Source organism: Dromiciops gliroides, chromosome 6 (genome assembly GCF_019393635.1).
Source record: "Dromiciops gliroides isolate mDroGli1 chromosome 6, mDroGli1.pri, whole genome shotgun sequence".
NCBI lineage: Eukaryota > Metazoa > Chordata > Mammalia > Microbiotheria > Microbiotheriidae > Dromiciops > Dromiciops gliroides.
This window is the reverse complement of record NC_057866.1, coordinates 111545280-112121995: the sequence shown is the minus strand read 5'-3', so window position 1 is coordinate 112121995 and position 576716 is coordinate 111545280. Positions and strand designations below refer to the sequence as shown.

The following is a 576716-nucleotide window of genomic DNA, read 5'->3' as shown; positions in this document are numbered from 1 at the left end:
AGTGTATTGTGAAGGGCCGATAAGATAGAGTCTTTTGTGTCTCCATATAAGACCTCCCCAAGAGATGATGCAGAACAGGTCAAACGGTACCAAAGTTGGGAGCTCACACAAATGAAGGAGCTAAGGCCAGATTCTCTGAGATCAGTCAATAGTAATTGTTAGAAATTTGTACACTTAAGGCAAAGACAACGGAAGGAAGGTTGGGTTGGCAGAAAGGAAAATCTGTCAGCATAGATGCACTGGTGTCCTCACAGGCATTATGGGGAATGCAAGAAGAGAAGTTATATTGCCACAGTAGTAGCTGTACTGCATCTGATTGGAAGTCCACGAGTCAAACGGACAGTAGTCACTGCAGGGAGGGAAGAAACATGGACACTACACCCGAAGGCATGCTCTCCCCCTCCATGTTGGCTTCCTGGGGCAATGTAAAAGCCTATCTCACCGTCTTCATAATACAAACAACATTGAAATAGAAATGCAATCTCTTTTAATTCCATAAATGGATCAAACATATTGTTATGTTGTTCTCCAAATGAAGTGACTTCTGTCCTTCTCTGTGTGTATGTGTATATAAAGGAGTAAAGTTATATGGGTTTTTTTCATTTGCATATAATAGAATATGCAAATAATGCCTCATCTTCAGTGACTAAATCACAAGCTTCCTAATTCAAATTAGAATGTTGTCTTTCAGATCTAAACCCCACCCCCAAATCCTCACCAAACACATTATTTGCAATTTTAAGAATCAGCTCCAGAGAACCATCAAGAAATGAATCAGCAGGGTACCATCTGGAGTTAAGAGAGTAGTTAGTGCACTCAAGATACACAAAAAGGCAACTTTTTGCTGAAATATTGGCAATGTTTAATCACCTTTTGAAAAAGAAAGTGAACCCGATGCTGGGGATAAATGCACATAGGTGATTTCATGATGGGGTACACAGTTGGGAGGTAACATCTAGAATAAATGTTAGGACTAATTTATAGAAGTTATTAGGAAATAGAATCCAATTAAGTATGAGAAAGAAATTCTTTTTTTTCTCTTTAACAAGTTTATTGATTTTTTTATATGAGACATTTCCAAATCTACTTCTCCCTACCTGCTCCTTAAACCTTTCCTTAAAAAAGGAAAAAAGAGAAAAAAATGTTAAACCACTCTGATAAAACATTTTCATCCAACATTGAATGATCCAACATTCCTGTATCTCTGCTGAGAGGAAGGAGATAATCTGAGTTAAACTGCCTTTTTACATGGTTTTCAGCTGCATTTGGGGGAATAATATTTTATTTTTTTAAGAAAGAATTTTTTGGGGGTGGGGCAATGAGGGTTAAGTGACTTGCCCAGGGTCACATAGCTAGTAAGTGTCAAATGTCTGAGGACAAATTTGAACTCAGGTCCTCCTGAATCCAGGGCCAGTGCTTTATCCACTGAGCCACCTAGCTGCCCCAAGAAAGAACTTTTTGACAATCTGAATTGTCCAATAGAAAGAATTACCTCTTTATGTACTAAATTTTGCAGATTTTAGAGGTATATGAGCTTTGGCTAGAACATTCAGTTAGGGATGTTTTAGAGAAGAGTAATGCGGACCCTTTCCCCCTCGGTTTCAGAATGTAAATTCCTTGAGGGCAGGACAGGAACTATTTCATTTTTCATGTCCTTAATCCTAACACAGTGTCTAGCACACAGTAGGAATTTAACAAATTTTTTTTGGTTGATTTATTCATTGAATGATATGACCTTGAAGGCTTCTTTCAACCCTATATTCTATAATTCTAAATATTTGTAGCCTTGGGGGAGAGAAAATTCTAAATGTTTGTAGACTTGGGGAGTGGAAAAGGGGCAGGGAATGATTGATTAATCAGCATCCAAAGAAGAACTATTTTAAGAATTGTTGTTAGTTTTTAAATGTCAATGGTCCAAATACAAGACCCTGGAGAAGCATAAAAAGATAAACAGGAAAAAGACTTCATGAGGGATAATAAAAGATCAAACCATTTACATTCCTAAATGGGAAGATAATACTTCGAAATCATAAGAATTATCTCAGTAAGAAACTCACAGAAGACACAGGTCTGAACTGAATATGAAGGGATGATATCTGTAAAGCATTTATGTTTTCTTCTTTGTGGGGCAGACAGGGTGGGGTGTCTTATGTCTGGGGCTGGATTTGGGCTTGGGACCTCCTTGGTCCAGGGCTGGTGCTTTGTCCACTGTGCCACCTAACTAATCTATGATGACATCATTAAAATAGGGTAGAGGTGTAGGAGGAATAAACTGGGGGAGGGAGAAGGGGAGAGATGGTCTGGGGAGAGGTAGTTCACATCAAGGAAACAAGAAAAAAGCTTATGAAGGAGAGTAGAAGAGGGGGAAGGAGTTGGGGAGTGAGTGAACCTTAATATCATCAGAATTGGCTCAAAGAAGGACTAACATACATGCTCAAGTAGGTATAGTAATATATTTTTGCCCTGAGGCAGGGGAGAGAGGAAAGGGAGGTGGGGGGAGAAGGGAAGGAGGAAAGGGCAGATTGGGGGAGAGAGCAGTAAAAAGCAAAACACTTTCAAGGAAGATGAAGATGTTCTGCATTACTGCACCAGTATGATATATTGAATTGCTGGATCTCATAGGGAGGGTTGAGGAGGGAGCGAGGAAGAAAAATTTAGAACACAGAATTAGGTCAGGGACTCTGATCTCATTGGAGTGGGATCATGGAGGGAATAGATTTCATACCCAATTGGGAGGAGTAATCTACTTAACCCTGCAGGAAAATAAGAGGGGAAGAGGATAAGGAAGGAAGGGTGAAAAAAGGGAGTGCAGAGTGAGGGAGAAGATAGTCAGAAGTAAAACACTTTTGAGGAGGAATAGCTAAAAAAAGAGTAAATGTCATGGGAAGGGAGTGGGATGGAGGGAAATAGTTATGATGATTGATTATAATGGCAAAACGTATGGTACCTACTTTGCTGGGCTTTTATGAAGAAAATTATCTGTCAAGATACTATCAGAAAAACCTAGAAAGACCTACATGAACTGAAGCAGAGTGAAATGTATTGTATACAAAATAACAGCAATAGTGGAGAATGATCTGCTGGGAAGCATGTGGTTATTTTCAGCAAGGCAATGATCCAATATAACCCTGAAAGACTTATGAAGATTGCAGCCCATCTACAGAGAAAGAACTAATAGTATCTGAAAACAGATGGAAACACATTAAAAAATTTTTTTCTTTTCCTCTTTGACAATTCCTTAATTTGAAGTTTTGGGTTTTTTGACTGTTTTCTTTCACAACTAGCTAATATGGGAATTTTTCCATGACTATTTATGTATAACTTATTTTTAATTGCTTGAGTTCTTGTGGGTGGGGGGTGCGAATGGAGGGGGAAAGAGAAGTTGGAACACAACGTTTTAAAAAAATTGATGTTAAAATTTTGTTTTTACGTATATTTTGGAAAATAAAATTCTATTCATAAACCCCCCAAAAAGTATCAATGGTCACTTAAGAATCAAGGAAATTTTAATGTGCAACTACACCAAGAATGAAATCATATAACTTATGTACATGAGGAAGGAGACGGATTTTTTTTTTTAAAGAAATGCACCAATAAATGTTATTCTTCCAAGGAGTCACCTTGGGAGAGGCTAGACAAGTGTCTAGCCATCCAAAGATGCTGCCATTGCTCAGGACATGTCTGGATCTCCTTTCAGCACTGCCTTCAAAGAAAGTTTAGCAACCACACAGGAAAACCAGCCTCATTACTTTATAACCACACCTTGCTATTTGTTTGTTTGCCTTTTAACCAAAAATTCTCTTCCGAAGTTTAATCATTCATCCAACTTGGACTTGGTTCTGAATTCCTTTTGGCTTTTTCCAAAAATAAAATGGTAGAATTTAGAACTAGAAGTGAGCTCACAGATCGAGTTCAAATCCTTCATTTTACTGAAGAAAATAACACTGTAAAAGGTTAAGTGACTTGCTCATAGCCAGCTGACACTTTATTTCTTGGACTGACTATCTCATCAGGGTGAATACTCTCTTCAGCCCTGAAGATCACAACCTATCCATAACTTCTCATTATGTACAACTCCTGTATGTATTCTCCCATAAGTCCCCCACCAGGTACCCATCCACTGTATTGGGGGGAGGGGGGTAAGGTCTCCTGCATTAGCTCTATTGATTTTTTGTGGATACCAATGGAATGTAAGGATTGTCCATTGATTTTTGTCCATCATTTGACCAGCCCATCTTTTCTACTTATACATCTCTCTAATAATATTCTTTATCAATCCATTAATCAACAAGCAATTATTAAGCTCCCACTATGTGTCAGATTCTGTGCCAAATGCTGAGGATACAAAGGGAGCAAAATATAGTCCCTCTTCTCAAGGAACTTACAGTGGGAAAGAGGGGAACAATGTGAAAACAACTATGTGCAGATGCTGTATACAAGATGCTTATTCTATATATTACTTTGTTGGTAATACAGCTTATTTTTTTTTCATTAAAATTGTCAATGAACAAAAATCTATTTTCTCTCCTTCCCATGGGGTGGGGTAGGGGTAGGGGGGAAGACGAGGAAAGAAAAATAAATTCCTTATAACAAATATACATGGTCCTGGTAATGCATTATGACCTACTCATACCCACTATGCACTGCATCTCTGTGTGGCCCTCTGTTTGGCCCTTACCCTCAATTCTTCAGAGATTATGGTATTCTATAACTTGCAGCTCTATAGTATGGTACAGGGAATAATTGATTAGCAAAACAGGATTCAAATCAATGTCCACTGAAGCCAGATCTATTTATTTCTTCTGCTAGTCTACCCTTAGTCCACCCTTAAAGAATGGAGAGGGCAACTAGATGGCAAGGTGGATAGAACTCTGGGCTTGGAGTAAGGAAGACTCATCTTCCTGAATTCAATCTGGCCTCAGACACTTACTAGCTGTGTGACTCTGGGCAAGTCACTTAATCCTGTTTGTCTCAGTTTTCTCATCTGTAAAATGAACTGGAGAAGGAAATGGCAAACCACACCAGTATCTCTGCCAAGGAAACCCCAAATGGGGTCACCAAGAATCAGACATGACTTAAAAATGAGTTAACAGCAACAATTAAGATACACATAACTCCTTCATAGAACAGACTATACTGTCACACTAAATGATCTCAGAGATTTTTTCCTAGCTATCAGATTTGACAATCATCCCTTGGATCAATGAAAGCAACTCCTTTCCCAGATACGGTTCTACCACAGAAGCAGTCTTTGGTTGTAAATCTAGCTCAGCTACAAGGAAAAGACAATTCCACCCCTCCCCCACTTCAGGGACTCTAGAAAACTCAGATCAAGACTTGACTCTGCTCAGGCCTCCAGACCCATGTAGGAGCTTGTCCTCCTGTTCCCTGGAATGTGCTCCTCACGTGGCTGGCAGGCTAAAAGACGAGAAACATACCCTCTGCACGGCCCCTGGCATGGGGCAAGGGTGCAAAGAAAATCCTATTTCAGCTGTCACCATTTCCATGAAGCCTGGGATTTGGGGAGACAACGGAAATGTCGTCAGTGTCCAGAAGACTGGCCTCCTCACGTTCTAGTGAACTAATTCCCGACCTGGGGGTGCCGGGCCCAGAAGGCTCCAAGGGGCTATTCCATCTGCTATCTTGGTGTCCTTCTTCCTCACCTCTGCCTCAGAGGATTCCTCTCCAAGATGCAGTCCAGGAACCAACTTCCCCATGAAGCTTCTCGGGTCCTCCCAAGTGCCAGCACTGTCACCCCCAAACTACCTTACATTTAACTACTCTGTGTGTGTGTGTGTGTGTGTGTGTAGATTTATTAGCTTCATCTTTATGTGGTATGTATCTTTATATGTCCTTGTCTCCCCAATTGAAATGTGAGCTTACTGAGAGCAAGGATCATTTCTTTGTATTTGGATCCCCATTGCCTGCCATAGCATCTTGCACCCAGTAGGCTTTTTTTTAGGGGGAAGGATAAGGCAAGGGGGGTTAAGTGCCTTGCCCGAGGTCACACAGCTAGTAAGTGTCAAGTATCTGAGACCGGATTTAAACTCAGGTCCTCCTGAATCCAGGGCTGGCGCTTTATCCACTGAGCAACCTAGCTGCCCCTATAGTAGGCATTTAATAAATAGCTGTTGTTTAATTGATATTACTAGGGTCCATGTATCCATTTGTTTACCAGACACTGTCATCTTGATTTGTATTTAGTGCCAATGAAATATTCATGTAACCCAGTATAATAAATAAGCAATAAATAATATATAATAAACATAAATAATAGCAAACATGCCTCTGGTAGATGAAATCAATGTGTATACATATTTGTATGTGTAGATATATATACATACACATATACATACATATACACACATATATAATGTTAGGAGTTTTTGTTCTCAAGTATTTTTGTTGTTTAGTCATTTTTCAGTCACGTCCAACTTTCTGTGACTCTTTGTGGGGTTTTTCTTGGCAAAGATATTGCAGTGGTTTGCCATTTCCTTCTCCAACTCATTTTACAGAAGAGGAAACTGAGGTAAACAGGGTTAAGTGACTTGTCCAGGGTCACACAGCTAGTAAGTATCTAAAGCCAGATTTGAACTCAGGAAGATGAGTATTTCTGACTCCAGGCCCTGTGCCCTATCCAGTGCATGACCTAGTTGCCCATTCTCACATATAAGACTTCACATTTAGCCCTACTGAATTTCATCTTATTAGATTCAGCCCAGTGCACTGTCTATACAAAGAAAAGTGACTGGAGTTTCTTCTGTGTAAATTACCTCAGCTGCTGAAAATCATCAACTTGATTGACACAGAGGTGAAGTGTTTGAGATTAATTATATTAATTATATTCCTGATCATTTTGAAAGTTAGTTAAGTAACAGGTGCAAGATTTGAATCCAGGACTTCTCGACTCTGCCGAGCATGGAACTTAATAAGGAAAATCTAGACTCAAATCCCACTTTAGACCCTTCATTGTTATATGACCCCAGGCAAGTCACTTCACCTATCTAGGCCTCAGTTTCCTCATCTGTAAAATGAGGGGGTTAGGGGCGGCTCGGTGGCGCAGTGGATAAAGCACCGGCCCTGGATTCACGAGGACCTGAGTTCAAATCCGGCCTCAGACACTTAACACTTACTAGCTGTGTGACCCTGGGCAAGTCACTTAACCCCCATTGCCTCATTAAAAAAAAAAAAAAAGATATTTAAAAAAAAATGAGGGGGTTAGACTCTAAGATGCCAGTTCTAAATCTACGACCTTATGTGTGTTGACTATTTTTTTTTCTAGAAGCATGTAGATGCTATTGCTATTACTGAAGTGGTTACTGAAATCATAGAGAGGCATGGTGGTGGCAGCATGCACTGCTGACTGATATACTCTGATTATGTGATTCCTGGGCAAATCACTTAATCTTTCTGGACTCAATTTCCTTATCTGTAAAATAAAGGGATTGGAGTCGACGAAATCTAGGCTCCCTTCTAGTTCTAAATCTCTAATCTTATATGTGTTACTCATCTCCATCTTCAGACACAGGTAAATGCTACTGTGATTGTTAAAATATCAATTCACTTAATAGCGATATCAGATTGTTAGAGAAGTAGCATGACATTGGAGAAACTAGGTGGCAAAGTGGATAGAGTGGCAGCCCTGGAGTCAGGAAGACTCACCTTCTTGAGTTCAAATCCAGCCTCAGACACTTATTAGCTGTGTAACCCTGAGCAAGTCATTTAACCCTGTATACCTCAGTTTCCCCATTTGTAAAATGAGACAGAGAAGGAAGCGGCAAACCACTCCAATATCTTTGCCAGGAAAACCCCACAAGAGGGTCACAAAATACTGGATATGACTGATCAAGAAATGACATGACAGAGTGAAGAAGACCTAGTTCAAGGGCTGCTCTTGATACATATTAGTTATGTGTCCCTGGGTAAATCACTCAATCTCTTAGTGCCTCAGGCAACTCCCTAACCCATAATCAATTGATCAATAAACATTATTAAGCACCTATTGCATATCAGACAGCTGCTGATCCATTGTGGGGTATCCTCACTGAGAAATCTAACACCTATGAGATCTTCAGTCCAGACCAAAAAATTTAAATTCACCTGTAGGGTATTATCTTTATCAATGAATAATAATAACCACAACCTGCCCTCATCAGACCTCCCTGGAGTATTGTTTTTAGTTCTGGGTGCCAGGGGTTAAGAAATACATTGATACAGCTAGGTGGTGCAGTGGATAAAGCACTGGCCCTGGATTCGGGAGGACCTGAGTTCAAATCCGACCTCAGACACTTGACACTTACTAGCTGTGTGACCCTGGGCAAGTCATTGCCCTGCAAAAAAAAAAAAAAGAAAAGAAATACATCAATAAGCTGAATACTGTACAGAGAAGGGCCACCTGGATGGTGAAGGACCTGCAGCCCACATTAGGTGATCAGTTTCTCTCTGTTAAATTTCCTCTTCTTAGATTTAGCCCCGTGCTCTGTCTATATAAAGTTATATGGATGATGACTAAAAGCTTTGGCCAAATATCTGCTGATGTGTCTATGTGATACTAATTATCTGGGTATTTGGAAATACAGGAAAACTTCATGATTCAGGGTTTTGTCATTGGCAATTTGCTTGGGCTAACCCACATTGTCCCCAGAGTTGCCGGCACATGGCCAGTAGCACAAAGCTCTATCATGTTACAACGTGTAATAATGTCCCCTAATGCAGGAGGGCACCTCCCTCCCTACCCAAGCTCACCATCCTCTCTGGGACTTTCCTGCTTTCTAGGGAATATTAAAGTGATTAGTGTTTCCTAATCTTTTTAGATATGAGTATCTATTGATATTAAACTATCAAAAATTACATAGTCTCTCTCCTGATTATAGTTATTTTTTAAATGTAATAAACATTTTTATTTATAGTTTAGGGTTCCAATTTTTATCCCTTCTCCCTCCCCTACCCCCTCCCTGAGTCAGTAAGCAATCAGATATGGGTTATACGTGTATGATTATGTAAAACATTACCATATTAATCATTTTGTATAAGAAAACTTGAATAAAGGGAAAAAAGGGAAAGAAACTGAAAAATAGCATGCTTCAGTCTGTGTTCCATCAATATCAGTTCTTTCTTTGGAGATGGATAGTATGTTTCATCGATAGTCTTTTTTTTAACTTATCTGTGACCATGTTGTGACCCACCAACAGAATATAACATCCTTCATAGCCAATGCCAGAAATTGTTTTGCTCAACTTATACATGTTTGTAACAGGGGATTTGGTTTTTCATGGGGGTGGAGGGGTAGCCCTTAGAAAGAAGGTGGCTTTTCATTTGAAAATAAATTTTTTGTTTTAATTTAAGAAAAAAAGAATGTAAACTCCTAATGGAGTTTTTATCCTGGCATATAAAGACAATATATTCTTGCTGAATGTTCAATCACTCAATCCTCAAATATTGATGAAGTAGCTCCTCTGAGTCAAGCATCATGCTAGGCTCTGAGGATACAGAAACGATGAGTTAAACAGGCTTCAAGGAGCATACTTTCTAACGGGGGAGACAAGTACTCATAAGTATACACTGAATACAGATAAAGCAAATAAATATACACAAGTGCAAGACAGTTTGGGAGGGAGAGGGGATTGGGAAAGGCTTTATGCATAAAGTGGCACGAGGCTGCATTTGGAAGCAACAGGGATGGGTGAGACAAAGGTAAGGAGGAAGTCCATTTGAGGCAGGGGGATGGCACAGAAATGAGGCCAGTTTGGCTAGATCACAGTCTACAGTAAGGAGGGGTGCTGTCCATTGAGGCTGGAAAGACAGGTTGGGGCCCGGTGGTGAAGGGCTTTAAGAGCTAAACCAAAGTGTTCATATTTTATCCTACAAACAATAGGGAGCCACTGATGTTGAGTAAGGAGGGAAATGACATGGTCGGATTAAGGGTTAAGGAAAATTACTTGGGCAACAAAGTAGGATGGAACATGTGGGATTGCTGAGAAGCTAGAGACAGGGCTATCAATTCGGAAGCAGTTGCAATAATCTAGGGTGGTGACTGCACGAATGGAGAGAAGGGGTCAGAGGTGAACAAGGTTGTAGGTTGGTAATTCTTTAGATATACAGGGTGAAGCAGAGGAAGAACTAAGGATAATGCCAAGGTTGTGAATTTGGAAGATTGGAAGGATGGTGGTGCTTTCAACAGAAATAGAGAAGTTTGGAAGGGGGAAGGGTTTGGGAACAAAGACAATGGATTCTATTTTGGATCTATGTTTGAGATGTCTCCAGAATGTCTATCCTGAAATGTCTAAAAGGCAATTGGTGATGCAGAATGGATGCTCAGAGAAGAGACTGGGCTGGTTGTATAGATGTGGGAGTAAGCTGCATAGTAAGGAAAGCAACTAAGTAAGGAAGTTACTAAGTAACTAAGGAAGTTACCAAGTAGAAGGGGAAAGAAGGGCTCAAGTCAGAACCTGGGGGAATACCTTCAGTTAAGGGTCAGGATGTGCATGATGACCCAACAGAGAAGTCTAAGGGGTGGTCAGAGAGGTAGGAGGAGAACCAGGAGTGTCACAAAGACCCAGAGAGGAGAGAGGGTCCAAGAGGTCAACAATTCCAGTGTGGCCAAGACCATCAGACTCGGTGATCAAGAGAACATTGGGCACCAGCCCTGGGGTCGGGAGGACCCGAGTTCAAATCCAGCCTCAGACATGTATTAGTTGTGTGACCCTGGACAAGTCACTTAACCCCATTGACTATGAGAGAGACAGAGACAGAGAAACTGAGAGACAGAGAGAGAAACCGGTAACTTTAGAGAGCTGTTTCAATTGAAAGATGAGGTCAAAAGCCAGGGGGCAAGGAGGGCAAAGGGTCAAGGAGTGAGAAGAGAGGAAGTAGAAGCAATAATTGTAGACAGCTTCTTCAAGGAATTTGGCAGAGAAAGGGCAAAGCTATATAAGGCTTGATATAGGATATAGAGATATAGGATATAGCTTGAGAGAAATGTAGAGCCCAGTAAGGTTTTGTTTTGTTTTGCTTTTTTAAAGATGAAAGAAACTTGGGTAGGAAAGAAATCAGTCAATTAACTGATCAATTAGTGTTTGGTTTGTAAGCAACATCCAGAAATTAGGATTTGCAGTCCCGGAAGACTTGTATTCCACTTCTTAAAATACCCCAGACCGAGGCTGTGGTCAGCAGGTAGTGGCTTTCACCATGCTGAGTGCCAGTCAGCTTTCTGGTTTCTGGTTGTATCATAGATTTGGAAAACACTTCAGAGTCACGAAGTGAACCGTCTTTAATGACCTAAAGCCTGTGTGCTCATTTGTGTGCTGCATTTGAACTACAGGGATCTGTTTCTTAAATTGATTAGGGGAGAGGGGAAACATCCCCTAAAGGCAATGCCTGGCCTAGCTCCCTGCCCCTGCTGCTATCTAATTCTCCCACATACACACACACTTACAGCCACTTTGCCCTTATCTGTAGGTTGAGCCCTGCGACAGGCTCTGGGACCAATAAGACCCTGAGAGAAGGGAAAGAAAGGAACTTCTGCATCCACAACTCCAGAGGCTCCTCAGGGTCAGCCTTAATAATGGGCATATACTGGCTGAAGAACCAAGTTTGAATCATTTGAAGTCCTTACCACCTCCCACCTGGACTATTGCAATACACTTTTTTTTTTTTTTTGCGGGGGCAATGGGGGTTAAGTGACTTGCCCAGGGTCACACAGCTAGTAAGTGTTAAGTGTCTGAGACCGGATTTGAACTCAGGTATTCCTGACTCCAGGGCCGGTGCTCTATCCACTGCACCACCTAGCTGCCCCTGCAATACACTTCTAATTGATTTTCCTGCCTCAAAGTCTTTCCCCATACCAGTCCAACCTTATTCAGCTGCCAAAGGGATTTTCCTAAAGTGCCGGTCTGACCATGTCAGCTGCCTGCTTCATAAAATTTTGTTGTTCAGTCTTTCCTGACTCTTCGTCACCCCACTTGGGATTTTCTTGGCAAAGATACCGGAGTGGTTTGCCATTTCCTTCTCAGATGAGGAAACTGAGGCACACAGGGTTAAGAGACTTGCCCAGGGTCACACAGCTAGGAAATGTCTATGGCCAGATTCGAACTCAGATCTTCCTGACTCTATGCCTAGTGTTTAGAGGCACCAGTCTACTTGCTGTTCCTCCCTAACAAACTTCATCTCTTATGCCTAGAACGCTTTCCCTCCTGTCTCTGCCTCTTGATAACTCTGGCTTCTTTCAAGACTCACCTCCAGTGCCCCATTCTGAAGGTGGTCTTCACAGTGCCCTCAGCCATTTGAACTTTCTCCTCAGAGACCACCTTCCTTCTACTCTATATGTAACATAGAATATACAGGCATGTACACATACATGTGACTTACATGTTTTCTCTCTTGGTGGTACATTAATTCCTTGAGAGCAGAGACCATCTTTGTAAGTTTTATCTTTGTACCACTAGCACTTAACACTGTGCCTGACACAGTGTTTAATAAATTCTTGTTGATTCATCCCACGATATATAGGTTCTCATCTTACCTGCTGTTACTGAGCCCTTCGATGACACCCCGGCAGATCATTCTTCCAGTAACAGATTTTCGATCTCCTTCTGTCCCCCATGACCAATTCTCTGCCTTAGCTCCCCACTGGGCATTCCAATTCCTCTGGAAGGGGAGTCCTGCAGTTGACTCACAGTCCCCTCTACTATGTGTGGCAGATCTTACCAAAGACACTGCCGGACCACCTGGATCTCTGCCTGCCTACTGCTGCCAATTCCCCTTACTGCTGTGTACCAGCTGCTGCCAATAAGAATACCCAGTCTTTGCTCCCTCCCCGTGGAGGCTCCCTAATGATGCTTATTGCCTGCCAGTCTGGTCTTCCTGAGCTTTCTTCTTACTCCTACTTGCCCCAATTTCCTGTCCCACCGTCAATTCACCCTGGAGTAATGGAAAAAGAGACAGACTAGGAAGGAAGACTTGGATTCACGTCCAATTTATTTAATCTTTAGGTGCTCTATGAAACTCTCTAGGAAGGGGTTCTTTAACTGGGGGCCACAGATCCTTAGGAACTTGGATTGGAAAATGATGCATCTTTATTTTCACCAACTTCTCATTGAAATTTAGAATTTCCTTCAATTATTAATGTAGGTAACAAAGGGTTATTCTGAAAAGTAGCCCATAGACTGCCAAAGGCGTCCATTGCACAAAATTAAGAACCCTTGGTCTAAAACTGTGTTTCAGAGAAGACACAGACCTATATTGGTAGAGAGAGTTTCCTCTCCTGGGACTTCCCTATATAAATGAAATCCCAGGTCCAGTCCCTATCACTATCCCTACCTTCAATTCAACAATTTATAGGGGTTTTAGCTGGGGAAAAGGCCTTAGAGATCACCAATGCCCACGTGCAAGCCTTCATTCTAGGTACTGAGGACGTTGCCCTCCAGGAGTTTACAATCTACTGGGAGGATCCAATAGATACACAAATAAGGAGGATGAAGACAAAGTGCAATGTAGGAAAGGGAGAAATCTAAACCAAGTGTTCTAGGAAAAATTGGGAATGGAAAGAACAGTTTCAGTTGGGAGAATGAGGGGTGGATTCATGGAGGAGGTGACCCCTGAAGGATCAACTTCCCTTGAAGGAAGAAAAGGATCTCAATACATGGAAATGAGGGAAGAGAGTACATTTCCACATATGGTGGATGGTCTGTGCAAATGCACAAAAGCAGGAGAATGAAGGAAGAGATCTGCTAGCCACTAGTAGTCCATTTACACTAGAACATAGAATGCATGAAGGGGAGATGTGAAATTAGATTGGAAATGTAGACTGGAACCTGACTTAGGTGAGCCTGTAAGTGCCACACTAGGAATTTTGTCTTATTTTATAGTTACCAAAGAGTCACTGAAAGATCATGGGACAATAGACTTTTTTTTTTTGGTGAGGCAATTGGGGTTAAGTGACTTGCCCAGGGTCACACAGCTAGTGAGTGTCAAGTGTCTGAGCCCAGATTTGAACTCAGGTCCTCCTGACTCCAAGGCTGGTGCTCTATCCACTGCACCACCTAGCTGCCCCAGGGACAATAGACTTATAACTGGAAGGGGCCTGAGAGTTCCCAAGAAGAACCCCTTCATTGTACAGGTGAAGTAACTGAAGCCCAGGAAGTGAGGTGACCTTCCCAGAGTCACCCAGCCAGTAAGAAGCCTCTGAGGCAGGATTTGAACCTGCATATGCATTTTAAAACAAAAACAAGAACAAAACTAGGTTGCCAGATCCAGGTGTTTCATCTGAAGTTGTAAACAGTGAATCTGAGTCTCCTTTCTTTTTCTGACTCCATTCAATACATCTCACAGCCTCTTGAGTCTTCTGAGCAAGACCGCAAGTTGACTGGATGTATGCATTGGGAGTTATTTTGGCAGCCATAAGGAGGATCAACTAGAGAATGGATATTCAGCAGGAATTCTTCTGTCTGTGAGGTCCACTAGTTTAGTCCATTTCTGCTTGCTAACCAAGTCCCAGTTCTGACATCAATTTTGAAAAACAACCCAACATCAGAAAACTCAACATCATAGACCTTCATGAGCTCTGCCATAATTAAACAAGTCATTCCTCTAAATTTGGGTTTATCCTTGCTAGGTGCAGGGGGAGAGGGTCCCACGAGACCATGCTGGCTGAGCTGGGATGCATCTGAACATCAAGAATAGGCCTAGAATCAAAATCTATTTTGCTTCAACTGCTGTAAGAAAGCAGGGGTTGCTGTCATGATCTCAGACTGAGCAAAAATGGTCTTAATTAAAAGAGATAAACAGAGAAACTATATTTTACTGAAAGGTACCATAGACAATGATTTAATAAAAATCCTACATGCACAAATGGCCTAGCATCTAAATACTTAAAGGAAAAGTTAAATGAGTTACAGGGAGAAATACACAATAAAACTATAACAGTGGGAGGGCTTTAGTCTATCCCTTTTTTTTTTTTTTTTACTGAGGCAATTGGAGTTAAGTGACTTGCCCAGGGTCACACAGCTAGTAAGTGTTAAGTGTCTGAGGCCGGATTTGAACTCAGGTCCTCCTGACTCCAGGGCCGGTGCTCCATCCACTGCACCACCTAGCTGCCCCTAGTCTATCACTTTTAAGATCCAAATAAATCAAACAAAAAAAATTTTAAAGAAAGAATTGAAAAAAAAAAAAAGAATTGGTCTAGAGTGAAAGTACCAAGGGATAGTGCAGACAGAGGCTGTCCTCTAATTGTTGAAGGATAATGCTTAAGTTCAGCTCATTCATCCTCCCTGGGATCCTGTTTAGTGAAGCAATTTGGGAGTAATAATAATAACAGCTCATATTTCATAGAATTTTAGAGTTTACAAAACACTTTTCCATATCCCCTGAGGGACTTAACAGATATCATTTTCTCATTTCGCAGATGAGGGCAGCTAGGTGGCGCAGTGGATAAAGCACTGGCCCTGGATTCAGGAGGACCTGAGTACAAATCCAGCCTCAAACACTTGACACTTATTAGCTGTGAGACCCTGGGCAAGTCACTTAACCCTCATAGCCCTGCCCAAAAAAAAGGAAAAAAGAAAAAAGAGAGAGAGGGTTAAAATGACTTGCCCAGGGTCATATAAGCTAATGTCAGAGCCAGGAATCAAACTCTAAGACCAGCGTGCTTTCCACTATGACATACCACCTTTCTAGGCAATCAAGGCTTTTATAGAAAATGGAATATTTCTCTCCCTTTCAATTCACATTAGACAGAAGCCTCTAGGCTGCCCTGGAATTACTGTGACTATTATTCCATCAATGACTCCCAAAGAGTGACTGCTTAAATTGAGTAGGAAGTAAAAGATAACATTTGTAGCAATTAATTTAGGGGGAAATTACTTTTCACTTTCCTCCTCACTGCTACTGGGTACCACTTCCTTCATCTACCGTGATCGATGTGTGCCAGGGGACTAGCACAGGAGGCTGATTACAGAGCTATCCAAGGAGGTCACTAAAGGATAAATCAGGTAATTTTGAACAATTAATCAAGAATAATTGGCAATCACTCAACATTTATTGAGCACCTACTGAGTGTAGAAAATGAATCTCCATAAGGAAATAGCAAATAAATTGAAGAGGATCTGACTATTTAAGCATTCATCATCTGTGTTGTAGTAAGGAGGCTATCAGTTACCGAATTTGCCAGTGTCACTCATGTGCTGCCAATTTAATAACAAGGGGACACAGTGGCTGAAATTTATTCAGGGAATGTTGGAAAGAATTGTTGGATTGAGGACCAAAGGACATGGGTTCACATCCTGATCCTACTACTTCTCCTTGTGACCTTGCCTAAGTCACTTGGAGGAAAGGCAGTTCCCAGTACTTATTTAAGAAGACCTGGGTTTGGGGGGCAGCTAGGTGTCACAGTGGATAAAGCACTGGCCCTGGATTCAGGAAGACCTGATTTCAAATCTGACCTCAGACACTTGACACTTACTAGCTGTGTGACCCTGGGCAAGTCACTTAACCCTCATTGTCCCACCCCCCCCAAAAAAAATTGAAAAAAAAAAAAAGAACTAGGTTTAAGTCACTTAACTTCTCTGCAACTCAGGTTCCTTATCCATTGTATAGAATTAATTGTTATTTGAGGTTTTTATGACCCCATCTTTTGGCAAGAATTTGAAAAACTCCAGTGTGCACACTGGCCTGGAGGTCAGGCACAGCGCCCCTGCAAACGGCATGATGTGATTGTAGCCTTTGCCAAACATAACCAACTGAATGTAATCATTCACTAGTTGAATAAACCTCTATGGCAAATTTGTGGCACAGACAAAGCCAAAGCTAAAGAACTCCATATTTTCTACCATAACAGGCATTATGACAGCATTAGAAGAATCAATGATGATTCGGAAACCCGTGCTACTTTGGTATGCAGAGAATTGGGGAACCAGTTTTAAAAATGTAGTGTACCCCAAATTCTAGCATTATAAGCTCTTACCTTAAACAAGCTTTTCCTCCTAGAGGTGAAGAACTTCTCCACCAAGAGCACATGGCTCTGTCTTCTAGAAAGGGTTTTTGAACCTTATTGCTTGATTTATAAGACAATTAATGAACATATTGAGTCTTGCTGATGTTTTATTTCCTTTTGGTAAATTGTTTATCATTTCAAGTATCTGTTATTGTCATTGTACTAGATAGAGAATTCATGGACAAGATGATGTGGTTTACTTGCTTAATGAAGATTCTGTAATAATGTTTAATAATATCAACCGTTTACATTCATTTATCCTTTGTATGTCATTGTGACTATGTATACTCTGGGTATAGTTTGGGATTACATATATATTTCAAGTATATCCTAAGTTATGCAGTATAGCATGCATTTTTTTTTTTGCAGGGCAATGGGGGTTAAGTGACTTGCCCAGGGTCACACAGCTAGTAAGTGTCAAGTGTCTGAGGCCGGATTTGAACTCAGGTACTCCTGAATCCAGGGCCTGTGCTTTATCCACTGCGCCACCTAGCCGCCCCCTATAGCATGCATTTTTACCATCATATTGTCTTTGGCGAAATTAATATGAGATTTATGATTTATGGAAACTTACCATTTCAGAGACTAATTGCTCTTACAATGAGCTTGATGGAAATGGTTCAACTCCACAATGCAGGCCCTGGAGAGAATATATGTACAACAGGAGAAGAGACAGATACACGGAAGTTACCCTGATGGAGGCTGAGAGAATAGCCAAATACGTTCAGGAAGTCCATAGTTTGCTTATGAGAGTGGCTATGTAGAGCACAATTGCTGGACATAGTCCAGTTTCTTCCTCTCTCACTCCAAAAATGGTCTGGTGTCATGTTAGCCCTGACACATGCACCTGGTTTAACTTAACTTGGCTTTTTCACTCAGTCTAGTGGCATGATCAGAATCCATCCAGCTGAGGCCTAGCACAATTATTAGATGTCTATGCACCACGAGATGTGGTATGGTAACCTTTCCATAACATTTTCAGGTGTCATCACAAACATATAACTAAATTTGGCCTTGATCCAGACATATAGTGGTAAAAAGTGTTAGTAATGTCATAACTGTCACAATTTTGTATTGCGTATGGATATGAGTATCCTCCAAAGGGGGGACTCCAATATGCTGTATATATCAAGTTTAAATTTGTTTTGTATATTTTAAAGAACTTTTATTATTTAATTTGAACATTTTTGGACAATGCTATGCTAAAGATTAATGAAAATCCAGCAGTTTCAGAGACAACCAGAATCCAGAGACAGCCAGAATCCAGACCAAAGTCCAGTTCCCCTGATGACATCTCAACCCTCCTTTGAAGACAAAATTTTAAGGACTTTAAATGGACATTTTTGAGGTTTTTTTGTTTTTCCTTCTGTTACTATATATATCATCTGTAATATGTATTTTCCCTTTCCTATATTGTTATTAATATATTGTTTGGTAGCATGGGTTATGATATTCTGTTATTTTTAAATTATTTATTTATTGTTTATTATTTATCGTTCCATCAAGGAAACACCTCATGTTTCTTGACAAAACAAAGGGGGGAATTATAGAATTAATTGTTATTTGAGGTTTTTATGACCCCATCTTTTGGCTAGAATTTTAAAAACCCAGGCATGAGCACTGGCCTGGGGCTCAGGCACAGCAACTCTGCAAATGGCATGGTGCTCCACCCACTGGTTGTAGCCATCACCATGGTGCTAGCACCTCACGTCATCACCACTCACCAAAGCCTACATGGGCCTGGCAAAATTATAATGACTGGAAGCCCAGTGAGGGCAGTCATGTGACGGTCAGTCAGAGCTGCCAGCCAATTGGTTGGGGGCTGTGTGTGGTCAGCCTGGGGTCTGCTGGGAAGAAGGGAGGTTTTTCACCATTCTAGCTTGAACCTGAAAGGCAACAGGACGCTGCTGTGTGTTCTCAGCTGATTCCTGGGTGGTGGTGTTATTCAGGCTGTATTATTTCCCTTTCCCCATTTTATTTCCTTTCCCTTAATCCTACTGATCCTGTTTGTGTTTTTTTAAGTTCATTCTTGTTACATAAATCCTGCCCTGTTTTGAGGGAGGCTGTCAATCTCCTTCCTGACCCCAGTATTGCAGCAAGCCGCCTAGCTAACACTCCCCAATTAAAAATTGATCCCAACACCATAGAATGAGGGGTATGGGTTTCATAGCCTCAAAAGTCTTAGGATTATAGCCTAGAAGACCTTAGGGACCATCCTTAGAGATCATTGTGTCCAATCCTCTCCTTTTACAGATGAGTAAATGCTCAGAGAGTAAATGCCTTGCCTACTGTTATTCTGTAAGTGACAAAAGTAGAATTTGAACTCTGGTCCTCCCTCTGACTCCCAAACCAGTGTTCTTTCCACCAGATCTATAATAGCTGACCCGTGAATGGTCGTCATGATAATCACTCAGGGCAAACATTTATTCTAGCTTTTCCTGAACATCTGCCCCCACACTGCCTTCAATTCAATAAATACATAAGAGCCTACTATGTGCTGGGACTATGCAAGGCCCTGAGGGTACAAAGACAAAAAAATTGAGTTAGTCTCTGTCTTGTTTACATCTCAGCCTCCCATCCCAGACTCCCATCTCCCTCCTGGTCTCTGTGTCCCATAAGCTTGATTTCACCCACATTGACTTTCAAGGTCTTTCTTGTCCTAGGGCCTCTACCTTCCTTAACTCTGATTTTCCCCTTGGCCAAGACTCTTTCCTGCTCCTCTGCCATCTCCCCTCTACAGTGAACCCTCACCTGCCCACCAAACACCTTTGTGGCAAATGATAATATCAGACCTCATCTTTCCTTACATTTACATTCAGCCTTTTGCTCTGTCTTCTCTCCACTTCATCTTCTAACACTTCAGGAAACACTTCCCCTGCTACTGGAATGATGAATGACTAATTAACAGAAAGACCTTTCACCTGGTGGTTTGCCATACCCAAAGTGTGAAAGAAACACTGGGGTTACTTCTCTTTTTTTGCATTCATGAGGTCTCAGCACTGTCAGTATAATTGAGTGGAAATCAGTGCTCCTTAATGGTGTAAACAATCTCATTAAAGATCATTGCTGAAGGCATTAATTCACTGACATAGAACCTATTGATCCAGAGAGTTCCACTGAGTCCTTGGGGTTTGCGTAAAACTGACTGCAGGGTGCTTGGTTCATATTGGACTATTTCTTTCTAAGGAAACAGCTGAAAAGTATACTCTGCTTTAAGATAGGGAACAGCTAAATAACCCAGTGAATAAAATGTTATGCTTGGAGTCAGGAAGACCAAAACACAAACCCTCTCACACACTTTACTTTGTGACCCTGGATAAGTCATTTAATCTCTCAGCCTCAGTTTCCCCAGCAGTAAAATGAGAGGGTTGTATTTGTTGTACTCCAAGGGGCATATGGGGTGTTCAGAGAAGAGCTGCACCTCCTGTGGGAGAGCTTGCCAAGCCCTTCTTAGGGAAGCTCATCCAACTTTGGTGTCTACCTGTCACCCCAATCTCAAGAAACTGTAACATGTGCAGTGCCCGCCCCCCAGGAAAATTGTTGTGGCAGATGGGCTAAACCAAGTTGAAGGTAACTGTCACCTCAAATCCATCAGTGATTTAGGGGGATGTCTACCCCAAGCATGTAAAGTCTTTCCCCAGTGGAATGGGAGGATGAGAACAATTTGTCCCAACAGTCATGAAGGTGGATGAAACAGGCTCTGTGGAGTGCTTGGGCAGACATCGGAGATACCAAGGTCATCCACTGCATCCCAAGTCACCTGTTGTCTTGACCTCTGTCCTGCCTGCCACTGGACTTCGAAGACTCTGGAAAAGAGAGTGAAGCTGATGATTTCATGCAACTCTACCTCACTTAAATCCAATTCATGTGCAAGTCATGATATCACCTTGTGATGTCATTGGTCCTCTTCAAAAATGAAGGATGAGGACAACAAATGTATAATCTTATGATCACATAAGAAGGTGCAGGGAAAAGAACAATGGGTCTGGAGTCAAGAACATTAGGATTCAAAGCTGCCTCTGACATTAATTACCTGCACGACCTTGGGAAAGTCACTTGATCTCTGTAATCCTTCATTTCCTTATCTGTAAAAGGAGGGGGTTGGACTGGATGACTGCTAAAGCCCTTTCTAGCCCTAGATCAGGGTTTCTAAACCTGGGATCCAGAGACCAAATGTTTCGTGAATAGATTTCAGGGGAGATCTGTGAAAAAAATTTATATATTTATTTTTGTATCATGGAACCCTTTGGCAGTCTGATAAAGCCTATGGACCCTTTCTCAGAAAAATATTTTTAAATGCATAAAATAAAACACATGGGATTACAAAGAAAACCACTTATATTGAAATGTAATTATGAAAATATTTTTTAAAAACAAGTTCACCTACCCCAGATAAAAAACTCGATAGCATGGCTACTGAGAGACAATGACAATTATATGCATTCACGAAGGTCTTTACACTTTACAAAAGCTTTTCATATGATAATCTCTGAGGTCATAATAGCAATGAGATTCCATTTATAAACTTTTGGTTTACAAATGGTCCTTCTGAGTCCTAAATCTGTGTTCCTATGATCTCTGAGCATCTTTACATACTAACGAATGTACATACAAACTATCTATCATCCCCATTTTATAAATGAGGAAACCGGGGCTCAGAGAGGTTCCCCAACACTCAGAGTCACATTTGTTAGCAGGGCCCCATTCTGACCCCATTGCTTTTTCCAGCACACCTCCAGCAGTAAGGAGAGGTGCTTCCAAAATGCCAGTTCCTCAACTCAGAAACCCAGGGCAGAACTACACTTATCCAACAGAGAGATGATCCTAATCAAACAAAATGATTTCCCACTTCTTTCTCTTTAATAATAAAAATGGGCTCAAATCGACATTTTGCTGGCCGATGCATTTTCATCCAAAAAACAAAGAATGTTGACTGTTTTTTCTTTTATTCCAGATGAAAAAGGAGAAGACAAAAAAATTGGGCCATATGGCTTAAACTTATTGACAGGTCAAATTATGGTATGATGACAGACCCAAATCAAAACTAGAGCTTTTTATCTGGTGAGATAATGCACAATATTGCCGTCTGTGTTTGTGGGGGACCTAAACAAGGCGGATATACGGATAACTGGCATTCATTCAAGCATTTGATGCATGTGACCACCATCCTCTGACTAAAGTCCTAAGTCTCCTTACTGACTGCCCCGATTTGTAACTGTATCTTTGTTGGCAAGAGGTCCCCTCACCCCAGTTGTTCAAAGCCAGCCAACTTTGTTTTAACTATATTCCTGGTCAGATTGGTCTGGCTGACTGCTGCTAGTTACCTGGAAGACATAATTAACTAAATTAGCAAAGTTGTTTATATCTAAGAGGGAGCCCAAGTCTCAAATAACATACAGGCTAAATTCCATTACAATGAACTCCAAGGGGCTACCCAAATTATTATTATTTTTCTTTTGTACTGGGATGTTGTGGAATTGACTCAGTTTAGAAAAAGTGATCCATTGACTAGTAGCTTAGAAATCATTGGGGATTAAAAAAAAAAGAAATATTTAATTATTTTCAGTAACAGTTTGATTTGTAACAATAAAAATAATGATGATGATAGTGTTGGGACTAAAAAAATATCACTTAAGAAGGTGAAGAGATAGGGTCGATGAAAGGTGAGGCTAATTATTAAGAAAACTCTAACAGTTTTATTTTTATTATGGTTGAGCCAGCTAGATGGCTTCTGAGATTGTTTACAGATTTATATCTATGATTTTATGATCTGGTCTATAAGATAAGTTATAGCTACTGAAGTATTCTGAAACATTGACATCTGAAGGGCAGGAAGATAAGGAAGACAGTCCACTTGTACCCTTTCCCCCCCATTATCTCTGCCGCCCTCAAAATTTAAAATTACACAGTAACACTCAGATGACATCCACACAATGACAAAACAACTGGTTGGAAAGTGGAAAATTCAGCCTGTGACCTGCTTGTTTTATCTATATCGGACCAGTACCAATCAGGGTCATTGTTTTTCCCAAACTGACAAGCTGTGACATAGATGAATTCAAGAATCCAACAGCTCAAATGCATCTAATTCTTCATTACTAATAGCAATGGGAGACAACCAGTAATGTGAATAATTGAAATCCAAGGGCACTCCCTACCATATTTTAGTTATTTCCATTTTTCTTGCTAAACCTTTAACTGAGCTGCTAACAAGAATGAAACTGATGGATTTGAGTTTCCACTCACTCCCCTTCTGTTATATTAGCCAAGGGATTAACTTGTAGGAGAAACAATAGAAGCCAGAAGGATGGAGGGCTCAGCCAGCAGCTGGTCCAGGCCCATGAATTATGCCTTATTGTTTTAGGAACAGCTTTGGTAGCTGTGGCTTATTTTATAGACCAGATCATAAAATCATAGATACAAAGCTAGAACCAACCTTAGACACCACCTAGTCCAATCCCCTCATTTTACAGAAGAGCTCAGGGAGTTTGAGTGGCTTGTCTAAGCCACTTAAGTATAGGAGGGAAGATTTGAACCCAAGTAATCCAATTCAAAAGTCAGTGCTCAGGGGCAGCTAGGTGGCGTAGTGGATAGAGCACCAACCCTGGAGTCAGGAGTACCTGAGTTCAAATCCAGCCTCAGACACTTAACACTTACTAGCTGTGTGACCCTGGGCAAGTCACTTAACCCCAATTGCCTCCCTAAAAAAAAAAAAAATCAGTGCTCTTTCTGTGGTACTATTTGACTTCCATCATGGTGGAATGGAAAGAGTATGGGTTTTCGGGGGTGGCTTGGTGGAGCAGTGGATAAAGCACCAGCCCTGGATTCAGGAGTACCTGAGTTCAAATCTGGCCTCAGACACTTAACACTTACTAGCTGTGTGACCCTGGGCAAGTCACTTAACCCCCATTGCCCTGCAAAAAAACAAAAACAAAAAAACCTGTTACAGAAAGAGTATGGGTTTTCAAAGGAGCAGAGAACTGGATTTGAAACGAGTTTCAGGCATTTTTTAGCTGAGGGACCATGCATAAGTCACTAAATGTTTCTGAGTCCAGGTTTCCTCATCTATGAAGTGCGTGTGTGTGTGAGATTTTATAAAATTTATGCTCTATCAAACCTAAAGCTCTCTAGGAATGTTATCTGCTGGTGAGGAGCCCTATCCTTAAAGATCATAGGGACACTGACTCTTAGGACCCATGTCAGGATAATCAGGTGGCAGCCCATCTATAAGAGAACTGAGAGCATCATCAGGATATCAGAAGAGCCTATTCCCCAAAGCCTGTATTAGACATGAGAAGGACCAGGTTAATGTGTGGTGATGATATTATAATGAGGGAAGAATACAGCAAAGGTGGAAAATCCTGGATGACCCACTGAGTGACATTTGGACGGGACAAAATGGGAAGGAATGCCTACAAACATCATGGAGAAGAGAGGAAGGAAAAGTCTGTTCCTTAATGGATATGAAGCCCAATAAATCTGCTAGAGTGGAGGAGGAGAGGGGCAGCATTTTAACCATGTTATATTTACTGCAAGCTTATTCCCTTTATTTTCTAGTCAGAACTGTATGGGTCAGTAAAGAACTCAGAGGGGGCAGCTAGGTGGTGAAGTGGATAGAGCACCAGCCCTGGATTCAGGAGTACCTGCGTTCAAATCCAGCCTCAGACCCTGACACTTACTAGCTGTGTGACCCTGGGCAAGTCACTTAACCCTCACTGCCTTGCAACAAAACAAAACCAAAAAAAAAAAAACCAAATAAAGCACTTAGAACAGGGTTTATTAACCTGGGGTCCATGGATAAATTTCAAGAGATCTGTGAACTTGGATAGGGAAAAAAATGTTTTTTATATCTTTATTTTCATTAACCTCTAACTGACATTTAGCATTTCCTTCAGTCATTTAAAAGCACTATTCTGAGAAGGGGGCCTAAGGCTTTTCACCAAGCTGTCAAAAGGACCCATGACATAAATAGTTAAGAATCCCTGACTAAGAGAAATCCAGATTTCCTGTTCCCTTTGAAGCTGGGAATTCAGGATGGAAGGAGTACCAGCGACAATCACTTCCTTTGCTCCTCAAAAACCCCAACTCACTTTTGGTGCAGGCAGCTAGCAAGCAATAAAATTTATCAAAAGGGGAAGTAACTTGGAGGAGGAAGAAGCCTAGCTGCACAGTGCACACTTGGATAAATTGGACAGGCAAGCCCTGAGTCATTTAGAGTTTACTATGTATCAAGTGTTTTAAAAGTCACTAGAAGGCAGAGAGTCCCCCATGCCCAAGTTATTCCAAAGTAAAAAAAAAAAACAACAAAATTGGGTAACCCAGTGTATTAACCCCGGGAGGCCACAAGGGCCTCAGAGCCCTAATTGGCTGGAGCAGTGGAGATATCTGGCTCCAAGTATATTTGAAGAGATTAGGGAAGGTGATGCCAGACAACTTAATCTTATAATGAGCGCTGCACCCAGAAAGGAAAAAAATGCCCCATGTCAAACTGGTTTTGCTGGAAAGATAGAAGTTGGGCTGGTTTTGCCTCCTGTGACGTCAGGGTCCTAAGGCTATAATATTGCCTTGTTTTGTCGAATGTATTTCTTCGCTTGCAGATGATAGGAGAGCCAAGAGGCTTCACTATGTCAGACCATCACAGTTCCACCACTGAATTCAATTCAGTGAAGAAATATGGAGAGCGGGAGAAGAAGGGCATTCATAGAGCCAACCCACTATTAGTAAGCAAGTCTATATCCTTTCAGAACATTATTTCTTATCACTGCTAGCATCAAAGAATCCCAACATCACAAGGATTGAAAGCTCACCCAGGCCAATACCCTCATTTCACAGCAAGAAAATGTTGACCCAAAGAGGTGAAGGGACTTATCCAAGGTCACATAGGTAAGTCAGCAATAAGATTGGTATACCAACCCAGGTCTTGTGACTCCAAATGGAGCTAGTGCCCTCAGATAAGTGAAGCATAAGAGGGTTTTGGGTTTTGGGGGGCAGTTGCTTTTTGGGGTTTTTTAATTCCCTTTGATCAGAGGAGAAAAATTTGTCATGAAGGAAATTGACTAATTTGTTCAAAGCAAGTGAGTATCTAAACCAGAAAGCAATTGCAGAATTTAGTGGATTCCATCACTTGTGAGCAAACAGGTTGGAGGGGAGTGAAAAGCACGACTGTAAATATTATCCTTGCCCAACTCACCTCCTCAGCTAATCACCTGAAACATGTAGGTTTAGATTGCCTCTAAAAAGCAGTCTCCAGACCAGTGGAATAACCTCTAAAAAGAGAGAAACAATGCAGAACCTTTATAAAGGAGAATAAAGAAAAAGAGATTTGTGAAATAAAATTTGGGGGGAAGGAGGGAGGTTGGTTTGCCTTAAAGTTTGTAGGCCTGAAAAATTCCCATGATGCCAGGCCAATTGGCAGGATTTCTGAGACTAAGCCTTCTGGGAGTAGTGACATCATAAAGGAACGGGGTTATAGGTGAAGTAGAGGTAGAACTTGGTGGTTTGCCAGTATTGCTCCTTCTCCCCTGCCCTAGAAACAAGTATACTACCCTACAGGCCACTGAGAAATTCCTGGTATGCTCTAGGGTAAGCAAATCTTGGCCCCCACCCTGAAGAAGACTCTGCAGAAGAAGTGAGCTCAAGTTCGATTAATAGGGAGAATGCACTCCCCTAACCTCTCTCTACCTGTCCATCTTTCCAATTCTTTAAGACTCAGATCAAATGCTATCGCCTTCTCAAATCCAAACCTGTTGATACTTCTTACCCCATCAGTCAGAGGCATTCTGTTCTTCCTAAAATCATCCACTTAGCACTTTGTACCTCTCATGTTTATTTTATATTCAGTTCTACATTTTGTTATTTATTCAGTTGTTTCAGGAGCGTCTGACTCTCCATGACCCCATTTGGATTTTTTTTGGATAATGATGTTGGAGTGGTTTGCCAGCTCCTTTTCCAGATGAAGAAACTGAGGCAAACAGAATTAAGTGCCTTGCCCAGCGTCACACAGCTAGTAAGGGTCTGGGCTTGGATTAGTATTGAGGAAGAGTCTTCCTGACCCCAGCCTCAGCCATTCTATCCACTATGCCACCTAGCTGCCTGACTAATACATGAGAGTTATTGATTTGGCAGAAGTGTGAAGAATTGATTGGACGGAATGGAAGCAAGGAGATCAGTTTTGGAAGCTATTGCATCATTTATTTGAGAGATAATAAAGGCCTGGACTTAGGTCGAGGCAGTTGAAATGGAAAGGAACAGATGGATGAGAGTTAATTCAGGCCTAGAACTGGTGTTCAACTTGAGAATTCATTCAATATGAAGAGTGAGGAAGAAGGAAGAGTCAAAGTTGATATCAAGATTTTGAGCATAAGTGATTGAAAAATGATTGCATTGTCACCCCAGATGAGGAAATAAGAAGGAAAAGAAAGATCGGGAGAAGTGATGACTGATGTTTTGGACGCAGTGAGTGCAAGGTGTCAGCAAGAGTGTGTGGCATAGTGGAAGAAACACAGAATACCTTCAGCTCAAATCCCAGCTCTGACCCTTACTAGGGACCCTGAACAAAGGGGGAAGATAAGAAGAGTGAGCTTACAACTCATAATGATAATAACAAGAGCCTATATCCAAAATCTCTCATTCAGTTACAAAAAAGCATCATTTTATCCACCTGTGCAAGAGTCCACATAAAACATTAAATATAGAGGAAAAATAGTAGGAGAGTGATGTGTCCTTAGATCATTTCTATCTGAACCATATCCAAAAAAAAGGAGAATGAGGTAATAGTAATCATAATCATAATAATAACTAAAATTCAAGAAGTAGAGCTTTAAGGTTTACAAAGCAGTCCACATTTATTCAATCCTTACAACTGTGTAAGCAGGTGGAATCATCCCCCTTTGCAGACAAAGTTAGGTCACTTGCCTGTGGTTACACAGCTGACCTCTCTAAGCCTGTATCCCTATCTGTCAAGTGTGGATAACCATACTGAACTGCCTAACTAACATGGCTATAGAGAGAAAAGCCCTTTACAAAGCTTAGAAGTGCTATGTAACTGTGGGTAATTATTTTTCCCAGTGGAGATATCTAGCAGAGAGTACAAACTCAGGACTGTAGTGTAAGGAGGAAGAAGGAAGGAAAGAAACAAGCATTTATTAAATGCCTACCATGTGCCAAGAGGTATGCTAAGCACTTGACAAATATCCCATTTGTTCCTCACAGCAACCCCAGGAGGTAGGTGCCCTTATTATCCCCTTTTTACAGCTGAGGAAACAGAGGCAGGCAGAGTTTAAGTGACTCAGACACCTGGTAAGTGTCTGAGACCAGATTTGAACTCCAATCTTTCTGACCCCCAGGTCCAACTCTCTATCCAGATATGATATGATATGATATGATATGATATGATATGATATGATATGGTATGGTATGGTATGGTATGGTATGGTATGGTATGGTATGGTATGGTATGGTATGGTATGGTATGGTATGGTATGGTATATGATATGATGTGATATGATATACTATAAGATGCTATAATATACATTATACTATACCATAATATCCCCATCCATTATCATCTAGCTAAGAGGAATCAAATTCCAAACAGCATATAAAAGTCCAAACTCAGCTAAATATGAATTGTAAATTACTTCATGCACATACAAAAATGCTACATATATTGAATGTCTCAAGTTCTGATTTTGGTTTTGAGTAAAAAGCTTTACACAAAAGGAAATGCAACTGGGTATCATTTTTCTCGGTCTCTTTCCTACAAGTCACATTTTCCCTTCCAGTTGATTTGGCTGAGAGACTACAAGGTAGGTTTCTGTACCGATTGGCTTTCTGGACTCAGTTAACAAGTATAAATTAGGTCAGCTTAATCACCAGTGATGTAATAAGCTGCCTTTATAAGAGCCATGACTTAGGGTGGAGCAGGCAAAGGGAGCTGAGGTCACCGTGACTGAAGACCCAGCAAGCTGGTAACAGGGCTCCTCCTAAGGAAAGGTGGATCCCATGCCCAGCGCTTGCCCAAAGACTTTGAAGTTTCATTACCATTGTTTTACGACCACATAGGCAGAGTAATATATGCCCAGAGGCCATGGTACATTTGCCTTAAGAGACTGGGAAGGGGAATGTGCACTAATCATGTCTACAGACAGCACCCTGTCTATAGATCCGTGTGTTTCATGCACTTTGGGCTCCAGAAAGGGGAGAAAAAATCCCAGGCGACAGAAGAGGATGGAATTCTTTTCATATCTAATTCTCCAGGCTTGGGCTTTGGTGCAGAGCTACATACCCAACTGCTAAATCTCAATCATTTCTACTGCCTTGCCACATTCAGACAACTTGGGATAATAAAGCAGGAGTTTGGGGAGAGGAAGCTTAGACTTGCTGAAGACTCATGGTATTGCTAAGAGACCTCAGAGCCCCAGTGCGTTAAACCAGCTGCAATACTAGTAAAACCTGCCTCTGTATCTCTCAAGATATTAAGGAAAATGGTGCCAGAAAACTTAATCTTAGAATGAGCATCTATCTCCTATGACAGATAGAGAATAAGCCTTGGGGTCTGGAAGACCTGGGCCCCACCCAATCCTACCCACAGTCCTGTGTGATGATGGACACATCATGTCACCTCTCTGGGCATCAGGCAGTGTTCTAAGACTACGATTTGCAGAGGGGTGTCCAGTCTACATCAATTGCAGGGGAGGGAAAAGAGGAGTGTCCTCCACAGATGAAATCACAGCTCCACACTCCCGTTCTTCCCCCTAAAATGGTATTGTTAGATGGGGGAGGGAAGAGAGGCCACACAAACGAGATCAGCATTGGGCACACTGAAATGCCAAGTTCAAGAAAGGATGAGTTAGCATGTTAATCTACTTCCTTATGGGTCTAATCACCATCCGTAACTTTCTGGACTAGTGTCCCTCACTGGCCACCCCTCTCCTGATTGTATGGTCTCTGCCCATTAGAATGTAAGCTCCTTGCAGGCAGGGACTGTCTTTCGTGTTTTTCATTCATTTATTCATTTTTTTCCTTCGTATTCCTGAAACCAATCAGAGTGAATGAATCCACTTAATGAATACTGGTGGGTTGATTGATTCATTGATTGATTCATCAGGCTCCGGAGGGACTCCTTGTGACAGCTTCTTTCTGGTTTAGAGGTTTAAGATGCCATCGGGAAAGGAAGAGAAGCTTTGCACTAAAAACTGTCTGCCAACACCCAGTATTTATTTCATCATCATTTGCACTCTTAGTAACCTCATTGGTAGAGAAAGCCGGGGATGGCAAAATGAATGAGATTTCAGAAAGCTTTTGTGATACCCTCCCCCAAACTGGCTCCTCTGATCCAATAGCATGTAAGCCTTTTGAGAGCAGATCTTCCTTCCTTCCATCCTTCCTTCCTTCCTTCCTTCCTGCCTGCCTGCCTTCTTCCTCCCCCTCCCCCCCTCCTCCTTCTCTCTCTTTTTCTTTCTTCCCTTCTTCCTTCCTTTCTTTCTTTTGAGAAGGGGAGCATATGTATTCTATCCTGGCAACTACTAGGTGTCTAATAAATGCTTGTTTGAACTGAATTGAATCCAAGTAAGGCCCTGAAGGAGAAGTTTGTCCCGAAGTTTTGCTGGGCTTGAGCTTTCAGGTCTTAGAGTATTTAAAGCCTCTTGCTGACTCCCAACTCATTAGTTCTATAGATACAGTCTCCCTACTCACTTCAGCCTCCTTCCTGACTTCCTTCAAAACTCAGCTCAAATCCCACCTTCTTCTTTTTTGGGGGGTGGGGGGAGGGGCAATGAGGCTCAAGTGACTTGCCCAGGGTCACACAGCTAGTAAGTGTCAAGTGTCTGAGGCCACATTTGAACTCAGGAACTCCTGAAACCAGGGCCAGTGCTTTATCCACTGTGCCAACTAGCTGTCCCCCCCCCATCTTCTTTTTAAAAGATCTTTTCTGGTCCTTCCTTTCCCCCACCCCTCCACTGCTAGTCCTTCCCTAAGATTATACCCCCTCTGCTCTCTGTATGTCTTGTTTGTCCGTAGTTTGTGTGTCTTCTTCCCCATTAGAAGGGGAGCACCTAGGACACAGGAATGGGGTGTTTTCCTATCTCCAGTTCTTAGCACAGTGCCTTGTACGGAGCAAGTGCTTACTTAATAAAATGTTTCTCAGCTGCCTGACTTCCAGCTCTAATGCTATGAGCATATGATCCTAAGATTTGAACCCGGGGCTTCTGACCCCAGACCTAGTGCTCTTCATACTCTGCCATACTCTGGGCCTCACATCTGTAGGATGAGAGGCTTTAGATTAGACAATCTCGAGGATCCCTCCCTACTCTCAATCCTAGTAGTGTTGGATTCCCTATGACCCTCTTCAGGACAGACAGCACCTTTATATTGAAAGGAAATGATCGAAGTCCAAAGAAACTAAGCGACCTTGGAGGTGTAGGGGAGCATCTGTTAGCGGTTCTTCCAGCTCTAGGAGAGCTCTTCCCGCTGAAAATGGAAGCTCAGTGATGGGAGGAGAAAGCCTATCCCGATGGAGCTGGGAGGTCCCTCAGGGCTGGGAAGTTTGGAAAGGTGTGGTTCTGGGAGGGTCCACTCTTAATTGCTCACTGTTTCCTACTGGGCAGGCTTGCCCTTCTTTTTCCCTCTTAAATTGTGCTTGGCACTGAACCCAGACGCCATCCACCCAACAAAAACGACCGTCAATTTTAGCCCAAACGCAATTTTGGATGACACTGACTTCTCGGGAACAGTTAGGTCACCTCTGAAGACACGGGAAAGGTGCAGGGGGGACGGAGGGGGCAGGGATTCCTCAGGCAGTTTGAAGCAGGGACTTTATGTTTGCAGGAGGCCGCCGGGTCTTTCCTGGTCCCTCACGGGCTGCGCTCGCTCAAAGCTGCTCAGTTGGCCGGACTTGTGCGCCCCAGGGCTCCTCGGATAAACAAAACAGCTGGCTGCTCTTGTTTGGTGAGTCAGGAATGAGTTAACAACCAAACCCCGATACTGCAGTTTCAGCTCCTGTGCACCTTTAGAATAACAACTTGGGCCTGGATTAACATACAGGAAAATAACCCCCTCAGGAAAGTGTTCTGTCATAAAAAGATCCTATTTCCACCCCACCCATTCTTTAAGGTAAAGGCTGGAGTAGACTCAGAAACCTCTCAAGCTATGAGCTAGTTATGAGTCAGGTATTTAAAAACAATTTCACTCTCCATGTGTTTTTGACACCTGCACCAGATAGTCAATTGTGGTATTAGAATATTAATTAACTTAACCTGTAGAACCAACAATGCGCTGGCACACAATTCAAGCAGAGAGACAGCCGTGGCCCCTACCTGGTGGACTTTCAACCACAGTGATGAAGACAGGGAGTGAGGAGGCTGCACTGACGTGGTTACTATTCTCATCCCTAACCTTGGAGCTGTTGACCCTTCTTCATGCTGACTAATTGTCCCAACAGAAGTTGGTAGACTACACACGTGTGGCACCTCAGCTCCCATGTTTGTGTGCTCTTCCTCTCTCTGGCCCAGTGAGGTTCTTCACAGAGGAGTTACTATGACATTTCCTAAATTTCTCAATCTTCAAAACTCCCCAAACAAAGGCACAGGGCTCGAAAATATGGTGGGATGCATGGCACTAGAGAGAAAGAACACCAGATTTCAAGCCAGAGGACCTAGGTTCTTATCTAGCTCTGCTGCTTACCAGCTATGTGGCCTTGGACAAATCACTTCATCTCTCTCAAATGACTTCTACCGTTGCTTCCAGTTCTACGAGAGTAAGAGGACTTTCTCTGTAAAATAAGGAACTATCCAAAAGTTCCAAATGAACTCTAGGATCCCCCATGTTATAATAGAAAGAACGATGGATTTGGAATTAGAAGACCCAGGTTCAAATCCCAAGGTCTGTGGCATTCTGCATGTCCTTGGAAAAAGTCTCTTTAATGATGATGGTGGTGGTGGTGGTGATAGCTAACATTTATATAATCTATATAGTGTTTTCTATGTGCCAGGGACTATGCTAAGCACTTTACAATTATTATCTCATATAGTCCTCACAACAACTCAGGGAAGTAAATGCTATTATTATCCCCATTTTACAGATGAGGAAACTAAGGTAAGTAGAAGCTAAAGTGACTTGCCCAGAGTCACACAGTAAGTATCTGAGGCCAAGTTTAAACTCGGATCTTTCTGACTTTTATCTATCAACCTGGGCTTCGATTTCTTTATCTGTTAAATGAAGAGGTCAGATTAGGTGACTTTTAAGATTCTTTCCACATTCTAAATCTTGTGATCTTAGCTCTAATATATGAGTCTGTGACCCCAAAACACAAATGTATAACTTTAAGAAGCATCAGGTAAGGAAATATAAAAGAAAATTGCTTATGCTGAATTAGTTATACAGTGGGAAGGAAAAGTAAAGATTTGTAGATGAAGAAACTATAAAAGTTTAATGACCTGCCCCGGATCACATAGATAGTAAGCAAGCACCAGAGGTGAGATTTGAACCCAGGTCCCCTAACTCCTGAGCCAAAGCTGCAGGCTGATTACAGCAGGACTCATTCTAGGCAAAATGACAAAACTGATAAATTTGGTGTTGAGCTTTTGCACCATCACTTCCCCCCATTCTGAGGCATCTTGTTCCCTCCGTCTGTCCTTGGCTCCCATGGCAGCACTGGGCCATTCCCCTTAGGTCTGCCCTCTCCAAGCAGCACCTTGTGTCCTAGACTCCCAAGTTCTCCATTGCTCCCTCAAAACTTGTCTTCCCTGTGTCCCTTTTGGGACTCTCTTCTCTTAGAGGTGACAGATATATAATCAAATTAATCCATCTGTTCCAATGTGCTAAGGAGTGTTCATGTAGTCAACAACCCATCAATTAAACACACATTTATTAAGTGCCTACTGTGTACTCCGAAGCAGCATGATATAGTGGAGAAAGAATCAGCCTCAGGACCAGGAAAACCTGGGTTCAGGTCCTGACTCTGACACATACTGGCAATGTGATCCTGGACAAGTCATGTAACCTCCCAGCTCTCTCTCTATACAACTTTCTAAGTCTTTAGGCTGCAGAGGAAGTGCTGAACTTACACTGGTAGAAGGAGTTTGCTTCTCTGGTGTTTGCTGTACCAATGACATCACAGATCTAGCCCCTATCCTGCTCGGTCAAGCAGAGAAATGTGTTCCTAAAGGTGAATAGGGAGCCAAAGGAGTTTACAGAGTAAGAGAATAACATAGTCCTTTAGGAAAATCACGTAGGCAGCTAAGTGGAGGATGTCATTTCTCCCACAGAACATTCCCAGTTTAATAGTGACCTTCTAGAGATAGTGTCTTCGCCCAAGGACTGATTCTGATGGTGTAGATTTTAGGTACTACAGCATGCAATGAAGAAGATAAATATCTGGGGGCAGTCAAGATACTGTGGAATTCCCTCAGCTCACATCACGGAGGCAGCCTCCTACTCTGTCCAACCACAGCATAGGGCCATTCCCCCAGAAGAGGTTTCGGCAATCCTACTCACATCCCCGTATCTCTGAACTATGTGTCACAGCTTCAGGAGAAGCCTGGATCCTGGCCCTGTATTGTAGAGCCCCACGTAGGCCTGCTGAGGCTGAGGAAATACAGATGAGACTTCCTGAAGTTGCAGGGTGGGCCTCCAGGTGCCAAAGGCCTTTGGAACCAATAGGACAAAGGCAAGAAGTAGGGTTCTCTTGTAATCCACTAATGCCTGAGGGGGTACAGAGATAGATAACAGACTCCACCTCAAGGCTTGTAAAGTATCATGCTAATGGATGGCAGAGCAGAAAGCCAAGACTGAACATCAAAAACATTGGGTCGTGGTCCAGCTTCTGCTATCCACCAGTTGAGGCTCTCTGAACCTCAGTTTCCTCATCTTTAAAATGCAGGTGATGGTGCTTACTCTCCCTATCTCACAGGCTACCTGTGATGACCAGATGAGATAAGCACTTTGAAAATCCTAATGTGCTTCACAGATATAAAGTAGCATCACTATTATTAGTCAGGAAACATCATAGTCACCAGCTTAGTAAGAAAGCAATTGACGGGATGAGATTTTATCAAAAACTCAATACTATGTCCCAAATAGAGTTCATTATCTCTCCCCCTAGACCAGCCCCACCTCCTAATTTCCTTATTTCTGTCAAGGACATCACCAGCTTAAATAGCTGGTAATAATAGCTAGCATTCATGTAACAGCTTTAAGGTTTGTAGAGTGCTTTACAAATATTGCATTTGATCCTAACTACATTCCTGGGAAATAGGTGCTATTATTAATGTGCATTTTACAGATGAAGCAATTGAGACAGAGGTTAAGTGACTCACCCAGGGTCACACAACTAGTAAATGTCTGAGACCAGATTTGAACTCAGGTCTTCCTGATACCAGGGCCAGCAATCTACCCTCTATTCATATCTATAAAGGAAGGAATTATTTGTCATTTTGCTTTGGTATGCTCAGCAACTAGGACATCAAATGAGATCAAATGAGAGGATATTTGTAAAGTGCTTAGCACAGCGCCTAGCTATAGGAGGCACTATATAAAGACTTATTCCCTTTCCTCACCCAACCCCCCTCTCCACTTGATTCTGACTCAGAGAACAGAGTAATGGGGGAGAGGGGAGGGGTAGAACACAAAATGAAAATCTGACAGATTCAAGGTGGCTCTTTTCTCCCACCCCCAACCCAAATGGAGTAGAATGGGGTAGAAAAGAGAGAAAATAGATTTCTGTTAATTATCTCTCCTTTTTTTTAAAAAATAGAGAGGTGAGATGATTGCTGCAGATGTGAAATGCTGTCTGCACTTTCAGATGAGGTCACTATAACATTGGTTTTACTTCATTACATGAGAGCTCTCATGAAGTAGGGGCAATCTAGAAATGTATACAGTATAAAAACTATATATATGTGTATAAACGGAATATATATAAATTAAAAAATAAAAAGAAAGAGCATGGTCACCCTACCACAAGGTATCAATGGTCAAATGACCTCCATACTCTGAAAGACATTTGTTGGGTGGCCTGAGACCCAACTGATATTTTTTCTATTTTTTTTTTTTTATTTTAAGACTTTGAAAGAGAAGATGGAGCTATGAGAACCTGCTTTCCTCAGACACTTTGTTCATTGGCCTGACATCACAGGAATTTGCCTAGTCTGTTTAGGTTTAACATAAACCCATCCTCTATCAATACAGAGGATACAATACAGATTTATAAATTCAAAAAGAACTTTTCCCTACTGATTTTCAGCTTCATCATCCTGATAGCTGAAAATTATACATGCATCGCAAAAAGCTCCATGCCACCAATTTCCAAAACCCCTTTTAGTTTCCTAATTTCTTATCAGGATAGCTGCAGGTTTTACCCACCAGACATATCCTTCAATGTATCTGCAGTACAAACTAAAGATTACATTGCCTGAAATGCCATGAAAGCATTCACATTTTTTTCTAAAGGTCCAAGCTATTGTTTGAATCCTGTGGGATAGGTGGATCAGGATGGAATTAACCAAATTCCTCATTAAAACCCCTAATCATTTGTCTTGATGCATGGGAGGCAAAATTGACTGATAAGAATCTTCATTGTCATAAATCTACATTGACTGATAAGAATCAAAGGCAACATTTATAGGACATTTTAAGGTTTGCAAAGCACTTTGCACATGCTATGTCATCTGATCCCCTCAACAACCCTGTGAGATAGGCACTGTTCTTATCCCCCTTTTACAGGTGAAGAAACTAAGAGAGTTGAATGACTTGCCCAGGTTACACAGCTAGCTCTACCTACTATCCCACCTGGCTGCCTCACACACAACTGACTGTGCAAAACCCTCACATTTTATGAGCACACTGTCAGCAACCATTACAAGACCACAACCAGGAAGAGCCATGCTCATGTCATAATTCCTAACAGTGGCTTCCAGCTTGGGTTTATTTTGGGTTTTTCCAGGACCTCTAAATGGAAGCCCCACAACACCTAATAGGATACCTAGCACACACTTCAATAGGCTCTTTTTTTTTTTTTTGTGGGGCAATGGGGTTTAAGTGACTTGCCCAGGCTCACACAGCCAGTAAGTGTCAAGTGTCTGAGGTCGGATTTGAACTCAGGAACTCCTGAATCCAGGGCCAGTGCTTTATCCACTGCGCCACCTAGCCACCCCCTCAATAGGCTCTTAATAAATATTTGTTGAATTTTAAGCATATGACACATGTCAATGGACACACTGACTGACCAGACATCTAAGACAAAAATGAATAAAGTTGTACTACTTTGTACATGCATGAGGATGTGGTGGGGTTGGGGGGATGGAGGAAGAGTGAAATGTGTAAGCTCAGGAACAAGGGAAATGTTGGGGTCTATTTCCAGTGTTTTAGGAAGGGCTTTATGGAAAGGATGGAATTTTAGAAGTCCTTTGAATGATGGCAGAGAAGGGGCTGGTAGAAAAACATCATTAAAAAACCCCCAAACAAAAAAAAGAAAAAGAAAAATGTCATTAAAAATAGAGAATTGGTAAATGTATTGTTGGTGGACTTGTGAACTGATCCAACCAATCTGGAGAGCAATTTGGATAAAGGGGCTATGAAACTGTACATACCCTTTGACCCAACAATACCACTACTGCGTCCCACTACTGTATCCCAAAGAGATCATAAAAAAGGAAAAAGGACCAACATGTACAAAAAATATTTATAGCCGCTCTTTTAGTGGTGGCAAAGAATTGGAAATTGAAGGGATGCCTATCAATTGGGGAATGGTTAAATAAGTTGTGGTATATGAATATAATGGAATACTACTGTGCTACAAGAAATGATGAGCAGGCTGATTTCAGAAAAACCTAGAAAGACTTACATGAATTGATGCTCAGTGAAATGAGCAGAACCAGGAGAACATTATACACAGTAACAGCAACATTGTGCGATGATCAACTGTGATAGACTTGGCTCTTCTCAGCAATATAATGATCCAAGGCAATTCCAAAAGACTCATGACATAAAATTCTATCCACATCCAAAGAAGGAACCATGGAGTCTGAATGCAAATTGAGGCATACTATTTTCATTTTTTTGTTTTTGTTTTTTGTTTTTTGTTTCTCATGCTTTTCCCCTTTTGTTCTGAATTTTCTTTCACAAAATGACTAATGTATTGTACATATATAATCTATATCAGATTGCTTTCTGTATTGGGGGGGAGAGAGAAGGAAGGGAGGGAGAAAAATTTGGAACTAAAAATCTCATGAAAACAAATGTTAAAAACCATCTTTACATGTAACTGGAAAATAATAAAATACTTTTATGATAAAAAATGACTAATGTGGAAATATGTTTAACATGATTATACTGTATAACCTATATCAGATTGCTTACTTCTGGGGGAGATGAGGGGGGAGGACAGGGAGGGGAAAAATTGGTACTCAAAATCTTACAAAATTGAATATTTAAAACTATCTTTTTTGGTTTTGGTTTTGGTTTTTTTTGTTTTTTCATGGGGCAATGAGGGTTAAGTGACTTGCCCAGTCACACAGCTAGCAAGTGTCAAGTGTCTGAGGCTGGATTTGAACTCAGGTCCTCCTGAATCCATGGCTTTACTCACTGCACTGTGCCACCTAGCTACCCCCATTTAAAACTATCTTTACATGTAATGGGGACAAAATAAAATAACATTAAGTGGGGGAAAAACAAACAAACAAAAAGTATAGAGTTGCTGAAAGAAAAACCTCAATGAATTTCAAAGACTCCTGGGATTCAAGGGGATAGTAGAACGTTAGTTGGTACATTTCCCTACCTCAAAGTACCCCCAGAAAGACAGATTTCCATTAAAAAAAATCTCTCCAGAGGAAATCCACAGTCCCCAGGTAACATAGTCCAGGGTCTCTCAAGTCTTCTCTCAGAATCCAGTCAAAGTTTCAGCCCACTATCTCTGAGTGGAAGAGAGAAGGGTCGCTCATTGTCACCCAGGCTTCATCCTACCTGAAAACCTCTTATTCCTCGGTACTCCAGTAGGAGGTCTATGGTGGAAGCTATGAACACATGTGCTAGAAAGTCTTTTCAGTGAATTAGGGGGCCCCAGGCGGAGATGGGCTTATTCCCTGAGATGGAAAGGCCACTTGTAGGAGAGTCTACTACATTACTGGGAGGAGCTGGAAACTATCCAAAGCCAGCTCATACATCTTACATGATCATTTGTTTGTGCTTTCTGTAATATATATACAGAATGTCTGCAAACAGCTGTGTTCCCTCAGGGCCAATACCCCATGGTGCTCTATGCATGGAACAACTCCTGAACTTTACCAAGTTGGTTGGGTGACCTCTGATGACTGCAAATACTGTAATACGCAGGAGCCTTGAAACATCATAAAATGGGGAACAGCTATTAATTCCAAAACCACAACACAGTTTGTTTAGCAGGAAGGGACAGTGCAATACCATAACCTGGCAGGAGGTAGAGGGAACAACTAGAAAAAAAAATATGGCCTGACTTGTTTCTTCCTGGATTGTGCCTGGTAGAGCGAGTTAATTGGAGTATGGGTGGGGCCCCAGACGAAAATGATAGGAAAGGTGCTGCCCTTAATTACTGGATTTTATTAGGATGATACTTGAGGTGTGGTTATTACCATCTGTTTGATTTCATTAGCAAGGCCTCACAAATGGCAAGCTGATATTCCAAAAGGAAATGGAGATGATTCCAGGCTGTGCACAAGTTGGCCGCTTGACAAAAACTGGTTCCAAAATGACAATATTTAATATATAGCCCACCAAGCATTCTTCTCTTCCCAACAGGCCTCCCACCACCACCCCTACTGCCAATAGTGGAGCACTTGGTAGGAAAAAGAAATTAACCCAATTCCAGAGCATGTGGCTTAGCCATAGGTGGTCTGCCTGAGTCAAGTATGTGAACTCCTGGCCTATTGTTGGCACCAATTTGCTGTGCAGAACACAGGACAGGTGAGGCTGCTCCTTGATTGACAACTCTTGCACAGGTCCTAACTAATGACTAAGATTCTAGATGCAGAACCCTAGGTGTGGTATCATAGCGATTACTTAATCAAAGAACCTGGGAATTAGAAGGGACCTCAGACGACAACTGGGCCAACCCCTTACTTAAAGCATGAATCCCCTCTACAAGATCTGTAGTAGGCACTCTCCACTTAAAGACCTCCATTGTTGAGAATTTACTCAGCATGGTCAATCCCATTTTGGGGGCAACTCCTTATAACTGGTGGAAAGATCAGCTTCTTGTTGTTGTTGTTGTTTTTAAACTAAACAGCCTTTCTTCTCTCTTCTACCTGTTGTTCCTACTTCTGCTCACTGGGGTCAAGTTGAACAAGTCTGATTTTTCAACCAAATTTCAAATATCTGAAATTGGGGTATTCCTCACCCCAAGGCCTAATCTCACCACCAATTCCTCTCTTCTATAGGCTAAATTTCTCCATTTCCTTCAACTGGAACTTGAATTATATATTTCAAGATCTACTACTACAACAACTACTACCACTACCACTACCACTACCACCACCACCACTACTACTACTACTACTACTAATAATAATAATATTGCTATTATTATAACTACTACATCATCATAATCATCATTATTCTTCTCACTAGCCTGCTATTACTCCTGTATATTGAATGTTCTGCAGACTCTTGCACCAGTGGATAAAATTGTTTTTATAGTCAGTCAAGAAGGATATTGGTATGAAAATTCATCTTCTATAAATTCACAAAAACCATCTTTTGGAATGATTCTAGTAGCAGATGATTATAAGAATGATGTACTTCACCCTATTCCCATATGGTTTATTTATTATTGTTATCATTATAGCTTTCATTTATGTAGCACTGCAGAGTTTTCAAGTTACTTTTACATACCATTTGATCCTCCTAACAACTCTGGGAGGTAAACATTTTACAGGGGAAGAAAGAGGCATGGGAATTAACCCTGAATTTGGAGTCAGAACCTGGACTCAAATACTGGTTTTGCTAATCACAGCTTGCATGACCTCAAAAAAGTCCCTGCCCTTCTATGCAACTGTTTGCTCATCTATAAAAAGAAAAGACTGAACTAATAGATCTCTAAGGCTTTTTTTTCTAGTTAGTCTGATTTTTATGAAATTGAGCCCCAAAGAAGTAAAGTTAATTGTCTACCAAATTAGTGGGGAAAAAGTTCTTGTTCAGCTAGTTCTATGCCCTTTCTACTAAATTACAAATAGAATGGAAGTTTATATTTTGGGGGCTAGTGTGGCTTTTCCACATTGCAACAATACATAATAATATACAATCAACATGTCAAAGATAGGCAAATAAAAGGCAATGTGAGATCCTAGGGAAGAGGTCATTACTGACAAACAGGATGGGGAAGAATCCATGGATTCAGTGGTATTTATATTATTCTTGAGTGGAAGGAGGATATTCTAGGCATAGGACATGAGCAGACAGACAGGAAAGCATAAGGAAGAGAGTTGTCCTTACTGGCTGAAGCGTAGTGTGTGGAGGGGAGTAATATGAGATAAAGTTGTCATGGTACATAACACCAGATTGTAGGAGACTAGGAAGAGGAATCTGAATTTTTCTTGGCAGACAATAAGGAGCTATTGAAGATTACTGAACAGAGAAAGTGTTAATAGTGTTAGTAGTAGTAGTAGTATCATAAATCATAAAATCATAGCTTTAGATCTGAAGAGTTCTTAAGAAGAAACTGAAGTCTAGAGAGATATAGTGATTTGCCCATGGTCACATGGATAGTAAAATGAGATTTAAATTGAAATCCTCTGACTCAGAATACAGTACATTACTCTTTCCATTGTTTACCATACTCCTTCATGAAAGACAACAGTTCAATACATTGAACTTACCACTAAGTAGCACAAAAATTTCCTGACGTGCTACATTGTCACTGTTGTTTTCACTTGGGCTAAAACCTGGCATGACATTCATCTCAGAATGATCAGCTTTATAGTTGAAACTGACATAATCCCAGATTCAATGCATGGTTGATAAACTTGTTGACCTTCCTTGGTTGTGCCTTGAGTCTCTGAGCTTTTATAACCCTTTGTCCTCAGTTTGTGAATGGAATTTGGAGGAAACCCAGAAAAAAAGCTAGAAAAACCAAAATGGAAACTTTCATTAAATTTCAATCACAAATAGTCAGTGAAAGGCAAATGCAAAACAAACAAAATTTTAAAATAGCATTTTTGGTAAAATTACCAAAATTTTATTTCTGTTCTGAAGATAGACATATTACTATTTTATGAGAAACTCACAGAATGAAATCCTTTAGATCATAGATAGCTCTCCAAAGTTGGAAGGAACCACAGAAATCATCTAGATCATCTAGTCCTAGGTCAGCAGTTCCAAATGTTTTTGTTTCCTAAATTATTTTCAATTAAAAAAATTATATGCTATGATACATTAGAATAATTTAATATACTATTTGACACAGTGGATAGAGTACCTGGGTCAGACTCATCTTCCTCAGTTCAAATCCAGCCTCAGATATTTACTATCTATGTGACCCTGGGCAAATCACTTAACTCTGTTTGCCTCAGTTTCCTCATCTATAAAATGATCTAGAGAAGAAAATAGTAAACTACTCCAATATCTGTGACAAGAAATCCCCAAATGGGGTCACAAAGAGTTGGACACAACTGAACAAGCTCATAAGATTTTAGATTTATTCATTAAGTCCTTATAATAACTATAACAATTTTACCCCCAAAAAATGACAAATTAAAATTAAAATTATATAATTATAAAATATAAAATGATATTCTAATTACAATTATGAAAACTAAATATAAAATTATAAAACTCTAAGCATAAAATAATGATGAATATTTCATGTGGGACATTCTGCAAGATTTAAAGAAGGAATCTGATAGCACCTTACATGTTCACTATTATCTATAAGACGTCATATTACCTTTCTTAATTTTACAAATTTTATTGAATATAAATAATATTTTAATGAAATAAATTATAACTTAATGTTAACATAATATAATAATTATACATAAGCCTAATTTCAGTATTTGACTTTTTAATTTGAACAAAGGTTTGTGACATTTGGTCCAATACCATACAAACACAAGTTTAAGTATAGTTGCATATATAATTTCTTTCTGTATTTTGATTAAAAGAAATGATAAAATGAAAATGCTCACACAAATATTTAGTAGAAAATGGTAGGAGAATTTTACAAGATCTTTTGTTGAAAGATAGAAATTAATTTTTTTTCTTTTTAGCCACCTAACCAATCAACAAAAATGAATGACTAGTTATGATATAGAACATTTGCTTTTCCAGCAGCTAATGACAAGCACTGTATTAAATGATAAATGATAAGTTCAGTGTCATATATTGCTTCATTTTTAAATAATGTTTATATATAAACTAACATTCCTAAGGAAAGAATCACTTCAGGCATGACTTTCTGATCTTCTGCCATTGGCTCACCAGCTACACTCTCACAAAAACTCTACTGAACTGACTGATGACTATTGCCAACCAATTCATTTGCAAATCAGCCAGGTGGAAGAATAATAACATAAATAGAAGATAAGTCTAAATCAGAAAACAACCTTAGTACTGCAATGAGAGGCAACACAAGCTTTGTTTCAGAAGAATATTTGTGATGATTTGTGATCATTTTAAGATGCCTGTAATACATATTCTCCACAATTATGATTTCTAAAGAGCCTGGCAATTGTACTACAAGAACACAAACATTTTAAACACCTTGATCACATCATCATACATGCTGATGAGGTTTAATTATAAGATATTGGAGGGAAATGAGGGAGCCACTATGGTGCAGTGCATCTGACCATCACTTGGGAATCAGTTTAGTTCAAATATCAAACCTTGTGGTGGTTTGGAAACAATTTGATGACAAATTGAGAAATTGCAAGAACACATAGAGTTTAGTGAGAAAAGGTCAGTTTGCCATAATCACAGCACAAATACCAAAATTGTTGTGTATATATCATGATGGTTTTAATTTACAGAAAGAAACCTATATGCTTCAAATAATATATGTGCTTATTGTCATAAAGGAAAAGATGTTTATAACATAATCAGGCTGTTATTTGAGGAATTTTTAGCATGAACCTCTTGGATCATCATCATGAACCCCCAAGGAGTCTGAAAACCACTAAATGCAAATCACTGTCCTAGTTCTAGTTCTTTAACCATTTTTTGGTTTTAGAAGTTTTGTTTGTTTTTTTCTTTTTTACACCATTGTCATTTCCTGACAAATTCTTGCCTTACCCTATCCTTCCTTCCTACCCTCCCACCATTCCTATTTATTTCTACCCAAAGAGACTCTTTCTTTAAAACAAATGAACATATTGGTCATGTCTAAAATGCATACCTCGTTCTGCATCAATAACCCACTACCCACTAATGAGGTTGCACTGCACTAATCAGGGTTCAGAAGTCTTTCAATGTTTTTTTTTTTATATTATCATAGTCCTTTAATGACTTCTTCATCCTAAACAATTTCTTTTTCTATTTTCTTTTTTTTTTTTTTGCAGGGCAATGGGGGTTAAGTGACTTGCCCAGGGTCACACAGCTAATGTCAAGTGTCTGAGGCTGGATTTGAACTCAGGTCCTCCTGAATCCAGGGCCAGTGCTTTATCCGCTGTGCCACCTAGCTGCTCACTAAACAATTTCTTTTTTTTTTTTAAAGTGAGGCAATTGGGGTTAAGTGACTTGCCCAGGGTCACACAGCTAGTAAGTGTTAAGTGTCTGAGGTCGGATTTGAACCCAGGTACTCCTGACTCCAGGGCCGGTGCTCTATCCACTGTGCCACCTAGCTGCCCCAACAATTTCTTTTTAAAAAATACTTTTCTTTATTTTAACATTCTTTTAAAAAAAGATTTGAGTTCCAAATTCTCCCTCCTTCCCCTTTCCTTACCTGTTGAAAAGGGCAAGCAAATATATATCAATTATATGTGTGAAATCATACAAAGCATATTTCCTTATCAGCCATGTTGCAAAAAAAAATAAAATAAAATAAAAGGAAAAATAATAAAGTAAGTGGAAAAAATATGCTTTAATCCACACTCCAAGTTCATCAGTTCTCTTTCTGCAAGTATATAGCATCATGGATCTTTTGGAATGGTCTTGGATCATTGCATTGATTAGAGTAGCTAGGTCTTTTACAGTTGGTTATCCTTACAATATTGCTATTACTGTGCACAATGTTCTCCTGGTTCTGCTTACAGAAAATGATATAACTACTTTGCATTGGTTTATATGTCTTCCCAGCTTTTTCTGAAACCATCCTATTTGTCATTTCTTATAGCATGATAGTAATCCATTACAATCACAACTTGTCCAGCCATTCCCCAATTGATGGGCATCACCTCAATTTCCAATTTTTTTGCTATTATACACACAAAAAAGCTGATATAAATATTTTTGTATGTATAAATGCTTTTCCTTTTAAAAAAAATTTCTGAGATACAGAACTAGTAGTAGTATTTCTGGATTAAAGGGTATCCAGAGTTTTATAGCCCTTTGGACATAGTTCCAAATTGTCCTACAGAATGGATGAACCAGTTCACAACTCCACCAACACCACATTAGTATACCTAGCACCACAGGTGCAAAGGGAGAGAGAGTCTACAAGGGCAGACAGTAACAGGAGGAAAGGAGGAATAGCAGTAAATACTTAATCTTTTCACCTACCTAGCACATGTTAAAATCACACTTTCCACATACGTGAAACACTATGCCTAGAAGAACACTAGGCCAAGAGTCTCAGGGAAGCTAAACATCAGCTACAAAATGACCTGAAGGCATCAAATTAAATTCCCTGTTAATTCTCTAGTCCAGTGGTGGCCAACTTTTTTTTTTTTTAGGGGCAATGGGGAATAAGTAACTTGCCCAGGGGATAGCCAACTTTTGCTGCAGGAGAAGGTACATCTGTAATTTATCAGCAATATTCCAGATACAGCTCCAAATATTTAGTACTTTTCCAAATTCTTTGGAAAATGTGGTTGCATTTTAGCATCTCAACGAGCATGTAAGGCACTATAGACAGACTTTATTATCCCCATTTCTGGAAAATAAAACAAAGGCACAGCAAGGAGAGACTTACCCCCAAGCACTTTGCAGACTAGTGACAGAGCTAGGACTAGGACCCAGTTCCTAAGGGCAGAATCTAATGCTATTTTCTCTACTCCTCCCAGACTCCTCCATAACCTGTTTTACACCTGCTCCTGTGGTTTGTTTTAAGTGGGGAGGGGCCAAGAATAGGGGTAGACAAGATAAGAAGGAACTAAGACTGAGGAGAGCCTAGATGATGACATGATCTTACTCCTGGGCTAGCCTTCAGCTATTCTCCCAGGATATTAGCAGATGACATAAAAGGGATAAGCCAGAGGAAAAGAAGAAAACCAAAGAAAGCCTATATTTAGTCACTTAACCTCTGCCTCAATTGCCTCATCTGTTAAATGGTAATAATATTTATAGCACCTACCTCCCACGGTTGTCCTGAGATCTAAATGAGGTATTTGTAAAGTCCTTTGCAAACCTTAAGGTGCTATATCAATGTTAGCTCTTATTATTCAAATCACAAAATTAAATTTTAATTTCCATCTCCAAAGAGAAGAAGGGTAAAATGTAAGGTTTTTTGAAGGTAGATTCTTTCATTTTTGTATCCTTAGCCCTTAATACAGTTTCTGGCACTTGGTAGCTGCTTAATAAATGTTAATTCAATAGAACTGAAAAGTTCAGATGTTTTTCCTTGTGTCTCAAAAATTAAAATATTATATTTTAAATAAATAAAAAATAATTTCATTTCTTTTTACTGATTGGTTTAATTTAATTATTTAGCTGATTTTATTTATCACTGTAGAGATAAATGAATATAAATAGATCTACAACCACTTTGTTCAGATAGACTTTCTGAATTCTGGCCCAAAGAAAATCCATCTCTAGCTCTTAGCTGAAACATATACTATTTTTTACATGATGATGTAGTGTTTTCAGAGATATTTCATTTCACAGTTCAAGTAGGTACTCAATTCACTTTCATCCTTCATTCTTTTTTTTTTTTTAAGTGAGGCAATTGGGGTTAAGTGACTTGCCCAAGGTCACACAGCTAGTAAGTGTTAAGTGTCTGAGGCCGGATTTGAACTCAGGTACTCCTGACTCCAGGGCCGGAGCTCTATCCACTGCGCCACCTAGCTGCCCCGGTACTCAATGCACTTTCAAAAGTATTTCCTAAAAATGGATGGATGGCGAAGTCTCAGGCTTTGCTCATGGGTTTTATATAGTGCTTCATGTGAATTAAGGACCAATAAAAGTAAAAATTACAATGCTTCATGAACAAAAATGCTTGAAATCAATAATGAACTCTGGACAGGACTGGAGTTAACAATGAAAGGGTAGTCAGGCCATTTGTCTACTTGAGATAACATTCAGATCATGTAAGCACTTAGAATTTCAAAGTGTGAAAGATTTCTCTTTCTTTTCAGTGGCTCATATGTTTTAGAACTTTATATTTCAGGAGCTATTATTTTTTCCTTTTTTGACTTTCTTTGGGACTCAGAGGCCAGTAGACGATGGAATTTTAAAGGAAATTACCAGTCTTTCCTCCCACCCCATTAGTGACAGGGACTAGCTCTGGAACACTTAGGAAGAACAAAGCTAAGGAGGCACAGGGAACTCAAAGCAGGTGGCCTGCCAATCACTCCACCAGTTCAGAACTTCCCAGCAAGGCTTGTAGCAATTTTCTTCTCATCCTAATTGAGTGCGTAGCATAGCCTTTCCATAGATCATAATCGGCAGCTCCTAAGTGATATTCTCAGAAACGTTCACTCAATCTGAAGCATCTGTGTGTGCTGAAGATTTGTAACTGGGCAGTGCCTGTTTCTCTGGAAAATGTAAGGAGTAGATGCGGAGTGAAGTGATGTATGAAATTCATACTCTTTCTGAGAGTGACTGGAACAAACAGGGCTCTGAACAAGAGAGGAGCCGGATAGCTGTGTGTCTGGTGTGTTTGGCAGTGGGGTCAGGGATGTGCAGGTTTACAACTGGATTTCTTTAATGATCCTCTCCTAAAAGGCTCTGAAGGCAAGGTCTTTTTAAATTTTGTTTTCAGTAAGGAAGAGACAGATGGCTCCCTCTCTGAACTCTGTATCACTCACGAGGGAGCTGGGTGGTGCAGTATTATTTGGAACAGGAAGACTTAGGTCCAGTTCTTGGCTTTGCTACTTACTGGCAAGTCATTTAAATACCCCAAATCTCAGTTTTCTCATATGTAACATTTAATAATACCCCTGGTGACAACTGTGCATGGTTGTTAGAGTTAGTCAATAAGCACTTATCAAACACTAAAATATGTACCAGGCACTGTACTTGGCACTAAGAATATATAAAGAAAAGCACATGATAGTCCTTGTTCTCAGGGAGACAACGTGGAAGTGAAACAACTGTGTCCAAACAAGATAGACATGGTATAAATTGGAGATAGTGAACAGAGGAGAAGGCTTGTTACAGAAGGTGGAGTTTTATCTTGGACTTGAAGGAAGCCTCAAGGCAGAGATGATGAGGGGGAACATTCCAGGCATGGGGGAAGGAAGGGGTAGGGGGGAATGGCCAGTGCAAATGGATGCTAGGGCTTCCCAGTATCTTGCTGGAGGGATAGGAGGCCAAGTGTATATGGGATGGGGAAGGGACTAAAGTATAAAAAAATTGGAGAGGTAGAAGGAGGCCAGTTTATGAAGGTCTTTGGATGTTAAGTTAGAAGCATCCACTGGAGTAAACTGTGTAAAAAGCTTTGCATGCCTTAGACGACCCCAGAAATATCAGTAATCGTCCTATCATCAACGGCTGTTATTGCAATTGTTTGTATGTGCCTCCTTGAAGGCCCCAGTGGTTTTATTCCATGTCCCCCAGCGGGCTGTGGCACATAGTAGGTGCTCAATAAATATTTCTTAAGTGATTGATTTAAATTCCAAGGAAGTCCAGGGGTCCCAGCAGGAGGGGGTCGGGCAGGGAATGCCTTCTGGGGCAATACAGAAACAAACATTCTCACTAGCGGAGGACCGCTGAAACATATGGCCGCAGATCCCATTGTGTATTTATTATTCTTAGACTAATAAGGCAGATACCGTTCACAATTCATCTCTGGAAATCTTTTAAAAGATTATAAATATTTACGAGAATAGGAGGATTGCAGTAACTTTTGCAAAAAAAAAAAAAGTAGCAGTGGAGCCTGGATAACCCTGAAGGACACCCAGAAAGCCATGGCTTATATTGTCAGAGACCCTCGCATCTTAGATGGTTCTCGGCTGACCCTCATCAACCAAAAGCATTCACAAAGCACCTCATTATCCCGGAGGCAGTATTAGGCCCCATGCACAGACCCAGTCCCTGTCTTGTGGACTGGACAATAGCCCTCTGACTATTGGCCGATCTGGGCTACTCTTTGGGAGTCATCTGGACCACTGAGCAGGCGGAATGTTACCCTCTACTCCTGTCCTATCCCTTGTTTTAAGGGGAAAGGTTAAAATGCTACTACCTCTGTAAAAAGGCTCATTATCCTATTCCCCACCTGCTAAGCAGGCCAGTTTCCCAAGAGAGCAAACATTTCTGGTGACTCATTGTGGCCAGAGTCTGTCGGCTAGATATATGGTATTGATCCACTGAGAAAGAAAAGAACTCACACCCCACCACAGGAACCACAAGTTTAAATTGATTGGAGATGTGTTATGGTAACCCGCAAGGGCAGAATGTTACTCCTTAGAAGGCTCTTGAAAGAGACCAAGGAAAAAGAAAGAAAGAGAGAGAGAGAGAGAGAGAGAGAGAGAGAGAGGGAGGGAGGGAGGGAGGGAAGGAGGGAAGGAAGGAAGGAAGAGGAAGGAAGGAAGAGGAAGGAAGGAAGGAAGGAAGGAAGGAAGGAAGGAAGGAAGGAAGGAAGGAAGGAAGGAAGGAAGGAAGGAAGGAAGGAAGGAAGGAAAAGAAAGAAAGGAAGAAAGAAAGAAAGAAAGAAAGAAAGAAAGAAAGAAAGAAAGAAAGAAAGAAAGAAAGAAAGAAAGAAAGAAAGGAAGGAAGGAAGGAAGGAAGGAAGGAAGGAAGGAAGGAAGGAAGGAAGGAAGGAAGGAAGAAAGAAAGAAAGAAAGAAAGAAAGAAAGAAAGAAAGAAAGAAAGAAAGAAAGAAAGAAAGAAAGAAAGAAAGAAAGAAGGAAAGAAGGAAAGAAGGAAAGAAAGAAAGAAAAAGAAAGAAAGAGAAAGAAAGAAAGAAAGAAAAGAGGTGGCCCATGCAGCCTGCTTTGTCTTCTCTCTCTCCACCCCTCGATCTCCCTGACCTGCATCATTCACATCTGGACTGAGCCCTGACCTTATCAGCTATGTCATTCACATCTGGACCAAGCCCTGGCTAGCATCACTCTATTGTTTATTTCATTTCTGGTCTACTTTAAAGGGCTCTTTAAAAAGAGGAGTTGAGGGGGAGGGGGAGACGTTTTAAAAGCGGATTTAGTGCTTAGGAAAAAGCAAAGATTAACCGATCTAAAGCAGCAGCCAGGGTAAGAGAGGTGCAGTGAGTTAGATTCCAGTCCCAGTGGTTCCCTCCAAGGCTTGTCTGCCCTCCTTCCCACTTCCTACTCATGACTTCCTGTATGCCCTTAATAATAGCTTCAGGTGGTTTGCTTTGATTTTTTCCTTGCTGTGGAAGAAGAAACGTTTGTCAAAGAGCCTCGACAGCTCTTATATATTATTCTCAATAGTGTTCCATTAAATGTTGTTGTTGGTAAGTCATTTAATTGTGTCCAACTCTTCATGACCCTATTTAAGGGGTTTTCTTGGCAAAAGTACTGGATTGGTTTGCCATTTCTTCTCCAGGGTCCCCATTTTATATTTGAAGAAACTGAGGCAAAGAGAGGTTAAGTGACTTGCCCAAGATCACACAGCTAGTGTCTGAGGCTGCATTTGAATTCAGGTCCTCCTGACAGCAGGCTCACTCTATCCACTATACCACCTGGCTGCCTTGTACATTAAATATTAATTGATTATTGATCTTTAGAGAAGGCCCATGGCTTCACCACCTCAACCCTTCAACAATTCTCAGGGCATGGAAATGGAAATGTCCTGCTCATGGTCATCTTTGGAGGATGGTATCCAAGGGAGAGAGGGAACTTAGGGCATAGGTTTCAACTTTTGTTTTTGGTTTTGTTTTGTGGGGCAATGGGGGTTAAGTGACTTGCCCAGAGTCACACAACTAGTAAGTGTCAAGTGTCTGAGGCCGGATTTGAACTCAGGTTCTCCTGAATCCAGGGCTGGTGCTTTATCCACTGCGCCACCTAGCTGCCCCCCATAGGTTTAAACTTTAAAGAAACCTTAGAAACTATCAAAGTCCAAGCTCTCATTTTGCACATAAATTAATTAATGCTGAGAATGGTTAAGTAATTTGCCTAGGGTCATACAGTCAATATCTTTGGTGGGATTTGAACCCAGGTCTTCCTAACCCCAAGACCAACACTGTCGACTATACCAGAGCTTTTTAAACATTTTCCACTCATGACCTCTTTTCACCCAAGAAATTTTTATGCAACCCCAGGTATACAGGTATATAAAATAGGTATTCATAACTTTCTCTCTTGCCAAATTTTTCTTAACTCCCACATTCAGTTACATGATCCCATATGCGGTAGGGAGTTAGGACCAAATATGAAGGGACATTCTCATTCTGTTATAGACAATGGTAATCTAACTGAATCATTATGAGGTAACTATAGTTTGTTTTGTTTTGTTTTAATTTTCACATTGTCTTTCAAGAGTTGGGAAATGCCCATGTTATTTTAGATTTGCTGTGAGAAGACAAATCAATACAACCTCGGCACTTACCACAGTGTCTAGCACATAGTTAAGTGTTTAATAAGTGTTGATTGATTGATTGATTTAGACTTCAAGAGTTCATCTATTCTAAACCTTTCTTTGTATAGATAAGAAATCTGAGACCCAGACTGAGTCAGTGACTTGACCAAGGACATACAAATAGTCTGTAGTAGATTTGTGATTAGAAGCCAGGTCATTTGACTGAGTGTTCTTTCCCCTCTCTGTCAGTCCTATCGGGAAACACAATCTTTATCATTAGAGAACTAATATTTAGCCCCTGCCCTTGCAGTCAGACCTCTTTGCCCTCTTATCTACCTGGGGTTTTACATTTAGCAGCAGAGCTATAACTAGGATTTCTTGAAACTGGGAGCAATTTCAGTTAAGGGGGAGGGCTACAGTGGCAGCATAAAGAATAGTCTAACTCTGGGTGTACACATACCAGAAAGGGAGGTGACCCATCCTCCAAAGTATCCAATGAGTATCCTAGGAAAGAAGAGGCATTAGAGAATTCATCCCGGGGAGTTCTGGCCTGGGGGCAGAAGGAATGTACAGAGTGCTTCTACAAGGTAATGTAGGCCAAAGGAGAACCACTAGGCTAGGTCTGGGGGACCACAATCCTTGCAGAGAAGAACCTCTCTCTCTCTCTCTCTCTCTCTCTCTCTCTCTCTCTCTCTCTCTCTCTCTCTCTCTCTCTCACACACACACACACACACACACACACACACACACACACACACACACACACACACACACACACATCAGTGCCCTGTATAGCAAAGTCCTGCTCACACCATGTTAGTTATGACTGGGACCCAAATCATACTTCTCTTTTACAGAGAATGTAGCCTAGACCCATCAAATGCTTAATAAATGTCTTTTCATCAGGAGGTCAGTTTTGATCCATGTTGAATAGTTAGACCTCACCCTAAGGTTATTAGCAATTGAAGCTCTCCAGTCCAGATCCCACTGCAAACTCACTTTATCGCCTGAGGTAAGTCACTTAACCTTGCTGACACCCAGTTTCTCTTCTGTAAAATGAGGCAGCTGGATTGGGACGATGCTCCGTAAGGGTTAAATAAAAACCTAAAGGCTTCTCTCCTGAGTTTCCAGATCTATCAAACCTTTGCCTTTCACCACTCCTCCCACAGTGACTAGGGCCTGAGCTCAGAGGCCAGGTGAGCCAAGCCACTTCCAAGGCCTCCGCTCACTCCCAGACTTCCTTTGTCTCGGTTTATCTAGGCGTCACAAAAGAGACATCACTAACAGCTATAACTCATGGTTTTCTGTTGAAAGATTTAAGGCTGCAGTCCTGGGCAGGGGCTTAACGATCGCAGATGGAGTTTGCTCCCCGGCTGCTACTAGCTTTGAAAACCAGGCAAGGGTGTGGAAATTACACAGCACAAGGTCATAAAAGTGGGGCAGAGGGTCCCATTCCCTCCTGTCTGCCACCACCCATATGAAGCCACTGTGGACAGGGCAAGATCAAGATGTATGAGGATAACATCACACCTGTTATATTGGACTGACCATTAACTTTAAAGAAGCAATTTGGTGTAGTGGAGACAGTGCAGGGTTTAAGAGACCTGAGTTTGTGTTTTGGCTCTGACACTTCATAGCAACGTGACCATGTGCAAGTGACTTACTGTCTCTAAGCTTCAGTACTCACATCTGTAAAGCTAGAACAATAGTATTTGCCCTACTTAACTCAGAGAAGTGCGAGGGGGGGTGGGTGGGAGAAAAAACACCCACAAATCTTTGTAAATCTTGAAAATGCCAGATAAATATATTATTATTTTTCCTTCATATTTATAATTCATAGAATCTTGAAGTTGGAGAGACCTTAGAAATCAACTGGTCTAAGTTCTACCTAATAATAGAAATCCCACCAACAATGGTTGGCTAATGAGTGGTTAGCTAATGTCTGCTCATATATTTCCTTAATGGAAAACAACTATTGTGGTAACCTGTGAAGTGGCTGGTCAATTCTATTTGAAAGAAAATTCCTCCTTCTATGAATCTAAAATCTGCTTCCCTATAGTTTTTACCAATGGTCCTAGGTTTGTCCAGTAGGACACCACCATCTTCCTCCTCTTGCAATGACCATCTGGCAGATAGAGTTGAGAGTCAGATGACCTGGGTTCTGTTTTGAGATCTGTTCCCAACATCTGCTATTACTATGGGTCAAAAAATACCACTATGGTGGAATAGTGGATAGAACCCAGGTTCAGACCCCAAATCTTTTACTTGCTGCCTGAAATAAGTCATTCCTATATAGACTTCAATTTCCTCATCTATAAAATGAGATAGTTGGATTAGATTGTCTCTAAGGCACTATGCCCAGCTCCAAATGACAACAGCCTGTGTGACCTTGGGCAAGTCACTTAACCCCAATTGCCGCACCAATACTTTAACATTTGCAAAGGGCTTTACAGATGTTAACTTATTTGATCTTCACAACCCTGTGAGGCAGGTGCTATTATCAGCCTCATTTTACAGATGAGAAGACTGAGGCACAGAGAGTTTAAGTGACTTGCTGAGGGATCACACAGCTAAGTAAGTGTTTGAGGTAGGATCCAAATTCAGATTCTCCTGTTCTTGTATTCAGTTTCCTCATCCACTAAATGAAGGGGTTGAATTGGATAATCTCTAAGATTACCTCAATTCTAATATCCTACAGTTTAAAGATATTTAAATACTCCCTTTAAGTCTTTCCTTGTCCATATTTATTTTTGTTGTCCAACTCCTAGTGATCCCATTTTGGGTTTTCTTGGAAAAGATACTGGAGTGGTTTGCCATTTCCTTCTCCAGCTCATTTTTAATCAATGAAGAAACTGAGGTAAACAGAGTTAAGTGACTTGCCTAAGGTCACACAACTAGTAAGTGTCTGAGGCCCAGATTTGAACTGAGGTCTTCCTGACTCTAGGCCTAGCACTTTATCCACTGTGCCACCTAACTGCCTTCATGATACTTATATTAAATTTATGTTAATATGGGGCAACTTGGTAACACAGTGGATAGAGTACTGGGCCTAGAGTTAAGAAGTCTCATCTTCCTCAGTTCAGTTCTAGCCTCAGATACTTAACTAACTGTGTGACCCTGGTTAAGTCACTTAACCCTGCTTGCCTCAGTTTCCTCATCTGTAAAAAAAAAAAAAAGCTGAAGAAGGAAATGGCAAACCATTCCTGTACCTTTGCCAAGAAGATCCCAAATGGAGTCACAAAGAGTCAGACGTGACTGAACAACAAATAACAACAACAACTATATTAATATAGCCTAAGATTGCATTAGCTTAAAAAAAAGTCTCCACACCCTGTTGGCTCTTGTTGATCTTGTGGTCACCCAAAATTCACAGGCCTTTTTTCACATGAACTTCCGTAAAACCTGATCTTCCTCTTCCTGTACCTTGTTAGGTAAAAAAATTAATGTTGTAATTTTTTTAAACTTAAATGTTGGTCTTTACATTTTTTTCCCTGAAACTGTAATTTCATTTTGTTGGTTTTAGCCCAATCTTTCCAGTAAAACAAGATCATTGTTTGAATCTGATACCATCTTTCACTATATTAAATAACCTGCCTAGCTTTGGGACCTATTGCAGTTCAATAAGGATGCTGTCTATATATTCATCTAAGTTGTTGATTTAAAAAAAAAAGATATTGAACCAGAGAAGACCAAAGACAGAACCCTGTGGCATACCACCGATGACCTCCATCCCTCAGAGTAGACCTCAATCTGGCACAATGGAAAGAGCATTTTTAGGAGTCAAAGAATCTAGGTTCAGATCCCACTTCTGATCCTTATTACTTGTTTGATATCGGACAAGTTCAAAATCCTTCATATTGAATGGAGTTAATATCTACTTCTCAGCAACTTCTACCCACTGCTCTTAGTCCTGCCCTCTGTTTCACAATGCAGGACATAACTTACCTTCAAATACAGGAAGACAGGTGTCATATCTCCCATAAACTTTGTCTTCTCTTCTGGAGGCTTCTCTTTGCAGGCTGTAGTGTGAAGTCCCCTCACCCTCTTATTTGCCCTTCTCAAGATGTGCAATAGTTTGTCAATATCCTTCCCAAAATGGGGCACTTTGAACTGAACTCAATACTCCATTTGTAGAACAAAGTACAGTGATAATCCAAACTTCCTTGTTCGGTGCAACATACCTCTTGATGGATCCTAATTTTGCATTAACCTTTTTTTCACTTCAATGCATAATAAATTGATCTACCAATCCCTTAAGCTACTGGGGAGGGGGAGGGGGAGGGAAGACACCTATTTTACATGAATTAACTATTTCTCCCACATAAACCTTGTATTTCTAGAATAAATTTTTTATTAACCCAAGTAAAGAACTTTAGTGTCATCCTTATTGTTTGATCTGAGCCAGGCCGTTGTTATAGCCTGTCTATATTTGGGACGGGGTAGGTGTGTCTGTTGGTGGAGGGGAGAAGTCACTATTTTAGCACTCGATATTTTAGCTATCCTTCCCAGCTCTTGAACCTAACACATAGTAGGAACTTAATAAATGTTGGCTTGACTTGACTCTTGTTGTCCATGTATTTGATATGCAGGGAATCTCTGCCTTTATCTGAATCTTTGATAAAAATATTGGAGGGGAAAAAAAGTAAAAGCCAAGGAGATCTCTGAGGCATTTGCTAGAGATCTACCCCTAAGTAGATGTTTTTCATCAATTACAGTCATTTTAGGTTGGCCCACTCAACCATTTCTGAATCCTCTTAATTATTCTCTCAACTAATACAAACTTCTCTGTTTTGTCCACCACAATATCATGGAAGCATTTTCAAATGGCTTGCTGAAATCCAAGTATGTATGCCATGTCTATAACATTGCCTTGATTTAATAATCAAATAACTATCAAAAAAGGAAATAAGGTTAGTTTGGCATAACTTTTTTCACCTGATTAATGAAGGCATGTTGACTCCAACTCAAGCATTTTTTTCCTCCTCCAAGGATAATAAGTACATTTTGGGATATTCTTTAAACCATAGACATTTCCAGATAACTATCTTTCTCCCATCTCTACCTCAGAACCCTCCTTTATCACTATGAAAAACAATTAAGAAAGATGAACTATCACAGTGATGGGGTTCAACAGATTCAGCCAGATCTAACACACAATCCCTCACCTCTCCACAGACTAGGGGGAGAGAGGTGAGATTCATTATCTGTGCTCAGGAAACGAGATTGGTCATTGCCTTTGAGTTCAGTTGCTATGTGGTGCTGTTTTCATTTGCATTATTTACATTATTGTATGTGTGGTTCTTAGATTCTTACCTTTGTATCAGGTGATATAAGTCTTCCCAAGTTTCTCTGCATCCCTCATATTTGTCATTTCTAAAGGCACCAAAAAAAAAGTATTCCATTGCTCTCACATACCACAATCTGTTCTGCCATTTTTCATTAATGATCACCTACTTTTTTGCTGACACCATAGTAGTATATATCAAATATTATAATAGGATATTATAATAGGATATTAATAAACACTTTTGGGGTATGATTATTTAGCCAATTACAAATCCACATCAGAATATTCATCTATGGAACGGGGTTTCTACCTTACCAGGTTGTTGTGAAGATTAAATTACTTAATGTATAAAAAGTGTAAATCCATCAACTAACCTATATTTCTCTATCTTGTCTGCAAGAATATCAGATCATGACAAATTTTGCAAAATGCCTTGCTGAAATCAAGATAAATTATGCCAAATAAATTTAATTCAACAATTAATTATTAGACACACATGTGCAAAGCACTGTGCTAGATTTAGGGGAAACAAAGACAAAACACAACAGTTTTGCCACTGATACTTCTTGGTGGTGCAGTGGATAAAGGAACTGGCCCTGGATTCAGGAGGACCTGAGTTCAAATTCAGCCTCAGACACTTGATACTAGCTGTGTGATGCTGGGCAAGTCACTTAACCCTCATTGCCAAAGAAGAAGAAGAAGAAGAAGAAGAAGAAGAAGAAGAAGAAGAAGTATTGTATGCCAATATTTGGTCATTTGGGTTCTATATTGGGATGAAATAATAATGAGAGCTAACATTTATATAACACTTCCTTTGTGTCTAGAACTGTGCTTAGCACTTTACAATTAGAACCTGACCAGAGCCTTGGACCTCCAAGCCAATTAAATCTCAAAGACAATTTCAATATTGATTAAAGGAAAATTAGATTAACCTGCAAAGGTTAGAGCTTGAGGATATTTCTCTGAGAACTGGATGCTATAGCTTTCCCCTAATTTCTAGTCTAGTAACCCAATGGGACACTTTACAAATGATAACAACACAATACAATGCAAAGTATTACCTAACATCGTTATTATTTATAAAGGAAATGAGGTTAGTTTGACATGATTTGTTCCAAGTGAACACATGCTTTGTTCTAAAGCACTACTTTCTTGTCTAAGTGATCAAAAAACTTTTGTTCATTAACTCATGTCATATTTTTGTGGGAAATTTCACGAAGCTTACCAATGTAGACCTTCAGTAATTTGCCATTTTCTCTTTTTTTAAAAATCTGGGCATTTGTCCTTCTTCTGGTTTCTGGCAATACTCACATTCTAAATGATGTCTCAAACATCAATCACAGAGGTTCTAAAATTATATCTGCGAGTTCTTTTGGCATCTTAAAAAGCCTGGGTCTGGAATCTTGAAATACTTTAAAGCAGTTAGGTGTTGTCTGCAAATTTTATCTCTTGTCTTGGACTTCAGTTCCTTCTTCAAGATGTTTCTTGCTCTTTCTAGTTTGAAAATAATTCTCTAGGAATGAGCTGAAGGGGCAGCTAGATGGCGCAGTGGATAGAGCACTGGCCCTGGAGTCAGGAGTACCTGAGTTCAAATCTGGCCTCAGACACTTGACACTTACTAGCTGTGTGACCCTGGGCAAGTGACTTAACCCCAATTGCCTCACCTAAAAAAAAAAAAAAAAAGGAATGAGCTGAAAGCAAAACTGGATAGCAGGAATGCTCCTTCCTCTTTATCACCATTAAATTGACACCATCTTCTCAAGTCAGTAGACCCGTGTCTTCTTGGGCTAGCCTTTTATTGTTTTTTGTTTTGCAGGGCAATGAGGATTAAGTGACTTGCCCAGGGTCATGCAGCTAGTAAGTATCAAGTGTCTGAGTCCGGATTTGAACTTAGGTCCTTCTGAATCCAGGGCCAGTGCTTTATCCACTGTGCCACCTAGCTGCCCCCTAGCCTTTTATTGTTTAACCCATGCTATTTCTTTTTACCCTCCTTTCTTTTTATGTCCCTGGTACTTAGCACAGTGGCTGGTACACAGCAGGCACTTAAAAAATACTTTGTGATAGTGTGATAAAATTAAATATCACTGAAATATCTTTTTAAAATCATTATATTTAGTATTTTTCACAAGTTTAAGTTCATTCTGAGCTTTAATCACCTTGATACATTTTTATTTTTTTATTTATATATATATATTTTTGGTCTGGGCAATGAGGGTTAAGTGACTTGCCCAGGGTCACACAGCTAGTAAGTGCCAAGTGTCTGAGGCTGGATTTGAACTCAGGTCCTCCTGAATCTAGGGCTGGTGCTTTATCCACTGCACCACCAAGCTGCCCCTTTTGATACATTTTTAATGTAACACCCCTTTGTATTTATCTTTTTGTTGTTTGCTACATTTGTCCATGGTTTGTACACAGCCTTTAAAAATCTGAACCAGAGAGCTAGCTCCCTATATGCACATTAATTGCTTTAGTTGTCTCCACAATCTAACTCTCTCTCTCTCTCTCTCTCTCTCTCTCTCTCTCTCTCTCTCTCTCTCTCTCTCTCTCTCTCAAAGGAATTACTTGCAATTATATAATCAAATTTTTTTGTTGTTGTTTGAAGTCTCCTGTCCCTTTTGAACCATTTTCCATTTTAGGGTCAATGTCCATTGGACCATACTTATACTTTCTCTTAATTAAAAATTTTTTTCTTTTCAAAAACCTAGGCCGTCTATTAAATTATGTCCAGAATTCCTTCACTTTGATATTTATGGAGTCTTAACTGTTTAACAGTAATGTGGAAATGATTTGAGGAAATTCCCAAGATTCCTATCATTTCCATATCACCAGTGAATCTCAAGTAATTCTCCTAGTTGTATCCTCTGCTCTCTGAGAGATGTAATTATCAGAAAGAGAATCAAGATTTTCCTGCTTTTAGTGGAGGAATGAGATTTAAAATGGATATCCAGCTAAATGTAGTCAACCCGATCAGGCCCCTTCATCCAGAAAAGCAGAGGGGGTTGTGTAGATAGAGACAACTATTATTCATCCTTCATTTTCAAAGAGGACCAATGACATCATGGGTGATATCTTGACTCAGGTATGAATTTAAATGAGGCAGAGTTGCACAAAGTCATCAGCCTCACTCCCTCTTCCAAAGTTTATTGAAGTCCAGTGGCAAGACAAAAGTCAAGATGACCAATGATGGCCCAGGATGCTGTGGATAACTCGAGCATCTTCACTGTCTGACCAAGCTCTAAGCAAATGGCCACTAGAACAAATTGTTCTCATCTGCCCATTCCACCAGAGGAAGTCTTCACATGATTGGGGTAGACATCCCCCTAACCCACTGATGAGTTTGAGGCCTGTTGGTTATCTCAAACAGGTTTAGCCAAGGGTATATGGGATATTCAAGAAAGACTGGCACTTCTGGTGTGAGGGCTTGCTGAACCCTTTTCAGGGCTCTTTCTTCATCCCCACCTGTCACCCAGCTCTTACCTGGCTCCAAGAAGCTGCAGCATGAACAGTGGCCACACCCCAGTAAAACCTTCTAGGCAGACTAGCCAAACCAGATAGAGACAACTAGTGACTGCTGAATACATCCATGAACCACAGCTCCTGAGTCCAAAGAAAAACTACCAGCCCCTAGGTCTGACCCACTCCAGACTGGTGCATTTGTAAGAGGCTCCAGATCCCTTTGTCTAAATATAAAAACACACAGCCCCTACTCAGAATCTATGGGTCAGCTATTAGTCAAATTATGTTTCAACAGACCATTTTCTAGAAGGCAGAAATTATATGGGAAGCTTCATTTCTCCAGTCAGATAAAAGAAAGAAGAATCAGTGAATATATGTCTTCTTGTATTTTACCTCAATAAGCAAGGGTATCTATGGTGTAGTACTCAATACATCAATTTAGGTTGAAATTTTTATCTATGCACCCTGAAATCCTAAACCGGTTTTGCTCCCCATTGTCATTATTAGCTGACCTCTGCTCCAATCAATCAAAAAGCATGTGTTAGGCACCTACTGTGTACCAAGTACTGAGCAGCAGGGCAATGGAAATACAAATACAATGAATAAAATTCAAGTGTCCATACCAGTTTATATCTCATAGCTTAACATACTTCCACAACAATGTCACTTTTTCCTTTTTTTTATACTCATGCAAATGCTCTCCAGCCTGCTTCTACTTGCTGGTTTGTGTATTTCTAAGTGTTTCTTATGAAAATGGTATACATAACCATTTTCTGTTTATGAGATCCATATCATCAAGTCAACTAGGTGGTACAGTAGATAGAGTGCTGGTCCTGGAATCAGGAAGACCTGAATTCAAATCTTGCCTCATATACTTAATAGAAATGTGATCCTGGGAATATCACTTAGTCTCTTTCAGATGTGGTTTCCTCATCTATAAAATGAGGATAATAATAGCATCCCTCTCACAAGGTGAGGATCAAAGAGATACCATATGTAAAGTGCTTTATAAACATTAAAGTTTTATATAAATACTAATTATTATTATAATTATTATCTCTCAGTGACATCTATCAGATTATCTTTACCTCTTTCTGTAAAATCTCAAGTTCATTTGGTGTTTTATCTATACTTTGTTCACTATCATAAGAAGCTTTTTTCCTAACTCTTATCCTTCTTGGTTTCTTTCCCCCCAAGGATTTCTAGGAACCTCATTACGATGGGATCTACTCTCCATTTCACCCCCGTTGTCCTCCATCAAATCATGGTAGATCACCTAATAGATGTGTTCATAATCTCACTGATAATACCAGTAATCCTCAGGTTATGCTCAGTTTCTCCCAAGAGTGTTATACACGAGTGCTGTTACCATGGACTGGACATGTCTCTTAAGAGGCAAGAAGAGCTGAGAATATCTTGCTACAAAGAAAAAATAAACTCATCTTAACAAACAAGGACTTATAAATTATTAAATCAATGTGGCATAGACCTAGCTGGATTAAGTAAAAAAATACAGGTTTGGGGGCAGTTATCTTACTTTTGTTAAATCCTGCTGGCTAGCAGAAAGATTAAGTTATTTTGGCCCCCTCAAATTATCTTCCATTTATTGAATTGTGTATATATTTTGTCCTTCCTAGAGGCAAAGTCATCTTCAAAGCCAGAAAGACCTGGCTTCAAGTCTTGCCTCTGACACACGTTGGCTGTATGATCCTGGATAAGTCACGCAACTACTCAGTGCTCTGGGCATCTAAGACTATACATTTCTGAGAAAGTGCCGAACTGCACAGGCAGGAGGAATTTCCTCACTTGGGAGTTCCTCATACTAGAATAACAGGTCTAGTCCTTATCCATTGCTTAACAGTGCCTGGTACACTGTAGATGCTTAATAAATGCTTGTTGACTTGACCTGTTGACTGTCCTTAAGTCCCCATTCAATAGCCTAGTATGTCTGTGAGTCTAGGGAATAATTTTGTTTTGTTTTGTTTTGTCTTTGTATCCCTTGGATGTAATACTATGTGTGTTGTTGTTGTTGAAGTTGTGAACTGATCCAACCATTCTGGAGAGCAATTTGGAACTGTACCCAAAGGGTTATGGAACTGTGCATACCCTTTGACCCAGTAATACCAGTACAAGGTCTATATCCCAAGTGGATCATAGAAAAGGGAAAAGGACGCACAGGTACAAAAATATTCATAGCAGCTCTTTTTCTGGTGGCAAAGAATTAGAAATTGTGGGAATGCCCATCAACTGGGGAATGGCTAAACAAGTTGTGGTATATGAATGTCATGGAATACTATTGTTCTGTAAGAAATGATGAGCAGGTGGATTTCAGAAAAACCTGGAAAGACTTAAGTGGACTGATGCTGAGTGAAGTGAGCAGAACCAGGAGAACACTGTACACAGTAACAGCAACATTGGGAGATGATCAACTGTGATAGACTTGGCTCTTCTCAGCAGTGCAATGATCCAAGATAATTCCAAATGACTCATGATGGAAAATGTTCTCCACATCCAGAAAAAAAGAACTGTGGATTCTGAATGCAGATTAAACCATACTGTTTCTACTTTATGGTTGTTGTTTTTTCTTTTTTGAGATTTTTCCCTTGTGTTCTGATTCTTCTTTCACAAGATGACTAATGTGGGAATATGTTTAATGTGATTGTACATAGATAACCTATATCAGAGTGCTTTCTGTCTTGGAGAAGGAGGAGAGACTGGAGGGAGGGAAAAAAAATTGTAATTAAAAATCTTATGAGGGGGCAGCTAGGTCTCTCAGTGCATAAAGCACCGACCCTGGATTCAGGAGGGCCTGATTTCAAATCTGGCCTCAGACACTTGACACTTACTAGCAGTGTGACCCTGGGCAAGTCACTTAACCCTCATTGCCCCACAAAAAAACAAACAAAAAAAATCTTATGAAAACAAATGTTTAAAACTATCTTTACATGTAACTTGGAAAATAATAAAATACTTTTATGATGAAAAAATTATTTTAAATTAAAATAATACTATATGTTTTGCACATAGTAGGTACTTGTTGAATTGAGTCGAATTCACATTCAGAATATCTTTCCAGAGGACAACTAAGTGGCACAGTGGATAAAGCACTGGGCCTGGATTCAGGAGGACCTGAGTTCAAATCTGGCCTCAGACACTTGACACGTATTAGCTGTGTGACCCTGGGCAAGTCACTTAACCCTCATTGCCCTGCAAAAACAAACAAACAGAATATCTTTCCAGGCTTTTAAAACTTTTTGAAAAGTTAATTCTTGAATCCTCAATATGACAAAACTGACAAAATTCTAAACCTGGGTTAACACACACAAAAATCTTTGAGGCAGTTAAAGTCACTGATAATTAATTCCCCAGACAATTCATAGTATGTGTGTGTGTGTGTGTGTGTGTGTGTGTGTGTGTGTGTGTGTAGGAACTCTTGCCAGTAAAATTATACTCTTTTAATTTCCTAAACAACATATGTTTAAATGGTATACAAGAGAGTGGGAGGTATGGGAGAAAGAAGTTTGTCTTCCCCCCCTCAAAACTTGGCTCCTGAGATGGAAGTTGCACACATTCACTTGATTTACTCCAAGGAGACAATCAAATCTGTTCATCAGCTTTTCTCTTCAGAAATATTTTTTTCCTAAAAAGTCGTTGTTGTGTTTCTCCAAATATATTTAAATTTTTATCCCTTCTTTTTTTTTGGGGGGGGGGGGCGGAGCAGGGCAATGAGGGTTAAATGACTTGCCCAGGGTCACACAGCTAGTAAGTGTCAAGCGTCTGAGATCGCATTTGAACTCAGGTCCTCCTGAATCCAGGGCCGGTGCTTTATCCGTTGCGCCACCTAGCTGCCGCCTTATCCCTTCTTTAGAATAAAAACTACCTATGTTTTCTAGGAACATGGCAAGTTTGTTTATTCCCCAACACAAATCCAGTTATTCTGGTCTTTCCTATTTCACTGTCATTCCTCCCTTTGGGCCTGGATTAGTTTTCCACACACCCCTTCTGAGAATGACCACCTCCTTACCTTTGCCTGTCTCTTGTTACCCATACATGTAGCCATATGTATGTGGATTTATATCTAAGAATGTATACCCACAAGATTTTTGAGCACAGGAGTGATAGGACCTGATCTAGGCAGGAAGATCGGTATACCAGCAGTATGAAGGATTAATCAGAGAGGCCAAAGAACAGAAGTATGCCTATTTCAGATGTCTTTGTGGATGCTCATGAGGGCCAGTGTCAGGGCAAAGGCTATGGGTACAGAGAATAGGGGACAGATGCAAGACATATTGTCCAGGCAAGATTTAACAGGACTTGATAACTGTTTGTATGTGAGCAATGAGGGGGAGAGAAGATCATAAGATCATGGGATCATAAAACTAGAATTGGAAAAGCCCTAGTCCATCCCTCTTTACCTTACATGTGAGGACACTAAAGTCTAGATAGGTTAAGTGACTTCTCTCAAATCATGTAGATAGTCGGTTGTCCAGAGAGGATTTGAACCTAGGTCCTCTGATTCCAAAGCCAGAGGTCATTCCCCTGATTCACTGGTTAGGTAAATAGTGTAGCACTAAAAGAGATATTGATATTGGAATTAAGAATGACTTTAGATGATTAGAGAGATGCAAATTAGAACAACTCTGAGGTACCACCTGACACCTATCAGATTGGCTAATATGACAAAATAAAGAAAATAATAAATGTTGGAGAAGCTGTGGAAAAATTGGAACACTAATGCATTGCTGGTGAAGCTGTGAACTGATCCAATCATTCTGGAGAGCAATTTGCAATTATGCCCAAAGGGCTATAAAGCTGTGCATACCCTTTGACCCAGCAATTCCACTTTTGGGTCTTTTTCCCAAAGAGATCATGGAAAAGGGAAAAGGATCCACATGTACAAAAATATTTATAACTGCTCTTTTTGCGGCAGCAAGCAATTGGAAGTTGAGGGGATGCCCATCAATTGGGGAATGGCTGAACAAGCTGTGGTATATGAATGTAATGGAATACTATTGTGCTGTAAGCAACGATGAGCAGGAGGAGTTCAGAGAAACCTGGAAGGACTTGCATGAACTGATGATGAGTGAGATGAGCAGAACCAGGAGAACATTGTACACAGTATCATCAGCATTATGTGTTGATAAACTGTGATAGACTAGATTCTTCTCACCAATCCAACAGTTCCAAAGGACTCATGATGGAAATGGCTCTCCAAATCCAGAAAAAAAAAAAAAAAGGAACTGTGGAATATGGACGCTGATTGGACCATATTATTTCTTTTGGTTTTGGTGCTGTTGTTTTTCTTTTTTGAGGTTTTTCCTTTTTGCTCTGATTCTTCTCTTATAATATGACTAATGCAGAGATAGGTTTAATGTTATTGTACATATATAACCTATATCAGATTACTTGCTATCTTGGGGAGGGGAGGAGGAAGAGAGGGGAAGGAGGGAGAAAAATTGGAAATTGGAAATCTTATCTAAACAAATGTTGAAAACTAAAATTAATTAATTTTTTAAAAAAGAATGACTTTAGAAAAAAAGCATAATAGACTCAGTTTGGGACTTAAGTTTCAAATGGGACGTCGAGGTGGAAATGTCTTATAGGCAAGCAAATACATGGATCTAGAGTTCAGGGGACAGAAAAAAGGATCTGTGCTGGATATAAAGATTTGGGAGCCATCCCTTTGGGGGAGAGGAATACTTAAATCTGTGGAAGTGAATACAGTTGCCAAAGTAGCAGTTTGCCTTTGTCTTATTGAACTGAAATTTGATAGCAATACAGGGAGCAAAATGTCCCTTTTTAAGAATGCTTTTTAATTAAGTATGATTATGTATATGCACGGGTTGAAACCTTAGAACTTTTATGTCTCTCCTATCTCTTAAATGAAACTAAAGAGCTAATGAACAATTATTCAACTTAAGTGATCATTCTGGGGGTTAGGAAGAAATGGTGGTTCGTGAGTATTCCCCAATAAAGAATTACACTCTCCAACACAATCCAATTAGAATCAAAATAGTCTTTTATTTGGAGCTAGAGACAGTGACTTAGTGGGAAGTCAGACTTCACCCTTAGAACAGAAGGAAGGCAAAAGCTTTTATAGAGGATAGATGGGTGTCCACTTGAAAACTGGAAAATTCCCTTTTGGGGTGCTGTGAGGAAAGTTTGAATGCTTGTCCTATTCCTCAGAGTCCAGGGGGATTTTTTTAAAATGATGGTCCTGACCTTTGGGGTTATCTCTGTCTCCTAGCTCTGGTCAGGTAGTAGCCATGCCTAATTGACTTTGCTGCTACAGAATTTTATCTCCCCTTACTTCTTAGGTGTGTCTGTCCTGATATCTAGTTGATCAATCTAAACTTTAATAGTCCCTTGATTCCTCAATATGTCTGTCTTGTTATCTGGTAATCTGGTTTTGCTTCTCACCAGGAGAAACTTCTGATTTATCCTAAGCCCCATGTCAAGTCCTTCCACAATCCTATCTGATTGGTTTTATACAACATGTTCAAAAAGCTATGGAAAAAGAAGCAGGATTCCTTGCAGATGCCACACATTGTTCTGGTTTGAAAAACTTGGACTTGGTAGAGAAATGGAATCTACTAAATAAGGAATGAAAGCCAGAAAATCAAGACGGTCAAGTCAGGAAGTAAAAGCAAACAGCATCCAATCATGAAGCACTCTCTATATCCAGTGATGGGAGTGATGTCCGCTCCAAGCAAGCCTAGCATAGAGTGGACGCCTGCCGCCACCCCTTTTGCCAGAGAAAAAAAGGAGCCACACTTCATCAGCTAGAAATGGAATAATTGTGTGTGTGTGTGTGTGTGTGTGTGTGTGTGTGTGTGTGTGTGTGTGTGAGAGAGAGAGAGAGAGAGAATGAGAGAGACTCAATATCCTTCATTGTTCACAATCACGTGGATAGAAATAACTTTAAGGTGGTAATAAAAGATGATGGAACACTTAGAATTTCTATAGCCTAGTAATATCTTTTCATTTGGCATCAAAGTCAGTCCCAGCGGATAAGATGTTATTTTCAAATTTTGAAAGCATTTATATTTTCTGAAGAGAAACTTAAACTTAAAGTAAAAGGTTGTTGTGTCATCAAAATACCCAAAAGAGAATTGAAACTTTTATTGGGGTTTGTTTAGTTGTTTGCCCATATTTCACATGTCTAAGAACCTTAACATTGGAACTGTTGATTAAAATGAGTCACAGAAAGGACGTTTTTTTCCTTCCATTTTCTCTTCCCACTAAGCTTCAAGATAAGTGTTTTTGTGTGCATATGCATGTACTTTATGTGCACAGGTGTGTGTGTGTGTGTGTGTGTGTGTGTGAAGAGGGAAAAAATAGATATAAAGATGAGGGATGATTTGTTACTAAAGGCTGTCATTTTTAGCTTGAATCTATTATCCAGAAATCTCTGTAAGCTAAAATTTCTCATTTTTAAAAATAAAGAGCAGGTTATCATTCCCTATAATTTGATTAACTAGCTGAAACTGATAATAGCATCAACTTAAGGGCACATATATTTATAGCAAAATGTAATTGGCAGAGAAAATAACTGTAGAATTATGAATGGCAGTTAGCCAAAGCTTTGCTGCTTTCAAAATCTGTCAATCTACTGCAATGGACTAAGTCCATGATTTGTAATTTTCATAACATGTTTCAAAGCATGATGCATGGCAGCATAGATGGGAAGGCATGATTTCACCTGCATGGTTAATAACTGCAGATGGCAGATCATACTTCAGGATATCAACTGGTTATTGCTATATCACATCACTACCCATATATAAAAGGGGAAATAGAAGTTCTTTAACTTAGTTGAAGGTCATGATAGTTTGAGGACATGGTACATAATTCAAAGGGCCACTAGAGCAGTTGCTTCTTTGTTTATTGTCAACTCATATTTCTAAGTACTGTATTCTTCTATACATTGAGTGAAAAATTCAACTTTAGTTCTTAAGTAGTTTATATTACCAATCTAAAGTTAAGTATGCTTATTTATTTGTTTATTTTAACAAGAGAGTAAAGAAAATGCCTAATTATCATTGATAATAGGGAACAGGGATAAATGGCATAATTTATTTGAATCCCGAGTTAATCCATTTCATGCTTTGTTGTTCTTGTTGTTGTTTGGGGCAATAAGGGTTAAGTGCCTTGCCCAGGGTCACACAGCTAGTAAGTGTCAAGTGTCTGAGGTAGGATTTGAACTCAGGTCCTCCTGAATCCAGGACTGGTGCTTTATCCACTGTGCCACCTAGCTACCACCTAGCTGTCCCCTAATCAATTTCTTATTAACTAATCTCTTCACCATATTCTCACTTCAAACTCCCAAATGAAGTTTTATCAAGAAGTTAAATTTAATTAATTCTAATTTTTACCTTCTTGCCTTGATCTTCATAGATGGGTGGCGTTGAGAAGTAAGGAAAGCAAGAATTCTAGGTGATATACCAACTAAATGATTAACCCTTCATTACTTAAAGTTGGTTCTACCTATAAAACGTTTGCCTGCCTTAAAAAGACCTGTGGAGAAAAATACTTTGTGCTTCTGAAATCTATGCAATAGCAATGCCTTTTCTAACTCAAACATAAATTATAGCAATATTTGCATGTTCAAAAGGCTTTTGTTATATAATTCTTTACAAATATTTTCCTTGTCTTTTTTGTTTCAATATTCTAGCGTGTTGACTATTTTTTCATGTATTCCTCCATATATAGAGGTGCAGCATGTATTTTTCTTCTCTTCCTCTCTTGTCCCCTACCCTTTTTCTTTTTAATTCTGGCCTAACCCTGCCCCCCCACCCCCATTTTCTGCATTAAAAAGGTGATGAATTCTACCTATATCATTCAGAATTTTAAAGTAAGAGATTGTGTAATGCCAATATGTTTCTGTATTCTATGTGATTCTAATACCAAAATTTATTTTGTTTTTTGATGAAAAAAATTAAGATTGTCATTCAAAACTTGTATAAAAATTAGCAAATTATTTCATACGATATAGGAATAAGCTGTGTGGTTTTCTGCTTCAATGGTGTATTTATTTACACTAAATCTAATAACAACTAAAAATTTTCAGTTAAAAAAAATGGGCCCCTTCCCTCACAGTAGCTATGGAGATCAGGGCAGGAATGCACTATGTATGAATTTCCTAAGAGCAAGGAATCCACCAGGGATCTGAAGAATTTCCAGGAGCAAAGGCGAGCAGGAAGGAGTAAGACAGGAAGCATGAAGGTATGGTCAGCTAAGATCCAACAAGGAGGAAAGCAGGCATTCCTGAAGGAGTGCTGGCATCTTCCCCACCTCTCATTACACACATGCACACACAGAGAGAATGCAGAGACAAAACCCAGAACAGAACGCCTGTTGGTCTGTTGGTCAAAAATCAGAACTAGACACAGGAGAGAAAGGAACTCTGGGAATATTACAACACCTTCGTGAGTGACTCAGACAATTGTAGTGGACAGCAGAGGAAGAGTTCTAGGAGTTTTATCAGGAGAAGTCCTGAGAGATAATCTGAGCACTAGCAGGACACAGAGCAACATTGACTGGGCATTGAGGGCACCTTCTGATAGACTGGAGTATAGGCTATAGCAGTAATAAATAAAGACCAAGGAAGCCTTCACAAGAAGCGTGTACTATGGTGGAGCCATATCAAAGGATTGTAGTAGACACTCTACACATTGTAGGCTGTGAGTGACTAAGACCAGAGAGGAAAGGCAGATCAGTGACAGATTATTTTCTCTCTTCTTTAAGCCTTATCTACATCCTTTGATCTATAGATAAATCTGTTCATTTTTAGAGCCTTGCAAACCTGTGTTTCCAGAGAACATAAATCTAAAGCTAGAAAAAACCTCTAAGATTAGTCTTTTTATAGTTGAGGAAAATGAGGCCCAGGAAAGCTATGTGACTTGTCCAAGGTGACACAGGTAATAAGCATCAAAGGCAAAGAGTTGGTGATTAACAGTCTTGAAAATGTTAGACAAGAAGTCCCCAAATTATCTGGGAGGAGGCAAGAGTTTAAGAAGTGAAAAGTTCTCCAAAGCTTGCCTGGGTCCTTCCTGTCAGGTAAAGGCCTCAGACAGGAGTTACACAGTTACAGACTAGTAATGCCCGATCCCTAAGTGCTTTTAGACCCAATCACCCATATATCTATTGTAACATTCTTTGTACTTACTCACCTGATCATATATCATAGACTCTCCATTATATAGCTTGGCTAACATCCTCCTAGCATCATTAAGTACTTGCCTTAAACCCTATGTCTACAACAACCCCTACTTTTTAGCTCTGAATTGGTAACACCAAAGAATTAACAGCCATCAGGATAGGCAGTTAACAACTGTAATTTATGTTGTCTGGGAAATCTTCACTCTCACCTTCCATCCTCTTTCCAGACTTACCCCCTCTTCAACTTCTTGCAACAATTATACTTTGTGGGTGCAGTGGATCGAGCACTAGCCCTAGATTCAGGAGGATCTGAGTTCAGGTCTGGCCTCAGACACTTGACACTTACTAGCTGTGTGACCTTGGGCAAGTCACTTAACCCCTCATTGCCTTGCCAAAAACAAAACCAAACAAACATAATTTGCAAGTGTGGTGGAGGTGCTGTAGCCATCCAGGGGAGGGAGAGATCACATCTAGCCATTGGGGATCATGGGCCTTGAAGGGTGGATAAGAATTAGACAAGTAGTTATAAGGATGAGAGTATAGTAAGAAGACATTCCAGGAAAGACTTAAGTGGACTGATGCTAAGTGAAATGAGCAGAACCAGGAGAACATTGTACACAGTAACAGAAACATTGTGTGATGATCAACTGTGATAGACTTAGCTTTTCTCAGCAATACAATGATCCAAGACAACGCCCGAAGACTCATGACAGAAAATCCTCTCCACCCCCAGAAAAAAGAACTATAGAGTCTGAATGCAGATTGAAGCATACTATTTTCTACGTTTTTGTTGGGGTTTTTTTGTTTCTTATTTCTTGTGGGTTTTTTTTTCCTTTTGCTCTGATTCTTCTCACAATATGACTAATGTGGAAATAAGTTTAACATGATTGTAATGTATAACCTATATCAGATTGCTTGCTGGCTTTGAGAGAGAAGAGAGAAGGGAAGGAAGGAAAAAACTTTGGCACTCAAAATCTTACAAAAATGAATGTTGAAAACTGTCTTTACATGTAACTGGAAAAAACAAAACAAAATAAAATACTATTTTTTTTTAAAAGAGAGGGGGCAGGGGGTGGCTAGGTGGCACAGTGGATAAAGCACCAGCCCTGGATTCAGGAGTACCTGAGTTCAAATCCGGCCTCAGACACTTGTCACTTACTATCTGTGTGACCCTGGGCAAGTCACTTAAACCCCATTGCCCCACAAAAAAGAGAGGGGGGGGGCAGCTAGGTAGCACAGTAGATAGAGCACTGGCCCTGGAGTCAGGAGGACCTGATTTCAAATCCGGCCTCAGACACTTGGCACTTACTAGCTGTGTGACCCTGGGCAAGTCACTTAACCCCAATTGCCTCACTTAAAAAAAAAAGAGAGAGAGAAGACATTCCAGGAAAAAGGGACAGCAAGACTAAAAAGGGGATACCAGGGGATATTTTCAGGAAACAGTAAACTGTTTAGTTTGACTAGGACTATACAATTCAATTAAATAAATTTCTATTAAGCACCTACTCTGTGCAAAGTATTATACTTGGGATTGAGGATAGAACCATTATTTTTTGGTTTTGTTTTTTTTCAAATTACATTGTCCCTGACCTCAAGAAGCTTACAACATATATATAAAGAAGTGTGAACTTTGGTGCAAGAGGGGAGTGGTGGAAGATAAAGTTAAAAAGGTAAGTTGGGGTCAAATAATGGAGGACTTTGAACACCAAGCTAAGTAATTTAGACTTCATTCAGGAAGTAATGAAAAATCATGGAAGGTATTGGAGCAGAATAATGAACCTATAAAGGCTGCCTGTATATCAGGAAGATTAATCTGGTAAGAGTGGGGAGGATGGGTTGGAGAGGAGCACTAGAAACAGGAAGATCAGTTGTTATAGTCTGAGTAAGAGGTAACAAGGATGTGAAGCGCGATGGTGACTAGGAATAGAAAGAAGGGTCTGAAGGGGGGAAAATTGGGGGAGGGGATGCAGAAATGATCGGATTGTATAGGCTTTAGTTTTTTGGTTTTTTTTTAGTGAGGCAATTGGGGTTAAGTGACTTGCCCAAGGTCACACAGCTAGTGTTAAGTGTCTGAGGCCGGATTTGAACTCAGGTCCTCCTGAATCCAGGGCCGCTGCTCTATCTACTGCGCCACCTAGCTGCCCTGGATTGTATAGGCTTTGAATAATTTCTCCCCAAATCAGATGTTTTCTACCTGGAACTTCAATGAATTTGGCTTCTTTACATAGCTCTTAGCTTTTCATCCCAACAGCATTCTCCACTGGCAACTCCTACATTACATTCTCTCTACGAGGGTTTGTAACACCTTGTAATTTGGTCTTCTAGGCTAATTTCATAAAGGTGTTTATTTCTTATAAGTCATTAATAAAGATAAAATAGGGCAACACCTAACCCTGCCTTCTTGGGCACCACCCAGTACTTACTCCTCCTACCATTAGCTTCGTTGCCATTTTTCCTGATTCTTAAGCATTGCTTGTATTTTACTCCATGTAACTTAAGGAACTAGACTCTTAGTGACACATTCCCAGTGACTTTCAGAATGATTACTGTGATTTTGAAGGCTCCCTCTTCACATACAAATGTCCTGAGATGCTTGAATGCCCCCCACTCCCAGCCATACACCTAAACTTTTGGAAGTATTACTATAGGTGATAGAACTGGAAGAAACCTTGAAATATTGTCCAGTCCTTGTGCTTCACATATAGGTGTAGGGTTACACTTATGTCATCCCCTAAGGAAGGACATCAATCCTATTTCTAACAATCTTCAGAAAGAGAGGAACTAATGCTCTCCTCACCTTCTTGGACACTTAAGTTCTTGTGTACTCTGAAGATGAATACCGTTCAAACTCTTTAATAAGATGCATTTTAGAGGGCAGCTAGGTGGTACCAGCCCTGGATTCAGGAAGACCTGAGTTCAAATGTGGCCTCAGACACTTAACACTTACTGGCTGTGTGACCCTGGGCAAGTCACTTAACCCTCATTGCCCTGCCCCCCCAAAAAATGCATTTTATGAGTTCTAACATCTTCCAAAACCTCATTTCAATTCAATAAACATTTATTCAGATGTAATTGTCTTCATTTTGAAGAAAAAAATAGATTCACATCACCTTATATAACTATAACTATCTTTTGAAACTTTGAAAACTAAATCCTGTACATTAAGTCCAAGATGAACTTTCCATGAAACTTAATTCTGTTATTTTTAAATAAAATTCCTATGAGTTATCAAATGAAAAGGATAAATAGGAAAAAGTCACACTAAGTAAACAAAAACTGAATAATTATTCTTAAAGGTAACCCGTTATACTCACTGTCCCATGACAAGCCAGTGTTGCTGTTAATTAGTTTGTACCAAAACCTAAGTTTTACTTAATAGGAGTCCTGGAGTCAGAAAGACCCAACTTCAAATCTGGCTTTAGATACTTAGTAGGTGTATGACCCTGGACAAGTCACTTAATCTCTGTCTGCCTCAGTTTCCCAACTGCAAAATAGGGATAATAATAGAAATTACCTCCCATAAATGAGGTACCTCCTACAAATGAGGTATTTGTAAAGCTTCATAAGGTGCCTAGCTCATAGAAGGTGCTTCATAAATGCTTGTTCCCCTGTTTTCCTTCTGTAATTCCTAGGACATGTGTAATTTGGTTGGTTTCTAGTGTCTCTTCATCTTGGATGTGATTTGTCAATATTAATTAAAGATTCTTTTATTGGATATTTTTATTTTCATATTAGATATCTATTAGTTATTATATAGTTATCATAGATATCTATTAGATATTCTTCTTAAAAAACACTGAAGTTCTGGAATGTGAAAATAGGGAAGTGGGTATGTTCCTTTAATGAAACTTACAAGAAGTGAAATTTTAAGAAGCTAGAATACCACCAGATGTGATTTACTGGCAGAACTGCCTTCACATTGGTAAGGCTACTCATTTCTCAGTAAGTTTCTGTTTGATGAATATTAGGCTAAAAGTCTCAACACGGAATGCAAATAAAAACACAACTATAGAAAATGAGAAGAAAAGATAGAAAGGGGAGAGAGATACAGATAAAGTGTTCCTTCAAATATTCAGATGGATTCATTGATACAAGAGCTTACCCAAAAGTCTTCCCATTTCTACATTAAAAGGTACCAATGGGGCAGCTAGGTGGCACAATGGATAGAGCACCGGCCCTGGATTCAGGAGGACCTGAGTTCAAATCCAGCCTCAGATACTTAACGCTTAACTAGCTGTGTGACCCTGGGCAAGTCATTTAATCCCAATTGCCTCACCAAAAAAAAAAAAAGGTACCAACCTGGAGGCTTTTCTCACTTTCTCTAGACATGGAAAAGGCAACCTTGGATCACTACAGTCATCCCTGTCTTCACCACATAACCTTTTACATGGAAACACTTTCCCAAAGACATTCTTTTACTTCTGTTCTTCACAGTTTCTGTTTGCTATATGTTGCAGTGTGTTCACACCTATTCATTTTCAATTCTCCAGAGACTGTGTTCCAAGTCTTTTAGCCACATGACAGCAAATAAAATTCTATGACTCTTGTCTTGTTCTAGTTTCAAACCAAGGAGGCATGAAGAATTGGAAAGAGTCCTAACTGTGGAATCAGAGGACCCAGGTTCTGATTCTCAATTCTACCTCTTAGCCCTATGTCACTAAATGTCTCTAGACCTCATGTTCCTCCTCAGTAAAGTGAGGGGATTGGCTTAAATAATCTCTGAGGTCCCTTTCAGCTCTTTATTTATGTTCCTGGAAACCTATTTTTTTTTCTTTTTTGTTTTTCAGTCATATTTGACTCTTCATGACCCCATTTAGGGTTTTCTTGGCAGAGATACTGCAGTGGTTTGCCGTTTCCTTCTGCAGCTCATTTTACAGATGGGGAAACTGAGCCAAACAGGATTAAGTGACTTGCCCAGGATCACATATCGAGTGTCTGAGGACAGATTTGAAGTCAAGAATATGAGTTCTTTTAGCAACTGTAAATGGTCAAGAATTTATAGTTTTGTGCATGACTTCATTCCTTACTTTGTTAGATTGATTGTTTCATTGTTAGTAATTAATTTTATTATAAAGTTATTTCAAAGAAATTTCAGTTAACCCACTTTCTACACTTGCCCCCTTGACCTTCTCCCTTTCCTTCTCCACTCTTTGGTACTTGCTTATCCCTCCAAAGTCTCCACCAAGAAAGAGGTACAAGTGTACCTTACTTTATGTTATAAGTGTTCCTTCCTGAACAGTTGGGATTCAATTTCATATCGTAATTCCTGGGGTTGTAATTAGGAAAGTACTTTGTAAACCTTAGGTAGTGATGTTTTAAATGCATTGTGGACTCACTATTTAGAAGTATCCTGCCTTTTTTTTTTTTTTTGCAAAGAGAAGACTCCTATTGTATTGTAGTCACTCCCTAATTTATCTATTTTATAGGTTTAGATTTTTATATGTTGGGTTTACTTAAAGTGTGATACACCCATACTACTTTGGTGGGTGTGTAGAATTCTTTTTCTCAGCAACCATATATTATTCTTTATCCCCTTCAGGCTTCCTAAATAGGCGTGCTCTGGGATCTTAATGGGTGTGGCAATGGGCGGGGTACAGTTCAAACCACCTTTTAAAATCTGCTCACACAGAGGTCTTGCATTTGGTGAAAACTTGGGGCTGGAGAAATAATCCTATTATCAGCCCCACACATATTAAGGATGGAAACTTCTATTTTTATTCTTCTATTAAGTTAAATGAACCAAATGTTTATTAAATACCCACAAGGTGCAATGCACTATGTTAGGCACTGGGGATACAGAGATGAAAAAATGACAACTCCTTTTATGGAGTTAAAAATCTAGTAGATTGAACAAGACATATGCATAAACATAGGTCTCAATTGTTGCAAATAATGAATGCCGTGAAGTAGCCCTAACACAATTCACACAATTTGAAGTTGTAATTATGTCAAATATGATAGTTCCCTCTAGTCCAATGGAAATATACAGTGCATAATAAATTAATGAAACCACTGCAGCCAGTTTCATTCTTGGGACTAATGAGGACTTGTAGGTGTAACTACTAGTTAAAATGTTATCTGGCGATTAGGAGAGACCAAAATGTCCTGAGGCATTGAAAGGAGGAGGGAAATCACTTTTGGCAGGGGAGATGTGAGAAAACACCACGGAATTGAAGGTACTAGGTCTAGGCCTTGGGTGAAAAGGGCTTCCACAGGCAGAATTGGAGGGATTAGTGAGGGATTTGGTTTCAGGAATTGGGAAGAACTGAGAACAACGGCCCTCCTTATATGAAGCATAGAACTTTTAAAGGAATAGTGTGAAATAAGATTAGACCAATGAGTTCTCATTTTAGAGGGCTTGAACATCATGCTAACATTTGAATTATATTCAGTAGACAATGGGGAGCCAATGAAAATCTTTGAGGCATGCATTGAGAATTATTTTGGTGTGGAAGATGAATAGGAGGAGGCAAGGAGATGACTTGAAGTAGAGAGATGAGTTACAAGGTTACTTTGTATATCCTACCGCATGGACAACTAAATCACTCTTACTTGGCCTATAGACACCTTGGTTTTTGCTGCCCCTTACCAGTTCTTCAGAGAGCACCAGCCACCGTCCTTGCTGATCTGAGCACGTTGGCTCACCTTTCTCCAAAATCTCAGTAGCTACTGATTAACTTTAGGAAAAAAGACAGATTTGTCAGCTGGGCATTGAAAACTCTACAGTCTGTATCCTCACTTCTTTTTCTTGTCTTACTTCTTATCATGCCCCTTCATTTATTCTCTGTTCTAATCCAGCTGGCCTATTAGCTTTACCCCAGACATGACGTTCCAGCTTCTGTCTCTGGGATGGTACAAGCTGTTCCCCATACCTGGCAAGCCCTTCCTCCTCTGCCTCATAGAGTCCCTAGCTTCCTTCAAAGTTTAGTCAGGTACCATCTCCTACACAAGGCCTCTCCTTATCATTTTTGCCACATTCTTTCCGAAACCTAGTGTTATTATCCTTTCTGATGTGGTCATGTCAACACGTTCCACTCAAAAATCTCTTTGACCCCTCCACCCCCCACCAAATTATTAGTACTTTCAAATTACTTTTAATATACTGTGTATGGATTTACTTGTGCACATTCTGCATATGACCAGTGGAATGTAAGCTCCTTGAAGGAAGAAGCTGTTTAATTTTTTTTCTTTGCCTCTCTAGTGCCTAAATAATAATCATATAAGGAGGCAGTTAGGTGGCTCAGTGGATAGAGTGCTGGGTTTGGAGTCAGGCAGGCCTGAGTTCAAATTCATTTTCTGACATTGACTAGATGTGTGACCCTGGGCAAGTCACTTAACCCAGTTTGCCTCATCTTCTTCATCTGTAAAAGGAGCTGGAGAAGGAAATGGCAAACCACTGCAGTCTCTCTACCAAGAAAACCCTAAATGGGGTCATGAAGAGTCAGACACAAATGAATGACTGAAAGACAGCATACAAGTAGGCAGCTAGATGACTCAGTGGATAGAGTAATGGACCTGGACTCAGGAAGATCTGATTCAAATGCATCCTTTGACACTTACTAGCTGTGTGACCCAGAGCAAGTCACTTAACCTCTGTTTGCCTTAATCTTCTGGAGGAGAAAATGGCAAACCACTCCAGAATCTTTGGCAAGAAAACCCTGTGGATAGCATTGATGGGCTATGATCCATGGGGGTCACAAAGAAATGAGTGAATGACTCAAAAACAGCATTTATATAACACTTTAAGGTTTATAAAGGGCTTTACAAATATTATCTTATTTAATTCTCACAACAAGCGTGGGAAAATAGGTGCTATTATCAGGCCCTATTTAACAAATAAAGAAACTGAGGCAGGCAGCTGTTGTATGACTTGGCCACTGTCCTGAACTCATGTCTTCCTGACCCATTACCACATAGTTGCCTAGAACCTAAATAGTAGGTGAGTTTAAAAAAAAAAAAAAGGCTTGTTGAATTGAATGGAATTTCAGTGCCCATTTTCCTTCTGATCCCTTTTCAGAATTAGAACTAGTAAGAAATAGTGTGAACAAAGCAGCAAATCTATTTCCCTATGGATACACCCAAGTAGAACCCAAAGAAACACAAAACTGAAGAAGATGAGGAAGAAAAACAGCTTTCTTTAGTAACTAGAGGCATTCGAGTTGTTTGAATGAATTGGTTGCTTTGTCCTGAGTGTCAAACCGGAGGAAGTGGTGACATTTAACAGACCACCTAGAAGTGGGTTTACCTGTAGTTGCTGCCAGTTGTGGTATCCTGGCTCTGCAGGAAGTGTCCTGCAGGCATGTTCATAGTGAGAGCCTAGACGTGCAGACCCCACCCTGCCCCACCCTCCACCTCTTCCCCAGGGTGTACCTGGCCTCTTTCCCCACCTGCCCCTCCTAGTTACACCCTAGCCTCTGACTGAAGCCAGAAAATACATCACTATCAGATAACTACACAAGAAACTATGAAATTCAAGTCATGGAAAAGATAAAAAGGCCCTAGGAAGGGATGGGAGTGGCAGTAAGGGGGAGGGGCCCCCTCCCCTAGTATCTGAGATCAGTGAGATCAAATACTTTTAAGAGTAGGGTGCATGGTAGGGTCACAGCTAAGCAAATCCACCCCTGACTGGTATGTGGCTCTGGTTTATTGTCCTTGCCCAGGGTAAAAATAAATTTGAATTTGCAAGCCCTGTCATTATTACCAGACATTTTTCAGGTAGCTTCAGGAACTCCAGGAGTCTATTGCTAATAGCTGAGGGGAAAATATCCCAGGAAGAAAACATTTAAAAGTCCACCTCATTTGAATGACTGTCCCAAACCAACAGGCAATCTTCATGTAAGTGTGTGAGATGGTGTGAGAATGAAACTTAGCATAGTAGATATCAGGCTGGACTTGGGATCAGGAAATACCTGACAACAATTTCACTTAGGATGCTTACTAGATGTGTATTCCAGGATAAGGTAACTTCTCTAAACCTCAGTGTCCTCATCTGTAAAATGGGGACAATAATACCTATGGGACCTTCTCAAGAGGGTGGGATGAGAAAACATATGTAAGGTGGATTGCTAAACTTTAAAGACCTTTGAAAAATGTCAGCTATTGTGTAAAGTGTTTTATAGACTTTAAAGGGCTTTAAAAATGTCAGCCACAACAACAAATGATCATCTTTAGTTAAAAGGGCATGGATTTAGGAAGCATACCAAGGATCTACAATCATTTCATTTCTTTGTTTCTCCCAGGGTCACACAGCTAGTAAGTGTCAAGTGTCTGAGATTGGATTTGAACTCAGGTCCTCCTGCCGCCAGGGACAGTGCTTTATCCACTGCATCACCTAGCTGCCTGGGATCTACAATCATTTTGAAGGGGCTGGATCCTGGTTAATTTACCTGGATAATTAATTATTAATAATTAATAATTAATTTGAAGCTAACCTTTATTTGGGCAGCTAGGTGGCATAGTGCATAGAGTGGAGGACCTTCAGTCAGGAAGACTCATCTTCCTGATTTCAAATCTTACTAGCTCCGTAACCCTGGGCAAGTCACTTTACCCAGTTTGCCTCAGCTTCCTCATCTGTTAAATGAGCTGCAGAGGGAAATGGCAAACCACTCCAGTATATTTGCCAAGAAAGACCCCAAACGGGGTCATGGAGAGTCATTCATGACTCAACAATAACAAACCTTTATTTAAAGCTTTATAATTCAGAACAATGCTTTCTTCACACCAATTTTGTTAGTTTAGGGAGTGTGAATATCATTATCCTCAATTTGCAAATAAGGACACGGGTAAAGAGATGCCAAAAGGCTTACATGGCATATATAGCTAAGTAAGTAGAAGAGGCGAGACCTGAACCCAGATCTTGCCACCACACTCTTACTTTGGCCTATTCAGAGAGTTAAGAAATTGTTGTCTGGGAGAGAAAATGACAGCCTTGATCCAATGTTTTGACATCAATGGCACCTCACAGGGTGTGCTGCCGATGGATTAGTTTACTGGAGGCATCTGACCCAAGGGTCAGGACCAAAAGATAAAGTGCATGACTTCAGGCCCTTACCTTAGGGTTGGGCCGCAAGATCAGGGATCCGCCCTGCAGCTGCCCCTAATCCAGATGATCTGGTTCATCAGGCCAAAATTATTTTTTGTTTTCAGCCTCACCCAGTGCCCCACCCAGTGCCCCGCCCCAAAAAGCAGTAGATTGTCCAGTGCAGGCTTGGTGCCCATCTGATGAGTGTGGGCTTTCAATCAGGGCCAGGGGAGCAGGACTTTCTTTTGGGCAGAATCAAAACCCTGAAAGGCAAAAGAGGAACATTCAATTCAGAGATGATCTCCTTGTCTCTAGAGAATAGATAAGAGAGTCAGTGAATTATTTATAAATCAGACAGTTCATAACCTGGTGAGGTCTTTAAATCAAATCCTCAATGAATAAGGAAAATTCAACTGAAGTGTAGGTTTCTAGAAAGACTTAAAAGACCTGCTAGGCAGTAGGAAATGTTAGAACATGCTTTTTGTGACCTAAAGTCCCTACTTCTTAAGTAAGCACCAGCGAGAAAAATGAAGGGAACCCTGGATTTAAAGTCTGAACACCTGGGCTTCAATCCTAGCTGTTACTTCATTACTTGTATGATGTTCAGCAAGTCTCTCTCTCTCTCTCTCTCTCTCTCTTTTTTTTTTTGGTAAGGCAATTGGGGTTAAGTGACTTGCCCAGGGTCACACAGCTAGTAAGTGTTAAGTGTCTGAGACCGGATTTGAACTCAGGTCCTCCTGACTCCAGGGCCAGCCCTCCATCCACTGTGCCACCCAGCTGCCCCCAGCAAGTCTCTTAATAAATTTGGGACTCAGTTTTATTATCAGTAAAATGACAGGTTAGTCATAGAGGTTCTTAACCTTTTTTTGTGCCAAGGACCCCTTGGACAATCTGGTGAAACGCATGAACACCTTCTCAGAATAATTTAAATGCATAAAATAAAATATATAGAATTACAAAGGAAATCAATTGCATCGAAATATGGTTGTTGAAATAGACATGTGTCTATATTTTTTTAAAACCAAGTTCATAAAGTGCAAGTTAAGGCCCCCTGACACTCATCTCAAAGTTCCCTTCTAGCTCTAAATTCTCTATTCATAAGAATCTGAAAGCATTTCCTCACATAGGCTGGAGCCAATGTTAGATGTTCAGGTCATTTAAGAATGGATGGGAGGGGCAGCTAGGTGGCACAGTGGATGGAGCGCCGGCCCTGGAGTCAGGAGGACCCAAGTTCAAATCTGGCCTCAGACACTTGGCACTTACTAGCTGTGTGACCCTGGGCAAGTCACTTAACCCCAATTGCCTCACCAAAAAAAAAAAAAAAAGAATGGATGGGAAGGAGCTTCACCATTTCATATGCACCATTTCCAGGTTCAGACCTACTCCCCTTCATTCAAACAACACCTGAGAAAACAAGAAAGCCAGGGTATTAGTTCAGAAGTGTTCTCTGTTTTAAGAATGCAATAGAATATTTAAATGGTTCATTAAGAGAGCACTTTCTAAGGAAATTTATGTTGGTGTTTTTTGCTGAACTAAAATGTTTACAACTGCCCTCTCTTTTAAACTCTACTGATTTGGAGACAGGCCCTGGACATTTTATCTCCTTTCTTTTCCCAGCATGAATTGCTTCAAGTGCTTGGTTCGTTAACTATCATGAGGCAGAAATCAATTGACTAGCATCCTGCTGGAGCCCTTGATGTCAAGGGGAGAAATTCAGTCCAATGGAGTGAGTGAGCCCACAGCGAGGTGAGTCTCTGAGAATGGCATATCCAGTCACGGGGAGCTGTCATTTGGGGGATGACCCAAAGGCACCTGCTCGGTTGAGGCAGCAGGGCTTCAGGGTGCCACCTAGTGACAGTCTAGGATGCTACAAGGATCAGGCCTCATTTTCCTCTTGTTGCTTTCTTTGGTCACTGATCTCAGTATTACCTGCTCAGTCCCTCCCCATTGGCTGAGAAGGAAGAGGAGTTAAGAAGGATCATTCCAGCCATTACCACTATACATGAAGTCTAGAATCCTGATCCTGGCATGTCTGAGTCAGAGGAAGTAGTCCTGATGTTAAGGCTGGCAGGTGGCACAGTGACTACAGCACGGGACCTAGAGTTAGGAAGACCTAAATTTCAATCTTACCTCAAGTGTAAAGAATGGAGATAATAATCGCACCCATCTCACGGGGTTGTTGTGAAGATCAAATGAAATCATATTTGTAAAGCACATTATAAAGCAGACTTTTTTTTTTTTTTGCTGGGCAATGAATGTTAAGTGACTTGCCCAAGGTCACACAGCTAGTAAGTGTCAAGTGTCCGAGGTCAGACTTGAACTCAGTTCCTCCTGACTCCAGGGCCAGTGTTTTATCCACTGTGCCACCTAGCTGCCCCTATAAAGCACTCTTTTTTTTTTTTTTTTGGTGAGGCAGTTGGGGTTAAGTGACTTGCCCAGGGTCACACAGCTAGTAAGTGTTAAGTGTCTGAGTCCACATTTGAACTCAGGTCCTCCTGACTCCAGGGCCGGTGCTTTATCCACTGCGCCACCTAGCTGCCCCTATAAAGCAGATTCTTAAGAAGTGCTTGTTCCCCCTTGCCATAGCACAAGGAGGCAGAGTAGGAGGAAGGATCTGACAGCAAAACTAGGGAAAATAGGACTATTAGAGAGATTCCTTTGCCTTGAAATGGGCCACTCGCTCCCCTGGAGGGTGAGTTTCCACTCGCAGTCTCCCCAGGTGACTTGCCTTTGTATATGTGGGTCAGGCTCGCTCTCTCTCTCTCTCTCTAGGCACAACTGTACCAATGGCAGGACTGGCCTTTAAAACAGCATGATCCAACAAAAACAAAAACAAAACAAAAACAAAAACAAAAAAACAGCATGACCCCCTAATCCCTGCAGACCATCTTTTACAGCAGCATTTTCCTCTCACCTCTGATATCTCCCTACTTTTTGACCCTTTGTCCCCTCCTTCCTATTGAATTTGCCCCAGGCATGGTGTCAGCTAGTTAAGACTTTGTACCATGAAATCTTGGCACCTAATACCAGGATAGTTTCCTGCAATATTACAGAACCTTAAGTTAGGTATACATTGCTCGGGCATGACCGGACTGAAAAGGACAAATCTGTTTAAAGAATTCCTGGGGCCATGTCTTGCAGCTAAGTTTAATGACAACATCAAAGAATTCTCTTTCCAGTGGCTTATAATTTCTATTTTTAAAAGCCAGATAAGAAAAAAAGTAACTCTAATGATGAGTATTAATAACCCAATTCCAAGAATCGTAGACTTTTAGCTAAAAGAGACCTTAGTAACCAATTCGTGCAGAAATTCTTGTTTTATGGATAAGAAAAGGAAGACCCAAAGAAATTAGATGAGTTAGCCAAAGTCATACAGATGGGTAGTGGCTATGCCAGTACAAGAATTTTGATCCTGAAAACCAGTTCATGGTACTTCTGCTGCACTAGGAATAGTAGCATCCTTCAACTAACTGTCAAAAATAATAATCACAGAACCTTAATAAATACTTGTTGAATTGTTGTTAAATAACTCTACTACAGAGAGTGCAATGTACATTTGCCTAAAAGACTATTTATGGAGAATTCACACAAGACAGGCACTCAGAAGGTGGTCAGAAGAAGCCATACAAGTACACTCTCAAGGTTTCTCTGAAGAACTTTAGAATTGATTGTGAGACATGGGAGACACTTGGCATAGGACCACCTAGCATGGCATTGTGCACATCAAAAATGGCGCTGTGCTCTATGAGCAAAGCAGAATTGTAATAGCTCAAAAGAAACATGAGATGCACAAATTTAGAGAAACCTCCACTCCAAATATTCATATGGACTATTTGTGCCCAACCTGTGGTAGAACCTTCCAAGCTCACATTGGTCTCATCAGCCACAGTCAGACCCACCATACCTTGACCACAAGATAATGATGTCATTTTGGTCCTCTTGGAGAACCCAGGACAACAACCAACCAACCAAATATTTGCTCTGGAAGGACCTAAGAGGCCCTCTAATCCAGCCTCCTACCCAAAGCAGGAATCTCGCGTTACCCAATAATCACTTTAAAAAACATTGTAGGGCCCTAGATTTTTATTTTTAGAACTGGATGGAACCTCAGAGGTCATCTCATCCAACTCCATTTACAGTTGAGAAAATGGAAGCTCAGGAAGCCAAGTGACCAGCCCAAAGACCCACAGGGACTAAGGGGCAGAACAGGCATGCAAACTCAGGTTTCTGACTCCAGATCCATCACTCTTCTCAATATATGAACTCTCCTCTGTCAGTCTTTAGGCTAGTTATGGTGGTGCATGCCTGTAAGTTCCTGCTTCTGAGGAAGCTCATGCTTGTGGATTGGCTTGCATTCAAGAGTTCTGAGCTCCCGTGGGGTTAAAGCCAATCAGAGGGGCAGTTAGGTGGCGCAATGGATAGGGCACCAGCCCTGGATTCAGGAGGACCTGAGTTCAAATCCAGCCTCAGACACTTAACACTTATTAGCTGTGTGACCCTGGGCAAGTCACTTAACCCCAATTGCCTCACCAAAAAAAAAAAAAAAACAAAACCCCCAAACCACCACCAACAACAACAAAAGCCAATCAGAGATCCACAGTGAAACCACCACCAACATGGGGAGACCCCAGGACTGGGGGAACCATCAGGCTGCCTAAGGAAGAGTAAAGAGACACAGGTTGAAAACAGAGTTAAGTCAAAGATCTTGAGTCAGTTAGCAGTGGCATGGGATCTACCAGTGGTCTATATACTTCTAGCCTGAGAGACCCACTCTCAAAAAAAACCCCAAAACAAACAAACAAACAACCTTCATCTTTAGATAAGCCCCAGGGCCTATCTATATTGTCTTATGACAGCTCTTCAAGGTCTTAAAAATTGGGTTGTTATTTCTGGCAATGGGAAAATCTAGCAGACCATAATTCTGTGTTCATTCAGTGACTTTCTACATGCAAATACTAAGAAATTCCTATGAAGGTACAAGGAAATGTTTATCAAAATGATCTCTTTCGCCAGAGAGCCCCAATCAGTATAACAGAGCACCTTTATCTATGATGAGTTTTTAGAGCCTTTTCTACTTGTCCATCATCAGACAACATTTTTTAAGCAGGTGGCTAACAAGAAATATGTCTGTGGATAGTCAGAGCTTAAATAAATGAGAAATCTTACATTAATTCTAACTAAGAGAACACACTCATTTATTCAATCAAAATGGAATTAATTTCCATCTAGGGGTGTGTGGAAGATCCAAACAACTACCAACTCAAGAATTCATGGTCCATGGCTAAAGGGTAGTCCTGCTGGTCAGCAATTTAACCACCTCGCCATGAAGCTCACAAAGCTGACTGATTTCTTTTTTTTTTAATTAATATTTTATTTTTTTCCTGTTACATGTAAAGATAGTTCTCAACTTTTGTTTATACGAGCTTTCCAATTGCAGATTTTTCTCCCTCCCTCCCCTCCCTCCCCCCTCCCCTAGACAGCAGGTAATCTGATATAGGTTATATATATATACATATATATATATATATATACATACATACATAATAACATTAATCCTATTTCTGCATTAGTCATGTTATAAGAAAAAAATCAGAGCAATGATGAAAAACCTCAAAATAGAAAAAACAACAGCACCAAAAACAAAAGAAATAGTATGGTTCAATCAGCATCTATACTCCACAGTTCTTCTTTTTTTTTTTTTCCTGGATTTGGAGATCCTCTTCCATCACGAGTTCCCTGGAATTCTTCTGTGCCATTGCATTGGTGAGAAGAATATAGTCCATCACAGTAGATCAACACTCAATGTTGATGATACTGTGTACAATGTTCTTCTGGTTCTGCTCATCTCACTCATCATCAGCCCACGCAAGACCCTCCAGGTTTCTCTGAACTCCTCTTGCTCATTGTTTCTTACAGCACAATAGTATTCCATTGTATTCATATGCCACAACTTGTCCAGCCATTCCCCAATTGATGGGCATCCCCTCAACTTCCAATTCCTTGCTACCATGTAAAGAACAGCTATAAATATTTTTGTACATGTGGGTCACTTTCCCCTTTCCATGATTTCTTTGGGAAAAAGACCCAAAAGTGGTATTGCTGGGTCAAAGGGTATGCACAGCTTTATCACCCTTTGGGCATAATTCCAAATTGCTCTCCAGAGTGGTTGGATCAGTTCATAGCTCCACCAACAATGCATTAGTGTTCCAATTTTTCCACAGCTTCTCCAACATTTATTATTTTCCTTTTTTGTCATTTTAGCCAAGACTGATTTCTTTTTAAAACCTATGAGGGTCATCTTCATGGAAAGTGCTCAAAGTTGCCATTCCTTCATCTGAACAACCAAGTAGAAGCTTTGGGGAAAACCTGCTTCCAACCATGTGTGACTTGTCTTCAAGGGGTTTGCACTGTGAGATGACAAAGAGTCCCCTTGTTGGTTTTGGAACTGGAAGTCTTAAAAAGACCTACTTGTACAAAAATATTTATAGCAGCTCTTTTTGTGGTGGCTAAGAATTGGAAATCAAAGGAATGCCCATCAATTGGGGAATGGCTAAACAAGTTGTGGGGATATGATGGTGATGGAATATTATTGTGCTATAAGAAATGGCAAGCAGGATGATTTCAGAAAGGCCTGGAAAGACTTGTATTAACTAATGTATAGTAAAGTGAGCAGAACCAAGAGAACATTGTTCACAGAGACAGCAATATTATTTGATGAAGAACTGTAAACCACTTAACTATGCTCAGCAATACAATGGTCCAAGACAATCCCAAAGGATTATTGATGAAACATACTATCCACCTCCAAAGAAAGAAGTGATATTGATTAAGCATGCTATTTTTGTTTTTTTAGTGAGGCAATTGGGGTTAAGTGACTTGCCCAGGGTCACACAGCTAGTAAGTGTCAAGTGTCTGAGGTCAAATTTGAACTCAGGTACTCCTGAATCCAGGGTCAGTGCTCTAGCCACTGCACCACCTAGCTGCCCCAAGCATGCTATTTTTTACTTTCTTTCATTTTTTTCTTTTATTCAAGTTTTCTTATACAAAATGACTAATATGTTAATATTTTACATAATTTCACATGTATAAACTAGATATGATTGTTTACCACCTCAGGAAGGGGATAGGGAAAGGAGGAAAGGAGGCATAAAAATAGAACCCAAAACTATAAATAAAAATGTTTATTACTAAAATTTTTAAAAAAGAAATTAAAAAATAAAAGAAGGAATTGGAAGTCTTGATGACTCAGTAAATATACAAAAGGGAATGGTGTGCCAGTCTCCATCTTACTTTTCGGTTTCCAATCAGCTTAGTATTATTTTAAGCCAGTTCTTATGAGGGATGAGGGACGGGCTGTTTCCCTCATTCCCACCTTACTCAGGCCTCCATGTAGCCAGGAACATATGTCAGGTAAAATATATGCTGAGTCTGGGTTTGAGTTGTCTCTTTTGTGTTTGTTTTAGCCTTTTCTTAGGTCCACAAATACCTATCCCAAGATGGACATTTCAACAATTAGAGACTCTCTAGTGAGTCTGAGAGATCCTGAGGTCCTGGATCTCATTGGATTGAAACTGGTTGGTAGGAAGGGAAGATTTTGCATTGAAAAATTTGTCTACTGAGAAGAGAATTTTTTTTTTTTAAACTACCAGGCATATACCAGGGGTTGTTTGGATAGTGCAAAGCTTAAGTGACCTGGGAAATGTCTTATTTATTAGGAGACATTCAAATTGCTTTATGTTCTATTGAAGTTTTTAAATTAGCCTCCTAGAAGATCATAGAGTAGCATAAGTTAGGTTATCAAATCCAGTTTGAAGGGGTTTGTTTTTTTGTCAAACGGACATCGTGGGTATTTTATGTTTGGCGTTCTTTTTGTGTTTAGGAATTAATTCTGTCCCATACCTGATTCATATTGTACATTGAGTAATTTTTTTACTATTCCCCTTTATAAAGAAATTCTAGACATAAGCCAATTAACCAATTTGTCCCTAAGGCACTGGAGGCTTAGAGAACAGAAGATTGTGAAGAACCTTGTCCAGACTATATACTTGGGCCTAAAGAAAAAGGATGCCTAAACTTTAGAGGAATTAGGGGCGAGTGCTCTACTCCCTTGGGCCCAGCTGCTATTACTCATGGTTGGAATAGGATTATTAGTAAAAATCATCCTTAAGCTCATAGACTTTAAAAGTTGCTCCTAGAAGATATTCAACTTTTTAGATCCCCTTAATGCATTCAAAATTTTCTATTTCCTTGCTTAGTTAGTCTTGCCGAGTAAATTTTTGTTAACTAGTTCTTAGAAACTGCCTTAAGAAACTTTTTGCTTGCAACAATGTATAGGCCTGGCATAGTAGAAAAAGAGCCAGTCTTGGTGTCAGGGAAGATTCAGGAGACAGGAAGTTCTGCCTCTTACAATTGCTAGCTTCGTGACTATGGAAAAGATCTCCATGTGCCCCAAGCAACTCTAAGATCATAAATTACTAATGAGTCGCCCATCTGCAACTGTGAAGGGAGTTTTCATACCAGGTATTCCCTAGACTGATGAAATCACAATATAGATGAATGATACATAAAAGATCTAACAACACATGAGGAAAAAAATTAATTTCTAAGTCACTAAGAAAGAACATTGTATAATAAACTTTGAACAATGACCTCAAAGTCAAGGAGCCTTGTATTCAGGTCTGGCCTCTCACACATACTGGCTATGAGACAATGTGCAAGTCATTTCTCGATGTCCCCAGATGACTTTCTTAGATCATAAATTGTAGAACAAAGAGAAAAAAATCCTCAATAGGAGCTTCCCACATGGATGAAATAACTGGTTTAGTTAAAAACAAAAACAAAAACAAAACAAAACAAAGGCAGGAGGAAGAGGAGGGACTTCTAGAAAATGCCATGGGCAGCTAGGTGGCACAGTGGATAAAGCACCGGCCCTGGAGTCAGGAGGACCTGAGTTCAAATCCGACCTCAGACACTTGACACTTACTAGCTGTGTGACCTTGGGAAAGTCACTTAACCCTCAATGTTCCTCAAAAAATAAAAAAAGAAAGAAAGAAAGAGAGAGAGAAAGAAAAAAAGAAAAGAAAAAAAAAGAAAATGCCAGGGCTTTTTCACAGAGCTTTGGTTTCCAGAATCAACATGGCTTCCCAATTCTCCTTTGGAGAATGAGGAATGTCTTTTTGTGGCAGATGGAACAGAGTGGTAATTGTATAGAAATTGTATTTCCCAGCAAGTCAACCAGGCTTGAATCATTAAACATTCTGACCAGGTCAAAATTGGGACAAGGTACTTAGGGCAACCACCCATGAGATGTCAATTTGATGACTCATAGGTCTCACACCATAAAATACTTGTATACTGGGATGAATATAATACCAGGCTGGTGTCATTTGCTTAAGAAAAACACATTGTCAAGGAGTTTGGCAACCAGAAGCCACAGAGAATGGGCAAGTGCACAGCCCAACTTCACACAGGGAGACAACTCTGAAACACCTCCTTCAAAGATCCCAAGCCTAAAAACTCTCTTCTCCAGCCTTTGGGCATTCTCTGCCCAAAGGTCCCCACAATACCAACCAGCTACAAAGAAGACTGGGTCAAAGAGGGGAGGGGCTAAAGAGAAGGGTCTGTGAGGAAGAGGCTAACTGGCCCTTTGAACAAAGGATTCTGGGAAGCTAGGTCTTTACAAGAAGTAGAGAACAATGTGTTTGGTAATCTGAAACCCTTTTTCCAATGCTAGAATTTAGTTAGGAAGTGAAATTTCTTCTGGAACTCTGGGCTGATTTGACTAAGAATTCTCCACTCTCTGCTCCTAGGCCCCGCTGGGTCCTCTCCACACCACCCCACCCCACCCCCAACTCAAACTAACTAGAGCTTCTGGTCATTTTGTTGTCCTTGTATTGGCAGCCTGAATAAGCTCTGAGGAACCTTATCCCAACTCCTGCTCTCACAGCTGAGTCTTAGTGGGGAGGGGGAGAGCTCCCAGAGTAAAAATACACCTCTGAGGAGTTGGGGGTCATTCTATAATGGTCTTAAGCAGGGATTCTTCACGTTTTTAGTTCAAGGAGTCTTTGTGAAGGCTGCAGACCCCTTCTTAGAATAACATTTTTAAATGTATAAAATAAGACACAGAGGATCACAAAGGAAATTAAGTCTATACAAATATAGTTATCCAAATAGTGTTTAAAAAATAAGGCTAAGAGGTAGCTAGGTGATGCAGTGGATAAAGCACTGGCCCTGGATTCAGGAGGACTTGAGTTCAAATGTGACCTCAGATACTTGACACTTACTAGCTGTGTGACCCTAGGCAAGTCACTTAACCCTCATTGCCCCACAAGAAAAACAAACAAAAAAATTGCATGAAGGAGACCTATCCTATCCTCCCAGTTTGGGAGCAACTATGTGGAGCAGTGGATAGAGCACCAGCCCTGGATTCAGGAAGACCTGAGTTCAAGTCTGGCCTCAGACACTTGACACGTACTAGCTGTGTGACCCTGGGCAAGTCACTTAACCCTCATTGCCCTGCAAAAAAAAACAAAATGAAACAAAAAAACAAGGCTAAGAACCTGTGAGGATTGGAATGACACCCCCTGCTGGGAGGGACATTGTGAGCTCTGGCTTGAAAAGATACCATGTGATTTTGACATCCAGAAGTGATATCTGCCACCTGTGGGTCCTATCAATCAGTGTTACCAGCCAATTAGCTTGGAACTAGGTGTGTGGATGGCCCAGGAGGCTTCTGGGAGAAGCCGCTTAGGAGCGAGGTCCTTTCGTTTCTGGACTTTGGCACGGTGGGGGACTTCACATGGGCTGCTAGGAAAGGAAGGTTTTTTCTCTCTGGCTATACCGAATAGATCTAAACTAGGATTTCCCATGCTATAAGTAATCTGTTCTCAATCTCTCTCTCTCTCTCCACTAACTTCTAATTCACTTTAATAAATACTTGAAATGCTAAATTCTTGCTAAAGCTTCTAATTTAAGGCGACCACTCATTAGATTTTAGACATCACAGCTAGAATTTTAGTCCCTTACAAACCCATGGTCTAAAACCTATGATTGAAATTGATTGATTAATTGATTGAGCTTCTTATGTGCTTACTTTAATTAGGGTGGCTTAAGTGACTCACTCCATCACCTCACCTTTACAAGGCATCTGTCTCATCTTCAGAAATCCTGTGTCTTAAAAGTCTTGTAAAGATGTCACACAAATGCAGGATTAACCACAGTAAAGGGTATAGGGTAAATGAGATGTCTCTATGTATAATACAAAGCAATCAGTAATGAGTGGTACAAAGGACTTATAGAAATTAAGAGGAAGGTGAGATCAGCTTCAGCTGGGGAGATCCAGGAAGGCTTCATGGAAGAAGTGGTATTTATATTGAGCTTTAAAGAATGTTGTCCCAGCTCTGTCCAGTTCATCTTAAGACATTTTCACAAAGAGGCAGACCAATCCGTTTTCATAAGGGAAAGTATAAGGTCTAACTTCAAACATCAAGGGTCATAATGAGGGGGACAAAGAATATATCTGGATCCTAGTGAAACAGAGATACAGCCAGGTCACAGATACAAGAGGAAATAGGACACATCCTCAGCTCAAAAAGCAGAGAGGTAGGGCAGCTAGGTGGTGCAGTGGATAGAGCACCGGCCCTGAATTCAGGAGGACCTGAGTTCAAATCCGGTCTCAGACCCTTGACACTTACTAGTTGTGTGACCCTGGGCAAGTCACTTAACCCCAATTGCCTCACCAAAAAAAAAAAAAGAAAGCAGAGAGGCCTGGACAAGCCTTGAATAAGATGGGGAGAGAAGGAAAGGGATTGGCAAGCTTATGACCAAGTTATACCAGTCTCACAATTCCTCCTAGTTTAAGGCAGGAATATTTGGGTCCCATCCTACAGAATTGGGCCCCTTAGCAAAGCGAATTAGGGCCAGGGATTTTCTAGAGAGAGCCCAAGTCTCTCTTAGGTGGGTCTGGTTTCCCACCTGTCATGGCATTGGCCAGGAACATTTGTATGGGTCAGGATCATGTTTCTAGCTTTTAAGGATCCAGTCATAGGCAATTCCATAAAATGGAGATAGTGGACAGAGGATGTCAGAGAAGAAAGAGCCTGTCACAAGCCAGGCTAGGTCCAGAGATTTGCTGAACTACTACAAATGCAAATATTATAGGGCCTAGCACCCCAGAAATTCTCGGGGGGTATATCAAAGAACCTTCTCCTTGAGAAACTAAACCAAAGGACAGACCCACTAAAGAGATAAGTGGAACCTGATCAGGACTGAGCTAGCTCCCGGACCCCCCACCCTTCATTCCAGTCTCCCTCACCCCTGGGGAGATAAGATTAGGTGTGGCTGCTGCCTTTGTGTCAGGAGGAGGAGAGAGATGGCTTGAGAGATCTGCAGCCACCCCTTACCCAATTCCCCCAGCTACCACCAGTGGGGGATGGCCCTCCCTCAATAGGGGAACTTTCTACAGTCAGAAGATCATCTCATCCGACCACCATCGCACCTCTATAAAAGTATCTGCCTGTCTCCTGCTCAAGGAGATTCGTATCTCAGAGCCACGCTCTATGCCATGCCTTCTCCCCATGAGAAGAAGTCCAAGGATTCCTCTCTTTGTTTCCTTTCCCCAGCCCCTAAATAAACTATTATCTTATTCTATTGAATTTGTGTGCAAGAGGGTGTAATTCTTTAAAAAGGAATTCCTAAGGACCCCAAAGCCCAACCCTTACCAGAAACCCCCTACCCATTTCCCCCATAACACAAAGCACATTTAGGTGAGCACTAGGTCTTATTTATATTTATTGGTTCCTTGATGCTTAGACAGCACTTTGTTCTAAACATCAGTTTGTTGAAAAGAATTGATTGGATAGATTTCATTAGGATGGAACCAGGAGTTAGCAGTGGGGAAGACATTCCAGGTATTAGGATCTTTATAAATGATAGTCTTCATCAACACACATTTTCGGGGAGGTGAAGACTTGGGATTCCATCTAAGTAGAGAACCTCTGATATATGAATTCCCTCCACCTATGGAATGTATCTGTCCTGGAGCAGGGACTCTTCCCCTTTCTTGTGACATTGGTTTTTTTTTTAGTGAGGCAATTGGGGTTAAGTGACTTGCCCAGGGTCACACAGCTAGTAAGTGTTAAGTGTCTGAGGCCGGATTTGAACTCAGGTACTCCTGACTCCAGGGCCGGTGCTCTATCCACTGTGCCACCTAGCTGCCCCTCTTGTGACATTGTTAATTCATCTGGTAGCCTGGTGAAGCCTATGACCTCCTTCTCAGAATAATGGCTCTAAATGCACAAAATACATAGGATTACAAACGAAGTCAATTATATTGATAGAGTTATGCGAGGCATGATGGTACACACCTGCAAACCCTGCTACCCAAAGAGGCTAAGATTAGGGAGCTCTCAAGGCAGTGGGCTAAGAATATCGAGTGTCTCCATTAAGTTTGGTCTTAATATGGCTATCTGTCCAGGGGAATAAGGTGGGAAACAGGTTACCTAAAGAAGAGTGAATCAGCTCAGTCTGACTCAGAGCAGATCAAAGCTACCCTGCCTATTAGAGTGGTACCAGACCTGTGAGTAGTTAGAAACTCAACACTTTTTTCTTTAAAGAGAGTTATCAAAAAAAGGTTTTAATCTGGGTTATGAACTCCAGATTAGGAACTGATGTTAGAAAGTTTGCCATGAGGGGCCAGCTAGGTGGCACAGTGGATAGAGCACCGGCCCTGGAGTCAGGAGGACCTGAGTTCAAATTCAGCCTCAGACACTTAACACTTACTAGCTGTGTGACTTTGGGCAAGTCACTTAACCCCAATTGCCTCACAAAAAAAAAAAAAAAGAAAGTTTGCCATGGGTTGAGGCTTGGCCCGAGTCACACAGCTAGTATATATGCCAGAACCAAGACTTAAGCTCAGGTCTTTCCGACTCTAAGGCTAGCCCTCTGTCTCCTCCCTCTGCCCCCCATCTCCTTCTGCTGCAGTGATCAGTTATATGATTCTTTCAGATGCCTGGGATCTGTGGGATACTGGAAAGAGTTTTGGAATAGTACTGGAGTATTTTAATCCATTCTGACACTACCATGTAACTTTGGCCAACTCAGCTAACCTCCTTCTGATCTCAAATTCTTCATCTCTTAAAAAATAGGGGCAGGGGGCAGCTAGGTGGCGCAGTGGATAAAGCACCAGCCCTGGATTCAGGAGTACCTGAGTTCAAATCCGGCCTCAGACACTTAACACTTACTAGCTGTGTGACCCTGGGCAAGTCACTTAACCCCAATTGCCTCACTTAAAAAAAAAACAAAAACAAAAAATAGGGGCAGAAAATAGATAGATAGATAGATAGATAGATAGATAGATAGATAGATAGATGGATAGATGGATGGATGGATGGAGGAAGGAAGGAACGAATAAATAAATAAATAAATAAATAAATAAAATTTTTAAATAGGGACAGAGAGTATGACTAGATGGCTTTTCTGAGGTCCCTTCTAACTCTAGACCTGTGACCCTTATGATCTAAACAAAAAATTCAGGTGACTCCAAGAAAGCCTGATCTCTTGACTTGATTTGGGGTGGATTGAACAAAAATAACAACAATAATACCGTGGGTATTTGTAGTGCTTCGAGATACACAGATCATTTTCCTCCTAATAGCTGGGTAAGGTGGGGAGGTCAAGCTTCTTTTAAAAAGAGTATTTTTCAGTAGACTTCTTGGAATTCAAAGGGGGTGGGGTGGGAGGAGTTATTTAGCTTTCCCTGAGGGTCAGAAGCAGTTCTATGCTGAATTTCCACTCATCCATCCTCCTGACACTTTCAAACCATTGCCCTGCCTGAGCCTGCCCTCCAGACACTTCTAGCCTCCTGCCATGTCTGATCCTGTCCTCCATATTCTTTCACAGGCCAACCAAAGAAGGCATTTATAATCAACCTGCTGGAAGGCCCGGAGCTAATATATTTCAGTCGCTGAGCAAACAGACAATGGCACACCCTCCCTCCAGCCAGGTCCCATGAAAACAGAGTTCTCTGTATCATGGCTCTTGGGAAAGGCCTATCATAGATCTTGTTCAGTACAAGTTTAGAACAAAGGGCATTAAAACTCCACTCCCCAAATAAATACAGAGTTTATTTATATGTCTAATGGTTAACACAGGAGGCAAATGCCACAGGTCACATGGGTTAATACAGAAAGAAAACAAATGTAATCACGCCATTAATCATTGACTTGGAATCTTAACCCTGAGATGGGAACAATCCTCGGCCTGGCTCTAGAAGAGAGTAATAAAAAGAGAGTGGCCCCAGATTTAGCTCCCCAATAGCTTTTAATCTGAGAAGATGGCAGGGGCTGTAGATTAAGCATAGGCAATTAAACTCCATTGACTAAATGAAGCCAGTGACCCAATTTATTTCCCTAAAACCTCATATTCAATATGGCCATAAATTGCAATTGAATAGATGGAAAACAGCCGAGAAATAGCAACTACCTAGAAAGTTCACAGAGGTTCACATTTAACCTGACAGGCCAAGGCAGGGAGCCCGGGAGTTGCAAAGAATCATATTACCCTTCCCTCCATTTGGACCTCAGGATTTCGTTGTCCTAAGGATGTGGTTGGCTGCAGGAATGTCCCTGCATGATTGATTTATGAGTTCCATAAGTCACTTACAACTCAACTGGGTGAGTACAAGGGAGACGGGATATTTGCCTCAAGTCTTGCATAGGCCCTGAGCACTCCACTGACCATGTAACCCTCTAGGACTTTTTATTGCTTGAAAAATGAAACCTAGAGAGAGCTTTCCAAAAGCACCTCCATGTGGGGCATTTTTCAAAACCACAAATCACCTTCTTCCCACAGGGTTAAGAGCTGGGGAGTAAGGTTGTTAAGCAAGAAGTAGGATTATATCTTGCATTGAGTAGGCTCTCTCTCTCTCTCCAGATATACACACACATACACATACCTACATACATATCTATACATGTAAACATATATGTGTGAACATGTACATATGTGTATACGTGTGTATGTGTATATCATTATATTACATATATAGTATACTTTATATATTACATATAAAGAGATCTATGAGAAAGAAAAAAGATATATGTATCTTTTTCTTTCATATATATCTTTTTTCTTTTCTCTCATATATATCTTTTTTCTCATGTAAGAAAGAAAAAAGATAGCCTTCATTTTAATGTGAGAGAGAAAGAAAAAAAGATATGTATATATATATGGATGGATGGATGAGAGAGAAAGAAAAATATACATATACATATATGTATACACAGAGAGAGAAAGTGAGACAATTTGGAAATTACAGTGGGAACAGTTTTAACTGTTTATGTAACTTACCTCCAAATCTTCATAGGATTTTTCCAGTTTTTTTCCCTTGAGAAAAATTCCTTCTGCCTTACTTTCTTCAACAAATGGATCTTAGAGGTATAGCCCTTAGGCTTAGTCTATATTTCTTTATTAAATATTCTCTATGCTGCTGAAATAGCCGACCCCAACCCAGTCCCTTTACCCCAAAACAACATTTTTCCTTTTCCTCCACAGCTTCTCACCCTGCCCCCACTCCTCCAAACCTGATGAAGACCTTCATGTTGTACAAGGCCTACCCAGTTCGGGGCCTATTTTCTCCATGAAGCTTTCTATGATTTCTTCCTAGTCAGAAGTGCACAGCCCTTTACCAGGCAGTGTGGCCTAAAGCAGTGGGGTTAACTTCAAATAGAAAGGAAGACCCCTAATAAAGATCCCAACAGAGCACATGTTGACAACGTTAAAATTTAATATTATCTGTGTTTTGTTGCATTTTAATTTATTTTGTTAACCATTTCTCCTCTATTTTAATCTGATCTGCTAACGCTCAGGAGTGTTGAGGGTTGTGTGGGGTCCACAGGCTGGGTATCTGACAGCTCTGGTCTAACAGAGAGTGCTAGATGTGGACTCAGGAAAACCTGGGTTCAAATCCTTCCCCAGACACTTCCTAGCTGCGTGATCCTGGAAAGTCCTGCCACCTCACATCCTCATCTTCCTCATCTATAAAGTGAGGCTGCACATGATGGCCTTTAAGGTTCCCTCCCATGGGCTCTAATTCCTCATTGAATGATTCATAGCATCCTTTATAGAACTCCTCCCATTCACTTATCTGCCTTATGTAACTTGTGTCCCTGTCCTGTGAGTCCTGGTAGACTATCAACTTTTTGAGGACATGGAGTGTTCTTACTTTATACCTGTCTTGGGATGTCCCTTAAGATGGCAAATCACCTTCCTCTGAGGTCATCAGACTAACCTTCATTTTAATATATAAAGAAACCAAGACTCAAAGAGGTTGTGAGTTATCCCAAGGTCATATATATAGTAAGTACAAGGTAGGATTTGAACCCAGATCTTCTGACTCCATAGCCAGTGCTCTTTACACTGTACAATGCCACCTGCCATTATTTTGTACTTTTGTTTCCCCAGCTCTTAGCCTAAGACCTGACACTTAGTAGGTGCCTAATAAATGCTTATTACATTTAACTTTATTACATTAAGCTATTTGAGGCCAGGACCTATGTCATGTTGATGTTTGTGTATTAACACTATGATAAAATAATGGGACTTGGCAGATGCCCAGCGGTCCCACCTGATTGATTTAGTATTGTTTGAATTGGGTGAGAATGAGAATTAAGTACCTACTTAACGATGATTGGATGGGGAATACACCTGTCTAACCCTGAGTGACTTGTTGGTGTACTACTGACATCAGCAAGAGACCACTCTCAATCAATCAGCTTGAAGGACCTCCCCTTTGGGGAAGGGAGAGAGGAACGAGGAAGTGAACGCTTACTCAGAGAAGAACTTTTTTTTTTTTTTGATGAGGAAGAGGCATGTGGGGAGAGAGGGAAAACAGGAGTCCCCCTTGTCATTTGGGACATCGGTTTGGTGGTGAGAGATTTCACATGGGCTGCTAGGAAAGGAAATTGATTTCTTTCTCTCTGTATATACCAAATTAGATCTAAGCTAGGATTTCCATGCTATAAGGAATCTGTTTTCAATCTCTCTCTCTTCACTAACTTATTATATACATATATATATATATATATATATATATATATATATATCTTTAAAAGTCTAAACTCTTGCTGAATTTATCAGTGATTTTAGCCAGCTTCCCCTCCCTCCCCAAGACTGGGGGGGCAGATTAGGATCCACATTTAGATTTTAAACAACACAACACTCTTCACACCCTACCCCTCAAACCTAACATAGGTCCTACATCTAGTATGAGATCAACATGGGGGACTAAAGTCCAGATCACCTTGATTTTTCTTTCTAGGTCACTAAGGAACTTATTTCAATACTATCAATTAATTATCTGTGATTTCATCAGGGTAGGTACTCCTTTCATCAAGGCAGATAGCAAGCCTTGGCACACAATCTGATGTTGCTACGGCCAAAACTACCTATCACTTGGTGGCCAACTTTTTAGTGATAAACCTCTGCTCACTTAGCTAGGCTGGCCCTTGGATGGTAAACAGTCCATTCCTGGGTGTCAAGACTTCAAAGCCTTTTTGGCTTGGCTGAACGCGCCAGAGCCTGAGCTCCACCAGCATAGCCCTTAAGACCCCAGACTCACCTTCATGCCAGGGTGAGGCATTAGAAACTGGGAGTGAAGATGGTTGAGCAGAGGCAGCCTCACATGGCTTGATGAAACCCCAGGAAGTCTGTTTCTTCACTCTAGCCTTACCTTGCCCTGCCCTTTATCTTGGTTTGTTTGTTTTTGTAATCCAAATCATCAGCAAATATATTTTCTAAGGTTATTTCTCCTATCAATGCCCGAGGCTGAACCTAGGGGAAACTTTTATCCAGCCAAACTCCTTGGCTTAGAAGAAACAAACCCCCTCAAAAAATCGCTAAGTTTTAATAACAAAGATCACAATAAACCACACAAACACACACATAACATAGAGAAAATGTGACTGAAGAGTTGCTTGCTTTTGACCCTCAAAAATTGTAGTTTTATCTATTGTCTTTTCACAATCGATTGCAATTGTGATTGAATTTTGGGGAGGGGTGAGGCATTTGGGGTTAAGTGACTTGCCCAAGGTCACACAGCTAGTAAGTGTCAAGTGTCTGAGGACAGATTTGAACTCAGGTCCTCCTGAATCCAGGGCTGGTGCTCTATCTACTGTGCCACCTAGCTGCCCCTGATTGCATTTTTACTGATAGACATCTTATGTGGCTTCATTAGTACATCTTCTTGGGCATGCAGGCTCCTCGGGGGCACAGAACATTTCTTTTATTAATATTTGTATGCAGAGTCCTAGATGGTTAATGTATGGAATAATCTGTTAAAAAAAATTATGACAGACAGGTTAGAAAATCTAGCTATTAGCCAGGGGCAGCAGTATAGATTTCAGAAGCCTGTTATCTCAGGAATTTCTCCAGATTGGCAAGAGAGAGAAATCCTTAGAGATAGGTGCTGTCTAAAATAGCTTAAACCTGGATGAAAAAAGTGGTTTACTGGAAAGCGTGCACAGGAGTGAAATGAGCAGAACCAGGGGACAATTTAGGTGATGAAATAAAGGAAGACAACTCTGAAAGATTTTCAAAGACTGCAGTGATCATCCTAGACTTCAGAAGACTTCAGGATGAGATGCAGGATGACAAAAACATTTTCAGAGATGGCTTGCATGTTTATTTGTTTTGCCATAATAATCATCATTATCATCAAACATTTATTTAGTGCTAGGCCCTTTACAATTATAATTTCATTTGGTCCTCACAACAACCCTGGAAGGAAGGTATTATTATTATTATCTCCATTTTATAGATGTCAATTATTATTTAATTGTCATATAAAGGGAGAAGAGAGGGGAATAAATTAGTAGTGGGTGATAGAGATGCAAAAAAGAGAAAGAAAGTAGCATCAAAAACATATTAAAAAACACAAAAGAAAGCCAAAAGAAGTTCAGAAGGGAACACAAACAGGGCAATTTTTTTTTCTATCTTGTTAAATTTAAAGTTTTCTTAAAAAAAAACTGGGGCAGCTAAGTGGTGCAGTGGATAGAGCACCGGCCCTGGAGTCAGGAGTACCTGAGTTCAAATCTGGCCTTAGATACTTAACACTTACTAGCTGTGTGACCCTGGGCAAGTCACTTAACTTAGATACTTAACACTTACTAGCTGTGTGACCCTGGGCAAGTCACTTAACTTAGATACTTAACACTTACTAGCTGTGTGACCCTGGGCAAGTCACTTAACCCCTAATTGCCTCACTAAAATAAAAAAAAAAAACACTTCTAGAAGTTTACAGCATCATATACAATCCTCTTTCATATTCTTTTTAAATTCGATTTTTATGTCTGTTGATGATTGTTAAATTCTTAAGAAAAAAAAAGAAAAAAAATTGTGTTCAATCAGAAAATGGCTTCTAGACCAGTTTCTGACTGATTGAGTGACCTTGGACAAGTCCCATCAAATTTCTGGGTCTCAGTTTCCTCATCTGTCAAATGAAAATAATAGAGTCATAAAATTTAAGGGCTGAAGAGATCTTCAAGGTCATGGAGTGCATAAAGATGAGGAAATTGAGGCTAAGAAGGGGGAAGCCAATTGACCAAGGTCGCAGAGGCTGAGTGGCAAAGTTTCTCTGATGTCATTTCTAGGACTCTTTTTAGCTATACCAAGGCTATCTTGTTAATACCTGCCCCCACCTATGTCATAGAATTGCTTATGAGAACAGAGACCAGCAATGTGACATAGTTTGAATCAGAAGTCCTGGCATTTGCTGACAAAGATCTGGCTTTACTAGCTGTGTGGCTCTGGGCAAGTCAGTCATCTTAACTTTTCTGACCTGTAGTTTCCTCATTCCTAAAACTGGGAAGCTATACCTCCACTACCTAGTACCAGGATGGTTATAACAGAAGGGCTGCGCAAATTGAAACTGCTAAATGAATTTGAGCTGTTATTATATAGAAAAAAAATATTTTGGAAAAGTTCAAAGTCCTTGTGATGGAATCCCAGAGGCATCCACCAATAGAGGTTTCCCCAAGTTGCTCTTAGCCACCATCAAAAAATTATAAATTTAGAGCTAGAAGGAAACTTTGTGCCATTATCCCTTCCATATCACTGGAGTTAGGGGCACAGTGCTCCCAAGATCTGAAAAATCCAAGTAAAATATTTTGGCCCTCCCTTCATACCAGCAAAATCTGATTTTTTTTCTTTTTCTTTTTTGGGGTGTCTATAGTACCTTATTGTTAAATTTGGGTTAAGTATTTCATCACTGGCTCTGTGTCATCTTCAGCTTCCACAAAACTTCCCCACAATTCCCATTTCATTTCTTATGCTGACCTGTGATATACTGAAACCACAACGGGGAAAATCGGGATATGGAAGGGATAACTGTAGCGCTAATGTTAAATCCCTTCATTTTACAAATGAAGATACTGAGATCCAAGAAAGTGGAATGAATGGAGTATTGGGCCTGCAGTCAAGAATCCCTAGCTACAAATACCAACTCTGACATCTACTAGTTTTGTAACTGTGGAGAAGAGTCATTTAACATCTCTCTGACTCAGTTTACTTATCTATAAAATGAGGTTAATAGTATCTACCTCACAGGGTTGCTGTAAGGTTCAAATAAAATCATTTCTAGAAACCCATTGCCAGTTATTATCATCCAATTTAGAATTTATTAATTATTAATATATTTGTTATTCATTATTAACCTTATCTATTAATAAAAGAACTGGAATTTGAACCTGTGTCCTCCGGCACCAAAACCAGCTCTGTAGCTTAAAGAAGATTCTTCTGGTTTGCACACTGCCCTGCCTTTAACCCTGTTCAGTAAGTAACCTCCTCCAGGATGGGACAACAAAACATCACTCTTCAGACACTGTGCCAGAGCAGCTTGTCTATAGCATAAAGAATACTGACTGTCCTTTTGTTCCCTTGGATGACTTTGCTCAGATGGATCTCATGACCAATTTGTTTTTCTTTCAACTTGTAAAAGATTTTTTTCCATCTATTATTTCTTTTTTTTTTTTTTTTTGGTGAGGCAATTGGGGTTAAGTGACTTGCCCAGGGTCATACAGCTAGTAAGTGTTAAGTGTCTGAGGTTGGATTTGAACTCAGGTCCTCCTGAATCCAGGGCCAGTGCTCTATCCACTGAGCTGCCTAGGTGCCCCTCCATCTATTATTTCTTAAAGTAATACTGCTCAGGATCTTCCACCATTTTTTTCCTTAAGATTTTAGAAACAAGTTTATATTCAGAATAAGTGTTGTCCTTTGCTGTCATAACTCTCCATTTGGCAAAGAGATCAGACATTGGCTAGCTAAGGCAGTGTCTAGATATTTTTGATTTTCCTATTGTGGTGATTAATTGATCTTCTGTATGAGAGTGTTATAAACAGTATCACTGTCCTTTCCTCATCCATTTCCCAGTGGGCTTCAAAAAAATAGGAGATTGACATTGTTTTCATTATATACCATATCTTTTTTCCCCCTGATTTTTGTTTTAGTTTTGTAATCATTTTGATTTTAGTTCTAAAATTAGTATGGTCTGATCATATATAGACAGCTGATTAAGAAAAGACATTCTAAAAGAAGTCATTTCCTGTCAAAACATAATTAATTTCATTTTTTTATTTTTGAAAGGAGTATGATGTAGTACAGTGGAGTCAAACTCAAATGGAAATAGATCCAGCTAGTGGAAGAATGAGGACACTAATGCACTATTGGTGGAGTCATGAAATGGTCTAGCCATTCTGAAGAAGAACTTGGAACTTCACCCAAAGAGCTATAAAATTGGGCATATCCTTGTACCCAGCAATACCACTACTAGGTCTGTACCCCAAAGAGATCAAAGAAAAAGTAAAAGTACCTATTTGACCAAAAATATTTATAGCAGCTTTTTTAGTGGTGGCAAAGAATTAGAAATTGAAAGGATGCCCATCACTTGGAGAATGACTGAACAAGTTGTGGCATATGAATGTGATGGAATACTATTGTGCTATAAGAAATATGAGCAGGATGCTCTCAGAAAAGCCTGAAAAGAGTTGTAGGAACCAATGCAAAGTGAAGTGAGCAGAACCAGGAGAACACTGTACAAAATATCAGCAATGTTGTAATGCTGATCAACTGTGAAAGACTTAGCTACTCTGATCAGTACAATGGTCCAAGACAATATCAAAAGACCCATGATGAAAACAGCTATTCACCTCCAGAGAGAGAACAGATTGAAGCATATATTTTTCCTTTTTTAAAAAAATGTTTCTTGCTCTTTTTTGTTTGTGGGGGGGGGCTGTTTTTGTAACATGTTTAACTGGAAATGTGTTTTGTATGACTTCACATGCATATAATTGATATCATATGGCTTGCTTTCTCAGTGGATTGGGAGGGTTGGGAGGGGCTAGATGTACAGAGAGAACTTGGAATTCAAAGGCTTTTTAAAAAATGAATGTTAAAAATAAATTTTAAATTTTAAAAAGAAATGGGTCCAGCTACAGATTGACTTTGAAAACTACAAATTAACATTATCTACATTTTATTCTATTTTCCTTTATTTTGTCAAACATTTCCTAACTATATTGTAATCTAGTTCAGGTCATATTTGGGGGTGTCATAGAGAACTGGCCTCAGAGTCTGGAAGATCTGGGTTCAAGTCTGAACTGAATCAAACCCTGGTTTGGTTGAGTAAACTCATCACTGGGAAATCTCATCATCTTGAAAGTTCCAATCAACCTTGTTATTCACACTTCATAAGTACCTTTTGCCCCTCTGATTGGAGGTGGAAGCTATAAACTCCTCCATTTAAGGACTACACAGGACATCCTCCCCTTACTTGAACTCCCCATACTGATGAAATCACAAATCAGTTTAAAAAGTTAATTTTTTGGTGAAAATTATGGTGTTTACCTTGCCTAATATCTCCTGATTCTTTCCTCATAGAAAATATTCACCATATTTGTCATTGGCATGAAGCCCTTAGCTTTTCTCATTCCTGTCTCTTAAACCATCTAAACCATCTCTTTTCCAAGAAAACCCCAAATGGGGTCACTAAGAGTTGACTCAACAACAACAAATATAACCTCATTTCCATGCTGATGACTTGATTAACAACACCTCCCTCAGCCTCCTCTTCCCTTTGATTGGAGGTTGGGTGGCCCAGGAGTACCCAACTCCTCCCAATCCTTCCTTTATAGATTGCTGAAACTGGACTCAGGCTCACTCTCCTTTGCATTTGCTGCTTTGTCTAGTTTAAACTCTATGGAACAAGATGTCCTCATCTTGGGCACTTCCTAGTGTCCCCCACCCCCTTTCCTGCCTCTTTTTGTGTTGTCTCTCCCTTTAGAATGCAAGCTCTCTGAGGTCAGGACCTGTCTTTCTTTCTTTCTTTTTTTTTTTTCAGGGCAAAGAGTGTTAAGTGATTTACCCAGGGTCACACAGCTAGTCAAGTGTCTGAGGCCGAATTTGAACTCAGGTCCTCCTGAATCCAGGGCAGGTGCTTTATCCACTGTACCACCTAGCTGCCCCCTGTCTTTCTTTTAATTAATTGTATTCCCAGCACTTAGCACAGTCCCCAGCACATAATAGATGCTTAATAAATATTTATTGGATTAGATTGAATTGACCCTGTTGCTTTTGAATAGGCTGTTCCCATTCCTAAAAAGGACTGAAACCTTATCTGTTCCTTTTGGAATCCTTTGTTTCTTTCCCCTGTGACTTCACTCCAGAAATCGCTTTGTACTTACTTCATATGAATTTTTGCTTAATTACTCTGCCTCGAAGGCAGAGGATGTCTCTTTTTTTGTTGTTTTTGCATCATCAGTACCTAATAGAGTGTTTTGTACTCAACCGGTACTTAATAAGTGCTTATTAAATGGATGAATAACTGCATGCTTCCCTTAATTTAAACTGTTTCTTGAAAAACAGGAAATAAATAGTCTTATGTTTTTACCTTTGGTGGCAAAGACAGTTGTTTTTTGTTTATTGTGGGAGGGAGGGTTAGATTTTCTTTGGTCAGGAAACAAGGTGGCATAAAAAGGAAAGTACTTCTACTAATGCGTTGTTGGTGGAATTGTGAATTGATCCAACTATTCTGGATAGCAATTTGGGACTATGCCCAAAGGACTATGGGACTGTGAATACCCTTTGGCCCAGTAATACCACTACTAGTTCTATATCCCAAAGAGATCATAGAAAAGGGAAAAGGACCCACATGTACAAAAAATATTTATAGCAGCTCTCTTTGGGTTGGCAAAGAATTGGAAATCAAAGGAATGCCCATCAATTGGGGAATGGCTAAACAAGTTGTGGTATATGAATGTAATGGAATACTATTGTGCTGTAAGAAATGATGAGCAGGCAGATTTCAGAAAAACCTGGAAAGACTTAAGTGGACTAATGATGAGTGAAGTGACCAGAACCAGGAGAACATTATCCTCAGTAACAGCAATATCGTGTGATGATTTAGCTCTTCTCAGCAATACAATGATCCAAGACAATTTCAAAGAACTCATGATAGAAAATGTTTTCCACACCCAGAAAAAAGAACTGTGGATTGTGAATGAAGATTGAACCATCCTGTTTTTACTTTTGTTTTTGTTTTCTTGTTTTTTGAGGTTTTTCCCTTGTGTTCTGATTCTTTCACAATATGACTAATGCAGAAATATATTTAATGTGAATGTACATATATAACCTATATCGGATTGCTTTCTGTCTTGGGGAGGAGAGAGGGAAGGGGGGAGGGAGAAAAATTTTGGAAGTAAAAATCTTTTGAAAACAAATGTTGAAAACTATCTTTATATATAATTGGAAAATAGAAAATACTTTTATGATAAAAATATATATATTTATGTATATATGTATATTATATATGTGTATATATTTATGTATTTATGTATATATAATATATACACACATACATACAAATATGATTTGTATTATTTGCTATATCATATTTATTATATTATATAAATATTAATGCATAATAATATTATTATATAATGTATTGTGTTTTTTATATATATGTATTTTTATCCCTAGCCACTTATCACAGTGCCTAGAACAAAGTAGGTGCTTAATAAATGCTTATTTACTACTACTGCTTCTGCTGAAAGGAACTACAGAGTAAAACTAGCATATTCATCAAGAAATTTTATAATAGGGGTCAGCTAGGTGGCACAGTGGGTAAAGCACAGGCCTTGGATTCAGGAGGACCTGTGTTCAAATCCAACCCTCAGACACTTGACACTTACTAGCTGTGTGACCCTGGGCAAGTCACTTAACCCTCATTGCCACACCAACACCCCCCCCCCCAAAAGAAAGAAATTGTGTAATAAAAAGTACTGGTTCCCTGAGAGGAGGGAACAGAGAAGAGTAATATCCTGGGAGAAATTCTGATAATGTAAAAAACAAAATATGTCAATTTTAAAAAAAAAACACTTATTTTTAAAAATAAAAGAGCACTGGACCTGGAATCCCAATCTTGCTACCTGGCTTTGGGCATCACAAGGCCTCTGGGCCTCAGTTTCTCCGTTTGTAAAACAAGAAGGCTAGACTAGATCTCTAAGGCCCCATCTAATCTAAATCCTTTGCCACTCAAGCCGCAAAGACAAGAGTTCAAAACTATTGTTACAGAATCTCAGAATTAGAAAGGATCCTCAGAGGCATTTGAGTCTAAACCATACAAAAATCTTCTCCATTGAGCAATGAGCCAGGCAACAAGCATTTATTAAGCACCCACTATGTTCCAGGCACTGTGCTAAGCTCTGGAAATTAAAAAGAAAGAAAGATAAACCCTGTTCTCAAGGTACTCATAGTCTAATTAATGGGAGAGAACATGCAAACAACTAGATACAAACAGATATATACAGGATAAATTGGAAATGGTTAACAGAAGGAAGGCAATAAGGAGGGAGCCTCTTATCTTTACTTACATCTATACATCTTCTATGCGTTTTTCCTGCAATTGCATTTTATATTGGTTCTTTCTAAAGTCCAGAAGCAGCCCCACTGTCTCTTTCTGTTTCAGATAGGATCCCACTTCTCTCAGCTCCCCTCCAGATTCCTGTGTCTTGTCTGAAGGATGCCTTCAAGTCTCAGTTCATTGACAGAACAGAGATAAATGACTGGTCATGAGCTCAATAAATGAGCAAGTCTTTCCTATTTGTAACTATTTCTTTGGGGGCAGCTCAGTGGCTTGGTTGATAGAGCATTAGGCTTAGAATCAGGAAGATTCATCTTCCTGAGTTCAAATCTGGCCTCAACCACTCACTCACTGTGTAACCCTGGGCAAGTTACTTCATCCTGTTTGCCTCAGTTTCCTCATCTGTAAAATGAGCTGGAGAAAGAAATGGCAAACCACTCCAGGATCTTTGCCAAGAAAGCCCCAAATGGAGTCACAAGGAGTTGGATGCTATTGAAACAACCAAACAATAAAAACCACTTCTTTACAAACTCATCATTTAGGTATGTATCTTCCACATCTCTCAGTAGTAAGCTCCCTGAAGCCAAGAACTATTCACTTTTTTTTTTCCCTTTAAATTCTCAGCATGTAGTAGGGTGCCTTAACAAGAGGCTACTAAATACAAATTTAATCAATTAAATTGAACTGAATTGAATTGCCTCTCTCCTAACAGGATCATCTTCCATTGAATCCTATTGGTACAGTTTTATAATGCCCAAATACATTAACTATATAATATAACAAATATATTAACTACATAATAAAAATAAGAATCATACTTTCTGCAGAAAGGAAGAAGAATCACTGGCTCCTTCATATTTCTCCCTTCCAAACTAAAAATGAAAAAACAAATTTTCATTTTTAAACTGTCTCTTGAAGTCATTAAAAAGCAAAAATTATAATCTTTTCAGTATTTGCAAAATCTCAGAGGTGGAAGGGACCTCTGAAGTCATCTCATCCAAGTTGAACCCAAGAGAACTAGATTTCAATCAGGGGACCAAGGTTTGAATTCCACTTCTGCTACTTGCTAACTATAAAATATTAGGCATTAGAGGTTTAACCCCTCTGAGGTTACTTATCTCTACAATGAGGGGAAGTAGACTAGATGATCAATAAGATCTCCAGTTCTAAATTTATAAATATGAATATGGGGGCAGTTAGGTGGCACAGTGGATAAAGCATCGGCCCTGGAGTCAGGAGGACCTGAGTTCAAATCCAGCCTCAGACGCTTAACACTTACTAGCTGTGTGACCCTGGGCAAGTCACTTAACCCCAATTGCCTCACTAAAAAAAAAAAAAATATGAATAGGAGCAAATCCCTAAGAAAGGGTCATCCAACCTCTTCTTGAAGGCTTTCTACTACAGTGAATTCATTACCCCATGATGGAACCCTCTTGGTAGTTCTAAGTGACAGGAAATTTTTCATCACATTCAACAGAAAACTGTTTCTCTATTACTTCCACCCAGGAGTCTAAGGTCTTCCCTCTTGGCCCAAACAGAAAATCTCTAATCTCTCTTTAATGTGAAAAAGACCCTTCAGATAGCTGAAGAGACCTACCATGGCCTCCTTGAATCTTCCTTAGGATTAAGAGTTCCTCCAATTTATCTTCATATACCATGGTCTTCAGTTCTCTCACCATCCCAATGACATCTCTAGAGACATATTCTAATTTGCCAATGGCTTTCCTAAAACATGGTACCTAGAACTGAATACCACATGAATACCAAGAGTGACTTCACTGTGGTTGAGTACATTACAGATAACTGTATCATTATTGTGCAGGTTGAGACCTGGAGGAAAATCTAGAATTCCTCTAGTCCAACCTCCTTGTTTTATAGTTGGAGAAACTGAGGTCTAGGATGGTTAAGTGATTTGCTCAATGACACACAGTAGGAAGAAAGAAATAAACATTTATTAAGTACTTACTCTGTGCCAGGTGCTGTGCCGAGCATTTTACAAATATCTTGTTTGATCTTCACAATGACCCTGGCAGGTTGGTGCTCATAACAATAGCATTTTAATAACTAATTAATTGTTAATTAATAGCTATTATTATTCCCATTTTATAGTTGAAGAAACTGAGACAAACAGAGGTTAAATGACTTGCCCAGGGTCATAGAGCTCTTTAGTGTTTGGGAGTGGATTTGAACCCAGTTCTTCCTAACTTCTGCCCCAGCACTCTATTATCTTGCCACTTAGCTGTCCTATTAGAGCAAATAATACAGTGATGGTTTGAACAGAGATCCTTTGGTTCCAAATCCCTTTGTTCTTGCTGCTACATCTTGTTGCTTCCAGACATATATTTGATTCAGCTTGAGTTTTTAGTACTCTAAAATTTCCATATTTTTACATCCATCAATCAATCAATAAACATTTACTAAGCACCTACTATTTGTCATGCACTATGCTTTCTTTCTTTTTTTTTTTTCAGTGAGTCAATTGGGGTTAAGTGATTTGCCCAGGGTCACACAGCTAGTAAGTGTTAAGTGTCTGAGGCCGGATTTGAACTCAGGTACTCCTGACTACAGGGCCGGTGCTCTATCCACTGCACCATCTAGCTGCCCCCAAAACCTCTGATTGTTTTTTTTGTTTGGTTTTGGTTTTGGTTTTGGTTTGGTTTTTTGCAGGCAATGGGGGTTAAGTGACTTGCCCAGGGTCTGTCATGCACTATGCTAAGCACTGGATTATAATAGCAAACATACCACATAATCCCCCTATCTATATTTGGGCAGTTGGATTTTTGAACCAAGTATGGGATTTTACATTTATCCTCATGAAATTTTATTTTTACTAGATTTGGCCCATAATTCTAGCCTGTGGATCTTTTTAGATTCTGAATCTATCACCCAACATGACAATTATTGCTCCCGGGTTATGGTTATCTTAAAACTTTGTTAAAAATTCCTTTGCTATCTATACTTTTATCCAAATTGTTAATAAAAATGTTAAAATAATACAAGTCCAAAGACAGATCCCTGTAGGAAGTTGGAGACCCACCTACAGATTGACATTAATTAATCAATAACATTACTCTTTGGGTCAGACCATTCGATCAGCTCCATCCCACATCTCTTTATCTTGTTCACAAAACCATAATGAGACACTCTATCAGATGCATTGCTGAAAGTATCACTTTGGAGGCCACACCTGTAGAGTACAAACTCTTGGCAGGTTCTACCAATCTGGAAAGGTTGAGGAAGGCCAGTTCTATGTCATTCCCCTGCTCCCCCAGTTTAGTCACCCTATCAGAAAAGGAAATGAGTTCTGTCTGACATGATTTTTTTTTTGTTGGTGGTGGTCATGGTTAATTTGATATTTATTTTTTTCCTATTTATTTAGAATTTTACTTTTTCCCATTTACATGTAAAAACAATTTTCAACGTCCATTTAAAAAATTTTGTGTTCCAAATTCTCTTCCTCCCTCCCTCGCTCCACAATTTGGCCTTAAGAATGAAAGCAATTGGGGGCAGCTAGGTGGCACAGTGGATAAAGCACTGGCCCTGGATTCAGGAGTACCTGAGTTCAAATCTGGCCTCAGACACTTGACGCTTACTAGCTGTGTGACCCTGGGCAAGTCACTTAACCCCCATTGCCCCGCAAAAAAAACCAAAAACCAAAAACCAAAAACAAAGAATGAAAGCAATTCAATATAAACTATACATGTGCAGTCATGCAAAACATTTCCCTATTAGTCAGGTTGTTAAAGAAAACAGAAAAAAAAAAAACTTAAGAAAAAGAAACTAAAAAAACATTATGCTTCAGTCTGTATTCAGACACCATAAGTTCTTTCTCTGGAAATGGATCACATTTTTCCTTCACATAAGTCCTTCAGAGTCTTCTTGGATCACATAAATGGATCACATAAGTCCTTCAGAGTTTTCTTGGATCATTGTACCGCTGAAAACAGACAAGTCATTCACAGCCAATCATCCCACAATATTGCTGTAACTCTGTATACAGTACACTTCAATTTTCATCAGCTCATGTAAGTCTTTCCAGGTTTTACTGAGAGCATCCTGCTCATCATTTCTTATAGCACAGCAGAGTTCCATCATAATCTCATCCCACAATTTCAGTCATTCCCCAATTGATGGGCATCTCCTCAATTTCGAATTCAACTTTTCGTTTTTTATCTCTTTTTGGATACCAACCTAGCAGTAGTATTATTAGATGACATGACCAATTCTTGATGAACACTTGCTGGCTCACCTTCTCTTTCTAAATGCTCCAAAAATCATTCCTTTCATAATATGTTCTGATATTTTGACAGGAATAGAAGTCAGACTCACTGGAACATAGTTTGAAGAATCCACCTCATATTCTTTTTGAAAATTGTGAAATTTGTTCACCTACAGGTTTTGTTTTTTTTAAATGCAGCCTCAACCCTGGATTCAGGAGGACCTGAGTTCAAATCTGGCCTCAGACATTTGACACTTACTAGCTGTGTGACCCTGGGCAAGTCACTTAACCCTCATTGCCTGCCCTGCCCCCTCCAAATGTAGCCTCTAGCCTTTAAATCAAAGTTTAAAATTTCTTATTTTCTGCCTGCTCTACTTCAAATGTTCATATATCTAGGATAAGCAATGCTTTCTACAAAACCTAATTGAGTACTTCTTTTCAAGCCCTCAATCATATCTTCCATACCCTATAATCATGACAGGTAACTTTAACCTCATGCTTCTCTGAGAAGATGGAGGCTGTCTGACATGAGTTCCCAAAACTCCTTTTTTCCATTTGTCAAAACTTCTCCAAGACAATCTAGTCAAACCCAGATGTGAAAAAAATTTCCACTGTAACATACCCAACAAGTTTCTGTTCAACTTTCGCTTAAAGACCTCCAAGTAGGAGGAACTCACCACTCCTTGAAATGACCTAAGAAATTTTCCTGACATTGGCTTCTTCACAACTCCCTCCCATAGAAACTGGCCCTATCCCATGGGGTCAAACAAAATAAATTTAATTCCTCATCCACATGACAATCTCTCAAAAACTTGAACACACTTACCATGTTCCTCCTGAAACTTCTCTTCTCTTTACTAAACATGCCTACTTTGTTCCATTGATCCTCATGTGACATGGACTGGAGACCCTTCACCACCCTAGTTATTCTCCTCTAGATGCTCCCTGGTTTATCAAAGTTCTTCTACTGTAACACCCACACAAGAATACTGTATTTCAGATAAGGTTTGAGGAGGGGGCAGTGAGACTATCAACTCCTTCTTGGAAGCTGTGTCTCTCTTAGGCAGTCCAAGATTATACTAGCTTTTTTGGTTGCCATATAATATTGCTAATTCTCATTGGGTTTCTAGCCCACTAAAACCCCTAAATCTTTTTCAGAATGACTACTGTCTATCCATCCACGCCTCTTCCATCTAGTACTTTCAAAGCTGATGTTTTTGTAAGCAAGTATAAGACTTTACATTTATCACCACTGGATTGCATCAATAGATTCAGACCAATGCTCTAGCCTTTCAAGATCCTTTTGGATCATAACTCCATCATTCACTGTGTTAGCTATCCCTCTCTGTTTTGTGTCATTTGCAAATCTGAAGAGTCCTTTATCCAAGGACTTTATCCTTGTGCCTTTATCCCAATCATAGAAAAAAAATACTAAACATCCCAGAATCACTGGAGACCTCTGGCCATGTTGACATAAAACCATTAACAATTGCTCTTTGAGTCTAAGCCATCAACCTATCCATCTAATTGGCATTATTGAATTGTTTCATTCATGTCCTACTTCATGACACCATTTTGGGGGGTTTCTTGGTAGAGATATTGGAGTGGCTTGCCATTTCCTTCTCCAGCTCATTTTATAGATGAGGATATTGAGGCAGACAGGTTTAAATGACTTACCCAGGGTCACACAACTAACAACTGCCTGAGGCCAGATTTGAATTCAGCCCTCTCTCCACTGAATCACCTAGCTGCCCCCTAAATCCATCTGATTATATTACCATCTAATCAATACCTCTCCAACTTCTCCAACAACAGTATGAGATACTTTGTCATAAGCTTTAATAAAATATAGGTGAACTATATTCACAGAAATCCCTTCATTTCCTAGTTTAGTTTGTTGTGCTTTGTTCTCAAAGAGGACCAATGACATCAGGAAAGAGATATCTTGACTTTCAAGTCAATTGGATTTAAGTGAGGCAGAGAGGTGCAAAGTTACCAGCCCCACTTTCTCCTCCAGTCATTGGAATCCAGTGGCAAGACATTGGTCAGAATGACTGGTAATGGCCCACGATGCACTGGGAGACCTTGGCCTTTTTAAGCTAAGGTCTTTCCCAGGTCTCAGTTTAGTAGCCCTTTCAACAAAGGAAATGAGTTTACTTTGGCATGATCTGTCTTGGAGAAGCTGTGCTGGCTATTTTTAATCACCCTTTTTTTTTTTCCTATGGGTTCAGCAACCATATCTTTAATGGTTCATTATAGAGTTTTCCCCAGAATCAAAGTCAACCTCACTGACCTATCATTTATAAGCCAAGTACTCTTTCCCTTTTTTTTTTTTTTGTGGGGCAATGGGGGTTAAGTGACTTGCCCAGGGTCACATAGCTAGTAAGTGTTAAGTGTCTGAGGCCGGATTTGAACTCAGGTACTCCTGAATCCAAGGCCGGTGCTTTAACCACTGCGCCATCTAGCTGCCCCCACTCTTTCCCTTTTAAAAGCTTGAGACATTTGCCCTTCTTCAATTAGGTACTCCCTCCCCCACATCCAGTGAGCTTTCTAAAATCTCTGACAGTGCCTTAGCAATCACACCTGGTCATTCTTCCATGACTGGAGGATGTCACTGAGCTGGGCCAAGTGACTTGAATTCATCAAGGGAAGCCTGGTGCTCCCTTAATATTTCCTTATTTATCTTGGTCATCAGCTCTCAGGTATTCCTTTTTTTTTTTTTCAGAGCAATGGGGGTTAAGTGACTTGCCCAGGGTCACCCAGCTAGTAAGTGTCAAGTGTCTGAGGCCAAATTTGAACTCAGGTCCTCCTGAATCCAGGGCTGGTGCTTTATCCACGGCACCACCTAGCAGCCCCCAGGTATTCCTTTTTGTTCTCTCTTTTCCAGCGACCTTCTCAGTGCCCTACCTAAGTAATTCTCTAACAGAGGTGTCTACTTACCCTGGTAAAGGTAATTTTCTCACCTACGAGTTTCTCCTATCAGTGAAACCACAGGTTCTACCTCTACCTATCCATCTGCAGTGCAAAAATCATTCTCTGAGGCAGAGAAAACAGAAGCAACATAACAATGAGAAGCAAAGTGTGGTAAATAGAGTGCTGGACTAGGAGGCAAAGTCATCCTCAGAGACTCGCTCACTGTGTGATCCTGGACAAGTTGCTTAACTCTGAACCTCACCCCCCCCCACCCCCACCCCTGCATGTGTAAAACAGAAACAATAATCATAATAGTCATAAACATAATAGCATCTACCTTACAGGGTGCTTCTGAGGATCAAATGATATGATGAATGTGAAACAGTTTGCAAACTTTTAAGCACTCTGTGTAAAAGGAAAATATTATTCTGATTTCAATATTTCTGTCAGTGACACCGCCATTCACTTGGGCTGTCATTCACCAAGCCTTGATTTTACTCTTTCCCCTCCTCAATTCTCATATCTAGTCGGTAGCCAATCCTGTTATTTCTACTTTTGTAATATCTTTTGTATTAGCCCCCAGTCTGCTCTATTCTTACTACCACCAGATGATTATAGAACACCACTGCCTTGGATTATTGCAATGAGATCAAAGATTTAGGGCTAGAACAGACCATAATGGCCTCTGAGTCCAGCACTCTTTCCGCTGTCGCTTAGTCTACTACTCTTTCTAACTCCATTTATTTCCACCCTGCCCCTTGGCTTTCAACCTGAAGGTGTAGTAGTTGGCATATTAGAGCAAGGAAGATAGAAATCCATTTTCTGAAATATCAGACCTTCAGCCTGACCCAGCCAATCCCAACACCTACTATCATTTACTAATACAGAAGAAACTGGCCCTCTGTAGGGTTCCAGGCAGACAAAACAGCACTCCCTGGACTATTTGTAATCTCTTACAATATTTTTATTAACAACAGCCCCCTCTGCTTGGGCTGTATTCAACACTGATGATTCTTAGGATGCTATTTTTGGGGATCACTTTCATTTTTATTGATGTGTTTTGTTTTCACATTACAGTCATTTACAGATCACTCCCCCTTTACCACAAGGCTCTTGTAGCAAAGCAAAATAATTAGGCAAAACTAACAATACATTGACCTTGTTTAAAAGTGCATGCAACATTTCACATCAGTATCTCCCTCCAGCTCTCTATTTTAAAAAAAATTAACAGAAATCTATTTTCTCTTCCTCTAATCCCCTACTTTATTGAAAAAAGAAAAGGAAAACAAATGTCTTGTAACAAATATGCATAATGAAGCAAAACAAATTCCCCCAATGGCTATATACAAAAATACATAGGACTTATTTTGCACCCTAAATCCATCACCTTTCTATAGGGAATAGCATGTTTCAACACTGGTCCTGTGGAATCATAAATCATTATTGGTTTTTTCTCATTTTCAATAATTTTCAAAGTTGTTTGTTTTTACAGTGTTATTGTCATTCTATAGATCAGTCTCTTGGTGCTGCTCGTTTCATTCTTCATTAGATTAGAAAAGCCCCCAGCATTGTTCATCTTTATAATATCGATGTTATAGCAGAATTCCACGTATATTTTTTTTTACAGCCAGCATTCCAGACTTGGGAGTGAGCGACAGCCATATCATTCTACTCTTTATGGTCTTTGAATAGACAATCTTCTGCTCTTCCAGCCTCCAATTGCTCAATATTCTCCTTTGTCCCTTGACAAAGGGACACTATATCATGATCATTTGTGTGCTTCAAAACTTCCCTGGGGTGGGGGTGGGGGGCAGCTAGGTGGTGCAGTGGATAAAGCATTGGACCTGGATTCAGGAGGACCTGAGTTCAAGTTCAGCTTCAGACACAACACTAGCTGTGTGACCTTGGGCAAGTCACTTAACCCTCATTAGCCTGCAACAACAAACAAACAAAAAATTATTTAGAGGGTTGCTTAGAACACAGAGAGGCTAAGTAATTTTCTCACACAGCTAGTATGTATTAGAAGTAGAACTTATATCCAAGTCGTCCTAACTTCAAGATTAACCTTCTATCTAATAGATAGAAATGGACTGGTTCACCACTAGATAAAAGTTCCACCCTGTTGCCTCCTTACACAATGCACACATGTATATGTGCATAAGTAAAGTGTATATACAAATGTGCATGTGGGTAATTAACTAAGATCCTAGGTGTAGCACCTCTCTCCCACCAAGGGATCCTGGATCTGGGCTCTTGAGGACTAGGTTCAGTTCTATAAGAGCCTGACCCTGCCCCCAAAAAAGGGGGGATCATGTTTTTTCACTTTCTCTGACTCATATAATATTTCCATGGGGAAATCCCCATTTTTTTCCAGGAAAATTTCTTCAAATAAAGCATAGGTATGGCTCAAGTGCAAGGTCTTCCCCAAAAGGGATTAAGAGGGTCCTTTCTAGAAAAGTTACTCGGCATATAAAGTAGTTGGTATCAGGTATAAGACAGCTATTTATTTCCTTCACCAGCAAAAAAAAAAAATGGTTAAAACACAAAAGACTCATAAGTCTGCACTGACAAATACTTAAAACAGGAAACACCCATAATGAAGGACTTTGAAACTCATAAACAGATAAGAAAACATATGAGATCCACAATGGATGCACAGAAATTTAATCCCTCCAACAATATACCCTCTCTGGAGATTCCCAGGAGATATGAAGGACTCAGAACAGATTCCATTTTCACCTCACATCTGTACTGTCTGATCAACAACTCAATGTTCTTATCTTCTGGGCAGGCAAGTCTGCATGATTTATGCTTTGGGTCATGATCATCACCTCAGAGAAGGGTACAGTTGCAGAGATCACATGCTTTTAGGCAACTAGCACTCAACTTCTGCAACTTCCAAACACTTGTGCTCACAAGGTAGTTTCTTCTTCTTCTTCTTCTTCTTTTTTTTTGGTGAGGCAATTGGGGTTAAGTGACTTGCCCAGGATCACACAGCTAGTAAGTGTTAAGTGTCTGAGGCCAGATTTGAACTCAGGTCCTCCTGACTCTAGGGTCGGTGCTTTATCCACTGCGCCACCTAGCTGCCCCTACTGTGTCATCCAAATGAGCAAATCCTTCAGCACTGAGCCAGAGCATGTTTCTCCACAAGTAGCCCAATGCATAAGATCATCCTGACACATACTCCATGGGATGGCCCTATAGGCCCCAATCCAGCTGACTGGGAGTGCGCTGCCCTTTCATGCTCATTACCCCTGTCCTGGGTCCCACTCTTCTGATAAATGGTTGCCACAGTCACCTACTACACCTTGGACTAGGATTAACCCGCAGGCTCTATCCAACGGTATCACTTCGGGTTTCAGATTTCTCCTCACTAGATGCCATACAATACCACTTCTCATGTCCCTTCTACCCTGCTCCCCACCTTTCCAGTTCTACAACCATATTCAAGGTCAGCTCTGTCATTGCTCCTGAGAGGGAGTATATGGCTCCACTCACCATCTCTGTAATTTTCCAAGCCAAAATATCCTTTCCTGGCCACACCGAATGTATTGTCTCTCCCTATTATTATATAAATTCATTGAGGGTAGGGACTGTCATAGCCTTTGTCTTTATATAGCCAGCTCTTAGCACAGTGCTTAAGCCATAGTGAGATAGAATAAATAAATGCCTTTTCTTTCGCTCATTCATTCATTTCAATCCCAGGAGAACATGACACGATCCATCCCTGATCCTACCCAGTGCTGTCTGTCTCCTGGCTCCTATGGAGTTGAATGCTGTAGGTTCTCTCTGTTAATTACAGAACCACTAAAGGAGCTCCTTGTAGTAGAAAGATGGCCAGGGGAGGCGGGGTCAGAAGATCTGGTTTTGAATTGCTGCTCTGTCCCCATAGAGATTATGTGAACTTGAGCAGATTGCTTAATAATCTGAGGTTTCTTTTCTTCATGAGCAAAATGGAGATAATAATTGGACTACCTACTTCACAGGCCTGTTTTGAGGCTCAAGTGAGGTGTGTATCAAAGGACCATTAAAATGAAACATAAATGCAAGTCATTTACTAAAAAATTATTTACTCTGGAATCTCTCCAGAAAATTATGATGAGCCCCAAGATATGACATCTCTCAAAAAACAAGTTATTCTACAATGAAGTCTTTTTTTTAGAACCAGGGAACTAAAGAAAGGAAAGAAGAAAATAAGTATTTATTAAGTAATTATTAAGTATTATTAAATATTAATATATTATTAATATTTATTAATATGATCCTCACAACAACCTGGAAGGTAGGTACTATTATTATCCCCATTTTACAGTTGAGGAAACTGAGGTACAGTGGTTAAGTGACTTGTAATGGGTCACAACTAATAAATATTAGAGACCACATTTGAACTCAGGTCTTCCTAATTGGAGGCTCAGCACTTTATCTACTGTACTACCTAAATGCCTCCTTTTTTTACAAGAAATTAAGAGGGACTCATCATATACTAAGGACCCTCCCTACTGCATAGCATTCTGCAGTTCTTTTTTAATATTTTAATTTAAGATTTTCAATGAAAAATCTATTTTCCTCTCCCTCCTACCTTTTCCACCCCCCAATAGAAAAGGAAAAAAAATAAAGAAAAACAAAGTTCTTGTGAAAAATATGAATAGTCAAGCAAAATAAATCCCATGTTGTGGAAATACGTTTAACTTGATTGTAATATATAACCTCTATCCAATTGCTTATCGGTTTCAGGAGCGGGGAGATAAGGGAGAGTGGGAGAAAAATTTGGAACTCAAAAAATATCTTTAGATGTAATTGAGAAAAATTCAAACAAACAAACAAATAAATAAGACCATATAAATAAATAAATTAATAAATCCCACATTGGCCATATCCAAAAATATATTCTTCAGTCTGCACACTAAGTCTCTCATGTCCCAGTCAGGCCATAGGTAGCATGTTTCATTATCATCAACCCTCTGGAATGGTGGTTGCTCATTTCAATGATCAGAGTTCCTAAGTCTCTCAAAGTTGTTTGTCTTTACAATTTTTTTAATTGTATAAATTTTTCCTCTGGTTCTGCTCACTTCATTCTGCATCAGTTCATACAAGTCTTTCCAGGTTTCTCCAACACCTCCCCTTTCATCATTTCTTTCAGGACAATAGTATGCTGTCACATTTATGTACCATGATTTGTTCAGCCATTCCCCATTTGAGGGTCATCCACTAAGTTTACAATTCTTTGCCACAACAGAGAGAGCGGCTATAAATGTTTTTGTATATATGTGGGTCCTTTATTTCTTTCTTTGATTTTTTTTGGAGGCACTATGTGATTCTATGACTCCAGTTCTAGAGTTGTGAGGATGATCCTAAATTTGTAATTTAATTCATATTAATAAGCACTAATTTGGGAGCCTTTGTGTTGGGCAATGGGGGAGATTCAGAGATGAACTATGACCTAATCCCTCCCCTCCAGGATCTTACAGTTACAGATATAAACAGGAAACAAGCAGAGAAGAGAAAAACCTGAAGCTCTTCTCATCTGCAAAATGCTGGAAGCAGCACTGATAATTCAGAGGCATAACACAAAAATGTCATTTCAAAGCTGTTTCAAATAACCCTGAGAAATGTTTATATATTTGTACCAACAAGCTATTAATCAACTTTGAAAAAATCAGTACAAAAAGTTGGCGAGTATATAAACATTCACCAGCTTGCTCTCCTCCAGGCAGTCAAATGAACAAAATCAGCATCTTCCCCACTCTCCCAGAGTAGATAATGACTTGCCCTGGGTGAGTGGCTATGTGCAGAGATTCAGTATGAGAATATAATGGCAAAACCCCACATTATTTTAATAAGGTCTAAATTTGTTTTTGGTTTTAGATGTATAAAATCCTACACTTTGTCTCAAGTAACTTCTTGCAGTTCCAAATTTTTTAATCTATTTTAAATATAACCTTAAAATCCTCCCCCACCTCCAAACCTGCAGTAGCAATGAGATTAAAACAAAACAAGAAAAGAGCCAGGGGCTCCTAATCTGAAGTCTTCAGATCCTCAAGGAGTCTGTAGATGGATTCTAGAGGCTCCACCAACTTGGATGGGGAAAACAAATTACACCTTTATTTTTTTTTGCTAACCTCTAACTGAAATTAAATATTTCTTTCCCCTATGAATGTAAGCAACAACTCACAATAGTATTAGCAGCACCTGTGACTTTGTCACCAATTGAAATAACTAATATCTTCATATCACACTACTGTATAGTTGTTGCAGATATCCTGAAATATCATTTACACTCATCGCTCTTTTGAAATTGTTGTAATTATTAGGCCCAATGTTGGGTTGCATGTGATTTACAGACTATTGCAATATAATTGGTTTCCTTTTTAATCCTATGCATTTTATGCATAAAATTAAAACATTATTCTGAGAAGGGACCCATAAGTATCAACAGACTGCTACGACCCCAAAAAGGGTTAAAAACCTTTGTTCTAGACAAACACTAGCTCCTTCAATGAAAATAGACTGGCAAAAAGCAAGACTCCTGATGAACTCTCTTGGCCTACTCACTCCACTTAACTTGGACCGTTCCACACCCTGACTTCCCTCTGTGAGCTATGAGAAAAACCATAAAATCTTAGAACTCGAGTTGGAAAAGCCCCAGAGATCATCTGGCCAGTTCCCTTCTTTACAGATGGGGTCATAAAGGCCTGGGGATGAGGGGCTACATGGGATGGTGGTAAAAATACAAGACTTGGAGTTAGAAGAGACTCTCTGATTCACTGACACTTACCTAGGTGTGTGACCAAGGGCAAGTTGCTAACTTTTTTGAGCATCAGTGTCCTCACCTGTGAAATGGGGTAATGATACCTTTAGTACTTAGCTCACAGGGTTGTTCTGAGGCTTAAATGATATGATCTAAGCAAAGTGCTTTACAAACTGTAGGTAAAGCTTATATAAACATCACCTGTTATTATTCTGGGAGCAAATTAAGCAATTTGCCCAAGGACACGCAGGTAGTAAGTGGTACAGCCGAATCGCTGTTTGCAACTGCTCTGTGCTCTGAGGATGAGAAAGGAAGGCAGCCCCACACAATAATGGGACAACAGCCTTCCAAAAGGAGAGGAGATCATTGTGCTACGCAGGTGTCAAAGTTTGATAGCCTTTCCCCTTTCCCCATCTCCGAATTCCAAACTGGAGGGGAGAGGCAGAGAATGCCTCGGACAGGGACTAACCTGTGACTTTGATGATATAGAAGACTCCCTCTACCTTGGGCAGGTCAGCACCTGCGAGAGCTCCCTGGAGCCTTGGAAAGTCAAGTGACTTTCTGTTGCTGTTGTTGGTGGTGGTGTTCAGGTGTGTCCGACTCTTCATGATCCAAAGGGGTGACTTTCCTAGAATCACTCAACCAGTCTGTGGACAACTTGAACTTGAGACTTTCTAGCTCTGAGACAGGTCTCTCTCTCCTACACCAGACTGCCATGGCCTGGGGCACAGCTTGAAAGTGCTCCTCCTAACCTTGATTTTTGGACTCCTATTGCTTCACTGAAAGCATTTTTAAATGCCTGTAGTGTAACTCCTGGGTTTAAAAAGTGGCATTTAGGAATAACATCATACAATCAGTTAGTCAATCTGCAAGGTTTTCTTAAGGGCTTCTATGTGCCAGGCTCGAGAACATGTCTGCAAAGAGGAATAATGATAAGAATCTTCTCCTTGGGGGCAGCTAGGCGGTGCAGTGAATAGAGCATGGGCCTTGGATTCAGGAGGACCTGAGTTCAAAGCCAGCCTCAGACACTTAATACTTACTAGCTGTGTGACCCTGGGCAAGTCACTTAACCTCAATTCCTCACCAAAAAAAAAAAAAAAAAGAATCTTCTCCTTGGAGCCAGAGCATTTGGTCTCAAATTCAGACTTAGTCCCTTACCTCTGAGCCTCAGTTTCTTCAGCCTTTAAAATAGAGATAACAGGAGACAGCTAGGTGGTTCAGTGAATAAAGCACCGGCCCTGGATTCAGGAGTACCTGAGTTCAAATCCAGCCTCAGACACTTGACATTTACTAGCTGTGTGACCCTGGACAAGTCATTTAACCCTCACTGCCCCACCAAAACAAAAACAAAACCAAAAAAAATAGAGAAAGCAATAAAGCCTGATTGCTTGAAGATTAAATTAGATAACACATATAAAGCACTTTGAAAAACTTAAATCAATATATAAATGGGAGCTATTATTAATCTCTAAAACTGAGGGAATTGGACAGTATGATCTTTGAGGCTTTAAAAACATGGGTTCTAAACCAAGGATCCATGAAGGATTAAAAAAAATTGTTTTCATAACTGTATTTCAATATAATGGGTTTCCTGTGTGATCTTTTTCATTTTTTTTTCATTTATAAACATTATTCTAAGAAGGGATTCATCAGACCCCTTTTTAGGGGGTAGGTTTCATTAGACTGCAAGCTCAAAGGGCTTGCAAAGTGGCACAAATGAGGTTAAGAATCTTTGCCCTAGGGGCAGCTAGGTGGCGCAGTGGATAGAGCACCGGCCCTGGAATCAGGAGTACCCAAGTTCAAATCTGGCCTCAGACACTTAACACTTACTAGCTGTGTGACCCTGGGCAAGTCACTTAACCCCAATTGCCTCACTAAAAAAAAAAAAAAGAATCTTTGCCCTAGATCCTGTTAAGGAAAGAAAAAGGTATCTGGACCAAATAAAACAGAAACAACTGAAGAGGCAGGTGGGAGGGAGAAAGAACCGGAACGCCCAAAATCACACCCGCAGCTGCGCGCTACTGACAATCTCAGAATCCTTGCTAATGTAGGTAAATACAGGCCGCAGGTGCAAGAACAGGTGTGTGTCACAGGAAGATAGTAAAATATATTGTTCTGGGAAAATCTGTGTCACTTCATTCAATAGAAGTCACTCCCTTGTGAATGGAGAGTCAACACACACTGGAGGCTAAACAGCCTATTAGAGGTGAATGTTCTTATGTGGAATGCTCCCAACAATTCCCTTTCCTAGGGAAAGCCATTCAAAGCCGAGAGTGAGTCCCCTGTGGCTGCATCTCTGCTCTCTCAGGCCTTAGTGGCAGCGTGTCTGTTCTCCTGTGGCAGCACTCGCAGCCTGGCCCTCAGTGCTAGGCTATGGGTCAGGCATCCAGTGGAGGCCTGATCCGCTCCTACAGTGCCCATTTTCTGCAGCCTGCCCAGGGCCCATATCCTTGCCTGCTCGTTGGCACTTCCACCAAGCAGGGAAGGGCAGCTGAAACTCAGCTGCATCCTGTGAGTGGCTTGTTAGCGACTCCTAAAGCCCTTTCTCTGGGGAAGGAGGTTGAAAACTGTGACTCTGTGAGGCAGGGGATTGGGTTATCTGTGGTTTTTAACTTATCCAGGCAACATCCCTGCTGCCTCAGCAAAAAATTATGCCGACTTGACTGTATATTCTGTTTACTGACTCGGTTTGTATGGCCCTTAAGCTAAAAATAAATTGCCTTTTTTTCCCTTAAAAAAGATTTATTGTTGCCATTTTCCCCCATCACAGCCTTTATCTATACCCCCACTGTCTTGATTTCTCTCCCTAAGCATTTGAACCCTTCCTTTAAACAAAGATAAAAATGTAAGCAAAGCTAACTATCCAAATGGAAAGAGGCAGGCAGCCTCACTGTGTGCTAGCTCATGGGGTATGCTGCATTCTGCATCAGTAGTTATCTCTACTGACAGGGTGAAGGCATATTTCCCTAATAAATAGGTCCCTAGGGCCAAGATTGCTCATTACAATTCATCAGGGGTCCACTGCTTTCTATTTATTTATTTACTTAAGTGCCTTACAATTTACCTTATTGTGACCATTTTGTATATTTTTCTCTTCTCTCTGCTTTCTCCCTTCCATATTACTTCATACACGTCCCGTTACTTTTAAGAGACCACTTTAAGGATAAATTCTTTCATTAATGTTTTTGGAGTCACCTTTCAGATATCCAAAATTAAAGGCAGGCTAGTGTGTAGGAAGAAGCATGGTAATAACTCTGCCCTGATCTCAAAAAAAGGCAGGCGCTTAAAAAAAAAAAAGTGTTATACTTATCTAACCTTGAGGAACACTGTTGGGTGACCACAGTGGTCAGAGTATTGTGCCACTCCCTGTTCTATATCCAGGCCTGCAGCTGAACCAAGTTTAGTGTTGGGGGAATGCTAGCAATAGGGGGGATCCCTATTCTTACACTCATTGACTTTTTTTTTTAATTCACTAATCCAGCAGTCTTGGGCAGGTTTTTAACTTATAGCTTATGCCTAATGCCTCCCCCAAGTGGAGAGAGTTTAAAACAAAAGGTATTTTTTTTTGTAATAAACATTTTTATTTATAGTTTGGGGTTCCAATTTTTATCCCTTTTTCCCTCCCTCCCCTCTCCCCTTCCTGAGGCAGCAGGCAATCAGATATGGGTTATACATGTATGATTATGTAAAAGATTACCATATTAAAACAAAAGGTGACATGATTCCAATGTAAGACAAGTAGTTTGTTCCTACACACAAATGAACTAACCACAGTATATTCTCAATCCTACATTAACAGAATGGGATTCAGTAACTTATGTTTCTTTTCTCTCTCTCTCTCTCTCTCTCTGTCTCTCTCTCTCTCTCTGTCTCTCTCTCTCTCTCTCTGTCTCTCTCTCTCTCTCTCTCTCTTTTTGCAGGGCATTGAGGGTTAAGTGACTCCCCCAGGGTCACACAGCTAGTAAGTGTCAAGTATCTGAGGCCGTATTTGAACTCAGGTCCTCCTGAATCCAGGGCTGGTGCTTTATCCACTGCGCCACCTAGCTGCCCCTCCAGTAACTTATGATTCTTGGTAAATGCTGGGAAGATGATACTTAAAAACATAGAACATAAAGCAGTTTGTGGGATTTCTATTGAGATATTTTAAATTGCACCTTGACTATGCACTGTCGCTCAAATCCAAACTTGAACCTCCCCTTGAACATCACAGTCCCAACCAACCATTTTTCTCATTGAACGCAGGACCTCTGGACTTTTGGAACTCACAAGGAGAACTCCCAACTCAGACAGGTCTACCTTAAGGACCATGCTCTATAGCTTGCTCAGAAAAGGAAACAAATTAAGGACCCAGGCACAAGTTTACCTAGTTGAGTCCACCAAACTAGCTTCAGGTAGTAGAGTAACAGCCAGAATGTGTCTCCTCCACCACAGTCAAGACATAAGCTATCTCTTCTTTTCGATGATGCCTCCCCTCCATCACTCAGCTCATGCTTTCACAGGGCACAAGGGCCAAGGGGCTATTCAGGTTTTACTACCACATATTAAAATGGAAAGTCCTTTCAGCTGTGGGCCTGAAGCAGGTCCCCAACACCTACTATAACATGATCAAAATCTGGAACAGCCTGCTCCAGTTCTGAGCCTGTTCCAAGGAGGGATGGGTAGATGGTCCCTATTACACTTAATTTGAGAATCTGCCAGGAGGGTGGAACCATCCAAAGATTCAGGGTCAATTCTTAAAATGCCACGAATTCCCACACCTTAACCAGTAGCTCTCTTCCCCTCTTTATAAATAATGCCCCTAGAACAGATGATCCAAATACAGGAGTTCAGCAGTTCTCATCCTTGGTTTCCAAAAGTCACTACTTTTATGAGACTTCACTCTTTTTTTTTTTTTCGGGGCAATGGGGGTTAAGTGACTTGCCCAGGGTCACACAGCTAGTAAGCGTCAAGTGTCTGAGGCCAGATTTGAACTCAGGTACTCCTGAATCCAGGGCCAGTGCTTTATCCACTGCGCCACCTGGCCACCTCCAGACTTCACTCTTAGGTCACTAGGGTATTATTTTATCCATCAAAGCACCAATTCTTGCTCAGTTGTACCCTACTTACCAGAAGAGATTCATGTAGCTTCCTAAAGTGGCTAATTTATAGTCAGGAAGTAGTTCAGACACTCACTTGGTCAGTGTTATGTGCTTATTAAGATTTTGTCAGTGGAGCTACAGAGTGAAAAGCAACTCCTATCCTCATGTTAAAGGTGAGCATTATACAGAAGGTTCACATTAATGTTTAGCTATGAAGCGTGTTTGAAGTTAACTGAATGGGTACAAATACTAAGCATGCACGTGATATACCCAGAATGTATAGGTGCTCATTCCTAGGAGAGAGCTCAGGGCAGTAGATAGAGGCTCAGCTTAGTAGTAGCCCTGGTTTCAAGTCTGACCTCTAGCCCACAGTAGCTGGGTGACCTTGGTCAAGTCCTTTAACCTTTCCAGTGCCTAGAGCTCATTTCTAAGACTGCAAATTAGAGACCAGTAGCCAATATGCACCAGTGGAGAGAGTTTCTGCATTAGGAATTTTCCACTCTGAACAAAATTATAGGGCCAGATCTAAAAATAAAAATAAAATGTCTGGGTGGGAGGAATAGATAGAACAAGACCCGTGGCAACGTGTATCCAAATCTCAGATATTTATATTCTAAGGCATGAAGGATAAGCACCTTCATGAAAAGAGGATCCATTATCCCTTAAAATTCAGTTCAGTTGCTACATACAAGACATGAGTCTCTGCAGAACAAATCAAGTTATTAAGCCTGAACATGAGAAAGTCGGACAAGAAGAATGCATTAGACCCCTTCATATCCAGAAATATTGCTCTGAGCTGGGCACAATTTCTGTCCACAGACCACTATGATATCTGCAGGGTTAGCCAAAAGAGAATGAGTGGCTGCCCATACACACACAAGCACTCAATGGCATTCAGCATGCTTCCAGTTTTTCATGGATTATTAGAGAACACGGGGTGTGGCAAACACACCTGCCTTTCCTTTGTTTCAAGAGCTGGAGAACGATTGGGAGCATCTTGTTCAGAAGGCCTCTTATCAGCACAGGTGTAGGTGGGAAGAAAAAAAAAGTCGGTTTCAAGTTGCCCATTTTCTTGCTAAGTGCTTAGAATAAACAATCAGCAACATTTATTTTGAGTGTCCCACGTGTGCAAAGCATTGTGGGGAATCAGGAAGGAAGTAGAAAAGAGGCCCTGATAAAACTCACAATATATTGGGTTTTTTTCCTCTCCCCAAGGAGAGAGAAGACAAAACAAACACAAATCATGTGTAACTAGACCCAATCACTTATGTTCTAGAAAACCCTGTATAAACCAAGCCTTTCAAAAAATGTTTATTGCAGATAATCATTCCCTAATTTATATGCTTTATAAATTCCTATTTTGGTATATCAGGTTTGTCCAAAAGGGGCAACTCATTGGCACAAGCACTAGTGTTAGCAACAAATGAATATATTATGTTCAATTAGCACTGATCAGAAGTTCGTGCATGAGTACCAAGTCCTCAGGGGTGGGAAGGACAGACGTTGATGTGAAATGTTATAGAAGGGATCAGAATGACGCATTTTTGCTTTCTACATAGGAACTATAGGAAGTTTGCAATGGAGATTCTTGGATAAAATCATTGCAAGTTATAGCAAGTCCAGATAACTCTTCCTTTTGGAATTTGGGTCTTTTCTCAGGCAGGTTAGAAAACTGATTTGGCCAGTGACATAACTTTGGGGGAGGGAAGTTTGTAGTTTTGCCCCAGGATGACAAAATTTAAAGGGCATTACTGGTGATTCAGCAAGATAGAAACAAGCAAACTTAGCACCTATTTAAAGAAAGCTACCAGATGCCATTCTATAGTGACCTCCCAGGCAAACTCTTCCCCAGGCCCTCCTGACCCATTCCTGCAGTGGCCTCTCTAGTAGAATCTGAAGGCACATCTTATGCTATCTTCCCTCGATGTCAAAGGTAGTAGAACCATATCTGAAAGGAAGTCAACAAACAGAAGAAAATGGGGGAAAATTATAACAGACTTTTTTCGATCAAGTATAATGGAACTGCCACTATTGGACCCTAGCATCACAATCCTAGATATGTACTAGAGGAGAGAGAGAAGCTGTACTAAAAAGAACAAGGATGGGAAAAATAGCTTGAAGGAGTTGAGTATACATAGAGGACATTCATGCTGGAGACAGGACAAACATGACAGTATTGAGATACTACTGTTTAAGGTATAAGAAGGAGGAGAAGATACCAAAATATGGAAAAATCTGGCACCTTATTAATAGCAAAAAAAAGATAACTGAAAGAGTAGCAATAAATGCTAACCTAAATGTCTACTCTTTTGCCTACACATGAACCAAAGGCATCCTTGATTAGGGTATGAGAAGGAAATAAGCAGGTTTTCACAAGTAGCATTCAACTATGGACCATATCTTTACTATTTCAAAATTTGGTGGAAGATGTAGAAACCATAAGATATTACGGTGTCTATTGTTTGTTGATTATGAAAAAAACATTTGATTTGGTAGGGCAAAATGCTACCTTATAAGCTTAAGTGTCTCTCATCTCAACAACATCATGCAAAATTCCTCGAAAGTTATAACAGAACAACCCTTCCTTCATAAACATAATACATCAAACAGGGACATGTACAGTTAACAAAGGGGTTTACCACTGTGATATAGATCAGCACAGAGTACAAGTTGTATACCAGATGCTCCTATTTGTGGATAGCTTTATGCTGGTTGTATCAAGCTTTGGACCACTGGACCAGAGCTTCCTAGAAGCTATCTGTAATGATTCAATGTAGTTTGGCCTGACCATCCATACAGAAAAAACCAAGTGGACAAAGAATGTCTATTGTCCAGATTATAACTTGCATTTAGAGGAATGATCTGTAGAGTATGTTCATTATATATCTATCTAGGACAAATGGCACAAATGGGCCAATGAGTTGGCCTCAGAGTTGAACAATCAGAGAAGAGCAAACTGGATTGGTTTCAGAAGATTACAAAGTGGGGACAGCTAGGTGGCACAGTGGATAAAACACCAGCCCTGGATTCAGGAAGACCTGAGTTCAAATCCAGCCTCAGACACTTGACACTTATTAGCTATGTGACCCTGGGCAAGTCACTTAACCCTCATTGCCCTGCAAAACAAAAGATTACAAAGCTCCTTTCATGACCGCAAGCTTCCCGTGAAAACAAAGACGCAGCATTTTAAATAACATTATTCTGGTGTTGCTATATGGCGGTGAGCAAAACACTGAATACAACTCTCTCCAAAGAATTAAAAATAAATACCACACAGAGGGCAATGGAAAAGTGTGACGAAGTTGTATCATATAATCCAGAAAGAACTTGGAAGAACATGTCTTTGTATTTTTTGTCTTTTGACTTACGCATATATTGGATTTAAGTGAGGCAGAGTTGTGTGAAGTCCTCTACCTCACTCTCTCTTCCAGAGTCATCAAAGTCAAGATGGCTGGTGATGGCTTGGGAAGCATCTTCTCTTTATAACCAAGCTCTAAGCACTCCACAGTGCCTGCTTCAGCCATCTTCATGGCCATTGGAACAAATTGTTCTCATCGGCTCATCCCACCAAGGGAAGTCTTTACGTGCTTGGGGTAAACCCCGCCTAACTCACAGAAGGGTTAGCAGGGTGTAGCCATTGTGTGTGCTACGCTACAGCTTCTGGGAGCTACAGGTGAGAGTTGGATGAATCAGGTGGATGCCAAAGATGAAAAGAACAAGAATAACAGATGTTATCAAGGAGATTTAAATTAAGTAAATGAAAGATGGACTGGTCACATGGTGAGGAATGACAGAGCATTTCATTGGTTCCCTAGAGAGGCCAGGGGAAATAGAGGAAGGTTCCTGGCATGTCTCGTGGCTCCTCCATTGTGGCCTTCATAGGGGAGGACACAGACAAGAGTCACTCTGAGTGGGCGCTCTGCATCATTGAAGGGACTTTGAAATCAATGAGATCACACATCCATTTGATTGTTTGAATAAGGGGACTTTGCAAGGTATATATGCTCACTTCAATCTCAACTTACCACCTGCTGCATTTCCTACAGCAAGTGCTGGGGGCGGGGGGGGGGTGTCATGGTTTTCAAACTATTGTCCAAAAATGTCCTGTTCACTCCCCACCCCGATCCTACGTCATCCTGGAGCATTTGAACAAAATATGAGACTGAAGAAGAAAAACTACCTATGTGGCTATGAATATCATCCTTCCCTTCTCAGGAGCACCAGGTAACTTTCTTTTCTGTTTTTTGTTTTTTAGTGAGGCAATTGGGGTTAAGTGACTTGCCCAGAGTCACCAGCTAGTAGGTGTTAAGTGTCTGAGGCCAGATTTGAATTCAGGTACTCCTGACTCCAGGGCCGGTGCTCTATCTACTGTGCCACCTAGCTGCCCCACCAGGTACCTTTCTAAAACTAAATTATAGACAGAGTGGTTCCCCACAGAGACTACCTTTGTTCCTTTTATTTATTTATTTTTTAGTGGGAGACAATCAAGGTTAAGTGACTTGCCCAGGATCACATGGCAAAGATGGATTTGAACTCAGGTCCTCTTGACTCCAGTGTTGGTGCTCTATCCACTGTGCTAAATAGCTGTCCCTTTATGTTGATGAAATCAAAGAAAAGACCCCTCTCCCTCCCCCACCAAATTGGAGAATCATAGACAAAAGATCCAGCTATATAACAGAAGAGAAAGTTTTCTAAACCAGAAAGAAATAAACTTACCCTTTAGTCCTGGTTTTGTCAGTAATTAATTATAAAACCTGGAACAGGTAACAGCCTCTCTGGGTCTCAGTTTCCTGGACAGTAAATTAGGTTAGATTAGTTAGATTAAATTAAAATTAAATTAATATTTAATGATTATTTTGATTGAATAATAATAGAATTAATATTAAATTAAATCTAGTCAATTAGATTAGATAAATTAGAGTGGATAAACTTTGCACTCCTTTCTAGCTCTTATGTTTTGGCCCATCATCCTGCTTTTCGGGAAGGCTATACCCAAACAACTCCAGAGAGCTGGCCCTGGGCCTTTTTATGAACTCAGAGAGCACTGGCTTAAAATCAGGAAGATCTGGGTTCCAATCCCACCTCACACATAGATTAGTTCTATGGCCACAGAGAAGCCATTTAACTTCTCTGCACCTCAGTTTCCTTATGTGTAGAATGAGAGGGTTGGACTCAAGGGTCAGTTCTGGTGTGAGTTTATCTCTCCATGATCGGTCCCAGGGTTTCAGACAGTATGAGCACTGCCAGAGTCCTTTGTGTCTAATTTAGATTTCTGCTATTTCTGATAAAGTCATTTCCTCATCTGGCTACTGGCTGGAGAATTGGGAGGAAGAGGAGTGATGAGGTGTGGAGGCTTCTAAGAAAGCTTTAGGGGAAGGAAGCCCCTCAGAGCAGGCTCCAAAGGGGGGCATTCCATTCCTCATACACATAACCACAAGGATGACACTGGATGGCCTTAAGGTAAGTCTGAGCTTCTGTGTGTCCTCGTTGTGTATTTGTTTAAATCTCCCACTGCTTCTGGCCATCAAAGAGAAAGAAATTCATTTGGTTGCCAAAAGGTCAGAAACTTGCCCCGTTGATGCCAGCAGGCTGGCACTCAGTGCAGGGACAGTGTACATAGGAAAGGGTGGATGATGTTTTTCTCTCCATTCTGAGAAGAGGCCCAAAGAGGGAGGCAGCAGCAGCCATCTCCTCCCCCCTCCCCACACCCCATCTGGGCCTCTGCTGTACAGTGGTTTGTCCACACCCATCACAAGTACAACTTAGTGGCATATCATTAGGCGTCCCTTGGGTGTCACCACTGGACTCCTCTGAGAAAATCTTTAGGAGAATGTCCTAGGGACAGTAACCACAGTTTCCAAGAAATCGCACCCAGAAAACACACATCCTTCACCAAATTTTTTTTTAAGTTTTTCCACTTTGAAAAGGGAGGGGGGGGTATTTTTTATTTTGTTTTTGTTGGATTAAGATGACAAGCCAAAGGAAATAAAGTAAGGTCAGATGGGGTCCCAATTGGGACAGCATGCAAGGATCAACTATCTAGTGGCTTTTTTTTAGAGTTTTAAAAAGTGTTTCTAGTCAGAGGCTTTTTCTCCCCATTCCTATGATGGACTGAAGCTGGTTTGGGTTAGGTCAGGCAAAGCCGGCTCCACCCAACCCAGCCCAGCCCAGCCCTAACCAGCCCAGCCCAGCCCAGGCCTGCCCCAGATGTTCTCTTGTTCCTCAAAATAAATTCACTGGGGCAACTACTAGCACAATACTCTGTTTGTATTCGCAGTCCCTGAAATGAAGGGTATACTTATCATTAACCTCACTGGTGAAGACAAGAGCCTTGACTGTCTCTTTGTCAAATACTAGTGAAGTGTCCCTAACATCTTCCCCATGCACTAAGCAGAATTAGGCCTTACACTTTTTTTAATTCAGGAAACTGAAGACAAGGGGTCTCTGTCAGGTTAGCATTTCAGGTCTCTGTAATTGGCCCGTGCCCAGAAGTTCTGGGTCTCTAGCTCCACCGGCTTTCCTAGTGAGATATTATTCTTTTTCTTCAGGGTAGAATAAAACGAAAAAACACCCCACTTCTGGCCCTTAGCAGATGTTCAATAGAAAAATGAGGTGGGAGGAGCACCTCTCTTTCCATGAAAATAATCCACTGGGGATGTAGTGATGGTTCTCAGTGGCTGATCTTACAGAGTCTTTCTTAGTTGTTTCTCACTTCTTGATTCAGCCTCAGACAGCTCTTAGGAACCTCACTGTTCATTTTCCAACCCTATGTCTAGAGCCCAGCTCACAGCTCATGAGCCCTCTAGTTACATCCTTATTGTTGCTTATCCATTTTGAGGTTTCCTTCAGGAAGTGGCCAGTGGAGTCTTTCAATTTCTTCTTTACCCTCTGGTTCAAAAATGTGTGACCAATTGTCTTTTATAATTTCTTGAAATATGTCAAGGATCTGTTTCTTGTTCTTAGATTTCAGTTAGTACCATGATTTTTTTTTTTTAAGGGAGGCGATTGGGGTTAAGTGACTTGCCCAGGGTCACACAGCTAGTAATTGTCAAGTGTTTGAGGCTGAATTTGAACTCAGGTCCTCCTGAATCCAAGGCCAGTGCTTTATCCACTGCACCACCTAGCTGCCCCAGTACCATGATTTTAAAAAATAATTTTTTCAGGTCAGTTGTTTTTCCTATTACATATTTCATAGTTTCTTCTGGGTTTTTTTTTTTTTTGGTCTCTTGATTTCTCATAGAGTCATTAATTCCCATTTGGCCAATTCTAATTTTCATTGAGTTATTTGCTTCAGTAAGGTTTTATACCTCTTTTTCTAAGCTGTTCATTCTCTTTTCATATCTTTCTTCCCTGGCTTCTTTTCCCATTTTTTCTCCTACCACTTTCATTTGATTTTTTTGTTTGTTTGTTTTGGTTTTTTTGGTGAGGCAATCGGGGTTAGTAAGTGTCAAGCGTCTGAGGCCAGATTTGAACTCAGGTCCTTCTGAATCCAGGACTGGTGCTCTATCCACTGCGCCACCTAGCTGCCCCATTTTCATTCCATTTTTAAAAAACATTTAAGTTGTGTGTTTGTTTTTAAACTCATGCTTGAACTCTTCTGAGAATCCTAGTGGACTTGTGTCCAAGCTGAATTTTTCTTTGAGGTTTTACTTGTGGATATTCTCAGATCCTTCTCTTCTGTTTTTGTCTTGAGCTTCCCTGTCACCATGATAGATCTTTGTGCTGGGATTCTTTTTTGATTTTTTTGCTCATTCTTCCAGCCTACTTCTTGACTTTGCATTTTATGTTGGTGCTAGATGCTATGCACTTCTGGGAGAGTTATCTGGCTTGAGCTTCTGTCTTCAAATATCTTTCCGCTGATTTTTGACAGATCATTGTAGGGGTCTGCCCTCAGGGAGCTTACCTTCTAATAGGGGAAGACAACATAGAAAAGGGACCTGAAAAGTAGAGAAGAGCAGAGTGGGGGAAAGTACCTCAAGAAGTCCAGAGAATCAGAAGCAGAATTGGGTGAGGGATGAAGGAACTCACTAATGGGAGCAGGGGTGCAGAGGAGCAGAAGGCTAGTATATTGGGCATCTACCAGGGTGAGAAGGCAACTGAGGCTTGGTAGAAAAGTTTAATCGAGTGAAGAGTGGGGTCAGGAGAGGAGAGATGGCTGGCCCAGGCTCTTCCTCAAAATGGACATTCCAGAAAGAGCTCACCAATGGGAGCTGGTGAAACAAACGGATCTTCCAGAACATGAAGACTGCTTTTCAGGTCTCCCCTAAGACTCCTCTTTTCCACTTTCTTCAGGACTACAGTCATAGGATTATGGATTTAGAGCTAAAAAGGACCTTAATGGTCACCTTAAAGGACCTTACAGGCTCTCATTTTACATAGTACTCATTTCACAGATAAGGAATGGAGATTCAGAAACGTATAGTAACTTGGGGCAGCTAGGTGGCACAGTGTATAGAGCACCGGCCCTGGATTCAGGAGGACCTGAGTTCAAATTCGGCTTCAGACACTTGAAACTTACTAGCTGTGTGACCCTGGGCAAATCACTTAACCCTCATTGCCCCACAAAAAAAAAAGTCTCAGAGAAAAGATCTGGGTTTCTTCATGCCATGCAGTTCTTGTATTTGGTCTACAGGAAGCTTACAATGATATTCTAGATCAATTGAGTCCCAGGAACAATTGTAATGCCTCTTAAGGAAAAGAACTAACCTACTCTACAAGGTCAGTAAACATGGTAGATATTTCTCCCATTACAAGAAAGAAGCTCAAGGCAATAAAAAGATATTTTAAAACTATATTGGCAGGAATAAGGAGGATTGCTTGGGGTGAATGGAAAAACGATCACTCAAAAGACAGATAAGGTGGAACTGTTCATATTTTATTTAGCTCCTGTCTTTGTTAAGGAGAACTTTGCACTAGAAACAACAGAACAAAGATGGTTAACAGGTAGTAGACACTCCAGGTTTAGTGTTCTTTTTATTGGATCACATCACCTAACTGGCCCTTGATCAATTCAAGTCATCTGGCCCTAGAGAACTGAATGGTAGACATGATTGTTAAGCCATTACCATTAGTCTTGAAAAGATAGTAGAAAACAGGAAAGGCAGCACAAGACTGGAAAAGAGCAAATGAAGTTTTAATTTTGGAGGGGGGAGTGTGGGGTAATGAAGGTTAAGTGACTTGCCCAGGATCACACAGCTAATAAATGTCAAGTGTCTGAGGCTACATTTGAACTCAGGTCCTCCTGACTCCAGGGCCTTTGCTCTATCCACTGTGCCACCTAGCTGCCCCAGAAGTTTTAATTTTCAAAAGAAGTAAAGGAACAAAGGCATATAATAGTTGTCTTCAAGGATTTGAAGGAGCATTGTGAGGAAAAGGGATTAGACATATTTAACATCAGAGAGCAAAATCAGAAGCAACAGTTGCAAAGAAGCAACTTTGGCTCAAAGTCAGGACTAACCTCCTATTGATGAGAATTGTCCAGAAGTCGAATGGGTTGGCTCAGGAATTGGTAGGTTCTCCTTATTAAAGGTCTTCAAGTAGATGCTGGATGACCACTTGTCAAGCAGGTAGAACATAGTGGGGATTTCATTTGATTTGGGGTTGGACTTGATGGTCACTCCATTCCAACTATAAATTCTGTGAAGCATCACAACCATGCCCAGAGCAAGTAGCAAGAGACATGCCCTTTTGGGAGGTAGTGAAAAGCAAACAGAGACCATGGGATATGCTGTGGGGCAAGAAACAGGGCAGGGCAGGATCTCACCCCAGCTTACCCCATGGTTGTCTCCTATTTTTGATTAATTATTCTTGCTAATGAGGTGTTAAGCCATATTGTTTCTGTGCTGACAAGAGACTATAACTGTCGGTGCTGTCTAAATTTGGCACCCTGGAATAAAGTCCCGGTTATTTGATCCTAGCTAAGGCTCTGTACACTGAAAATTCAGAGTATTATATATCGGAAATCTTACCAATTATGGATCGGAAATCTAGAGCTGGAAGGGACCTCAGGGGCCATCTAATTCAACCCCCTCATTTCACAGATGAGGAAACTAACTGAGGCAGCAAGAGGTTAAATGACTCACCCAAGGTCACATAAGTAAGATTTGAACCCAATATCCTTCAAAGTCATTGCTCTTTCCACCTCAGCTCTCTGGTCTCATAAGAACACGTGGTATCTTTATATATATATATATATATATATATATATATATATTTATAAGATAAAGACAATCAAGAAAAGAATAAGGGAGCAGCTAAGTGGTTCTGTGGATAAAGCACTGACGCTGGACTCAGGAGGACCTGAGTTCAAATGCAGCCTCAGACACTTGACACTTACTAGCTGTGTGACTGTGGGCAAGTCACTTAACCCTCACTGCCCCACAAAAAAATTAAATAAAAAAAAAATGACAGCCCATAACTCCGATGTTTCTGTTCTAGATCTCTGTTCTGTACATAGCCAGGGTATCTTATATTTGGCTCATTCCTTTCACATTTGATCTTTGAAAATGTGAGATAATATGTATACTCTGAAAGAGCACATACCCCATTGGTGCGCCAGTGAAGCCTTGCTTATATTTCAGTGAATGAGGTAGGGTTCTGTGGGCTCTACACTCACCTGAAGGAGAAGCAGAGGGTAGGCACTCTAAGGATAGACCAACAATAGCAGCAATCCTCTACACTGAATGGGCCCACGATGGTACGTGGGGCCTGGCTGTAGCTTTCCCTTTTGCCCACTAAAGGGATCCTGGTGCTGGGCTTCTTTCTGCCTGGATTGTTCTGTAAAATCTTTTTATACATCAGGACAACTGGAGATGGTCCTGGATGTTTGAGGCAATCGGAGTTAAGTGACTTGTTCAGGATCACACAGCTAGTAAGTGTCAAGTGTCTGAGGCCAGATTTGAACTCATGTCCTCCTGAATCCAGGGTTAGTGTGCTATCCACTGCACCACCTGGCTATCCCAGATACTTACTAGCTGTGTGACCCTGGGCAAGTCACTTAACCCTGATTACTTCAAACATCTGGGGCCATCTCCAGTCAACCTGATGTATATCTTGCCGCTGGACCCAGATGTCTCTGGAGGAGAGAGTGAGGCTGGTGACTTTGCACAGCCCTGCCTCACTTAAATCCAATTCACTGTGAGTCATGACATCACCCCAATATCATGGTCCTCTTCCAGAACAAACAACAGCAATAACAAAATCCTTTTAAGGGTGTCTGAGGTGGGTAACCTCCAAATGTGATTTTTTTTCACCTTTTTTCCAGGTCTGTCTCTAATTTACCACCAGTGTTGCTGTGTCTTCTGTTTGTTTTCCAGCCTGAACCAGAACTGTCAATCATGTGAGTTGATATGAGAAGATTCATGATATAGCATCCTCTCTCTAACTGCTCTCCCCACCCCATAGTCACCCCCACCCCTTCATCCACCAAACATCTGGAGCTTTGAGCTCAGGGAGCGAAAGAGGAAGTCATGTGACACAGCTGCTGCAGAGAGGTGTTGAACCTAAGATCAAGGCAGAAAGAAAGGGACAGCAGAATGTTAATGGCCTGCCTCTTTGCCAAGGACAGCGGCTGAGTCCCCTGTTCTTCATCAGCATGGGCAAAGCTGGAAGTGGTCAGAGGTTTGGAAGTGCTGAACCTCCTGAGTTTCAGTTCACACTGGATCCAGAGTACCACGATCTCACAGACTGGATCCCAGTTTCAGAGTTCTCTCAGTAGTGCCCCCTCTGCTCTTAACAACCAGTTCTACTAGGATAGTGAGCTGAACATTCTTTAGGCTACTCATTCCTTTGTCTACTTACAGGGGATGTGGTCTTGGGAAACCACAGTCCCCGAGTATACACGACCCAGAATGTCTGGCTCCAGACTCATCCTGGAGAATGAATGGAGGAACTTGGGGGGTTCAAGAGAGTAGCAGGCTCACGACCTTTGGAATATGCTCTAGGTGTTTATTATACATTGTTCTCTGGTTATTATGGACTTTTTATTGGTTTGTTTCTATTCTAAAAATAAACATGCAATATCCCAGCATGGTTGGTTGTCTGCTTTTGCATAAAGACAATACCATATTATATTGTGGTTATGTAACTACTTACATAAAAGATGGCAAGGGGACTTCAGACCAATGGATAAGGATTCAGATGGACAGATCCCCACACCTCTTGAAAAGGCATAGATACTGGGGCAACTAGGTGATGCAGTGGATAAGGTACTGATCCTGAATTCAGGAGGACCTGAGTTCAAATCCAGCTTCAGACACTTGACACTTACTGTGTGACCCTGGATAAGTCACTTAACCTTCATTGCCCCACCAAAAAAAAAAAAAAAGAAAAGAAAAGAAAACAAGAAAAAGCATAGACACCCCTATGATGAGGGATGGAAGATTTTTGACTCTCTGATAACTATAACGAAGAGAGGGCTTACTCAGCATTTCCACCCCACTGGGCAATGGGAAAATCACCAGAGGGGGGACAACCCAGAGAATGGCTATCAGCACCACCTGGTGGTAAAAGTAGGATCATGGGTTTTGGAGCCGGAAGAAACTTTAGAGATCAATTCAAAAGGGCCTAGTTGAGGTAGAATATTGACCAGAGAAGGAAGATAGTACAAAATTACACAGCTTCCCTAAAACTGGCTCCATGGACTCACAGAATATCAGCGCCAAAGGGGAACTTAGAGAGCATCTAGCACAGACCTCTTCTTTATAAATGAAGAAATGAAGGTCTAGAGGGGTAATAAGACTTGCCTAAAATCACACAACCCTAGCAGAACTGAGACACTCCCAGAAAAGAATGGTGATTCCTTCAAATTTGGAGAGCAGATGATCATTGAGAGCTGTTAAGGAGAGGGTCAACACTTGCTCTGGGAGGTTAATCTTGGTTATGCCATTGGCCTTATTGTCTATGGAACTCAGAGGCCCGGCTTTCATTTGGCAAATAAACAAATTAATTTGGGGATACTTGATAATAGATTGTTTGGCCCTTAAGCCATCCAATTTGTGAGTGAATTTCCAACAAGATAGACAAGGAAAGAAATTGCTTCCTTGTTGCAGGACATGGAAATGGGCTGGTATTTGCCATCTTGTCTTTTTAATTAGTATGTTCTCTGTGGGAGGAAGGAGTGGTTACCCCTGAACAGCATACCAGGTACAGGAGTGTAGAGGTTGGGGCAGGTAGCATTAGCCTTAGGGAAGTCAAAGAGAATCCAGTGATTGAAAGCCAAAAGCCAAAACAAAACCCATCCATACACATCCATGCACACCAAAAGAAACTCTCCATCTGGAAAGCAGAGTTAGATGGAGTTTGGAACAAGAGTTTTTTAAGTGCACATTTTTTCCTCTAATGTACTTAGCACCACGGCAGGGAGTATCATAAATCTCTTCAAAGAACATTCACAATCTGCTGATGGTTAGTGACAAAATCGCTTGTTTTGTTTTGAGTGGGTTGTGATACTCCTTCTCACTCCCCCGCTCCTCTCAACCATCAGCCTGAGACAGGATAATTGTACTAATGCACCCTGGCAACTGGAGTGACTTACAGGGTGTGGAGAGGGGACTTACACGTTTTTTAAATGCTCGGATTTCAATGTCAAAATAACATTTTCTTTTTAACAGATGACAAAAGCCGAAGTCTCCTAAGGGAAAAGAGCTATGATGTGTGTTCACAAAGAGCCTCTTTCATCCATTGGGCAGGAGAAGAATGGTTGGAAATGCTCTCACCAAGGGCTGAAACTTTTTCGTGGTGCAATGGTAGTTATAGCTGAGTGAACATGGAAGGAAATTAGGCTGATTGAAAGGGAATGCTATTCCAAGCTGAGAATGTTTCAAAGTGACAAGTTAGTGGCATTGTTGGGTCCTTGCTCTAGGCTTCCATTCCAACAAGTCAAAAAAGAAGTGATGTGCAGGGATATGACTTGGATGGTCCAATGCTAAATCAGCTCTGTCTACTGATACTGCCCGCTGAATCAGCCCTTATCAGCTCAATGTCCTCTGATTCCTTAGAATTAACCCCATATGAAAAAGTCCCACGATGCGATCCTGATCCATATTCCCCTATTAATGATACAGATCCATGTTGTTCCCGACCTTTGGGGCTGATGCTATGAGGATAACAGAATATAGAGAAAAGACAGAAGCACTCAATTACTGTTTTACTTGTTTCCTTGGCCAATGAAAACAATAGATTTTTTTTTTAAAGAAATGGGTAGCTAATAGGGAATTTGTACCCAAGAAAAGTGAGGATAATAAGAAAATACCTAGTTGCTTTTGATCAATTCAGGGTACAAGGCCCAGACAAACGACATCCTCAGGTACTGGAAGAATAAGCAGATTTAATGGCTGAGACTCCTCTTTGGAAAAATTGTGGAGAATAAGAACAGTACCACAGAACTAAAGAAAGGTTATTATTCAGACTTTCAAAAAATGAAGGAGGGGGGCAGCTAGGTGGCACAGTGGATAGGGCACCGGCCCTGGAGTCAGGAGTACCTGAGTTCAAATCCGGCCTCAGATACTTAACACTTACTAGCTGTGTGACCCTGGACAAGTCACTTAACCCCAATTGCCTCAAAAAAAAAAAAAAAAAAAGGAGAATTGATTCTTCAAACTATTGGCCAGAGAGCTTGACTTTGATCCTTAGGGAAATTCTAAAAGGTTTTATTATGAAGATGTTTAGTGAACATCTAGAAAATAAATTGGCAATCACAAGGAATAACCATGGCTTTGTCTAATATGGGTCATTAAATATTTACTATATTGCCTTTTTTAATAGGGCTTCTAAATTGGCAGATTGGGAAATACTGAAGATATGATTTACTTATGTTTTATTTTTTAAATGAATTTGTGTTTTATTCATCACAACATCCACATATATTTGAAAATTAGCTATGCATATGTGCAAGACATGTAATTTATTCTGTCTGCCAAAGGTATTCCTTCTTATAGATTTACGTAGGAATTCCTCAACTCTTTCTAATAAGTCCAATGCTCATTAAATGCAAAATACTTCACAAAGGCATATGGATAAAAAATAGATTCAGACAGCATTTACCTAGATTTTAGGGAAATATTTTTAAATGTTTCATGTTATTATTTGGAAAAGATAAAGCGATGTGCAATAGACAATAAAATAATTACAGGGATTCAAAAATGGTTGAATGCCTAGACCCAGAAAGTAGTCATTAATGGTTAGATGCCATATTGGAAGAGGTCTTCAGTGGAGTATTCCGGGAATCTGTACTTGATCCAGTGCTGTTTAACATTGACAGTCTGGATAAAGGCATAGGTGACATCATTATCAAATTTTCAGCGAACACGAAATTAGAAAGCTTAATACACTGGTTGGCAGAATCAGGGATCAAAAAGCTATTGAGACGGGGCAGCTAGGTGGCGCAGTGGATAGAGCACTGGCCCTGGATTCAGGAGGACCTGAGTTCAAATCTAGCCTCAGACCCTTGACACGTACTAGTTGTGTGACCCTGGGCAAGTCACTTAACCCCAATTGCCCAAAAAAAAAGAAAGAAAGAAAGGAAAGAAAGAAAGCTATTGAGAAAGAAGAAACAAATAAAGTCAAGCATTTATTGGGCAATTGGGCACCTATTACGTTCCAGGCACTGGGCTAAGCACTGCAGATACAAAGAAAGGCAAAGAAACAGTCCTTGCTCTCAAAGAGTTCACAATCTAATGAAGGAAGCAATATGTAAACAACTGTACAAACAAGTTATAAATTGGATAAATGGGGGACAATTGACAGAAGGAAAGCACTAGCATTAAGAGAGACTGGGGGGGGGCACAGCTAGGTGGCACAGTGGATAGAGCACCAGCCCTGGATTCAGGAGGACCTGAGTTCAAATCCGGCCTCAGACACTTGACACTTACCAACTGTGTGACCCTGGGCAAGTCACCTAACCCCAATTGCCTCACCAAAGAGAGAGAGAGAGAGAGAGAGAGAGAGAGAGAGAGAGAGAGAGAGAGAGAGAGAGAGAGAGAGAGAGACTGGGAAAGGTTTCTTGTATCAGGTAGAATTTTAGATGAAACTTGAAAGAAGCCAGTGAAGCCAGGAGATAGAGGTAATGAGGGAGAGAATTCTGGGCTTGGAGGAACCTATGAAAATGAAAAGACTGAATTGAGAGATAAAGTGTCATGTTAGAGGAACAGTGACAAGGCCGGGGCCACTTGATTGAAGAATATGTGAAGGGGATTAAGGGGTAAGAAAACCATTAGGATTGGAGGGTGCTGGGCTAAAGATTTTATATGTGGCCCTGGGGGTAATATTTAGACACTGGAGCTTATTAAAAGGGGTGGGGGTGGAGAATGATATGGTCAAACTTCTAGTTTAGAAAGATCAATTTGACAGCTGAGTGGAGACAGACTTGGGTGGGGTGACACCTGAGACAGGGAGACTAACCAGACTATTACAATAGACAAGGTGTGAGGAGATGAGGGCCTTCACCAGGTGGTGACAGGATTGGAGAAGGGAAGGAAGTGTATACAAAAGATGTTATGAAGGTAGAATTCACAGTCATTGGCAACTGATTGGAAATGGGCAGGGGGGAGGAAGAGAAAGAGTAAGGAGTCCAAGGTGACATGTAGGTTGAGAGCCTGAGAGAATGGGTTGATTATAGTGCCCTCAACAATAAGAAGAAAGTTAAGAAGAGTGGAAGAATTTGGAAGAAAGATCATGAGTTCAGTTTTGGACATAAAGAGTTTAAGATACCTATGTAACATCTAGTTTGATACATCCACTATTATTAGCCACTTGGAAATTTTAGACTGGCATCTAAATGGATCTGAAAATTATTGGCATTGAGATGATAAATGAACCCATGGGAATTGATGAGATCACTGAGTGAAGTAGTAAGGAAGAAGAAGAGTATAGAAGGGTCCAGGACCAAGCCCTATGGGACACCCACAGTTAGGGGGAAGGATGTAGCTAGATAAAGAAAGATCTAGCAAAAAAGCCTGAGAGGGAACAGTCAGGATGGGGGGAGGAGAACCCTAAGAGAGCACTGTTGTGAACATCTAGAAGGAAGAGCGTGTCAAGGAGAAGAGGGTATCAAAGGTTGCAGAGATGTCAGGAAGGATGAGGATAGAGGAGAAGTCATTGGATTGGGCAATTAAGAGTACTTGGTAACTTTGAAGAGAGCAGCTTCAGTTGAATGATGAGGTCAGAAGCCAGATGTGAGAGGAAAGGAAGTGAAGTCACTGATCTCAGATGACTTTCTCAGGGATCTTAGCTAGGAAAGGGAGATAGAGGACAGTAGCCATCACGGATAGACAGATCAGGGGAGGGTCTTTTGAAGATAATGTACATGGTCATGTTTGTAGGCAGCTTGGAAGCAGTCAGGAGGCTGAGAGATTGAAGATAAGTGAAATAGTAAGGATGACAAAAGGGACAGTCTGGATCATTTGTATGTGTAAAGACTTTGCCTTAACATGGAGAAAGGCCACATCTTCATGTGAGACAGGGGAAAAGGAGAAGATCGAGGCAGAAGGCATCTGGGTGATGTCAATTAGGCAGAGGGAACATTGAACAATGAGTTGAATCTAATAAGATGTAATAAATACAAAGTTTTACTTAGGTTAAATTTTTTTTTTTACAAATAAAAGATGGGGGACTTGTGATTACTTTGTCCAAAAAAGATCCTAGCACAGTTTATTATATATCATAGGCACTCAATAAATGTTTGTTAAATAGATAAACAAGTAGGAAGAAGATGGAGGAAGATAGGAAGGGTATTAGAAAAAAAATGACAGAGCTTAGACGAAATAGGAGGAAGAAAAGGGAGTAGAGCAAAGAGCTGAAGGAAAAGTGAAAGAAAAGGAGAAACAGAGAGAGGAGAGATAAAAATTCTATATTAACACAATTGTCAATGGTATTCTCTTTTTTCTGAATAGTGAAGCTTGGCCAGAAGTACTGAGGCCTGGCGAGGTTTATCTTCCTCTTCATCACTCATCCCTCACTTCAGGTAATCCAACTCCCATAACTGCCAACTATCACCAATATTAATTGGCTATACCTGCCTTAGGGTAGTCTGCTCATTTAGATTTGATAATGGAGAGGAATTAAACATTTGTAGGTCAATTGAAAGTTAATTAAAGATTTATTTAGGCATAGCAGGGGAATAATATTCAACAAGGATATGCATTGAGGAAACCATGAGTTGATTCCACTGAGCAAAGTTCTCCTGCATCTGATCTACCAGTCAAACCTCTGAGTAAGCTAGTTGTGGGGTTTTTCTACAGAAGAATCATTAGCACTTTACATCATAGCTCTTTTCCTGTCCTAGTTGGCAAAGGACAACTTAGAACATTGTTTCTTCCTCTATTTTGCATTTTCAAGTGCAGACAATTTGTTATGAGGAGAAATGAAGGATTTTTAGTGGAGACGTTTCCTGTGGGCACTTTTGACTCTCTGAAATAAGAGAAGTTAGAGTGACTTTGTTAAGGGCCAGATGTGAAGGTTCCTGAAGAATTTTGGTATGGTATCATCTTTCCCAGAAGAAGGAGATATTGTATAATCAATTAATCAGCAACATTTATTAAACACAAACTACGTCCCAGGCGTCATGCTAAGTGCTGGAGACATGAAGACAAAGCAAAAATAGTCCCTGTCTTCAAGTAGCTTACATTCTAATGACTAGCTTATATGTGTGTGTATATACATACACATATGTGTATATGTACATAAATATATATAGGCATATAAATAATTATAAATAAAATATCCAAGATACATATGAATAGGTGACGAGCAATCCTAGAAGCAAAGGTATTAGATGGGTAAAAGGGGACAGTAGAGCAGTACGTATCCACATGTTCTGGTTTGTATACTAGATAGCTTATTAGAGGGAGTTTTATTACTTTTAAGGATTTTTAAAGCTTGTCTAGATACGTTTATCTCCCTAAGAAAGATTTCCATGGCTTAATAAGTAATATCTGTCATATTGAAAAATTCATGTACAATAAAACCTCATCAACCAGGATCCTGCTCATTTGGATTTTTTTTTTTAACATTCTGGCCAGGACCTGCCTATGAAAATTGAAAAAAAAAAAAAAAGAAAAAAGGATATGCTACAATAAATTAATAGTGCCAGCACCGTTTCAGAGAAATAGTTAAGATGCTCCAGAAAAGCCACTGTTTTAAGCACCGTACAGAGAAGCATCCATTTGTAGGTCCACAACTGATGTGCTCTTCCTAGAAGGTGTTTAATTCACAAGAGCCAGTCCTTCATGGAATTCTAGCAGATCACAGAATCACAGACCTGGGGACCTTTGAGGTCACCTAGCCCAAAGTCTGAATTTTATAGCTGAATAAACGGAGATTAAGTGACTTGCCTGAGATCACAAGGGTAATGCATGAAAGTGGCAAGATTTGAACCCAGGTTTTCTGACTCAAACTCTAGCACTACGGCCCCAACACTACTCACACTGTATGGACATAAAAGTAGTCAAACTATGTTGCTTGAAAAAATATTCTGTAATTCAGACTTTTCCCCAATTCAGATTACCCCCTGATTATTATAAATTTGTATATAGAATCATCTTCACAAAGAACCTTCCCCTTGACCCCACTCCCCAGAACCTTTTGGAGATTCACTGCTCATTAGCTGGGCAGCTCGGTGACACAGTGGATAGAGCGCCAGGCCTGGAGTCTGGAAAAACTGAGTTCAAATCCAAACTTAGACCCTTATGAGTCGTGTGACTCTGGGCAAGTCACTTCAACCAGTTTGCCTCAGTTTCCTCATTTGTAAAATGAGCTGGAGAAGGAAATTGTAAATCACTCCAATATCTTCACCCCAAATGGTGTCACAAAAGGTTGGATGTGACTGAATAACAACAAAAACCCTTTAGCCGACTCCTTCAGTTAACAAGGAGAAGACTCCTCACTTAGGAGACTGAAAAACAAAATTTCCTTCCTTGCTCTCTGTGGTGGTGGTGGTAGTGTTAGTGGTAGTAGTGGGAAGGGTGAGAGAGTTTGCTGGAGGGGGGTGGGGGGCTTCTCTGGGAAGACTTAAGCTTTGATCCTCCTGCTCCTTCCTGTTGCTAAGGTCAAACAGATTCTGTTGTTCTGATATTTCCTGTCTCTCACAGAGGCATTGCCAGCATTTAAAAGTGTGTATATCGAGGCTGGGCATCCTGAAAGTTGGCTTAACTTCTGTTGAGAGCCAGCCAAGAGACTTCAAGGGTGGAGCTGAGCTCTGCCCTGCCTGCAAGGCCTCCAGAGAGAAGGGCAGCACCAAAAGCCAACTCCAGGGCACCCACAAGGGTGGAGTTTAAGATGAGCAGTGGGGCTCATAGTGTAAAGTTATTTTCAACTTTTCCAAAGTTGCCTTCACTCTCAATGGTAAGATAAAACAGGCCCATGTGGTACAGTGGAGGAAAAACATACATAGGCTTTAGAATCAGAGGACCTGGGTTCAGATGTTCCTTCTGTTACCCCCGTGTCACCTTGGCAAAGTCTCTTAACCTCTGTCTCTGGGTCTTAGTTTTCCTGTCTGGAAAATGGAGGCATTAGAGTGGAGGGTTTCTAAGGTTTCTCCTAACTTGAAGTCAATGATCTTATGACCCTGTACACCAGAAGCTGAGTAATATGTGAGTCATTCAATTCCTCAACTGATGGAAGAAAATAACAAGAGTCCAATCTAATTTTTTAGCTTAAAAAAAAAAATCGTGCTTTTGGCATTTTAACAATATCTGAGGGGGCAGCTAGGTGGCGCAGTGGATAGAGCACCGGCCCTGGATTCAGGAGTACCTGAGTTCAAATCCGGCCTCAGACACTTGACACTTACTAGCTGTGTGACCCTGGGCAAGTCACTTAACCCCCATTGCCCTGCAAAAAAAAAAAACAAAAAAAAAAACCAATATCTGAAGTTTTTCTGGTTGGCTTTGATGGTCTCATCTACACACACAATTCTTTAGAAGATAACCTAATATAAAGGAGGAAATTCACTTAGGAACGTGGGGACCTGGCCCCAGCACCTCCTCTCATTAGCGATGTGCCTTTGTTCAAGTTGCTTCAACTCTGAGCCTCAAATTCCTCATTGTGTGAGATGAGGGTGATGGGTGTGCCTTAGGTCTTACCAAGGGAGTAAAGGAAATCATATATGTAAAGCATTTTGTGAACCTTAAAGAGCACTGGGAAAATGAGCTATGGTTATTATCCTTACTAATAAATTCTTTTTTTTTGTTTGTTTGTTTGGTTTTTTTTGGCGAGGCAATGGGGGTTAAGTGACTTGCCCAGGGTCACACAGTTAGTAAGTGTTAAGTGTCTGAGGCTGGATTTGAACTTAGGTTCTCCTGAATCCAGGGTCGGTGCTCTATCCACTGCGCCACCTAGCTGCCCCCCCCCCACACTAATAAACTCTTAAAGCACTATGGGAACCTGTTATTGTCCATCCCCTCATTGGACAGAGAAGGACATTTTCCAAGGAACTTTTGGAGATCATTTTGTAGCCGTCTTTTCCCTCTAAGGAAACGATCACAAAATTATAGCATTTACATTTGGAAGAGACCTTAGCAACTCCTTTTCAAAAATGAGGAATGATAGGAGGCAGTGTAGCCTAGGGAAGAAAAAACTGAACTTGGCGATCTGGCACCGAAGTCTGAATCCTTGAACAGCCATGTACAATCAGAAATACCTTTAACCAGGGCAACTATATGGTACAGTGGATAAAGCACTGGCCATGGATTCAGGAGGACCTGAGTTCAAATCTGGCCTCAGACACTTGACCCCAGCTAGTCACTTAACCCTCAATGCCCCACCAAAAACAAAAACAAAAACCAAAACCTTTAATCAATCGCTTGATCTTTCTAGGTCTCAGTCCTCAGGTCCTGAGGACATTAGGTTAATTGACCTCTAAGATCCCATCTAGCTGTGTATCTGTTGTTATCCTTTAAAATGATCTGAATCCCAGAGAAGTCAACCTCAGCAGGCATTTATAGAGTTTTAAGATATGCAAGAGGTAGCTAGGTAGCATAGTGAATAGAGCATTGGCCCTGAAGTTGGGAGGATCCTATTGCCTTAAACATCCAGGGCCATCTCCAGTCATCATGATGTATTTCTTGACACTGGATCCAGATGGCTCTGGAGGAGAGAGTGAGGTTGGTGACCTTGCACAGACAGCCCTCCCTCACTTAAATCCAATTCACTGCAAGTCATGACATCACCCCAATGTCATGATCAAAACGACAACAGCAATAAAATTTGCAAAGCGCTCTATCTATGTTATAGTCAATAACAGGGCTGTGACTCCAAACCCAGACTTCTTTCCATTGCACCATTCTGTCTCTTAACCTAACTAAACACATTTTGGAATGTGGAATAATTTTGTCATTCCTGGGAAAATGCAAATTAAGCTTGGAGGAAGTTGGGGGTTTGGAAAGGAGAGGCAGGTTCCTGCAGGGGAAACACATAATGAAGTTTGCAGGAAGCTTTAGCTCTCCATTACTGGTTTGGTGTTGTTTTTTTTTTTTGGTGGGGCAATGGGGGTTAAGTGACTTGCCCAGGGTCACACAGCTAGTAAGTGTCAAGTGTCTGAGGTCAGATTTGAACTCAGGTCCTCTTGAATCCAGGGCCAGTGCTCTATCCACTGCATCACCTAGCTGCCCCCCTAGCTCTCCATTTCTGCCATAGTATGTGTTTATTGCATACATGTGGGGACAGAAAGACTGGTCCACAGTTTTCCTCTTTTCTCCTCCTCATCTGAAGTAACGGGGCATTGCTATTCACTCGGGTCTCCTCAGGAGACATGTCAGGAGTCCAGGAAGCTCCTCTTCATCCCCCCAAAACACTTTGGTCTGGTCTATTGCCTGATCAAGTAGTTCTTGCCTCCTCCCACCTTTCTAAGCCAGTATTGTTGACAGAAAAATCACAAGATTTGGCCCTAGCTGTTTCCATTTTTCTGCTGTACCTGGCTGGAGCAATGGCGCCACCTGGTGGAACACTTGGGTCATGGCCAACACCTATTCCACAGGGAGAAAACAGAGGTGAACTCCTTAGATGAGCTCTTACCTTGATATCTTTACAGAATAATTCCAGCGCCCCCGTCATTAGCACGTTGCTCAAGTCTTATTGCTTCTGGGACATTTAAGGTCTCAGAATCCTTGGATCTGGGTTTGTGGTCGACCTCAGGGCCATTTCAAGATTTCCAACTACTGTTGGATCACATGAAGTTCTGTGTTCTCCTTCCATAGCTTCCTATGACACTACATTTAGGGCTGGCCTCAGGACTGTCTCTCCTGCATCATTCCCCTCACCTGCTGTCATGATCCTTGTTGTCTTTTTTTTTTTTACCCAATTAGAATAGAGACTCAGCTGTCAAGGTGTCCCACAAAAGATATTGTGTAGACTATTACCCAAAGACATCCTATTGTGACCAAGGTGGCAAATACTTTGTAAATCATTTGATCCGGCCAACAGGCTGTTGCTCTGTTAGCAAACTGGCAACTTGCCAAATCGAGAAGCTTGTGCATGTACTTGCCAGGTTTAAGACCATCAAGACACAAGCATGTCTGGGCAAAGGGTCCCTCCTTCCAAAATGCCACAAGGCCACCCTCACACATATTCAGAGTTGCAAGTGAAGTTATACATTGATTTTATGTGGAAAGCCTGGTGACACAGATCAGGGCTCAACAATGAAAACACAGAATCAAATCACTGTCCCAGCTATCCAAGTTATCACAGAAGTCACGACAACATATTAGGCCGTTCAAAGTGGTCAGAGAAGCCATCCCAAAACATGGGTGATTTAGTGGCTACACAGAATATAGATATAACTACTTTGTCCACAGCCTTGTACCTCAAAGGGAAGATGGACATTTGAAAGGAAGGTCCTGGAGGACCCAATGTGTTCTTCACTTATTGTCACATATGGTAACATTTTGCCAGATATCCTTATAGCCTTATAGCCCTAGTGAAGTATATCAGAACACACAACAACAAAAAGGTACATTTTGAATAGCAAAGAAAATGCAAAAATTCAGTCTTCTAGGACTTAGTTGGGGTTGTTTCCATATGAATACTGCACAACGGATCTTTGATTTATCACTAGCAAGGAGGGTTAAGGATAAATGAAATCCACAAATACATCACCAATATGAAGTCAAGGAATTTTAGGATTGGAAGGGATCTCAGAGATTCTCTGGTCCAACCCGCTAATTTAAGTAAGGCTTTACAAATATTGTTCCAGACTTTCAACATTTTCCATAGAAGCTCTACTCGTACACATCTATCAGATTGGCTAATATGACAAAAAAGGAAAATAATAAATGTTGGAGAAGCTGTGGAAAAATTGTAACACTAATGCATTATTGGTGGAGTTGTGAACTGATCCAGTCATTCTGGAGAGCAATTTGGACCTATGCCCAAAGGGCTATGGGACTGTGCATGCCCTTTGACCCAGTAATACCACTACTGGGTCTGTATCCCAAAGAGATCATAAAAAAAGGAAAAGGACTCATATGTACAAAAATATTTATAGCAGTTCCTTGTGGTGGCAAAGAATTGGAAATAGAGGGAATACCCATCAATTGGGGAATGGCTGAGCAAGTTGTAGTATATGAATGTAATGGAATATTATTGTGTTATAAGAAATGATGAGCAGGCAGATTTCAGAAAAACCTGGAAAAACTTAAGTGGACTGATGCTGAGTGAAGTGAGCAGAACCAGGAGAACATTGTACATAGTAATGACAACATTGTGTGATGATCAACTGTGATAGACTTAGCTCTTAACAGTAATACAATGATCCAAGACAATTCCAAACAACTCATGATGGAAAATGTGCTCCGCATCCAGGAAAAAGAACTGAGGATTCTGAATGTAGAGTAAACTGTACTATTTCTACTTTGGGGGGTTTTCTTTTTCTTTTTCTTTTTTGAGGTTTTCCTTTTTGTTCTGATTTTTCTTTCACAACATCACTAATGCAGAATGTGATTGTACATGTATAACCTATATCAGATTGCTTTCTGTCTTGGGGAGTGGGGAGGGAAGGGAGGAAAGAAGAAAAATTTGGAACTAAAAATCTTATGAAAACAAATGTTGAAAACTATCTTTCCATGTAACTAGAAAATAATAAAATACTTTTATGATTAAAAAAAGAAGCTCTACTGATATAAATCAATTGCCACAATTAGGAGGCCAACGGAGATTAAGATGCACCTCAACAAACAGGCACTTGTTCTCTATCAGGGAGAGATCTATGGAAATCAAGGACAATACTTACGAGGTAAATTTCATTGTCAAGTCTTACAGATAGATATTCTACAATGCATCAAATCTCTACAGTCACAAAGGATTTAAAAGCTCAGAAAATATAACACCCTACTGTGCTCATAGTTTGTTGACTCTAAGAAAGCTTCTGATTCAATAGAGCAAAGTAGCACTTGAAAGGCTCTCCTCAAAGAAAGTATCTCTTCTTGAGCTCAAACAAGGTTCCTAGATCAACACACAGAGGTAACTTTTTTCATTTATTCTATAACATCAAGCGAGTTGGAAAAGAGATATTTACTTGTCAAAGATCTTTGCTGTAATCATGGTGAATGTCCGGAATGTCCCTCTAGTAGTTCGTTAGGCCCTCCATATGTTGCTGTTTGTGGATGGAATTATTCTGATTACACTAAGTCCCCAATTTCTGTAGAACTTTCCAAATGAGATTCACAATCATTTAAAAGAGTTTGGTCTAACTAGACACACAGGGAAAAGTACACGTATAAAGAATGTTTTTGTCCCCAAGAATGCTTTTGGATCATCCTTAGTCCTAGTCCATCAGTAAGTATCTAGGACAGATCCTGCAGATGGGCAAAGGGTTGGGCTCAGAGTTGACCAGGAGGAAGGAAGCAGTCTGGTTTACATTTGGGAAATCGTGATACTATATAGCTATATAAGTCATTATTGTGTCATACAATCATTAAAGAATTAAAATTATAGGTGAAAAAGAAATTATAGGTCAACCAGGAGCTAATGGAGAAATGTATGGTAGGCATAAATAGGTCGCAACATTTTGTGAACGCTGAGTTGCACAGTTGCACTGTGCATTTGTTCCGTACTCTTAACATGTTGTATTCATCCCTTTAAAATGTAGGTTTCTGGGGGCTGCTAGGTGGCACAGTGGATAAAGCACCGGCCCTGGATTCAGGAGGATCTGAGTTCAAATACAGTCTCAAACACTTGACACTTACTAGTTGTATAACCCTGGGCAAGTCACTTAACCTTCATTGCCCTTCAAAAAATTCAATTAAATTTTAAAAAATAAATAAATAAAATGTCGGTTTCTTAGGGACAGCTAGGTGGCTCAGTGGATAGAGTACTGGCCCTGGAGTCAGGAGGACCTGAGTTCAAATCCAGCCTCAGACACTTAACACTTACTAGCTGTGTGACCCTGGGCAAGTCAATTAACCCCAATTGCCTCGACAAAAAAAAAAAAAAGTAGGTTTCTTGAAGGCTGGGACTGTCTTTGCATTTGTACATGTATCCTCCTGGCACATTATGTGTTTGTTAATTGATGGAGAAATCAATTCTACTCAAACAGTTTTGACCAGTATCCTTCCTTCTTTTTAAATTCCCCCATTTAAATGTCACCTCATTACACTATACATTTTTCAGTTCTCTGAGGATCCCCGGGGTTTCCCTTATTACAGTGTTAATAAAGTTCCTGCTATATTCACTTCCCTTGCTTGATTTTTATGCTTTCTCTCACTCAACTGTTCCCCTTTCCCACCCCAGCTACTGATTCTAAGAGACTACACCAAAAGCACAGAGCATGGAGCAGGCAGAGCCATTACTAGCAAATCTGGCACCTAGGGAAAGCTTCAAATAAATACACCCAGGGCAAGCAGCAGAATATGTCCCTTTCTATCTACTCTGTGAGCCACCAGGGGAGAAAGGCTAAATCTGATAATTTCTTATTTTAACTAATTATTCTTGCTAACTAGGTGTTGAGTTCAATTGTTTTTAATTGCTAGAGTACAAATTTTGTCAGTGTTCTCTAAATTTTGATCCCTTGGGGCACATCCCTTGTCACCCCACCCTAGTTATGGCTCTGAGAACAGGGGCCTTCTGAGCTGAAGGAAAATGATAGGGGAAAAATGAGAATCTGGGGAAATCCCCAAGGTGCCACAGGCAGAATCTGGAAAACATGCCTGCTATGTAACACGGATATCCTCAGTAGGTATCAGAGGTACCTAAAGTCTGGTTGGTTTTTCTGCTTTTTGATCTTCTATCAGCAGCAGTATTAACAGAGATGAATTCATGTAGCAAGAAACATTGTTCATGAGCTTAAACTTCCTTTTTATTCTACCTGTTTCCACAGAAATCAAATTCAAAGGCTATGTAGGAAAATCCCTAGATATTTCCTTCCAACTACAGTGGTCCTAAACACATTTCAGAAACTCAGGGATGAGCTCTGGTGAGTGAGGCTTTGGCTCATTGGATTATTCTGGCTTCAGGTAAATCTCATAGGAGAAGAATCTTTCTTCCTACAGGGGAATTGTTGGGGGGGGCAGGTGGGGTTGGGGGGATAAGACTCCACGTTCAAGTCCAACCTGCTCTCCAGAGTGGTAATTTAAAGGTCAAAATTGTGGGCCTGTTGCTACAAACAGAAGATAGAAGATAAAATCTCAATCAAGAAAGGGAACTTTCAAATGTTCTGCTGAACGGGTTTTCTTTTTTGTGTTTTGGTTCCTCCTGGTTGCATGGACAAGACAAATAGATTCTTTTGCTGCTGCAGCGTTTCCTTGTAGGCAGCAACCCCTTCCCCCACCAGAGAAAAACCACAACCCTGCGGTGCCTGATCTGAGTATCATCCGTACCACACAATCGAACTTTCTTCAAGGGTTTTCCTTATCATCTGAAAACACTTTTTTTTTTTAATTTTTAAAAAGGCAAAGGTAGATAAAGACAACAGTGAAAGGCACGGGTTTGGTTTCTTCTTTATTTCTTTTTCTCTTTCTTTCTTTTTTCCTTCCTTCCTTCTCTCCTTCCCTTCCTCCCTACCTCACTTCTTTCTTTTTTCTTTCTTTTTCTCTTTCTTCCTTCCTTTGTCTTGTCCTTTCTTTTCTTCCTCCCTCTCTTTTTCTTTCTTTCTCTCTTTCTTTCCCACCTTCCTTACTTTCTTCTTTCTTTGAAGGTTTGTTGTTGCTAAAATGAATTTCAGTATGGCCTTTTTTGAGTGTAAGAAACAGAATGATAGATATTATCAAGGATTATGTATAACCAGGAAAGGAGAGAAACAACTATAGTATAGTCATTCACAGTGGATAGAGTTATTGTTCAGTTGTTTCAGTCATGTCTAACTCTTTGTGACCCCCTCTTTAGGATTTTCTTGGCAAAGAGACTGGAGTGGTTTACCATTTCCTTCTCCAGCTCATTTTACAGATGAGGAAACTGAGGCAGAGTTAAATGACTTGCCTTAATTGACTTCCTTCCTCTACTGCCTCCCCTTTACATTTCTTTTTGGTTTTTTGTTTTTGGGTTTGTTTGTTTTTTGCGGGGCAATGGGGGTCAAGTGACTTGCCCAGGGTCACACAGCTACTAAGTGTCAAGTGTCTGAGGCCGGATTTGAACTCAGGTACTCCTGAATCCAGGACCGGTGCTTTATCCACTGTGCCACCTAGTTGCCCCCCTTTTACATTTCTAGTATTATTACTGTTATTGTTATTATTATATGGAGGCAATCAGGGTTAAGTGACTTGCCCAGGGACACACAGCTAGTGTCTAAGGTTGGATTTGAACTCTGGTCCTCCTGACTCCAGGGCCAGTGCTCTATCCATTATGACACCTCACTGCGGCTGCTCCCCCCCTTTTATATTTCATACTGTACCCTATGGTTGGATTAATCTTCCTGAAGCACAGCTCTGATCTTGTCACAATTCTGCTCCAAAACTTTCAGGGGGCGCTCCCCTTTTGGTTCAGTGGAATCATTTCTGGCTCTCGCTCAAAAGACCTGAAGTCCATTCCTCACTCTGACTCTTACTTAACTGTGTGATTTAGAGCAAATCACCAAATTTCTCTCCACCTTGGTTTTCCCATCTGTAAAATGGCATGCCCTGATTAATTTGTACAGATAAGTCCCAAAGGCCAAATAAGAAAATGTAAAGAGTTTTGTATAAATTAATCAATAAACATTTATTAGTCACCCACCATGCACTGCATTGCACTAAGCATTGTAGATACAAAGAAAGACACAAGTGAAAAATTCTTTGCCCTCTAGGAGTTTATAATCTAGCCAGGGGATTATGTCTAATTGGGACATATTTGGGTATATGCAAAATAGACAAAAGATAATTTGAGGTGGAAAACTATAGGGAACAAGGAAAAGGAGTAAGCATTTATTAAGCATCTACTATGTACCAAGCAGGGCAGCTCAGTATCAGAATGCTGGATCTGGAGCCAGGAGGACCTGAGTTCAAATCTGGCCTCAGATACTTACTAGCTGTATGACCCTCAGCAAGCCACTTAAGCCTGTTTGCCTCAGTTTCTTCAATTGTAAATAAGGTGGAGAAAGAAAATGGCACACCACTTCAGTACCTTTGCCAAGAAAATGAAAATGGGGTCATGAAGAATCAGACACAACCAAAACAACTCAACTACAACAACAATGTACTGAGCACGGTGTTACATGATTTATCTCATTTGATCCACACAATAACCCTGGGAGGCAGTTTCTATTATCCCTACTTAATAGTTGAGGAAACTGAGATAGTCAGAAGTTAAGTGACTTGCCCAAGGTCACACAGCTAGTACTTGTCTAAAGCTTTAACAAGTCTTCCTGACACCAGGGCCAGCTCCCTATCTAACAGTTAGCAGATGGAGGTAGGGAAAGGTAGAAAGGATCAAGAAAGACTTCATCTAGAAGATAGTATCTAAACTGAGCCTTGAAGAAAACTAGAAATCCTAAGAGGTAAAAATAAGGAGAGAGTGCATTCCAGGCATGGGGAATAACTGATGCAAAGCCATAGAGATGGGGGAAGCACTGTTATACACAGGGAATAGTTAGAAAGCTAGTCTGACTAGGGCATAGTCTGAAGGGGAGTTATGGATGAAGAAAGAAAAAAGGTCAATCAGGGCCAGGTTGTGAAGGATTTTAAATGTACAGCAACCCCTCTGGGTCTTTTAGGTGGTACAGTGCATAGAGCATTGGACTTGAAGACAGACCTAAGCTAAAGTCTGGCTTTAGACATTTACTAGTGGTGACGCTGGCCACACATCTTTTGCCTCAATTGTAAAATAGAGATAATAGTAACACTTACCTCCCAGGATTGTTGTGAAGATCATTGTAAAATGTTTTGCAAACTTTAATGTGCTACATAAATGCTATTATTATTATTATTATTAGTTATTATTATTACTTCCCCAACTCCCATTCATACTGATTGGCAGGGTCCCCAAAAGGCAATTGAATAATTCTCCCCTTAGAATTCTAGCAATTATCCTAACAGGCTAGGGTTCTGGAACTATTATTCACAAGCCCCCATCCAATGTGCAACTCATTGCTTATCAGCCATAGTTAATTAGTTGATAGAGTTTCCATCTACTAAGCAGGTATATCAGAAATAGTTGTGTATGATATGATTATGGATTTGAGTCAGATTAAACTCTGAGGATGGGGTCTGGAAGGTACCCAGCCCTGCCCCAGTATAATTAGTTTAGAAGTTTATTGCTTGTCAAATTCACTGTCTCCTTTAAGTTTTATTGCCAATTAACAGTATTTTTACTTCTGCTCAGTCTCCCCACTTGTCAGCTACATATTAGTTTTGTCTGCAATCCATCATGTGTCAGAACCCCAGTCAGTGGGTCAGGGAGTTTGCCCACCAATTCAATACTCGGGACTCAAGAAGAAAGGACAGGGCTTGGCACAGGATGCAGCAATTGAGTTCAGACCAGATGTTAAGTGACATGTCTCTTTTTCTCAGAGCAGAATCCCCTTGGCCCTGGGGTCCCAACAATGGATTATTCTTTTCTTCCCAACATAACCGAAGATAAATTTTAACCCTGTCATCCTTCTAGAATTAACATGACTACAGAACAATGCTGAAGCACCTGAGTGACTCTTCCTGCTATTCAGGTTGAATATCTTTAGAGACAGGGGCCGGGAGAGGGGAGTCAGTGGGAACTGTGAGATCTGAAACATCTGACTGTCACTCCCCTGTTTCCTCTTCCTTTGGTTTGACCTTGTTCCCCCTCCCCTTTTCCCCGTTGCTCCTGGAACATGTATGCATGTCTCCATACATTGATCACGAGCTGAACACGCACCCTGGGTGAGACAGGATTGGATGTTAGATTGTGAGCTTGACCTAGTGTGCGTGGGGACTTCCCCTCTGACCAACATTCCTATAAAAGGTCAAGGCATGTGTTAGCTGGCACGGCTCAGGCATTGAGCTTGCCCATTCCTATGGGAATGTAATAAATCTGTCTCTGCTTGACTTGGTGGTCTCCTCGAGTTATTTGGGTAAACTGAGGCAGTTTGCTCCATACAGTTGTTAAATAAATATCCTCCCTCCTCCCCCTCCCCAAGCCAGGAGCACATTCTCCGCTTATACATGCAAGGTCCCGAGAGAGGGTGAGCTTAAATTTATAGAGTTTACATGGCCAAATGGTAAACTCATAGCTCCCAATCACTGTTAGTCCCCCCCCCCCCCCGCCCGAGTCTTCATGAAGCTCTCTACGGGGTTCCAGGGGTCAACATCCTTGTCAAGCCTTGAAGCTGTGTAGGTCTCTCAACTCACGATTCAGAAGCTGCTGTCAGCCACTGCCCCTGAGGGACACCCTTACTAGTTCTGATGGACACTGCCCAGGACACTGATGGGAACTCCAGATCTTCCAACTTTTCAAAGTTCACAAGGTCAATGGAGGGTGGGGAGGAGAGAGGAGGGAAAGCCAATGGTCTTCCCCCAAGAGCAGTTCCCTCAGCTCACTGTTGCTGGACTGACAGTTGCTAAACTCACTTAAAATGTTTTACAGAGATGTCTCTTATTCTTTCAATCAAATACAAGATCCTTCTTGTGTGGCGTTATCTAACTTCATCTGGGACATTTCACTTCTCTCAAACCAATTCATTCTAACCTAGTTTGCATCTTTGGTTGATTCAATTGAGAAATCTGCCTTTTGAGTTTTACATTAATTGGGTTAAGGATTTCTAGCTCCACCCTTACAAATGCTAAAAAGAGGAGCTTATATTTTTTTCTTAGAGGGAAAAGGGAGTCCCTGAAATGTATTGAGTAGAGGGATGAGATGATCAGATCTGCCCTCAGGAAAATAACTTTGGCAGCTAAGCGTAAGGTAGATTGGAGAGGGGTGAGACTTTTAAGGCAAGGGAGACTAATTAGGAGGCTATTGACATCGTCCAGGTGGAAGCTCATAGAGGCCTGGGTTAGGGTTGTGGATAGAGAGAAGAGGATGGGTTTGAAAGGGATTTTGCTAGATAATTTTTTTTCGTGAGGCAGTTGGGGTTAAGTGACCTGCCCAAGGTTACACAGCTAATAAGTGTTAAGTGTCTGAGGCTGGCTTTGAACTCAGGTCTTCCTGACTCCAGGGCCAGTGCTCTATCCACTGCGCCATCTAGCTGCCCCTGAAAGGGATTTTGGAGATAGAAACAATAAGACTTAGCAACTGATTGCATATTTTGTTAATCAATTGATTGTGACAGATAAGGATGAGGTGAAGCAGAGACCTAGCACTGCTACATATAATAATTACCTATATTTCTATGGGTTTTTTATTTAGGTTTTTTTTTTTCAGTAGACAAAAATATATATTTTTCTCTCTCCTCCTCCCCTTCTCCATTGGGGGAAAAAAAGAATAACAAAGCCCTTGTAACAAATATGCATAGTCAAGCAAAACAAATTGTCACACTGGCCACTTCCAAAAAATGTAGGTCTTTTTCTGTACTTGGAGTCCATAATATACTTCTATCAGGAGCTGGCCAACGTGATTCATTTTTTAGAGGATTGTTAAGGCTTGTTTAGCACTTGCCTCGTAGTAACCACGTGAGGTACATATAGACTATGATTGTCCTCATTTTACAAATGAGTAAACAGCTTCAGGGACACAAACTAACTTGCCCAACGTCCCAGTTCCGGTAATGAGAGTCCAGGTCTCCTAACTCCAGACCCAGTCTTCTTACTCTACATCTCTACTAGATTGTAAACTCCCCGAGGAAAGGGCTGTTTTATTGTTCTCTCCACAGCACCAGCATAGGGCCCTGCACTGAGTAGGTACTTTATGAAAGTTTGTTTAATGGTGTTGAGTACTAGGTGACCCTTGGTTAGCAGATCCCCTTATTTAGAAGTCTAACATCCCAGGCCTATTTTTCCTTGGCAAAACATGCCCTGAGCTACCCTCTCCTGAGGCCCATTTCTTGGGTTTGTTATAGGAATTGGCAGGCTTCCCGGGTCATTCCAAGTGCATGGCAAATCCCCATAGTCAGCACTTTAATTCTTAAACAGTCTCATTTCCTCCTCCTCTAACATATGCCTTAGCTTGAAAATGTCCATTCAACGCTATACTTCCTATTTCTTTTTAAAGTATGAGCTGACGGGAGAGGGTTCTTCCCCGATTAACAAAAGCATTGCTAAAAAAGGACATTTTTTAGGGGGTGCTTCTGTATGGAATGTGGGTGGATGATTGGTTGATCATTAATATCCCTTTTATGCTGTTAAATCCCCGGGAGCTGCTGAAGGCCCACTATTATTTACCTAGAAGCTATAAGAGGCTGCATTTTACCTCTGCTTATTTGCAGGGACCCCAGGAGAATGGGGAGACCTAAGGGAATGGGCTTTGCCAAGATGAAAGCTGGTCTGAACAATCATGAGGCTTTTTGGTCTTGATCCAATCTCCGATCAACATGGGCCCCCATGGATGTCTTTTTCTCCGCAAAATCCACCCCAGTTTTGAGGCAGAAAGGGGAAGGGAGCTGTTTAAAAAACTTAATCAGAGGGGTCTGAGAAAGCTGTTGGGCAGCAAGTAGCTCTTACAAAGTAACATTTGGTGATTTCAGCATCAGGGAATCAAAAACACATGCGTGGCATGCCAGTGAAAGCATACAAGGGGTTCAAAACCAAGGGGAAAGTGCTGATGCAAAATGCATCTGGAGTTTTCGCAAATGGAATCAATTTGGAAAATAGTTGGAGCCTTACTGAGAAGCCCCCAAAATGGCTGGGATGGCCCACCCCTGGTTTATTAATATCTTGCAACCAGCTGGGTAGAGCTAAAATAGATGGGAAATTTATTTTCATATTTGCTACCCAGAGCTGGAAATGATACCTAGTTTTACTGTGTACGTCTAGAGTGAGCTGATTGTGTTATTAGAACACATGAGAAGGCTCTTATTTTAATGTTCTTGTTTTCATTTGAATTTTTGTCTGTCCAAATTGCATCCAAATTTATTTCATTGAATTCACAGAATCATGGGATTTTAGAGCTGGCAGGGGCCTTAGTCATAATTTAGTCCTGAGTTGACTTGTACAGACCAGGGAGGTTCAGTGACTTACTACTTTCTGACTCCACTTCCTCCCTCACTATTCCTCCATTGTTCTCTCCTGAAATGGCTCTCTATAAAGTCATTAATGACCTCCCTATCACCATTTTCAATGTTGTTATTCTTCCAGTCCTCATCTCCTTGACTTCTCTGGAGTAGTGGACACACATAACTTGCCCCTTCTTCTTGCTGCTCTCTCCTGCTTTGGATTCTAAGCTCTTACTGGTTCTCCTGCCTCTTCGAGCCTCAGAGCTATAACTAGAGATGTTTGTGCCCAGGGCAATTGCCACAAGCTACACCTGGGCAAAAATCATAGCCTCTATTGTGAGATGAGGACGCACCCTTGGGTGAGGGGGTCAGGGGAGGGAGGGGATGGAAGAGTAAGGAAATCAAATGACTGATTCATTGGAGGACTGCAATGTGAATCTGCTGATTAGAAGGTGGGGTGGGGGCCACCATAAGGAGAAGCCAAGCCTAAACAGAAATCTGCTAGCTCTATTCTAACTTACTATTCTTGCTAGTTAGGTGATAAGATCTATGCTTTCTTCCTAAATATGGGCATCACCCAAAGCTCTGTTCTCTTCGCTCTTACATTCTCTCCCTCTTGTGAGTTTCATTATCACCCCTATTTGGAGATTTCCATTTCTCTAACAAGAGCTAAGACTTCTTTTCTATGCTCCATGGACATATTGCTTCAACTCTATTGAGATTCACACCTTGGATGTCCTGCTGTCACATCAAAATGCAGCAGGATTGCAACTGAACTAACTTATCTCCTTTTCCTCAAATCTTATTCCTCCACTTAATTCCACTTTTTTTATGGATGGCACTAGATATTTTTCCAGTCATCGAAGCCCAAAGCTTCAGTCATCTTTGACTTTCTCCTCTCCATCACCTTTACCATCTTACCAGTGACTGAGTCTTGTCCAACCTATGCCCGCCCCCCACAGATCAGCCCCCTTCTTACCACTTCCACTGTTATCACCCAAATTTAGGCCCCTCATCCTTCACCCTTCACCTAAACTCTTGTGCTAATCTCCTAACTGGACTCCCTGCTTCCACACTCCCCTTTCCAATCCACCCTTCACATTTTTGCCAAAATAATCTTCCTAATGTACACAAGTCTGACTCTTTCTCTCTTTGTCTAAAAATCTTCAGTGAGAGAGCTAAGTCACATAGTGGTAGAGCAATGGAGTTGGCATCAAGAAGACCTAAATTAAAATCCTGCCTCATACATTTACTAGATATATGACCCTGGGTAAGTCACTTAACCTCTGTCCACTTCCATTTTCTCATTTGTAAAATGAGTATACTAATATAATCTACCTACTACCTTATTAATGTTTACTGACTAATTGTCTCTGGGTCTTTGTGCCTACTGTCTCCTGAACCAGGAATACACACACATCAAATGTACAAATATACATCTTTGCCTGATGAAGTCCTTCCCTTAGAGGCTCATTTCACCTCTTCCAGGTGCCAAGCTTTCCTTGCTTCTCCTCATACATGACCTCTCCCTTCCCAAATGCATACTATTACTCTGTTTTTACAAATACTATGGGGGCAGCTAGATGGCGCAGTGGTTAAAGCACCGGCTCTGAATTCAGGAGGACCTGAGTTCAAATCCGGCCTCAGACACTTGACACTTACTAGCTGTGTGACCCTGGGCAAGTCACTTAACCCCCATTGCCTGCAAAAAAACAAACAAACAAACAAACAAAACAAAAAAAAAACCAAATACTATGGCCCTGCATTATGCCTTATCTTACTCCCTCTACCCCATTCAGTTGTAATCTACTTGAGAGGTGGGGGTATGCTTTGTCTCAACTTGGTATCCCTATTGCTCAATCATTTTTTTTTTTAGTTATGTCCAACTCTTCATGGCCCCTTTTGGGGTTTTCTTTGCAAGGATACTCAAATGGCTTGACATTTCCTTCTCAAGATCATTTTACAGATGAGGAAACTAAGGCAAACAGGGTTAAGTGAGTTGCCTAGGGTCACAGGATAGCAAGTATCTGAGGCCAGATCCCTAGAACTTAACAAAGTGCCTGTTGCTTAATTAATGTTGAACTCAATAGACTAGAATTACTTACATGCCTCCTACCCAAACTTTCCACTACAGAATGTGGTCCATTACTCAGATTAAGAAGGGATGGCACAGAGGTGGAGTTGGGGGAGGGAAGAAGCACATCAACAAAGAGAATGAATACAATGTGGCTTCATATCCAGGATCATCCAGCTTGTCATTTTAAATATAAAGTATCATTCTCTAGAAAACTTCAAGCATCTATATGGTTTTCTAATAGAAGGTACCTTATGGACGTGAATTCACCATGAAAAAATGCTCCCCCCTGCCAAAAAAAAAAAAAAGAAAAAAAAGAAAAAAGAACAAACCTTTTAAAGTGTGATATGAAGCTAGTTCATGTTTTGAATTTATAAACCTGAGAGCCATGTTTTCATAATCCAATCTAACTAAATTTAGAAATATAAATAGATAATAATTGTTTCTTCAACTCTTTCCATGTTTCCAATGTTTTTCATCTGGCAATGGCCTATGCCACATCCACAATCTGGATTTCAAACTTGAGAAAACAATCCAGAATATTGAAAATATGGAAAACAACAGTTGCAATAATATCCCTATTGAGTGCTCAAATGGAGGAATATTTTTCTCTCTCTCCCCCTTTTTAAAAAAAAAAAATTACCACAAATCATTGTAAACTCCTGTGAACTATAGTCTCTCATCACCACATGCCTCTTGGACACCTCAAACTGGATGTCCCTGAAACATCTCAAACTCAACATGTCTAGAATGGAACTTCCTTCCTTCCTCCTCCTCCTCCTCCTCCTCCTCCTCCTCCTCCTCCTCTTTCTCCTTCTCCTTCTCCTTCTCCTTCTCCTTCTCCTTCTCCTTCTCCTTCTCCTTCTCCTTCTCCTTCTCCTTCTCCTTCTCCTTCTCCTTCTCCTTCTCCTTCTCCTTCTCCTTCTCCTTCTCCTTCTCCTTCTTCTTCTTCTTCTTCTTCTTCTTCTTCTTCAATGAGGGTTAAGTGACTTGCCCAGGGTCACACAGCTAGTAAATGTCAAGTGTCTGAAGCTGGATTTGAAGTCAGGTCCTCCTGAATCCAGGGCCAGTGCTTTATCTACTGCACCACCTAGATGCCCCCAGAAACTCATTATTCTTCCCCTTAAATCCTCCCTTCTTCTGAGTTTCTCTATTATTGTTGAGGGGCAGCTGGCTGGTAAAGTGGATAAAGTATCAGAACTGGAGTCAGGAAGAATCAGTTTCCTGAGTTCAAATCTGGCCTCAGACAATTCCTAGTTACGTGATCCCAAACAAGTCACTTACTCTGTTTGCCTCTGTTTCCTCATCTGTAAAGTGAGCTGGAGCAGAAAATGGCAAAACACTCCAATATTTTTGCCAAGAAAACCCCAAATGGGGTCAGGAAGAATCAGACACAAATGAAAACAACCAAATAACAACAATTGTAGTTGGGAGCACCGCCATCCTCCCAGTAACGTAAACTCAAAAGCACAGTGCCTTCCTCCCCTCCTCATGAGAATTCACTCCACACATGCCTTATTATTGCCAGATTTTGTTATTTCTACCCTCACAACACCTTTGAATACATTTCTCTCTTTACTTTCTCAGTGGCCACCTCATCATCACTTCACACACAGACTACTGCAATCGCTCTCTGGTTGTCTCCCTGCCCATAGTCTCCCCTCCCTCCAATCCATCTTCTGCTCAGCTGCCAAAGTAATCTTCCTGAGGTGCAGGTCGGACCATGTCGCACCATGTCGCACCCTACTCAACCAACTCCAGGGGCTATCACTTCCAGCATCAACTTCAAAAATCCCTCTCTTTGGCTGTTAAATCCCTCTACGACCTGACCTCTTTCCACTTTTCTATTCTTTTCACACTTTAACATGAACTACTTGAGTGAGAGGTCCCATGCTTTTGTATTTTGTATTCTTGAATAAAATTACTAATATGGTCATGTTTTACATAATTGCACATGTATAACCTATGTTTAGTTGTTTGCCACTTCAAGGGGTGGGGTGGGGAGGGGAGGAAGGGCGGAAATGAGAGAGGGATAGAACTTGGTTCTCAAAAATTTAAATAAATAAATATATAAATTTGCATTCTTTTTTTGTATTCCCAATGATTTTTGGTGTTGAGTACATGAGTGCTTAATAAATGCTTGCTGACTAGCTTTTTTCACTCTCAACATTATATTCTCTAACATTGCTCCCTTCCACCAAATTTCTTTCAAACTTTGGGTCAATTCAAGAATCTACTTATTCATCATGGATTTTATTGACGACTTTTGTCTTTATGTCACTTAGATTTCTCTCATATCCTTCCCCTTCTCCCCTCCCCAAAAACTATCCTTTTTAAATAGATATTTTTAAAGGAAAAAAGATAGAAACAAGGGAAGACAAAAAATTCAACAAAAACAATCCATACATCAAACAAATCTGTTCAGTGTTCTACATCATGGACACTTCACCTCTGCAAAAGAGCAGGGACAGTGTAATGGTGTCTTCTCATATTTCTTCTTTGTGTCCAATCTTTATAATTTCTCAACATTCGGTTTTTATTTATTTGGGGCGAGGGGGAGGGGCACATCAGTTGTTTTCATTTACATTGTAGTACTCTTTGAGTATATTGTTTTCCCGGCTCTGCTTACTTTACTTTGTATCATCAACAAGTATTTATTAAGTGCTTACTATGTGTCAGTCACTCTTCTCATCACCAGCATCTAGACAAAATATTCCTGCCCTCAAGGAGCTTGTATTCTTTGAGAGTATGCTTCCAATTTGTTGGAGCTAATCAACAGTTCTAAGAACCAGAAACAATTGGAAAACAATGACCTCAATTGTTATCTTGCTTCCATTGTAATTAAACTACCATTTACATTCTCAAAGGGGTCTCTAAGTACCAGTCCTAAGTTAATTTATCACCTGAAAGGACCTCCATTTTCACTTTTCTACTGCTTTCCATTAGCATAGTCAAACCTTTGATCTTTCCATCTCTTGGAAGATTATAAACTCCAAGATAGGAAACATTAATGTTCCCCCCTTATTCTACCCCTCCTTCTTATACCCTCAGTCCTCCTGAATGTACCTGGCTTGTTATGATTATTAATCTTCTCAATCCATCTTCACAGTTTGAGTTTCATTTGCCTGCCTACCCAACAACTTCAATGAGATGCTTGTAACCATCCTAGAATGCCCGATTCTCTTGACTTTTCATTGTCCCAAGCCCCAGTCCTACCATACCACCCTTACTTCATAATCTCTAATTCTCAATTCTGGATAACTCTTACCATGCTGATCCAGCTCGTATTGAAACCCTATCATAATTCCTTTCTGTAGCTGTTCTACAGTTAACCCCTTCCAATTCATCATCACCCACCCTACAACCCATTTCAATTTGGTATCCATCTCCACCATTCTAATGAAACCACTCTCTCAGATGTTAAGAAACAGTCTCCAATTTTCCAAGTTTGATGACATGTTTTCATGGTAGCATGGTTTTACAGAAAGATCATTGGTTTTAAGATATCTCTCTTGGCCTTAGGGAAGTCACTTAAACTTCAATTTCCTCATGTCAAGGAGGAGAAAGTTGGACTAGATCATTCCCTCCAGTTCTAAGTACTATGATCACCAGTCTTTATCTTCACTGACCTCTCTGTACCATATGGTACTGTCAATCACCACCCTTACGGGCTCCCATTCTTGATATTTTCTTTTTCCTTTGGCTTCTGTGGCACTGTAATGCATTGTTTCTCTTCATATCTGGCTGTTCCTTTTTGTCTTCTTGACTCTAACACCTTCCATCTCCTAAATACTGTTCCTTGAGACTTTGATATGATCCCTCTTGTCTTCTTTCTTTACCTTCTCTCATTTAGTGATCTCATTCACTCCCACAATTTCAAATTTATGCAGAAAACCCACAGATATATAGTTCAAGCCCATACCTCTTTCTCAAGTTTCAGACCCACAGTTTGAACTGACTAATGGATGTCTTCATTTGGGTAATCCTTTGACAACTTAAATTCATACTCATGATCAAACTCATGGTATTCATTATCAGCTCAAAGTCAAGCTCACTATATTTTCTTCAAAACTTCTATTTTCTCTGATATGTATATATGTATGTATGTATGTATGTATGTATGTATGGGCTATGCAGACCTAGGTAAATAATCTCCTTACTGCCTAAGCAATCCCCCAAAACTAAAAGTTGCAGAGCAGGTCCTGATTTCCATTGGTAAAGAAAATGTCATCATTAGAAGTTCCCTATACAAATGAAATCACAGGTCTAGTAAAAAAAAAAAAAAACCCTATATCTCTTCCAACTTCCCATTTCTTTCTTTCTTTTTTTCTTAGTGAGGCAATTGGGGTTAAGTGACTTGTCTAGGGTCACACAGCTAGTAAGTGTTAAGTGTCTGAGGCCGGATTTGAACTCAGGTCCTCCTGACTCCAGGGCCAGTGCTCTATCCACTGTGCCACCTAGCTGCCCCCCATTTCTTTTAATACCACCATTATCCTGCCAGTTGTTTATGCTCAAAATTTCAATGTAATTTTTGACTCTTCCCTTTTGATATGGGAGCACCCCATATTTTGTCTGTTACCAAGTCATACAGATTGTACCACCATAATATCTCTTATATCCATTACTTCTTCACCTTTCTCATTGCCACTATGTTCCTTATTACCTCCTGCCTGGACTATAGCCATAGTCTCAAATACACCCTACCCCAAATCAACCTTATACTCCAGTGGTAAGTTAATTCCCCAAATGTATAAATGTAATCAAATTATTCCACTCCTCAAAAACCTCCTTTTTGCTTATTGGATAAAGTCCAAACTCCTTTGCCTGGCATACAAAGTCCTGTACAATTCCCAATTCCTTCATGTACTCCCCACATAGACAAACTGGGCTCCTTACTACCACTATTACCCAAACACATCCTTTCATCTCCTATCTCAGTATTTTTGCTCATGCCATCCCCTCCTTCCCCATGTATGTCAGGGATACCTTCCCATCACTTCCATCAATGCTTGCTGAAATCCTATCCTTTCTTGAAGGATCAGTTCAAATGTCCATTTCTCCATGGAAACTTCTCTGATCCTCATATACCCTACCAAAAGTGATAATTCCCTATCCTTAATTCATGTCACAACTTTTACTATTCTTATACATTGATCTTATATTTTGTATTATATCACAGCTTAACCATGGCCAACCTACTGGTGATAGGCCTCTCCATACTTGGGTAAGTTGCTACTTAGACAATGGTATCATTGTGATAAAACCTTTGAGAGCTTATACTTTGTTGGTAGAGTTGAAGCGGCAAGGCATCCTGAGGGAGAAAGAAGCAGCAGCTTATAATATAAGCAAGTCCAGGGCAGCTAGGTGACACAGTGCATAGAGCACCGGTCCTGGATTCAGAAGAACCTGAGTTCAAATCCAGCCTCAGACACATAACATAATCAAATGTTTGTGAGGAGACTACTTCTTTAAAGCTAAACAGAGGGAATCATATTTGATCCTAGAGGGAATAGGCATCCACAGGAATTTATTAAGGAGGAGAGTAATATTGTCAGACCCGAGCTTTAGGAAAGTTACTTCAGCAATTGTCGGGGATGGACTGGAGTAGGGAGAGACTTGAGGCAAGGTGATCAATTAAGAGACTATTGCAGTATTCCCCACAAGAAGTGATGAGGGAGGGCAGCTAGGTGGTGCAGTGGATGGAGCACTGGCCCTGGATTCAGGAGTACATGAGTTTAAATCCGCCCTCAGACACTTGACACTTACTAGCTGTGTGACCCTGGGCAAGTCACTTAACCCCAATTGCCTCACCAAAACAAAACAAAACAAACAAAAAAAGAAGTGATGAGGGAGTTTCCCCACCAGGAGTTCCCCATATTGATGAGAGTATTGGTCCAGATTCTTTCCAAAAGAATACCACCGGGTTCAGCCAAGACATAAAAGTAATGGCCTAATAGCTGGCAAGTTCTTTCTGAAGTCCATTCATTTGAAGAATACAATAAAAGCCACCTAGCATACCCAGAGATTCCAGCCTTTAGCTAATTTACATCAAACCCAGGGATGCGTGGAAGCTGAAAATGATTAGATGCTTCCCTGGCCATTGCTGGCAGGATCAGTCAGTAACACCGATCTATACCTGACCCACAGGGACAATAATCTTTGTGAGAACTGTGTTGTCATTTCTAGTAGAGTTTCTTCACCTGGTTGATGGAATTGTAGCTTTTATTGCAGGAAGGAAATTGAAATCTCTGCAAGTCTCCTAACATTCTCTCTGACCCATCCCATATTTTTCAAAGGACTGAGTGCTGAATAAAGTCAACTCATGCTTAGCTTTACCCACAAGAGACAGGGTAAATGTGGACAGTTAAAATCCACACACCTCACTGGAGGCAATCCTCTCAGCATTTCCTCTCAGTACACCTAGTACCAAGTTTCTAACATGTAGAAAATGGACTGATTGGATTTTGGGTAGAGGTGACAAAAAACATCTGAGCTGCCGGTCTGAATTGGTGACACAAATAGATCAGAAGCCAGGAAAGAAGAGTAGAAAGGAGGTGCAAAGAATTGGTTTATCCTCCAAACATCATTTAAGATATTTCAGTGACCTGGGGTGGATTTCTGGCTCTGCTAATTATTATCCTCGTATCTTTGAGCAAATCATAAATCAGTACCAAAGTCACAAAGGAAGAAAGTAGAAGGGCTGGAATTTGAACTAAGCTCTCCTTGGTTTGAGGAATGGGTTCTTTTCACAATATCTCCCTGTCTCCTATCCATCGGAGCTATTTGAAAGCTGACACTGCCCCCTCATCACCATCCCCAGAAGCTTGGTCTTTCCCCACTCAGAACTGGTGACCCTAAATCTTCAGCCAATCACATTCAGAGCTCTAGTAGCTTACCATGAAATTTCAAACACCAGAATCAACCATTTTGTGCTGCTTGTCAAAAAGAAAAAGTCATGAAACACAATTGGGGAAAAGGCAGCGGAAATGCCAACTGATGCTGGCATCAGGCACAGCTGCCACTCAGGCCCCTCATTTCCTAGTCCCTTCTTTGCTCCCTCTCTCTTTCAAAAAGTCCTCGTTTCCTTCCCCTTCCCTACTGGTTTGCAGGTTCTTCTGGCAACACCCACTCAGCTGAGTAGGAAGAGAGATAGCTGATAGATCTGTGGCAAAATGAACATCTGTTGTGCGAAAGGCTTGGGCATATCCAATTGTGCAATTACACAGAAAAAGCATACAAGCAGCTTGGACGTGTTCTATTATGCCCACATTCAACCAGCTCCCACTTTGGGTTTGCCCAGCTATGACCTACAAACATTAGAAAGGCCACAGATTTTTAATCACCACTGTTTTATTATATTTCTAGTTAAAAATCATCATTCTGGTAACTCTGAATTGATCAACTTGATTTTAAATCCAACCTTGGGCATTTACTCACTATATGACCCCAGGCAAATCACATAACTCCATTTGCCTCAGTTTCCTCATCTGTAAAATGAACTGGAGAAGGGAATGGTAAATCATCCCAGTATCTTTGCCAAGAAAACCCCAGATGGGGTCACAGAGAGTTGGATACAACTGGAAAGACTAAACAACAACAAAAGCTTAGTCAAGTCACTGTCTCTATTTGCCTCAGTTTCCTCATCTCTCAAATGAGGATAATAATAGTACCTACCTCCCAAGGTTGTTATGAGGATCAAATGAGATAACATTTGTAAAATGCTTTACAAACCTTTAGGTGTTTTATAAATAACAGTAATAATAGCTAGCATTTAGATCAAATTTTGAGGTTTGCAAAGCACAGATTATTGACAAGGAAGACTTGACCCCATGAAAAATCATGAAGTAATCAAAGTTTGCCTTGAACACCCTCAAGATGCTTCCCAGTCTGTCCCCTAACATGTTTACATTGTACATTATAGTTGTATAGAATCGTATAGAACCCCTGGAAGAGATCTTAGTCCATGTCCCAACCTTCAGGAAGGAATAAACCTATTTCATCCTGGACAGCTTAGTGACAATTCTGGAACCACGGCCTCCCACAGTTGCCCAGCCAATATCCATGTCTATTAACAGATTCTTCCTTAGGCCTCCCTCACTCAGGGTCTCACAGGAGCCTCTTATTTTCAATCAGTATAGCTGCTGGGTTCATCTATTTTAGTCTCTTGCTCAAGTTGAATTCTTCATTCAGGTCTATTATAATTCCTAGGAGAAGTTTCTAATTCACACCCATCAGATTGACAACGATGACAAAAAAAAAAAGAAAAATGACAAATGTTGGAGGGGGTTCAGGAAAATAGGGAGACCTGTGAATTAACCCAGCCTTCCTGAAAAGCAATTTGGAGCTATTCCCCAAAGTTAATAAACTCTGCTAAGAGACCTATAACCCAAAAAGATCACAGAGAAAAAGCACTCATTTGAACAAAAATATTTATAGCAAATCTTTTGGGGCTGGCAAAGAATTGGACACTAAAGCAGTGACTATCGATTGGGAAATAGATGAACAAATGATGGTACATAACTGTTATAGAATGCTATTGTAACATAAGAAATTATGAAATAGATGGCTTTAGAGAAAACTTGGGAAGACCTGTATGTACTGACATAGAATAAAGTGAACAGAACCAGCAGAACATTTCATACAGGAAGAACAGCATTGTAAAAATGATCAGCTTTGAAAGACTTAGGAATTCTCATCAGTGCAATGACCAACCACATAATTCCAGAGGACCAATGATGAAGCATGCCATTCAACACTTGATAGAGAGATGATGAATTTAATATGAAGAATAAGATAAATTTCTGGGTATGACCAACATTGCAATTTGATTTTCTGGACTATGCATACTTGTTATAAAGGCTCTGGTTGTTTTTTTTCTTTCTCAGTGGGGAGGGGGTGAAGTAAGAAGAAGAGAAAATAAAGGCTAATTAATAGAAAAACAAAATTTAAATAAAATGTTTTTAAAATAAATTGCAGGAATAATCCCTAAAAGAGATGATAGAAGATATTTTAAAAAGATATTATAAATAAAATGAATGACCTAGAAGAAAAAATGGAAGAACAATAAACAGCATAGTAGCAAAGATAAAAATCTTACCCGAGTAATGGGCTTTCTGAAAATTAGGATAAGCCAAAGAAGAAAATGTAAGCTATCTCCTATCAAAAAGAACCAATCTGAAAAACAAAAATTATATAAGAATCATTTGGCTTCCTAAAAAAACACAAACAACAACAAAAACACCCTGCATACAAGAAATCAGAAATGAAAATGGCAAAGACCTATTAGAAGAAGAAGACAAAGTAGGAAAGAATCCACCAGTCATCTCCTGAAAGAAATCCTAAAATGAAAACTCCCAGAAATATCACAGTCAAAACCCAGGTTAAAGAAAAACTACTGTAAGGATTCAGGAATAAAGAATTCAATAAGCAAGTAACCACAGTACATATCAAACAAAATTTTGCAACTACTACCATGAAGAACAAAAAGGGTTGGAATACAATATTCCAAAAGGTGAAAGATAAAGACTCACAACTTTGTATAATGTACCTGCAAAACTGAGTACAGTCCTACAGGGGAAAAAATGCAAGACATGCAAACATTCCTCATGAAAAGACCTGAAATGGATAGAATCTTTGAAATGCAAACACAGTAATAAGGATCAACTCTTGGGTTTCCAGAGAAATCCAAAGGTAGTCTACAATGAGGGCTTGTTTACATTATAATAGGGGGAGAAGAAACAAGTGTCCCCTCAAAATCCTAATATTTTAAAGAGCCATAGATTGAATTAAAAAACAAACAGAGGACTTGGGTGAGAGTAGTTTTGTTTTATTTTGATGATCTTAAGGAAAGAAACGGAAGGGAAAGGAAAAGGAATATACAAGGGAGAGAAGAGGATGTTAATTCACATACTTAGGGTGGGTTAAAAAAAAAGACTATAAACATGAAAGGATGAGGGAAAACAGACATCACATGAACCTTACTTTCATTTGAACCAAAGAAGAGTTGAACATATACACAGATAAATAGAATTTGGTGTAGAAAAACATCAAACAGCTCAACAGCTAAATAGTTAGAAACAGGGAGAAGGAAGGAGAGAGTTTAAGAGGAAGGGCAGAATAAGGGAGAGATTAGTTATAAGCAAAACAACTTCCGCTTTAAGGGCTGGGTTGTGAAAAGAAGATTAAAAGGAAAGGGGGAGGGTGTGGGACCAGCTAGGTGGCACACTGGATAAAGCACAGGCCCTGGATTCAGGAGGACCTGAGTTCAAATCCTCTCTCAGACAGTTGACACTTATTAGCTGTGTGACCCTGGGCAAGTCACTTAACCCCAATTGCCTCACACCCCCAAAAAAGGAAAGGGGGGGCAGCTAGGTGGCACAGTGGATAAAGCACCAGCCCTGGATTCAGGAGGACCTGAGTTCAAATCTGGTCTCAGACACTTGACATTTACTAGCTGTGTGACCTTGGGCAAGTCACTTAACCCTCATTGCCCCTCAAAAAAAAAGGAAAGAACATGGAAGGACCTGTGATTATGGTCTGGGCAAGGGGAAGAAAAGGGCAGTGGGGCAAAAGCAGATTTCTCAGTATTTGCTGAATACACTCTTTCTTACTTCCTTCTTCTTTGTAATGATGGGAGGCAAGGAGTAAGGAGAGTGGCAAGTGTAAGAGAATAGGATAGACAATCACAATCCTTATCATGAACATCCATGCAATAAAATCAGCTATAAAACAGAACAAGATAGAAGAAAGGATTAGGAAGCAGGGTCTAACAATATGTTGTTTAGAAATGCAGCAGGTATTCCCTTGAGCTCACTCAGAGACAGACCAACTACATTGTCCTCTTGGGGTTCTATGGATGTCCCTGAAGGGTCAGGATGTCTTTCTCTAGAGTCATCAGCCTGATCAACCATTCAAGTTTGTTCCCCGCTACTATTAGCCACAAGTGATCAGCACCTCAATTCTATTTAACCAATTAACATTATTTAGCCTTTACTGAAGGATATTTATTTTTAAATATAGCAAGAACAGGTGTGCAGACATTTCCCCACAACACCTCTGGGACAAATTCTCCCAGATATCACCTTTATCTCCAAAGAGAGTGGGCTCAGACCTAACATAGTTTCTACATATGATGACCCCTCAAGTTCATATCTAAATGTGGCATTGCTTCTTGATCAGTCCTCATCTCAACTACTGCAGGGCTGGGTTCTGAAGGTCTATCCTGATGCTCAGGATATCAATACAGGGCTAGCTGCAAAATACATTAATTCAATTCCCAGACTCATGGACCTAGGGTGACTTACTCTCTGAACCTCTCAAAGCTCAAAAGGTTATAAAATAGCCTTCACCTAATACAGTAAAACATCAAGGTAAAGAGTTGAGGTCATATTCACAGGGCCACATAGCCCTTCAGTGGGGAGAGAGGAGGTCAAAGGCCTATCTCCTCAAAGCATTGTTTCTCAACTGAATGTCACAGATGCAGCCTATCGACAAAACTGCTATTCATCACATAGTAGACCAGAACCAGTTATGGAATTTCTGCTCATGCTCCAAATCTCCTTAAGGTACTTCCATTATGTGTCATCACAATTCTTCCAGAATCAGGCTCCTCAGCCAATTCCATGTGGGAAATTGTATAACCAGAACACTGAACATACTTATAAGGGCTAGGCTCAATGGCCAATTCCCCTTTATACAAGAAACACACTTGACACAGAAAGATTCATGCCAAATTAAAATATGGGGAAGAAGAAGAATTTTATGTTTCAAGTAAACTTTAAAAAGCAAGAGTAGCTATCACAATCTCAGAATATGGGGCAGGAAAAATAAAAATAATTAAAAGAGATACTTAAAAGTAACATAATATTAATAGCAATACTTAATATATATGCACTTATAAATGACAGCATCTAAATATTAAAGTAAATTGATTTATAGGGAGAAATAGACAATAAAACTATAATAGTTAAGGTCTCCAATGTACCTTTTTCAGACTTAGAGAAATCTAAGAAAAATAAAAGCAAGAAGAAGTTTAGGATTCAAAAACTTATAGAAAAATTAAATATGAAATATCTCTGGTAGTTACTTAATAGGAATAGAAAGGACTATACATAATTCTCAGCTGTGAATAACACTTTAAAATTGGCTATGTATTAGCATATAAAAAGCTTGCAAATAAATAGAGACATGGAGAAATATTCAATGTATTGTTTACTAACCAGAATATAATAGAATTACATTAAATAAAGGGCTTTTGAATAAAGGATTAATAATTAATTGGAGACTAAATAATTTAATCAATAAGAATTGGTTGGTCAGAAACAGAAGGTAATATCATCAAAGAAAATTACAACAGTAAAACAACATTCTGAAACTTTTTGGATGCAGTCAAAGCAGTTCTGATGTCATGTTTCATATTGCTAAATATGTTCATCAACAAAAGAAAGAATAGAGCAACAAATTGAGCATGCAACTGAAAATATTAAAAAATCAGCACAAAAAAGAAACAAACAACTAAATGCCAAAATAGAAATTTTGAAAATTGAAGAATTAACAAAATTAAAAACAAAAATACCATTGAGTCAATAAATTATTTCTAAAAATTAATAAAATAGATAATCTGATTTTTGAGAGAAAAATGTTAGTATTAAATATGAAAATAAATAACTCATAGAAAATGAAGATTAAGAAAAGAAATTATAAGAAATTTTTGCTGTCCAATTATATACTAACAAAATAGATAAATATAAAATATCCATATTAACAAATCAGAAAATAGAGAATTAAAATAAGCCAATTTCAGAGAAAGAAAGTGAACTAGCAATAAATATAATCCCAAAGAAAAAAGTCTCAGGACAAGATGACTTAGTAAATTCTAGCAAACATTCAAGGAATAATTAATTCCAATATTAAATAAATTGCGAAAATAAAAGAATGGATCCTACCATGTTACTTCCATTTTACAAATAGGTCTTGATACCTAAACCAAAGAGAGACAAAGGAGAGAAAGAAAACTGCCAATCAATATCCCAAGTGAATATTGATCTAAAAAAATAAAATAAAATATTGGTGCAGAGGCTTTAATACTATATTTAAAAGATTATACCCTGTGGGCAGGTTGGATTTATACCAAGAATGCAAGGTTGGCTCAATGTAAATAAAAATTAGCAAAATTCATCTAGAGAAATAAAAAGTCAATAATCCCTAGGGAAATAAAGAAAAAAGTGGAAAGGAAGAAAACCTAGCAGTGTCAAATCTCAAACTGTATTGCTAATCAGTAATCTTCAAGGTTATTTGGTACTGGTTTAAAAAAAGAAGATTTGATGAGTGGAATAGATTACGTACACAACCTACAGAAACAAATGACCTTAGTAGCATAATGTTCAATAAACCCAAAGACCCTGAAGTATTGGGCAAAAGTTCACTATTTGGAGGGGAAAAAAAAAAAAAACCTGTACAGAAAACTAGAAAGCGGTCTGGCAGAAATTAGGTTTAGGCCAAAATCTCTAACCATATACCATGATAACTTCCAAATAAGTATAATAACCTATATATAAAATGTTGCCTCAAAATAAATTAGAGGAGTAAATACCTTTTAAAAAATATTTTATTTTCCCCCAATTACATGTAAAGACAATTTTTAGCATGACTTTTTTTCTTTTTAAATTTTCTTTTATTATTTTCTAGTTACATATTACATATAAGGTTAGTGTTCAACATTTGTTTACACTGGATTTTTAGTTCCAAATTTTTCTTTTCTCCTCTCCCCCTTCCCTCCCTCCTCCCCAAGACAGAAAGCAGTCTGATACAGCTTGTATATGTACAGTCACATCAAACATATTTCTATATTAGTCATCTTGTAAAAGAAGAATCAGAGCACAAAGGAAAAACCTCAAACAAAAAGAAAAAAAAAACAGTCCAAAAGTAGAAACAGTATGATTCAATCTGCATTCATAATTCACAGTTCTTTTTTCTGGATGTTGAGAATATTTTCTATCATGAGTTCTTTGAAACTGTTTTGGATTGTTGCACTGCTGAGAAGAGCCAAGTCTATCCCCATTGTTCATCACACAATGTTGCTGTTACTGTGTACAATGTTCTCCTGGTTCTGCTCCTCTCAGTCAGCATCGGTTCATATAAGTCCTTCCAGGTTTCTCCAAACTCCTCCTGCTCAACGTTTCTTACAGCACAATAGTATTCTATTACATTCATATACCACAATTTGTTTAGCCATTCCCCTATTGATGGGCATTCCCTTGATTTCCAATTTTTTGCCACCACAAAGAGAGCTGCTATAAATATTTTTGTACATGTGGGTCCTTTCCCCATTTCTATGGTCTCTTTGGGATACAGACCTAGCAGTGGTACCACTGGGTCAAAGGGTATGAACAGTCCCATAGCCTTTTGGGCATAGTTCCAAATTAGCATTACTTTTTTTTTTTTTTGAAATTTCAAGTTGCAATTTTTTCCTTCCTCCCTTACTTTCTCAATCCCTGAGACAGTAAGCAATTTGATATAGGTTATACAAGTTCAATCATGCAAGACATTCTACCATATTGGTCATGTTGTACAAGAAGACACAGACCCAAAGGAAAAAAAATGGAAAAAAAAGTGAAAAATAGTTTGCTTTAATCTGCATTCAGACTCCATAAGTTCTTTCTCTGTAGTTGTATTTTTCATCATAAATCTGTTATCTTAGATCATTGTATTGCTAAGGATAGCTAAGTCATTCATAATTGATCACTGTATATTATTACCATTGCTGTGGATAGTGTTCTCCTGGTTCTACTTGTTTCACTTTGCATCAGTTCATGTATGTCTTTCCATGTTTTTCTGAAAGCATCCTTCTCATCATTTCTTATAGAACAATAATATTCCATCACAGTCATATACCACAACTTTTCAGCCAGTCCACAACTGATGGGAATCCCCTCAATTTCTAATTCTTTGCCAGTACATAAAGAGCAGTTATAAATATTTCTGTATATACAGGTCCTTTTACTTTTAAAAACTGATCTCTTTGGGATATACCTAATAATTGTATTTGTGGGTCAAAGGGTAAGCACAGTTTTATAGCCCCTTGGGCATAGTTCCAAATTGCTCTCCTACTTACCATGGAAGTAAGATGGTAGGATCCATTCTTTTATTTTGGATAAAACTGTTGGATAAGTTCACAATTACACCAAAAGTGCATTAGTGTCCCAATTTTCCCATATCCCCTCCAACATTTATCATTTTCCTTTCCTGTCATAGTAGCCAATCTGATAGGTGTGAGATGGTACCTCAGAGTAGTTTTAATTTGCATTTCTCAAATGAATAGTGATTTAGATCATTTTTTCATTTAACTATCGATAGCTTTGATTTCTTTGTCTGAAAACTGCCTGTTCATATCCCTTGACCATTTGTAAATTAGAGAATGACTTGTATTCTTATAAATTTGACTCAGTTCTCTATATATTTGAAAAATGAGGCCTTTATCTGAAAAACTTGTAAAAAAATTTTCCCATTTTCTGCCTTTTTTCTTATCTTGGCTGCATTGGTCTTGTTTGTATAAAACCTTTTTAATTTTTTTGGGGGGGGGGAGGGCAATGAGGGTTAAGTGACTTACTCAAGATCATGCAGCTATTAAGTATCAAGTATCTGAGGCTGGATTTGAACCAGGTCCTCCTGAATTCAGGGCTGGTGCTTTATCTACTATGCCACCTAGCTGCCCCCAAACTTTTTTAATTTAATGTAATCAAAATTATCTACTTCATATCCTGTAATCCTCTTTATATCTTGATTGGTCATAAATTCTGCACTTACCCATAGATCATACAGGTAAATTATTCCATGCTCCCCCTCACTTGCTTATGATATCACCCTTTATGAAAATGTGAGTTTCTTGATAGCAGGGGCTGTGTTTACCTTTCTTTGTATGCCCAGTGCTTAGCCCAGTACCTGGAACAGAGTAAGCAATTAATAAATGCTTTTTGATTGATTGGCTATTAGGGAATTAAGACAAAAAGTAAAAGTAGATACTAAAAGAAGCATATTACTGGTAAGTATTAAAGAAAATCTGAAACAGGCCTTGTTCTGTCAGTTCCTCCTGACCACGTCTGGAGATTCCAATGAAATGTCCATCCAAACCCTGGCTGAAAATTTGTTCATTATCATCATATTCGAAATATATGGTAATAACATGATAATTTTCATCTGGAGGGAGAGGATTCCTTTTATCCCAAAGGCCATGACCAATCTAAAGAAAGAGATTGCTCCAAGAATGGGGCTTGCACTGTGCATATCAAATCACATTTGTCATTGATGGGCGTGATACACAGGAAACTGTCTCAGGAGGGAGGTGTGACAGAGTATTTTGTTGCTGTGTTTCTTATTATGCTCTTAGCATTTTTAGAACAAGTGTTATGAACAGGAAACATAGGGGCTCTTTTGTCAGATCCACTCCTCTGTTAGGTATAACAACAACATCTGTGGGATATCAGAATCTAGGCAGAAGGGGGCAGCTGGATGACACAGTGGATAAAGCACCAGCCATGGATTCAGGAGGACCTGAGTTCAAATCAGACCTCAGATACTTGACACTTGCTAGCTGTGTGACCCTGGGCAAGTCACTTAGCCCTCATTGCCCTGTCCAAAAATAAATAAATAAATAGTCTAAGCAGAAGGGCTGGAAACCACTTTGTCATACTCCAAAGAATATCAAATAGATAGATGGATGGATGGATAGATGCATGGATGCATGGATGCATGGATACGTAGGTAGGTAGGTAGGTGGGTAGATACATACATACATAATACATACATACATACATACATACATACATATAGGTGCTGACAACTTTGAAACAGGTAGATCTGATATCTGCTCGATTCAAAATGGTAATAATTGCCATTTATTTAGACTTTAAAATCTACAAAGATCAATATGTATATAGTACCTCTTCTGGATTATTTCCCCAACTTGCACTGATCCTCAGTGGTTGGGTTCCCAGAAAGCAGTTGTTTTCCTGGGTTATAGAAATAACCCTATGTGGTTATATTCCTAATATAATAGACCACAAGCCTACATTGGTGTACTTTCCATTATTGATCAATCAGTAGATACAATTAGCTCTTAGCAAAGGTGTTTACTTGGAGTGGAAAGTAATAACTAGCAATAAAATATCCTTCCATAAGCCTGGGGTACCTTCTCCCACATATACACACAGCATCCATGGGATGAGCAAACTCAAACTTAGAGTAATAGTAGTGAGACACACATGCGGCAAAAGTAACTCACAGGTCCTGGTACTGCAGAACCTAGCAGTCATTTTTCAATTTGCACAGTCCTCATACAGCTCCCCTTGAGTACAGCATCTCTGCCGGGTAGATTGCTCTACTAGGTTTCCAGGGTCTGCTCTTCTCCAAAGCTGGATCTTTTCCCTACTTCAAGGGTTCATGTTCTTTAAATCTGCTTCTTTCTTTGGGTGACTGATATTTTTTCTCTCTCTCTGTCTACATTGTTTGTGAGTCTGTCCACAATGGATGCAGGGTCTCCTACTTCCTTCACATTTATATAACTGATGGGGAGAGAAGTGAGAAAAATCCCTCCTTCTCCGCCCACCCTCTGGCTCAGTAGTCTCCTCAGAAAGCCACTAGCTTAAAATCTCTCTCGTTCTTGAACACAAGACATTTCCCAACTTTCTGCTAGATGTATAACTAATGTGGGTTAGTGTAGAGGAAGATAGCAAAATATACTAATCTTCTTCCTCCTCCCTACAAAAGATTTCATTCCACAACTCCTCTAGCCTTGACTGTTTCAAGTTCCTAAGACCATAGCTATTTAAAGCCCCCATAAGGGCATAAAATTGTTTTTCTCAGCCAATCCCTCTTATTCCCTTCTTTACTTAGAGAGGCATTCATGCTTCATAAAAGCATCAGAGCATAGATTCATCTTTAAAGTTGGATTAACACCTCATTAGCACCTTGTGATTACATCCGGTGCCTTTTGTGATTATATCAAGAGAGGGTGGGAGAAAATAATTTCTCCTACATTATTATCTCATTTGAGTCTGATAACACCTCGGTGAGTCAGTTCTTACTAATATTTCGATCAATTCAATAAGCATTCATTAAGTATCTACTATGGACAGGCACTGTGCTAAACCTGGAAACGAATACAAAGATAATAATTAAAACATTTCCTATCTTATTATTGGCCCCATTTTACCAATGAGGAAACTGAGTCTCAGAGAATCTAAGTGACTTAGATATACGCCTAGAAGAAACTCCCAGAACATTCAAGTGTATTAGTATCACCCCCTGCCTACCTTTACAGAGAAACCTAAGGATCTGGAGCTTATGAATGGTTAAATCACTCCCCCAAGGGCATCGAAGTAGTGTCAGAAAGAGAATTCAAACCTAAGGCCTTTGATTCCAAAGCTGGTTCTCTCTCTTCTCAACTCCACTGCCTTCTTCCTGTCACCACTTAACTCATAAGTTTTAGATGCAGGATATGAAACCACATCTTCCTGACTCTAAATAGAACCCATTATCCACTTCACCAGCTTGCCTTTTATGCTAGAGCCCTCTCATGGTTGTACCTAATTTCATCCTCATTGGTGATCTGCTGTACTTTGCCAGCCTGGCAGGACCTGATGTAGATTGCACCCTGCTGGTACAACCTTTCTTAGAAGCCAGGGTCACCTCCACAACATGGTGAGGCAGCATAATAGCCACAGCCTACTCAGTAGACGTTTGTTGACTGATTGCCTGACCTGGCATCACCTCTCTCCTTTAGGTGGTAGAATAGATTCGGTGAAATGATTTAACCTGAAATCCAATTATGAAATTAGATTAGCCCCTTGTTGGAAGCCTTTCATCTCTCCATAATCTCACTTTCAGTACTCATTAACCTGGGGAAGGTTCAAAGTCAAACAGACATGTGCTTTCATTCATTCACTCCTTCAACAAATATTTACCAAGTGTCTAGTACTTGAGAGGTACTGTGGATAAGACATGGTCTTGCTCTTGAGGAGTTTATGATTATAAAATAACAAATATGGTGGGAAGAAAACCCCTACAGTACAAGGAAGTATGTGTCTGTGTGCCACAGACAAACAAACACGATGGGAAATCAGGGGCAGCGGGGGTTCAGAGATCATTTCCATCTGAAGTGATCAGGGAGGTCTTTGTGGAGATAAGGTGGAATTTGGCTTGGAAGGATGAGGAGGAATTCAACAAACAGAGAAGGAGGGAGGAGAACATTGTAGCTGGAATGGACTGAGGAAAGAGCAGGAAATCCAAGGTGTTGTCAGCAGACAGCGAGCAGATTCACCTCCAGAAATAGCAGCAGAAAAGCCCCCTATCACTCTACATCACCTGCTCTTACCTCCCACCTGTTCATCCCATCATTCTTTTTTTTTTTTTTTTGGTGAGGCAATTGGGGTCAAGTGACTTGCCCAGGGTCACACAGCTAGGAAGTGTCAAGTGTCTGAGGCCAGATTTGAACTCAGGTCCTTCTGACTCCAGGGCTGGTACGATATCCACTGTGCCACCTAGCTGCCCCTCATCCCATCATTCTTAATTTACCCCATCTTTTTCCTCTCCCACCTGAGCTATAGATGCATAATGTTCTCTTCTACATTTCCTACTCCTGTAATCACCATTGTGTAGAATACCAATTGGATTTATTCTGCTCAGCCCTGAAGAACAGAACTAGGAGTAATAGGTGGCATGTTCAGAATTCAATAGCCATTGAAGGAAAGAAAAACTTTCCAGGGGTCAGAGCTTTCATAGAGTAGAATTTGAATTCTCCATCAATGGATATGCCAGCCTAGGCACAGCAAGCCTTGTCCTTCTGTTACCTCCCTTCATCCCTAGGAAGCCGGATGGCACAGTGGATAGACTGCTGGGTCTGGAGTCAGAAAGACCTAAGTTCAAATCCCACTTGATACTAACTGTGTGACCCTGGGTAAGTCACTTAACCTCTTTTGCCTCAGTTTCCTTAAGTGTAAAATGGGGATAATAATAGTATACACTGGGGCAGCTAGGTGGCACAGTGGATAAAGCACTGGCCCTGGATTCAGGAAGACCTGAGTTCAAATCCAGCCTCAGACACTTGATACTTACTAGCTGTATGACCCTGGGCAAGTCACTTAACCCTCATTGCCCCGCAAAAAAAACCAACAACAAACAAACAAATAATAGTTTACATCTCACAAGGTTGTGGTGAGGATCAAATGAGATCATATTTGTATAAACACAGCATAGTTCCTATATAAATGCTTGTCCCCTTTCCCTTCATACTCTCAGGCCTATTCATATACTAACCCTACCTCTTCAAAGTCCTTTGTCCTCCCTTTCACTGTGTGTTTCTTGGAGCCCCTGTCGTGTATCCATCCTGAATCTTTTTCTATTACATGCTTCAGTCTCTCAATGAGATAACAGATGTACAGCACTTAAAGTATCAGATAAATGCTAGCTATGATCAGAACCCCAGATTTTCAGTAGGGCTTCACATGTCTCACTGTTCCCTCTAGGCTGACCCCTCTTCTCCACTCCACCAGACTCAGTGGGTCCAGAGAGAGCATCAGTCGGCCTCTTGCTCCCCTGTGTCAATCCTACCCTGGGATTTTGCCACAATTACCAAACAACTTCTCTTCTCATTATGACTGATCGACTTTCTCCTGAGCATTGTCAGTGTCATCTACTGACCTCTCGAACTCTCTGCTACATTTGTCCTTTGACACCCGGCTCCATCTTCCACCCTATATTTTGCCATCATCTTTTGAGATTTCAATAGCCATTTCGATGACCTTATTATAACCTAGGTGGCACAGTGGTTAGAGTTCTGGGCCTGGAGTCAGGAAGAACTGAGTTCAAATCCAGCTTTAGACACTTAACTAGTTTTATCACCCTGGGCAAGTCACTTAACCCTGTTTGCCTCACTTTCCTCATCTGTAAAACGAGCTGGAGAAGAAAATGGCAAACCACTCCAGTATCTTTGCTAAGAAAACCCCAAATGGGTTAATTTCATTTTATGGACCCTTATATTTTAAAGGCCACCGGTCCCAGAACTACTTCTGACTCCTCCCACACGGACGCTTGGCTGACTGAGCTAAGTGAATTAAATACCTTCTGTTCCATTGTGTTCCCAGTCACTAAAGTTCATCTACCCTTTCCTCACTTTTATCAGCCATCTATCCTCATCCTCTATTTAAAAGGGTTCATTGGCTTCCCATTGCCTACCAAAAAAAGTATAGCCACTTATTCATGTCATTCAAGGCTCTCCAAAATCTAGTTGTTGCCTCCTTAGCCTTATCTCATACTCCTTCCCTTCATATTTGGTTTTTGGTTTTTTTTCTTTAATCATGTTCCAGACAAACTGGACTACTCCATCATTCTCATCTTTTCCTCTTTTTCCTTTTTTTTTTTTTTTGGTGAGGCAATTGGGGTTAAGTGGCTTGCCCAGGGTCACTCAGCTAGTAAGTGTCAAATGTCTGAAGCCAGATTTGAACTCTGATACTCCTGACTCCAGGGCTCTATCCACTGCGGCACCTAGCTGCTCCCTCCTCTCTTTTCTATAAACCTTTGCTCACACTGTTCCCTATACCTGGGGTGGTCTCCCCTGTTTCCCCATCTTCTGTTGAAGTTGCTCCCTTTCTTCAAGGCCCCACCCCTCCAAGAAGCCTTCTCTGACCTCCAGGTGCAAGCAATTTTCTCGTTCCTCAAATATCTCATGCTTGTGTCTCTCCCTTGCAGGCACCTCACTCTACTCTGCAATTCAGTTATTTCTGTGCAAATCCTCCCCCCCCCCCCCCCACTAAATCACAGATTCCTCGGGAATAACATCTGTCTCCTCCATCTTTGTGATCTCTACCACCTGTCTCAGTGCCATGTACACAGCAAGTGCATAAGAAATGTTTGTTGAGTTGAATTTAGTAGCAGAGGGGCAGAGAGGTAACCGATCTCCCATGAAATAATTTCTCTGCCTCCTCCTTGAGCACCTCCTTCTTCCTCTCCACCGAAAGCCCCCTGAAGCCAAGAAAAGAATGCCAACAATGCTCCCACAGCCTGGGCCCCAAATGGGTTTGCGAGTCAGCCGCACGCCACTGAAAGAGTTGAAGTAAATAACTGAGGAAATTGGAGCCTTTCTGGGTCACGGGGGTAGGGGCGGGGAGGGGGAGGTGGAGATACAACAACACCCCCTAGCTATTGCCTAATTGCCCACTAACTGGTTAGGAGCAAAATTGTCCCAAGAGTAAAAATAAATCAAATGAACTTTTGAAAAAAAAAAAGAAGGGTGGAGTACAGGACTGTCTTTTTCTATCCAAGTCACACCCTGGCTTCATCTATTTACAATTCTGAAACACTGAGTGCAAACTGCTAGGGTGATATAGAGGGTCGGCCAAATTAAAAAAAAAAAAACAAAACCAGCCAGACAGAGGCCTGAGGGCATCACTTTTGAGACTGGAGGACAAGCACAATATCTATCTACCCCAGGGTCCAGCCTCACAAAGGACAGATGGAGTCTCTTTTTTCCAATTTAGTGCCATAAACATTTATTAAATGCCTACTTATGTGTAAGGTACTGTGCAAGGCTAATCTGGATCAGACCTAGTTGGAAAGGAAGTAACAGCTGACTCTCTCGACTCTAGTATAGGTACCCAGAGGAGAGGGACTAGTTTATATATTATATATGCATATCATATCATATCATATCACATCATCATATCATATCATATCATATTGTGACATGTCGTGTCGTGTTGTGTTATGTTGTGTTATATTATTTTTTTTATATAGGCACCCAAGGTGCCTAGCACATTGCTGAGGACCCAAAAGAGTGTTTGGTCTCATTTATGAAATGAGGATGCATTGGACTACATGGCCTCTCTCAGGCCCTTCCAGCTCTAAATACCATGCAGTGAAGAGGGTTGTGCTTAAGTATCACTCTAGACAGAGGATCCAAGGGATTCCATCACATGGGGAGGTTTATCACCCACTGTCCTTGCCAGGGTTAAGGGAAGAGGTTGTACTCCCAAATCATGTAGGAAAAAAGGCTTCTTATGGTCTGGTACTGGGGTGATAAGAAAATACTGGAAGAAGGGCAACCAATAGAGAAGGTTTGCACATTTTTTCATGCAACCCCTCATTCAGATGGAGTTTTCTGTCTCCAGGCAGGCCATTTCCCAGTAGGACACAATTCCAGACTGCACCCCCCAAAGGGGACCTTTGGTAGTGGTCCTAACTATCTGACTGCTTTCAAGCAGGCCAATACTTAAATTGTTACTTGTAAAACAAGAGATTTGGGGGCAGCTAAGTGGTGCAGTGGATAAAGCACCAGCCCTGGATTCAGGAGGACCTCAGTTCAAATGTGGCCTTAGATACTTGACCCTTACTAGCTGTGTGACCCTGGACAAGTCACTTAACCCTCATTGCTCCCCCAACAAAACAAAAACAACAACAAAAAAACACAAGGGATTTAAATAGCTGAAGAGTGAAGTGCCTTCTAGCTCTAAGCCCTCACATTTTACGTTTTGTGTGGTGTAGTTGATAAAGTGCTGGACCTGAAGTCAGAAAGATTTGGTTCAAATCCTACCTCAGGCCCTTTGTGTGATTCTGGCATAGTCACTTTCCCTTGCTAGGTCTCAACTTCCTCAGCTACAAAGGGAGGTGAGACCTTGTCCACATTTGTGATTTGATGGCCCTTTCCCAGCTCTGTCATTGTTTATCAAAAGGCTGCCTGAAATAAAGAAAGAAAAGAAAAGAGAGGAGGGAAAGACAGTATGGAGGAAAGAAAGTGAGTTGGGGGGAAATAACAGAAGAGGAAAAGAAAGAACGGTAAGAGGAGAAGCAAAGAATGTAAGATCTCTAGGAGTATGGTTTTTTTCATGCTACATCACTAAGTTGGACAACATTCCTTGGTTTTCAATGTGCCTGAAATATTTTTAGGCTTATGGCATTTGAAGTCTAGGTTGGTCCCCGTATTTCAGTGATAATTTCCAGATTGAATAATGTTTTATTTTAGTGCTTGGAGAACCCAAATGCTTGGGCCTGGTTCCTTTAGTGACTAGGGAGGAGCTCCCTGAGCGATGAGGCACTCCTTGGGGAAGGCGAGGTGAGGAGTTAGGCGCACCCTGTCGGGGCTCCAAGTATGATTTGTACAGGAAATTCTAGAATCTTCCAGAATCTTTTCCATTCTTATCAGGAGGTATTAAAATGGGTGAAAATTTGCCTTTGTAGCAGATGCCAGGTTATTTTTGCTCTGTGGACATTTTTTTTTTGTGAGGCAATTGGGGTTAAGTGACTTGCCCAGGGTCACACAGCTAGTAAGTGTTAAGTGTCTGAGGCAGAATTTGAACCCAGGTACTCCTGACTCCAGGGCCGGTGCTCTATCCACTGCGCCACTGAGCTGCCCCTCTGTGGACATTTTTAACTGGTTCAGCTCATGCCAGGCAATCAAGCTGCTCCCTGCCTTGCTGGGGTAATAGGGTTGTCGGGCTCTCTACCCAGTGTTGAGTTTACCTAGGGAGTTAAAAAGAAATAGGACCCCCAATTACAATACTTGTCCTTGAGGAACTTGCTGAGCCCAGCCAGGACCTAAAGGGCCACTGGGAAATGGAGTCCAACAAGTCTCCTAGCCTCAGGTGGTACAGGCTGGCCTAGAACTGACCAAGGCTTAGCATCAATGAGCCATCGTGCTGGAAGGCACAGGGACCCAGGCTAGCTACCCTAATTTTTGCAGGTTTGTTCTTCTAAACAGATATAGTCTCCCGAGAGCCATAATTTTCTAAAGAGAATCCTTCATGGGGAAAATAGTTCTCTCTTCCTGCTACGGTCAGATCTTGAAAACCAGAATGCTTGGGTTATAAACTATTCTGGTTAATGGTATTTTTCCCAGGATACCAAAAAAATGCTTTTTGTTTCAGTCTGTGGTGCTGAAACATATTTTTTCCTTGCTTGCTTGAGGTAAGCCAAGTATTTTGAACATAACAATATGGAAGAACTAAGGATCATTCAGTTCCTCATTCTAAGCATCACATTTTCCTGAAGAGGTAGGTCCTGATGTGAAACTCCTTCTACCAGTGTAGATCAGCAGCTTCTCTGCAACTTATAATAATTATAACAACAGTGATAGCTAACATTAATATAGAGCTTACTCTGGGGTCAGGACTGTGTCGAGTGCTTTGCTATTCTTTTTTTCATTTGATCCTCACAACCACCCCAGGAGGTGGGTGCTATTATCATACCCATTTGACAGATGAGGAAACTGAGGCAAACAGAAGTGAAGTGACTTACCTAGGGTCGCACAGTGATTAAGTGTCTGAGGCTGGATTGGAACTCGGGTGATCTTGACCCCTGGTCCAGCACTCTGTCCATGGAACAATTGAAAAGTTAAATGACTTCCCTGGAGTCAGTAAGTGTATATCAGAGGCAGAACTTGAATTCACTATCCATTGTCAAGCTGCCTCTTGGATTAAAACTTTAAAAATAAAATAAAATTTATAATAGAAGACATTATTGTGATTCACCTCTTTTCCTTGAAATTTAAACAATTTTTTTTCTTTTCTTTTCTTTTTGCAGGGCAATGAGGGTTAAGTGACTTGCCCAGGGTCACACAGCTAGTAAATGTCAAGTGTCTGAGGCCAGATTTAAACCAAGGTCCTTCTGAATCCAGGGCTGGTGCTTTATCCACTGTGCCATCTAGCTGCCCCTAAACAATTTTTAAAAAAATTCCTACTTAATTAAGGCTTGAAGTGAATGAAAATTATACCATGGCTGGCTGCTTCTCTCTTTGACCCCCACTCCCCACTCCCAATTTGACTGCTCATTGACATGTTTCAAGATGGAAGTGTCATTTTTTTATCCAGTTTCTCATGGAGCCATCAACATTCCCAGCTATTTCTGTAGTACCTTATTGCCCGAAGCTGATCTGTTTTTATGTGGAACCAGTTGTACTATGACTGCTAGGAAATATTTATTTTCTTAGATCAACTTGAGCTGATAAGGCACATTCAAACCATTAAGTGTCTTATAACTCAAGATAATTTAGATAAGAGATGATTATCCTGGCAAGGGCAAGATCAGATGGGTTGACTGCTCCACCCTGGATTGGGTTCTCAAGTTAAAGGGGTATAATCAGGAAGTGCTCCTCTGAAAGGCAGCATCAGAAATGTTATGTCTTCATCAGGTAGATTTAGCACTGGCATTTTTTCTTCTCTTCTACATGCTGTATGCAGTAGAAATCAGTAAAACCAGAACCCCACTCTATAGAAAATCCACATTAATGGACATCTAATTCAACAGCCATTTAAGTTTAAGATAACATGCTGGATCTAGCAGAGTTAGTTATTTTTGACAAAACTTGGCATGTTGCACAAAAGCAATATCCTCTTTTTTTAATAATAAAGATTTTTATTTATACTTTTGGGTCCTGATTTTTATTTCTCTTTCCCTTCCTCCCCTCCCCCTCCCTGAGGTGGCAAACAATCAGAAATAGGTTATACATGTATGATTATGTAAAACATTACTGTATTTGTCATTTTGTACAAGTAAATTTGATGAAAAGAAAAAATGAAAGTGAAAAATAGCACGCTTGAGTCTGTTTCATCAATATTAGTTGTTTCTTTGGAGGTGGATGGTATGTTTCATCAATGGTCCTTTGGGATTGTCTTGGATCATTGTATTGTTGAGAATAGTCAAGTCATTTACAGTTTTTCATTAAACAATATTGCTTTCTCTCTGCACAATGTTTTCTTGGTTTTGCTCACTTCACTACACATCAGTTCATACAAGTCTTTCCACGTCTTTCTGAAATTATCCTGCTTGTCATTTCTTATAGCACATTAATATTCCATCACCTTCATATACCACAGATTTTTTTGCCATTCCCCAATTGAAGGGCATTCCTTTGATTTCCCATTCTTATCCACCACAAAGGCAATATTCTTTTTTTTTTAATTTATAATTTTATTTTTCCAAATTACATGTAAAATACAAATTTTGACATCAATTTTTTCAAACTTTGTGTTCTAAATCTCTTCCTCCCTCCCTCCCTCCCCTCCTCCCCAGAACTCAAGCAATTCAATATAAATGATACATGAGCAGCCATGCAAAAACATTTCCACATTAGCTAGGTTGTAAAAGAAAACAGGCAAAAACAAAACTTCAGATAGAGGAACTAACAAAAAAAAATTATGCTTCAATCTGTATTCAGATACCATCAGTTCTCTCTCTGTAGATGGATTGCATTTTTCATAAGACCTTCAGAGTTGTCTTGGATCATTGCATTGCTGAAAATAACCAAGTCATTCACAGTAGATCATCTCACACTATTACTATTGTTTTCTATATAGTACATTTCACTTTGCATCAGCTCATGCAGGTCCTTCCACATCTTTCTGATAGCATCCTGCTCATCATTTTAAAAATGGTAAACTACATTTATATAGTACTTTAAAGAGAGATTTCCTTAGAATAAACCCATGAAATTGATTATTGCAACAACAGTAATATATAACATTTATATAGTACCTTATACCTGACAATTTTCTTTCACAATAGCCCAGCAAAGTATCATACATTTTGTCATCATCATCAATCATCATCCATCAATCCTCCTCATCATCCTCAATCATCAACACAAATTGATCCTCATCTCCATCATTCAATCAGTCCTTATCATCCATCAGTCCTCATCAATAAATCCTCATCATCCTCTAATCATCATCAATCCATTCATCATCATCATCTTACATTACTTTCAAAGGCAATATTCTTAATCAGCTCCTATCATGTTATTTGTATATTTTTGTGTATTTACAGCCCAAGCTTGGGCCATCACTTCAGCCATAGTCCAGCCAAATTAGCCTTCACATGCAACACTCTCTCATATCTTTGCACTAGCTTACCCCCATTCATGGATGCCCTCCCTCCTTATCTCTGCTTCTAGGGATCCCTAGTGTTTTGGAAGGTTCAACTCAAGGGCTACCTTCTATATAAAGCCTTGTCTGAGCTCTTTCAAGTTGCTAGTGCCTCCCCCCCCTCCCAATGATCTTTTATTTATTTTGCAAATAACTATATACACATATGCCATCTACCCTGGCTAATTTGCAAAATCATTGAGGGCAGGAACTGTTTACCTCTCCTGTTACATGGTAAGGTAAGTGGAGCAGGGCTGAAGAGATGGGCTCTACAATCACAGCAAAGATCTTTCAGCAAATGATGTGGGGAGAGCCAAATCAGTGTTGATGTGTATCTCTCATCTTCATCACCTGCTACACAGTCTGGGCGTGGTGAGGCTGGTATCCAAGCAACCACAGAGTGCAAACGTTTTGCTTCTGGAAATGCTATCTATCATTTTGTACCTCTCTTGTGGTCAACCACCTGCCTACTTCATGCTCTCCAAGGATTACTCCAACTTTTCAAAGGGAATTTTGGGTCACTGGAATAGAAGAGAGCTGAAGGCTGGGGTTAAAGAGGAATAGCAGAGAACAGGTTGGAAATAAAATTAGAATGAAGAGTTGAGACTAGAATGATAGGAGAAGTAAGGTAAGACAAAAAAAAATTCAAGGGCTTGGAGAACAGAATTTTTTTTGTTTGTTTGTTTTTGTTTTTTTAGTGAGGCAATAGGGGTTAAGTGACTTGCCCAGGGTCACACAGCTAGTAAGTGTTAAGTGTCTGAGGCCGGAATTGAACTCAGGTACTCCTGACTCCAGGTCCGGTGCTCTATCCACTTTGCCATCTAGCTGCCCCCAGAACAAAATTTTTAAAAAGTGGGATGGCCTTGGTCTGTGTCCTTCCATTCCTGAAGTATTGGAAAGAGCACTGGATTTAGAGCCAGGGCCTGGGTTCAAATCACCACCTGCTGGGTGTAAAAAGGCTGGTGACTTGTATCACTTCCTATCTATCTTCCACCAAGTAAATGTCAGTTTGCCCTGGATTCATTCATAGGTAAAACTGACTTCTACTTAGGGGTTTGGGCTCCTCATTCTTTCTCATTGTTTTTGGCTCATTAACAAATCCTCACCCTGGCATTACAGGGAAAGTTGCTAATTACAGTAACAGTTTTGGCTTGAAAGTAGAAGGGGTTCTTTCTCCAAAAGGAGGAAAGAAAAAAAGGTACTCAAGTTACAATATGAATCACGGAGGAGACAAATAGTTTATTCCTAGGAAGAATAAAGATAAACATGAGAATCACAGCACACATTAATAGAATGATTAGAAAAAATTCAGTATTAAATTAAAACTATAGTTAAAATAGGTTATAGAATGGCTAATGTGGAAATACACACACACACACACACACACACACACACATAATCATTATCATATTGCTTGCCTTCTCAGTGGGTGGGGGAGGACCTGAAGGAAGAGATAGAATTCAGGACTCAATTTTTTAAAAAGAATGTTAAAAATAAACAATAAATTCATTTAAAAAAATAAAAGAAGCTAAAAGGGTAATGATCTATGCCTTATCAGCACATGTGGCAGTTGTGCCACACTGCTAATTAGGAATTTCACCTTGGCACTGGACACAATATGATCAAAGAACCAAGTGTCTTCTTCTCTCCTCTGGCTTCTCTCGTGGTGGAGACCAAAGTCTATGACTGCAAAGCTTCCCCTGCACTCAGCCATTGTCCTTCCAGAGAATCTCACTGCATCTATTGCAGCCCTTTCCAAATTCACAAGATCGCTTGAGGTCTGGCTACGACATGAGGGAGAGCACCATGACACTGGGACAGGAAAGACCTGTTCTTCCCCATCCCGTATCTTATCCTCTGGAGAGCTACAGCCCAGAAAGTACCAGCTTGAAACTCTCTTCTTTTCACAGGTCCCCTGAATCCTCTGTTGTTTTGATCTAGGAGCCAATTAGGGAAGTCTCTGTGATGAATCATACATATATGACTAAAAGATGGGTTATCCTCAAACTTCCACCTGATTGCTAGGAATGGTAATTGAAAATCTTGGAGTGAGAAGGAGGAGACTGGGCAACAAGGACCTCATTAGAATTTATTGTCTATCCTGTTATTTTGCTAAAGTTACTGTTTCAATTAATGTTTTAATTAAATTCTTAGGGTTCTCTAAATAAACAATTGTTATCTTCTCGTCTGCAAAGTGACCATTTTGTTTCCTCTTTGCTTATGCTCATCCCCTCACCTTCTTTTCTCATCTTATTGGTATGGCTAGCATTTCTAGAACTATGTCAAACTACAATAGTGATAATGAACATCCTTGTTTTACTTGATCTTATTGGAAGGGCTTCTATTTTTATGTCAATATTCATTAGGGATATTGGTCTTTAGTTTTCTATCTCTATCTTATCTTTCCTTGGTTTAGGTAAGCAAGGCTCTATTTGGCCAGCTACAGTGGCATTTACCTGTAATCCCTGCTACTGGGGAAGTAAAGGCTGAGGCTGTTGGATCTGAGTTCAGCAGTTCTGAACTAGAGTGGGCTAAGCCAAATGCAGTCCAGCATCAATACAGTGAGCTCCCAGCAAGGGGTCAGAGGAGAGACCTCAGGGGCAAACCAGCCCAGGTCAGAAGTAAAGCAAGTCAAAGATAGTAGGATCAGCCTGTGAGTAACCATTACACTGGGGTGTATGGGGTGTTAAAGGAGGACTAGCACTTCTTGTGTGAGGGCTTGCCAAACCCTTTGCAGGGCTGCTCATCCACCTTTCACCCAACTTTCACCTATGGCTCTAAAAAGCTGTAGTATGCACAGTGGCCACACTTGGGTAAGTCTGGCTCAGCAGACAGGTTGAGGGTAACCAACAAGCTTCATAGCTTCATAGCTGCCAGTGATTCATGGGCTGTCTACCCCAAGCATGTGAAAACTTTCCTCTTGAAGGAACAGATGGATGAGAACAATTTGTTCCACTGGCCAAAAAGGCAGCTGAAGCAGGCACAGTGGTGTGCTTAGAGCTTAGTCAGACATCAAAGACACCAAAGGCATCCACTGTATCTCTGGTAAAGAAAAGTCATCTTGACTTTTGTCTTGCCACTGGACGGATTTTTTTAAAAATTTATTTATTTATTTTTCCGTTACATGTAAAGATAGTTCTCAACTTTTGTTTATACAAGCTTTCCAATTTCAGATTTTTCTCCCTCCCTCCCCTCCCTCCCCCCTCCCCTAGAGAGCAGGTAATCTGATATAGGTTATATATATATATATATATATATATATATACATACATAATAACATTAATCCTATTTCTGCATTAGTCATGTTATAAGAAAAAAATCAGAGCAATAATGAAAAACCTCAAAATAGAAAAACAACAGCACCCAAAACAAAAGAAATAGTATGGTTCATTCAGCATCTGTACTCCAGTTTGTTTGTTTTTTTCCTGGATTTGGAGATCCTCTTCTATCATGAGTTCCCTGGAACTCTTCTGTACCATTGCATTGGTGAGAAGAATATAGTCCATCACAGTAGGTCAACACTCAATATTGATGATACTGTGTACAATGTTCTTCTGGTTCTGCTCATCTCACTCATCATCGGCCCACTCAAGACCCTCCAGGCTTCTCTGAACTCCTCCTGCTCATCGTTTCTTACAGCACAATAGTATTCCATTGTATTCATATACCACAACTTGTCCAGCCATTCACCAATTGATGGGCATCCCCTCAACTTCCAATTCCTTGCCACCACATAAAGAGCAGCTATAAATATTTTTGTACATGTGGGTCACTTTCCCCTTTCCATGATTTCTTTGGGGAAAAGACCCAAAAGTGGTATTGCTGGGTCAAAGGGTATGGACAGCTTTATTGCCCTTTGGGCATAATTCCAAATTGCTCTCCAGAATGGTTGGATCAGTTCACAGCCACTGGACTGATTTTGAAAGAGGGCATGAGGCTGACGACTTTGGCAACTCTGCCTCACTTAAATCCAATTCATTTACCAGTCAAGACATCACCTTGTGATGTCATTGGTCCTCTTCAAAAATGAAGAAGGAACAACCACCACCACTGGGCAAGATAGGAGACCCAGTATTTTTAAAAAATTGACTATTTTTGCTTCACAGGGGCAATTTGTAGGGTCCCTTTTTATATTTTTGCAAATAATTCATTTAAATTGGATTAGTTATCTTTTAACTACTTGAAAGAATTCACTTGTAAATCTATCTCATGGTCCTGAGTTTCTTTTTTTCTTTCTTTTGGGAATTTATTTATGGCTCATTTAATTTGTTTTGAATTGAACTAAATTATCTATGTATTGTTGTTAATCTGAATGTTTTTATTTTTGTAAATATTCAACCATTTAATTTGTCAATTTTGTTGCCACATAATTTGCCACAATAATTTATAATATTTTTTCCTGATTTCCTCTTCATTTTCTGTTAATTTTCCTTTTTGACTTTTAGCATGAGCTATTTGATTTTTCTCTTTCTCTGTTTTAACAATTTGATCTATTTGTTTAGTTTTTTTAATAGTTCCCAATTTAATTTATTAATTGTACCAATTTTGTTAAACTTTTCTTTGATTTTCAGAGTTTCTAACTTGGTGATTAGTTGAACAATATTAATTCATGATTTCTTTCTTTTAAAAAAATTATTTATGGGGCAGCTAGATGGCACAGTGGATAGAGTACTGGCCTTGGAGTCAGGAGTACCTGAGTTCAAATCCGACCTCAGACACTTAACACTTACTAGCTGTGTGACCCTGGGCAAATCACTTAATCCCAATTGCCTCACTAAAAAAAAAAAAAATTATTTTAGTTTTTCTCAATTGCATGTAAAGATTTTTTAATTTTTTAATTTTTGGTGAGGCAATTGGGGTTAAGTGACTTGCCCAGGGTCACACAGCTAGTAATTGTTAAGTGTCTGAACTCAGATCCTCCTGACTCCAGGGCTGGTGTTCTAACCACTGTGCAACCTAGCTGCCCAAGATATTTTTTGAGTTCCAAATTTTTCTCCCACCGTCTCTTCCCCCCTCCCTCCCAAAGCCAGTAAGCAATCTGATATAGGTTATACATTACAATCATGTTAAATATATTTCCACATTAATCAGAACAAAAGGGAAAAAACACAAGAAAAAATAAACAAGAACAATAATAAAAAAGCAACAACAGAAGTGAAAATAGTATGCTTCCATTTGCATTCAGACTCCATAGTTCTTCTGCATGTGGAGAGTATTTTCTACCATAAGTCTTTTGGCATTGTCTTGGATCATTGTATTGATGAGAAGAACCAAGTCCATCACAGTTGATCATCACAAAATGTTGTTGATATTGTGTACAATGTTCTCTTGGTTCTGCTCATTTCATTTAGCATCAATTCATGTAAGTCTTTCCAGGTTTTTCTGAAATTCATCTGCTTATCATTTCTTACAGCGCAATAGTGTTCCATTACATTCATATACCACAACTTGTTAAGTCATTCCCCAATTGATGGGTATCCCCTTGATTTCCAATTCTTTGGTACCACAAAAAGAGCAGCTATAAAAATATTTTTGTACATGTGGGTCCTTTTCCCATTTCCATGATCTCTTTGGGATAAAGACCTAGTAGTAGAATTGCTGGATCAAAGGGTATGCAGTTTTTTTCTTTTGTTTTTTTTTGGGGGGGTCAGGGGGGGTCAGTTAGGGTTAAGTGACTTGCCCAGGGTCAAACAGCTAGTGAGTGTCAAGTGTCTGAGGCCAGATTTGAACTCAGGTCCTCCTGAATCCAAGGCTGGTGCTTTATCCACTTCGCCACCTAGCTGCCCCAGGTATTCAGTTTTAAAGCCTTTTGGGCATGGTTTCAAATTGCTCTCCAGAATGGTTGGATCAGTTCACAGCTCCACCAACAGTGCATTAGTGTTCCAATTTTCCCATATCTTCTCCAACATTTATCATTTATGATTTCTTAAAATATAGTATTTAGATTTTTTGGGGGGGTTGGTCATTGCATTTAGGGAATCTAATTTAAATTCTTAATTACCTTGATTATTTTTCTCTTAATTAAATTATTTATTAATTTTTTTGCAAGGCAATGAGGGTTAAGTGACTTGCCCAGAGTCACACAGCTAGTATCAAGTGTCTGAGGCATGATTTGAACTCAGATCCTCCTGTATCTAGGGCCAGTGCTTTATCCACTATGCCACCGAGCTGCCCCCCTCTTAATTTATTAAATTATCTCTTTGACCTGTTTTCTAGGTCAGTTGCTTTTGATAGTTATAGTGCCTTCTCCTCCATGCTCCCCCAAATTCTTTTTATTTGATTCTAAAATTTCTTATGGAATCCTTGATTTCTTTCAGTCCATTCTAATTTTCAGGGAATGCATTATTTGTGTTTTTCCAATTTCTATTCTAAGCTATTTATTTCCTTCCCAGAGCTATTTATTTCAGTTAATCCCCGCCCCCACCCTCCTCCATTCCCCCAACACTTTATCCCTCTGCTTCCCAAGGCTCTGTTTGTAATTGCTGTGAAGCTACTCCTTTCTTCTGGTTTCACCTTTGGAGCATCTTTTCACCGTTAATATTTCTCCATGGTATCCAGAGTTATCTTCTAATTACTCAGGCCTCCAGTCTCATTTCCCGGTTGGAGACCAAGATCAGGCTCCCATCTCCTTCTCCACCCTTGGATGGGCTGTTCAGGCCCTCTTTGGTCCTGACCTCAGTTTCCTAGGGTCCTTCCACTGGCTCCTACGGACCCTCATGTATCTGGCTTTAGAGTGCTGGCAGTTTTCGGGGCCCCCTTGGTAATCTGTGATCAGAGTCCCGTAGTCTCCAGGACCCTCAAGTGTCTCAGCTCTGAGTTCTGGAGACTGCCAGCCCCCTTCTGGCATTCTGCTCTGACTGCTGCTGGCTCCCCTTGCTCTACCTCAACTGTGCCCCCTGCCCCTTTAAAGAACTCCAGCTAAAGCCCAGATCCTCCACTGATTGAGGATAGTAACTTTGCCTCTCTCGTTCCCTACCCACTTCAGGTTCTTTTTATGGGTTGTCTCCCCCATTAACTTGTGAGCTCTTGAGGGCAGGGACTGTCTTTTGCCTTTCTTTGTATCCCTGGTGCTTAGCACAGTGCCTGGTGCATAGTAGGTACTTACTCAAGATTGACTTTGACTCTCCTTCCCACTCCTACCAGTTTTCAGACAAACTTTCGATTGTTTCCCTGGGTAGGACTGGCCTTCTAGCTGTCCTTTTGTGCAGTCCAGAGCCTGATGGAGCCTACTTTTGATTCTCTTTGGATTTCTTAATCATTATTTGATATGATATTTTAGATCTTTGCTAGAGTATATGTAGGGGAGATTCATCTTTTTTCATGCTAACACCTTGACTGGAATTCTAGCCTTTCCTTTCTTAATGCAATTCAAAATAAGCATTAGTCTTTTCTTTTTTTTAAAGCTGCCACAGGACATGTCTACCTCATATACTGAGCTTGCAGTCCACTAAAACTTAGAGTTAAATGATAACTTCTCCCATCAGGTAGAGGAGACAACGGCAGAAATATAACTTATATATATTGGAAGTCAACGAGAGCAGGGATGAAAATAAGAAAAGAAAATAAATAAAAGGTGTTTGGGATACATTAAGGTTAAGAATGAGAGAAAAGTAGCAACAGTTGGAATGGTAGGCCATTGGAAACAAAAGATTAAAAGACAAAATAAAACTATGTCCCTCTATTAGCAAGAATAGCACTTAAAGTTGTAACAGATTGTCTGGCCTTCTTGTAATTGTCCTAAGAAATGGCCATTATAGTTGTAAAATGAAGCGATTCATAGGATTTCTATTTTTAATGCATTCATACAATTCAGTTCCTCTCTACCCTACTCAACTATATAGTTTGCTGGGCACAGAATCACCAAGATACCCCCTAAGTACGAGGACAGGGAAGGCATGTTCATAGACTGATGTTCATGGGTTTGCAAAATGTGTCCAAACTAGTCAACTAATCTATATGGCAAAAGATCCTCTGCCCCACAGGTGGAACTTCCCACCATTACCATCCACCACTCATGTCTAGAGATAGGCTCCATGGGTTCTGAAGGCTAGAGCACAGGAAAGTTAATGCTGTTTGTCAGTACTGACAATTGGAATTGTCAAAATTGGACACCCTGGTGCCAGGTGTGTGACAGGAAAATGTCTGAACCATCACTGCAATAATATAGCATATATCATAACACAAACTTCTCAGCTTTTCTCTGGTTTTGATCATTTCCAGAGATGTGAGAAAAAGAACTTTTAAAAAGGGAAAATCTTCCAGTGGGGAAATAAAAAGCAAGTCATGTTTCCAGTGCAAGAAGTTGGCCTGGATGTCCTTCAAGGTCAGTGTCAGCTCTAGGATTCCATGACTTTGCAATGACCTGGTTTCCCAGAAGTATTACTGGGATGTTTTGGGTTTTTTTATTCTTACACTTTTTACATTTTTTTGGTGAGGCAATTGGGGTTAAGTGACTTGCCCAGGGTCACAGAGCTAGTAATTGTTAAGTGTCTGAGGCTGGATTTGAACTCAGGTCCTCCTGAATCCAGGGCCAGTGCTCTATACACTGCACCACCTAGCTGGCCCTACTCTTACACTTTTGCAAGGCAAAGATAAAAAAGGGACCGACCAGTCAGCAAGAAAGAGCAAACCCAACTTGAAAAGTCCAAACTACAGATCCCATCAAAACCCAGTGCCCTCCACCACCCTTACTCCGGATTCAAATCAAGTATCTTACTCACTGAAGATGTCCTCCAGTCTTCATTCCACCTCAGGTACTGGAATTGAGGAAATGGCCCCCCATTTGGTCTCCACTCCCAAAGATGGATATGGGTCAGGAATGCAAGTAACTGAAAGCTTGTTTTTGTAACTGCCCCAGAACATGACAGGTTTTTACTTTTTGTTGGTGAACTGAATAAATGAACTATACTTTGGAAGAGGCAATAGGAAACGCAAACACTCCCTGCCTTGCCTTTTGGGGTCATGTGAATGCTTTAAATTCTGGGGTTTTAGGATGCTTACTCTCAGGTGCTTCTTATGATTCACTGATAGATCCACTCTTTCCTTCACTCTAAACAGCTGTAGAAATTGCATCCAGGCAGGGAGTTTGAGGGGGGGGAGAGAAAATACAGAGAGGCATTAAGAGACAGGAAGAGAGAGACAAGGGACAGGCTGAGGAGAGAAAGGGAAGGGTAATATTTGAAATATTTTCGTTCATAATTCTGAAAGACTTCCCTTGACACCTGAGGAAGTCATATAGCATTCTACTCCTGGGTTTAAAAATCCAAATCAAGACAAGACAAAAACCAAAACACACACACAAATACTGGTGAGGATGGTTCACTGGTTTATTGCTTCCTTAACCTAAAGCCAATGTACTTGAGTAGTGGGGTACCAAAATGACTAGATATTACATTCACAGCATAAAATGAATGATGGGGAGAGAAGCCCTCAATGAGAATAGACTCCTGGGAGTGTTCTCAGGAATATGAGAGCAGAAGGAACAAAACTTCTGGCTCTTACTAAAATGGATGCAATGTTTACTATGAAACCAAGTCTGCACCTTTTTTTTTTTTTTAAACAACCCAGGGTTTTTTTTCTCTAAAGGCTCTTTCCCAATTGACCCAGCAAGAGGCTGAAGGAATCCTCTCTGGCATAGGAGAGATGTGCTGTGCTTTCAAAATGTAAGGGCCAAAAGTGATTCAAACAAAAAGGGGAAGTGATTTAAACTTCCATTGTCCCTCCCCAAACTTAATGCATTATTTTACAGTCAATTTTTTTTTTTAAGATAAGTCTTTGGGAGACTCTACATGATATTAAAATAATCAAGTTTCCATGGGCATTTTCACACAAAGTATATTTTTATCCTGAGAATTACTTCTGCAATGTGAAGGAGTTCTTTGCAACACAAAGGGACTAAGTTGAAAGGTATACTTTAAGGAAGGCATACATTTAACTTCATTTTATTTTGTTACATTTTGGGGAGGGAGACAGGGAAGAAGTACAGGCATGGGAGGCAGTATACTATGGTAGCAAATCTGCTGAACTTGTAGTCAGGAGAATTTAGTTTAAGTCCTGGTTCTGAAGATTACCAGTTATGTGACAATGGCCAAATCACTGAAACTTTTCTAAGTCTCAGTCTTTAAATGGGAATAACACTTATAATATTATCTACCTAACAGGACAATTATGTGGGAAAGCACTTTGTAAACCTTAAAGGGCTGTGTAAATGTTAAATTATAATTATTATAATTGTGGTACGCTTAAAAGGCAGTAGAGTTTCCTATTATGTCTGAAAATATCTGAGAACACTGTTTTCCAAGGAATGGGATAGGCACAAATGGAGGGGCGTTAGGCTGCATCATATAAAACAGCCATACATAAATAAATAAATGACACTTTACAATATGGATATAAACCCACTACACAAAACTATAAATGTCATAGACATCTGGCAGTCAGAAGTATTTGGTAGAGTCTAAAATTATGTTATTCCCATGAAACATTTATCCTCTATGTTGGTCAGCAATTCTAAAGGGACAGAGGATTAACAGTCAACAACAACAAAAAACTGTTAATAAAATATGTTTATAAAAAAAATGACACCCCTACCCCCAAATATGAAAGGTTAACAATTAAACCTAAGATTCTGGAGTTTCACGAATGACCATAGACACCTTCAATGGTTGTCTGTCATATAACATGGATGAACAGTGCCTCAGCAGTGCTTGGGAGAAGAGTCACCCCATAAGCAATGCCAAGGGTCTGCTGCTTCTCCAGGCTGATCCAGCATGGTTCCCCCCAAAGGAGGCACCTCCATCCCGTCTTGCTTTGGAAAAACCTCAGCATTTTGCATATTCTTTTGCCTGTGGGGGTACTGAAGTACAAGGCAGGAATACAGTATAACGTAAAAGTGCATTTATTCATATCAAAGGGCTATCTAAATCTTTAGAGTATAGTAAATGGCATGGATGGGGATAGAGATTTAGGGACTTAGAAGAAAAATAAGTAATTGAACATCTCTCCTTCCTCCCAACTTTTTTTTTTTTTTGCATTTGTTTTAGGTCAGAAGACTTCCCATGATAACAAAAGCAAGAGTTTCCTCCCTGAGAAACATGCTTCTCTGTATTACATCCAACTCCTTTGTCTGTGTCACTTGGCTAAGGCATGGACAATTGTGCAGATGGTGCGAAAGCCCTCCAGGTGATGTGGACCACGTAGTTTTTCCCTCATCCCTTTTCTGGGGCAGCTCATCCGGTCACTAAAGGCAGCCAGTCATTAATTGTCCTCTGCGAGCTCTGGCCCAGCAAGCCCCAGATCTCCATTCCCCAGCTCAGCCGCCTTCTTCCGTAGTTCCTCTACCGTCCGCAGAAGGGCTGACCTTTCCAGTTCTAAAGCCAAGGCTGTCTGCTTCAGCTTGTTCTCGTTGGCCATGAGAATCTCAATGGTGGCTTCAAGATTCTGAATCTTCCCATTTGCCACCTGGAAGGTTAAGAAAAGGAATTTTACCACTTGATGGAAGAGGAGAGGGAACATCAACTCCTCTAAGTCTTGTGTACCTAAACCCTGAGACTGGCTGGAGGCTCGAACCAATAGGGAAAGTGGTTTCTGTGCGTAGGTACAGAATACACGTCACTCTAACGGCTATCTCTTTTTTCCCCATCATCTACATTGTCTTACTAAGTTTATGGGGTTGAAGAGCGTTTTGCAGTTGCACATCCAATAGCTTGAAATAACTTTAATTTTTCAACCATGTATCTCAATTACAGTAGCCCTCCATCTACCTGAGAAGTTTCACTTAAATGAATTTTCCAGATAAATGAAGTTTACTCCTTTAAGTACACACTTAAAAACAATCTAGGGGGCAGCTAGGTGGTGCAGCGGATAAAGCACTGTCCCTGGATTGAGGAGAAACTAAGCTCAAATCCGGCCTCAGACCCTTGACACTTACTAGCTGTGTGACCCTGGGCAAGTCACTTAACCCTCATTGCCCTGCAAAAAAACAAAAACCAAACAAACAAACAAAAAAACCCCAAACCAACCAAACAAAAAAACCTCAATCTAAATCATTTCTGATAGAAAGTTTTCTAAATTGTATTACATATCTCCTTGCCTTAGAACCATAGATGCCTTTCCTAAACATCTTTTTGTTGGATCATTTAGGACAATGATAAATTATCCTATTGTGCTGAAGCCTCTAGGCTGGGCAGACTTTGGCTGTTGGTCTTTGTAATAGTTCTTCTCTCCTCCTTGACCCCCTTGCCCCCACTGATTTTGCCAGTTATCACATTATCATCACTATTTTAAACAAGAATTATTATGAATTAGAAATTAATCAAATATACTCATTTCTATATACAAATGTCAGAAAACAGGTTCATATATGAAATTTATATATAATTATGTATATATGATGTTTCCATGTATATTCTCTTCTACATATAAATTTCTATATATTAAAATATATTCATTTCCATATAGAAATGCCAGAAAGGTGGGGTGAAACTATGAATCTAGTACAATTTTAGAAACTGTATGTTTAATTTAACACGATAGTACCAAGATGCTTCATGGTTCATACCAGTGTTCCCAGGTTTCTCTTGGACAATAATTCTCCACTTGCATTTATATGTCATAATTTCTTCAGTCATTCCCCAACTGATGGTCACTTTGTTTCGAATTCTGTACCCATTTAAATATTTTTGGTATATTCATATCCTTTTTTGTCTCTTTGGGGTACATGCCTAGTAGTGGTATCACTGAGTTAAAAGGCATGAAGAATTTGGTGACTGGGAATGGTTCCAAATTGCTTTTCAGAAAAGGTATACCACTTGAAAGCCCTTTCAGCAGAATATTAGTATGTCTATCTTTCTATATTCTCTCCAACAACTGTCATTTTCCTTTTCTGTCATTTTTACCAAACTGAAGGGTAGGGGATAGAACCATAATTTGTTTTAGTTTACCTGGTTTGGGTTTTTTTTTGGGGGGGGGAGGAGGCGGGGCAATGAGGGTTAAGTGACTTACCCAGGGTCACACAGCCAGGAAGTGTCAAGTGTCTGAGGCCATATTTGAACTCAGGTCCTCCTCACTCCAGGGCTGGAGCTCTATCCACTGTGACACCTAGCTGTCCCTTAATTTACCTGTTATTCGTGATTTGGATCACATTTTCATGTGGTTGTTGATTTCTTGAATTTCTTCCCTTGAGAATCCTTATTCATACCCTTTGGTTATTTCTCTGTTGGGGAATGGCTCATATATATATATATATATATATATATATATATATATATATATATATATATATATATATATATATTTGTTTTAATGCTGTAGATATCTTGGATATTAGACCTTTATCAGAAAACTATGCTGCAAAGTTTTTCTGAGTTAACTGTTTTGCTCCTAAGTCTAACTGCAGTGTTTATTTATACAAAAAGTTTTTTTTCTTAAATTCCATGTTGTGAAAGCTACCTCTTTGTATTCTCTTCAGATTTGTTCATTTCATCAACTGTTATATCTAGGTCATGTAATTATTTGGAGTTTATTGTGGCATATCATGTGAGCTTTGCTCTAAGCCTAATTTCTGCCAGACTGCAGTCATATTTTCCAGTTATTTTTGTCAAACTTACCTCAGTAGTTTGTGTCCTTCAGTTTATTAAAAACTATGATGCTATGGTTTAATTGCTTCTGGAACTGTACCTAATCTGTTCCATTTATCAACTTATCTCTTTTTAAAGTAGTACCAAATAATTTATGCTTAGAGTTTTATGGTTTAGTTTGAGATCTGATATTGCTAGGTCTCCTTCCTTTCTAGTCCCCCCCCCATTATGAATTCTTGAAATTTTGTCCTCCCAGATTAATTTTACTATAATTTGGTCTAGTTCTATAAAGTGATTCCTTGGCAGTTTGGTATATTACTGTATCTGTATATTAATTTAGGTAGCAGAGTCATTTCAGTTATATCAGAACATTCTAGCCATAAAGCAATTAATTCCTCTCCAATTATTAAATTTTCCTTTATTTCTGTAGTGTTTAAAAGTTGTATTAATATAATTCCCATAGGTATCTTGGTAAGTGGACTCGCAGGTTCTTTCTACATTCTGTAGTAAATTTCAATCAATACCCCTCCCCCCACCCCTTTCTGCTAGGTTTTGCTGATAATGTATAGAAAGGTTAACAATATTTATGGGTTTAATGTCCTATGTTGCTGAAATTACCATTTCCATTCATTTTTACTTCAATATCTAGGAATTTCTAAACCATAATAATCTGCAAAAGCAATAATTCTATTTCTTCTCTGCCTAGGCTTATTTGCATAATTTATTTTCCTTATATTGTTACAGAGAATTTCTAGAAACATATCAAATAATAGTGGTGACATAGGACATACACTGTTCTACCCTTGATCTTACTATAAAGGCCTCTAATAATTATCAATTACAGATGATGGTAACTCTTGGTGTTAGATACTGTTTAACATATTAAGGGAGGGACCATTTATCATTCTGCTTTCTGGTATTTTTTAATATAAAAAAGTGAAGCTTGTTTGTTGATCTTTTGATAAAATTGTTTGATTAATTTTTGTTACTACTATGGTCATTATATATTTATAGTTTTCCTAATACTGACCTAATCCAGTGATCCTGGTATAAATAAAAGTTGGACAGAGTATATGTTCTTTTTAATATCCTAATTTAGCCTCTAAGTTCATATTTAATATTTTTGCATCAATACTCATTAGAAATATGGGTCATAATTTTCTTTCTCAGACTTACCTCCTGGTTTAGTTATCAGGACCCTATTTGTCTCATAGAAGGAAACATCAACATTCTTATTATAAGTTGCCATATTTGATCATCAATTAATTTTTTTTTGTTTGTGTGTGCGTGCGTGCGTGTGTATGTGTGTATGTGTGTATGTTTTCCCTTGGGGCAATGGGGGTTAACTGACTTGCCCAGGGTCACACAGCTAGTAAGTGTCAAGTGTCTGAGGCTGGATTTGAACTCAGGACCTCCTGAATCCAGGGCTGGTGCTCTATCCACTGCGCCACCTAGCTGTCCCAGTAAATGCTTATTAATGATTGATGATCAGGGGCAGCTAGGTGGCGCAGTGGATAGAGCACCGGCCCCGGATTCAGGAGGTCCTGAGTTCAAATCCAGCCTCAGACACTTGACACTTACTAGCTGTGTGACCCTGGGCAAGTCACATAACCCTTATTGCCCTGCAAAAATTTTAAAAAAGCATTTATTGACATTCTATTGGGGAAGACAGTATATACGTAAATAACAGACGAATACAAAACATACACATAGAGACAAAATATGTACAAAATGAATATAAGGTTAAAAGGTAATCTGGGGAGCAAGGGAGGAAGTAGTCCCAAGGATTGAAGGGAAGTCAAAAAAGGTCTTAGGGCAACACTGTGGCAAATAGGAAAAGCAGGAAGAATTATTCCCTTTTTACAAATGAGGAAACTAGGGCTAAGAATAGTTAAATAATTAAGATCAATTAGAAGAAAAATAGATATTTATATAATAACAAGTTTTGAAATGAAAAGCTTGGAAAGAACTCTAATTAATGAAATGACCAACCCTGATTTCAAAAAATGGATGGTGAAGCATTCTCCTGCTTGTCAGAGACTTGATAACCTCAAGGTAGAAAATGAAGTACACAGTTTCAGACAGGTGAGAATTTATTTGATTATGCATATTAGTTACATTTTTTTTTTCTAATTTGGGTGTGGGTGGGGAAGAGGAAGGGGAAGATGATCAAAAGAGCTACTAACAAAAAAAGAAAGAAAAAGGACATTGAAACTTTTTTCAAATGCACAGAAGAGAACAGAAAGTAGACAAGAAGGAAACAAAAAGCAGCAACACAGCTTTGAAAACGAAATGTTAAGCGCATTATCTACTTAATAAGGAAAAGTAAGTTATGCATAGTAGTTTTTCCAGTCTCATATACCATCTTTTCCTATTCTACTCTGTAAATGAAATATTTCTTTTATTTGTGTGTGTGTGTGTGTGTGTGTGTGTGTAAAATGAGGACTAAGGAGCTCTCCTACAAGTAAAATGCACAGGATTTTCTAAACAACTATTCTGGCTGTTCAGAAAACTTTTTCACTTATTTCTGGGTTCTCAGGTATGTTCCGTGTTGTTGAAATTATCAGGTTAAGTCAAACATGTCTCTACTTCTTCAAAAACCAATCTAGACCTTTAAACCTTCATTCTACATGACAGACCTACTTCTCTTTAACCCTATACAAGTGAAACTGATCATGAGCAATACTGGAAATACAAGTGAAACTGCTCATGAGTAATACTAGAAATATTACTCATTAAATTAACTGTAGGTGGTTAACTAAAGTGTAGATGGCTGTACTGATTAATGTTCAACATTTTCAATAATAATTTTTTTAAGTCAGTTAAGCTTTCTAGACTCTCAATTTCTCATATATAAAATGAGAAGATTGGATTTAGATAAAGTCCCTTTCAACGCTAAGCCTGTGATCCTGTGTCTTTAAATTTATTGTTAAATTTTACCACATCAAATTTGGCTCACTATCCTAGCCTATGAAGATATTTTTGAATCCTACCATTGATATCCATGTTATTGATCTTTGAGTTTTGTGCCATATGCCCCCCCCCCTATTTTTTTTGTGAGGCATTTGGGGTTGTGACTTGCCCAGGGTCACACAGCTAGTAAGTGTCAAGTGTCTGAGGCCGGATTTGAACTCAGGTCCTCCTGACTACAGGGCCGGTGCTCTATCCACTATGCCACCTAGCTGCCCTGCCATATGCCTTTGATAAGCATGGCATGTTATAAGAGGGCCAGCATCTCCCCGACACACCTTCTTTCTTCCCACCCACAACAAGGAGAAGCTTTACCTTAAAGAAGGCAAAGCTACCCCTGGGACTTGATTGACCTTGGTTTCCCTAAGAGTTTCCTGGTCATCTAGTGGCATAAAAAACAAGCTCCAGACACTGTTGGATGGTCAACACCATGAAAGTCACTTTCCCCTGTTCTTTTCACCGCAGTCATTTCCACCCACAGGAAACAAAGGAGACCATCCCCAGAAAAGCTAGGTGCCATTATATTCTTGTTACCGAGTATCCTTGCTGTGTTAAGGCAAAGGAAACCCCATTTCTGTTAAATGGTCAATGACTTGTGAGTGCCTCTTTTTGTCCCAACATTGAACCTGAACTAAGAGGACACTGGTATTAGAGTCATGCCTACAACCTCGTCTAAGTCCTTATTGAAGTCTTTGATAAAAACACTAAATAGCACACATGGCCAAGGACAAGGCCCTAGGGCACCACACTTTCTTTCAGACTGATGGGTGGGATTTTTCAACCAGCTCCAAATCGATGAGTCCATATGCTTATTAACCTTACTCGCATCTCTCCTTTTTTTTTCTACCCATACAGCGTGAAGACTGTTCTAAATTATTAGCTAAAATCTAAGTCAGGGGCAGCTAGGTGGCACATTGGATAGAACACCAGCCCTGGATTCAGGAGAACCTGAGTTCAAATCCAGCCTCAGACACTTGACACTTACTAGCTGTGTGACCCTGGGCAAGTCACTTAATCCCAATTGCCTCACCAAAATAAATAAATAAATAAATAAATAAAATCTAAGTCAATTATTTCTAAAGTATTCCCTTGAATAGTCCGTCAAGAGAGGAAACAAGGTTAGTATGGAATAATCTACTCTTTTTTTTTTTTTTTGGTGAGGCAATTGGGGTTAAGTGACTTGCCCAGGGTCACACAGCTAGTAAGTGTGTAAAGTGTCTGAGGCCAGATTTGAACTCAGGTCCTCCTGAATCCAGGGCTGGTGCTCTATCCACTGCACCACCTAGCTCCCTGGCATAATCTATTCTTGATGAAGTCATACTGGCTCTTTTTGGTTATTGTTTCCTCTCTCTAAGCTCACTAACCATTCCTTTAATAATAACATTCCAGAATTTTGCCAGGTATCAAAGTCAAATTCTCCAGCCTACAATCTGTACCTTCCTGCGGCACCTATTCTCTTCTTCATAATTTTTTCAAAGGTCATTGACAATTGGCTCAGCAACCACACCCAACAATTCCTTTCATGCTCTAGATTGTAGTTTGTTTGGGACTAGTGATTTGAATTGCTCAAGAGCAGCTATGTACCTTGTGGTTATATTCCTCCTTAACTCGGGTTCATCTACTTATGAGCCATTTTTTTGTTTTGCCCTTTCTAGTTTAAAAAAAAAATCTCCTTGGAAGATAAAACCAAGGCCAAATAAAATCTAAGTGGATCTGCTTTCTCCCTATTACCTAGTATCATTTTCCCATCCACCCCAAGCATCAGTAGCGATGTTATCAGACAGAGGTTGCTTATGTTTGGCATGTGGTTAAAAAAAACAGACCCAACATACTGTAATACTTTGATACCTGACTCATTCTTTAAAGGCTCTCCACTATTCCAGCCCACAATGATACATCTGAGTTCATTATAGCACTTACAATCTGTTCCACACAATTTAGCAAGTAATTGTACCATCCCTTGTTGTTGGGCAGGTATGTCTTATTTTTTCAGACTGTTTGCTACTTGAGGATAGGGACTATGGTATCTATTTCATACTTCTCTGCAAGCACTTAGAAAGCCTACCTAACATAGTGTTAGGCTCTTAGCAATTACTTGTTGGCCAGCCAATAGGACAAATCAAAGTGCCTCAGTGGCTAAATGAACATTGTTAAATAGTACCTATGAAATGGCCCCATATATAGTACTGTAAAAACCAAGGGAAATGATAAAATCTCTGGCCCTAGTAATTTATGCTCTAAAACAAACTTAAGAAAATAAACAGCCATTTGGTATTTATGTAAAATGGACGGATAAAAGAGCTTTCCTATTTGAAAAAAATGTGGCAAATAAACCACTTAAAATAGTTCATAAATACTTACTGAATACCTACTGTATGAACCATTATAAAAGGTTATAAAAGAAGAAGAAAACATGATCCTTTAAGAGCTTAATCACCTCTTGGCTGGGCTATTGCAATAGCCCCTCCCAAGTTCTCTCTGCTTCAGCTCTTTCCCCTCTGAGCCCTTCCTCAACCCAGTTGCTAAATATGATATTCCTAGAGCATGGTAGTGCCCATGCGACTCTCCTGCTCGATGAACAGTGCTGGATCCCTATTTCTTCCAGTCGTTTATTTGTCAGTGAAGGCCATTATTTCCTGGACTCTGCAGAGTCCAGCCAACCTGCAGTGCTGGTTTCTCACAGATCACGTTCCATCTTTTCTCTCAGTGTCTTCACACACAAGCTGTTCTTCATGCCTGGAATTTACTCCCTCTTCACTCCTGCATCTTGGAATCCCCAGTGACCTTCAAAACCAACCCCAAGGGCCACTTCCTACATACGGTTTCTTCCCTGATCCCCCCAGCTTCTAGCACTTCCCACTCCCTTGTGTGTGTGTGTGTGTGTGTGTGTGTGTGTATGTTTACCCCAGTGATAAATCTTCTTGAGGAAGGGCGCTGTCTTTTTTCTCTTTGTATCTCAGTGTCTGGAAGGGTTCCTGACATAAAGCAGATCCTTAATAAATGCTTGTTGAGGCAGCAGCTAGGTGGAAAAGCGGATAAAGCACTGGCCCCGGAGTCAGGAGGACCTGAGTTCAAATCTGACCTCAGACACTTGACACTTACTAGCTGTGTGACCCTGGGCAAGTCACTTAATTCTCATTGCCCCACACAAAAAAAATTAAAATTTAATAAAAAGTGCTGGTTGATTGGCTGAGAGTAACACACACACACACACACACACACACACACACACACACACACACACACACACACACACACAGAAATGGAGAGCATTGGCCTAGGGGTCAAAAGACTAGGTTTCTCATTCCAGGTCTGACATGAAATAGCGAGATCTTTTTGTATCTCAGTGTCTTCCTCTGTAAAATGAGGGGTTTTGGACAAGACAATATGCAGCACTCAGCCCAGTGCTGGGCACATGGTAAGAGTTTAATAAATGCTTGTTGCCTGATGGCTTCCTTTTAGCTCCAAAGTTCTACAGCATATATGGATGACTAAAATTCATACTAACAAAAGAACACAGGCATGCTCTCTCTAGTTAGCTCCAAGAAAATCACTTCAGAGAAATGCTGTTGTTCTGGCTCACCACTCCGTGCCTAAGCCTCTCCTGTGAAAGGTGCCCATCTGAGCTTTCCTGAACTTGCCCCCCTCACAGAAAGGCCACAGTAGAGCAATAGCAGGACATTCCTTAACTCCCTGCCCACGTGAACTTTGTTAAATAAAATTAACCTAAGAGCTGAAATGCTTATTTCGGTTCTAGATGTTTGTCTTGTTGAAAATGGTTCCCTGATACTGCATCATCATGAAATACGTGTTTGTTTTGGGGTCATCTTAATGCTGCTCCAAATGCACACAGACACTCATGAGCTCCTGCTCTTCACTCTTAGTTCCCCATGAGTGATTAGATTTTTATCATTTGAGTCCAGGAATTATGATGACACTTCAGGGGTTCTGTAGTCCTAAGTATTTATAGGAGTTTCTATGCAGTCAGAGGAGCTCAATCCTTCAAAAACAGATGAATTATAGGAATTTGTCTTAGAATGTGCCCTACAGAATATTTTTTAAATTGGCCTTGATCTTCCACAAAAAAACCAAAACAAAACAAAACCACCAATCGGTGTAGATATGGCCAATGCCTGCCCTTTGCTTGAAAGTCTTTACTGTAGATTTCATTTTTAGCTTTTGAGACAACATTGGGTCCCCTGTTATTACTGATAAATTAGCATCGGCCAAGAGACTAACTATTATGATTTGAATTACAAAGATCTTGAATAAAACTACTAATTTATTTCATATCCACTGTCAAATTATGTAAAATGTCTCTCAGTAGATTAAAGAAAAAGATGCTTTTACCATAAAAAGCTTCTCACTGATGTTGAAAACCCTTTATACAATATTAAAACCTCCATACATTTGCATAGAAATTTACACTTTTCCCTTGTGTTTTTATAGACATTATCCTATTTGATCTTCACAAGAATCCTGAAAGGTAAATAGGATGGTACCATCACCCCCATATTACAGAAAAAGAAACTGAGAGATTAAGTGATTTGTCCAAAGGCACAGATCAAGTTATTGGCAGAACTGTGACTACAATTCTATGCCAATATACCAGACTCTTTCCAAAATGTATATTCAATTCAATTTTTAAAAAACTTTTATTAAGTATCTATGGTGTGCAGAGAATTCTGAAAGGAGCTGTTATATAAATTTTTGATAAGATAATTTCAAGGATGCAGCTAAGTGGTGCAGTGGATAAAGCACCAGCCCTGGATTCAGGAGGACCTGAGTTCAAATCCAGCCTCAGACACTTGACACTTAATAGCTGTGTGACCCTGGGCAAGTCACTTAACCCTTAGTGCCCCACAAAACAAACAAACAAAAACCAAAAAGAATTTCAATACTTATGGTAGTTTATAGTCTAATATGAAGGATAAGGCATGTGTTTAGGTAAGTATGTGGCCCATAACAATCACACATGATAAGTGCATCAGATAGGTGCAAGATAAAGTACTATGTAAGGTCCAAGGGAAAAAACCCTCCATTTTCAATTTTTATATGATTTTACCTCTGTGTGTCATGGCCAATGGTATGTGATTAGAATGGAAGATTCTAAAGGTTTAGGATCGATATTACAATCGGAACTGTCAATTAAATTAGACAAATTTTTACTAAGGACCTATTATGTAGTCAGCCAAACCTTTTGTATTTTCTTCAGCTGCACCTGTGTAAAGAACTATGAGAATTAATACCTGGCTGATTGGATTGGCTCCATACACAATCTGGCTTCCATCAACAAGTTGATGTTTCCCTCCAGATTGCTTTGGTGTGGCTCTCAGAATCATCTTTAGTGGGACATCCCTTCTGAGCTTTGGTTTATTTCTGGGTGATTCAGGGAAGGGTAACTGTAGAAATAGCCAAGTTTTGGGATATTCTGTCTGCCCACAACAAAAACCAGAGGACAAACCAACCTCAATGTTGCATAGATTGCCACACACATCATTTGCCCCACAGATAAGGGTAAGGAAGGTCTCGTGGCCATGAGGAAGTCCATGTGGACAGCTTCTCTAAGGTGTGTTAATAAACAATAATGGGCTCTTTGGACAGAAAGCTTCATGTCCTCTTACCTGCAGTTCTTCTAAGAGGTCAAGGTTTTGTTTACGCAAGCTACTGTTAGTCTTTTCTAATTTATCCATTCTTTGGTTGTCACTGAGTGGAGATGAATCAATAAGTTCATCCTGAAGCACATGGTATTCAACTTCATAAGCTTGTAACTGCTTGGAGATGTCCATCTCAAACACCTATTGTATAGAGAAATGAAGTCAGGCATGGAGAAGAGTGAGAATAGATATTCATGTGATTCTTTGAACCAGCATTTATTAAGCACCTATTGCATGCACAACTATTCTAAGATTCTCCTTCACCACCAGCTCCCCTCCCTTCCCACCCACCCCCTGCCCACTTTCCCTCCCTTTCTATCCCCTCCCCCATCCCCACCTGGTACCTAGCCCACTTATGTACACACACAGAATCGAAAACTTCATTAAATATTTGTGAATGAATGCTTAGTTTTGTGCCAGGTCCTATGGGCAATACTAAAGACAGTCATGCTTTCTACCCTTGAGGAACCTAACCATTTGGATTAGTTATCCCCCCTCCCCCAAAGTTTCATGAGAAGACATAATAACATTAAATAACTAGAGAACAATTTTAAGGCAACATACCAATTATCTAAAAGATAAAATCTTTTTCAAACTCTGCTAGAGAATAATTTCTCTACCAGGTAAAATTATACTTTCAGAGCCTGAAAAGACAGACTAGTTTCTTTCCTCTCCAAGTCTGTACCCTAAAAGGCTACCACAATGGGATTTTTAAAAAATGACCCATGTTCTCATCCATACTGTTCCTGGGTTAAAGTTTAATTATAGTTCATCATCAGGAGAACAGCTGTGTAATAGAAGTGATTACTGAAAGACCCTCCTTGGACCAAAAGAATAAAAATGCAGAAATGGATGCAGAGCCCAAATGTCACCCACAAAGAGGAGTGAATGAGAAACAAAGCTTGAGTTGTCCTCCTTCCCATAATAGTAATAGTGATGGAAAAAACCACACATTAGAAAAATAACCCTAAAGCACAGAAGTGAATCAGTTGCTCATTGTTTGGTCTCTCTTGGAAGACAGTGTGACTGGGTGGACAGAGTACTGAAGGGACTCAGGAGACTCTGGGTTTATTGCCGCCAAGGCTATATTTCCCCCCTCCCTCCATTGTTTCCATGAAAATAAAAATGCAGTGGCCTCTCCTAATACAGTTAAGTGATGGTTTAAATGTATTTGTAGTTTGGGATTTCAATTAAATTGGGTTTTCTATGAGGGGTTCCAATATGTTACTTGGAGAATGAATTTACAGAGTGAAGTTAAGGTTAAAAACAGTCAGAAATATTCAACCACAATGCTATCCCTTCTCTAATGCTGCAACTTTAATATGGTCACATCACCGAGAACATGTCCTAATGCCCCCTTGAAGCCACATCGTCAGGATTTAAAGAAATGGAGCATCATAGAATTTCATTTCAACTTCTAATATGAATAACTGTTTTCTCCTCCTTGAGATGAACTCTTTCCTTCCTACTTTTGAATTAGGGAAATGACAAATACAAATTGGATTCAGCACATAAATATTTGCTGACATATATACAACTGAAAAGAAATAAAACCTATTATATTTGTACGGTATCTGAGTTTTCAAAGAACTTTCATGTGCATCATCTTATTTTGCCCTCAAAACAACCCTAAAGTAGGTAGGAAAATGAGTCTTAGAAAGGTTAAGTAATTTGCCTACTATTCCAAGGAGAATAAATTGGAACAAAAACCTTGATTCATATGCCACCAACCTTACCCCCTGCACCACAGCTGTCTTTCATTTTTACAGTAGATGACAATGAAACCACATTTTGCCTCCATAGGTAATTCAATTTAAGTCAACAAGTATGCCCTCAAGGACAAGGAATCTAAATATTTGAGAATCTAATTTGCCGTTTTAACATAACAAAAAGCAACTAATAGATCCCAGCTCTGAACAAAATTATTTAAATAGTTTCAAAACATTCATGTATGCCTCACTTTAAGAAAATCCAATGTTCAAGAATCAGGCCATACAAAACACATAACCTTGGGCAACTTATTTCAGTGTATTTGGAATCAGAGGGTCTTGGTTGAAAGCCCGTATCTGCCACTTACCACTTGTGAAACATTGGATAAATTACTCAAACCTTTCCAGGTGTCAGTTTGCTTATCTCTAAAATGAGAGGGGTATGAAATAGATAACCAGTGAGGTCTAATACTATGACATCTGAATTAAAAAGCTGAAACATAAAAGGAGGCTGCTTTAAATACGGTACTTTCCAAGTACATATAAATAGGATTCTAGTTGCAAAAAATCAATTCACATGCAACTTTCTAGGTACACAATGACCATGAAACCAAGACAGAGTCTTGAATGGAATGAAGGTCAGCTTCAGATTCAGGAAGGCCTTGGTTCAAACTCTGACATACACTGGGTATGTGACCATGAGTAAGTAAAACACACACACACACACACACACACACACACACACACACACACACACACACACACACACACACACACACACACACACACACACACACACACACACACACACACACACACACACACACACACACACACACACCCCCAAACATTTTTTCCCCCAGCAGATTTAAATTACCTTCTAGCCTGGAGAGTCTTGGCAACAAAGCCTTGAAGCATTTTATATAGACTGAAGACCTGCTCAGGTTAATGGCTTTCAGCTGGGTCCAAGGCCTTTCAGCCCTTCATTAAGCTCTAGGAAGTACTCTGGGCTATAATCATGATTACCTAATTGTATCATTACCTCCCAACTGCCGATCGGTCCTTGTTTTTGCCATTCTGTTCTATGATCCTCCCTAAACCATGGTAATGTCCGCTAGATTCTGAAGAGATAGCTCCATCCCCAGCACAATACCTCTGAACCATCATTAGATGTCTTGTGAAAAGGAAAGCTCCTTCCTCTTAGTGGAGGGACACAAGTGGCCTATTTCAGGTCTCAGAATCTTTGCCACCAGAAAGGAAGACTGGTTGAAGGATGAAAACTAGGGCCCATTAATATGCCAAATCAAAGCAGCAAAGTAAAAATTAAAGAAAGAGCAATCATATGGGGACCTAGAAGGCCTGAGCATTCAACAGGGGCTGTAGCCATCTGAGCTCTCTATCATTTATTGAAGTGAGAGAATGAGGAGTTCATGGGATCATAGATTTAGACTTGGAAGGGTCTTTACAGGTTATCAAGTTCTCATTTTACAGATAAGAAAATGAGGCCCAGAAGTCCAAAATCATACAAGTAGTAAATAATAGGGTCAGAATCTTAACTCCAGACCAGCATTCAAGGTCTTACATAGAGCTATACATATGGCTAGTATCTTTAAAAATGAATGATTGGAGTAGCTTTGCTGGATGCTGTCTTTTCTTTCCAATTATTCCATTTTTTAAAAAATGGCGGGGCAGCTAGGTGGCGCAGTGGATAGAGCACCAGCCCTGGAGTCAGGAGCACCTGAGTTCAAATCTGGCCTCAGACACTTAAACACTTAGTAGCTGTGTGACCCTCGGCAAGTCACTTAACCCCAATTGCCTCACTAAAAAAAAAAAAAAAAAAAAAAAAAAAAGGCAAAGTTATTGGGGCGGCTAGGTGGCACAGTGGATAAAGCACTGGCCCTGGATTCAGGAGTTCCTGAGTTCAAATCCAGCCTCAGACACTTGACACTTACTAGCTGTGTGACCTCTGGGCGAGTCACTTAACCCCCATTGCCCCGCAAAAAAATAATAATAATAAAATAAAATAAAAATAACATAGTTCTAAGTCACCTAATAGCCCTAAAGTTCCATGTTTGGTTTTCCTAAGATTTTTCATCTAAGTTCCAGATACTTGGAGCCTGAGGCCAGGAAGCCAACATTTCCATTTGTCAAGCCTGTCATAGGCTTTTGAATGTCCCAGTTGAGTCTACCCAGTTCCAGTGTTCAGTGTTGCCCATGAAAAATAACAAGTTATCTATTTTTAATGGCACAAACAACCCCAAAGTTATTCCACCTGCTTTGGAAAAAGGAAGCCAGTCGCAGACTGCCAAGATGAGGGTGTGTGCATCCAAGGTCCAAGCTTCTGAAGACTCTATGTTGCACTTAATAGGTAGCTTCCTAAACAACTACCCTGTCTGCACCCAAGTTTCTTGGACTCGGGCATTGATACGGCTAATGGCTATGCTTTAATTTTAAAAAAACAAAAAGGAAGAAAGGTGTAAAAAGTACATAGAAAGCTTGGCACTATTCCCATTTCACAGAACCTCTGCTATGCCTTTTCTTTTCTTCTTTTATAAAAAGATCCCAAAATGACAGTAGCATTAGATCTATCTCCACCTCATTTCTATGTGCTCCTAAAATGTCTCAATTCATGATAGCCGGCCATTTTAAGGACAAGAATATTCATTTTCAGGCTCAAACCATGGTTGATCTAGAAGAGACATGAAGAAATGATGACTAGGAAAACCATGGGTCCTTCACATGACAAGATGCACTTGCCCCTTCCTACTGAGCTTTTCAGATGTGCCTAGATTCACAGCTGCTCTTGGGCTTCTAGGTGACAGCTGGAGGGTGGGAAGGTCCAGCAGAGCCTCTATAAACATCTGTATCTGCCACTGGGAGTTGTGCTCTTTCTCCTTCCAGATCCAGATGAGGCCACAGTTCCTTAAGGCTTTGTGATCCATGGAGTGAATTATTTTGATGAAATGGGGCCACAGCTGCCCTTGACGGCCACCCAGAAACTTCCAGCTGCTGCGAGCCCATCTGAGTGCTTTTACTGGCCACACAGGCAGCCTGGCACACCTGTCTGACTTGTGACTACAATGAACCACTGGAGGAGGTTCTGGGGCATGTGGAAGACAAATGGGAAGAGCGCAAAGGAGGGAGGGGAGAATAACAAGCTTCCAGCCATGAGAGGGGAAATAGAGCAAGAAAGGGCCAGGTTCCTTTTTTGCTCTAAATTTGTGGCCCTTGGCTTTAATTCTGCTTCTTACCAAGACTGTCTGTGGGGAAGAGGCCTTATGATTTCCCGTGAATAGCAGCTAGAATACCACAGGGACTTGTGGGATTTGAGAAAAGTGAGTAGGCACTGGCCTCTGGGTTTTGGTGCTAATGACTAAGGGTTATAATTTTCCCTCATGACTTATACATTAGCATAAATGATGACAAATAAAGGAAGGCAACACAACAGGAGCAAAAGAATGTGAATAGTAAAAAGAAAAAGGGACACAAAATTTGGAGATGGGTTGGATGGCTAAACACAGGAAAAAAACATGATTTGTGGCACTGGAAAGCACTCTTACCTACATTATCTCACTTGATCCTCACAACAACCCTGTGAGTTAAGTACTATAGGCATAAGCATCATTTCCCAATTTTACAAATGAGCAAAATGAGGCACAAAGAAGTGTAGTGACTTGTCACTGTCACATAACTATTAAGTGTCTAAAGCAGTATTTGAACCCATGTCTCTCTTGATTCCACTATAGTACTCTGTCTCACAATGAAGGAAAGGACAAAATGCAAAATATGAATATGTATGTGTATGCATATGTGTATGTGTATATCATGGATTGGTTCACCTAAAAATTAATCAAAAGGTATTCTAGCAAATGGACAACTGCTAAATGGCTTCGACAAATTACCACCTGTTATCAGAAGAATGGGAGGTGAGCAGGTGAAGTCAACGAATACAGTTTTAGGAGCTTAGTTGTGAAAGGGAAGAGAAAAGATGACAACTTGAAGGGTCATATGAAGGTTTTCTAAGGATGGTGGAGAGATGGACATGTTTGTTGAAACTATCATACTCTTAGGAGGATTTAGACCTGGGTGAATAGCCAGACCACAAGAGTGGGTCACAGTATAATATTAATAGGTTAGTAACTTCTGAAAAGGTGGGGTGCTCCAATGATCTGGCACGGTGCCATTTAAATTTAGGGCATCTCTATTTGTTAGGATGTTTTTCCTTATATTGAGTCTTAATACACCTCTTTGCAACTTCCACCTCAATGTCATCTTTGTCTTTCTTCAAAGATGGTTAAATGGGCCAAACTAAATAGGCCTAAATATGATGAAATAAGGATAAAATTTAAATTTAAAACCTCAATTCAAAAAAATCAACAGCACAAATACAGGATAAAGGAGTCATGGCAAGAGCAAAGGTCCTGTGAAAAACATGTGAGGTTTTTGGTAGACTCGATCTCAATATCAATCAATTTAACAATAATTCAACAAACATATTAAACCAGACGCCGTGTTAGGTGCTCAGGATACAAAGACAAAAATGAACTAACTATTGTCTTTGTGGAAAGCAATCTGGCTTGTATTATGGCTTTTAACCCCTCTGCTCTACTACAACTAGGATCTCCAAAGTTATCAATAATCTTTTTATTGCTCAACAGAATGGTCAGGTCTCAGGCTTTATTCTATTTTACCTCTCCAAAGCTTTTGACACTACTGACCATCTCCATCTTCCTAAACACTCTATGACTCCATTGGCTTTCCATTATAAATGCTCATGAACCAACATCTCTTTCATTGATACCTTTTTATTTTAAAAAAAAATTTTATTTCTTTTTATGGGACAGTGAGGGTTAAGTGACTTGCCCAGGGTCACACAGCTATTAAGTATCAAGTGTCTGAGGCTGGATTTGAACTCAGGTCCTCCTGACTACAGGGCCCACTGCACCACCTAGCTGCCCCCATCTCTTTCATTGAAAGCATACCTTTCCTTCTGTCATGTAACTCTATCTTCTCTGATAGGTGAGATCGAAGAGAGATAGATGTTTTCCCCTTTAACAGGGAGATCAATTTAGATCTAATGCCCTATGTTGTTTGTGTGTCTGGGAGAAACACAAACATAACTAAAGCTAGCCAACTAGGAGGTATGTGGGCATATTAAAAGGCGAGCTTCCCATAACTGGAAGCATTCAAACAGATAATAAATGGCCAACTGCTTAGGGATGTTTTTAAAGGGAAAGTGGGAAAATGAATTTGATGACATTGGAACACATAAGTTTCTATAAATTAATTTAATGTTGCTCTTGGGGAGTTACTCTGAGTTTCCATAAAACTGCAAAGGGAGGTGAAAGACCTGGAGAGTTCACCAGGGAGAGATTTTAATTTACATGTGCTATAAAACAGTAAACCAGTATTAGTTGACTATTTACTATATGTTAGGAGGGAAGGGAAGGATTAGAAAAGCCCACAAGCAGTTAACAGTCTATGGCTAAACAAATTGTGTTACATAAATGTAATGGAATATTATTGTGTTAGAAGAAAAAATAAGCATGATGAGAGAAGCATGGAAAGATTTGCATGAACTGATGCAAAGTGAAGTAAGCAGGGTCAAGAAAATAATGTGCATGATAAGTAAAATGATGGGAAAGTAAAGAACCACCTCATATACACAAAACTGAAACTGAAAGTTACTAAATTATGAAAAATAAACTTTACCCCAAAGAAGGCCTATGAGAACATACCTCCTCCCTCCTGTTCCTCTGTAAAGCTTAGGGACTATAGGTATGAAGAACTGCATGTAATGTCAGATTTTGGGGGGAAGTGTCTATCAGTTTTATAGAATTTTTCTCCACTTCCTTCTCTTTCTTTAAATAAATTATTTTGAGGGTATAAGGGTGGGGGACAGAGGACAGATTTAAGGGGAAATCTAGGTGATGTAAAAACAGAAAAAAATCAAGAAAATCTATTAAAAAAAACCCCAACAACTTTATTTTCTGATTGTATTAATTGTAATCTCCTAAAGCAGAGCATTCTAATATAAGAATGATACACACTCAAAAGGGTTTGGTTCAGTAAATTAGACTAGGAAAAAAAACCAAGTGGAAGACAAATTCTAGGCATGGCATAAAAACATGGACAGATGAGAAATGGAAAGTCACATATAGCAAGTAGGCATGTTTGATTACCCATGTGGAGGCTCTTGGTCAGCTACAATTTGGACTCAATGGCCTCTGAGATCCTGTCCTGTCTGTCATTTGGGGAATTACTTTCTTTTCTATTGAGCCAAAATCTGCATCCCTGAAACTTACTTAATGATCCTAGTTTTAAAATTTAGCCAACCAGGGGCAGCTAGGTGACATAGTGGATAAAGCACCGGCCCTGGATGCAGGAGGACCTGAGTTCAAATCTAGTCTCAGACAGTTAACACTTACTAGCTGTGTGACCCTGGGCAAATCACTTGACCCCAATTGCCTCACCCCCCCCAAAATAAATAATTTAGCCAACCAAAATATTTAGTAAATAATACTCCATTTTCCAAATACTCAATCTCGTTTTACAGTTTGAAGGAAGAGGTGCTAAAATTAAGGATGAAGAAATGAATTCTAAAAAGACTCATTTTTCCCCCCTCCCAACCACAGTTAGGTAACATACATTATATTTTCCCTCCCCACCATATACTTGTGTGATAGACATTATCTTTTTTTTGTTTGTTTGTTTGTTTTTTAGTGAGGCAATTGGGGTTAAGTGACTTGCCCAGGGTCACACAGCTAGTAAGTGCCAAGTGTCTGAGGCCAGATCTGAACCCGGGTACTCCTGACTCCAGGGCTGGCACTCGATCCACTGCGCCATCTAGCTGCCCCCAACATTATCTTTAATATAGTATTGCTACTCTAAATCTTATGAGGATGAATGTTTAAAACTACCCTTACATGTAACTGGAAAAAAATAAAATAAATGCTTGTTGCCCCCCCAAAAATACAGTATTGCTATTAAAATAGTTCTGCTTTAAAAGGAAATGCATTAATATCCCTCTGCAATCAAACAGGAATAATTCACATGAAAAACCTTGGATAATATTTCTGAATATTTCAGAAGAGCAAAATGTTAGAATTAGGCATTCTAATTCTTAAGGACTGCTAAAATGTGCACTAGTTTTTTATATTTAAACATCATAGGCATTTTTCTATTGGCAATTTTTAACCACTGAATTCATTGTTATTGGCTGACAAATAATTACCAAACACCTACTAAGTGCAAAGTGTTGTGTGGGATAAATAGTTGCATATGACATAATCCCTGCTCCCCAGGATCACCTTTTGATCACACAGAAGTCATTGTTTAGGACACATCTAAGTGTAACTTGAATTTTCTGAATGCCCACACTCAGTCATACCTGATTTATGGTCTTTTCCATTTGCACCAAGCCCAGATTTGGTAGTGTATTTTTAATAAAATCTACTATGGTTTCTAAGTTTTCATGTTGCAGAATCAATGGTTTATGGCTTCCTAGCAGACTTAAAGCCACTTTAAATATGACCTCTGATCCCTGAAGAAAGATCATATCTGGGAAAACACAGAAAAGGAGAAAGTTAAACCAAACCAGCTTCTGATGAAATAGTATACCATTTCGTTATCCAAAGTACACATTTATTTTATACATTATAGAATCATAAAAGTTTTTTTAGCTGAAAGGTACATTTGATCCAACTGTCTGAATTCTGAGCAGGCTTGGAAATATAAGCCCAAATTCTTTTAGCTTTATTTCGATTTAAACATATTTTAAATAAGGTAGTACAAGATGATTTTTTCAAACAACAGAAAAATAAATATTAATAATTTTAAGGTCACATTATGGCTTAAGGAAGTCAATGGCAAAAACACAGACCTAATATTCACCAACATATACACATATAGCATATATATCTTCATATACCTATATGTTTATAGCATATACACACACACGCACACACAAACTAATATTTGTAGCAGCAAAAAACTAAAAACAAAGTAGATACCCACTTGCTGGAGAATGGATAAATAAGTTATGGTGGAATAATGGAATATTACTGTGTTAATACAGAGAAGTATGTAAAGATTTATATAAATTTATTCAAAGTGAATTAAGCAGAATCAGGAAAATAATATATGCAATGACTATATAACACTATTAATTGGGTGTTGGGGGAGGGGGAAATGTAACAACAAAACAATCAAAACTGAATGCTACAAAGTTATAATGAGTAACCTTGGCCCCGAAGAAGAGATAAGTACTTTTTTTTTTTTAAGGAGATGAGGAAGAAGAGCAAGAAGAGATATTACTCTATGTGTGGAACACTGTATACAATATTAGAATTTTTCAATATGTTGGTTAGTTTTGTTGAACTTTTTTAATTATAAGGGATACATCCCAGGGAGAACAAGGAGGAAGAAGAGATAAGGAATACATTAAGAAATGTGAGTTGTATAAAAACAAAAGATATTCATGAATAGTTATTTATTAAAATACCTCTAAACTATTTTTTTGAGATGTGGTGCTGTAGATGCAAAGGAACATCAGCCAGTATGTAATTTGGGGGGTTTACTGTAGAAGAAAAATGCTTGTACACCCATTTGTTTTACAAAAGCAAGGATGACAAAAAGAAATTAAACCAAGTTTGTAAAACACTGAGCTTTGTAAAGAAAGTACCACGTATATGGCCACAATGCAGTAATGTGAAAGAAAATTTCTAATGATCTATGCATGTTTAATGTCTCTATCCTCTGGGTAAGGAAATGACTACAGGGTTGTTGGGGGTTTTTTTAAGTTACAGGTTTTCTGGTAACAAAGGGAATTGGCTGAATAGAATGCTTTCCTAAATTCTAAGTTTACCCTTAAGGCCTCTTCCTTCAACCAGATTTTTTCTACACTCCGGTAAGGAAATTGTCTACATGAAATCTTACTGACCAGTGGACCAGTCATGAATTCAAGAGGCTCTGAGGTGTCTTCTGGACAATTAGTGGTTTTCAGTGTTAGACCTAGGAGGTAGGTGCTATTAGATTCCCAAGGCATAGAAAGATAAGGAAAAGGTAGCTGTGGTTGTCTAGTAGAATTTATTTGGGGGGGTGGGGTGGGAAGGGCATTGAGGGTTAAGTGACTTGCCCAGGGTCACACAGCTAGTAAGGGTCAAGTGTCTAAGCCCAGATTTGAACTCTGGTCCTCCTGAATCCAGGGCTGGTGCTTTATCCACTGTGCCACCTAGCTGCCCCCTGTCTAGTAGAATTTTAGCAACCTGAATGTATGCCCCAAGGGATTTCTAGGGATCTGCCAGTTTTCAACTATTCATGGAAAAAAATGGTTTAGATGCCCTTCATTTTGATCACTGATAATTTGGAGGCTGGGAACAACACTAGACAACTGAGTTCATCATTACAAGTTAGGAAAGACCAATGTTGATCCACTGGCCAGTTCCATAGGCTGTAGATGGCAAAGACCTTAGAGAATCCTACAGAAGAGGTGAAGTAAAGAAGGTAAATTCATCTATAATATGAAAACAGTTGGGCTGCTAACTCAAGAAAGAGCAGCATGGACTTCTCCCACACAGAAGATTTCAATAGAGAATCACAGAATTTGAGGATTGGAAGGAAACTCGATGGCCATCTGGTTAATGCCCCCTCACCTTTATAACCTACCTGACAAGTGACTATCTACCCTTTTCATGAAGACCTCCAAGAAGGGAGAATCTGAGGTAGCCCATGCTGTTTCGGGACAACTCTAATAGGGAGCAAGTTTTTCCTGATCATGTGCCTTAATTAGTTTGTTTACAACTGCCACCCACTACTCCTTTTGCCCATTTTGACCAAATAGGAAAAAAAAAATGTAATCCCTTCAAATATCTGACTACCACTGCCACATTCATCCCGAGTCTTCTCCAGGCTAACCACAGCCAGCTTCTCCTTCTTCAACCAATCTTCCTATGGCAGAACTGGGGGGTGGGGTGGGGGAGGGGGGCTTCACTATCCTAGCTGTCCTCCTCTGGACACTCTTTGCTGTGTCAACGTCCTTCTTAATCACTATGTCCAGAATTAAACACAACAATCAAGACTGGGGTCAGAAGAGAACAGAGGCCGTGTAACCAAAGTTACATTACCTGACACATTATGCTGCTAATTCATTTTGAGCTTGTAGTCCACCACCTACTCCAGATCTTTTTCAGACAAATTGCTACCTAACCATGTGCCTTGATCTTGTACATGTGAAGTTGGCATTTTATACCCAAAGTAAAATTTTATATTGAATTTCATCATATTAGATCCAGCCCCATGCTCTAAGTCTGTCAAATTCCTTTTAGGTTCGGATTCTATCATCCACTTTTAGTTAGGTCTGCTGCCAGCTTTGTGTATTCTGCAAATCTGATGGGCCTTTATTCAAGTCATTGATAAAAACGCTAGACATGGATCTCCAGGGTACTCCTCTGGGGACCTTTTGACACACTGACAATATGCTATTGGGCCAACCTTCCCTAGCCTAACTGTCCAGGGACATCATGATGAGCAGATGTATAAATAAAGACTTATGAAAAGTGAATCAGGCTGAACATTCTGCTATTGAGAGACTGGTAGAAGTCAGAGCAGTGCAATCATATACTGTGCCAAGACATAAATGAGGCATAAGAAAGCAGTGGGTACTACCCCAGACTTACTATTCCATTGCCATCAAATCACTCCATAAACAATTCTGAACAAAAGAAGACCCTGGAGCTGGTACACAACAAATTCTATAGGCCCAAGATGGCAGCAGATACATATAGGAAATTAACAACCTAAAAAAAGTACTTTTGATTCATATTGCTTATCTGAAGATCATAAACACCAATAAGCCTTTGGAGCGAGGGTGCATAGACTTTTTATCTCTAGAAGGAGAAAGGAAAAACATAAACAATATCCTGGTGCAGGGGTTCTTAAGCTTTTAAAAACTTTTTTTCAATATTTAATTTTTCCTCAATTACATGTAAAAATAATTTTTAACATTCACTTTTTTAAAAAATTTTTTTAAATTTTATTTTTTTTGCAGGGCAATGGGGGCCAAGTGACTTGCCCAGGGTTACACAGCTAGTAAGTGTCAAGTGTCTGAGGCTGGATTTGAACCCAGGTACTCCTGAATCCAGGGCCGGTGCTTATCCACTGCGCCACCTAGCCGCCCCTAACATTCACTTTAAAAAAAAAAGTTTTGAGTTCCAAATTCTATCCTTCCTTCCCCTCCTCCCAACCCTCTCTGTAAGTTGGTAAGCAATCTGACATAGGTTATGCATGTGCTTAAACTTTTTGTGTGTCTTCTCCCACCCCCTAGCAGTCTGATGAAAGGTATGACCCCGCTTCTCCAAATAATGTTTTTAAATGCATAAAATAAAATATATAAGATTTTAAAGGGAACCAAAAGTAGTGAAAATAAAGCTGTAGAAATAAGTCTTCTACAATGACTGAAGCAGAGTTTTCCAAACTGTAGGGTCTGCTTCCTCAGCGGGTCAGGAGATGCTCTTGCAAAACATCAAACAATAGCCAAAAATATTGGATATTTTCAAGTATAACTCCCTCATAAACATACTGACTTTTTTCAATGGAAACAAAGTCCAAATCACAGCCAACAAAAATGAGACTAACATGGTGAATTCACTCCCACTGAAAGTTAAGGCAGTGTAATTATTTAATGCAATATGTGAACAAACAAGATCAAATTTGAGTCAGTGTGTGTTGAAGCCTGAGGTGGGTACAATCTGCCATTCTCACAATCAATGTGGGCTAATGACACAGCTGGGCTGAGTCATGCTGCTTGCTACATTTGAATGTGGCATGTAATCTTGAAGTTAAATAATCTTTGTGTGGAAGCAAAAGTATCACAATATCTTAGATTTCCTGATGTCATTCACTTTGGTAAGTAGAGTATAAGAAGCTTTTTTTTTTTAAAGAATAACTTAAAAAATGAAATAACTCAAGGACAGTCATAGATAATAATTTTAAGTATTCAACAATTAAATTTGTTATAAAAATAGTAAAAATTCTTAATTTAATTTACTTGAATAAAATACAGTCTAAGAAATTATTTGCATGGACTGTTTTATAGATAATATGAAAGGAAAGTAACCATTGGTGAGAGTGGCAGGGTGTGTGTGTGACAGAGACAGAGATCACTACATAAAATTTGGAAAGTCATGAGCTAAGGTATTATGAAATTAATCCTTCTTGAAGTATGTTTTCCTTGTCAGGATTCATTTTTATTAAGGAAGGTCAAGATTTTAAATAAAATCCACCCTAAAAGTATTAACACAAGGGTAGGTCTGGGCAGATGGTTCAACTTCAACTGAGTCAGCATATGGCCTTTCTATTGTTCACATATAATGTACTAGGATGATACTACCATTATACATCCTGATAGCTGGACAAGAATCCTATCTTCCAGGCATGTGAATGCACTATTAGAAGAGCTGTGTGGGGCAGCTGGGTGGCACAGTGGATAAAGCACTGGCCCTGGATTCAGGAGTACCTGAGTTCAAATCCAGCCTCAGACACTTGGCACTTACTAGCTGTGTGACTCTAGGCAAGTCACTTAACCCCCACTGCAGGAAGAAGGAGGAGGAGGAGGAGGAGGAGGAGGAGGAGGAGGAGGAGGAGGAGGAGGAGAAGGAGAAGGAGGAGAAGAAGAAGGAGAAGAGAAAGAAGAAGAAGAAGAAGGAAGAAGAGCTGTGAATTGGTTCAGTCATTCTGGAAAGCAATTTGTAAGTAAGCCCAAATAGAGAGCTGGGCATTTTTATAGGAAAATAAAAGAAAGGAGGCAGTAGATGAGGAGAGAAAGAGAGAAAGAGAGAAGATAAATATTCATTGACCCAGAGATACCACTATTTGGCCTATGCTACAAAGAGACAAAAGAATAAAAGGACTTGTATATACCAAAATATTTACAGAAGCTCTTTTTTAGTAGCAATGAATTGGAAAGAGATGCTCATCCACTGGGGAATAACTAAACAAATTATGGTATATTAATGTAATGTGATATTTTTGTGCCATAAGAAATGAGAAGCACTGTATGAACTGATACAGAATTAAATGAGCAGAAATGAAACTATATATTAACAACATTTTAAAGACAACTTTGAAATATTAAAAAACTCTGGTTGACAAACCATGATTCTATAAGACTGATAATGAAACATACTATCTACCCTTCTGACAGAGGTGATGGATCTAAGATGTAGAATAAGACGTATTTTTGGTCATAGCCAAAGGGTTTTGTTTGGTTATGCATATTTCATATAAGGGTTTTGTTTTCCTTTTGTTTTCCCCCCACTGGGGAGAATGGAGGGAAAATAAGTGCTTATTAATTGAATAAATAAGACTACCAACTATGGCTCTGGCTCAGAAAAACTCAGAGAGGAATAAGCAGGGCAATCATACTTGAGTTCCCTGGTGGAAATTCCAACCAAGGGATATACTCTTGCTGCAAATTCTTTGCATCTAGGGGAAATACAAAATATAATAACAGACCAGTACTACCCCATACCAAGTAGGTCAGAGAATAAGTAACCTGCTAGACCTCACCATAATGTCAGAAAATAATCAGAGCCTTGCAGAGATGGTCAAACAACCAATGAGACCCATCAAAGAGTCAGGAGGAAGAGAGTAATGGAGAGTTGGAGAAGCAGGCACTGAGGAGAATCCACTCACCCCTTCAAGACAAGTGATACTGCATGATGGCTCATATTAAGAGGTTCTAGATCAGAGGTGTCAAAATTCATGGCTTATAAGCATGATTTTTATTTGAATTTGACACTACTGATCTGGGTCACAACTGTAATATGGAAATTGTATATTAGAACCTTTGACAGGGTAGGGAAGCCTATCCAGATCTTCCCAGTTTTAGAGGGACTGCAGTCTATATTGAAGAGAGGGAAAAAGCTGAATCCAGAGGTCACCCCTTTTCCTGTCTGATTCCCCTCATGGTTCTGTTCCTGGCTTATAGACCTCAAAATCCTGCCTCTGTCAATATTTCATTCTGAAACTTCCTGTAGCACCTGGGGCTTCCTCTACATGGAACAGTTAATCACCCATGGCCTTCTCAATCCCTTTGTAAGACCTGCCTTCTCCCATTGGTGAATTCTTCCTGGGACCAGGTCTCCATTTTGTGATGGGGTGCAGGCTAGCCTTCAAAACCATGCCCTTGTGTTGGGTACTTTCTTCTTCCTTGGCCCCCATCCTCCACCCCTTGGCTTTCAGCTCCTTTTCATGTGTTGTCTTCCCCCATAAGAACATAAGCTCCTTGAAGGTAGGGACTGTCCTTTTGCTTGTATTTGTATCCCTAGGACTTAGTAGAGTGCCATAGACAATACTTAATGTTTATTTCCTTCCTTCCTTCCTCCCTCTCAGACTGTGGAGGTCCCAAAGGTACAAAGGTTATCTAGAGAGCCTGTCTCGATAGAGAAGGAAGGTGGAAGCAATTATCTTGGGCCATCTTAGGACCTCTGAGTGCTAGTTAGTGGGCCTGAAGATACCAAGGCTACAGAACCGACAGCAGAGGCCACCAAGAAAATGTCAGACCATCATAATTCCTAAAAAAAAGAAAAAAAATTAACTGAAAAAATAACACCTTCCTGAAAGTGGGACATTATTTTCTTCATACATGAAAACCAGGCATGTTTAATAAGGTACGATGCTAGATTTGAAGTCAGAGGGCATGGGTTCCCAATGCTTGCCACTGGGTGAGTTACTTAGTTGTTCCGGGTCCCAGTTGCCCCATCTGTTGCAATCTGTTGAGGATTGGACTTACCTGATGACTTCTAAGATCCCCTCCAATTCTAAATCTATGACCTTGTGATCTGTTCATACCGGAAAAGCCAGTATGGTTCTAGAAGTTTATGGGGAATATCTTTGAAAGTTTTGCTTGGGGATCCCAAACTTAAAATTATTCCACTGATATTATTTTATTAAAAAGAAAGTCTGCTATTTATATAATGGGAGCTGTACTCTTTTTTTCCTTCTCACCCTTAAAAAAAGTCCTCAATTACTCTATTTAGAAATGCTAATTTCACACATTTGGAAACCACTGTTGAAAGCAAACTAACCATTCCCATGGCAGGCATGTCCAGGTGGGGCAAGATTCTGGTTGTTTGGTGAAATCCTTAGAGCTACCTCTCTTTTCAACAGGGTTTTCTTTCCATCGTTTTGCTTTTCCTCTTTTCCAAACCACAGACCAACACTGGTTTTTATCAAACAGGAAATAAAGGCAGTGGCTTTGAATTCAGCTGACTCTACCACTTTGTAAACTATTTGGCAAGAGCACAGAACAAAACTGGTTTTCCCAATAGTCAACTCTAGTTTCATTGTTTTGGGGTCACTGTATCAATACTCTCTCTTAGAAACTTCCCTTGATTTGAAAGTGGTATTTTCCATCTGGGGAAAGTCATAAAACCAAAAAGAGGATGAGAGAATACATTTCTGTTTTACTTCTCTCACCACTTCAATTCTTCCCCTATTTGTTCCTCTTAAAAAGGTAAGATCCTGTTTCTGGGATATGATCACATTTGATTCAGCACCCAGTGGGAATAAAACAAAGGATAAAAATAATATTAGCAACAGTCAGGTGAATGAAGGTTTTGGGGAAAGGTCTCTGCATCATAAATCAAAAATACTTAACATGAGCCAAGGATCTTCATTGTCCATATTAACAGTCTATTCCAATGCCTCACTATAAATCTCAAGGTATTTAAATGACAACTTTCATTTGCCTCTCTTTGATGGTATACATAATACACATTCCAAAAGTCTTAGTGTATTTTTAAACTTTAACAGCCATATAACCAATCATAAATCCAACACCAATCATAATAAGGTAGGAGGGTTAATGCATAAAGTACTGGACTTGGAGTCAGTCAGAGCTAGGCTCAAATTGTGCCTCAGATAACTCTGGGCAAATCACAACCTCCCTGGGTCTCTGTTTCATCATCTGTGAAACGGGGATAATAAAAGCACCTAACCTCTCAGGGTTATTGTGGGGAATCAAATGAGACATATTGTATAAGTTCTTTGTAAAACCCCACCCCTCACCCCACCAAAAGCACTACATAAATGAGAGGTGCTATGATTAGCAAGTCAGCTCTAATTTTTCAAATTCTTTGACAGGAAGATTGTAACTGCAACATCTGTCCCACTGATCCAAGTATGGAAGGAAGCTACTAAGCGTTCTGTGGTGACCAGGAGAGCTTACTGAATGAGAATCCGGAAACATTACATGTGATCCCCTGAAGTGAATGTGAACACTATAAAGACGGTGGGCAGCTGCCCCCTGAGGGAACATACATCAATCCAAGGTGACCTATCCCATTCTGATAAAAGAGTGAGCCAAGCTGACTGCATGCCTCAGAAATCTTTTACTTCCATATAAAACAGTGAATTGTTAACAAAGGCCCATTTGTTTTAAGAGCTTATCCAGTCCTAAAGTCTTGTAATGAAGTGGGCTACAGGCCAGAGGAGTACAATGTATAAATGTCAGGCTCTAAGATAGAAAAATCAAGCCATCCACAATCTAGGAACAGAATAAACATTGTTTCCTAAGTCCCTCTGCCCAAGCTAAGTAAATAAGTGGTTTGGGAGAGCCCACCTTTGTTATAGGGCCTACTTTAGAAGAGGACTGCTTACTCTGAAGTGCTGAAAGTTGGGATAGACAAGTAAAAAAGGGTAGCTTTTTGCAACCTGAGATCACAATACAATACTGCCTTGTAGTTCACACATCCTGGCTATAAACCATGGTTTTGAGTGAACTGGAGAATAACCCATTAAATACATAAGGAAAAAAACCGGCAGGACTTAAGGGAATCCTAGATTTAGGGATCAGCTTCTTTATGCATAATGCATTAGAAACTCCAAGACCTACCAGTAACTGTATTTTAAAAGGAAAGAAAAAAAAAAAAAAGCCCAGGAATGGCTTAGCTTCCTGATTATCCCATCATTACTAGCTCCCTTACAGAGCTGGGGTTCTATACTTTTTTGGTGTTGCGGACCCCCTTTAGCAGTCTAGTGAAGCCTACGGACTCCTTATCAGAACAACGTTTTAAAATGCATAAAATAAAATACGTGGGGTAATAAAGGAAGCCAATTCTATAGAAATCAAATTATAATTTTGTTTTAAAGTACAAAGAATTGGACTTAAGAACCTTTATGACAGACTCAGCAAGATACCCAGTTAGCCATGCTACATCCAAAAATGTCTGGCACTTCTCAGGCAGATTTCTGTTTGGTTGTGAAGCTTTTTACATACACTTCATGAAGGTTAAGAGAAGAGTTCTTTTCCTGTGATAAAGTCCAGGATGGCTTAAGCTTAGTCTTGCCTGGAGGCACAGAGATGAACTAGATGACCTCTTGAAGCTCCTTAGAGCCGCTCAGTCCCATGATTCCGTGAAACACCAAGCCATCTTTTGTTGGGTTTTCTAGACAGGCAGAGGAATTTGATGTGTGCTGTTTCCAAACTAGTAGGAGAACTCCTTTCCTCCCTCCCCTCTCACAATCAATCAATATACATTTGTTAAGGACCTACAATTTATTAAGGCACTGCACACTACAAAAAAAAAAAAAAGAAAAGAAAAATATGAAGGCACTGCACTATGTACTGGAATTACTCTGTTTGAAAAGTACAACGAAGAGTTAGGGAGGAAATTTAAGGGGTGGTCATCTAGCCCAACCCTCATTTTTCAAATGAGGAAACTGAGACCTAGGGAGATGAGGCCACACAAGTAGTAACAGAGTCAGGATGTGACCACAAACCTGGCACACTCTCACTCTATCATATTGCCTCCAAACAATGGGAGAAAAGGGTCAAATGTAAGAAAATCTAAGACATGAAAGTTGTCTGTAGGGAAAAATAAGAGTTGTAGAGCTCATCACTGCCATGTCACTCCTGTAGGAGTCTGAGTCCATTGCCTTCACGTTTCCCATTTATTTTCCTTCGCTATTGAATAAAACCCCCATAAAGCTTCCTATTCATATGCCAGTCTTTGGCCAGTTCTACCACACCTACTTGATTTTTAATCATTCAAGAGACAGGTGAACTAAATTTAATTTTGGAATCTAGGAACTGAAGAGAGATTCAAGAGATGGCCTCTTTCTGTTAAGCCAAATGGAAAGCTTGCTAAAAGCCCTCGCAGGATGAATTGAATTGCAATCAACACCTATCATTGTTGTATACCAGTTAGCATGCCTATTTAAATTAGGACTATAAAGCGATCTTTTGAAAATCGAGTAAAAGAATAGAAATACATGTCCATCACATGCATTATACACATATAATGTATGTCCCCCATTCTCCACTGAAATCCCATTTGAGATTTAGTCTAACTACTACTTCCTCTAACCTCTCATTTGAAGACCAGCCTAGTTAAGTTTGGAGAGGATGGTTACTGATTTGACTGAAAAGTGATACGTTTTTCATTTCTTTTCTTTTTTTTTTTGGACGGGGCAATGAGGGTTAAGTGACTTGCCCAGGGTCACACAGCTAGTAAGTGGCAAGTGTCTGGGGCCAGATTTGAACTCAGGTCCTCCTGAATCCAGGGCTGGTGTTTTATCCACTGTGCCACCTAGCTGCCCCCATGATTGGTTTTTCATTGACAGGAATTCTTGAAGATGATCTTTCAAGTCAGAGAGTGGATGCATTACTAAAAAGGATATTTGGACATGAAAAGACAGACCCTTGAAGCATGTCAGTGACACAAGATTATTCAAATGATGTTCTCTCTCTCTCTCTCTCATATATATATATACACACACACACACACACACACACACACACAAGATTATTCAAATGATGTTCTCTCTCTCTCATATATATATATATATACACACACATATACATATACACACACATATACATATATACATACACACACATACATATACACACACACATATATGAAGAAAGAATCTTAAAAAGAACTATGTCCATACCCCAATTCCAAAATTTTCATAATATCAGAATTGAATCTGAATCTAACGCTTTCTTGGTTACCATGCCATATAATAAGCTCTTGTATATTGTTATCATACAATGATTTTAATAATTGAAATTTTGTTAAGAACAGTGAAGATGAACTGATTTTTTTTTTAATCAAGGTCTAAAGTCATGCTTTACCAACTTCAATAAGAGGGCACGAGAAACAGTTCCTGCTCTCATGGGATAGCTGAGGGAAAAAATGGAACAATATAATTCAGTTGTATATACAACAAAGTTAAACTGTATAGCACTAATTCTAGGAGCAAAATATTGTTCTACATGGACTAGAGTTGTCAAAGAAGGCTTCGTAGAGAAAATGAAACTTGAAATGTGAATGACTTGAAAAATTGGAGGGGAAATTAAAATCATTCCACATAGGAATACCAAAAGTTATAAACAATAAAGAAGTCACCATGTGGAATTTAAGGATGGTTTAAAACCAGGAAAACTGTTTATATAATTGATCACTTAAACAAAAGCAAAAAAAAAAATCAAAGACTCTACCATCAAGTCATTAGATAAAGAACAGGTCTTGATAAAATGCAGCTTTCATTAATGTAAAAAAGATATAGGACTAGAAGGATCTTTCTTCAATATGATGAAAAGTATATGTTTGGAACGACATGCATATATATGTATATATGCACATATGTATATGTACATGCACATATATGTGTATATGCACATATGTATATGTACATGCGTGCATATATGTGTATATGTACATATGTATATGTACATGCACATATGTGTATATGTACATGCACATATACATATACATATGCGTATACATATAGAAAAACACTAAAGGCATTGCTATATGTATATGTATAAGAGGGGGAAGCTAGGTGGTGCAGTGCATGGAGCACTGGCCCTGGACTCAGGAGTACATGAGTTTAAATCTGGCCTCAGACACTTAACACATACTAGCTATGTGACCCTGGGCAAGTCACTTAACCCCAATTGTCTCACTAAAAAAAAAAAAACAAGTATAAAAGAAATAGTCATGCTCACTGATCCTATTTTTCATGGTTTTAGATATATTAGTAATAGCAATAATAAGTGAAAAGAAAAAGACATAAGCATTGATCATGGAAAAGTTAAAAATCTCTGTTTGGAGACACATGTCCCTACAAGTAGTGGGACATAAGGTAAACCCACAAAATAATCTTCCTATTTCTCTTCAATACAATAATCAGTTAGTCAATAAGCATTTATTATGCACTTCTTATGTTCCAAGAACTCTGCTCAGGTCTGGAGTCACAAAGAAGGTAAAGATAATGATACTCTTGAAAACAACATCAATAAAATGTAACATATCTAGGCACAAATTTACCAAAACACGCAAAAGACCAATGACCACTATCAATATGACTTTATGGTAATTTTGAAAGAAATCAAGAAAGAACTCAAGAAATGGAAGGATATCACCTGCTAATGGTTAGGTGGAGCAAATATAGTAAAAATGTTTGCAGATTTAATATCATACCAATGGAAGATCAATAGGCTATTATATGGAATTAGCTGAAGTTACAATAAAATTCATCTGGAAAAGCAGGCTGGCAAAAATATCAAGAAATGCCTAGAAAAATAACTGGGGCAGGGGGACTAGCACTCTCAGATTTCAAAATGGAGTATAAAGCAATAATTAAAAACTGTCTGGTTCTGGAAAAGGAATAGAGAAATAGACCAATAGGAAGAAATAAAGAACCAGAAATAGAACCAACTGCATATTCTGGGTTAATGTTTACTAAATCCGTGCTTAGAAATCATTGGGGAATGGAATCATTATTTAAATAAAAACTGCTTGGGGTGGGGTGGGGGTAGGGGGGCGGGGAGAACACCAGGACAGCTGTATGGCCAAAAAAGGGAGTGGGGGTGGGGGTGGGAGAGGGGAATTTGGATCCGCACTTCACACTATTCTGCTGTTGATGCTCACTACCTATACAACCTTGAGCAAGTCACAACTTCCTTGCATCACAGTTCTGTAAAATGAGTAGGGGTGAGGGTGGGAGTTGGGGGTGATATATGGTCTTTTAAGGTCTCTTCCAGTCCTATATTTATTGAGTCCACAATCCATATGCTACAATAAACTAACTATATCAGTAATCTATTTTTTAAAAAATCCTTTAAAAATGGAAAAGAAATCAACTTAAGTGGAAATAAAGCTTGAAATGATTTTTAAAAAACCATTAAAATAAGGTTGGCTCTAGCTAGGTACATTATGAAGGTATACTTAAAGTGAAGAATGGGAGTTGGGCCCCAATGTGATAACCAAACATAGATAGACTAAAGTCAGTGGTCTGTTGCAATAATTTAAGCCTGATGTATTGATGATCTACACAGTCTTGGACGTTTGAAACAAAGAATTAAAAAAAAAATGATGGAATAAAGGGGATGAAAGAGAAAGACTGAATGTACAAATATTTCTAGTGTAGGAGGCTAAAATAATGTGATTCCATGGAGAGATTTGGAAAAAATTGGAAAGGAAGAGGAGTTTGGGTTGGGGTTTTTTGGTTTGGGGTTTAGGGGGGACAGACGTGCTTGGTTTTGGACATGTTGAATCAGATGCTATAGTGGAATGTGCTGAAGATATCTAGAAAAGGGATGAGACACAGATTTCAAGGTCTTTTACATTTAGGTGTCAGCTGAAGACATGAGAGTAGATACATTCTCTGGGACAGTGTAGAGAGGATAAAAAGCAAAGATTAGAGCCTTATATAATAGCAACAGTCAGCAGGAAATGGAGGAGCTGATGAGAAAGCACAGGAGAAATCACAGGTAGGAAAACAATCAAGAGAGCTCATTGTTCCACAGATCCACATGGGAAGGGAGAAATTTTATGAAGAAGGAGGTCATCAACAATACTGAATGCTTCAGATGTAAGAAGAGTAAGAAGCGATAAAATACTGCTAGAAATAAGTGTCTTAATGGCCAGGTCTTGAAGATAATGTGTTAAATCAAGTCAATCAAGTCTCTAGTCCTGTCAGGCATGGTCCTAAGTGCTAAGGATACAAAGAAAGGGGGAGGGGGCAGGGTTAAAAATCAAACAAACAAAAACCCCAATCCCTGCTCTCAAGGAACTCACAGTCTAATGAGGCAGACAATACGCAAGCAATAGCATACAAATGATATACACAGGAAGGAAGCAGACGAGAGTTAAGGGGGATGAGGAAAGGCTTCCTGTAGAAGGTGGGATGTTAGCTGGAAGTTGAGGGAAGCCATGGAGGGCAGGTGGCATAAATGAAGAGTGTTCTGGGCACGGGGAACAGTCAGTGGAAATTCACAGTCGTGTCCTGTTGGAAGAATGGCAAGGAGGCCAGAGTCACTGGATCACAGAGTACGTGGAGGGGAGTAAGACTAAATAGGCAGGAAGGAGCCAGATTGAGAAGGGCTATAGAGCAATATGGAACCACTGCAATTTATTGAATGCAGGGATCATGATCAAGAAGATCTGCACTTTAGGAAGATCACTTTGACAGTTCTGTGGAGGAGGGACTCCCACTTCCAAGACTTGGGGCAGGGAGGTTATTGCAATAGTCCAGGAATGAGGCTTGCACTTGAGTGATGACAGGGTCGGGGAGAGAAGGGGACATATGCGAGATATGTTATGGAGGAAAAAATGCAGATCCCTCCCCTACTGTAGCTGTATTTGTTCTAATGGGATTTAACCTAAACCCTTTTGTGGAAGGTGGAGAAATAGAGAGCAGTTGTTAGAAATGGGGAAAAAAAGAAAGGAAAAAAGCATAATAATGCAAGGTACCCTGTCTAGTGGAATCTTAGGATTTTAGACAATAAAAGAATCACAGAATAATATATACCTTTATATATGATATATATGTATACAATATATCTTTATATAATGTTGAAGTATAAAATCAAAACAGTAGTGGAGAGAAAGCAAATATTCTAATCTACCACGGTATCCTGATGATCCAGAAGAAACTTTACAAAAACTCACCAAAGACTCTGGCTACAAATCCTAATGGAAATTGTGATGCAAACATAGTAAGAAACCAGGGGGCGGCATAGAGACTGGGGCCAATCTCATGTTCTTCCAGGTGACTGTAGAGATCTCTGTGGTAATCATGAAGGAGTCTTGAAAGCTGGTACATCTGGATCTGTGGGAATGCATATATCTGAATATATATGTGGCTCCAACACACATGTATTTATGAATTTACAAAGATGTTTCATCCATTTTTTTGGGGAAAAAAAGATTATTTCGTAATTAAAAGCTTAACAGGCCATCATTACAACTTCAAAAGTTCAATTTGGACCGCAGAATTTACACTATGACTACATGAATAAATGTCATCCCACACCTTCCATTTCCCTGTGATTTCCCTATATCACTCAGAGTAAAAAAAAATATATCACCTCTGACTATCACAGGCATATTCTAAATAAGACTGCCCTCACATAGTTTTACAAAAGCATCATTAATATATTATAATCAACTACCCCATTCCTGCCCAATAAGCAGTACCTGGTATACTGGCTTGGGGGCTGACTTCAGCGATGGAAATGTCTGCGTTCATGGCTTATCTATAACACATACCAAGTGTGGTACCATAAGCAAGTCAATGAACCTCTCTCAGAGCTCTGGCCGCCATCCTCAGATTATACATAGATATTTTAAAAATATATAGTTATAAATATCATATATAAAATATATATTTATACATAATATAAAAAAATCATATATAGTTAAACTATATAATTAAGATTTATATAGTATTTACTATATGTTATATATCATATATATTTTTATTTTATTTTATTTTTTGTGGGGCATTGAGGTGTAAGTAACTTGCCCAGGGTCACACAGCTAGTAAGTGTCAAGTGTCTGAGGCCAAATTTGAACTCGGGTCCTCCTGAATCTAGGGTCAGTGCTTTATCCACTGCACCACCTAGCTGCCCCATATATCATATATAATACACATTGCTAGGAACTGTGCTAAGTGCTTTACTATTATTATCTCGTTCTATTCTCACAACAAGCCTGAGAGGAAGATGCTATTATTATCTGCATTTTGCAGATAAGGAAACCGAAGCAAACAAGATTAAGTGATTTGCCCAGGATCACACAGCTAATAAGTGTCTGAGGCTGGATTTTAGCTTGCCTCCCTGACTCCAGGCTTGGCGCTCTGTCCATTATACCTAGCTGCCTACAAATTGCAGAGAAGTTGGTAATCTGCATTGGGAGTTCACATTGGGAGTTCCCCAGGTGAATGAAATCACAAGTCCACACTACATACTACTCCTAGACAAAAACCAAAAATAACCAAAAAACCCTAAAACTTGCAGCATCCCAACCATTAAAACTGCTGCGACAATCCTAAGTGTTTTTATGAACCTAACTGCCACCTCTAATTTTTTTTTTTAAGTACAACTAGGTGGCACAGTGGATAGAATGCCAGGCCTGGAGTCGGGAAGACCCGAGTTAGAATTCAGCCTCAGACACTTAGCTGTGTGATCCTGGGCAAGTCACTTAATCCTATTTGCCTCTGTTTCTTCATCTGCAAATGAGCTGGAGAAGGAAATAGCAAACCATTCCAGTATCTTTGCCAAGAAAATCCCGAATGGGGTCAAAGAGTTGCACACAACTGAATAACAACTTTTTTTTTTATCTAATGTTTATTTGTGAAATCAATTAATGAGATGAAGCATGAAAAAGGTCTAGCATTATCTCTCTCTCAAATGACTTGTTACTGCAGCACTGTACTTTTTCACAAAAAATGAAGCTAGTTGGGGATATATTAGCTCTCAGGAAATCCATTTTGGTTTCTTTTAGGTGTGAACCAAGAGGGCTACTGCTTATTTTCTTAGTAATCTTATAGAATAAGCAAGCATTATATGATACACTAAGAAAATTGTGCCCCACAATAGTCCTAAAGTTTTGATTCCAAATTCAGATACCTGGGGGCCCCAAGTCTGCCCTAGGAATGAATTGGAGCAAGGCTAGGCTGGACAATACAGGGCTATTTCTCACTGGGTGCTGGACTTATTCTGGAGAAATACTAGTAGATTCAAAGAATAGAGAAGCCCCAGACAGGGCTTAAAGAAGTTAAGAAGTAATAAAATTTTCTGAGGTGGTCACTTCACTTGTGTGTATGTGTGTGTGATATAATAAGAGTCTAATATAGAAATATATAACATATATGTGTATAAGTATATGTGTGTCTATATAAAATAAGAATCTAACTTATATGTATACATGTATGTGTGTGTTTACACACATGTCTAAAATGAACTAAAAGAACAGTCAACACTAAAAGGGTAACGTAATATAATAAATAAGCCACATAAATTTCATAAACTTTGCTTCAGTGTCATAAAATTGGCTTCATGGTTGCTAAAAGCTCATATTTCTGGTCTTAAAATGGCAACATTAATGATAATGTGGGGAGAAAAGAAGAATCTGAAACTACTTGTGGAAAGTGTTAGTTGGGCCAAAAGCCCAAAAACTTGGTGGATGAAAGCAAGTGCTTTTATGAGATTCTTATTCACTGGGTTCAGAACTCCAGTTGAGAGAGTTTTTAATGGCTTATGTCTGATGCCCTGAAAATATTTGGCCCTAGCTTATCCTTCCCAGGATCTTACTTAATAACTTGTTTGTACACTGTGACAGAAAAGTCAAAGTGGCACCAAATCTTCCCAAACGGATTTTATTTTGGATATATTTCAGTTTCCCTATAGCTTCATTCATTTGCCTTATATGGAAGTAGGAAGAAAAGATTCACTTCCTTTTTGAAAAAATAGGGTGACTAAAGTATAGATGAAGAGAATGTTGTGGCTATAGTTTACTCAGGTATTGGCAAAACTTTTGATAAGGTATCTCATGAAATTTTTGTAGAGAAGATGGATTTCAAATTGGGTGAATGGCTGGACTCAGAAAATAGAAATTAATGCTTTAATCTCAGTGGCAGGAGGTCCCCAGTGGAGCACGCACAGGGGCTGTGCATTTACATTTCTGTTAGTGACTTGGATAAAGGCATCAATGGCACCTTCATCACACAGGTGACACAAAGCTGGGAGGGAACACTAACACTGTTGAAGACAGGGTTTAGTTCCAAAAGAATCTTGACAGGCTAGAGCAATGCGCTGAATCTATTAAGATGCAATTCAATAAGGACAAATGTCAAGTCACATGCTTGGATACCACCCCCCAAAAAATTGACCTTATAGATATTAGATAGGAGTGGTGGGTTTTTTTGTTTTGTTTTGTTTTCAGAAAAAAACTGAGGGTTTTAGGGCAGCTAGGTGGCGGCACAGTGGATAAAGTACCAGCCCTGGATTCAGGAGGACCTGAGTTCAAATCCAGTCTCAGACACTTGACACTTATTAGCTGTGTGACCCTGGGCAAGTCACTTAACCCTCTTTGCCCTGCAAAAACAAACAAAAACAAAAACAAAAACACACACAAAAACAAACAAAAAACAAAAACAAAAAAACTGAGGGTTTTAGTAGACTACAAGCTTGAGTCAGTGTGATGTGACAGCCAAAATGGCATTATGATCCTGGACTACTATCAAGGGGCACAGCTTCCACAAATTGGGAGATGAGAGTTCCATTGTACTCTGACCTTGTTTGAATTCAGCTGGGGGGTGTTTATCCACTGCACCACCTAGCTGCCCCCTAGTAATGGGCTTTTTATCAAAACACCCAAAGGCCCCAACCAGAAGAGATTAATTTAGACTGATTGAATTGAGTGAAACTGACTGAGAGCTATTGACTTTGCTGATTAGCCTACTTCAAGTTAATTAAATTAAAACTACACCTGCCTGACTCCCAAGAGGGAGTGTTCTCAGAGGCTGTGGACTACCACATTAATATGAGACCACCCTCAACCAATCAGCTTGAAGGGTGGCCCCTTCCAGGGAGGAGGACAGGAAGTAGGAAGGGAGGCTGGCTGCCTAGCTCTGGCCTCTTTCATTCTGGAACTTCGGGTTGGTGGCTGAGGGAAGGAGAAGAGAGAGTCCATTCTGAACCCTAGGGTATACTGAGAGGTTCTTTCTTAATTTTCTGAACTCCACGTGTTCTCTACTAACCCCTAATACCCCACACTGCGGGCAGAAAAAGGTGACCATGCACATTAGATTTTTTTTTAAAAAATAAATACATGTTGGGGCAGCTAGATGGCACAGTGGTTAAAGCACCGGCCCTGGATTCAGGAGTGCCTGGGTTCAAATCCGGCCTCAGACACTAAACACTTAGTAGCTGTGTGACCCTGGGCAAGTCACTTAACCCCCATTGCCCCACAAAAAAAATAAAAAAATAAAAAATAAATACATGTTCTTTTTGTGTGTGGGGGGGTGGGGGGTGGGCAGTGAGGGTTATGGGACTTGTCCAAAGTTACACAGCTAGTAAGTGTTAAGTGTCTGAGGCTGGATTTGAACTCAGGTCCTCCTGAATCCAAGGCCAGTGCTTTATCCACTGTGCCACCTAGCTTCCCCATGCACATTAGATTTTAAACATCACAGGAGGGCCTGGAGCCTATGTCATATGAGATTCAGGGAAGGAACTGGGCATACTCAGTCTGGAGAAGAATCATAGGGAACATGATAGTTTTTAAAGGTCAGTTTTAGGTCCAATGTCAAGAAAAATTTCCCAACAACTGGAGCTTTCCAAAAGTGGAAAGGCCTCCCTAGAGGGGCGATGGGTTCCCCTCCCTGGGAGGTCTTTAAGCAGTGGCTGAATGACCACCCTCTCGTTGGGTATGTTCTAGTGGGGACTGCTTTCATGAATGGGTTAGACTAAGAGTCTGTTGAGGTTTCTTCTAGCTCTCTTCAATTCTGTGATTCTGTGACTGTACATCAAATGCAGTTCTCCCTGTTCGCTGAACTCCCATGGTACTTGGTGTCTCTCCCATTCATGTCTCTTGAACAGGATTCCTAGTATTGATTGTTATTTCTCTAGGTGGCTAGTTAGCATGATGTATAGGGAGTTGGACTCAGAGTCAGGAAGAGCTGAGATCAAATCCTGCCTCACAAAAGTATTAGCTGTGATCCTGTCCAAGTCATACAACTTCTCTCATGCCTCAGTTTCCACATCTGTAAAATCGGGATAATATTAACACCTACTCAGAGGATTGTTGTGAGGATCAAATGAGATAATATATGTAAAGTGCTTTATAAATGCTAGGTATTATTAACATTCTTATTATCCATATAGCCTATCACCCCAGAGAGACAGTTAATATCTTAAAAAGCAATGACACGGGCTTAGGATAACTCAGAAGTTTCTCCTGTGAGAAGCAAAACCAAAGATGACCAGATAACAGGACAGATAGACTGAAGAATCAAAGGACTATTAAAGTTTAGATTGACCAACTAGACACCAGGACAGACATAGGGATGGAGTAAGGGGAGATAAAATTCTATAGCAGGAAAGTCACTTAGGTGTGACTACTACCTGACCAGGGCTAGGAGAAAGAGATAACTCCAAAGATCAGAACCATCGTTTCAAAAAAAAATAAAAATCCCCCTCGACACTCAGGAATATGACAAACATCTAAGCTTTCCCCACCCAACCCTACCCCAAAAGGGAACTTTGCAGTTTTCAAGTGGTCATCCCATCTGTCCTCTACAAAAGTTTTTGCCTTCCTTCTCTTCTGGAAGGAGGATGTTTCTAAACCACCTTCTCCCTGGGGGGTGAAGTCTTTGACTTCCCACTCAGTCACTTTCTCTAGCACCATTTTAATTATTTTTTGTTTTGTTTTTTTTTTGTTTTTGTTTTTGGTGAGGCAATTGGGTTAAGTGACTTGCCCAGGGTCACACAGCTAGTAAGTATCAAGTGTCTGAGGTCACATTTGAATTCAGGCCCTCCTGAATCCAGGGCCGGTGCTTTATCCACTGTGCCACCTAGCTGCCCCTTAGCACCATTTTAATTCTAACTGGACTGGCTGTAAGAGTGTAATTCTTTACAGAGGAATACCTAAGGACCCCCACCTTTGCCCATGACAGTAGGGACAATGTCATAGGCTTGTTATCTCTCTGTATGCCCATGTAGTAGGGGAGATACAACTAATGCTTATCAACTATGATGAAAGTTCATTATTAATAACAATGTTTCTAATTAATTCTTACATAGCACTTTCCACATTACAGCCCTGAAAAGCAGGCAGCAAATGTGGATGAGCAGCCATTTGGACAGTTTCCCTTTATCAAATATGTAAAAGAGGGTTATACCTGTAAAATAATCATGTCTGGTCGATACTGTTTCCGGAGTCCCATGTCGAACATTAAAAACTTCAGCATTTTAAATGCGTCCTCTTCACTCATATGAAGGAGCAAAACACCTGCCACAAAGCTCAAACCCTGGCAATATCCGACTTCCTGGTCTAGAAGCGAATAGGCCTTCAAAATATTATAGAGTGACAGCTGCCCGGCTCCCAGCTGTGCCGAAAAGTACGGATGTGTAGGAAACGTCCGTCCTGTAGAAACAAATTATACTGGTCATGACTCACAGAACCCAGAAATTGAGTATCTTGCCCGGTTACGAGAATAGAAACGTTGGGAACTTTTGTCATCTTTTAAGTCAACTCTGTACACCATTTGTATGTAATAAACAAGGCAAGCATCTGTGTAACCTGTTGCTACTCAGTGGTATGTGCCTTTTTTTTAAAAAAACCAAATAAAAATCAGTTGTTTTCACTGCTTGTTTTTTTTTTTAATGTTGTTACTCAGGTTAAAATAATTAAAACTATCTCTGACAGGTTATCTCAACCTAAATCTAAAATAAAGATTTTCCTTCCCGGGGCACAGCCCCCTCCCCAACCACTCTTCCTTTGGGCATTAATCTTTACAACAATCTTTAACCCAAACAAAGTTAACTTTATTAGCTTCACCTATGGGGCTAACACAGAGATCTAATCAGCTTTTTACCAGAACAGATCAATCTTTTGGATTCTGCCTTCAAGTTCCTACAGCAACAAGCCTATGTTGATATTTTTTCCTACAGAAAAGGGTTCTGAAATGGTATTTTCTTCTAAAAAAAATAAGCACGCAGTTTTGAAAGAAAGGAAAAAAGTCCCAGTACCCAGATTATTTTCAGCCAATGCCAGTATTAAAATGAAGACTAAATATTTCTTTTGTCTAGGAGTCTTTTGTAGGGGCCCCACCCTTTTCCTCCTGGAATGTGGCTCCAGGGTTCATGAGTATCTGTTTCCAGATACCGTAGGAGTGCTTGTTCTAGAAAACAGATGGTGAGGGCCAACCTCACTGTTAGTGCTTACCCAGGGAAACAAGTCTGAATTAGAGATTTGATTTCCTGCTTCCTAGATTGGTAGAGGGTGGGGGCAAGTCTATTCTAGGCCAACTTTCATCTGTGGATGCCTGACACTGATAGTTTACTTCTGTTACTTACCAGGATAAAAGGAATTACAACTGGTTTAAGATAGCATTTAACCAATCTAGGCTGATTTATTTATATTTGAATTAACATGATTATAGTTGTCTTTTAACCAGTTTCCATGCCCCTGATCCAACTCATCCCAGTCCTCTTCTTTAAGTGTTGTTCTTAGAAGTGCTTTCTAATTAGCCAAGTTTCATCAGAGGATAATTCTCCCTCCATCCCCTATCCTTGAGTAATCTAGTCTGCTCAGCTCCCTTCAATTCTTTCCCATTATCCAAAGAGACTCTGCCTATCTGGGAATTCCTGCTTTCCTGGGAATACAAAGGAAGGATGTGCCAATCCCAAATGGACACACCTGAAGGGAGACATGGATCTTCCATACAAGATAATCAGGAAAGTGACCTCAGATACTGAAGGAAGGGGTATCACCCAGTTCACCAATCTCCTTTGAGTCTCTTGGCAGCAGAATCCCACATAATTCCCAAGAGTGCCTCCAAGCCCTTGTCTTAGTTTATACGAGTAGCTACACCAGACACTAGAAGCACCTCTCTTCAGAGCTAACCATTCTGCAGTGACCAATGAGAACACAGCCTATCCATGTTGACTAATGAGTTATTCTTATTCTGTGACATCCTAGGGCACACTTGCTTATTAGCTGGATCCACTAAGGATGATTAATGGGATGGCAGGCAAGGCTTTCACTGAGTACATACCAACAAAACAGTTGTTAAGGTGAACAAAGCCCTTTACAATATGTCATCTCATTTGAACCTCAAGGACATACCTGGGTAGAAGCTGATATGATCATTCCCATTTTACAGAAGAGGTAACTGAGAATGAGAGAAATTAGGTGAGTTGGTCCAGGATCACACAGATAGTAAGTGTCAAGTGACTGAGGCCGGATTTGAACTCAGGTCCTCCTGAATCCAGGGCCAGTGCTTTATCCACTGTACCACCTAGTGGCCCCTGTGCCATTTTAAAAAATGGCACTTTGTACCCTCCTTCCTTTGGAACCTTCCTTGCTTGAAAACCATCACTGACTTTTTCTCTGCCTATAGAGAACCTTCCTTCCCATCTGGCCTTTAGACAAAGTGGATTACTCACTGTCCCCCAACCATAAACATTTCATGGTGCCACAACTTACTGTTCCCTTGGCCTGAAATGCCCTTGCTGCTTACCTAAGGCCTGTCCTTCCTCCAAGACCCACTTCAATTTCTAACTCCAACTACAAAGCTGTCTCCAATTACCTTGTCTTCCCTGAGGATCCCTCCTCTTCCTCCTCTGAACCACTGCTGAATTTACTGCCTGTAATAGACCACTAATTACCAACAACAAGTTGATACATGCTCCTACTCTTATTTAGGTGTTTTTTATTTTGTCTTTTTCTTAATGCCTATGGCTGGTCTCCAACTTGACTAGAAACTCCTTATGGGCAGGCATTACTATACCTCTCTATCTTTAGTACCTAGGACAGTGCCCTACAACTAGGCACTTGATAAACATCTGTTAATAACGATGACAATGACAAGCTACATTATTTCCATTGGGGCACTGTCCAATGTCCAAGCATCCCAGTCTAAAATGATATCAACGCCTCTTTCCCTTGTTTGGAGTGTGTCGAGGCAAAGATCATTTTTAAGGTAGAGACTGTAAGACACAATTTAGGAATACTCAGGATGGAACTCCTACCAGTTCAACAGAAGACTTTGGAATAAATCATAGGGAAATATAACAGACATGTGGAAACATCAAATACGCACAGTCAACCCTCCCTCCCTAAATGCAATTGTGACAAATGAGCACGAATAAGGGGAAAGCATAAATTATGGAATCAGGACTGGACCTGGGCTGGCACAGTCCAGGCTGGTGCAACCTGGCACCTTCTCTGCTAATGATAGAATATTTTAAAAGAATTTTAATGAAATGACTGTCATGGGGTACAGAGCACCCCAGAAATTCTCTGGGGCACATCAAGGAACCTTCTTGAGAAACTAAACCAGAGGACAGATAACACCTAGAGAGATAAGCAGAACCAAATCGGACTGAGCTAGCTTCAGATTCCCACCCTTCATTCTGGTCTCCCTTACCCTGGGGAGATAAATTTGGGTGTGACTACGGCCTTTATGTCCTGAACAGGGATCCGTAGCCACCCCTCACCCAATTCCTCTAGTCACTACCAGTGGGGTATGGTCCTCCCTCACTAAAGGAACTTTCCACAGTCAAATGGTGACCCTTCCTCCCATCAGTCTTCTATAAAAGTACCTACCAGTCACCTGCTCGAGGAGATTGGTACCTCTGAGCCACGTGCTTTGTACCTATCTCCCCATGAGAAGTCCAAGGATTTCTGTCATGGTCTCCCTCCCCCCACCCTTCCCTTCCCTTGGCCCTAAATAAACTAGCACCTTATTCTAACTACTTTTGTGTGCAAGAGGGTATAATTCTTTAAAGAGGAATTCCTAAGAACCCAAACCCGTACCCCATTTCCCCCCATTACATGACCATTGGGTACACACAGATAAGGATGACACACACGCTCCTCTTCCTGATAGATCTAGTCAATACCTTGGGACGCTGGATATGGTGTCAGACACAGCTGTGGTTTCAATTGCTTTAATAACTTTTTGTTCTTAGGAAGTAAGATTCTAGGTGGGGAAGGATAGATGCTGGGAAATGACGGTGGCATTAAATAACATATGTTTTCAAGGATATATTAGAATTAGACTGAAAGCATTGCTCAGTATATAATCTGTAGAAAACTTGCTTTAATGAACAGATAAAGATGGTCTATAATTGGCAATCCATAGTCTTCACAAAAATTGGGAGGATCATAGGCCTAGAGCTAGAAGCTACACCAGAGGTCTTTTAGTCTAACTCCTTCACTGTACATTAGACAATCAGAGACCCAGTTAGCTGGTGCAGCAGACAGAGCATCCAGCCTAGAGTCAGAAGACCTGAGTTCAAATTTGTCCTCACTCATTAGCTATGTGATCCAGGGCAAGTCACAACCTTTGTCTGCCTCAGTTAACTGCAAAATGAGGATAATAATAGCACCTCCCCTCCTAACTGCAGCCCCCATCCCCAGTTGTTGTGAGGATCAAATAAGATATTTGCAAAGCACTTAGTACAGTGCCTGACATATATAATAGGTGTTTTATTAATGCTAGGTCAGTTCCTAAAAAGTTATTCAGCAAGCATTTAAAGCACTAAATATGCATAAGGCATTGTTAAGTGACTTGCCCAAGGTTACACAGAGAGAAAATGGTAGAGGTAGGATCTGAACTCAGACCCTTTGATTCTTTTTTTTTTATTTTGGCCGGGCAATGACGGTTAAGTGACTTACCCAGGGTCACACAGCTAGCGTGTGTCAAGTGTTTGACACCGGATTTGAACTCAGGTCCTCCTGAATCCAGGGCCAGTGTTTTATCCACTGCGCCACCTAGCTGCCCTAGACCCTTTGATTCTGGAGCCACTGACTGCCTCCTTTTCACTCCACCACATGTGCTGAGATAGTTGAAAAGATTTTGTCAACATAAGTACAATACTGTAAATACTCTCTAGAAATATTTCTATTTATTCATATTATTTTAAATAGTATAGTATAGTATGATTGGCTTGTTGAATTGCTATCAAGGCTTTAATACCCAACCCAAGTGTCACCTTCACAAGAATCCTCCCTTGATCCCGAGGTCAGCAATGACCTTTCCCCTTAGAGTTCATGTAGTACTTTCCTTTTCTCCTCTCTAATGCACTTGTGGTGCCATATCCTCTGTATTTTCTCCACACATTAGACTATAAGCTCCACTAGACAAGGGCTGCTTCTTATTTAAATTGTTTTCCTTCCATGGCATAAGGCTCTGCATACAGCAGACAGAGAATATTTGAGTGAATGAATTAACTGAATTGTAGCATTTCAGACACAAAAAAGCAATCTAACTCATTTTAACATTATAGATGAAGAAAATGTCCCAGAATGTTTAACTTCCCCAAAGTTATAGAGTAAATCAATAACAAAAACAGAACCAAAACTCAAGTAGTTTGAGTCCCAACCCAATGTGCTTTCCATGGCACTGTACTTTGTAATGAAGTGTGGAAAAATCTCATTTTGATTGTTACAAACCCCAAATTAATAGAATCACAACAATGAGATAAAATTTTAAAAGAATAATCCTAATATTCTATTCTTTTTCTTCCTATGACATTTTAACTTTTTAACTGCTACCACTAAAAAACAAACAAAAAAAGATAGGGAAAATGTTGTAATATTTTACAGATGTTACCATGGATCCAGCAGTAAACATATTTAAGCTTACATTACTTAACTAAAATGAAAACTTCCCCTTTCCAATTCTATTTTAAAAAAATATCAAATTTTCTTTTCAACATCAAGCCTCAGGCAGTTTGTGTCTAATCAGAGCCAAATTTTCTGAGAATGGTTTCACCTTTCCCTACTGAGACATTTTCTCCTGTCAACTTCTAATGCTAAATCAGTCATCGGATAAGGAATGGAGGTTCTCTGAAGCAGCAAAGGACAATTCATTTCCTGAGTCAGAATTTTCTTTACACTTCTAATGTGAAGGAATTTAAGCAGCTCTATCATTTCATTATCAGCACATGAAAGTGTTAGCTGAGCCTGAGGAGTCTTTGCTCTGAAATGCTAGGCATGTATTCTCTCCAAAAGATTTTAATTTGGGGGCAGCTAGGTGGCACATTGGATGAAGCACCTGCCCTGGATTCAGGAGGACCTGAGTTCAAATCTAGCCTCAGACACTTGACACTTTCTAGCTGTGTGACTCTGGGCAAGTCACTTAACCCTCATTGCCCCACCCTCACCCCCCCAAAAAGGGTTTTAATTTATTTGTATTTTAAAAACAAAACCTTTTGTTTAAAACCCAATTATTAGTCTTAACAATGGTAAACACAACTTAAAATTATGGATTTCCTAGTTGTCCTTTGTTGTTCCACTTAAATGTGAGCTGTTACACTGACATAATATATATACTTACTAAAAAAGCTTCCAGTTAGCTCAAAAAGAAAAATGACCTGTTTTTTAGCATCACATAGTTGTATTTTATTTCAGGAGGTGCTGGGAAAAGGAAATGCAACTCTTTCTGTATTTAATCTCAAACTCTATGTAGAGACTGAAATGAACTCACTGGAAATCTTAATCCCCGGGTAGCTAGGTAGCACAGTGGATAAAGCACTGGCCCTAGATCCAGGAGGACGTGAGTTCAAATCCAGTCTCAGACACTTGACACTTACTAGCTGTGTGACTCTGGGCAAGTCACTTAACCCTCATTGCCCCACCAAAAAAAAAAGAAAGAAAGAAAGAAAAAAAGAAAAAGAAAGAAATCTTAATCCCGCCTACTAAATTGGACCTGAAGAAATTTCCTGTCTTATAAAGCAATTGAAGGCTCATGCAGTTTCCAGGAAGGGGGAAAAAAATCTGGTTTCATTGAAAGTTCTATGAACTTCCAACTTTCAGGGGCCTAAATAAAGCTGAAACTAGCCAACCGTTATCTAGTTTAGAACTTCAAATAGCTTTTACAACATAAGCTAAACAATCAGTCTGTACTCAAACGTTCTCGTACAATATTAACTCAACAAACCAAATACTCCATGGGAGGCTCCTAAGGGCAAAGCATTCCCCTCAAAGCTCCCTAGTTGATTAAGCATCCACTTTCCAACACAGCCATAAAAGGAGGGTGGATCATCTCTGTTTCTGCTCAAATCCAAAGAGCTCCTATGTACAGTCAATTTCTGGGGCCTCAGTGCCCTTCTTTGCACCTGGATTCGAAGCAGCTTTTCTGATTCATTTTGGAAGCAGAATGACTTCGCTAATTATGTTCTTCTTAGACAAAGGTTAGAATCTGTTTACGTTTCTAATGAATTGGAAACTTGAGGACAGACAAATGGCAGAAGTGTGTCGGATGGCAGGGAGGAAGAGCCTGAGAATTGGTTTTTCATTGCTGAAGATAATCCACATTAAATGGAAGAGCGATGTCCAGCTATCAACACAATATATTAAGTAGTTTTAGATACAGAAACAGGAAATCTAACTCTTTAAATGAAGTTTAAAGGGAAATAAGAGGCATTTTACACAAACTAATATGTGACTGGCTGGGTAAATAAATGTACTCCATCGTAAAGTTGTTCTCTGTCTGATGCCTCACCACCACGTTGCAGTGACTCTAGCTCTTTCAAGTATGGAACAAGTCAAACACAAGCTCTAACAGGTCTGGCCAAACCAGAAAGGCTGTGAGAATGGGTTCAGTGACAAACTGTGTTTCTTGTCCAAGGATCAACTATGATAAAGGGGCACTTATTGTTGGGGGAAGTGAGCATTTTTAAAAATTATAAAAATTCCTGATGGCAGGACTATGGTTGACATCCTTGGCAGGAGCATCTCAGCTGAAATGAGTCTAGTCAGACAGTGGGAACATGGATGGTAACTGGAACTGTGATTTTGTTGGTATAGGAACCTATGCCAACCTACACAGGTTGGCACAGTCTTCAGAGAGTTAACTAGTGCCTTGAGAGGTTATGTCAGTGCCCAGGGTTACACAGGCTAGTATATATCAGAAGCTGCCCTTGAAGCTGGTCTTCCTAGCTTCAAGACCAGTTCTTGACCCACTGTACCCCACTGTATCTTCTGGGAGTAACATGAGTGTGTAAAAACAGAATTCTTGGCCTTCTTATGCCTTGTTGGTAACTCAGCACACTGATTGTCAGTAGAGTTTGATATTCTTTTGGTTATTTTTTTGCTCGGATTTCATGAAAAGTTTCTTGAGTGGTACTCTCAACTCAGTGGGAAAGGCTATTAGAAGTACATACTTCTGCAAACATGCCTGTGTTTCTAAGGGCACACATGTTACAGCAAAGAGACACCTGCTCTCCAAGAAGAATTCTTAAAGACCAGATTGGGGGGGGGGTGCAAAATTTCTAACAACCTACAAGGAAAACTAGTTGAAACTTGCAAAACACCCTACAACTAACTGTTCAGCAGCAGTGTTGCCTACATCTTTAAGCTATGTTCTCCTTTACTATAGTATAAATTACAGAAATGTCTCTTACTTTATCTTTTTTTTGAATCACCACTGAGTTTTTCCCTCAGATAGAAAATAAGGTTGGGTGAAATGACTAAGTAACACTCTGAAATGGTTGCAAAGTACTCTGAAAATGAAACTGGGCATGATTGTTATTACACACAGAAAACCCCAATGCTATTATTTTTAAAAAGAGATGTGTGGTGATTTTTCTGCCCCATGCATAGGGGTATGAGGTTGTCCAAATGGAGAAACAGTCAGAAAGACAGTCAGGAAAGTTAAGACATATTCCTAGAAGCCTGAGATCCGAGTAGCTTTTTATCGAATGGCTCTGAGTCTCCCTCCCTCAAATCTAAGTTATATCGGAGGAAGGTTGCTATTATCTGGAGACTGATTAGAGAAGCTCCATCTCATTTTCCATTTCTGAGGTAAGGCTTGCACTATCTCTGGAGTCTCCATAGCCTCCCTCCTTTAAAAATATTTATAGCTCGCTTCTGCCTCAATCTTGCAACAGGCCCAACACATATTCCTTCTTAACCACTCCTCACACCCCCGTATTCATTCACTGTGCTTCAAATGCCTTTGCTACTACTGAAATGAGAAGCATTGTGCTCTTTGAAATGGGTGCAGTTGACAAGCCTGTACAACACAGAATACCTTTAACATACACCTGTCCCTTCAAAAGGGCACCCAAGAAGAGGGGATTGGACTAGATGACCCCTAACACGTCTGTCTATCTCTAAATCTCTGATACTTGGATGACAAATTCCTCTTGTGCAGGAATCATCTTATGTACTAATGTTCACAGTAAGTAGTGGTCTGGTTAGAAAGAAAGAAATCCACTAGGTCATAGTGATAGTAGGAGCTGTAATAATAATAATGATAATAACAACCAACATTGATACGGCTTCCTATGGGGCAGGCACTGTGATAAGCACTTTACACTCATTATTGCGTTTGATCCTCTCGACAACCCCGAGAGGTAAAGAAAGCATTGTTATAATCCCCATTTCACAAAAGAAGAAACTGAGGCAAACAGAGGTTAAGTGACTTGCCCAGGGTCACACAGCTAGTAAGTGACTGAGGTTAGATCTGAACTCAGGTCTTCCTCATTCTAGGCCTGGTACTCTACCCATTGACCTGCCCTCATTTTACAGGTGAGAAACACAGGCCAGATAATTTAGGGGACATTCTCATGACTACATGGGATAAGTAACAAAGGCAGGATTTGAACCCAGGCACTGGTCCACTGTACCACACCGGCTCCCTAGCAGAGAACCAAATATCAGCTGATTTTCAAGTGCCTTTTGTCCAATTGACAAAATGATCCTGGGGCTCCTAAATATTTGGGAGAAAGATTCTTAATCTTTTCTTAAATCATGGACTCTTTCAAAGAATAATAATCTAAATGCAAAAATAAAATACACAGGATTACAGAGGAAACGAAATTATATAAAAATCCAGTCATCAACGTTTTTTTTTAAGTTTGTGGACCCCAGGTTAAGAATCCCTGGCTCTAGGGGGCTGGTACTACAAGTCTACTGGCCTATTAATGCACCCCTCCTAGGTACTAACTAGCTGTGGGACCCTGAGCAAATGACTTTCTGTGTCTCTTCTTCATCTGGAAAAAATAGAGAGGGTCATGCCTAAATAATCTCTATTGTTACTTTCTAGCTTCAAAAGTCTTTGATTTGAGGGCAGCTAGGTGGTGCAGTGGATTAAGCACCGGCCCTGGATTCAGGAGGATCTGAGTTCAAATCTGGCCTCAGACACTTGACACTTACTAGCTGTATGACCCTGGGCAAGTCACTTAACCTTCACTGCCCCCCCCCCCAAAGTCTTTGATTCCATGATGTTCTTCAATTACTCAGTGTGATCCTGGGCCTGTGTGAAGAAAAGTGCACAAAAGAAATGAGGAGAGAAAAGAGAGTTTCAAGAGGCATAGTCTTTTTAGGTAAGTTTACCAATAAACTGTGGGAAGATTTCACCTCTTCAGTTTATAGGAGAGAAGACAAAGGCCCAGAAGAGAATTGGCCTGTTTAATATCTTACTGACATCTACACAATGAAAGCTTCATCCTCTACTTAAAAATTAAAGAAAAATAAAAAATAAAACACCCCAGACCTTTCAATCAAGTGCTTGGGCAAATCTGCACCTTCTCTAATAACCTTATGGTTATTTATTTACTGTTTAAGAATCCTTTCCTCATTCAATCACAAGCTCTATAGCTCATCATCATCTCTCTCACTTCCTAAGTAGCTTCCAAGGTTCTCTTCTCTGACTTCTCTTTTTACTCTATATCCTTTCCCTTGGTGATTTCATTTGCTCTCCTGAATTCAATTAGCACTTTTTATTGAGATAGTCAACTGTCTCCTAAACATCAGCCCCCACATCTCCCTATACCTACTAGATATCACCAACTGGACAGGTTTTCAATACCTCAAACTCAACATGCCCCAATTTGAACTTAGCATCTTCCCCCTTCTCTTGCACCGCTCAAACCTGCCCCTCCCTTCCAACTTCCTCATTTCTGGTGCGGACACCATCATCTTGCTGGCCACTCAGGTTCATGACCTCAGAGTCATCCTTGACTCTTCCTTATACCCCATCACATGGTGGGCACAAGTAGGCTGCAGTAAACATTTCCAGTGCTACCCCTCCATTCAACAAATATCATTAAAGGCTATCACCAAGGAAATTTAGGATCAAAAAAGGAGGTGGGCTGACCTCATGGGCAGGATAAAGGGAAATGGAAAGACAGCCAGAATATTCCACAAAGCCCTATGAAGTATAAAAAAGCCTAAAGATAAGGTGTGGTTTTAAAAAATTATTTATTTTTAAATTTTTAAATGTTATTTTTTTTATGTTTTTAAAGATGAGGTTCTTAACCTGGGCACCATGAATTCCCAAGAGTCCATGAACCTGGATGGGGAAAAAAAACAAAACAAAAAACTACATCTTTATCTTCATTAACCTCAAACTGAAATTTAGCATCTTCAACTGTGAATAAAGCCAATACAAAATTATTCTGAGAAAGGGTCTGAAAGCTTCACCAGGCTGCCAAAGGGGTCTATGCCACACAAAAGCTTAAGGACTGTGACCCGGAGGAAGGGCCAGCAGGATGGTGTGCCCTCCACAAAGGATCCATGAAAGAAGAGAAATCAGAACAGCACAGGACGAGAGGTCATGGGTGGGCTTCAAGCAGCACTGTGGGAGAGGGTGCCCATACCCATCTCCAGGAAACTGGAGGGCTGCTGAGTTCTGAAGTACAAAAAATGGTTGACAGAGTAAATTAAAAAATGAAAACGTATATGGAAATGTTTCCTAACAATACTGTGGTAGAATGGACCGTGATGGCCTCAGAATCAGGGAGACCTGAGTTCAACACTGGCTGTGGGATCCTCACCAAGGCACTTCATCTGTCTGCCTCAGTTTCCTCATCTATAAAATGGGGATAATAACAGCACCTACCTTTGAGGTATTGTGAGAATGAAATGAGATAAGATATGTAGAGTGCTTTGCAAACCTTACAATGTCATGTACATGTTACTTCTTGTTATTATCATTTTCAGTCTTTTTTAAAAATCTAAGATTTATTCCTTTGTGAGATTATATCAAAATATCACTTGAATTGTCATGATGGGACACTGCCAAATGATCATTTTTTTTTTGACTTGCCCAGGGTCACACACCTAGTTAAGTGTTAAGTATCTGAGGCCAGATTTGAACTCAGGTCCTCCTGAATCCAGGGCAGGTGCTCTATCCACTGCGCCACCTAGCTGCCCCCACAATCATTATTTTTGATGATGTGGTCTCGACAACAGTAGAGACAACGCCACACATTGAGAGCAATTCTCTCAGTTGTTTTGGTGTGAACTTTTGAGCATCTCCAAGGGTGAGTGCACAACTGATCTCTAAAACGGCTAAATCCCAAACTGGACAGATCACCTTATTAAACAGCAAAACATTGACTGACAAAGCCTAGGTATTACTTCTTTTCTGTCTTTTTGCCTTTGAGAAAGGATGATCCCTGATCTGGTCTCACCCCAGAATCCTAGGCTTTCAACAACAAGATGAAATACAAAACAAAGCTGTTTTCTTGGATTATTAAAAATAGGTCTTTCTGTTACTCCAAGTTCACAACACTTGGCTCTTTGTGTTGGGGCCAAAAGCAGCGAACCACCAACCAGGAAGGCAGTGAAGAAAACATTTTCTGCCCTTTTATATTTCAGTCAATTTTCACAGCTCCCAGCAGATTCCTTCCTTTGGGGAATAGCTCAAATACCCATCTATTGCCAGGTGGAAGCCTCCTCCTGTTTTGTCACCCGAGAGGAGATTAGAAAACTTTTTTTTTCCTTCCAGAGTTGGATCAGAATCCCTTTGCTGCAAAACACTGAGCAGGTTTTATGTACTTGGTCAGAATACATTAATTTTCAAGTGGGAAGCGCAAATCAATAGTCCATTGACATCCACCACAGTGGACCCTTCATTCAAAATACGGCTTTAAACTAAAGAGATACTCTTTCCTTTCAAGAATATTTTCTCAGCCATGCTTACAGAGTGTTAACACCATTTTCCCATTATGACTAAAATGAGTGTGCCACGATGGAGACAGTGCTTGCATGAGCAGCTGAAGCTTCCATAGTTTGGTCCCACTCCCAGCTCCATCACTGACTTGTCTCCAGGATCCTGGGCAGCACATTTAGTCGATGTCACCATTCTTCCAATTTGTAAAATGAAAATACCTGCTTGGAACCAATTTCAAGAGGATACTGAGGACTTTTTAAAAAGCAGTACAAAAAAATTCTGGAAAACATATCGACCATAAAATCAAAAAGTAAAACTAAGCGTTTGAAATGGGGCTGAGATTAAGAGAAAAGGGCCTTTGAGTCTTCTTGAGGCAGGTAAAATTCTGGGTTGCTGCTTGTGGACTTGGGGAGACCATTTTGGAGCTATAGGATTGCTGGTCATCCCTTCTCTACTTCTGTGATACCCTTCTCCCATAGTAACTGCCAGCGAGACTGATGTAAAGCCAGCAAGTGACTAGGGAGTCTAGCCTAAGGTATTGAGAAAAGTTAGGGGGGAAAATTGCAATTTGAATCTGTTATATAGAAGTTAAGAGATGGGGGCAGCTAGGTGGCACAGTGGATAAAGCGCCGGCCCTGGAGTCAGAAGGACCTGAGTTCAAAGCTAGCCTCAGACACTTAACACTTACTAGCTGTGTGACCCTGGGCCAGTCACTTAACCCCAATTGCCTCACTAAAAAAAAAGAAGAAGTTAAGAGATAAGGGGGCAGCTAGGTGGCCCAGTGGATAAAGCACAGGCCCGGGATTCAAATCTGACCTCAGAGAGTTGATACTTACTAGCTGTGTAACCCTCACTATCCCACCAAAAAAAAAAAAAGAATAGAGAGAAAGAGAAATTAAGAGATGAGGGAGCAAGGAGATGAAGGCTAAAACCAGCAAGGATAGGGGGCTCAGTCAGTCCTAACTGCACTAGTAGCACTGTTGTGCATGGATTAGGTTGAGGTCTTTCAGCCAGTTGGCTGGGTACTTCACGAGGGAAAGACAGCCCTGCCTAGCCAAGGTGGAGGCTACAGTTGCAAAATGGATATTGCAGTAAAAGAGGCTTGTGAGCTGCCAGATGATTTTCCAGATGAAGTGGTTGCAGCCCAAGTCCCTTCGAGCTGGAGGTTTGGATGGAGGGGAGAATGGGGTGCTCAGCCAGCTGCTTAGCCACAGAACCTTCTCCAGCCCAGGCCTGGAGCTATAGGCTGGATGCTCAGCCAGGTGGCCATCTGTTAAACCTGATAGCATCCCTACCGGTTAGGCGTGGTCAAAGTTGGGAGGGAATTGTTTCTAGTCAGAAATTGTTGCAGTTGATTACATTTTGAGGAGGGCTATGTCATGGGGAGTAAGCAGGGCTAAGAACCCTCGTCATCACTACTCCCCCCTCCAATCACTTGGATAAAACGCCATCAAAACAGTACCGAATGTTGACCAAATGGTATTACAGATCAATCTAGCTTTAGGCAAGAACTTTTTTTTCTCCAAAAAGCTGTTTATCATGAAGGCCAATTTCAGAAAGCGAAGCCAGCTATCCCAAAGGGAGAAATAAAAAGCCTGAACACACAAAATAGATTAACTTCATCGACCAAGAATGGGTTTCACAGGACTCTGAGTCACTGGTGGTTGTGCAGTTTATTCACTGACGAGTTTTTTGAGGCTCTGGCAGGGAGGTGGCCCTAAAATGCTGAAATACTGCACCAATTTCAGTTTTGTGCAATGCTGTTTTCTGCTTTAGCTCTTCACTGGTGAGAAATTTTCTCAAAATGACACCTAGAGGAGACCTCATAGAAAACCAGATTAAATGTCTGATTTGGGGGATGTGCAATGTTATATAAAAACAACAATGATGTTTGGAAGTGGGGGAAGATTTTTTTTTTCCCTCTAGGTTTAGAGGAAGTTTTAGTAAATGAATCCCCAACTGGGTGAGAAGGTTTAAGAACAGGTAGGATATTATTCTTCACAATACTGAGCCCTGAGATAAATATACTGAGCTAGCTTAGTTTAAATGGGGGAGGCAAAGTATGATGCCTACAGAAGAGTTAGGGGTGAAGCCTGCAGAGATAAATAGAGGAACTATATTTGTGAAAACTGAAGGTTGCTCTTAAACAATCTCAAAAGCTATTAGGGAAGGGGGCAGCTAGGTGGAGCAGTGGATAAAGTACCAGCCCTGGATTCAGGAGGACCTGAGTTCAAAGCCGGCCTCAGACATTTGACACTTACTAGCTGTGTGACCCTGGGCAAGTCACTTAACCCTCATTGCCCTGCAAAAAACAAAACAAAAAATTCACAAATTAAAGAGAAAATATTACAAGACAAAATTTTTTTTAAAAAAGCTATTAGGGAGCATCATTAAAGGAAGATCAGAACCCTGGGGATTTAGGAGTGACTGCAAGTTGCTGTAGGAGATGGACCTGAGTGGGGAGGTGGGGGGAAAGGCCAGGTGTCTGGGAAGGAAGCTCCAGCTATCAGAGAGGGATGGCTGGAACAGGGACTTTCAGGAGTGGGTCAAGGGACTTAGCAAACAATGGAGCAAAGGAGGTTATGAAACAAAACAGACTGAATCACCAGCCTGCCCAGATCACATGCCAACTAGAGGAAAGGCTGTTGTCAGTCACAGCTGTGACTCTCGGTGGCTTCTAATAACTGAAGAGCAAACACTGCCCAGATGGGACACACACAGTTATGAGAACTGATAAAGTCTCTCACTATTTAGTCATCTCACTGTGGTTTCCCCCCCCCCTCCTCCTCCTTCATCTCCTCCCTTTCAGGGAAAAGTCATTAAATATGTATAAGACTCAAGAATAACTTTGCCTATGGAAAAAAGGGGGTATATTGGAATGAAATATTGAAATAAAATATTTGAATTAGAGGGGAATACATTCCCTCTCTCTTCCTTATTTATCTTCAAAAACATAGTCCTTTTCAACCTCTTATTCTCAATATATCCCTTTATTCATTTCACATTAAAGGAACATGATGTCATTTGCCCTGTTACTCATCACATTAACAAACACAGGCTATTGCCAATTCACGAAATCTTTCTTTTAACTAACAGTTAGTGGGCCACACTGATGTCAACTTTGAGTCATTTATTTTGGGCTGCCATCAAGCAGAACCACCATCATCCAATGCCAGTGCTTCACTCTTGTCAAAAATTTCAAAATGAAAATTCCAGGAACAAAATTAGTGCCTTATAAAATATTTGGTTGAGTAAGATCCCAAGTTTTGTTTTTAAATGCCAGAGAACGTTTGGAAGCTCCTGGGGCTTACTGTCACCTAGAAATTGGCCCTGGTCCCTAGATGCTGATAGGAGATTGGCATTTAAACCTGTACCTGCCATACATGGTAGAAACCATTGACAATCACCCACCACACATTGGGTAGCAACAGCTACTAAGATCAGGTTCTTGGGGTGGCTGCTTTTCCTCTGTAGATCATTCAAATGTTTCAAGGACTACCTGATAGTATGGTTCCACTACTAGGTACTCCAAGAGAAAGGTAGCAACTAATATGGGAGTTTTTCTAATTGAATTCAACAAGCATTTATTAATCCTTTGTTTCCTTTAAGACTTAGTTCAAGCATCATCTTCTACATAAAACTTTTCCTTGTCCTCTAATTGACGGTGCCATCTCTCAAAAAAAAAAAAAAAGACTTTATATGTACTTTACATGTAGTCTGTATAAATATGCATGTACCTAGTCTTTCCCAAAAGAATTTAAAGTCCTTGAAAGCAAGGATTTCCTTTTATCTTCATATCCCTAGCATCTAACAATACCTGCCACAAGTAGGTACTTAAAAAAAAAAGAAACATTTGTATTTAAGTTTGTAGTTCCAAATTCAATCCCCCCCTCTTTCTCTCCTCCCCTCTCCCTGAGATGGTAAGTAATCAGATATAGGTTATACATGTGCAATTATGTAAAACATTTCCCTATTAGTCATTTTATATAAGACTCAAATAAAAGAAAAAAATGAAAGAAAGTAAAAAATAGCATGCTTCAGTCTGTATTCAAACAATATCAGTTCTTTCTCTGCAGGTGGATAGTATGCTTCATCATTAGTCTTTTGAGATTGTCTTGGATCATTGCATTGTTGAGAATAGCTACATCATTCACAGTTGTTCATCAAAAAATATTACTGTTATAAGTAGGCACTTTTGAATGCATACTGACTGTGTGTTAAGAAGCTAGGCATCCCAGGAGGTAGCACAACAGATCTGGAATCAGGAAGACCTAAGTCTGAAAAGACACAACAGTCGTGTGTCACTTTACTTCTGCCTCTTTCCTCATCCAGGAAAAGAGGACAACAACAGGACCTACCTCCCAGGGTTTTTATAAGGGTTAGAAATAAGATAATAATTGTAAAAGCACTGTATAACCTTAACTCACCATATAAATGATAGTATTATTCTTACACCCACTTTTATTCTCTTCCTTCTACTCGTCCTCCTCCTACTCTTACTATTACCTCCTGCACCTAATACTCCTCTTATTATTCTTCCTCCTCCTCTTCCTCCACCTATTTCTACCATTCCTTCTTTCTCCTCCTACTATTCCTACCACTACTACTCTTCCTCCTGCTTCGCCTGATACTATTCCTTTTATTAATTTCACTCCTCCTCTTCTTATTCCTACTACTAATAATCATCCTCCTCTTTCTATTCCTTCTACTAATACTCCTACTATTTATTCTCCCTCCTCCTCCTCCTCCTCTTCCTTCTCTTCCCCCTCCCTCCTCCTCCTCCTCTTCCCCCTCCTTCTCCCCCTCCATACCAGGCACTGTGCTCAGTGCTGTGTAAAGAATCAGCCCCTGCCCCCAAGGCGCTTAGACTCTTCCCGGGCAGCCCATTTCATTCCAATCCCTAAAATTGCAAGGACATATTTCCCATCTTTGAGTAGAGATCTGCTCTTCTGCCACTTCCATCCTTTGTTCCTAGTTATGTCCAAGAAGAATGAGTTTCTACTTCACAAGACAGACCCTCAAGTGCCTGAAGACAGCTGCTGTCAAGTCTTCCCCCCTCTGGTGATTTCTTAGCCCCTTTCCATTTCTCCCAGGGAGCCTGCTATGGGGCATCTTCCAGGCCACTTGTCATCTTGATTGCCCTCACTTTAAAAGGGGGTATTTGGGTTTTGAGGTCTGACAAGGGCAGAGTACATTGAAACCATCCCTTCTCCCATTCTGAGCGCTACATGTATCCAATAGCTATCAAACATTTAAACTGTGATCATTTTAATATAGAGAGCTGTAATAGGCTTCCAGCAGGGCATGAATAATTCAGAGCTTTATGAGCGCTTCTATAAACTTCTAGTGACCTATACGAGAATTTTACTCCCTTGACATAATTTGGCAAGTGGACAAGTGCCTGCCAGCAGGCTGATTTAGTATATAATCCGTCATATATTTTCCTTCTTCAACTGTCTGGCCTTTCTTACTACTACTGCTACTTATCCATTTCTGAAAGCTCCAATTTCAGAAACTCCTTTTCATTAGTCTAGCAATACAATTTTATTAAAGTGAAACATCACCATTTTTTTTTAGTGAAAAGGGAACAGTTAAAAGACATACTCAAAAAAAAATGAGGATGAAGATAAATCTAAAATTTATGTCCAAAAGAACTAGAAAACATGTGTTCAAAGTATTTCACATCTATATTTCACTGTTCATTATTTTAAAATCATCATATTTCAACCAATCCCAATAAAGCAGTATCTGAAGGACACAGTTTCACTTCTATAACAACATCAAGAAAATCTATATTAAAGCAGTGGTAAAGGAATTCTGGGCATGATTATTTTTGTATACCAATGAATGTCACTTCAATAAAACAAGTCACCTAAAAAAAAAGAATACCTAATAATTTAAAATTTGTATTCCCAGGACAGCTAGATGGCACAGTGGATAGAGCACCGGCCCTGGAGTCAGGAGTACCTGAGTTCAAATCCGGCCTCAGACACTTAATACTTAACTAGCTGTGTGACCCTGGGCAAGTCACTTAACCCCAATTGCCTCACTAAAAAACAACAACAACAACAACAAAAAATTTGTATTCCCAAAGTCACTGAACTATGCATATTCTCTGACCCAATAAAACCAGTACTAGGTCTATAACCGAAAGAAGAAAAGGACCCACATGTACAACCATTTTTATAACGGCTTTTATTTTTCATGGTGGCAAGGAAATAGAAACTAAGGATACTCCAGCACACCATCTCTCCCCGTTAACTGGAGAATGGTTGAAAAAATTATAATATATATGAGTATAATAGAATGTTATTGTGCAATAAGACATGATGAAATAAAAGATTTCAAAGAAATCTGAGAAGACATATGAACTGGTGTCAAGTTAGTGGAAGCAGGAGAATAATTTATATAATAAGGGCACTAGGAAAAAATCCTCAAAAGACTCAGGAACTCTGATCAACACAATGACCATCCATAATTTCAGAGGACTCATAATAAAAATACACCATCCACCTTTGGACAGGGAGATCATGGGCTCAGGGTACAGAGTAAGACTTTTTTTTTTTTTGGCAAGGTGTGAGAATTAGTTTTGCTTGACTATGAATATTTGTTTAAAAGAGTTTCGTCTTTTTTTCCCTGTCCAGTGAGGAGGCAGTAGGGAGAAAATAAGAAGCATGCTTAAGACACTGAGTTGACCTCAGAAGGTATATCCACATTTAGAAAGCAAAAAAGACTGATTTTTATTATTAACTGGGAGGATTTACTTTATTACTAGTTTATTATTTCTTATAAAAGCATTGTTTTTTTAATGCAACTCAATATGGAATCTCTACAATTCATCAAAGGGTAAAGGTTTCATGTTAGCAGGTCAACATTATGCACTTGGATTCTTACTTTTTTTGTTTGTTTGTTTTTGTGGGGCAATGAGAGTTAAGTGACTTGCCCAGGGTGTCTGAGGCCAGATTTGTACTCAGGTCCTCCTGAATCCAGGGCCAGTGCTTTTTCCCACTATACCACCTAGCTGCCCAAATGTCATTTCTTCTCACATTTCTTTTTTTCTTTCTTTTTTTTTTTTGGCAGTCAGGGGTTAAGTGACTTGCCCAGGGCCACACAGCTAATAAGTGTCTGAGTCCAGATTTGAACTCAGGTCCTCCTGACTCCAGGACCAGTGTTCTATCCACTGTATCACCTAGCTGTCTCTGATTTACTTTTGCGGCTATGTCTAAAACCAAATTATGATTTAACTTACTACAGTTCATCATCATCATTATTATAATATAAATAATACAATTATAAAAATAATACATACATATTAATAATATAAATATATTAAACATCTACAATATTCATAATGGATAATGAAATATGAAGATAAGATGTAGTTACTCTATTAAAATGCATATAATATAGCTTCAGTACGTGTTTAGCAAATAAATGTCTTTGCATCTAATTTATAAGAAGGGATGTCTTATCCACATTATCCTGTACTATCTATCATCAATGTACTCTTCATGAGTTTCACACCAGCACAAGCATATATTTTAGCTTTTTTTAGGACAGTGGAGGTGAAATTATCTGAATTTAAAGATTCACACATTCATTTAATAAGAGTGTTGACAAGAAAGCTAGTCCTTTTGTAAATATCTCAAATCTGTAAAAAACACACATTGAAACTTACATGCAAATTATTTCTTCCTTTATGCAAAGAAAGAAGCAACCAACTGTCCATTTAAAATCCGGACATTTTAAATACTTGAACAAGACCCAGTTCAAGTTATTACATTCCATGGCATTTCAATCAAAAGCTATTGCAGTAAGTTTTTATTGTGAAACATAAAGTATTCCACGTAATATATATTTTCCTAAGGAAAGAAACCTCCATTTTCATCTCAAATTAATGTTGTGGACTTACCTAGGTCAATAAGAATTGCATGTTGGTGGGAGGTTAGCTGTTTTAAGAGTTCTTTATATGGAATATCCTTTGGTTGCTGTTTACTACTTGGAAATTGGTGTTTCAAATGATATTGCTCTGCTAAGAATTTCCATATTTCACCACGGTGATGACGAGGTACTCCTGTGTAAAAAACAAAACAAAAAAACAACCACAGGCAGATAAATAGAAGGCATATTACAAAATATAACATCTTAAGAATAACTGTTATATAATACATAATGGGGGCAGCTAGATGGTACAATGGATAGGATACCAGAGCTGGAGTCAGGAAGACCTGAAGTTCAAATCTAGCCTCAGACACCTACTAGCTGAGTGACCCTGGGCAAGTGACTTAACCTGTTTGCCTCAGTTCCTCATCTGGAAAATGAGCTGGAGAGAGAAATGGCAAACTACTCCAGTATCTTTGCCAAGAAGAACCCAAATGAGGCTGTGAAGAATCAAACACTACTGAAACAACTTAATGGCAACATACATAGGCACCCAACATGTTATTGATGAGTGATCAGAATTAACAGACATCGATAAAGAAAGAACCAAAATGTGGTGGGCAAATTCTCCTAATAAAAAGACTTTCTTTCCATTGGGCACTTTGAGGGATTCAAACAATGAAGACCACACAGTGCTGACCACTTTACAATGGGGATGGGGGAGTGTAAAAGAAATGGAACATTCACAAATAACAAAACAATATTAAGACTAGCTTGACCATTTATCAAGAGCCTACTACATAGAAATGTACCTTGCTGGGCACTGCGGGCACATCCCCCATCCTGATTCCATTTCTCATCTCAGTTCCTTTGTTCTGGCTGCTCCTATGCCTGGAATCCACTCCTGCTTCAACTGCACCTCTTAGAACACCGCTCCCCCTGCTCTGTTTCCTTCAAATCTCAGCTCAAAGACTTTTCCCATGAAGTCTTTTCTGATGCCCACAGCTTCTGGCATTCCTACCCTTTACCTTGCATCTATTTTGTTTAAATGTGTATCTGTCTCTTCCACCACCCCAACCTCCCCAATCGAATGTAACTTCCTTGAGATCAGGGATTATTTCATTTTTCACTTCAGCCCCTACTATGTGCCAGGCAGTGTTTTACAAATAATAACTCATTTGATCCCAAAACTCTGAGAGGCAGGTGCTACAAGGAGAAAGGATTCCAGGAATGGGGCAATCTTCCACTACTATCCACTTCTTCCAGCCAGGTGATATATTTCATATGGGGTCATATATACAAAATAAACATACCAGAAGTGAAGATCAGAGTTGCAACTTCATTGATATAGGGAATTTTCAGAGAAGGAAACTCCTTCTACCGATGCAGATCAGCACCTTCACTACAAATTACAGTTTTAGAGAATTTCTTAGAGAAGAGAGGTTAAGTTCCTAAAGTGACACAGCTAGTATTTGTCAGGGATGGGATTTGAACCTGGGTCTTCCTGGATCTGAAGCCAGCTCTCTATGCATTACCCTATAGCTCCCTCTAATATGTATAACAAATTCCTCATACAGTAGATAGAAATAAATGTGGGTAGGGGAAAAAAACACCAGATAATAAAGTGAGTTGCAATGGAGAATTTGGCTTAGCATTTTTTCAAAATGGAAAAATATTCAAGTAAAAAAATGCCATATTTTCTTTTTATTATAAAATCACTCCCCACATTTTTAGGAGTACTGTATAATCATTCCGCTTGTATTGATGAGGGGACAGCAGATCCAGGATTATATGAGTAAGTTTATTTTTTATAGTTAAAAGATATCTTTCTCAAAATTAGAGTTTAATTCCAAAATTGGGTTTAACTGGAAAGTATTTCCTTCCCTTCCCCCCCCCCCCCCCGCCCTACTCTGGCCTGGGACTGCTGCTATTGAAGTAGCTGGTAGCCTAAAGGGCATCTCTGTCTCTTCTGCTACTTGGGAGTGGCACCTGGTAGGATAGGTGGCTTCCAACCTGGACAGTAGCACCTCCTCCTCCAGGGCTGCTACTTTGGAACAGGTTCAGAAACAATGAAAGGAAACTTGTCAAGTTAAAAGATGCCACTTTTCCTTTTGCTACTTAAATCATCCTTCTTATTTTTAGAAGATAACATTGTTGCATGCAATGCTAGAAGGGGCATACAATGAGCTAAACTTACATTTTAAGACAGAAAAAAAGATAAAGCTTCACCCAAGTAGGTGTCAATTTATATATGATGAAGGGTATATTTGACATATGTTGTTGTTGTCTTTAAAATGGATTGACATATTCTGGGTTGACTTACATTTTATCTAGAATAATTCTTAAGGCAAATAGAAAGTATAGAATCCTCAGGGATGAAGTGGCTATACCCCGTTACTGTTGCTACATGGTAGTCAATTAGGGAGCAGAGTTCGACTGGCCATGAATTCCAAATGAAAGTCAGGCATACAACACACAATCTAAATGCTTCCTTTGTGTAGATCATTCTAGTAAGAGGAAAGGGGACTTAAAAAGAAAGCTGGAGGGGCAGCTAGATGGCGCAATGGATAGAGCACTGGCCCTGGATTCAGGAGTACCTGAGTTCAAATCCGGCCTCAGACACATAACACTTACTAGCTGTGTGACCCTGGGCAAGTCACTTAACCCCAATTGCCCCGCAAAAAAAAAAATCTGAGAGATTATTTGGGGGGGGGGCACCTAGATGGTGCAGTGGTTAAAGCACTGGCCCTGGATTCAGGAGTACCTGAGTTCAAATCCGGCCTCAGACACTTGACACTAGCTGTGTGACCATGGGCAAGTCACTTAACCCCCATTGCCTAAAAAAAAAAAAAAGAAAGAAAGCTGGAGGCATATCCCAACCTTGGTGAGTTACACCATAATGGGGGAGCCAGGACTCACTTAAAATCCAAATAATCCAGGTGGCAAATAATAGAGACATCTACACAAGCAGATTTAGTTGTCCATAAGAGCTAACCAGTGGGCAAAGTGAATTGAGTGGCTTGAGTAAGAGGGATTATTCTAGAATATAAGTTTTAAGCAGACAGAAGGGAGTGTCTTTTTGCAGGAAGGTGTGAGGAATATCCAGATGAATAAAATGGCTTATTTCAAGGCTTCTGAGAAAATTACAAAGAGAATTGTAAACAGGGTAGCAACCAGGATGTAGTAAAAGATAGGAGTAGTTTCTCAAGGGCAAGGAATCATGCCAAATTTATCTTTTTCTCTCTCTCAGTTCTAAGGTACCACCTTGTACCTACTAGGCCCTTAGCAAATGTCTGTTCAAACATGTGAGGTCATTAATATGCAAAGAAAATGCCCCTAATCCTTCTCATGCAATAAGCCTTTCAGTGAGGACACTCATCTATTTGCCAGGCTGCCTTCATGAACACGGGGCACAGCCTCTGCATGTTGTAGTAGGTTCAAAAAATGGAATGAGATTTTAAATTGATGAAGATATGGAGATGAAAGCACTGCTTTCCTACTGGTCACTGTGCCAGGCCTAAAGCTGCTGGGAAAAGAGTCCCCACAGCAACACGCGGACCCTCTAGCTCTTCACAAAAAGGTAGGTTTCCTCCTTTGCATGAAATTGCGCCTGTGATACTCATCACATTGGGTCTGACCTCTGAGCTGGGCACCTCTTCTCAACTAATGGTTAGCCAGATTGGCTGCGGCTTTTCCATTCTTCCCTGTGGCTCCACGACTGGTCACTAACTGTCAGGACAGGGATACACCCCCTACACTGTCTTCTGTCCCTGTTAAAGTCATTTAAAACTAATTTTGGTTTTCAAGATTGACTACTAAGATAGAAGAATGTCAGAGTTTGGGTGCTTTAAAGAGAGTCAATTAGCTCCACCCACATTCATACCCATCTTACAAAAAAAGTCCTATTTTCATGGGTGGGAAGGAGTTCGGGTGAATTGCTCTTCAATTTGATGACTTCTCCAATCAACTTATTGAGATTATAGATCATGAGCCTTGTTTCTAGGCATATAAGGGACACCTACCTACGAGAGAATAGGTGTGCCCTTTGGCATCCTGCTGAGAGGACAAAGAGAGTTGCCAAAATACACACACACACACACACACACACACACACACACACACATACATCTGCTCAACCTCTTTAGAGTTCCTTTCTGCCTTATCCTGTCTAAGGAAACAGACCAGGATGTAGCAGAGAAAGCCTCATCCTGGGCATAGTGTCTCCTACCAAGAAATGGCTACCTTGGGGATACCCAGGCTGAACCGAGAGATTCTGATCAGCCTTTTCCAGCCCAAGAGATGGTAACATCCAAGACACCACAAAATTTCCTGCAGAATCACATGGCAAAATGAGCCATGTGTATACTTATTTGGCCCCAAGTGATGATGCCCATCAACCACAAGCTCTGATTAGGGGAGAGGGGAGCACAGGAATTAAAACCCTCAGACAGTGTGATCCAAGATTCCATTCTTTCTCTTTTTTATAAGATTAAGTATACCCAGATCTAAACAAAGAGAAATAAAACTTACCTTGCCCAACAGCAGAATGCATTTTTTCCATGTCAAACTTAATCTTTGACCTTCCTGGAGTACTTAGCATTTTTTCCCATATTGAAGTTACATCTTTAAGACAGGGAGTAATTTCTTCATAATCAAGCTTCAAGCGTTTATTTAGCAAATCATTTTCAGAAGCTAGAAAACAGAAAAAGCATTAGTAAACTTTAACTATTTACTATCATATAAGATTACCCATAATGCCAACCTATGTCCTGGGACCTAAGGTGATCAAGGTTAAAGGCAATAGAAATCACAATGAGCTATACAGTGTGGCCCAGGAATGATAAGTTTTGGGTTGAGGTTAACTCAGTGGTTATCAAACTTTTTTTCCCTCCTGGCACAGTATTCTTTGCCAAGAAGAATCCCCATACACTGAACATTTAAGTTGGCAACACCACTGAAAAATTAGCAGATTTGTGTATGTACTTATGCTTCAATAAAAGCAGCAGTTTTTCTTGAATTCTTTTTGAGTTCAAGTTCTGGTGTATTTTGTAGTTAAAGCAAACATGTAATAGTAAAACCATACTATATTGTTTGGGTAAGTAAAATCTGTACTAAACAAATTCATTTATAAATTTTATTTTATCTGTAATAACATAATCATCTAAAATTTCATGACACTCCCAGCAACACTCAGAACATACTGCACAACCCTTTGAGAACCACCAAGATAAGTTAGAAGCCACCACTGGTTTACCTATAAAATAGGCCCTAGAGTATCAACATAGAATAAAACAGTCAATTATTCAAATCCTTGGCTCACAACTGTTTCTTAAAAGGTAGCATACCTTCGGATTAAACAAAAAAACCAGAAATTTCAATGAGCTAATCTGTTTGATTCAAAATCATCTGAATAAGACATTCTACTTAGTGTTTTAGAATTTGGAAGTGATGCTAGAGGTCATAGACTCTAATCTAAAGATTCATAACTCAAGTGGTTGCTTGAACACTTCTAATCAAGGAAGCTCATTCTACGGTTTGATAGCTTTAATCATTTTTTTAAAAGACTTTTTTTTAAAGTGTTTTTTTTTGTTTTATTCCTAAGCTTAAATCTTCCTCTCTCTATAATTTTCACTCACCAGTCCTGTTTCTCCCACGAAATTAACAAGAAAATGTCTGCTGATGATTCCATATGACAACTTTCCAAATATCTGAACATAGCAAACATATCTAACCAAAATTTATCTCATTTTCCAATTTTTATAACCGTTCTTCCTAAAATGTGGTTCCTCAATGACCTAATAATCCTTCTCTCCATCTTCTCTATTTTGTTCGTGTCCCTCTTAAAATACGGCCCCTCAAATTCCATACAGTATTCCCATGCTTTAACTCACACAGAGTACAAGGGTTATTATCTCTCTTGAGCTGGACAATATACTTACTTTAATGCTACCTAAGATTCATGTATTTAGTGGAAGTATACATCAAGTATACATTAAGTAGAAACTGTAGCAGCTTTGCATCTTAGTAGACAGTTTTCAAGAGTCACTATGACCATACATCATCACCCGAAGGCCAACGTGGCCATGAACCTCTTTGAATTTAGCTAGACTGGCCTTAGACAAAGCCCATAGCTAAAGCCTTACCAGCTTGGCTGGAACTTTCATAGCTTGTGCTCTGCTGGGACAACCTTTGGGAGCCCATTGTGAAACTTCTGTGAGATGATGGGTAATGAGTGGAGGAAAAAGAAAACAGGAGACAGAATGTCACATAGACCAGCTTGGCTGGAATAAAGAGAATGATTGGGAGGAATATGGGATAGATCAAGCCTGGTTAGGAAGGGCTTTCTTTAATTGACAAAGAGCATGTTTTCATTTTCCGTGGGGCAATTGGAAACCACAGAAGTTTCACGAACCAAGGAAAAACTCAATTGACCCTGGGCTTTAGGAATATGAACTTGGCACAGCTATGTGGACTATGGGTTAGAGAGGCTTTATGTGAGGAGACCAGTTTAGAAAGCTGCTAATTCACCCCTAATTCAGGGTGGTTGAAATGAGTAGGTAGGAGGGGTTCAATAGATGGAAGTCTTCAACAAAAGGTTGGGTGGATGCTGTTAAGCGTGTTACCAAAATTCAAACTTTAACCTACAGTGTTACACTGAAAAAAATTGATAAAGGTGTATATAAAATTTATCCTTATCTTGACTCAAAACTCAGGAATGATTTGCCAAGATAAAACTCCCTAAATCTTATTCATCAAAATAGGTACCACTGTATTGTTATCCATGGATATATTTACCTTCATCAAAATATATTGGTTTTAGAGATAAGTACACATCAAAACACAGACATATTTTAGAGATGATAAATTGGTATTCTTTATTTATGTTAATCTTTAAATCGATGTGTGAATTTGTTTTTAAAGTATCTTGTTTTCCCCTTAGTCTGACAGAGGTACAAAAATCATAAACCTACTTTCACATTTTAAGCCATGCTTTAAATGTCATACTTATCTTTCATCAGCTTCACTAAAATAATGTCATCATACCACACACACTTTTCCCCTGAGAATATACACTTTTCAATGAGGTTGAACATAATAAACATTCATTTAATTCCTCTCAATTCTTGAGTCACTAAATTTGCTTATAAGTCATTTAAATGAACATCATAAATCTATTAATATGGAAGAAGGAAACCACAGCATCACAGGGATAGAAGGGAACTTAAAAGATTAGAGTTCAATTTTCTTTGTTACATAAGAGTCCACTGACGTGCAGAGGAGTTGAGCATCTTGCCCATAGTAGTCTAAGAAGTTAGAGGCAAACCAGGTAAGAGAACCCAGGTCAAGTCAGGTCAATTCAGCAAACATTTATTAAGCGCCTACTAGGGTTGTAGGCAGCCTACTAAGTCAGGGATACAAAGAAAGGCAAACACTATCCCTGCCTTCAAGGAGCTTACAATCTAATGGGGAAAAAATATGCAAACAACTGAGCACAAACAAGATATATCTAAAATAAGATATTTCTAATCCTTAGTGAGGATTCTACTGTACCCTACTGTCTTACACCGTAACAGATGCATCAACTTCATATATGCTACTTGATAAATATCAGTAAGGATGGGTGTCTTGTAAAATTATGGGCAGAGCCCCAAAGCTCTGTTCAGGATTCTATTCTCTTTTCTCTCTAGACTCTTTCAGGAGGTGACTCCATCAGCTTCCATGAGTTTAGTTATTTCTATACAGATGTCTCCCAAATCTATTATTTCCAGCTCAAGTCTCTCTTCTGAGTTCCAATCCTATATCACCAACTGACTGTTGGACATTCTGAACTTTATGCCCCATAGGCATCTAAAACTCAGTATGTTCAGAAGAGAATCCATTATACTTTTCCCCAAACCTCCCTTCTTCTGAACTTAAATCAATCAATAAAGTATTTATTTAAATAGAGTACCTATTCTGTGCCAAGTACAGTGCTAGGCACTAAGGATACAAATGCAAAGGGCTTACACTGTAATGAGGGAGACAAGTACGTACATACACACACACACACACACACACACACCACATAAATATAAAGTGAATAAATACAAATATATGTAAAGTAGTTATATATAAAGTGGTTTGGAAGACACAGCACTAACTGTTGTGGGGATCAGGAAAAGCTTCATGTAGAAGATGGTGCCCAAGCTGTATTTTTTTTTTTGGTATGTGTGGGGCAATGAGGGTTAAGCGACTTGCCCAGGGTCACAAAGCTAGTAAGTGTCAAATGACTGAGGCTGGATTTGAACTCAGGTGCTCCTGAATCCAGGGCTGGGGCTTTATCCACTGTGCCACCTAGCTGCCCCCTCCCAAGATGTATCTTAAAGGAATTATAAAGGATTCCACGAAGTGAGAGTACCTTCTAGGCATGGAAGCCTGAATTCCAGCATGGAGTTAGGGGAGTAACATCCAGTGAAGCTGGAAAGATGGGAAGGGGACATGTGATGTGTAAGGCTTTAAAAGCTAACTGGGGAGGGGGGGAGGGGGATGCACCCAGGTGGCGCAGTGGATAGAGCACCAGCCCTGGATTCAGGAGGATCTGAGTTCAAATCTGGCCTCAGACATAACACTTACTAGCTGTGTGACCCTGGGCAAGTCACTTAACTCTCATTGCCCTGCCAAAAAAAAAAAAAAAGCTAATGGGCATCACTAGTCTTCCAGTCATGCAGGTGCACAACCTCACTACAACCTTCACTCCTTACTCTTGCTCATCCCACATATGTCAGTTGCCAAATTTCACTGTATCTCTCTCCAACATCTCTTGAATTCATCCTTTATCCCGGGACTCACAGTCACTACCCAAATTCAGGTCCTCACCATTCAATGCATGGACTATTTTAATAGTTTTCTAATTTCCCTGAAATATACTTCTCCACTCCAATTTATTCAATTTCTACACAGACACCAAAGTAATTTTCTTAAATCGCAGGCATGAACTTGCCCTCCCCTGTTCAATAAACTGAAATGGTTCCCTATTATCTCTAAGATAAAATAGGAAACTTTTTTTTTCTTTTTAGTGGGACAATGAGGGTTAAGTGACTTGCCCAGGGTCACACAGCTAGTAAGTGTTAAGTGTCTGAGGTCGGATTTGAACTCAGGTACTCCTGAATCCAGGGCCGGTGCTTTATTCACTGTGCCATCTAGCTGCCCCCCCCTGCCACAGAATCTTATTGTTGTCACTCTCTCTTTCATTTCCTAAGACATATAAAACAGTTACAGATTACCCCCATAACCTGAAAGTCTGTCTACCCTTCAGGTATTTAGCTAGGCCAGGCCTTCTTCTCTCCCTGTCTTAGAGAGTCTTAGAACTATTTCCTCTCTGCCCAAGTCATGGTCATATCATTAGGGGATCAGAGTTACTTCCTAATCATTAAAAGTGGTGAAACATAACTAAGCTTTATTACTTTGGTCCTTCATGAAGTAACATGAAACATAGATGAAAGACTATTTTAAATCTCATTTTCCTCTCTTACCAATTTTCTTTTAGAAAAACAAGTCAAAAGGTACAATGTTACCCAAATAATAACAATTACCATTATTGGGATTATAACTGACTTTATCTAGTCCTTTAAACATCTGCAAAGTTTGGCTCTGGGGAAGAAATAAAAAATTCATCTTCCGGGCAGCTAGGTGGTACAGTAGATAGAGCACCAGTCCTGGATTCAGGAGGACCTGAGTTCAAATCCAGCCTCAGACACTTGACACTTACTAGTTGTGTGACCCTGGGCAAGTCACTTAACCCTCATTGCCCTGCCCCACCCCCCAAATCATCTTCCTTCCTTTCTTACTGAGGTGAAGGACTGAGGGTAGACTGTTGCATATACTGATCAATATGGTTGAATTTTGGATTCTAGGATCACAGCTAATGAAGTGAAATAGCTCATAGAAGTTGTTTACTACAATTCTCTCATTTTACACGTGTTTGGGTGATTTTACTAAACATCTTCTCTTTCCTCTTTCTTTTCAGATCTTTATTACAAGGAAAGGTCCAAGGGGAAGAGGAGAGAAGGAGGGCTATAGTCTGAAATCCCAAATATCAACAAAAAGAATTTTTTAAAAAAGTCAGCAATGTCCTTTACATATACAGGGCTCCTCTGAATTACAATGAAATAAAAAACAAAAAAAAACCCAAGTTAAAACTATCGGTATCATTACCTCCAACTTACAGATGAGGAAATCGAAGTTCAGAGGGTTGAGCTCTCCAAGGTCACAAAGACAGTAAATATCAGGAATAATTAGAACTTAAGTCTTCCTGATTCTAGGTTAAGCAGTTGTTCAGCATGCGCCTTTCTCAGATGAAAATGTTTCTGATAAAAACTTTCTTTTTAACTGATATTTGACCTTTGTATGCATGAAGGGCATCTTCAATTGGGATAAGGATTAAGTAGAACCTTACAAGTGATATCTCACAGTTTAGTGAAAGACATAGAAAAGAAAAAAAATGCTAGTGGGTTATTCTTGGTTTGATTATAAAAAAGGCATTTGGTTAATTAAAGCCCAATACTGCCTTGATAATGGTTCATGAAGCTAAAGAATAAGAGAACCTAGGAGGTAGAGGTAAGGAAGGGGTACATTACAGGAATAGGGGACAACAAGTACACATCATCCTTTGCATGATGGCAAAAAGTAAATTGCCAATAAGCCAGATTTGGCTGAAATACAGAGTACTTGAAGGGGAATGAGGTACAATAAGCTTGGCAAAGTAGGCTTAATTCAGATTTTAAAAGGCTTTGAATACCAAGCTAAGGAGTATGGATTTTGTCTTACAGGGAATAGGAAGCCATTGAAGACTATTGAGCAGGGAAATAACATGGTCAGACTTTCAGACTACTGCTTTTTTCTTTTCTTTTCTTTTTTAAATAAGAGTTTTCTTGTATTTGTTGTTTTGTAAATTATCCATGCATTTTTCTTTTTGATGAGGCAATTGGGGTTAAGTGACTTGCCCAGGGTCACACAGCTAGTAAGCGTCAAGTCTGAGGCCAGATTTGAACTCAGGTTCTCCTGAATCCAGGGCCAGTACTCTATACACTGCACCACCTAGCTGCTCCCTATCCATTCATTTTTAAAATTTTTCAGTTCCAAATTCTCCTTTTCCCTCCATCTCCTCCAATCCCCATTGACAACATGGGCAATATAATACCTGTTATATATGTGAAATCATGCCAAACACGCTTCCATATTACCCATGTTGGAGGGGGGAAAAAGCAAGAAAAAAGCTTTTTTCTTTTTAAAAAAATATGCCTCAATCTGCAGAGTTCATAAATTCTCTTCAGAGGTAGATAGCCTTTTTCAACATGAAACGTTTGAACTTTGGAACTGTCATAGATCATTTTATTAATCAGAGTAGCTAAGTCTTTCACAGCTGATTGTCATTACCATATTGCTATGTACAATGTTCTCCTGGTTCTACTCACTTCACTTTATATCAGGCTCATTGAAGTCTTCCCAGGTTTTTCTGAAATCATGCCCCTCATCATTTCTTAAAGTACAATAGTATTCCATCACAATCATGCACCACGACCTATTCAGCCATTCTCCAATTGATGGGTATTCCCATAATTTCTAATTCTTTGCCATCACAAATGGAGCAGCCATAAACAGTTTTGTACGTATGTTGTTGTTTTTTCCTCCCTTTTCTTTGAGTTCTTTGGGATATAGACATAGTAACAAATGTGCTTTTTAGAATGACTGTTTTGGCAGATATGTAGGTTGAATTAGCTGGGAGTGAGGGGTGGGGGAACAGGAAAGGTTTTATATATAACCATGGGACTTGGGTAGAAATTCCATTTTTGACCCTTACTAAAGCTTAGTGACTGGGCAAGTCACAATATCCCTAAGTTTTAGTTTCTTCATCTGTAAAACATGGATGATATAATGAAATACACATCTATACATATATGTGTGCATGTATATGTATGTATAAATATGTGTGTATATATGTATACATCTTTTTTTTTAATATGGAACTAATTGCAAGATCACAATAAAGAAATCAGTATATAAATGTGAGCTGCTGCTAGTATTTTTAAGTCCATAAAACAGAGGCAGAGTCACGTGGGATAGGAACAGATGGAAAACTCAGTCCAGATGGTTTGCAACAATAAGGAATTTATTTAGGAATGTGTGGTGAGCTAAACAAGGATTCCAGGGAGGGGCTGATATGGCCAATTCATGCAGATGATATATTGATATTATGACATCACCTAATTTCTGGGGAACCATATTTTGAGTGTGTTTTTTTTCTTCCCCCATTTTTAAAGTGAAAATCATAATACCAGGGTTAGAGGAAAAATTCACTAGAGTCATAAAAAATGAAGCTGACTAATTCTGAGCAGCTACATGGGAACAGAGGAGAAATGCCTTTTCCCCCCTCTTATTAGTCCATCCTCCAATTTCTACCTTGTCACCTGACTAATCTTCTTTGTAAAACTAAATAGACTATAATCTTAGGGTTTCTTACTTTAAAAAAAAAATGAACAAAACAAAGGAAAGATGAGTGTTATCATGCTTCTCGGACCAACTCATTGAGAATTTGGTCAGAGGGAAGAGATAGAGAGTATGGTCAATTCAATTCAACAAAGATTTATTAATCACTTTGAGGAGTGAGAATAAAAATTTTAAAATCTAGGTAAGGGGCAGCTAGGTGGCGCAGTGGATAGAGTACCGGCCCTGGATTCAGGAGTACCTGAGTTCAAATTAGACCTCAGACATTTGACATGTACTAGCTGTGAGACCCTGTGAAAGTCACTTAACCCCAATTGCCTCACCAAAAAAAAAAAAAATCTAGGTAAGATATCCACCCAACCAGAGGTCCATTGAAACAGAAGCCAACTGGGCCTAAAAAGGACTTTCTAGAAGAAACTCTGGACCAAGGCAGCTCCTCTGTGCCCATATTTATTTAAATCATCATCTTGTAGATAGGCTGTAGGAGAGCCCAAAGCCAAGGAGCAGGGATACTATGTCCCCTAAGACCTGAAGGAAGAAAAATAGGTAAAGAGACTGAGTTGTGAGGAGTGGAACAGGTAAACTGAAGATCCCTCTTTGATGTCCTTGATGTTAGTAACATAGGATGCTCCATCACTGGCTATAAGGCGGTGGAGAAACATTTAGCCTTGAAGAAAAGGAAAAATATTTTATTTATTTATTTTTTTTTGGTTTTTTTTTTTTGGCAGGGCAATGAGGGTTAAGTGACTTGACCAGGGTCACACAGCTACTTAAGTGTCAAGTGTCTGAGGCCGAATTTGAACTCAGGTACTCCTGAATCCAGGGCCGGTGCTTTATCCACTACGCCACCTAGCTGCCCAGGAAAAATATTTTAAACCATGCCTTGTGCTCCTAGTTGGGGGTGGAACAGAAGGGGCAGATGGTATTTGTACCTCTCTTCTTGCTGTATCTTCTCAGTGAATATCCCTTTTGTAAAAGCTAATTGACATTAAGTGGTTACAGGATACTGGATCAACAATCACTAGTTCATTGATAATGGGGAGATACTAACTATAACTAGTGATTAATATTAGAGAAAACACACTGCAATGGAGCCTTGGGAGAACAGAATTTGAGAAGAACCTACTACTACTAGAACCCCAAAGGAGGGAGGAGATGGGAGATTTAGTTAGCTTTGCTAACTCAGTACAAATTGGGTTAAGGATTCAAGTTACTTAAAGGTTACTTAAGTTAAGAAGTGAATTGTTTGCCTGGAGGCAGTGAGAACCCAAATGAATTTATGTAACATGGCTGTCATTTAAGACTCTCATAAAGAAGAAGGGCAAAATGTTAAGCCAAGAATGTTGCACTGGTTAAAGGGGCTTGAATACCAAATAAAAGATTGCTTCCCAGTCCCTATGCCCTATCCTAGGAGATGCTGTGCTCCTGCCAAAATATGTATTCTCCTTCCAACTATTATTTTAAAATTATAATAAAAATGAACTTGGAGCATCTCCCAAGGAGCTTTTATGAGTTGGAACCTTGTTTAAAAATTTAATGTATTACACTGGCCACCTTGCTTTTAATGCCATCTTTGTCTGATGTGCTTAATGACTTGCTGCTCTAAAGATGCATTAGTCTACCATCTTATGGTACACTGTCAATCTGGGGGTGTATTTGCACAATAAATATATCATAAGACAACTGTTACCTTGATGTGTTAGTAGGGTAAAACTTCATCAAAAGAACAGTCTTACATATTAAATGGATGGATCCACCTGAAGTTAAAAGGACATCAGGGTAATTTTAAAGTTCTTTTCATACTTACAAGTGCTAGCTAAAAGATTAAAAGGACAAGAGTTTGACAAAATTATCAACTAACTCTTTGTTCTCACACTTAAGGAATGTTTGGAGTTGAAGGGAAATTAATTTGCTCATCTCTGTAATAGCATATAGGCTTACAGTACCTTTATTCCAAGATAATTGGGGGACAGATACATAATAGCCCAAGTCAATAACTCTCAGGGAAGAGCATTTAAAAGAAAAACTATTGCCTCTACAGAACAAAACAAAATTATATATGGGAACTATACTAACTCTGGTTATTTTATTTTCAAATCCTTGTAATAAAATTGTTGAGGAATACTATGGATAATTATGTAATGGAAGAAATCAGGACTCAATTCCATATTTGCTTTTTTTCTGAGCTTAAAAAGCTTAATCATAATTTATTGACATACTTTGATATGTCAATAGCATTGTACCTTATCAACAGTACAGATCATAACCCTTCCATGCCTTCTTATCCTGTATGACTCTTGCCAATGTCACCCATAAATGGTTCACTTGCTCTGTTGCTCTGTTGGAGGCCTCCTATAATTCTCTTAATACTGAAACATACAAGATGTCCACTTGCTATCCCTTGTTCTCAACACATGACCAATCCATTTTCTTTTCTAGTCAATACATCTATTTTTTTTTTTAGTCAATACATCTTTATGATGACATCTTTTATGTCACTTCTCTAGTGGTCAAGTATTGTAACCTACTCACACCCAAGACATGGCTCTCCATTACCCTTTGTGTGACTCAACTAAGTTTTGCAGAAACAATGATGCAGTCATTTATCATCAGAAGAATGGGGGGGGGGGAGGGCAGGGCAATGAGGGTTAAGTGACTTAGGCAGGGTCACAGAGCTAGTTAAGTGTCAAATGCCTGAGGCTGGATTTGAACTCAGGTCCTCCTGAATCCAGGGCCAGTGCTTTATCCACTGCGCCACCAACCTGCCCCCAGAAGAATTTTTATTTTAAAAATAAGGGCTTTAGTTTCAGGGAGAACTTGGGCTTATTAAAAGCTCTATACACTTATGCAAAAGGTAGTCTTACCAGAATTCTTTCTACTATTCAGTAGTGAGCCCAGTCCATTTGCTCACAGTGTTGGTGCAGGATATATGCACTGATAAACTAAATTCATTGTGTAACGGGCTAAAATTCTAGCTATATTGTCTAAAATATCTAATGAGTGGTTGCCAATAAATTGTAAGCTTTAGCAAGAGTTAGACTTTTAAGCATTTATTAAGGAGAATAAGAATTTGATGAAGAGAAAGAGAAAGGCCTAGATTCATCTATTAAAGGGGGAGAGAGCATTCCTAGCTCCGCTCTCCGCCAGAGTCCACAGGAAAGAGGGTAAGCCAGCCTCCCCCTTCCTCCTCCCACAAGCCAATGTCACTTCCTGACACCAAAGAAAGCCGCATGGTCCTGCCCTAAGAGGCCCTCTCCTCATGGCAGAGCTTTTCTACAGCAAGTCTCCAGCAGGTGGCATCATTCCAATCTTTACAATTGGTTATTTGGCCAAGTGCATAGAACTGTCAGAGGAATAAGCATTAGTAGTCCCCTAGGTTCTTACCATATGGATAGATAGGCTGAATTATTCAAGGTGATTACTGATCTCATTTACAATATTCTGCATTGCTTCAGGGCATTTGGAGGACCCCAATCTCTATAAGGAATCCCTCTTCCATTTGGGTTCCTAGCTCTCTTCCATGACTAAGGAAAGTGCTTTTAACAAGCATGTTTCCTTATTTTATTGCTCACTTTATATTATCAGAGAGCTGTCAAGCAAAGTAGACTCTGTTGTTAGAATGACTTTTGTATGATTTTGACATATATCCTGGAAACACCTTGTTAGAGGGAAACAGTTAAGGGGATGATTGAATGAAATACTTTTTTATAGTGTGCTCAACAAACAATAAACATGGAATCTTTATTCTCTACATTTTTCAGTATATTGCGTCACTGAAGAATATAATTTGAGAAAGTCTGCCCCGTCCCCTGTCAAAAGTACATCCAAGATGTCTCCTATATGTTCTTTAGTGCCATTTCTAATTTCTCATGTTACACATCAGGGTCTGGGAATGACTTTAAGAGAATCAATGAGCAGTGGTGCTACATGGTTAGGAAAATGTCTTGTACTCTTTTCCATTTTTCATCTCCTGTCCTCTCTTCCTATTTTCATCCTTAAATACCTTCAGGATGGGGCAGCTAGATGGCGCAGTGGATAGAGCACCGGCCCTGGACTCAGGAGTACCTGAGTTCAAATCCGACCTCAGACATTTAGCATTTACCGGCTGTGTGACCCTGGGCAAGTCACTTAACCCCAATTGCCCAGCAAAAAAAACAACAAAAAAAACCCCCTTCAGGATGACTTCAATTGATTGTGTCCCTCTCAGAGTTTTCTTTAATCTTGCTTTCCCCTTCACCATTTTTCTATTTTATGAGGCCTCACTGCTACATGTAATCTTCTAGATAAGATCTTAGAAATAAGTTAATATTCCATTGGTATCAGCTGCCATATCTCTTTGCTTGGCAAGATTAAACATTTGCTAGCTCAGGTGGTTTCTAGGCTCTCAGTCTCTGTGATGTGTCTAAGGATCTGAATGACAGAAGTCTGTGTCATTAAAAGTTATTTTATCCATTTCCCATATTATATTATCATCAGACATATTAGTCAATAAAAATGTATTAGACACACCTCCTATGTACCATGTAATGTGCTAAATGATGGAGATACAAAGAAAGGGAAAAGATAGTCTCAGGTCTCAACAAGTTCATAACCTAACAGGGAAGACAGCACACTAACAACTATGTACAAAAAAGCTGTTATGCAGAATAAATTAGAAATAATCAACAGACAGGGCAGCTAGGAGGCACAGTGGATAAAGCACCAGCCCTGGATTCAGGAGGACTTGAGTTCAAATCTGGCCTCAGACACTTGGCACTTACTAGCTGTGTGACCCTGATCAAGTCACTTAACCCCCATTGCCTCACAAAACAAAAACAAAAACAAACAAAAAAAGAAATAATCAACAGAGGGATCAGGAAAGGCTTCCTGTAGTTATATGATTAGTTATCATTTGTTTAAAAAAAAGTATCTTCCTGAGAATGTTTTTTGGTTTTTTGTTTGTTTGTTTGTTTGTTTTGTTTTGTTTTATTTTATTTCTTTTGCGGGGCAATGAGGGTTAAGTGACTTGCTCAGGGTCACACAGCTAGTGTCAAGTGTCTGAAGCTGGATTTGAACTCAGGTCTTCCTGAATCTAGGTAGGGTTCTTTGTCCACTGCACCACCTAGCTGCCCTGCATGTTGTTTTTTTTTTTTTAAAGAGAATTGAGAACTTAACTCTAACTTTTATCAGTGTTTTAATCAAGAAATGCATTGGTCAAATTAATTGACTAGTATTCTGACAAATTAATACCATTTATCCAGATGAAATAATGAAGATCTCAAAAGAGCAGAGCAGTTTTTCATATAGGAGCAGAACACCACATCTCTTAATTCATCATCAGCCCACTTGCCCCTAGAGTCACCAAATAACTGGGGCCATCTTTATAATGTAAAGATCTACCCTCTTAACTTGATCAAGAATTCTGAAGCTCTAGCTTGGGTGAAGGAGGGTGCAGTAATAGCTGCTGCCACTGTTATGGCTGCTAGTTCCCAAAGAGCTAATATGGGGTCAAACCTGATGGGTTTGATAGATACAGAGTGGGGACTTCCATGAAGATAGCAACTAAAACAGCAACAATTCCTGGGAATTTCTAGGGGCAGGAGAAGACAAGAAAAGGGTCACTTGGCAGTTTCCAAGTAGTTAATCTCACATGTAGAGAGCTATCCTTCATCCATGAGTGCCTCAGTCCTAAAAAGGGTAGGGAGACTGTTACTAGTTTGTAACTCCTAACAGTTACATGACTTCCTAGGAACATCATCTACATCCCACTTCGACACTGTACAACACGGTATTTTACTTTCAGATATGACTCTAGCATGAGTTGCTCCATATTTTCCATCCCTAGATATGTATACTACAGATGGCCCCTATAAAAACAAATATGGTCCTGAGTAACAGCTATTCTTTTCTCCAGCTGGTTTCAGTAAAACATCTGACAAGATGACAACCAATTTAGGGATGAAGAAGTCTATAATAAAAAGTATAATATCGGAGAATTTCTGCTGGAAACAATTCATAATCATATCTGTTCTGATTACCATCTCCCACTCCCATGATAAGAACTTATATTGTTTCAATCATAAGAATTAGGGCATGCAGAGTTTAAATAAATGATTTTTCATTCATTCATCCAGAACTGAAAAGAATTCAGATGAGATGTGGGTTACCCTCCTCATCTTACAGATATAAATGACTTGCTCCAAGTCACAGTGTTAGTAAGCATTAGAGGAAGGAGTTAAACCCAGATTTTCTGACTTCAGAGCCAGCTTTTCTCCCAAACATTGTTCAAAAAAAATCTCTGAGATATGACTAAACCCTACTACTTAGAGCTAAAATTCCAGACAACAATCAAGTTGCCCAGAAATGGCAATGGGATATGAGATTCATACTACATTTTATTCAAGAGAAAACTGTAATTTTACTTTTCTGTATGTATTTTATTTTATTCTACTCTTAGTTTAGAGCAAAAATAAAATTGTTCACTCTTTACTCTCTCCCTCTTCTCTTTAGCAAACCATCCCTTTGGTAGCCTGTGATTTGACTCAAAACAATTCAAACAATTTCATAAAATATCTATGGGCGAGCTTGACTTTCTATAGATAAACAGGATAAGCCATCAAGAATGATTAGGTGTTTTTATTTTCCTGCTTTCAGTGTATGTATGTGTATATGCATATACATGCACACATATACATATATGTACATACACATTATATTTTAACTACACCTAACAATTCTACAGATAAATGTAGGTGGTGACAAGAGAGAAGAAAGAAGAGAGACGAAAGAATACAGGTTTGGTTACACACATTTGGTTGTTGTGATTTAGGTTGGCATAGCGTTAAAATAAATGTTAGCCAGAGGTTAACTCTAGAGAACATATAAAGCTTTGTATCACAAGTTGAACAGTAGTTGTATAACATGAACATTTTTCATCAGTTTTAGAAACATAGGCAATTCTAAAACGAATCTTGCTATGAGGTCATGGGAAGAATGATTATCTCTGACCCATGTACTATACTTACTTCTACTTAAATCACAGGGGATTTGACTTGATTTTCCTTTCATGTCCCTCCCTCAAGATTTGCAGGTGACATCCTGAGATAGTTTCCCATGCATCATGTTTACTCTATCTCCCTTCAGAATCTGTAGGCTATTTTGCAGAATAATTCCCTGAATGTCTGCTACGTTGGCCCCCGTGCCTATGGAATTTACCTTTTTTCAAAACATGAAATCCCAGACATCTCAGTCTATAGGTAACGTCAGTTTCCTCATCTGCAAAATGGGGATAATTACAGCACCTAACCTCACAAAGTTTTTGGGAAGATCAGATGAGATAACACATGCACAGGACTTCACAAACCTTAAAATGCTATATGTGTTAGCTACAGGGGCAGCTAGGTGGCACAGTGGATAAAGCACTGGCCTTGGATTCAGGAGGACCTGAGTTCAAATTCGACCTCAGACACTTGACACATACCAGCTGTGTAACCTTGGGCAAGTCACTTAACCCTCATTGCCCCACAAAAAAATTTTTTTTAATTAAAAAAATAAGTGTTAGCTACAACATCAATATTATTACATCTGAATAGAAATAAGCAAAACTATTGCAGCCAATCAGATTCAGGACAGCACACTGCTGATCAATGGATGAAAACAGAATTGACTTACAACCTTCTAAGTAGACTTGCTCTAGCAGTAAAAACTGCACAAGTCTGGGCCCAGCAACATGGATGAGTAGAGCTAGTCAACACCATTCTGGAAGACTAGAATGAGGCCTAGAGTCACAGTACCATGTGAACCTCTAACTGAGGGCAAAGAGTATAACCTTTTGAAATGTTCAGGAGACTCTAGCCAAAAGATTCTGATTCAGCCAAAAAAGTGAAATCTATCTTCTTTTTCCTTTTGGCATATATAATAGTCTGATGATTTTCTTCTCATCAAGATGCAGTTGCCTAAAAACAAAACCATACCCCTGAGAGATGCGTTTTTATCAGCACCAGGCAACACTGATCTGTAACTACATTTGTAGTTTGCACATTTGTCGTCTCCCCCATTAAAGTGTGAGTTTTTAGAGAGCAGGAATTTTTCTGTATCCCTAGCACTTGTGTCTGATACACGGTAGACACTTAATAAAGCTAAGTTACTGTGTAAAATTTTACGGCTCTTTGCTTCAGGACAAAAAAATTAAAAGTCATAAGGAATAGCCCCCAAATAAGTTTTTCTGTAAGGAAAGTGATCTAGCATAACACTGGCAAAGAGGCAGTGAGTAAAGTCCACTCTCACTGATAGTAGGGGTATAGGTCAGTCTGCGATAAAGTTGAACTTGACCTTTTTGGTATGAACATGTAGACCCTTGCCGAGTCCCATGACTTTGCTTCAATGCTGCTCTCAGCAGTGGCTGTCCATCCTCATGAAGCCGCACCCCCCCACACCCCCAAACACACACCCCACACACCAGCTGCAGGGCCTGCCCTGGGTGTTGCTCAATAACCCCTTAGCAACTCCCTCAGTCGGCCACTTTGGGAGAAGCTGGCTGCCAGATGGCTTTCTTCTCAAAGTCAGGGCATAAATGGGAAGGCAGTTTCTGCAGATTTTGTTAAACCTTAAAACCTTACATTTAACGATAGCTAAGACTGTCAAAAGTTATGGAGAGGTCAAGGAGGATGAGGATCAAGCAAAGGGCACTGGATTTGCCAATGAACACTAGTAGCCCTGGGGGAAACAACTTCCATTCCAGGGGTGGGGCTGGAAGACAAGTGGGGGCTGAGGAATGAGTGGGGGGGTGAAGGCACTGAGGATAGATCCATTTTTTTTCTAGAAGTATGGTTTTGAAAAGGAAGAGGAGACATAGAAATAAAATAAGAACAGGGTGCAGTCAAATGACAGTTTTTTAAAGACCCACACATATTGACCCTCTGCCACTTCCACTTGAACTTGGACTCTGGACTTAGGAGCCTCAGGACCCAGGAGCCTCAGGACCCTGTGCTCATCATGGGTGGGCTATCACCTTATCTCACTCACAATCAGAACATTACACCATCTCCTCACCAGTCTCCAGTCCCAGCCACCACATGTGCACCCTGGTCCTCTCTTTATGTGTATGTGTTTTCTTCTCTTATTAAAAGGGCAAAGACTGTATGCTGGCTTGGGTTAATATCTTCAAGTGCTCAACAATCACTTAAATGTCCGTTCATTTATCCGTCCACATTTGAAGACAGCAAGAAAGGATCTGGCAAGTAAAGATGAACTGAAGATGAGAGAGAAAGAATGATCAAAGAACAGAATGAAGGGTTCACATAGATGGGTTGGTCTTGAGAAGGAGAATGATCCCCTCTTCCATCAAAGAGTAGTGCAACCTTGGACAAATTGTTTCCCTTCCCAAGCCACAGTTCCCTCATCTATAAAATCAGGAGGCTGGACTGGTTATTCTCTAAAGTCCCTTCTAGCTGTAAAATTATATGATTCTATTTGAAGTTTGCTGAAATGATCATGAAATGTTTCCAGAATAGTAATAAAAAGGCTTTTCATATATTAAAAGCTAGAAAACACTGCTTATACAAAAGCAAAATCTGTCTAGAGTACAACCTCTTCATTTCTCAGTGAGGTCAGGGAGGGCCTTGATAAAATTCTAACTAGGAACAACTCTTCAAATTTATCTTATAATATGCAACCAGAAATTTTTTCAAGCCATCTCGCATCAGATTTTTGATTCTCTCTTTCTCTAGTTACTCCTTGGTGGCATTCACCAAATCTTGCTTCTTTACTCTGTAATCTAGTTTTGTGTTAGTTTTGTTGGGAGTTGTTTTTGTTTTTGTTTTATCTTTCCCCAAGCAAAAGATTTCCATATTAGCCAGCTCCCAAATAAACAAATAAGCAAATAAATAAATAAATGGGTGGGTAAATGAATAAATAAATGGGTAAGTGGGTGGGTAAATAAATGAATGGATAAATGAATGAATGAACAAAGAAATAGATAAATAAATAGATGATAGATGAATGAATAAATTAATAAGTGAATGAATGAATGGAATCAAGTTTAAAAAGTATACTTCAATCTTCACTCAGAATTCATCAGTTCTCTCTCTGGAGGTGGACAGCTTTTTTTCATCATGGGTTCTTTAGAACTGTCTTTGATCACTGTATTAATCAGAGTGGTTAAATCTTTTATCGTCTACCAAGTTCTCCTGGTTCTTCTCACTTTACTCTGCATCATTTGATATAAGTCTTTCCAGGTTTTTCTTTTTTTTTTTTAGTGAGGCAATTGGGGTTAAGTGACTTGCCCAGGGTCACACAGCTAGTAAGTGTTAAGTGTCTGAGGCCGGATTTGAACTCAGGTACTCCTGACTCCAGGGCTGGTGCTCTATCTACTACGCCTCCTAGCCGCCCCCAGGTTTTTCTGAAACCTTGTCACTTCTTATAGTACAGTAATATTCCATTACAAACATATACCACAACTTGTTCAGCTATTCCCTAATTGATGGGCAAACTCTAAATTTATTGTTTTTTTATAACCTTCTAAATATTATTGTATTTTGAGAGGCAAGATGGCACAGTAGGCAGATAAATGTCCTCAGAGCCAAGAAGACCTGGGTTAAGTCCTACACATACTGGCTGTGTGACTCTGAGCAAGACATGGAAAGTCTCTAAGACTACAATTTAAAGAGAACATTCCGCCCTGAATTTGTAGAAAGTGCCTTCATTTAGCAGTCCCCTGTTGAAATGACATCACAGATCTAGTAGCTATTCCTAAAAGAGCCTTGTAACACCCATTTGAGGATTCCTAGGTAACCTGTGGACCATTCCAGAGATCTGGAATCACTCTGGAATAGGGATCATTCCAGGGGAATCTATTTCAGAAGTTGCATGTTAACCCAGACACATACTGGTGTACTCATTTGACTCTTACTTGCTAGTTTGGCCCCTGTTCTTACAAAATAAAGATGAACATATGTCCTAGTTACCAATGATATTATTATTATTATTTTTAGTGAGGCAATTGGTGACTTGCCCAGGGTCACACAGTTAGTAAGTGTTAAGTGTCTGAGGCCGGATTTGAACTCAGGTACTCCTGACTCCAGGGCCAGTGCTCTATCCACTGTGCCACCTAACTGCCCCCCTAGTTACCAATGATAAATGAAAAGAGAACAAAATTCAAGACAGTCCAAAAAAAGCCCTTGAAAGCTGAACACTGCTAATGAGGCAGATGAGATGAGCAAATGGTAACAAAAAACCCTGATGCAGGTTAATGGTCTCAATGCAAAAAAAGGAGGCAACAATTTTCATTGACTTTTGGAATCTCTCAACTATAAATTCCAGTCCATTCAGCATTCACATTAAATCCATCTAATTTCAATTATAGTCTACTATTATTACCTAATCATTTAAGGTTGTGGTTCCTTCTAACATTTCCATGAAGCAAGTTAATTATCGCCCCTGTTTTATAGTGGCACCCTTATCTCACAAGTCCATCTTTGAAGACAACTGCCTGGAATCAGGAGGTGAGATTCTAACCACATAAAAGGGCGATGTTAATTGACCCATAAAGAAATTGACTCGAAACAGTGGCAATGTGGAGCAAAAATTCCTGAGTCTCTAATTCCTCCTGGTCTGGTGGCCATGTGTGTCCTTGTGAATAAATGTATCCTTGTAGTGAAATGGAAGTTTTATATTTGGCAGGAGGTTATATACGTGGTGGAACAGTAATTATTTTTTTTATTAAACTGTCTATATGCGGTTAAAAGCCTTACATATTTACAGTAGGTCTTAAAGGCATGTTACCAGTTATGTCTCATTTTTAATACTGGTAATATACTACTGTAAAAACACCCTCCCTAAAATTTCAACAAGCATTTCCTTACTTAAAAATGTTATTCTAGCCAGGCCCCAATTTCAATACCAAGGGATCAGGACAGTTCAAACAAATTCATTCATTCAGAAGACATTTATTGAGTGCTTACTTTATGTGAAGCACTGTACAAAACACAAGAACAATAGAGTTCAATGACATCCCACCCACTCCCACCACCACTAGTGCCTGATGTAATGAGGAAGATTGTTTATGGAGAGTAAGGGAAATAAATCTATTCTCCCTTCTTCCTTATACTCAGCCCACTCTGGTTTCCTCACTACCATATTCATTAAGGCTTTTTTTTTCCTTTTGGCTCTCCTCTTTCCCTGTGTGACCCTGGGCAAGCCATTTAACCTCTGTGCCTCAATTTCCTTCTCTGCAAAATGGGAGTAATGATAGCATACTTCACAGAAGTCTTGGGTGTCTGAAAGATCTGTGCCCAAGGTCACAAAACAAACCAGAGGCAGAAATGGCTACAGAATCCAGGCTCCCAAACCCACAAGAGGTAGTGCCAAATGATATTTCACTGTTGCCATTTTTCAGATGGGAAAACTGAGGCTCAGGGAGTTTAAATGACTTGCCCAGAGCTATGCAGCCAGCAAGAATCTAAGTCAGAACTTGAACCCAGGTCTTCCTGACTCAAAGTACAGTGACCTCTGCCTCTCGTTTTCCACTAGATGCTTTTATTTTAAAAAAATGTGAAAAACTGGATAATGTAAAAACTTAAGTTGAGAAAATACAAACTTTCAATCTGAATACAGGTATTTATATTAAATAGGGATATCAACAGAATATATTTAAATAATTACATGAAAGGCTTTTAATTATTAGGCTGAATCAACTTTTTCTTTACTCTGTAGTCCCAAGAAAAACAAGGCAGAAAGTAAAAGATGTGTGTTCTGAATCCTATAATACACTTTGGGGACCTAAGGACTTACAATTTGCTAATCAAAATTTCTAGGGCTTAACAACAAGAAATTAATAAAATGGGTACATTAAATTGGTACTAAAAATGCACTGGAAGAAATTAAAATAGTTTAGAGTTAAGGCATGATGCTAAATTGTCTTATCTAATTTTTTTTTATAGATTTCATTTTTAAGCCCAATCTTACTAATCCAAGTACAAATTGAACTTTTGGATGTCTTTTCTGTGACCTTCAGAATACTTGCTGAACAAATGAAGAAAGTAAGATGGCTGAAAGAAATAGCCCCTAACCTTGCAGTTTCTGGTTTTCCTTCTCCATCCTGAGCAGCAGAATCTGCTGTAGAATTGCCTTCTTCCATAGCTCCCGGAGTTCTCGGGATGTTCGTTTCTTCTCCTCTATTACCGGGCCAAAGGGACCATCTTCACAAACTGGCTCCAGTGGTGAACGAGGGGGAAGATCTCCCAGTTCTGAATAATCTGAAAAAGAAAAAAAGAAGATGGGGGACTTTTGTTCTTTAAAATATTTCCTGTGAAGTACCGCTAAGTGTGATATCAAATAATCACAAAATCTAAGAGCAGGGAGGAATGGAAAGAATGCCAGGGGCCATCAAGTTGAACCTATAACTGATCACAAATATTATCTATAACAACTGCCACAAGTAGCCATCTGGTCTCTTCTTGAAGACCCCCCCAGTGAGGGACAGCTAAGTGGCTCAGTGGATAAAGCACCAGCCCTGGATTTAGGAAGACCTGAGTTCAAATCCTGCCTCAGATGCTTGACAGTTATTAACTGTGTGACCCTGGGCAAGTCACTTAACCCTCATTGCACTGCAAAAAAAAAAAAAAAAAGACCCGCAGTGAAAGGGACCCTACTACAACAAGAGGCAGTCAAATTCTATACGTATTGATATTCTATAGATGATGTCATTATGATTTTTCAAATTTCATTTATTATGCAGGTTCTACACATTATAACAGATTACACTTAAAAGGTCACACTCCTGAAACTGTGAATTAGACATAAAATGGTATGCAAGGAGAGTTTTAGGGCCTAATAAAAATGCAAATAGCACCAGGAAACTATTATGTCATTACTCATATCCCTATAGCATCAACAGAATATTCAAATGAATCTGTGATCATATCCATGTTAATATTCTCTCCATTGCTGCAGATTCATTAACTGTGCTTGTCAGTGTCCCTCCACAGACCTTCCCCCAATGTTGCCATCTGACTCTTCTTGTCCATGTCCCCACAGGGAGGCCTACCCGATGTGCTGAAAATGATAAGACAATTTAGCAATATGCCTTAACTCTAAACTATTTCCTTCCTAGATTTCTCCTGACATACTGAAGATGCCAGTGAAGCACACAGGTGATCAGTTATCCCTTACACCAGACACCAGAAGAATACAGTTGTTCCAAAGATGGCCCTATATTTCAGGAGTAATCTTGGGTCATTAAAAGCACTGCTTGGACAGAGCCAAGACAGCAGAGAAAGGGCAGGGACTCACCTAAGCTCTCCCAAATTTCCCTCCAAACATCTTTAAAATGATTCCTCAAAATGAATTTTGGAGTGACAGAACCAACAAAAGGATGGGGTGAAACAATTTTCTACCACAACTTAGAAGGTTGGCATGGTCTGGTTGCACCAGGGTGAGAATGAAACATAGTCCAGCACAGGCAAAGCCCTGACAAGCCAGCAGCAGGTCTTAGGGGTAATAGAATCGGTGGCGGCAGCTTCCAAAGCTTTCACCCCACAGAGAGTAAAGGAGTAGAACAATTGGTCAAAAGGAGATTACAGGAGCCCCTTTGCTGTCACTGGGTACAAAGGTAGATCCTGGTCCCAGAACAAAGAGGAGCAATAGCACACCACAGCTTGCGGTCACAGGTGAGTAGGGACCCTGTATGGCAAAAGAGTGCTTGTGGTCACTCAGAGACCAGAGCACAGGCCAGGAGAACATGCCTCTACTTATATCATACCACCTTAGAAAAAATGAAAACTTATAGACTCCCAGAAGTAGCTCTGAAAACAGCTGCACCAAAAAACTGAAACTTGGGACAGTACCCCCTCCACCCCATAAGCAGAGCCCAAGTTTATTGCAAAGTTAAAAGTCAATAAAGAGGCTAGGGAAACAAGGAAATAACAAAACCTGACCATAGAAAGTTGCTATGGTGACAGGGCAGTTTAAAACACAAACTCAAAAGAAGACAACAAAATCAAAACTGCTACTCCAAAGCCTCAAAGAAAAATGTGAATTGGTCTCAGGCCTGAAAAGGAATCCTGGAAGAGCTCAAAAAACGGATTTAAAAAATCAAATAGGGGCAGCTAGGTGGCGCAGTGGATAGAGCACCGGCTCTGGAGTCAGGAGTATCTGAGTTCAAATCCAGCCTCAAACACTTAACACTTACTAGCTGTGTGACCCTGGGCAAGTCACTTAACCCCAATTGCCTCACTATAAAAAAAAAATCAAATAACAGAGGTATAGGAAAAACTGAGAAAAGAAATGAGAATGATGCAAGAAAATCATGAAAAAAGTTAACAGCTAGGTAAAGTAGGCACAAAAAATACTGAAGAAAACACCTTAAAAAGCAGAATTGGCCAAATGGAAAAAAAGGTACAAAAATTCAGAGAAGAAAAGGGACTCCTTAAAAAGCAGAATTGTTCAAAAGGAAAAGGAGGTACAAAATCTCACTGAAAAAAAGAATTCCTAGGGGACAGCTAGGTGGCATAGTGGATAGAGCACTGGCCCTGGATTCAGGAGGACCTGAGTTCAAATCTGGCCTCAGACACTTGACACTTACTATCTGTATGACCCTGGGCAAGTCACTTAACCCTCAATGTCCTGCAGCGCCACCCCCCTCCCCCCCCCCCAATCATAAAACTCTGGAAAACTAAAGGACTTCTTTGATGAGTTTTGTGGCCACTCAGAAGTGACTGTCCTAGCAATTCACACAGGAAAAATCAAGTGGGATTTTATATTTGATCACAAAAGTGAAACGGAACCACCAACTTATTAAATAGGATGGAGTAATATGGTCAGAACTGCACTTTACAAATATCACTTTGACAAGTGAATAGAGGATGAGCAGGAGTTGGGGAAAACACTTGAGGCAGGGAGAATAACCAGAAGGATATTGCAGTAGTCTAGGAGTGAGGTGATAAGGACCTCCGTTAGCATGGTGGCAGTATTAAAGGAGAAAAGTGGGTGTATACAAGAAATATTATTGTAGGTAAAAATGATAAGCTTTAGCAACACACTGGATTATGGGGGTGAAGGGTGAGAGAGTGAGGAATTAAGGATGACTCCTGTGAATCTTGTTAATTGTGAGGATAGTGGTACTCTCAACAGTAATAGGAAAGATAAGGAGAGGGGAGCACTTGGAGGTAAAGATAATGAGTGCAGTTTGGGACATGTTGAGTTTAAGAGGTCTCTCTACATGGCATCCAGTGTGAGATGTCTAACAGGTAGTGGGAGATGCAACACTGGAGGTTGGGAGAGATGTCTGAGTTAAATATATCTTAGAATCATCATCAAAGAAATGATAATGGAATCAATGGGAGCTAATGAGATCACCAGGTGAAATAGTACTGAAGAGAAGAGGACCCAGGACAGAGCCCATTGGACACCTCCAATTAGAGAGCCTGACCTGGATGAAAATCCAGCAAAAGAGACTGACAGTGATCAGACAGATAGGATAAGAATGTCCCAAAAACCTAGCTAGAAGAGAGCATCAAGGAGAAGAGGGTGATCAGTAGTCTCAGAGGCTGCAGAGAGGTCGAGAAAGATGAGGATTGAGAAAAGGCCATGAGATTTGCCAAATAACCTGGTGACTTTGCAGAGAGCCATTCTGGTGGAATAATGGAGTCAGAAACCAGACTGCAGGGAGTTAAGAAGGGATTGAGAGGAAAAGAGGTGGAAGCACCTACTACTGTAGACAGGCTTCTTAAAAAGTTTAGCCCCCAAAAGGAGGAGAGACATGGGATGTTAGCCGGGATGGACTGATGAAGTGAGGGGTCCTTAAGAATGGAGGAGGTATGGGGGCAGCTAGGCGGCGCAGTGGATAAAGCACCGGCCCTGGATTCAGGAGGACCTAAGCTCAAATCTGGCCTCAGACACTTGACACCTACTAGCTGTGTGACCCTGGGCAAGTCACTTAACCCCCATTGCCCTGCCCCTCCCCCCCCAAAAAAGGAATGGAGGAAGATATTGGAGATAATTATTATCTCAGTGAGAGAGTGGGGATGACCGAAGGGGCAATCTGTTGGAAAAGAAAGGATAGAATGGGATCAGCAATTGTTACCAATTGCATAATTTAGTCTTGCTTGTTTTGTTTAACTTTAAAGGAGTTAGGTTCCAGAACATATAGGAGCTTTCATCTGACATCCTCCTTTAGAGAGGGACGTTGCAGCTTTTTTACACGTTTTAGCATTTCACTCCCCCCACCTCACCCCAATCATGGCCTCTGGGAACTCTGCTGGACACAGTACAAATTTGACTAACGTGCTGTTTTATCTCATACTAGAAGTATTTATACTCCCACCAGTTTGCAAGAGATTCTAATTTCAACAAAGTGATTTTTGTAAGATGTCCTGGTAGATTTGGCAGACATTCCAGAACACTGGCTGTTGGTTTATTATTTAGAGTAACATTTTAACATGCTTTCATGTTTGTGCAAGGAGAACTTGGGAATTGGTCCAGCTAATATAGATAACCCAGTTTAAGCCTTGTGACAGTGAGATGAAGTTGACTTTAAGAGTAATCCTCATGCAATGATTCTTAATAAAATGTGGGTGCACCTCACCTTTTCTCATTTCTTTCTTCCATGTAGAGCATTTCATCTCTCTCTTTTAACAACTATTCCTCCTCCTTAGTGTCTCATATGCCCCTATTGGTCTCTGATACTTTCAGATTTGGGAGACTAATAATCAAAACAGCTATATCTGTCACAGACATGATTCTAGGTGTATACATAGTTGGGTTATTAGCTTCATTTACCTTTTTGTCATCTCTACTGAGACTACTGGCTAGACTGTTAAAACAAACTCCAATTTATGGTAAATAGGACACTCAGAAAAGAACTATCTAAAGGCTATGGCTTCTTCCAACATTGTTCCTGTTAATGGAATAAATCTGAAAGTACTTAGCCTAAAAGTTGTTCTTAGGATCAAATGAAAATGTCAACTCTAAGTGTCAGCTGTCATCATAATGATGATTAAGGTTGTTTTTGTTTGGTGAAAACAATTTGGTCACATACAAGAAGAAAATCTTTGCTTAACACTACTGCCTTCCTTTTTCACTGTGAATTCTCCCTGCAGCCCTCTCTACCTGTCAACATTAGTCCTTTGCTGTTTCCTTCTATAACTATCTCTCCTCCCTTGGATCAAACAAGATCAAAATGAAAATGCTGTCAATCAAGCCTAACACTTAGTTTTCTCCCAACCACAAAGGATTGCCTCATTTTGATCAAGTTAACCTAGCCAAGCCTGGGTCATAAAGAAACTTAAGGCTAACAGCACTTTTTTCTAAGCCAAACCTCTAAGTCAATTATGTAAAATATCACCCACTGTTAAGAGCAGCAGGTAAATGACTAATCATAAACTGAAAAATAAGGAAGAAAAGAAGGAATGAGCAGTTTTTAAGCCCTCACTACTTTTTATTCCTACTATTCTATGAAAAGGTAATGAAGAAAAAAATCTTATCCCCTCACACACAAAAAAATTGGGAATTTTATGGGGCAACATTTATTGGTTGCAACTCTATTCCATGGGATAATGATTTAGCTCGCACACTCTCTTGAAATAATTTTGTATTTACTTATTTGGGGGCCGGGCGGGGGGGGGGGCAGATATCTTAGTCTGACAGCTTTTAACCTGAAAGAGAAATCCTTCTGAGTCTCTAACCATAAATTCTTTAACAATCCCCTATTTCTCTCTGACTGATGAATTCAAAGATTCCTTCCTTGAATGAGAGTGATGATTTGGCCAGGGCAAGGACAAGGTGCCCTTAATTGATCCACCTGAAGGGATTAGGGCATTGATCAGAGGGAGGAAGTCTCTTTCATTACTTCAGGGTGGTATAAGGAGAACCCTTGAAAGGAGTGGTCACAGAAAGACTGAGTAGTTTTAGAAACTGATTCTCTAAAGGCTGCCTGACTACGGTGCTATCTAATAAAACAAAAGGTTAATCCTGAAAAATGCACCTATGCTCTGTCATACTATGAAATGTTTCTTGTTCAAGAATCTTATGTAAAAATTAATTCAAAATTGTCCTGGATTAAGAATGAGGGGGCCCAGGGGCAGCTAGGTGGCTCAGTGGATAAAGAGCCAGCCCTGGATTCAGGAGGACCTGAGTTCAAATCCAGCCTCAGATACTTGACACTTACTAGCTGTGAGACCTTGGGCAAGTCACTTAACCCTCATTGCCTGCCCCCCCCCTAAAAAAAAAAGAATGAGGGGGCCTGCCAGTTTGTACATTTCTCTCTCAAGCAGAACACTATTTGGACTTAGAATAATGATAAATTATTTTTTAAATTTTAAAATGTTTTTGGGAAGACTTGTGTCTAGAGTACAGTATGAATATTTTTCTTCAAAGACTATTTGCCTCTTTTTGTCTTTATTTCCCCAGCGCCTATTTTCAGAGATGTGTACATCACAAACACTTAATACGTGTTTGTCAAATTTAACTGAATGATGCTAATTTATACATTTTTCATGGCTTTCACTAATAGCTCATCTGCTGTGTAACAGTGTTGCTGGCCATGTTTCTCTTGTATCTAGAACATCTCTCTACCTATTGGGAGAAACAAATCTGGAGTAATATTTGTGATTTTACTAACCATCTATATTTTTGGCTATGTTTATTTCCCGCCACTGGTATAATATATGACTGAGAAGAATGCAACAGTTTCCAGTGTTCAAGGGATAAAAAAGTTGGAGAACAACTTTAAACTCTTCTAATTTTGTGTCTGTCTGTTTATATGTGTAATTCAGAGTACTTACTTTTTCACCTAGACCTGCAATTTCTATGACATAAGGAAGAACTTTTTCTACCAGTGCACAACGGCATCTTCTTGAAGCTTAGAATATTATAGAATTACCTAGAAATGCCCAGGGTCCCTTGTCCATTGAAGGTCTGAAGTGGGACTTAGATCCACATCTCCCTGTCTTTCAGACCAGTTCTCTCTCCATGGTGAAACCTGCCTCTCGGATAATTCATTTATACATAATATAAATACTCATTCATGCATACGTTAAGTTGGCTATTCCTTAGAACAGACATATAACAAACAACAAATCTGCAAGTGTTTATTAAGCGACAAAACATGTTCAACATTGTCTAAGGAGAGTCCTCCTGTTTATTATGTACTAATAGTGGGAAGTACCTCCAAACAATTTTGGCTAGTTTGCTACCTTGTACTCATTCTGATAAATGGGTCTGTAGAGGATATTATGGATACAGAAAGATTCAGTAGCTTGAGCACCGGACTGGATATCAGATGACCTTGGATCTGTTTCTAGCACTGTACGGGACTCTTTCCTCCTATGCAAAATATGAGGACCTTCCACTTATCCTCTACTATGCCACCTGCCACTATTAATCAGAAGGTAGGTAAGCTTTCTGAACCACTTACACAAAAGTACTACCAAAATAGAACATACTGTGGATGACATCAAAATAATAAAATGAAATTAATGACAAGATATGGAATGTTTAAATTAGATTCTCAAAAACAACCCTCGTGGGATGAAACGAATTTTAAAGCCAGTAATAATTCAGGTGCCACCCGATTACATTGCCATCATTTAAAGTCATACCCAGTGGAACTGTAAGTCTGGTTTAGGCAGATGTGTCAATATTTCACACATCAAATGATCTCCTGACAGCTTCATATTATTGCATTTTTCTTTCTTATGGCACATAAACATGTCTGCTCCTGGGAAGGTTATTACCGAACAGAGTGTATGAACAGAATCTTGATCCATGCTTACAACATGGTTGAAAACATGAATTATTCATGTCACTTCATACTGTGACAATCCTCAGCCCCACAAAGTTCAGAGTCCACTACTTTTGATTCTCACAATGAAGCTCCAGGCCTCGGTTTCCTTATCTATAAGAGGGTTGGAGCAGATGACCTCCAAGGCTTTTTTTCAGCTACAAATCTGTGACCCTTCAATCTGCAAGTGCTGTTTTCATTTTATAGCCCTGACAATTAGAGGACAGGGTATTAAGTGACTCCTTAAAAGTCATCAAGAAAGCCAGTGAAAAGAGGAAGGAAATGAACCCAGGCTAACTAATCTAGGCCATCTATCCACGAAAATACAATGTATCACTGCATTCCATGAAAAAACATTCCACACCCACTACCTCCTGGGCTCCCTCTCATGTCAACGAAAAATGCCAGTCATTCTAAAACTTCTGTGTTTACATAATACAAGTGTATTTTGGAAGAGGAACTGAAACTGGATACTAGACCTGAAAAAAGCTAACTATAGGATTAGCAACTGTAGCATCTTTTGTCACCAGCAGCTGGAGAAACTTTTAAAGTGATACATGGAGAAGCCATGTGTACTTTAGGAGGAAAAAAAAAAATCTTCCATTAACACTGGCCAGCTGCTGGACAAAGTGTCCTACTTTCAAGAGTGCTATGAAGAATTATCTCTAATCCACAGATCAGATACTAACAAACAGAACTGCTCTAGAAGCTGGCCCATTCCCTGAGAGGAAATTCTCAGAGACAACCTGGCTCTTGTCTTGTCCTGGACTGTTTGGCATCACTGCTGTGGGAGCACACAGGGAGCAACAAACAATAATATTATTCTTTCAATAAATATTTATTGAGTACCTACTCTAAATGTGGTAGGAGATAAAAAAGGAATAGGCCAGTTTCTCTCCTCAAAGAACTTCAAATCCAGTGGATAATAAAATGTGTAAATACATAAATATTGACACACAACTCTCTGAGATTATAAGCAGCAAAACCACTGCCAAACTTCATTGGTAGAGAGTTTCCTCACTGAGGAAGGGAACAAGCATTGATTAAGTGCCTGCTATGTACTAAGCAGTATACTATGCAAAGCATTTTGCAAATATTATCTCATTTGATACTCACAGCAATGCAGTAAGATAGGTGTTACTATGATCTCCATTTTACAGATGAAGAAACTGAGACAGACAGACGTTAAGTAACTTGCCCAGGGTGACCCAGGAGTAAGTGTCTTGAGGCTGATTTTGAACTTGGGTCTTCTTGACTCGAGGCCCAGATCTATACCCACTGTTGCCACTTAGCTGCCTCTAGGAGGGAGCTAGGTGGGAAGTGGGATTTCCTTCTATGGATGAAATCACTGACCCAGCCCAAAATAAACAATCCCTATGATAAAAGGCAACCTATGGAAAGTACCATGGGAAAAGTTCAGAAAATGCAGAGGCCACTTCTCGTTGCAGTGGTCAGAGAACTCTTCTTGGAGGTAACTTGTGAAATGGGCCTCAAAGGACAGATGACAGGACATTTTAGATGGAAGGAACAGGAATGGTTACGGATTAGTGTAAGTATAAGGAAAAGAGAGTCTTCTGGTTTGTCTTACTCACAGGGTGAGCCTAGAAGAGTATTCAGAGATAAAAATGGAAAGTTACACTGGGTCTACGTTGGGAAAATCTGGAAAGGTGGGCTAAGGAGTTTGGTTATTATTCCTTATGCAACAAGGAACCACTGGAAGCTACTAAGCAGGGAAGGGATATGATCAGAGCAGTATTTTGGGAAGACTATACTAGAAGCTGTGTACAGGAGAGATTCCGGAGAGGCATGGTGTGTATCTGCAAAGGCACACCCTGTCTCCAAAATAATAGCTCTGTTTTAATTAAATGACATGGCAAACTCTTTTAAAGTATGGATTGCTGTTATATATAAGTTTAGTTTCTTTAGTTTGCTTAATGAATAAAACTAATGTCTTTAATTAATAACCAACTGTCTTTTAAAAAATAAAATAAAAAATGCAGAGCACATTTATGGAGGACATACTGGAGGCAAGGAGGTTAGGTAGGAGGCAAATTGCACTGGTCCAGACAAGGCATACTCAGGATCAAAGCTAGAGCTAATTCAGAAAAGAAGGGAAAATTGAAGGATAGAGTCATAAGGCACTGGACTAACACAACACCTTTATTCTGAAGGCCTTAATCTTCACAGTACTGGAAAGGAAAAAGAAAAAGATGCATCATCTTTTAAAAAAAGACAGGAAAGGGGGCAGTTAGGTGGCACAGTGGATAAAGCACCAGCCCTAGATTCAAGAGGACCTGGATTCAAATCTGGCTTCAGATACTTGACACTTACTAGCTATGTGACCCTGGGCAAGTCACTTAACCCTCATTGGCCTGCAAAAAAAAAAATTAGGAAAAGTAAAGAGAAAACAAGGAAAATGAATCCCAGAACAACAGAGTGACTTTTACTTCAATCAACAGATCAACAAAATCTATTTGGAGGCCTCTCAGTCATCTCCTCCCCATTCCTTCTTTTCTCTCTTTTAAGAATCATCTCTCAGCGTTAGAGTCTTCCTTAACATAGATTCAAATGGCATTTGCCTTTTTATTTGCTTTGTCACTCTGATGACCCCTCCCATTGAGCTTACGCTACAATAAAACTGGCTAGCCATGTCTCCCTCAGCTATCGTGTACATATGAGACTGACTTCTGAACACAAACAGTGGAATTCATATCAACTTCAACATTTTAAAGATACCTAATTTCATCAGGGTGGGTATTCTTTCCACCGACACAGATCTCAACTCCTCCATAATTCAGAAGATACTCTGAGAGTGGCTGCAGTTAAAAAAAATCATCACTCCACAGCCCTTCTCTGCTGTTGTGCCTCTCTAAACATAATTAAGACAGAAATAAATGATAAGGGTCTATTACTGGGCCTGGTAGGACCTGCCAGCAATTGTACTTTATTAGCAAAATCTTCAAGAAGCCAGAGGCTCCTCTGTAACATGAGGCATTGGAGTAGAACTTTAAATTACTGCCTATTAAATTTGGATTTGGCCCATCATTCTAGACCATCAAGCTCATTTGGGATCTTGATTTAGTTATTCAGTGTAATAGTTAAAGTTCATATATTTGCATATTCATTACTCATGTTATCTAGGCAGCTGGGTGGCACAGTGGGGCTAGACAGCTAGACCTGGAGTCAGGAAGATCAGAGTCCAAATGCAGCCTCATGCATTTACCAGCTATGTGATCCTGGGCGAGTCACCTAACTTTTATCTGCCTCAGTTTCCTCTGCTGCAAAAAGGGAACAATAATAGCATTGATCTCCCAGGGTTCTTGTAAGGACCAAATGCAATAATATTTGTAAATTACTTGACACATAATATTGACAATTAATAAATTATTGTTTCCTTCTTTCCTTCCTTCTTATTCCTTTATCTTGATCACTACTAAAAAATGCTAAACAGCACAGATCCCTAGGGTAAGGAAAAGTGGTCAAAGGAATATGAACAGGTAGTCTTCAAAAGAAGAAAGGCAAGCTGCAATAACCACGTGAACTTGTCACTACTAGGAGGTGCAATTAAAAAAAAACTCTGAGGATTCACTCACTGGATTGGCAAAGATGATAAAAGAAAAAAGGAAAATATAATTGTTGGAGGGAATACGGGAGAAGTCATTCTAATGCCTTAAAATTATGATTTGCTTAAACATAATAGAACATAATTTGAAACAATCCTGAAAAGTCTCTGTGCACATCCCTAGGCCAAACAATATCAATATTGGGCACACGGCCAAGAAATCAGTACAAAGAAAAAGGATCCATATGTGCAAAAAAAGATTGAAAACAGTACTTTCTGTTGTATCAAGGGACTGGAAACTAAGAAAATGCCCATCAATTGGTGAATAGGTGGAAAAATTATGTTTTACTTATGTATCAGAATGTAATTGAAATTATGAAAGGGATCTATGCAGAGAAACAGAGGAAAACTTCTATGAACTGATAGAGTGAAATGAGAAGAACCAGCAAAGGATGACAACAGCATTGTAAAGAAAACAATTTTGAAAGACTTGAGAACTCTGACAAATGCAATAACCAATTGTGACTCCAGGAGATTGACATGCTGTACTCACTTTGATGGTGAGGTGATAAGTGTAGTTGTATATTGTAGACATACATTTTCTGACAAGACCAATACAAGGCAAATTTGTTTAATTTGACAATGCTTGCTCGTTATAAGTGAAGGTTTTTATTTGAGGAGAAGAGAGATTTAGGAAGAGCAGAAAAGGGTAGTGATAGTGATGTAAAAAAAAAATTTCATCAAAGAAATATTAAAAAAACACAAAGAGTACAGAAGGTAATATGTACAAGCCAAATGATATTTGTACCAACTCATTAAATTTGAATTTTATTTTTTAAAAAACAAGCTGCATGTAGTTGATTCAAGGTTTTATATGTAAAAATAAAAATAAAATCTCTAAGTTGAGGGATTCCTTCTACATTCAGTTTGGCCTCTTAGGACAATAGCCCTCTCATCCCCAGTATATTTTTCCTGAAATTAAAAAGGAGAAAAGAGAAATCTGAGGAGATTTGTATAAAATGATACAGAGTGAAGTGAGCTAAAACTGGGAGAACAAGTTATACTCTAACATCAATGTTGTAAAAATGAACCATTCTGATAAACTTAAGATCTCTGATCAACTAACTAATCAACCATCATTCCAAAGGAATGATGAAGATGATGCACTAAGATGTAGAATGAGAAACACATTTTTGGATATGAACAATGGGAGAATTTCTTTTGCTCTACTATGTAAGTATTTTTTTCTTTTTGCTTCTTTTTCTCTCTTCTTTAAGTAGGTGGAAGAAGTGGGAGATAGAAAAACTAAATGCTTTGATAATTGAAAAGAATATATTGTTTTTAATTTTAAAAAGCTTTCTTTATGTCTTTATTTTATCTGTCTTCAGAATTAAATTGCTGAGAGCTTTCCATCCCTTCCTGGGTCGACATGTCCTTAGAATTTTAGGGCACAGGATCCTACTGATGCCTTCTCTAAATGAAAAGCTATAAAACAGAGACCTCCCAGGTAACGATTAGTCTGTCAGACAGCAAGGATTTTCTGAACTCTCATTATATAGCTAAGGAAAAAGAGGGCAGGGGTTAAGTGATTGGTTAGGTGGAATAAAAAAAAAAAGCTAATAGATGACTAACATTTCCTTTTGTGAAGATCCAGTTAAATACTAACTTCCAATGAAGCTAATTCAATAAATGGTCCACATGCCTGGGCTGTTCCCCCGCTCTAGTCTTCAAGGTCAGTCTCAGCCTAAGGGGGAGATCAGAAAGTTGCCAAGTATGAATAGCAGACTGGTGGCAGTGCCAATAAGGCTAATTTGGGGACTTTTCTTCCTTCTTGAAAACCCCAAGGGCAACAGAGATAGAAATTGTAAGGAAAGAAATCAAATATTAAATCAGGAAGGGCAATGTCTTTTTTTTAGGCAGCTCTAAAGAAAGAGGCTATAATGTCTAGATGAAAGATAATACCAAAATGAAATAGAGTAGGAGAAAAGCATTCGGCCTCCAGCTGGAATGTGAACTGCTGATCTGTGTAAAAGGTTTTTTCCTCCTCCTTTTTTACTTCCTATATCACACTTTATTTCGAACTGTGGTAGCTGCAATTTTATAAGACACCATAGGGTGGAAAAAACAACAAGGACAAATACTCCAATATCAACTACACCAGGAAATTTGTGTGTGTTTGGGGAGGAGTCAGGGGAGAGGCCAGAAAGCATGTGCTACAGAATCAGGACTTTGTCACTGCAGGGGACTTCCTGCTCTTCCTACGGAATGCATGGGACCTAGCCAGCAGCAGCATAAGCATTTGCTATTGCTGGCTAACCCTCTTGCTTCCTCTCTTTTCATAATGATAAAGGAATAGACTGAAGCTTAGGAGGCTAGAGCTAGCAGGGGTCTTTGAAATCATTTAGTCCCAAGCCAGCTGATTTACAGATAAGGAAATTGAGGCCCAGAGATATGAAGAGAATGGGGCAATGCCATAGAGCCAACTGGTGCTGGAGCTGGGTCAAGGACCCAGGTCTCCTTTCTCCCAGTCTGTTCTGCCACAAGAAAAGTGAAGAGGGGAAGGGAGAGAAGGGATGGACAGATGGACAGAGAGATAATGCTGGAACCTTTTCCACCTTTCAAAGCCTTCCTACTTACTACACAGCTTCTACCTGCTGCAGATGTGGAAGAGGTTATTAAAATAGAGGAATTTGGTTGTTTTTTAAAAGAAAAATGGACACTTAATTCAAGAGAAGGAAATCCCATGAGACAAATGGCCACTGAGTTTAGCATCACAGGAATGTAGATTTTGAACTGGAAGGGATCTGAGGTCATCTAATCCAATCCCTTCATTTCTAACAGAAGAGGAAATAGAGGCCTAAGAAAATTTAAGTGACATATCCAAGGTTATACAGATAGTAAAGGAAAGGGTCAGGCCAGGTCCACAAATGAACGCAGGCTTCCCAAGAAATGGAAAGTGGCAAACAGTACAAGGACAAGACATCCACATGCTATGCTTAAACAAAGATCTTACACCAGATTTCTACTCATAGCTCCTAATCCGTCAATCAGCCAAGTACTAGGTGAGAATCAGGCCTAGTCTGGGTGCTATCAGGAATATACAAGGACTAGGGCATAAGAAAGGCCCTGCTGTTTGTTGGGGAGTTTACAATCTTGTAGCCTGAGAAGTTCTGCTCATAGGAAATAAACAGGCCACAAGGCAGACATGTACAAAAGACTACGACTGTGTGGCACAAAGAGGATAAGCTTGGAGTTTTGCAGTCTGTCCTTCCCGGGGAGTGCCCTTTCTCCTCTCTTCTCTCCTCTGTTGCCCCCACAGGGCACTGGGCCGTCTAACTCCTGCCAAGTTGTTAAATGATAATAAAGGGTTAGTAGGAGCTTACAGTCTGACTTTATACTAGGATATGATGTGCATTTTTCAAAGGTGGATTCCAGAAGATGGAAGACCCTAAGGAATGCAGATGGAATGAGGCTTCCTAGACTAGCAGGAAAGGCAACTCCCTACGCACCTGTCACTCCCTCAAATAGCACTTCATGCTGGCAGTTTCCTACTCTAACAAGTGACCCAAGACTCAGACAACACATAGAGTAGTTAATTAAGAGAAGGGAGAAACCAATGTAGGAAATGAAATTTTAACTGCCTCTTGAAAGAAAGATAAGTATGGCTTAAATAGAGACAACAGAAAGAGGGTAACTTTTTCTGCAAGAACAGAGACATATAAGGGCTGGGATGGAAACAGGCAAGTTAAAAGTTCTAAGGGAGGGGGGCGGCTAGGTGGCGCAGTGGATAGAGCACCGGCCCTGGAGTTAGGAGTACCTGAGTTCAAATCCGGCCTCAGCCACATAACACTTACTAGCTGTGTGACCCTGGGCAAGTCACTTAACCCCAATTGCCTCACTTAAAAAAAAAAAACACAACAAAAGTTCTAAGGGAGGGGTAAGTGGGGCAACAATTCTTATTATAGTCTTAAATGGTTCCGGAATAATTTAACTTCTTATATGGAACACATTACTATAGAAATTTTAGTAGTGGTAATAATAATGATGATGATTAGAATAACAGCTAATATTTAGAGAGAATTTTAAGAATTGCAAAGCATTTTACATACATCGATTCATTTGATTCTTATAATAACCCTGGGATACAGTGGCTAATTTTATCCATTTTATAAATGGAGAAACAGGGGAACCCAGGAAACTACTCTAGAAGAATATTACCAGGAAAGAACTGGGGGATTGGAGGTGGGGGGAACGATGGAGTCATATCCAGTAGAACTAGGAATTATGTTTCAGAAAACTAGATATGTTTGGGGCAGCTAGGTGGCGCACCAGCCCTGGAGTCAGGAGGATCTGAGTTCAAATCCAGCCTCAGACACTTAACACTTACTAGCTGTGTGACCCTAGGCAAGTCACTTAACCCCAATTGCCTCACAAAAAAACCCAAAACTCAAACCAAACCAAACAAAACAAAAAACTAGATATGTTTAACCAAAGTCTTTCAATGATATATCATTTAATCACTTTGACTTTGCCTATTATCAAACCAAATGGATTAACATATTCCTCCTAGAATGGTAAAAACAATATTAAAACAACCAATTCCTGGCAGGCCATTCTGATCTTGTGATTTTAACAAAGGATGCCAGCCAAACTGCCTACAAGTCCTCAGTTCAAAGTTCAATTAGGAGACCAGGGAAGAAAAGAACCTTAAGAAAGAGTTCTAGTTGACTGAGGGGGTTGCTCTCAACCTGTGATTTCACTGGTGTAAAAAACACCCAGGGAGAAAATCCTACAGTATCATCAAGTACCATCTATTCATTTGTTGAAGCAAAGGAGAGAAATATACTGCCTCCCAGAGCAGCTCATTCTGCTTTTGTACATCTCTGTTGCAAAATTTTTCCTTAAATCGAAGCTAAATTTTTTGCTCTGACATTTCCTCTGGCGCCAATGAAAACCAACCTAATACCTTGCCCACATGAGAATCTCCAAAATACTTGAAGACAGCTATCAAGTTTCTTCTGAGTCTTCTCCATGACTAAATAACCGAAGTTCTTCAATCAATTCCCACTGGGTATTATCACTTCACATCTCCTCACCACGCTGATCAAATAAAGGTATTTCCATTGTATCTTTCAAAGATTCTGGTATAAGTTTAAAACAAAATTTAAACCATATGTATGGAAATACTTGGTTGGAAGAGAGAGAGTGTGAAGCATCTTTCTTTCTCTCCCTTTCTTTTTTACTTTCTTTTTCTTTTTAAAAGAGTCAAGAAAAAAATTAAAAAGTAAACTTAAAAAACCTTTTTTTAAATAAAATAAGAGTCAAAAGACAATAAACCCAGTGACACCTCATATTCAATCAATTCAAAAAACCTATCAAGAAACTATTCAGTACTAAATAAAATACACAAAATGAAATTGTCTCTGCTCTCAAGTAGCTTACGTTCTAATGGTAGAGAAAAGTACATATTTAAGTCTACACAGAATAAATACAAAGTGAGTAAATGGAAAGGAGTTAAGTACAAGTTAGCTTGGTAGTATTCCTACACCTTTCAGTCAACTGTGTGACTACAAAAATGTGGTCTGCTATCAGATTTTTATCTGAGAAAGTCTACCTGTCCTCCTGGAAAACTTACATGAAGAATCCCTTTGATGTATAGAGATTATTCCTGTAAATATCTTAAAGTTAAGAAAGTAAGATCCTGGGATTCAGGACTCAAAGAGACCTCAGAGATTTTCTAGGTCAACTACTGCATTTTATAGATTGAGGAAACAGATCCAGAGAGAGATGAAATCACTTGCTTAAGGTCATAGGGTTGGTTAGGGGCAGGACCAGAATCCTGGTTGTCTAATTTTAAATCCAAGGCACCTTCCATTGTACCACATTGCCTCCAAGCATTTAGGTCGGTGATTATTTTCTTGATCCCCTTTTATGGGCAAGAATAATGACTGTTTTATTCTGAGCATTTGGTACAAGTTCTTCTTTCAGATATCTTGAGACTCAATCTTTCATTAAACATAAAACTAAGCTGACTCCAGCACAGACTTCCTCTGAATTTTAATAATTGTTGTAGCCCAGCTGCTCTCCTCATCTTTGTCAGTTCCATCAGTTTGCACTTACCTCATATTACCTCATTTTGTATTTCTTATCAAGTGTTTCTCTCCAATAGAATGTATGCATTTTGAAGGCAAAGCTTATTTAATTTTTGTCTTTGTATACCCAGTACTGTGGTTGGTGCTTAATAAGTGCTTACTGACTTTAGTGTCATTTCTCCTCCATGTGAAGGTCAGGGGCTATGATGTTACATGTCTAAACTGATAGCTCCACTGACACTAGAGGAGAAAAAAATTTGTTACACAAACCCCGACAGATCTCTTTTTCAATTTTAATCTGTTTGTTGTTCTTCTAATATCACCCTCAAATGCCCTTGGGAGAACCTGGCTTAACTGATTCTTGCCAAGCTTGCTATAAACTTGTTTTCCCACCATGAAATATGAGTAAATGCACTTCTTCTCTGTTTTATGAGGTGGTATTGATTCTAATCTTCGCTTATTTCTTCTTGGTGAGACTTTGTAAATTAGTTTATATTCTAAACCCTTGGCTATCACATTTCTCTTCAATAAGGAGGAGATCAAGGTTATTGGTGGAGGCAATTTTTAAGCTCTTTGGATTTTTCTTGTTATGGTATGAGTTTATATATCAGTTAAACTGCCTTAAGAAATGGTAACCATCATAGATTCAGAGCCAGAAGGGACTTGAGTCCAATGCCTTCAACTTATAGGTGAGTAAAGGGTATTGAGGCAAAGAGAAAGGTGCCCATATCATATGGTGGGTGTCTGAGTCAGGCTTCAAATTCAGGATTTTCTGACTCCCAATCCAACTGTCTGGCCACTAATCTTCAACTGCTTCAAACAATGTCTGTTCCTTTATCCATTTCCCTTTTTTTATTTTTCTGGGCCATCCACAGTTTGCTTAAATAGGTCAACTTGGAGTTGACTCAATTGTGTTCAGTATCTTCTGATTTTTATCTCTCTTCTAATTTGGTACTGATTCTTCTCTAACAAGTCCATGGTTCTGATTTCACAGACAGCTGACTCAGAAAATGATTTTCATATTGGTAATTAGCCATTCTCTGTTAGTGTATAATAATTTGTTGTGATGTTGATTGGTACTTGTGCTGTCCAGCCAGTGATTTTTGAATGTCTTCTTCAAGAAGGTATTAATGATCTCTTAGTATGAAGTTTCTATTGAGTCCACACATTTGGACTCCCTTGTTCCTTAATTTTTGATCAAACCTACATTTAGTTAAATAACTGAATTTAGATTTTATGGTTATAAAGTGGTGGGTACCTTGTAAAATAAATAATTTCATACTAAACAAGTTACAAATATACATTGCAGATGACTAAAGCAAAATAAGACTTTTAAAAAACAGGATCTTTATTCTGGTAATCATTTACAAGGTTTGTCAAAATCAAAACACTCAACCCCAAAACTCTTATACCTCTTGGTAGAACTTGGAAAATAAAAGTCAAAAATAATGATCAAGGCACTGTAAGATCATAAAATGCCTTTTGAATTGTTAACAATTAAATTTTATTCAGCATAAAAAAACCCTTTCTTATTTAACATTAATTTGACAGTCAAAAACTCATTTTTATCTAAAAATGACAAGCAATTGGTTGAATTAGGTATAAGAAAAAAACCTCCATAATTTTATGGAAAAGGGATTTCAAATAAATAATAACCTGTGTTCCCTAAACCTCCTTCACCATCCCATCTCCCAAGCCAACTTTGCCATAACAGCAGCAAGGCTATCAGCTACGCCCTATTGGAGTACTGTCAGACCTAAATGTAAACATCCAGACACACACTGGTAATCACTCATTAATGCAAACAGAGACTATAGCACTAAAAGCTAAAGACAGGATTTCTCAACCCCACTTTATTTAAACATCTGCTGCACTACCAAGAGAAAAAAAATAACAAGAACTTGTTTACTACATTGCTTCTAACTTCAACCATATGACTCTCGACTCTCCCTTAAGTTGTTCTGAGCAAGTTGAATGATTGTGTAAGTCATCTAGGGGAAAAAAAACAAACAGCTTGAAGTCATAAAAGGTTAGTGTTGGAAAGACCCTCGGGTCACCTAGTCTAATCCCATGTCCGATCCATCTCTCTCTACTTCCCACCCATTGAGCCCATTTTCACCCTTCTAAAGCCACCCAGAAAGAGACTGTCATCCATTCCCTTTGGCTAGCCTTCAAATATTTGAAGACATCTATCATGATCCCATTAAGTCATCTTCTCTGGGCTAAACATCCTAAATTCTTCCATTACTGTTTGTTTCTTCGTCTGTAAAATGGGCATGATAATATCATATACTTCACAACACTATTTTGAGGATCAAATAAGAAGATATATGCGAATCACCCTGCAAACCATAAAATGTGAGCTATTGTTGTTGTTATTTAAGAGGGTTATATAACATTCACAACATCCTGGTTACTCTCCACTTTGATCTCACCAGGAGAAAACAAAAAGGGTCTACTGACTCCCTTAATTTAGAAATATCATTACTTACAGATTATAATAAAACAGTAATAACAAAAGGTTCCACAAAAAGAAATCTTTCAAATAACTGCAGACAAAATTGTATCTGTTTTAAAAGAACATTTTCTAGGGACAGGTAGGTGGCACAGTGGATAAAGCACCAGCCCTGGATTCAGGAGGACCTGAGTTCAAATTCAGCCTTAGACACTTGACATTTACTAGCTGTGTGACCCCGGGAAAGTCACTTTGCCCCCTCCCCCCAAAAAAAAGAAGATTTTCTAAAAGGGAGTATAAATTCCCCTGCTTTCTTTGGCACAGGATAAATATTATTTAAATCTCTTAAGTCAATCAGTCAACTAACATTTATTAAGAGCATAGTAAGTGCCAGGCATTGTGCTAAGCACTAGAGATATAGACATCCCCCCCCTCTCCCCCCACCAAAAAAAAAAATCCTGCCTTGAAGGAATGCTCCATCTAATGGGGGAGACAACATCGAAACAACTATGCAAAAACGAAATAAATACAGGATAAATTGGGGATAGTCTAGAAGGAAGGCACTAAGACTAAGGAGGACTGGAAAAGATTTCTTGCAGAAGAACAGACTTTACTGGAGACTTATAGGAAGCCAGAGAAGATAGGAGGTAGAGATGATGAGGAGAGAGGGAGTCACAGGCTTGGGGGAAAGCCAGTGAAAATGCCCAGTCAGAAGATGAGTACAGTATATGTGCAAGAACAGCAGAGGGGCCAGTGCCACTGGTCCACAGGGTACATATTTGTGGGAAGGGAAGGTAGAGGAAGTAAAAAGATTGGAAAAATAAGAAGGGGCTGTGTTTTGAAAGGGAGAGGATTTGATATTTGAGCCTGGAGGTAACAGGGACCCACCGAATATGGTCAGAGCTGTTCTTTAGGAAATTCAATTAAACAGTCGAGGATGCTGTGTTTATCACTGGAGATATAAACACTAAAATAAGAGGCAGGCCTTGCTATCAAGTGCCTGCACTCCAGGCTGCAATGCTTTTTTGTATTCTTATACTTTTTTAATAACTTCTCTGTCTCGTTCTTCTATTTGTTCAGTTATTTCAGTTGTGTTCCACTCTTTATGACCCCATTTGGGGTTTTCTTGGCAAAGATACTTAGAGTGGTTTGTCATTTCCTTCTCCAGTTCATTTTACATAAGAGGAAACTGAGGCAATCAGGGTAAGGAACTTGCCCAAGGTCACATAGCTAGTATCCACTAAATCCAGATTTGAACTCAGATCTCTCTGATTCCAGGCCCAATGTTCTATCCTCTGCGCCACCTAGTTGCCCTTCCTCTTTCTATCTCTATTATCATTTTTTTCTTTTTCTTGGGGCACAATGAGGGTTGCCCAGGGTCATACAGCTAGTAAGTGTCAAGTGTCTGGAGCCAAATTTGAACTCAGGTCTTCCTGAATCCAGGGCCAATGCTTTATCCACTTGATATACTGCTTGCTTCTAATGGGCTACTCGCCCCTCTCTGACACTGTGCTTCTATTCTGTGGTTGGTGGAAGAACGATCTCTCGGCAAGCATTTCTTGAGCACCTACTGTATACCTGGCACTGAGTTAAGTGGTGGGAATACAAAGACAAAAACTAAATAAGAGATAAACTTCTCAGAACTAGTGTGAAGTTTAAATAAACAGGCTGGAAAAGAGTTTGAAGTGCTTGCCTTTACAAAAAGCACATGGATTCTGTGGCATCAATTTTTACTGCTGGGTAGTAATTCAGGCTGTTTGAAAGGTGTCATCTGAATAACAATTGCCAAGTAAAAATTTAAGTAATGGGATTCTTGTCTCAGTTTTTCCACTTACCAGCAAGTGATCTCGAAGATCCTAGGAATTGTCCTAACTACTGTACAACTAGTGAGTGCTGTAAAAATATTAGGATACTGTGACCTAGAGAAGAAGAATATAAAACTGTCCTAAAACAGAATGCATAAAAAAGGGAAAGAAAAACCTCTCATACCTGTGCATACATGCCCACGCCCACGCCGAAAACAAAAGACATGCCAGAAGGCTGTGGAAGTCCCAAAAGTTTAGAAATGATAGAAGTATGTTTACATAATGATTTTTTTAATTGCTTTTTATTTTTTTTATTTTTGCGGGCTAATGAGGTTTAAGTAACTTGCCCAGGGTCACACAACTAGTAAGTGTCAAGTGCCTGAGGCCGGATCTGAACTTGGGTCCTACTAAATCCATGGCCAGGGCTTTTACATAATGATTTACTAATTTACATACATTATTGTTATGGAAGGGAAAGATCAAGGAATTTGGGACTATTAAAGTTTAAGCTGGCCAGCTAAATTGAAGGAGGAACACACCTTGACAAGTAAGGGAGATAAATAAGTCCATTAGGCAAGGCTACTGCCAGGGGGCAGAGATAACTCCAGAAGTCCAGATCATCACCTCTCACTCAAGCTTTCCCCACCCCCAAAGGGAACTTTCCATTGTCAGGTGGTTACCCCATCCAGTCACCCCATCTACCACCTATAAAAGCTTTTGCCTTTCTCCTCTTTGAAGAGATAAGTATCTCAGAGAATCATGTGTCTCTGAACTATCTCCCCTAGAGAGAAGTACTTCTCTCTTGGTCTCCTTTCTCTAGTGCCTAAATAAAATTTGTGTGCAAGAGGGTGTAATTCTTTAAAAGCAATACCTAAGGACCCCCACATCTAATTAACTAAGTCCTAGCTTCTTAAACTGTAGGTCTCCACTCCATATTGGGTTGTAACTGAATATGGGGGTTGTGAAAAATTTGGCAACAATAAAAGGTTATGTATACCAATTTTATATACCTATATGCCCTGAGTTACATAAAATTTTCCCAGGCAAAAGGAGTTCACAAGTGGAAAAAGTTTAAGTAGCCTTGATCTAAGTTAGTTTTCTAAACAATCCTGTGAAAGGAGTATCCAATTTGTAGATGTGGAAACTGAGGCTCAGAAAGGTTAAGGGACTCACCTAGGGTCACAATTAAGTAAGTGTTGGGAGTAAGATTTCTTTTTTTTTTTCTTGTTTTTGTGGGGCAATGGGGGCTAAGTGACTTGTCCAGGGTCAGGGGGTGAGATTTCAACACAAGTTTCACCTGATTCCAAGTCCAGCCCTCGTCACTCTATAATAAAACTTTTATCTTGGCTTCTGAAGTTGTATTACTACCCCCACAATCCCAGGCCCCAGAAACAAATACATTTTGGGGTAATATTTTATGATTAATGCTGTTGTTATGTTTTACATGAAGAAAATTTTTTCCTCACTCCAGAAGATACTGAACTAGATTATCCTTCAAAAAGAGACAATAAAAAGGCAACAAATAAAAAAAATATTTTAAAAAGGAAACAAATAGTAAAATGTATGAATGATAATAGCTAATATTCTGTTCTTGTTCAGTTGTTTCAGTTGTGAACAGTGTCATAGAATGAGGTACTTATAAATATCTGGGTCTTAAAGGAAAATCAAATGAATATGTATGTGCGTACAAACATACACACATAAGGGAGCACTCAGCGCACACACACACACACACACACACACACACACACACACACACACAATTAGAAAAGCACTAATTGGGGTGGCTAGGTAGTGCAGTAGATAAAGCACCAGCCCCGGATTCAGGAGTACCTAAGTTCAAATCCGACCTCAAGACACTTGACACTTACTAGCTGTGTGACCCTGGGCAAGTCACTTAACCCCCATTGCCCTGCAAAAAAAAGAAAAGAAAAGAAAAAAAAAAAGAAAAGCACTAATCTCAGGTGACCTCAGCAGTTCTTTGTCGGAGCTTGACAAATCCATCAGGTAAATAAACAATAAACTCTATTTTCCAAAAAATTTAGAAAGAAGGCACTCTATGAAGAAAACATGGTCCTAATTCCAAAATTCAGGAAGGAGAAAAGCCAAGAAAATGAACCACAGACCAATATCACTAATCGACACTGACTCTAAAGTATTTTTAAATGGCATAAAAAAAATGTATAGTAACATTGGTTGCTATATGTGTATCTACCTAGTAGAGTGCCTTGCACACACTAGGTATGCAAAATGTTGCCTGAATGAACAAGAGCAAAAGTTCCATTCCAACACTGTCAGCTAAGAACTCGGATCATAACATACCCCTATAATTCCAAAATATAAACTGGAGAAGAGAGTTGGTAGGTTCAGGGAGTAAAAGGACAAAAATCACGGGAAGGGAGGCATAAGTAGTGATGTGGAAAAGAGAGGTCAACTAGAGTATAGAGAGTGGCATGTGGAAAGAAGAGCATGTCGGGGACAAAACAGAAGGACACCATAAAGAAAAAACTACAAAGGACGCGTTCCTCAAATTTGGTTGTTAACTTAATCCTTAAAATGCCTGAGTAAATTTTGGAGGAGCTTTTGCTTGCTCAACAGGCAAGAAATTGGGAAATTTATGACTTCGTCACCAAAGTGGAATTAATTGCTCGATTCTATTATTATAAACTTTGCTCCTCTCTACCTTCACTTTCACATTTCAAACATCTGTGAACTAATAAACTTGACCACACCCTTTCCATTACACAATGCTTAAATGAATATCATCTAGGGACGAAAGATCTATAAAAGGAAGTTCATGACTAAAAACTAAGGAAATACCTTTGTCCTTTACTAGTAGGGGGAAGTCCACACTATGAAACAAAAGATTTAAGATAGTGAACCACATTTTTCCCCCAAACTAAAAGCTATATATATCTTTGCATATCCCACAATGCATATGTGGAAATGCGACATTTCCAAAATGGAAAACCCCAACCCTCAGAGCTCTCCTTATAAGGGCTGATGTCCTCAATTTGGAAAGTAGCTTTCTCTTCTTGGGGTAACAACCCTTTTAAACGCTAATACTGATACTATAAAAAACACAGGCAAGATTCCCAAAGTTTGAAAATATATGCATTTCCTAATCTGGGTGCTTTTTGGAGTAAGGGAAAGAATACTGGATTAGAAATTAGGATATTCAGGATCTAGTCTCCACTTGGCCACAGAATTAACTGAGATTTTGAACAAGGCAGTTCACAGCTCAGGGCTTCAGTGCCATCATCCATAAAATAAGGGAATTGGATTAGATGATCTCTAATGTGCCTTCAAGTCTTTAAAATTCTTGAATACCAACTCCCATTATGGCCAACATAGAAAGTACACATATCAAAGGGAGACTCCATTATAGGAATTAATGTACCATAGAGATATGTATTAGTTCCACCTGTATTTTTTTTTAAACTAAGTAGAATGGTTTGAGAGTGAGGACACTGGACAAACATAGAAATGGTTTAAAGTCTGCCCTCTCTCAGAAACCGAGGGTTGTTAACCACGAAGAGAACCTGATCCTAGAGACAGAAGAGAATTTAGGGGTCCTCAGGCCCAACTTGGCAATCTTCTATAATATCTTTGATAAATAATGATCCAAAATGTTTGAAAATTGCCAGACTGGGAACTCACTGTCTGACAAAGCAGTCCTTACATTTTTAGACTGCTTTAATTATTAAAGAAGTTTTCCCTTTTATATCAAACCTCTCTCTTGCAACTTCCAATCATTTGGTTAAGTAAGCCAAATCAGATCCCTCTTCCTTATCACAGACCTTCAAATACTTGAGGACAGATGTTATGTTACCACCGCCCCACCCTAAAATAGACAGCATATTTTCTTCTCCTACCAGTTCACTTAACCAGTGCTGGTGACAGGTTAGATGCAGTCAGACCTCTTTAGCATCCCTACAAAAACATCCTCATACAACGTTCTAGAACCCAGAGCTTCCTGGTTTAACTATATCATTTGCATCATCTTTCCAATATTACTCCACAGGGAAAATTGATTTGTTTCATTAGCAGGATTAATCAGTAGTGAAGTAAGTCTGAGTTCAGTGCAGGTATTACTAACTTTAGAAATGTTTAGAAGATCTGAAGTTCAAAGATTAATAAACGACTCATTTTCAAAACTACAGAGATCTCACATTAAACCAATTTGTAACTTCAATGACAATAAGCTTACAATCAGGCTCTGCAAATTTATGCTGAAGGGAAAAAAAACCTGAATTATTGCAGTCATGTAATAAGAATGACAAGAAGATCAATAGTGCAGGAAATCTAATTCAAAACAATGTTCTAATTATAAAATAAAATTATTTATTTATTATTCATATGGTACCATATTCCTTAACAAAATGACAGTTATTTGTAAATGTTCTCCTTTCTCTTTTCGTTTTCATTTTTTTTTTCAGGGCAATGGGGTTTAAGTGACTTGCCCAGGGTCACATAGCTAGTAAGTGTCTGAGGCTGGGTTTGAACTCAGGTCCTCCTGAATCCAAGGCTGCTGCCTTATCCACTGCACCACCTAGCTGCCCCTCCTTTCTCTTTTCTAAAAAAGGACTTTTATAGGGCAACATAAAAGTCAATTCCTGGAGGACAGAAAAAGATCTGTGGCATGTGGAAAAAAGTTCTAGGTAACATCTAAGGAAAAAAAACATCACTGAAATAAAGATCACAGACATCTATGACCTGGGCTCATTTGACACATACTAGCTATGTGACCCTAGACAAGTATCCCAAACCCTTCAGTGTCTCAAGGCAAAAAGTTGCAGAATTGTTATATCTGAAATCATAGATCTGGATCCCCCTCCCCTCAAAATGTGATGATGACGATGATGAAGATGATAAAAAGGTTGGTTGATCCTGGGCACACAGACTATCTCAGGAGAGGAGGGAAAATCTCTCTTATTAACACCTCTTCAATTTCACAACAACAATAAAACTCACACTGATGGTATATAACTGAGCCGTGGGGTTTTTTGAGTAATTTTCTTAACCCCGAGAATATGCTAAATGTAGGTCACTATTATGTTTTAATGACAAAGATATGTTTCCAGTTCAAGACCAAAAATTAGGTGTTTTTTTCTTAAAAGATGAACATGTTCAAGTTTTTTGTTTGTTTGTTTGTTTTTTAGTGAGGCAATTGGAGTTAAGTGACTTGTCCAGGGTCACACAGCTAGTAAGTGTTATGTGGCTGAGGCCGGATTTGAACTCAGGTACTCCTAACTCCAGGGCTGGTGCTCTATCCACTGCGCCACCTAGCTGCCCCCGAACATGTTCAAGTTTGATTAATGCCCCGATATGCATTTGACAAGTTTATAGTTTTCATGTAGTTTACCCTGTGTAGGTAACTAAATACAGATGTATTTTAGGGTGAGGGAAGGAATCTGAAGGGTAATAAGTACCTCTACCACCTCTCAGCCTACTCCTGAGAAAGTCAAGCTGCAAGATGGCAGAATTTCTTTCTGACTTCAAATCAACAACTATATGCTTATATGTATGAAGATAATGTGACAAGCCCTCAAAGAGATATGTAAAGGTTAGAGAAGACACAGCTCATAAGCCCATGAAGCTTAATCTAGTAAGGACATGGCTATGACACATTGATAAATAACTATAATCTAAAATATTGTCTGATAGGTGCCTCAAAGAGCTGCATACTAAAGTGCTCATGGTGAAGTCTGGCCAGGAGATGAGAAGAAATGGACATCAGAGAACGCTTTCTGGAAGTTGGCATTTGAGCCAACTCAATCGAAAGGGTAATAGAAACTCCATAAGATAGAAAACAGCTTCTTAACTTTTTTATATGTCATGGGATTTTTGGCAGGCTGGTTGAAGCTTACGTCATGGACTCTTCAAAGTAACGCGTCGTTCTTTAAAATTCAAATTGAAAGAATGCTTACTTTCAGTTACTAGTTATTAAGAAAGAGATATAATTCCGCCCCCCACCCCGCCAAGACCTCCTGAAATCTATCCAAGGAGCCCAGGCTAAGAAACACTGAAAATAAGAGCTGAGTGAATAGCATTCCAGGCTTTAGGGACAAGACCTATAAGAAACAAGAATTAGAGATGTACCTCGCTTCAACAATCCCCCCACTCTCTGTGCTGGCACTTCGTCCACCTACTCCTCAGTGATTCAGTCTTCATGAATTGTTGTGGTAGAAAAATATATTACTCAGGGCCACACAGCTAGTAAGTGCTTGAGGCCAAATTTGAATTCAGGTCATGCTGACCCCAGACCTAGTACTCTGTCAAACAGGCAAAAACAAAAGGGATTCTACTTTGCAACTTAAGAGAAATTGACATTAGTCTCCCTGTTTCCTGGACTCTGACTCATCCTTCATCTTACTGTCAGATTAATCTTCCTTAAAGTACTGCTTTGATCATGTTACTACTCACCTTAAATTTAAAACAAGCCAAAAAAAAAGGGTGGGGGGAGGTGGCGCAGTGGATAAAGTACCTGCCCTGGATTCAGGAGGACCTGAGTTCAAATCTGGCCTCAGACACTTGACACTAGCTGTGTGACCCTGGGCAAGTCACTTAACCCTCATTGCCTGAAAAAGCAAACAAAACAAAAAACACAAAAAACCCTTCCCTAGTGACTAATCTTTACTAGTCTTTGGAGTTCTATATTTCAGTGGATATCAATATATATTCACTGGGCCAAGTTAGCTACTTCTTTATCATTGCATGCTTCAAATATAATTCCCAGATATTTTCATTTCAAGCCAACCACTCTCACTTCACATTAGCTACACTAGCACACATCCCTCTCCCTAAAATGAACAGCAAATCAAGTTTGAAGAGTTTGGGTTTAAAAAAAAAAAGACTTCATAAGTGAAATTTTAGTTCACTAGATTTTCCAAATGACTAAAAGATGACACTAAATGTTCCAGATACAGCATTTACAACTAGATATTTCTATTCCAAATATGGAATTTAATGTGTTAGGGGGAAGGGCGAACAAGATGGAATTCTTCAATTATTATTGCTTAAAAGCAGGGATTACCAGTTAGCAACTTTTCTTCTACAAAGACCTAGTCTAATAATTTAACAGCAACTAAATACAGGTGTAATTTATCCTAAAATTTAGATTGCAGATAATCTACAATCCACAGAGAACATAGGCACTCTGCACATACATACACAGTGCCCAAAACTCAAAGCACTCACTTCTAAAATGGTCAGTTCCCAGAGATTCACTGCTTGCTAGTGGCAGTCTTGGAAAATAGAAGTACAGTAAACAACCATTTCCTTTGGTCTCAACATGACATGAATTGCCCAAAGGAACAGAGTAAATCACATCAAGGGGAGTGGAAAGGGAGAGAAAAGGAGGGAGAGGAGAGAAAGAAAAGGAGGAAGAGAGAAAGGAAGAACTAGGCATTTGTGATGTTTGGGGAAAATGGCTCCTTTAAAAAAAAATGAATAGTCAGTGGAAAACTGAATAATTTTTGCTTTTTAAATAAATTGCTTACAATGCTCTGCCAAATAAGCATGATTTACAAAATCATCCCATTTTACCTCTATTATTAATCCTTCCAAATTTAAAACCCCAGATTTGTAGCCCGAACGCCAGCTGTGAGAAGAGCAGAGCTACAACAGTTATAGTGGGGTTTACAGAGCCACTAAGTCACCCTCCACTACTCACTCCAGAGGTTGTGTATTTCCATGGATTTCCAATGGCGTGCTCTTATGCTAGGGTCATTTTTAGGCAAGGGCTCAAGGAAAAGGAAAGAGAAAGAGATTAAGTTGAATTAGAGGAAATCTATGACAAAACACAAACCCAGGGTTTTATAGCCAGGAAGGGGTCTCGGTGAGATGATCATCTGGTTCAATGCTCAGAGGGAACTCAAACCCAGGAGAGGAAGGGCTTTGCCCCAAGGTCATTTTCAAAGTAAAGAGCAGAAGCAGAATTTGAACCCAGGTAGACAGATTCTCAAGTGTTTCACTTACAACCCCATGCCTCCCCAGTTGTAAGGTCTCATTTTACTGGTCCCTTAAATGCATTTACTTTTTTGAGTGGGTGCTGTGCCTTGTGTTTATTTGTTGAAAGGGAAAGAAGACAGAAAATGCAGGCGGGAAAAAGACACCCTCCTTTAAAAGCCAACTTCTCTATGATGTTTTTCATGATCTTCCTTTGTCTGTACTAAGCTCCTCTATGCAGGCCATACATAGCATGAGTCTTTCTATCTTCTTTCTTCAACGGCCTTCTCATGTAACATTCTGTGTTACAGCTGGAAAGCTATAATATATGGGGTGTCCCAAGTCTAGCGTTAAAACTGCACTAAGATTGGGATATAGACTCAATTTTGCCTATATCCGTTAGCCTCTTCTGTCCAATACTATACTGTAACGTGCTCAATCACAACCAACATGCTTTTGTCCAAACATTACAATCTCCCCCCTCAACCCCGACCCCCCATCCCACCCCATCCTCCCACCTAGCACATGCTTTTTACACAAGTGGTGTTTAGTAAATGTTTGTTTGTTTTTATTAATCCCAGGATGGAGCAGAAGAAACATTCCTTGTTTTACCATTATAAACTTCATCCCAGGCAGCTAAGTGGTGCAGGTGGATAGAGTACCAACCCTGGATTCAGGAGGACCTGAATTCAACCTGACCTCAGACACTTGGCACTTACTTGTTGTGTGACCCTGGGCAAGTCACTTAACCTCACTGCCCCACCAAAAAAAAAAAAAAGTTAACATAAACTTCATCCTAATCCAGTCCAACAACTATTTAGTTCTTTTTAGTTCTAGGCTCTTTTTCCTACTTATACATTTGTTTTTTTGTAATCCATCTACTTATAGATTTCTGTGTGGGGTTTTTTTTTAAATGCATCTATTTGGAAGGATATGAGAGGGCAGGCCAAGGTGCTGAAATCAATCATCTTACTTGTAAGCCAGGCACTTAACTGGCTGACAACCCAACTTTCATCCTTCTCTGAGGTAGAACTGTGTGCTGAAGAAAGCCTCAAAAGATAAGCCAGTAGGATTTTTAGAATTAGGCAGGCATGAAACCTCCCATGCCAGGATTGACCTTAATTTCACTTTTCAAACTAAATCATCTTAAAATACACCACACTCCATGGACTTTCTGGTAGAAAGCATTATTTCTTTCAAGTACAAAATTCATGGCCTGTTAGCATAGATAATTTTCAGGGTTATGAAGACCCATAATTATAGTACTTACACTTACATAAATGTTGTTTTATAAACCTTTTAGTACTTATTCTGCAAATATTTTCATATATAAGAATAAAATAAAACTTATGGAAAAACAGACCCTTTTAGAAAAGGATCAAACGTACCCATTGGATTTATCTCATGACTTCAGAATTTACTGAATTTCCTCCTAGCAACTTTATGCAACAACATGGAATATATGCTTAGAAAACTAAATGTAATGGGAAAAAAATGGGGTACGGGTTGGGGTTCTTAGGAATTCCTCTTTAAAGAATTACACCCTCTTGCACACAAAAGTAGTTAGAATAAGGTGGTAGTTTATTTAGAGGCAAGGGGAGGGAATACTCTTTTTAATAAATGTTTGACATTTTACAAACTTCAAGTCACAGTTTACATACAAACCAAGTGCTTTGAAATTCTTGGGTCATATTTCATCTCTTAGAAAAAAAAAACACCCATTTAGAAATTTGATTTTGGTGGTTTTTGGTTTTTTGAAAAATCAAAACAACTACTTAAATTATTTCCAATAGTCAAATCATGGTGCTTTAGGAGTAAAACTTGGTGTTTAGTTCTAGAATACCTACAATAAAATAATCATCCCAATAGAACCTCTCACTGTACAACTGACAAAGGGACCAAAGAAATCTTGTTAAACTCATTACTAAATCACTGCCAGAAGCATTTGGCCAGCTCTTCTCTCTAAAAAAGAAGCAAAGATCTGTTTGCTGTTTCACTGTCTATAGTTTCTGATTTTCAATCTGTTGATTTGACTATCAACATCTCTTAGAGGTTTTGTCTTCAAAATTTCAGGCAGCAGCAGGATCAGCCACTATATTGGGGGGGAGGGGTAGAGGAGAGAGAGTGGAGGAAGAAGGGAAAGAAAAGCAGAAGGAGGAGGGAAAAGAAAAGGAAAGCAACTAGTGGAGGGACAGAGAAGGAAAATCTAGGACAGTTTTTGGACAAATCTGAATCAGAAAACAACTAGACTGAGAGAGTCCCAAAGCTAAAATGTGGCCCAGGGAAATCTTACACACACACACACACACACACACACACTTTCTCTTTCTCTCCATCTCATACAAAGACCCACATATTGTGTCCCACATTTTCTCACATAAATATATTCTCTCTCTCTCTCTCTCTCTCTCTCTCTCTCTCTCTCTCTCTCTCTCTCTCACTGTGTCTCCTGACATTCATTCTCTCTCTGTCTCTGTCTCCCTCTTCCTGCCTCTCCCCCACCCCCACCCCCTTTAGGATCCTTTCCCTGTCTGAAGCTCCCAATTCTTATAGTCCTTTGTCTCTGTGCTGTTCCTTCACACTACCTTTTTAGAAAGGGCACTGGAAAGAAATTGTATATGAAGATTTGAGTAGCCTGGACTTCACCCTGTCCTCCTAACAGTCAGGAATTGGGGAGGGGGGAGGGGGCGCGGGGCAGGAAATGCTACTGGCAGGTAGCCAAGTGACTCTTCAGAAGGATGGCTGGCCAGGCAGTACTTTCAAACAATTCCTGATATATGAAAATACAGTATTTTCAAAACTTTACAAAGAAAGACATTCCACACTCTGCCAAGGTAACATAACAATATTTTAAAACTCTCACTGTCAAGGAATTCATCATACTGAGCCTCAGACTGCTTCTGGCTACACAATTTTGCCTGTTGTAAATGTGGGAGAGAACTAGGCCAATTTGGGAGGCCACCGCAAATTTCGACAGGCTGAAAAACATTTCAAACTATTTGTCCAACCATGTTCAAACCATCGCTCCCCAGCTAACACATTTTCAGTGATTCTCTCTCCTGCTTACACTTTGATAAAGCCTAAACTCCTCACCTTACTACCTTCTTACTAACTGACCCTCCTCATTTTATTCCTTGTTTTGAAACATACACTTTTCCCCCTAGTCAAACTAGTCTTTATTCCCTGAATCAATCAGCCAACAATTATTTATCCATTGTCTACTATGTGCCAGGGCCTGGGGATACAGGAATGAAGCAATCCCTACTGACGGTACCTGTGTAACTTTAAGTGGATCTTCACCCTCCAAGGCCTCCAGCAGTTAACCCCATACACTCAGAAATAATTCTGTACATAGTACATACCTACTGATCTGTGTTCTGTTTTTCTCAATAGAATGTAAGCTCCCTGAGGACAAGGGCTGTCTCACTTTTGTCTTTGTGTCTCTAGTGCCTAAGACCATGCTTAACTTGTTTGTCTAATCTATTCCTGTACCAATCAGGACCTAAGTTAGACTCAACCAGTATGTATGAGAGGCAGGGCTTACATAGAGACCATCTTGCCTCTGGGGAAAGCCCTCTACCAATGATCACACTTCCCTTCACCTGGAACCAGTGCTTATACGTGCTTCCTAAATTATTGAAATAATATTCACGGCAAGATTAGATTTGGTTGTCTGTAGGGTCCCTTTACAGCCCTAGCTTCTTTAATCATGGGTCGTGACCCCATAGGAGGTTGAGGAACTGATGTGGGGGCCATGAAAAATTTGGCAACATTAAAAGGTTATGTATACCTCTTTTATATCCCTATATACCTGGGTCAGGTAAAAATTTCATGGGAAAAAAAGGGGTCCTGAGCAGAAAAAGTTTAACAAGCCCTGCCTTATAGCACCAAAGCCTCAGGGCACTTCCATCTATGTAATTGATTTGGTATTGTCTGGTCATGATATAATCGTGTTTTGTCCTCTGATCTGAATAAGAAATTTATCTGTAGACATGAACTCAGATCTAGAAGGGCTTCTCGAAATAATCTAGTTCAAAACCCACATTTTTTTTTGGTGAGGCAAGTGGGGTTAAGTGACTTGCCCAGGGTCACACAGCTAGTAAGTGTCAAGTGTCTGAGGCCGGTCTTCCTGACTCCAGGGCCGGTGCTCTATCCTCTGCGCCACCTAGCTGCCCCTAAAACCCACATTTTTTAAAATGAGGAAACAGAAGGCTAGAAGGATGACTGAAGCTCAGTCATACCATAGGAACCATACCTTATTCTTTCCGTGTCCCCAACAGAATAAGTAAGTGTTCGATTTGTGCTGTTTGACTTACTGATTATTTAAACTCCTAAATTAACTTGAAAAAAGCCAAGTGAAAGACACTAGTTTCAATAATCTGAAAGGGCAAAAAAGTAGGGAATGACAAAAAGCATCAACAGATAAGTTTTTTACATGATTGCACATATGTAACCTATAGCAAATTGATTACTTTCTTAGGAAAGGGGGAGGGGAGAAAGGGAGAAAATTTGGAACTCACAATTTTATATAAAAAATGAATGGAAAAATGAAGGAAAATCAAGAGAAATTTCTTTTTTTTATCCCCCCACTAGGAAGAGAAGATCACCTAGTATCTCTTGTTCTGCACCAATCCTTACCCAACTGGATAAAAAGGGAATGTGGAGCTTCTAACAATTTCAAAAGTTTCAGATATGATCTGGGGAATGGATCAGATGAAATATGATGCCTTAAGGCACAAAGGAATTGAAGGAATATAAAGAGAGCAGAAACTAAATGACAATGAGAGCAAGCAATAGTTGCCACCTTGTGGTGATCGGCTTTCAGCACAATCGAGTAGATGGCACAGCTGTCAAGATAGGAGATCCAATGGAGGAGAGCCTATAGAAGATGCAATGGAGAGAACCTATAGATGTCATGGGCCCAGCCCCTCAAATGCAGGATGAGGGAGCTGAGACCCAGAGAACTGTCAAGTCACTTATTCCAGTAAGATAGTGAACACTGAAATAAATGGTACAAATAGGGATCTTCAACTTTTATTTCTTCTATTATTTGCCTTTTTTCCTTCCAATTGGGTAGGGGTATTTAAGCCTTCCATCTTGCCATTTCCAGTAATATTTGTAAAAATTACCAACTCATACCAGGAAAAGTATCAATAAGTAGCATCAACAGTTTTCACTCAGTCCAATAAACAGAAGAATTTAAAATAGTCGCCTGAAATTAGACTCTCATTTTCATTGTTACATTTTAACAGCAATTTCTTGATCTCTTTTCATGACTAAAAATACTTATTTCATACAATACACTTAATCTAGGCACAAATTAGGCATTTACACAGACATAGTCAACACAAGATGTCTTTGAACTGAAGTATCTCAACGGACTCTACTGGCTTATACAAAAGACTTTGAATCATCAATTTGCCCTTACTTATCTACATTCAGTTAAGTTTGGTTTTTAAAACTTAACTAGAGATCTGAGGTCTGAAATTTCTAGGTTTGATAGAATATGCAAATATGCAAGATGATATGGATCACTTCAAATAAATTCTTAATTGTGTTGGGTTTTTTCCTAGAATAAGAACTCATGCATTTGTACTTCTCAAAATGAAAAGTACTTCACTTAGACCAAAATTGTTCACTTTTAATTCTCTGAGACAGAGGGAAAGGATGTCTTTACTTTTTCAGTTTAAAGATTGTTATCAATGTTTAAAACAAAACAAAACCCTTACTTTTTGTTTTATACACTGTGGGGGAGAATCTTTGAATACCATATTCCTACAACAAAATATGTTCCATACTGCTCCCTGTCTCCAGGCCTACAGCCAACAATAAATGCTAAAGTATATTAACGAGAAGATTCCTTCAGAAAATTAGATTAAAAGAAAATAGGAAGCAAAAAATACAATAGGTTCAGTTTCATGAGATGTATTGTCTGATTTCCTTTAGGCTGAGTTCATAGTGTATTTTTTTTTTTATCTTTTCACGGCCAAATCCTAGTTCCCTAATAAAGCCTTCAGGACAGTGACTGTCTCATAGCCCTTTGGGTCCCTGTCTCAATAAATGTTTAAGAATGAAGATCCAAATTTGAGGGATACTAGCAAATGCCTGTTCTCCTGGCTGTTTCAAATACTTTGGAAAGGCCATGTGGGATAGAATGAGGTTGCATTTTACCAGTCTGAGCATTTCACAAATCCTGAGACTTTGAACAAACCACTTAACCTCTGGCAGCCTTTGCCTTCTCAAGGTATAGTATAGGGTTAATAATCATCATTAACATCCCTGCCCAGGCTGCCTCACTAAGGTTGCTGTGACAATCAATGAGAAAAACTTGGAATACTTTGTAAGTCTCTGAAGAGCTGTTAATGGGTAGATGGATTTGGTTTATTCTACTTAGACCTAGGGGGTAAAAACTCGAAACAATGGAGGAAAGCTACAGAGTTAGATATTAGCTCATGGAAGGAAGCATGACATAAAGTGGACCACTTAAAGGAGCTGGAGATTTTTAACTAGAGAAGATTGAAAGAGGAGGAAGAGATTGAAGAATTTACAATGTTTAAAGAGCTTTCATTTACAAGAGGGATTAGATTTAATCTATGTAGCTGGAGGGAGATGTAGGACCAAAGGGTGGTAGTTACAATCAATAGATGAAGATTTATTGAGCACCTACTATGTGCCAAGCACTGTAATAAAGCCCTAGGGATTTTTTTTTAGTCAAAAGACAAAGATTTTTTAAAAGACAAAAAGATTTTTGTTAAAAGTCAAAAGACAAAGATAAAAAAAAATTTTTTTAAAAGACAAATATTTTTTTAAAGAGGGCAAAGTCTCTCTCCTGAGGACCTTAAAATCTAACCAAGGAGATAACATGCAAACAAACATACAAAGGCAAACAATATACAGTATATATGGGAAATAATGAAAAGAGGAAAGCACTGGAATTAAGAGTTAGGGAAAACAGCTTCAGTATAATTAGATAAAGACCAGGACTAAACCAATGATTTATGGTATAGGAGTTCCAAAAGAATAATTTAATAGCAATGAGAGGTCAGATGGCTCTCCTAGGTTCACAGCCAAATATGCATCAAAGGCAGGATTTGAGTTCCTGGCTTCCTTGTTCTCTACACTCCCTTTCTATCCATTACTCTCCACACTGCCTCAAAAATTACAATTGTCCCAAAATGAAACAGACTACATCCTGAAGTACCAAGATCCCACATCAATGGACATGTCCAAACGGAGGTTAGATAGCTATTTTGTCAGATATGTCAATGAAAACATTCAGGCAGTTTGGATAAGATGTCCTTTGAGGTCCCATCCAACTCCACATTACAATGCAAGAAGAAATAATACCGAAGATACTGATATGCTTGATTCAACTTTGCATTGTTTTTCCAGTGGTGCAGATGTGAATTACTCAGTTGTGCACATACTGCTGTCTGGTTCCCCTGGAGACCCGAGGCATGGGATTGTGAGGGAAATAGCTGGAGTTGGGGGATGGATGTAATCCACGACCATGGAACAAAGATCTTATTTACAAAAGGGATTATTAGATCTAACACAGGAAGAGCCAAAGAGGAGAATTCTCCACATGAAACTACTTGGCCTATTTGGGCACAGGATTTCCATCCTGACACTCACTTAGCAATGACGTTTGACCCAAAGAAATCCACAGGTCCAGAATGCAACAGTCATGAGAAGTGCACAGGAAACAAAACTCCCTTGGATCATTTAAAATGTTTACTAGCAAGAAAACTAAATAGGAACAAAGCATCTCTTCTTTGCATTTGTCAAAGGATGATCTGACTCTGAAGGAATCCTCTTCTAATTTCTAAGAGAAGTACCTAAATGATACGTCTTGAAATTTTACACCTTCTTCTCCACTATTTCCACTCAGAGAAATAAGCAATTGGCTTTTTTTTGGGGGGGGGGGCGGGGAGGGGCGTTAAGAGAGCAAAGATTTCTCCAGCAGCCAGAAACACCAGTTTAAAAGAATGGCCATGGCTGGAGAACAGACCTGGAGGCTGGGGAAACACATGTTGCTTTTTCCAGGCGCTTAAGTTACTTAGCGGAATGGCATTTCTGGAGGCCACTCTCCACACCTCCCCTCCCCCATTCCAGCTCTGCTTCCCACTCCCCACTTCCTTTTCCAAAGGCTAGGAAACTGGGAGGCAGTTCAGACTCGAGAGTCAGGGTTGGAAAGCGAAGGGGGAGAAGAGTAAAAAAGCAGCCGCTAAATGGCTTATTTGTACTTTATAAAGACAGCTAAGTGAGGTGGGTGGTGTGTCTGAGAATTAATTCCAAGACTGCACCCAGATAACTGGAAATATGTGATAGCAGAAGTATGTTTATAGGTTTGTGGAATACTATGAGAAAGTAGTTGGGATACTCTTCACAATCTAAGACCTCAAAACCATCTTGAAGATAGAGGCTTTCTATATTATACAAATGTAAATAATGATATATATTCTTTTTTTAAAAAAATTATTATAAATCCAACTAAATGTATAAAAATGAGACTACTGGAGCCATTCGAAAACACTACTATGGGAGATACCAACATGAATGCCAATGTTGTTAATAATACTCAAGTGCTAACAAGGATGCTGCCCCCTTCTCAAAGTATTTTTCTATCTATTATCTTCGTTATCCTATAAGGTAGGTAGGGCAAATAAACAGTCCTTGTTTTACCAAGTGGCTATAATCAAACAGACAGAACAACAACAGTATTATACCAAGTCATCACAGTCCTGATACTGCGAGCTTTCCCCTGGTCTATACTGACTCCCTAGAATATTCAATTTAGGTGTTTTGGGCAATGTGATTTGATCTACATTCTGTACAGATCTGAAGTGTGATCACAGAATCATTAGCCTTAGAAATGACAGAAATCTTTACAGACCATCTATTTCAATCCTCATTTTATAGATGAGGAGCCAATTTGTCCAACATCACCATCAAGGTAAATAGACAACTCTAAATTTGCCTCCAGTTATCAGATTTGTAATAACAAAGTGCTACTCTATTTTAAAAAATGTAAATTTAAAATCATTACAAAGAAGAGGGAATTGTCAAATTCCTACTTTCAAAACCACAGGTACAGGGGCAGCTAGGTGGCGCAGGGGGCAGCTAGGTGGCGCAGTGGATAGAGCACCGGCCTTGGATTCAGGAGGACCTGAGTTCAAATCCGACCTCAGACACTTAACACTTAACTAGCTGTGTGACCCTGGGCAAGTCACTTAACCCCAATTGCCTCAAAAATAAAATTAAAAAAAAAACCCACAGGTACACCTTGTTGCTAAAGTTTGCAATCTCAATGGGTATAAATAAATCTTAATTTCCAATTACAAGAACTTTCCTACTTAAAGTTAGTCTTCACATTAATAGCTAAACCCAGAAAAATTCACTCAACAAAAGTGCATTATCTTCTTCATGTGTAAAAATAGACATGGGAGCCTATGATAAGAAACAGCTGATAATGCACAGACCTCACAAAAGAATTACTTGCAGCAGCTAAGCCTAGCATGGAAAATTATATGGTGTAGGAATAGGCAGTTGCTAGGTGTCTGACAAGAATGGGATTATACCAAGATGAAGAGAAAACAATAAATCTGAGCAGCAAGGAAGACAAAGAGCCATCAGGAAGGAAGTCACACAGTAGTACATTGGGGAGAATGCTAGAATTGGGGTTGGAGGATCTGGGTTCAAATCTTAACTATGCCACTTTGTATTTGTGTGACCTTAAGTCATTTAACTTCTCCTGGGCCTATTTTTTTCATCTGCAAAAAGAGGGATGAATGGGTGGGGGGTTTGGACTAAATGATTTCTGAAGTCCTTTCCAGCTCTCAGTTTATGAGGACTGAAAACCAGCAGATGCTATTAGAAATGTCTGAGAAAAAAAAGGAAAGAAAAATCTGGAGATGAGGAGAGACCTTGTTGATTTCCATTCCTCAGAAGGAGAGCTGAAAAACATCAGGACGTGGCTAGATGTTAGCTACCAATTCTCTCAGAGAGAGACAGAGGTGACTTTTCCTTAGTGTCACACATCTAGAACTGGAAGGTAGGTCAGAGATCATTCAGTCCTGCCCCTCATTTTACATCAAGGAAAACTGAGGCCCAACGAGGTTGAGCACTTGTTCAATGCCACTAAGTATCAGTCACTTCTCAGTAGGCAGAGAGGACGGTGGGACAGCCTCTGTAACAAATTCTTTAGGTTGTTAACCTTTGCCATCAGGAAATGTCAAGGGATTCTATCTCCCAGTTCCTTAAAACAATGCTTTTCAAATAACAAATACTCAACGTTTGCTGAACTTTCCAAAGGCTCAGAATGGGAACATGAAACATACAGATGGCTTTGGAAAGGGATGTTACCTGCTTCCATGTGATGTTCAGTGCTAGAAAGCAGATAAATTCAATTAAAAATTAAATTGAAAACCACAGCGCATTCATCTCAGTTCCACAGTGGGGCTTACCTTCATATCTACTAGGAGAATCACACCCTTTCTGAGGAGTCGCCACTCGAAGGAAGATCTGTTGCCTCCATGAATGCCGACGGGTCTTCAGGGGGCTCTCGCTATTACTATCATGGTGGTGCATCTTCGATTCAAAGTCCCTAAAATTACAGTATAATTGGTTTGTGACCAAACCGAGTTTCCTTATCAATTAAGGCTGTAGGGTTTTTTTTAAACCTCTAAATTAAAAAATTCTCCTTGCATGTAAATAAACAAGTTAATCAGGATTCACTGAAGGTAAGCCATGTTTACCATGGCCATGGGTCACCAAAGGAATGATGACCTGCTTCCCTACAGAATCTTTTTCATGTTAAGGGCTACACTACTCCTATCCAAAGGACTTTGATTGCAAAAATTACCAAATATGGTTAAGTCCTCAGGTTCTCAATGATATTTTGGAAAAGTGAAAGCTCACAAGAGACAGTTTCTAAAACTTCTATTTGTTGTGTTTTCTATACAGGGTCACATCGACATACTTTGCTTTGAACTGTGCAATTGTGTAATGGCTGTTTATGTTTAGCAAATCATCTAGGACAAAGTCATAGAATAAAGCACTTATAAATATCTGGTGTTTAAATGAGTATTTCAACAACTTCTGAATTAAAACTATGACACTGGCCATATGAGCTATTTTAAAATGAAGAAATCGATCTCATTTAAATTTTTTTATCTTTCTAGATAACTGTTAGTTTCTCCTGTGAATATCTAAACTACTTTTTATTTTTTGGGGTGAGGGCAATTGGGGTTAAGTGACTTGCCAGGGTCACAAAGCTAGTAAGTGTTAAGTGTCTGAGGCCGAATTTGAACTCAAGTCCTCCTGAATCCAGGACTGGTGCTCTATCCACTGTGCCACATAGTTGCCCCTCTAATCTACTATTGTTTCAAGTATCACCTTACACAAGTGAACCTCAAATTTCTATATCTTGCCCCCTCTCTATCCTGAGCTTTAATCTAGTTTTTCCATCTACCTACTGGCCCAGATGTCCTATTGGTATCTGAAGTTTAACAGGACCAGAGATTAGCTCACCCCTTTTCCACAAAACCTCCTCCTCCTTCCAATTTTCCTATTTCTGATAATGGCACCACCATCGTTCCTCTTACAACCTGGCTTAAAACCTTGGAATCATTTCTTCCTTCTCCCACTCATCCCCATCCCAACAGTTACCAAATTCCATCAGTTATCTCTCCCAAATAAATCTTAGATTTTGCCGTTCTTTTCTAGTCCATGGTTGAAGCAAGCCCCCATCACCTCTCCAGCAGAATTATTAGAATGGCTTCTATCCCTCTTCCTTCTACAATTCATCCTTTGCTCGACTACAAAAATAATCTTCCCAGTGCTCAGGCCTGAACATGGCATTCCTTTGCTCAAAACCCTTTGTAGTACCCTACTGTGTAAGTGAAAATAAAAAATTCTTAGCTTGGCATTCAAGGCCTGCTATAATTTACTTCCAACCTACTTAGCTAAATTGATTTCACATTATTCAACTCAACAGATATTTATTAAGCTCTAAACTAACTCTATGTAAGACACCATGCTAGGGGCTACACTTCTATTGCTACCCTTCACACCTCAAACTGGACTACTAGCTATTCCCTCAGCTCATCCTAAACTCTGCTTCCTCCATGTAGATTCACATGGGCTCTCCCACATACCTAGAAATCAATCCTTCAGCTAAGTCAGCACAAAGGCCAGCTCCTCTACAAAGTTAAAATCCATCTCTTCTTCCTCAAGCTTGTCTCATGTGTACCTTGGCCTTTATTGCATGGTGCCCTGTACCCAACCCAATACAGGCCATCTCTCTATTGTACTCTAAAGCTCATTAAGAGTGGGGACAGGGGCGGCTAGGTGGAGCAGTGGATAAAGCACTGGCCCTGAATTCAGGAGTACCTGAGTTCAAATCTGGCCTCAGACACTTGACACTTCCTAGTTATGTGACCCTGGGCAAGTCACTTAACCCCCATTGCCCACAAAAACAAAAACAAAAAAAAACAAAACAAAACAAAAAAGAGTGGGGACGACTTTGTTTTGTTTTTCCAGTCTTTGCATCCCCAAACCTTGCATTAAAAAGTGCTTCATAAACCTCAGATGAATTGTTACTGAAATGGAATTAGATACTTGTCATTCAACAAAGAGTGAGCGGTCACATGCAATTTTTAGCTATACTACATTGTTTAAAACAAGTGGTTCAGCTAAAGTTATCAAGTTAACAACTTAATATGGCAAGTTTTTTGGCCATTTTATGATAACAATACAGAACTAAACCGTGGCCTTGGCACAGGGATGCTGCTAGGGTGGCATGTATAATTTATTTTTAAAATCAACCCTGAAAAGAAAAATACAGAATAGTTGCTATCAGTGGTTTAGCTGCACTAGAATATCAAGAGTAATTACTCCCACAAAATAGCTTTTAGAATTCATTCAAAAACACAATCATTAAATGCTTAAAACATCCAGCCTTGAGAGCTATAGATAGAACCCTACCTTTTTGTGTTCCTAAAGTCAGAGGTGTTATTTTCATCTACAGGAGCCAAAAATTTTAGAAAATTTGGCACAGAGGAAGAAGAATGTAGTTTTTTCCGCAGGGCATTACGATAGGAGATGCTAAGAGTTCAGTTGAAAAAGTAGAGTTTAGGATAAAGAAATGTAAATATACAAAGCATAAAATACAAGCTTCAAAATAAGAGAAAAGCATTTGAGCTTCAATTCCACCAAGAGTAAAACAAGCAAGAAAGTGAAAACTTTACCAATCTCATTTTTTAAAAAAAAAAGTTTTCTGCTGAAAAAGTTCAACTACAAATAAGCAGGGTTCACAGAATAATAAAATATAAGCCATAGCCCATCTCCCACTTATTTCTCTTTTTTATTGGAAAAATATTAAAGTTATCCTAATACCAGGAAGTCTCTCAGAAAATATATATGCCAGGACTGACAGGAGGTCAATTAGTTGTCATTATTATGCAGAGTGGAAAAACATGACAAATAATTTTTTAAAACTGTTTGAGGTCCGGACTATTTCCATCATTTCCTCCTGTTTAATTAAAAACAAGTTACTCCTAATCACAGACCACAATGGTTCCTGGTAATTTTGAGATGGACATTTCTTCCATTTAGCACCACATCACCTCTCTTTATGTTTAATTCAAACAAAGGCAATGAAACTATCACACACGTGCTCTCACCTCTTTGGCACAGCATTCCCACTTTGTTCTCCACTTGAATTATGTTTTAGGTATTTAAAAAAATTTGGTGAGGAGGCTGAGGGATTAAGACGAGGAGGTGGGAGAGCAGGAGCCGAAGACTGACCTGAGCAGCTTTTAGACTCATCAACAGGTGGGTTCAGGCTAGACAGCAAGTCAACAGAGAGAAAGTATGGGAGGGAGGGAGAGAAAAAGGGAGAGAGTATGTCGGAAGGACAAAATAGACACAAAATTAAGAAAATAGGTGAGATTCTTGCTATCTCATTGTTTAAACACAATTTACCAGTGGTTTTGGGCCAGTATCTGTGAATTAATTATTTTTCATTGCCCTTCACAAACCCTTTATATAGCTGCTATTTTCAAAGGAGTTTTTTTCATGAGAAGGGAGTTTTACAAAGTCTGTTAACTGGGTAGAAAAAAAAATGTCTTAAGGCTTTATTGAAGGTTTTCTACAGCTGCTGAAGGGGCTTGTTCATTCATTACTGGTGACCACACACACTTGTGCTCAAATTCATGTTTTGGCTCAAGGCTCACAGTCACAAAGCCTTCTGCATTCTCCTTTCCAGGAAGTAGATGAACCAAGAGCAAAGCTTTGAACTCAGCCCCCTGTGAAATGAAGAACACCTTGTCCGGAGTTACCCCACCTAACTCAGAAGGTAGATGAGATCACAAAGAGGACAAAAAGCAGAATGAGCTCTTCTTTCTTTCTGCACGCCACATATCCTGAATGCTAGTCACCTACGACAAGCACATTCCATTAGAAACTGCCTTCTGCCAGGGGAAAATCCGCTGGCAAAAGTTCGGAGTTTCTACCATCTCAGTCTGGCATGTAAACAGTAGTTCTGGCAAGAGAACAAGAAATCTACCAACAAGAATGTTTCCATAATCACTGTGAAAGTTAGAAACAGAGTGGGCATGGAAGGAAGTGGGTGGTACAGTAAGGAAGGAGATGCTATTTATGGGAGGGCTTGGGGGAAAAGAGAAAAGAAACCCCTAAAGCTTTGGTCAAGGCTTCTGAAGCATCCTCTTGGCTTCTCTGATTACAATTATTTAGTTACGTCACCAAATTGATGGGGAACTAATGAAAATGAAGCTGGAAAGGTTGAGGCTTTTATACACGGCTGATTCTTGTGAATTGAAATAATCTGAATAAATAAATCATTTGTATGGATTTCCCCAGGATGAATATGTTACTGTCTCAACCATATCTGTGGCTCTGTACAAAACAGTTAAAGTAATGCGAATGCTTACATTTATCAGTGACTGAGTGACTGATTGATTCAGACTGTTTTATAAGGAAAGGAATATTTTGGATTTGGGGTTTTTTTTAAACTGGACTCTCTCTCCTCATGATCCTGGGACACTGGTGTCAAAATATCAGACAAAGACCCCAGAAGGACAGGGGGAACCACCACCATTTTTCATTTCCTTTCCCACCTTTATAGCAATTAAAGATATCTTTTCTGCTCCCTAGGGACTTACTGGTAGAGAAAAACCATAGCTTGAGAAAATAACAGAATTTTAAACATAGAAAGTAGCTTAAGAGATGACCCAGCTGTGGGGTAGAAAACTAGCCCCCACCACCCCCGCCCCAATAAAAAGAAAGGAATGAGATAGAACAATATTTGGGTTTGGAATCAAAAGACCCAGGTTCAAATCCTAACTCCAATTTACTATTTTTATGGTGACTTCAGTTCTCTGGGCTTCAGATTCCTTAAATGTAAAATGAGGGGATTGGATAAGATGCCTGAAAGATTCCAAGGTTCTAAATCTATGATCCTTTCACTTAGTTTAACTCTCTCAGTGTAAAGGTGGGAAAACTAAGGCTCCGATGGTGACATGACTTGCCCAAGGTGTTACTGCTAGTTTAGTGGCAAAACCAAGGCTTTCGAACTACCAGTCCGATGCTTCTTTCCACTATATAGGTGGGCTATGCCCTTGGATTATTTGATTCTGCCTGCTTCTCATACTGTTTTTCATACACAGCATAAAGGGTCCATCTCCTTGCCTAATGAGGCATGCAGAATAACTACCTAATTTATTTTGTGGGGCCAACAAGTATGTATCAAAACATATTAGTCTCTTTATCTCTCAGGGAAACAAGAAGTATTTAATAAAACTAATGGGTATTTTCTAACTTTCATTCTATTTTTTCCCCTCTCTCCCTGCCTGCAACCTCATAATTCATATACTTAATAATAAAAGGATAAGGTGCATCAACTGATATAAAAAGTATTATAATTTTACTTTAACATAAAAAATTATCATTCTTCTATCTCTATTTCCTTTGCCTTATGCATAATACATGCACTGCATCAATTGATATGGCTTGGTCTTTCAAGCTATTCTTAAATTCTGGTCTCTCTAGTGTTAACGATGGTAAATAATGGGAAAATATTGAGTAGTGCTTTGTAACATTTTACCTGGGAGCGTGGGTAGAGAAGGAGATTCCATTACTTCACAAGAGCTGGGATTTCAGAGGCCACCTAGTCTAATTGCCCTCCTTTTGCAGATAAAAAACTGAGAGCCAGGCAAGTTAAGCAACCTAACCACAGTCGTACACTCAGTCAAGGTCAGAAGGAGGATTTGAACCCCTAAGTTCTCAGACTACAGAACCACTTCTCTTTCCACTGTACCATGCCGATTTGGGGGTTTATATGTTTTTCTGTTTGTCTTCTCATTTTAGCCTAGATTCCTTTATCACTCCATTAACATGCCTGCAATCCACATACCTGCTCCACAGATATGCCCCAGCTATTTATAAAATAATGTGATGCTTTTAAATAAATCTTACTTTCGCTCATGAGGAGTCTCTGTGCCCACTGAGTGATACCTCATAAGTTTCCTCTGTGGAACACTCGGGGATGCTTCAGGAAGCTCCAGGGCCGTCTGGCCTTCGAGAGGATAATGACTCAAAGTGTTTGCTCGCCTTCTAAACTCTTGTCGAGGTGACAGCTGAGCAGGCTCTTCAGTCAAGTGGCTCTCCGAGTCAGTGGAGAGGTTGTCCGAGGAGCCCAGGTGCCTGAAGGAACCTTCTGGGAGGGCTGTAGTCTCTTTTTCATACACAGATAGTTCCTGGCAAGAAAGCATCGGCAAAATGAAAGCTTCCAATGAGAAATGATTATACGATTTATCAACTCTAATCATCTAAGAATTTATCAAAGTCACTAGAGACAGCATGGGTGGGGAGCTAGAGTCTAAATCCTGTATTTGGACTGGAAGGAACCCCCTGTGAGGGGGAGGGGGTTCTGTGGGACTGGGGGGCACATCCTTTAACTCCTCGGTGCCCCTCAGTTACTTGTAAGTGGAAGAACTGCTGCCAGTCATAGTAAGGGAGTTTTTTCACCTGGGAACTTGTCAGCCTGATAAAATCCCAGGTCTAGACAAAATGAAAAACCAAAAACCTTTGATAATGCCAAACAACCTCCCCACTGCACTGACCTCCCCCCTCCCCCGCCAAAAAAAAAAAAAGAGAATATAAGATAATATCCTAAGTATGACAAATCTGTTTTACCATGTATGAACTGAAGGACTGGAGAAAATGGTCTATACACAGTTTTAAAGAAGGAATATCATGCCATATAGCTGCACTGCATAACACTGCAGATATCTGACTTTGTAAATAAATCGCACCTTTGATTATGACCCAGAAGTTATTTTATAAAGAAATTCCACTGTTTAAACCAACTATCAAGTCAAGTTCTCTATATCTATGTAATCTCCTATACCAGAACTCTCTTGACTTTAATCAAATTAAAATGTAATTGGGAAATATTTAACAAAACAAAGAAAAACACACTAGAATATAGATAATGTTAACAAGTGGTTTTCTACGTCAATATGCAGATTCCCAAGGATCTTTATATAAGGGTTGGTGGTCCTCTTTTTTATCTAAGTTTGATACCATCGCCCTAGAGGTCAAAATACAGTAATGTTGTAGCCACTCCTGGAGGTGTCAGGTCAAATTCATAAATGTTTTATTACATTTCCCCTAAGAATATGACATTGGGTGTTAGCTTTGGCATTAAAAGAATAAAAAGAAATTGAAGGAATTAGAATAGGCAAGGAAGGAAGAAACAAAACTATCACCCTTTGCAGATGATCTGATGGCATACTTAGAGAATCCTAGAGAATCAACTAAAAAACTACTAGAAACAATTAACAATTTTAGCCAAGTTGCAGGATATAAAAAAAACCCCACAAATCATAAGTGTTTCTATGTATGACCAAGAAAGTCCAGCAGCAAGACGTAGAAAGAGAAATCCCATTTAAAATAACTGTAGACAATATAAAATATTTGGGAGTCTCCCTGTCAAGACAAACACAGGAACTATATGAACATGAACACAATTACAAAACACTTTTCATGCAAATAAAAGCAGATCTAAATAACTGGGAAAATACCAATTGCTCATGGATAGCCTGAGCTAATATAATAAAAATGACAATTTTATCTAAATTAATTTACTTATAAGTGCCATACCACACTACCTAAAAATTATTTTATAGAACTAGAAAAAAATAATAACAAAATTCATTTGAAAGAACAAAAGGTTGCAAGAATATTAAGGGAACTAATGAAAAAAAAAATGCACAGGAAGGTAGGCTAGCCATACTAAATCTAAAACTATACTATAAAGCGGTAGTCACAAAAACTAAATGGAAATAGAGTGGTAGATCAGTGAAATAGGTTAGGCACAGGAGACACAGCAGTAAATGACTATAATAATCTACTGTTTGATGAACCCAAAGACCCCAGCATGTGGGATAAGAACTCACTATTTGACAAAAACTTCTGGGAAAACTGGAGGATAGGATGGCAAAAACTAGACAATGACCAACATATTATATCATAAACCACAATAAGGTCAAAATGGGTACATGATTTAGACATAAAGGGTAATGCAAATTAGGAGAGGAAGGAATAGTTTGTCTCTGATCTATGAAGAGAAGAATTTATGACCAAACAAGAGATAGAGAATATCATGAAATGAAAAATGGAACATTTTTATTACATTAAATTAAAAAGGTTTCATACGGAGGCAATGCAACCAAGATTAGAAGGAGAGCAGAAAGCTAGGAAATAATTTTTACAGCCGGTGTTTCTGATAAAGGTCTCGTTTCTAAAATATATGGAGAACTGAATCAAAATTTATAAGAATCCAAGTCATTCCCCAATTGACAAATGGTCAAAGGATATGAAGAGGCAGTTTTCGGATGAAGAAATCAAACCTATCTATTGCCATATGAAAAAATGCTCTAAATCACTACTGATTAGAAAATTGCAAATTAACACAACTCTGAGGATTGGCTAATATGACAAAAAAGGAAAAGAATAAATGTTAGAGAAGCTGTGGAAAAATTGGAACACTAATGCATTGTTGGTGGAGCTGTGAACTGATCCAACCATTCTGGAGAGCAATTTGGAAATTGAGGGGATGCCCATCAATTGGGGAATGGCTGAACAAATTATGGTATGTGAATGTAAGGGAATACTATTGTGCTATAAGAAATGATAAGCAGGCAGATTTCAGAAAAACCTGGAAAGACTTAAGTGGATTGATGCTGAGTGAAGTGAGCAGAACCAGGAGAATATTGTACATAGTAACAGCAGCACTGTGTGATGATCGACTGTGATAGACTTAGCTCTTCTCAGCAGTACAATGATCCAAGACAATTCCAAAGGACTCATGACTGAAAATGTTCTCCACAGCCAGAAAAAGAACTGTGGAATCTGAAAGAAGATTGAACCACACTATTTTTACTTTTTTGTGTTATTTTTTTCTTTTTTGATGTTTTTCCCTTTTGTTCAGATTCTTTGTTTCCTACATGATTAATGTGTAATTATGTTTAATGTGATCATACATATATAACCTATATCAGATTGCTTTCTCTCCTGCAGAGGGGGGAGGGAAAGGAGGGAGAAAAAATTGGAACTAAAAATCTTATAAAAATGAATGTTGGAAATTATCTTTACATGCAACTGGAAAAAAATAAAATACCATTAAGAAAAAAAAAAGAATTCCTTTAAAAAAAAGGAATATAACACTGGGGCCAAGATGTAAAATTTAGAATACAATTGTGAAAGTTTGACTATCTTGTATTCCTCATATGATGCAATGGTGTTGGATGCAGAGTAGGCACTCAAATTGAGGAGTGCGTGCTCAAGTCCTTTCTGATGATGACCTTAACAATATCGTATTATAAACGCTTTCAAAATCAAGGCATTAAAAATAACTAAGACTCATTCAGCCAAACCACATGAAAACCTTCCCTGAAGCAGATAGAAAGGATTAACCAATCAATACACCATAACAAGAAAGGAGTATAAGTGGCTTACTAGGAAGTCCAAGTTCCACTTAAGATTTAAGGAAATTATTTTTGAGCTATTTGGAAAAGATTAAGTTCATCCTCAGGATGGAAAAGAAAATCTACACTTTCAGTCTTAGCATTCTCATATAAGGAAACATGTAACTTCTGCTTTACTATGCTGCATTAGCTACCCTAAACCCCTGTTACCCACACACCCAAGAAAGGTTTTTCATCATTTATTCTTTGAATTATTTTACCAATATAATATCAGAAGACCCTATGCTTCAGGGAAGTTTTTAATTTAAAATAGATTTTTATTTTATAAAAATATAAAGACTTTTATTATTCCCCATTTTACAAATGAGGAAACTTTTAATAGAGGTGAAGGGACTTGCTCTAGTTATTAAGTGTCTGAGGCAGAGTCCAAACATAAAAATCACCACATTCATCTAATTACTTACTATTAAATTGTAAGGGGGAAAAATAATGTATTAATCAAAACAGAATAACTAGAGCCTCATGAGTCTTCTCACAAAAACCTAATTTTCCAAATCAAATAAGTGATTGAGAAGGCCAGGTTCTTTGCAGCTAGTGACTTCCAGGTGAGCCTGTTTTTAAAGGTTCAGTTACATAAAAGAGTCCTTACTATCTTTTCCAGCTGTGTGTAAATCTTCTGGCATGCAAAGGAGAAAAGATAAAAAGAAAATCTGAAGAGACAAGCACACAAAAAGGGGCTTGTGAGGAAAAAAACCCTGGATTTCTCTCTTAGAATAGCTAAAAGATGTGAGCTTTGCACATACTCCTAAATTCGGAGTTGAAAGAGAATGGAAGGAGGTTGTCCTCTAAGGTTCACTGCATTCAATTGATTACCATTAATCTATGCTTCAAAAAGGCTTCAAACCCAGGAAATTGCCATCATCTCTATAGTCAGAAGGCATAAAATTAACTAGTCCAACTGTACCCTGGGGAACGATATCCAACCTTGGAGAAAATTTAATAGTCCCCTAGGGGGTAGTGCCCTGTTAATACAGAAGAATTCTCCTTTGCTCTACCTACAGCAAAAGCAGCACTGGTCTTTAGAAGCAAAAATCTTCAATTCCCCATGCAAAAGGGTGTGTGCTGGGGGGCAAGGAGGGGGGGGAAGATGCATGATAATCAGTCACCAGTTTAGCTTTACAAGTGAAAAACATCACACTATCCAAGTTCCAAATACACCTATAGAACCTGGGAGACAAGACAGACAGAGAGGCAGGCGTGACTGGAGAAAGCAGTTTACAGGGGGTGGAAAGCAGAGTTGCCAATATACTGGATGAAATCATTTGTTTGCTATCACAATACTATTGGCAGCAGATGCCTTGGATTAAGCAGTGGCTTTGGCTAGATTTGCTATTTAATGTTAATTATGATCATCATAACATTTCAAAATATTCAGCAGAATGAACTTCAGTGAGGCATTAATATGAATTCACACACCCTTTTTTGAGGTTTTCCAGTTATTTCAAAGGTAAGAGAATCCCTCTGGTAGGAGGAATACACTGCTACCATCTGCTAGATTAGATTTGGATTATCTAAAACTGTGATCTCATTTGTTTGCTTGTTGAGGGCATAACCATCTGCTCTTAATGTCCAAGTTTCCATTTAGGTAACAGAATTCTATGCTAATTTTACCTGGTTAAATATTCTTTTCTTTTAAAATAAAGTATTTTATTTATTTTTTTCCTGTTACATGTAAAGATAGTTCTCAACTTTTGTTTATACAAGCTTTCCAATTGCAGATTTTTTCCCTCCCTCCCCTAGACAGCAAGTAATCTGATATAGGTTTTATATATATATAAAAAATAACATTAAACATATTTCTGCATTAGTCATGTTATAAGAGAAAAATCAGAGCAATGAGGAAAAACCTCAAAATAGAAAAACAACAGCACCAAAAACAAAAGAAATAGTATGGCTGGTTAAGTATTCTTAAAGTACAAAATTTTCATATATACATATATACATATTTATACATACACGTGTATACTACACACACAGCAAAATTCCTAGCACAGTGCCTCAACAGAGGTTGTAGATACACAGTAAATATGCGTTAATTACTTTTAAATGTGTCACACCAAATGAAATTTGCTTACTTTGCTGGTGTTACTTAATGTACTCGACATAGAGCTGTCCAGATCCACACTCCCAGATTGTTCCGGCAACCCTCTCGCTTTATTGCCCTACAAGAAGAAAAGCAATGGAATTATGATCTGCTAAATTTGTCCTCAAAAAAGAACCATTCAAACCATTTTTGTTTAACTTGAACAACCACTTTAAATGCACCAATGGAAGAATGCAAGCCAATTAACATAATGAGAAAGATCATAACACCTGTGCTTTGTTTGCTCCTCACAACAACCCTGTGAGGTACCTGATACTATTATCTCCATTTTACACGTGAGGAAACTGAGGTACAGAAAGGGTAAGTTAATTTCCCAGGGTCACACAAAGCTAACAAGAATTGGCAAGATGCAAACTCAGATCTTCATGAATTCAAGTCTAGCACTACCCATCATGTCACCTATCTGCCTCTTATCAGAAAACACGAAGCAGATAAATGAATTCCATGAGTCGAGATCACTAAAAGCAAGTTACAAAACCTTCCACTGAAATCTTACAAATTGATCAAAAGATAGTCTAAGATATTTTAACCCACTCAGAGGTTCCCTAAGGACTTCCAACTCTGGTTTCTGGATATCATGAAGAGGACGCTGCAAAAGCTACAAAATAAAGCTGGTTATAAATTTACTTTAACTTCAAGAAATAAGCACTCTATGTCCTTTTCTTATGCACTTATCTAATTGTACTTTGGATTATGGCTAAATATCTGATCTCCCGCCCCTCTGGAGTACCACAGCTGTCTCATTCATCTTTGCATTCCCCTCAGTGCAGAGCACAGTCAGGGCCTTTTTCCCACAGTCCATATTCAATACATGTTTGTTGAACTGAACTCAGAGGTTGGGTCACAGAATTAGAAAGAAAAAATGGATGCTGCAAATCCAAAACATGGTTGCTTGAAACCACATTGTTTATTTTTGATAAATGAGAGCATGTACTTGATTTAAAATGCTACTGACTCACTCACAATTTAAATTGGGGGGGGGGGGGGTGGGTGCTAGTTTCCAAATACGCAAAGTTGTTCATGTCAAGAATACTTCATTGAGTTAAATTATCTTTGCTATCAACTTTCACACTGCTCTATAAAAACTACTTTTCTAATATAACTCTTTTTAAATCATAAAAGTATCTTGTTATTTTCCAGTTACATGTAAAGATTGTTTTCAACATTTGTTTTCATAAGATTTCTAGTTCCAAATTTTTCTCCCTCCCCCCTCCCCAAGACAGAAAGCAATGTGATATAGGTTAAATATGTACAATCACATCTAATATAACTTTAACTTCTCGTCCAAACACCTACATTATTGAGAAGGGAAGAGTGTAGGGGGAAGCAATTCCTTGAGAAGTTCATTTGGATACAGAGGAACTCTCAGTCAGCCCAGCATGTTCCCCAAGGCTAGGCAATCCTCCCATTCATCTCTCACTGTTTCACCATCTCAATCACCACAGCAACCATTTCAAACTTCTTTCTTGCTCTGAAAATTCCCAAATTGTACCCCTGCTTAACCCACCCTTTCTTAGATACAAATGCTCACTCCTGATGACCTGGCATCCTACTTTACAGAGAAAACACAAGAATTTCCCAATGGAAGCTCTCTCAACTCCCACAGGAGAAAACAAGGCCACTGGTGCTCTCTCATAGATATATACATTTGTATACAATGTGTGTGAGTGTACATACCCAAAATGAGTGATCATATTGATAGATGTTTTATACATAACCACACGAATAGTTATAGTTATTTCTATGTCGTCTCTCCAATTAAAATGTGAGCTCCTTTAATTGAGAGGCCATGTTTTTGCCCTTCTTTCTATCTCCAGTATCACACACACAGTCCTTATGTCTCTCTGGAAGTCCGGTCTTGTACCACCAATTACCTAATGGACATCTCCAATTGGATGTCCCAAAGGCATCTCAATGTGTCCTCCAAAAAAAGGTGGTGGAGGGGCAGCTAGGTGTCACAGTGGATTAAGCACCAGCCCTGGATTCACTTAGATCTGAGTTCAAATTTGACCTCAGACACTTAACACTTAATAGCTGTGTGACCCTGGCAAGTCACTTAACCCTCATTGCCCACACACCAAAACAAAAAGGTGGTAGTGCCAACAACACAAATAGCGAAATTTGAAGGTGGGATGAGTTGAGAGAAAAAGAGAATTAGTTGGTCTGGACATTCTAACTTCGGGGTGCCTATATTTTCCCCCTAAACCTACTCCTATAATTTCCCCTATATCTGCTAAATTACTCTCCTGGGGTCACACAGAGCTAATAAGTATTGGCAGAATTCAAACTCAGATCTTCCTGAATCAAAGTGAGAGAAATGATTATTAATAACCAACTGCTAATATTGGGGGGGGAGAAGGGGAGAAAATCCAAGGGTTTTTTTTCCCCTTTCTGTTTCCTCAGTTGGAGACCTGTGAAGGACAGGGTTGATGATGGGATTGAGTTAACCTTCTCCTCAGTCTAGGGTGGGAACCCACCCAAATGGGAAAGCTTAGTTCTGATTAAAGGGTGAAGACTATCCAGATAAATTCCAAGCCACTGTTCAACTACATAAGTGGTCTGGGTGGGAGGGTACATTCTTTTGTATTGATTTCTGGAGGCAGAATGATCTGGGTGTGGAGAGGAAACTCACAACCCCATCCCATCATTAGAAGTCCACCTCTCATAACATTCATTCTCTCATAAAATGTTCATCAGAGTTGATTTCCTTCTGTCAGATACATCCTCTTTCCAAGGGTATTAAAATGTTCAGCAGCACCTCCAAGGTTAGTCTTTGGTTTATGAGAGAAATCCACTGACCTCAATCTATTAATTATTTGCTAGCTATAACTAATAAATTGATTATTAATAATTTGACCCCAAAACTATGTCTCTTGGACTTTTCATTCATCACAAAAGTCAAGCATTTGGGGCAGCTAGATGGCGCAGTGGATAGAGCACCGGCCCTGGAGTCAGGAGTACCTGAGTTCAAATCCGGCCTCAGACACTTAACACTTACTAGCTGTGTGACCCTGGGCAAGTCACTTAACCCCAATTGCCTCACTAAAAAAAAAAAAAAAAAAAAAAAAAGTCAAGCATTTGATCCATCATGCCACATAGCTGCCTCTCATCAGAAAACAGAATTCTGTGAGTCAAGAAGATCAGCTGAGAGGGATAACAGCAAGTTACAAAACCTTCCACTGAGACACTGTCTTCTTTGCATCACAAATTTTAAGAATTGATCAAAACATGGCCTAAGATATTTTATCCCCTGGAGATCCTCTCTAAAGAGGCCCTCTCCTAGTCCTTCCAATTCTGTTTGATTTCCACTTTTCTTCAAATTATTCATATTCATATCCTTGGCATCATCCTAGGCTCTTTACTATCCTTTACCCCTCATTTAAGTCAGTGAGTTTCCAAGTCCTGTCCACTATTTGTCTGTATCATTCATATCCATCCTCTCTCTACCTCTCCCCATTCAGGCTCTTATCATTTCTTATCTGTATTCTACCCCCTAACTGGTCTCCACTCCTCCAGCCTTTCCCTTTCTTTTATTCATCCTCCACAAAGCTGACAAACTGATTTTCCTTAAGGATGGGTCTGACCACGGCACTCTCCCCATTCAAGAAGTTTCATTCGTTCCCTATTGCCTCCAGATTAAAACACGAACCTTTCTTTTGGGCACTTAAAGCCCTTTTTCTCCCTCATGTACTCTACGTTCCAACCAAACTCCTATTTCAGAGGAGAAAATGCCCCATACCTATCCTAGATCCTGTCCCCTACCACCTCCTACAAGACTTTACTCCTTCAATTCTTTCATACAGTGGTCTAAACACGTGTCTCCCTATGACAAAAAAGAACACCCAAGCCTCTCCTTGATCCTTCTATCCTAAAAGCCATCCTCCCCCTCCCCCTCATTCCTCTGGTTCTCTCTCATTCATGACCTTTAACCTATTACAGGCTCTCTTGAACACTTGCCTCAGCAACCTAGCCTCTTAACTCTGGAAAGCAGTGAGTGGGCAGCCCTCACTTCTAGCAAAGGCAAGGTGACCACTCAGGTGGAGGAAGGGCTTTGGGTTCAATTACCACTTAGATTAGAAATGTCTATAAGGTCTCTTCCCTCCTGACAATTCTGTGCTTCCTTCTTCCTCCTCATTATGCCCATTCATGCTCTAACTCCAGTCTCAACTTCAGAGCCCTTAACAGACCCATCTGACCACATCACTCTTCTGCTCAAAAGCTTTCAATGCCTCCCTAGGGCCTACCAAACAAAATTCAAAATCCTTATTCTGGCATTGAAGGACCTCAGTTTTGGGCATCACCTCTGTCTTTGGAGCCTTATGTCACACTACATTTCTGCATTCCTGGTGCAACCAAACAATCACATGCAGGCCCCTGTACAGGCCTGTGCTCCTGGCCTTCAGGCCCCACTGTTCACTCTGTCTAAGACCCCTGTCCTCCCTGATTTTGCCCTGATGAAAGCCAACCAATCCTTTAAAGCCTGACTGCAATACTGCCTCCTCTATAGATCTTTCCCTAAAAGCCAATTCTTCAATAATGACCCTTCCTTTGTTAGCCCTCTGAAAACATTGGCTTTGCCCTTCTCTTTGGGAATTCGCTGCGGCTAAAAAATTCATCACCCCTACAGTCAAACCTGATCATAAACCCCTCCTTGACTCTCTGGTCCTACACCTGAAGCCTTTCCAGCTTGGAAGGACCTTCCAGGGTCTACTGCTGAGGCCTGAGACACTGAAAGCAAAATTAATTAGAAGGGGGCAGCTGGGTGGTGCAGTGGATGGAGCACCGGCCCTGGATTCAGGAGGACCTGAGTTCAAATCCGACCTCAGATCCTTAAAACTTACTAGCTGTGTGACCCTGGGAAAGTCACTTAACCCCAATTGCCTCACTAAAATAAATAAATAAATGACTGAACAAATATATAAATAAATAAATAAAAATATTAGAGGTCTTTCTTTAAAAGAAAGAACAATGCCTATGATAACATTATGAAAATAATTTTGAAAGACTTAAGAACTGAGGTAAATGAAACGGCCAGTCATGATTCTAGAATGATGACAAAACTGCTAGAGAGGTAACATATCCATGATGCAAGAGAAGATTCATTATCAGACACAACTGATGTGAAAATTTGTTCTGCTTGATTATACATATTTTTGCAAGTGTTTTTCTTTTTACCAAGGGTAGAGGGGCAGGGGACGGGAAGTGTGCCACAGGATGATGGAAGGCTAGAGACAAGATTGGGAAAAAAGAGAGAAAAGAGGGTAACTAATGCTTTTTTTTTTAATTCAGAGAAGAAAACAGAAGAAATGGCAACAAGAAATGCAGATAAGCAGGACAACTTTGAAAACTAAGGGTTGAATTTATATATTTAAAAAGAAAAGTGACTGTATATAACATCTTTTTTCTGTTCTATTTTGTATAGAGATTTATTACAAATAAATAAAACAGGAAAAACTCATAGTTCCTTGAAATATTAGCATCAGAAGTGCTTTACACTAAATCCTAAAAAATTTACAAATCTAGAATATATAATAGTACCCACCAATTAGTAATTCTTTTTGTTTTCAAAGTCATTTTCATTTGTATTATGGAGACTAGAACTCAGGGCTTACAACTTCTCACCCAGTGCTCACTGTAAGAGCTGTCCAATTAATACTATTTTTATTTTGAGAGACAAAACTGTTTTCCATGGGATATATCATGGGAGAAAAATGGTGAGAAGGAAAATAAACTTTTTCTAAGAATCAGAAGAAATAAATATCATTATATACAAAGTAGCATTATACTTCTTTTTATGAGTTAGATTAAATAAAAACATAACAATCCTTTTCATTCACCCCCTAAAAAGTTGTTTTTATTTTTTTTTTAAGTTGAAATTAATATGCTTACCCGGGACAAAATACTTTCTAGAGACTCTGTCAATGATCTCTTTGCTTTACTTTTCAGCATATCGAGCCTAAACCGAGTGGCGCTGGTTGGTAATTCATTTCGAATAGTCTCTGCTGAAATTTGTGATGCCTACAAATGGATGGGGAAAAATAAAGATTAATTTGTGTGTATGCACATGTGTATAATTTTTTTTAGACCTCCAAAGTAGATCTTTTTTGATCAAATTAGATCTTCTGGAGCAAGAGAGAAGAATCTTCATTCTTCACTGTGCTTAATTTGTTTCTCAGAAAATAATTTCTCCTTTGAAAGTTCTTGTGGATATTCCATTAGGTTTTGTTTTTTGTTTTTTTTAGTGAGGCAATTGGGGTTAAGTGACTTGCCCAGGGTCACACAGCTAGTAAGTGTTAAGTGTTTGAGGCCGGATTTGAACTCAGGTACTCCTGACTCCAGGGCCAGTGCTCTATCCACTGTGCCACCTAGCTGCCCCCTATTCCATTAGGTTTTGAGATAAAGAATATCAGAGAAGCTGAGGACAGATGTCCATTAGCTAATTAGATTTTTAAAGGAAAGTGATAACTTTGATGCTCTAATAAGATACACTGATTCTGACACCTACTGACACCTTTCTCAACTTTTCTTTTTCTTCCCAAAATGTTTTTTCTTTTCTAGTTTTTAAAATATTTGTTAGTTTCATTGAATACAATTTAATATTCCTTAGGTCTATAAGGCCTAAAAAAGGGGGTAGCATGGAAAGTTTAGGCAGAGAAGGTCTGAAATGCCGGCAGTGTGGGGGAATGTCTAAGAGAATTGATGAGGAAGACGTACTTGCACAGTCTTATAGTGAAGGCCCAGCTGAGATTAGATAGACTAAATCTGTAGAGAACCCAGTCATCACGGCTTTACAAATCCCTTCAGTTTTGTTCTATGGTATGTCAAGGGAAGTAAAGGAAGAACACGGTGGGAGTAAAACAGAGTTTGGGTTTTGCAATGGAAAGAGTGCTTTGAAGTCAAAGGATCATAATTCAGGGTTTAAAGGAACTCAAGGAGGTCATCTAAACTGACTCCCTAATTTTACAGATGAGGAAACTGAAGCCAAGAAAAAGAAATCGATGTGCCCAAGGTCACCTAAGGGGCAGGATTTGAATCCAGGTCCTGTCTCTAGATGCAGTGCTTTTCATATTAGTAGTAAACAACAGATGAAGGATTTAAACACAAGTCCTGTGACCCCAAATCCACAAAATTTTCCACATTTCCTTTTTTTTTAATTTTAGCAGGGCCATGGGGGTTAAGTGACTTGCCCAGGGTCACACAGCAAATAAGTGTCTGAGACCGGATTTGAACTCGGGTCCTCTTGAATCCAGGGCCGGTGCTTTATCCACTGTGCCACCTAGCTGCCCCCACATTTCCTTTAAGATGAATTGGGTTCAACTTTTATTTCTGGTTTTTGCTGCCTGTAGGGTCTTATACAAATCATACCACCACTCAGGGCCTTCATTTTTAAGGAACAGTGGTGATGTTCATACCCATTAAAGCAGGAAAGGTGATAGAAGATAGAAAAAAATTATATTGGAGAAGATACACAAAGAGAGGGCCTCTAAGATGCTGTTGGTGATTCTGTGAACTGGTTCAACCATTCTGGAAAAGAATGGGATTTTTAAAGCCACGATGACTGGGGGAAACTGAGGCCAGTAAGTATCTGAGGTCACATTTGAATTCATGAAGATAAGTGTTCCTGTTTCCAAGTCCAGTGATCTATCCGATGTGACACCAACCTGCCCCATGAACAGTGAGTATAATAATGTAACTGAAGCACTAAAAGACAGCTGACTTCTGAAGTAATTAGAGTGGCAACTCAGACCCAATGAAGAAAAGACATAATATACTTCCTACTTCTCACTACAAAGGCAGGAGACCACTGGGCCTCTTGGACTCTCCATGACTGTTTTCCTTTGAAACCAGGGAGAATTCAAATAGGCTGGAGTGTAATACCAGACTAAAGATGACTAGGGTATAAAAAAAATCAATAAAATTTTAAAATGGGATTTTAAAAGGGCATTGGACTAAAAGATGTCAAAGTCTCCTTCCAGTCCTATAAACTATGCCTATGTACCCTCAAATCCCTATCTGAATTCATGGAAGTTTATGCACAGAACAGGAAAAGGATCGAGTCCCACTGCACAAACCTTGATATAATCAACTTTATTACTTCTAGTCCAAAGTGGCCTTCTTGTTCCTCGCGCACTGTAATCCAACCATATCCCCTGTGTACAGGATGCCCTCCATCCCTGAAATGCACTCTTCCCTCTTCATCTCTGCCTCCTAAAATCCCTAGCTTCCTTCAAAGCTCAAATATAACATGCCCTTGGGGTCAGCTAGGTGGTACAGTGGATGAAGCACTGGCCTTGGATTCAGGAGTTACCGGAGTTCAAATCTGGCCTTAGACACTTGACACTAGGTAGCTGTGTGACCCTGGGCAACTCACTTAACCCCCATTGCCCCGCAAAAAAAAAAAAAAAAATTGTATGTGTATATGTGTGTGTGTGTGTGTGTGTGTGTGTGTGTATGTATATATATATATGCATGCCCTTATTCTTTTTTTTTTCATGCCCTTATTCTTAAGGCCTTCCTTGAATTTTCCCAGCTTCTAGGGCCTCTCCCCCAAATTACCTTGCTTTTATTTTGCATATGCTTTTAAGTGTATAAATTGTCTTCCTTAAAAGAATACACGCTCCTGGGGGCAGCTAGGTGGCACAGTGGATAGAGCACTGGCCCTGGAGTCAGGAGGACCTGAGTTCAAATCCGGCCTCAGACACTTAACACTTACTAGCTGTGTGACCCTGGGCAAGTCACTTAACCCCAATTGCCTCACTAAAAAAAAAAAAAAGAATATACGCTCCTTACTAAGGTCAGGGACTGTTTTATTTTTGTCTCTTTGCACCTAGTAAAGTTTCTGACACAAAGGAGGCACTTAATACCTGCTTGTTAATTGACTGTCACTACTAAGCTAGCAACAATTTCCCTTTTTTCTGATCTTTACATACATACTATTTGTACTCACACATATTGGGTTTTTGTTTGTTTGTTTTCAGGGCTATAGGGGTTAAGTGACTTGCCCAGGGTCACACAGCTAGTAAGTGTCACATATCTGAGGCTAGATTTGAACTCAGTATTCCTGAATCCAGGGTCCGTGCTTTATCCACTGCGCCACCTAGCTGCCCCCTACATATTGTTTTTATATCAAATTATATCACGAGAAAGAAAAGCAGGGTTTTTCTAAAAATTTCGTTCTATTCTTAAGATTGCATTTGTATTTTGTCCTTGTGAAACTTAACAGAAAAGTAAAGACTCCATACCTGCTTTCCTTCCCCAATGTGAATGTGGTCTTTTTGCTTTTCTTCATATAAACATCTCAGGAAAGAAATAACCAGTTCATTCTCCTTTTGCTCATTTCTTGGCCTTATTTTCTGCAAGAAAAAATAGAAACTGGTAAGAACTTTTGTGTTTTCTTTTCAACAAAACCCCTACCCCACCAAACCTCATTGAATTAAGATGATTTTCCCAGATAAAGTCACTAGATGGCACCAGTGATTCTAAGTGTGTAGAATATTAACTTCTATTAACATCATTATAATGACAATATTCTACTCTGCTGTTGCAGGCACAATACAGACTATAGAATTCAATGGTCCAATGAAATGAGTAAGCTGTATACAGACAGGTGGGTTGTTTTCGGTCTTTTAAATCCCATTTTCTTTAATAAATAAACACAATCATGAAGAATCATGGATCTTTTTTGTTGCTTGTTTATTATTGTTCGTTTATTCTTTTGTTTCTTTTTTTTTCCTTTTTGTTCTGATCCTTCTCTTACAACATGACTAATGTGGGAAAAAAAAGAATCATTGAATTTTGTTGATAGAAGAAATTTAGAGCCCAACATCATCCTACAAATAAGGAAAATGGCCTAAAGAGATTTAGTGACTTCTGCAAGGTCACCCAGCTAATAGGTAACAGAGGCAAGGCTCAAAGTCAGGTCTCATGAATAGCAGGCCAAACTCTTCCCTGCAAGAACCCTTCCAACCATAATCATGGGATCAGAGATTTAGAGCTTGAAGGAACCTCAGAAGCCATCTAGTCAAACCCCCTTATTTTACAGTGTTTAAGTGACCTGCCCAAAGTCCCCCTGCAGATCCAAGTGATCTGAAAGATTTGAACCCAAATTCTCTGACTCCAGTTGATTGCTTTTTTTCACTGTTCAATATTGCTTCAAACTATTTCATATATACTTTTTATTTAATAGGGAAAAAAAGACTATAACTGTATAAGCACTACTGAAGCACCAAACCACATTATTTCAAGACTCTCCCCTTACACAAACTAGATATAAAGAGGTCCCTCACATTTACAAGACACAGGCACACAGTCTCCTGAGATATTAAAAAGCCCAGATACATTATTTAGCTTCTGATGTCCCCCACAAAATCTAGTCTTAGATTTCCTCAAAAAATAGTGACCTGTTCAGTACAATAAGAATCTAAAAAATTTTCAGAGTTTTATATGCTTATTGCTTCATTGTTATCATTATATGAACTTTAAAATTTAACACAGGTTATCAATTAACTTTTTGTTTTGTTTTGTGGGGCAATAAGGGTTAAGTGACTTGCCCAGGGTCACACAGCTAGTAAGTATCAAGTTCTGAGGCCGGATTTGAACTCAGGTCCTCCTGAATCCAGGGCCGGTGCTTTATCCACTGCACCACCTAGCTGCCCCCATCAATTAACTTTTAATATGAAAATAAATGCTAACAAATGGATGTTGGTAGCCAAAAGCACAACTTATAAGTCACCCTTCAGGCTTGAAGTAAATGGGAATTTCAAGCACTCTTCAAAGGATCCATGGGTTGAGCACAAAATACAATCATTCACACCCCTTCATCCAGAGCAATTCTTGTCCAAGTTCTCCCCTATGTCCTCCTCCAAAGGAGGATCCATCCAATACTTTGGAGGCCTTCCTTTAGGTCAAAGGTTATCAACCTTTTTTGTATCATGGAATCCTTTGGCAGTGTGGTGAAGTCTATGAACCCCCTTCTCAGAATAATGTTTTTAACTATAGAAAATAGAATTACAAAGGAAATCCATTGTGCTTTAATAGTTATCAAAATAGTTTTAAAAGAAGTTCACAAGCCCAGGTTAAGTACCTCTGCTTCAAGTCTTCTAACATTCTGTAAGTACCAATGCACCACTTAGACTGTCCACCTGTTATGCCTGGCTTTTTGTTTTAAGGCTACCCAATCTCTTTTTATATCATTCTTTTTTTTCTTTTTTCTTTTTTTTTTTTTTAGTTTTTTAGTGAGGCAATTGGGGTTAAATGACTTTCCCAGGGTCACACAGCTAGTAAGTGTTAAGTGTCTGAGGCCGGATTTGAACTCAGGTACTCCTGACTCCAGGGCCAGTGCTCTATCCACTGCACTACCTAGCTGCCCCTTTTTTATATCATTCTTACTGTATACACATCATTGACTAAAATGCTGCAGCCTTCAGGCACATATCTCTACAGTGTCCTTTTGGGGGTCACTACAATTTTTTTTTTCTTTGGAGACAGTAGAATATCACAAAATTTTCAGCCATAAAGCATGACTGAAAGAATATTAACATTAAAAAGAAATAGGGGTGGCAGCTAAGTGGTACAGTGGATAGAGCACCGGCCCTGGATTCAGGAAGACCTGAGTTCAAATCCAGCCTCAGACACTTGACACTTACTAGCTGTATGGCCCTGGACAAGTCACTTAACCCTCATTGCCCCACTAAATAAATAAATAATACAAAAAAATAAATAAATAGGATTTTTTCATACAAAAGTTTTATTTTCTCCTATTAGTACATTAAGACTTTAGCTGTATAAGATGACTGTGTGAGTGAAAGGGGAGGAATATTGGAAGAAATTCTGATGATATAAAAGAAGAAAGATCAAAAATTTATTTTAAAAATACTTTAGTGGTATTATAGTCCAAAATTAACAGGGTTCTCAATAATGAATATTTATTGTAAAAATATTGACAACTCTGTTTCACTTTTGGTCTGTTTTTACTCCTTTTCATTTAATCAATAAATGTTTTTTGGAATGATTAGCATTAGTTAAGTATCCTACTAAAGTTCCTAGAGTTATCCTCTCTTCCACTGTTCTTAACAATCTTGTGAGGCAGCTAGGTAGCACAGTGGATAAAGCACAGGCCCTGGATTCAGCAGGACCTGAGTTCAAAGCCGACCTCAGACACTTGACACTTAATAGATGTGTGACCCTGGGCAAGTCACTTAACCCTCATTGCCCTGCAAATAAATAAAGTCTTGTGATGTAAAACTGGTCATTAATCTTCTACTATCACCTTCAAAACTTTTAGCAAAAGAATTTAAGTTCTAAAACATTGTTGCTTTTAGCAATCATATTTCTCCATTTGGCAAGGAGTTTTTGCTGTATTTCTATTTGCTGCCTGAGGCAGATGTTTCTAGACTGTTTCAGTCTCTTTATTGTGGTGACAGTTTTATACACTGGCCTCCTGGGTCTTCCATGAACTAGACACTCCATCTCCTGGATCCATGCATTATTTCTGATTGTCCCCCATGCCTGGAATGCACTCAGACTACTGACCTCTCTGGCTTCCTTTAAATTCCAACTAAAATTCCACCTTCTATAGGAAATCTTCCCCAACCCCTTCAAATTTAAGTGCCTTCCCTCTGTTAATTACCTCCTATTTCTTCAGTATATAGCCTGCTTTGTATATATTTGATTGTTGTCCCCCCCCCCATTAGATTGTAAACTCCTTGAGAGCAAGGACTGTCTTGTGCTTCTTTTTGTATTCCCCAGGACTTAACACATTGCCCAACACATAGCAAGCACTTATAATATTGACTAGGAAATGGTAGCCAACAACATCCATCCCCCCACCCCATACTGGACCAATTTTTGATGTTTTTAGCAGTAAGAGCTTATCTGACCAGGTAAAGGTAGCTCTACTGTACCTTCACACAATCACGAGTCTTCTCATTATCCTAATTTGGTGTTGATTTTGATCATTTGTCCCAAGTTAAAAGTCTGATTATATAGAAACAATTACTTCATAAATGACTACCATAAAAGTAACTAATATCTTCTGTTAAAGTATATCCTATTCCCTTTAAAAACACACACACACATTCTCTTTTGGTGAAGCACTAAATCGCTTTACAAAAGTATTCACATTCTAAAGATCTGCCATTAAGTTGCCACATGACTTTGGACAAGTCTAACTTTTCTGGTCTTTAATTGCCTCAAATGTAAAATGAGGCAATCAACTGGTCTTGGTCATGTCTGGGTTCCTTTTCAGCTCCAAAATCTTATGATTCTGACTACAACTTGAAACTACATGTATAAACTTCTTAAAAGATGACATAGAGGAAAAGGGAAAGAGAATATTATGCAAGCATCCAGGACATGGTTAGCAAACACTTGAAGGAACTTTTAATAATTTTGATATTTTTGTCCCATTTAACCTCAAAGAAAAAATGACTCCCAAAATTTCACATGCAGGAATCAGAATTAATCCGAATCTAGATCTCGAAGGTTTTTTTTTTTTCCCTGCCTTCAGTAATCTTCATAGCAGGGTAGTAGAGTGAAAAGGATCTCAATTAACTTTGGATGGAATTCTGGAGGGGCTGTATTGATCACCACTGTGAACTCTAGATATGTCACTGGACTGAGCTGCTTTCAGATTCAGGCTCCTGATCACTAAAATGAGGAGACTGGACAAGATGATCCATTCCCCTTCCAGGCCTAAAATCTATGATTAATGGTTATTACTTACAAGTGAAAGACAATAAAACTATCCCAGTGGAATGGATAGGTTTGCGAAGGAGGGCAGATGGTTAACATTTAGAATTTCCTTTTATGTTTTATATTTGCTGCCTGAAGATTTGTAATCTATGACTAGGCAGCTGCTACCTCAGACCTCATTCAGGGTATCTCAAGACCATGAATAAACTGGAGTAGTAAAGTCCTACACCCCTACACCTCTCAGGCTGGAAGAAAAAATCAAATGAAAAAGGAAAAGGAAGGAAAAGATAGGGGTAAAAGTACTATCTTATCCCTCTTCCCAACCCTGTTATGTAGACAGCCTCTGTACCTTTAACTCTGCCCTTTGTCTATGCTCAAAAAGCAATAACACATTTCACAGAGAAAAATACTTTCTTGGCAATTTATTTCAACAAAGAGGAAAAAAAGTAGTTGGACAGGTGAGAAACCTGGTTTTCTTTTCATTCTCAATGTCGATAGTCATATAAATTTCAAAGGGAAAAAAACCTGAGAGTAAAAACTAGTGAAGACACTACAAAAAGAGATCCTCTAAAAATCAAAAGCAGGAAATGTCACATCAGACAACACTGTGGCACTGTGAAAGCTAAGTACAAAGAGCAGCAGACTTCAGTGCTTTCACACAATCAAAAAATCAATGTGGTTTTTTTTTAATGTCACGATAATATACTCTTCTTAAAAGCTCTGAAAGAATGGAAAAAATCCTATCTAGAGCTAGAAGGCGCTGTCAGAGGCTGTCTAGTCCAATGATCTAATTTCTTTTGTGTGTGTGTGTGTGAGAGAGACAATTGGAGTTAAGTGACTTGCCTAGGGTCACACAGCTAGTAATTGTTAAGTGTCTGAGGCTGGATTTGAACTCAGGTCCTCCTGAATCCAGGGCTGGTGCTCTATCCACTGCACCATCTAGCTGCCACGCCCAATGATCTCATTTCACCCAGAAGCCCAGGGAGCCTAAGTGACTTACTGACCCAGGATCTCAGAGGTAGTTAAATATAAGACCCAGGTTCTGTGACTTCAGGGTCGAGTACTTTCCACTGAACCAAACTTGTCTTCCTAATCCTTCCTCAATACATGTGCTTCAGGGATTTTCAACATCACTCCTTCCATTAAAGAGCTTTTCTAAAGTACCCCAGAAACAATTCCTGAATGTGTCTATTGTTTGTATAGTCAATCTATTTTGACTACCTACCTAGGGAAGGAAGGCATTCTATGTGTTTTAGACATTCCTACAACGGAGACCCTTGGGAAAGGTAACAGAGTGATATAATGGGAAGAGGACTTGACTTGGAGAGTCAGGAAATCTACATTCAAATGCAGGCTCTGGGACTGGGTAAATAAGGGGGCAATTACTTAAGCTCTCTGACCTTCAATTGTAATATGAAGGCATAAACTCTTACACTGCCTAACTTACCGGGCTGTTGTGAAGAAAGTTATCACTGTCGTCAGCGTCATCGCTAGCATAGTACCTACTATGTGCCAGACACTCTGCTAAACGCTTTACAATTATTATCTCATTTGATCCTCACAACAACCCTGTAAGGCAGGTACTATTATTATCCCTACTTTACAATTGAGAAAACTGAGGCAAACAAAGGTTTAGCGACTAAGTCACATGGGTACTATCTGAGGCTGAATTTGAACTCAGGTCCTCCTGACTCCAGGACCAGCAATCTCTCCACTGCACCACCTAGCTACCTACAAAAGTGCTCTGGAAACCTTAAAGAACTGAATAAATGTAAATAATTTTTACCAGGTGACCATAAAGTAATAATAACATATTTAAATTGCTTTCAGGAAAGATGTTTTTGAATACGCTCACAAACAGCAAATCATTTCCTTCACATTTTCAGGAACAGTAAAAAATAACTGAGATGGGCGTGTGAAGATGGTGGGTGATCAAGATGAAAAACCCAAATCAGGCAACTCTCCCAAAACTTAACTACTCGTACGTACAGGGTGTTCCAAAAGTCTTAATGTAGTTTCAAGTCATTCATAATTGATATGCTTGACTTCTCTAACACCTGAGCTGATAATCACTTGAAGTTGCATTAAGACTTTGGGATGCCTTGTATGCTGGTTGCAATCCATGCTAGCAGAAGCAATTGGCCCATTGACAAGTTACAGACTCTTTGTGTATACTGTATGTAAGGACATACAAGTCCTTATCAAAACTGAGCAACTTTCAAGGGAGCCTTGTCTTCTAGTTTGACTCTTAAGGCAGTTAAAAAAAAAGTTTCCAAAATATTTGAATAATAGAAATACCTCTGAAATAAATCTATAGACTCTGCAGTCAGGGTCTCTTCCAACCTTCAAACTGTGTGACTCAATATTGGATAAGGACCTAATATAAGAGGACCTGGCTTCAAATTTCAATATTACTGCTTAATCCAGGTATGTGACTTTGGGCATTTCTTTTCTGAGTCTTTGTTTCATCATCTGTCACTTCAAGGGGATGGGCTAGATTTGATTCCTTTTAATCAAATAAACAGTTATCGTGTGTCTCCTATGTACAGAATACTGTGCCTAGGCACTGAGGACAGAGACAAAAATGAAACTGTCCCTGCTCTCTACAAGATTATAATCCTCTTGGAAGATAAAAAGTGCACACAATTAAGTACACTCAAAATAATAAAAGCAGTAATAATAATAATCATAATTTGAAGACTCAGGAATGGCTTCATGCAGCTGTGGTTGGAAGGAAACCAAGAATTCTTATGTATGGCCATGGTGGAAGGAAGGAAGGAAGATGATAGATGGATGGATGGATAGATAGATAGACAGATAGATGATAGATAATTTTCCCTCCATCCAAGTTCATAGACCCCCTGAAATCTATCCATAAACCCTTTAGGGCAGAGATATCAAACTCAAAGGGAAACCATGTAGGAGGCCTACTGATTTAGAAAAACATATATTGACATTATCCATGTTCTATTGTATTTTTATTTATTCTGTCAAATATGTCCCAATTACATTTTAATCTGGTTTGGCAGACAAAATCTTGATGCCTCTGCCTTAGGGTATGAGGACACCAGATTAAAAACCCTGGGCTTAGAGAACTCTTTGAAACAAGTCATTTACTGACTACTGTGCTTAGAGGGTCATGTTTGAAATTAATGAATTGGACCTCTATTTCAAATAATTTGAAGTCTCTCCAATTCTGACTCTATAATCCTCAAAGTCATTCTAGTAGAAAGGACTTCAGATGCCTAAAAAAAATTAGCCTCTGAATTATGGAAAATGTCAGAATCACAGCCTATAGTAACTTGCCAATCCAACAGAGGTGTGTTAAATATTTATTGTTCACTTAGCAGTCTTTGATATGAAAGTCATATACTAGCATAAAGACATTAGGGAAAGAAAAGTAGCAATAATTCTACCTTCATCATCTCTCCTAGGCATTATTGGCTAGAAAAGCACATGTTGAATTGTTTTAATGGCCCATATAACATCAAATAGGCAGAATGTCTCGGAGGTCCAAAAGACAGGCACATATCCATACTTGTGATGTGCATTATTAGCAATGCCCTCTTCATTTCTGTATCCCACATCTACAATCCATTAAGTTTGTTAATCTACTGGATTGTAATCCACTTAGCTGCAAGTCATGAAATAACACAATTTCTGAAGAATTAAAGGGAAAGTCACCCAAAGGACAATGCAGAGTATAGGGCGGGCATAAAAGAGATGCAACATATCATTGATCAAGCACTGCCCATGAGGACCATAAATGATATCATCTAAATGACAGGAAAAGAAGGTAACATGTGGCAGAAACCCACATCCATCAAAGTACACAATAAAGAATTTGGAGGAGGAAAAGATAGGGAATGGAGTTAGGGAAAAATCAGGAAAGTCAAGCAACCTAAGGTGGGCGGGGGAGGGGTGGGGGGTGGGGAGCTACAGCGGAGAGGCCCATAAGAAAAATTTTATAAAAGTTATCCAGTCTTCCAGTGTCAATTCTAAATAGGAATTTTTAAAAAAACATGCTCTTTCTAACATATATACACTATAATCTAATGGTAGAGGTAGGAAAGAAATTGAAACAAACAAAAAAAATCAAGCCATCCACTATGAAATGAACATATTCTTTAATTTTTTATAGTAACTGAATATAGAGTTTACATAGAGTTTATGGAATAAAAATGTACAAATTAAAAGCAAAGCCATCGGGGCAGCTAGGTGGCGCAGTGGATAAAGCACTGGCCTTGGATTCAGGAGGACCTGAGTTCAAATCCAGCCTCAGACACTTGACACTTAATAGCTGTGTGACCCTGGGCAAGTCACTTAACCCTCATTGCCCTGCAAAAAAAAAAAAAAAAAAAGCCATCTTGTTCCTGGCACCCTTATATTTTAGAATCTATGGGAAAGCAGATATAATTCCTGGCTTGGACATATTTTTCTTATAGGCAAAGTACAATAAGCCAAAGAAAATGCCCCTCGTTAAACAGGATTTATAACAAACTTCTCAATTCACTGCTTTGTAATTGGTTTAATGAAGAATGCATTTAAGTTTATGCATTTTGTGATTATTCTGAGATGCAGACAGCCTTTTCTGCTGCCACTGATTCAGATTTTATATAATGTATACCAGAATTACAATAGAAAAACAATCAATATGGTTTGACTACCCTTTTTAAGGGGGATAGAGGAATGGGGGGGAGGACCAGAAAGATTCCATTTTGCTTAAAGTTAATTTTTTAAATAGTCATTTCATATTGGATTGTTTCTTTATGCAAAAGCTATTGGTACTAGCCCAGTACAGATCACAATTATCATCATTATTATTACTCTTTTGCTAAATTCTAAATCTTATGATATGCTGCACTTAATTCTCCTCGAAAGAAGAGCCCAGAGAAAAATCTACCCACCCTGTCCAGAGACCACCACAATGCTGGTAATGAAATAGCTTTCCCAAGAAGCCATACTATGTAGTCACAATCATCAGAAGTTAGGAAGAGAGTCTAGATCTGGGATTTCACTGACAAAGGGAATTCTCTCTCATTCTACCAATACAGGTGGTCACATTCTTGGTTATCTCGAGCTCTGAGAGGTTGAGCTACTTGTCCAGGAGCATAGGGACAAGATGTGTCCAATGTGAGAATTAAAGCCAGGTCTTGCTGACTTCAAGCCTAGGCTCTCCAGGCACTGTTTTGTGCTACCTCTTGGAAGTTAGCTATAAAAATAACATTTAACCCATAGTATAATCAGAAAGAAAAGACTTTTAAAGTTTGGAATTTAATGATATGGTGTATCTCTGGGACTTCTAAATTTGAAGTCCCAGGGACTGTTTTGATTTCCTAATATTTGTATTTTTTTTTAAAAAGACTCTCAGGAAATCTCTAACAAAACCATTCATCAAATGTAGTGGAAAGAACACAGGTCAAAGAAAAACTGTTAAATTTATTTGCATTTCAATCACAGTTCTGCACTTACTGCTTTGTGTGACCTCAGTTTCCTCATCTATAAGATGAGTATATATTTTTTCCCCTTGCCTATCTCTCAGAGTAGCCCTAAAGATCAAGTTACATGCCCTATTTTAAGGTTCTCTGTACGCTATACAAATTGTCAGCGGTCCTCAGAAAATGTGCCCAGCAGGACTGCGGTGGTATAAATTGAACTACAACTTCATAGTCTACAATTCACTACCGAGCTCTTACTCAGACCTTACTCAGTTCCCTTCAGTGCACAGGAGAACTCCTAAGGATGAACAAAAAGGAAAAGAAAAGAACAAAGAAAGCAGAAGATGGAAACAACAAACTCTTCCATGATCCAAAGCCTTTCTGAACTTTTTATGACCCAGGGATCTGGACAGGAAAATCTGCACCCAACACATTTCCAGTCAAGATTGCCTTAACATTGTGAATGTGTACATTTGGGATTCCGAGAATGGCCTTGCAATTTCATTCAAATGTATTGTGCCTTTCACTGGCACATGACCTGTTCAATAGACAAAGAGACGAAGGAAGACAACATTCCATCTAGAAACTGTAAAAGCCAAACTATACCTGAACCTCCTCAAAAATAGTTGCTTGTTCTTGATTATTTAGTGTTGTGAGGTGCTTCTGAAGCTCCAGCTTAGTCTTGGAAGAAGACATCCCTAGTAAGGAGGGGAAAAGATAAAGACATGAACTCCACGGATAAGGGACTCAAACTGCCAGCTAAGAAATGTTCCATCAATAAATATTTATTAATAACAGCTAACAATTAGAGAGAGATTACTATGTACCCAGTCCAGTGCTAAGCCCTTTATCATTATTATCTTATTTGATTCTCACCACCTGACTCATTTTACATATGAGGAAAGGAGGCAAACATGGGTAAGGAGACTTGCCCAGGGTCACACACCTAGTAAGTGTCTGAAGCCTCATTTGAACTCAGGTTTTCCTGACTCTAGACCCAGCACTAATCACCATACCAACTATGTGTCAGGTACTGTGCTAGATGCTATGAGGCACAAATAAAATAAATGAAACAATCTCTACTTTCAAGAAGCCAAAGTTCTCATGAGGGTAACAGGAGATGTGTGTATATATATCCATATACAAACATACATATTGTATACATCCATACACACACTTACATAGATAGACATGCGGAAGCTAGGTGGCACAGTGGATAGAGTGTTGGGCCCAGAATCAGGAAGACTCATCTTCCTGAGTTCAAATCTGGCCTCAGATGCTTACTAGCCATGTGACCCTGGGCAAGTCATTTAACTCTGTTTGCCTCAGTTTTTTCTTCCATAAAATGAAGCCAAAGAAGGTAATAGCAAACCACTCCAGTACCTTTGCAAAGAAAACTCCAAATGGGGTCATGAAGAGAAGGATACAATGGAAAAGACTGAACAACAACACTCTCTCTCTCTCTTTCTCTCTCTCTCTCACACACACACACACAAATACTAAGTAGTTAAATATGATACTTTGAATGGGAGGACACTAGCAGTTGAATGTAATGGAATATTATTGTGCTATAAGAAATGATGACTAGGCAGATTTCAGAAAAACTTGGAAAGGCTTAAATATACTGACGCAAAGTGAAGTGAGAAGAACCAGGAGAACATTGTATATGGTAACAGCAATATTGTGTGATGATCAATTGTGATAGACTTAGCTCTTCTCAGCAATACAATGATCCAAGACAATTCCAAAGGACTCATGATGGAAAATGCTCTCCACCTCCAGAGAAAGAATGATTGAAGTATACTATTTATCACTTTATTTTTTCATGTTTTAGGGGGAGCGTGGGGGTGTCTGCCTTCTTTCATAATATGAATAATATGGAAATGTGTTTTACATGATCACACGTGTATAATTTATATCAAATTGTTTACCATCTCAGGGAGGGGTTGGGAGAGGGAGGGGAGGAATTTAGGACTAAAAATTTAAATTATGAATGTTAAAAATTGTTTCTAGGGGCAGCTAGGTGGCTCAGATAGAGCACTGGTCCTGGATTCAGGAGGACATGAGTTCAAATCTGGCCTCAGTCACTTGACACTTATTAGCTACGTGACCCTGGGCAAGTCACTTAGCCCCAATTGCCTCACCAAAAAAAAAAAAAAGTTTTTACATGTAATTGAGAAATAATAAAGTATTATTTTAAAAAAGATTCCAGAATCATAGAGTTGAAGCTGGAAGGGACTTCAGAGGCCTCCTAGCCTAATCCCTTCCTTTTATAATTGAGAAAACTGAAGCCTGGAGATACTGTGTCTTGCTCAAAATCACAGTTAGTCAATAAACACTTAAGTGCCTACTAGATTCCAGGCACTGTGCCAAATGCCAAGGATAACAAGAAAAATGCCCCCCCCCACTGTAAGACAGGACTTGAACCCAGGTCTCTGGCTGCAGAACAAGTACTCTTTTGGCTACATCACATCCTATCATTCCTAAAACAAAGGACATGCTTGACTCCACTCCTCTCTCACCAATACTTCAGAGAGTTCTTTCTTCATTATTATTCCCTTTCAGGATTGCCATGGGATCAGTATGGAGGTGGGAGGAGAGAGAGCAAGGAGGGTACAAAGCAAAGAGGGAAAAAAACAACTAAATTCCGAGGATTCCTCATCTCTAGACACTTCGGGGTTAAAGTCCTGAAAGGGCCCTTCAGATATTTTGGTGCAGCAGCAGCTGTCTTTTAAAATAATCATCTCAGCTATGAACACAGCTGTAAGGTCAATGGAAAGATTCCAAATGTCACCTTCATATACGGAAATCTGACCTCGGAAAAAGCATCAGTTCAAACTCGCCTGAGCAACATTTTTTTTTTAAAGAGACAAAGGTCATCCCAACCAACTGAGAAGCTCTTTTAAATTCTACAGCAGGCACAAATGTTGTCAGTTAATGGCCTATACACATGATGCATGTTCATTTGAACGTATGGAGGCCCACAGCACAAAGAGAGCAAACAGGACACTTGATGCTAATTTTACAGAGCATAATTTTACTCTTTTAAGTGATTAATGAGGTTATTTTAGCTTTCCCTTTATGACCTATGACTGATCATCTCTACAGTTTAGTTAATGACCAGTCCTTGGGTGGAAATACAAGCCTCAATTATAACATCAAGCACTCAGTAAATATGAGCAATAATTACTATTATTCCTATTGGGAAGGGGGGGCATTGGTGTGTATGATCATCTACTTTACAGAACAATTTCCTGGAACAGTTGAGAACTGCTCATAAAGCAGTCCCATAAGGCAACCAGTACATACTTTATTAAGATGACCTCTAAGAATGAAGACCCTACTCTTTGTGGTCTTTTCGTCTGCACCACAAAATGCATGTGCTTTTTGAATGACTGTTCAGTCATGTCAGGAGAGGGCCACCTCTCAAATGGATCCTCTCAGGGCTGAACTAGTCCATGCAACATATGAAAATAACAGGAGCATGGCAGGAAGATAGATCCTCCGTGGAGAACCTATGGAAAGATATGTATGAAAATTGAACAGAATGAGAAGGTAAGGATGGGGTCGCCCTCCAATGCTTAGAGCTCACATGGAAAGAACTTTGTCTAAGATTCAGAGTTTTTAAAGGCTGGTTAAGATTTATATAAAGTAAATTAAATGGAGATGCTGGCTGGATGGCAGAATGAGAGGTTTTAAGTGAACCGAATGAATCTTTAGGACAACAACAAAAACCCAAAACAAAGGAAACAAACAAAAAACAAAAGGGGTGGGGGAGAAAGGCCCCAACACAATCGGTTAAAAGAAACCTTTAAAAAAGCATCTAGGGGCAGCTAGGTGGTGCAGTGGATAGAGCAGTGGCCCTGGATTCAGGAGGACCTGAGTTCAAATTCAGTCTCAGACATTTGACACTTACTAGCTGTGTGACCGTGGGCAAGTCACAACCCCAATTGCCTCACCAAAAAAAAAAAAAAAAAGCATCTGAAGGGTCATTAGTAAAGACTAAAACTGGAGCCATTTCAAGACACTTTACTAGAGAAAATAAGTTCATTAAGAAAAAGAAGGAAGATCTGGTCATCTATAAAGACAGAAAAATTAAAGTCAGTAAGGAAGAAATTTAAAAAGATGACTGAGATTCAACAGGTTAAAGCAATTGATAGAAAAGCTTAATAAAACATTGAATTTACCAAAGAAGAGAGTTGTCCTGATAGAAGACAAAATAGAAGAAAAGGGAAAGAAATTTTAAAATCAGCAAAACAAGAGAAAGATTTGAGAACTCCCCAAGAAAAAAAAGGTAACTAACAGAACTAAAAGAAAGAGCTCAGAGAGAACCTGAAAATTAATAATTTTCAGGAATGGCTAGAATTGTAGTATACCACCTCCTATGAGGCATATAATGAACCAGAGAGAAACTAAGACAATTTTTTAAAATAAGCAACAGGAGAATATGTTTTGCTTGACTATGCATACTTGTTACAAATAGAACCTATAAAGACACACAAAACAGACATACATGAAGATATTCTCCCTTCAGGCTGGGGGAATGGTGATGACAAGGAAGAAGAAAAAAAATAGGTTACCAGGGCTTTGAAAGATGAACTATATTAATAACAACTTACATCTGTACAGACTTTAAATCTTTTCAACTCTGTGAGGTAGATAAGACAAAACAGTGTCCCCGAAGTCTTAGTGCAATTTCAAGCTTTAAATTATCTCCATTTACATAATGAGGAAAGTGAGGTTCTAAAAGTGATAAATGTCTTCTAATTATAAGTCTCTATGATGCATCCATCCCAACTAACTATAAATTATTCAACATAGTAGATACAATGGACAATTACCATTCTTCCTCATTAGAGGTGGCCCAGTGGGTGGGGTCCTGCACCAGGGAGTCAGAAAGACCTGAGTTATGATTCTGTCTTAGATGGTGGCTAGCTGCGACCCTAGACAAGTCACTTAAATCTGTCAGCCTCAGTTTCCCCATTTTTAGGATGTGAGTAATAATAGCACCCACTTCACAGGGTTGTGTGAGGATCAAATGCGGTAACATAGAGTGTTAATGTATTTCTGAGTATTAAAAATATTCAAATCAACAACAAAGGACCTAGGAAGGAAGATGCAATCCATCTACAGAGAAAGAAATGACGAATAGAAGTGTGTATAGTTTTTTGGGAGGGAACCAACACAGGGTGGGTGTGTAAGAGTAGTCTTTTCTAATTTGGGGTGGGAAGGGAGACAGCTTGGAACTTAAAATGCAACCAAAAAATAAATTTAAAAATAAAGCTAATGAGCATGTTATTTTTTAACAGTAGAGTAACAGAATTATTTGGTTATAGTATAGTCACAATCATTTTTATATTCTCTAAAATTACAGCTGTTGAAGTTGGAAAGCAGTCACAGTGAAAAAAAGGGGGGGATACAAGGCAAAACAAAAGGCATATTTCTTTTTTTTTTTAAGGCACATTTCTTTTTTTTCTTTTTTTTTTTAGTGAGGCAATTGGGGTTAAGTGACTTGCCCAGGGTCACACAGCTAGTAAGTGTTAAGTGTCTGAGGCCGGATTTGAACCCAGGTACTCCTGACTCCAGGGCTGGTGCTCTATCCACTGCGCCACCTAGCTGCCCCTTTAAGGCACATTTCAATTAATTTATGACATTTAAGGTTTTCTTGGCAAGGATACTGGAGTGGTTTGCCATTTCCTTCTCTAGTAGATTAATTAAGATTAAGTGACTTGCACAGGGTCACACAGCTAGTAAGTGTGAACACAGGTCTTCCTGAATCCAGGCCCAGTGCTCTATCTACTGAGTCATCATTTAGCTGCCTGGGAGTCCAAAGACTGGGGTTCAAATGCTGTCTGGAAACTTATTAACACTGCAACTTTGGGAAAAATCACAGGTAACTCCCTATGACTAACCTTCTAAATCATAGTAAATCTACTCCCCATCTCCAGCTGGGATCTTCACCCTGCACACAGCTTTGGGGGAAGAGTTTTCTCATGCTGTGAATTCTTCAACATGGACACAGAGACCTAAGTGACACTGACACTAACAAACGGGACCCTTCTTCTTCAAGCCTCTCTCTCCACATTAGGAAGGTGTTTCTCACTGACCTTCTATTCTTTCACAGAGTTTGTGTAGACATTGCATAGGGCATCCTTCACACTGCTGAATTGGAATTCTGGAGGTCTGCTGCACTGCTGCAACAGTGAAAGCCTGCTTCAGAGTCATCATAATTTCATCAACCTAATCAAACAGAAGATAAAATGGTAGGGAATGAAAAGCAAAAATTGCATATGATGTCAATCAGGCTCGAAGGCTGGGTAATTTAGGGTTATTAATTAATACATTATTCATTTCTCTCTTGCCTTTTAAAATCTCAGACAAATCTAACTAATTCATAGTTTGAAATGCGCGCCGGGACTTGACAATCCTTAGTGCATTAGGAAATATTGGAAGAAACCAAAAACCTATAGCAAATCCCCACTGAGTTGGAAGGAGAAAAAATTAACAACTTCAGACAGATAGACCTAGTAAGCTTTCTGAATGCCCTGAAAACAAAAACAAAAATGAATTTAAATTTAACTTTAAACTAGGACAAGGTCTAGAAACTATGAGTCTCTCTTACCAAGGCTTCATTTGTGCACTGAAAAACGTAGCAAACAAAATGAAAACCTCCACTTTCAGAAGACTCTCTGCAGATAAATCCAAAGTGATCCACATGTCGAATTCCCTTTGAAAGAAAAAAAAAATGCTTTGTTACATTCAAAAAAGTATCATCTTCCATTAATGTCATTCAAGAGTTAAAATGTGTAGTATATCTTTCTCCTTTCTAATACCGTTAGATGGCTGTGTATTGGTGTGACCATCATGGAAAGGAATTTGGAATTCTACAAAGAAAATAACTAAAACATCCATAAAATTTACCAGAGAGATTCTACTGTGAGACAGATACCCAAAGGAGGTCAACAATAAAAAGAAAAGATCTTCCCATATGTAACAAAATATTTATAATAGCACTTTCTGAGGTTGTTATTGTTGTTGCTTGTCCTTTGTTCTAGACAAGGCTCGTCCCCCATCCCCCCAGCCAGAGATCCCCCCCACCCTGGGCAATGAGGGTTAAGTGACTTGCCCAGGGTCACACAGCTAGTAAGTGTCAAGTGTCTGAGCCCAAATTTGAACTGAGGTCCTCCTGAATCCAGGGTCTGTGCTTTATCCACTGTACCACCTAGCTGCCCCCTTGTCCTTTGTTCTAGAAGAGGACCATGACATTGGGAGGTGATATCATGACTTGCAGTGAACTGGATTTAAGTGAGGAAGGACTTTGCAAAGTCACCAGCCTCACTCTCTCCTCCAGAGCCATCTGGGTCCAGTGGCAACATATACATCAGAACAACTGGAGATTGCCCCAGTGATTTGAGACAATTGAGGTTAAGTGACTTGCCCAAGGTCACACAGCTAGTAATGTCAAATGTCTGAGGCTGAATTTGAACTCAGGTCCTCCTGACTCAAGGGCCAGTGCTCTGTGCACTGTGCCACCTAGCTGCCCCTAGTCTCCATTATTAAATGATTAGTGACTGATCCAAGAAGACCACTCACTCTGCAGGATAAAAAAGGAACTGAAGAGAGGCTCTACCTTTCAACCCAAGCCCAAGACTTTGAGGTTCTGCCTGCTCTGACTTGCATTTCCAGTATGAGAATAAAGGGATTTCTGTCCTTGTCCCCTCCCCTCAGCAATGATGGGCCATAGTTCAAGCAGCAGGCAGTGAGATTATAAGTCTGCTTGGTTAAGCTTGAGTCTCATGCTGCCTTCTTCAAAGAGCCTGAAATAAAATAGGTGCCCATCAACGGACAGATATCCTTGTCAAACCCCATCCCTGAGTAATTGCTACCGTTTATCTTGCCCACCTCTATCCCTATGTTGCTGAACACCCCAGAGAAAGTAATGCAGCCATACTGTATCCAGTACATATTTATGTTGTCTAATTTCAATGGGGCCGTCACTGCTAAAAGTTCTTTCTTTCCTGATTGACTATCGAGTTAAGTCAGCTAGCATTTATTTTGTGCCTACAATATGCCAGGTGTTTCAACCATTCTCATTTCTTCTTTTTTTTCCATTCTCATTTCTTCTTCTTTTTTTTATTCTTATTTCTTCTTTTTTTTTCATTCTTATTTCTTCTTAAAGATCTATACCACTTGGGGCAGCTAGGTGGCACAGTGGATAGAGCACCAGCCCTGGAGTCAGGAGGACCTGAGTTCAAATCCGACCTCAGACACTTGATACTTACTAGCCGTGTGACCCTAGGCAAGTCACTTAACCCCAATTGCCTCACCAAAAAAAAAAATCTATACCACTCTCCACTGACAGAGAAGTTTGCCACTTATATCGGAGGGTGGGGGTGGGGGGGAGAGATCAAGACCAGGTATCATAAGCTCCATAGTTTACACCTTAAAGTCCCTCTATGTTGTGCACTATTCTCTCCTCCTTGGCTTTAGTCCCTAAAAAAAGGGCGATCCTTCTCTCTTCTCCAAGGTCACCTTGGGCATGTGAATCAGTCCCTTCCATCTTTTCCTGGAACCTGTCTCTTCAAAATTACCACCACCACCTCCCTTTCATCTTCAACTTCTCTTCATCTTACGGGCCTCTTCCAATAGACCGAGGCCTTACACCTTCACTTGTGCCTACTATCCCACTCAAGTTTTCATCCTACACCCTTCTCTTTCACAGTCCAACTTCTAGAAAATGTCATCTATACACTGTGTCTCTACTTCACCTCTCACCTCTCAATCCTTGGCATCTGGCTTCCACTTCTATCACTCAAATGAAACTTTCTAAAGTTCCCAATGATCTCCTCACCACTAAATATAACAACCCTTTTTCATCCATCCAGTTTTCATCTTCCTTGAGCATTCTGCAGTTTCTAACAGTGTTGACCATATCCTAGATGACTCAGCAAGTCTCTTCTCCCTTGGCTTTTCTGACATTGTCCCTTCTAGTTCTCCTTCTATACACCTAACAATCTGTCTCAGCCTCCTTCGAACAATCATCATCATCCTTCTCCTTTCCCCTAAGTATAGAAGTTGTACAAGTATGACCTGAGAACTTGATCCCCCTCTCTTTTGGTGATGCCATCAGTTCCCATGAGATCAGTTATCTCAGTGCATCTCAAAGTAAGTCCAATATGGAACTTATTATCTTACTCTCAAAACCCATGCTTCTCAAAAATTAACTATGGCAATTTCACATCCCTAACCTATACAGTAGAAGGAGGGGAAAAAATTACAGAAATTGGTGGGGGTGGGAGGGAATGATATATAGTAATTCATTTATTGATTTAAAAAAACACCTATTTATGATATTATGTTTGTAATGACTAACAAAGTCAACAGTTCCATTTTTAGCCAATTCAAAGAATATTATTGTATCTAAGGTATCTATATTTTTGTAAGAATATAGTATTTTTAAAAACAATGGGGGGCAGCTGGGTGTCGCAGTAGATAAAGCACCAGCCCAGGATTCAGGAGGACCTGAGTTCAAATCTGGCCTCAGACACCTGACACTAGCTGTGTGACCCTGGGCAAGTCACTTAACCTTCATTACCCCACAAAAAAAATTTTTTTAATTAAATAACATAACATAAAATAAAATAAAAACAATGATGATTTCCCAATGTGTCAGTGTCTTCTAATTTCCCTCTATTTAGGGAGACCCCATCCTTCCAGGTACCAAGATTCACAACCTTGGCATCCTCCAAGATTCTTTACTCTTCTTCACCCCACTCTCCATATTCAATCAAAATAAGTGACCAACCTCTTCCAATCTCATTTATAAAATGAAGACACTGGATAGAATGATCTCTACATTTACTTCCAGATCGAAAATTCTATGATTTTATTTCCTAGCTTATGATCTTTGTGACTCACCATATTTGTTCAAACAATAATCCAGCCTAATGTACAAAAGAAAATAAAACATTTATCTCAGGGTTTCTTATCTCTGAGAACTGAACTAGGTGTATAGGATGCTAAAGGAGGCTGAAGGAATCATGCTCACAAAGATAATTATAAGGAAATTAGTGAGATACAAGTAAACAATACCCTTGGACCTTGGCCATCATCCTTTTCTTCCCCTTCTACTAGCCCCCATATCTAGGAAGTTATGAGCCAAACACTCATAAGTGTGAACGGAAGAGAATTATCAATTAGGAAGAAATAGAAAATAGGGTAGAAAGGCACTAAATATGTAAAAGCAATAACTGGTATAGAATCAAAGGGAATATAATAAAAAAGAAAGATTCACAAAATGTAATCTCATGCTAAAGGGACCTTTACAGAGAAAAACCTTGGAAATAATCATTATGAAAAAATACTAAAAGTGTTCCCAAAAAAGGAATTCATTTTCTTTAATATTTTTTGTCCTCATTAGGAGCAATTAAAGTGTATTACTACTTAGAACTACATTTGAACATTCCTCTTCAAAAAAGCAAAGAAAAAAAAAAACAAGAAATGAACCCTATCCTTTTAACCTCTCCTAATAAATCCCAGAACAACCATGTAATTTCCCATCATAAATCAGATGGTAGACCACAGAATTCATTGACATAGAAATGCCCTTTCCCCCTTTTGCTGAATTGTGTATGAATCACACGAAAAACAATTTCAATATGAAACACACTGACAACAGAAGAATAAATTAGATTTCTACTTACCTGAGAGCAAAAGGAAATCTCCTTAAAGTTTTTCTCCAATGCTATTTTTTTGGTGTCAGGACTGATGAGGTAAACTTCTGACTGGCCAATCTAGAAAGGAAGGAAGGTGGGAAGGAGGGTGGGAGGGAGGGAAGGTGAGAGGGAAGGAAGGAGGGAAGGGAGGAAGGAGGGAGGGGGAAGGAGGGAGAGGGGAAGGAGGGAGGAGAGGAAGGAGGTGGAAAGAGGGAGAAGGAAGGAGGGAGAGGGGAAGGAGGGAGGGAAGAAGGAGGGAGGGAAGGAGGAAGGAAAGGAAAGAAAAAAGGGAGGGAGGAAGAAAAAGAAAGAGAAAAAAGCTAAATTTTTTGTTGGATTTTAAAATATTTTAAAGTGTCATTATTTACATTTTTCTAATAATTGTTAACAATATCATTGTTCAGTCATTCAGTCATGTCTGACTCTTCATGACTTTATAGAACATAGCATGCCAATACTGTCCATGGGATTTTCTTGGTAAAGATACTGGAATTGTTTGCCATTTCCTTCTCCAGTAGATTAAAGCAAACAGAGGTTCAGTGACTTGTCCAGGGTCAGTCAGCCACTGAATGTTTGAGGTCACATTTGAATTCAGGTCTTCCTGCTTCCAGGCCCAGTGTTCTATTCACTGAACTACCTAGCTGCCTTCAATTGTTAATAAGTCATTAAATAACTCCAGTTTCCTCATTCAGTATACTACAGATTAAATTTTAAGGCACTGTTAAGAACATCAAAAACATTGGGGCAGTGGATAAAGAACCGGCCCTGGATTCAGAAGTACCTGAGTTCAAATCTGGCCTCAGACACCTGACACTTACTAGCTGTGTGACCCTGGGCAAGTCACTTAACCCTCATTGCCCTGCAAAAAAAAAAGAAGAAGAAGAAGAAGAACATCAAAAACATTATAATCATACCCTACTTGTTGAGAAGAAGCATGAGAATAAAAAAACACCAAAAAACAGCAATGTCTCATACAGCATGTCTAGGAGAAAATACTACTCTGTGTGGCATTTAAAGCTTTTCACCACCTGGTTCCAGACTACCTTTCCAGGCTTATCATATATTATAGCCCATCATATGCTCTTTAATATTCCTCGATTGCCACATTTCATCTTCTATCTCCATGCCTTTGCTCAGGTTGTCCCCTTCATATCTGTTAGAATCATCAGCTTCCTTGGAGTTGCAGAACAAGGGCCACTTTGTAAGGAAGGCTTTTCCTGATTCCCCTATCTACTAGTATTCTCCCTTCCTAGCCCTGAAATTCCTTTTACACTTATATCCTATGTAAATTTTTTATTTGCTTGTGAGTAATATGTGCTTTCTCCCAAAAGGATGCAAGCACCTTAAAGTCAGGGAAGGTTTTCATTTTTGCCTTTATAGTGACTAACAAATAGTAAGTATGTAATTAATGTTTCTTGAGTAAAGGCAAAGGTGTTTAATATAAGCAAACTTTCCATATAACTTAAGCTTACCCCTTTAATGCACAAAATTTGTTTGAACTTTTCTAAAAACTCAAACAAGTCAATTGTGCTATTTTTGTAGCCCCAGAAAAAGAGAATGTACCAATTCTGAGATAAGTAAAAGAGGATATTAAATAATATCCCACACCTCTCTGACAATTCAGAGACCAATTTAATTAGGCGTCACCCCTGTAATATAGTACGTAGGTTCGGTATGGGAAGGTTCTAAGACAAGGAAGGTTTGTTCTGATTGGCTTCACTCTCAGAGTTAAGCTATTTCTGGTTCAGAAAATCCATGAGAAGCTTCAAATTCTGGGATCATATATCTACACCTTGAGGGGAGCCCAAAGGTCATCTAGTCAATATTTTACAGGGGGAACAGAAGGGGAAGGGAATAATCATATGCTTATGTATCACCGAGTATGGGCCAGGCATTCTGCTAAGTGCTTTTTTTACAAACATCACCTCATCTTATCCTCCCAACAACCCTTCAAGATAGGTGCTTTTATTAGCCCTGTTTTAGATTTGAGGAACTGAGGCAAATGCGCATTATCTGACTTGCCCAGGTAGTATCTGAGGCCATATTTGACCTCAGCCTAACTCTCTAATGCTCTATCCACTATACCCACATAAGAAAACTGAGCAAAGTTTGAACAAAGTAGCCTCAGAGGCAAAATTTCAATCTAGGTCCTCTGACTTCAAAGCTTCAGCTTCAAAACTATTAAAAGAGACCAACTCAAGTCTAGTTAGAGCTAATACTTGTAGGTCTATCCTAGCACCAATGTGTCCCAAGAGACATCTTCTCCATTTATTTCTTTCAATGTCATTTACCAACATTGTTAAAGGGATAAAATGGGTCTAATGCAAAAATATATTTTGGGGATTAGAGATATATTTAAATTATTTGTGTATCTCTATACTAAGTTACTCTACATGATCAAGAGTTAGCTACATCTAAAAAACAACTAAAATGACCTATATTTAATATTTCCCAACTTAAAATACTTTTTTTCTGTAATTTATTAGTTAGCTGAAATCCATTTAAATAAAAATATGTTCCTTTTTTATTTGAAATAAAATATTTGATATTACTTTAAGATATGAGATTGGTCTTTTGATTTTGTAAAGCTGTCTTTATAACCAGAGGGGGAAAATAGTTATTTTATATTCCCAGGAATACAAGGCAAAAATTATACATCACCTTAGGAAATACTAGACTCTCAAATGTCTCACCTGGAAGTTTTTAAAGGTTTATAAGGGAGGGAGATTTTATCTTTATTTTTTTTTTAGTGAGGCAATTGGGGTTAAGTGACTTGCCCAGGGTCACACAGCTAGTAAGTGTTAAATGTCTGAGGTCACATTTGAACCCAGGTCCTCCTGACTTCAGGGCCAGTGCTCTATCCACTGCGCCACCTAGCTGCCCCGAGATTTTATCTTGAGAATAAAAGGGGTTAGGCTAAAACATAAATGCTTACATCCAGTAACTGCTGAAACAATCCACTATGAAACTTCTTTCATTTATGAACATTTACTTTGAATCTCATAATTAAAGACTGAGAATGACTAGGGTTCACAACATTGCTTTACCGTAAATAACATAGTCCGATTCTCTTCCATGTCTGTTGGCTGCACGATATTGTGTCCACTGATGAGATGGCTCTGAATGTCATTTTCCTCAAAAGAGCCACCAAAAAAACTGCTACTTCTGTGGCCTGCATCTTGAAACTCCTTCCTAAAAGCCAAAGAACGCAATCCAGGTTGAGAGAAAGACTTCCTCATTGGTTTTCTGTCCTGATCCACATTGCTTCCTGGTTGGAAGACAGATCGGAACTTATCAGTTAAGGAATACCCTCCCACAGTATTTACAGCTTCAGAATTCTGGGACAGCAAGTCCAATTCGGCTTTTCTACTGCAGCTGACATGATTAAATTTCTCAATACATTCATCGATTAGCGCTGGAGGGGCCTTTTTGTGGGCCACAGTCACTCGTCCACAGAACAGTACTTCAAACTTCTTGGCGAAAGTATCATCAAATTCAGATTGAGAATGAAATTCTTCCTGGCGAGCAATCTTCCCAGCTTGTCTAATGGAGCTAATGATCTCAGGCACCTGGGGGGAAAAATAAGGAATTTAGGTTTGATATTTAGAACCTCAACTGTAAAGAGAATGCATAGATGTAACCAAATATGCCCTCCTCAAATGTTCAACCCTAAAATATTTTTTTAAGCTCACTGTTAATTAAAAAAAAACAAAAACAAACAACAGAATGAGGGAGGAAAGGAAGGAAAAAGGATGAGAGGGATTTAGAAAGATCTATTTCATATTCAAGTCCTCTATCCATGGAAAATCCAAGTATTGTATGTATCAGAATTTGTGAACTACTTTGCCCTATGTGGTAAATAAGTCATGCTTACTGTTGGGTACGGGTACATTTGCTCAGAAAGATTATTCTGTATACCCCAGCTCACCATTGCATTATGTAAACACTAAGAATTCCACTACTGATGGTAAAATTTTCCAGAAAAACCTCCACATTGGTTCTTCCTTCATTATAAAGAAATCTGATAGTTCTAAATGGGCATTCCAAAAGCAAAATAAAATATCTGAAAACACCTACTTGGTTCAAAACTATTTTTCCTTTTCTTCTCCTAAGATGACTCGCTTTTACTGTTCTGTTCACTGTTTCCTAATAATGGAGAAATCTGCCTACCCAGATCAGAAGGACATTACAGTCACAAACTAGGAGACCTGACCAATAAGACCTTGGTCACACTGGCAAACAATCCCAAGGGGTACTTCACAAAGAACAAAATTCAATTTCGTAGGCACCATTTGCTTTGCGCTTAGAAAATGCTGATCAAAAGGCTAAGGGGACGTGTTTTGCTGCGGCTGTCATCTCTACATCTGTTAATCTCTTCTCAGCATGAAATTCCAATCAGACGCTTCAAGGGATGATGCAAAAATAAAGATGAATATACAATAATACATATGATGAATGGGAACATTAATAATACACATCACATTAGTGAAATAAATACTTCCGCCATCTGTGAAATAACTTAGATGATACATTGCCAAACCATGGTAGGGGGAAGATACTGCATTATTTAAGCTTCCATTTACTGCCTTTATAAACAGGAAAGTCATGTAAGGCTACAAGTTAAGTCATTCAAGGGTAGGGCTCTCGGTTGCTATTATGTAAGAGGCAAACCAAAGTGATACTCATTGGGGGGGGGAGGGTTATCTTCCCAGTAAGAAACAAAAAATTAGGAAAATGGCGAGATGTATGGTAGATATGTGCCACCAACAATGGCTTGGTTCACAACAATAAGATGCCATTCAGGAAATATACAATCAGAAAAGGTGGGCTAGTCTCATAATAAGAGACAGAGATGACTGATGGGAAATTGAGTTCTGCATTGGTACCCCAAAAAGAAGGCTCCCAAGCATCTTGCATGGATGCTCCAAGAAACCCAAGGGCAAATCCTGCACAGAATAAGAGAGAGTAATGGATTTCAACCCACACAAATGAGAACTCACACTAATGAAAGCATTTTTCCACTAAAATACTAAAGAAGTTAATTTCAATTAAAAAAAACTCCTCCCCAAAGGTACAGTAAGTTGTCTGGCTAAGAAAATGAAATAGAAAAGGCCAGAAACTTTTCAAAGTCATGTTAAAGATCAATCTATATATGGCGGGAGGTGGAGGGGAGAAAGGTGGGGGGGAAGACAGGCAGGGAGCTACTTTAACAGAAAAAAAAAAGTTCTGCAGTCTTAAACCTCAATTCCCCAAGGATCCAGAGTATATCAAATTGTTTTTTGTCCAGAAATTAATGTCATGGATATTTTTTTTTGTCATGGATAATTTAATGATAAATATATCTGTTAAAGTTATAACAAATTCTTCCCTTTTTATGTACTTTGTAAAAAATATGTTTCTGACAGATATACTTCAGGTATTTTAAAAAATATAGGGGCAGCTGGGTGGCGCAGTGGATAGAGTGCTGGCCCTGGATTCAGGAGGACCTGAGTTCAAATCCAGCCTCAGACCCTTGACACTTACTGGCTGTGTGACCCTGGGCAAGTCACCATTGCCCCACAAAAAAACAAACAAACAAAAATATATATATATATTTTTTTTCTGAAGAAAATTAAGCCTAAAAAACACAAATAATCAGAACTTTGGTAAACTCTGGGAGTTAGAAAACCAAGTCTTCCGTAGCTGTATCGTGTACTTTGCATTATCCAATATGCACTCATTGGAGGCCAATAAAATGTTACACATGGGAGGGACTCTGGACAGGATCTGGCCCACAAGACAGTCCTGTGAAATGTTATTCCTGGTTTTGCAGTGACTCATCTTGGACCTTGGAAAAAGCAATCTCTCACATTCTCTCTCTTTAAAATGCTGATAAGATTTTTATATCTAATGAAGGCTTTCTGTGTGTTGGGGAGTAATGAAAGAAAAGGAGGAGAGGAGGAGAAGAGGAAGAGGGGAAGGGAAGAGAGGAAGAGGGGAGAGGAGGGAGATGGGGGGAGGAAGAGGAGGTGAAAAAAATGGCCTGTGTATCTGTTCTACTTTGCCACTTTTCAGCAAAACTGCAAAGTGAAAATCATATTATCAGCAAGTCATGTGAATCTTTCTAGATACTGACCTTGTTTCTTCAAAAGCACATTTTACAAGTTGCTTGCTTATCCCCCTTCCAGTCCTTATTCCTAATATTATTTGGAATCCCTACATGTCTGAATTTGGCATGAGCAAAGATCTTTCTTTGTATATCAAAGAACACACACCACAAAAAAAAAAAAAATCACATGAACTGTGAATTTATGATGCCTTGAGAATGGATTAGTATAAAAATAGACCGCAAAACATAGTGATCTTTAATTAACTCCTTTCAAATAAAGGAAGAATGAATAATTCTTCCCTGTTGAAGAGGAGCTCTCATATCACCCCCCAAAAAACCCACCTAGATGACTAAAGGAGCAACATAAAGACTGCCAGGGTCAGGAAGAATGCCAAGGAGTGGGGTTTTCCCACTCAACAATCTCTTAAGATTTTTCAGGCATAGTCTAGGAAAGATGTGCTTGGCCATATTCCAAAGTCATCTCCCTGTCCTGCAGAAGTGCTAATAGCTGGTGATTTTCCTTCGATTCAGGCACATGCATAGCTAAAGAAGATTATTGTTGGCATAGGACAACCTGTTCCACTCACGAGCACCCAGGCAGGACAGCACTTCCTGCCACAAAGGGGAGAATGAGGTTTGAAAATCCCTGGAATACTAAGCAAGTGATATTTTGAAGCCAATTGGTACATTATTAAATAATTTCATTAAACAAGGGGTCAGGATCTCAGTGTACCCTTACTGATAATTTGTTTAAATTATTTATTTATTTTTTTTTTTAGTGAGGCAATTGGGGTTAAGTGACTTGCCCAGGGTCACACAGCTAGTAAGTGTTAAGTGTCTGAGGCCAGATTTGAACTCAGGTACTCCTGACTCCAGGGCCGGTGCTCTATCCTCAGCGCCACCTAGCTGCCCCCTGATAATTTTAAATAATACTCACCAACTGGTCCAGAATATTTGCACACACACACACACACACACAGAGCTGAAATTCCATCTAAAAATGCTCTGATCGTTGTCCTCTAAAAAGTGTCATAATGACTATATACAGGCTTGACCAAAGCTTCTGTTGAACCTCAGGAACTCAATATTTCCCCCCCCCTTATTCTTATTCTGTGCTTTTGTGTGTTTGATAATGGAGTGAGGGGGAAAATTCAGAAATGGCACTCAAGACAAAGGAAATTAATCAAGGCCTGATGAGGCAGAGGACCCTGTGGATTCCAAAGACAGCGTGCAACCTCAGCATAATATTCCCAAATGGTTCAAGAGAAAAATAAGAATTACAAAAGCAGAATGTACATATGGCCTGCACAGCAGAAATAATCGGTAGAATAGAAAAACTTGAATTCACAGTAGTAAACTGCACCAAATAAACAAAAGGGAGAACAACTAATAGGAAATACAAATACACAGAAATGAAGGCTAACATAGAAGTAAAAAAGGAATAACATTAAAAGAACCCATGAGATCTATGCAAGCAAAACATTCGATATCAAAGACAGAAGGTATAGATACAATTCAAGCATTATAAGTGTCCCAGAATAACATGCCAAAAAAACTTGAACATTATAATGCTAAAAATAATGCAAGAAAACTGACCAAAATATTTGAACACGGAAAGTACACATCTCCTCTACTGAAAACAAAAAACAAAAACACATGTGCTGCAAACTGAGACATATTGTACTTAAATTTAATAAATCCAATGACAAATTCTGCAAGCAACCATAAAAAAAAACCTTCAGATACAAAGAGGAGCAAATTTGAATGACACAAGACTATTCAGAAACCCCCCAGAAACCACAGGAGGGAACAAAATAATGTATTCTGAAAATGTTAGAAAATGCATGATACTAGTTATTATTTTTAAAGGTTATCGCTATAAAGGACTATAGTCAATGGGGACACATAGATTTATCAAGCTATGAGACTCAGAACTGACATAAAAAGTGAAGAAGGCTTTAGATTATTCAAACATCTACTGCAGTCCTCTCTCAGGCAAAAGCACAATAGCTGATAAGTGCTGATTTGACTTTGATAATCTTGGTCTTATTAAAAACAATAAAGGGAATTGCTATTCTAGACCAAATTGTAACCAATAATAATGAACTGGGTTCAGAAGGAGAAATGATGGGAACCTTGCAATGAAATAACCAATCTTAGAATTTCTGATGCAGAAGGACTGGAAAAATGCAGTCTGACATATATTCTAGATTTTGGAGAGAAGATTTTAGAGTTCAACAAGAGAACAGGTACAACTGTGTGGCCTAAAAGTCAACCTGAGACACCCAGGATGATTTCAAGAATAATTTTTTTTTAAGTGAGGCAGTTGGAGTTAAGTGACTTGCCCAGGGTCACACAGCTAGTAAGTGTTAAGTGTCTGAGGTCAGATTTGAACTCATGTACTCCTGACTCCAGGGCCAGTGCTCTATCCACTGCACCATCTAGCTGCCCCTTCAAGAATAAATTCTAAGGACAAACACAAATAATTCTGACAAGGAAAGAAATGGCTGTCTAGCCCACATCACTCCAACTATTTCATAAGAATATCATTCACTCATTCAATTCATTTAGCAAGTATTTATTAAATGCCTGCTATGTGACAGCCACTATTTTAAGTTCTGGGGACACAAAAACATGCATGAGATTGTCAAAAAAAATTGCTAAAATCCAGGTAAACTATATGAACTAATGAAAGCAAAAAACATGTATTACATGAATAATATATACCTGGCAATGCACTTAGAAATACAAAAACATTCATGACAGATTTCTGTCAAATGCTTTGGTGAAATCTAGATAAACCATATAAATGAGTGGAAAAGAGGAAGGAAGGAAGAAAGGAGTCAATGAGTCAATGAGTCAATGAGTCAATGAGTCAATGAATGAAAAATAAAAAATGGTTATTAAGTGCATAATCTACACTAGGCATTGGAGATACAAATTTTTTTAAAAATTAAGAGAACTTCTACCTTCAATGAAAGTTCCTGATATACCTGTTTGGTAACCTTGTCAAAAAAGAAAAAAGAAAAGGTTAGTCTTCCATGACCACTGCAGCCAGGCTGCACACGGCCTTTAGAACCTGGGACTAGGGTGGCTGGGTGGCACACTGGATAAAGCACCAGCCCTGAATTCAGGAGGACCTGAGTTCAAATCTGACCTCAGACACTTAACATTTACTAGCTGTGTGCCCCTGGGCAAGTCACTTAACCCTCATTGCCCCACCAAAAATAAATAAATGAATGAATGAATAATAGCCTGGGGCCCCTCCACACCATGATGCTGAAGAATCACTCATTTATCAAGGATGATGCTCCAATTTCCTGTCCCCTAATATTTAATATAAATTAACCCTTTCATGCTACGGTTATGATACATACTGGATTACAATGCTTCACCATCTGTGAAATGAAATAATATTCAGTACAACTTTTCTAATTCCAAAGAAACATAAAAATACTGTATGCTGACAAACCAAGTAGAAAAACCATTGAGAGTTCTGAAACTGACTTCTCATGTAAATACACCAGGTCAATTACAGTGGAAAATGCTTTGGAATCCCCAAACCACACAACCATTCCCAAAAAGCAAATGCCTTTAACCACGAAGTGCTTTAAAGGATCAATTAAAGTATATTTTAATCATCAGAGCACAAAAAAGTAGAGGGTGTCCCAAAACTCTTAGTGCAGTTTTAAGCTTTAATATAACCTTGAAAGTATAAATGTTACAAGCTTAAAAAAATAAAATGCAAGTTTAATTATTTACATTCCTTTTATATTCTGTGAGTGTGCAATAGTTTCTTGGTGACCCTTTGACTTAGCTACCTTGGTTACCTGATCTATCTCCATCAGATTTTTTCTTATGAGGTCATATCATACTGTCATGTATGCATCAAAACCTCATTCTTTGGATGATCTTAAAGTTGGGATTATTAATTCAATCCTTTCACTCGGTGAGTAGCAAGGTTTTCACAAAGTTTGAAAATCAACTCAAGCAATGTATAACATAGGAGAGGTGTTCCACTGCATTTTAACAAGAAAAATATCAATATTTTAAAATTGTAAATGATTCACACACCTATATGCATACATACATATATATGTATGTATATTTTTATATATATATATATATATATAAAGAGAGAGAGAGAAAGATGAATGAACCACCTGTGATGAAATAATGAGATTTAGCAGATACTCAAACACCCACCTGGAGATTAATCTAGACTGATTGAAGCAAGTGAGAGTGATTAACTGCTGATTAGCCTACTTCAAGTTAACTGGATTGTAATCACACCTTGAGGACACCTTCAGAACCAATGGATTTGGATGATGCCAACCAATCAGCTTGAAGCAGTGTGTAAGGACCACCTCTGTTCCAGACCTATAAAAAGCTTCCACAATCAGTTTGCTGGAGAGAGTTCGTGATTGAAGCAGGCTTGTGGCAGAGGATTTGAGGAAGAACCAGACCAGGCTGGAACTCTAGGCTAAATAGGCTTTTTTTCTTAACTTTCTGAACTCCATGGGAATGTTTGTATGCTTTAATAAATGTTTAATGCCCAAGGACTGGTGCTAAAGCTTCTAATTTAAGGCGACCACAATTTAGATTTTAAACATCACACACCTGTACTAAGGAAATAGAGATAATAAAGATATGCTCTGTCTTCTAAGGAACTTATTCTTTTTAGAAGTTCACAAACATTATAGTGAATCAGTAAGCAAATGGTTTTAAGATGTTCTTATTTAACTAGATGTGAAGGTAGTATGCAACATTTCAAAGGTGAAGTAAAGGGAGTGAATATTTCATTGTGGAAAAATGTTCAATGAATCTGACTTCAAAATACTATCTACATAAAGAAATATGAAGGGAAAAGCAAAATAAAAACAATAGGCAGTTAATCACATTGGACACCCAAAGCATTGGAAATTGTTTTTCAGAAACAGCACTGGGTGTGCACAGTTTAGTCACTTTGGGGTCAGCTCCAAAAAACTTTCCAGAATGTTACTAAACTTTATATATCCTTTGATCCAGTGATATCACAACTAAGTCTATTGATTCCAAAAAGTTGAATGAGAGAGGACTCCTATGTACAAAAATATTCATAGCAATTTTGTGTGTGTATCTGGAGGCAGAAAAGAAGAAACTGCAAGGATACCCATCAATTGGGGAATAGCTGAACAAATTATAGTATGTGAATTTAATGAAATACTACTGTGTTATAAAAAATTATGAGGATAGTTTCAGCGGAACCTTGGGAGACTTAGAAGAACTGATACAGAGTGACTTGAACAGAACCAGAACAATTCATACAATAACAACACCGGAAAGGTAAACAACTTTGAAAGGCTTAAGAACTGATGACCACAACGAGCAACTACAACTATAGAAGACTCATAATCAAACATGCTACCCACATCTCCTGACAGAGAAGTGACAGACTCAGGGTGCAAAATGAGCCATATATTTCTGAGACATGGCCAGTGTAAAAACTTATTTTTGTCCAACTCTGTTACAAGGGTTTTCTTTTTCTTTTTTTTTAATGGGGGAGGTGGGAGGCAGGGAAAAGACTTGTTAATAAAATTCAATTCAAAAGGAGTCCTGGGTGATCCCAGGGCAGATGACTAAAAGATCACAACAAATTAGCAATGCCATTAAAGTGAAGTCATAATTTCCCATCTTTTGGACACCTGCCAGTCCCATATGGTTGTGTGCACACCTTGGCAAGTTAGCTAACCTCCCAATTCCTGATCTGTTTGGGTAAAAGACATTTCCTCCTTGCAAGTTCCCTACATTAATGAAACGACAGAGCCTGACCAAAACAAAAACAAACAAACAAGCATTTACTACGTGAAAGAAGAGTGGGGTGGATTAATTTTTAAAATACTGTCATGTCATATAGAGGAAGATACCATCTATCAGGTCCAATAAAACTCACCACAATACAAGATCTCCAGCACTTAGCACAGTGCCTAGGATATGATAAGAGCTTAATTAACTCAGTCAATAAGTATATGTTTGTTATTTGAAATTATCAAGTGTTTAAGTATTCCCAAAGTTTTAGAATTGATTTTTTTTTTGCAGGGCAGTTGGGGTTAAGTGACTTGCCCAGGGTCACACAGCTAGTAAGTGTTAAGTGTCTGAGGCCGGATTTGAACTCAGGTCCTCCTGACTCCAGGGCCGGTGCTCTATCCTAGAACTGATTTTTGATCCATGTCCTTGCAGCAGACCCCATGAATGCAGCTATAGACTTCATGCTAAGGCTCTAGAGATGTCTCTCAAGCTTTGTATATATACCAAATGCTGTCTTTCCTAGACTAAACCAGCAACTCCAGGAAGTTCAAACTGACTCCAAATGTTTATTTTTCTATTTAAAAAAATTTTTTTCTTTAAATCAGCACAGGGTTTGAACCCAATGTTTACAGGTCACTTTGAAAAAATATCAGAAATAGAATCAAATTATAATTCACATTTGACTGAAATGGGACACACTGTCCCATGTTCTCTCTATATCCTGTCACCTAAAATGAGAAAAGATTACTACCACAAACTATACAAAAATAGGTAGCTGACTATGAAAAAGAACCAATATTCAGAGGAACTTTAAAGGGCAATCAGCATCATTCAATTTTTAAAAATTTAGCAAGCACTTATCATGGACCAGCATATTTTTAAATACCTGGAAATTAAAAAAAATAAAACACACACAGCCCCTGTCTTCAAGAAACTCAAAATTGGGGGGTGGAGCCAAGATGGCAGAGGAAAGACATTAAACACACAGGGCCCCTGATACAATCACCCCAAAAATAGCAATAAAAGAACCCTTGGGGCAGAAAAACACACAAAAATACAGGCTGAGAGTTTTCTCCAGCTATAGATAGATTTCAGGGAGCCGTGCTGGGCCACAAATAAAGCCTAACCCCACAATCAGGCCAACACACCAGACACCCGCAGGAGAAATTTGCCCCAGTGCCTCTGAATTAGCTGCAGAACCAGCGTCTTCTGGAACCGAGTACACAGTTGGGCTGAACAGCTGGCCCAGGGGGGTAATTGCAGGGGTACCAGTGGTCTGAGGGGAAGGATTCGACTGTCCCACCCCAGTGGGCAACCAGGAGGAAATCCTGAGAGGCTGAAGTCCCAGGTGAGGGAGGGGAGCAGGGGAGCAGTCTCATTGGAAGCTGAGAACCACACCACAGAAAGCTTTGCTGGTTGGTTGCTTAGTAAGTAGGCCTGAGGTTATCTCCGGACCTGAGAACAGGCCAGGTGAGATTAAAACCTGCCCCCCCCCCCATCAACCCAAAACACCTGGGACCCTCTGAAACTGGGAACAAGAGTGAAACCAAGAAGCAGCCCCACCCCCACACCCCCCCACACCCCCTGCAGTGGAGAGTTTAAAATCAAATGAAAGCGAGGCCAGGCAGGCTGAGAAGCCCAACCATCCCCGGGGCCACACTGTAGCTTGAACAGTATGTCCTGGAAGTAGCGCCACACTTTAAGGACTTAAAAGCCAAGAAATAGTAAGCCAGGATGAGTAGGTAGAGAAAGCAGAAGACCATTGAAAACTTCTTTGGGGGAAAGGTAGACCACAATACAACCTCAGAAGAAGAAGATAATAACAGGGTCAAAGCTCCAACATCCAAAGCTTCCAAGAAAAATATGAACTGGTCTCAGGCCATGGAAGCTCTCAAAAGGAACTTTGAAGAGAAAGTAGGAGAAATAGAAAAAAGATGTAGAGAAAGGGAGGAAAGAATGGAAAAGGAAATGAGAGTGATGTAGGAGGGTCATGAGAAAAAAGTCAACAGTTTGAAAAGCCAAATGGAAAAGGAGATTAAAAAACTGTCTGATGAAAATAACTGCTTAAGAATTAGGATTGAATGAATGGAAGCTAGTGACCTTATAAGAAACCAAGACACAGTAAAGCAAATCCAATTGAATGAAAAAATAGAGGGCAATGTGAAATATTTCCTTGGAAAAACAGCTGACCTGGAAAATAAATCTAGGAGAGATAATTTGAAAATCATTGGACTACCTGAAAACCATGACCAAAACAAAAGCTTAGACACCATCCTCCAAGAGATTGTGAGGGAAAATTGCCCTGATATTCTAGAAGCAGAAGCTAAAATAGAAATTGAAAGAATCCACTGATCACCTCCTGAAAGAGATCCCAAAAGGAAAACCTCCAGGAATATTATAGCCAAATTCCAGAACTCCCAGATGAAAGAGAAAATACTGCAAGCAGCTAGAAAAAAGGAATTCAAATACTGTGGAGCTCCAATAAGGATAAAGCAAGATCTAGCAGCTTCTACATTAAAGGACCGAAGGGCATGGAATATGATATTCCAGAGGGCAAAGGAACTGGGACTACAGCCAAAAATCACGTACCCAGCAAAACTGAGTATAATTTTTCAGAGGCAAAAATGGGATTTCAATGAGAAAGAGGTCTTTCAAGCATTTGTGATGAAAAGACCTGAACTGAATAGAAAATTTGACTTTCAAATACAAGACCCTGGAGAAGCATAAAAAGGTAAAGAAGAAAAAGACTTCATGAGGGATATTAAAAGATCATACTGTTTACATTCCTACATGGGAAGATAATACTTCGAAATCATAAGAACTATCTCAGTAAGGAATTCACAGAAGACACAGGTCTGAACTGAATATGAAGGGATGATATTTGTAAAGCATTTATGTTATCTTCTTTGAGGGGCAGACAGGGTGGGGTGTCTTATGTCTGGGGCTGGATTTGGGCTTGGGGCCACCTGGGTCCAGGGCTGGTGCTTTGTCCACTGTGCCACCTAACTAATCCATGATGACATCATTAAAATAGGGTTGACGTGTAGGAGGAATAAACTGGGGGAGAGAGAAGGGGAGAGATGGTCTGGGGAGAGGTAGTTCACATGAAAGAAACAAGAAAAAAGCTTATGGAGGAGAGTAGAAAAGGGGGAAGGAGCTGGGGAGTGGGTGAACCTTAATATCATCAGAATTGGCTCAAAGAAGGACTTAACATACATACTCAAGTAGGTATAGTAATATATTTTTGCCCTGAGGGAGAGGAGGGAGAAAAGGGGAGGGAGGAAGAAGGGAAGGAGGAAAGGGCAGATTGGGGGAGAGAACAGTAAAAAGCAAAACACTTTCAAGGAAGATGAAGATGTTCTGCATTACTGCACCAGTATGACATATTGAATTGCTTGAACTCATAGGGAGAGTTGAGGAGGGAGGGAGGAAGAAAAATTTAGAACACAGAATTAGCTCAGGGACTCTGATCTCATTGGAGTGGGATCATGGAGGGAATAGCTTTCATACCCAATTGGGAGGAGTAATCTATTTAACCCTGCAGGAAAGTAGGAGGGGACGAGGATAAGGAAGGAAGGGTGAAAAAAGGGAGTGCAGAATGAGGGAGAGGATAGTCAAAACTAAAACACTATTGAGGAGGAATAGGTAAAATGAACATAGAGTAAATGTCATGGGAAGGGAGTGGGATGGAGGGAAATAGTTATGATGATTGATTATAATGGCAAAATATATGGTACCTACTTTGCTGGGCTTTTATGAAGAAAACTCTCTGTCAAGCTTAAGATACTATATATAGGTGATAACGAACAGGAGACTATCAGAAAAACCTGGAAAGACTTACATGAACTGAAGCAGAATGAAATATACTATATACAAAATAACAGCAATAGTGGGGGATGATCTGCTGGGAAGCATGTGGTTATTTTCAACAAGGCAATGATCCAATATAACCCTGAAGGAATTATGAAGACTGCAGCCCATCTGCAGAAAAAGAACTGATAGTATCTGAAAACAGATGGAAACACATTTTTTAAACATTTTTTTTTCTTTTCCTCTTTGACAATTCCTTAATCTGAAGTTTTGGGTTTTTTGACTGTTTTCTCTCACAACTAGCTAATATGGGAATGTTTTCCATGACTACTCATATATAACTTATTTTGAATTGCTTGATTTCTTGTGGGTGGGATGGGAGTGGAGGGGGGAAGAGAAGTGGGAACACAAAGTTTTAAAAAATTGATGTTAAAATTTTGTTTTTACATATATTTTGGAAAATAAAATTCTATTCAAAGAAAAAAAGAAATTTAAAATCTTTTTTCTAAATTTCTATATCCATTGTATAATGCTCTTATTTCCAAATATATTGCTTACAGAATTGCAGACTTTCAAATTGGAGGGGATGCCTGTTTAATCCAACTTACTACACACAAGGGCTATGTATGACAACATAGTTGAGAACCGGTCATCCACATCCCTTTGAAGACCTCTCCAGGCTGTTCTTTCCCCTTCTGGAAGAGCTCTAGAGCAAGTTCTTCCTGACATCAGGCTTCAATTTGCCTCTCTGCACTTGCTCCTGGTGCTGGAGCCAAACAAAACAAACTGAACCCACCCCTCCTCTGCATGACAATCCTTCAGATCCTTGAAAAGAGTTACCAAGTTTCCCCCAATTCTTCTTTTCTCTGGGCTGGACAGGCCCAATTCTTTCAACCAGTCCTCCTATATCATGGAATCCAGACTCTTCATCATCCTGGCAGCCTTCCACTGGTCACTCTCCACCTTATCTATGTCCTTCCAAACGGAGGAAACACAATATACTCCATATGATGAGGTCTGACAAAGGTAAAGTACAGTGAAACTCTTACCTCCCTATTCCTGGAAGGCATGACTTAATACAGCCTCCTATCACATAAGCTGTTTTCTGGAGGCCAAATCATTTGGCTGCCTTAGAATGAGCTTGTGGTCCACTAGATTTCTTTTTCAAAACTGCTGTCTACACATGCCTTATACTTGTAAAGTTGATGTTTTTTCTTTACTCCTTATTGAATTTCATCTTATTAGATTCAAACCATTGCTGTAGTGTCATGATAAATCTTCGATTAGGGGAAATAGGCACAAAAGTCCAAACTTAATCTATTTATTGGTAAGGCTAGCAATTACCAACAATAGGTCAGTGATCCCTCAATGATCAAAGACCCAGCCATCAAATCAAAGCATTCTCTTTATATAGCTTAGATATAGAAGTTCATTACAAAATCTCAACTGGTGCCAACTAAATTAAGACTGTAATTGGTTTATAATTACAGTGACTTGCAACAGGGGTCTTCCAGAGTCTGTGGTGATACAAAATTAGTCAACACCCTTTGGAAAGTCCCCAACTCAATACTCCCCATTTCCTAAGTCTTTTTCTGGACTTACTATCTATGCCTTATACTTGTAAAGTTGCAGGGGGGGGGGGGCTGTGCCAAAGAGAAAGACTTCATATTTATCCTTATTGAATTTCATCCTATTTGATTCACTACTATAGCCCAGAGTTGGCAAACACCAACCCTGTAAAACTCCCCAGTGCCAGCCCAACCAGATTAAAATGCAATGGGGAAGGGCAGCTAGGTTTCGCAATAGATAAAGCACCAGCCCTGGATTCAGGAGGACCTGAGTTCAAATCTGCCCTCAGACACTTGACACTAGCTGTGTGAACCTGGGCAAGTCACTTAACCCTCATTGCCCCCATCCAAAAAAAAAAAAACCCAAACCATAGATAATATTAATTTGTAGTTTTTAAAGTCAATGTGCTATTGGCAGGAACACCACTGCTCCAACCTATTAAAATCCTTTTGGATTCTGATTCTGTCATCCACTGTGTTGGCTGTTTTTGCCACCCAAACCCAGTTTTTTGCCATCTACAAACCTGAAGAACATACTATCTCTGTAAGAGCATATCATACTATTCAAGGCACTGATAAAACTGCTCAACAACACAGGGCCAATCACTGATCTCCGGAGATTTCCTCCTCTAACGACTCTTTGAGCCCTGTAATCCAACCGGTTCTGAATCTATTATCCTCTAATCTAGGGCTTCTTAAATGTTTTTCCCCCCACTCTCGACTCTTTATCACCTGAGAAATTTTTATATGACCCCTGGCATATAGGTATATAAAATAGGTATACAAATCAAACATTTACTGCCAGATTTTTTGTGCCCTCCACATTCAGGTACCATTTAAGAAGCTTCGTTATAATCCACATCTCTCCATCATGAACAAGAGATACTCAGAATTCCCCTCAACTACTAGTGTAATAATCCTATCAAAAACTGAAATGAGGCCAGTCTAGCATAACGTGTGTTCTTGATGAAGACATGCTGGTTTGGTTTGTTTTCATAATCACTACTTCTCTTTCCAGAGGTTTGTCTGCCGACTCTCTAATAATCTCTTCTACAATTCTCCCAGGAATTGAGGTCAAGCTCACAGATTCATGGTTAGTAGACTCTATTCTCTTCCTTTTCTTGAAAATTAGGATAACATTTCCCACTCTTCAATCTTGTAGTATAAGTTTCCAAGATCTTTCAGATATAATTAACAGTGGCTCCATGATCACCATTCCTAGCTATATTATTAGGATATAATTCATCTGGACCAGTTAACCTGAATTCATTAAGGTCATCTAGGTATACTTTTCCTATTTCTTTACTTAACTTGGATGTGGAGGGGCAGCTAGATGGCACAGTGGATGAAGCACCAGCCCTGGATTCAGGAGGATCTGAGTTCAAATCTGTCCTCAGACACTTGATACTTACTAGCTGTGTGACCTTGGGCAAGTCACTTAACCCTCATTGCCCCCCCCCAAAAAAAATCCCTTAACTTGGGTGTCAAATTCTCCCCCCATTCCCACATACACCCAGTAAGCCATCCTTGGAACAAAGAATAAAGAGGGGTACAGGGGAGTTCAACAAAATTAATAGTCTGACTATATATGCTCCATACTCAGAGGCCCCACCTCTGAAAGAGAGGGAGGAGTTTATAATCTAAAAGAAAAATCATTAGAATAGAATGTGGGGGTGGCTAGGTGTCGCAGTGGATTGAGCACCAGCCCTGGAGTCAGGAGGACCTGAGTTCAAATCCAGCTTCAGACAATTAACACTTACTAGCTGTGTGACCCTGGGCAAGTTACTTAACCCCAATTGCCTCACTAAAAATAAATAAATAAATACTAGAATGTGGCATGTGATAAAAGCAATAGAGATTCAGACAAAGAGAGTTGTGAGGGGAGGGTTCCTCATTTTTAGTTAAAATCAATCATACATTGCCCATTTGGCTAACACTTGCTACTTAAGCAATCAATTTTATATGAAATCAGGTTCTAGTGCTTCAGATACAGGGACCCTGATCATCTGGTCAAGAAGTGTGTGTGGTCCCTATGTTAGACTAGAAAAAGAGAGCCTTAGAAAAGAGTTATTAACAATGAAAAGTGTGCTCCTGTTGAAATATTATTACTTACGATGTCTTTGATATCATTTGCCTTCCTTGGTTCCTCTGAATTTATACATTAAAGTCAAAGGTCAAATACTGTGGTGGTTATCTCTGGATTCCTTCCAAGTGAGAAAGAATCAGGTTTACTTTTTCCCCAAAGGTAAAAAATAAGTCTTTTATTTCTCAAAATATCAATAAAAATTACTTGGCCCAAGTGTAGGGTCCAGGCTATTGACAAAAGAGATGACCTGTCCTAGGGAAATTACTCCTTGTCTAAACACTATCTTACCAGAGGTATTGGTACCAAGGCACCTAAAACACAGGCCTAATGAGGATTAGACAGGGACATACAAACCTAACAAACCTCCAAAGAATTCAAACCCAAATATAAAGCATCTGCTTTTTCCACATTATTTTGCCCTGTGGGCTGAAAGATAATTAGCCCACCTCCTTCAGCAGAACCCAAAAAATCCTATTTTGAGGTGACTTCACTGACCTAAGCCCTATTCTTATTTTTTTTTAAATGTCTATATACAAATACATGAATATTATGGAAATTTTGTAGGCATAGTGTAGAGAAGGGACACTTGGGTTCCAATCCTAGTTCCAACCCTGAGTAACGGTGTGAGCACAAGCAAGGGAGATCAATTTTTGGAGCCTATTTCCTCAATTATCAATGGGGTTCATGATACTTTCACTCTGTATTGCACCCCCTACCCCAGCCCCCAGCCCCCAGGCTGTTTCAAAGAAAACGATTTGTAAACCTTCAATGTGGTGCTACACACGTGAGCTCTTCTAGCCAAGCACTTTGGGGGGAGGGGGGGAGTGGCCCCCGGGTACAGAAGGAAGACCTGCCAAAAGAAAAAGAGGGAAGGGTAGAGATTGAAAGACTGAAGGTCTAGACTGATTCTGAGCCCCCAGAATAATGGACTAGCATTGGTAAGCAAGGCACGACCTGTGCAGACCCTAGCCAGTTTTTCCCACCAGGGGCACACAGTGAAGCAGGGTCACCTTCTCTCTTCAAAAGCAAATGACTTCAATTCTGAAGGCAAGGTAGAGCTGACTAGTGGAGCAGGGAGGCAGCCTAATGAGGACACCAGCTGCTCTTCCACTCTGCAGTAGCCTGGAAGCAGAAGATAAAAACAGGGAGGGCCCCACCCTCTGGGCTTAAAGGGTTTTGTTATTGCCAGAGAAAGAGTTAAAGGGTTAGAGCTTCAGCCAGAGAGAGACAGGTGTGGCCTCGGCGTCATAGAATAATGCAGGTCTAAGGAGCTGGGTTACCACAATGGCTTCTTTTCCCACCCCCCACCCACCTACACCCATATGTCCTTGACTAAAGTGTGGAGTGAAACAAGTCACCAGAGACCTTAGCCACAAAAGCCATCGAGGGCTTGGGCAATAACTGTGTGACAAGCTGCCCTTCCCCCATTTTCTCTGTTGTGCCAGTGACCAAAGACCTGACCCCCTGGCACACACTCAGACCACCAGCTGTGCTTCTGGTCCAGCCCTCACAGTCATCATCCCAGAAAGAAACTCCCTCAGAGAAGGGGCCTGCCATCCCAGACAGGAGCCTCAGGAAACTCTAAAACTTAACCATCAAGTGAAAGGCCGGTTGTAATATGTCTGAGTGGAATCAGTTCCCACTCTAGGAGTTTCTTCCACTGACAAAATCACAAAGACCTATCAGGCTGACTTACTTAACATTTTCCCTCAAGTCATCCACCTCTTCCAGATCCTTATACTTTTTTTTTCTTCCAGATCTTTATACTTTCAAAGACCATTAAGGGATATCATTACTTGCTTTCTCAATGGGTGGGAGAGGGACTGGGGGGAGGGAGAGAATTTGGAACTCAGAATTCTTAAAAAATGAATGCTAAAAATAATTTAATGCCTGAATAGATAAATAAATGAAAACATTAAAAAACGGTAATGGTTCTCTCCCTCACTCCTCTAGCCATTTTGGCTCCTGCTGTAGACATAGTGAAGGCGGATTTAAGGAAAATAAAGGTTGCTGTCAAGTTTCCATCCCCTTCCTCCAGGAAGGTAGCATCATACTGTGGAAACACTCCAGATTTATAGTTAGGGGGCCTGATGTCAAATCCAAGTTCTATCATTTACATGGTGGACACATCACTGAACCAGTCTAGGGCTGAGTGTTCCTCACCTGTACAATAATTGGACTGAATAACATACAAGGTCCTTTCCATTTCTAAATCTCTGCACTAATGCCCTGGTGGTGGAGTTGTAAGCTGACAGCCATTCTGAAAAATAATTTGAAATTATGCCCCTTTGATACAGGCAGACCTGTTCTAGGTCTATACTCCAAAGAGATCAAATAAAGAGGAAAGGGACCCATATATGCAAAAATATTAACGTCAGCTCTTTTTGTGGTGACAAAAAAACTAGAAATTAAACAAATGTCCATCAAGTAGGGATAAACTAATTGTGATATATGAACATAATGGAACACTATTTTACCATAAGAAATGCTGACGAGTAGTTTCAGAGAAGTCAGAAGAGACTGGTATGAATTGATGCCTAAGTGAAATGAGAAGAACCAAGGAAACAGTATAGATGAGGCACATTTTACAAGGACTTTAGTTTTGTTTTGTTTTGGGTTTTTAGATATAAAGGATAAGTGATATCATAACAAATTAGGGGAACAGGGAAGAAATTACCTTTCAGATCTATGGGGAATCATATCACAAATATCACAAACAAGGGATAGAGAAGATCACAGAAGATAAAAATGGACAATTTTGGTTACATAGAATTAAAACGTTTTGGGGGCAGCTAGGTGGCGCAGTGGATAAAGCACTGGCCCTGGATTCAGGAGGACCTGAGTTCAAATTCGGTCTCAGACCCTTGACACTTACTAGCTGTGTGATCTGGGCTTAACTTAACCCTCATTGCCCTGCCCCCCCCCCTGCAAAAAAAAAAAAAAACTTTTTGCACAAGCAAAACCAATCCAAAAATCAGAAGGCAAACATAACTAAGATCAAACTTTTGCAGTGTTTCTTTGCTAAGGGTCTCACTTCCAAGATATATAAGGAACAGAATGAAATTTATAAGAATAAAAGACATTCTCTACTTGATAAAGGGTCATGAATTTATGTTTTCTAAGCAAAAAATTCAAGCTATCAATATTTTTTTAAAGTTCTAAATCACTAATAATTAGAGAAATACAAATTAAAGCAAATCTAAGTTTCCATCTCACACCTCTGAGATTGAGATTTCTATCAGATTTCCTTTCCAAGGAGGCAGCTAGGTGCAGTGGATAAAGCACCGGCTCCGGATTCAGGAGGACCTGAGTTCAAATCTGGCCTCAGACAATTGACCCTTACTCACTGTGTGACCCTGGGCAAGTCACTTAACCCTCACTGCCCCACCCCCACCCACCCCCCAAACCCAAAACAAAACAGATTTCCTTTCCAAAAAAAGAAAAATGATAAATGTTGGAGAGACTGTGCAAAAACAATTAAAATTTTAGAAGCCAAAAGAAAATCACTTCACCTTTGTGGGTCACAATTTCCTCATCCACTAAAAAAAAATAATAGATGACATACAAAGGTTTCTTTCAAGTTTTAAATCCATAATACTACAATCTGTCTCAGCATTGCACGAGTTTAGAGTCAGAAGGGTCCTTTAACCCATACAGGAAAAAGGACATCCCTCCAACATACCCAACAGGTAGCCTGTCTCTACTCCAGCAAGGGAGAACTTCCGGGAAAGGTAGCCTATCCTCCTCAGGGACAGCTCTAGTTGACGTCAGCCCAAATTTACCTCTTTTACAACTTGCACCCACTGTTTCCAGTTCTGCCCTCAGGGGCCTAATCCCTCTCCCATAATTAGTCTACTTTCATTAGTTTAGCCATCCCTGGGATAGAATCAACTTCCATTGTTAAAATTAGCTGCCCCTATCCACCCACCTGAGATTCCAGGCCTTATGTTTCCATCCTCCCTGCACTTAGCCAGACATCCAACACTTCACCTCTGGGTAATGAATGATGCATGCCAGAAACCATGGCTTTTCCATATAATGCCTACACTTAACTCTATTTTCTGTGCCTCTCGATAAACTAACTTCTGCTGGCTTCTTGTACAATCTGTTGATGCCCTGACACAGAGGTTCTTAACCAGGGTGCACATGAACTTGTTGAGTTTTTTTTTTAAAGGAAACATTCTAATAATTATATTTCAATATAGTTGGTTTCCTTTGTGAACCTATATGCTTTATTTTATGCATTGTGTAATTTAAGATTCTAAATGTGGATTCTAATCTGTTCCCCCAGTTTTGGGGGAAACTGACTAAAATCACTGATAAAACGAGTTTAGGTTTTTAAGGGTTTATTGAAAAATAGAAAGCAAAAGATTGAGAACAGAATTCCAACAGCCTGGCATTCCTATCTTTCCTCAAATTTCCTGTGAAGTCCTCTGCCACCACCACCACCATCAAGTGAGGAACCCAAAAAAGTGAGAGCTCTCCACGCAGGCTCTCTTTCCTCCTTTCTGTCTCCTCCCAGAAAATAGGAGGCTCCTCAAGTTGATTGGCTGGTAGCCTTGATAGACAGCACCCAAGAGCAAAACGTCATTTCCTGACGCCAAGGAAAAGCCACATGGCCTTCCCCTCAGGCATTTTCCTCATGGCGGTGCTTTCCCACAGCAAGTGGTGGCATCGTTCCAATCATTACAGCATTTAAAATCATTCTTCTGAGAAAAGCTTCCGCAGACTCCTAAAATGTCCACTCCAAAGGTACCCTACTGAAAATAACTTCCTATTATAGCTAATTTGACATTACCTGCCCTAATAGGGAAGAGAGGTACTCGAAACTAAAACAAGTGCATAAATCTCTAAACCCCACTCCAGCCTGCTCCTCCTTCTGGGGAGGAACTTTCTCTACCACTGCAGATAGTCCCAGAAATTCACACTTTTAGAAAACTGCCTTGGGTACTCAAAAGTTAAGGGCCTTCCTCAGGTTAACCCAGCCAGTATGTGTCAAAGGCAAGACTTCAATCCATGTCTTTGCCTCTCAAGAACTTTTATTTAGTTAGTTATTTTTGCAGAGCAATGAGGGTTAAGTGACTTGCCCAGGGTCACACAGCTAGTAAGTGTCAAGTGTCTGAGGTCATATTTGAACTCAGGTCCTCTTGAATCTAGGCCTGGTGCTTTATCCACTGCACCACCTAGCTGCCCCTTCAAGAGCTTTTAGCAAATAAAAAGCCTGGATGAGTTAGAAGTCATGAAATTACAGAATTTTGAGTTGGAAGAAAGTCACAGGACCAGAGCTTTGGTGCTGGAAGGAACCTTAAGAGGCATCTAATCCAACCCTAGCATTTTACAGATGAGGAAACTTAGGCTCTATAGAAATGGATTTGCTCATAGTGAAACAGCTAGCAAGTGGTAGAGGGAGGATTTGAACTCAATTCTTCCTAACTGCAAGACTGGCACTCTATTCACTATGCCAGGCTGTCCCCATCCTCTAAAAAAAGCCATGTCCTAAGAAGGAGGGAATAGGGAGCAGCTAGGTGGTGCAGTGGAATAAAGCACTGGCCCTGGATTCAGGAGGACCTGAGTTCAAATCCGGCCTCAGACACTTGACACTTACTAGCTGTGTGATCCTGGGCAAGTCACTTAACCCTCACTGCCCCACCCCCAAACAATTTAAATTAAATTAAAATTTTTAAAAGGAGGGAATAGCCTATGAGGGACAAACAAGGATCAACCTCTGATGAGCTCAAAAGGCTCATAGTACTTAAAAGTGGGATGCATCCATTGGAGACAACCTTCCTGAGGCTTCAGGATAGGACCTCCCCAGAACCTCATTTCATTCCCAATCATTCACTGTAGCTGGGAAAAATTATGGGACCAAGTTGAAGATTAAAGGATATGGTGTGGGGATTGTTCCCTGGAGCTCCAGAATATGAGCTGATTACAACCACCACCAAAGTCAGAGCACCAGGGAACCTTCCCAGAACAAGTGGCCCTATTGTACTAACAGATTAAGTTTGTGATTCATTTCCTTGTTCCCTCAGAAAAAAGAAAAAGGGGGTGAGGGAGTGGGGGTGGAAGCAGCCACGTGGCCAACTAGATTCTGTTCCACTCCAGACGCCAAAATTTTGAAATTCACAAACTGGATAATGAGCCATGGATGGTCAAAAATGTACTTTATGAAGTGATCACATAATTTGCTGTTTTTGCATACTCTTTAGACATCAGTTTCTGTACCCCCCCCCAAGAAAAAATTTCAACCCACGAGAAGTCTTATGCATAGAATAATAAAAAGAACTAATATTTACATAGTGCTTTAAGGTTTGCAAAGCTCTTTCAATATCCACAGCATTTCAAAGGTCCTAATGCAGTTTTAAACTTTAAATAGATTAAAAATATTAAAGTTTTAGCTATTGGGCCTAAAAACTACCCTAGGACTTTTGAACGCCCTATATGATCCCATTCAATCCTTACAAACACCCTGGGGGGTAGGTGCTATTATCATCTCTATTTCCCAAATGAAAAACTGAAGCTGAGAGAAGTGCCCAGAGTCAGATGGGGCAGGAACACAGTTCTTCCTGATTCCTAGTGCCTAGAGCACTCTTTATTACTGTACAGCAGAATGTACGTGTAAGCTGTGATAATCACTGCTTGCCTATGAACTGTAATGTTGTAATTGCTTCCAAAGGAGGCATGCCACCCACCACCACTTTCTAGATTTGGATTTACAAAGCTGGCCGCCCTGGAGCCTACAATTCAGGCCCAGTCACCAGCAGCACCCGCCTGATGCCTGAATGGATAATTCACAAGTCAAGGATTTCCCTTGTGTGGATAACTGAATCAAAGCACACATTGTGCATGATCCAGTCAATTATGCCTCGAGACAAGAATACTACTGAAACAAAAGGAATAAGAATTAACTAATCACTGACTACCAATTACAAACAAAGCATAGCCCTTGCCCTTCCTATGGTGTGCAAAATATGTCATGTGTTTGGGTGTATGATTACATAGAATTTATCATGCTGAAATGAAGAGTACTCTTCTCATCTGTGTGTAGGTGCCCTAGCTGGCTCCTTGGGAAGCAAGCATCCTGTTTTCCCCCTTGTCTGCAGTACACGCAGTAGGGTCTGTGTATGTGGCTTGTCCCCCAAGAAATACCTGTTGAGGGGGCAGCTAGGTATCACAGTGGATAAAGCACCAGCCCAGGATTCAGGAGGACCTGAGTTCAAATCCGGCCTCAGATGACACTTACCAGCTGTGTGACCCTGGGCAACTCAATTAACCCTCATTGCCCCCCCTTCCCCCCCCCCCACAAAAAAAGCAACCTGAATTTCTTAAAAAGTCTTTGAGCGGTTTTAGGATTATAGATCTACAAAGAACCTCAGAGACAATCTATTCTACCTACCTGCTCACAATTTATCAGAGAAAAGGTCTTGTAGTCCCTTCTTGGTACTCTGTTTTCTCTCTTTCATATATGTATTTATGCATATATAACTGAGTGCTTCAATATATAATAATCCTTCCCCTTTGAATCAAAAAGCTAATGACAAATTATCTATATAAATATACCAGCATTCCTCTGGAATTTTTTCCCCAAAGAGACAACTTCTTTATTTGGTTCCTAATGTTTACTACCTGTGTTAGCTGGGGCAAGTCAGTTAACTTCCTTGGGCCTCAATTTACTCATCTATAAAATGAAGAAATTGGAGTAGAATACCTCTAAAGGCTCCTCCCTGTTCTAAACCTATGATCCTGTAATCTATGATCCTTGTCCTCTAAGTCAGAAAGCAGGAATCATAGGATTTAGTCTTGGAAGGGACCTCAAATATCTAGTCCAATCTTTTTCATCAGATAGTTTTAAACAACCCTTTAAACCCCCCTAGCAGGCTTAAATCTCCCTAACATGTTTCTTTCAAAGAGTTACAAAATAGACACTCTAAAAAGCACATTACAAATAATGATTCTTAAACTAATAGAGAAAGTAGTTTCCTTAGTTATTGAGTAACAAACCCACTTGGTGCCTTCATAAGATACAAGATGACATACATGGACCTAAGTTAATTGTAAAATGTTATTCAAGCTCTCTCTCTCTTTTTTTTTAATAATGTAATTTAAAAGTTTTACATTTATATGTCAGCGCGTTTGAAAATAACTGAAGCATTTTAGGTAAACTGGATGTCATAGTGGTAAAAAGAGTTTTTATCTTTTAAACTAACCTGATATTACACCGAGGACAGCAGTATTTTAACCTACTATAATCATTCTGTGAATGAGTGCTAGGCTTTTGACTTGTCTTTGAACAATATAATTTATTTAACTTTTTTATCTGTTTCAAATGACATTTATTGTTGTTTCCTGTTTATTTACACCAGAGGTATCACATATGGGGCCTGCAACACTTCCCACTGCAGCTAGAAACAGATTAAATTATAAGTGGGAAATAGTTAACAGAATAAACAAAAATATAATGGGAAAGCATCATTGGAAAAAGTCACATCTGAACAAAGTTCATCCTTCCCATTTGAACCCTTGAGACTATGTAATAGACTGGCCTTAATTAACTACCTAAATCAGTTCCCACAACAATGGGGTTAGCCCCTTTCTTCTTTCTTCTCACCTCCAATTATCCCACTACTTAAATCACTTAGAAGATTAATGCCAACAAACCCCAACTCCTTCAGCTCCTCTTTTCAAATCCTTCCAAACTTCTCAGCATCATTACCCATTTTCTCCCACTTACTTTGGTCACAAAAGAAGAGCTAACCCTATTATTTACTAAATCTAATTCTTCAACCTTTGGTCTGGCTCCTATTTAATCCCCTCACTTTCTCATACATTTTAAATCTCCCCATTGCCATTCACTTCTTTTCCTCCTACAAACATGCCCAAAGCTATACTAAAAATAAATTCCTTTGACTCTGCTTTACTCTATATAACTACTGTCCCATTTCTCTCTTCCCATTCTCTCAAACATCTTGAAAACCCTACTACACTATCTATCCAATGCTTTTACTTCTTCACAACCTAGCTCTTGCTCTAATCATTCTACTAGAATTTCTCTAAAGCCACCAGTTATCTATCTCTAAGTGACAAATCCAGTGGCCTTTTTTTTTTCCAGACCTCATTCTCTTCTGCAGGATCTGATACTGTTGACTGCCCTCCAACACTAGCTATTTCCTTTTCCCGTGGCTTTAGGAACAGCACCATTTCCTGTTTCTCTTTTCATTTCCTTAGCTAACCCATCATCCTCTTCTTGACCCTAAAGGTAGATGTTCCTCCCTGTCTCTTTCACTAGACTGACTCCCTTGCCGATCTCACGTACTGGGGAAACTTCAACTGCCTGCTTTTTTTTTTTTTAAGTGAGGCAATTGGAGTTAAGTGACTTGCTCAGGGTCACACAGCTAGTAAGTGTTCAGTGTCTGAGGCCACATTTGAACTCAGGTCCTCCTGACTCTGGGGCTGGTGCTCTATCCACCAGCCATCTAGCTGCCCCAACTACCTGCTTTTTGAAGATGATTCCCGGGGCAGCTATGTGGTGCAGTGGATAGAGCACCAGCCCCGGAGTCAGGAGGACCTGAGTTCAAATCCAAACTGAGACACTTGACACTTACTAGCTGTGTGACCCTGGGCAAGTCACTTAACCCTAATTGCCTCACCAAAAAAAAAGAAAGAAAGAAAAAGAAGATTCCCAAGTCTTCAGTCCTGGCTTCTCTTCTTAGCTCCATCCCTATGCCTAGATGAACACCACCACAACTGCCCCACCTCCACCTCAAATTCAGAATGATTTTATGCTGTGCCCTAAATATGTTTCTTCTCCTCCTGATGTCATGATTTCAGCCTGTGTGCTATATTTATGACCCTGGGGTTACCTCTGACTCTTCCTTCTGCTTTACACCTCATGTATCAAATCATTGCCGGTTCCTATAAATCCCAGCTTCTCACCATCTCTTGCAGTCATCCCCTAATCTCTTTTTTCACTGCCCTATAACAAGCCCTTATTACCAGCCAGCTGAATTTTTGCAGTAACCTAGTCCCAGTTAGAAGGCAGCCAGGTGATGTAGTGTGAGATTTAAAATTGGATATTAGATCATAAATCTCCCCTACTTAACCCTTCCCTTAATTCATCTCCCAGACTAGTAAATGGAAGAAGCTTCTGGTTTTCTAGATAGAGCCTTTATTGTATATAAGGTGTTGTTGATTAGAAGGATAGGAAAACAGAAATACAGTACAAATCGTCTTAAATCTAGGCTGTCTATATTCCTTATAAAAACTCACCAAACCGATTTAGGCCACCTTTGGAGTGAGTCAGACCGTCTGTGCCGCGCCGCCCGGAGTCCCGCCAAGCCGGCAAAAAAGGCTACCCCCGTTCTCTCCACCCCGGAAGTCAAAAAAAACCCGGCAGGCAGTCTGACATGCGCAGCAGGCGCACTGTACCTGGCAGGCAGTCTGACATGCGCAGCAGGCGGACTGTACCCGGCAGGCAGTCTGACATGCGCAGCAGGCAGACTGTTCATCTCCTCCCCAAAAGGGTGGTCCTTGAAAAACTGGCGTCTTTCACTTATCCTAACCGACTGTTAAAAACTTTCATATTTTACCACATTTCCCCCCTTTGCTTCCTCAAGAAACGGAATGTTTCCTTGATGGAACAGTAAAAAGAATATAATAACTTTTGCTGACTAATAATATGCGAACAACAATACAGAAAAGGAAGAGAGGAAAGTTTTGTCCAGAGGGGCGATTTTTTTTTTTTCCTCATGAACCGACGCTTTGACATTAGTCTTGCAAAGGGAGAGCCTCTGCAGAGAGTACATGTTACAGATAGTATATAACAGAAAGGAGATAGTAAAAGCTAATAAAGCAAAACAGTTCATATAAAGTCTCTGAGTTCTCTTGTCTTCTTGAAGTGGTAAGATGTCATGAGGAGGAAACTGGATTCTGGTCTGGAAAACTGGATTCTGGACTCTGGTCTGGAAAGCTGGATTATCTTCTTTAACTGTTTGAATTGCTGTATTTTTAAAACCTTAGCATAGCATTGTCAATGATCAAATTAATAAATTCCATTACATTCCCTCCTTTATATGGTTAGACTTGTAATAGAGGGTTGAGGTAGTTATGCAATGTGTAACACTTTTTACCACCATGTGTCTGGATCAAAGCCAAATTTAGTATGTGTTCATGACACCTGAAAATGTTATGGAAAGGTTATCATACCATATCTCATGGTTCTGAGACAGCCAGTGATTGTGCTAGGCCACAGGTGAATTCAACTGAGTGAGATAAAAAGATAAATAAGTTCAGTTAAATTAGGTTAAATTAGGAGGGAGAGAGGATGAATACTGGACTGTGCCTAGTAATTGTGCTCTACATAGTCACCATCATAAGCAAACCATGGACTTACGTATACCTGTCTCTCCTTTTGTTGCACATATATTCTCTCCAGGGCCTGCGTCAGAGTTCACAGCAAGTTAGTCTCTGAAATGATAAGTTTCCATATTTCTGAAATCTCATTAATTTCACCAAAGACAATATGATGGTAAAAATGTGTGCTATGCTGCATAACTGAGAATATATTAGTGATATATACAATAATTCCAAACCATACCCAGAGTATAATGACATATAAATAATAAACGAATGTAAATAGCTGATTATATTAGACATTGTTACATAATCTTCTTTTAGACATTATTACATAATCTTCTTTTAGCAAGTAGACCACATCATCTTATACATGAATTCTCTGGTATAACAGTAGCAGATACTTAAAGTGGTGATTAATTCATCAAAAAGAAATAAGACTTCAATTAGCAAGATTCAATATTCAATGTTTTCAGTGAGGTATCAAGCAATTTCTGGTACTTTTTAGTTAAACAGAACAACATACAAGAGAAAGGAGAAAAATAAATAAATAAAACAAAACTCATTAGAACTCATGGTTCTCTCAAAAAGAAAGAGTAAATAAAAAAAAAGAAGAATTCTGGTAGCTTCTGAGGCCCGATAGCCTCACCCACAGCATATACTTAAAATGTCTTTGAATAATCACTTAGTTTACAAAATTTAGTTTTAAAGAAAAGCAAAAGAAACAAAAGTAAAAAAAAAAAACCAAAGCAAAACCAAAAATAAAAAATAAAAAGCAAAAGATTCGCTAAGCACCCTTTTGTGCTCTTAAAGAACTTAAAGGTGCAGTCAATTCCAGGTCTTTTCAGTGCCTTTCAAAAGTCAAAACAAAAACAAAAAAACCCAAAAATTAATAAAATAAAAAAAAAAAATAGTTGAGGTAGGCCAGAAAACTAGGCCATGTACTTCAGTGCTTTTGCCTGTAGAAGGAAATGCTTGTTAAATTATAAGGTATTTAAGCTGCTAGAGTTTGGGGTATGCCACATTGTTTTAACTGGTTCCCCAATTCTCTGCATGCCAAAGTGGCAGGGGTTTCTGAATTGTCATTGATCTTTCTAATGCTGTCATAATGTTCTTTATGGTAGAAAATGTGGAGTTCTGTAGCATCAGTTTTGTCTGTGCCACTGATTTTCAATAAAGGCTGATTTAATTGATGAACCACAACATTCAGCTGATGCTGCTTAGCAAATGCTACAATTGTATCATTTCCTCCCCACTTTCCAAATTTCTTTAATTCATCAACATATTCTTCAAAAGGGGAGTCATTTACTATAAAAGACTCAAACTCTTGTCTATGGTTAATCATATAAGAAGCAGCTTCTTGTCTGTGTCTGAGATGATTTCTACAGTGACCTTCTAGCTGGTCTGCTAAAGCCCTAAAAAGGCAATTTCCGTCTCCTGATACTTTACGAAGACTGAGTCCCAAAGCATTTAACTGATCAGTGGGATTCTTAAATGGGAACTTCCTGTTTCCTCTGAACTTTCTTTGCTCTTTAACAGTTGCTATCGTTAGGGTTTTTACCTCTTTAGCGTCTACCTCAGGTCTATCTGAAATCTCTTCACCTATGAATGGTGCAGGCTTTATATGAGAGCAATGAATCCATGAGTCTTTTTCACCAATTTTAATGGCGGTAGGAGTTGTCAATAATACCTGAAAAGGTCCTTCCCAGGCAGGTTGAGTTCCACTGGTTCTCTGAAAATTCTTTACATATATTTTATCTCCTGGGTTGAAGTTATGCAATGAAAAGTCTAATGGTCCTGCCTGGACCACAGCTCCTGCCTCATGGAGTTCACGTAGCCTGGTCTGTAATTCCTGTATATAGGAAGCAACAGAAGTATCACCTCCCACCAGTGATGTATAAACTGGGGAAAAAGTTTTAGCTTGGATAGGAGGGTGACCAAAAAGCATTTCATAAGGAGATATATGAAGTTCTCCTCTTGGTCTACTTCGTAGATAGAATAATGCCAATGGTAGAACATCAGGCCATTTCAAATGGGTTTCAGTACATAATTTGCCAATCATACTCTTAAGCTCTTTATTCATACGTTCGACTTGGCCTGAACTTTGTGGATGGTAGGGCGTGTGGAATTTTGGAGTCACTCCCAAGAAAGAGTAGATTTGGGATAAAATCGAATCAGTGAAATGTGTGCCTTTGTCAGAATCGATGCGGGCTGGTGGGCCAAAACGAGGTACTATCTCTTTAAGAAGAATTTTGGCAACAAAGGCAGCTGTGGCTCGGGGGCTGGGAAAGGCCTCCACCCACCGAGTGAGCTGATCAACTATAACAAGGCAAAATTTATAATGTCCTGCTTTTGGCATAGTAATATAATCAATTTGTAAGTGCTCAAAAGGTGTATATGCTAGAGGACGCCCTCCATAAGCTTTGACCTTAAAAGCATACTGATTATAAGACTGACATGTGGAGCAGCCCGAGCAGATTCGAGATGCTGTATTAGTCACACCTGGTGCTATCCAGGTTCTCTTAATAGAGTCTACAATGCCTTGTGTACCAAAATGGCCTTTTCTGTGAACAGAGAGGCATACCTGGTGGTAGAATTTCCGGGGAAGAAATGGCTTACCTTCCGGAGACACCCAGATGCCATTGATCTGTTTCGCCTTAAATTTCTTTTTCCACTTTTCTACTTCAGAATCGTCATAGGTTAGGTTGGAAGGAATATCCTCAGAAGGTGAAAGGTTAAATACATGTTCAGGAGCTTCTAATGCAGCAAGCTTGGCTGCAGAATCGGCTCGTGCATTTCCCTTTGAAACAGGATCACTATTCCCTGTGTGGGCAGGGCAATGTACAACGGCTAGGGAAGAAGGCAGTTTTAGGGCATCTAAGAGGTCCTTGATAAGGTCCCCATTGGCAATAGCCTTGCCCGAGGATGTTAGAAAGCCTCGTTGACGCCAAATCATACCAATAAAGTGGCATATGCCAAAGCCATATTTCGAGTCAGTAAAAATGGTGGCACTCTTATCTTTAGCTATATTACAGGCCTGTGTAAGAGCCACAAGTTCAGCAGCCTGTGCACTAAAATGGGAAGGCAGAGAAGCTGCCCAGAGGGTGTCATAATCAGAAACTACAGCAGCTCCAGTAAAACGGGTTCCCTCTCTCATAAATGAGGAACCATCTGTATAGAGGACAAGATCAGGATTTTCTAAAGGTGTATCAAAAAGATCATCACGGGGTTTTTCAGCCATATCAACTAAAGAAGCACAGTCATGCAACGGTTCCCCCGAGAATGGTAAGTTAGGGAGTAGTGTTGCTGGATTAAGAACTGTGCAGCGTTTTAAAGTGATATTCTCATTACCTAACAGGGTTATTTCATACTTAGCCAGCCTTTGATCTGAAAAGGCTTGTGTCCTGTGACGTAGTAAGAGAGCCTCCACTTCGTGAGGGCATTGCACAGTTAGAGGGTTACCTAGGACCAAATCAGAGGCTTTTTCTACCAAAAGCGCTGTGGCCGCCACTGCTCTAAGGCAAGGTGGCGCTCCAGCCGCTACAGGGTCCAGCTGAATTGAATAGTAGGCTATAGGACGTTGGTTAGGCCCCAGTGACTGAGTCAGGACTCCAGAAGCCACCCCCCTTTGTTCATGCACAAAGAGAGTGAAAGGCTTACTATAATCTGGCAGTCCTAGGGCAGGTGCTGATAACAAGGCCCGTTTTAATTCTTTTATGGCTGAGAGATGCTGGGGATCCAACTGTAAACTGTCTGGAACAGAACTTTTTGTAAGAGCTATGAGGGGTTTAGTAATTTCACCAAAAGAGGGTATCCATTGTCTACAGTACCCAGCTGCTCCCAGAATGGCTCTCAACTGCCTCTTAGTAGTGGGGGCAGAGAGTTGTTGAATGGCCTGGACTCTCTTAGAAGAGACAGAGCGAGTTCCAGCAGCCAAAATAAATCCTAAATATTCTACCTGGGGCAAACACCATTGTACCTTTGTCTTGGAAACCTTGTGTCCTCTCTTGTGCAGCTCCAGCAGTAAGTGACGGCTATCTTCCTGACAAATTTCAGCATTAGGAGAGGCCAAAAGTAAGTCATCTACATATTGTACTAGTGTGGAGCCCTTAAAGGTAATAGAGGCCAGATCCTGCTGTAAAATTTGGGAAAATAATGTGGGACTGTCTACAAATCCCTGTGGGAGTCTAGTCCAGGTCCACTGTCTATTTTTCCAGGTAAAAGCAAATAAATATTGGAAGTCCTCATGTACTGGTATGGAGAAAAAGGCAGAGCAAAGGTCTACCACTGTGAAACATGTAGATTCATAGGGAATTGAGGAAATTATCATAGCCGGATTTGCGACTATAGAATGTCTAGGAATAACATAATTATTAATCGCTCTAAGATCTTGCACAAAGCGATAAACAGGTTTACCATCTGGCCCAGGCTTGGGTTTTTTAACTGGCAAAATGGGAGTATTGCATGGAGAGTGATGACATGGAATAATAATACCCTGGCTTTTCAAAGCCTCAATTATAGGGGTGATCCCTTCTATTGCTTCCCTAGACAATGGATACTGTGGAATGGAGGGGGGTGGTCCCCCCTTAACTTTAAAGGTAACAGGCATGGCAGACTTAAGGAGCCCCACCTCATTAGGGGATGAGGCCCATAAAGACTCAGGAATGTCAGAGGGGATTTTGGATACCTCCCCTGCTGTTCCTTGAGCTTCTGTAAGTAAAATTGGTAATAAATGAACAGTATCCTCTGGCAATTGTAAGGAGACAGCCCCATCTGGAGCACAAGATATGGTTGCTCTAAGCTTGCAAAGGAGATCACGACCTAATAAATTTACAGGGGCATCAGGCATGAGTAAAAATGAATGTTCCACTGTTAAGGGCCCCATAGATACCATGCGAGGATTCAATTTTGCCACTCTCTGGCTCTTTCCTGAGACTCCCACTACATTCAAAAATCCTACAGGTCTACACCCAGCATCTGGTTTGCTTACTAATACTGATTTAGAGGCTCCTGTGTCTAGCAGACAATCATAATAAGTCTCCCCCACTTTTAAGGTGACATGTGGTTCATTACTCTGGGGAGGTGAATGGACTGGCACAAGTGCATTCAAAAAATCTGGATCTGGGAATATATGGCTTTCATTATCTATGTTCCATTCCTCCCCAAGACACCATCATTCCTGTGTCCTCTTCTGAGGGGGGTCTTGGTTACCATTATTCTGGTACTGCCTTTCTGTATTCCTCCAAAAAGATCTATTTCTATTTTGATTTCGCCTGTAATTAGAATTAGAATTTCTTCTCCAAGTCCTACATTCTCTCAATTCATGCCCCTCCTTACGACAGTAACAACACACCTTAGTGTCCTTGTTCCGGTGTCCACATGGCTGACTAGGAATCGCTGGTGCCAGAATGCTCTGTTTAGGGTGATCTGGATCTTCCTCACGTGAGTCAAAGACATAATTTGCAAGTTCCTTAATTCTATCTACTGAGAGATTTCTCCAGTCTGGACATTGTTTCAGAAAGTATCTGCGTATTTCTGGCAGTGAATTATAAACAAATGTGTTGAGAATGATACAGGAATCTCTTAAATCTACTGGATCCAATCTGGTGTACTGTCTAGCGGCCTCACAAAGTCTATCATAAAATCTGTTTGGTCTTTCATTAGCCTCCTGAGGTAGGCTTAAAAATTTCTGCCAGTTTTCCGGTTTTCTAGAGCAAGATTCCATTCCCTTCAGAAGTGTTTCTCTAGCATCTTTTAATCTTTGGAAATCCCTATCATCATTATAATTCCACTCTGGATCCTTTAGAGGCCATTCCACATCGGCCTTACCTTTCGCAACAAGGGCATTTCCTGCTGAGATAATATCTGTAATCTCAGTTGGGGACAGTAAAGTTTCCAAAAGGCAAGTAACATCAGCCCAACTGGGTTGATATGCATTAAATATAGTCCTTAACTGTGAAATTACAGTGTTTGGATTTTTCTCAAAACTAGGGATGATTGATTTCCATGCGCTCAAGTCACTTGGTCTAAAGGGGCTATATTTTCTGACTTGAATTGGCACTCCCTTCTTACTATGTTCTATAGCTTCCTGCAGAGGGAGTAGTTTCTGCTGATCTGATTCTGAACTTGGATCATCTCTAGTAGAAACAGCCATTTTGAGGTCTCTCTCCATATGTGAGAGTTTCCCCCACATCATAACAATGATAATAACAAAAACAATGATAATAACAAAAACAAAAAAAAAACAACAAAAAAAAATAAAATCCTTAGTCGTATGAACTATGGATGTGGTATTAAAAGGTATTTCAATTGCAGGCATAAAATTTCTACTTATATTAAACGTATTTTCCCAAAGATTCTCACGTATACTATTATACAAAAAACTTTTTGCTGCCTGAATGAGGAAAAAACCAATAATGTTATGAAGGACCATTGAATAAACTATTCCTCTAAGTCGGGATGTTATGCTGTCCCAATACATTCCGATGAGAAAAATCAAAGGGATGGTAGAATATTCGAGCATCTTGCCCTTTAAACTGGGCTGGCTTTTCTGTTTAAAGCAAGACTTTTAGAGGCTTAAAGTCTTTAAGGGAGATTAGACAAAGGGAAAGTCCGCGGGGGGGGGGGGGGGGGGGGGGGGTATTTGGAAAATCCACCGAATTAGCCGGTTTATGGCCAAACTAGGGAGGGTGGGAGGGTCCTTAAGGTCCCTTCGTGGTCGCCAAACTGTGAGATTTAAAATTGGATATTAGATCATAAATCTCCCCTACTTAACCCTTCCCTTAATTCATCTCCCAGACTAGTAAATGGAAGAAGCTTCTGGTTTTCTAGATAGAGCCTTTATTGTATATAAGGTGTTGTTGATTAGAAGGATAGGAAAACAGAAATACAGTACAAATCGTCTTAAATCTAGGCTGTCTATATTCCTTATAAAAACTCACCAAACCGATTTAGGCCACCTTTGGAGTGAGTCAGACCGTCTGTGCCGCGCCGCCCGGAGTCCCGCCAAGCCGGCAAAAAAGGCTACCCCCGTTCTCTCCACCCCGGAAGTCAAAAAAACCCGGCAGGCAGTCTGACATGCGCAGCAGGCGCACTGTACCTGGCAGGCAGTCTGACATGCGCAGCAGGCGGACTGTACCCGGCAGGCAGTCTGACATGCGCAGCAGGCAGACTGTTCATCTCCTCCCCAAAAGGGTGGTCCTTGAAAAACTGGCGTCTTTCACTTATCCTAACCGACTGTTAAAAACTTTCATATTTTACCACAGTAGTGTTGTCAAGAAGATCTGAGTGGAAAGACTGACTCAAATGCTAGCTTGTTCACTATAAGGGAGTCACTTAACCTCCTTTAGTCTCAGTTTCCTTTGTAAAATGGGAATAACAAGAGCATCAACATCCCAAGGTTGCTATGAGAATAAAGCGAGCTAATATTTGTAAAGAGAAGCATCTGGGTGGCACAATGAATAGAACACTCAACCTAGACTCAGGAAAACCCGAGTTCAAATCCAGCTTCAGATACTTACTAGTTTTATCACCCTGGGAAGGTCACTTAACCTCTACTTCCTTCAATTTCATCACCTTAGGGAGATGGAAAGGGACTGTTGTAAAGATAGAAAGTGATCATTTGTAAAGTGCTTTGCAAACCTTGAAGTGCTATGTAAACAAACAAGTGTGTATGAGAGACACAATCATACATAAAAACCAACTCTGAAAGCTGTGAAAAACTATGCTCAATAATCCAATGACTGATTCCAGAAGACTGATGAAACATGTTATTCATTGAGAAGTGATGAATTGAAGGTGGAGAATTTGAGAGAGAGAGAGAGAGAATCTATACACAGCAATTAAGGGATGTTTTTCTTGCCTATTTGTTACAAGAAATTTGGTTTTTTCTTTTCTATGGAGTGGGGGTAGATGGAGGGAAAGACAATAAATTTTTTTTAAAGAGAAGTAGGGGGTAATACAGATGTAAAATGTTGCATACACTTTCAAGTGAGATCATTATATTATTAGCTTTACTTAACTGTTTTACCTCATTACAAAAGACCTCTCACAAAGTGGGAGTTGGAAGTAATTGGTCAAGGTATATAACATAAAACCAAAACATATCAATAAAACTGAATGACCAACACCCTCACCTCCAGCCAAAACAAAAAGACCCTTCTATAATGCCCTTCCTTTTTACCTGTTCAATTATTAACTATACACTAAAGAGCAACTCAAATTCATTCCTAGACACACCCCAACCTCCCCCCATCACCATGGAAACCTTCCATTAGGCTATGAATAATTTTGTTTTGTTTTAAACTCTGTAATGTGGAGCCTGTAATATTATATAGCATAGCTAGCTGTGCTTGAGTTTTATTCCCCCATGACCTACAGTCAATAAGGGGCCTTTGGGTCCTTATTTGAGTTTCTGATCAGCATAATCCAGGTCCTTAGTTAAGGATCCCTAAGCAGCAGGTAGAGGTGGTCCAACTTCCCAGCCACACAAGGACTATGTTCAAGCAATGCAACAAAGTTTTCTCTCAATTTCCACAACTGAATAAAGTTTTCTTAAAAGTCCCCAGGTGCTCAGCACACTGCTCTGCACATGACCAGAAGCAAATAACTTGGAAGGAAGGAAGGAAGGAAGGAAGGAAGGAAGGAAGGAAGGAAGGAAGGAAGGAAGGAAGGAAGGAAGGAAGGAAGGAAGGAAGGAAGGAAGGAAGGAAGGAAGGAAGGAAGGAAGGAAGGAAGGAAGGAAGGAAGGAAGGAAGGAAGGAAGGAAGGAAGGAAGGAAGGAAGGAAGGAAGGAAGGAAGGAAGGAAGGAAGGAAGGAAGGAAGGAAGGAAGCCTGAGCCCTTGAAAGCTATACCAAAAGAACATAAACTGCAATGCTAGAAAATGCATCTGGTACAAGTCCAGGCATGTTTCCTAACTGAAGCCCATCCTAGCTAGGGTTAGGGAGGTTCACATAATGCTGCTGAACCAGGCGATGCATTTTTTCCAAAGACACCAACACCTCATTATTCACTTAATAAATGCTTTTTCATATACTGGGGCAAAGAAGCTTTGCTCTTAACATGAGCTGAGAAACTATGGACACTGATAAAATCAAGGACACAAAGTAAATATGCATGCAAAGGATTTTTCTCTCCTCTCTTTCAAAGATATTTTCCTAGCAAAATGGGCAGGTTAAACAGAGGGTGCGAAACTGCAGGTGATACCTTCACCCAGTAAGAACCCTGGCAGGGTTAGAACTCAAAAAATCACCCAGACATCCAGCTATGGGTATTTACAGCCACTGTCACTCAAGGTCTCTCTGAAGGCTGGATGAAAGTAACTAAGTAGGCATGGACAGCAGTGAACACTTCCATTTATTTTCAGCAAAACCATTTTAATGACAAACTCTTCATACATCTTCAACTGCCTCTCAGAGATTCTGGATTGAAGCTGTTGACAAATGCTGTCCTTCCATGGGAGAAATTACTCAAAATAGAAAAAAAAATTGTAAGATTTATATTTCCTCCTCCAAACTGATGAGGATGTGCAGGGGTGGGAAATATGAGTAATAAATTATTTGTGTCAAAAGAGGAATACCCTAACATTTCTATGGAAAATCCCTCAAATGTTTATTTATAATTCAATACTTCATTTCTGTTATTTCATTGGAACGGACACTCCCTCCATGAAGAACCACTATGGCCAAAAAGTTTATTACTCCATGGCTAGCCTGTCAATGAGTGTCTCCAAACTCAACTAGGCTGACCTCTGACAACAGACAAGCATGCAATCAGTCAGCAGGTCCATCCTTGAATCCTACTCAGCTTGGAAAAACCTGGCTGAACTCAGGACTCTCACCTGCCTTAACCTTCAAGAACCAAGGGTCATCCTCTCACCCCACAATGAGGCTTCAAAAGAACACGGCTTCAGCAGAGGCTTGTTGATACGATGAACAGAAAAGAAATTGGCCTTTGAAGTCAATTATGCCATAGAATCTAAAAATCAAAGGATACTATCCTAAGACCAAAAAAAAAAAACATTCTAAGACTTTTCTGGCAGTTCATCTAAGAGCAATGCATTTTCTGAGCAAAGGGCTGTCTCTTCCCATATACTTCACTGAGAAAGAACATGGGCCTTAAAATAGAATATGAACCAACCACATGGCCTGGTCCACTGCCTTAAGAATATACAATTCAGTTCAAACAAGTCAGTAGAGCTGCCATATCCATTAAACAATTTCTTCCTAGTACCAAATTTCCATTTTAAATGGCTACAATTCAACCTAAAATCCAACTTAAATGACTACAATCCTAAATTTGCAGAATCATAACCAAGAAATTAGTTTTAATACCATCAATTTTTTTTAAAAAAGCAATACAATCACATCACTACAATCCACAACAAGATACATGATAAAGGATATGATTAGAAGATGAAACTAATTATTCATCAATCCCAATAGATTTTTCTGGTGTCTATTAATCCATTTTATGTTAGAAATAATTAATCAATTGTCGTTATCAATGACTACAAATGGATAAGCACATCAAAAAGCCACTTTCTGGTGGGAGAAACTATTTCATTAATATAATCTTTAGAAAATTACATTTTATTAGGTCAAAATTTTCTTTTCAATTATACAAAGCAATACCATGGTATCCACAGGTGAGCTGGACTCAAAACCTTTTCAGCTTGGTGAGACCCACCAGCACCCAGGGTAACCTCCGTGTCACCAAGAAAACTGTCAGCAGAGGACCTTAGGTGATGATATAATAATCTTAGGTTATATAAAAGAACTATCATGATCAGAATGAAAGGCAATAATATTCTCAATGTATCTTATTCCACCAAGAATACACCTTGGGCTTTGTGTTCAATTTTTAAGCAACAGAGGGACGAATTAGACCCAACCAAAAAAAGGGTGAGGGGCATAAAACCATGCCATATGAGGAAAGGTCTCAGAAAGTAACAATGTTTCACCTTAAGAGAGATGATTTAGGTAAATATGATCATTTTATTCAAACATATATAGGACTGATATATATATACACATATATGTATATGTTTGTATATTAATGTGTGTATGAAGAAACTGTACTAGTTATTCTGCAGGGCTCCAGGTGGCACAGCTTGGATCAGAAGGTATATATAGGTATATTTCCAATAAATGCAAGGGAATAGCTTTCTGATATAGCTGCCCCAAGAAAAATGATATGGGATACTTGGTTATGTAGCAAGCACCATGCCAAAATGTTCAAACAGAGATTATATGATCACCTGTCAGGGATGACAAGTGACAGGCAAAAGAGGCAGAATGAGACATACATCTTCTATGGAACAGGAAGGCAAATAATCATTGGAAAGTGACAGTGATGTTAAAAAGACAGTCAAAACATTTTTTTTCTTAAATTGCTTACAGAGGAGTTGGGAATCAGTCTCAAAATGCAATTCCAAATAAAAAATTCTACAGATCTATGGGAAAAAACTTAGTAACTAAAAAGTAGACTCATCACAAAATTTGCCTATCTCCAATCTAAGAGATGGTTTCTACCAAATATGCACATTTTAAATGCAATTATTTGCCTCCTCTCTCATTTCACAACATACAACAGGGAGAAATCACTGGCTTCGTTCCCACGAGATGAGGAATTTTATAATCAGGAACACTCATGGAACAAGGCTGACAAAAAAGGTTACAGAGACAGCTCCAACCTCAGCCAAGAATTATTGGGAGTAGGTTCAAAGATTCCTTTCTGCCAAAAGACCGATAAGCTTCAAGGAGTGTTTTAGCTACTGCAGTCGCTCAGTGTGACAACTTTAACCCCAACCTCCACCATCAAGGGACTAGTGTTTCACCTTCTACATGTGTGGATCCTATTCTCAAAAATCTTTGTTTAGCCCTGGTTTCAAAAAAGAAAAATTCTCATTTTGTTCTTAACTTATAGGAGAATAATAAAGGAAGTGCCTTTTTATTCACTTTACATTTATGCTGCATATATCTGTATACATATTCATTGTCCCCTTCATTCAAATAAAAGCCCCTTGTAAGCAGGAACTGTTTCATTCTTTATATTTATATACTTAGTACAGTGTCCAGGCACCAGGTAGGTTTTTAATGAATACTTGCTGACCAAACATTCATGATATATTTAGCAAGCAGTTGTCCCATTTTAGAAATATCTTAGGGATGAACCATACAAGGAGGAGTATTAGTATAGTAGTAGTGGTGGCAGTGGTGGTGGTAGTGGTAATAGCAATAGTAGTAGTGGTGATGTAGTTATATAATAGTAATAGTGGTGATGGTAGTAGTGGTGGTAGAAGTAGGTTTAGTATAATAGTAATAGTGGTGATGGTAGGTGGTAGTAGCAGCAGAAGCAGCAGCAGCAGCAGTAGTAGTAGTGGTAATATAGATAAACAATAACAACTAACACATTAAACCTTGTAACAACTCTTTAAGGTATGTATTCTCATATTGCAGATAAGGAAACAGGGTCTGAGGAAGATTAAATGTCATGTAGCTACTAGGTGAGATAACCAAACAAGATATTTGTAAACTGCTTGACACAGCGCCTCACACATCATAGATAAAATACAAATGTTTGTTACCTTCCTTTTCCCCAAGTGTCTTAAGGCAGAATATCAACTCAGATCTTCCTGACTCCAGGTCTAGTGCTCTTACCCACAATGCTCCCAAGGTGCTTTCATACAGTATTTGATGATTCAACAATGAGACATCTAGTCGTTCACATGATAATAATAGTGAGAAAAGCACCTTTTTAATCCCTAAGGCGGTACCATATAGCAGTGCCTTAGGGATTAAAAAAGTGCTTTTCTCACAACATTCTTCTAAGTATATGATGCAACAACTATTCCCATTTTGCAGATGAGAAAATTAAAATTTTAAAAAAAATTGAGTGACTTGCTTAGGGTCACAGGACTAGAAATGACAGAGACAAGATTCACATCTTGATCTCCACTGAATCCACATCCCGTTGCCTTCCCACCACACCACATTAAGCTCCTATGTCACACAAGAACACCATTCTGAACACAAAGTTTTGAAAATCGATGTGAAAATTTCTTTATATGTCTAACTTGGGAAAATTCTAAATAAATAATTTTTAAAAAACACCATTCCATTGAAAATATTAACCAAATCTAAAATTAATGGAGATGAATTACATACCAAGAATAAATTTTACTGCTGATACTAACAATAATTATTTCTATTTGAGTATCTTCCTTTGAAAATAGGTTGGCTGTGTGACCCTGGGCAAGTCACTTAACCCCAATTGCCTCACCAAAAAAAAAAAAATAGGTTGGAAGGATAAAAACAATTCAGGACAAAACAAAGCATATAGAACTCCACTTAATTTAATGAACCACTTCTGGAGGCCATGCTGTGATGATATAACTTTGTATTAAAGTTTCTTCCTAGAAATGCAGACCTTTTATGGAAGTAGCTTCTCAACTGACTCTTAAAAATAGAGACACTCTATTTTCTCTATCTTGATGTTTCATGAGCCACTTGGGAAGAGAAAATCTTGGCAAAATGAGTTCTGCTGGATTCACAGTCAGATGAGTAATTAAAAGACAAATAAACAAAACCCTGACAGCTGCTACCACTCCCTTCACAGTCTAGCCTTCAGCCGATAAGGAAGTTTTTTCAGCTCACCAGGTCTCCAGAGGCATGCCAATCTGCTGGCTCCTGAGATAATAAGCTCTATTGTAAGGGAATCACAAGCCAAAAGGGGATCTCAAAACTATCCCTACAATAAATAACCCTCCTCTCTCCACCATGGGGGAGAGAGTGCAAAAGATTCACATGATCCAGTTTATTTTCACCCATGGAAGGAACTGCCACAATGAAGTCATTTGGTTCATTCTCCTGCCTTCAGAATGGGGAGACTTTAAAACTATCCCACAATAAATGGAATTCTCTTAGGCTGGACGATTTCCAAAAGAGGAGATTCCACAACTTTTACCGGCATACTCTCATTTCTGGTTGTTGAAAAGTGCTTCCTCAGATCAATGAATTTCAGAGGTTGAAGAAATCTCTGTCCCAGAGCTTAGCTAAGTACCTCAAAGACAGCAGGCACTTAATAAAGGCTTACAGACTGACAGACCAACCCAGTCTTCTATAACTGAGAAAATGGAGCTACTGACAAATGAGGAAACCTGAGGCACATAGATTTTAAGTGATTTGCTTAGGGTTACACAGGTGTCCTGAGTCCCAGGCCATTGGGGATGGCTTTCTCTGTACAACACTATATATTGGACCTAACTCTGTAATACTCTTGGGTAAGCATTTTTCCCTTACCCTCCTGAACTGAGGGTTATGTTCAACTTGGGCAGGAGGAAGTAATAGAACTGGCAATAGGAGACATCTAAATTTTTCTGCTGAATGTTATTTGGTGGTGGTTAGAGCAGTGGGCTAGAGATTTCAATCCCATGGGCTGCACTACCATTTTAAATTTACCTGAAATTTGAGGGACGCTAGATGGCGTAGTGCCAAGCCCAGAGTCAGGAAGACTCATCTTCCCGAGTTCAAATCCAACTCAGACACTTAGTAGCTGTGTGACCCTGGGCAAGTCACTTAACCCTGTTTGCCTCAGTTTCCTCATCTGTAAAATGAACTAGAAAATGAAATGGCAAAACACTCTAGTATCTTTGCCAAGAAAACCCCGAAGTCAGACATGACTGAAAAAACTGAACCTGAACAACAACAAAACCTGAGCATGATCTTGAGCAAGTTTCTTAAACTTTCTGGGCCTCAATTTCCTGATTGGTAAAATGAAACTATATTTCAACTATATTTCTCTTGTCCTCAAAGTTTCTTTGTTCCACTAAATAATACTGCTCTGGTCAAAGCTGCTATAGTCCTGAAGCTACTTTCTACTTTCCATGACTGTTCTGATTATCAAATTCAGAATAGAATTGCCAGGGGGGCAGCTAGGTAGTGCAGTGGATAAAAGCACCAGTCTTGGATTCAGGAGGACCTGAGTTCAAATCCAGCCTCAGACACTTGACACATACTAGTTGTGTGACCCTGAGCGAGTCACTTAATCCTCATTGCCCCACACACAAAAAAATTAAATTAAAAAAAAAAGCAAAGAATTGAATTGCCAAATGTTTAGGCATTAAACCCAAGTGGACAGGACACCCCAGCCTAGAGGCAGGAAAACCCAAGTTCAAATCCAGTCACAGACACTTACTAGTTCTGTGACCCTGGGCTACTTACTTCATCTCTGTCTCTCAGTTTCCTCATCTGTAAAATGGTAATAATAATACCATCTACCTCCCAGGGTTGTTATGACTATCAAATGAGATCATAGCAGTAAAGCACTTAGCATAATGCCTGGCACATAGTAAGCACTATGCGAATGTTAGTTACTATTATCATTATTAAACTCTTTAAATAAAATAAGCAATAAAGAAAGGCCCATTTTTTTTAACTTGGGAATAAGAAGGCTAGAAAGAGATGCCCCCCAAAATGGGGCTAAAGAGGTCATTGTAGCATTTTTTTAAAAGCAAGAAGAAAACAAACATAGAGAAGCGGAACAGCTTGGAAACACACCGATTTTCATGTTCTTTAAGAAAATGCAAGCTGTACATAAGAGACTGGTGCTTTCAAGTTCCAAATGGAGAATAAGATCTATCCAAGAACATCGATATAACTACAAGAAATAGATGAGATCTATTTCTCATCTCATAAACCTTCTGATGCCTAGGTCTATCCTTTCTTTTTGCCTTTTCTGCTTATCTGAAAAGTCAGAGTTGTCTAAAGAAATCCAAGTGTAAACCTACCTAGATTTTTAAGATATACCAGATGGAAGGGCAGAAAATAAAGAGTATGGCATAATCTTTAAGAATGTCAGAGTGTTAAAAATCAGGATCAGTTGGCAAAGAAAGTTAAGGAACACAAAAGGGGAGCAAAGGGTTTTTGTTTGTTTTTAAGTTACACTGAAGGAAAGAGGAGGCACAAAGACAGAGCAGTACTGTTCCTTAGGGTGGATGAGATGATGGTGGTCAAAAGATTGAGCTGCTCAATTCTCATTTTATTTGTTTTATCTGCCAAGAAAAATTATCTTTTTTATGTTGGAAAGGACAGAACAAAAACAGACCACTAATAAGGGATGAGCTGAAATCCAAGATAAGTCTGGAAATATCAAGAAAACACCTAACTACCTTTGAATTTGAGTCACCAGGCACGGTGAAGGCACAAAATATATTCCAGAGTATTCAAAGAACTGTATGATATGACTGGCTCTCACCCTATCAGTGCTCTTTGAAAATCTGTGGAAAATGGGAAAGCTAACAAAGGTCTAAAGAATGGAAAATGGTGTGCTGGTTTTCACAAACAGGAAGAAGGTGGTGTCTATATACCAGATAAGCCACTGTGCTTCCCCATGAAATTCTGCTCAAATGTATTTTGAAAAGATGTATTAATGTCTTTTTTATATCAATTTTCAACATAGCACAGCCTTGACAAGACCCTCCTAGTAACAGAAAAGTTAATGTAGGATGGAACCAGATCATGAAGGATTTTAAATGCTAAGCAGAAGTTTGTGTTAGATGCTAGAATTAATAGACTGACACCAGACCTTTTTTTGAAGGAAAGACTGACACGGTCCGACCTGTGTTTTGAGAATATCATTTTGGCAGCCGTGTGTAAGATGGGATGGAGAAGGAAAATGCTTAAGGGAGGAAGATCAATTTGGAGGTCACTGTAATAATCCAAGTGAAAGGTGACACGTGACCTGAAGTATGATGGTGTACAAGTGGAGAGAAGGGGATGGATGCAAGAGATATTGAAGAGGAACAATCAATAAGACCTTGCAACTAACTATATATGGGGATGCAGGCAAGTGAAGAGTGAAGGATGACTCCAAGGCTACAAATCTGGGTGACTGCAAAGAGAGCAATGCCTTTAAAGAAGACAGTTATTAATTGAGGACTTTTATCTTGAATTAATTATAGAGGGAGGAGAGATGGGGCAACTTTTAACAATGATCACAAAATATGCAACCAAGTCAAGTCAATCAGAATTTATTAAACTAACCAAAAGTGAAGGACAAACTTCAAGTGGGAACTAGCATGTAAAATATCAAAATTAACTCTATGCCCCACACAATGTTTGCACATTAATAAAGAGCATAATCTCAACAAAATATGGCAATTAAAACTGGATGGCCTGGGGCAGCTAGGTGGCACAGTGAATAAAGCATCGGCCCTAGATTCAGAAGAACCTGAGTTCAAATCTGGCCTCAGACACTCGACACTAGCTGTGTGACCCTGGGCAAGTCACTTAACCCTCATTGCCCCACCAAAAAAAAAAAAAAAGAAAGAAAAAGAAAGAAAGAAAGAAAAACCTAGATGGCCAATTTAAGGAAATATACCACAGTCTTCTTCCCTGACTTGAGATCCACTATTGGTTTAATAACAATAATAACAGCAACTAACATTTACACAGTACTTACTATGTTCAAGGCATTGGGCTAAGTATTTTATATTTGTTATTTCATCCGATCCTCACAAAAAATCCTTGAAGGTAGGTACTATGATTATCCCCATTTTACAGATGAGGAAAATGAGGCAAAGGTTAAATGACTTGCTCAGGGTGACACAGCTAAGAATTGTCTGAGGCTGAATTTGAACTAAGGTTTCCTGACTCTAGGCCCACTGTTCTGTCTACTGTACCTTGCTGCCTTCGTTAATATCCCACCCTGAAAAGCTGTGATTTCTGGCATCTATGCTTTGCTCCTATTCTAATAATACCCAACCTGTGTTGCATCAGTTTCATGTACCTATGACCAAATTCTCTTATTTCTCAAGTGATTTTTAATCTCAGCAACCAGATGTTTGAATAAAGTATAGTTTCAATCCAAGCACTAGGCCAGGGTGACTCAGTTTTGTGGGTTTTTTTTTTTACTAAACCTGTAGTTTTTTAGAAATTGCTATTGCACAAGTTTTGGCCAATATTTGGCAATGTTATTAATATTATGTATACCTGTAAAGAATTGACCAAGTGGAAGTTAGCATCAGCAGGAGAAAACCCCCAGAAGACTCATGCTGTCTCTCAGAGACACAGCACATGGTCACAAGGAGAGTTCAGAAGACCCACAAAACCTACACTGTCCCTAAGAGGGAGAGCAAGGGCCAAGAGAGGCAAGGGCCAGCCAAGAAGATAGCCAAGAGTTTGACCAAGGGTTTCGTCCTCTTTTGATAGAGGCAGGTCATTATACATTGATCCAAGCTAATTGGTTAGCATTATTCAATTCCATTGGTTGACATGACTTGAGGGTGGTCTAAATTAAAATGAACTCTACAGAAGACATCAAGGGAAGACCCTCATTCAAGTTCCTTAAGGCAAAGTCCATTATCTGCATGTGGTTTGATCCCATCAGTTCACAGAGCTAGACAAAATAATCTTTCTCCATTTCTTTTGTTCCCTTGGATTTGTCCCAGACAAGATCTGCAGAAGTTCCTCAGAAATGGACTTTCTGGAGTGGGGGAGAGAAAGGACTGATCTCTGGGTCCCCCCAAGAAATCGATTATTAATAATTATTTTCTCACAGTCTCCATACATTTCTTAGCACTATGGTATTCTAACCACAGATGCTGGGTGAGAACAGAAGACCCACTGGAATCTTACTAATGATTGAAATCTCTTTTCATAGTAGACAAGGCAAATTTTTTTTTAAATTCAGGAAGTGATTACAATAGGAAACTAACCAAGTTAATCATTCTATGTCCAATTTAAACCCAAACAACATTAAAAATGACCCAAATTCACTGAAGAAAAAAATAACTAGTTCTAAAATAGTCAAGGAATCTTATATATTGCATGCCTGACCCGGGCGCTCAGTATATGCTTAAGGGATGACTATAAGCAGAATGGACAAAAGACACGTTTAGAGAGGCAGAGTGGTTTGTAGGGGGGAAAAAAACAACACCAGCCAAGAAGTCAGGAAACCTGGGTCCAAATCCCAACTTTGAAACTCAATTAGCTGGGTATCCTGGGACAAATCATTTAACCTGTCAGTGTCCATGGAAAATGGAGGATAACACCCTAGAGTACAATGAGATTGTATCTAAAGAACATTATAAATCAAAATACAAATTATCAGTGGATGGCCGTAAGGTTCCAAACCTGAGTGAGTGAAAGGTTGGCAGAGTGCATTTTATGAGTGACAAACCAAATCGATTTTGCCTATATCAAGAAATTAGTGGTAAAGTTGTCAGGCAGGTACAACACAAATCAACCCAGGTGTTCTTGTGATGCTTCCTAGTCACAGTAGGGTTAGGACAATTCACTCAAGAGGGGCCACTGCCTGAAGAAGCCCTTCTTACAATATCATAAAAGACTGGGAGGATGGAAATAAAATTTAAATCTGTTTTCAGTATTAACAGATAAATAAGAAGACAAATGTCTACTGGTGAAAGGACCATAGCTTATCCCTGACAGAGCACTTGTGCAATGTTGTGCAAATTCACACTGCTAACATTTCAGAAAATTTCATCTAATATATAAGTGTGTTTGCAGTTTCTTCAGAGAAATTATAAATCTCTAAAGTGAAATGCCTCCCTAAGGAAATCTGAGTTAACATTAACAGTATACTTATTTTTTAATGTGAGCTCCACCATTAACTTATTCTATTTGCATCCACATTATAAACATAACACAGGAGGAGTAATTGATGCCCTTACCTACTTTGTATTATCTTGTGTTAATCTCTAAATGACTCCTCTCTCTAAACTACTGCCAATGAATTGAAAATGGCAGTGCCTTCACTAGAAATAAGGAAGTGATGAGAAAAGGCAAGCTTGGGGTGAAAACTATTGAAATCCTGGTGGAACATTTGGAACACGGAGACATCCAACAGATAGCTTGAGATGCTGGACCAGGGTTTACCAAAGATATGATTATGCAGCTCTTGAAGTCAGCTACATAGATGGGATTGTTGTATTCACATCAGTGAAAGGTCCTCCAAAAATAAGAGAATGTAGAGAAAAAAAGAGAACAGAGCAGAAAATCAAGTGTTTGGGCATTACCCAATCTTAGGGGATAGGAAGAAGATAAGAAAAGTTGTAGTCAGACTGGGGAAGAACAAGGAAGGAGCAGTGTCACCCAAGCCAAAAGGAAGTGAGTAACAAAATGGAGGAAGGTGGGTCAAAGGGTCGATGCTGCAGAAGAGCAACAAGAATAAAACCTAAAGATTGACCAATGACTTTTGCTCTTTATTTTTTTATTCTGAAATTAAAATACTCCCCCCAAAAGCAGCACAACCATATACAAAATAAAACATCACGAATCCATATCATTTACTCATCTCAAACTCTACATATCCAAAACCAAACTCATCTTTCCCAAAAAAAGTCCTTCCCTCTTCCTGTCAAAGGTACCAAGATCTTCCCAGTTACCCAGATTCACAACCTCCCTGTCATCAACATTTACTCCTCACTTTCACTCACCCTACCTAGGCCAATCTTTGTCACTCCTATTTTCAGAGCATCTCTCATGATGTTCTCTTCTCTCCACTCACATAACTACAACCGTGGTTCAGGCCCTCCTTACCGCTCCCAGTTTAGCCCTCTCATTGGTCTTCCCGCTACAAGACTGAACTCTCCAATCCATCCTCCCTGCAGCTGCCAAGGTGACTTTTCAAAAAGTGTAGCTCTAGGGGCAGCTAAGTGGTGCAGTGGATAGAGCACTGGCCCTGGAGTCAGGAGTACTTGAGTTCAAATCCGACCTCAGACACTTAACACTTACTAGCTGTGTGACCCTGGGCAAGTCACTTAACCCCAATTGCCTCACTAAAAAAAAAAAAAAAAAAGTGTAGCTCTATCATCTTTACTCCTCTGCTCCATGAACTCCTGTCAATCCCTATTACTTTGCCTGATATTTAAAGCTCTTGCTAATCTAGCCCCTTCTTACCCTTACATTCTTCTTATACCTTGTTTTCATCTACATACACTTAATTCTGGCAATATTGACTTCCTTGTAATTCTTTGAACATTACACTCTAACCCTCCCCCCCCTTGCCTTTCCCAGTCCCCCTATCCTACTAATGCCTTCCTCCCCAGACTGTATCCATCTACTCTGTGTGTATGTATACATATATATATATATATATATACACATTTATTTCTAAATCTATATTTACCTTGTAGCACAGTGGATAAAGTACTGGACCAGAATCAGGAAGACCTGAATTCAAATCCCACTTCAGATACTTAGTAGCTGCACAACCCTGGGCAAGTCACTTAACCTCTGTTTGCCTCAGTTTCCTCAGATGTAAAATGGGCATAATACCAGCACCTACCTCTGGGAGCTGCTGACAGGATGAAATGAGATAATATTTATAAAGCACTGGCATACAGTACACACTATATAAATGCTTATTCCCTTCCTTCCTCCCTAGTTTATAGTCTTTCCCATTAAACTATAAATTCCATGAGGGCAGGGTCTGTTTTTTACCTTTCTCCATATTCTCCAGTGTGTAGAACAGTGACTGCTACATAATAATGCTGGACAACTTGACTATATATAACATAAATATACAAATGTGTGTACATGCATATATATATAAAATCAATTCAACTATCAACTTTCAAAACTGTCCTGGGTGGCACAGTGGATAGAGCACCGGCCCTGGAGTCAGGAGGACCTGAGTTCAAATCTGACCTCAGACACTTAACACTTACTAGCTGTGTGACCCTGGGCAAGTCACTTAACCCCAATTGCCTCACCAAAACAAACAAACAAACAAACAAAACTGTCTTGCTTATCTGTGCTTCCTTCTGTATTCCTCCATATACTTTTTAAATGTTTCAATACTCCTCCTATTTTTTCTTTTCTTTGAGGGGAAGGGGCATCATTCTGCCCTCTTCACCTTGAATTTTACCATTCTTGGAGGGGTCTTAGAGAAAGCTCAGGAAAGTCACTGCCTTTCCTCCTCCATTTTGGCTCTACCCTACCCCAAATTTTACCATTCTTTAGGGATGGTACAGTGGTGTATGTGGTTTGTTTTTTTTTTATTTTAAGAAATTCATTATTAATACTTATTTTCTCACAGTGGGCAATGTGAATGAAGTGTCAAAGAAGGAAACCAGACCACAAGGAACTAAGGAGTAAAAGGGGAAGCAAAAGAATGAATGGGAAAATTGACTATAGACGATTTACCTAGACTGTTATCAAAAAAGGAAAGGTAAGATTCAAGATAATAACGGGAGGGAGGAAGAGAACAAGAGAAGGCTTGTTTAGATTAGGGGAGGTCTGAGAATGGCTACAGGAAAAGGGGAAGTAGCCAGTAGAGAGGAAGAGATTCAAGATGAAAAAGAAAGCAAAGGGACAAGAGGAAATGTGAAATTGGGAGGGTTGAATTTGAGGCTCAGTCAAACTTAAGATATCAGGGCATGAGCGTTTGTCCCAATGAGCTCACCAGACTATAATCCTAAATCAAATCCAAATGATTTGGAGGTGGGGCAGCTAGGAGGCACAGTAGATAGAGCACCAGTCCTGGAGTCAGGAGGACCTGAGTTCAAATGCGGCCTCACTCAGACACTTGACACTTACTAGCTATGTGACCCTGGGCAAGTCACTTAACCCCAATTGCCTCACCAAAAAAAAAAAAAAAAGATTTGGAGGTGATCTACTTTATCCCTACCATTATAGTGCATACTACTTTATTTTTTATTTTTATTTTTGCAGGGCAATGGGGGTTAAGTGACTTGTCCAGGGTCACACAGCTAGTAAGTGTCAAGTGTCTGAGTGAGGCCACATTTGAACTCAGGTCCTCCTGAACCATCACTTTTCATCATACAGTAGTATGCAGGGGCAGCTAGGTGGCTCAGTGAATAGAGCACCAGCCCTGGATTCAGGAGGACCTGAGTTCAAATCCGGCCTCACTCAGACACTTGACACTAGCTGTGTGACCCTGGGCAAATCACTTAAGCCCCATTGCCTTGCCCCCCCCCCCAAAAAAAAGAAAAAAAAAAGAAAAGGGATGGTGCAAAGCTTATCAATAATAATCAGATAAAATTCTGTGGACCACAGCACAACAGATGTAGCCTTTACCAGCCTAGAAAAATGGTCTTTACAGGTCATTTTTTTATAGAATCCTCAAAACTATCACTGAATAATTTAGTGAAAATGTGATTCACTAATACTGAAGCACATTAAATTGTTGGCTGACCTCCTCTGCCCATGAAGAAAAAATATAGGTGAGGATCTAAAAATTCTTAAAATTGAATCATCTCAGGACACACTAACAATCTACCCCTCAGTTTTCTCCAAGAAAATTCTTAATAAAGAGTTTCCACAACTTGAGAATAATATAATAGGGTTCCATCTTCCAAAAGCAAACTATCTAGTTTACCAAAAGATGATATCATTTGCATATTTTCTTCCTTGAAACAAACAAACAAAATTTTCCTATGGAAAAAGTTTTTGAAAAGGAGACACACACATATGCCCCCTTATGCAAAGACATCCCTCCAGGGATTACATTATTAAATTTGTAAAGCAAAATTGAAATTATTACTAATTCTAACAATGATTTTTCCCTTTAACACACTAAAGTTAGTATCAATTTTTTTTTAAGTGGACATACAAAACAAAAAGATAACCTGAATTCTGAGGTATAGGAGAGGGGAAGAAAGGTTCATGTCATATCTTAGTACCCGTCACTCCTTTTCTGCCACTTATCAAAACAATAATAAAATCAGTCCTCAACTTCTTTAATACCACAAAAAGATTTATGATCTCATAACTGTGGTTACTCCCTCTACTGATCCGGAGGGCCTAAACTTTTCTCACCTGGTGGCTGGCTAACTTGTCTGACAGGGAGCCTGAACTTGGGTATGAGGGTCTTGAGCTGACATCCCACTACCAGGCCTGTATTTAACATGGGCAGCAAAATAACCAGATGTATCCCTGATATTTTAAATCTCAAGGCACCTTGGACAAGTGACTTAATCTCTCCCTAAAATGAAGGAGTTGTACCAAGTACTTAAGTACTAAGATTCTATCTAGCTTAAAAAAACATATATATATATGCTTTTCAAGTAGTGTTTTATTACTTAAGACCAGAACAAATCTTTATATTATCAATCCCTGCTTTGTATGATACTGCTTCATTACTTTTTCCATTTGATCAGGAGTCAAATTTAGGGCAGCTGTTACTCAACAATACTCTCTCTAAAGACAACACATACTATTTACTTTTTCTATTTATTTATAAACAAGGCACAGAAATCAGACATGTCTGAACACAGACATGTCAAAATTAGCAAACACACTTTTAAAAGTATTCCAGAAATGCTGTATCATAATATTACAGATAAGTTAACCCATTAACCTTCTTACTTCCTCAAGGTCCTCAGATTTGGCTAATGGGTTATCTTATAGATTTTTATATACAGTAGCTGCCTGAGCCAACAAGGATCTGGGTGAGGGCCAGTTGGAAAGTGCTTTTAACAAGAGTTTGCGATACAGAATTGGTATGTAGGTACAATACAGATCCCCAAAGAGTGGAAGTATTGACTATAGACTTGCAAACGTTTCCAGAAAGGTTCTGTCCAGGATAGTCAAAACACTTGGAAGTTGTTAAAAGGGCAAGGGAATAGAAGGTGAGTTATGTGTTTTCATTATTCCATAAACTCCATTGTTATGTTCTAGCAATAAAACATCACAGAACGTAAGGAAACAAAGGAACCCCAAATGGTAGAATTTGTCCCTTTTGAGAAAAGTGGGATATAACCCAAACTTTGTACACTGATAATGTGAGATAGCAAATTATAGGAACAGTACACATAAGGAGGTGGTATGGGGAAAGTGCCTCCCTTTGCAAATCCTTTCATCCAAACACTTCATTCTACAGATGGGGAAACTGAGTCTCAGACATCAAGGCAAGGGTCAGAGGGCTTAAGGCTAGGAGACTAAAGCGGCCCTCTCCATTTTAGAGGAAACCAAAGCACAAGGACATTTAAAAGAGATTTCTCCAAGATCACATCAGGGAGTAAAGAGCAGAGCCAGGGTCTAAACCCAGATCCGTGTCCAAAGCCCTCATCAACGATGCAACACGCTGCCTCTCCAAGGAGATGCTCAGTCCACCTGTGGCTGAAGGGCGGTTTAGGACGCTATAGGGTTTTTCTAACTTTACACATAGATCAGACCTATTATAGAAAGGGAACTCCAGGATGAGTAAACTCCTCTACCACTTTCACACTGAGCCAGAAATCTGGGATCTCTAAAAACTCCTCGAGGGCGCTGAGACATTAAACAATTAGTCCTGGGTCCCAAGGTGACCGTGTCTGAGCAGGAGGCCCCCGCCGATCCCGGGTGTCTTCCCCCCCACACCCCCAGGCTTCTTGACCAGCGCGCTGTAACGGAGGTTAGACTTTCCCCCACAACAGTCCCGCGGGCAACTCCTTCCAAAGACATCCTGGGAGCCTCCCGTTCCCCAGTCATTCATCTGCATCCTGGAACAGCCTAGTACAAAGCGTGCCTCCGGCTGGAAAAAGCGAGTTTGCTTTAATCCCTGAGAGTGGAACTTTGTTCCAACGACCGGCCGAGTTCTGCCCCGACTCCCGAGGGGAAGCTGCAGGCATGCCCGCCCATCTTTCCCGGAGGCACGGTTAGATTAGGCGAGGAGGGGGTGAAGGACCACACCTATCCCCTCTTTAGGAGGGGATCTTTTATCCCGCCTCTCCCTCCCCGCCCCCACCCCCCACCCCCCGCCAGGCTTGAGCCGCAGGGGGCAGGAACCCCTCAGCTGCCCAAGTTCAAGGACAACGCCCTCCCGGGGCTGTGAGCGTGAACCTGCTGGGCACCCCCCGGGCAGCCGCGCGGGCTCACACCCCACCCCCAGCCTACCCCCGGGGCACGGGGCCGGCGGGCGGGAGGGGGCTGCGCTTCCATGAGCTGGGAAAAAAAGTTGTCCCCAAGCGCCCGTACCTTGGCTACCCAGCTGAACAATGGTGACATCCTCTGGGCCGGCGCAGGCAGAGCCGGGGCTCGCTTCTCCGGCGCGTCGCCCCCGGCTGGCTCGCTCGCGGGCTCGCTCCCCACCCCACCCCCGCTCTTCAGCGGGCGGCGGTCGGGCGGCGGCGGGGCTGCTCTCTGCCCGCTCGCTCAGGCATCTCTGCCCGGGCGCCCGCGGCGGCGGCGGCGCGGCAGCGGCGGGAGTAGCGCGGGCGCATGTTCCCTTCGCACACTCGTCAGCGAGTCTATGAGGTCACCGCCCCCCTCCCCGCGCCCGCCCCGGAGGAGACGGGCCGCTCGGCTTGCCCGGAGCGAGCGCCCCCACCCCTAGTGCAAGGAAGAGAGAAGGGGGTGGGGAGAGGGAGGAAGAGAGACGGCGCGCCGAGCCCGCCTCCCTCCCCTTGGGGTGATCGGAGAGTGGTGTGCTCTGTGTATGTGAGGGGGTGTGCAAGTATGTGAGCCTGTGTGGATGGGGCTGGAGGGGGTGTATGAGCGTGTGTCCGTGCCTGTGTGTATGTGGGTGTGCAGAGCAGGAAGTTGGGCAGTGGAAGGGACAGTTGTCCCTCCTCGGGCTCGCTTCGGGCCTTGCATTCGGAGAAATCTACGTGATGCTGGTGATGAGAATGATCCAGTCATTCAACTCAATAAATCTTTCTTAAGCGCCTACTATGTGGCGGGCAAAATACAGTTTCGCAAGGAGCTGACAATCGAATGGCAAAACAACCAGCAAACAGACAGACAAAACAAGCTATTTACAGGATAAACAGGAGGTCGTTAACAGAGGGAATGCATAGGAATGAAGAGAGCTAGGGGAAGGCTTCCTGTAGGAGGTGGGGTTTTAGTTGGGACTTACAGGAAGCCCGGGAAGTCAGTACTTGGAGGAGGGAGAGACCTCCCGGCACAGAAGATAACCAGACAAAATGTCCTGAGTCTAGAGATGGAGGCCAGGGTCTCTGGACCCAAGAGTACGCGCGGGGGAGGAAGGTTTAAGAAGACTGGAAAAGTTGTTGAGAGCTTTGAATGCCAGAGCATTTTATTCCCAGAGACAACAGGGAGCCCCTGGGGTTTATTGGGTAGGGAGACACTCAGGTGACTTGGGAAACAATCTCCCAGAGCGCCCCGAATTGAGCGCAGCCCTGGAAACTCTGCCCCGGCTTTCCCGGCTTTTTTTCCTACTATACCGACACTCTCAGGTGGATCTGAAAGTACAACTCCTAAGGAAATCAGAGTATTCGGAAAGGAAAAGGAATCTTTTCTTCTTCTTTGCCAGAGTCAGATGTCCTCTGGTCAATTAAGGAAGGTTTCAGCAACTTGAGATAATGCTAGTTTCAGTAACAATGGTCTCTCCCTGATGCCCAGGAGATAAATACGAGTTTCCTCATGTTTGGTTGGCAAAGGTTTAAGCAATGTTTAAGGCAGAGGTTAAGCTACTGGCCCATGGGGAAAAATGATGTCCAAAGGTCTGGCAGCACGTGTGCCAATGTATGTGTCATATTAAGGCTGTATCTCAACACCAAAGGCCTTGCGGTTCCAGGGATGGTCTGACTGTACAGTACACTTTTCCATGCTGTAGTGAGGCTGTAATGGAACAGAGACTGAAATGAGAGAGAATTCTAAGCAATTCTGTTACTTATTATTTGTGTGACCTTGGTCAAGTCATTTCCTTTCTCCAGGCCTCAGTTTCCTAATCTGTAAAATAAAACTGTTTGGGACTAATGATCTCTAAGGATTCCTCCAGTTTTAACATCTCTGATCCTTTTTATTTATTCCAAAGCCTCTATAGCACGACATTCTGATAAGATCTTTTAGTTATGCTCCCCTGATGTCCAGCTATGGATCCAAAGGGGGGGGTCAATGAGCTCTCTTCACTGGAGGGTGATCTGCCTCTGAGATGAGATAAATCTTAAAGGTTGAAAGTTAAAATAACCTTGAGGAAATGTGAAAGCACTTGGTGAATATCTTAGGCCAATAACAGTCCTAGCACTCTAAGCAATGCCAAACTTGACCATTTCCCCAGAAGTTACATAAAGGAACAGGAAAGAGATAAGAACCTTGTAGTCATTCAATCAAATCTTTCCTTATCATCTGTCCCTCTCCCAAATATCCATTAATATAAAAGGCTTTTAAAATCGGTAAAACTCAACTCACCCTGAACTTTCTCTCACACTCTCTATATTAAATTTGAGAGGTGCTTGATCACTTATGTTATCTATAAATTCTTTTTGCAAAGGTACAGTGGTTGGATTTGACATTTGAAAAGAAAGGCCAGGGGCAGCTAGGTGGCACAGTGGATAGAGCACCGGCCCTGGAGTCAGGAGTACCTGAGTTCAAATCCGGCCTCAGACACTTAACACTCACTAGCTGTGTGACCCTGGGCAAGTCACTTAACCCCAATTGCCTCACTTAAAAAAAAAAAAAGATGCAAATAGAAACAATTGGGGCAGCTAGATGGCGCAGTGGATAGAGCACTGGCCCTGGATTCAGGAGTACCTGAGTTCAAATCCAGCCTCAGACACTTAACACTTACTAGCTGTGTGACCCTGGGCAAGTCACTTAACCCCAATTGCCTTACTAAAAAAACACAAAACAAGAAAGGCCAAATGAGCAGGCTTCAGGAGACTCATGATTCTACCTAGCTGGCAAAACTGGGCACAGAAATACCTGCCTGAAAGAATGAGATGGGTTTGGAAGCCAAGAAGTTCTCTCACCTTAGAAATCCTGGTTGGAGTGGAGCAGACATCCTGTTCTGCCTGTTCTCTGGGATGTTAAATTCTTCAGACTCCCCTGAGCTGGCACCTTCCAAAGTCATTGGCATCGATGTGTTTTAGGTAAGAGTAAACCTGATGGTCACTAATATGTGCAATTTGAAAACTAAATATTTTAAAAGAAAATACATAAACGACAGTTCTCATATTTCACTCTCCAGCCACTGCCTAAAGTCTCACACACAGCACAAAGGAATATTCTGTTAGCAGTCTGGTTTTTGACTGAAGGGGCACTGTTTCTACAGTGGGCCCAAACCCAACCTACCATTAAACTGTAGTAAAATTGAGTTTTCCTCTCTACAATCCCTTCCCTTAAAAAAAAAAAAAAGGCTAGCTTGTTAAGAAAAGGAAGAGACATAGGTTTTCCCCTAAAAACACAGCAACATAGACAAAGTCCCTGAGAAAAAGTACAGTACAAATCTGAGGTGCACAAGTAGATTATTATTCAAATATCACTGCAGAGGACTAAGGATGCCACACTTCTTAAAACTAATTTTTTTTTAAGTGAGGCAATTGGGGTTAAGTGACTTGCCCAGGGTCACACAGCTAGTAAGTATTAAGTGTCTGAGGTCGGATTTGAACTCAGGTACTCCTGACTCCAGGGCCGATGCTCTATCCACTGCGCCACCTAGCTGCCCCAAAACTAATTTTTAAAAGGAAGTTGAATAGAAGGAAGAAAAGACATTCCTGAGGGGTTCCCAGGGGACATTTCTCTCCTCCACAGTATTGGCAGACAAGTCAGATGTCAATCAAATTAGGTTCTAGAAAAGTGAATGAATTTAAAGGCCTTGAGGGCAGGGACTGTATCATTTGCAGTTTTATATCCACAGTGCCTTACTCAAAATATAAGTTTGATAAATGTGTTTTCAATTGAACACTGAACTAGGTGCACTGAGGAACAGACAAGGCAATGCCCTCCAGTGATTATCTCCAATTGACCCTATATGTATGTATACTTATGGTATATATTATACGTGTGTATGCACATGTATGTACACATAAGTACATATGTGTATGTGTGTGTGTATATATGGGGGGCAGGGCAATGAGGGTTAAGTGACTTGCCCAGGGTCACACAGCTAGTAAGTGTCAAGTGTCTGAGGCCGGATTTGAACTCAGGTCCTCCTGAATCCAGGGCCAGTGCTTTATCCACTGTGACACCTAGCTGCCCTTGTATGTATATATTTATAAATCTTTGCCCATAGTTGAGAGCAGGGACTAGCTTTTGCCAGTCTTTGTATCCCTACTGCTTAGCACAGTGACCAACACACAATAAATGCTTAACAACTAACTGACTGATGGACAATGGTGGGTGCTACCAGACTGTCAAGTGTCTATAAACCAAAATGTGCCTCTAATTTAGAACTGGTGAGCATGGAATACCTTAGGCACACACTTTTCTACAGGAGTTGGAATTCCAGAGGAGTTTCCTCCCCTTTTTTATCTCTAGTAAAAAGCTTCCTTGGATTGAAGGAATCCATAGATACTAGGTCATACCCTCAGAGGAAAAAAACCACAAACTCTGCTCCCCAGAGGGAAAAGAATTCAACTGATAACAGAAATGGGGAGGAGGAAAGATAGAGGGGAAGCTGTTCTTCAAGTCAGCAAACATTCATTGATCATTTATTTAGTGGCTATGGCCATTCTAAAGGAGGAATGTGTAGAAAGAAACAAGTATTTACTATGCATCTATGTGGCTGTGCTCCTTGTTCTGCTCACTCCTTCTTCCCCAGTGGCAAGATATGTTATCAGAATGACTGGAGATAGCCCTGGATGTTTAAGGCAACTGGGGACTTGCCCAGGGTCATGCAGCTGGTAAGTGTCTGAGGTGAGATTTGAACTCAGATCCTCCCAAATTCAAGGCCAGTGCTCTGTCTGCTGTGCCATCTAGCTGCCCCATTACATGGCAGGTGCTTACAAGTATCTCATTTCATCCTCACAACCACCCTGGGAAGTAGGTGCTGTTATTAGCCCCATTTTACAGTGAGGAAACTGAAGCAGACAGAGGTTAAGTGACTTGCCCAGGATCATAAAGCTACTGTCTGCAGGCCAGGTTTGGAACTCAGGTCTTTCTAATTCCAGGTTCAGGACTCTACACTGAGCTGCCCAGCTGCCTGGCTGTGAAAAGGGGAGAAGAAGCATCTAGTAGGGGTCACACTGGCTCCATTAGTGATTTTCTAAGTCATCTCTAAAGGCTGCTACCTAATGATCTCAGCACCTCAAGGTTTCCTGAGACGGGAAACCAAAACTTGAGGAGGATGGGACTGGAATGTTTATATATACATATATATATATATACAGATAGATACACAACCAATCTGTCCAATGGCATTTTACTTCTTTGAGAAAAAGAGGCAGGGGAAAAGGGAAAGAAGGAAAGGACAAGAATGCTCTTCTGGAGAGGTCAGTATCCACACCAAAGTGGGCTGACGCAAGAAAAGACACCCCAAGAAGGAAAGCCCCCAAAAGACAGCTTGAACATTGGTCTGGGTATTCAAAGGTCTGCACTTGAGTTCTGGCTCCCACTATATACTAGAAGTGTGAATTCTAATATGTCTCTAACCTTCTCAGAGGTTCACCTTCCTCACTTGTAAAACACGGGAGGAAGATGGCAGACATAATTCAAATCCAGTGTGAGGTAATCACAGGAAAGTTTCCTCACCTGTAGTATCTATCTCATCGTGTTTTTGTCAGGATGAAATGAAATGAATGTATGTGAGGCATTGTTCAGACCTTAAAGTTGAGAAAAATTATTATTAAATAACCAATTATTGGGGAGATACAGGGGTTTTTTTCTTCCTATCTCTCTTCATTCTCTACTGGGACAAGTCAGCATAGGAAGGACATTGCTGATAATGAGATTGAATTAACTTTCTCATCAATCTTGTTCAGATATCACCCAAGCAAGGAAGCCCATTGTGTTCTACTCAGGCTTGGGTGGGGGATAGATCTTTTGTCTAGATCAGGACTTTTACAATTATTTCCACTTGACCCCTTTTCACCCAAGAAATTTTTACATGACCCTGAGTATCTAGGTATATAAAATGGGTATATATGACTTTTTTACTGTTGCCAAATTTTTCAAGGCCCACAGTTTAAGAAGCTTTGGTCTAGATTGCCCAAGGTTGGGGGGAGGTCTGAGAAGAGGAAGAGAACAAAGTTACATTCCCAAGCCCCTGATTAGAATAGGTCCACCTCTCATTATAATATTTATTCTTCTCATTAATTGTTAACGATTCAGAGTTGATTGCCACCCTCAGGAACACACACTCTTCTTTTTTTTTTTTTTTGGTGAGGCAGTTGGGGTTAAGTGACTTGCCCAGGGTCACACAGCTAGTAAGTGCCAAGTGTCTGAGGCTGGATTTGAACTCAGGTCCTCCTGACTCCAGGGCCAGTGCTCTATCCACTGCACCACCTAGCTGTCCCTAGGAACACACACTCTTCCAAGGGCATATAAGCATCGAGTGAGTTCTGTAAGTGGTCTTTGGCATTCAAGAGAACCACTGACCCCTATAATTTATTATCTGTTAGCATAATTAATTAAATGATTAATTTCCCAGAAATTGTCTCAAACTTTTTATGCATCAAAGTACTATATAAATGTTGGTTATTATTTTCATTATGCCACATTGCATCTCCATTATTACATTTATTCCTCTCCAGCCTGTCAACTAGCATTTATTAAGCACTTACTATGTGCTAGGCACTTCGCTAAGCACTGGGGATACAAAGAAAGGCAAAATAACAATAACAAAAACCATCCCTGTTCTCAAGGAGCTCCCAATTTCATGGCAAAAAACAAATGTAAACAATTATGAACAATAAGACATATACATGATAAATTGAGGATAGTCTTAAAAAGAAGACACTAAGATTAAGAACAACTGACATAGGTATCTTGCAAAAGATGGGACTTTAGCAGAGACTTGAAGGAAGCCAGGGAAGTTAAAAGGCAGAGATGAGAAGAGAGTTCCCAGCATAGCAGACAGCCAGTGAAAACCCCTGGAGCTGGGGGATACCATGGAGGAACAGTTCAGGCGGCCGGTGTCACTGATCACAAAGGTGTAAGAGACTAGAAAGGGAGGAAAGGGCTAGCTAGGAAGGGCTTTGTAAGTCATAAAGGATTTTGTATTTGATCCTGGAGGTAACAGAGAGCCACTGGAGTTTTTTGAATGGGGGCTGGGAGTCATTGATATGGTCAGATCTACATTTTAGGAGTATCACTTGGACAGTTGAGTGGAGAATAGATTGGAGAGAGGAGAGACTTGAAGCAGGGAGATGAACCAGCAGGCTATTGTAGTAGTGATGAGAGTCTGCACCAGGGTGGTTACAGAGTCAGAAGAGAGAAGTGGGCAGATTCCAGGAATGTCCGGAAGGTAGAAACAAAAGGGCTTAACAACTGATTAGATTAGAGGACAGGGGGAGATGAGAGTGAGGAATCCACAATGACCCCTAGATGGTGAGCCCGAGGAACTGGGAGGATGGCAGTTTCCTCGTAGTAATAGGAAAGTTAGGAAGATGGGAGGCTTTGGGGGGAAAGATAATGGCCTCAGTTTTGGTTAAGTTTAAGATGTCAAGGACACATCAAATTCAAGAAGTCTAAATGGCAGTTGGAGGTGTGAGACTGGAGATCAGGAGAGTGGCTAGGGCTGGATAAAGAGATCTGAGAGCCATCTGCATAGAGATGATCAATAAACTATGGGAGGGGCAGCTAGGTGACACTGTAGATAGAGCACCAGCCCTGGATTCAGGAGGACCTGAGTTCAAATCCGGCCTCAGACACTTAACACTAGCTGTGTGACCCTGGGCAAGTCACTTAACCCCAACTGCCTCACCAAATAAATAAATAAGTGAATGAATAAAGAAATAAATGAATGAATGAATGAATGAATGAATGAATAAATAAATAAACTATGGGAGATGATGAAATCATGAAGTGAAATAGTATAGAGAAAGAAGGGAATGCAGAGCCCTAAGGGAACCCCATTGTTAGCAGGTATGACCTGGATAAGATCCAGAAGATAGCAGTGTTATGAAAACCTAGAGACAAGAAAGTGGTGGTGGTGGTGGTGATGGTGGTGGTAGTAGTAGTAACAACTAACATTTATATAGGCTTACTGTGTACCAGGCACAGTGCTAAGAGCTTAATGATTATTATCTCATTTGATCCTCACACCAACCTTGCAAGGTAGGTGCTATTATTATCCCCATTTCACATATGGGGAAACAGGTTAGGTGATTTGCCCAGAGTCCCACAATTAATAATGTGTCTCAGGCTAGATTTAAACTTGTCTTCCTGAATCCAGACCCAGCACACCATCAACTGTACTACCTTGGAGAAGAGATCTGTGGATCCCTAAGATGCATATCTAGCAATCTATTCCCTATGAGGAGTTCAATTAGCACAGTGTGAATCAAAGCTGTCAAATCATAATAAAAAGTCAACAGATCAATTTGGTGTTCAATAATCAGCCATCACAGCAAAGCAACCTACAAGGTAAGAGGTGAAGTTGTAACTCCTAAGACAGTTTTTGCAGCAGGAATGGGAAAGCTGGTCACATTGGAGGCAATTATGGAAAAGAGTTTCTTTAGCCACTCTAACACGTGGATGCCGTTGTCAATAATATCCCCTACTAATAAAAAAAGGACTATAGGGGGCAGCTAGGTGGCACAGTGGATAGAGCACCGGCCCTGGAGTCAGGAGTACCTGAGTTCAAATCCGGCCTCAGACACTTAACACTTACTAGCTGTGTGACCCTGGGCACATCACTTAACCCCAATTGCCTCACTTAAAAAAAAAAAAAAAGGACTATAATTGTAAAGTTGTCAAATCAGTTTACATACATATTCTTGTTATGCATATCATTAGTAGCATTAAAATTAATTGTAATGTATAAAATGTATCATGTCCCTCCCTAAACACTCTCCAGTCTGCTCCATCTCCAGACCAGTTGCTTTGCTCACCTGAGAATGCTCCACCCTGAGGCAGACTCTGTGAGTGTTGAATCCTTGCCAAGAACCAAATTATCACAATGCTCCTTCTCTCTCCTTCCCTTTCCACCTCCCCTTTGCGTCTTTTCTTTCCCCCATTAGAAGGTAAGTTCCTTGAAAGTAGGGACCATCTTGTTTTCTTATTTCTGCATCTCCAGTGTTTAGCACAATGCCTGGTATACAATAAGTGCTTAATACATGCTTTAAAATGATGATTTAAACCTCACTCAGAAGCAATCAATTGTCTTTCTAACAACAGTGAGTTTGCTTTACAATTGAGAGAATTTTAAAGAAACTTTGATAAAGTACATTGATGTTTCACAGAGGAAAAAAGTCTGTTCAGTATATAATTGGGTCCCACAGCTTAATATGAATTACTCTTTTTTTTTTCTTTTTGCGGGGCAATGAGGGTTAAGTGACTTGACCAGGGTCACATAGCTAGTTGTGTCAAGTGTCTGAGGTCAGATTTGAACTCAGGTCCTCCTGAATCCAAGGTCAGTGCTTTATCCACTGTTCCACCTAGCTGCCCTTTTCTTCTTTTTGTTTTGTTTTGTTTTGTTGCAGGGCAATGGGGGTTAAGTGACTTGCCCAGGGTCACACAGCTAGTTGTGTCAAGTGTCTGAGGTCAGATTTGAACTCAGGTCTTCCTGAATCCAAGGTCAGTGCTTTATCCACTGTTCCACCTAGCTGCCCTTTTCTTCTTTTTGTTTTGTTTTGTTTTGTTGCAGGGCAATGGGGGTTAAGTGACTTGCCCAGGATCACACACCTAGTAAGTGTCAAGTGTCTAAGGGTGGATTCGAACTCAGGTCCTCCTGAATCCAGGGCCAGTGCTTTATCCACTGTGCCACCTAGCTGCCCTATGAATTACTCTTAATAACAATGCTATCCAGACAAGTAAAAGAATGAATGAAAAACAGGAAGAGTGAAGGGCTGACTTTCAGACAGCCTGAATGTGCCAGTGCAGCATGGAAACCACAAGGGGAACTATATGTGGCCAAAAAATAGTTTCAATATTTCTTCAGAAGGTGGAATTACATTCTTGGACCTCTCCCACTGCTAAATCCTACATCTAGCAGCATGACTGTACTGAGCTTATTGCTTTATAAGTATGACATACTTTGAAATTTTCTCTACTCGTTGGCAACTTCTAACACTCCAGACACCAATTTTTTTTTAATGGTAGAGCATGGGTCCTAGCCACTTTGCCATTGAAAGACTATTCAGAAATCTATCCCACATAGCATCCATGCAAAAGCCCATATATCTATATCTTGCTAGAACTTAATATGGTACCATCAGTCTCAGAAAGAGAGGTGAGCCACCATTCAGGTTCAATGGGAATTCAAGAGGATATGACCTTGGAGATCAGCACCGGAGGAGTTGGGTGCTGAGCAAAACATGTAGAAAAAGATGACAAATTTAGAAAAGATTTTGACAAGGGGGATAAGAATCTATTTTCAATTTAAGTTCTACCCAATGAATAATCTATTTAGTTTGATATGTATAACTCAGTTTTTCAACATTTAAGGCTAATAGGCTTTTGTTTTATTTAATTAAGTAAACTGTATTTCTCTCTAGCCAGAATAAATACAAGCAACTTGTATGAGGTCATTCTTCAGTGGCACCAGCCACTTTCCATAAATTTATTCACAAAGACTTGCAAAGTTAGATTCTGGCTCTAGCCCAACTCAAAATACTAAGGAGCCTGTTCTTTCTACAGTATTAAGGAGAAACTACTGTATTTGTAGCTCCAGATTGAGCCAGATAACAGACCCCCAAGAACAAAAAGGAGATACTTCAGTTATGACATTGATTTTCTTTGTACACTCAATTCTTCAGTCTTATTAAAACAATCCCACAACTCAGAAATCCACTTCCTTATTAAGAGGAACAACCAGTTAAGTACTTGCAATATTTCAGTATCAACTAAGCTGTATTTTTCTATTTAAAAGTTCCTTTCCTCCACAAAACCTTTACTTAATATGCACAGTAATTATATTCATTTTTTTTCCTAAAAGACTTTTCAGACTAGAAACACAGAGCTTTTTAATTTTTAGTTCATCCTGTGCAAAGTTTAAACAAATAAATTTCTTTCCAAAATATCATACACACATTTCAGATTCATGGAAAAATCCAGTGGGCAATGAGCTCATTAGCAAAAACACTGTAAAGTTTTAAAGGCAAAAGATATTTGGAACCATGAAACCTTGCTATGCCTAACATCTAAGCATTAAACTTGAACAAAGTTTGTCATAATTTGTAATAAAAATTACAGGACAACATCTTTATTTGGTTTTAATCAGTTCACTTACAGGTAGCATTTATTACTCAGAAAAACATTTTCCCCCCCAAAATTTTATCTTTAATTTTGAACCTTTAAAAATTACTTTGAAATACCAACTTTTAGTTCCTGTAATCTGGTATTGAATAAAAACTGACCAGTGGTGCTGTTTCTTTAGTGGGAAATAGCATTCTCTGTTTTCTATTTTATAAATGAGAAGTTTGGCTTGCCTGTGATCAGAATGATTATCAGGCATTTTTATAAGCTTTATATTTGTTTGTCTTAACCTAATCCCTTAATGAGCCCTTAGTTTTAAACATAATTGAATCTTCTCATGAATATTGTATGTCACACTCTTTTGAAGCCTTAATTTGTATACTTTATTCTTTTTCTAAACTGCATCTCAAGTACCTGAAGAGCTTGAGACTGGTTCTCTTCTGTTTGGTATGGTAGCCTTGTCAAGTGCCATGAACGTGTAGACCTGAAACTGCAGCTTTTGAAATCCAAAAGATCTGGGAATGCATAATTCTCAATACAATTAGACATAAATCAATATTTTAATATAATCTTCAGATGCACATATTAATATCTTTTATGCTTATATTAAAGAAATTAAGCCTCAAATACTGTTTCATGTCTCAGACAAATGCCTCTAGAAAGAAAGAGAGAGGGAGGGAGGGAGAAAGAAAGAGAAAGAAAGCAGGGAGGGAGGAAGGAAGGAAGGAAGGAAGGAGGGAAAAGCAGCAGTAACCATTATGTAATGGAGAGGGCACAGAGAAAAAAGACTTGTATGAACTGATATAGTATAAAGTGAGCAGAACCAGGAAAACAAGTTACATGATAACCACAATAATGTAAAAGATAACTGAAAGACTTCAGCAATCATTCAAAACAATGATGAATAGGGGCAGATAGGTGGTGCAGTGGATAAAGCACCAGCCCTAGATTCAGGAGGACCTGAGTTCAAATCTGGCCTCAGACACTTGACACTTACTATCTGTGTGACCCTGGGCAAGTCACTTAACCCTCATTGCCTAGAAAAACAAAAACAAAAAAACCCAACAATGACCAATCACGATAAATACTGATAATAACATACATCTCCCACCTCTTGACAGAGAAGTCAATGGCCTAGACAGAAGTACAGAACGAGACATGCCTTCTCAGAAACAGTCAATGAGCTGGTTTGTTTTGCTTGACTGATTTGTTACAAGCAAAGGCTTCTATGAGGGTGGAGAGGAAAGTGAGGTGCAAAAAAATTGTTTAAACTAAAAAAACATTCATAAGACATTAAAATACTCAAAAGAAAACAAAAAAATTAGAAAGTGACACAAATATGGTGATTTTGTTACTAACATGTTCAATTTAACATATACTTAAAACAACTACATAACAGAAGTTCAGTTTAAAATTCAATTCTTTTTTATTCTTTATGTTAAAAGATTTATGTTTTCTGATAACTATTAAATTAATGATACAAAAGAAAGAATACAGGACCTATAATCAGATTATCTTTGTTCAAGTTCACATGCTTACATTTAAATAGCTGTGTAACTATTAGCAAATCAAATAACCTCTCTGAACCTCCGTTTCCTCATCTATAAAATGTAGATGATAATAGTGGTACTATCTACTTCTCAGTATTGTTGCAATTAATGAACTGTGCAAATCTGAAAATTATACTAAAATATGAGTAATATCATATATGGATAAAGTTTGAGGAGCCATGAGAAAAAAGGCTTAATAGATGGACCCAAAGATGACGAGCATATTAAAATAAGTTTCCTTCCTTCCTTCCTTCCTTCCTTCCTTCCTTCCTTCCTTCCTTCCTTCCTTCCTTCCTTCCTTCCTTCCTTCCTTCCTTCCTTCCTCCCTCCCTTCCTTCCTTCCTTCCTTTTTCTTCCTTCCTCTTTATTTATTTTTTTTCTCTTCCTTCCTTCCTTTCTCTTTCTCTTTTTCTTTCTCTTTCCCTTCCTTCCTTTCTCTTTCTCTTTTTCTCTTTTCCTTCCTTCCTCTTTCTCTTGCTTTCTTTCTCTTTCCCTTCCTTCCTTTTCCTTCCTTCTTTTCTTTCCTTTTTTTTTTTTAAAGCAATCAGGGTTAAGCTACTTGCCCAGAGTTACATAGCTGGTAAGTGAGGCCAGACTCAGGTCCTCCTGACTCCAGCATGCCACCTAGCTGCTCCCAAATAGGTTTCCTTTCACTAATATCCTGGACCTTAGATATAGCTGGTAATTGTGTATAAATGAAATCAATCTTTGCAAATAATATTCCATTCTCATCTATAAATCTAGCCACAGGAGAAAGCTGAACAAAAGAAAAATGTAAGACCAAGGGAAGAGAAAGGAAGGATTGTTTCCCCACCCTTCGATGTGCCTATGGTAGCAGAGTGATAAAAAAGAAGACAGAAGGTACTAAGAATCAAACTATTATTAGACTATCTAAGCATATTAATTTAACTGTTAGTCCTCAACGTTCAGCTTGACAGTCAGTATGTTGGTACACGACTACTAAAGGAACTGCACCACATCCATAAGAGCTTTCTCACTTTTTTTTTCTTTTTCAAGTGAATGAGACATGAATTTGCTGCCAAATGGAGAGATGGCTCATTGGAACCAGAAGTCAGTCAACAAGCATCTATGGGGAACCAACCATGTACCAAGTACTGTGTTAAATGCTGAGCATCCAAGGAAAGGAGAAAAGGTCCCTGTTCTCAGAGATCACAGTCTAGCTCTGTATTTTGGACAGATCACTTAACCTCTCCTCAATTTCCTCAGCTGTTGAGTAGGCTACAATCCCCTCTAGCTCTATAGCCTATTACTTAAGGTTCTCCTTGGAAAGGGAGTTAGTGGATTTGGCTTCATTGTACACTAAAAGCCAACAAGAAACATCTTCCCCACTCCCCCGAGGCAATGAGGGTTAAGTGACTTGCCCAATGTCATACACTGGACAACAGATGGGATGTGACATCAAGCATGTTCTGGGGACTGGCTAGATCTAGTGGACCAAGTAAGTTGTACTCACTCAGTCCCCAATCAAGACTTGCTTGAGGGAAAATCTACCATTAAGTGGATTTATCTCCTCAGGTAATAGAGCTTGGATTTGAGAGGTCTAGTGCAGTGGCTACTGATCTAAGCAATAAGAAGTGGGTTACTTGATCTGAACCTTGAAGAATGCTATCAAGGTGAGGAGAAAGCATTCTAGACCTAATAGACTACCTGTAACAGCACAGGAAAGTGAATATGTTGAAACTGCATTTGGGAAATTGCATTATGTCTGATATAAAAGTCCATCTTTTTCATAATTATATTCTCTCATGGTGCTCTGTGTCTGTGAATTATGTAGCACCACAGTCTCACAAGAATCAAAACTGCAGCTAAATCAAAGGAAATGGAAAGACACATGCTGGGTCTGTAGCAAATTACCAATCATGATCTGTATTTTTAAACGGTATAATAAACATAACCACAGGCAAGTGTGAACAAAAAATGAAGTAAGCTAGTCATGTAGTGAATATAGTAAGAGAAGAAGAAATCCCATGGACAACCTAAGTGATAGAGGTGGCCCCCAGCCACCTCTCTAGAGGATTATAGAAAAGCCTGGACCAAAATCACATAGGGTGATAAGTGGCTTGATCTGCACCAGCGGAGGGAATAGCTACACTGCTGGAGATCAAATACTCATTTAAATAACTACCTAAGGCCATTTTCTTTTATTACTTCAAACACCTATATGGACAAGATGAATGGCTGCCTTCTCCATGTTTGTTATTGAAATTGTGTGTGTACCCGTATGGGTATGTGAGTTTACATAGTCATCAGAAGCTGAACTCAGCTTTTCTGGCTATCACACTGTATCTCACCTCCCCTTTCACAGGGAAACATGGGCTAGATGACCTTTGAGGCCCCTTTCAAGTCTAAGTCTGTGATGTTATCCTACAATTTGCCTCCTCATCTCACCACTCTATTGGAACACTGACCTAAAAGTAACTAATGATCTCTCAACTTGCTAAATCTTTTCTTGTTCTTTTCACTTACATGGTGGTAACCATTGTCCAAGTGGCTATTTAAAAGCCCGAAGTGATTTTTGAAACATTTCTCAAGTATTTCCCCACCAACTTTTTTTTTTTTAGTGAGGTAATTGGGGTTAAGTGACTTGCCCAGGGTCACACAGCTAGTAAGTGTTAAGTGTCTGAGGCCGGATTTGAACTCAGGTACTCCTGACTCCAGGGCCAGTGCTCTATCCACTGCGCCATCTAGCTGTCCCTCCCCACCAACTTTTGACCATTTTCCTAAATTTATATAACATTTGTTTACTGTTTCATAGAATCACAAAATCCCAGAGCTGAAGCAATCTCAGAGGCTACTGAGTTGGATCAATACCTGGACAGAAATCCTTTTCACAACACAGTCCTCTTGAGTGAAGACCTCCAGAAGCAGCTCATTCCACTTCTAGATAGCACTCGTTGTGAAGGAGGTCTTCACAATGTATAAGGAATCCTATATTTGCTTCTTTGAAATTTCCATTGCTCCTCATTCTGCCCTCTTGAACAAAACAAACCAAGTCTAAACTCTCTTCCATAAGGCAGCCCTTTAGATCCTTCAAGACAGCTACCATGTCCCCAATATGTCTTCTCTTCCAGAAAATCATCTGTAATCATCTCTAGTTCCATTATCAAATCTTCAAATAGCATAAACTTGAGGCCACCGTTCATTCTGATTGCTTCCAGATTATCAGTGTCCTCCTAAAAGGTGGTACCCAATGCTGAACACAATACTACAAATGGAACATGACCTGGGCAGAGTACATCGGGACTACTACTTCCCTAGTCTTTGCTACTATACTTACCATGTCTCTAGTAATGCAGTCTAAGATTGTGTGAACCATTTTTTCACTGCCATATAACAATGTTAACTCCTTTTAAGTTTACACTCCACCAAAACTTCAGATCTTTTTCAGAACAACTAGGATATAGCCATGCCTCCCACTCAAACTTGTGAAACTAATTTTTCTGAACCAAATATAAGACTTTAAATTTTTTTGGTCCAAGTTTGTTATTTCTTCAGTGTTGGGAATTATAAGTATGGAAACTCCGTACACTGACACAGAGTGGCCACTCTCTGAAACTTAATATTAGAAACCTGTCTGGAGCTTTAAGAGGTTAAGTGACTTGCCTAGGATCACACAGTTAGTAAGTATCATGAGCAGTACTTGAAACCCTACTTTCCTGACTTAAAGGCCAGCTTTCTCTTTAAAGTTATTCCTACTGATGAATTCACCCATAAAATGGAAGAGGGCAGAAAAATGGATTAGGAAGCAGGATCCAACAATAAACAACAATAAATATGTTTACAAGCAACACACCTGAAATGTTAGGATTCATACAAAGTTAAAATAAGGACTTGGAGCAAAATCTATCACCATGCAAGTGAATTAAACATATCGTGTTTAAGTTGCACATACAGTCCAAAGTTGTAGCTTATTGAGGTCTTTTTGGATACTGACTTCATCATCCACTATGTTCGTTATCCTTCCAACTTTGTGTCTTCTATTATCCACAAAGCAAATAATCAATGCCTTTATCTAAGTCATTGATAATAAAAAATGTTAAACTGCATAGGGCAAGAACTCATCCATGGACCACTTCACCATAGACTCCTTTCAAAGCTGACTTCGTACCATTAATGACTACTCTTTGGGTCCAATGATTCAACCATTTAACACCTAATTTTACTATTGTCTAACTCCATCTTTTCCATGAGGGTAGCATGAGAGACTTTGTTACATTCCTTCCTAAAACCTAGGTAAATGATGCTTCATTCCCCTGTTCTACCAGTCTGGGAACTCTGTCATAAAGAAATGAGATCAGTCTGGAATCCCCCGTCCCTGACAAAACTTTGTTGACTTTTTGTAATCACTGCTTACTTGCTTTGATGTTCACTCACTAATCCTTTTGATAAAATAGTACATCCTAGCATATAGCAAGGAATCAAAGTCAAGCTTCCTAGTTTATACTTTGCAGGTGCCATTGTTTTCACTAATAATAGCTACCATAATGCAGGTGCTATTATTACTCTCCACTTTACAGATGCGAAAACAGGCTGAGAAAGGTTAAATGAGTTACTCGACCAAGAGATAACTAAGTATCTAAGGGAGGATTTTTAACTCAGATCATCTGAACTCCAAGTCTATCACTCTATCCATTAAGCCACTTTGCTGGTGGTAGGGCTTTTAGGATGGAACAGACTTTAGAGACAATCTAGTCCAAACCTTAATTTTACAAATGAGAAAACTAAAACCCACAGATGTCATTTGCCCGAGGCCACACAAATAGTAAATGCCTAAACTGGAATTTGAACCCTCCTCTGATTTCAGAATGTATTTCTTCCATTGTACCAGGTATCTGGGATTAGGAGCACTAGCTCTAATTGTGGATTAGAAGAATAAATAACCACCTGCAACACCGATTACTTGGTTGTCTTCCTTCTAGAAAAGCCAGCCTAGCTAAAGCAGTAGGGCACATGGAGAGAAAGACAGGAGGCAGCATGTGTCAGGCAGATCGAATCACCACTACTTTGATGACCATGACCCTTCAGATCCCGACAGCAACAATCCAAGACCCAGAAAGCAAGAGCCTCAGGAATAGCTCTGCCTCCAAACCACCAGACCTACTTGCAGCCTAGTCCCACATTGATCATTGAGGGGAGAAATCATTGTGGAGAGGGGGCCCACTTTCATCCTTATCACTAGCAGCAAGTGCTGACCATCTGCCAACAATAGCTAGGTAGGCACCAGTGCCCTGGGAAGGGCAAGACCTACTGCTACCCTCCCCTCCATCACACAAGACCACTTTTCAAATCATCCCTCAGAGCCATCATCTGGAAAAACAACTCCTGTGGAGAAGGGACCAGTCATTCTCAACCAACAGTCAAACATAGGGCAGGAAAGGCAGGCCAGGTGAAGCAACAAGGAGGCATTCTTTTTTTTCTTCTGTTTTGTAAGGCATTTGGGGTTAAGTGACTTGCTCAGGGTCACACAGCTAGTAAGTGTCAAAAGTGGCTGATGCTGGATTTGAACTCAGATCCTCCCGAATCCAGGGCCAGTGCTCTATCCACTGCGCTACCTAGCTGCCCTGAGCAGGCATTCTAAGGAAGAAACAGGAGGCAGAATTTGCTAGTCAAGTCAAACCACCATTACCACCATGACCATCACCTCCCCTCAGACCCTGATGGTGGGAAGACAGCCCAGGGCCCTGAACCCAAGAGCTTTATCAACAGTGATGTTTCTGGCCTATGGCCTGCAACCATCATCCTGGGAAGCAAGTATAGATACAGCCTGACAATTGCTCCTACAGGTGCTATATCCCCGGCTATTGAAGAGTCAGAAAAGAAAGTTTTGATCACCAAAGTCCTTGTCACTGCCAAACAGTTCAACATCTGAAACTGAAGATTTTATCAGTGGAAATAACATTTAAAAAGAGGCGTTGGCATCTACTTCGCTAGCTATGGCTAGAGCACCCACAGGAACAATTGGCAGGCTATGAACCCCTTACTAGGAAAAAAAATTCATGCATAATTGAAGGAAATGCTAAGCTTTAGGGAAAGGTTAGTGAAAATAAAGATGTGATTTTTTTTCCCATCCCAATTTATAGATTCTCTAAAATCTATTTATAGATTCCTATCCATGGATCTCAGGTTAAGAACCACTGGAATAGACACTATCCAGTGATAATGGTCATCTATTCCTTTTGTTCCAATTAGAGTATGGACATATAAATTTGTGTGTGTGTGTATGTGTGTGTGTGTGAACAGTGAGTCATATTTCCCATTATTCGCTATTCCTAACTGATGGCCTACAGCCTACTTGGTACATTTTCATTTATCAGGCATTTATAATTAAATACATCATTCCTTTCAACACTTGATAATGAACCAAATGGTTTTTCTCATGATGTACAGCAGAAGATGTACTTAAGTAGATGAATATATTATCTGCAGTTCATCTTGCAAGGAAAAAACCATTTGTCATATTGTCAAGTAGCTAAAGTATGCAAAATACTGTACAGTCTTCTCTGAAATCTAAGTCAAATGTCGGAACTGACCTTGAAGAAAAAGCAGGAAGAAAGAAATGGAAAATCAGCACCTGGATTCCCCATGACATTCATTGAAAGAGTTTTCAGCATTTTCTGCAAAAATCACAAAATTGGAGACTTGGAAGGAACCTGAGAGGTCTGCTAGCCAAATTCTCACATTTCATAGATGAGGAACCTAAGGTCTGGAGAGGACAAGTGATCTGCCATACAGCTAGTAAATGAAAGCTATTTAACAACAGTTAACATTTATATAGCACTCACTCTATGCCAGGCATAGAATGCTTTATAATCATTATCTCTGAGCAGTGTAAAGCCTAAAATTCTAGCTGTGATGTTTAAAATCTAATGTGTGGGGCAGCTAGGTGGTGCAGTGGATAAAGCACTGGCCCTGGATTCAGGAGGACCTGAGTTTAAATCCAGTATCAGACACTTGACACTTACTAGGTGTGTGACCCTGGGCAAGTCACTTAGCCCTCATTGCCCTGCCAAAAAACCCAAACATACCAAGTAAATAAATAAATAAATAAAATATAATGTGTGGTCACTTTAAATTAGAAAAGTTTTAGCACCAGTCTTTGGGCATTAAGCATTTATTAAAGTATATTAGGAGCACTGACCCTGGAATCAGGAGTACCTAAGTTCAAATCTGGGCTCAGACACTTGACACTTACTAGCTGTGTGACCCTGGACAAGTCACTTAACCCTCATTGCCCTGCAAAAAACCCCAAACATACCAAATAAATAAATAAAATATAATGTGCGGTCACTTTAAATTAGAAAAGCTTTAGCACCCTAAACTAAATAACCAGTCTTTGGGCATTAAGCATTTATTAAAGTATATTAGAAGCACCGACCCTGGAATCAGGAGTACCTGAGTTCAAATTTGGGCTCAAACGCTTGACACTTACTAGCTGTGTGACCCTGGGCAAGTCACTTAACCCCAATTGCCTCACCAAAAAAAAAAAAAGTATATTAGGAGTTAGCAGAGGCAGAGAGAGAGAGAGAGAGAGAGAGAGAGAGAGAGAGAGAGAGAGAGAGAGAGAGAGAGAGAGAGAGAGAGAGAGCTCCTCCTGCTGACCCACTCCTTCACTGCTTCTCCCAGAAACCCCTGGTGAAACAGGAAGCAGGAAGCAAGGCCGTCCTCCCACACAGCCCCAAGCTAATTGGATGGTAACTTTGATTGGCACGACCCACAGGCAGCAGGCACAATTTCCAGACAACAATCCGACCTTTGAAACCCCAGAAAGTTCACCTCATGCTTTCTCCTCAGAGCAGAGCTTCCCTGCAATGTCTTTCTCAGCAGGTTGGTGGCGCTCCAATTCTCACAGTAGCTAGATGGCACAGTGAATAAAACACCCACCCTGGATTCAGGAGGACCTGAGTTCAAATCCAACCTCAGATACTTGACACTTACTATCTGTGTGACCCTGGGCAAGTCACTTAACCCCCATTGCCCCACCAAAAAAACCCCACAAAAACCCCACAAAAAACCCCAAACAATTATTATCTCATTTGATCCTTACAACCACCCTGGGATATAAGTGCTATTATGACCACCCACTTTACAGATGAGGAAACAGCCAAACAGAGGTTAAATGACTTGCCCAGGTTCACATAGCTAGGGACTATCTGAGTCAATCTGAACTCTGGTCTTCCAGATTCTAGGCACGGTACTCTATCTGCTCATCCATCTGGCTTCCCCAATAGCAGAGACAGTACAAGAGTCCAGGTCTTCTGATTCCACAACTCTTTCTTTCCATTACACTACATAGCTCAGAAGGGCTAAGCCAAAATACCCTGCTCTTGTGCTAAGTATCAAATAACTTAACAGTTGTGTTGTTTTTTTTCCAACAGGTGAGTTGGGACTAACTGCTTATAGAGTCAACTTGATCATTCATGCTTGCAGAAAATTCAAAATATCAGCTAACTCAAAGGTCATCTATATTTGTCTTCAGTATGCACCATATGACCTTTCTTTTCCCCCAGATGCACCTTCCTTGTTATGTTTTGATTAAGTTGATATTAAAATTAGTGTGCATTTTCTGAGCTTACCCTCATGATCTGTTGGCAGGGAGAGCCATTTGAAGACATAAAACTTTCTAAAATTAATCCCCAAAGTTAATAAAGTACAGGCAGTTTGTTAAAAATTGACTACTCTAGGGGGCAGGTAGGTGGCACAGTAGATAAAGCACCAGCCCTGGATTCAGGAGGACCTGAGTTCAAATCCAGCCTCAGACACTTGACACTTACTAGCTGTGTGACCCTGGGCAAGTCATTTAATCTTCATTGCCCCACAAAAACGGAAACAAAAACAAAACCTGACTACTCTACTATTCATCCAGAAAAGTAAAAGTAAGAGGCAGTGTGGTATAAGGGACAGAGAGCTGACCTCAGAACTAGGAAGACTTGAGATCAAGTCCTCCTTCTGACACAGACTGGCTCAATGGTCTAGGCAACTCTCCAAGGCTTTAAGTTACAAAGGAGGTACAGGTTTGCACCCTCATTGAGAAGTTCTCCATACCAGTAGTGTTATTCTATACATAAGTGTTCTTTCGATGGTATATTGTCTTAAAAAAAACACACACTGACTTTTTCTATGTGTTATTGTATTTTTATTTATTTTCTTAATTATTTCCCAATTACAGTTTATTCTGATTCAGAAGACCTGGGTTCAACAATGTATATAATAATTAAAACAATGGAAATAAAAGATCACTGAGGGGCAGCTAGGTGGCACAGTGGATAAACACTGGCCCTGGATTCAGGAGGACTTGAGTTCAAATCCTGCCTCAGACACTTGACACTTACTAGCTGTGTGACCCTGGGCAAGTCATTTAACCCTCATTCCTCTGCAAAATAAATACATATTTTTTTTAAAAAAAGATCACTGAAAGGAGGTCAAACTCTAAATAGCTGAAAACCAATAATGGGCCCAGGGAAGAGATAATAAGACATCTATCTTCCTCCTCTCTGGGGAACAATGAGGACAGAAAGTTACAACTTGTTCTTTGCTTAACTGATTTTCTTTATTTCAAGGTAAGAGGGAGGGGGTGGTAATAATTTTCCTGGGAGGGAGGATGGGATTTATCTAGAAATAATTATGATATAAAAACAAAAGGCATCAAAGGTATTCCATACCCAACCCCCCAAGCCTCCCCATCCCACCCTTCAAAAAGAAACAAAAACCCTGACATTTACTAGTTGGGTAAATGGTAGGCAAATCATTCAATCTCACTGAATTTCAGTTTCTTTACCTATAAAATGGGAATAATAACAATTTAAAAAACTTGTTACAATCTACCTCACAGAATTATGGGGGGAAAACCCACTAAATAAAAGTTTTATATAAATAAGAACTATGGTTAAAGGAACATAAAAAAAATCAGGTAGATTCTCTATTCTATTTAGCATTTATTGGGCAGTTAGGTAGCATAGTGAATAGAATGCTGGGCCTGCAATCAGGAAAATTAATCTGTTTACCTCAGTTTCCTCATCTGCAAAATGAGCTGGAGAAGGAAATGGCAAAACACTTTGCCAAGAACACACCAAATAAGGTCATGAAGAGTCAAATACAACTGAAAAACAACTAAACAAATTCAGCACTTATCAGTCTTCCATGAAAATAGTTCAATGAGTACTGGGCTCAAAGAATATAGAGAATATTATTTAAATGATAACTAAAAAGCATTGAAAAATAAAATTAGAAAAATGTTGATTGTCTATCCTAGAGAAGTATACAAATAATGACCAGATATTCTATTTCACAGGTCTCAGAAGAAATATATTTCAAGTGCAGTGGGAAGGATTAGGATTAAACATAAAACTTTTCTGATATCAGATATTGCTAGGCAATGGAATGAGTTTATTTTCTTTCTTTCTTTCTTTCTTTCTTTCTTTCTTTCTTTCTTTCTTTCTTTCTTTCTTTCTTTCTTTCTTTCTTTCTTTCTTTCTTTCTTTTTTTGCAAGGCAATGAGGGGTTAAGTGACTTGCCCAGGGTCACACAGCTAGTAAGTGTCAAGTGTCTGATGCCGGATTTGAACTCAGGTACTCATGAATTCAGGGCTGGTGCTTTATCCACTGCGCCACCTAGCTGCCCCCTCCCCTTTTTTTTTTTTAAAAGAAAGCTGGGGAATGTTCTTTACTGAAGGTCATTACAAATAGAGCCTCATCTGGGAAGAAATGTGTTATCTGGCATGAATGGGAGGGGAAAATGGTTCTCTTAAGCTTTGGATTCTATTCAACACAAGAAATTAAATGCCTAGGTGGCTTCCAGATTTAGTGAAAAGGGATTGATCAAAAGGCCTACAAGAGGGGCCACGTTCTTATTTAACTCTTCTTATTTAGTACTGCTATAATCACTTAGAAATGTATATTTGGAAGTTACATACTAATTTATATCCCATAACATTATTTTTCAAAGCATGCTTACAGGAGAGATAAAATATTCTCCTATTAACCAATTTATCAGTAAGATGATATATCCTTAAAGTCTTAGTCACAATCACGTCATAACAAATAGCAAACTAGGATCTGAACATCATACTTGAAATCATGAACCTATACACACATTTTTGGGCTCCTTACTAGTTCCTTAAAGCTTCCTTTTTTTTTTGTTTGTTTGTTTTTGAACTTGCTTTCTTATCTCTCTCTTATCTCTGTCTGTCTCTCAGAAAGCACAGGCGACTTTTTTGTTTACTACTGGTACAAATTCATTTCCTGGAGTTATATTCATTGCTTCTTCTATGTTAGTATCCACAGAGAAATGGAGCCACATGGGCACTAGAGTAGACAATTTCCCTACAACTGGATCTATTGATAAAGGGATCAAGAACGCAAATACGGAGAAACCTGGGTCGAATCAAGGACCAACTTCTTTTAATTCTGCCTTTTGGCAGCATATGAAAAGGAGAGATGGCATCACACCTTGGTTAGTAATTGTAAAGATTGGCTCTAATATGAAGGAGAATCAAAGCATACTAGGGTATCATTGGGATGCACTTCATGAATATCAGTTTGACACAGGATAGAGGCTTAAAGTGGCCTTCTGATGCAATGTTGGATCCAAATGTGTGAGTTTTGTACAGGCCTCTCTGTCTTCCTCCTGTGTAACTCCAAGCAAGTAGAGTTTTTTGGGGGAGACTGGTCCCCAGTCTTGGTTAAAAAACAATAAGTTGGGGCAGCTAAATGGTGCAGTGTATAAAGTACTGGCCTTGGATTCGAGAGGACCTGAGTTCAAATCCAACCTCAGACACTTGACACTAGCTGTATGACCCTGGGCAAATCACTTAACCCTCATTGCCCTGCAAAAAATAAAAAAATTTTTTAAAACCCAATAAGTTTCAAAATAAAACAAAACAGGGCTAAGTCTGGTATTGTTAAAAGAGCATTCATTCTAATGTCAGAAAAATCTGGGTTCAAATCTACCCACCCATGTGACCTTAGGCAAATCACCCTGGGCCTCAGTATCTTCATTTGTAAAAATGAGGGACTTTGACTTCATGGTCTCTGAGGTCTCTTCCATCTCTAGATCTATTCTCCTATGAGCTGGGTCTAGTTGAACACCAAGGACAATTCACTGACCCTGATGAAATCTGATGCCAAGTGCTACAAGGGAGCTCATACATGAGACCATCTTCTAAGATATTTCCTCTCTCACTACTTAAAAGAAGCAGCAGAGAAAGGAGGCAGTGTCTGGAATTCTATATAGTGGAATGTCAAATGGCTAAGCCTCTGTCTTTTTTTTCCCCTAATCTGAACACCTTTATATTATTATTCAATCAATACATCTCCATGGATAATTATTAAGGACATACCTTATAACACTGACCCATAATGGAAATAGAAGATATATAAGACATGTTTCAACAATTTCAGAAGGCAAAGCAGTTGAGCCAGGGAGACAGGAGGGAAGGAGATGCTGCCAATGCATTGTCCAGAGCACCAGCCTTTCTCCTGGTCTGGACCTGCTGGGAGCCAACAGACAAAATCTGGGAAAAACAAGACTTCCTTGTTCATCCAGCTTCTCATTTCTTCTGGCCTACACTATTACAAAAGCTGGTCTTTCTGCTTCCTGGATGTCCCCTCTCTGATCCATGTTTCCCACTGATTCCAGAGTTGTCATCCTCATGTACTTCTCTGTCCCATCACTCTAACCACTACCCACACCAAATAAAATAGACACTCCTGATGCTACATTCCAACTCAACTAGACGACTCACCATCTCTAGTTCTGATAACTGTACTCATCACTTCCATGCTTTTGTTTATAATGTTCCTTAGCCTTGAACAAACTCCTCCAGCCCCCACCTTTTAAAATCACTCCCTTCCTTTGAGGCCCATTTCAGGTACCACCTACTCTGCAGTTTGCTCTAATGATCTATCCCTCCTTTGTTTCATCAAATTTCTCTTAGCTCTGTTCTGGGGGACTAGCCACTGAGGGCCCAGTCAATAGACAATGCTCGGATTCGCCCTTCCTGCTGGGTTATATAGAGCATGTTCAGATATTTGCTGGCTTATTTCTAATCCAACCACTGTTGGTAAACCTACTTCTGGCTATGAGAAACTGGGGGGGGGGGGACGGGACGGGACTTGGTGGTGTATGGTGACAAGGAGTCTTCTGGTTGGCTGCAAAGCCAGGGGAGCTGATGACTCAGAAGCTGAGCCAGAACTGAATTCCCTTATGCCCCTCCCTTAGCCATTTTTAGCTCATCTTCTCTCTGCCAGTGAGTGAGGCAAGAACCTCTATGAGCCACCCATTGGTGAAGGGGCAGTGGCTGCCCTGTGTCCACCTGACTGCCATGTGTCCACACGTCTTTAAGCATATGTCACATCTATTTCTTTTGTTTTTATTTTTTCCTGATGGTATGTGAATGAGTATCTTGAGATGGGAGCATGAAGGACACAAGTAAAAGCAGGAGATCCATCAAAAAAGCCTCACCAGCAACCAGAATGAATATCAGAGTCTACTAGGACAAAGGGAGTAACTATGAACAAAAATGGTAAGATAGTCCCATAAGGACACTGGCAGACCCCACATGATGCAAAGAAGTGCTAGCAATGGATTCTAGAAATGCATTAATTGTCAGAGTCCAATGGAGAGATAAACCTAATGGGAAACTTAGGAGAACTCCAGGAAGGGAGAAAAGACCTTCTCAAGATGTGCATAGGTGTTTCATTCCCCTATACTTTAAATCGGAGTCCGTACTCCCCAGGGACTTTCTGCAAGGAAGAGTAAGCCCCTGAATTGGGTCGGGGGTGGGGCAGGGTGAAGAGAAGGAGGAGGAAGAAGAAGAAGAATGTTTTGTACCTACTATTCTTGCCAAATATCCTTTAGTGAAAACTAATTGATGTATCTACTGGTTGATCTAAACTGGATAGAGGCTCACCAAAAAAAAGTTATTAGCGTGGGAATCTTCAGGCAAAAAAATAGTATTGTTCCCTCTGAAAACCTAACATACCCTTCCCTGGGAGCTGGAAGAGTGAACCCAGAGAAGATGCTCCAATTGTTTCCTTGAGTTATCCCACATTAGGATTTGTGTGTCTTTCCCCACTATGACTATTAATAGATAACATTTATCTATGAATAGATAACAATATCTATTCTATCATATAGCACTTTTTATATGATATTATTTATTACATATTGCAAAGCCCTTTACATAGGTTACCTAACTTGATCCTGGGAGATTAGAGGTCATTATCATCCCCTTTTTGTAGATGAGACTGGAGCCTCACTCAGTTCTCACTGAGGCCAAGAGAGGTTAATGATTCATCCCTCAACACCAGCTAGTTAAGTGCCTGAATCGGATTTCAAACTCAGGTCTGATAGGAAGTCCGACACTTAGTCAATAGCTAGCTCTACTATACTGCTTTATGGCTTACAAAGCTCTTTACAGGCATTCTCTAATTTAATTCTCTTGATAACCTAGACCCAGTGTTTTTTCCACTGCATCACAGCTCCCTCCCTATGAGATCATAATCTCCTTGAGAACAAAATGTGTCTTTGTATCCCAGCACCTACCAATCAATCAATCAATATTTATTAAGTACCAAATATGTGCCAGGCACTGTGCTAAGAGCTGGAAATACAAAATGAGGCAAAAGACAAGTTACTTCCAAGTTAGCTTCCATACCATAAGCACTTAATAAATATCTGCTCCTGGTTTTGTTTGGTGTTCTTTCTTTGTGTGTGTGAAGCAATTGGGGTTAAGTGACGTGCCCAGGGTCACACAGCTAGTAAGTGTCAAGTGTCTGAGGCCAGACCTGAACTCAGGTCCTCCTGACTCCAGGGCCAGTGCTCTATCCACTGCACCACCTAGCTGCCCCCTTTTGGTGTTCTTTCAATGCCAGTTACAAAGCTTGAAAAAGTGGAGGGGGTGGGGAACTTCAGGTGAGATCTTTTTCACTGAGGGAGACAGAGCAGGAAACAGGCTGGAGTGCCTAGGTTGCTTTCCCCATTTGTCCATGTTCTCTTAAATTGTGTGTTTCCCTGGAGAAATCTGAGGTCTTGAGCACTGAGATAAATCTGTACCACAAAGCCAGTTACAGGTGAATCCTTAAAAACACCAAGTGGCCCATTCCCTCCTCTCTCACACCTGTGCCCAAGGCCTCATTATCCTGACAATTTGGTCTCTACCCTCCGGGACATTATATCCTACAAAAATACTGGCTAATAGAGATCAGCCAGGTATCTGGCCTTATTGTGGTTTTCCCCCACTTTGGCTGGCTTCCATTTGATTAAGTTCTTGTCTCAAAATGGGTTTCCTGTATAATACTTCAGACCATTATTTAGCAATTACCAGTGACATGGTTATTATGTGGAATAATTTGGAAAGACCACAGAACTTCATTGTCAATTCATTCAATTATCCAGTAACTTTTATTATATTATATTCAATTACTAATTGTGTTCCCTTTCAATAATGCTAGAATGAAAAACTACACTTACCATATTCTGTGATGGCTAACTACATTAATTGTACATATCTCCTAGTCATGAATAGTCTGTCTAAAGCTTTAAGCCCTTTAATTGTACCTAAACAAATGGCATTTAAAACAAGTTTTTGCAATAACCTGATAAGAGGCTTTCCAAATTAAAAACTGACCCACAAGGATATTATTTATGACCACTGCCAGATCAAAACAACATTATCCTCTTTAGAGTCTCTGGCCAATCATTCTTGCCTGAATTCATTTCATTACTCAGAAACATGGGTTTTCATAATACACATCATTGCCATATATCATATTAGATTATCCTCAAATATGGCTATCTGTTCAATTCAGTACACTATTCAGTGCCACTATTATTCAGTGCCATTAGCTACAAGGCACTGAAGATATAAAAAACAAAACTGAAGAACCATACTTGATTTCAAGAAACTTGCAACATGTTCAGATGAGCAAATGCAAGAGAATTTGAGAAAGAAAGGGGAGTCAGTGACTAGAAAAATCAAGGAAAAACTTCATGGAGGAGGAAGCCACTGAGATTAATCTAGAGGAAGTTAAGGTTGCTAAGAGGCAGAAGTGAGAAGGAAGTAGGTACTCCAAGCATGTGGACCAGCCTGCCAAGGAACAGGGATGAAGTTGAGGAAATAGCAAGTTGGTCAAGTTGGGCCAGAACACAGAGTGTGTAAAGGGGGAGTAATATTTTTAAAGGGCAGAAATAAAGCTTTAACTGAAAATTTGAGGAATTTATATTTTATTCGAGAGGCAACAGGGAGCCACTGAAAATTCTTGAGCAGGGGCGTGACATGATCACACTTCTGTTTTAGGAAATTATTGTGGCAGTTATGTGGTAGACGAATTTGGAAAGACTAAGAGAGGCTGAAAACTATTATAGTTTCAGTAAAAGCTTCCCAGACACAGCACTCAGTTTTAATGTGAAACAAATTCTTTATTCAGGACACAACCCCAGGCAAAAAGTATTGAAGATATTTATTGATTTGGTATTAGTACAATTCATATCCCATCCCTGTTACTCAAATACCTGGGTAGAATTAGTACTAATTATGGAGCAGTCCCAGAAGTGAGGAGGGCTTGATCCCAATTTGGTCAATAACTCAGTAGATGGCCCCTGGCAAACCTCAATGTCCTCTTCAGCTAACTTCAGTTTCCTCATCTTAAAAATAAAGATAATAAAACCTGAAGTTCCTCCTTTGAAATGGCCAAAAGAGCTGCCCAGCACACGCCATATACTGACATGAGAACATGAAGGCTCCATCGGCTATCTTAATACAATCTCAAGAGTTCATCACTAGCCTGTCACCTAAGATGGCACCAAAGCTGAAGAAGGAAGTGGTTGTGTTGCCCATGTATTTCATAAGCGCTGAAACCCGAGAAGGATGGCTCAAAAAGAGCACATAGCCCCTTCCCCCGCAAATTACCGAATATTCCCTATACAGGACACTTCATTTCAAAGACAACCCAAACACCCTTGTAAAAGTGCCCCTGGGAGGAACAAGCTTGATTGCCATGCCTTCCTCATTGCCATTATTCAATAATGAGTATGCTATAAAGAAGACCAAGGACAACAAAGTATTCCTTGTGGAGACCAAGGCCAGCAAATATCGGATCAAACAGGCTTTAAAGAAGTTGCATGACCTGATGGAGAGAAGAAGGCCATAAGCCGGCAGACTATGATGCTTTGGATATTGCCAACTAAAGGAGAATCTTCTAAACCACACCCATCTAGCCTGCTCCATATAAAACTATCTACTATACATGTTAAAAAAAAAAAACCACTTCAGTATAAATGGCTTCCTCCCTCTCCCCAGACCCTGACTGCCAGAGTCTATTACTCAAGTCATTTTTAATTCAGCAAATTCTTCTATATATTCACCAATTTAAAAACTACATTTTAACAGGACCACTATTAACCTTGAAAATATAAAACAAGACTGGAATAATTCTACTCAGCTTATTAAAACATATACTGGTTCTATCCAGCATTGCCAACCAACCTGTTCCCCTCCTACTCATTCTCATGTCTTCCTACAATAGAGAGTACAAAAATCTATGTGCAACAAATACACTTATTCATGCATTCACTGATCATTTATGGGGGATCTACTTCACCAAGGATCATGATCAGATCCACAGTTTTAAAATTTTTTATGTTTGAATAATTTAGGCTATATATAGGATTAAAAACATGAATAAGTTTCCTCTTTTCCTTTTCTAAAAATAATAATAAGCATTTTTATTTAAAGTTTTGAGTTCCAAATTCTATCCTTCCTTCCCTCCCTCCCCTCCCCACTCCCTGAGGTGGCAAGCAATAAAACAAAAGTTATACATATGCAATTATGCAAAATATTACCATATTAGTCATTTTGTATAAGAAAATCTGAACAAAAGAAAAATGAAAGAGTGAAAAATAGTATGCTTCAGTCTGTGTTCAATCAATATCAGTTCTTTCTTTGGAGGTGGAGAGTATGCTTCATCATTAGTCCTTTGGGATTGTCTTGGATCATTATATTGCTGAGAGTAGCTAAGTCATTCACAATTCTTCATCAAACAATATTGCTGTCACAACATTCTCCTGGTTCTTCTCACTTCACTATACATCAGTTCATATGTTTTTCCAGGCCTTTCTGGAATCATCCTGTTTGTCATTTCTTACAGCACATTAATATTCCATTATAATCATATACCACAGTTGGTTTAGCCATTCCCCAATTGATGGACATTCCTTTGATTTCCAACTCTTAGCCACTACAAAAAGAGCTGCTAGAAATATTTTGGTATAAATAAGTCTTTTTCTCTTTTGGGGGATGTCTTTGGGATATAAACCTAGAAGTGGTATGGCTGGATCAAAGGCTATGTAAAGTTTTATAGCTCTTCGGGCATAGTTCCAAATTGCTCTCCAGAATGGTTGGATCCATTCACAACTCCACCAACAGTGAATTAGCATCCCAGTTTTCCCACATCCCTTCCAACAGCCAATATTTTCCTTTTTAGTTATATTTGCCACTCTGATAGATATGAGGTGATATCCCATAGTTCTTTTAATTTACATTTCTCTGATCAATAGTGATTTAGAGCATTTTTTCATAACTATAAATAGTTTTGATTTCTTTGTCTGAAAACTATCTGTTCATATCCTTTGACCATTTATCAATTGGGGAACGACTTATATTTTTATAAATTTGACTCAGTTCTGTATATATTTGAGAAATGAGGCCTTTATCAGAGATAATTGTTTCAAATTGTTTTCCTAGTTTTCTGCTTTCATTATAATCTTGGTTACATTAGTTTTGTTTGTGCAAAAGCTTTTTAATTTTATATAATCAAAATTATCTATTTTACATTTTGTATTATTCTCTATATCTTCTTTAATCCTAAATTCTCCCACTGTCTATAAATCTTACAGATAAACTATGAATTATTTTCTTAATAATGAGGAAAAATAATCTATGGAGGCAGAGGGAAGAAGGATGTGATGCAGAAGGAAGGGAAGAAATACTGAAAATCTGGAGCTGTTCTGTTCACTATTTATATATCAATGATGTAGATGAAGGAAGCAGTGGTTCACTAGAGCCACCTTGAGACCCAATGGTTAAATTTTCAGTGGTCAGCATTTACACCTCAGACATCAGCAAAGGCTAAAAGTCGCAGTTTAGTTTATTGTTTTGTTGATTGTCTTAACTTTAAAAAGTGATGGAGAAAATGCTAATATTGCAGATTAAACTTAAAAGAGTATCATGGTTACATGTTTTCCCCCAGAGAGCTAGTTGTTAAACATTTACCAGAATACTCTTGGATAGAGGTATAAAACTGTATTTGCAGTGGACAAAAAGCTGGAAGAGAAAGATGACATACTGAATAACAATAGTCAATATCCAAGAAGATTTCATCAATGTTGTGAGAATTGGAGTGCCACCAACCTGCTGAGAGAGACATTTCAGGGAAGCTCTTCCCTGAGGAGAAAGCATGAGGTGACCTTTCTGGGGTTTTGAAGGTCGGATTGGCATCAGGAAGTTGTGCCTGCTGCCTGTGGGTCATGTCAATCAAAGTTACCAGCCAATTAGCTTGGGGCTGTGCGGGGAGGATGGCCCTGCTTCCTGTTTCACAGGGGGCTTCTGGGAGAGGTGGCGAAAGAGCCCAGGTCTTTTCGTTCAGGAACCAGCTGTGAGAAGAAGGAAGACTCTCTCTCTCAGATAGCTAGTTGAAGGCTGTTTTTCATCTCTCTCTCTCTCTCTCTCTCTCTCTCTCTCTCTCTCTCTCTCTCTCTTTGCTAACTCCTAATATACTTTAATAAATGCTTAATGCCCAAAGACTGATGCTAAAGCTTTTCTAATTTAAGGCGACCACACATTAGATTTTTTTAAACATCACAGCTGGAATTTTAGGCTTTACAATGTGATGTTTAAAAAGTTTGAGAGACATAATTTCTGAATAATCAATCATTTTCTTAATCATGCTAGTATGTTACTAATAAAAGGATGGTCATTTAGCTATCTTTCTTAGACCAAAGACAAATATCATGGAACCCACTCAATGCTTATATACCTGGGAACAGTGGGTATTCCTTAATGTGGAAATCAACTCTAATTGCTTAATAATGAGATAATGAATATTATGAGAGGTGGACCTATTCTAATAAGGAGCTGGTATATGACTTTAAGTCATTACTTCCAAACCTCTTCCAGCCTTGGGCAATCCAATCAAAAAATTTATCCATACCCAAACCTGAGTAGAACACAATGTGCTTTCCCACCTGGGTAGGGTTTGGACTAAATTAAGGAGAGTTAATCCAATCTCATTATCAGCAAGGTCCTTCAGATACTGGTTTGACCTAGTTGAAATTAACATTTCAGAGAGGGATAAAAAATCCTATTTCTCCCTAATATTAACAATTAGTTATTTAATAATAATTTCTCTCAATCAGGCAAGAATGATGGACCAAATTGAACAGGATAGAGATTTAAGAGGGGGTAAATGTATAGTCTGACAGTCCAGTCAAAGAATTGACCATTCAAGAACAGGACAGGGACTGTACAGCTAGATGAGAATTTACTTGCAAAAGAGCTGACAGAGAGAGAGAGAGAGAGAGAGAGAGAGAGAGAGAGAGAGAGAGAGAGAGAGAGAGAGAGAGAGAGGAAAGAAAAAGAAAGAAAGACAGAAATAGAGAGAGAGAATGAGAGAAAGAGCTGAGAGTTGTAGTCGACTTCAAGCTTTCATGTGACAAGAGTAGCCAGAAATGCTAATGATATCTTAGGCTGCAATGATAGAGGCCTAATGTCTAGGACATACAAAATACAGGTATGATTGGACTCAGTCCTATTCAAACCACTTCTGGAGAACTGTGTTAGTTCTGGGTGTCTCATTTTAGGAAGGAAAATGACTAACTTAGAGTGTATTCAGCAGAGGCTGGCCAACACAGTGAATGTGGACTAGAGACCAAGCCATAAAAGGATCAAATGGAGGAAGTGGGCATGTTTAACCTCAAAAAAGAACTCTTAGAGGGCTGTGATAGATGTGTTCCCGTATTTGAAGTTCAGTCCTATGGAAAAGGGAGTAAACTTGTATTTCCTGGCCCCAGAGGACAAAATGAGGAATAATAGGTGGAAATGGCAGAGATGCAGACTTCTGCTCCATATAAAGGAGAAAAAATTATTAAAACTTGAAGCTGTTGGGGCAGCTAGGTGGCGCAGTGGATAGAGCACCCTGGATTCAGGAGGACCTGAGTTCAAATCTGGCCTCAGACCCTTGACACTTACTAGCTGTGTGACCCTGGGCAAGACACTTAACCCCAATTGCCTCACCAAAAACAAAGAAAAAAAATTGAAGCTGTCCAAATGTGGAACAGACTGCTTAAAGAAGTATATGGTTCCCCATCATGAGAGGCCTTTAGGCAGAAGCTAGATAGACACTTGTATGGGAGGTTATAGGGAGGATTCCTGTTTGTGTGAAGATTGAACTAGGCAGGGTCTAAAGTACCTTAAAACTTCTGAGATTCTGCAAATATTACGATAAAAATGAAATGGTGAATTTTTCCCTGACATTTCCTAGCACAGGTCACAGCCTTGACTACAATCATTATGTTTTTGCTTGTTGAAGGATACTCTGTACATAATCATGTGAAATGCTTTTGTCCTAAACTTCCATACATATGTGGTTGTTTTTTAAGCTACTTACAGTTTCTAACCCATCTAGAACCTAAGTTAAGAAAAATTCAAATGGATAAGAAGTTTATAAAGACGGGCTAAAACAGTCATGGGTTATCTCTTTGCTCTTTCCATACAAATTTCAATGAAAGCTAAACCAAAAAGAGAAATCTCACTCAGCCTACTTTGATTTTTTTCTAGGCTCTAGGCATTTATTTATTAAACAAATATTTACTGAATGGCTACTCTGTATCCTTTGCCTTCTTTATATCTGTGTGGGGATACAAGCATCTAGGTGGTGAAGTGAATAGAGTGACAGGTCTAGAGTCAGGAAGACCTCAGTTACTGCTACTCATGAGACAAGTAAATGTCATCATTTTTAATAGAGAATCAGCCTAAACCTAGCCTGTGACGGGATTTTTAGGAACTTAACATTCTAAAAATGCCTCTGGGACAATTCCTAAACTGGATTTTATCCAAGACAACAGACTAGGATCTGAAGAAACATGATTAGATCTTCCTTGCTGACAAGTGATGGCAGTAGCTTCCCCAGCTACAGATTCCTAAATATGATGATAAATTGCAGATTTGATTATTCATTTTAGGTCAGCCTGCCTTTTATCTAAATCAACTCTGATATCCTGAATCCTTAAGTCTGTCTCCTTTTTTTGCTAAAGGCCCCAAATTCCTCTTCCCTTTTCTTGAAGACCTTACAGTACCTTGGAGATATCATTTCAAATTTTCTTGGTATCCTTATAAAGTCAATAGAAATTATTTGTTCCCTTTTACCAAAACAAACAAAAAATACTAAGGGGGAAAAAAAAACCTGAGGCACTTGAAGAAGGGACTCATGATTTCCCCCAAAGCTGATGGTTAATGAGAAAGCTAGCACTACAATCCAAGTGTCCTGCCTCGTAATGTTGTCCCAGAGATAGATAGGATACTAGGCAGAACCTGGGATTTCATTGATATAGAGAAGTCCTAGGGAAGAAGCTCCCTCTACTGACAGAGGTCTGCACCTTCTCTCTACTTAAAGTCAGGAGGGGGATCAAACTCATGTCCCAGCCCCAACACTCCCAAGTGAGACGGAACCATATCATTAAAATGTCACTGGGAAATGTTTAACAAAATAAACAAATATACAATAAAACATAATGTTCATTTGTAGTTTTCTAAGTCAATAAGAGTTGAACCTGACACCACGGGCTGCCATAGACTATGGGCAGGTAAAGTGACTTACCCACTCACTATGTGTCAGAAGCTATATTTGAACCCAGGTCTTACTGGCTCCTACATGAGCTTTTTATGCATTATGACACACTGCCCCCTCCATAATCATAATACCTCATTTTTATAGTGGTTTTCTTCCTTCCTTCCTTCCTTCCTTCCTTCCTTCCTTCCTTCCTTCCTTCCTTCCTTCCTTCCTTCCTTCCTTCCTTCCTTCCTTCCTTCCTTCCTTCCTTCCTTCCTTTCTCTCTCTTTCTCTCTCTTTCTCTCTTACTTTCTTTCTTTCTTTCTTTCTTTCTTTCTTTCTTTCTTTCTTTCTTTCTTTCTTTCTTTCTTTCTTTCTTTCTTTCTTTCTTTCTTTCTTTCTTTCTTTCTTTCTTTCCCAGGCAATGGGACTTAAATGACTTGCCCAAGGTTACACATATAGTGTTTTTAAGGTTAGCAGACCACCTCGAGCAACCACTTTAGGCAGGGTATCTTGGGACACCCTATATAATCCCCATTTTATAGTCAAGGGTACTGAAACTAGGTAGTCTGCCCCAAATCAAGCAGAAAGTCCCTGCAGTTGGACTGATATCCAGGGCTCCTAATTCCAAGGCCAACACTCCTTCCACTGCCTGATATCATCCACATCGTGAACTATTTATTTGCATTCACATTAAATCCTTCTATTTCCACTTAAACAAAACATTAGTGTGAACACCAACATGTGGGAAACTTCACTGTATTTCCAGGCTCACTAATTTTTTTCCTATCTAGTCAGCAGTTTTTAGTTTATTTGTTTGTTTTTAATGATGGAGAAAGGTGGGAAAAAATTCATCAGTTCAACCTGGAAAGCTCTCTATTAACAAGAGCATTTTATTTAAGAGCAGAAAGACATTTATTTCTGAGAGTCCCAAGATCCTCAACATTGTGTTAGCTCCGTGAAATTATTTCTGAGTTTCAGTCTATCACAGTATAAGATCAAATGACAGAGAATTTTGCTCAGAGAACGGCTTTGAAAGAGGGATGATTTTGGTTTCATTAGGATCATTGATTTAAAGCTAGAAGGGCCCTTGGAGATTATTATACAGTTGGAGGACCTGAGTTCAAATCTCACCTCTAGTTATTTACTCCAAATCTGTCAAACAGGTATGCTCCCAACCCTCAAAAATAAAATGTAATTTGGGAAATATTTAACAAAATTAATTAAAATACAATAAAACATAGATAATATTAATATGTGACCTTGCAATTTAGTAGATCCCCATTTCTATTTGAGTTTGGCATCGATTTATTCCATATGACCATTGGCAAAGCACCTAAATTCTCTGGACTTCAGTTTTTTTCATCCACAAAAAAGAGTTGTAATATATGACCCCTAATGCTCCTTCCAGTTCTATTATCTTATGAACTAATGTGGTGCTTAAGATCCTTTTCTGAAGGCAATTGGTTTGGGAGGAATTGAAGGGGGAGAAGGAAATTTCCTTTTGGAAGTGCTATTCAGGGAGCCAGAGTTTAAACTAGGTTGAATCTAGTCATAAAACATTTATTAGAGGCCTACTGTATACTTCAAATTGTGTGAGGTGCTGACATTGGCACCAGGTGTTTTTCTAAGTGGCCTTCCAAGAAAATCTGAATAGAAACTAATGCATAATCCTTAATTAGGGGTCAAACAGAAAAATCTGGGCCTGTCATTTGTACCTGTTCATAGCAAAATCAAACAGATCCCCAGCACAGAGGCTTCTGCTTCTACTTGTCACTGGGACTTAAAGTTCCCTTTTATCAGTTATAAAGGCTTAAGGTTGTCTAAACAAAAGAGAATGAGGAAGGGCAGAGAGGCCTGTGCTTAAAAGCAAGAGAAAATATTTGCAGTTCACCATATAGTCTGGAAGCACAGCCCCTTCCTGCACACTAGGAGACCATGGAAAGCACTTCCGTCCTTTGATGACCACAGGTCATTACAGGCATCTTAATTGCTCAAAACAGCCACCAGGTGGAACTTGAGCTCTATTTCCTAAGGAAGAGTGCAATCTGTACAGCATTCATGGCAGGGAAAGCAGCAGATCGCTTCTCCCTCATCTAGAGGCAATTGGTATATGATGCAGTAATAAGATATGGATGGATGGATGGAGAGATGGAGATATGAATAAATAAACAAATAAATACAAGTTAAAAGATCCTTCTTCCTTCTTTTTCTTTTTGGTGAGGCAATTGGGGTTAAGTGACTTGCCCAGGGTCACACACAGCTAGTGAGTGTTAAATGTCTGAGGCCAGATTTGAACTCAGGTCCTCCTGAATCCAGGGCCAGTGCTCTATCCATTGTGCCACCTAGCTGCCCCTCCTTATTCCTTCTAACACAAGTGTGAGATTTCAACAATTTGTACTCAAAACAGATTTTGGGCATCTGTTTTTTGTTTTGTTTTTTTAGGTCATATATATACATATATAATAACATTAAACATATTTTTGCACCAGTCTTGTTATAAGAGAAAAATCAGAGCAATGAGGAAAAACCTCAAAATAGAAAAACAACAGCACCAAAACCAAAAGAAACAGCATGGTTCAATCAGCATCTATACTCCACAGTTCTTCCCTTTTTTTCCTGGATTTGGAGATCCTCTTCCATCACGAGTCCCCTGAAACTCTTCTGTACCATTGCATTAGTGAGAAGAATCCAGTCCATCACAGCAGATCAACACACAATGTCGATGATACTGTGTACAATGTTCTTCTGGTTCTGCTCATCTCACTCATCATCAGTTGGGCATCTGTTTTAATACTTTAAAACTAGGGAAAGAGGACCTTCTTATATGAGCCACTCTGATTTGGATAGCTGATGACTAACTCCAATTAAGTCACTTGTGTTTTTAAAATTATTATTATAACTGTATTTTACTAAATTGCTATTTATATGTTCATTGCAATTACACTAGTTTTGGCAGTAAGCATCTATTATTAATTAATATTGCGTATCAGTAAAGTATTGACTGAGTATCTCCCTAACTTCTCATGGTCTCAGGCTTTCAGACCTACCTTGTCCCAAGAGAAAGAATGTGCACCAAGAGGGAGTGAGGCCAGAGGAGGGACAAAAGGGAGAGCCTGACCCTGACATGGCAAAGGTGGGTCATTATACATTGATCTAAGATAATTGGTTAGCATCATTCAGGTCCATTGATTGACATGACTTGAAGGTGGTTTAAATTAAAATAAACTCAGGCCCAAAGGGCTATGGGACTGTTCATACCCTTTGACCCAGTGGTACCACTGCTAGGTCTGTATCCCAAAGAGATCATAGAAGAGGGAAAAGGACTCGCATGTACAAAAATATTTATAGCAGCTCTCTCTGTGGTGGCAAAGAATCGGAAATTGAGGAAATGCCCATCAATTAGGGAATGGCTAAATAAGTTGGGGTATATGAATGTAATGGAATACTATTGTGCTGTAAGAAATGATGAGCAGGAGGAGTTCAGAGAAATCTGGAAGGATTTACATGAATTGATGATGACTGAAAGGAGCAGAACCAGGAAAACATTGTATACAGTAACAGCAACATTGTGTGATGAACAATGGTGATGGACTTGGCTCTTCTCAGCAGTGCAACAATCCAAAACAATTTCAAAGAACTCATGATAGAAAATGTTCTCAACATCCTGAAAAAAAGAACTGTAGATTATGAATGCAGATTGAACCATACTGTTTCTACTTTGGGGCTGGTTTTTTTTCCTTCTTTTTGGGGGTTTTTCCCTTGTGCTCTGATTCTTCTTTCACAAGATGATGAATGCAGAAATCTGTTTAATGTGATTGCATATATATAACCTATATCAGATTGGTTTCCATCTTGTGGAGGAGGGAGGAAGGGAGGGTGGGAGAAAATTTTGGAACTAAAGATCCTATGAAAACAACTGTTGAAAACTATCCTTATATGTAACTAGAAAATAATAAAATACTTTTATTTTTTAAAAAAAGAAGTTTAAATGAAAAAAATAAAATAAAATGAACTCAGGAAAGAGTATGAAAAAGAAGGGCAAAGTCCAGTATCTAGGTGTGGTTCTTTACTTAGCTAGACAAAAGAGTCTCTCTCCATTCTTTTTGTTCCCTTGGGCTTGTCAAAGACAACAGCTGAACTTTCTGGAGTGAGGAAGAGAAAGGACTGAAACTAATCTCTGGGTCTCCCCTAGAAATCCATTATTAATAATTATTTTCTCACACACTCCCTAAGAATTCCTCTGCTTCACATTGTCCCCCCTCTCACTCAATACACTGCTCCTCTACCACAGGGAGAAGTATCTACTGTCTCTCAAGCAAGAAAAACCACAATCATTTTTGATTGTCACCATCCTTTGCCGGCCTACCCATTCCTCTGACAAATCCTCATTATCTCCCCACAACTTCCCTTAATCTTGCCCTTTCAGCTACATTCTGCAGACTTCGTCCCAAATCAATCTTTATGTGTTTTGCTAATGTTTTTGTCCTCTGACCCAGTGACAAAATAGCAGATACACCCCAGCAATGAGGCTTAACTGGTTTCATTGCTGCCATTTGAGATTTTATGGGAGTGGGGGTGGGAGAAAGAAGGAACATCCTTTTTGGAGGCTTTGCCCCAATTCTTTATTTACTCTGATGAGTCACCACCAACTGCCACTCAACTAGTTACTTACCACACATTACCTTGGTCTATCATTTATATTTATATGTATATGTATCCTGCTATTGTTTGATCCATGCATATATTGTATCCCTCGAGTTAAATATAAATTCCTTAAAGGCAAGAATTGTTTTTCTTTTATAATTGGACCCCCAGTATTGCATAGACCAGCACATTGTAGGCATGTAGGATACGCTTGGTGATCTACTGATTTGAGCTTAAAAAGCTACCTTACCAGAGGGTGAAGAATCTTTGAGTTCAAAAGAATAGAGGCTGGCAAATGATGGACACGATACAACAACCAAATTCAGCCCAGTCCAACTTAAGAATCAAATGTTAGGAATTCTTTTTTGTGTCCTGGTTTCTTATTTTAGTCCTTCCCATTCCAAGCCTTCTCTCTTCTGATTCCATGAGAAGTCTGATCTCTCTTCCAAGGTTTATCCTAGTCCAAGATACTTCTCTCTTTTTGGTTTACTGATGAAACAAAATCATTTTCTTCTACATATTCTAGATTTTACCCTTGAGTTCCTGCCAAACTATGGTACCTTCAATGATAAGGTTCCCTTCATTCTCCACTCACAGAAATCTACATGAATTAGCTCTCAGTGGCCTCTCTTCCCAACTGGCTTCTTCCTGTTTCTGACCTTAATTAGTCCATAAAATCATGAGATTATAAATGTAGAGGTAGAAGAGATTGAGAGGTCACTTGGTCGAATTCATTCATATTCTTTCATTATTCAGTCAGTTTTAGTTGTGTCTGACTCTTCATGACCCCATTTGGGTTTGTTTGTGGGTTGTTGTCGTGTTTTGCAAAGATACTGGAGTGGTTTGCCATTTCCTTCTCTGCCCTTTTTACAGATGAGGAAACTGAGGCAAAGTTAAGTGACTTGCCCAGGGTCACATAGCTAATAAGTATCTGAGGCCAGATTTGAAGTCACAAAGATGAGTCTTCCTGACTCCAGGCCTGGCCCTCTATCCACTACATACCCAGCTGCCCCATCATATTACAGATAAAGAAGATGAGGCCCAGAAAAGTCATCTCCTTTCTTTTCTCTTATTGCTGACTTTTCTTCCTCCCCTACATGTAGGAGTTCAAAGCTTATCATCTGTATACCATCTGTTATCTAGTTTTTTTCAAAAGCAAACTCCAGGTTGATTACTCACCCACATGTATTTATAACCAACTGTAATTACAGGAAGCATATACTCACATAGAATAATTCCAATCTATAATAATAATAATTCATATTTCCAGAATAAAAGTTTTAGAAAGCTATTTTTTCACAATAACCTTGTGGGTTGTTGTTGAGAAGTCTCCTAATTCCTATTTTACAGATGAAAAGACAAAGAGAAGCATGCGATCCTGAGCATTTTCTGGATCTCAGTGTCCCCACCTATAAAATGAGGGGGTTGGACTTAATCGTCTCTAAGATAACTTCCAGCTCTAAATCTATGATCCTCTGACTTGCCCAAAATCACAAAGCTAGTGTGTGTTAGGGTCAGAATCTGAATCCAGGTCATGCTAGAACTAAATAATGTACTTTCAATTATACCACACTGCCTCTCTCAATAAAGGGAGTACATAAAAGCCACAGGAAGCTGAATGGCGCAGTGGATAGAGTACCTAGCCTGGCATCAGGAAGACTAATTTCCTGAGTTCAAATCTGCCCTCAGACATTTACTAGCTATGTGACCTTGGACAAGTCACTTAACCTTGGTTTCTTCATCTGTAAAATGAGCTGGAGAAAGAAATGGCAAACCACTCCAGTATCTTTGCCCAGAAAACCCCAAATGTGGTCACAAAGAGTCAGACACAACTGAAAAAAATGACCAAACTACAATATAAAAACACATGACTGAAGAGAGGCCCATTCACAGGGCCATTCCATTCCCCTCCCTAGGTTCCTACAGTACACACCCTCACCCTTTCTTTTCAAAGGTCACGGTAGACTACCACCCCAGCTTTCTTTGTTTCTATTCCCCAGGCCAGAGCACCCCAAGTGGGGGATCACCATCAAACAATAAGAGACCAACTGGTTGATCAGATCTCTTTAATTATACATAGTATAGATAGTTATTTTTCAGTGTTAATTTGTTGTTATTCCTCTGTATTTCTGTATATGGCTGATCATCTCAGAATTATCTTAGAAGATAATTAACTCAAGAGAAAAATGGTCAAAGGAGCTTAACTGTTTTCTTTTTGCTACTGTTCCCAAGGAATTAAGTGGCTTTGTAACCTGAAGAAAATATCATAAAGGCAAATAATTCTCAAATTCACATCATTATTACTAAAAGAAATATGTAGATGAGTTTTGAACATTTTACAAACTCTTCTAAAACAACTTATCATAAAAACCTTTGGAACAAAAAATATTTTCTATGACACCCCTAAAAGCATCAGTTTTACAAAAAGTAATAATTATAATATCACTAAGTCATAAAGAGGGATCCACAGAATGGAAATAGAGTTAGCCTTGTAGTCAAGAAGACATGGGTTCAAGTCTAGTCTTTGACAAATAGGATCTGTTTGACAATGGAAAAAAAACACTTAACCCCTCAATAGCCAAGGCAATGAGATATGGATTTAAGTTACTCAAGTTTCAGATTTTCATCAGGAGCCAAAATGTACATTCTGAGAGCTCCCCATACAGATGAAACCACAGGTCTAAAGAGAGGGGGAAAAAATAAAGTCAAAACTATTTTCTTCACAAGTTGAAAATATATATTTGAATTTTACTCATTTGAAATATCTTAGAATAAGTACTACCCACAAATATATTACTTTTTAAAGAACTGATTGAGACTATTTTCACAAAGGGCAAAGTTAAGAGGCTCTTTCTTGACAGGTCTTTTAGAAATATCTTTGGATTAGGTTTCAGGGAGAGTCACAATGTTTATTTTGGCAGGAGCACACTAATGCTGTCCCTAGCTGTCACTAAGGAAATAATAATGACAAATTGGTTTATGCTTTTCTTAGATTAGTCTAGATTTGTTTAAAAACAAAACCAAAACCCTTACATAGGGTAGTTACAAAGATGAACAAACTATCAGAAAAGTCTTCATGATTTAACTTAATCTCAAAAATTATTTTTACAACCCTGCCATTTCTTATCTAGGTTTCCCTTTTTAAAAAAGGTTTTTAAATGCCTTTTAAAAATGCTGCATTTTGGGGGCAGCTAGGTGGTGCAGTGGATAAAGCACCGGCCCTGGATTCAGGAGTACCTGAATTCAAATCCGACCTCAGACACTTGACACTTACTAGCTGTGTGACCCTGGGCAAGTCACTTAACCCCCAATGCCCCACAAAAAAAAAATGCGGCATTTTTATGTAGCATACTACAAACAGTAAATACTTTTTAATATATTTATTCACCAATATACTTCCTTTCCTTCCTCCTTCACCCCCCCAACCTTGATGATTTGTACCAAAGGAAGGAATGCCTGAAAAAATTCAAATGTGAAGATGCACAACCTCAAACCTGGCTACAACAGTTAACTAGCTGCATGAATTTGAGCCAGTCACAAGCCTCTGTAAGCCTCAGTTTTCTCAACTGTAAAATGAAGCTAACAATAATTATACTATCTACCCCCCTCACAGGACTGTTATTATGAGAGTGCCTTCTTAACCATTTTTAAGTTGCCATGCTCTAAATATCAATAGCTATGTAAAGCTCAAGCCCCTGCCCAAGGCCCTGGGGCTTCTGTGAATGCAATGAGTGTTCACTGTGTCTTGCCCAGCCCATGACCCACCCTGCTACTCCCTGGCCATCTTCACACCAAGCTGCTGCACACGTGTGCTTCTCCCTTCCAACCCCTTTCCAACCCTACCTCTGACAAGAGTGATCAAATCAATGCTACCCACCATTTCTGAAAAGGGGACAACAATCTGCTGCCCCCTGACTCCACTCATCCCCTGGGACTTTCCCCTTTGTTTCCACTCTCCTACATGTGTTGTCTACCTCTATTAGAGTAATAACTAATTTGTATTTACTTATATTAAATTTATATCCCCAGTGCTTAGCATAGTACCTGGCAAGTCTACTAAGCACTTATTAGATGCTTTTTCATTCATCCATTATCAATCACTCAACAAATATTTATTAAGTGTCTACTATATGTCAGGCACTGGGAACAAAATAAAATAAAACGGTCCCCACATGTAACATGTAAATAAATTCTTTTAAAATTAGCTCTTTTTTCTTTCTTTTCTTTTCTTTCTTTTTTTTTTTTGCAGGGCAATGAGGGTTAAGTGACTTGCCCAGGGTCACACAGCTAGTAAGTATCAAATGTTTGAGGCTGAATTTGAACTCGGTCCCCTGGAATCCAGGGCCAGTGCTTTATCCACTGTGCCACCTAGCTGCCCCAAAATTAGCTCTTATTTTATCTGCATTAGAACATATCTGAACATTGAGAACCACGGCAGAACTTTGTACTTTTTTTTTTTTTAAAGTAAGCCACCCAATTAGGAGGAGGGAAGCCTTCATAACTCACCTCCACAGTCAACAGCCTATTCTCTGTCAACAAGAGACCAGGGGAAAGATGTGACAGGTTTTGACTCTTTCCTTTCAGTGGAAAAGTTGCCTAGTAAAGATGTGAATTTTCAAAAGTATGCTAACTACATAGGGGGCAGCTAGGTGGCGTAGTGGATAAAACAATGACCTTGGATTTCAGGAGGACCTGAGTTCAAATCCAGCCTCAGACATTTGACCTTGGGCAAGTCACTTAACCCTCATTGCCCTGCAAAAAAAGGGAAAAAAAAAAGATAGGAATGTGAGAAAGAATGGTACCATCATTTCCAAAAAAAAAAAACAAAAACAAAACAAAAGTATGCTAACTATAAAGGTCAGTCAATATTTGGGGGGAAAAGAATCCAAACTGGCAACATAAAGGGGAAAAAACAGTACAAAACATTTCACCTTAGGGATTACAGAACTGTGGGAAAAGCGGAAGAAAGTAGCTATTTGAGCCATGGGAAAAGATAGCAAAGAAAAATGAACTGAGAATTGCAACTTTCCATACAACTCAACTCCAGGGCCACGCATGCCTGAATCAGGAAAATTATTTGGTCATTCAGTCACTATCTAATATTTACCCAGTATAATCTATCTTGAAAACATTTCAGAATCTGACAGACTTCCCCTAGTTGGAATTTTATCATAATTCATTGAAATGTGACATATACGGCAACTGCTATATTTTAAAAGGCTCACAGCACAAAACTCATATCCAGCTGCCTCAGAGAAAGGCAGAAGCACATTTCCATTTTCCCTTAGTGTCTTTGTATTTGTAACCCTTGTCCCCGAGCCCATTGGTACGAGAAACTCTCCTCACTGGTGGAGATGAATGCCCCTTTTGGAAGGACATGATGACTTGAATTTCCACCTACATGGAATTTGGGGGAATGGAAATAGCTAAACAAAAGGATACAGAATTTTACTTAAGCAGCTCAGGCCATGTACTCTGACTACCCCATGGGATGTGATGACATGAAATTATGTTTAACTTGCATAATGGCACAAAGACCTTTCCTAGCACTAAAAGCTTAATTATGTTACCTAGCTTTTTGTATCCATGCACATAAAACAGCCCTGTGGTACAAAGGAAACTGAGAACGTGCTAAAAGCTGCATCTGTGAATCTGGAGCTCACCAGAGGAGAGTCCGAAGAATGAGCTTCTGTTTGTTTAGCCACAGGTCTGGCAGGGAGATCCCACTGGTTCTGAAATTTAAGGAGGCCACTGAGACGCGGGGATAGGCTGGAAATTAGGAAACTTGGAGAAAGGGGACACTTGGGGATGAGGAGAAGTAGAATAGGAGACTGCTAGGTTCTATCCAGGAGAAGGCCAAAGAAGAGCTATTCGATAAGATTCAAGGGAAGAGAGTAAAGATACAGCAGAGTCTGCATTTATATTCCAGTCTTTTATTTGGGGGAAAACACACTTTTGTTAGGCAGTATAGAATAGCAGCAAGAGAGATGGGCCAGGAAAGGCAGGAGAGCCAGGTTGGCATCCTAGTTCTGATGCTCAGCTGGGTGGCCATCTCTTTGAAGATCAGTTTCCCCACTCCCTACCTCACAGAACTATTATGAAGAAGGTGTTTTGCAAATAATAAAGCGCATATATACATATGAGCTTTCACTATACCAAGATTCTTGCTCCCCACCCCCCCCCCAAAAAAAAAAACCAAGTTTAGTATGTGTATTTTAGGGAATCAACTTCAAAACTCACAGTCCAAGTCACCTTTCTCTACTGCCAGACCATACAAGAGGTAGAGAAGGAAAATAGCAAAGGCATTTATTTCACTGAGGTATTAAATAACTGAAATATAAATTGATAAAAATTGATTGATTGTCTGCTATGTGCCAGGCCCCTGCCCTAGAGAAGCAGCCATTCTATTGGGGGAAACAGAATGTACAGCATATACACAAAATCAATAAAAGAAAATTACCCAGAGGCACTAACAGCTGGAAGAGCCTCAGGGAGGAAGAAGCATCTGAGCTGAGGAGCTTTGAAGGAATGTGGGACTCAAGTATTAATAGCCAGTTCTTCACCTACATGCAATGGCTGCAAGTTCCTATAGATACAGGGGAATTATAACCTAATTCCCCTTTGATCTACCCGATTTCCCATTAGAGCAAAATGATGCGGCTCCTTCAGGAGACCAGGCACCAAATGGTAAATGCTCCGGATGTGGACATTTTTCTGAGTTTCCGAGGGTCTGCAGGAGACCAGCCAAACCCTGGACCTCCGACTCAGAAACCACCAGGGTCCAGTAACAGCTATTGGGCCTGGAAGATGCCACAGCCACCCCACCCAAGTGTTCCCCTTCTTCTTCCCCCACCAGCCTACGCTTCCTGTCTGCCCCAGTGGCTCTGGCAGTATTGCTTTTAAAATTTTTCTGGTGGTAGAATGCCCTAGCCTGGTAACCATATTGCTCTAGATATGCAGTCTAGGTGCTACAGCATAGAGAATTTCTCCCATTTGGCCCTAAGCATTGTGGGAAATGAAGTCCTAGAGACCTGCCCACAGTCATGATTATAGCTGGGAGCAAAAACACTGGCCTTAACACAATACTTCCTCTGTAGAAATAAGCCTCTGAGATTTATGTTAATAAGATCTCCCCAAAGAGGCCATGGGTAATATTGAAGGCATATGCAATACAGGGAGAGAGACCTCTCTTTCCATACCTCCACCACCCCTAGTCAATAAGGACCTATGCACTCTGACCTTACAAAGAATTTTTTTTTTTTGTATTTCAATGAAGCATTTATTGTGAAATTTTGTGAACCAGAGTCACCTGTGTTTGTGTCATATCCCCTACAACAGACTATAGGTTCCATGAGATCAAGGACCATATGTATCTTATGTAAATTTTGTATTTCCTCAATAAGGTGCTTTTAACACAGCAGTCATTTAATAAATATTTACTGAATAAATCATTACTATTTATTGGAGATCAAAGACTATGAGCCTTAAGTAGCATTTAGATTTTCTTTCTCCAGTTACCAGCTTTATAGAAACTATCTGATAAAAGCTTTCTCAGGGTTTTCAACTCTTTTGCTGTATTTCTTTTACAAAAGTCCATATTCCTATGATCTCCATTTCCAGTGAGGAAATATCAAAAGCCACGATTATAGGTTAAATCTCCAAGTGGTCAAGTAGGAGTCACTTTACTGCATGTCCTTTCTGACTATTGAGTATACTAGTCATTTTATCAATAGGATAAAATATAACCCAAGTTAAAGAGAAAGGACTTTACGTTTCATAATTTGCCATTTTGTAGGGAAATAATTTCCATGCACCAGAAATGTCCTTGGTAAAGGGGACATGCATACTGAGAGTTAAAATGATTGCATCTTTGATGATCAGTAACCAATAGGTAAATGCAGAATCACTCTGCTTGCTTTGGATAGTGACAGATACACTAAAATTTGACTGAAATACACTAAGATTCTATTGGTCTAGTCATTGATTAGGATGTGAGATGATAAAGCAGCAACCCAAAAGCTTATATGTAACTGATTATTAGGGTTTTCTCCTAGAAAACATATGGTAACTAAGTCCCCAACTCCATTTGCCAAACTGTCCCCATTGCTGGAGATCGATTGTTCCATGTGCCATCTCTGTGCAAGGGGAAAAGATTGGGAAAGGAGAGATCTTTATATTCTAACTTCCAGCTTCTTCAGGGAGAAGACCTTGAAGTGAATGAAATATTTCAGAAAGAGAATAATCAATCTCTCCCAATAAAGTGGTACACTAGATAGAAAGCTGGCCCTGGATTCAAGAAGATCTGAATTCAAATTTGACCTCAGACACTTACTAGCTATGTGATGCTGGGCAAGTCATTTAACTTCTGTTTGCCTCCATTTCCTCAACTATAAAATGGGAATCATAATAGCACCTAACTTACAGTGTTGTTGTGAGGATTCAATGAGATACTAGCTCAGTGCCTGGCCCAAAGTAGGCACTGAATCAATTCTTATTCCCCACCCTTGCACCAATGATTATGCAAAAGGACTTGAACCCCTGGTTACACTATATAATGGAGAGGCAGCATGGTGCAGTATAAAAAATTCTAGGAGAGAGATCTGGGTTCAGATCCAGCCTCGGGAACTCACTAGCTATGTGATCCCCTCCCCATCAGCCTAGCCCCTGTGCTGAAACCTTTCCCCTCTCCCATCCCCAGCCCTTTTATTTGTTGTCTTCCCCCACCGAAATGCACACTCCTTAAGGGTAGGGGGCTGTCTTTTCCTAGTATTTCTATTCCCATAACTTAACACAGTGTCTGGCATATAGTAAGTGCTTAATAAATACATTATCCATCTTTATTTATTTTCTTCCTCCCATTCTTCCTTCCTTCCTTCCTTCCTTCCTTCCTTCCTTCCTTCCTTCCTTCCTTCCTTCCTTCCTTCCTTCCTTCCTTCCTTCCTTCCTTCCTTCCTTCTTTCCTTCCTTCCTTCCTTCCTTCCTTCCTTCCTTCCTTCCTTCCTTCCTTCCTTCCTTCCTTCCTTCCTTCCTTCCTTCCTTCCTTCCTTCCTTCCTTCCTTCCTTCCTTCTCTCTCTCTCTCTCTCTCTCTCTCTCTCTCTCTCTCTCTCTCTCCATCTATCATCTTTCTATGTATCTATGTATCTATGATCCATCCTCTCTCTTGCTCTCTCTGTCTCTCTGTCTCTCTCCTCTATCTATCTATCTATCTATCTATCTATCTATCTATCTATCTATCTATCTCTATCTATCCATCCTTTCTGAGCCACTATTTCCTCCTTTGTAAAATGGAGATAAATAATACCTGTGGGTCTACCGCATGTGCTGGTGGAGCCTCAAGTGAGACAGAAGTATTCTATTTGTAAAGTCCCGTTTAAACTTTTAAGCATTATAGAAATTTCAGTTATTACTCTTGTATTCAGTTTCCTAAGGTAAAACAATGCTTTACATTTCTTCTTCTCAAATTTGAAGGCCATGGAATATTCACCCCCACCTAACCCATCCCCCCACCCATTAATAATGAATAGTCCTATGAAAATCCTTAAGAAGATCCCAGTGACAGTGGAAGGAATGTGACAACAGATTTTAGATCGCCAATGTTCCAAATCAAGTTTAGACAGAGCACTCACAAACTTATAACACATATCTGTGACATTTATTCATTTGCATGCTCCACATGCCCCTCATTTTCTTCAGGTTGTGAATCATGTTATGACTCTTCATTCAATTAAAATATTATCTTTTGGGGGTGGCTAGGTGGCGCAGTGGATAAAGTACCGGCCCTGGATTCAGGAGTACCTGAGTTCAAATCCAGCCTCAGACACTTGATACTTACTAGCTGTGTGACCCTGGGCAAGTCACTTAACCCCCATTGCCCCGCAAAAAAAAAAAATATTATCTTTTGTCTGAGATTAAACATCATAGTTGCAATAACAAAGTAATCAGATGGTTACTTTGGGATCTCAGCCAATCTCAGCAACTGTCTGGGTAACCTGGCCAATAATGAACGCCCAAATAAATTGTCTTGTTCAAAGAACTTTTTACCCCTCAATAGCAAATTTTAGAACTTAAATGACCTGGATAATTACTGCCCCTCTCCACTTTAATTTGCCCAGAACAAAATGGTCTAAGAAAATCTTATAAATTGGAGACATTTATCTGATAAAGGAAAATCTCGGCCTATACTATTAATTAACTATGAAGAAATCATTTAACCATGTGTGTATCATTTGCCCTAGTGTCAAGACTGCAAGTAAAATGTTTTTTAAAATCTAGATTCAGTTTTGAACATTATAAAGAATCCTCATGGGTCCAAACCCTCCCTCTGACTCTTATCTTCTGTGTGACCTTGGGCAAGTAATTCAACCTCCCTTGTCTTCCTCATTTATGAAATAAAGGGGTTGAATAAGATTGTCCCTTCCACCTACAGATCTCAAAGGTTTAAACATTCGATGCAGCTTTCTAGCATAAGGTATCTCATTGCTGGCAACAAGAAACCACACATAAGTTTTCCTTAGCAAGTAAAATCAATACAAGAATGACTTGATGGAAAGAATTCTGAGTCAAGAAACCTGGATCCTTGCCCTGGCTCTTCTACTTAGTAGCTGAGCCATATTAAGTAAATCACTATGATAATGAAAGCAAAGGCCTCCAAGGTGCTAGCTGAGTCCAGACTACAATAGAGCAGGTAGCTTCAGCAGGGTAAGCTGGGCATGAGTTAGCCAGGACACACAATGCCACAATATAGTACAAAGCAGGAGTCAATCCCAAAGTGGTCAGTGGGCCTGAGAAGCAAGAAGGTAAAGACAAGTGCTTAGATGGGAAATCTGAGGACTGTGATCCATGGACTCAAGCCAAAGAGAAAGAGGCAAGCACTACTGGTTCCCATGAAGAGTCCAACAGCCATGCAAGGTATTGTTTACTCAAATTCCTACTGAGTGAACTACAGTCTACAACAGATTACATTCCTTAATAAAGTGGCCTACAGCTCCAGAGGCTTCTGGCCCCAAACAGTAACCACACTTACCATCTAATTAAAACAATACCACATATACACACACATATATGCGTATATCTATGTTTGTGGATATATGCTTGTGTATATATACATGCATATATGTATGTGTGTACATGCATACACTTCTATACATACATATCTACATTTACATGTATATACATATGTATGCATGTGAACATCTCGAACCACTGTGATATAGTTTTCAAGGCGCCATGTTGAAGGAGGCCATGGCTACATCTAATTTTCTAACAATTACAATATATATACATATATACACAGTCATCAGACTCAGTATTGGTTGTTTTTTTATTGGTTTTGCTGAAATATTTTTAAAAAATTTTTATTTTTTATCTTTATGTATGTATATGTATATTTATATATATACATATACATAAATAGACAGTCATCAGATTCCGTATTGGTTGGTTTTTTATTGGTTTTGCTGAAATGCTTTTAAAAAATCTTTATTTTTATCTTTATGTATGTATATATGTATATATATATATACCATCAGACTCAGTATTAGTTGTTTTTTTATTGGTTTTGCTGAAATTTTTTTTAATCTTTATTTTTTATTTTTGTTAAAACAGATTGCTTGCTGGATAGAGGAAGGATAGAGTTTATTCAGAAATGAAGGCAATATAAAATTAAAGATGTAAATTTTTAAAAGATTGTAAAAAAATCTATAGTCTTTCTAAGGACCTTTTTCAAGGTCTTCTGAATTATCCTGCTTATTGTATAAATTGAAAATTACACTTCAATAAAATTTTGATTAAGCTGAATGCCAAGATATGGTGTGTAGATGAGAAGGTATTTTGAGTAACTGAATTTTTTAGTTACTCAAAGATTAACTCAGGGTTAATCAAAAAAGCAATTTAATTTTAAACATGGTAGGGCGGCTAAGTGGCGCAGTGGATAAAGCACCGGCCCTGGATTCAGGAGTACCTGAGTTCAAATCCGGCCTCAGACACTTGATACTTACTAGCTGTGTGACCCTTGGCAAGTCACTTAACCCCCATTGCCCCGCAAAAAAATTAAAAAATAAAAAAAAATTTAAACATGGACAAAAATGTTTTTAAAATATATTTATCTATGTTAAGGAGGAAAGCAATTTGGCTACAACTTCTAGAAAACAGGGCAAAAGTTATCAGCTGTACGTCATTCTTCCAGGTGTCACCAGGTAAAACTAGGTAGGCAGCATATTGCTAATAATCAGCTAACAATGGTATGATGAAAACTCAAAGGAATTTATGCACCCAAATCTAAATATTAAGGAGCAATGCCTCTCCCTTCCCCAGGAGTTTCCACTGAAGAACAAGCAAAGTAGAAAAACTTATTCTTAACCTAGGGAACTCTTGATGTGCTGGCTGGGTGTGTAGCCCCACCCATGTATGCTCCATAAAAGAGTTGTTCAAACTCTAAAGCTCTGGCTCACCAACAGATCTATAACCATTCAATATGTGGAAGAAACTGCCTAACAACTGTAATTCGATGAAGTAGTCAAGGACAGTGACAGCTATACAGGGAAACAAGAGGGAGCACCTTCAAAAATAGCTAGAGCTGGGGGCAGCTAGGTGGCACAGTAGATAAAGCACTAGCCTTGGATTCGGGAGGACCTGAGTTCAAATCTGACCTCAGACACTTGACACTTACTAGCTGTGTGACCCCGGGCAAGTCACTTAACCCTCATTGCCCTGAAAAAAAGAAAAAAGAAAAAAAAGAAGAAAAAAAAATAGCTAGAGCAGAAACCTTTGAGTTTTCTGGGCTATTTCCTTTCTCATAGAGGCACTAGAATCTATGGGAAAACGTTCCCTTGTGTGTTTGGTGGGGATTTTCTACTTGTTATTTAATTTGATATTCTGTTATTAAGTGACCTTTACGGATGATTCCATGTATTAAAACTCGTTTAGCCTTTGAGATAATATAGTGGATAGGCGCCCAAAGTGGAGGGGTTTTGAATAGATGTTGACTCAAAGAACATCTTGAACCACCTGGATATAGTTTTCAAGGGGCCATGTTGAAGGAGGCCTGGGCTACATCTAATTTTCTAACAATTACAGTATACAGTTTAATTTTTTTCTTAGTCATTTGACATCTTGTAGTGTCTCAGGTCCTCATTCTTCACATCTGTCATGACTTTACAGTCTCTCCTCATTTCCAACCCATCCTCCCCACAGTCACCAAAGTAATCTCCTTAAGGCATCCGGTCTTACTATTTCACTCTGCTACTCAAAAACCTCGACTGGCTTCCTATTACCTCTAGAATAAAAATGCAAGCTCCTCAGACTGGTTTTCAAAATCCTCTATAATCCAGCTCCTATCTAGTTGCACCAGCCTTTTTTATATCATTCTTCTTTATGACAGCCATAATAAACCACTAGCTGGTCCCTGAATTTATCATTCTATCTCCCACCTCCACAAAATGTGTCCCCCTTTGCATGGAATATACTTCCTCAATTCTAAGCATCCTTATTGTTCTTCAAGGCCTGATCAACCCCCACCGCCCCACCCACAGCTGTCTCTCTCCTCAAATTGCCTTGGATTAATTTTTCAGTTCTTGGCCCCTCTCTCCCTCCCATCAAATCTTTCCTTGAAGAATTTGTCTGTTTATAACAAAGAGCCTTTCATATAATACGAATTTAATAAATGTTTGGTTAATTAAGTTTATTGTTTTTTAAAAACAAGATGAGAGTTCTGTAAACAAAATATTCGTGAGAACTATAACTCCCGGAAGGTGGTAACTTTTTTTTTTTTAATATCTGTAACTAAATAAACCAAGGATCATCTTTCATTTTACCTACTTCTTCCTAAGGCTAAAGTTTATAGCACAGTTCACTTGGATTTTTTTTCCTTTTTTTTTTTTACTTGGATTTTTAAAGATATAAATTCTTCTCCAATTTTATGCTGTCAATGGTAAAATAAGCTTCATTGTAATAAATTTTATTTTATCTATAACTTTTAAAAAATGTGTCAATTTTATAAATCAAGGGATGCTTATGAGTAGAAATAATAATAGCTAGCATTTAGATCATGCTTTAAAGCTTACAAAACCCTTTAAAATGTCATTTCATTTGAGCCTTATATTAACACCATGAGCTAGGTGCTATCGTCATCATCATTATTATTCCTATTTTATAGATGAAGAAAGTAAGGCAGACAGTGGTTAAGTAACTGGCTCTGAATCACATGGTTAGTAAAGAGATGAAGTAGGATTTGAAATTAGGTCTTCTTGATTCCAAATCCACTGCACTGTCTCCTAACTCAGACCAGACCCTTGTTTGCGCGGGCTTATCGCCCCTCTACCATACATGTCACGCTCAGTCTCATGTAACATGAAGTACATGATATCTCAGATACACAACATCATTTAATGGTACTCTTCATAAAACATGAGAAACACTGAGGTATGTCAAAGAAAGGCTAAAATCCTATATTAACCATAAGATTGATGCTAAAAAATGTTATTTTAAAGAGTTTTTCTTAAGTATTTTGCTAAATATTTCAGTACTATTCCAAAGAAATACCCTTAGATGCAAATAAATTTTAAAAATCAAGTATGCATTTGTTTTGTTTTTGTTTTTGTGGGGCAATGGGGGTTAAGTGACTTGCCCAGGGTTACACAGCTAGTAAGTGTCAAGTATCTGAGGTCAGATTTGAACTCAGGTCCTTCTGAATTCAGGGCCAGTGCTTTATCCACTGCGCCACCTAGCTGCCCCCTCAAGTATGCATTTGAATCAATCCTTTGGGCTTTATAAGAAAAGTGGCAACTACTAATAGTACAAAACATGTATAAGGCACTTGGTGAAAATGAAATGTCAGATAGGTGATTTTTATTATTAAGTAAATACCAACTTTTTTTTAAAGCTTTCCAAAATATATATGGCAGATGCTGATGAAGACCTCAGATTAATTATCCAGTGTCAAAAATAAACCATGCAGTCCTGTCTCATGGGTCTAAACTTCACAATAAATGCTTTAGAGTTCATGCAGTCCTGGACATGCTTTTTATAGATGAAAAATAGAATCCTTGCCAACCATTGCACCAACCAACTGAACTTCATGGTCTAGAGTGTTGATTACCTGACCCCAGTATGCTGTTCCTGTAATATTTCTCTGAGTCATAGACCCAAACCAAACTTGACATAATGAGTCAGGATGAGGTTGAGAACTCTCAAAAAGGGTCTCATAAAAAAAGAATACTCCATAAATCCATAGACATCTAGTTGTATAAACTATATTTTCATATATACTGTACACATGAAATTCTCTTATACTCCTATCACCGTAACAATAAATGTAATAACTAGTAAGGAAATGCCTAAGGCATTAAAATTTTGAAGATTAAATGTAGAACAAAATATTGAAAAAATAATCAAATCTGAAAGACTTAGGAATTCTAATCAACATAATGAGCAACCACAGTTCCAAAGATTCATGATGAAATGTTATTCCCATCCAGATAGAGTCTGATGAATTCAGCATGCAGATTGAAGCATGTTTTCTTCTCTCCCTTCCTTCCTTTCTCGCTCTCTCTCTTTTTTATGTGGACATGACTAACATGGGAATTTATTTGGCATGACTATACACATTTGTAACAAGTTTTGTTTTCTTTCCTTTTCAATGGGTGAGGGGTGGGAGAAGAGGGAGAAAATTCAGAACAGAAAATAAAATAAAATTGAATTTTAAAACAATTTTTAAATAAAATGCAAAACAAAGAATAAATAAAGAATGGCAGAAAAAAAAGACATCTGAAAATTAGGCCCTTTGCTCTTCAGGCAAATTTTACTGAGAGAGAAGTGATTCACTCAGTATGATTTTTTTTCCAGGTATTATCATATTAAAGAAAAAAAAATTAACTGACAAACACAACTAACCCGTAAGATATGCAGATGAATACTAGACCTATCAAAAATGATTAAATAATTGGGTTCTGTTTCAAATTGATCTGAATGCAATGTAATATGGATGTTAATAAACAAAATTATTGCCAAGTAAAATGCAACCAAAACAAAGTGATAAGCCAGAGCAAAGCCCTCCAGGTGAGATCAGAACATAAAACAGTGGTGTTGATCACATGTTCTAGAGATTGAGAACATCTGGGGGGGGGCGGTGTCACAAGCATGGGAATAACAAGCAAGATGATGTACTTTGTATTAAAACCAAGAGAAATTGATTATATCATCACAGAAAACATCAAAGCAAAGAAATGTTTCCCTCCACCTTAGGTCGAGGCAAGCCAGCAACCATTTATTAAACACTATGTTCTTGTTTCCAAAAACAGGATTCTAGAAATCCAGGTTTGGCTGAAGGTCAAGAAGAAAGTGAGCCCAAACTGAAGAAATGCTTGGAGAATTTAAAAAAAAAAACAAAATTGTTTTTAAAAAGGTAGGCCCTGGTGTAAGAATGTAGATGAATGGGGAGGAGGTATAGGAATAAGCATTTATGAAGAGCCTACTATGTGCCACACACTTCATGAAGAGCTTTTATAAATGTTATCTCATTTGATCCTCACAACAACCCTGCTAGGCAGATATTATTATTATCTGAATTTTGCCGTTGAGGAAATTGAGGCAAAAAAAGGTTAAGTGAGTTGCCCAAGGTCACACAGCTAGTAAGGGTCTGAGGTGAGATTTTAATTCAGATCTTCCTAAAGGCTCTATCCACTGCCTACCATGGTACTTGCTGATCCACTTTTGCAATTAGCATATAATATCTAACAAACTGCTTTAAAGGAAATGTTAATGCTTACGTGGATGATATATCTCATAGGCATAAAATTAAATGCTTAAAGAATAACCGTTCTCAATTTTGAAGGCAAAAGGCAGAGGTAATATGGAAGTACAACTTATAGATGAAATGAATTACTTCCAATCTCGGCCAACTCAAATGCACTTGACTCTTTTTTTTTTTTTAAGTGAGGCAATTGGGGTTAAGTGACTTGCCCAGGGTCACACAGCTAGTAAGTGTTAAGTGTCTGAGGCCGGATTTGAATTCAGGTACTCCTGAATCCAGGGCCGGTGCTCTATCCACTGCGCCATCTAGCTGCCCCGCACTTGACTCTTAACATTATAAATCTTACACAAAATGACAGAAATCTCAGTGTCAGAAGGCCCCTTGGAGGTCATCTAGTCCAACCCCTACCTTTATAAGAATCCTCTCTACAATGCCCCCAGTAAGAGGTCATTCTACGAGAAGTCCAACCCCTCATTCCAAAGTGAAGACAGTTTCAGCTCATCAAGAGAAACAGTCTTGCCTAAGGTTATGTCAGTGGTAAATGTCAGAGCCAAGATTCAAACCCAGCCTTCTGATTCCAAGGGACACGCTCTTTTCATCCCACCAAAATAACTCTCTTAGTAACTCTGAAGCTGAGCCTCAAGAGAATAAAAAAAATAATTTGTCTGAGGCAAGGTTTTCTTCCCTGGGATCTAGAGGTGTGCTGATAAATGTTTAACAAGAATTTCCCAAGAGGATACACTTTTAAGTGTATCCTATTACAATACACTTTTAAGTGTAATCTGAATGAATAACATTTTCTCTAGCACTTTCTAAAGTCTAAACGGTCATGAAAACAATAATTCAAGCCCTGTTTTTTAGCCAGGGTAAAGATGCTCACACTTAAAATTTAACGATCAGCTCTCCCAAGGCACTATAAATAAGTTGGCTCCTGCACACCCCTGGAATCTGTGGCATCATTTTCTTCTCACCGTCCTCTGCCCCAGTCTGAGTTTGCATCCACACTGCTGTTACCTGTGCACAACCATGGATTCAGGATCCAGTGGCTTTTGGATGATCACCAAAGGGTCCCCAGAGGGATGACTCTTCTTCCTTCTCTACTGATCTACCAGAGTCACACATGCCAATGGGGAATCATTCTACAAGAATAGGACCCAAGCTATGGACCTTGCCCCTGGTCACCTATCCCACCTTCCCAGGTCAGGGACTATAGTGGGTAGTATGTTATTCTGGAAAGAATGCTAGATTTCAAACAGACCTGAATTTATATCCCTGTCTGGCCAGTTTTACCTTGTCTGTCTGACTTGGGGCCAAATCATTTAAACTACTCTGGCCCTACATTTCCTCATCTGTAATAGGGCCTAGCTTTTTAAACTGTGGGTTGTGACCCCATATGGGGTTGCATAACTGAATGTGGGGGTCGCAAAAAATTCGGCAACAGTAAAAGGTTATGTGTACCTATTTTATATACCTATATACCCAGGGTCACATAAACATTTCACTGGCAGAAAGGGGTCATGAGTAGAAAAAGTTTAAGAAGCCCTGGATTAGGTCACAGATTTAGAACTAGAAGGGATCTTGGGGTCACCTAAAGACCTTTCAATTCTAAATCAAGGTTCTAGTGGCTCACAGAGAACATGAGCAAGAACCAGAGAGAAATCCCAATATTATATCCCAGTTTTATAGTGAAGCACTTTAAGGATTACAAAGCACTTTTCTCAGAAAAACCCTATGGGGTGGGGGCAGCTAGGTGGCGCAATGGATAAAGCACTGGCCCTGGATTCAGGACGACCTGAATTCAAATTCAACCTCAGACACTTGACACTTACTAGCTGTGTGACTCTGGGCAAATCACTTAACCCTCGCCCTGCAAAAAAAAAAAGAAATGAAAAAGAAAAAGAAAAAGAAAAACCCTATGGGGCCAGGAGTAGTTAGCCCATTTCATAGGGTTGTAGCCAGGACTATTGATTCTGAGTTCAGTACTCAAGTGACAACTCAGAGACTGAGATGTCAAACTTAGTGTCACCAAACCCTGGGTTCTAATTCTGCCTTCAACTTTAAAAGTTATGTGACCGTAAGCAAGTCGCTTGACCTCCTTCATCTATATCTAATAATATGTAAAGTACCTAAGTCATTGGCTTGTGATAGAACTCAAATGAGATAATATATGTAAAGCATGTTGTAAACTTTTAAATTCTATATAAATCTCATCTATTAGTTTCAGTTATTATTTCTTTTGATGCCACTGGGTTGAGTAATGGATAGGGCCATGGGCCTGGAGTGAGGAAGACCTAAGTTCAAATCTGGCCTCAGATACTTATTAGCCATTGGACCCTGGGCAAGTCACTTAACCTCTACCTATCTCAGTTTCCTCAACTATAAAATGGAAATAATAATAGCACCTCTTTCCCAGGGCTGTTGCAAGGAATCAAATAAAATAATATTTGTAAAGCACTGAACACATTCTTGGCACATAGTAGGTGCTTAATAAATCCTTCCTTTTCTTCTCTCCCCTTCCTACTTCATGCTGCACATAGAACAGTGACAATGTCATGTCCTTGGATTGGGTTTCAGTATCGGTTCCAAAGATGAGACAGCAGACTACATGAAGCAAACCTGGCATCCAAAGGGCAGACACATGGCAATGCAGTAATGGAGAAGAAAAGAGAAGTTATACACAGGGTTTGGAGGAGTGAGGCAGACGTGGAAAGACCAACAGTATGATAAGCAGCCAGAGCTCATCAGACCACCGACCCTTCCACCTATGCCACCTCCCCCACTTTCCTCTATTTATTTCCTCTTTTTATTTATTTTCTACTCTTTCCTCTATCTATTTCTCCTCTCAATCCCTATCTTCCCCTCCTCTCTCATTCCTGTTTTGCCAAGCTCTTAAATGCCTCCTCCTTCTCCATCATCTCTTCTTCTTTTGCCTCTCCTTGAGAGTAGAAGCAATCTTTCCAAGATTACATGGCTAACAGGTATGAAAAGCATCAACCTAAGGCTTCTCCTGTGTTCAGATGCCACAAAGAAAAGCATGCCTAAATAACAGAGTTAAAATTCCCCAGCCCCAATTAACACTCAAATTGACATGTTGGGCCACCTCAGGACCTTAGCCAAACCTGATTCCCCAGTATCCCCTTCCATTGGCACAGCTGGTCAAGCCCTGACTCAGCTGACAAATTTCTCTACCCTGCTTTCTTCACCTACAGGGGACAATCACTAGCCATCCTGACTTTTGTCTTGCCACTGGACTTCAGTGACTCTGGAAGAGAGAATGAGGCCAACTGCTCTGTGCAAGTCCACCTCACTTAAATCCAATTCATTTGAAAGTCCAGACATCACCCTGTGATATCACTGGTTCTCTTTGAAAAACAAAGGATGAACAACAACAGGGGATAGACTGAACACCAGGCCAACTGCTAGGTCTGAACACCAACCCCAATTCACAGTCCTACCAACTACCGTCCAAACAGCCCAAGAAATAGAGGAGAGCTCTTTACCATTAGGAGAGGTTTCTCCGTGTGGTAGCTAAAAAGGTTCAAACTCATAAAATTATATTCTTTTGTAAACAAGACATTGGAGACAACAATGCAAATGTCCAAACTACCAAAATAATCATACATGTGTAAATGGGTGGCATCCTTATTTTCAGCCATATCCTTATCCTTAAAGATAGTTTCTGAGATCCCCACACAACAAACCCAATTGCAAGACCTCCCTCCACCTCCACTTACTTTAGTTTGATCATCGGCCTTGAAAACATAGCAGATACTCTGCCGGCTTGCTGCATTTTCCTTAATCAAACAAGCAAAGTAACTTGGATCATGGCTATTATGAATCAGTTTGTGGACCTGCTGGGGCTTATATTCGAAAATGCTGGAACAGATGAGTGGATCCCATTGCTGACTCTTCCCTGGGTCGGGTTCACACTTCAGGCAGGCAGGAGAGACACAGAGCCGGATTTGAGTGACAGAAGGCTCCTTTTTGGAGGACTGCATACTGAGTCTTCGGACCTCTGCTACTACCCAAGGCAACATGGGCATGGTTGTCAGAGAATGTACAGGCAAAGAGCCCACTAGCTGAAGACTGAAGTCCACTGAGATCTCACTAGGAAATGCATATTTCTTGGCTGTAAATGTTATGGGTTCCATCTTAAAAAAGTCTTGGACTGAGCAGTCACCACTGGTTTTTTTACTTCAGATGAAGCAATCTTTTTTTTTCTTTTTTAGTAAATCTTTTACTTCTGACACAGAACTCTGAAAAGAAAGAGATAATGACAATTTAATCATTTAGAACTTCCTTGTTTCATTCAGTCATTTTCCAGTTGTGTTTGACTCTTTGCAACCCCATTTGAGGTTTTCTCGGCAAAGATACTGGAGTGGTTTGCCATTTCCTTTTCCAATAGAACCTCCTACTTTAATCTAAAGAAAACCCCAGTTCAAGAAGAGTTAAGTATTGGACTAAGTCAGTCTCAGAATAAATGGCTCTCCAAAACTGTAACACAGATATAAAAATCTATGCTAATTGTCTGGGTGGTACAGCAGATAGAACATCAAGCCTGGAGTCAGGAACATCTGAGTTCAAATCCAGCCTCAGATACTTGCTGTGGCCCTGGGTAAGTCATTCATCTCCTATTTGCCTCAGTTCCTCAGCTATAAAATGGGGTACAATGGAGAAGAAAATGGCAAACCACTCTAGTATCTTTGCCAAGAAAACACTAAATAGGGTCACATAGAATCAGGCAGACATGGCTGAATGATTGAACAACAAGGTTATAAAAACATCACTAGAGAAGAGCATTATAAAGATGCTAACGCAGAATTCACCACCAAAGGCAAACATAATAGTAAAAATAATCTCACGATTTGCCTGAAAGTCTTTAATTCACAGGATCATAGGTGTGGATGTAGAAGAGATCTCAGAAGCCACCAACTTCAACCACTTCATTTTACAGATGAGGAAACTAAGGCACAAAGAGATTAGGCCCAAGGTCACATGGCTAGTAAGTGTTAGAGTAGGACCTAAACTTGGGTCTTCCTCAGTCCAAGTTCTGCACTCTATTCCCTTTGCCACCTACCTAAGCTATATGTCCAAAAATAAAAATTTAAGGCAGCCAAACTCAATATATTTATGATCCTAAATGAAAAAATTATCTGCTGAGAAAATATTGTTTTATCTAAGAATTAATAAACTAGTTTTGAGACATCATTTGCCTAAGGAAACAGGTGACTGATGATTTTGGGCCCTTATGCACATAAAGAACCCTCTGAAATCTCTCTCTCTCTCTCTCTCTCTCTCTCTCTCTCTCTCTCTCTCTCTCTTTCTCTCATTCTCTCTTTTGGTGAGGCAACTGGGGTTAAGTGACTTGCCCAGGGCCACACAGCTAGTAAGTGTCAAGTGTCTGAGGCTGGATTTGAACTCAAGTCCTCCTGAGTCCAGGGCCAGTGATCTATCCACTGCACCATCTAGGTGCCCCAATCTCTATTTTTCTCAAAAGATATGCATTCAAATTTCAATTTCTCTGAAATTTGGATTTAGAATATAGTTCTAGTGGCTATTTTTCTTGTTATAATCTGTGTACATATATATGTATATATACACATACACACATGTGACTGTTTTATATTTGCATATATGTACATAGGTGTAGGCATACATATAGTGTGTATAAATATGTCACTATTTCAATAACACAACTATATCATACTTCATTACTCCTTGGTACTCACACCACATCAGTAACTTTCTGTCCCTCCAGTTGATGAGAGCAGTCATGAATTCCAAATCCTGCATTTAAGAAGTGGGCCCAAGAAAGCCATCTCTTCTGGCTCGAAGGTTTTGGGACTTCTCTGGATTTTTCCACCATGCCCCTGTGCTGGGTACCTTTTCCCCCAAACTCCTTTTCAGCCTCATTTTGTATGTTGTATTTCTCCAATAGACTATAAGCTCCTTGAGGGCAAGGACGTTCTTTTTCACATTTGCATCCCCAGCTTAACACAGTACTTGGCACATAGACTTAATAAATGTTTGTTGACTGACTAACTGATTAAAAACAACTTAGCAGATAATCTTCAAGAGTTGCTAGGGCTAAATGCATTCCTTGGCAGCCATCCTGGCACCAATCCTTTCCAAACTTAATTTGGCTGGTCCTCAAACAAAAGACATTCAATTCTTCACCAGGCCTGTACTCAAAGCCCTTTCAGTTTCTTAGAAAATGCCCAAGCTTGCACTCCACTGGCATGATATGGAGAACCTGGGGCCACCTCCACACAGAGATGAGGCAGCAGAGGAGAATGTTGATGGAGAAGTTAGACTACATTTCAGGTTGCCTTTTCATTAAAAGTTTTATGAAAACATCCATATTCAATTTAGAAGGGGGCAGCTAGGTGGCACAGTGGATAAAGCACAAGACCTGGATTGAGACACTTACTAGCTGTGTGACCCTGGGCAAGTCACTTAACCCTCATTGCCCCACAAAACCAAACCAAAACAAAAACATATTCAATTTAGATCTCTGATATACTTCATGAAAACATAATTGTTTTCTTTTACATTTGGGCATTGGACTCCTGGAGATTTTAAAAAGTTCTTTTCAAACACATCCAATTCTCATTTAAAAGCGGTATTTTTTTATTATTGTAGATGACAAGACCCATGAAATATCTGGCTCAGTTTTCACTTCTGTAACTGAAACTATTTCAAAGTTTTATCTGTTGACAGCTGCTAATCCCAAGATTGGGGAAGAGGAATGTCCTATGATTATTACAAAGGATATTAATGCAATGATGAAACATGTTCCTTACATGAGGTGATACACTTCAGGTACAGACTGAGACAGATATTTTTTGGATGTGGCCAACGAAAGAATCTGTTTTGTTGGACTATCCATATTAGTTACAAAGATTTCATTTTTGGTTTGGGGGGTTTGTTTGGTTGTTTTTAATGGGAGGGAGGAGATGAGAGAAAGAGGAAAATAGATTTTTGTTTGTTTTAAAACAATTTTTTAAAAAGGATATTGATTAAATAATTCATCCATTCAACAAATGCTCATTTATTTATTCATTCATTCATTTATACATTCATTCATTTATTTATTCATCTTTTCATCTATTTATTTATCCATCCATCCATTTATTTATTTGTTTGTTTGTTTGCTTGTTTATTTAGGATTTTTCCCCACCTTACACGTAAAAACAAATTGTGACTGGTTTTTTTTGGTGGGGCAATGAGGGTTAAGTGACTTGCTCAGGGTCACACAGGACATTGATTTTTAAAACTTTGTCTTCCGGGGCAGCAAAGTGGCGTAGTGGATAAAGCACCAGCCCTGGATTCATGAGGACCTGAGTTCAAATCCAGCCTCAGACACTGGACACTTACTGGCTGTGTGACCCTGGGCAAGTCACTTAATCCCCATTGCCCCACAAAAACAAAAACAAAAACTTTGTGTTCCAAATTCTCATCCTTCCTCCCTATCCCTCCTTAAGAACTTAAGCAATTCAATATAAGTTCCATTCAACAAATGTTAAAATTCTAGCAAGTATTGTAGATAGCATGGTTTTAAACATGATAGTAACAGGCACAATAAAACTACTTTTGGGGCAGCTAGATGGCGCAGTGGATAGAGCACCGGCCCTGGAGTCATGAGTACCTGAGTTCAAATCCAGTCTCAGACACTTAATACTTAACTAGCTGTGTGACCCTGGGCAAGTCACTTAACCCCAATTGCCTTACTAAAAAAAAAAAAAAACAAAAAAAACTACTTTTAATCTTTGTGTAATCTAATCAGATATCCAAGTAGGCCTATGCCACACAACTATAACTATCAAATTTAATCAATTCAGCCATTGAGGGCAAACCAATTTGCAAGTGAAATAAGTACTCAAGTTTGCACCTTTTTAACAGTTATATCAATACATACAACCTTAGTTTTAAGAGACAGATTTTTAAATTGTAAAGAAATCCACGAAGGATTTATAGCATCAATGGAAATAGAGCTGTCAGTACCTCTTAGCGGAAAGCAAAAACACTTATAATTCTACTAATTCAGGATTTATAACCATTCCAACTGGGCTGAAGTTTACTTTTTCTTCATCTTTGAAAAAAAGTTTAAGGCAGATTAACAGCATAAACAATAAATAGAGAACTATCCAGCTTGCTAAAGAAAACCAAACATTTTCAAGTACTTAGCAGCATCTTAGATGCAACACACGTGGGCCATTTAGGTATAATTTCAATTGATTCTTATCTAGTGACTAAAGCAGTTTTTATCACCCACATACACGGTAGGTACTTGAAGTTACCATATATGAATATGTGTATGTGTATGTATCTATGTATGTATATGAAGGAATCAAAACTGTATTTCTGGGACTGAATTGAACACTATTAGAGCATGCCCACCATATACCCAGCACTTGGTTAGGCGATGAAATATATAAGAAGCTTATAGTCTCCTTGGGAAAATAAGATCTATGTACATGAAACAAATACAGAAACACTTTGTGCCTTTTGTTTCGTTTTGTTTTAAACTATGTCTCTAATTTCACCATTTAAGGTAGCTTTAAGTGAGGAATTTTCTCTATCAATGATAATAAGCACTTTTATAGGCTAACAGAGCTGCCTGGGGGTATTGAGAAGTTAAGTAACTTACCCAGGGACACATTGCCAGTCTGTGTCAGAAGTAGGATTTGAACCCAGGTTTACTTTTTTCAAGGCCAGCTTTCTATACCCCATACACAAATCTGTCTCTCCTTCACCTGACCAGTTAGTATATTATAATAGCCTCATCCTAAGTCAAGAAACTCTGTCTCATAAGTTCAATTCTCCGAAGACCAACCTAGTTCTTGTCTTTGTTCTTCACTCTTCTACCCAGGTATAATTTGTGGCCACCAACCTCAACCTGAAGGCTGTTTCCCACTCCTTAAGTAACATAACAAACAGGTCCTACAAATAGATTACTTAAATACTTTGATGAAGTCCAGGTTTCCCAAGTATGTATACTTCCTCCCCTAGTGCAGATCACAGCTTTCCACATGTCTTTTCATCCTATGTGATTTTTAAAAATGTATCTTTCCATAAATTTTCTACAAAATGTGCTCACTAGAGGTCTTTATGTGGTTCTTTTATTATCTCAGTGATATCACTTCAACATTCACATTGTCTTTTATTCTTACAACATGACTAACCCATCTCTCTTTCTGGTGCTAACTATCCATGAAGAATTTTTATGCCACATTTCATGAGCAATATTCATCATTGGTACCATGCTGCAGGCTACATAAATCCATCCAGTCTCTTCCCATTGTCCCTTGTGTTCCTTATAATTTTGATATTTCTGAGACTAGTGTTCCATGATAAATAGTCAGTTAGGGTCATCAGAAAAATATTAGTGTCAAAGAGTCAGACTTTTGTAGCAGTAAGTGGCTAAGGCTCACTGAAAGCAGTGAATAAAAATGAATCCTGCCCACTACTTATTACCATTATAACCCTGGGCAAGTTACTTGCCCTATCTAGGCTTCCATTGCTTAACTCATGAAGCAAGATGGTTTGAATAAATGTTTCCTATAGTCCCTTCAAGCTCTAAATACTACAATCCTATGAATGTCCCAAGCACAACACAGTTCTCTGTTCCTAAGCAATTTGGGGCCCAGCTCATTGCCTATCTACAGCGCCTGTGTCCAAGAGACAGATACAGAGATGGAAATCCATGGACTAACTGCATGTCCAGCTTCATGTCATAGTGTGGGATATACCCATTTTTTGTTTTGTTTTGTTTTGTTTTTTGGTGAGGCAATGGGGGTTAAGTGAAGGGATATACCTAGTTTTGATGCACTTCATATTTCCAATGGGGATAGATAAATTAATCTCTCCCACAGAATACTTTGTGGTATTCTAAGGTTTGATAAAATTAGGACAATTTCTTTGCAAATAGGAGCATTTGAAGAGTCTCAGCAGTAGCAGGAGAACCTTCTTTTATTTGGGTTCTACATAGGCCATCTTCATTAGCATAAACGTTACATGAGCACATACCTCCCTGTTTTATGCCCCATTTGACTTTAATACTCAGTGGATCAGTGAACAAAGTTATCACCATAATCACATCCATCAAAAAAAATCTTATTTAATTTTAGCTTTATCTAAGTAAAGCCTTTAAGGCTCTATTTTGTTACATACATCAGATGGTTAAAAAAAAAAGTTAACAACCAATAAGTACAGTAGCATTTTATATTTCCCAAACTTTTGAGTCCTTACTAAATTATTAAAGATAAGATCTCTTATAAAAATCCTCTGTAGGGGCAGCTAGATGGCGCAGTGGACAGAGCACCGGCCCTGGAGTCAGGAGTACCTGAGTTCAAATCCGGCCTCAGACACTTAACACACACTTACTAGCTGTGTGACCCTGGGCAAGTCACTTAACCCCAATTGCCTCACTTAAAAAAAAAATCCTCTGTGAAAACATTTTGTTCAGAGATACTCTTTTTTTTGGTGAGGCAATTAGGGTTAAGTGACTTGCCCAGGGTCACACAGCTAGTAAGTGTTAAGTGTCTGAGGCCGGATTTGAACTCAGGTCCTCCTGACTCCAGGGCCGGTGCTCTATCCACAGCACCACCTAGCTGCCTATATATAGCTGCCACCTAGCTATATATGTAAATAACTAAATGTAGGGGCAGCTAGGTGGCACAATGGATGGAGCACCAGCCCTGGAGTTAGGAGTACCTGAGTCCAAATCTGGCCTCAGACATTTAACACTTACTTGCTAGCTGTGTGACCCTGGGCAAGTCACTTAACCCCAATTGCCTCACTTAAAAAAAAAAACTAACTGTAAGTTATGTTATATAACTATGTTATTATATCATACCTAACTATATGTAGATAAAATAACAATACATGCAAACAACTAACTATAAGTTATTATAGTAACTAACTGGAGGTTATTGTTAAAATAATTGTATATAAATAACTAACCATAAGTTATTGTGTTATAATAACTATATATAAATAAATAACAATATGTATAAATAACCATTTTCATAAAGATCTTAAAGATGTGAGATATGGATTTGTAGTCATTGATGTTGGAAACCATTTTGTAGTAAAAGAAAAAAATACCTACTGTGTGATCATTTTCCTTTCTAAAAAAAATCTTCCCTTATTTCAATATTGTATATTGATCTCTAAACTATTCTTAAGTTGTGCCACCTTCTGGCCCAGATTTCCTCTATATGTATTTGGTCAGAAATAGTCACTGTTTCTGATACCATCTTAAGAGCAATTGTCACTTCCTCACCTTGTACACCAGTTAAGAATCCAAACATGCTGTTTCAACCATCAATGCAGATTAGAACACTACAGAAATACCAACAGACCTATACCATGTTATGTCAGTTTGTTGGCCTCTTACTTTCATCTATACACTGGCTCAGCTATATTTTATAGCAATATCTTTGCAGTCTTGTTTTCTCCTCAATTTTCCAGGGAGGTGACACAATCTCCTCTCATCCTTCCCTATAACGTTTTGCAAGTAAGTTTATTCCCTGACACTGACCGTGTCTCTCTGCTTCGCAATGAGATTAAGGTTTTTCTAGCTGAGATAGTTTCTGGAATCTCTCAACTTCCTTGTTGTGAAAATAGTTTTAAATTATTAAACTGCTCCAAGAGGTCTTTCCACAAAGTTCTACTTTGATGTTTCCCTGTGGTGTGGTGATGACCCAGTGAGGATCTATCATACTAGAAAAGCTTTGCATGTGATCTTGGGAACACAGAATCTGTTTTCTGAAGACTGGTCTAGCTAAGTTCAGAGAGACTCATTACCAGAAGGTTAGCCATCTGATTAAATCTTTGGCGATGGCAACCCATGAAACAAAGAAAAATACAAATGGCTCCCAGTCCTGTTCAGTCCTCTTCCATGTCTGCAGCACCAGAGACAGAATGGCAAAAAAAGGGGGCAGAGGGTGCTAAGAATTATGCAATTTTTAGGCTTTCTATAAACTTTAATTTAGTCATAGGCACTCTAAAGGTAAAGTCTTGGTCCAATGACCAACAAGTCCTCCTTCAGAGGAGCTTTATCATATCAATTTTGTCATTCTCTCCAAGATCAAAACCAAAAGAAGGGGCGGCTAGATGGTGCAGTGGATAGAGCACCGGCCCTGGAGTCAGGAGGACCTGAGTTCAAATCCGGCCTCAGACACTTGACACTTACTAGCTGTGTGACCCTGGGCAAGTCACTTAACCCCCATTGCCCCACAAAAAAACCAAAAAACAAAAAACAAAAGAAGTTGGAAAGATGGCTTGGAAAGGCAAAGAAAAGAGTATGGGAAATTGGCTTTATCATATAATATGCCCAAAGGCCACAGGAAACATTTTCATGAAACATTTGGTTATCTTGTACTGTAGTATTTATTATGTGTGTAAGTATATAAGCATATATGTGTATATGTGTGTGTGTGTATATATATATATATATATATAAATGTGTGTGTATATACATACATACATATACCACCAGGAAAATAATTGCAGATTATACAGCAACATGGGTTTAAGAAGATAATTATAAAGAACTTGACAATATCTTCCCAATTAAATCAACAATCACTTTCAATGATTTCAATGAATAGGTGGGAATAGGTGAGAAGTGTGATAAATATATAGGAAACATTAAAACTATTTGATACTGGTAAAGAGATAAAAGTCAACCAGTGAGACAAATTAGGTACACAATAAACAGGAACAAACGCACATAGTAGCATAATGTTCAATAAACCCAAAGCATCCTGGGCAAGGACTTACTGGTCAACTAGTCCAATTACAGGAAAATTAGAAAGCATCCTGGCAGAAATTGGGTTTAGAACTACATCTCACACAGGGTACCACAATCAGCTCCCAAATGGATACATGACCTACATATAAAATGTTACCTCACAAACAAATTAGAGGAGCAAGGAAGGAAAGAAATAGGTATCTTAATTACAGATAGGGTAAGAGTTCATGATGAACAAGGCATAGAAAAGACCACAGAAGATAAAATGGATCATTTTGATTACTTAAAGTTTATAAGTTTTTGCACAACCCCCCCCCCAATTTTAGTTAAAATTAGAAAGGAAACAGCTGAGGGGGGAAAGCACTTTGTAGCAAATATCTCTGATAAATTATCTGATTTCCAAGATATATAACAAAGTCATTCAAATACATGGCAGCCATTCCCCAGTAAAGCGGCAAAAGGATGTAAAAAGGCATTTTTCAAAGGAAGAATCCTAAGCTATTAACAAAGGGGAAAATAGGGGGCAGCTAGGTGGAGAGTATCTGAGTTCAAATCCGGCCTCAGACGCTTGACACTTGCTAGCTGTGTGACCCTGGGCAAGTCACTTAACCCTAAATGCCTCACCAAAAAACAAACAAATAAACAAAAACCAAGGGGAAAATGCTACAAATCACAACTAGAAAAATGTAAGTCACAGCAACCCTGTGAAATTTCAATTCATTGGAATTGGTAAAGATGACAAAAAGCAGAAAATGTCAGTTGTGGAAGAGGCCATGTTGGTAGAGCTATGAACTGGTGCAATTCTTCTGAAAAGCAATTTGGAGCTATTCCTAAGAAGTCACTCAACTGTGCATACTCTCTGACCCTGCAATACTAAACCTATATCCCAAAGAGATAAAAGAAAGAAGAAAAGATACCATATGCACAAAAATGTTTACAGTAGCTCCTTTTGCAGCAAAATACTGGAAGCGAATGCAACCAAAAAGGAAAGCAGAAAGCTGAAAAATAATTTTATAGCAAGTGTCTCTGATAAAGACCTTATTTCTCAAATATATAGAGAACTGATTCAAATTTATAAGAATTTAAGTCATTCCCCAATTGATAAATGGTCAAAGGATAAAAGCAGTCAGCTTTCAGATAAAGGAATCAAAACTATCTATAGTCATATGAAAATCATTACTGATTTAGAGAAATGCAAATGAAAACAACTCTGAGATACCACCTCATTCATACCTATCAAATTGGATAATATGACAGAAAAGGAAAATGATAAATATTGGAAAAGATATGGGAAAATTGAGACACTAATGCACTGTTGGTAGAGTTGTGAACTGATTCAACCATTCTGGAGAGCAATTTGAACCTTTTCCCAAAGGACTATAAAACTGAGCATACCCTTTGATCAAGTAATATCCCAGCAATATTCCAAAAAGGTAAAAGGAAGAGGGGGACCTATTTGTGCAAAATTATTTATAGCTGCTCTTTTCTTGGTGGCGAGGAAATTGAGAGAATATCCATCAATTGGAGAATGGCCGAACAAGTTGTGGTATATTATTGTAATGGAATATTACTGTGCTATAAGGAATGATGAGCAAGCTGATTTCAGAAAAAAAAACAAACCTGAAAGGCTCACATGAATTGATGCAAAGTGAAGTGAGCAGAATCAGGAGAACATTGTACAGAGTAAAAGTGATACTGTATGATGATCAACTGTTAATGACTTAGCTATTTTCAGTAACAAAATGATCAAAGACAATTCCAAAGGACTCACGATGAAAAATGCTATCCATCTCCAAAGAAAGAACTAATGGTATCTGAATGCAGATCAAAGCATACTATTTTTCATGTTCTGTATTTTTTCATGTTTTCCTTCTTTGAGTCTGTATCTTCTTTCATAATATGACTAATATGGTAATGTGTTTTGCATGACTGAACATGTATAACCTATGTCAAATTGCTTACTGTCTTAAGGAAGATGGAGGGGAGGGAGGGGAGAGAAAATTGGGACTCCAAATTGTTTGGATGTTAAAAACTGTGGAGGGCAGCTAGGTGGCATAGTACATAAAACACCGGCCCTGGATTCAGGAGGACCTGAATTCAAATCCAGCCTCAGACACTTGACACTTACTAGCTGTGTGACCCTGGACAAGTCACTTAACTCTCATTGCCCCACACCAAAAAAAAAAATGTGTTTATATGCAACTGTATTTTTAAATGTTTTTTTTTAATTGGAACCAAAGGGAGTCCCCATCAATTGAGAATGGTAGAACAAATAATTACATATGTAATGGAATCAGATAGCAACATAAAAATGAATCAAAGGGAAAGTTTCTGAGAATTGTATGAATGGATACAAAGTAAAGTGACAACCAGGAGAAAAAAATTCTACAACATCCACATTGTAAACAAAATTAATTTTAAAAGGTTTAACAACTCTCTGATCAATTCAATGACCACCTATACTTCTATAGGTTATATAATTAAAAAACAACCTTCCTGGTTCCTGATAGAAGCAATTTACTCAAAATACAGAATGACTTTACATTTTTGGACATGGCTTATTTTGCTTGGAAATGCTTATTTCTTACAAGGGTTTTTGTTTCTGTTTTTCAATTGGGGATGGGATTTTTTGTTTGTTTGGTTTGTTTGTTTCTTTTTATGAGGGAGAAAAAGAAATCAGCAGTAGTACTGCCTAAAAAAAGGAAAAGGAAGAAAAGAGGGCAACTGAATTATTTTTTAATGCACAAATGAGAAAAGAAATAGACACCGACAAGCAGGGCATCTTATTATACACGTTTTAAGTGAGATTCATGATGTCATGCAATCACCTTTTCTTGTTCTGTTTTATAAGGGAAATGCTCACTTTTGAGGAGTTTTTAAGGTGCAGAATAAATTTTCAAAAAATTTTTTAGATTACCCACTTTTTTTTTTAATGAGGCAATTGGGGTTAAGTGACTTGCCCAGGGTCACACAGCTAGTAAGTGTTAAGTGTCTGAGGCCGGATTTGAACTCAAGTACTCCTGATTGCAGGGCTGGTGCTCTATCCACTGCGCCATCTAGCTGCTCCTCAAAATTTTTTTTAAAGAATCAGAAAGCTTGAATAAGAAGGAAAGAAACCAAAAACTTGTAGACTACATAGGAGTACACCATTACATCCTGAATGCTTTTTTTTTGAGAAATTAGCTTTGCCCAAAAAATATTATCTTGTATTTATGTGTATGTGTGCCTTTGTGTAAGCGTGTATGTACATGTACATGTGCTCCTTGAAGGCAGAAATCCTGTTTCTTTTTGGCGTGTGCATCTCCAGCATCTAGCATAAAGTGTCTAGCAGTGCCTGGCACATAGTACATACTTACTGATTGACTGGTTGATTCAGGAAAAGAAGTCGTGGTGGGAAAGTTGAGCACCCAATAACATAAGAAAAATGAAACTGATTATATTTAAATGATTATCTATTGATGTAATAGTAATTCCTGAATCATCTATTTGTCTACTGTCAGACCAACTTGTAAGAGCATAGATCAGAATTGGTAAAAAGCTAGAATAGTAATAATAAGAAAAATATATGGTACGCAATTGAAACAATCCAATCCTGAAGTATTTAGACAAGCGACTGACAATGAAAAATGGGAAATGGACAGTCGGAAAGCTATCAACATTAATTATACTAGTTTTATGAAGAGGCTTAGCTGATGTAAATCAGTTCCTAAAACAAGGAGACTAAGAAGGACTTAAAGAAAAAAACAACACAAAACAAAAACCCTTAGTCAGAAAGTATTGTACTTAAGTGCCAAACAAAGAAAGATGCAAGCCAGAGGCAATACTAATTTAGAATATAAACTTGTTTGTAAAATCTTAAAGAAAAAGATAATGGAAGATTATAAGCAGTTTCTTCTCATAAAACAAAGAGAAGCAGCAGTGGAGAGTAAAAACCAGTTTAAAGAAAGCTTGGCAAGAGCTCCAGCCAAGTAAAGTCATCTCAAGCACATATAAGGATGAAAATAGGAGGAAAACACAGAATAAAATGAAAATGATCTACAAAGGTTTTTTTATTTGTTTGTTTTTTGCGGGGCAATAAGGATTAAGTGACTTGCCCAGGGTCACACAGCTAGTAAATGTCAAGTGTCTGAGGCCGGATTTGAACTCAGGTCCTCCTGAATCCAAGGCCAGTGCTCTATCTACCACTCCATCTAGCTGCCCCTCTGAAGGGTTTTTTAAAAATTTTTAGGGTTTTTTTGGGGGGGGGTTATTGTTGTGGGGCAATGAGGGTTAAGTGACTTGCCCAGGGTCACACAGCTAGCAAGTGTCAAGTGTCTGAATCCGGATCTGAACTCAGGTCTTCCTGAATCCAGGGCCTTTGTTTTATCCACTGCACTACCTAGCTGCCCCCTACAAAGGTTTCTATAATAAACAATGTTTACCATTGAGGACCACAGGGCCAGCACATTGGTACAACACAATCTTTTTTTTTTTTTTTTTGAGAGGCAATGAGGGTTAAGTGACTTGCCCAGGGTCACACAGCTAGTAAGTGTCAAGTGTCTGAATTCACATTTGAACTCAGATCCTCCTGAATCCAGGGCCAGTGCTCTATCCACTGAGCCACCTAGCTGCCCTGCTACAACACAATCCTAAAGAAGGTAGAAATGTTCCTACAGAGAGCACAAACAACACCTACTTCCTCATTCTTATAAAACCTTTCTGAGACTCATTTAGACACATATTGAGGGCATCCTTGATGAAGATACTAGTGGGGATCGGACAGGTTTCCACAAGCAATATTCTATAACAGACTGCAAGTTTACCGTTAGGGAACTGACCAAAAGATGGAAAGAGTAAAATATACCACTTTGTTTACTGTTTGTTGAATATGAAAAGCCTTTGATTCAGTAGGACAAAATGCTACCTTAAAAGCTCCCTTCCAATAAAATATCTTCCAGTCTTGCATCAAAAAGATTTCTGCTTCTTTGGAAAACCTAGAAACAGAAATAGTCTTATTCAGTGGTGCACTGCTGACAAAAATCAGGTAAAGCATAAAATAAGGTGAATACTTGCCCCACAGTTCATTGCTGTGATGGGAGAGAGGAACGGGAACAAGCATGAATTAAATTACTCTGATGTTCTAGGCACTATACTAAGTGCTTTCCAAATACTGCTTGATCCTCACTACAACCCTGTGAAGTAGGGGCTGTTGCTCCCATTTTACAGTTGAGAAAACTGGGGAAAACAGAGGTTAAGTGTCTTGCCCAGTGTCATACAGCTAGTAAGTATATGAGGCCAGCTTCAAACTCAGGTCTTTCTTGTCTCCAGGGCCACTGCCTCTCCCAGCTGCCTCTGGTTGAGATCCAATACATAGTCTAGGTTAATGAGAAATTCCCTGTGGGGGGTGAGGTCTTCCAAATGCTGCTGTTTGCAGATGACATTATATTGCTTGCATTAAGTCCTGGAATATTGCAGAACCTCCTGGGAGAAATCTAAAACCACTCAAAGGAGTTAGAAAAATCAAGTGGGTAAAGAACGTCTATTACCAAGATTATTACATGTAATTGGATGGAAAACAGCTGGAGTTTATCCATCAGTATATGTGGATCAGATAGTACAAAGGACAACAAGTTGGGCTTCAAAATTAAAAAGGAGGAGAGCATTGCACTGTCTTTAGGAGATTGCAGAGTTCTTTCAATGCCCCCAAACTTCTCCGGGAAACCAAGATCCATCTTTTTAATACCAGTGTCCTGCCACTGTGATTGTATGGCTGCAAGATGTGGAACACAACGGTCTGTGAAATTATTAATTATACAGAGGGCAATGGAATAGCATATGGTACATGTGAGCAAGATACATCCAATGAGAAACTTCAGAGAAGAAAAGATGCAAAATATGTCACCTGGGAAAAGATGCCAGAAAAAAAATGAAGAAAGCTTCTAGCATGTTGGGTCAATGTCCCTACAACTGACTTATGAGAGGACAGAGACAAGAGTTACACAGGCAGGTGTGGATGGGATGTGTTCTACATCACATAAGATCCAAATTCATAAGATCACAGATCCACCATAGTATTTTGAGGAACTGAGTAAGAAATTACCGTAAATGTTTTTCCTTTTTCCTTTTTTTTTTTTTTTTTGGAGTTGACTGCCTATTGAAACAGGTTAGGTTGTAGCTGTTGTGATCATATGAATTGTTTTTGGTGCTTTATCCTCTGTTCTAATTTGGTATTTACTTAGACCTTTGTTCTAACCAGTCAATAATCTGCACCCAGGCAGCTGATTCTGAAATGACTGTAACGGGTTGTTTCTTTTCTCTTACGATGGAGTCAATTCCTTTTTTATGATGGTTAGTGTTCGCCATGTTTCATGTCTTCTGAGTTTCTATTTGACACAGTGCCTGATACATAGTAGACATATGACAAATGTCTAGAATTGAATTGTACATCCACGATGTACAAATGTAAAGCATCTTAACATCCAACTAGCCTTTGGATTCTTTCATTTCTAGATATTAAAACTTATCTTACAGTATAGATTTTACCTATTACCTCTGTGTCTGCCTTTGCATGGACATCACAAAAGATCAAATATGCATGCTGATTTATTTAGATAAATATCATCAAATTATTTAGAGAAGTTCTTTATTTCTTCGATCTTTATCATGGATGTTGACCCATAAAACAAAATGATATTCATTATGACTTGTTTATTTACCCTCATCATGAGCATCACAAATGAGATGACAAAGTGTCCCATGGAATGATGTTTCCTGTTGCCTTTGGGGACTCAGTGAAACCAACTCTGCCAATTCCTTTATCTGTACTTCTGAGAATTTGCAAGCTGTCCTTTCGTCTAGCAGTGGCTACTTTATGTCTTCTGGTTTAATTAATATTAAGAAAGACAGGGGGCGGCTAGGTGGTGCAGTGGATAAAGCACTGGCCCTGGATTCAGGAGTACCTGAGTTCAAATCCGGCCTCAGACACTTGACACTTACTAGCTGTGTGATCCTGGGCAAGTCACTTAACCCCCATCGCCCCGTAAAAAAAAAAGGCAACAATAATTTGGCACAGTTCCTCCAATAGCATGCCAATTTGTTAGGTGTTAGACAAAAACTGCAGTCAAGTGCATCAACAGTCAAATGGGTTATCTGTGGATAGTCGAAGAAAGTCTTAGCATCTTATGCCCCTTTTCTGTCTATCTGTCAGTATCACCATAGAGCAAGCTAGTGCTATAATGGACTGAGAACTATGTTGAATTTGTTTCTGTTCCTGGCCCACCATGGCCAAAATAATTTATCATCCAGCAGCCAACCTCCTGGGGATGAACACCTCCATACTCAACTAGGGTGATTCTCTGCTGATGTGAGCAAACTCAGTTTTTTACCACACCCATGCTCAAAGTTTTTCCAGCTAGACACAACCTGCCTGAGGTTCAACTCTTTGCCTCGGGGTCATGTCCGCTCTAAAACATCAGAGCAGCACTTTTTGGAGACTTAGAAACAATTACTAATAAAAAAAAATTACAAATAACACCCACAGAAAGACACTGTGAAGAATGCAGAGCTTTAAAAAAGTCACTACAGGCATTTTTTTAAAGAGCAAAATGCTGTACACACAAACGGCTTATTAAAAGAATGCATTTAGTGTTGAGCTAACAGTTAAAGCACCATCCACTGCAAAGAAGCATCAAGCTAATATTCTTACCAAGCTGTTTCTTGATCACAAAGAAAAGATAAAAGCTGGAGGTTTTTTTTAAAAAAAACTTTTAAACAGAATCTTGGTTTTGAGCTATGTTGATTTAGCCCAGTTTCTCTAAGTTCAAAGTCATTGTTCCAGAGGTTGCTCCAGTCTCTTACCTCCCTTTTGCCACAGGTTGCACCAAGGCTTAGCACTTTTATCTTGCTCTGTACCTCTGACTAGATGAACTATGTTTTTCCCTAGCTGTGGCGCGCACGCGCGCGCACACACACACACACACACACACACACACTTTAAAAACAATTTCTAAACTCTTCTGATAGTTATCATTTCAGTCCAAATCTTAAATGAGGAGTTAGAAAATTTACGAGCAAGAAAGAATAAGTTCCTCTTCTCATTTTCCTTCTAGGACATGATCATATTCTTTAACCTTCTCACTCAATCTCTGGAAATGCCTCCCCCAGTCCTTAGACCTGATTCCTGCTTCTAGTCCTTGAGCCAATCACCTCATGACCAAGTTCCCCATTTGCTCATTGGTTCCTTGATCTATCTACTCTACTCTCCACAGATGGCATTATCAGGTCTCTTCTGCCAGCCAAATACTAGTCATAAAATTCAGTGGTCTGTCCCTCTGGTAAGCTGGAGAATTATGTCTCTACCCCTTGAGTCTTTTAGTACCCACAAATCTCTGCCCAAACCAGCCCAAAGCAACACCCTCCCTTTGGTTTCTTAATATAATGTCAAGTTTGTGCAAAGATGAGTTTTTAGTTCCTAACTCTGGCTGTCCAATTTATCATGTTAGATGAAACCAGTGGTACTTTGGTGTTTCACCTCAAGCTGTATCTTCCCAGAAGTAATTAGAAGGTAAACAATCTGGCCCTGAGGTCAGGAAAACTGGGACTCCAGTTCAACCTCTGACATGTACCTGATGTGTACTTAATCCCTTGTCCCAGGCAACTCTCTAAGACTCTAAATTGTAGAGCATGTGTTGATCTGCATTGTTGGAGGGCATTTCCTCAATGGGAGTTCCCTATACCAATGAAATCAAATATAAGGAATAGAAATCTATCTAGCCCACCCTCCACCTTAATTAATGTAACCACCAAAGGCCCAGACGCTTCCATGGAGGTCATCACAGAACTGATCATTGGACAAGATAGGTTTTAATGTATAAATGAGGTTCTGGATGCAGTGAGACAGTCACCGAAAATTCAGGAAGCATGCCCCCTCATGTATGAGAGAAGCACCGGTGATGAACTCAAGAGCAGAATTCTGTCAGCCCAGCCATGTGGCTGCCCCAGCAGATATACTACCAGAGATTGACTTAAGGAGAGATGTATGAGGCAGAATGAGACTTGAGTTATCCCTCCCCTTCCCAGACACATATAACCTCTACACATGTGCCTCAGTACCACTGTACTGCAAGTGTGAGCCCACTCTTCCCATGGATGCAATAAGTATTTTTTTTTATTTTTTTTTAAATGTTTTTTTTTAGTGAGGCAATGGGGGTTAAGTGACTTGCCCAGGGTCACACAGCTAGTAAGTGTCGAGTGTCTGAGGCCGGATTTGAACTCAGGTACTCCTGAATCCAGGGCCGGCGCTTTTAACCACTGCGCCATCTAGCTGCCCCCTGCAATGAGTATTTTTGTAAGAATCTGCACCATGATTTTGGGGGTAATGTTTTGTATTAATGCTCTTTCTATACTATCTTACTATTTAAGTCTAAAGGACAGCTGGGTGGTGCAGTGGATAGAGCACCAGACCTGGAGTCAGGAATATTCACCTTCCTGAGTTCAAATCTGGCCTCAGAAACTTACTACCTGTGTGACCTTGGGCAAGTCACTTAAACCCTGTTTGCCTCAGTTCCTCATCTGTAAAATGAGCTGAAGAAGGAAATGGCGAATCATTCCAGTAACTTTGCCAAGAAAACCCCAAATGAGGGCACAAAGAATCAGACATAACTAAAAAACAACTGAACAACCAAAAATTAAGTCTAAGGGCTAACTGCTAATGGGAAGCATACCAGTGGAGGCTTGGGAGCTACACTGTTAGAAGTATTTAGCCCCACAGTTACCCTTAGAAACCAGGAAGTAGCAGTGGCCCCTCTGAGCAACTCCAAACCTTGGAATACAAGTACAAATACGGGGGAATAGTCTAGAGAAGGTGCTATACACAGGTAAGATCCCCCATCCCTGAATGGTTGCCAGTAGATACAGAGATGATGTAATCTAGCATAATGTTATGTTCAATTAATATGCACTAGAAAGCATCTAATCCAACCCCCTCATTTATAGAAAAAGAAACTAAGGCCCAGAGAGTTCAAAGGTCACAAAACATAGTAAGTTAGCAAATCCAGAACTAGAACTCAGGTTCTGACTCCAGGTTCATTAGTTTTCCCCTCACTCCTCAATGCGGTTTCTCATCCTCATCTGCCAAAACAAAAGGAGGTTGTACTTGAAGCTCTTTAAAGTCCCTTTCACTTTTACAATACCAGGGCCTTAAATTTCTACAAGTACGGTAGAAACCAGGGCTCCTTGTTTCTTTGTTTGTTTTAGTTAGAAAATATTCTGCTTCTGATGGGGACAAAGGAGTGGAAGTGCTGACCAGGAAATACGCAGGGCAGTGGTGGCTGGATGGAATGCCAAGAGGGAGGCCTGCCAACAAGTCTGAAGGAGTATTTGGGATCATGCCAATAGCTACTGACATTTCAACCTGTGGATTTCCAGCCACACCTGGCTCCTTGCCAGAAATGTCTGTGGGTCAAGTCCCTGAAGGCCATGTCCTCTCTTACACAGACATCTGAAATACTAGTGAGGCCAGGGTTCTACCTCCTATCCTATGCCCAAAGGCCATGGGGAAGGGCTTGGGGGCAGCCTTTAGTTTCCTGGCTCATTAAATACAATCAAGTCAAGTAAAGTCAGCAGCAATTATTAAGAACTTACTACCCACCAAGCACTGTGCTAATTCAAAAAAAAGGTGAAAACAGTCCACATGCTAATGGAGGAGACAACAAGCAAATTACATACCAACGACACGTAACAGGATAAATTGAAGATTGTCTCAGAGGGAAACACTCCTTGCAGAAAGTGGAATTTTAGCTGAGACTTGAAGAAAGCCAGGAAAGCTAGTAGGCAGAAACAAAGATGGAAAGAATTTCGGGCATGGGGAATTGACAGTAAAAAGACAGAGTCAGGGCATTGAGTGTCTTGTTCGAGGAGCATCAAGGATGTCAGCATCACTGGATCATAGACTATGTGGAAGATAGTAAGGTATAAGAAGATTGGAGGGGCAGCTAGGTGGTGCAGTGGATAGAGCACCAGCCCCAGATTCAGGAGTACCTGAGTTCAAATCCGGCCTCAGACACTTAACAATTACTAGCTGTGTGACCCTGGGCAAGTCACTTAACCTCAATTGCCTCACCAGAAGAAGAAGAAGAAGAAGAAGATTGGAAAGGGAAAGGTTATAAAGGGCTTTAAAAGCCAGAGGATTTCATATTTGGTTACTGGAGATATTTAGGAACTACTGAACTGAATGAATAGGAGGTTTACATGTTCAGACCTGATCTTTAGATAGATCGATTTGATAGCTGAATGGATATGTTTGGGGAGGGGTTGAGAGAGTGAAGAACTGGGATGACATCTAGGTTTGGAGCCTGGGTGATTTGGATAATTGTGGTAAATGCCTTGAACAGTAGAATTTTGAAAGAAGGAAATGTTAGAGGAAAAAATAATGAAGTCAGATATGAACTGTTTTTTTTTAAGATGTCTACATCTAGTTCAAGATGTCTACTAGGCAGCTGGAAATGTCAGACTGAAGGTTAAGGTTGGATAAATAGATGTAAGAATCAGAAGTTAATAATTGAATCCATAGGATCTGGTTTGCAGTCAATCCTCGTGTTTCTTTTTTTCTTTCTTTTTTTTTTTTTTGGCAGGGCAATTGGGGTTAAGTGACTTGCCCAGTCACACAGCTAGTAAGTGTCAAGTGTCTGAGGCCGGATTTGAACTCAGGTACTCCTGAATCCAGGGCTGGTGCTTTAGCCACTGCACCACCTAGCCACCCCCCTTCAAGTGTTTCTTAAGCACCTACTCTGTGATAAGCACTGGACCAGATGCTGGAGAGCCATGAACAAAGAATGAACCAATCCCTACATGCAAGAAGCTTACCTTTCATTCCTATGCTAGTTTCCCTGCCCTTTATACCTGAAACAGGGGGGCTACTGAAAACAGAAATAGACGGCCAACAGGTTCATATGACCTTGTTTGTTCAGATTTCTGGTTAATTTTATAAGCCTGCTTCTTAAAAATATTTTAGTAATGCCTACTGCTTTTTAAACCACCAAACTTTCACAAGAAAGATAATTTTCCATCTCCTCCAACAGGGCAGAGTGCTTGTTACCTTGTAATCTACTGACTGCTGCACTAAAAAGTCTCAATGTGTCAATGTATCTGAGGGATACTTAGTCTTTTCCCCATCTCCAAATGTCAAATGTAAAGTTCTTCTTTTGTCCCTCTCCCAAGTAGGCAAAGGGTCCTAACAGATTATTTAGGATTACCCAGATTTTACCTCCAAATTGTGGCTCCTTCTAGTCAATTTATACATGAAACTTCAGACTACTTTGGAAGTTCAGATATGCACCTCCTTTGTCAAATAATGTGTCTCTGACCACAAATAAAAAGTAACATATGCTGCTCAATAGGCCTATGCTGCTTTTGAGGAAGGAAAATTAAAATCTGTTAAAAGTAACTACCTCTTGGGGCAGCTAGGTGGCGCAGTGAATAAAGCACCAGTCAACCCTGGATTCAGGACCACCTGAATTCAAATTCAACCTCAGACACTTGACACTTACTAGCTGTGTGACCTTGGGCAAGTCACTTAACCCTCAGTGCCCTGAAAACAAACAAACAAACAAACAACAAGAACAACAACAACAAGTAGCTACCTCTTAATTCATGGCAAAGCTATTGAGTATTTGTCAAATTTCACATAAATTTATTCAAATGCTAATCTAGGTGACAAGATTCTGATAGACAACAGGTCAAAATAAGATAAGTCTTTTTTCCTTGCCCTCTTCTCTTTTCTCTCTGCATTCTCTTATTTGGTGACCTCATCAGCTCTTTTGGGTTGAATGGCCATCACTATGATTCTCATATCTATAAATGCAGCCCTAGTTTCTCTCCTTAGACCCCAAATATCAAGAGCCTAGCAGACATTTTGAACTGTATGACCCATAGGCACCTCAAACTGGACACGTCCAAAACAGTATGCTCATTATCTTCCCCCCTCCCCCAAACAAATCTTCTTCCCAACTTTCCTATTTTTGTTCAGGGTACCACTATACTTGTAGTCACCCATGTTTATCATCTCAGCATCATCCTTGACTACTTGCTCTTACTCAGTTCATATATCCAATTAGTTGCCATATCTTGTAATTTTTATCTTCACACTATCTCTCCCATATGTCCCTTTTCTCCACTCAAAAAACTACCACTATGGGGGCAGCTAGGTGGTGCAGTGGATAGAGTACCAGTCCTGGATTCAGGAGTACCTGAGTTCAAATCCGGCCTCAGACACTTAACAAGTACTAGCTGTGTGACCCTTGGCAAGTCACTTAACCCCAATTGCCTCACACACACACACACAAAACCCCCCCCAAAAAAACCCAACCTAACACTATGGTCAAGTAGGTCATCACCTCTGACCTATACTACTCCAATAGCTTTCTTATGATCTCCCTACCTCAAACTCTCCCCACTCCAATTCATCTTCCACAAATCATCAGAATAATGGGGGTTTTTTGAGGGGGGTTGGTTTTCGTTTTTTTGTTTTTTGTTTTTTGCAGAGCAATGAGGATTAAGTGACTTGCCCAGGGTCACATAGCCAGTAAATGTCAAGTGTCTGAGGTCTGATTTGAACTCAGGTCTTCCTGAATTCAGGACCAGTGCTTTATCCACTGCGCCCCCTAGAATGATGTTCTTAAAGCAAAGATATGCATACCATCCCACCCCATACTCAATAAACCACAGTGGCACCCTATTTCTACTAGAACCAAATGTAAATTCATCTGTTTATCATTTAAGGCTCTTCATAAACTGGCCTCATCCTGGCCTCACTCTTCCAACCTTATTTCACATGACTCTCCTTCCTTCACTCTGCTATCCAGCCATACTGTTCTGCAGATTTCTTATACACAACACTCCTCCTGTCTCCTTGAATCTGCAGTGACTGTCCAATATACCTAGAATACTCTCTTTCCTCACTTCCACCTCATGGAATCTGGAACGATTCAATTCAAGTATCACCTTATTCATGAGGACTTTCCCAGTCCTCCAAATGCTAGTGCCTTTCAGCTTGCTTACCCTTCACTCCCCCTGGCCCAGGGTGCCTTAGATGTGCCTTGGATCTGTTCAGTACATACCTATAGATGTACAAGTTGTCTCCCTCTTTAGAATGTAAATTCCTTGAGGGCAAATTGCCTGGAATAGTAACCAGGAATACAGAAAATGTTTAATAGATGCTTTTTTGAATCATTCATTTTTGAAATCTTGCTCTTGAATTTAGGGACCCATGAAATGGAAACTTGGGCTTTGAAATGCTATGGCAGCCGGAAAATACAAACTTTCATGGATTTCAAAACATGCTTTAAAGGATAAACAAGTAACTTCTTTGGGAAGATGTGTGCCAAATCTAAAGGGAAGCCTAAATAGGGCAACATGGTAGAGTGGACAGAGGATTTGGAAGTGGTGTCAGGGAGTTCACCATCATCAGCCACATGACTTTGGACAAGTTGCTTCATCTTTCTAGCTCTTCATTTCTTCATCAGAAAGATGAGGAGGTTGGACTAAATGACCTATCAGATCCATTCTAGCTCTTAATGCTATTATTCTAATCAAGGAGCAGTATCTTAGCCATTCTTGTTTGAGAAGCTCCATACTGACAGTCCAAATGCTGTCTGCCCGGAGAGAAAATGGGACACAATGGATGCTCATCCTGCCTCAGACACCAGCTAGCTGGGTGAATCTCTGAACTTCAGTTTTCTTATCTGGAAAATGGGGATGATAAATAATAGCACCTCCCTCACCGTTTGAGGAGGATCAATTGAGATAATATATGTATAATGCTTTGAAAGCTTTAAACATGCTAAGTAAATATGAACTATGATTATTATTGTCATATTGGAGACTTTATCCTCCCTGGATATTAAGCAGAGGCAGCTAAGCTTGTGGCAGCTAGGTGGCACAGTAAACAGAGTACTGAGCCTAGAGTAAGGGAGAACTAAATTCAAATCAGGCTTCAGACACTTAGCTGTATGACCCTGGGTGAGTCACTAACCCTGTTTGCCTTAATCCACTGAAGAAGGAAATGGCAAACTACTCCAGTGTCCTTGCCAAGAAAACCCCATGGACAGCATTGGCATGCTATGGTCCACCTGGGTCACAGAGTCAGACATAACTGAATGACTGAACCACAACAAGTTTACGTCACCAAACTTAAGTCAGAAAGGCCTGTTGATATGCAGAATCCATTTCTCTGTGTTTTTCATGACCACTGACTATCAAGAAGGAAAAGTGAAGTAGAGAAATATGACCAAGTATTGATCTAAACAAGACACTTAACCTAAGAAGGTCAAGGAGGAAGGGACAAAGGTAGGAAGGTCAGGAAAACTTTTTTCAGGCTGACAAATGGAAAATTTCTATTTTGGAATCATTCAGACACCTAAAAGACCAGGACTGAAGTGGAGATTCCAAGAATGTTAGGAGATTTGGTACTGAACTGCTGTGAAGGAGAAAGATGGAGGTTCAAGGAAAGATGCAGTTAGATGTACAACAGGACTTTTCATGTCCCTTTACTTTTTTCCCACTTCCTATTTCTACCTTCAACATACATGGGAATCAACTTCAAAAAAAAAATCAAGTAATGAAACTGACAATGAGAAGGGCTTTAAGACTTATGTAGATGTTTTAAAATATATGTTACCTCATTTGATTCTCACAACACTATGAGGTAGATACGGTTTTACTGTCTCCATTTCACAGATAGGGAAATTGAGGTTCTGAGAACTTAAGTGACTTACCTATGATCATACAACTAGGGAAGAGTCTGAGGATATGAACCCAAGGTCTTCTTGACTCTAAGTCTAGCACTCTATCCTCTACACCATGATTATTTTATATTTTTAAAATGTGTCATTTCACAAAAATGGGGCTCCAACAGTTCCATTAAACATGATAGTATGGAAACCCTTGGGGAGACCTTACAGCTCCTAGCATCATACGGTCTCAATATTATGTTGAACAATTACACTGTTTAAGCTCTGGAGTTACCCACAAGTAACAAATGGCTAGGGGGGTTTTGGTTTTATTTTGTTTTATTTTTAGCTGAGCAGTTCTCCATCGTACTATGAATATAATACAAAATAAGCATATACCCTCTAATTCAGTTTAAAAATGAGGAAATGAAATTACTTTGCAATTCAGCTTGAAGTAATTGTTACATATCTATTTTTAAATATAGGCCCATGGAACAGACCATATCAGAAATACCCAGAAGCAAATTAATACAATAGCTCAGTGCTCAATAAATGCAAGAACATAAACTACTAAGGAATGACTCCGTAGTCAAATAAGAATTTCAAGGGAAATGGAAGAACTTTGGCAGAAAATAGTTTTAGACCAGCATATTATACCAGATATCATGATGAATAAGCAATCTAAACTTTAAAAGGTCGTATTATTTGAGAGAGAGAGAGAAAGAGGAGAATGGGGATATCTTTTACAACTATCATTATGTTAAGAATGCATAATCAATCAAGGGATAGAGACCACAAAAGACAAAATAAGAAATTTTAATTATATAACATGTATTTTTATATGAATTCTTAGCCTGATATTTAAAGCCCTCAAAAAAAATCACTACTTCACTTATACAATCTTATTTCACATTACTCACATTAAGTATAAAAGAGCAAAAAAAAAAAAGTAGCCATTGTCAAATTCATATTATTTTGTATTTCTTCAACGGACTAACCCCCAGATCTTTACAAAGAAACTTACACTGAAGAGCTCTTTCCTTAGGTAACATGCAGGAAGTTTGGAAAGGATAGGAAAAACTCAATTTCTATGTGGTCCATTTAAATTAGAAAATTTGAGAAGTACTTAAAATTTTTCAGTAATGAATTAGGAATGACTATCATCCCATTCAAATTCCTTTAACAAATTATTGTTAGAGAATAAGATGCTTCAAATTATTAACCACAGGAAAAACCTCAACTATAGAGACATACTGATACCTTCAATGGATCAAAAATATCATTGAGTCTTCAGATTTTTGTTGCTAGCTCACAGTCACATGTTGAGCAGGAAGAGAAGCTTTTAACAAAACACGACGTTACATAGGAACTGTTTGAAGATGAGGATAGTGATACACTTGGGAAAGAATGCTGCTCTTTACTTGGCTGAGCAGGAGGAAAGTTCATTCCTTAACATTTAACTTTTAAAGGTTGGCTGGGTTTTACTTTGCCCCTCCCCCATTCTCAATTTTCAGCAGTTGTAAAAATGGGATGCCAAGAAAGACATTTGGGAAGGTGGAAAGAGAAGACATAGATCTGAAAGTAGACAATGCTGTGGCCAGCAACAGGATAAGTTGAAACGGAGGAAAAACTGAGAAAGCATCAGGTAAGACCAGGGAGGGAAGAAGGGATAACAGAGCGAGGAGGAGCCGCGGGCTGGATCGTTCGGTACGTGACAGTTTCGCTTTCATCAAAGTGGCCTGGGGCTGGGCAGGCAGGCAGGCAGGCAGGCGCATCCGAAGGCGGCAAATTAACTTCCTGCTGCTCTGGAACCCACTGGGAGCAGGAGACCGAAACACCACTGGGCTGGCCCGACCTGATCACAGCTTTTCCCTAAAACCTCGGGCCAAAGAGCTCCGGGGAAGGGGGCTGAGAGGTCGGGATGTTCAGCGATAAAGGAGGGAAGGTTGAGGCGGAGGAGGGGGAAGGAGAAGGCACCCGGGTTCCTGCGTAAATTCCCGCCGCCCCCCCCCCCCCCGCCCCAGCCCCGGGCTCCTGCCTACCTGCTGCCTTCCCCCGCGCGGCTCCGAGAGAGGAGCAGGACCAGGACCAGAGCAGGGCAGGTTCCCCGAGACAGCACCCGTGGACCAGCTCCGGGCGAGGAAGGAGGAGAGGCGGGCTCGGGCTTTCTGTCCATCCTGCGGGGCAGGCTCGGCTCTACTCCCAGCGCAGAGGGGCCCGAGCGGGGCCCCTCTGCGTCCTCCTGCTCCTCTTACACGATGCAATCAATTCCCCAAGCGGCGGCGGCGGCGGCGGCAGCGGTAACAGCAGCAGCAGCAGCGGCAGCAACAGGCACCGGTCTGGGAAGCAGTGGCAGCGCCGGGCGGGGGCCCTGGGGAGGCGGAGGAAGGGGGGGGGGGGAGAAGGAGGGGGAGGAGGAGATGTCTGTACAGAGCTCGCGTTTCCTCTTTGTAATCTGTAGAGCGCGGGGTAGCCGAAGCTCCAGGAGGGGAGACTGGAAAGAAAGCCGAGAGATGCGCCTGGGCAGCAGCCCTGGTGGCCTCCGCCACTCAACCTTGTGACTTTTTCCCAGGCCCGTCACACGCAGGGAACAGCTGCTGCAGTGCGGGTCTGGCTAGTACATCGCCTCGGCCTCCCTCCCGGCCAGCTCCGTCCTGGGGCACGGTGCCCCGAGGCCCAGAGAGAGAGCGGGCTCTTTGGCCGGCCGGGCGAGAGACGCTGCAAACTCTAAGGCCGCCGAGGGCAGGTGGGAGTGGATTGACAAGGGAAGGGTGATGGAGAGGGAGCGGGCCGTTCCCCACCTACCCCTCCTGGAGAGCCACTTGCTTTTGCTCCATCCCGTTTCACCATCTCTTCCCCACCCGGCCCCTAGCTGCTGGCCCTGGGGAGGAGGGAACAGCACGCCCTGGGGAGATGGCCGCAGCCGGTGTTCTATCCCAGCAGCTGCCCCGGCCAGGATTAGAATCTGGGCCGTCGCGGGTTTGGGAGCGCGTGTGTGTGTGTGTGTGTGTCTGCACTTTGCTGACTCTCAGAGGGAGGTCTGATTGCACAGCCTGTACCCTGCTGTCTATTTATAGCAGGCCAGCCAAGAGCAGGGTGCAGTTATTAAGGCCCGGTCACCCTCTTCCCTTCCCGGCAACTGACGTGACTATCACGCTGTGGGATACCTCTGGCCTTTTTTTCCCCTTCCCAATCCACTTTCGCCTTTTCTGTACCATTGCCCACCCCAACTGGAAAATGTGCCAGGTAGGGGAAAAGAGATCGAGGGAAGGGAGCAAACCTTGTCCAAATGCACCTCCAAATAACCCAGAAAAATGTGAAAGACTAAGTTCCTACTTAGTACCACCACCCCCCAAGCCCCCCAAGAAAAAACAACCCTAAATGTTCCTGAGGTCCTGAAACAGAGGCAGAAAACCTCAGGGTATTTGGTAAAGAAAAGAAGCAACTGGGGGCAGCTAGGTGGCGCAGTGGATAAAGTACCGGCCTTGGATTCAGGAGAACCTGAGTTCAAATCCGATTTGAGACACTTGACACTTACTAGCTGTGTGACCCTGGGCAAGTCACTTAACCCTCATTGCCCTACAAAAATTTAAAAAATTTTGAAAAAAAAAATAAAAGAAGCAACTACAGATGTCCCAAACCATCTCCAGAAAACCCCCTTTCTCTTCTCAAAGCTACAAATCTGCATTGTCAGTGCCAGTCAAACTCCTCCCCCATTCCCACTCAGAGTGACATCTTGACCATAAAATACAAGGTCGTTCCAGAAAAGACAATAATTAATTGTGTAAACGCAGGCAAGTGATGTGTGTTCTGTGCCTATCCCTTCCAACTCTAAATCAATTATCATAAGAACCCAGAAGATGCACAGGTGGTTGAACTGGAGAAACTTGGGTATTAGAGTAAAAAATAAAATAAAAACCACTTTCTTGGGGTGTGGGGGAAGGAGTGAAAAATTAATGATAAAAGATTTTGGTTCCCTTGTATTCAAAAGATATTGACTGGGAATACAAAAAGGGAGGGGGGGACTTGATCTGACCTAAGTTTATTTTCACAGATTTGGGGGCATGGTTTTTTCAGCCTTGAATAAGAGCAACAGGGTGTTATTGCCGGTAGTGATGGTGGTGATGGTGGTGTTGGTGGTGGTTTTATCAGCTCAATGACATGTACCAAATGGGGAGTGGTACATCTATATTTTCATCGATCCATAACCAAGTACAGAAGTGGATCTGTGACCTCATTAGTGTGGAAGTTTGCTTTCTACAATGCAGATCACAACCTGCCCCTCCTGTAGGACTCTCATACAAAGCTTTCCACAAGTGATCCACTCAACACCCTCACTTTTCCCTGACATACCAGTGGAACACAAGGGTGGCTTGTTGGTCATCCCTCACTCTGGACATGTGACTAGTCCATCTTCTTTTTTCTGTCGTACATTTCTTTGATGACCACCTTTGCTTTGTCTCACCTTATTACATGTTGCATCTTGCTCACATCCGCTATAGCTCTCTCCATTGCCCCAAGTGATAATCATTTTTAAACCTCCAGACGACATTGTCATGTTCCATGACTTGTGGCCACCCAACAACACAAGTAGAATACTGGTATTTTTTAAATAGGCCTTTGTTTCTAGGAGAAGTTTGGGACTGTTAAAGCAGCTTTGCAATTTCCAGAAGGTCAGTCTGCTCATTTTCTCAGCTCACTGTCCATTTGCAGTGTCAGTCTATGTGCCATAATCAGAATAATGGGCATTCTCTATTTGGCTTTTATAGGCCAAATTCTTTTGAGTGGCTAAGGATCTCATCCAGGAGGTTGCAGTATTCTGTACAACCCATGGAATAACCCAACAACAATTAAATGTATTTACGTAATGCTGCAGAGGATTAATAGATACTTAAATAAGGGTTACTTTTGAAAAACACTGGTGTGCAACATATTTTTTAAAAAGTATATGTGGGGGCGGCTAGGTGGCGCAGTGGATAAAGCACCGGCCTTGGATTCAGGAGTTCCTGAGTTCAAATCCGGCCTCAGACACTTGACACTTACTGGCTGTGTGACCCTGGGCAAGTCATTTAACCCCCATTGCCCTGCAAAAAAAAAAAAAAAAGTATATGTGGCTTGCTCCTTTAAGAAAAACTTATGGTTTAGGTAGAGATAAAATAAATACATATGAATTTTCCAGGCAACAGGTAAGTAAATATATGAGCTATAAAAATTCAGGATACAGTCGCCAGGGAAGCTTCATGTCAAAGATAAGATTTGAACTGAGAGAGGTAGAATGTTCAAGATGGACACAGCAGCTTGAGCTAAGGTACAGAACTGGGAAAGCAAGGCTTATTGAAGGAATGGTGAGTCAATTCAGTCCCTTATGTTGGTCCATTAAGAATATATCCTACTGAAGGCCAGAAAGAAGCACAGACATGCAGAACAGCTTGAAAAGCTACAGGTTGAACTTATTCTTAAAAACCAAAGCCAGGGGGCAGCTAGGTGGCACAGTGGATAGAGCACCAGCCTTGGATTCAGGAGGACCTGAGTTCAAATCCGACCTTAGACATTTGACACTTACTAGCTGTGTGACCCTGGGCAAGTCACTTAACCCCAATTTCCTCACCAAAACAAACAAACCAGCCAGTCATACATAATAGAGCTCTTCAGTCTCATGTATAATTTGATTTTTCTCTTCTGAGTATATGGAAATGCCCATTTTGTTTGGTGTTTAAGTGCAGAATAAAAAGAATTTTCTAAAACAGATAGAGAATGTCCCTCTTTTCCTTGATGTTTGATTTATCATAGGTATGTTTTCCACTAAAGTCTTTTTTACAATACCTCATTGTGATGTCAGAGTGACTCTGGATTCCCAAATGCTGTATTAACTGAGCACAAGTTTGGAAAGACTTCAGGTATAGCCTCCAGGATGAAATGCAAGTCTGTTGTCCAAAGACAAGCCTGGCTTAGTTTGGGGAGGTTCTTTATCAGTCCTTTGTCAGTAGGCATTATTTCCTTTGTATTTGTATCACCAGCCCCTAGCATGGTACCTGGTATATAGAAGGTACTTAATAAATGCTTCATGGTAATAAATTTGGGGGTCATAGCTACTTTCAAAAGCCATTTACTAGGGAGCAGCTAGGTGGTGCAGTGGATAAAGCACCAGTCCGGAATTCAGGAAGACCTGAGTTCAAATCCAACCTCAGACACTTGACACTAGCTGTGTGACCCTGGGCAAGTCACTTAACCCTCACTGCCCTGCAAAAAAGAAAAAAAAGAAACTCAAAAGCCATCTACTAAATTATAAAATGAGCTTGGGTATATCCGTGAATTTCTCTGAGCCTCATTTTCCTCATTTATAAAAAATAAGGTTTGATGTGAAGGCCTCAAAGGTCATTTCCATCCCTAAGTCTATGACTTTGTGATCTATTAACTTAAATCATAGAAATAACCACACTATCTTTTTCAGTCTAAGGAAGTGAGCAGACACCAGCATTTATCCAGTATGTATTTTCTTCAACTTATTTCTGCTCTGTCTCACTTTTCATTTTCTTCATTTTATTTTCTTTGGCATTGAACCATTATTCCTTTTAGGCAATATGATAAATCCCCCAAACAGGAGAATGAGACAAATCACAGAAACCCTTTATCTAAAGGGATGTTAAAGAGGAAACCAAATGGATGCCTCTTACGCTGCCTGAGTGGAGATTGATCAGTTTGGCACTCGGCTGAAAAATGTCATGATGCAAAGTATATTTAGTACCTAAAGGAAGTCAAGTGTTAGGTCAAAAGATTATGAATGTTATTTACAGTTTACTATACTTTAGTCTGCCCTCCATCACTTTCCAGCATCATCCTGAATTTCACAGATATCAGATTTGGCCAATGGCCACGAACAGTGCCTCCTGTAGTAGCCATTCTCTGATTTCAGTCAGTGCTAGAGAACACCTTTCTTCACATAGAACAAGCCAGAAGTGTACAAATAGCATTCTTACAGTAAGACCATCTAAAAGTGAAAATACTATAATGCCATTCTATACCTTACTTTTGTAATATCCCCTTTAACTTGCTCAAAGGTTTTAAAAAAATCTTTCATATCATTTTATCTTCACAAAAAGCCCTGGTAAGAACGGAGGTCAAGTTTGAGAATAGGACAGCAAGGGTCTATTCACAGGGGCTGTTGAGGGACCCAGTGGGAATGAGACTGAGGTGAGAAAGTGGGATGACAATTGTAAGCCAAAGTCTGGACAAACAGATCGAAGACACTGTTATGCCTGAACTCAGGGGAGAGGGTCTTGCAGCAGACTGGCTTGTTATTTTAGATTAAACAGATAACCTGTCTTTAGAAGCAGAACCTGACAGTCCTGGCAAGGAGAGGAATGGGTCACGTTAAATCCTGTTCCTACATTAAGTGACCACTGAGCTCTTAGGGTGCTCTGAGCAGAGTCATTATGTACAGCCCTCTAAACAAGGTTGCTAGGGGATTATACATCACTGAGCTTGGGCAGCAGGGCATTATTTTGACTTATAGTTAAGGGAATGTATTACAGGCAACAATTTTTCAGTAGGAAAACAGGCTTAATTTCCCCCATTATACTCCAAAGATCCTCTGCACTTTTATCCCAGATCTCTGAGATCATTATCACTTTTGTATTCCATGGCCAAATTTGGGAAACATTGGGCTCACGTCCCAAATCTGAGAGGTTAATACTATAAAAGGTAAAGGAAGGGGCTTGCACTGCAGGGAAGCCTTAATACATTGTTACTTGATTCTGAACAGTAGTGTTTTAGTTATCAGAGGAAAGCAGAGCCAGCATTTTGAATAGCAAGTTAATAAAAAGTGTTTTTCGTGACAAGGAGGACTAAAGTTAAGGTCAAAGACCACAGCATATTAACTTATCATTTCTACAAAGCCAGGTTTCTGACATTGCTTTTGGAGGGAGAAAAGGTAGAAAACACAGGAAAGTTTAAAAAAAAAAAGATAGTTACAATATTTAATATGCCACCTTTCTTTGTATCAACAGAGAAGTTGGAATTATTTGCAATTTAGAAACAGAATTTACATTTACAGCAAATTGGTCGCAATTTGTATTTGAAATTTATGACTACCTAAATCTACACAATGAGAAAATGTCTTCAAACATTAGGGGAGCCTTTGTGAGACCAAAACAAAAAATCTCCTTTTATGGACAAGGTAAATAATTCTGGGCTCTAGTTCCAGTTCCTTTTTCAACTACTGGCTTTATCAGTTAAATTATCATCCTACAAAAGCAACTGCCTTTTGTAGATCTCTGGAGGCCTTTATGTTGGCTTATTTATGTCTCTCTCAAGAGGGAGTAGAGTTTGGAAAGAGGCAAGCTAACCATATCCCCATGGGATATACTAGCATAGATTTTATAGAACATTTTACTAAAGACATTTCAATCCTTTTATTTTCTTTTGTTCTGTTTTGTTTTGGTTTTGGTTTTGGTTTTGGTGGGGCAATGAGGGTTAAGTGACTTGCCCAGGATCACACAGCTAGTAAGTGTTAAGTGTCTGAGGCTGGATTTTAACTCAGGTACTCCCGAATCCAGGACCCGTGCTCTATCCACTGCGCCACCTAGCTGCCCCTCAATCCTTTATATTCTTTACCTGGATCCATGTTTATATTTTCTTCAGTGATTTCTGCCCCTGCCCCTTCCCCCCCCCCACTGCCATTTTACCCCAGTAGAACTTCCAGCTCCTATCACACACAAAAAAAGTCATACTATTACTAGTATATCACACTCTAGCCAGTTGTCCACATATTGAATTTCCTGTATATGGTTGTCTGCATATATGCCTTTTCATCTAAAGCTCAAAAAATGGTCTGGTCATAGACTCAATGAATGAATGAATATCTTTGTCAGGAAGAATGGAAGCTCTTTGGAGACCAGAAATTTTTCAGGCTTGTCTTTGTACTTCGATGGTAGATACATTGTAGATGCCCGATAAATGCTTATTGGATTGAATTGGACTGTTTATCTATATTGTTATTTTAGATTAGAAGCTTAGAGAAGCAGAAGCTGTATTAGCCACTACTACATAACTTCTAGCACACATAATGTGCATATCAGCTCTTAATAAATGTTTTTTGATGGGCATGATATGATAAATAAAGATAAGATGGAAGAAGAGTGAGAACTCTTTTCCTGGCTCACAGAGCAATAATCCTTGCTCCAGAATTTTGTGATGGTGGTCATTTTTTACTATCTTTCACATGTTTTCTATCAATTAGAAACTCTAATTATGTCATGGTTCCCTTAAAGAAACTCAAGAATTTTCCTGGATAATCTTTTTTTTTAATCTTTGTCTATTCTGTTATATCATATTTCATAGTGGGCAAGAATAATAAAGTATATGTTTGCTTTGTTACCTAGTGATTTTCTTCTCAGTACAAGTGAGTTAGAGGTGGTCTGCTCAGTTAGCTCCTTTTCTGCTGCCAATAAAAATATATATTTTTAGTGGACAGCATGAAGTCTCCCTGACCTTCAAGAGGAGTCTTTGAATAGGGAATTTTGCTGAGGAAAAAAATAGGAGGCAAAATCTACCTGGGCTCACATTGATTCAATAAATATTTGCTAAGTGCATACTACCTGTGAGGCACTGTTTTAAGAAATGGATATACAAAGACAAAAACTAAACAATCCCTTCCATTAAGAATCTCATCTGTTACTAGGGAGAATACAATATGTGCAGAGGTAAGTCAATATGACAGGAATGGAGGAGGAAGAATAGACTAAGAACTGAAGGGGATCAAGGAAGGCTTCATGGGGAGGGGGGTTACCTGAGTCTCAAAGAAAGGTAAGAATTCAGAGAGGAATGTGCTCCAGGAATGAAGATAAGGAAGAAAAAAGATCAGTCAAGTACCTGGAACATCCCAGTTTGGAACATGGAGTACATGAAGAGGAATAATGTAAAATCCAGCTGGAAAGGTAGGTAGACTAGTTTAAAGGCCAGGCTGAAGAGGCTGCATTGTATCCTAAATGCAATGGGGAATCACTGAAGAATTTGGGGACCAGCTAGGTAGTGCAATGGTTAGGGCACTGAGCTTGGAATTAGGAAGGTTCATCTTCCTGAGTTCAAATCTAGCCTGACACTTCCTAGTTACATGACTCTGGGCAAGTCACTTAATCTTGTTTGCCTCAGTTTCCTCATCTGTAAACTGAGCTGGAGAAGGAAATGGCAAACCAGGCTAGGATCTTTGCCAAGAAAACCCCAAATGGGGTCATGAGAAGTCAGACACAACTGAAAAACAACTGAATAACAAGAAGGATTTTGAGCATGAGAATAATAAGGCCAGGCCTGTAATGATTTGGGTAGCTGGTTAGAAGATGGAATGGAAGCAGGAAGTCCATTTGGGAAGCAATGACAATAGATGGAGAAAGGTAATGAGTCTTTTTTTTTTTAGTGAGGCAACTGGGGTTAAGTGACTTGCCCAGGGTCACACAGCTAGTAAGTGTTAAGTGTCTGAGACCGGATTTGAACTCAGGTACTCCTGACTCCAGGGCCAGTACTCTATCCACTGTGCCACCTAGCTGCCCCCGGTAATGAGTCTTGAACCAGTGTGGTGTCCTTGTGAGTAGAAAGGAGAAGGTCATAGGATCAGAGACGTGGAGGGACCTCATAAGCCATCTAATCCAACCCCAACCCTTTTTTTACAGATAGGGAAATTGAGGCCCAGGGAAGTTAAGTAACTTATCCAAGGTGACATAGGTAGTAAGCATGAAAGAGAGGATTCAAATTCAGGTCCTCTGACTCCAAAGCCAGTTATCTTTCCACTGTCCACTTTGCTTAGTCAATCAACTGATCAAGATGCATTTATTAAGGGCCTGCTATATGCCATGTACTGTGTTACGTGTTGGGGAAATAAACACAATAATGAAGTAGCTCCTGACCTTCAACAGCTTATAGCTGGGTGCGAGAGTCAATAGAGGGGTGCTTAGGAAGAGCTGGGTTTGAACCTTGCTTTCAACATTTACTATGTGACCCTGGGCAGGTAACTAACTCTCTGCCTGCCACAGTTTCTTCATCTGTAAAATGGGGCTAATAATAACCCCTACATCCCAGGGTTATTGTGGAGATTAAATAAGATAACCATTATAAAGCACTTTACAAACCTTTTAAGGTTAGTTATTAATATGTAAAACAAATATTAGCAGTAAATATCACATTCTATCAAGGGTGACAAAATGAACATATATATAAGTACGTAAAAGTATATGTGAAATAAATACATGGTAATTGTTGGTAGGGAGAGACATTAACTGGAGGAAATAGGAAGGGTTTCATAGAGCAGATAGTACTTGACTGGGCTCTGAAGGACACAGGATTCTAGAGAGGGAGGTGAACAGAGGTATATTCTAGTCAAGGAAGGTAGGATGTACAAAGGCCTGAAAAGGAGAGGTGGATCGTCATACGTGAGGAACAGCAAGAAGTCCATTTTGGCTTGACTGTAAAGTATATGGGATAAGAGCAATGTAAAGTAAGTCTAGAAAGATGGGCTGGAACCAGACTGTGACTGCTTTAAATGTCAAACAAAAGGGTTTGGATCTAATCTTAGAAATAATAGGGACTCAGTCACTGGAGTTAATGGAGCAGGGCAATGACATGGGCAGATGTGTGTTTTAGTAATACTAGTTTATCAGCTATATGAAGAATGGATTGGAGAAGGAAGAGTTGGAGGCAAAGAAACCAATTAGGAAGCTATTGCAATGTGCCTGGTAAGAAATGATAAGGGCCTGACTTTGGGAAAAGAGATAAGGGGACATAGATGAAAGATATTGTGGAAGTAAAATGGATAAACCTTGCCAACTGGCTGAATATGTGGGGTAAGGGAGAGTGAGGAGTGGAGATTGACTCTGAGATGATGAACTAGAAGGATGGTGGTATCCTTAACAGAAATAAGAAAATTGGGAAGAGGGTTTGGGTGGAGGTAAGAGTGAGGAAGAGAATGAGTTCTGCTTCAAACATGTTGAATTTGAGATGCCTGTGAGATTGAATTAGTTGATCTTTTAAGTTCCTTTCCACTCCAAAATTCTGTGATTCTACAGACCCATGGCTATTAACAAGAAGCAGGTCCTATGAGGAGTTCTACACATTCTAACAAGGGATGAGGGCCTGACTTGGGTTAGTGGAGGGTAAGAATGGAAGGGAAAGGAAAGATTGGAAAGGTAGTTCAAAACGAGAATTGACAGCACATGGTGACTAATTGGATCCAGAGAGGTTAGAGTAAAAAATAATTTCAAGGTTTTGACCCTGGATGATTGGGACAATGACAGTAGATGATTAGAAATAGGAAAGTCAGAAGGAGTATTTAGTTCCAACCTTGCATGAGTTTACTTTTAGACATACTGAGGTCAAAGGGGAACATCCTAAGTAGAAATTACCATCAAGGAGCTGGACATATGGAACTGGAAATTAGAAGTCAGGAAGAGACATAAACATCTGGGAGTTACTTATGTAGAGGCAATAATTGAATCCACAGTAATGGAGAGATTTCCACAAGACAAAATGTAGAGGAAGAAGAGTTGAAGACAAAATCTTGCTGAATACACACACATGGGAACCAGAAAGTGAAAAGGAACCCCAAAATGGGGGGAAAATATAGTTGGAGAGATTAGAAGAAAACCAGGTTAGGGTGGCATCACAGAATCTGAGGGAGGAGATGGTTTTAAGGAGGGAGTGGTTAACAGTGTAGTACTATAGAGAAGTCAAAGAAGATTAATGGGAAAAGATCATTGGATTTGGAGATGAGGAAATCATTGATGACTTTTCAGAATCATCTTTAGCGAACTAGAGAGAACCAAAATCAAGTTTCAGAATATTGACTCAACAGGTGTAGAGAAGATCCTGAGAAGGGTCTAAGGAGACCCAAGAAATCCTAACCAGCCTTCTCTTTTCATTCCCGTGTTTTGGGGTTTTTTTACAGTTTTTTAAAAAAACTTATTGTAAATAAAGAACTTTAATTAATTTATTCAAGATATATTTATTTAGCAAATCACTGTGTGAGACACTGGAGTAGCTTCAAAGATTAATATGAACCAGGCCCAGTTCTTCACAGAATCATAGCAGCTCAGAATTGGAATGGTACTCAGAGGTCATCTGATCCAACCCATACTTGTAGAGGAACCTCTCTGTACCATATTCAACAAGAGGTAATCCAACTTTTAACTGAAGACTTTAGTGAGGGGGAGCCTACTACCTCCTCAGGCATCCATTTCCATTTTTGGAGACCTCTAATCATTAGCAAATTTTTCCCACTGCTTCCATTCACTGATCCTAGTTTGGCCCTTTAGAGCCAAGCAGGGCATATCTAATTCTTCTTCCACAGTTATTCTTGCCTTTCTGTTACTTGAAGAATAGCCATCATGCCTTCACTGCAGAATAGATGAGGGTCAAGGTGGAAAGTCTCAAAGATATCAAGTGACTTGTCTGTCTACAGTCACACTAGTAGGTGTCTGGGGCATGACTTGAACCCAGATAATTCCAATTTCAAGCTCAGCATTCTATATATTATGCCATGTTCGCTCACATGAAAAAAAAATCATTTCCTTCAGTTGGTCCTCATCAAGAATGACCTCAAGATTCTTTATTCTGGTCACCCTCCTCCAGACATTTTTCCGTTTGTAAATGTCCTTACTAAAATATGATGTCAACATATATAACCTATATCAAATTGCTTATTGTCTTAGGGAGGGGGTAAAGAAGGGAAGGAGGGAGGGGAAAAATTTATAATCCAAAATTTTATTAAAAAATGAATTTTTAAAATTATCTTTACATGTAACTGGAAAAAGTAAAATACTATTAAAAATGATGCCAAGAACTGAACACAACATTCCAGTGGTGGTTTGACCAGGGCAGAATAGAAAAACACTGTCAAATCCCATGTTCTGGGCACTCTTGTTTGTTCTTAAGTTAGGGGAAAGAAAAACATGTACAAATAAATCTAATGCAAATTAGATGACTATAAAGTGCTAAAAAATCAGATGACTAAGAAGTTTCAAGTGTTGGAATCAAAGGCAGCTTCAAGGAAAAGGGAGCTTTTGAGCAAAGCCTTAGAAAGTCAATGGGATATTTAATGGTTTCAAATCATTATGTAACTTGTTTAGATCTTTCTGAAGATTGATTCTATGATCTGACATCATATAGTTTAATAACAATTCATGTGAAAAAGCCCTAAAGTGCTCACTTCCCTCTGCATCAGTTCACACAAGTCTTCCCAGGTTTATGAGCTAGTATTCCAATTCCATTAATGGACTGCAAGCTCTTCTCTTCCTCCCAGCCATATTCATCAGCAAAAGTCACAAGGATGCCTTCCGAGACTGTAAGTAATCGATCACTAATTGTGAATTAGAACAAGCCAAGTACAAAGTTCTATGGGATGCCACTGTAGATCTACATCCAAACTGGTGATTGGCAATCATCTACTAATCCACCCTTTCTGTATGCAGTTGTTCAAACAACTGCAAATAAATAAATAAATATAAATATAAATACACACACACACACACACACACACACACACACACACACACACACACACATATCTGGACTATCCCCCAGCCCATATTCTTCCCTCTTGTCTGTCAAGAGGGTCATGCTTTACATGTCTTGCTAAAGTTAAGATGTCCTCTACCCTACTGATCAAAGTAACCCTATCTTTTAAAAAGTTGTTTTTTTAAATGAAAGATTATTTTGGCATAATGCACTTAGTGGTCCCATGCTGGCTCTGAATCAATGAATAAGTGTTTATTCAGTGCTTACGATGTGCCAGGAGCAATACCAGAGGCTAGGGATACAAATACAAAGAACAAAGTGATCTCAACTTCCTAATGAGCTTGCATTCTTTAAAAAAAAAATTCTAATTAAATTTTATTTTATTTTCAGATACACATTTTTCCCCCCTCTGACTATAAAAGCAGCTTGGAGAGACAATTAATGGAGCACTGGGCTTGGAGTTAGGAAGGCCTGAATTCAAACCCAACCTCAGATGCTTACTACCTGAGTGACCCTAAACAAGTCACTTAACCTTTATTTGCCTCCATTTCCTCAACTTTAAAATGGGGATAATAACAGTATCTACTTTCAAAGGCTTGTTGTGAGGATTGAAGGAGATATTTTGTAAAGCACTTAGCACAGCGACGGGCACATAAGCACTATATAAATGTTTATTTCCTGCTTTCCTTTCTTCAACCCCACCCTTCTCATTGAGAAGCAGGAAAAGCAAACGCTCTGTCGTGTATGATAAAGCAAAACAAATTTCCACATTGGAACTGTCTGAAAAAAATAGGCCTCAATGAGCACTCTGAATCTATCATCTTTTCATCAGGAGATGGGCAGCATGTTTCATCTTGAGTCCTCTGGTTGGTTATAATGTTGGTCAGGGTTGTTTGTCTTTACAATATTGTTGTTATGGTATAAACTGTTCTCATAGTTCTGCTCACTTCCCTCTGCATCAGTTCACACAAGTCTTCCCAGGTTTATGAACTAGCATTCTATTTCCATTAATGATCACTTTCCTAAGTGTTTATAGACCACAGGTGAAAGAGGTATTTTAATACTTTACCAGAGATCAGCATCAATAGTTTCCAGATCTCTTATATTAGATTCTGAATTTCATGTTTCTCACCTTTCCTCTCCCTTCCCCCTCCCCCCTTTTTTGGAGCCTGGGTCTCTCTATCTCACTCAGGCCAGAAGTGCAGGGGCTACACCCTTGCCATTACAATGTGTGCTGATTTGCTCCTCCTTGGCAACGTGGTGGCTTTCCTAAGGCTCACCATATGGGAATTAGACAGTACAGACATTGATCTGTACTTACTGCAGCTCAGAATTCCTGAACAATCCATCAGCCTCAGCCTCCCCAGTAAGCAGGGAGTATCACTGAGCACCCCACCATGCTGTATAAAATGGGACAATACTTGCCTGTCTCTAGTTTTCTGACACCATGACTTCTTTTTTTTTTTTTTTGGCAGGGAAATGAGGGTTAAGTGACTTGCCCATGGTCACACAACTATTAAGTGTCAAGTGTCGGAGGCCGGATTTGAACTCGGGTCCTTCTGAATTCAGGGCCGGTGCTTTATCCACTGTGCCACCTAGCTGCGCCCTCCCCCCACCCCAATGCCCCCCATACCATGACTTCTTCAGTATTACCAGCGATGGTTCTGCAATCATGTCTGCAATGTCTCTTAGCACACTGGAGACTTTCTTCACAACTCTGGGAATCAAATTGTACAAATACAACATTATCCCTATTGTATTGATGAGAAAACAGATTTAGAGAGCCTAGGTCACCTAGTATGCATGCCTCAGAACAAAGAGTATGGATTAGTAGTTAGAGGACCTGAGTTCAAATCCTCATTCTGCCACTTACAACCTGGATAACCTTGAGCCAGTGATTCCTCCTCTTTGGGCCTCAGTTTCCTCTTCTGTAAATTGAGAGGGGTTGCACGAAATGACCCGTGTGGTGTGGCCCTTTCAGCTGTAAACCTATGATACTCTGGCAGAATCCAGGTTTCCTAATCCCAGCCCAGTGCTTTTTCTGCCACCCAAGAAAATTAAACATATGAAGAGAAAATGATACAGATTTACCTTTCACTGGCAATTGGAGATTTTTCAATGTTTCTTATTTTTTTAAGCTTGTATCAAGCAGTCTTCAATTCTTTCAGGAAGATTAATATTAAAACATGTGAAGTAGGAGAAAGCTCCATGAATTTTCCAAGCTTTTAGCTTTGATTCTTTTGTAACTGAACTTGTTTGTTTTAGATTTAGGAAATAAGCAACTGATTTTTATTCTCTGACCTAACAAAAGAAACAGGACTTTCTCAGCTGCTTCAAGCCTTTCTCTAGAGAAGTTTTTTTCTCCAATCAATTGTGCTTTACCTATCATTAACCTAACTATTAAGTTAGAAAACAATCCCCCCAAATAACAGGGAAACTAGGGTAATTTTCTATCATCTCACAAAAACCTCATTGATGATTTTTAAAACCCGAAAGGTCATTTTATTTATTTATTTATTTGGGGTTTTTTGCAGGGCAATGAGGGTTAAGTGACTTGTCCAGGGTTTGTGCCTCCTAACTGCCCCAAGTCATTTGATTTTGATGCTGGATGATAAAATGTAAGGAAAACTGAATTTGAAGTTAGAGGCCCAGGCAGCTAAGTGGTGCAGTGAATAAAGCACCAGCCCTGGATTCAGGAGGACCTGAGTTCAAATTCGGCCTCAGACACTTGACATTTACTAGCTGTGTGACCCTGGGCAAGTCACTTAACCCTCATTGCCCCACCCAAAACAAAAAAAAGATGAAGTCAGAGACCTTGGGTTTGAATTTTGACTCTTGTCTCTACTCTGTTCATGGCCTTATACAAATCCCTTAATGTCTCAGTTTTCTCATTTGAAAAAGGTTAGACTATATTATTTCAAAATATCTTTTAACTCAAAAGTTATATGTCCCTATAATGTGAAAACACTTTTTTAAACAAACAAACAAACAAAAAAGATCTAGTGAGGGACTGATGGAGAAACCATTTGCTAACCTGTACCAAAAGTATTATTTCCTGGCAATTAAACTTAATATAAAGTATAGGGAATTAACCTCCTTGTTAATTAGGATTATAAGAATTAAAATGACTAAATTAATTTAAATAAAGCTAAAGGAATGTGTCATGCCTTAGAGGTCATTCACTACCCAGGAATAAACAGAATTTCAAACAATCAATTGCAAATATGTATTGAGAACCTCTTATTACACAGCGCTGTACTTGGTAATATGGAGAATACAAAGAAGCACAAGTCGCTGTCCCTGCCCTCAAATAGCTTTCAGTCAAATAGGGAAAACAAGATATCTATTTGCGGATGGCCAACAAGGAACTACAGGCATACCTCACCGAACAACTGTATAGTGATTCCATGAAAACACATTATTAAGCTTAACAACATAACGGAAAGGATTTAGATCATTGGAACTAAATTATAAGCATGGAAGACAAAAAAAAAAAAAAAAGGAATGCCTAATTCCTAGGAAATAGGATTTGGGGCAGCTAGGTGGCACAGTGGATAGAGCACGGGCCCTGAAGTCAGGAGGACCTGAGTTCAAATCCGCCCTCAGACACTTGACACTTACTATCTGTGTGATCCTGGGCAAGTCACTTAACCCCAATTGCCCCCCCCCAAAATAAATAAATAAGCATGGTAGACCTTAAAAAGCTAAAATTTGGTCTTCATAGAAAACTGAGACTTTATGCTTAAATATTCTTGATTCTCTGGTCCCAAGGAGTTCAGGCTTTCTAGGCAGAGTGAAGACCACACACAGTCACTGGGTCTGACCTACATTCTGTGTAGGCATTCAACAAGACCCCCAGGAGAAAAAACCATGACCAGCAGAGCCTGCCCACTTTCTCTTCTCCAATTAGAAAAAATGCTAAGGATGCCTCCCAAATCTACCTAACAACCATTTTTTGATTGGCCTGAAAATTAAAAGCTGCTAAGGGACCTACTATCCTTTGTTCACCAGTTAGAGCGTTCATTTGATGTGCTCAAAACCCTTGACAGCCAAATTTTGCAGTGTTATGGTAGAATTTATTTTGGTAATATTATGAAGAAACATTGGTTGGGACAGATTTATGCAGCCTATGCCTCTAAATTAAGGGTTCTTAAATTGAGTTCAATAACCTTTAATAATATTTTTATTATTTATAGCAACTTTTTGTGGTGGCAAGGAATTGGAAATTGAGGGGATGCCCATTGATTGGGGAATGGCTGAACAAGTTGTGGTATGTGATTGTGATGGAATACTATTGTACTATAAGAAATGATGATCAGGATGGTTCCAGAAAAACCTGGAAAAACTTACATGAACTGATGTAAAGTAAAGCAGAATCAGGAGAACATTGTACATAGAACAGCAATGTTGTATCAACATTGATCAACTGTGAATGATATCTCTATTCTGATCAATATAGTAATCCAAAACTAATCCAAAGGATTTATGATGAAAAAGGCTATCCACCTCCAGAGAAAGAACTGATGGAGCCTCAATGCAAATTGAAGTATAATTTTTTCCCTTTTTTCTTTTTTTTTTTGCAACATGGCTAATATGGAAATGTTTTGCATGATTTCACATATATTATTGACATCACATTTCTTGCTTTCTCAATGTGTGGGAGGGGGAAAGAAATTGGAACTTTTTTTTACAATTATGTAAAACATTACCATATTAGTAATTTTGTATAAGAAAACTTGAATAAAAGAAAAAAAATCAAAGTGAAAAATAGCATGCTTCAGTCTGTGTTCCATCAATATCAGTTCTTTCTTTGAAGGTTTGTTTCATCAATAGTCCTTTGGGATTGCCTTGGATCACTGTGTTGTTGAGAAGGGTTGTCTTTCACAGTTCTTATCAAACAATATTGCTGTCTCTTGGTTCTGCTCTCTTCATTATACATCAGATCATACAAGTCTTTCCAGCCCTTTCTGAAATCACCCTGCCTGTCATTTCTTTCTTTCTTTCTTTCTTTTTGTTTGTTATTTATTATAGCACAATAATATTCCATCACCATCATCTAGCACAGCTTGTTTAGCCATTCCCCAATTGATGGGCATTCCTTTGATTTCCAATTCTTAGCCAACACAAAAAGAGCTGCTATAAATATTTTTGTACAAACAGGTCTTTTTCTCTTTTAGGGGATATCTTTGGGATATAAACCTAGCAGTGGTTTTGCTAGATCAAGGTATATACAGGAACTCAGATTTTAAAAAATAAATTTAAAAAGAGTTTATTGCTACTTCAAAATAACTACCTTTGCAATGATGTATTTTATTTTATTTTATTTTTTTGGTGAGGCAATTGGGGTTAAGTGACTTGCCCAGGGTCACACAGCTAGTAAGTATCAAGTGTCTGAGGCCGGATTTGAACTAGGGTCCTCCCGACTGCGCCACTTAGCTGCCCCTGATGTTTTATTTTATGCATTTAAAAATAATATTCTAAGAAGGGATGCATGATACAAAAATAAGAGGCCTCTAAATGGGAGGTACTTTGCACTACATATATATCCTATATCAAATCACTTACTGTCTTAGGGAGAGGGGAGGGGAAGGAAGGAGGAAATTTGAAACTCATAATTTTATATAAATGAGAAGTACTTTAGGAATTTGGAGTAAGGAGAACCTAAAATGGTCAGGAAAGTTTTTGCAGAGAAATGTGACTTTAATTTTGGCATAGAACACATAGGATTTGAAGAAATGGAAAGATGGGGTGGAAATACCACTGTATTGCTGGGCATTAGGAATAAAATTAACTCCAAGTTGTTTTGTTTGGGAAATAGCATAGGTCAATTTGTCTAGAACGTAGAATTTCTATCATTGAATAGTAGGAGACAAAATTGGAAAGGCAGCTTGGACTCAGATTGCAGATAACCCTAAAAACCAGACCGTTTTCTTTATCTCACAAGATTTTTGATGCAAGTTATTTTTAGGAAGATTATCTATTTATATAACTACCTATACCAGTGAACAAATAATCTAGCAGTATCGTACATAATGGATTGGAGGGGGGAAAACCCAAAGACAAGATCATTTGGGAAGATTGTCAAAAGTAATCTTCTATCTGGACAGAGCATAAACTAGAGTGGTAGCAGTTATAGGGCCACTCAATACAGCAACTGGAATTTTAAAGTGAGACTTGATCAATTTCTCTTAGATACTTCAATTCTTCATTTGATAACAAATGACTATCCAGATCAGTGATTATTTGGTAACTCCATCAGCCCAGGGAGAGGAAACAGAAATATATCCATGTACAAAACTTACACATTCACAAGAGATCTCTGAAAAGGTAATCTTAAAAAAAAAGGTAATCTTTATGGCCAACCATAATGGGGTGCTGTATACCAGCAAATCTGTCCAAACTGGGGCAATGGTGTGACAATTCCCCAAAGTGGTGTGGTAATATAGCAGCTGCAAAAATATATTTATAGCTTTTCTCTTTTTTTATAGAAGTCCTATCTCTGATGTGTTAGAGATGCTTCCCACTTTCCTAGGGTTCCAGGATAGTGATTGGTGGGGAAATAAGGTATTATCTGCTCTCTCTCCAGAAACTGTTGAGGGGGATGAGTGTAAAAGATAAAACTGTTTCCTGATTTATCCAAGGTTAACTAACAAGGACTTATGACAGAGTCAACTTTGACTAACTTGTGAAATGACTTGGGGTAAAACATCTGTTAAGTTACAGATTATCAGTCCACAACATAGGCAAAGGGAGAAAGTCAGTTTTATTTGATGAAAAGACTGCTTGAGGTGGTCTGGTGCTTGGCCTGGAACAATTTAAGGCAAAATTGGGTGCACAGACATCCCAATGTCAAGTTTCCAAACAGCTTCTGATATGGTTTCAAAACAAAACTGAGTAATTTCCGAGGGGAAGTCCAAGAACGTTGTTAAGTTATGAGAAAACATTGCTAGATTGTGTCCCAAAAGTTTCTAAAATAACTAATTTGTGATGCTTTATAATAAATTTGTGTTTAGGTGACAATGATGAGATCAAATGTCATAACTAGGAGGTATGGTCTAGTATTCACAGAACTGAAATAAATTTTAGCCCATGAGATGGTACCTTGTTTCAAGTTAATTGAATCTTCAGAAGCGTCAATCCATTTTTGTTTTTGCTCAGGAAGGAAATCATATAATCATAGAAGAGTCTGACAGTCCTCAAAAGTCATTCTTGCCCTTACTTGACCAAGAATCCCCACTGTATATTTGACAAGAGGTTGTCTAGCTTTTGCTTGAAGAGTTCCACTGAGAGGAAAGTCATTATCCCCCAAGACGACCCATTCCACTTTCAGACGGTTCTAATTGTTCTGAAGTTTTTCCTTATATCAAACCTAAATTTGCTTCTCTGCAACTCCCAAACATTCATTCAACAAGCATTTGTTGAGTGTCAACTATGTTCCAGACTCTATGATAGCCATTGGGGATATGAAGAAAAACAAACCAGTCCTTATATAGCATTATCTAGAGGCCATTTACCACCTTGATTACCCCTTTCTAGATGTTTTCCTCTTGTGTCCTTCCTATGTCCATTGGAGAATAAGTGAGATTGTCAACTTCTATTTTACTTTTTACTCATATGAACTGAAGTAGAGTGAAGTGGGTAGAACTGGGAGGACATTGTGAATAGTGACAGAAGTATTGTTTGATGAGCAATTGTGGATGACTTAACTATTCTCCAAGACAATCCCAAGGGACTAATGAGGAAGCCTACTATCCACCCCCATAGAAAGAACTGATCAAAAGAGCACTTGTGGATTGTACATATATAGCCTATGTCAGATTGGTTGCTGTCTTGTGGAGGGGGGAGGAAAAGGAGGGAAGGAGAAAAATTTGGAACTCTAAATTTTATGAAAATGAATGTTGAAAACTACCCTTACATGTCACTGGAAAAAAAAATAAATGTTTGTTTTTTAACTTGGCATCACCTCGTTTTAAACAAATTGTTGGGTTGCACAGATCTGCTTTAGAGACATGTGGAAGGGAAATGTAGATAAACATTAAATCAAACAAAAAGCCCTTCAATGCTTTTTTTCCCCTTAAACCCAAGTAATTTCTGCTAAACTATGTGAAAGTCTAGAAGTGGGCAGGAGACTCTTGGCAGTCATGTTGAATTCAAATACTTTGGATTTTTTTTCTAGTTCTACCTTTACTCTTTTTGGCTTCTTGCCTTTAAACCTGCAGGAACAACTTTATATTTTTAGATATTCCTTATTTAGATATATAAAAGAGTATACTTTAAATATACACCCATATATATGCTTTCTGCCCTTATCAGAATGTAAACTCCCTGAGGGTAGACACTGTCTTGCTTTTCTATTTGTCTCCATTGTTCAGCAGAATGCTTGACATCTAATAAGCACTAAAAGGCTTTTGATTAATCCATTCATTATATCCCTGACGAGTTTAACATGCATATGATTAGTCAATGTTTTGTTTTTAGAATCACAGTCAGTAGCATTTCATAACCCTTCTGGTCTAACCTATACCTGAATAATTGCTTTTAATAGCTGGTCTTTATATAGTGCTACTATGTCCCAGGCACTGTGCTAAGTGCTTTTACAAATATTATCACAGTTGATCCTTGCAACAACCCTGGGAAGTAGGTGCTATTATTTTCCCCTTTTTACAGATGAGGAAATGGAAGCAAACAGCATTGAAGTGACTTCGTCAAGGTCACAAAGCTAGTGTCCAAGGCTGGATTTGAACTCAACATCTTCTTGACCCAGAAGCCCAGCCTGGGGACCACCTAGCTACAACATGCCTAGCTTTTGCTTAAAGAATTGGTAAGAAAAATCTTCAGAGGTAGTTCACTCCTCTTTTGTATAGTCCTAATCATTATCAGAAGTCTAAATTTTCCTCTTTTCAACCTCCACCCCTTTTAAGTTTTCCAATTATTTATTTTCGGGAGCCAAGACGGCAGAGGACAGGCAGTGACTCCTCAAAGCTCTCCCCCAAATCCCTCCAAATAATGTCATAAGACAATACCTGGAGCAGCAGAACGCACAAAAGGATAGGGTGAGATTATTTTCCAGACAAAGACAGTTTAGAAGGTTGGAAGAAGGGGTCTGCTTTGCTGGGACGGGAGTAGAACCCAACCCTAAGGTCAAGCTGACACAGATCCAGCCCCAGGTAGGCTGCGCCAGAGAAAGAGACCTCCGGAGCCTTTGAATTGGCTGCAGCACCAGAGTCTTCTGGAACTAAGCTCACAGTCTGGTGAGAGGGCTGAGTGGTTGGCTGGGGGGAGATTATAGGGATCTCTGCTGGTGCTGAGGTGGAACTCCAATTATTTATTTTCACTTCTCACCAAGATGAGCTATCACAATAAATTAATCCCTACCTTTTACCCCTCCCATCTAGTAGGACATAGCTAACAGATTTTTGATCATTTTACTTCCCCTGTTCAGAGAACCACTTTAAATCTTGTATAGAGGATTAGATCCCAACTTGTTGGCCTTGCATTCAAAGTCATATCCAATCTGGCTCTAAACTCTATTTCACTCTTAAGCTACAAGTACTTTACACTGTAGTCAAGCTGTACTACTTGCTGTTCCCCCAATTACCTTGTCTTTTCCATTTCTATCATAACTCACACCATTAATTCTCTAAAATGCTATTCTGGCTTGCTATTTCTCCACAGAAATACACAGCACTGACTCCTTTATTGGATTTCCCAGGCCAATCAAAAGTCCTTACTTCCTTCTGATACCACTTTGTACACTTTGTGCTACTGTAAACTATAATTATTTGTGTTGTCTTCTATCTCCTTAGATTATAAACTCCTTTTAAGTCAGGGGCTGTCTTCTATATCTGTGTATCCCTCCATAGTACCTAATACACTGCTTTACTTGGAGTAGACACCCAAGAATTTACTGAATCAATAACCAGTATTTAATCTACTCATGATACTGCTAATGTAATGGAATGACTTAAATATTGTTCTAGGGAGGCATCATAAATTACATTTGTCTGTTTTCTGTGTATGAAGGATTGATCCAATAAAGAAAGTTCAAAGAATCAGACATAGCGCTAGAAGGAGACTCTGAAATTATCTAGTCCATCTCTTTCATTTCCAAGATGAGGAAACACAAGGGGTTAAATAATTTCCTCAATACATTGAAAAGCCTATAAAGTTGTATAGACTCCAATAAAACTATAAGCTCCATTCCTGTCACAGACAAGATATCCATACTCTTCAGCAGTTTCACGAATATCTTTGAAGAAACTTAGATTACTATTAATAATTGTACCACCGGGGCAGCTAGGTGGTGCAGTGCATAAAGCACCAGCCCTGGATTCAGGAGGACCTGAGTTCAAATTCGGTCTCAGACACTTAACACTTACTAGCTGTGTGACCCTGGGCAAGTCACTTAACCCCAACTGCCCTGCCCCCTCCCCCAAATTGTACCACCAATAGTGAAATCTTAGATGGGAAACAGTTGCACAATGGCAGAAAGAGTACTAGATAGGAAATCAGGAGCCCTGGGTTCCATCCCTGGCTCTCATTGCCTAGTGATCTGGAGGGAGCTCCCTAACCTAAACAAAAATTGAATTAGCTGCTTTAGGAAGTGGAGTTCCCCTTCTCTCATGGGGAGGGAAGCTTGACTACTTGTTGACAATGTCATATGGGAAGATTCCTATACAAGTAGACTAGGTCAAAGCTTCTTAAAGTGCAGATTGCAACCCAATGTGGGGTCATGTAACTGAATGTGGGGGTCATGAAAACATTTCTCAGGTGAAAAGGGGTCAAATGGAAAAAGTTTAAGAAGCCCTGGACTAAGTGACCAGTGAGGTCTTAAAAGTCCCTGAAATTCTGTGACTGTCACACAGGTAAAAGATCTAGGATTACAACTATGGTGCTGACTTCAAATTCAATGCTTTCCCCCTATAACATGTTGCCTCACCTAAAGACAAGTGGTATGGCATTTTAACTCAGGATCTTTTTCTTGGACAGGTTAAATCTATTTTGGGAGGTTAATGACAGTGTTTTTATTATAAGACATGCACATTTTAGATAGTCATTTTAATGTTCTGTCATTCTATGACCATTGGAAGAATCACATCAAGAATGAAACAAACTTTTAACATTTCTGGTACTTGAAATTTGATTAAGAGGACATATGCTCATTTTGTTTATTGAAGGAATATATATTCCTTGAAGGCACAAAGTCCTGTTTTTGTCTTGATATCCATAGTGCCTAACACACACACACACACACACACACACACACACAGAAATCCCACAACAAAACAGTGCACTCTGTGCTAATGAGGAAATCCCTTGCTTATACAGACCAGCAATAGCTATGAAATTTCTGATTTTCAAAAGTGGCCTAGGGCACTGAAAGGTTAAGTAGTCCTGGCCCAGGATCACAGAACCACTATGTGTCACACACAGATCTACCTGATTTGAAGCGGACTTCCTAGTCACTGCTGGGAAGATGCTGCTGCTTTTCAACTGACACACAGTAGGCACATAATAAATGGCTTGTTGATTAACTGACAGGTTATAAATATTGATTTTAATCCATTTCACTTAATCTAAAGGGTTGCAAAGCCAGTGTTTCTGAGAAGGAAGGTGAAAGGCACAGGTGGCAGAATCTGCCTTAGAAAAGGGAAAAATCTTGAAAATTTTATTAGAAAAAAGGGGGAAATCCAGTAATGCTACTTCCTATTTAAAAATTCAAATGTTACACAAAATTTTGCCAAATTTTCACAAAGAAAAAATACATGCTATAGTCAAAAATAGCCCCAACTATTTATTAAGCTATTTATGTTTCAAAAAACCAATTCTTTGGTGTTCCAGATTAACTGCAGAAACAGTAAAGTATATTTTATTTTAAAAGAACACAAAAAATGTTGAAATATTTTTAGAATCTATGCAACATATATAATGGTGTCTTGGAAACGAAGATAGTTTAATCACTACTTTTCAAGTACTTTTCCTTGAAGAATGCACTGTATTCTCTCTCCCCAAACTGCAGGTTCTCCTGCTTGTGAACAAATCATTTCTTTTCGTGTTTTAAGTAGCATTTTGCTTAATACCTAAGTAACTGAAGTTTGCCATCCTATACAATAGGCAGGAACTGCCCTCTTTCAAAAATCTAAACAACTCTACTTTTTTTTATTTTCCACTAAACTAGGACTGAGGGGTAGAGGGAGAAGAAAGCCAACATTATGAAGAAAAAAGGCATTTATGCAAATTAAGGCATAACGTGCAATATCATCTGAAGCCCATAGAAACAATTTTACATTTACTTCTAATAACATACCACACTTCAAAGTTTTGAAAAGACAAATGTTTTACTACAGCTATTAGTTCTTTCCTATTTATAGAAAACGTCAAAACTGTAGACAATAAGAAATGTATCTTTCTGTAAAAATATAAACATCTTAGTCACAATTTGCATTATTTGGTCTCAAAAAAATATGGCTTTCTCAGCTCAACATAACTGCAGGTTAAGTACAATTATGAACACAGTAATAATACTTTACTCTGACTTAGGCTGTAGCTTATTTTTTTCTGGCTGAAAGAAGTATTCTTCAATGGAACTGACAAGATCATCTAGTTCTTTCTTCAGTTGTTCATCATCACTGGAGGGAAAAGACAAGATTTCAAATTAACAGGTTACTATTAAATTACTAAAGCACACTTCTAAAAACCAAACAACAAAAGGAACATTTTTTTTCAAGTTAAAGAGAAAATTAAAAGAGTAGTACCTATTTTGTGCAATTTCTAAGGGGAAAAAAATCTCATGAACTTTATATACAATTAAAGTTTCAACACTTGTTTATTTCCCCCAAAGTTCTCTCTGTAAGTTCACACATATAGTAATTCCCTTTTCTTGTTGCACTCTCATTAAAATATTTAAGAAACTGTGATAAAATAATGGAATTTGGCAGATGCCCAGGGGCCCCACCTGATTGATTTAGTATTATTTGAATTGGGTGAGAATGAGAAACTAAGTACCTACTTAAAGATGATTGGATGGAGGCTACACCTGGCCATCCCTGAGTGACATGTTGGTGTACTACTGACGTCAGCAAGAGACCACTCTCAACCAACCAGCTTGAAGGACCTCCCCTTTGGGGGAGGGAGAGAGGAATGAGGAAGTGGACGCTTGCTCATAGAAGAACTTTTTTTTTGGTAAGGAAGAACCAGCATGGTGGCAGATGGAGAGGGGGGAGGCCTCTTAGTCCTTCAGACACCCAGCTTGGTGGTGAGATTTCACGTGAGCTGCTAGGAAAGGAAATAGCTTTCTTTCTCTCTGGCTATACCAAATTAGATCTGAGCTAAGATTTCCATGCTATAAGGAATCTGTTCTCAATCTCTCTTCACTAACTTATAATATATGTGTTAATAAATCTTTAAAAGCCTAAACTCTTGCTGAATTTATCAGTGATTTTAGCCAGCTTCCCCCCAAGACTGGGGAGGGGGGCAGATCAGAACCCACAATTTAGATTTTAAACAACACAAAACCTAACAGTTTTGGGTGCTGCTAGGTGGCGCAGTGGATAAAGCACCAGCCCTGGATTCAGGAGGACCTGAGTTCAAATCTGGCCTCAGACACTTGACACTTACTAGCTGTGTCACCCTGGGCAAGTCACTCAACTCTCATTGCCCCACCAAAAAAAGAAAGAAAGAAACCTAACAGTTTTGGTCTTCTGTTCCTAAATAACCAAGAGTGTTGCCTTAGGTTACTACTTATGTTGGTAATGGAAAGATAAGAGTCTATGATTATATTTATAGTCAAAGATTCTTAAATTTGTGTATTTTTAAAATGGTCAGTCACATTAGCTCCAGAGCCTGAAACAATGTTAAAGGGCATAATAAAGACATTTATTCTTAGGATGCTAATGATAAATTATGTTCATTGTATATTAAAACCATAAAATCTTAATTCAATCCAACAATTATTCAGAGCTTATTGTGTTCAAGTATGGAATGCTGGCCTAGGAGCAAAGCCCTGCCTCTTATGCAGTCTTAATACTTACTCTTAATACTTAACAGCTGGGACAAAGGGCAGTTAATTTATAGGAAATGGCAAGTTTCTGATGACCTGTGTCAGTGGAGGAAGTCCATTCCACCAATGAAATTTTAAGTGTGAAGAGACCCCAAAGCAAAACATATGCGTGCATATCATCACATGAATGTGTATATGTATAGATACATGTACACACATGCATTTATACACATTCTTGTGTGCATTGTACATGTGTGTGAATGTATATGCATGTGTGCATACATTACATATTTATACGTGTGTGTGTGTGTGTATGAATGAATGAACAAAATATACTACTAAGCACAGTGACAGATAAATGAGAGATCCCAGTGAGGGTTTAAAAGCTAGTGGGGGAAGATGATTTATCCACAAATAAGCATGATACAAAGGAGAGTGTTATAATTGTTCTATGACCAACTGGAGTGGGAGAGATCATTTCAGCAGAGTAGTTCAGGAAAGGCTTGATGGATGTACCTATACTGGGCCTCAAAGGAAAGGTGTGGGAGTTCAACAGATGAAGACTGAGGAAAGAGGAATCAATTGGGGAGAGAGCACAGTACAGAAAACAATGGATTATAAGTCAGAGGACTTGAGTCTGAATTCCAGCTCTGCCATTACCAATCTGTGTGTCCTTGGGCAAGTCGCTTAAACTCTCTGTGCCACAAGTTTCTCACCTGTAAAATGAGGGGGTTGTCTACAGGACTTTTAAGGTTCCCTCCAGGTCAAAATCTATTACTTATGAAAAAGTATAAAGGCAGAAAAAGAAAAGTACAACAAGAGAATGGTTGTGAGGAAGGATGGAGAATAGAAAAATTTGTCAAGGATATAGAACACATGAAAGTGTTGGTATAAGATAAGGCTAGAAATGCAGAGAGCAGATGTGAGAGATAGGGAGGTAGAAATGGCATTATTTGATAACTGACTGGATATGTGAGGTAAGGGAGAGTAAGAAGTCAAGAATAATGCCAAGTTTAGGAATATGGGAGACCAGAAGAATGGTGGTACCTTAGACAGAAAGAGGGAAGTTTAGAAGGATGGGTTTAGGGGTAAAGATGACAAGTTCTATGACAGAAAAGGAAAATGACAAATGCTGGAGGGTACGTGGAAGAACAGGTACACTAATGCACTGTTGGTGGAGTTGTGAAATGGTTCAACTGTACCGAGAACAATTTGGAACTATGCCCAATGGGCTATAAAGCTGTGCATACTCTTTTTTGGTTTTTGAGAGGCAATGGGGTTTAAGTGACTTGCCCAGGGTCACACAGCTCGTTAGTGTTAAGGGTCTGAGGCCAGCTTTGAACTCGGGTCCTTCTGAATCCAGGGCCAGTGCTTTATCCACTGTGCCACCTAGCTGCCCCCTGTGCATACTCTTTGGCCCATTACTAGGTCTGTATCCCAACGAGATCAAAGAAAAAGGAAAAGGACCTTTTTGTACAAAAATATCAAATAGAAGCTCTTTTTGTAGTGACTAAGAATTGGACATTAAAAAGATGCTCATCAATTTGGGAATGGCTGAATAGGTTGTGGTTATATGATTGCGGCTTTTTTTCCTCCCATCTAATAGTATTTCATTTTTTCCAATTACATGTAAAAATATTTTTAACATCATAAAAATGAATTGAGTTTTTTGAGTTCTAAATTTTTCTCTCTCTCTCTCTCCCCAAGACAGAAAGCAATCTGATATAGGTCATAGATGTACAATCATGGTGAACACATTCTCCACATTAGTCATGTTGTGAAAGAAGAATTAAGAACAAAAGGGGAAAAAACCACAAGAAAGAAAAAATAAAAATGAAAATAGTATGCTTCAATCTGCATTCAGATTCCATAAGTTCTTTCTCTGGGTGTGAATAACATTTTCCATCATGAGTCTTTTCAAATAGTCTTAGATCATTGTATTTGCTGAGAAGAGCTAAGTCTATCACAGTTGATCATCGTACAATGTTGCTGTTACTATGTACAATATTCTCTGGGTTCTGCTCACTTCATTCAGCATCAGTTCATGTAAGTCTTTTCAGGTTTTTCTGAAATCATCCTGTTCATCATATCTTTTAGTACAATCATATTCCATTACATTCATATACCACAACTTGTTCAACGATTCCCCAGTTGATGGGCATCCCCTCAATTTCTAATTCTTTGTCACCACAAAAAGAACTGCTATAAATAACATGTGGGTTGTGGTATATGATTGTGATGGAATACTATTGTCCTATAAGAAATGCTGAGCAGGATGGTCTCAGAAAAACCTGGGAAAACTTACATTAATTGATGCAGAGTGAAGTGAGCAGAACCAGGAAATTATTATACACACTAAAAGCAATACTGTAATGATGATCAACTGTAAAAGACTTGGCTACTCTGATCAATACAACAATCCAAGACAATTTCAGAGGACTCATGATGAAAAATGCTATCCATATCCAGACAGAAAACTGATGAACAAATTGAAGTATAATTTTTTCACTATTTTTCTTGCTTTCATAACTGATATCACTGCTTGCCTTCTCAATGGGTGGGGGAGGGGCTGGATAGAGGAAAGTAATTTGGAACTCAAGAGTTTTTAAAAAATGAATGTTAAGTTTTTAAGGAAATAGGTTCTTCTGTGGACATGCTAACTAAATCTGAGAGGTCTCTGGAACATTCAGTTTTAAAGTTTTTTGTGATCTCCACATTCAGTTACGTGACCCCATATGGGAGCATGGTATAGAGGACTTCGGACAAAGAAATTGGGAACACTCATGCTTAGAAGGATAAACTAATAAAGGAAACTGAAAAGGAGTAGTTAAAAACAGATAAAGGGAGAACCAGGAGAGAGCAGTGTCATGGAAGTCCAGAGAGAATGGCATATCTAGGAGGAGGATGTGGTACAGCATGTCAAATGCAGCACAGATTGCAAAGGATGAGGAATGAGAAGAAAAAGCTTTTGGCAATTAAGAGATCAGTGGTAACTTTGGAGAGAACTAGTGATTTTGGAAACCAGATCGCAAAAGGTTGAGGAGAGTAGAAGAAATAGAGGCGGCAAGCATTGGTGTTTGTCCTTCATTCCTGAAGAAGACCATCTGGGTGATGTCATAACTTGCACTGAATTGCATTTAAATGATGGAGGGCTGTCCAAGGTCACCAACCTCACCCTTTCCTCCAGATTCATCTAGGTCCAGTGGCAATATACTTATCACTGCATGACTGGAGATGGTCCTGGATATTTAAGGCAATTGGAGTTAAGTGACTTGTCCAGAGTCACAGGGCTAGTAAGTGTCTGAGGTGAGATTTGAACTCAAATCCTCCCAACTTCAGGGACAGTGCTCTATCTATTGTAACCACCTAGCTGTCCCATGGCAAGCATAGTTTGAGACAGGAAGGACAGCTATAGGATGACAGTTTGAGGGGATGGTAGAGTCTAGTGGAGATTATTTTTTTTAATGGAGGATATATGGGCATGTTTAAATACAATATCGAAGGAGCCAGTAGATTGGGAGGGGATGAAGATTAAAGAGAAAAAGAGAGAGGAAGATCACCTTTACAATCTATTGGAGAAGACAAGAGGAGATGAATAAAGGTAAAATGTAGAGGGATTGATCTGGGCAAGGAAAAGAGCTTCCTCTTTGTCAGAAACCAGGAGAAAGGAGAAGAGAGGGATGATGCCAAGGGGTTTTGAGATAAAGAGAAGGGTAGAAGAGGGAGGTCCTAATGGATAGTTCAATTTCCTTAGTAAAGGAGGAGGCAATGTCCTTAGTTGGGAGAGGGAGAACAGTTGGAGTTAAAGGAGAGTTAATGAGAGAAGAAAAGGTTTGGGGAAGTTTTTAAGGAAAGTAAGGCAGGAAATAAATTAAGGAAGAATAAAAAAATTGACTTGCTGCTGCGGAAGGTGGATATGATGAATTTACTATGTTTCTAGTTAGTGTTGATTCCGAAACTTCCTCTGGTTTTGTTCAGCAGAACTTGAATAGAAACAGAGTTGTATGGTGGGAGTAATGCAGGACTAAGGTTTGGCAAGTGATGAGCAATGAGAGGACAAGGTGTCAAGGTTAAGAAGAGAAGGTGAAGTTGAATGATCTAAACACGGATTCAGGACTGGAGAGGGAGGACAGTATAGTCAGAACAAAGATAATGGTATTAAAAAGTATTGGGGGGGCAGCTAGATGGCGCAGTGGATAGCGCACTGGCTCTGGAGTCAGGAAGACCTGAGTTCAAATTCGGTGTCAGACACTTAACACTAACTAGCTGTGTGACCCTAGGCAAGTCACTTAACCCCAATTGCCTTGCCAAAAAAAAAAAGTATTGAGGAGTGGAGGTATTACAGGGCTCAATGAAGAATGAGTTTAGGAAGGGTGAAATATAGGGAGAGAAGGAATGATAGCAGGCTATGGTCATAAAGAGGAATGTCAATTTTAATTAGGGAAATGGAACATTTCTGGCTAATGGTGAGATCTAATATATGACCACTCCTGTATTTGGCTGAAGTAGGATGAAAGAGTAGAATATTGTAATTAAATGAGACTAAGGAATTGAGATGTTGGGGAGTTTGAAGATTCAAGTCAACTTGACATAGATGTTGAAGTTGCCTAGTACCAGGTCAGGAAAAGGGGAGGAGGAAAAGGGTAAACCAGGTGCTAAACGCATAGAAAAAGGAAAGAAAATGATGTGGGGGTTGGAATATAATGCCATCATCATCATCTGGATTGGGTAGAAATTTTTGATACTATGAAATTCGAGAGGAGAGGTTATAGTGGAAAAGGGAAAGTCTGGAAATGACAGGGATGAACAAAATATATCCCAACTTCCTCTCCCAAGATCAGTGTATTGTAGGTGATGGTAGAACCAGTGGTGGAGTTGGGCCAGAAGTGTAATGCCAACAGGGGACTGCTGTCAGATCTCAGCATTAGTAGTAGATGGAAGGAGTATGAGAGAAAGAGATCCATAATGAAGAGAAGTTTGTGTACTATGAAACAGGAATTCCAGAGGGCACAGTGGAAGGAGTGAGCTGGAGTAGGTAATAGGTGGGGTAGGAGGTTTGAAGAAGACAGGGATACTTATGACAAACTTCAGACTTTAGATATGTATTAGGCCTTTGTTTCCTAACGACTCGTTACCTGGTAATAATCAATCCCTCTGGTCTCATACCCTCTGTTGGATTTTGGCACCAAGTCAGTGAATTTGTCATCCTCACTTCACCCCCTTCTTCCTTAGAAGATTCCCAGCCCCTATGTTCTACTTCCCTTGGTCCACTAAGCCTGATTATGCAAACCAATATAATTAAGACTTCTAAAAAGAATCTTTTAATTCTCTACAAAATAATGAAGAAGTAAACTCGCTATCTATATCATTAGGAGAGCAGCCAATTTAATAGGATCATAAATGTAGAGTTCAGACACCTCAGAGATTTCATCAAATCCCAAATTTTACAGATTAGAAAATGAGGCCTAGAAAAGTTAAACAACTTGTTCAAAGTCACAAGGGGGTGACAGGGGAGGACTGAATTTGCAGTGTGCTGGAATCTGCTGTTTTAACAGACAGAACCACATTTTAACTCCAGTCCTCTAGTCTTCTTCTTCTTCTTCTTCTTCTTTTGGGCAGGGCAATGAGGGTTAAGTGATTTGCCCAGGGTCACACAGCTAGTAAGTGTCAAGTGTCCGAGGCCGGATTTGAACTCAGGTCCTCCTGAATCCAGGGCCAGTGCTCTATCCACTGTACCACCTAGCTGCCCGTCTAATATTTATACTGAACCACTCTGTCTTCAACTATAAGAATGATACATTATAGTTTAAAATAGCAATCCAAATTTATTATTGTCATTTAATTACACGATGAACCATGAAACCATTTTTCTTAATGTTTAGAAGAACCAATCAAGAAGTTTAGTGGATAAAACCATTCTCTCTGCTCTACAGTACCTGTTTCCAGGAGGCACACAGAGTTCAGAATAATATTTGATTTTGGGCTCTGTTCCACTGGTCCTCATAGTTGCCACTCCTCCATTTGCAAAGGTAAAAGTAATCATTTGACTGCTTTTACTTGTAGGGAGAATCTATGAATGAAGTTAGAGGTACAACATATTTAATGTTCATATTTATGTATACATTATGAACCTTCATAAAATATTCTGACATGACTAATCTGTTTCCTTTGAGGGGAAAAATGAACACAAAAATAATCTTGAGAAACCGATATTTATAAAGTTAGGGGGAAAATATCACATACATGATAAAAATACTACATATCCAAATTGAATTTAAGACAATCAAGTGACATTATAAAATGAGAAAGAATAGTGACTTACTCCAAAATTTCCTTGCTTGCCAGCTAATTTATCCCTCAGATTTTTTTTTGCTCAATTAGATTAGAATTTATTGCTAGTAATAACATTTGATGAATTAATCCATATTTCACTGGTACAATATTTCTTTTGTTCATGAAGATATTAAAATAATAAAAAGGTAAATGTCAAAAAGAATCATTATTATTAGAGATTAAAGAAAATAAGTCTTCATTTCAATTTATCAATGTTCCTATTCTATTCATATACCCTGCAATAGTTTCTGTTCTTTCCATGAAACTTATTTTGATTTCAATGGCAAACACAAAGTAAATCACAGAATGTCAGGGTTAGAAGGGACCTTAGTCCAACCACTTAATTTTATAAATAAGGAAGCTGGACACACTGCTAATTGTCAGGGGTCACAGAGTAAGACAAAACCCTAGGTCTCTTCATTTCCAGTCTAGTACTTTCCAGTCATGATGTTTAAGGTGTGAAAACTGAAAACTTAGTTTGTGGTTAGGATTTCCTACATTAGTTCAGACATTAAAAAATATTTTAAGCTAAAATCAATTTTTTTAGACCAAAGAATACTGATTGTCAACTCCCTATGTTTTTTTATACTTTGCTTGTAACTAAACTCCATTAAAATTCTTTTCCAAGATCACATTTTAGCATGGACAAGGCCTTGGGTTGTCTCAAAGGCTATTGCTAGCAGATCTTAAGGTATAAAGGCCTATTGAAAGACTGTGGTGTTTCAGTATCAATAACATTGTGTGTTGATTGGAATGATTGGTATGATGCCACCTACTGGAGACTTACTATAGAAAAGTTCCACCATGAGGAGAATTCCTCAGAGGACAAGGCCATGTGGCTTTTCCTTGGCATCAGGAAGTGACGTTTGCTCATGGGTGCTGTCTATCAAGGCTACCAGCCAATCAACTTGAGGAGCCTCCTATTTTGGGGGAGGGGACAGGAAGGAAGAAAGAGGGCCTGCGCGGGGAGCTCTGTCTCTTTTTGGTTCCTGACTTTATGGTAGTGGTGACGGCAGAGGACTTCACAGGAAATTTGAGGAAAGATAGGAATGCCAGGCTGTTGAAATTCTGTTCTCAATCTTTCTCTTTCTATCTTTCAATAAACCCTTAAAAACCTAAACTCGTTTTATCAGTGATTTTAGTCAGTTTCCCCAAAACTGGGGGAACAGATTAGAACCCACATTTAGAATCTTAAATTACACATGATCAACTGTGATAGATTTGATTCTTCTCAGCAATACAATGGCCCAAGATAGTTTCAAAGGTCTCATGATGGAAAATGCTCTCCAAATCCAGAAAAAAAACCTGTTGCAGATCGAACCATACTATTTCTATTGTTTTTGTAGTTTTTCTTTTTTGAGGTTTTTCCTTTTTGGCTCTGATTCCTCTCTCATTACATGACTAATCCAGAAATATGTTTAATGTGATTGTACATATAAAGCCTATATCAGATTACCTGCAGTCTTGGGGAGGGGGCAGGGAGGGGAGAGGAGAAAAATTTGAAACTAGAAATATTATAAAAACAAATGTTGAAAATCATTTCTAAATGTAACTGGAAAATAATAAAATATTTATATGGAAAAAAGATTGAAGGAAATTGAACTTTTATTACAATACAGGGTACTGTAATACAGAGGCAGTGGTAGAAATAGGTCTATTCAGAAATTTTTGAGAATGTATAGAATGTTCATTCTTGTACAATAATTTCGAAAAAAAAAAAGAAAGAAAGAAAAAAGAAAGACTGTGGTGTTTGAGGATTAATCTAGCTAGGTTTGAAGAAACCTATCACAAGAAGGTGGCATACAAGGAGAGGAATTTACTTTTGGCCATAGTAGCTATTAAGGCATGGAGGGTCTGCAATCCATATTTTGAAGCCATGAAGTAGAATAACAATATTCATGCCTAGCATAAATTACTTCTGTAGTTTCTGTTTCTTTAGATCAAAGATTCAGTGTGTACACGGAAATGAAGTTTAACCATATAAGTCAACAAAAATACTCACAGCTTTTTTGTCAGGTTGGCTGCTATCATAGCCTGTGGTAAGATCCCTAACTCCAGAAACTTCAAATTTGCCACAAGTCTTTGGGTAAGTGTTCTTGCCATCATAATTTCTAAGGTTTTCAAATAAATTTTTGATGATGTTTTGGTCATGGCAAATAAAATATGAGGCCTTGGTAATATGATAGCCATACCTATCAAATCAAAGAGAGAAACAACTGTGTATATATATATATATATATATATATATATATATATATATATATATATATATAAAACATTTAATATAAAAAAATTTGATTGATTAATAGGACATGGAATCACAGAATTTTAGGGATGATTGAAACCAGTAAAATTAGCTAGTCCAACCCCCTTTGACATAAAGAAATTTTGGCACTGAGTAGTTAAGTGATTTACCCAATATCATACACAGTGGGAGAACTGGGCCTGGGACCCAGGGCTCCTGATTATAAGTCTAGCAAGTTTTCTCACCACTTCATTCCCATCTCACTTTCTATTCTACTCTCTTATAGCTCTAAATGTATGATTGTATTAAATTGGCTGACATAGGCAGCAACAGACTTGAACACCCAAGGATGACACCTCAATGACTGGTGAGTCCTTTCCTAAAAAAAAAAGTCCTATTTTGAGGGGCCCTAGGTATGCTTCTCACTTTACTTTTAGCTTATTTTCTGGTCTTCTCTCCCACCCACTAGCTGCCTTTCCTCTTTTTTTTTTTTTTCTCCAGCTGAATGAGAGCTTTATTACCAATGTAATGTTACCATACGGGTAGGGAGTCAGCAAAATTGGGCTATGACAGCCGTAACATCCTGTTTCTATCAAGGGTGAGAGCTATAATGTTTAATAGTACCTGAAGGAACTGAGTAGTATGCTCCTAAACAGCATTTATTTTATTTTTGAAGAAAGTAATGTAAAACTTTATAGATGATTTTTTAAAAAAAATACTAATTTAGTCTCTTTATTGCACAGTGCCAAATGCATTGAATTCAGGAGCCCTCCCCTTTCTCCTTTTCCCCTTTCTCTTTCCCTTCCTTCTTTTTTCCCCCTTTCCCTTCTATTGTTTCTTTCTTCTTTACTATTTTTTCTTTTTTTTTTTTGTTTTGCCTTTCCTCTTGTAGATTTTGTATCCCATTATTAGAATGTAAGCTCCTTCAGAATAGAGATTGTCTTGTCTTCTTGTATTTTTTACCTCTAGCATTTAGCCTAGTATCTGGAATATAATAAGAGCTCTTCTCTATTCATCAACAACAAAACTTAATTCAACAAACATTTAGGAAACATATACTAATAATAAGGTACTGTGGTAGGTGCTGAAAATACAGAGGTAAAATTCTTTCACTACAGTAATTCATAATTTTGAAAGATGGTAGGTTCAGATGAATACATGCACATAAGCAGGCATGGTACAAGGCAGAAAAGGAGAAGGGCTAAAGAAAAATCTTCAAAAGCACTCTTTGAAATTCAAAGAGAACAAAAGGCTTTAAAGGATATAGCTGGCACCTTAGCTCAGTCTCAACAGAATATCAGCACCAGGTATCATCATATTAATGAAATAAATAAAATTAATAATTTTTATGGAATAACTTAGTTTCCAGAATATAATATTGCCAAATTCCCTTAGAAACAAAAGTCTAATATTAATCCTATTTATTGTTATATTAGGGTTCATGGCAATGACTCTAATCTCAGTTTCATTTAAAAGTGACTTTTGGGGCAGCTAGGTGGCACAGTGGATAGAGCACCGGCCCTGGATTCAGGAGGACCTGAGTTCAAATCCAACCTCAGACACTTAACACTTACTAGCTGTGTGACCCCGGGCAAGTCACTTAGCCCCAACTGCCCCACAAAAAAAAAAGTGACTTTTACTGACAATTCTCTTATAAAATGTAAAAGGAAAAAAAAAATCAGTGGGATGTGTCTCTTCTTTGACTATAAATGCATATCTCACATGCTCTTAGAAAGGCCCACATTACCTTCTGGGTGAACTTGGGTTTTTTGGATATCTTTATAATTAAACCTCAATGAAAAGGAAAATAACAAATGCTGGTGGGGATGTGGAAGAATAGGTATACTAATGCACTGTTGGTAGAATTGTGAACTAGCCCAACTGTTCTGGAGAACAATTTGAGACTATGCCCAGAGGGCTATAAAACTGTGCATATATACCCTTTGAGCCAGCACAGCTAATACGAGGCCCATATCTCAAAGAGTTCAAAGAAAAGGAAAAGGACCTATATGTACAAAAATACTTAGAGTAGCTCTTTTTGTAGTGGCAAAGAACTGGAAGTTAAAGGGATGTTTATCAATTGGGGAATGGCTGAACAAACTATAGTATATGTTGTGATGAAAATACTACTGTACTAGAAATGAACTACAAATGTACTACAAATGAAGTGGGGGATGGTTTCAGAAAAACTTGGGAAGACTTATATGAACTGATACAGAATAAAGTGAGCAGAACCAAGAGAACACTGTATACAGTAACTGCAATACTGTAACAATGATCAATTGTTAAAGATTTAGCTATTCTAATCAATACAATGACCCAAGACAATTACAAGAGACTCATGATGAAATATAGTATCTACCTTCAGAAAGAGAACTGATGAACCCAGTGCAAATTGAAGCATATTTTTATCACTTTATTTTTCTTGTCTTTTTTTTGGTGGGGGGGAGACAACATATGACTAATGTGAAAATACTATGTTTTGCATCACTTCATATTATAATTTGTTATATTGTATACCTCCTGAACAGGTGGGAGAGGGGGCCAGATGGAGAGAATTTGGAACTCAAAATGTTAAAAAATTAATGTTGATATAAAGAAAATTTATTTTTAAAAAGATTACAACCCTTGCTTTAATTGGCAACTCCAATTACCTTTTCTTAGAGCTTATTGCTCTTTACATTTCTCCAAAATTTGTTTCCTTTAATACTCTAACCGTGAAATTCTCCCATTGATTTCTGGGACATGGAACTATGCTAGCTGTCTCTACTTCATCTTCCCTCTTCTAAATGTGGTTAACCCCAGAAAATTAGTCCTAAGTCCTTTGTTCCTCCCTCTATGCTCCTCTGAAGATCTCATTTACCACCAAAATTTCCAACTATTACTTTTATTTGGATGATTCCCAAATTTATATCCCCCAGTTCTGACCTCTCTCCTGCACTCCAAGATGCCATATCTCTAATGACTTTCTGTTCTACTTTACTTGGTTATTCTGAGGTCAATTTAAATTTAACATGTCAAAAGTTTGACACTTCTCTCCACCCTCCCCCCAAACTTGTCCCATCTCTAGATTTCCTCATGTCTCTTAATAATACCAACATAATGGTATCATTTCCCTAGTCATTCAGCCTTCAAACTATACATTCTTTTGTTCCCCACATCCAATCTGTCAAGTGGTCTTATAAATTCTTCCTTTAAATTGCCTTTCACCACAGCACCATTTCCATATTGAAGTAATCATTTCACACTGCCTGCCACAACCCTCATAATCTTATCAATTTCATACCTCACTTACTATAACAGTCAATCAACTGACAAGTATTTATTAAGCAAAGAATGGATGCCAAGCACTACCTAAGTGCTGGCCATACAAAGACAAAGTTAAACAGTTCCTAACCTAAGCAGTTTACATTCTATTAGGTTACATATATACAATATATATGAAGCAGATACAAAGCAACCTTCAAGGTGAAAGGACTAGGAGCTGGGAGAATTAGGAAATGCCTTATGCAAAAGGTAGAAGACCAAGGATTTATAGAGGTATGACGGGACTGCACCGAAAGTATGGAGAACATACTGTGCAAAGGCATGTAGACAGAAAATGGAAAGTCTTTTATGTATAATAGCAAGAAGTCCAATTTCACGGCACCATCGAACACATGAAAATGAGTATTATCAAGTCAAGTTGAGTTAATAAGCAAAACCCAAGCCCCTTATACATACCAGATACTGCACTAAGTGCTTGGCATACAAAGAAAGATAAAAAACAATCTCTGTTCTGGCACAGTGGATAGAGCTCTGGAAGATCCAAGTTAAAATCCAGCCTCAGACACTTACTAGCTGTGTAGCCTGGGCAAATCACTTTACCTCTTTGCCTCAGTTTCCTCCTCTGTAAAATGAGGGTAATAACAACATTTCTCTCTCAGAGCCCTTGTGAGGATCAAATGAAATAATACAATGAATAACATGGTACCTGGTACATAGTAACGACTATATAATGTTAGCTATATTTGTTATTATTTAGTAGGGAGACACCATACAAGCATCTTTGCACAAACAAGATCTACAAAGGATAAATGGAGAAGGTACTAAGGTTAAAGAGGACTAGGAAAGGCTTCTTGCAAAGGTGGGACTTTAGCTGAGACTTGAAAGAAGCCAGGGATGAGAGGCCATAGAGATGAAGAAGAAAGTTCTGGGCATGGGGGACAGTAAATGAAAATGAGACAGGAATGACACGTGTGAGGAACAGCAAGAAGGCTGGTGTCACTGGATGACAGAGTCCATGGTGGGGAGTAAGGTGGAACACTGGGAAGGTTAGAAGAGGCCAGGTTATAAACGGCTTGAAATGCTAGATGGAGGATTTTATATTTGATCCTAGAGGTAATAGGGAGCCGCTGGTGTTTATTGAACTGGGAATGTGTGTGGCATGATCACAGCTGTGCATCAGGAAGATGGATTTGTAATGTGCTAAGGCTGGAAGTGGAGGAGAGGTCAGACTGGGAAAAGCTTTAAATGCCAAACTGAGGAGACTACATTTGATGCAAGAGGTAATAGGAAGCTAAAAAGGGGTGACATGGTTAGTTCTGCAATTGAGGAAAATCCCTTTGGTGGCTGTGTGGAGGATGAAGCAGGCAGGTCAATTAGGAAGTTACTGCAATACTTTGGGTGAGAGATGATGAAGGCTTGAACTAGGGTACTAGCCATGTAAATAGAGAGAAGAAAATGTATGCAAGAGATAAAGGGAAGATTTGGAAACTCATCATACACGTAGGGGTAAAAGAGACTAAGAAGTTGAGGATGACCAAAGTTTTGAACCTTGGTGACTGGATGATGGTGCCCTCGACATTAAATAGAAAACTGTATGAAAGGGGTGGGTTTTGGGGAAAAGATAACAAGGTTTGTTTTGGGTGTGTTGAGTTTGAGATGCCCTTAGGAATTACAGTTTGAAACATCCAATAGGAAGCTGGTAATGAAGGCCTGAAGCTTTTAAGTCTAGAAGTCATATGTATAGGGATGGTAATTAAAGCCAGGGGAATTAATGAAGTTAGCACATGAGTATAGAGCAAAAGAAACAAGAAGGCTCAGGATTGGCCGCCTTCTAGTCCATCCTACACACTGTTTGCTGTGCAATTTTAAGAGAGTGCTTTTGCTCAAGTTAACCCCTCCCCGTTTGAAAATCCTTCCTGGTTCCCTAATACCTCTGCCCACCAAACAATGCCCAAGCTCTCTGGCTCTCCCTACTCCCAAGGCCTAGAATGCCTTCAATAAGTCCCACCTTTTCTTTAAGCCTTTTGTTATTCTGGTTGCTGAAGGCTAGCTTCTTCCAGCTTCTCCCCCCATACACACACACACACACACACACACACACACACACACACACACACTTGTCCTCCACTGAATTACCATAGCACTTTATGTCGCACATTCACATTTGACCTCAATTATAATTATTTTTGTACCTCTTACTTTCCTTACGGGGCTATAAGCTTTATAAAGACAGAGTCTATGTCTTATACTTCATTGTGTGCCCTGTAGCACCTAGTACATTGACTTGCATACATGCATTCGAGAAATATTGATTTGCTATAATCACAACCCCCTTTTACGTTATAATTACCAAAAAATCGGCAAAAACTTACTCAACATAGATGGCTTTTAGTTGCTGTGCCAAAGACAAATTCTTAGTTGCCAGAAAACTAGCCAATTCTGCAATTATAACAGCAGCGCTGACACCATCTTTGTCCAGAACAAAAGGACAGCACATATATCCTACAGAAAACATACATATCAACATATCAGAATGGATTCCCCTACAATTTACACTATTGTGTACTGTACGCATAAAAGAAGTAGGAACTGCAGAACACTCATGTTATTTACTCAACACAGAACATCTTTGATCCATCTATGCAACGTCTTATGCATACTTTACAAGTATGAGGTCCTCTCTAGGAGGCTGTCCCCTCTCACTCCAGTCTACTATCATATGGTCTCTTTGCTATAGCACCTATTACCATTTTTACTTGCTGTGGCTTTAATTACAAGGCAGTAACCTTGTACTATTTCTTAGCTATTATGTGTGTGTGTGTGTGTGTGTGTGTGCCTTGACTCCCCCCCTCCCAAAATTGTATGCTCCTAGACATTGGGAGCAATGTCTTTTATTTCATTTGTAGTTTTTTGTTATTTTCAGTCATGTCCAACTCTTTGTGATCCCATCTGGGGATTTCTTGGCAGATACTGGAGTGGTTTGCTATTTCCTTCTCCACATTTTTTTTTTTTTTAGGCAATGGGGGTTAAGTGACTTGCCCACGGTCACACAGCTAGTAAGTGTCAAGTGTCTGAGGCCGGATTTGAACTCAGGTACTCCTGAATCCAGGGTCGGTGCTTTAACCACTGCGCCATCTAGCTGCCCCCACATTTTTTACAGATGAGAAAACTGAGGCAAACAGGGTCAAGTAACTTGCACAGGGTCACACAGCTAATAAGTGTCTGTGGTCAGATTTGAACACAGGTCTTTCTGACTCTAGGCCTGATGCTTTATCCCCTATGCCACCTAGCTAGAGCAATGTTGTTCATTTTATATTTATTTACCGAATATCTAACAGTCAAGTACAAAGGGTGTTTAAGAAATAAAATTGTGGAATTAAAATTTCTGAAGATAACATTTAAAACTTTAAAACCTTGTAGACATTTTTCTCAAATTTGTTAACAAAATATTAGAATTAGGTATCCTATGTTATGAATAACTTATAATGACTACCAAGAGACTGAAATGTTCCTAGCACAAAAATACAAAATGTAATCTTTGGTAATTATAACCTTCACTCTATTAATTTACATTGCTATGACAATTTTTCTCAAATTTTTTATCTGATAAGCTCATGAGGACTTCCCTAATGTTCCATAATACTTTGAGAGCATGGATTAATTCCCTGTCATTGCAAATATTGCTAAAGTTGCAGTGCCCAGTACAATATTTTGGGGAGGAATGGGTCAAATTTAGGTATGACTCAGCAGCTACCAAAGAGAGAGAACATTATTTTCCCAGAAGCAAGTTTCTACAAACTTGCCTTTCAAAAACTACCTAAGAGCCTTTTGGAAGCACACATATAGAAGCTGTTAAATGTTTTTCATCATTTGAAAAGAGAGGCAAGCATGAAACCTAATCATGATTCCTATTTTAGCCAATTTAATTTCTCATATGATAGTTCAGTGCTTTTAATTGGGGGAAAAAAAATCTGGATACTATTTTTGTCCACTAAAAAATCACTTTTTTTTTCTTTTTTGGGCAGGGCAAAGAGGGTTAAGTGACTTGCCCAGGGTTACACAGCTAGTAAGTGTCAAGTATCTGAGGTTGGATTTGAACTCAGGTCCTCCTGAATCCAGGGCCAATGCTCTATCCACTGCGGCACCTAGCTGCCACCCAAAAGAACCACTTCTTTAAAAAGTGTATTGACTTCTCCCATCACATCTGATTTGAATAAAGAACTTATTTCTTTCCAGATTCAAAATATCTTATTTTTAATCAACTGAAGTTTTATGATAGATTAAATTATGCTAATTATTACTTCTTACCTATAGCTTCTTCAAATGCAAATAGAACAGTTTTCCCCTGGTCTATCAGTTGTTTGGCTCGATTTCCCATCCACTTAAAGCCAGTTAATGTTTCCTAATGGGGCAAAAGGTAAAAGAAAAATATCTTAATGTCTTCTACTGAGCAATGAAAATAAAGAGCAGAGTTGTACAAACATATTACCTCAAAATGAAAACCTTCCTTTAAGGCAATGGCCCTCAGGATCTTGGAAGAAACTGTGCTGGATAACATGTACAGGTCTTTAAGAGCATTGCGATCTTGATTCTTTTCCTTCCAACTGGTAAAGAGCCACCAACCTAAAAGAGCCCCCGTCTCATTTCCAGAAAACACTTTCCATTCACCACTGAGGGGAAAAAATGACACATCTATCATTAGAGCAATCTTGAAAAAGGACACTGAAAATAATGAGGGAAAAAAACAACCCATGAGGGAAACCCAAGTCCTTAATCTCAAAGTTGGGATTGCTAAATAAATTTCATTTTCTGATTGAAAGTGACTTGAGTACTCTTTCTATCAAAAAATATTTACCTGGGAGCAGCTAGGTTGCACAGTGGATAAAGCACCGGCCCTGGATTCAGGAGTACCTGAGTTCAAATCCGGCCTCAGACACTTGACACTAGCTGTGTGACCCTGGGCAAGTCACTTAACCCTCCAGTGCCCCGCAAAAAAAAAAAATATATATATATATATATATATATACACCTGTATTGCTAGCCTATGGATATAACATAAATTATGTACTTGTAAATATAAAGATAGCTATATAAGTGAAAATGTATTATAAAATGCCAAACAAAAGTACATGAGAACGAATATTAAATTCGTAAAGTTTAACTTTAAATCCTCATACTTCTGTATTTTGCTATGTGCTAGAGAAATAGAAGGAAATACTTTAAAATTATTTCTATCCCGTTTGCAAATTAATCAAAAAATAATTAAAATAAGCTACCAAAAACATGAGATGAAGCCTATATTCATCTTGCAGTTTCACAAATAATAGTTCCCAAAAGACAATATTATAAATTTGCATATTAAAAATATATCTGGAAAAAACCCAACAACTTAAAGCTGTTAAACTTACCTTTCTTGCTTTTCTGCTACTGCAAGTCTATCAGCATCTGGATCATTTGCTAAAATAATTTTAGCCTGTGTTTTTTCAGCCAAAGCAAATGATAATGTCTGCAAAAGAGTTAGAAGAAAACAATTACTTTAATCAAGAAAAAATTAATAGTCAAAAAAAATCTCAATTCTTTTTTGAAATGAAAAAAATTCCAAATCTATTGTGATTTCTAGAGATTACTACAGGTAATCATTGTACATGATGTTCTTTAATGAAGGGAGGCCACCAGCCATAGCAGAATTAGAGGCACAATTAAAGCCATCCTGTATTAATTCACTAGAGCCATCTTAGTAACAAATATGTAATAGCATTAGTACTTCTACACTATCTAGATTAGGTACATAGTAAACAGATTATATGAATTTCCTACTTAGTCTAACTTTGAAAAAGGTTTCAAGTGCCAGCCACAACATAAAGATAGACCTCAATAATCCCATAGTGATGCAAACTACAGAATATCTCATTTTTGTTCCTAGTTCTTTCTGACATAAAGGCAATGTGGGGCATGACATTGAAACAGCATAGCATTCTCAGTCAAAACTGAAATATATATTCAATTTGAAGGATCCTTTGGAAAATCAATAACTAGCTTATGTTAAAACAAAGTCTTTGATGATAAAAGGAAATTTCTATTTTATTGAAAGGCCAGCACCACTGACTGCTAGAAAACCTTATTTTATTTGTTATTAACTGCTCTGAACACACTAAATAATTTGTTTAAAAAAATTTTTTGGAGGCAATCAGGGTTAAGTTGCCATGGGTCACACAGCTAATAAGTGTTTGAGGTCTAATTTGAATTCAGGTCCTCCTGGCTCCATGTCTGGTGCTCTATCCACTCCTCCATTTAGCTACCCCTAAATAGAGTTTTTTAAATCAGAAAAAGTTACCAAGACACCTTTACCCTCTTCAGGATTTGGGTATTTTACTGTTGGAAACTCTGGGTCAGGAACTTTCTGTTCAGGAACAGCATCAGGAGGAACAAAGTCAAATGCCTTGAAAGCAGATTGTACAAAATCATGGCCCACTCCATGAACAGAAGTATGGACAAATTTCAATGTTGATGATTTGTTGACATTTCTGAAATTAAAGATGATATTTTAACTCAAATATTAATGTTATTAAAAATGGGAATGTCTGGACACCAATGAGGTAAGATTCTTAAAAAAGCTAAGAAATAACCACATTGGTTGTCCACATATAATCTCTATCAGATTGCTTGCTATCTTGGGGAAGGGGGAGGGAAAGGATGGAGGGAGAAAAATTTGGAACTCAAAATCTTATAAAAATCAATATTGAGGGGGCAGCTAGGTGGTGCAGTGGATAGAGCACTGGTCCTGGATTCAGAAGGACCTGAGTTCAAATCTGGTCTTATACTAGCTGTGACACATACTAGCTGTATGACCCTGGGCAAGTCACTTAACCCTCACTGCCCCACCCCCCCCAAAAATAATCAATATTGAAAACTATCCTTAAATGTAACTGGAAAAAAATACTAGTAAGGGAAAAAATAACCACATTGCATATAATTCTTTTTTCTTTCTTTCTTTTTTTTTTGGTGAGGCAATTGGGGTTAAGAGACTTGCCCAGGGTCACACAGCTAGTAAATATCAAGTGTCTGAAGCTGGATTTGAACTCAGGTCCTTCTGAATCCAGGGCCAGTGCTCTATCCACTGCACCACCTAGCTGCCCCCAAAAAATGCTTTTTTAAAATAAAAAATTTTAATTCAGTTAAGATCTACAAAAGCCTGATTTTCCTATAAAGCTTTTAAAGATTGCAATCAATTTACTCTACTTCAAAATATGAAACTGACATTTTGAAAGTTAGCAAAAATGGAATACAGAGCTGTTGAACCAATATAACCAATCATAAACAATGAGCATTTTCTGAAAATCGGTGGATTTTTACATGGAGGAAATAAAAGTCCAGAGATGTCAAGTGACTCATTTTAGGTGACCCGTCCAGCCAGGTAATCTGGCTCCAAACCCAGCATATTTCCACTATCCTACATTAGGTTTAGTATTGGTTTAGTGTATAAAATACTGCCAATAAAGATACTTTTTTTTTTTTTGTAAAGCAATGAGGGTTAAATGACTTGCCCAGGGTTACATAGCTAGTAAGTGACAAGTATCTGAATCCACATTTGAACTCAGGTCCTCCTGAATCCAGGGCCAGTGCTTTATCCACTGCGCCACCTAGCTGCCCCCACAAGATACTTTTTTTTTTTTTGTGGGGCAGACTTGCCCAGGGTCACACAGCTAGTAAGTGTGTCAAGTGTCTGAGGCCGGATTTGAACTCAGGTCCTCCTGAATCCAGGGCCAGTGCTTTATCCACTGCGCCACCTAGCTGCCCCCCAAGATACTTTTTAATCACAGAATTTTCTCTGTACCTAGCACAATGAATTTCAAATATTCCCTTTTTGTTTGTTGAATGAATGGCTGAATAAATTAAACTACATCTCAAGTAAGGTTTTATTTGGCTAAAACAAATAGGACTTATTTACCTGTGAAAACAATATTTCTTTAATTCTTCAAAATAATCTTTATTGATTGTAGAGTATGGATCATGAAGAAGTGGATTGTTATTAATTATACTGTCATCCCATGCTTTAGTCCATGGTTCCTGATTTTCTTCAATAGCTTGAGAAATTCCTTTGTCATGAGGAGAAATGATCTGAGCTCCATTATCCCAATAGACCTAAAGAATTTAATAAACACAAGAATCAGCAAAAGATTTTCACTGATGCACACAAGCCTAGTGTTTAAGCTCTATTTGAAATATAAGAGAAGGAATATAAAAATACCTTGTAACCATTATCCTGCTTTGGATTATGGGAGGCTGTGACCATGATTCCTGCACAAAGATTCAGATGTGAGACGGCATAGGGCTGTAAGAATATTAGAAGATAATGAACATTTATGGATAGATTTTTATAGGTCATTTGTACTCATTAGTAATCTATTAAAATTAATGACAACTAACTACAAATAAATAAGATAACATGCCATTTAACTTCTAGATGCCAGAAGCAAGAAGTGTAGACCATTAATTAGACTTAGAAATGACTAGAAAGCATTGGATGCTTAAGTTAAAAGTGTGACCAAAGCATTCTTTTCCAGGTGCTATCTTTTTGATGAAGAGTCTTTCCAAATTAAGCTAGGCTGATTCTTAGACAACAGATAGTCTGTCACCTGGTCAATTCCTGAAATCCTTCTAGCTCAATGAAACCTACAAGAGCTTGATCAGTACTGACATAGCCTTTAAAAAACCAGATTCACCTCCATTTCACAAGAAGGCAACAGATGGAGGACTTTGTTAGAAGTTGTCCCAATTCTATGAAGCCTCCCATCTCCCCCTACTCGCTTATGGTTGTGAACTCAAAAGTGGTATATAAGTATAGGTTATTATTTAATCATAATAGTTTCTCCAACATTTAGCATAGTCCTATTAACAAAGTATGTGTTTAATAAAAGTTTATTAAATTCAACTGACTTTCTACAGAGTAGAAAAATGAACATTTTATTTTTATTCTACTACAATGCAAAATATCCACTAGCATCCAGATATTATCAAAATATTTTTTCATCAAATAATATTCAGATCTCTTTAATCAAATAAAAAAACTCAAGCTAAATGATTTGCCATCTAGTGGTCTACATGATTACTTCCACAGCTTCTTATCAATATAATAAGTTATATAAAAACAAATCAGTTAAAATAACTTTTCTGTCTTTATGATACAGCTCACAATTCTATTTGATGCAAGTAGCAGTATGTAAATCATGCTGTCATTATAAGTCTTAAAAACATATTAACATAAAAAATCTACATTCTCAAAGGTCTGTCAACTAGTGAGCAATAGCAGTCTCCACCGCAGCTTTTCTTAACATATACTCATTTAAAGGACTTAATGAATGTTCTACTAAATCATACCAAATGTAGTTTTCTTTATTTCTTAAAATGAGACATCCCCCATTAGCAAAAATGAAATAACAATTAGGTTAAATAATAAGATAGTTTGAATACATTTCAGTCATAAATAATAGCCCACCTAGTTAGTAAATGAATGGTGAATCATTGATAATTATACAGTTGGAAAATTTCCAGAGAGGAAAATGTGGATATTAGATGAAAATACTTTTCAATGTAGAAATCTCTTAAGTGTGTATAGAGTAACACCAAAACCAACTTATTTATTTATTTATTTATATGTTTGTTTGTTTTTGTGTGGCAGTGAGGGTAAAGTGACTTGCCCAAGGTCACACAGACAGTAAGTGTCAAGTGTCCGAGGCCAAATTTGAACTCAGGTCCACCTGAATCCAGAGCCAGTGCTTTATTCACTTGTGCCACCTAATTGCCCCCCCCAAACAATTTTTAAAATAAATTTAACTACTCAAGAAGAATGCAAGCAGAAAGAACACAGCATTACTCCTTTTTAAAAATATTAAGCAAATTACTTATAATGGTTCAAGAATATGCAGAAGTCAAATTGGATAGGCGAAATGATTTAATACACAACTACTTACTATAATGTACCATCCAATAAAATGCAAGAAATCCTTTCTTGTTTTTTCTATAAGCTCTATCTAATCTTTTCTCCTTTTTGTGACAGGAATTTTTTACAAAAGGGGTAGGATGGGGTGGCATAGGTACTTACCACAAAGGGAGTTGGTGTTATATTAGAAAAGAGATACACAGGAATTCCCTGACTGATAAAAGCTGTTGCAGCTAGCTGTGCAAACCTGGAAATACAGAATTATATAAGAAAATTAGGATTTTTTTTTTGTTTATAAAGATATCAGAAACCTTGGAGACACATACACACACACTATCATTATATATTATTATCAACCCCAAATTGTTTTATTCACTGAAAAAAGCAAGAAAGAAAAAAACACATGTAATCCTTTTTATACCTAGTAGAGTGAGCAACACAGAGCTGAAAGGGACCTTACAGATCATTTAGTCCAGCTCTCTTGTTCTACAGATAACAAAAATGAGTCCTAGAGAGGTAGTGACTCAGCCAAGGTCACAGAGCTGGTTGTTGATGAGACTAGAATCCAGGTCTAATAAACAATTCGGTGAACTTTATGCTGTGGTGCATCTGGAATCACAGTAGATAGAAGCTCCATTGTCTGTGACATTTGGGACTGCATGCTAAGAGTGAACACTACTTCTGATATGTAAGTCAAGTATTTCACACAGTCCTAAACTGTTTCTAGGTACTGAATTTTCATAAGATCATAGACTTCAAGCTATTATTTGGAATAGTGAACCTTTTTAAATTATCCATAATGTAATGGTATGGAATCAACCAATCAATAACTATTTATTAAATGTCTACTATGTGCCAGGCACTAAATCAGGTGCTGGGGATGTAAGTCCAAAGAATGAAATGATGGTGCCTGAGCTGCATCTTAAAGGAAGAGAAGTTATCTAGGAAATGGAGGTGAGAGGAAGACTGTTTTCCAGACATGAGGGACAAGCAGGGCAAAGGCACAGAGGTGAGGGTAGTTTGGGTAGGACTTTAAAAGCAAAACAGAAGAGTTTAGGAGAGCAAATGAGAGATAGCAGAAAAGACATTTAAGGACAGACGAATAGAGTGAGACACACTCGCCTTATGGGATTAAGAAGAGGATAAATACCAGCAAAGCAGAAAATTAGCAGTTAGAGCAAGAATGGCCCCTCTGAAGCCAAAGGAAAAGAAACTATCCAGTAGCAATTGAGTGGACAATATTGTCAAATACTGTAGAGTATTTGATAAGCAAAGATAAGGAATAAAAAAAAAAGAACTAAAAATTGTCATCCAGTGTGGTAAGTAGATGATTATGGTGACATTAGAAGGAGCAGCATTGAGTGATGAGAGAATAGAAAACAAATTATAGAGTTGGGGCAAGTGTATGAAAATAGAAGGCCTAGGTGTAGATATTTTTAAAAAGTTTAACAGCTGGGGCAGCTAGGTGGCGCAGTGGATAAAGCACTGGCCCTGGATTCAGGAGGACCTGAGTTTGAATTCAGCCTCAGACACTTAACACTAGCTGTGTGACCCTGGGCAAGTCACTTAACCCCAATTGTCTCACCAAAAAAAAAAAAAAAAAGAATAGGTTGAAATCTAATAAAAAGTTTAATAGCCCAGGGAAGGAAGTGATCTTGGGGGGAGGGAGGGGAGATTATCTTCATTTACATGGCAAACTCCTTGAGAATAAGGACCTAGTCTTGAATATTTTTGTTTTTCCTACAATATTTAACACAACACTGGGCACACTGCTGATTTCTAATAAATTCTTTAAGACTTACAAGATCAGGGCAGCTAGGTGGCACAATGGATAGAGCACTGGCTGTGAAGTCAGGAGGACCTGAGTTCAAATCCAGCCTCAGACACTTAACACTTACTAGCTATGTGACCCTGGGCAAGTCACTTAACCCCAATTGCCTCACCAAAAAAAAAAAAAAAAAGACTTACAAGATCGGTTTGACTGTAGGTGAATAAATGATCTACATAAAAAGAATTAGATTATGACCCACACTTTACATTACATTTATCAGAGAGTTAAAATGATTCATTAAAAGAGCACTATATAGTGTTAAAATGGGAAAAGATGTCTGGAAGACAGAGGTATTGGTAGAGAACCAAAATGAAGAATAAACATAAACTGGGTGTGATTTAAACCCATACTTCAATAGATAACATTCATATATTTTAACGTCATGATATTGTGTATCTAAAAGCATCTTTGGACAGCTATGGGGCTTCTTGGCAAAGGAAACACTGAACTCATCCAAGTAAACCATAAGCATACACACAAATGTGATTCAATATATTCTTTTTTCTTTCTTTCTTTTTTTCTCTTTCTTTCTTTCTTTCTTTCTTTTTGGTGAGGCAACTGGGATTAAGTGACTTGCCCAGGGTCACATAGCTAGTAAGTGTTAAGTGTCTGAGGCTGGATTTGAACTCAGTACCTCCTGAATCCAGGGCCAGTGCTCTATCCACTGTGCCACCTAGTTGCCCCTTGATTCGATATATTCTTCACAAGTGCAGAATAGTATTCTCTGGATATTTAAAAATGCCGAGAAAAAAAAAAGTATGCTTTCATTAAGGAGAACTTCTTTCATTAGAGATGGAAACTATTCAGAACCACCTGGGCAGATCCCATCCCCCTTGATCTAAATATTCAATTCAATTCAATAAAACTTTACTAGGTATCCACTGTGTGGAAGGCATAATACAGTCAAAAATGAAAAATCAGCTCCACTCTCAGAGAACTTACATTCTACTGGGGGATACATGTAACCAAGAAAACAAATAGAAAATAATTTGAAGAGAGAGCTTTAACTAGGGGAACAAAGAAAGACTTTCCACAGGAATTGGTACCTAAGTTAAATTTTGAAAGAAGCTCAGGGTTCCAAGAGTTAAAAGGGAGAAGAGGGGGCAGCTAGGTGGCACAGTCGATAAAGCACCAGCCCTGGATTCAGGAGGATCTGAGTTCAAATCTGGATCAGACACTTGACACTTACTAGCTATGTGACCCTGGGCAAATCACTTAACCCTCACTGCCCCGCAAAAAACAAACAAACAAACAATAAAAGGGAGAAGAGCATGCACTCTAGATATGGGGAACAGTCTATGCAGAGCCCCAGATGGTCTCACTTATTAAAAAATATGGTGCAGGGGCAGCTAGGTGGCGCAGTGGATAGAGCACCAGCCCTGGAGTCAGGAGGACCTGAGTTCAAATTTGACCTCAGACACCTAACACTTACTAGCTGTGTGACCTTAGGCAAGTCACTTAACCCCAACTGCCTCTCTAAAATAAAAATATATGGTGCAAAAGTTTAGAACATATGCCAGTTTAGTGTTTCTATTCTCCCTAAATGCTATACACAAGTCTACATCATTGTTTGCTTTTTTTTTTTTTGGTCTATGCCAATGATTTCACAGTGCCTTTGCGATCAGCTCCCTGTTGAGGAAGCTCCAAGGTGGTTCAGTGGATAAAGCACCGGCCTTGGATTCAGGAGGACCTGAAGTTCAAATCTGACCTCAGACACTTGACACTTACTGTGTGACTCTGGGCAAGTCACTTCACCCTCATTGCCCTGCTCCGCCCCCCCCTCCCCCACCCAAAAAAAACCCTGTTGAGGAAGCTCCCTCCCTATCAATGCAATGGTCTGAAAAGAACTGCTTGGGATAATAGAGTTAAGCTACACAGCCAGTATATGGCAGAGAGGGGATTACAAACCCAAATGATCCTGATTCTGAGGCCTGAGCTCCAGCCACTGCCTCTCACACTGTCTTTAAATTAGAAGTTACTAATAGAGAACTAGATCTATGCATTTCTCTTTTCACAATGCCTTGCATTGTTTACACAGTTTAAAATTTGCAAATGTTTTTGATGATCTTAGCTATTACTTTCTTACAGTGTAAAATGCTCATGTTAATACCCAGTCAGAAAACCTAATTTCTCAATCAAGGGAAAGTGCTGGGAAAGGAATAGAAGGCTCTGATTTATAACAGTATAAAAGAAAACTCTGTATGAGAATGTCATGGGTGTTGGGGTTGTTATGTCCTATACTATATGAGGATTCGAGCTAACAATTAGTTGAAAGAACAGAGTCTTGTAGAAGGAAGATAAAAAGAAAGGAAAAAGAAAAAAAAAGGAACATGGTTGTCACTGAAAATTTACACAATTAGGAATTTTATTAAGTTCTTATTAATTTTCTTAAATTCTATTTCTTCCATCCAAGCTAAAAAGTAGAATTTACAAAATTTCCAAAGAGAAAATTCCAACTATATTGGAAGCTGAAAACCAGCTGAAAACTAGGGAAATGTATCTAAATAACTGAAGTACTGGATTGATAGTAAGAAGAACATAAAACATATTAAAACATCAAAAAAAAATCTAAAAATTAATCAAAATACCTTTTGCTGCTACCTCCAGTGGATGAGTGAGCTCGAGCATCAAAGCTAATCACCACACCTCTTTTCTTTAGATCACTGAAGGTTTTTTCCAAATATCTGCACAATCCCTAAAAATACAAAATTAATCCTTATTAAAATTAAACTTATATTAGCTTTCAAATTAAACTTTTAAACATTTAACACATCAGGCAAAAATGATTAATTTTTTCTCTTTCTTCTTAAAAACATCAGAGCGCCGCAAAAAAGAAATCATTGATAACAAAATAATTTCAGAACACATCATACCTATGTGACTGTCATTTTTCTGAAATGTAAATGAAATGCAAAAGCCCATTGGAAAAATGAACTCTGAATTGAGTAAGTTTAATGATTGGCTACAATAAAAGAAAATCTAGAAAACTGGATAATAAATTTCATCTAATTACATATTGCTTGAATTAAACTGACAATAAGAACAGCCAAGGTATCTTAGAAAAGAGCCCTTACATCTTAGTTTAAAGGTTATAAAGGGGATGGAGCATCAGCCCTGGAGTCAGGAATACCTGGGTTCAAATCCGGCCTCAGACACTTAACACTTACTAGCTGTGTGACCCTGGGCAAGTCACTTAACAAAAAAAAAGTTATAAAGGAAGGCTTTTAAATGCTATGCTGACTTGATATTGACACTTTGCCATATCTAGGCAGGCATTTTTTTTTTCTTCTTGATATTCAAGATCATATTTGAAATGTCAAAGAGGATACAGAAAATATTAGGGGCTCATATTTTATTTGTTTTTCTGGAGAGCACCCAGATACCCATTATAGTAATGGCAACTAGTAAGATCCTGCATTGTGGCAATGAGCTGCAATCCCCAACACTTCTTAGTTCTGAAATATCTTCAGAACAAAGTCTAGGCTAGGGAGACTTTATGGAGTCTATAGCTAACAAACTCATTTCCTCAGGAAGGAAGGTGGGTAAAGTGGTCACCAAGTTCTTTACAAGGGCTTGATTGTAATTTGATTCTACAACATCAGGATGTGGGCAGAGACAAGAGGGAGGGGATCAGTTTCAGTCCAGAACCCCTTGGGATTGCCATGACTTAGTAAACTGTTTAACCAAAGGAGGTTTTAGGGGTTTTTTTGTTTTTCTTTTTTGTTCTGTGATTTTTTTATCAATCTACAAACCTTGTGGTGTTTCACTTTCTACTAATGCAGATCCACAATGTACCTTTAACTTATATTTAATCTTAAAGGGTTGCCTGAGATACTAAGATGTTAAGGGCCTTGGTTTAGACATGCCACATAGCTAATATATATCAAAGACAACCTAGGTTTTCCTAACTCTATAAACAGCTCTGTGTCCATTCTACTATGCTCTCAGAATTATTCTTACCTGTTATAGGGAAAACTGGTGGGGGTTTGGGCAGGGGTGATGGGGTTCTTAGGAATTCCTCTTTAAAGAATTATATTCTCTATCTGAATACAGATAGAAGTATATTTTGTTGTTAGTTCCTTTTTCTAAAGTATTTTTGACTATGTTTTGCACAACTGCACATGTATGAACTGATGACGAGTGAGATGAGCAGAACCAGAAGAACATTATACACAGTATCATCAACATTATGTGTTGATCAACTGTGATAGATTAAATTCTTTTCACCAATACAACAGTACAAGAAAATTCCAAAGGACTCATTATGGAAAAGGCTCTCCAAATCCAGGAAAATAAAAAAGAACTATGGAATATGGATGCTGATTGAACCATACTATTTCTTTTGTTTTTGGTGCTGTTGTTTTTCTTTCTTGAGGTTTTTTCTTTTTTGCTGATTCTTCTCTTATAACATGACTAATGCAGAAATATGTTTAATGTTATTATATGTGTGTGTGTGTATACATATATGTAGCCTATATCAGATTACTTGCTGTCTAGGGGAGGGAGGGAGAAAAATTTGAAATTGGCAATCTTATATAAACAAATGTTGAAAACTATCTCTACATGTAACTGGAAAATAATGAAATACTTTTATCAGGAAAAAAACAAACAAACCTGAAAAAAACCACAATGCACATGTATAACTTATATTGAATTGCTTGAATTCTTAAGGGGGAGATAGAGAGGGAGGAAGAGAATTTGTAACACAGAGTTTTAAAAATCTATGTTACAGTTTGTTTTTACATGTAAGGTAGGGAAAAATTCTAAATTAATTCATTTAAAAAATAAATTAGGGGGGCAGCTAGGTGGCGCAGTGGATAAAGCACCGGCCCTGGATTCAGGAGTACCTGAGTTCAAATCCGGCCTCAGACACTTGACACTTACTAGCTGTGTGACCCTGGGCAAGTCACTTAACCCCCATTGCGCCACCAAAAAAAATTTATTAATTAATTACACCCTTTTGCACACAAATACAATTAGAATAAAATAATATTTTATTTAGGCACTAGGGAAAAGAAACCAAGAGAGAAGTCCTTGGACTTCTTCTCATGGGGAGAAGGCATGGCACAGAGAAATGGTTCTCTGAGATACCTATCTCCTTTAGCAGGAGACAGGAAAATACTTTTATAGAGGACTGATGGTGGTCTGATGAGGTGATCATCTGACTGTGGAAAGTTCCCTTATTGGGGGAGGACCGCCCCCCACTGGTGGTTGCTGGGGAAAGTTGGGTGAGAGGCAGCTCTGATCTCTCAGATCAGGTGCTGCTTATCTCTTTAGGTGTGTCTGTCCTTTGGTTTAGCTTCTCAAGAAGGTTCCTTGATTTCTCCCAGAAAACTTCTGAGGTATCCCAGCTCCATAACATTACCCACAGGTAAACCTGGCCTAAGAGAACAGAGTTCCACAGTATCAATGGATTAGAAAGGGACTTTTGGAGATTTTATCCCCTTAAAAACTTATATCCCTATGGGTTTGGGGAGCTTTTTAGCAGTCTGGTATGGTGTTGTAAACCAATTATGTCCCCACAGTAACCAAAAGGCTAGCTCTGAAAGTGGGATAAACTCAGAAATTTTTGCTCATCACTGAAACATATACATCAGAAGATTGTGCATCTACTTTTTTTTTTTAAGTGAGGCAATTGGGGTTAAGTGATTTGCCCAGGGTCACACAGCTAGTAAGTGTTAAGTGTCTGAGGCCAGATTTGAACTCAGGTACTCCTGACTCCAGGGCTGGTGCTTTATCCACTGCGCCACCTAGCTGCCCCTGCATCTACTTTTACTGTACCCATGTTACGAATTATAAAACCTGACTCCTTGTAAGCCAGACACAACCATCATTAGTCAATCTAGCTAATCTTTATTTCATTGCTATCAAAGTGATATTTGTGACAAGTAGAGCAGTTTTGAAAGTTAAATGGTGAATGTATTACTCTACTCTGTACATGGTAAAGACTTGCAGTTTCATGTATAATCCTCTCTGTTCTTCTATGTATATAGAAATACTACCTACCACTTTTACTTGTGTTTAAGTTTGGAATAGAAAACCAAATTATATTTGAGCAGAAACTTAAAAAGGCTTGAAATGACTCCTACTTTTGTGAAAGTTTCTATCTCAAGTTTTTTGGTACGGTGAATCAATTTAATAATTTTAATTCTTTCAGAGGAAAGAATAAACAAATGAAAACACATTAAAACAGCAGTATTTCTACTTCCATTTCAGAATGAAATGTAAGCAAATCAATTTCTTGGTTATTCTGACAACTTTCTGAAAAAGCTCAGATACTTTATCTGACTATTGTGAAAACAGAGAACCATAAAACTGTTCATCTAAAGAAGAGGTTTGTGAACCTTTTTTTAATACTTTAATAACTATTTCAATATAATTGGTTTCCTGGGGCAGCTAGGTAGTGCAGTGGATAAAGCACCAGCCCTGGATTCAGGAGGACCTGAGTTCAAATCCAGCCTCAGACACTTGATACTTACTAGCTGTGTGACCCTGGGCAAGTCACTTAACCCTCATTGCCCCGCCCAAAACAAAACAACACAAAAACCAAAAAATATATAATTGGTTTCCTTTGTAATGCTACATGTTTTATATTATATATTGAAAAACATTCTTCTAAGATGAGATCTATAGGTTTCACTAGACTGCCAAAGGCGTCCATTACACAACAAAGGTTCAGAACCCCTTTCTAAAAGGCAGAAAGAGATCTGAAACTTGGGTCACTGGTTATTAGTGTGATTCACTACACAGAGAAGAGGTTAGAAAATACACACGTAATTAGAGCAAATTAGTTCTGTCAAAATGAAAAAATATATATTGCGGCTACTGTTAACAGAAATCAAGACTTTTTTTTTTTAAATCAGTACCTGGGTAGTCTGAATAATGGTTAAGTCATTCATCTGTGCAATCCCTGGCCCCATCGCAGCTCGAAGGCCAGCCGTTCCAAACGCCATTCGGGAACCAAAACATTTCTGTAGTTCTTCTCTATTATTATCAGCAACCATTTTTTTCACCATTTCTAAAGTTTTAGGATTCTATAAAACATAATCATATTGCCATAATAGTCATGCGATTAGGAGAACAAGACATCTAAACTTTCAAATCACCAAAAAGTAACTGATCCACATGAAAATCCATAAACATATTTTCTTTTCTTTTCTTTTTCTTTCTTTCTTTCTTTTTTTTTGAGGGTGGAGAGAAAGGGGAAACAAGGCTAATGGGAGGGATTTGTTTTTCATACATGCATGTTTGTATGGGTCTTCTGTTTCCTCAATGAATGGAAAAGGGGAAGACGAAAAGAATTCTGAACTGAAAATAAAATTAAAATTGAACTGGGGGCAGTTAGGTGGCTCAGTGGATAGAGCATCGGCCCTGGATTCGGGAGGACCTGAGTTCAAATCCGACCTCAGACACTTGACACTTACTAGCTGTGTGACCCTGGGCAAGTCACTTAACCCTCATTGTCCTGCAAGAACAAAGAAAAAATTGAATTAAGAAAAAAAGAAGAGTATGGGAGACTCTGGGCAGGCTCTCCTTACTAAGCTTAGAGAGTTAAGTGAAGATCTCTACACCTTTGTAAACTTGACAATCTTCTATACCTTATTTTGTTGTAATTCTACTTTTTTTTGCTTTAGTTTCCTTGTAAAGTTCTTATATTCCAGCAGAATTTCCACTGAATTAAGATTGTATCTAAGTCCACATCAGGACCAGGAGTCTTCACGGAGAACCCGGGCATCCCAATAGTCCAGGCTAGGATATCAATACTAGTGACAGATACAGTTTTTGGAATTCAGTGGCAGTTATTTCTGGTGTTCCAGGGGCGTTGCTTTTTAACAGAGCTATATGGAAACTTCATGAAAAAGATTTAAGTGATCAATATGTAAGCTGAAATTATATTCTTTTAAAGTAAATCGGGGCAGCTAGGTGGTGTAGTGGATAGAGCACCAGCCCTGGATTCAGGGGGACCTGAGTTCAAATACGGCCTCAGGCACTTAACACTTACTAGCTGTGTGACCCTGGGCAAGTCACTTAAACCCAACTGCCCCACAAAAAAAAGTAAATAACAACATATTCAAAATGATGACGCTTAGATATCAAGAAAAAGATAAATTATGTTGTATCTATACTGTGCCTTATTCGGCAGTACATTTATAAGCAGGTATTAGAAGACTCCTATGGAATATAAATATAAAAACTCCATTAATTGAAGACTGAAGAACTCGGTTAGGTTCAGTTTTACTATCAATAACGTGAAATATGGTTCCAATAACAACAAAAAGGAGCTCTTTACATGATTCTATTTAACTGAAAAGAGAAATATCCTGGTACTTAGACAAACTTGAAGAATTAATATGACAACTCATTTTCTAAAATATTTGGAAAACCATGACTATCACTAATATTGTGCAATAGCTGGCCTTTTTTTGGTTTTGTTTTTGCGGGGCAATGGGGGTTAAGTGACTTGCCCAGGGTCAAGTGTCTGAGGCTGGATTGGAACTCAGGTCCTCCTGAATCCAGGGCCAGTGCTTTATCTACTGTGACACCTAGCTGTCCTAGCTGTCCTTTTAATTACAATAACCTATCATCTGTTACAAACACAAAGTGCCATTCATAATACATTGCAGAAGGGGCAGCTAGGTGGCATAGTGGATAAAGCACCCACCCTGGATTCAGGAGGACCTGAGTTCAAATCTGGCTTCAAACACTTGACACTAGCTGTGTGACCCTGAGCAAGTCACTTAACCCCATTGCCTGTGGATTGATAGATAGATAGAGATAGACAGACAGATACAATGTTGCAAATAGCACTGGATTTAAATCAAAAGACCTGGCTCCTATATTTATCACCTGTATTTTCTTGTGAACAAGTCACTTAACCTGTCTCAAGCCTCAGTTTCCTGATCTACAAAACAGGGTAACTACTTGTATTACCTAACTCATAGGGTTGTTGTGAGGATAGCACCTAAATAAAACAGAGGTGGCTGAGGATAGTAACGACTGTTACATTTTTTTATCTAGTCCTCTTCTGACACTGAAAGACTTGGAGTACAATGCTTTTCACACAGTAGGCACTTCATAAATTTAGTGCGGACCTGGATGAGACACAGTGCTGAAGTCGGGAAGACCCGAGTTCAAGCACATACCCATGGTGGACCGCCTTAGTGACCTCAGAAACTCTAAGACTCCAGAGCCCTGCCTCTCATTAGTTGTGGTCATAGTTCCCTTCCCTAATAAAACCACAAGACTAGTCCCTATCCCCGAGTGCTGGCTGGGGCACTGTCTGAGGACCGAGATGGTCGAGTTCAGTGGCTTATCACTGAAAGCCAGCTACTCATGTGTAGAAGGCCGTCTACCAAGTTAAGGATTATGATTACATGGGTGGTAGAAGGGACACGGCGATGAAATCATGGGGTTTTTTAACTACTGAAGCGTATGCATTTGGAGTCTGCGGGGTTCCTAACATTTCTGTGTCATGAACCCTCCTGATAGTCTGCTGAAGACGATGGGCCCCTCAGAATGCTTTTAACTGTATAGAATAAAATATATGGTATTACAAAAGAAAGCATTTCTATTGAAATAATAATTATTATTTTTTAATACAAGGACCTGGGTCCGAGAAACCCAGAGCTGGCTCCTCTTCCTTCGGTGGAAGCTTTCACCGGGCGCACAACTTCCTCGACTGCCCATCGGTGGACAAGGGCGTCCACGTGCGCCCACAGAAATGCACGGCTGGCCAGTTTAAGGTGGAACGAAACCTCCTTCGCCAACTAAACTTGGAGACCAAGGAGCCCGGCCCCCTCTTGCCGCAGCTGGGGAAACCGAGGTCCAGGGAAGAAAAAACGGCTGGCCTACGGCCACCCTGGAGGCAGCATCTGGCAGAGGAGTCTCTGGGTGTCCCCAGGCGACCCGGATGCTCAGTTCCGGGAGAGGTCACTGCCCAGGGTCAATGGACATATAGACATACACCCAGGAGAGCCGTAGGGGGTGGGGGTGTGTGCTGCCAAATCTCTCCCTACAATCCTTCCCCTCCGAGTCCGCACCGAACCCCAGGGGGCGGGGAAAGCTGAGCGGAGGCAGGAGGAAATGGAAAAAGGGGTGTTTCTTTCGAGGAGGCCACGGGAAAGGAAGAGGAGAGGGAGGAGGGAGAGGAAAAAAGGGAGGGAGGAGATGGGGAAGGGGAGAAGTGGAGGAGGAAGAGACAGAGTAGGGTAAGGGCGGGGGAGGGGAAGAAGGGGGAAGGGAGGAAAAAAAGGAGAGAGAGAGAGGGGAGAGATGGAGATGGAGAGGAGGAGGGAGGAAGCGGGGAGGAAGGGAAGGAGGGGGGAGAGGAAGGGAAGGAGGAGGGAGAGGAGACTGCGGCCCTTCCTCATCCCGACCCTCACCTTGTCCCACCGAAGCCACTGGGCGGCCGCCTGGTCCAGCCGCGAGTCCCCTCCCGGACCATCCCCCGCTGCCACCGACACCGCCGCCGCCGCGGCCGCAGCCACCGCCGTCCTAGTCGCCATCCTGTCCAGCTGTCTCCGAACCTGACTCTGACTGCGCTCCTCAGGCTCAGACTCCTTTACCTCCTCTCCCTGCTCCAAAGGAAGAGCTTGAACGAGCCTCCGATTGGTCGCGAGCCAGCGCCCAAGGCCCGCCCCCAGACCGGTACTGGTCTATCGCCCCGAGGCCCCGCCCCCGGGCCTTGACCCAGCCTCCATCAATCCACGGGGGACAATTCATTTCCTTAAAAATTTTTCTTCAATTAAGGAAGGTTTATTTTTCTCTCCCTCTGACGTCCTCCTATTA

General features: G+C 39.6%; 2 protein-coding genes across 6 annotated transcripts; both read right to left on the bottom strand.

Annotated features, from left to right (window-relative positions):
• Positions 1-200327: 200327 nt before the first annotated feature.
• Positions 200328-516921, bottom strand: TBC1D1 (TBC1 domain family member 1). Of its 5 annotated transcripts, XM_043971868.1 has the most exons (24): positions 515857-516147; positions 508815-508912; positions 503014-503083; positions 489085-489606; positions 374921-375442; positions 371862-371951; positions 367781-367885; positions 367266-367398; positions 361765-361856; positions 351271-351381; positions 347918-348046; positions 342000-342086; positions 336350-336630; positions 333538-333699; positions 332840-332959; positions 330319-330458; positions 290280-290465; positions 269281-269442; positions 264782-264943; positions 244135-244379; positions 237903-238062; positions 222329-222498; positions 213197-213370; positions 200328-202485 (listed from the first exon to the last, which is right to left on the bottom strand). In XM_043971868.1, exons 4-24 carry the CDS (start codon positions 489499-489501, stop codon positions 202282-202284), a joined length of 3852 nt encoding a protein of 1283 aa, XP_043827803.1. In that variant the 5' UTR covers positions 489502-489606; positions 503014-503083; positions 508815-508912; positions 515857-516147; the 3' UTR covers positions 200328-202281. The 5 variants fall into 5 exon arrangements, with proteins under 5 accessions (XP_043827803.1, XP_043827802.1, XP_043827801.1 ...); XM_043971867.1 differs by lacking the exons at positions 503014-503083; positions 508815-508912; positions 515857-516147 and adding an exon at positions 516620-516921; XM_043971866.1 differs by lacking the exons at positions 503014-503083; positions 508815-508912.
• A 22922-nt stretch (positions 516922-539843) lies between these two features.
• On the bottom strand, positions 539844-576495 carry PGM2 (phosphoglucomutase 2). The gene is made up of 14 exons (XM_043973443.1): positions 576311-576495; positions 572795-572962; positions 568517-568623; positions 564260-564344; positions 562406-562489; positions 562106-562299; positions 560492-560681; positions 559566-559663; positions 558647-558827; positions 558466-558559; positions 556530-556659; positions 550648-550837; positions 548249-548382; positions 539844-540942 (listed from the first exon to the last, which is right to left on the bottom strand). The coding sequence occupies exons 1-14, from the start codon at positions 576431-576433 to the stop codon at positions 540840-540842; spliced, it is 1881 nt and encodes a 626-aa protein (XP_043829378.1). The 5' UTR covers positions 576434-576495; the 3' UTR covers positions 539844-540839.
• Between the last annotated feature and the right edge of the window lie 221 nt (positions 576496-576716).

Excerpts from the sequence above, each read along its gene's own strand:
- TBC1D1 (XM_043971867.1), bottom strand. The coding sequence starts at position 489,501 with ATGGAACCCATAACATTTACAGCCAAGAAATATGCATTTCCTAGTGAG. Across the intron at positions 367,886-371,861 it reads AGATTTCCTTTTGCTCTCAG|GGAATTCGACATGTGGATCA; the intron begins GTAAGTAGAAAT and ends TTTCTTTCAAAG. Across the intron at positions 330,459-332,839 it reads GACTTTAGGAACACAAAAAG|GGACTTTGAATCGAAGATGC; the intron begins GTAGGGTTCTAT and ends CTGTAATTTTAG.
- PGM2 (XM_043973443.1), bottom strand. The coding sequence starts at position 576,433 with ATGGCGACTAGGACGGCGGTGGCTGCGGCCGCGGCGGCGGCGGTGTCG. Across the intron at positions 562,490-564,259 it reads TAACACCAACTCCCTTTGTG|CCCTATGCCGTCTCACATCT; the intron begins GTAAGTACCTAT and ends ATATTCTTACAG. Across the intron at positions 559,664-560,491 it reads AAGAGGGTAAAGGTGTCTTG|ACATTATCATTTGCTTTGGC; the intron begins GTAACTTTTTCT and ends ACTCTTTTGCAG.